At 44.1% G+C, this 523,826-nt stretch overlaps 7 protein-coding genes and 4 long non-coding RNA genes across 23 annotated transcripts in view; 5 read left to right on the top strand and 6 right to left on the bottom strand.

Moving 5' to 3' along the window:
• The first annotated feature begins 85,912 nt into the window (after window positions 1-85,912).
• PAPOLG (poly(A) polymerase gamma) lies at window positions 85,913-125,166 on the top strand. Of its 4 annotated transcripts, none has more exons than XM_082217546.1 (21): window positions 85,913-85,947; window positions 99,014-99,169; window positions 101,344-101,410; window positions 102,149-102,230; window positions 102,320-102,429; window positions 103,354-103,407; window positions 106,051-106,162; window positions 107,365-107,454; window positions 108,545-108,683; window positions 111,338-111,410; window positions 112,765-112,885; window positions 114,386-114,470; window positions 115,891-115,944; window positions 116,970-117,089; window positions 117,711-117,820; window positions 119,706-119,827; window positions 119,923-120,095; window positions 121,825-121,907; window positions 122,318-122,529; window positions 123,986-124,039; window positions 124,461-125,166. In XM_082217546.1, exons 1-21 carry the CDS (start codon window positions 85,928-85,930, stop codon window positions 124,557-124,559), a joined length of 2,136 nt encoding a protein of 711 aa, XP_082073672.1. In that variant the 5' UTR covers window positions 85,913-85,927; the 3' UTR covers window positions 124,560-125,166. The 4 variants fall into 4 exon arrangements, with proteins under 4 accessions (XP_082073672.1, XP_082073670.1, XP_082073671.1 ...); XM_082217544.1 differs by having other exon boundaries at window positions 122,318-122,538; XM_082217545.1 differs by lacking the exon at window positions 85,913-85,947 and adding an exon at window positions 94,490-94,659 and having other exon boundaries at window positions 122,318-122,538.
• Window positions 125,167-149,838: 24,672 nt separating this feature from the next.
• REL (REL proto-oncogene, NF-kB subunit) lies at window positions 149,839-204,669 on the top strand. Of its 3 annotated transcripts, XR_014218172.1 has the most exons (11): window positions 149,840-150,045; window positions 162,539-162,681; window positions 165,470-165,618; window positions 175,531-175,622; window positions 188,843-188,983; window positions 192,099-192,203; window positions 194,626-194,838; window positions 196,031-196,099; window positions 197,482-197,550; window positions 199,565-202,342; window positions 202,374-204,669. XR_014218172.1 is itself a non-coding variant. In XM_082217617.1 (10 exons), the coding sequence occupies exons 1-10, from the start codon at window positions 150,039-150,041 to the stop codon at window positions 200,371-200,373; spliced, it is 1,773 nt and encodes a 590-aa protein (XP_082073743.1). In that variant the 5' UTR covers window positions 149,839-150,038; the 3' UTR covers window positions 200,374-204,669. The 3 variants fall into 3 exon arrangements, 2 of the variants coding, with proteins under 2 accessions (XP_082073743.1, XP_082073742.1); XM_082217617.1 differs by having other exon boundaries at window positions 149,839-150,045; window positions 199,589-204,669; XM_082217616.1 differs by having other exon boundaries at window positions 199,565-204,669.
• A 4,399-nt stretch (window positions 204,670-209,068) lies between these two features.
• PUS10 (pseudouridine synthase 10) lies at window positions 209,069-236,647 on the bottom strand (the record flags this gene model as incomplete). The annotated part of the gene is given in 20 exon segments (XM_082217615.1): window positions 209,069-210,924; window positions 211,721-211,820; window positions 212,813-212,955; window positions 215,955-216,072; window positions 218,397-218,452; window positions 221,592-221,668; window positions 222,131-222,187; window positions 225,876-226,001; window positions 226,220-226,305; window positions 227,153-227,217; window positions 227,769-227,814; window positions 229,239-229,300; window positions 231,406-231,517; window positions 232,248-232,282; window positions 232,712-232,798; window positions 233,376-233,639; window positions 235,340-235,488; window positions 236,464-236,499; window positions 236,502-236,574; window positions 236,576-236,647. Coding segments are annotated over 20 exon segments (1,806 nt in total). The 3' UTR covers window positions 209,069-210,882.
• Window positions 236,648-237,878: 1,231 nt separating this feature from the next.
• On the top strand, window positions 237,879-256,130 carry PEX13 (peroxisomal biogenesis factor 13). Of its 2 annotated transcripts, XR_014218175.1 has the most exons (5): window positions 237,879-238,045; window positions 248,597-249,294; window positions 252,622-252,747; window positions 253,330-253,709; window positions 253,749-256,130. XR_014218175.1 is itself a non-coding variant. In XM_082217808.1 (4 exons), exons 1-4 carry the CDS (start codon window positions 237,996-237,998, stop codon window positions 253,626-253,628), a joined length of 1,173 nt encoding a protein of 390 aa, XP_082073934.1. In that variant the 5' UTR covers window positions 237,879-237,995; the 3' UTR covers window positions 253,629-256,130. The 2 variants fall into 2 exon arrangements, 1 of the variants encoding a protein (XP_082073934.1); XM_082217808.1 differs by having other exon boundaries at window positions 253,330-256,130.
• LOC309529666 lies at window positions 255,062-264,230 on the bottom strand. The gene is made up of 7 exons (XR_014218273.1): window positions 264,137-264,230; window positions 262,991-263,214; window positions 260,654-260,785; window positions 258,156-258,314; window positions 257,850-257,965; window positions 256,738-256,843; window positions 255,062-255,507 (listed from the first exon to the last, which is right to left on the bottom strand). It is a non-coding gene; the product is annotated as an uncharacterized lncRNA (long non-coding RNA).
• Window positions 264,231-264,602: 372 nt separating this feature from the next.
• Window positions 264,603-301,205, top strand: SANBR (SANT and BTB domain regulator of CSR). 3 transcript variants are annotated; one of them, XM_082217541.1, is made up of 24 exons: window positions 264,603-264,755; window positions 265,725-265,851; window positions 266,330-266,445; window positions 267,650-267,747; window positions 274,430-274,588; window positions 277,165-277,351; window positions 279,421-279,514; window positions 282,505-282,743; window positions 285,238-285,296; window positions 285,608-285,768; window positions 286,557-286,643; window positions 286,741-286,851; window positions 287,887-288,010; window positions 289,186-289,338; window positions 289,775-289,920; window positions 290,038-290,137; window positions 291,257-291,289; window positions 291,830-291,929; window positions 293,446-293,540; window positions 294,237-294,265; window positions 296,446-296,519; window positions 297,390-297,478; window positions 297,630-297,721; window positions 298,798-301,205. In XM_082217541.1, the coding sequence occupies exons 5-24, from the start codon at window positions 274,439-274,441 to the stop codon at window positions 298,832-298,834; spliced, it is 2,160 nt and encodes a 719-aa protein (XP_082073667.1). In that variant the 5' UTR covers window positions 264,603-264,755; window positions 265,725-265,851; window positions 266,330-266,445; window positions 267,650-267,747; window positions 274,430-274,438; the 3' UTR covers window positions 298,835-301,205. The 3 variants fall into 3 exon arrangements, with proteins under 3 accessions (XP_082073667.1, XP_082073668.1, XP_082073669.1); XM_082217542.1 differs by having other exon boundaries at window positions 264,621-264,755; window positions 293,449-293,540; XM_082217543.1 differs by lacking the exons at window positions 264,603-264,755; window positions 265,725-265,851; window positions 266,330-266,445; ... (1 more) ...; window positions 274,430-274,588; window positions 279,421-279,514 and having other exon boundaries at window positions 277,216-277,351.
• Window positions 301,206-305,415: 4,210 nt separating this feature from the next.
• On the bottom strand, window positions 305,416-414,354 carry USP34 (ubiquitin specific peptidase 34). Of its 2 annotated transcripts, XM_082217173.1 has the most exons (81): window positions 414,137-414,354; window positions 397,592-397,679; window positions 394,504-394,927; window positions 392,765-392,815; window positions 390,628-390,777; window positions 387,586-387,653; window positions 386,571-386,763; window positions 379,808-379,888; window positions 378,674-378,735; window positions 376,671-376,752; window positions 376,490-376,582; window positions 375,628-375,753; window positions 375,056-375,185; window positions 372,679-372,714; window positions 371,497-371,627; window positions 370,330-370,949; window positions 369,359-369,573; window positions 367,250-367,365; window positions 367,041-367,168; window positions 365,319-365,408; window positions 363,954-364,049; window positions 359,944-360,026; window positions 359,089-359,243; window positions 358,874-358,987; window positions 357,428-357,527; window positions 356,858-357,017; window positions 356,311-356,437; window positions 356,072-356,219; window positions 355,237-355,337; window positions 354,132-354,341; window positions 353,104-353,229; window positions 351,757-351,879; window positions 351,580-351,663; window positions 351,052-351,138; window positions 350,575-350,775; window positions 349,895-349,977; window positions 348,865-348,905; window positions 346,919-347,043; window positions 346,140-346,292; window positions 344,995-345,099; window positions 343,997-344,052; window positions 343,785-343,905; window positions 343,398-343,581; window positions 342,164-342,327; window positions 340,778-340,843; window positions 338,420-338,566; window positions 338,248-338,304; window positions 338,039-338,116; window positions 336,971-337,065; window positions 336,298-336,470; window positions 334,377-334,530; window positions 333,884-333,962; window positions 333,014-333,067; window positions 332,818-332,913; window positions 330,854-330,918; window positions 330,674-330,749; window positions 330,541-330,588; window positions 329,705-329,770; window positions 328,262-328,342; window positions 326,376-326,461; window positions 325,714-325,882; window positions 325,356-325,430; window positions 324,236-324,387; window positions 323,715-323,763; window positions 323,268-323,372; window positions 323,121-323,165; window positions 320,994-321,098; window positions 320,033-320,180; window positions 319,140-319,774; window positions 317,884-318,041; window positions 317,064-317,142; window positions 316,769-316,895; window positions 316,529-316,636; window positions 315,405-315,509; window positions 313,580-313,704; window positions 312,984-313,107; window positions 311,562-311,641; window positions 310,616-310,756; window positions 308,666-308,812; window positions 307,399-307,558; window positions 305,416-306,679 (listed from the first exon to the last, which is right to left on the bottom strand). In XM_082217173.1, exons 1-81 carry the CDS (start codon window positions 414,177-414,179, stop codon window positions 306,072-306,074), a joined length of 10,740 nt encoding a protein of 3,579 aa, XP_082073299.1. In that variant the 5' UTR covers window positions 414,180-414,354; the 3' UTR covers window positions 305,416-306,071. The 2 variants fall into 2 exon arrangements, with proteins under 2 accessions (XP_082073299.1, XP_082073300.1); XM_082217174.1 differs by lacking the exon at window positions 379,808-379,888 and having other exon boundaries at window positions 414,137-414,353.
• An 11,479-nt stretch (window positions 414,355-425,833) lies between these two features.
• On the bottom strand, window positions 425,834-464,935 carry XPO1 (exportin 1). Of its 4 annotated transcripts, none has more exons than XM_082217373.1 (25): window positions 464,722-464,935; window positions 461,020-461,151; window positions 457,590-457,691; window positions 453,433-453,505; window positions 442,811-442,872; window positions 442,675-442,719; window positions 442,400-442,581; window positions 441,630-441,678; window positions 441,427-441,546; window positions 440,818-440,946; window positions 440,279-440,437; window positions 439,571-439,768; window positions 438,963-439,101; window positions 437,999-438,180; window positions 436,249-436,405; window positions 435,742-435,905; window positions 434,894-435,028; window positions 431,336-431,519; window positions 429,843-429,949; window positions 429,545-429,739; window positions 428,637-428,805; window positions 427,947-428,081; window positions 427,676-427,835; window positions 427,479-427,575; window positions 425,834-426,883 (listed from the first exon to the last, which is right to left on the bottom strand). In XM_082217373.1, the coding sequence occupies exons 2-25, from the start codon at window positions 461,143-461,145 to the stop codon at window positions 426,737-426,739; spliced, it is 3,216 nt and encodes a 1,071-aa protein (XP_082073499.1). In that variant the 5' UTR covers window positions 461,146-461,151; window positions 464,722-464,935; the 3' UTR covers window positions 425,834-426,736. The 4 variants fall into 4 exon arrangements, with proteins under 4 accessions (XP_082073499.1, XP_082073500.1, XP_082073501.1 ...); XM_082217374.1 differs by lacking the exon at window positions 464,722-464,935 and adding an exon at window positions 463,001-463,758; XM_082217375.1 differs by lacking the exon at window positions 464,722-464,935 and adding an exon at window positions 461,766-461,785.
• A 989-nt stretch (window positions 464,936-465,924) lies between these two features.
• Window positions 465,925-467,940, top strand: LOC309529767. The gene is made up of 2 exons (XR_014218434.1): window positions 465,925-467,495; window positions 467,597-467,940. It is a non-coding gene; the product is annotated as an uncharacterized lncRNA (long non-coding RNA).
• A 42,205-nt stretch (window positions 467,941-510,145) lies between these two features.
• On the bottom strand, window positions 510,146-515,346 carry LOC309529822. The gene is made up of 3 exons (XR_014218492.1): window positions 515,286-515,346; window positions 510,940-511,069; window positions 510,146-510,418 (listed from the first exon to the last, which is right to left on the bottom strand). It is a non-coding gene; the product is annotated as an uncharacterized lncRNA (long non-coding RNA).
• Window positions 515,347-520,832: 5,486 nt separating this feature from the next.
• Window positions 520,833-523,826, bottom strand: part of LOC309529771 — a 4,493-nt gene continuing 1,499 nt past the window's right edge. The window contains exons 2-3 of the long non-coding RNA XR_014218439.1: window positions 522,504-522,630; window positions 520,833-520,999 (exon numbers count right to left, since the gene is read on the bottom strand). This is a non-coding gene — a long non-coding RNA (uncharacterized lncRNA). The remainder of the gene's footprint in view (window positions 521,000-522,503; window positions 522,631-523,826) is intronic.

Here is a 523,826-nt window from a genome sequence, read left to right as displayed (position 1 = left end):
CTCTGCCCGCACAAACACGCACGGATCCAGTTTCACACACTTTGTTTGCAGCACGATGGGTTCAAAGGCACAGCAAAAATGGCTCCTCCGTCCTCCCCTCCGGTAACTTAATGCAAACTCTCTGTATCCCTGGCTCAGACTCACACGCAAAGGACTTGCACAAGCTCCCGTTCGAGCTCGCTGACACGCGGGCAGACTGAACTGACACACGCACAAGTTGCTTCGGCTACACACCAGCACAAACGTAGCTGTAAAGCTGTCTCTGCTTACTCGAGGGGAAGCCCCTTTGTACTCTGCATCTGAGACACCCGAGCTGTTACATCCAGAAGTGTTTTGTTTTCTCGCACAGCTTAATACTCAAGTGGCAAATTTTGCTCATTTAAATTGAGCTTAACTTCCAAGTAGTTTACAGTGCGATCCTAAGCGTGTCTACTCAGACCACTGAGTGGGACTTACACCCAGGCAAGGAGGTATAGGATTGCAGCTGTGGTTAGGATCAGAGTAATCACACACACACACAGTTCTCTCCTTTGCAAAAGGCTTTTTTAAATTCCCTCTCTCACACACTTGCGCCTCCCAGAACCAGAATCTGATCGGGTTAAGACGAAGAGATGCAGCGAAGGGGGAAGAAATGGTTTGCCTTCCAAAGCGGGCAGGACTCGAAGTCAGAGGAAGGAAAAATCGACGCTCTTTTAGAGAACGCTCTAAAAGAAGACAGAAAAGCATCGGAAAGGACGTGGCTTCCAAGGAATCGATGTATCCCAGGGAAGGAAACAGAGCGGCTTGCCGGGACTGTAAGCGGAGGTTTTATCACGCCAAATTGTCAATAATGACGTTAAGCTGTAGTCGAGGGGGGGGCGCGGGCGGGGAGATGAAGGGGGCTGGAACCGTCTGGGACACCGAGTTGCGGATCCAATGTTCCGTATAAACTTCTAGTAATTTAGGGAAAGAGATGGAGACGGCTGTGGAATTTATATGTTGCAACTAGCACGCATGTGTTGTATGTGAGATTTGATGGTGACAGTCCGGTCCCATGCATCTGTACTCTGAAGGATGCCTCAGTGGGCTTACTCCCATGTAAGTGTGCATATGATGGCGGCTTCAGGCAACCTGAGCCTCTGCATGTTTACTCGGAAGCAAGTCACATTGAGTTAAATGGGCCTCACAAAGTGCGCACAGAGAGGAATGGATGCTGTAGTTCTGACCCAATGTTACTTGAGGTTGTTGTTGTTATTATTATTATTATTATTATTATTGTCATCGTCATCATCACCGGCGTTCCCACTTACATCAGTGGGGCATTCTTTGCATGAACAAGGCGAATAAGACTACTCTCCTAACCCGACCTACCCAGGAGTGAGCCCCATGAGATTCAATAGGTCTTACTTCTGAGGAGGCACGGTTAGGATTGCAACCTAGGGGGATCATCTGCGCCCGTTTAAAAATCAGACAAACACCGATTTGTGGGGCGAGAAGAAACTCCCGGTGTAGATCTCTCTTGGACTGGAAGCAGACCGGCCGATGGTCACTTTCAACCGCGACTGCTTCCTTCCTTCCTTCCTTCCTTCCTTGCAGCGCGTCTGGCGGCAGCACAGCAACGGCTCCCCCCATAGAATCGACAGGCTGGATTCTCCCGGCGGCTGAGCTTGGGACGCAGTGGAGGGGGCCTTCTTTGGTTTACCTTCTCCAGCCCTGCAGCCTTTCTTGAGAACAGGAAGACCAGGGGGCGCACTTAAGCAACAAACTGCTTTTTTAAAATAATAATAAAACATACTGTAACTATATTTTCAAAGGGTACACGGCAAAGAGAAGCTGGTCAGCATCCCCAGAGGAGCCTTTCCCACCCCCTCCCAGCTTCTCCCGTCTCTTCCTCCTCACTCTTCTGCGCTTCTCAGGCGAGAAGTGTTGGGAGTGAAAAATGACATCCGCTTGGAATGGCTCCGTGTGCGCGCGCGCCCAGGAACGCGCATAGATAAATTGATAGATGGATGGATGGATCGATGGATAGATAAGATGACAGGAAGAAAAAGAAGCTGCAAAGCAGGCCATGAGAGGCAGTGATACAAGATGAAGAGATGCTGGGATAGAACATCAGCGTCAGAACCAACACACACACACACACACACAGAGAGAGAGAGAGAGAGAGAGAGAGAGAGAGAGAGAGAGAGAGAATTACACAGTATAAGGTGAAAAGGGAGGGATGTCTCGACCAAATGGGCAGGAAAGGTGTTGGGAACATGAGAGGACCCTGAAATTACAAATATATTATGGGACAGTGAAAGTGGTAAAGCACAGAGCGGAACCCCAATTGCTCACTTCATCTAGTTGTCAGTGGGATTTGCTTCCAAGTAAAACAGTGTCGCCTTAAGCGTATTGCTCATTCGGACAGTTCACTGACATTTTCAGGTGCGACTTCCTTCCAAAGTACCCTGCATTCTTGGCAAGGAAAATCTGTTGGATGCTATAGGGCTTTACTCCGAAGAAAGAGTGCTCAGGATCTCCAGCAGAGAGCGAGCCACAAATCGAGGGGTTATGTACCAAGCTCTAAAAAATAAGCAGTGCGTGCACAAATAATGCACAAGCCAATAGCATAGGAAATTTAAAGTGCTCCTTCGCACTTGTCGCTCTGAAGGATGGAAGTAAACGCTGAAAAATATCTGAAGCAACATCGTCTCTGGTTTTGTGGGTGGGTCAGCTTTCCTTCTGGACAGTTAGTGAGTAAAGCGCGCGCGCGCTTTGTCTGCCCAAAGGAAGAGGGTTCTTGGCGCTTGTCCAGCTGCTAAATCCGTTAGAAAGGAGACTTACAAGCCCGAGACTACTGACGTTTATTCGGAAGTAAGCCTCGCGTTGTTCAGGAGGTTTGCCCTCGGGTAAGGATGCCATGGAGCGTAAACCGGGAGAGTCACCAGCCCTCCAAAAGCAGCGGAGATTGCGCGTCATACCCCCTCCACTACCAGCCCCTTCCACGTGTAATCCACGCACCCAAACCCTGCTACAAGAAACGTCTCTCTCTCTCTCTCTCTCTCTCTCTCACACACACACACAAACACACACACAGAGAGAGAGAGAGAGAGAGAGGATCCATGAATCTTGCCCTCAGCCTAACACCATGCTTGCTTTCACGCAGAACTACAGGTTAGCACAACTTCCATATTCCTCCCTCCTCTGTTTTCCAGTGTTTTGCTTCGGGTTTTAAATCCAGGAAGAAACAGCAAAACACGTTATTTTCCTGTTGTCGGAAGGAAAGGAGGAATTGGAACCCAAGGATTAAATGGCAAGCAAATGTTCTTTGCTAAACAGCTGGGTTCCCTGGGGAGCAAAATTCAAGAGGTGATGGAGGGTGATCGCAGTCCAACGGAAAGAAAAGCGCTCGGGGTATGGAAGTTGGGATCATCTGAAGAGAGTGAGGCGCGCCCAGGAGACTGTTTCTAGTTTGGGACAGGAGACACCCCCCCCCCAAAAAAAAAGTTATACGGAGCCACGCCCTGGGCAAGAGCAAGGAAACTTCCTCGGAAATTAACACCCAAAAGAATCAATTCGTAGGAACCCTTTGCAGTCAGAAGGGTCTATCGATAGATAAAATTGCTTGTGAATGAACCGAGAGAGAGGCGTATACGTTGTATGTGGGCACATAACAGGTTATTTGTAAGCGTGTGTGTGTGTGTGTGTGTGTGTGTGTGTGTGTGTACACACTGTATATACGCGTAAACAGACGTTCCTAAGTTATGTGGTCAGTGATGTGTATGTGCGTGTGGGTATCATGGGAACAAGTTCCCCTGAATTCTATGGCTGTTACTTCTGAGTAAACATGCATCGGATCTGACTGTTTGAAGGTTAAAAAGTTCTGCTGTTTACAATATCTGCGCACAACAGACGTGCTGTGGGTAGATGGGTGCGCGTAGTTTTTTAAAAAGCATGCACAGCGTGTGTTCAAGATGGCAGGAGGGAGGGAAACGGAAAGTTAAAGAGGGACCAGTCTGAATTCCAGAGCTCGTCGCACACCTTTCCTTCCAGGGCGTGTACAAAGCAGTGTGTGATGTATATTGCACAGTGTCCAGTGTGCAGCCAAAGTTAAGCACTCTTAAATCCCACTGTTTTCATTGGGAGGCCTTGAAAAATTGTGCTTAACTCGCCCACTGAAGCTAATGGGCCTCATACCCCATCCTATGCTTGTTGCTTACCAGAAGCAAGCCCCACCGAGGCTCTGTGGGGTAAGTTGCCTAGGACTACAACATCTGTCTTCCTGGCTAACTATCCTGCCTGCCTTGACTAAGAGAAGTGGAAATTACACTTCCCTGGTATTCTAGATTTGTACAGAATACATATCCTCAAGGAAGGCATTTAGATAATTCTCTCTCTCTCAAGAGGTGGCTGGGCCGGTGTCTTCCTCGCCCGTGTGAACCTGGTGCCCAATTCTCCCGAGTTAGAATACACGGCCGGTTGAACCTTCCCTTTAAATGCCAGTCTTCACCAGCAACCCCCTGCATGTGTGGCTACATTTCAAGGGCTGCCTTGATGTTCTTTGCGTCTCCCCCAAAAAGGGCAGGCGCGTGGGTGAAAAAAGCCTGAACAATGATCACTTGCAAGCAGATAGGTCTGCCTATTCCTCTATACTGTACATTTTCTTTAAAAGAAAGGGGAGGGGAACAATTTTTCTCTGGAGCTTTCGGTGCTGGGGCGGGGCGGGGCAAAGGAAGGATAAGGATGCTGCTCCATTAAAAGACATATGCCAAGCCTCCTCTAAAAGGCACCATTTGTTGCCGGGCCGGGCCGGCTCCGATCCGCCTCCCACAGCTGGCTCCAGGGCCCGGATCCCTTACTCACGCTTACCCCGGAGTAAGCCCCCTGGAACTCAAAGGGACTTACTTCCGAGTAAACAAAGTGAGGGAGTGAGCGGCATAGATTCTAGCTTCCTGGAGCGGCGGCGCTGTTGCTGGATGGTGGCGAAGACAAAAGAGCCGGTGATTTTTACACGGTGTGCCTCTATATATAGCACCACAGAGAAATCAGGGGTCGTCAGTGTGGTGCCCTCCGGGTTCGGGGGGAGGGGGTCCACTTCCACCATCCCTGAGCACTGGCTTTGCTTTCTGGGGCTTAAAGGAGTAGCAGCCCATAACCCCTGGAGAGCATCACGCACAGGTGCCAACTCTGGCTGCCTGAGCCGAGCACACACACAACAAGGGGTCGGGCACCCACAGATGTCGGTGCCAGGGCCATGCACGCTACATGGCACCCACCGCCCCGGGCATCCACGGTCGCGGGGCCAAGCTGGCACTCCTGACACCACGTTAGCTCCCCCTGGTGTGGTTGTTTAGCTTCGCACAATTGCAAAGTTGTTGTTCAGCTTCGCACAACTCCCTTCTGCACCAAGGCTTCTGTAGCCCTCCAGATCTTGCTGTACTCCCGCTCCCATCAGCCCCAGACAGCAGGTCAATCGCCAGAGATGATGGGAGCTGGAGAACATCTGGAGAGCCACAGGTTCCCCACCTCTGGGCCTGCGCGGATTACTTCCGTCCCTCCCCACAACTGTCTCCTGGACACCCTGGGGCTTTCGTCCTGCTTAGATCTGGGGTGTGGCTATACCCTTAGAAAAAACCAAAGCACCTTTCTTCTCCCACCTCCTTTTTTAAAAATAGAGGTTCTTTTTCTGAAACCGGCTAACCTGACGGGGGTGGGGATTGAATCAAAACTACACACACACCCCTCTATCTAGAAAGACAGAAGACGTGTTCACACGCTGCACTGAACACAGATACAGTGGGTTTGGTGTTTGTGCGACGGAGTGTACACTTGATTTGAACAGTTCAGCTGCAGATTCCTGGAAAGTTAACATGTGAATACCGTCTGTACTGTTCACTCCATGAAGGTGGCATATGAATAACCGTGCACATGTGCACCTCGACCATTTGTGTACAGAGATTGTGTTCCTTCAATGTAACGTACAAACACCCTTGGTCAGACAGACAGACGGGGGGTGTGCAAGTTGTTCCTATTCGTTTTTAATGACACAAGGTTATATACACAAACACACCAGGTACTCCCAGCTAGGACCTTGACTTTAAAGCGGACAAACTCTGGTTGAGTCTTCTTGCCACGATCCAGCCGAAGTGTAGCACGTTAAGGCTGAAATCCTAACCCTACCTTGCACGAGAGTAAGCGCCATTGAAACACAACAGGCCTCCGTTTGAGGTATTCGGACAGCAATCCCGTGCGCACTTATATATGGGGCTTAAGCACTCTTGGTCACCGCAGGGCTTACTGTCAAGTCATTACTGTACAGACAGTCTTGGTCTGCGCGTCTAGCTGATCGAACTCACTCAATTCTGTGGGGTCTTATTTCATCTTTATCCCAGGGAAGGTCTGCGCTTTGAAAAATGTCTAAGGCTGGAATCTTTCGTGGGCTTCCTTTGGTGAGTTCAGCGGGACTTAATCTCAACATAGCAACGTAAGCGCGTGGCAAGAAGCTGTCGTATTTATCCATATCAGACTATGGTATTGTCTACACTGACATGGCAGCGGTTTATCCAAAGTTTCAGCATGAACTCTCCGCCTTACCTGGAGATCCCGGGGGTTGGCCCTGGGACCACCTGCGTCCAATGCAAATTCTCTGCCGCTGAGCTACGACCCTTCCCGGCATCTCTTAAGCGGGCCCGGGCTGCAAATGTGCTCCCTAAAATGATCCCTTTGCATATAATGGATTCTACGTTCATCATTGCTATTATTTTATTTATTTATTTTGAACACACGTTTCTCCATTCACGCGGCGCCTTATACATCAGTATTTAGAAAGTGGAAATAAATATATATATGGCAGATGCATAGAGTTAAAAAAAAACAACACAAAAAAAAACCGGGACAGGGCTGAGAGCGAACCTGTATCATGCAGGATTTCCCAATCTTTTCACTAAGAAGCACTTCCAGCGTGGCCTCCGGACCTAACCTTTCGGAGGCGGGTTGCGGAGTTTGGAGAGAGAGAATTGCTTTGTTTGATGGTGAGAAGTGCTTTCAGCTCCGGGTCTTAGGACGAGAAAACAAGCAGCTTCCAACTCGCCTCCCGAGCTGGGGGTTGCACGGTCGTTTCTGGGGGGCTCCCGGTGGGGCGAGGCTTGGATGCGCTTCAAATAATTCAGGACTGGTCCATGGAGACATGCGTGGCCAATGTCACTTGGACGCTCTTCGCTAAGCCTTTGGGAGTGGTTCACACGTGCCAGTTTTGTCACTCGATCATCAAGCCAGTGCCTTGCACGTGTGAAGGAGACATTAAATCAAACATGATGGCAAAACATGCACATCACGCACACTCCAAAATTTCAACGGGCTCTGTTTACAATTCCCAAATTATCATTTTGTATTTCTGTGGTTTTTTACTCTTGTTGGCTTTTATGTCTTACTAGTGTGTAATAGTGCTTTTATGTTCTTTATTAGGTTTTATATTGTTTCTGCACTCCATTTTTAAGCTGGTTTATTGTTCAGCTGTGTCCTACTCTGTGTTTTCATATTTTATTGTTAAGTGGACTTGGGTTTTTGGCTTGTTTGTTTTTTGGAGATTGCAAACTGCTTTGAGAGGAAAAAAAGAGATATATAAATGTTTAAATAAATAAAATATAGGATGCTGCCTGAAATCACAATGACTATTTGTTCATCTAATCCAGCTGTTCTCAAACTTTTTTGTATGTAGGTGGGCCACTTGAAAATTACGGGGAGGGGGGTGTTGCAACATACCACTTAATAAACCTTTTTCCTACAAATCAAAGCACATACATTACTCATAATTTAATAACTGCAGTTTTCCCTTCCTAATTCAATGGATGTTTTTGAGATTCAGCATTCAACTTGTTTCTATATTTGGACTTGACAGGTGGCAAGTAATGAACATACCACATTACAGATAAAGGCCCTGGTCCAAACAGCCTTGATCTCCAACAGAAAAGAATATAATTGATTGCAAGGTAAAGTATGGATAGATATTCTGAACTGTTAAAAAACTTTTCTACAGCTGAATGGAGCTTGCAGACCACCAGCGGGCCATGGATTGCAGTTTGAGAACATCTAACTGGTAGCATCACTCTGGGGCAGAAAGAGGCATTATCAGCATCTGCTACCCAATTCCTTTTAACCAGAGATGCCAGGAGTTGAACCTCAGACCTTCAGCATGCAAAGATGAACTTTGGTCCCTCTTTATTCAACAGTGAAGAGTCAGATCCCAGTGTATCCATCCATCATATTATTAATGTGAGCATCGATACTGTAAGCACAGTGGAAGGTAGAACACATCTTATGTCACTTTCCACATCCAAACTGTTGTATTGCTTGGTTTTAGCCAAAAGAGCAGATCCACCAGACAAACTGAAGGACAGTGAGATACAAATCTTCACTGAACCTATTCCAATGTTCTCAAGTCTACTAAAAATCCCAATTGATCTACTGAAGTAAATGCTGGTGAGATTGTCTTAAAATACCATCAAATGAGACAAATCTACTTATATTTGCCCTTACATAGAACCGAATTGTAGAGTGGAAGTGATTCTGAGGAACATCTATTCTACACCCCCCCCCCCCGCAATGCACAAATCTCAGCAAGGGCACACATGGCAGATGGCCATCCAACCTCTGCTTAAAAACCTCCAGGGAAGGAGAAGCACCTGCCAAACAGCTCTTACTGTCAGAAAGGTTTCCCTGGTGTTTAGTCAGAATCTCCTTTCTTGTAACTGGAATCTGTGGGTACAGGTCCTAACCTCTTGAGCAGGAGAAAACAAGCTTGCTCCATCCTCCATGTGAAAGCTGTTTAGATATTTGAAGATGGCTATCATATCTCCTCCCAGTCTCCTCTTTACCAGGCTAAACATACCCAACTCCCTCAACCGTTCCTCATAAGGCTTGCTTTCCAAACCCTTGATAATCTTGGTTGTCCTCCTTTGCACATGTTCCAGCTTGTCAATATCCTTCTTAAATTGTGGTACCCAGAACTGGACACTCCAGGTGTACTCCAGGTCTGGTCTGATCAAAGAAGAGTAGAGTGGGACTATTACTTCCCTACATCAGGACACTATACGTCTTTTAGTGCAGCACTCCTCCCATAAAGCAAAAATATAAACATCTGCTTTCACTGATGAAATACTGGACACTGAGTGTGTTGAGAGTATACACTCAATGGCTTTGAGGGACAAGGTCAAATTCTCTGAAGGGTTTCCAAATTACAATAATGTTGCTACAATCCACACACACCTACTAGCTGCCAAACCCCATAGTGCTGATTCCAAGAGGTTCATAAGTGCAAATGTTGTGCTTAAAAGTAAAAGCTAGGCCCAACTATCTGTGGTAAGGTTGCCATATTTCAAAAGTTTTTAAACCTATATTTTAGGAAAATCGCCAAAATAAAATCAACACTTCTGATATGGGCTGCTATATGCCTGGGTTTTCCTGGACATTTTAGCCGCTTTTTGAAAATTCCGCCCGGATGGCATTTTTGACAGACGAGTCTCAACTATGTCTGGGAAATTCTGGACATACGGCAGCCCTAATCTGTGCACATAGAAAACTTCTATCTTTACATCCGTTATAATAAGCCAACATTGGCTGAGTGGGACCACAGACTGTTTGCAGAAGGAACACAAGATGCAAAACAGGCCTTAGGTGAAAAAAATAGATTAGTGCTGTAGTGGTTGGGAGTTACTCGTGCGTAAACTTTCCCACTTTGAAGCTTGGTTGCCTAGTTTAAACCATTTTGACTGCACAGCCCATCTCAGTGTGGCTGCCTCAGTCACTAGCAGAATCTGTCTGTGGGCGTTTCTTAAACCTTTGCCAGCATAAAAGCTGTTTGACACCCAATCGTCTCCGCCTCTCATTGCGCGGAAGTCTTCTGCGCAGGTAGGGCGTGGGTAGTGGAGGACCAGTGCTCTCCTCACTGACTTCCAGGGAAGAATCCCGGAGCCCTTCCACCTCCTCTGCCATTTGCTCTCCTGGATCCTTGGTGTTACGCTGATTTCCTTCCCCCTCTATCAAGCTATGTCTCCCCCTTGTGCTGGTACCTTCCCCTGCAGAATCGGAGAGGCTCTCCTTCTCCCGTTGCTCTGATGTCAGTTACCTGGCAAGTACTTTAAGGGTATTTACAAGGATGTGATGAAGCAAAGATGAAATAGATGAGGTTCTGGCTAAAAAAGATACGTATGAGCATATCTGATATGTAATAGCAACAGTGTATGGTATGTTCAAAGTTCTCAGAATTAATGACAATGTACAGTACAACTAAGCATGTGACTTATTAACCACACCACGCACAACCAACTGCTGTGTATATAGAACACTGCACTGCTTGTGAAATAATGCTGCACCTGTGCACCTGTGATAACATGCAGTTCATGTAATCATCTGTGTATGATCTTCTCGCTTTTTGAACACAACACTGCATATTTTTTATTCTCAATTTTGTACATATCTTCTACATATTTATGTGAAATGCACACCCACCCAACATATTCATATGCTCCCTCTCGGGGGTGGGGTGGGGTATCCCCTGATTGAGAAACACTGAGCCTAGAAGCTTGATGTGGAAAGAAACTCTTTGCAGCATAACAGCATCAGCTTTGGGGTGAAACCTGATGTTTCAGAATAGCATGGCATGATAGTGAAGTTTATTAAACATTTTTAGATCCTCTTAATGGGTTGTATTTAACTTTCTCTGGCCACGTCTGATATACTCTCTACTATACCAGGGATAATGAACGTTTTTTAGGTTGAGGGCTTTCCTGGCACTGCAAAAAAATAAAAACCTATTGAAATTAATGAACATAAGTTAGCTGTGACCATTAATTTCAAATGGTCTACTCTGAGTAAGAGTTAGTTAATAAAATCTAACATGTGAAGCAGGACCAGTGAGGTGTGTGGCCGGGAAATAGTCCTGAGGGCCAGGTGCAGAGGTTTGGAGGGCCACATTTGGCCCACAGGCTAATCTTGTGCCCTCCCCCACACGGCTGATCGAACCACTGCTGGTGCTCAACTGTGTGCCGAACAGTTTTGTGCCTCATTGCTACTGCAGGATCTGGAGGGGCAGGCTTTCCTTACCCCCTCAGCATTGTGAAATAACAAGCCATACATGCCAAAATCCCCTGTTCTATCCTAAGGTTAAAGGGACAGGTGTCTCCTCCTCTGTGGCTGCTAGTCACCCTAGGCAACAGTGTGCATGCGGCCCCATAAACATGAGCTGTGTGGGCCATGCCCTGAATTTCCAACATAACTGCATTTTCTTGCTATTCATAGCACACATAGGGGGAATGAAGGAGGACGTTGGGAACTTGAGTGTCAGGGTAAATTATGAGATGCAGATAGCGCTCTGCTGAGGAAGCGACCTGCGCCACACAAGGTCTGCCCAAATGAGCTATTCATTCCTAGGCATTCATCAAGAGCCTCTGTACCCAACAATGCAGGCTCAGGACCCTCGCCGGATCGGTCTTTCACAGAGATATACAGAGCCCTCAACCCAGGAAACAGCAGGTAAGAAAACAGAGAGAAGATAAACTGTGGGCTGCAGTTTCAATAGGCCTCACAGCCTGACACTCCTTACAGAGGGAGGCAGCCTTGGAGGTAATCGGGTTCACCCTCCAATGAGAGTATGCTCCCTGCATCATATGTAATTGGTTCCAGTGTCAAACTGTTCTTAGTGTTAACAAGCTTCTCGTAATGTTCAACCAAAATCTACCAACTTTCCTGAAACTTACTTTCATTAGATTAGCCTTTGCTCCTCTGCACAGCAGAGAATAAATCTGAGTGTGATCCACTCAATAGCCCACCAGTGGCTCAAGAAATCTCTTTGAACGACCTGCCTAGAAATGCAGAAGTAGGAGGGTTATTAAGACACCCAATGGGCCACACATTGCTTTGTCAACAAATTAAGAGGGATGAATGACAGTGGGACGGGGGAAGTGTATGAGTAGCTCCATACACACTTCCAGGTTTTGGAAAACTTGCATATTTCCCCAGTGGAGAGATGATGAGCCTGACTTCATAATACAAGGTGCCCTATTTGGGGGGAAATGTCTAAGTTCCTCCTTCAGAGAATATCTGGAATTCAGCAGGGGTAGGGAATCTTAGGCCAAAGGGCGAAATGTGGCTCTCCTGTCCTCTTTCCGTTTCTGAACTCTCCCTAGACCACACCACATCTCCCCATTTCACTGCCCCTTGCTTCACACCCCAAGTTTTTTACTCAATTGGAAGGTGTCATTGAACTTGATTCTGCCTCTTGCTTATCAGGATGGAGAATAGTATGTGTGGAAACTAGCCAACCATACAATGGTAAAAATTAAATTTTGTTGCATCACCCATTCTTGCCTCTGGTCCCATCAACCACTGGCAGGTGATTCTCAAAATGTTGCCAAGGCTCTCGAGTAAGACTATAGAGGTTGCCTTTACACTTCTCCACACTCATTCTACCTTTCTGTAATGTTCAGAACAGTCTAGGGATCATGCCTAAAGGTAACAAGAAAATACACTACAGTAGTATTGCCATATTTCAAAAAGTGAAAAACCAGACAGATTTCTGCCCAGACACTGATTGCCTGCAACGTCCGGGAAATTCCAGACATATGGCAACCCTTCCAGTGACACCTTCTTCTGCTCATCTGCCACCCCACCCCACCCCAATTCTCTCATGGCCCCCATGCTCTTAAAGCAATAGGAAGTATATGTGAGCAACATGCCTGCCTCACAAATAAGAGGCTGGCAGTAAAAGATCCTCAGTTCAAGTCAAGGGTACAACTTCCTGGCAGTCTCAAACACTAGCACCATGCAGTTAGAAATGAGGGCCAGACTAAAAGTATGGTGGCAAACACAAAGCTAGCTTGCAGCTCTCTTGTGGCAAATGATTCCCCCTAGATCATGCTTAACCCTTACACGATGCCATTTTCTCCAGTTGGCCTGGCAAACACTTGTACATGAGCCAGAACTGGGAGGAAATGGCTCAGTGGGAGAATTTGAAGGGGGAAAGAGAAGAGAAGCTTCAAACATCCTTCCATCTGCCACTCCCCCCACCCCTGCCAATCACATACTTCTATGGGGTGTTTGCTGTGGAAATGTTCAGGGAGGCAGGAGAGGATATATTGTTTAACTATATCCTTTCCAACTTGTGTTAACAAGTTCTACAGTTTAGCAGAGTCACATTCCCCTTTTAAACTTGTACAGCGGATAACGTTTGCCAGGCTTGTATAAGCCTCTAAAATAAGTTTCCTGGTAATTTCCCCTTTAGTCCCTCATAAAAAGAATAGACACGACACAGTCTTGTATAAAGGTATATAAAATAGTTTACTCACATTGTGTTCACAAATGGATCCCAGAAGGCAGACTTAAGTTACAAAATATGTACACCTGGAATCTATCCCATAAGGAGATAGTCCCTTTGTCCTCTCTTGGCTGCCAAGAGAGCATCTTAGGCTAAGAAGATGTTGCTTCTTCGACGAATGGAGTGAGTGAGAGAGAGATGGCGGCCTCCGCTTAGGTATTTTGTTACCTGCACAGGTGAGGCAATGCCCACCTCTGGTCACATGCAGAGGAAGTCTATCCCAGCCCAGGAGAAAACAGGAAGTTCCGACTGGCTGGTCCAGACATCCCCTTGTATGTCCACTCTAGGAATGTTGTACTTGCCTGCTCTGTGTTTCACTTCCCCCATTTGCAGCCCCATGTTCACGACCCAGCCCAGCCTGATACACTACTCAATGGTGAGGGAAGTATGCTGTGCAAATGCCCAGAGGCATTCTTCCCTCCTGCTTCATTCTTAATTTCACATGTCACAACTTACTAAGGTCTGAGCAGACTTTGGGGCTGATCTTTCCCTGCTCTATGCAATGCTCTGATAATTGCACATTGTGCCCACAAAGCTTGCTGAGAACCAGGCGATTCTCTCCTCTCTCCCATATTCCTTCTTTCATATGCTTACAGACCTCTCTGTTCTCCCAGATGTGATGGAGACTGCTTTTCTTTTGAGGCATACTCTTTCCATCTGCATTTGTGAATGCAGGCTTGTGTATGTATTGCTGTAATGCTGGTGGCCAACAAAACAGGTTTAAAGACTGTCTCAAGGCAAATCTTAAAAAATGTAGTATAAACACTGACAACTGGGAAACTCTGGCCTGCAAGCACTCCAGTTGGAGAACAGCCTGTACCAAAGGTGTCATGGGCTTTGAAGAAACTCAAACTCAGGACGCAAGGGAGAAATGTGCTAAGAGGAAGGCATGCTTGGCAAATCCACACCGTGATCAACTCCCGCCCGGAAACCAATGTCCCCACTGTGGAAGGATGTGTGGATCCAGAATTGGCCTCCACAGTCTCTTACAGACTCATTGTTAAAACCGTGTTTATGGAAGACAATCTTACTCGGTTGCGAGTGATCGTCAAAGAGAAGAAAAGAAAGAGATGTATTGCTGCAAGATGGGAGAAACTGAGCAGCTGAAGGTTTATGGATCCAGATTTTCAAAAAGGGGAAAAGAGAGGACCCAAATAATTACCGCCCAGTCAGTCTGACATCAATAGCAGGGAAGATTCTGGAGCAGATCATTAAGCAAACAGTCTGTGAGCACCTAGAAAGGAATGCTGTGATCATCAATAGTCAGCATGGATTTCTGAAAAATAAGTCATGTCAGACTAACCTGATCTCATTTTTTGACAGAATTACAAGCCTGGTAGATGAAGGGAACGCAGTGGATGTAGCCTACCTTGATTTCAGCAAGGCATTTGACAAGGTGCCCCATGATATTCTTGTAAAGAAGCTGGTAAAATGCGGTCTTGACTATGCTACCACTCAGTGGATTTGTAACTGGCTGACTGACCGAACCCAAAGGGTGCTCATCAATGGTTCCTCTTCATCCACTGCGAAGAAGAGAAGAGTGACTAGTGGGGTGCCACAGGGTTCTGTCTTGGGCCCGGTCTTATTCAACATCTTTATCAACGACTTGGATGATGGACTCAAGGGCATCCTGATCAAATTTGCAGATGACACCAAACTGGGAGGGGTGGCTAACACCCCAGAGGGCAGGATCACACTTCAAAACGACCTTGACAGATTAGAGAACTGGGCAAAAACAAACAAGATGAATTTTAACAGGGAGAAATGTAAAGTATTGCACTTGGGCAAAAAAAATGAGAGGCACAAATACAAGATGGGTGACACCTGGCTTGAGAGCAGTACATGTGAAAAGGATCTAGGAGTCTTGGTTGACCACAAACTTGACATGAGCCAACAGTGTGACGCGGCAGCTAAAAAAGCCAATGCAATTCTGGGCTGCATCAATAGGAGTATAGCATCTAGATCAAGGGAAGTAATAGTGCCACTGTATTCTGCTCTGGTCAGACCACACCTGGAGGACTGTGTCCAGTTCTGGGCACCACAATTCAAGAAGGACACTGACAAACTGGAACGTGTCCAGAGGAGGGCAACCAAAATGGTCAAAGGCCTGGAAACGATGCCTTATGAGGAACGGCTAAGGGAGCTGGGCATGTTTAGCCTGGAGAAGAGGAGGTTAAGGGGTGATATGATAGCCATGTTCAAATATATAAAAGGATGTCACATAGAGGAGGGAGAAAGGTTGTTTTCTGCTGCTCCAGACAAGCGGACACGGAGCAATGGATCCAAACTACAAGAAAGAAGATTCCACCTAAACATTAGGAAGAACTTCCTGACAGTAAGAGCTGTTCGACAGTGGAATTTGCTGCCAAGGAGTGTGGTGGAGTCTCCTACTTTGGAGGTCTTTAAGCAGAGGCTTGACAACCATATGTCAGGAGTGCTCTGATGGTGTTTCCTGCTTGGCAGGGGGTTGGACTCGATGGCCCTTGTGGTCTCTTCCAACTCTATGATTCTATGATTCTATGATTCTAAGTACTGCTGGGAACTCCCGAATTCAGGTGGGGAAAACTTCAGAGCCACATTCCCTTCTGGGCCATATGCTACTTGTGGGCAGAGCAATCAATGTTTCTACACATACTCATACACCTCTCTCTATTCTCCAACCAGGACATGTTCCAGCCAGGAAACCACACTCATAAGAAGATAAAAAGAGCCTGCTGTATCAATCTAATAGCCCATCTTGTCCAGCATCCAGTTCTCACAGTGGCTGAACAGTTGCCTGTAGGAAACCACCAAGCTGGATTTGAGCACAAGACTGTAAAACAGAGCCAGCAAGGGATGTGGCCCGGGAAAAGTTCTAGTTAGACTTGGTGGGCATCATATGGTTCCTGGGTCTGAGGTTCCCGGCCCCCTAAATAATGCTGGCAAAATTGCTAGGTAATCTTTTGTTAGGCAGATTTTTGGCTGGTTTGCTCTTGATAAGCTGAAGCTTCTGGAGGAGGGCATATCTTTCCCTCCTGGCCCCTTCTCCCATCTATCTGGGAAACTGAACAAAGGACAGGCAATTTCAGAGAAAGACACGAAAGAGCTGAGTTTGGGTCTCTGAAAGCATTTTGAGAGCTGTGTCTCTGTGGAGATCTGATACAAGGGGGTGGGCTTGTTTGTCCATTGGGAGTGTGATCGGTCCAGTGCAAATCCACTCCAAACACAGTTTGATTGTGTCAATGACATTTTGCAAACAAACAGCAGTCTGGAAGGCCCAAGACAGACAGAGAGGGAGCTCATCACACCACTACAAATAAAATGACCAGATACTGTATAAAGAAGGTTGGTTTTCCTGTCACTTTAACAGTTGTGCATTTTCCACTTCTGTGTGCTACACTGAACTTCCCTCTTCTGTGCAGGTATTAAAGGAAACAGGAACCCTGTGGTTTCCCAGGACATCTTGTCACCTCATTGCCAGCAAGCCAGCAACCAGTTTTCCTTGGTTTGAAAATGCACTCCCAATTTCCGTCCTAAAGAGATGGAAAACCTATCACTCTCCAGATTTTGTTGGACTATAACTTCCATCATCCCTGACTATAAATCATGCTGGGTGGTCCTGATCCCTTGATTTAAAAAAAGTTCCCCCACCCATGTCTTTGGGACACACAGCTCTGCAAGGAATTGTAATCAAAAAGTGGAAGGCAGCAGAAGTTTAGGCACCTACCCTCCCACTTCCTGCTCACACAATTTAGAACCAGCAGCTATCCAGTAAGGGAGTCTAACTCAGTGGTAGAGCACATATTCTGAATGCCAAAGGTCGCAGGTTCAATCAATAAAAAAGGAACAGGTAGGAGATGATCTGAAAAACCTCTGCCAGGTACCTTTAAGGTTATCTGCTAGACAGAAAAAATAACTATAAGCTAGACAAAACAGTATTGAAGTAGCACAGGGCAGCTTCCTAATTACTAAACCCTTTAATCTGCTGTTTAAGTAAGAGTGGCCTCAGGAGTAGGCAGCTCCGGAATATCAGCAAAAGAAACCAAAAGCCCTCTCAAAATACAAAATACAAAGGCTTAATCTGTGCATGCCAGAAAATCAAACTCTTCTTGATGTAGAATTCTAACTATGTTCATTTTATTTATGTCCTGCCTTTGGGGCAGGATTCTTTATGTCCTAGTATTTATTATTATTGTAGTTATTTTTATTTTTCACCTGCCTTTCACTATAAGGTCCCAGGGCAGGTTACAACAATATAAAAACACAATAGTAGTAACATAACTAAAATACCATTTTAACGCACACACTCTGTAACACAATATACCAAACAGTGAAAGGATGTAACTCAAACCATAGCCTTAGTTTAAAAATGGCCATGTGGAACAAGAATGGTTTTTGCCCATCTCAAAATGGGAGACAAGTGTTAAGGCTAAGCAAGTCTTCAAAACATCAAGGAAACTTCTGAGAGGGACTTGCTCCTGGCTAAAACTATTCTTGGATCCACAAATAATGGTAGCCCGAGAATTGGCAGGTCTTAAAAGATGGTGGTGGGTGGGGTTCATACAGGAGAAAATGCATCCTAAAATGCTTTAGGTCCAGACTACAACATCTAATGGTTGCATAGAAGGGTTTCAGCTGATACAGCTGCTCATCTTTGCATGACATTTTGCACCTATCAAAGTGCCTTCTTCTACACAGCTGTTAAAAAAGGTGCAAAGGGTGTTGACACGAGAACAGGCCTTATCACTGGTGTCTCCCCACTTATGGATCACTCTCTGCAGAGGCACGCCAGGCACCTTCACTATTTTTAGGCATCAGGCGAAAATGCTTCTCTTCTGCCAGGCTTTTGGTCTTTAATTGTTTGTGGCCTCCTTTGGTGAGTCGGATATTAGTCCAACAATCAGTGTTTTTATCTTTTGCTCTGTTTTAGTTTTATGTTGGTTTATTGTATATGCTATTCATGTATTTAATTTATTTTGAGTTGCCTTTTCTTAAAAAAGTGACTAATAGTACTACTACTAAAAATAATAATTTAAGGCAGCAAAGCCCTTTGGTTCTACTCTCTCTTTCTACTTACCCTTTTGTATGGTGCCTGTTGAATCCTAAACCACAGTTCTAACTATGAATGATCTTGTGCGCCTTACCAAAATGCAGTGAGTAAATGTAGCAAGTTAACTTAAGTACATACAACGACTGAGGTTCTGCCATGCTTGCAGCTGGTCCTCCTTGACACAAAAGCATGAAGATGTAGGGTTAAAAAGTTGAATTTGAGTTATAGGCTATAATGAAAGCTGGGTCCTGGATTTCCAAAGAGTGAAAAGACGGATGGCCTAAGATATACTAAGAACAAGTAACATAGAAATTGTTCTCTCCTGAAGATGAATAATCCTCCTCACACATACTGCATGCCAGACTTTTGTACCATGCTTAAGGAATATCTGCCACGGTTCTGTCGGTTTAACGCCCATCAGACGCCATTTCTTTTCTTCTCAGACTGTGCCCTTTTTTAACAGCTACATGTTCAAGGGATGTAGCTTAGTGAATTATCTTCCTTCAGACACTCAGTATTTGTTGTGGTACACTTTTTTTCTGGGGGAAAATCCTAAGATTTTGGTTGCTCAGGTCTTTCTATTGCAACTTTCAAAACAATGAAACACAAGATGTAACAGGGGGAGCAAAGCCATGATGTTTGGTAAATAAATTTCATGCCAGGGTTTTACAAAGATTAGCAATGTATTGGAGCAACTGTTCTTGTGTGATCCTCTTTCTTTCTTTCTTTCTTTCTTTCTTTCTTTCTTTCTTTCTTTTTAAAGAAAGGGATCTATATTTTTCTGTTACCTTTCCTGACTGTAAAGCAATCACAGGAAACGGCAGGAGGCCCCATAAATATGCAAATCGCAGAGAGATAACTGGTTTCAATGGTTCCGCCTTCAAGTAGAAGGGAAAAGAGTCTGGGCACCTCCAATTCTGAGTAATTTATATGTCAGGGGTGCCCCCTGCTGCAATTCACAAGCTGTCCATGGAAGAGACAGCAAAGCATCTACCCCCTGATAAACAGAGGCACCCTATGAAAATTCCCACTTGTATATTAAGGTCCATCAGTATTTCTGTTACAAGATGCTATTTTCAGAAGGTACAGAACATAAGTATTAAAAAAAAATTGCTCAGAGCTAAGCTCTGACTGAATGAAATGTAAGCACAAGGGAAATGATTGAAAGTTGTCTATATATATATAGAGATGAAGAAGGGTGAATGTGTATTAATTTTCAACCAAAACTCCACATTCAATCTGTCCTTATTGCATGTATAATATAGACAATTTCTCATAACAAATCCTCATTTGTTTATTTTCTTTTTAAAAAGCCTCTTTTAGCATGATCCTTTTTATTTCATTGCCCAGAAAAGGCCAGCAGTGTGATATGGTATGATCGCTTTTAAATTACAGATCCAGCCACTATATTCACATCTTAACCTAATCACCTTTAAGGTTGTCCTAGCCATCCGTTCATACAAGAAATAGATCTCTCTCTCTGTCTCTGTCTCCCCCCCCCCCGCCACCCCATTCCATCTCACTCTCTCTCTCTCTTGATAATGTACCTGCTCGTAAAAATCTAGCTGTATTTGCCCATGGCACCATAATCTCATTACTGCTAAAACAAATTAAAGGCTATATCTTTTTATTTTTATAGCCCAGTGTTTGATTGGTTGATTTTGGTCATTTGCTCTTGTATTAGCGAGAAATTTAAATAATGCTTCTGTTTGTTGTCCTAATGAAGCACACATCAGAAAGTTAAAATATAAAACTGAGAGAAAAGGGGGGAATCTAAGCCATTTCCCTTCCTTGCTTTCCCCTGGCGTGCCATTAAAGAGAGGGTTTGTTTGTCAAAGTAAAATTTTTGCAGGTCATTAGTCCAAAAGATTTAAAGTGTGTGTTTGGAGGCGGGGGGGACAACATCACATAGCTGTATTATCTAAGAGTAAGGGCCATGCACATACGTGCAATAACTTTATTACTGGTGTTCCTCTGAATACTGCGGTGGTGCCTGCATATAACGGAATAGCATGATACAATTCCAACCCGTGACGGTCTATTGAAGACATAATATGCATTTTAAAAATTGCTTGGAAATGTATTCACATGATGGCATCTAATGGATCAGGAGCTGCTCCCCCTCTTTATCAAATAATAAAAATTGTTATAGGCCAGTCTATCATGTCATCTTACACTCTCATCTAGGGGAACTGTTTTATGGCTTAAAAGAATCAAAACACTACAGCAAAGAGCAAGGCTGGGGGTATTACAAGACAAAGACACTAAACTGCCAAAGTTATGTTTAAAACCAGTTATTTAATTTCCAAGCCATACATACACAAAGGGAGAAAATATTAGAAGGCTGGGTGTTTACTTTGTTCTCGTTGATTTTACCCTCTGAATGAATGAATCAACGCTTGCATTTGGGGGCGCTTTGTAGGTGTATGTGTGTAGCGCAGGGAGAGACAATGACACCCCAGGATTCTGACCACAGCCCTAAATTCCCTGGACTCTCCTTGACATCTGGCTATTTACTTTTGTGCTTCTACCTAAAGAGATTTCTGTGTTGAAAATATGGTGGTATTGAAGGTGGAGTCCGCCTCCAAATGGTAAGTAAGTCCACCGATAGAGATCATCATAGCTATTAAAATATGGACCTCTTGATTAGTCCAAACTTTAAGCATGTTTCCTGCACTTTGAAATATCTAGTTGGATATCAGTTAATGAAACTGTTAAGGATTTTTTAAAAACCTATTAATTAAATCTGCAGGAACATGCGTTAGAATAGAATAATAGTTCTGGGAGTGGGAAGTACTGTTGTTCAGAATAAAGAAGTCCCATTAAATTAGAATACCAAATAATAGGCAGCTATTCTATAGCAGCATATGTATATCTAGCATTTATTTGGAATAGTAGGTGAACCATTTTGTTGCTATGCCACTTTAGAAGAGGTGTGTGTGTGTGTCTGTGTGTCTGTGTCTGTGTGTAGGGTTATGCCTCTTCTAAAGATGTCACCTGCCACCTGTAGTTTATGTAAATACACGCATTAAAAATAGTTGGCTTTGAAAAGATGATCCCATTAAGATTTGTCAATCAATTAATATAGCCAATGAATCAACTAAACACTGTAGCCCTCAGATAACACACAAGAGGAGAGAGGAGAATCTCACCCTCATCCTTACGTGCTGACTCCAAATTAGATTGCTGGCAAAGGTTGATTGTTAGAGGAAGAGAAAAGGACATGAGAAGCCTGGATTCTCAAACTGTCTCTATCAGAACTCTATATCCTGTCACCTTCCAGACGTTCAGTCCAACCATTCAATCTACTGAATCAAGAGACTGTTTGATCTTATCTGCATCTGTGAGCTGACTGTCAGCCTCCGAAGGCTGCATATTAAATCATCTATACTGGCTCTATCAAGCTGAGAAGATCGTTTAATTCCAAATTTATTAACCCTTGGAGTGCAGGCCTCATGCCTAGCCTAGTGTGGCCTGTGTTTGACTTCACAAGACGTTCAATCCCTACTGGTTTTAAATATGTGCCTGGAATGGGTGTTAAAATGTCAGTGTTGTGAATTACATTCTTATTATAATTAGGAGGTCTCTCTTTTGTATACAAAAGGTTTGTTCAGTGTATATTTGTGCTTATTTTGGATTTGATCCTATCTTTGAAAGCTCGCTTTCATATGCTGTGGTTGTGCTTCTGTATTGGGGGCGCAGGCAGAAATGGGTTTCCTTGCAGAAAAATTAGAAGAGGCCGAGAAAGACATCATTACTTCCAAGTAAACATGAATAGGATCACACAGGGAAATCTGCATAAATTTGCATGAGTAAAGATCTATGACTTTTAACATGTTCCACAAATGCCTGCACACATACCAGTGGAAGAGTTTGCACAGTGATGTAATAAAGAGAGGTCCTGTAGTAATTCTCATGCTGGCACCAAATTTTGTGCAAGCAGAACATCATTTCTGAATGTAGTTCCACTTTTACATTTTGCGTTAGACCAGGGTGTGAATGAACACAACTCTTCCATGAGCCAAAGGAGACATCTTTATGTAAAGCTGCCTCTTTGCATGCAAAAGCTTTGTTTTTAGACAATAAAGGTAGACATCATAGCAGCAATCTTCCCAGAAGAGGTGCTCTCTCATGTGCAACAAGAATCAGGGGAATCCAAGGTATATAAAGCCCCCAGTAGCTTGGGATCAGTTGCCATGAATGATGGACTCACTCCATACGTGCCCACTTAACAGTTTCAATCTGCAGAATTGGCACTTTTACAAGTCCAGATAATGTTCATTTCACCAAGAAAGCAATCCTTCAGTCTGGCAGCACCTACACTTTGGAACTCCATGCCCATTTATATAGTACCTTTGCTATATTGGTTTTGATGCCTGCTAAGGACTTTTCTATCTAGACAAGCCTACACAAACATTTAATTTTAGCATGCATATTTACTTTTAAAATCCTGATTTTGTTTATATCTTTATAAATGTTATGTCAACTGATTTTTAACTTTTGCTTTTATCATTGTTTTAATGAATATTTTATATTGTATGTAAACCACTTAGATGGAGTTATTAAGTGCTCTCTCTCTCTCTCTCTATATATATATATATCCTTTGTTACAGTGACTGTCACCATCAGTTCTGTTGTATTAAATACACTTGCATTAAAAACACAGTAGACAGCATTTAAAGAGAACAACTGCTGCCTAGTTAATTTGGGTGTGTTTTAAATCAATCAAAAGGGCTGATCCAATTAATCAGCTAAACTTCGCAACCCAAAGCCTTAAGAAGGCCCACTGGGGGTTGGTATGGTAGTCCATGTACATGAATGTAGAGATTGTACCAGTGCAAAATCAGAACTATGAATTGTGCAGTCCCTTTCTAAATGTGCATTTCCTGGAGCAACTTAAATCTGATCCACATACACACTACATGCTCCTCTTTATCATTCTTGCAAGTTGCTGATGCTATCAACATATTCAGTGTGTGTGTGTGTGTGTGTGCACGCACAAATGCGTCCATATTTTTTCCCCTTTCCCAGATGCAAACTGTTAGAAATGTGACTGGTCTCTCCTTTCTCTCTCCCCCACCCCTCCCTGGCTGTCTTTAATGTAGCCAAATAACAATTTTAGCATTCAGATGAAGCGATTTCATTCTGTGACTGCCTTTTCTATTAGATTTGATTTTGAGAAGCCCCAGTGGGTGCCTCCAAGGCAGAGAGCTATCTTTGAGCCTGCAACCGATTCAATAGCAGCCTGAGCTAACCTTGACCTTTGCATAGACCCTGTTCCATCTGGTGAAAGCATAGGGTTTCCTTCCCCCAGTCCCCCCTCCCCCTGGCTTCACAGTCAACATTGATCAAGGCAGAATCCAGTGTCTCTTCCCCCCACCAGCCCCCATCCCTTGCCTTACTCCTTCTCTCCTCCCTCCCTTTTTTTTCTTCCAAGGGCTTGGGCGATGCGTGCAAAGGACACCACATTTCAATATATGGAAATGATCAAGCCTCTTATGCAACCATAAATCTAGACGGGGCTTCTGTGATATGTATGATCCCCCTCCCATTCACCTCCAAGGAGTCCCTCATTCGCCACTGTCCCTGTCTCTCCTCCCCTCTCGCCCCCACCCCCTAGTTTCTCAGCAGGGGTTTGATGCAAGCTGTACAGGAAACACTTCCTATCCACACCTCCTCCTTCTCCAACACCTGGGGGGGGGCATAGCAGAAACCTCTTTGCAAACTGAACAATTCATGACTGCTCAGCAATAGAATTGCATTGCATTTTTATCAGCCCCTGCCCTCGTTGGAATCTTTGGTGTACTCACCCACTCCAACCATTATTTATAAATGACCTCCCTACCTATTATTTACATACCAGCTTTAAGGAGAGAAAGAAGAAATAGTGGCACAGAAAACATTAGAGAAAACAGAGAAAATGAATATTTTTAAAGTTTTTTGCTTGGTTTTTAAAAGATATATGTGGCCCAAGCTGATGCATGCTTACTCAGAAGTAAAGCTGCAATCCTACACTCACTTACCTGGGAGCAAGCCCCATTGAATTCAGCAGGATTTATTTCCAAGTAAACACAGCTAGTCTTGCCACCTAAGTCTTTCTGAACACAATGAGGTTTATTCTAATTTAAGTGACATTTTTTGGGAAAGCTGTTTTATTTCAGCAGACATTTTAAATAAGTATTTTCTGATTTTATGGTTCATTTTATCTCTAGTGCATCTCTTTTGTAACCTTATTGTACACCACTTAGAAACGATACAGTGTTAAGTGGCATCCAAATTGTCAAAATAAATAAATAAATGTGGGTGCACAGGACTGCAGCTGTTTACTCAAGAAGACTCATTAAGTTTAATGGGGCTAGTAAGTTCAATGGGGCTTGCTGTAAAGTAAGTGTGCAAAGGCCTGGGACCTTACAGTCAAGCGCTGGGCATGCTTACACTGAAGTAAGTCCCATTATGTCCAATGGGGCTTACTTACTCCTTAGTGCTTAGGCTTGCATCCCCATGAATGTCAACTCAGAAGCCTTTGGCTACAATCCAATACACACTTACTTGGGGTTAAGACCTACTGACCTTTGGTTCCAAGTAGACCTACATAGGATTATATTGTCAGGAGCTAAACTATGTTATTTTGTATTATTTATTGTTATTGTATATTGAGCCTCAGTGGCGTAGCGTGGGTTGTCAGCACCCGTGGCAAGGCAAGTAATTTGCGCCCCCTAACCCGTGGATTTGCGCCCCCTAACCCCCAGGTGTTGCACCCGGTGCGGCCGGCCCCCCCCTGCACCCCCCACGCTACACCACTGTTGAGCCTAAAACAAAAACTGTTATTTAAGTGAAAGAAAGGTGGCTTTTTAGGGACATGAAGAATTGTACTTTCCACTGTCAGAATAATTCACAATAAATTTATATCACATCCACTCATTCATAAAGGCCCACTACATCCAACTATAAGGGAAGTGCGAGAGTGTAGATGTGTGTAGATGTGTTTAAGACCCAACCATGGAATGCGGTGGGGCTTCTCTAAGTAAAGGTGTAGAAGTTTGGGATTCAACTGATAAATTTCGCAAAGAAACGGCTCTCGATCCGTTTACACGCGGCTACGCCATAGCTGTCAACATTTCCCTTTTTTTAAGGGAAATTCCCTTATTCCGAATAGGATTCCTCGCAAGAAAAGGGAAAAGTTGACAGCTATGGGCTACACTCCTGCGACTCAGCTTAGAACAGCCTGCAGCAGCCTTGGCATGTTTAAAGGTAAAGGTAAAGGGACCCCTGACCAGTCGTCCAGTCGTGACCGACTCTGGGGTTGTGGCGCTCATTTCGCTTTATTGGCCGAGGGAGCCGGCGTACAGCTTCCGGGTCATGTGGCCAGCATGACTAAGCCGCTTCTGGCAAACCAGAGCAGTGCACGGAAACGCCGTTTACCTTCCCGCTGGAGCGGTACCTATTTATCTACTTGCACTTTGATGTGCTTTCGAACTGCTAGGCTGGCAGGAGCAGGGACTGTGTAACAGGAGCTCACCCCGTTGTGGGGATTCGAACCGTTTACTCGGGAGTAACTCCCAACGAGGCCAGTGAGGTTCTCCTCTCAACTAACCTCACGCTGGGTTGCAGCGCAGGCCGATTCTCAGCATATTTAACGAAGGGGAACCTTACTCAGCTGGCAGGGTAGGAAGCCCCACTGACCTCCTAGAGAAGCTGTATGCGCCCACTCACTCGGGGAGCAAATCCCCGGGACGTCGGTGGGGCTTCCTCCGGAAGAAACCAGCCTCGCCTGGAAAACACACCAGTCAATCGCTTGACTTGTTTGCGCAGCCCATCGAAAGGCACAAAGACACCCGAGCAGGGGTAGATGGAGAAAAAAGGTGGAATAAGAAGACGGGGGGGGGGCTGTTATTCACGAGCCCACCTGTCCCCGCCACTCAGTCCTCTTCCTCCCCAAAGCCCAGAGCCTGCCTTTACAATACTGCTTCAATCACATATATAAGATGCGACTCGTCTTCCTCTGCCCACAAGTGCAAGGATGCTGGAAGAAAGGAGAAGGGGGGAGATGTCACGTGGGAACAGCCTAGGCCAGGCACGGAGGCGGTTGTAGCGGCAGCGGCTCTTCAAAGGAAATTGCCTCGCTGGCCGCTTGGGCGCATTTCAATATATGGAAATGACCAGCGGCTTTCTGCAATAAATCAACACTCAACATTTTTGTCATTCCCTCCGCCTTCTCCTTCAGTTTCCTTATTTCTTTTTTATTCTCTCCCCGCCCCCCGCCCGCTTTATACCTCCATTCTTTTGCACACGCGAACACACCGGCTAGCATTTCCTTTTGCTCTGCACCAACTACTCCGCCCCCTCTTTCTAAAATTCCCCTTTAATTCGTTGTTATTCCTTGCAATCACTAGCGACTCTCTGCAACGTCTCCTAAGCACACGTAGCTTATTCTTCTTAAGCAATCAGTAATTTCAGGAGGTAACAGATATTGCAATGTTAGATTTAAGCTCCCCGCCTTTCCCCTTTTACTATTACTGCAAAACTTGTCCTGGAAGGTAGCCCGGGCCAGGGAGGCAAGGGCAGTTTTCTGGCAAACAAGGAACCATCAACTGACTTCGGATACCACACGTCTACGTTTGCTTAGCTGTACCTCCGGTATTCAGTGAGTTTTACTCCCAGGCCCGCGTGGGAGGCACCAGGTTTCTGGTTTGTTCGCAAAGTGCTGCATTCCTGTGCAGAGCAGAGACTTTTATTTTACTGCATTTTGAGAGCTGTGTATATCACAGTCTCCGACGAGGATGTGGGAGTCTCTTTTCCTTATTGTTTTGCAGATCCTACAACGCAAGTCGCCGCACTCTCAATAGAGCGACGACGGACACAGTCACGCTCGGTAACTTTTCCAAACGCAACAAACGCACCCGCCTCCTCGGCTTGGCTGCCTTTTGGCGTAAATGCGTTTCTTCCAAGCCCCGGCTGCCTTTGATTGGGGTGTCGGAGGAGCGCCCCCCCTCCTCCCCAGTAGACGCGAGGTCATTTACTGCTGAGGAGATGAGGAACCTCAGGCACAGGGGCTGCAGGTGTCTCCCCACGCCAGACCTTGCTGTCTGGCCATTGGGCCTCTCTCCAGCCAACATCAGCGCACTGGTCCCACTTTGAAACAAAATAAAAAAAATCCTTCCAGTAACACCTTAGAGACCAACTAAGTTTGTTATTGGTATGAGCTTTTGTGTGCATGCACACTTCTTCAGATACACTTCGCATGCACACGAAAGCTCATACCAATAACAAACTTAGTTGATCTCTAAGGTGCTGTTTGAAGCCTAAGGACTTAGCTACACTACCTTTGCTCTGCTCTTTCCAGGCATGGTTGTTCTTCAAAGCTCTGTGTCCAAGCACCCTCTTTTTTGCTCCAGAGCTTTCCCCGTGAAAACCCGCTCTTTAAAGCTCCATCCGAGAAAACAGCAATCTGCAGAAAATTTGAACTGATGTTTGCTCTGATTGAGCACTAAAGAGCTGGTTTTGGGGGACAAAGCTTGGGCAAAAAACAAAAATGCTTGGACACGGAGCTTGTAAGTGCAGACCTGTGCCTGGAAAGAGCGGGTCAAAAAGTGTGCATAAGTCCATAATTGTGCTTTCTATAAGACCTACTCTATTCTTCTTTTATGGGCATAGCCAGGATTTATTTATTTTATCGGGGGGGAGACTGAGTTCTCTGCGATGCAATTGGTTAGATAGTTAAGTATTTTTATTTATTTACTTGATTTAGGAGGGGAAACTGCCCCCAATGCACCCCCTGGCTACTCCCATGACTTTTTCTATACTTCTAAGCTGGCCTCATGTGTGGTTGAGGATGCTGTCTTGTCATCAGCATTGAGGTAAAGATTAAATTGCCATCCAGCTTCAAAAGGCAGTTGTCCCTGTTCTTGTCCTTGCATTTCAGGCAGCAAATTCTGTTGGGCTAGCCCTGGCTGCATTCTCCCTGGGGCTAGGGTGGGAATCTATTTTCAGACCAAGGGCCACATTCCCTTGTGGACAACCTGGGGTGGGTGGGTGGGTGCTGCATGCCAAAGATGGGTCAGACAATATATTTGACTCTCATCTTTGTACAGTAGACTACATTTCTGTGCACACAAATGTATCTTCATCCAGGCAAGCAAGAAGTGTTATCTCAGTTCATAGACACATCCCAGACAGACAAAGAAGACATGGAATAGTGCCAGGAGGGCTTTGTGACCTAGGCACAGGGAGTCTCACCTGGAGAAGGGCCAAATAGATAAGCCTGGAGGGCCACATTCCCTGCCGTCCTTGAGTGTCTGGCTGGAATGTCTCCTTGGGCTGTAATAAGGCCTCTTACTTGTCTCTATTGGAGAGATGTGTGCATGCTGAAAGGTTCACCGAAACATTTGGACTGTACATGGCTGGAATGAAGCCTACTGTGCAAAAGGTAAGAGTCACATCCATTGCTCCACCCACTTTTGCCTCTAGCCCTGCCCACCATTGGCATGCACTTTACCTGCTAGTTTTCAAGCACAGAGAGATAAAGCAATGCATGCACCATGGTACATGAAATGGCTCCACCAAGAAGCATTGCATCTCAGGCAATGCGTAAGTTCTATCCTTAGATTTGAGATAGTTCATGTATGTGTACTGGAGTGTCAAATGTGGGATCCCTCCGTCACCGCTACAGCCACATGTAGAGGATCCTCTGTTCATGGCTGTAGCGGTGACAGAAGGATCCCGGCACCATCTGTACGGCGCTGGAGCACAGCTGCTGGCAAACCACTATGTACAGTGCATGTGCGGTGTCACTACATACAGCGCATGCATTGTACATAGCGACGCCCAACCCCGGGTGTCACGACGCCTTCATTCGCCCCTGCTTGGCTGGAATTCTGATCATGTCCATTGCTTGTCTGCATTGGAGAACAGAGAGGGGTATGCATAGATAAGGCTGCCATACATTCTGATTTTCCCAGACATTACCGGGATTTCAAAGGCGGAAAAACATCCGGGGAGATTTCCGAAAGGCGGCACTTTGTCCTGGATCTTAGGCAAGTCAATAAAAAAATCATGGTTTCTGGTGTTTTTGTAATGGTAGCATAGAAACTAGTCTGCTGTACAAAGGTAACATTTACATTAATTGCACCATTCATTTTTGCCTCTGGCCCCACCTACCAGTGGCATGTGGCTCTCAGAAGGTTGCCCTTGGGGTAATAAAGTTCCCCTGCCCTTGATCTGGATGTCAGGGAACTGAACCTGGAACTTTTTGCCTGCAAAGCAGATGCTCTACCACAGAGCTGTAGCCCTTTCGCTTAAGCTGTGGCACTAGGGCTCCATCCAGAGGGCAGCTGTTGCCATGTCTGATGTAGCCCTCTAGGACTCAACCAGAAGCAAGAGGGAGAGGACTGAGTCAAGGAAGAATGACCAGCAAGCACAGGAACTGTGAGTTACAGCCGCTGTTAAGGGTAGTGTGTCATTTCCACTGGCTTTGCTAGCCCCTGGGCTAACAGTCTTCAGCAGGCTTCCTGTGTGGTTTGTGGGTGTAAAGCATCTGGTAAATAGAAAAATAAACCGCCTGGGAATAACCCCAAAGGGAAAGGGGAGGGGCCATCATTCTGTGGTAGAGCTTATTGCTCAGGAATGTCAACTTGTTCACAAAGTTTGCAGAACATACCAGATTCATTCAGGTATCAGTGCAGGTCAACTGCACATGAGGGGTGGATTTCTACAGTTAATGACAGCTTGTCTAAGGAAAACCCTTTTCTCCTACAACTGTAATGGAAGCCTTGATCCTAGAGTTGAATTGAATAACATAATATTTTTTGGACACCTGTGGAAGAGTCTACACAATACAAGTAAAAAAAGGAATAAAGATAAGAAATAAAGCAAAAGTTTGCTTTTCAGTTCTTTTCTCTCCCCACCCTTGCAAACAACCAACGATGTACAGTGGTACCTTGGGTTAAGTACTTAATTCATTCCGGAGGTCTGTTCTTAACCTGAAACTGTTCTTAACCTGAAGCACCACTTTAGCTAATGGGGCCTCCTGCTGTTGCCGCACCGCTGAAGCACGATTTCTGTTCTCATCCTGAAGCAAAGTTCTTAACCCGAGGTACAATTTCTGGGTTAGCAGAGTCTGTAACCTGAAGCGTATGTAACCTGAAGCGTATGAAACCTGAGGTACCACTGTACATTCCAAGTGGGGCTGTGGAATGTATAAGAAGCACCTGGACACACACACCCCAAAGAATTACATGATAGGATACAATGGGGAAGAGGACTTTGCCGCCTGCAGATTTGGCCCCCAATTTTCTGCAAGGAAGTGGAATCCTCCCCGGGTTTTGTGCTTTGATGTTCAACATACAAAGGAGCTGAAACATTTCCACTATCAATACTTATTAAAGTTTAAAAGGTAGGGCAAGGAAAACAGAAAAAGAAACCTGTGACATATAAACTGAAAACAGATGAGTATAAAATTCAGAAGAAATATATGTGTTTTGCACATGTACCATAGAATCAAAAATTCTACATGAGTGCTAAACAGATTCCCCACCCGCCGTAAGTATGCACAACTTCAATGCAGATGCTCAGAAACAAGAGAGACAACTGAAAAATGATGCTTGAGGGGTAGGCGGGGAAAGAAGAAGAGTGGGAGCAGACTACCCCAAACACCACTCCCCAGAAAGAACAAGGAAACCTGTTCAGGAGCTATTTTGGGAGCAATTTAGGAAGAGGAACAAAACTCCCTTTGGGTTTTCCATGGATTTCATAAGATTCGATTCAGCAGTAAACATTGGGTTTTCCTACCTGGGAAAAGCAGCGGAGCAAAAAAAGAAGAAGAAACCTCTCAGACCTGTCATAATAGATGGAAACAAAATACTAGAACACACAGGGAAAACAAAAGTGTGGATGGGCTCTGACATTCTTAGCTTGCATCCTCTCCAACTTTTGCCTCTCTCACACACTGGACCTCAAGCCAGAAGGTCAACTTGGAGCTATTCTCCTGAGAACAAAGGGTCAAGCATGGGTGCCTTTGTTTTCTCTAGCTTAAGTAAAGTAGCTTAGAACTAGAACCTCTATCCAATTCAAGTTATGTACTTCCTATAATAAACATCTTTGTATTTTTTCATCAACAATAATCTCTCTTTGTGTGAGAGAGATTGGTCTCTCACAAGCCACTAGTCTCCACATGTCACATATCAATTGCAAGCTTATGCATTAGGTAGGCCTGCAAGAAAACATTTTCTATACTTCCAATGTAGCTTTTATAACCAAATGTTTTATTCTTCAGCCTATTCTTCTGCACCTCCCCCCCCCCATTTTTCCAGCTCTTAATCTGAGCTGGAAAATTGTCCTGCCCCCTGCCCCCAAGGAAAGTAGCAGTGGAACACTTGGATGAAAACGTCAAAGGGTCCTTGCAGATTTTGTCTCACTCCAGCAATAATGAATATGGCTGAAATCTACAGCAAATGTAAGACTCTAGTGCAGATAATTCCAGTAATCAGTGCCTGGAATTCTGTGCACACCAAATTTTACCTTTCTAGGTGGTCTGGAAGATCCATAATAATTTAGATTTTCACTCAAGTGAGCAACTCAGTCAGTCCCAAACATCTTTATAAGTGAGTAAGTAAACCTATTACCATTTAAAGCCACAGATTATAATTATTAATGTCAAACAATTGAAGCAATCTTTGTCTATCATATAAGACTTGATTACTGTAACATGCTTTATGTGGAGTTACTTTCCGCTTTGGAAGTTGTAGCTAGTGCAGAATACAGTGGCCAGACTGCTCACAGGACGAGGATCCTGGCAACACATTACTCCATTGCTGAGATAGACCTGCTAATTTGGTATCAGGCCAGGTTCAAGGTTCTTATGTAAATTCACAAAGCTGAAAACTACTTGGGCCCAAAGTGCCTTGAGGACCATCTGATCACCTAAGATCACTACTTGTTGTTCCCCATGACCCTGAGATTCAGTTGGTCTTTACAAAGGCCCAAGCCTTTCATATGGCAGTCTCTGACCAGTGACCAGTAAAATTGGTCAGGAATCATTCCTTCTTTTAGATACCACCTAAAAACTTTGCAATGCGAATTTTCTTTGAACCAACCAGCATTTATGGATGTTCCTACAGTACTGGTGTTTTTACTACAATTGGAACTTATGGTGCTGGAGGAGAATCTTGGGAGTCCCATGGACTGCAAGAAGATCAAACCTATCCATTCTGAAGGAAATCAGCCCTGAGTACTCAATGGAAGGACAGATCGTAAAGCTGAGGCTCCAGTACTTTGGCCACCTCATGAGAAGAGAAGACTCCCTGGAAAAGACCTTGATGTTGGGAAAGATGGAGGGCACAAGGAGAAGGGGACGACAGAGGACGAGATGGTTGGACAGTGTTCTCGAAGCTATGAACATGAGTTTGACCAAACTGCAGGAGGCAGTGGAAGACAGGAGTGCCTGGCGTGCTTTGGTCCATGGGGTCACGAAGAGTCAAACACGACTAAACGACTAAACAATTTGTTGTTGATGTTGTTAGGAAAGTGCAGTTTATAAATATTTTTTAAAAATAAGTTTTGAACTGGTGAATGGATTAAGTATGCGAAAGTTGCATATGACCTTGGAAAAGGGTCATGGCTCAGTGGCAGAGCATATGTTTTGCACACAGAAGGTTCCAGGTTCAATCCCCAGCCAGATAAGTTTGGGAGATAACCCTGTGTGAAATCACAGAGCTGCTGCCAGTCAGTGTAGGCAATACAGAGCAAGATGGACCAATAATCAGCTAGATCTGACTCAGTATAAGGCAGCTTTTTGTGTTCTTATGAAGAAAAAGGATAACATAAAAAGTGTTTTGTTTTTAGATTATGCACCTAACTGTGTGTATATGTTTGTTAAGCTGGTCAAAAAGTTTTTAATTGATTAATATAACTAATTAGTGACAGCCCTAAGCTGTCACTGAGAAAAAAATAACCAACAGTGTGGCAAATGTAAGCATTCAGAATATGTAATCCATTTTTTTATTATTATCTCTGTCTGTCTATTGGCTGTGAGACGTGGAAGACCCACCCCCTGCCTTGCAGGCCTTTCGCCATCTGGCCTGAGAGGGCAGGACCCTGACTGACTCCAGCTACAAAAGCTGATGCTGCTGAAGAGGCCAGAGATCATCTTGGTTTTGAGTCCCAGAAGACCGGCTCCCTGCCTCGCAGGTCTTTTTCCATCTCGCTTGGGAGTGCAGGGCCCTGACTCCAGCTACAAAAGCTGAGACTGAACAGACTTTTGGGTTGGGGTGTTATTTAGGGTTTTTTGTTGGCAAAGGGATTGTTGTTACTGTTGCTGGTTTTGATATTAATTTTTGCATCTTTATTTTGTACCTTATTATGATATAATAATAATAATAATAAGAAGAAGAAGAAGAAGAAGAAGAAGAAGCAGAAGAAGCAGCAGCAGCAGCAGCAGCAATATTTGTAGCCCGCCCATCTAACTGGGTTCAGGGACGCGGACTTATAAAAAATATTGGGGGGGCCCGGGAAAGCTCATGAATAATAAATAAGCTCATGAATATGCAAATAAAGTGGTGCCGCCTCCTCGTGAGCGAATAGGGGAGAGCGTGCTGCGCCTATTAATCAGCTCCGAAGGAAATTGGGTGGAGCTTTTGCTCAGGAGGGAGGGCAGGAGGCATGCAGCCCGACCCTGTGCATTTTGGGCTGGGGGAGGGGCGGCGATGGCGCTCTGCTGGAGGGGCGCCGGAGATTATTGGGGGGCAGAGCCCCCCCAAACGAATTTTTGAGGGGGCTCGGGCCCCCTCAAGCCCCATGGAGTCGGCGCCTATGACTGGGTTGCCCCAGCCACTCTGGGCGGCTTCCAGCATATATAAAAACATAACAGAAATTGTTTAATTTGGTTGTGTCCTTTTGGATGTTTTATTGTTTATGACTGCTTGTGTTATGTTTGTAATTATGTATTTTTTTCATGTTGTAAGCCACCTTGAGCATGATTTTAACTATGGAAAGGTGGCATACAAATAACTTTATGTATGTATTTATGTATGTTTCTCTCTTTCTCTCTCATATGGTATTGTAAGTAAGCAGTAATGTGAGCATATCAGCCGTTGCAGAGCCACAGATAAGTGTGCAAGTGCAAATGACAGTTTGGGGTGAGGGTATTTTGTTTGTTTGTTACTATGTTATGTATTTTCGTGCTTTTAGTGTAAGCCGCCCTGTGACCCTAGGATAATGCGCAGTATAAATAATAATAATAATAATAATAATAATAATAATAATAATAATAATATAACAAATAAGAGGTCCAGTGGGGTTCCAGGAGTGGAGAAAACCGAAAGCTCATGTATGTCAGGTGAAAAAAACCCTAACCCCTCTCTGAGGTGAACAAATGTGGCTTGCAATGCAGCAAGAGGTGGGTGGGTGACCTCACAGTGTTTCAAGCACCTAATTTGAACATATCCCCAGCCAGTTTTTCTAATGATGGTGCTTCCCTGGATCTCTGACCTGAGTCTAGTCCTGGCTAGTTCTTATAGGCAAAAAACCCCCCAAAGCCATATTGTCCAGTGTGTCAGCACCAAATTCTACAGCTTTTACAAGCAGCTTTAAGCAAGGTGTCTATGTAGGTGGGTAGCCATTCTGGTTGCCCCAGACATGACCCTTGCCACACTTCTCTTCATTTGCTGTATGTTGCACCAAGCAAAGCCGTTAGTTGTGCATTAGCTAAATCATCCAAGTTCAGTTCCCTATTTCCAAAGGTGTTTCCTGCAAAGAGGCCTCAAGAGAATGGACGTTATGCTCTTGACCAGGTTAACCACAAATTAGCAAATTTATTCTTAACTTCAGTCCAGCATATAGACTATCTTACCACATAGACTGTTAAAAGTATTTCATTGCCAGGTTTCCTCTGACATGGCTTTTCCTGCTTAGATCCCTTTTATCAGATCCTGGGGACTTGTTCCAAATCTAAACTTTGGGGGATTCCAGCATTTTTATAGATTTGATTCACCTTCAGTAACTCTAAAATACATATTATTTGAGAATTGTTAAGGTAGATGAAAGGGAGAGGATAAATTAATGGGGGTATGTCTGTCTATAGGGAAGGGCCATAGCTCAATGGTAGATTGTCTGCCTTGCAAGCAGTGGTATCTGAAGAAGTGTGCATGCACATGAAAGCTCATACCAAGAACTAACTTAGTTGGTCTTTAAGGTGCTACTGGAAGGAATTTTTTTTATTTTGACTATGGCAGACCAGCACGGCTACCTATCTGTAACTGGAACCATGGAAGGCACCACATTGAGCCGCATGAAATGGAAGTCCATCAACCTCACCAAGAAACTTGAGTATCTGAAGAAGTGTGCATGCACACGAAAGCTCATACCAAGAACTAACTTAGTTGGTCTTTAAGGTGCTACTGGAAGGATTTTTTTTATTTTGCAAGCAGAAGGTTACAGGTTCAATTCTTGGCATCTCCAGGTAAGGTTGGGAGATACACTTTCTTGAAACCCTGGAGACCTACAGAAGAAGTTAACTGAGGCCTTTTGAGCCCACCTCTTTATTTAATTTACTTTTTATCTCACTTTACCTTAATGTAGCTAACAACAAAACAGCAAAATAACCCTAGAATTGCAATTAAAGACCTGGCATACCAGGGTTCAAATCCCCACTCAGCTATGAAGCTCATTGTTTGACCTTAGGCCAGTCATTGTCTCTCAGCCTAACCTACCGGTACATCACAAGGTTGTTGTGAGGATAAAATGCAAGATGTGAGAGCCATGTATCCCACCTTGAGCTCTACGGAGAAAATGTGGGATACGATTTTTTAAAAATAAAACCCCCTCAGAGTTTAATCAGCCCAACTTTATAGTTGTGTTTCAGTTCAGGAGTGGGCAACATGCAGACCTCAGTTTAATTTTATATGAGTCTCTGCAAGTGATCATTGTAGACTTCTGAGCAAGAGGGATCTGTCCCTACCCACTCACCGCCCTCCCATCACAGCACACCAAGTAAGGAGGGAGAGAAGAGGAATGTCAGATTGACTTGTTGAATTGGTGTATTGTCAAACCAAAGAAATAGCAGCCAACATTCTGACCAAGCCACTACCAAGAGACAGTTCTGAGAACTTTTGAGTCAAGATGGGACTCTGGGTGGTTCATTAATTGTGCATGCAATTGTTATATTTGCCTGAGAAGGGGTTTGTGGTATAACCAGCCTCATATAACCAACATGCTTGGGACAGCACAGTTGGGAGAGCGTGAGGCTCTTAATCTCAGGGTCATGGGTTCGAGCCCCATGTTGGAGCTCTGCAGGGGGTTGGACTAGATGACCCTCATTGTCCCTTCCAACTACAATTGTATGATTCCATGAACATGCTTAAGTCTAATTATGCATGAAGGGGTTAAGACCATAAAGTAAGCTGTCCTGCCAGGCTTAACTCAGCCTTGGGCAGGACTAGGTAATCAAGACTTTGTTCCCCTCTGTCTACCTGAGAAGCTCAACGTGATGTGATGGTGGCTCCAAGAAGACACCGCCTGGCTTCTACAAGCCATTATTTAGTTCCCATACCAATAATTCAGGAACTTTCACCACGGTAACTAAGCCACGTTTTACTGCCTGTGCTTTTTGGCTGACATATGGAAAAGCACATGTACCTGCCCATTAGAGAGTTTGTAAGTAAACCATTTAAAACTTAGTAAACGTGTGGTTTCTTCCTATGCTGGAGGAAGAGGGGACTATTTTGGAACTCACTTAGAAAGACATATTTTAAAGGTCTAACGGCCTCTATTGCTACACTTTACTTCACTGCATGTTTTGTGGTTTTAAATCTCTGCTGGCGTTCTCTCACCATAGAGTACTTGTCCCATACCTTAGCATCCAGAGAATTCTCTTTTTACACCTATTTTTTCCTTGCCACCGTCACTTTGGACACCTAAAATGGCACTATAAGCATAATGATGGTGATGATGAAGTAACAGCTACATACATACCTCTCACATTTATTAATTGGGTTGCATTACTTTACACAGTGCTTTTTTTCTGGGGGATGCAGGGGGATGCATACCCCTAAACATTTTGTGAATCCTTGTACTTTTGTCCATTTATTGTATTTATTTTCTCCAATTTGAACTATAAAATGGTGGTTTTATTGAGTCAAAATGAGAGTACCCCTAAACATTTTTTAGAAAAAAGCACTGATTTTACACGGTTAGCACCCCACCAATAAAAATGCATCCAGAAAGAGGTAGAGTACATAGGTAGAAGATTACATCACACAAAAAAATATTTCTGGAGGAATTTGCTTTGAATTAGACTTCAGGCGGGTTTGTTGCTTTATTCTCTTATTTAAAGGAAGAAGTGTGGAATATATGTGCACACATACTTGAATACTACAATAGCTTTCTGTAGAAATAGAAAAATATATAGTAGTTCCCAAACTTTCAGATGCAAACAAGGATTTGCACAGCATAAGGCTTGTTTGGAAATCATGTCAGCACTTGCTAGCAAAAAACGTGAGTGACAATTAATCATAAAATAAAGCTTTCTAACTTCTTTTTCTTATTTTACACTCATGTAACATAACAGGTTTTTGAGAAAATCGCTGAGGCAGATGTGAGAGTTTCCTTTCTAGTATCTGCAGAGCTAACCATTTTCAGTGTAAGACAACAACGCTCCTTTAAATAGAACTGTTGATTTTCTCTATTTCTTGCAAATGCCAAAGCACATTCTACACTTTAAAATAATTATTTTAAAAAATAAAATACAAGGAATATTCATTTCTTACATAAAGCCTTTTGTTGGGCTGATCCAAGCAGCTGCAACACATTCTCTTAAATCTACGTATTTGCAGTTGCTATACAGTATAACGCGGGGGGGGGTGCCCTCCAAACACAGAAGTATTTCAAGAAAAAAAACCAAAAATAAAAATAAAATTGTTATACTTTCAGGCAGAGACAAACATTGCAGAAATCTGCTTATCCAAACTATGTAATTTACTATATGATACTGATTTCAGAGATGAAGAAATATAAATTTCTTTTATTTTTTCTTTATTTATATAGATTGACAACTATCAATTGGCCAGGTTTGTGAGGACTCTGTAGATTCTAATCAGTTTAGGTGCAATGTAACTCAAAAGGTTGCATGATCCTCCTGAACTACTAAAAGTTAATCTGTTTCCTGAGTTGGAAATTCTGCATGACTTCTATAGAAACTTCAGCCAGCAACCATATCAAGAACTGATCAGTTTAGAACCAGATTCTGTGTCTGACTGCCCCATGTAGTAAATTATTAGAACTACAGCTTGAAGCATCTTCCTAACAGTGAAATATTGTCAGGATCCAGACCCTGCCCATTCAGGTTGACCCCTGGGCTATATGGGGGGGGGACCCTTTGGGGTGGCCTGATATTTTGCTGGAGCAATAAAGTATTCAAGACTGTGGCGTGCTTCTTGACTCTTACCTCCCTGACTGATTTCTGAAAGCTGCCTACAACTAATAGGGGGACTGTAGCTCAGTGATAGAGCAACTGCTATGCATGTAGTAGTTCCCGGGTTCCATTCCCATAATCTCTAGACATTCCCTGTCTGAAACCCTGGAAAGCTGTTGCTTGGCAGTGCAGATAGTACTGAGAAAGATGGACCAATGGTCTTAAAATTTAAGACTTAAATCTTAATTTTTACCAACTTCTCACAACCATTACCTTTTTACCTAATTCTTAAAACATTTTTACAAGAGCCAAGTAGTTTCATTTCAACATTTTTCCAATGTTCATCAATTTTATAAAACATTTATAATGATAAAAAACAAAAATAAAAACAATCCAATCTTCTTCCAGCGTCCCCTCCCCCCGGTCCCGGGATTGTCAGTCCTTTTTATCCCATTAGTCTGGCACATTAACCTGGTGATCTTATATCCGAGGCCTTCAAATCTCTTCCATGTCCCTTCCACAGCTCTTCTTCATATTTTCCTTTCACTCGTGGGAACTCCAGCTTGGTAGTGTTTTTGACCCTTTTCAACAAATGAGCCCCTTTCCCATAGTCCAGACTAGACTCCATGTGGTATTTTAAGACATGTTTCAAATTCCCTCCAAATTTGGAAGTCCCAACAGCTCCAAACCTCTGACGGCCCATTGCCAGACTCAGAAAGTCCAAACATCCCTGCATAGGGGGGTCAATCCAACCCCCCATTTCCAAATCAGTCCAAACTTTGTCTTTCCAAATCTGGTTTTTTCCAAGTTCATTTGTCAAATCCAAAGGCTCATTTTCCTGCTGGGCCAAAAGTCCCTCCATCTCTGGCGCCCCAAATTCTGCAACATCCTCTTCTCTCATCTGCTCTGTCATGGCACACTCCTGTTTAGGTTCCTGGGTGGGCTCCATATAGTTTCCCACTACCTGTTCGAATGTTCTGGCCGCATTAGTCATCAAATCCGTCTTCTGACTTAACTGATCCAATAGGGCATTTATTTTACAGAAAGCACCCAACAGTGCTTCTGAAAACATTGTCCTGCAAGGTCACAAGTCCTTTCCCACGGTTGTAATCTGTAGCAGCTGCAAGCTCCCTAGAATTGGTTACAGTTTCACGGTCCCCCTCAAGGGGAAAAATTCTGGTTGTTCTTTCTTTTAAGGACAATAGCAACAAAGTTTCTTTTTAAAGATATTTTGTCAATATTTGTTCCTTTAAGATGCAAAAGGAAACAATGGAATCACAATGTTACTCTTCTTTTAACTATCTGTCAAAAACCTTTGTCTCTGGTCAATGAGCTTCAAAACGTCAATTCTGACACCCCGCTCCAGGGTCAGGACGGTGGAAAGTTACTTTACTTTAAACTCACTCCTGCAGGTTTAAACAGTCCAAGAAAGATCCCTCTTCTTCTCCTGCTACCGAAGGGGGGTTCAACGATTTTAAATGGTGAAAACCGATCCTTTGAAAGTGATTTTCTAAGTTCTAGTGTACGTTATCTTTGCTTTCTTCTAACTACAAGGAAACGGAAGGCTGACTCTTCAACCTGACCTTTGCTAATTAAACAATCCACGTCCTTTTAAATGTGTCGGGGTGGGAGAGGCTAACAATAACAACATGCTTCTGTGGGGAGGCAGACAATAAGAAAATTATTCCTATATTGTCATTATGTTATGTTTTGAGTTTTTATTTTGTGTTTTGTGTTGTAAGCCACCCTGTGATTTTCAGATGAAGGGTGGAAAATAAATTTAATAAATACAATTTTAAAAAATAAGGGAAGAGTAACAGAATTGAGAGGGAAGAACAGATGATACCATAATAATAATAATAATAATAATAATAATAATAATAATAATAATACATCCAGTTCCCTTCCCTTTCATTTAAAGTTTTATGCTTGGTTTTTGAGAACTTTGCAGTCTGGGAAATGGGGGAGGGGGAGAGGAAGAAACAGAGAATGCAAGCTTCCCCCCCAAAAAAAATCTTGTCATAATTAAGAAATTGTCTCATTTCTCCTGTGCCTGAAGAAGGAGTATGGGCATTGCTATAATAAGAGCATGTCAGGTTGTGCTTTGTGTTCTCCCCCTGCTTTCTTTTCCAGGCTCGCACTTCTAATTTAAGAATGCTACCACTTGGTTATTAAAATATTCCAAGGGTGCCTCTTCTTACACAGACGAAAGAGGAGTTTTGTTTAAAAAGAAAATGCATCTAAAGCCTCTTCTGAGCCAGCTTATTTAAATACAACAGGTGAGTAGCAATTTGAGGACAAGGTGTTGTACTTTTCCTTCAGATAAGATGGCAAGGGAGGCACACGTGGGGAGGGGGAACTTATGACCCTCCACAACATAGGAAGCTGCCTTAAACTGTGGGATAACCAACCTCATATAACCCACATGCTTAAGTCTAATTAATGCATGAAGGGATTAATACCATACAGAAAGCTGTCCTGCCAGGCTTAGTTCACCTTGGGAGAAACTAAGTAGTCAAGCCTTTGTTCCCTTTCAGTCTACCTGAACCCCTTTAGTCTACCTGATGAACTCAGCATGTGAAGAGGCTAAGCTGTTTGTGTCACCTTAGCTGCATGGCCCTGTCAAGCTGATCTCTTGAGTTCCTATCTCAATAATTTAGGAACTTTCACCACTTTGCAACTAAGCCAAGGTTTACTGTGTGCGCAACTTTTCTGACTGATGTGTGGAAAAGCACCTGAACCTGAGCTTTGAAGCATTTGTAAGCAAAGCAATTATTAACTTACCAAACATGTGGTTTTTCCCTATGCTTGGGGAAGAAGAAACTTTGGAACTCACTTTAAACGGTATATTTTAAAGATGTAGAAGCTTATATTTCCATGCTTTGCTTTGCTTCATATTTTGTGACTTTAGCAAACAAATCCACAGTTTGTTCAAGTGGACCAGGTCCTCTTAGCAAGTCCTGTGTGATGTTTGAAGTCCTGATTCGGGGACTTCAAAGCGGTCAATCACCTGACATCATTATGACATCAGGTGACTGACTTGTGGATGGCCAGGCTCACATGTCAAATTTGGCTCACAAGGCTATGATCAGATAAAGATCTGGCCTGTGGAGACAAAGAGATGCATCACTCCTGCAGTTAATTGACTAAACAATACAGGTCTAGTTAGTATGCTGCCAAATTGATCAGGAAAAAATACCTGCCCATTTTCTCTAGTACCTCTGGAAGTGCAAGTGCTATTGACTTAGTTCTTTGTTTTTTTAAGGAAAATTCAGGAGAGGAGCCTGGAATATTTATGGAGAATCCTGGTGTATATCTTAGCCCAAACAAATAAGGTCAGTAATTTAACTCTAACAACCTCTGTCAATATGAAATGATAATGGTAGTCTTTCTTTAGGCAGAACAGAAACAAATCGCTTCCACTAAACATAGAATCTTCTCTTTAAAGGTATGTGGGGTGTGTGTGGAATGAATGCATCTCTTGCAATGGCTTTTATCAATAAAATAAATATTGTGTAGGGGAGGGGGAGAGCTCTGGGCTTGTTTTCCTAAACTTGTTTGCTGAGTTTCTAATAGTGCAGGTTCATATTTAAAATGAAAAGAAGCATGTTGCCATTTTGTATGAGATGAAAATTGTTCTCTCTCTCACACACACACCGGTATGCTACATATCTGTCCTACCCTGACAATTATTTTTAAAGAATTCTCTACTTTACATACCAAAAAAGCACTACACACACACACACACACACACACACACACACACATTGTTCAATAAAATGCTGCATCAGCTTCTGTTTTATCATTTGTTCTCATTTTGGAGGAAGCAAATTGGTGCGAAAGCTCCTTCCAGCAATATGCTCTTATGTATTTTGTTTCATTACACCTGTTACAAAATATTCTGCACACCTAAGGGCTGTTTCACACATTACATTTTCAGGAGGGCAAACTTTTTTTAAAAAATAAAGTATACTGTAATGTAAATATGACAAACGTGTTTGCAAACATACATCTTGCACAGGTATACCTGAGAAGCTGAGATTGGCTTCAGCTTCCTATTGTGTGTACATTCCAAACTACAAAAGTGTCACAGGGCCACTGCTAGCACCTGGAATTCTCAGGCAGTTGTTGGTGCACCAGTGGCCTAGCAAGGCCCACTCCATCAGCTATACTGGGATCCCTTTTTCAGGTGCTTCAATGAGTGCTAGGTGACTTTGAGCTGCCGTTTAATTTTTCTACATAGTGTCCCCAGCTTTTAATTTTCCACAGTGCCCCAGATATAGCAATGTTATATCCGGGGGGAGTGGCAAGGAAATTTACGTATATATTAGCTCCAAGCTCCATGGTGCCCATGATAATGCTTCCCCCTGCCACAGCCATTTGGAAGTTCATGCTGGCCCCACAGACACAGGAGGGGCCCCTCTGGAACCAGAATTGCAGTGGTGGCAGGCATGGATCTTCCAGCTCAGCTCTGCCCCTAAATGCATCAAAACTGATTTAGGCTGTGTGTAATTTAAAGCAGGGGTGGGGAACCTCAGGCTCAGAGAGCTGTGTGACCCTTCAGGCCTTTCTATCTGGCTGTGAGAACTCTCTCCACCCTTCATTGGTCCTGTGTCATGCCCTCTCCTGGCTGAAATAGGTCTTCAGTCCCAACTTTTTGCTGGCCTGGATGGCAGAATGAAAGTTGGGTGTGTAGAACTATATGCCTTTTGTGTGGTTAGAATGTAGCAGGCTGTACAAAGAGAAGAGTCACATCCATTACTGTTCCAACTTTTCCCTCTGGAGAGACCCACTACTGGCACACAGCCCCTGGAAGGTTCCCCATAAGGACATATGATTAAATGTCCCCTACTCCTGTGATAAAGAAGCTCAAGAACAGGGACGTTGTTGTTGTTGTTGTTGTTTGATTTGTTCATAAGGATATTCTGCTCTTCAGTTTCTCTAAACAGTGTCTGTGAACTTGATACTCAACTAACTCTATGTACTCTTTATTGTTGATATTGTGCCATTAGAGCGCATGGGGCTTAGTACAAGAGGAGAGGTCCCTGCCCTGAAGAGTTTGCAGTCTAAAATTCAACAAAGAAAGGGAAGAACTGGAGTATGTGGCTGAAAAGATGACTTGCTGAGTACCTGCATTTGAAGACTGGAGTTGGTGGCTTTACCAGTGAATTTGGAAAGTTCAGTGAACCTTGGCATGTTAAGAAACCACTGCATTTTTATGTTTCTAGCATCGGGGGTGGGAAGTGAAGGAGGTTTTGACTGTGACTTCCAGAGGCAGTGGGAGAATGTTAGCAAACACTTTGAGAAGGCCCCTAGACCTGGTGATTACTTCAATTTGTTTGCAGCCAGCCAAGAACACACAATCCCCTATTGAAAGTGTCTGGCTTCAGGAGCAGACAGATGGAGAGCACAGAGGTTAGGTCAGCCAGGCCTTTCCTTGACCTTTCCAGGGGGGATTAAATCAGTTTGACCTTGTTGCGAGGGCTAAATTATATCCATAGAGTTTTCCCCCTGCCCTTCATTCCTCTTCTGCCCCCGACTCTCAAATAATGCATCTTTAACATGTCACAGCCTGCTTATTTTAAAGGTCCTTTTAGTAACCTCGGGCGTATTTTGTCCACCACTAGCCATTGTTCAGCTGGAGCCATTTAGTCCAGCATTTACCAGGCTCTCCTTTTTTGTATCTTCTGCAAAGAGCGCTTGGAAACAGCAAAACAAATCAACAGAATCATGGTTTAGTGAAAGAAATGAATAAATGAGATAATGGAATAAAACCAGTAAAGAAGAAAGCAATTGTTCAGATAAGATTCAGAGAACAGACCCACTCATGTGTCTAGTAGTAGGGAACAGTGCATTTTAAATATACATTTTGTATACCGCCCTACATCTGAAGATCACAGTGTGGTTCATAAGATAAACATACAAAACAGGAAGACAAAAGACTGTTGCACACCTCCCACAATCTCTGACAAGCGGTGACAAAATTCCAGGGAGTTCCAGGGTTTGTGTGTCCACTGGAAATTAGGTACAGCGGAGTATACCATGACTGACAAGCAAGGCATATATTATATGCTGGAGTACTGCCAATCCAAGGTACTATCAGGGGAAAGGGAACACCCTGTGCAGCATGCTCTGAGATATACAATTGTGTAGCTTGTGGCAATTTGAAGGTAGGCCTTTGGTCAGCAGGTGAAGGACCCCAAATGCAGAGATATTTAAGGCCAGGATTGCAAGTGGCAGAGAATGACAGAAATGCGATGAGTGTTGTTTAACATTCCACATATGTGAGACTTGGGATGAAAGAATGGGAATTATTGTAAAATCCCTACTAAACCGTGCCCCGCTTTCACAAGGCAATCTCAAGCTATAGTAGTTCAGAAAGATTCTCTGGCTGACAATTAATATTAATGGGTAGATTTTGCAATGTGCCATTATCACACTGTGAGATGGGTGGGCATACCATCTGGGTTTTGGCAGGTATTAGATGTAATCAAAGGGATTACTTGGCTCAGGGAGAAAACAGAGGGGGGGAAGCTTGTTTGGTATCTCCCCCCACTCCTTTGTGTTTAGATGCAGCTCTAGGTGTGCTTAAGCATTTTTGTTTGTCCTTTGGTTTGCTATCTGAGGGAGGGAGAGCTACAAACCAAGACCTATCATGTTTTATTGGTGTGGGGCTATCCTATTTAATTGCACAATTCTGTCTAAGGTAGCAATGTTTAAAGACCCAACTAGATGTTCTGGAGGTTGGGGGAAAGGGACCCTCTAGAGGTCATTGGACTAGAGTTCCCATCATCTGTGACTACTGGCTATGCTTGCTGAGGCTGATGGGAGCTGGAGTCCATCAAAGCCACATGTTCCCCATCTCTTGTCTACTCAAAGGGTCAAACTTTACACTATATTTAACACCACAACTTTATTTTTGAAGCAAAAGCAGCCCTGTGGATTGAATCAGGATTGTGTCATATCGCTTGCCAGTTTCTGTGGAAAACCCACTGGATACTATATGGCTATGAACAACACTGTTGGGGGGCAGATTCTCAGTAGGAAACAGACAGCTATAGACTGTTCTCAGTCTGGACTTTTCAAAAAAAATAAAATGCTTGTCCCAAGGAATCATGTGACAAGATGTCATCATGGCACTGTGTCACACATTTGATTGGATAGACCAAGGGTGGGAAAACTTTTTCAATCTGAGGAACACATTCTCTTATGGGTAAACTGCCTGTGGTGAGTGGTGCCAGAGCCAAAGTGGGCCAGATTAACAGATTTCACTCTTAACATTCTATAGTAGGCTACCTTCCAGCTATGTAGAAGTCCTTATCTCGATATCTTCCTTTGAGGGAAGGAAGAGACATTAGCCCAGCTAAAGACAGAGAAAGCCTTTGAAGGCCTGGTGAGAGAGAGTGGCCTGGTGAGAGTCATGAGGGATGTGTGTCATGAAGGATGTGATCAAGCACACTGGAGGGCCACATTCAGCCAGCAGGCCAGATCCCCTACAATCTTCTCTTAATGGTAGTTTACAAATGAGGCTCAGAACTTATTTCAGCTGCAAAGGCAATACTTTAAAATGAATGTCTTTAATCACCAACATCTCTCTCTTCTCTCTCTCTCTCTCTCTCTCTCTCTCTCTCACACACACACACACACACACACACACCAGTTGTCAAACCACATTTAAAGCTTATCCTCAAAATGGCATGGTTAACTCAGTCCTAGAGTATCTGCCTTGCATGCAAAAAGCCCCAGGTTCAGTCCCTGGCATCTTCATGTATGGTTGGTTGAGGGGTGCAGAATTCTCCCCTGCACTATGCCCTAAATACCTACAGATTTTCTCCAAACATATTTTTCTCCTTAGCCATGCTGAAATGCTAGAGGCATACCCAGCTTGGACAGAAGTGGGCTATGGGCAAAGGTGATGTGTTTGAAATTCTCACCCCCACCTTCTTTTAAATCAGACCTCCAACTCTTTGCTACACCTTTGGGGCACTGAAAGAGCTGCCAATGTCATGGGGTTTGGGGGGGGGCTCTGAGATGCTCTGGCTGTGAGCTATCACTGAGCTACATATTTTCCATGGCACACACTAGCCATGAGATACCCAAGGTGGCACCCATGTGCACCATAGGAACCTCAGGCACACTATCAACGCTCTCTGCCCCTCCTAATTTTACAATTTTTATAGTAAAAATTAGGTTTGTTGGGATTTTTTTAAAAAACAAACAAAGTCTGTTTTGAAACATTTGAGGGGTTTCGGGCTCTTTTGTGGGTAGGGTGGCTCATTTTGAGAGTTAGCCAGATTTTTCTCTATGTGTTTTTTTGGGGGGGAGTTCTTCTTCTTCTTCTTCTTCTTCTTCTTCTTCTTCTTCTTCTGGGGTGTTTCTAAGCACTGCAATGTTTTTTAATGTGAAATTAGTATTTGGTACCCATGACAGTTTCTTAGACTTCCAAAAGTGCCCTTGGGCCCAAAGAAAGGCTGGGTATCCATGTCTAGGCACTTCTGCAAGATGCAGAGGGAATGCCTGTGGAAAGGGATCCCTGAGGGTAAAAGTTTGCAAACCACTCAGATATAAATCATCCTTTAAATATGTTTAACCTTTTGAAAAGCCCAAAATGTAGCCATACTTTGTTTGTTCTTCTTTCTGTCTGCATTCTGACTGCAACTAAGTAATCCTCATCCATCTGCAGTAATGCAGGCCCCTGTTTATAGCCATAGCAGTTAAGCTGTTAATTTTACACTAAACGGTTGTTATGATGATGAATAAGTACCCCAGGCCATCACTGAGGGACTTTAGCTGATATAGGCAACTAAAGATGTGTGTGGGTAAAAGGAAAAAGTCCTGAGAAGCCCTATGAAATCCAGTAATATAAATACAGAAATCACCTAGGAAAGAAGAGCTGTTTCTGGATTATAAAAATGTGTTATGCAGCACCACTGATACCAGCTAGTGGAGTTTTGTGTTTTGGTGTTGTTGTTGTTTTTAAAGATTCCTAACAGCTTATGTTCCCACATCTCATTTGACCCAGACAATTATGGGTTAAAATAATTTCCTGATCGAGCACTGGAATCAACTTTATGCTACATGCCATTTCTAAAAGCTAGAGCCTGTTAAAGTGTAGATATCAATCTATTCCATGCCCACTACTTTGCTGCAGAAATCAGTCATAGAGCCAGTATAGCATAGTAGATAAGAGCATTGTGTTTAAATGCGGGGTGGGGGAAAGAGTTCAAATTCCCACAAACCTACTGGTTGGCTGATTTTGAGCCAATTGCTCCTGTCAAACTACTTCGTCAGAGGGTTGTTGTGAGGATAACAGGGGTACATGTACTATATATCACCTTGAACTACCTAGAGGAAGTTGTGAGATAAAGATAACCCTTGTAAATGTGTGAAACTACCCAGAGAAATTGTGGCTGTCTTACTAAAACACACACACACACACACACACACACACACACACACACACACTGAATTCCCCTTGAACAGGAACACTACAAATTTGCTTTAAAGTTTGATCTGGGTGACATCATTCAAGGGCAACTCTAGATTAAGGTAAAGGTAAAGGTACCCCTGCCCGTACGGGCCAGTCTTGCCAGACTCTAGGGTTGTGCGCTCATCTCACTCTATAGGCCAGGAGCCAGCGCTGTCCGCAGACACTTCCGGGTCACATGGCCAGCGTGACAAGCTGCATCTGGCGAGCCAGCGCAGCACACGGAACGCCGTTTACCTTCCCGCTGGTAAGCGGTCCCTATTTATCTACTTGCACCCGGGGGTGCTTTCAAACTGCTAGGTTGGCAGGCGCTGGGACCGAACGACGGGAGCGCACCCCGCCGCGGGGATTCGAACCGCCGACCATGCGATCGGCAAGTCCTAGGTGCTGAGGTTTTACCCACAGCACCACCCACATCCCTAACTCTAGATTAGTATCCTATAATTTCATTTTCTTGACTCTTGGCTTGTGATTCAACCCCTGGACATGAAAATATTCAAATGCTGCACAGTTTTATGCTTATTTACACACAAGTATGCCCTGCTGATGACGCGGGTGGTGCTGTGGGTTAAACCACAGAGCCTAGGACTTGCCAATCAGAAGTCGGCAGTTCAAATCCCTGCAGTGGGGTGAGCTCCCGTTGCTCGGTCCCTGCTCCTGCCAACCTAGCAGTTCGAAAGCACATCAAAGTGCAAGTAGATAAATAGGTATCGCTCTGGCGGGAAGGTAAACGGCATTTCCGTGCGCTGCTCTGGTAAACGGCGTTTCCGTGCGCTGCTCTGGTTCACCAGAAGCAGCTTAGTCATGCTGGCCTCATGACCCAGAAGCTGTACACCAGCTCCCTCAGCCAATAAAGCGAGATGAGCGCCGCAACCCCAGAGTCGGCCACGACTAGACCTAATGGTCAGGGGTCCCTTTACCTTTACCTTTACCTTTATGCCCTGCTGTGTGTCCAGTGGAACTTAATCTTTAGTACGGGTGCTTAGGACTGTATTATTATTATTATTATTATTATTATTATTATTATTATTATTATACTGCCCTTCATCCAAAGATCACAGGGCCATTTACAGCATAAAGACACAAAATACATAACATAATAATAAACTTCCCCAACACAAGTTCCCAATCCCTTTATTCCCGAAGCTCTGCTGAAGCCACAGGTAAGTACATGAAACTGCATTGTTACATTTCCCTCTGTTAGCTGCTCTGCCTTCTCTTTCTGTTGCCTCCACTGATGTCAAAACTTAGAGTATAACTTTCCTGGAAAGGAGCTTGTATTTTTTGCTTAGGTTGCTTTGCAAAGCACCATTTAAAATGATGATGCTATATAAAGAAATAAGGAGAATACACCATCAAACTTCAGCTACCAAGATTATTCCCATTCCTTTTTGCCATTGCTTTGATGTTGATCTTAAAAAATTCTGCAATCATTTTGCTGTTGTTGTTCAATAAAGGAATTTTTTTGAGCAAAAAAAGAGGATTTGGATCACTCTTTTTAGATAACATGTTAAACACCATTTTATGTGACTTTCAATTTGTTAAAAAGATGCCTTATGCTCTACCTCCACAGTCAGAGGTAGTATGCCTCCGAATGCGAACTATCACAAGTGGGGAAGGGTATGTGTGCTCAGGCTCTGCTTGAGGGCTTCCTAGGAGGCATTTGGTGGGTCACTGAAAACAGGATGCTTGAGGAGATGTGACATTGGCTTGATCTAGCAGGGCTCTTCTTATGCCACAAAGGAATTTATAGGAAAGCCTTCCCAGTTAAGTGAAGACTTCTTATTTTTTTGTGTAGCTTTGTCTATGTATATCTAGATTATTCTCCTGCTCTGCATGGACAGCAAGCCACACAACTATGGCAAACAACATCTCAATAGACACAAAAGTCTCTCACCACATGAAAGCAGCAAACTGTGAAAACCTTTTGTTTAATATGTATAACTGCTGCCAAGCCTAATTTCAGCAGGCAGCTGGTGCCATCTTGAGATCTAAATTCTGTACTGCAGGTACCATCAAACTTGTCAAGAAGTACTGCTGAGGCAAAATCTTCCCCTCCCCCACAAGTCAACACTCCATTGCTGGGGAGGGGGAACCCCAAATAAATTTCCCCAAATGTTGGGCCTTGCCTTTCCCTACAGCAGCAGCAGCAGCAGCAGCAGCAGCAGCAGCAGCAGCAGCAGCAGCAGCGGTTCATTGATTTGCATAAAAATGCAAAATGAGCCCTAAATCAGGCTGTAGGACCATCTAGTTTGGTATCCTGTTTTCTCACAGTGGCTAACCAGATGCCTCTTGGGAAGCCAGCATGCAGGATCTGAGTGCAACAGCATCCTCCACACTTGCAATTTCCAGTGAATGGTAATCATAGGCATATTGCCTCAGACAATAGAGAACATAGCCATTGTGACTAGGCATCTTTCTAGAAGTCTTGTTAGCCACTATTGGCTAACAGTATGGACCTTTGGTCTGATTCACAAGGGCTATTGTTATGTTCCTGTAAGGCAGCTATCATAGCTAAGTAGAATCTTTAGGTTCAGAGGCAGTATACCTCTGAATATCCATTATAGACATAAGAGCCCTGCTGGATCAGGCCAAAGGCCCAGCTAGTCCATGATCTTGTTCTCATAGTGTCCAAGCAGTTGCCTCCTGAGAAGTCCTCAAACAGGATCTGAGCATGACTGCTTTCTCCGCACTTGTGATTGCCAGCAATTGCTATTCAGCGGCATCCTGTAGAGTACTAGCACCAGTGAAACACATTGTGATGGCTGCTGTGTGCTGTTTTCTCCCCACAGAATGCCTTTGGAATGATGCTGCATCATGACATGACATGGGGGGCATTGAGACCAGTGGTGTAGCGTGGGTTGTCAGCACCCGGGGCAAGGCAAATAATTTGCACCCCCTAACCTGTGGATTTGCGCCCCCCAGATGTTGCGCCCGGTGCGGCCGGGCCCCCCCTGCACCCCCATGCTACGCCACTGATTGAGACCATTTTCACCCATAAGCCCCTTCAGAATGACACCCCAGGGCTAAGATTAATCACACTTTCCCTTTCCCTACAGAGCACTGAGAACTGAAGTTCTAGGTTGCCATATTTCAAAAAGTAAAATTCCTAACACCCGCAATTCAGCAAGATTCCCGCCGACACGATTTTTACACCCCAAAACCAGGACATGTCAGGAATTTTCCTAATGTATGACAAGCCTATGAAGTTCCGCTGTGTGGGCTCTAGTGGAGAAGTCTGAGCATCTTCTTCAGAAATATTATTCCCAGAGTTCTGTTGATTGAGTTGCGAAAGTAAATCGGTGTCATGACCCTCTGAGCAGCAGCCAGAGAATGATGGGACAACAGTGTCAGTCAGATCAGCAGCACAGAAAACAGCTTGTGGCTTAGATTTAAAACAGAGATCTCCACAGGCAATAGCTTGCAACACCCAAAAAACTGTCACTTTCCATGCTAGGGATCCTATGCATCCCAATAAGGGCTCATCAATGCAGGCAACAAGCCTGGGGGAATTAACCAAGAAATGGAGTGCTAGGCTCCAGACCAAAGAATTTTCCTTTAAGGCCTTTCACTCCTCAGGGAGGGAGTGGTGTGTGTGTGTGTGTGTGTGTGTGTGTGTGTGTGTGCGCATTTGATCTAACCCTCCAGAGGCTGCTGGCCACTCCCATCAGCCTCAGCCAATGTTGCCAATGGCCAGGGATGATAGTAGCTACAGCCCAAGAACTCCCAGTGGCAATGCACAGGTTTTCAGTCCCTGACTAAAAAAATATGTGATGGGTTAGCCCTGTCCACTGCTGGTGGGCCAACCTGTGTGAGATGGCACTGTATACATGTGAGAATGTGTGCATGTGCTGCTCATCTATGTGATGGGGGAATTCTGAGCATGTAACTCCTTTATGAGTTGCCCCTCTAAGGGCAAGTCCTATTTGGATACATGTTATATTTGGATATAGTACCGGGTGAATGTGATCTGCGAGATCACATTCACCCGGTACTATACCAGCTGCACTGGCTCCCGGTGGAGTACAGGATCAGGTTTAAGGTGCTGGTTTTAACCTTTAAAGCCCTATACGGCCTAGGACCCTCGTACCTACGGGACCGCCTCTCCTGGTATGCCCCACAGAGAAACCTACGGTCTGCAAATAATAACATCCTCAAGGTCCCAGGCCTCAGAGAGGTTAGGCTGGCCTCAACTAGAGCCAGGGCCTTCTCGGCTGCGGCTCCAATCTGGTGGAATGCTCTGTCACAAGAGACTAGGGCCCTGCGGGACCTGACATCTTTCCGCAGGGCCTGCAAGACAGAGTTGTTCCGCCAGGCCTTTGGTCAGGGCGCAGCCTGACTCCCTCCTCTGGCAACCTGCACAGAATTTTGCTTAATTGGTTGCCTTCAATTTGATTTAATTAATTTTTATAATGAAATATTTTTAGATTGTGTAACTATTTTACTGTTTGATTATTTGATTGTTGTTAGCCGCCCTGAGCCCGGCTTCGGCTGGGGAGGGCGGGATATAAATAATTTTTATTATTATTATTATTTATTATGAAGGAAACTGCAGGAAACAAGTAATCTAAACCCTCCAGTAGAGACTTGCCCTCTGAGGACCCACACAATTTTTTGCAGCCACTCTGTTTCCTATGGGTACACAGACAACATAAGGATACATATCTATTGTTCACCTTTTACATATTTGGTCCTCTAAATTCTATGATTCTATTAACCCAAGAACGCAAGAAGAGCCTCCTGGAACAGGCTGATGACCTATCTGGTCCAGCATCCTGTTGTCAGTGGCCAACCAAATGTCAGTGGGAAACCCACTGAGGTTTCAAGCAACTGGTATTCAGAAGCATTATTGCCTCTGATGGTTCTGAAGTTTTCTTTGGGAAGCACCCAGCATGCTCACAGCCAGCATGAATGCCCTGTAAAGCATGGAGCCTCTCTTTGCCAATACCAGAAGGAACAAAAATTGCCTACAAGTCTAGCCATGAGTTACTTTAAACACTACAAAATCCCTACACAGCAAGTCACTTGTGCATCATAATTAGCATGCAGCCTGGTAGATGAGTGATGGCGTGCAATGACCTTGCATGCACATATTTCACTGCATAAACACAAGGGTCACAATATCATACAAGACTGAGTAAACTAAAGTTCATTTAAATTCACATTTTGATTGAAGTCCCCAGTAGGATGCGTAGGAAAATCACTGTGGACCCACTAAAGCCTGTACCAAGATCCTTCTTCATTTACCTTGGGCATGTACAGGGAGGAGAAGGCATGGATAACCTAATCAAAGGAAGGGTTTTCCAACACTTATCAAATAAGCGCACCCACCCTTGTGGATGGCAGCATCTAGAATCAATCTAGACTGAAAGAAGGATGTTTGAATGATTTCAGAGGGGGGGGGGAACCTACTTTTTTTTTATTTCAAAGAGATTTGCGTGTAATTTCTAATGTTGTAGTAAAGTGCATTTTTTGTGGTGGGGGCACCAATACAGCTCCTTGCCAAAGGTGCAAGGGCCTCTGCTAACATCTCTCTCTTTTTAAGAACATAAGTACTGGGAATGATTAGACAAATTCATGGAGGTTATTTTTAACAACCCCTGTTCACCATTATAGCAAAATAGAGTCTGTATGTACATGATCTTAAAGTCTGAATATGAGATGTTGGAGACAGGGCATAATTATAAATTTCATACCCTGTTTATGAACTTCCAGCCTAGGACTAGATGGACATTGGTTTCATCTGATAATACAGCTTCTATGATCTTAAATTAAACCCTGTTTAATCTTTCATATCTCACTTTTAATTTGCAAAATCAAATCTGCAAAAGCCTAGCCCTGAGCTTGTAGTCACTGTCTTTCAACCCTATCTCACAGGGTTGTTATGAGGATGCAGTGGGTGGGGAAACAGAAACCACGTGGACTGCCCTGAGCAACTTGGAAACAGGGCAGGATGCAAAGAATGTAACAATATCTAGTTTGGAAAAGAGGGGCCTGACCAGATACCTAAACCACACAATAAATAGCTATCACACTGTGAGCCTGTTCTGGATTGTACCATTTCAGAATGCAAGCAATGGATTCTAAAGCTAACATTCACAAGTGGTTTTGCTATACAGGGAGCTTGCGGAATAATCTAGCCTTCCACCACGTACCAAAACAGATCCATCTCATACTTTCTGACAGAGCGTAGGCACAGACATATAAACAAGGAAAGGTCAGCCGTGTGCAACCTTTGAGGTTACGAACCAAGGTCCCAAAATACTTGGGTGCAATTTCCTTCTCACTTCACTGTTCTTCCCCATGCCTGAAATGGCAGGTAACCTGAGCGGGGAATGCACTGTGCAAATTGATTTGGAGCCGATCGATGGCATGGAGTTTGGCTCTGGCCAGCCGCCGTGTCACTGATTGCCTGCCGATCGATTCGCATGCCACTCCTGTTCAGCATGCCTGCCGTGTCAGACAGAGAGGGGACAAAACCAGTAAGAAAGAGAAAGACACATTCCTCAGATAGCTTGTGGAGCCCCCCACCTGCTGTTCCCTCCACCCCCGTGTAAACTTCAACAGACACAAAGAAACTTGAAATATATTCCCTGCCATTTTTAGACTCATCAAGGGAACAAAAACATGATACCAGAAAGCGTACAGGTTACTTCATTAGACATAAAAAATGATTCATTAAGTCATACTGGGTCTTGGAAGTCAGGTGTTCACTCTGACATTCATTTTTACAGCCACAGTTCAAACCTGAGAAATGTTAATAAAACTGCTTTCACGCAACTGTAAGCAAACAGCATAGGTTTCATTGGTAGAAGGTTATAAATATATAATTTGCATTAAAACATTAAGAATTTCCCCCCCTTCTCTTATAATACCAGCTTTCAGAGTCACCCAAAATAGTAGATTGAGGAAGGACTACAGCTCATTGGCAGAACATATGCTTTGCATGGAGAAGGTACCAGAATCAAACCCCAGCATCCACAGGTACAGCCAGAAGTGACTCCTGTCAAAAATCCTGGAGAACTGCTGACAGTCAGTGTAGACAATACTGAGCTAGATGGACAATGGTCAGACTCAGTATAAAGTAGCTTCCTATGTTCCTGCCATTTAAATTTCCAGCAATGCCCCCCCCCAATACCATCATTCTGTAGGGTTGCCATATCCCAAACAGTGAAAATTTGGACACAAAAGTTGTTGTTGCCAATTTCTGCCTGGACACTGCTGCTGACTGCAGTATTCTGCATATGTCTGAGAAATTCCAGACGTATGGCAACCGTACATTCTGGGTCATGGGTAGCCAACGTGGTGCCCTCAGGAAATTGCTGAACTACAGCTCAGTGACAATTTGCTACACTGGTGGCTGGTGGCGTTCACAACCTCTGGAGGGCACCACGTTGGCTACCCAGGCATTGTGGGAAATTGTAATGGCAGTTTCCTAACCTAGGGCACTTCCAGACAGTCACTATTTGTGGGTAGCATTCAATCACATCTGGCAAAATCAGGTTGCACAATGAAAGTTGTTTTGGCGCTCATGCACTACAATGGCTGCCCCACAAAATCAGACTTTTTGCAAAAAGGAAAGTAACAGAGAAAGTGCACTGAAAACTGCGCTATAAAAATAGATTGATGCAACTTGGTATAACCTCCCTGAATGAAAAGAAGAATGAATGTTCATCTAACCTCCCTTCAGGCTGCACAAACAAATCAGGGTGAATTCTTAATAAACAGGTTCTTTGGAAGTGACCTTAATCACCTGATGCTGATTGGAGAATTGGGGAAAAGGAGGCTTAAAGAGGGTTCTAGGTGGGCCCTATCAGAGGTGGATTTAGGGCAGTGCAAGCTGCTCCGCTGCACTAGGTACCAAGTCTAGGAGGTGCTCCAAGGTGCCACAACTATGACGCAGTGAATTGAGCAGATTTGAAGGTGAGAAGCAGGGGGGTGCACAGCTCACTGCTGAAATCTGAAAAATCAAAATCTGCCCCTGCCCCTGGCCCTGGCCCTGGCCCTGGCCCTATCAGGGTGTTAGAGCTTCAACAGCTGCCCATGAATGCCACACAGTGCTGCCAGACCTGCTGTTGTAAAGTAAATTAATGTAGTGTGGAAACAGTGGTGAAGAGCCTTTAGCAACAGCTCTGTGAAGGAGTTCAAATAAACATATATTTGTGTGGCATGATTAGGATTCCATCCTCTGCACCACGCCCACCCCCTGGCTTCCATGCATTTAGGAATGGAATTTGCACAGAACCTTTGTATATGCCTGAATGCACAGTCCTTTGTCCTAGAAAATGGAGGGCCCTAGATCAACTGTACATGAGCCCAAATATAGACTGCATACACATGGTTCCCTTGTATGTATATAGAGACCAGCGGTGTGATCAAAATGCAAATAAGTCCCTGAGCAGGACTACTTTGTTAAAGTGCTGGGTTTGTTGGACTTTGTCTCTGACAAATAAAACATTTCAAATCAGCTCAACATTCTCAATTTCAGCAGCACTAGAAGATTACAAGAGAAGGCAACCCCAAACAGGTAGGTTTTTAAAGCCTGTTTAAAAGGTTGCCGTGTTGGGATCACTATGCAGCTCAGTGGGGAGTTCCACAACCAGGGGGGTCACCACTGAGAAAGCCCTGTCTTTCGTGCCCACCAACCAAACAGATTTTACAGGCAGGCCTGCAAAAAGAACCTATGAGGCAGATTTTAATACCCAAGGAGGTTTGTATGGATGTAGTCCTGTGGCCCTCAATTTAATTTCAAAAGCCCAGTGCAAGTGATCTGAGCAGACCTCTGGCAAGCCCACTGGGCAGAGAGAAGAGAGAATGGATTGCCAGATAAAAGGGAGGAAAATGGTAATGGGGTGGCAGAAAGAAAGAGAGTGGGAGAGAAAAGAGGTGGCAAAAAGAAGAGGGGAAATGGGTTCACTTCCGTACCTGCCACAGCCAGCATCTGACCTGAAACAGATTACCCCAATGGAAACATGGCCCTCAACAGAAAATTGGTTGCCCACCCCAGGTTTAGGGCTGTAAAAACCAAGACCTTCCAGCACGTGCTGCTTTGATATTAGACAGATTTCAAAAAGCAAGATAAAATAGATAAATCAATTTCATTCTATATGATGGAAAGAAGCCCTATTTCAGGCATAGAATTCTGCATGGCCTTTTGGCTTGCAGATGAGCCAAGTGCCTGGCTTGCTCACTTTCCTGCCACCATTAACACTCCCAAGAAAACATTGCTCCTTAAAACACATACATTTACTGTTTGTTTGGCTTCCAGGGCTCTCTTTTTTGCTGTTGACAAACAGGGCATGCCTCCAAGAGCATTAGTGTCACAACTGTAGCTACTAGGCTGACAAATGAGCGGAAGAGAGAGAGAGAGTAGAATCCCTCCAGGCTGTTTCTGTGGTCAGAACATGAAACTACTAAAGAGAAAGACAGCTGATGACTTATTTTAACTTAAGGCAGAGAGCTGGTAGCCTGTGTTTATCTCCCATAAAGCAGGGATCGCAAAAAAAAAAAAAAAAATAGAGGAAGAAGGTGGGAATGATAATCTTCTAGAGGACAGAGGAGTTTAAAAAGGCCTCTAATGTTTTAAAAACTCTAATCAGGCACAGGAGTTCTGAGCAAAAATAATTTTAGAGACCTATAGCCTAGGGATTGAGAAACTGGCCCTCCAAATGTTGCTTAACTACAACTCACATCATCCCTGCCCATTGGCCATGCTGGCTGGGATTGATGGGAGATGGAGGTGAAACAAGGGTGGACTGTCATTAGGTGCTTTGTGAAGATTTCCCCACCTGTCTTTTGCATCCTTGACCCTTCCCTCCATTTTGGTTTGCAGGCTGTCTAATTCTGGCAGCTCAAGAATTTGGGTAGGGAGATATCACTGGGCAAGGTAACCTCAGAAGGTAGAATATAAACAAACATTCTATAACATCACAAAGTAGCCCATGGATTTGATGAAGTTCTTAGATCGGCTACTGCTCTACAACCAACCTTCAGTGTTGTTTCCTTGAGCATCAGTGATCAATAGGGAAGGTGCTTGGGGCTCCCACAGAAATCAACAAAGCTAATGTTCTGTGCCTGCTCAAAAGCTCTCCAAAAGGGGTTATTTGGAAGCCAGTTATGATGAAATTTGTTTCATTTTAGAGATCATCTACCTAAATTTGGGCCAAACTAGATGTCACATTGTATGGTTGCTTGTTTTTAGCAAATGGCTGGCCTGGTAGGGGGAGAGTCAGATTGGGGCTGCATCTACACAGCTATTAAAAACGCTCTGGAAATGCTCTGGGGGTAAACTGTTTTAAAGCTCACAATGGAAATTTTCATAGAGTTCCAATTTCAGCTCTACAGCTCCATCTGGTGTCACAGTGTTATAATGCTTTTATACTGGTGGATAAAGAAAGCTCAAGAGATCCAGCACTTAGCTGACACTCATGATGCACAAAGTTTCTTTAAAGCCACAAAGACCATCTGTGGACCAATAAATCATGGCATATGCCCCCTACGATCAGCAGATGGTATCACACTTCTAAAAGATAAAGAAGCTATTGCACTGCGCTAGAAAGAACATTACCAACATCTCCTTAACCGCAACTCCCCCGTAGTTGCTGAGGTTCTCACAAATTCCGCAAAAACAAGTTAGAGATGAGCTTGCTGTTTCTCCAAATCTGGGAGAGTTTTGTTAACCAAATGAAAAACAACAAAGCCAGTGGACCTGATGGGATACCTGCCAAAGTCTTCAAAGTGGGCGGATTTGAACTTACACAACAACTTCACAAGCTCATCGAAAAAATCTGGGAAAGAGAAGAGATCCCAGCAGACTTTAGGGATGCCAAAATTATCAATCAAGGTGACAGAACTGATTGTGGAAACTATCAAGGAATTTCTCTATTAGCTGCGGCCAGCAAAATTCTTGCAAGGTTCTCAAACCATCTCTTAACAATATCCAAGGTGACCATTCCTGAATCCCAAAATGGTTTCGGCCTTCTAGGGGGATGGTGGACATGATTTTCACCGCTTGACAGCTTCAAGAAAAATGCAGAGAGCAAAACCAACCCCTGTATATGGCATTTATTGACCTAACTAAGGCTTTCGACACTGTAAATCGTAATGCCCTGTGGACTGTCCTTCTGAAAATTGGCTGCCCAGATAAATTTGTAAACATCATTCCGCTCCTCCATGATAATATGACAGCAACAATCACAGATAACAATGGCTCTCAAAGTGAACCATTCATAGTGGGATCAGGTGTTAAACAAGGTTGTGCTATTGCCCCAACTCTATTCATTATTTTCATTGCCATGATCCTACACTTTGTTGAAGGGAAACTCCCCACCGAAGTAGAAATCATATATCGAACAGATGGAAAGCTCTTCAATCTGTGCAGGCTGAAAGCAAAGAGTAAGGTTACCGTAACTTCCATCATAGAGCTTCAGTATGCTGATGACAACGTAGTGTGTGCACACTCAGAGGATGACCTCCAAACCATCCTAAATATCTTTGCAGAAGCTTATGAAAAGGTTGGCCTATCACTCAACATCCAAAAGTCCAAGTGCTGCACCATTAAGTACAAAATAACCCCTCTGCAGCACCACAAATCCAACTCAATGGCGTAACGTTGGAAAATGTCGATCACTTCTCCTACCTAGGTAGTTATCTTTCCACAAGGGCCAACACTGATGCCAAATCCAGCATCGTCTGAGCTCTGCGAGTGCAGCTTTCTCCTGATTGAAGTGCAGAGTGTTTGAGGACCGGGAAATTCGCAGGGAAATAAAAATGCTTGTTTACAAAGCTATTGTACTACCAGCTTTATTGTATGCTTGTGAAACATGGACCACTTATAAACGCCATCTCCAACTCCTCGAAAGATTCCATCAACGGTGTCTCCAAAAAAATTTACACATCACTTGGGAAGACAGGCGAACTAATATCAGTGTACTGGAAGAAGCAAAGATCACCAGTGTTGAAGCAATGATTCTTCAACATCAACTTTGTTGGACTGGTCATGTTGTGCGGATGATCATCTTCCAAAGCAACTACTCTATTCTGAACTTAAAAATGGAAAGCGTAATGCTGGTGGTCAACAAAAGACTGTCTCAATGCAAATTTTAAAAAATGTAGTATAAACACTGCCAACTGGGAAACCCTGGCCTGCAATCGCTCCAGTTGGAGAACTGCCTTTACCAAAGGTGTCATGGGCTTTGAAGACACTCGAACTCAGGACGCAAGGGAGAAATGTGCTAAGAGGAAGGCACACTGGGCAAATTCACACTGTGATAAACTCCTGCCAGGAAACCAATGTCCCCACTATGGAAGGACGTGTGGATCCAGAATTGGCCTCCACAGTCTCTTGCGGACTCATTGTTAAAACTGTGTTTATGGAAGACAATCTTACTCGGCTACGAGTGATCACCAAAGAAGAAGGATGCTTTTATAATGTGTTTTGTTTATTTGTTTGTTTACTAATGTAGCTCAGTCCTGGGACTATGGCATGGAGAGAGAGGGCTTTAACCCTTTCCCCCACTATGGTTCCAATCTGATTTGGGGGATACATGTACTATTTTCAATAGGAGGAAAGCTAGTATGTATTTACTAATAATTTTAAGCTGGAGAAATGCTACTTCATATTCTTGACTAGTTGTATTTTAAATATTGGATCTGAGAATTTTTTTAAGCCTGTAAATCTCTCAGAGAGCTATTCTATTGAAGAGTCTCTAAACTGAATGAATGAAAAAAATACATTAATGATTGATTGCGTTCCTATTATATCGCTAAAGCAACCAGCTCTAGGGAAACTAAAATAAAAAGAGTAAAATATTAATGGAGAATTATTTGCACCAATATACATTTAAGTTTTGAAACTGCTAAGGTAAAATAGATAACAATTCTTAAATTGATCCTATTGGGATATACAAATTAATCTATTATATCCAGCTGGAATTGTAATGCAGAAACAATTTGTATAATACGAAAGCCTACAGCCATCTGTCTAGAATTCTACCATTTTATGATGTATGGATTATGAAGGTTGTACATTTATTGTTAATTATGAATGTTATTCAACAAAGGTTTACTCTGCGTAAACCCACTGAAATTAATGAACATGAGTAAGCCAGCATCATGAATTTCAGTGTTGCCATTTGCCGTGTACTTGCAATGTACTCAAAGAGGTTTTCTTTTCTTTTAAAGAACAGCTACATTTTTGGAATGCAATGTTATTTTCCTCCTCCCCATCTACTCACCTCCATCCTGATTTCAGGACAGGTGTATCTGTCACTTAAAGAGCCTTAATTAAGATGGATCCGTTGTGATTTCAGTGTAGTTTTCATGCAAGCTTGATAAATTTATCACAGACAACCTTAACAATACATAACGAATTATATCTGCTCTGGCTGCAAGAGTATGCAATTAATTTCCTATTTGTGAAAAGAAAATGAAATATTGTGGTATTTTGTTTAAAAAGTCAGCAGCAGTTGTAATGAATGCCTTTGGACAGTTATCTAAGTATGTTAAGCTGCCTGTGGATGGATGCCCACTGTCATTTCCTCAAACAGTGAGATGTGTTTTGCAAGTTTGGTTTTCCAGACTTATGGCATGTATGAAATGTACAAGCAGAGAAGCCATAGAGGTGAAGAACAGGCACTCTTGCAAGGCAGAAGATCAGGTATCCCAAATTAGAAACCTAGGGAAAGGTGGGGTAGCCTTGTGCCCTACTCTGTACGGATGTGTGGCTGGGGTACTTCAGGAAATGATGATATAGAAAAAGTTCCTGGGATGCGCCATAGCTCAGTGGTAGAACATAAGCTTTGTATGCAGAAAGTTGCAGATTTCATCCCAGGCATCTTTGGCTAAGGCCCTGGAGAGAGGCTTAGCTAGATGAACTGAGATAGATGAACAAATACTGAAGTTTGACCTGTTATGAGGCAGCTTCCTATGACACTACAATGGAAAACCAGGCATCCACTGTGCTAGAGCGAATTAACATAAATTGTCTGCATCCAAGGTGAATATTATTTTGATTCATTGTGTATGTACAGGGCAGGAGAAATACAGAAAACATTTGTAGACTTTTCCAGCTTGGATTTCGAGGTGTGCCTATAGAAATAGTCAATGCCTTTTTTCTTTTCCAAATGAAGTTGTAAGGACACATTTGCAAATGCAAAATTAATCTGAACCTGGCCAGGGGTGGGGGGGAGTGAGAAAGAAAAGTGTGAGAAATGTTTCACTAAGACTCTTACAAATTTTAGTGCAGTATTTCACATCCCTGCCATAATATCTTTTTGCTGCTTAGCAAGCATCAGGATGCCATCTGTTTGCATATATGAAATTATTTCTCCAAATGTGGGGGGGCTGCAGCTATAAAGCTGGTTTGCTCATATAATTCTGTTGAACTTTCCCCCAGTGTTGTTAAATCTACTGAGTTCACTGCAATGACACTAGCAGCAGATTTGGCCCTTGAAGTGTGTGTGCATGTGTGGGAAGGAAACACCTTCAGTTCTGCAACACAAGATGGCAGCCTGCAGAGATCAAGCTTTCTGATGGTCTAAGCTCTGGTATGAAAAGCCTCTTATTAAATTTTTCAGATTTAATAAAAAGCTCCTCATATCATGAGACCTTGGTCTGAACTAAATATTCCAATCGCTTCCCACCCTCACCCACCCTCTGACATTAACATGGGCACAGACCAACAAATTTCACTAATAATGAGCTAATTTCACCACTACAGGAATGAAAGGGGGGAAAGAATAGTTGTGAGAGGGGGAATGCATGTTTTAAAATATTTTTCACATCTGGAAGTTAGTTTCCTTTCTTAAACAGCCACACCCTGCTTAACAGTGGAACAGAGTAACTCACAAGGTGGTGGACTCACCTACATTAGAAGTTTTTAAGCAAAGGCTAGACAACCACCAATCAGGAATGTTGTAGTTGTGGGTGGCAAGTTGTGTTAGATGACCTTTGAAGTCCTTTCAGTGTTATGATCCAGCAGGAGAGGCTTGTGGACAGAAGCAGGTGGCACAGTAGTGTGGATAATGACTAATGACTGGTAGATATAGAGGTTTTCAAACTGTGGTCTGCCAACCACTATTGGTTCATGAGAAACATTCAAATGGTCCACAGAGAGCTTGAGGAACCATCAAAAATATGAGGACATAACCTCTGTTTGATTGTGTTTTGGTTTGGGGTTTTTTGTCAGCAGCGATCAAGGGTATTTTGACCAGGACTGCAATATTGAACAAACTAACAATGCTCTAGTTTAGGCCCTGTTGTGCTTTTCATAATATGCGATTTTAGCTTTATGTACTATCCTCGGAACGTAACCCCTTTGTAAGCTGCAGGTCTACTTTACAGAACTGGTACGGTCTACTAATGGGTTATGAATACGTTTTGAGATTCCTGCATCACAGGGGGTTGGACTATATGATGCTCAGGGTCCCTTTCAACTCCACAATTTTATTGTATGATTCTAACAAAGATGTATTATGTGGTTTGGTGAGACCCTCCCCAGCAATTTTCAAGTCTTCTGCATGGGAAAAAAATGTTTCCCAGATGATTTGCTAACTTCTGTATACATCTACTAGCCAGGTGTGCACAATTTTCACACCACACTCTTGTGGCACCTTGATCACTAAAGGTTTATTATTGTGGCATAAGAATTTGTGAGCCAAAACCAATGCACTCATTAGAGTGCATCATATGGGGATCAAAGTGGATAAGCTAGAGAGAAGAGGTGAGCAATGGGTATGTGCAAGGACACTATCCATTTTCATCAGGCAATGGGGAGGCCCTCAAAACTTGGTCCCTAAAAATTGAGAGCATGGGAAGCATATGAACATACGAAGCTGTCTTAAACCAGGTCAGGTAATTTGTCCACCTCACAAAATATCGTCTACATGGACTGGTGGTGACTATTTGGGTGCCACACAGAGGTTTTTTCCTTATCTGAAACCAGCTCCTTTTATTTGGAAATGTTCTGAGTGAGCTGACCATGTGCTCAAATACTTGTGCCAGAACTGCCAGCAGTGTACACAGTTTCTACAGCAGGTAAGTCAGTGCTGAAAGGGATCGCTGTAAATTGAAAGTTGGGGGGTGACCTAAAGCAGTGGTGGCCAAACTCAGCCCTCCAGATGTTTTGGGACTACCATTCCCATCATCCCTGACCACTAGGGAGTTGTAGTCTCAAAACATCTGGAAGGCCAAGTTTGACCACCACTGACCTAAAGGATATAGTAGCTGGTACTGCAAGTGCTTAACTAAAATGAGAAAGTGAAGGAAAGCAAGCAAGTGCCAAAATGTTGTAAAATGATACAGTCTGCAAAATGTAAATGCGATCGTGCCTCCATTTTAAATCAGCACTATAACAATAGACTATAATGTTTTCCTTACCTATTCCCTCACTCCCCGCCCCAACACTTACAAAATTAATTTGGCAGAATCGGGATATACCTTACATAGATTAGTGATAAATCATGTATTTTTAATGAATATCAATAGGAGAAACCCCATGACATAGGCCTGCTATCTAATTTGATTAAACTGTGCTTAAGGCAAACCTACCTCTCTGGCTAGGGAATACTACTATAATGACTTTGTGAGGATTATTGCAGGCAGTTTTAATGATTTAATGAACTGTCTCTATATTTAGTTCAATAGCCTTAAAATGATTAGTATTTCAGAAAAATTAGCTCACTTTGATTCTGATTCTGTTTGATGGTAAGTTTAAATAACCCAACCCTTAACACAGTGGAAAAGAAAGAAAATGATGCTGGAATCATAGCTGAGTAGCTGCAAGAAAATAGTTACAGCAATCATGAACAATTTGTACAATAGAGGTACACATTAATTCTTCAATGAGATGGGCAATCTCTTTTCTGTGTTTGCTTGCTTCCCCCTTTGGGGATAGCTGCCCCAAAAGCAAGGTATAAGGATGGGGAGGGGGGCATTGGGGCAAGCTAGCCCTAAACCTTAGAGCAGGGTTGGGAATCCATGATGTTATTGGACTACAACTCCCTTCATCCTGACCATTAGCCATTCTGCCTGGGGTAGATGGGAGCTGGAGTCCCATGACATGTGGAGGGCCACAGGTTCCCCATCTGTGCCTAAGATGAACAGAGAGCTGAGCTTCATTTCTAACCTGGCAAAACCTCTAGACATTATATATTTATTTATTTATCCCCTGTCTTTTTCCCTGACAGGCTTACAGGCTTGCCTAAAATCTCCAGGCTCCACCTGCAAACTGCTTCTAGGCTCTGCCTGCCTGATATTTGCTAGACACCATATTGATCCAAATATAAGCTCCCCCCGCATATTGGCTGCACCCCTAATATGAGATCTCTCTCTTAAATCATTGCTTCTCAAACTATAAGTGTGATTATAGATTAAAGACAGGCAGGTTTTGCACAAGCCAGATTAGAGGGTAGGGATCGGAACAACTCTGCAGGAAGCATATTTTTTTTAATTGTCCAAGCAGTGTTCACACAAAAATGGATTCACCAGTGGATGAACTGTAGCACTGTCTCTTGCTGTAGCACTGTCTCTTGGCAACTCTCCAGTCCACTGGTGCAGTGTGACTTTCATTGGCTACCAAACAACAACAGAGCAGGAACTGGAAGCATAATAAACTCCTTACTCCTGATACATAAGTCCAGGACCACAAAATGTTATAATGAAACTATCCACCCAAAGACCATTTGTATGTCTAACTCAAAACATCTCTAGGGTTTCAGTTAGGAATATTCCCAGCCCTTCCTGGAGATGCCAGGGATTGAACCTGCGTAACACTGCATGACAAAGCTGATGCTCTACCACTGGGGGCAAATTGTGGGGTTTACCCATGAGAAACCAAACATTCCTCATCAGGTTTGCTTGGTTGTGGTATAAAACTCCAGAAGAGAGTGTTATCAGTCACCAGTCATCATTTTTACAAGACAGAAGATGCAATCTTTGTTTTATTTTTGTGTATGTGTAAGTTTGTGAGAGGGCTCTCACAGAACATCTGTAAATGTAGGAAACTGTGAACATTAATAATACAGGCATGGTAATTCATTTTTTTAAATGGTCTTTTGAGAGAGAAAAAAAAACATTCAAGGTTTTTCTGTAAGATTTTCAAGGATCATCATGAAATAGTGTCACATATGAAAGGAAATAACTTGGGAGTAAAAGAAAAGGGGAACAAATAGAGAAAACTTTATTCTCTCAGCGTTGACCTATTTTGTTCAGGTCTAACAGCTCAGATGCTCCCAATTCCTTGGAACAAGGATTGTAAAGCTATAACACTCCTCAATTACTTCTTGTTGGCCAGACAAGCTAAACCTGTTATTTGACAATGCATCATGATCTAAGGCAGTAAACTTTATCTCACAGGGGTCATGAGAAAATGGCCACAGGTACCGCTTGGTAACCTTCGTGAGATAATTTTTCACAGTTATCATCCAAGCACTTTAAAGCACAAAAAGATATGTTATCTGCACGCTCGGTTTATTATAAGGTGTGGGTGAAAATCCCCTATAAAGCCACTCAGAAGTAACTGTTGCGTGGTGTTCCTGCAGAAAGAGGCAATTCAGCAAAATACCTTCTTGACAGTGTAACTACTCGGAATAAAAGGGCAAGATCCAGTCAAGGAGTTGACATATTTTCAGTCCACCCCACTCTGCTCTCTTCCCTCCACTCTATATTACTCTCAGAGAAACAGAAACTCAGTATATTTCTTTTCTTTTTTCCCCTAGGGCTGCAACCTTTAATCAATCAGTTAATTCTGGGGTACCCAGAATAGTACCTATGGGCACAACAACACTCACACTCCCAGTGGCTGACAAGACCCTATCCCAACTTATTTTTTAAAGAATTAGGGGGGTGGCTTTATTGTTAGGGGTGACTGCCTGTTTTCAGAGTGTGTTGCTTGCTTTGTTGTCTGTTTTTATTTATTTTTGTAAGGGATTTATGAGTATCAGCAATTTTCCCTCTGTAAAATGGATATTTTGTGGTGCCCACAATAGTCTATTAGATTTTGAAATGTATCCCTGGTGCTTAAGAAATTAGGAACCCCCAAATTAACCAATTCAATTCATCAAGAAAACATCTTTAAAATCAATGTTAAAAACGTATCCTTGCTTAATTTGGAAACTTTTTTTTTAACGTTAATTATTTTTAATATAAGAAGTTATCAAAACTGCAGATGGTGGACAATAGGTTACAAGATACCTCTGGACCATGGGCCAAGTTTGGCCCAGCATGGGTCCCAATTTGTCCTACAAGGAGACTGTTTTCCTCAAACCCACCGGTTACATATGATGTCAACTATACAGCAGATACCTAGGCAACTGGATTAGTTGTGTGACCAAGTTCCCTAAAGGGTTGCTGCAGAAAGCCTGTTCAATTAGCTGTGCAACTGAGTTCCCCCATGGAGAACTCAATTGCACAAACCCTGCAGAAATCAGTGCTGAAGTCACTTCTTATCAGCTGATCGGTAGTGACTTGAAATCTCCTGGACTGACTGTGTGGTCACACAGAACTGCAGAAAGCAGCTTGTTGGCCCTATGCTCAGCACTGGTGTGCACAGGGCTAGCAAAGTGCCTTACACTTGGTAGTTCTCAAACACCTGACAACCAGGTGGCTGTCAGGCACTTGCGAAGCATTGCACAAGGGGCTTTGACAGGTAGATATTATCTACATTGAGTGGCAGCAGTTCTACAGGGTTTCAGACAACAGTCTTTCCCAGCCCTTCTTGGAGATCCAAGGGATAGAACCTGCAGCCTCCTGCATGCAAATAAAATGCTCTACTACTGAGCTACAGTCCTTACCCCAGAGAGGGTAGTTATTGGAAAAGTGTGGAAATAACGGGATTCATGTTAGCTTTTTGCAGACCTTCAAATGAACAAGTGGAGATTGGAAGCAGAATCTGGCTTCCTTCTGACACATATTCATTGCATGTCTGAAAGGGGCTGTTAATCTTCTGTGTACAGATGAGTTTTCCTCCCTTTCCCATGTAGGAGTGTTCAGACATGCAACCCTACCACTTGCAGTCTGAAGTTATATGGTCCAGATTTCCCATTTAATGTGCTGTTTGTGTAGACTGGTCCAGTATTCAACAAACAAGTTTTCTTGAGCAGCAAGTATTTTACAGTCAGATCCTTGGCTGATGCAATACCGAAAAGCGTCCAAGAACTGGCCTTTAATCCACTGTTTTATTAGTTGCCCTCTCGTTACACCTTCCAACTTCCACTGCTTCTTATGCTAACCCCTTCTCCAGTGCACCTAATCAAATTCTGAAATGTAAATAACAAGAGCCTGGACGAAGGGCCTCAGTTGGATATGCCCATTATAGAAATTAAAAAGAGACTTCTACAGGAAGCACCTCATTTTCATCTGTTCATGGTGACGGTGACTCTGACTTAGTGAGCTTTTTGCATTCCCCAGCAAGAAATTCTGTTTTAGCATTGCCATGATAGACACTGCACCTCTCATTGTCCTTAATGTATGGCATCATAATTTATCTGACCAAACATTTTCAAAAGTAGGTGTTTAAATGTAAGTATTTGTCGGGGGGGGGGGACTTTCAAAATTGCTGCTTATAAAATGTCACTATTTTGTGGTAATGATTCAGTCACATACCAACTAATTTAGGTTGTGCAATTAAAGTGGATTTAGCGGTGTTGCAAATCTAAATTGTGTGATGAGGAAGGTGATGGAGAAATGTACTGGGAAGTGTGGAATAATGGCAAGATCAGAAAATATCATACAACATCTGTGCAAACAAATCAGAATGAATATGCAACAAAACAGCGGCATCATATAGTGCAAATGTTTTACCAGTAAATCAGGTGGCTTCAATGTTTCTTGGCTTTTGCAACTGGCAAGGTAAAGTAGCTTCCTTTAAGTAAGGACCAGGACTAGGCAAAATTCTTCATACTGCAACTCCTATTCTCCAACCGCTCTATTCTGCCTTCAACAGTCCACACCTGAAGTACTGTGTCCATTTCTCGGTGCCACCATTTAAGAAGGATATTGACAAGCAGGAATGTGTGCAGAGGACGGTGACCAAGATAATCAAGGGTCTGGAAACCAAGCCTTATGAGGAACGGTTGAGGGAGCTGGATATGTTTAGCCTGGAAAAGAGGAGACTGAGACAAGATATGATAGAAAGAGCAAGCTTGTTTTCTCCTGTTCCAGAGGGTAAGACCCAGACCAATGCTTAAAAGAAAAGAGATTTTGACTAAACATCAGGAAGAACTCTGATGATAGAAGCTGTCTGACAGTGGAACAGACTCCCTCGGAAGGTGGTGGAGTCTCCTTCATTGGAGGTTTCTAAGCAGAAGTCAGATGGACATCTGCAGTGCATGCTTTAGTTGAGAACCCTGCATTGTAGGGGGTTGGACTAGATGACCCTTGGGATCGCTTCCAACTCTACAGTTCTATGATTCTATCAGTCCTATTCAGCAGGGTCAGTGGTCAGGAATGATGGACTCTAGCAACATCTGGAGAGCAATAGGCTCCCCATCCCTCATGCATGAAAACCCTATGTTGGATCAAACCAATGGTCTGCCTTGCTCAACATTCTAAATAGTTTCCCCATGTTTATCTATCCTCTATACTGTTATGGCTCTGCAAAGTGAAATGCCCCTTTCTCCAAGTTATTGGTTAGTTTAATAGCTAAAGATGCTTCTTTAATGGAAGCTAGTGACAAGTTGCTTGCTTCAATGAGCATTACAGGCAACTCTCAACTTACAAGGTGTGAGGGACTGGCAGGGCTCTGACAAGTGTGTGGTGGAAGCAGAGGGGCAAGTGATTTACAGGGTTTTGTGCCACCACAAGGAAGGAGCTAGGCTGGAGGAAGGGGAAGAGTCTGAGCAGTCTGACACAGGGGAGGTGGAGCAGGATGTGTTAGAAGCTGAGGAAGAGGCTGTTCAGATGAGGGGAAGGCTGGTCAATGTTAGGATTTTCATCTACCTGTGCTGCTCAGCAAGTAGCACTATGTTGTTTATATCATATGAGTGTCTGAGAGTGTGAGACAGGAAGTCTTAGCTTCACTTCTAGTTAGTTTCACTTCTATGTAAGATGCTGTTCTGTACTGGTGCTGAAAGAGCACAGACATGCTGATGGATTCTTTGTATATAGACTGTTAATAAAGTAGTTTTAGAGCTACTGATTGACTCTTTCTTCTGCTATGAGATTCCAGAAGACAAGCGTGCTCCTCTCAGGAGGGAGGGGGTCGCTTATCACCAGTCTCTCTGGTCTGAGGAAGATTTACAGCCAGAGGGTGAGACCGCAGAGACACCCCGGTGGTGGCCTTCCCGGGCGTTCTTCCAACAGTCAAGTCCCTGCCATCCTCTGTAGCACTGTCTCCTAGGACCAGGATGGCTTGAAGAGGCAAGCACAGTGGCAACTTCCATGTAGGAGAAGTCTCTGGTTGCTGGCATGCACTCCATCAGATGAGGGTACCTAAGCACAGGTGGGGTGGGGTCCCACTGTTGCTCCAACTGTTCAGCCGGGGAACAAGCCTAGGAAAGTTAATGCCAGCTACATCATCACCAGAAGCATGTGTGCATGTGTATTCTATGCACCTTAGGACCTTAAAAGTGCATGCTTTTTTCAAGAAAGAATAAAACTATCGGCCATTTGTCCTCCTTGGCTGGGTGTGCTCAGGACATCAGGGGGTTACATTCCAGGGATAGTGCATAAAGCCAACATCACATATAGTCAAAATGCATTGGGTTTAATAGCGAGTGGGATTGACAAAGTCTTTTTTTTCCAGAAAGTCTGCTCTCTCTTTTTTAATTAAATGCCAAGCACATAAATATGAATGTGTGCAAGTTAGATGTGTGTACATTGTGAGTTACCTGTACCTATAAAACAGCCTTATACCAGCTTAGACTATTTGTCTATTTAGTCCAGTACTGTCTACATCAGCTGGCAGAGCCTCCACGGTAACAAGAAGAGAAAGGTATTTTATGCTACCTGATCCTTCAAACAGGAGAGGCCAGAGACTGAACCTGGGACCTTTTGCATCCAAAGCACATGCTCTACCACTGAGCTACCATCCCTTTGTTAGCTACATTTCAGCACTGATTAATGTTTATGTCAAGTGGCCACCAGCTACAACCCAACTGCAGGAGAAGGAGCTGGAAAGAAATGGTTTGGGTCAGTTGAAATATAACCAGCAAAGAGGCAACAGCCTGAGCTCTGCAACTAGATGAGAGAAAAAGGCAGCAATATGATAAAGTAGTGGCAGAATCATAGAGTTGGAAGGTACCCCAAGGGTCATTGAGTCCAACCCCTGCAATGCAGGAATCCCAACTAAAGTATCCATGACAGATGGCCATTCAAGCTCTGCTTAAAAGCCTCCAATTATGACCATAACACTGTTGAACAGCTCTTATTATCAGAAGGTTCTTCCTGATGTTTAGTCAGAACCTTGTTTCTTCAATTAAGGCTGTTGGTTTGATTCTGACCCTCCAAAGCAGGAGAAAAGCTTGCTCCATCCTCCATATGACAGCCCTTGAGATATTTGAAGCTGGCTATCATTATAACCTCTCAGTCTCCTCCGCTAAGCATGGGGGAACCACCACCAACTAGAGTAGATACTTCACTAGATGGATAAGTTGTCTGGTCTAGTACAAGGTAGTTTTCCATGCCAGAAGCTTGCTCAGGGAGGTGAGAAATAGAAACATTTGTAGGCATGAAGCTGAGCTCATCTGCCTTCATCTCCCACCCTGCAAATATTCAATTTATTCTGGAGCTGCTTGCCCCTGGGATGAAAGCAAATGATCTGCAGTGTCGACTCAAAAGTTCTGGGGACACTTTAGGCCATGGGTAGGCAAACTAAGGCCTGGGGGCCGGATCTGGCCCAATCGCCTTCTAAATCCAGCCCACGGACAGTCCGGGAATCAGCATGTTTTTACATGAGTAGAATGTGTCCTTTTATTTAAAATGCATCTCTGGGTTATTTGTGGTGCCTGCCTGGCATTTTTACATGAGTAGAATGTGTCCTTTTATTTAAAATGCATCTCTGGGTTATTTGTGGGGCATAGGAATTTGTTCATTTATTTTTTTCATAATATAGTCCAGCCCCCCACAAGGTCTGAGGGATAGTGGACCAGCCCCCTGCTGAAAAAGTTTGCTGACCCCTACTTTAGGCTCACGGGGGAAGCAGGAAGTGTCCATGTTAGGAGTCAGGACCTTGGACAGCTCCAATGTGTCCTGCTAAGCCAGCCACCAAAAGGCAGTCTCTGCAGAGGGCTAGACAACAGAAGCATTTATATAGCTGACCAGATCTGGAGTGTAGAGGAGTTGACCAGCTGCTTAAAGGGTGCTCCCCTTACTTTGTAGTCTTTGATTTCTGCAGGACGTAGGAGAGAGCAGTACTGCACCAGTGTCATAGGATAGTGGCAGGGGCTGTATTCTCTAGCCAGGAGAGTCCTGAATAAGCACTGGTGGTTCTTCCTGGAGGAAATAGCCTAAACTTCATCTTCAGAATCCTCTACTGCACAGGGCAAGGTCCTTGGGTGGTAGGTCATGGCAAGAGGCATGAATGCCCAACTGTGGGTGGACAGTGTTCCACAGGACAGGGAAGGAAAGCTTTAACCCAGCCGCTCACTTATTCTTTCTTCATGATCTGTGGCATTTCATCTATTATATTTTTGCAGATATTGTTTGGTCACTTTTTAATTATTGATTTGTAACTGATGGAGGTGATTTTGTTTGATTATGTGCTGACATTTTATTATCTTGCACAATAATTGCAATATCTTAGGTGATATGGATTCTTGTTTTGTTTTTGTTATAGGGTGGCAGTGTGATTTTTGTCCTATATTTTGCCATTTCTATGGGCTTGTAAACCACCTTGAATACAGTAATGCAGAAAAGTGGTATTAAAGTGGGGGATGAAAGAGCCCTGGTCTGATAAGAGTCTCCATATGCCCACCCTATCACCCTAAGTTCTCCTTAGCAGATTCTCCTCCCTTTTTGCTTCACTTTTTGCTGCACAGGAGTTGTGCTGTGGCAAAGGGAGGAAACACCAATACAAGTTCAAGGTAAGGGAAAATATAAGGGTAGTAGTTTCCTTCATAACTGTAATGCTGGGGTGGGGACAGCTGTTATTTGACTTGGCCATTTCCTCTTATTATGGTCAGAAGAGGGAGCAGCTGTATTTTTACTATGGTTTCTTTTTCCTGGTTAAGGCATAAATTAAGAAAAGATGGGCTTGGATTACTCATATCAGCAATCAAGGGTCACCTGCTGGGTTAAAAAGCAGACTCCAGTGCAATGATAGAATAGAAGTGAAAACAATATGTATCGTGAAGCAATGTTTGTAGCAGACCTAGCCAACATGGTCCCCTCGAGATGTCGTTGGGCTACAATGCCCATCATCATTGACAATACTGGCTGTGGCTTATGGCAGCTGAAGTCCAGTAGCTTCCCCTTTTTTAATAGTGTAATTAAGGAATTGAATGTAAAAACAAACCTAATGGACCAGACCAAAGGCCCATCTAGGCCAGCATACTGTTTCCCACAGTGGCCGATCACATACCTCTGGGAAGCTGTCAAGCAGGACATGAGCACAATAGCCCTCTCCTGCTGTTCTTCCCTGGATGTAGTATACAGCCATTGTCACTAACAGCCATTGATAGCCATTCAAGTTGCCAGCCTTAATCACATCCTGTGGCAATTAATTCCATGAGTTAACTATGCACTGTATGAAGAATTTCTGCCATGAATCTCCCAACTAAATGATCCAAGTTTCAAGTATTAAAAGAGGAAAATAAAACGTCACTCCGTCCATTTTCTCCAGACTATGAATCATTTTATACACTATTACATCCTCCTATATTTGCATTTAAAAGAAAGCTTTAATGAACCCAGTGTTATATTTCATCGATCATTTTGGTTGCCCTTTTCTGCACCTTGTCCAGCTCTACAATATTCTTTCTGAAATACACCAAGCTAGAATATGCTCTGGCAGAATAACAGATTTTTATAACTGGCTGGACTGGAACCACAGTTCCCAATGAAAGGCTCAAAGGGTGTGGATTAATTGTTCAGTTCTTTACTGGCATCCAAAATCTGAATGAAAGTTTATTGTGGGGAAAATAAACTATATAATACCAATCTCAGTATAATAATGTAAGAGCCCTGTTATATCAGACCAAAAGTCCCTGTTGTCCAGTATTCTGTTTCCAACAGTGTATAGTCAATGCCTCTTGGAAGTTCACAAGCAGGGCATGAAAACAACAGCCTTCTCCTGGCAAATATGGTACAATGTTTCCAGCTGAATTTATTACCTTTTCCGTATACAATATGTGCATTCTGTCAGCACATATATTTTCAAAGTTGCCACTGGGTCCCAGCCCCTCTAAGGCAAAGGATTGTTAAAGGATGAGGCTGAGGCTGGTTCACAGAATTCCACTGTCGAACAGCTCTTACTGTCAGGAAGTTCTTCCTAATGTTTAGGTGGAATCTTCTTTCTTGTAGCTTGGATCCATTGTTCTGTGTCCGCTTCTCTGGAGCAGCAGAAAACAACCTTTCTCCCTCCTCTATGTGACATCCTTTTATATATTTGAACATGGCTATCATATCACCCCTTAACCTCCTCTTCTCCAGGCTAAACATGCCCAGCTCCCTTAGCCGTTCCTCATAAGGCATCGTTTCCAGGCCTTTGACCATTTCGGTTGCCCTCCTCTGGACACGTTCCAGTTTGTCAGTGTCCTTCTTGAATTGTGGTGCCCAGAACTGGACACAGTACTCCAGGTGTGGTCTGACCAGAGCAGAATACAGTGGCACTATTACTTCCCTTGATCTAGATGCTATACTCCTATTGATGCAGCCCAGAATTGCATTGGCTTTTTTAGCTGCCGCGTCACACTGTTGGCTCATGTCAAGTTTGTGGTCAACCAAGACTCCTAGATCCTTTTCACGTGTACTGCTCTCAAGCCAGGTGTACTTAATTCGTTAATTCGGTTAATTGGCTTTACTCATTGGTTTAATTTAATTTAATTTAATTGGTTCAAACATGTGGATATGGATGTCCCACACCCGTACATTCCATTATGAGAGCCAGTGTGGTATAGCCACATTAGGACCTGGGAGACCAGGGTTCCTTTCCCCACTCAGCCATGAAGCACACTGTGTTACCTTGGGCCAGTCACTGTCTCTCAGCCAAATCTACCCCACAGGTTTCTTACAGGGATTAAATGAGGAGGGGAAGAACCATGTATGCCGCCTGGAGCTCCTTAGATAAAAGGATTAGATAAAAATGCAACAAATAAAAAAAGTGTGTGAGCCTTGGCTTGCACGCTACTTTAAGTGCTGGCTACTGTAACAAGGGAGATTTTGCATAACACATTATGATAAGGTTACCAGACGTCCCCGTTTCCCGGGGACAGTCCCTGGATTTACAAATCAGTCCCCATACAAAATCCACTGAAGTTGAAAAGTGTCCCGGGATTCATCGGGGGAAAAACTGGTAACCTTACATTATGATCACTAGTCAGAAAATGTCCATTTTTTACCTTTTAGAATTGTCTTAGAAAGGTGCTCAACAGATCTCATGGAAGTACCGTATTTTTCGCTCTATAACACGCACCCGACCATAACACGCACATAGTTTTTAGAGGAGGAAAATCCGTAGGCATGCCACCCGTAGGCATTCCCTCCATAACACGCACAGACATTTCCCCTTACTTTTCAGGAGGAAAAAAGTGAGTGTTATGGTGCAAAAAATACGCTAACCTTTGCTGCTTCTAAGCGTTCAAAATGGAGATCATGAATGTGTCAGGGAAATGAGGGCATATCAACTGTAGATTCCACACCTTCCCTACATGCATTCATGTCCTCATGCAGTTATGATACTTGTGTGAATCCATCAGTGGAACCCCACTGGAATCTCTTTATAAATGGAGTCCCTTTATAAGTATGATATTGAATGAGGATTTTTTTGGGGGGGTGCTGCCCCAATGGTGGCTCCTCATTTGTGGAATGCTCTCCCCAAAGAGGTACACCTGGCATCATCATTCGTTGTTTTAGGCACCAGACAAAAACATTTTTAAGCCTCAGTCTTGGTCCTAATTTGGAGGGTACCTAGGTATGTTTAAGGCATGCGGGTGGCACTGTGGGTTAAACCACAGAGCCTAGGGCTTGCGAATCAGAAGGTCGGTGGTTCGAATCCCCGTGACGTAAGCTACAGGGTGAGCTACCGTTGCTCGGTCCCTGCTCCTGCCAACCTAGCAGTTCGAAAGCACAAAGTGCAAGTAGATAAATAGGTACCGCTCCAGCGGGAAGGTAAACAGTGTTTCTGTGTACTGTTCTGGTTCGCCAGAAGCAGCTTAGTCATGCTGGCCACATGACCCAGAAGCTGTGCGCCAGCTCTCTTGGCCAATAAAGCGAGATGAGCGCTGCAACCCCAGAGTCGTCTGTGACTGGACCTAACAATCAGGGGTCCCTTTACCTTTACCTAGGTATGTTTGCAGACTCTTCTTCTGCTCGTCATTTTTAGTAGGATGGGTTCAATTGAATCAGCTCTTTTATACATATTTTGGATGAGCATTTTAAGTTCTTACTTTATTCTTGTTCTTATACATGGTGTTAAAGTTTGTTTTCACATTGTAAGTTGGAGTTATTTTTAGAATAAGTGACAAATAAATATACTAAACAATAAATAAGTAGCTTTTTGCACTGGGGTAATTGTTTTCTTCTATTTTTCCTTAAAGAGGGCCTTTCTTTCCACAAATTTTTGTTAGCATTAAATCATAAAATAGAGCTTCATTCAACAATGTCAATCAAGATAAGCTTTTTTAAAAAAACAACACTAATTTAATTTAAATCCTTTCAACATATTCCTTACTCTAGCACTAGGCATCCAGTGTTATGCTTATCGGGCAACTATTTTCATTATTAAGACACTTAGGGATAGATTACTCTTTGACTCTAAGATTATTGTACTGGCAGCAAGTTCAGAAGTGTGTGTGTGTGTGTGTGTGTGTGTGTGTGTGTGTGTGTAAGTAATATTCTTAATGTGTATTCTATCAGCTCTGGGATTTATGATGGACTCAGAAATGTCCGCTCTCATTCTTCATCAAAGATTATAATTTTAGGGGTCTGGTTTTTTTCTTACAGAAACAAAGAATTGGTTTCTAGAAATACTTTTATCATGAATGAACACCACGTAGCTGAAATTAGACTTGGCTTATCATTATTTTTCTCAGTCTCATCCAGCCACTATCAAAAAGATTCCTTTATCAATGAGTGTTAACTTTTTTTCTCTCACCAAGAAAATATAATCCTTATCTACAAGGACAGATAGGAAATAAGCACAAAAACTAATCATTTACTGGACAGCTGTTAAATTACCAATGTTGAATCCAAATAATTTCCATCTTTTGCATATTATATCAATTATCCTGCAGAACAATCCAATATCAATATCCACCAGAATTACTAGAATTGCTTGTAATTTCATATATCCACAAAAATTGGGTTTGGGTGATCTCACAAAATCCACACCTTGAAATAAACATATGGCCAAGGACTTCTTCATTTTTAAATAAAATAAAATCATGCCATACTGGGGGGGGGGGAGGAATCAGTATCCTGCAGTATATCTTCTTGCCACTTTCAGCTTGTGGGAAATCTTTTCTAGAACAGCAATTTGCTAGACTTTTGAATATCAGTAATCAAAGCTGTCAAAATCAAATGTCTTCCACAGAATTTTGCCACAGTTGCTCTTGCCACCATTAATAGGTATGAAATGAGTTGTTTATTTTTTATACCTCTATCCACATCTATATACAAGTATCCTCTCCAACACATGGGTCAATTGCCTGGTTGTATGAAACAGAGCTTCCTCAGGATAAGTTCCCAGCCATGGGCCACTTTTAGCAAAAGCGCCTTCATCTGAGCTGACAATGACTTGTAAAGAGCCTTAAGCCCATAACCCATTGCACAGTTCTTCTTCAAACAGGGCATTCCAGTTAAGTTTCCAACAAAGCCTTTGGTTGGAACCAAAAGAGACATTTATTAACTTTTTGTATAACAGGGAGGTCATTGCCTCATTGACATCAATGGGAGGGAAAGCCACCCTGTATCAGCAACCACTCTGCCATTATCACTGTGACAAAACATAGGATATGGTGTAACTCAGTGCCCCATCAAGTCACAGCACATCACCACCTTAATATAAACCCCACATAGCAAGACTGCAACTCAGAAAATAGTGTATAACATGGGGTTGTATCTCCCTGGTCAACTTTGTGCACACTTAAGAACTCAAAAGGGACAACTCTGGGGAAGTGAAGCTATTGAGGGGGAAGGGGATGTTATTGGTTTTTGTTTTTATTATGTGTTTTGTGTTTTTTTATCTTGTATTTTTATGTTGTGAACTGCCATGAGATCATTATCATAACAATATGGGGAAAGAACATTTTGCACATAAAGGCAGAGGTTTGCACAAAGCAGCCTGTCTCCACAACACTCTTAAGAACTTGAGAACATTGCTGACTTTTAAATGACTAGGACGAAGAAATTGAGGGAATGCCCATCCAATTTGCAGATGACACCAAACTGGTAGGGGTAGGTAATGCCGCAGAAGACAGAATCAGGATTCAAGATTACCGTAACAGAATGGGGAACTGGACCCAAATGAACAAAATGAAATTCAATAGGGACAAATGTAAGGTTCTACACTTAGACAGAGCGAACCAGTTGCACAAATATAAGATGGGGGGGACACCTGGCTTGCCAGTAGTACATGTGAAAAGGATCTAGGAGTCTTAGTAGTCAAAAAAACTAATTTTTGCAGCAGTCAAAAAAACTAATTCTATTCTAGGCTGCATCAACAGAAATACGGTGTCCACATCAAAGGAAGTAATAGTACCACTCTATTCTGCCTTGGTCAGACCACACCTGGAATATTGTGTCCAGTTTTGGGTGCTCCCATTTAAGAAGAATATTGAAAAGCTGGAATGTGTGCAGAGGAGGGAGACCAAGATGATCAAAGGGTCTGGAAACCAAGCCTTATGATGAACAGTTGAGGGCGCTGGATATGTTTAACCTGATATAAAGGAGACTGAGAGGAGATATGGAAGCCATCTTCAAATATCTCAAGGGCTGTAACATGGAAGATGGAGCAAGTTTGTTTTCTCCTGCTCCAAAGGGTAGGACCCAAAGCAATGGCTTCAAGTGAAGAAAGGAGATTCTGACTAAACATTAGGAAATTTCAGACAGTAAGACCTGTTTGACAGTGTAACAGACTCCCTCAGAAAGTGGTGAACTCTTCTTCCTTGGGGGTTTTTAAGCACAGGTTGGATGGCCATTTGTAATTGATGCTGTAGTTGAGATTCCTGCATTGCAGGGGGTTGGATTGATGACCCTCAGGATCTCTTCCAACTATACAATTCTATGATTTTATTATTCTTTCCTTCCTTGAACCATAACAGGTAAGAGAATGGCACAATTAAGACACAATTAGACACAAACACCCAGTACTACACTCCATTCCAACAACTGGGGATGCCAAAATTCCCAAGTGAGCAAAGGAAGAGGAAAACACTTGCTTCAAAATGGAGTTGTTGTGACTGTGTTTGTATTAACAGGTGGTATCCAGATAGTCCTATGCATACTGCCCCATTGAAATGCCTCTGGCTACACAGATATCTCTCAACAACTGTTATGGATACTTTCGTTGAGATTCCTGCATTGTAGGGGGTTGGACTAGATGACTCTCGGGGTCCCTTCCAACTCTACAGTTCTATGACATTTCCTTTGCTGAATGTGTGGATTCAGTCTAGGAACTGTTTTTATTTCTGTGAAGAAGAAAAAAGCTTGGTAATTTTCTCAGGGTATTTGATGAATCCAGAAGAATGTAGAAAAGCAAAATGCTAAACACAGACTTTTTGAACCCCTACCCATCCCAAGCCTCACTGCCAACAATAAACAGATCCCCAAAGCTTACTAAGAGCAGGGCATAATTAAAAGCAACTCAACACCAATTAATTAGTGCTGTTCTCTAAATAAATGGCTAAGAATGAAATATGGCTTCATAAAATAGTTCAGTGCTGAGTTGTTAGCAACTTGTCTTTGAAGAGTGAATGGAGCCACCCCAAGGGGCTATAGTCTATCTAATTCTCATCGATTAAACAAGACCTCCTCCAGGAAAACAGAACACTTCAAAAGCAGAAAACCTTATCTACAGACACATTCCAACCAATTTTTAAAAAGGCTTATTAGAAAGAAGAGCAATTGACTGTTTGAAAGCAAGGTGCATGTTCTCAAATTATTAAGTGAACACTTCCTCTTTGATTGTACTATCACAGGCAGAGATTGTACCAAGGGGGTACTTTAGTTTTTTGTTTAAGATTGGATATCTGAAATCTAGGACTCAGGAAATCTGCAAGGTTGAAATTGTGGGGAGGAGAAGTACAAAGTCTTTCCTCCAGTATCTCTTGCAGGGAAGCCCAAACATATGCTTACACTACTGGCTGTAAATGATGTAGGAGAAGAAAAAGAAAATAACATTTACAGTTTATTCAAGTATCCATCAGCCTTTCCAAGCATGCCTGGGTAAAACTAACTGACATAGTTTGGCAAATTTTAAAGGTCTGTCACCAGTTAAGTGTCCAAGGAAACACTTCCATTCATATAGGAGAGGTTAAAATGCTTTAAAAGATATTTACCAATGTGCTTAACCCTATGATGGAAAACAGAGTGAGGAAATAAAAATGTGTTTCAAATAGAACACATTATTTTATTTATTTGAAATACATTTAGGCCACCCTTCAGCCAAACTATCGGGGTGGTTTATAATAAAATAGTTTAAAAAACCAGAAATATTGATATAAAATCACAATAAAATAAACACAAAGCATAACCTTAAAAGTTCAGAAGAGCAGGAGGGGAAATCTTCATGAAACACATATTCCAGACTACAAAACCTGTGTAAATAAAAGTGTGTTTGCATGGCACTGAAAAGGCAACACAGTTGGCCCTAAGCAAACTTCCCTGGATAAAGCATTCCCTAAGCAGAAAAGGCCCTCTTTCTGGTCATTGTCCACCTACCTTCAAATGCTGGAGGGATGCGGAGGAAAGCTTCAGATGATGAACACAGTGTTTGAGTATATTCATGTTGTAGAAGATGGTCCTTTAGGTTTCAAGGCCTAGGCCCTTTTTAACAGGTGACACTAAAACTGTGGGAAAGAGGTGCAATTATTACAACCACTTACTAACTTGCATAGTCAGTTCAAAAATCTGATACAAGTACATTTAAAACCACATTTTGCTTCTTCACACTAACAGTGAGAGAGACTGTGAAGTCCTTTGAAGGGTATCTGTGAAATCAGTCTTGGCTTTTTGCATTTTGTGCTCTGCCCTAGACTAACCCTCTAGCAAAACTAACTACCAACTGTAAAATGATGTTAATGACATAGGGTTTGTATTTTTAAAATTGCTGATTAGCTGCAGCTCAATTCCCCAGGGTGAGTCCCACCTGGGGCAGGGGGGGGGGCAAAACTACTGTATCTTTGGTCACAATGTTGAAGAGGGGATTTTGGTAGATACATCTGGTCCCACAAGAGTGAAGAAATACGCACTGACTGAAATTCTCTCTTGGATCAGAAGGTGGTCAGAATCTACTAGTGGCCCTCTGGGTGATTTACAGCAGACTGGCAAGGTTTCTGACTCCCAATTGGTTAACAATTGGAACAGTATAATTTTCCCAATCTAAATTAGACGGCTGACATGGAAAGCTATCCAGAAGTGAACTTTTGTGTCAAAGAACTGTTAGCTCAGTTCAGTTCTGGTAATGAAAATAAAGTCCGAGCCTCAGAATTTCATTCTATTGTTCATTCTAACTGTCTGTCTTTTGCACCTGACTGGTTGTTAGATCTCTAGTCAAAAACAAAGGAGTAATGACAAGCCTAAAGTCTGCCCATCTCTGTTCTATATGTTGCTTATGAGAGTCTCATCCTCCTTTGCATGTGGTCCCCCAACTCTCAGTGAGACAAAACAAGTTGGCCATTCCGTTGACTAAGTTCCCCCAGTTCACTTTACTCACACAGTTCAGGGTGCTCCGATAATTATCAGCCACCCCTGCCTTTAAAGTTTCTCTGCAAGCAGCAATCAGAATTGCATGCAATCTCTGCATGAAGCTAATGAATTCATGACCAAGGCTACTCCTAGGCACGTTAACAATATCCTTTATCAGAGTATTACTGTCCAACTTTAATGCTGAGCACCAAGCCCTTGGCCATGCCTGAACTAATAATGAAACCAACAAGCTAGGACAGCATTTCATGGTAAGTAATGCTGTCACACAAGGCTCTCCTTGTTAAACATTTCCCTAAAAAACACACAAAAAACCTTGACTGTTCCTTATTTCTAAAATAAAAAGGTACTTCTATATTTCTCTGCCACTAAGCCAAGTATGCTTTTTTTTTTCTTTTTTGACAGCTTGATGGGGGCAGCTGCTGAATTGGAGTCTAGGTACTACAGTATACTGCTTTGACAGGGATTTAGGGAGGCCTGTGATATGGTGAATAGGTCATATGTTATGACTGAGGGCCATCATGGGGATAGAATCTTGCTTTATATGAGAAAATGGAGATTCTCACCTTAGCTGATTGAGTGAACTGTGTCAATTACAGCATCAGTTCACAAGCAGAAAACATGTGGTCTAAAGATCCATGGAATATCACAATTTGAGTAGATAAGTAAAGTGTGGGGTTCCTCGGGGTTCAATTTTATCCCTCATGCTGGTTAATACTGTATATACAGGATGAGTCTTTTAAAAGAGGCCCCGTGGAACATGTGTACTCTGTATCCATGGGGGCTTTTCTAAGGACTCACCCTGTACATGAAACCACTGAGTGGGGTCATATGGAGTTTTTAGTACATTTTTAGCAGTGCACTGATGACACACAGCTCTACTTCTCTTTTACATCTGCAGGTGTGGCAGTGAATGTGCTGAACCAGTGTCTTGCCTTTGTAATGGAGTGGAGGAGAGCCAATGAACTGAAGCTCAATCCAGATAAGACTGAGGCCCTGTTAGTGGGTGGTTCACTTCTCTTGGAAGGTTGCTTGCTCTTGATGAACTTACACTCCCTTTGAAGGAGCAGGTACACAGCTTGGGGGTACTTCTGGAACCCTTGCTGTCGCTTTGAAGTTCAGGTGGCTTCCATTAGCCTTCCATTAGCTTCGAATGGTGGCCCAGCTCAACCACTTTCTGAACAGGGATAGCCTAATTCCTGTCATCTATCCTCTGGTAAGAATCTGAAGGAGCAAAATAAACCAGAATTAAGGGTGCTGGGTTCAGACATAATGCCAAGCCATAGTGAAAAATATCCATGATTCATAAGCCAATAAAAACCATGACTCCAGATCATGACCTGTTGGCAGTGTTATGTGCAAACGTACCAGGCCAAACTATAGTTCTGGGTTCAGACACTAAGCCCCTCCGTGGTTTGTTTACCTGCTCATACAAAAGGAGGAGAAAAGGGGAGCACGCAGGCTGCATCCACTAATGTGCAGCTTGTGCATAGTACAGTATGGCTTAATAAACTAAGCTTCGTAGCTTAGTGTAACATGTGAATGCAGCAGCGTTCTGTTGTTTGTCATAACTATTCTAAAAACTGAAATTGGGCAGGAAAAAAGGGGCTCCAATGCAGCATTAGTAACCACTTTTCAAACTCTACAGTTAATAATTAAAATGGTTCAATTAAATATCCATGATTAGCTTTGCTTGCAGTAAGCATTCTGCTGTCCTACTTGTTTTGCTCCACTAATGTGATGAACGGAAAAGCTGCCCATTGTTTGTCAATATATATTTAATCTAGAAGACAAATGACTGTAAATAGGTTACTTTATAATACAGTTAGCAGAAATGTAGGACACTAAGACATCTCAAGAGATCGGCATTGCCTATCTTTTCACCCCTCGCACCTCTATACTTCTGGCATCCCATCAGGTTTGTGTGTTGTCTTGCTCTAGATAGAAAAGACATTTCTTTCCTTTTTGTAGATGACTGGCTTAGATAATCAAAGTTGAAAAACCAGGGGCGATGATACCACTGAGCTATCAGAACAAGCCTGGTTGTAAATTTAAACACCACTTTTATTCATTAATCTCCAACAGCTAAAGACAAACTAAAAGCAAAATTAACATGATTGCAATGGAAGCACTCTTGTACCCTGGGGCTATTTTGGGGCCTGCTGAGAGAGAGTGAGCTGATCAAAGAAAGAGACCGCATCAAGGCTAGTGTGATTAGTGTGGCTTCACTGTGTTAATGGTTAGTTTCTCGTTCCTAAACTGTTTTGAGAGCTCGCCAGTACCACAATTAATCGGGGCTTCAATTTGGAGTGAAATGGCGCGGATGGACTGTCCAGTCTAATGACAGTATTTCACTGGGGACTCAATGCAAGCAATCAGAGCCAGAATATAATTGGTGGGTGCTCTGGGGATGTAATCATTTGGAGGGGGGGCTCTCAGGCTACAATTCCTCCCGTTTTATGTTATATAAATGCAGAGATACAAAAGAGAATAACTTTGTATTTTACATATTATTAAGTAATTGTTTCCCAACCTATGCCTTAGGGAAGGGGCATGTTGAATAAAACAAAAGGATAGGGAACCAACATGGCTCCAATGGTAAAGGGCCATTGAACATTTTAAATGACTGTGACACTTACATATTTGCATTCATGCAAAGAATTCATAAAGTGTAAACAACAGATGGGCACCTTACATACCTATGCATATGTGTCTGGGAGCCCGACATGAACAAAGATGTTTAAGGGCATATGTACAATTATCATTCTCTCTTTACATGTTGAAATGCCGGTGTACCTCCTGCAGCAAGCATGACTGCCATGTAAAGTGTGGAGCCATTCCAAGGTGTTGGGTATTGAATGTAAATGTAGGGAAACCAGATTCAAATCCCCACTCAGCAATGAAGCCCAGTGGGTGGCCTTGGACAAATCACTGTCTGGGGCTAATGTACCTTACATAGAGCTGTTGTGAGGGTAAAACACGCCACTGTTTATTCCTCAGAGTAGTGGGATGCAAGCATTACAATGTAGCAATTAAAAAGTGTGCTGCTTAGATTATACTGTATATCCATCTGCCTCTGTCTCTGCTGGAGGGATCAATTAACCTCCCTCCAACCCCACCACTTGCCCAAGTACATATGGTAAAAACTCATTCAGGGCATATATACAGAAGCCATAGCAAGAAGTACAGCTTACTTATTAATCAAACTTATACCCTGCCCTTCCTCCCAAATGAGCCTATGGTGAGGTCACTTTTATCTTGCAAGGTAAAAACTGTGTATGTCCTACATGGCACATCCTGAGCCCCCTAATACAGCCTGCTATCCTCAGAAGCACTGAAGGACTGTCCCATTCCTTGTCTTGAAGTGAGCTTCGGCAGCCAATCTGCTCAGCTTCTATATGGGAGGACACCATCCTGGTCCTTCACCTCAGGCAACAAAATGTCTCAGGGCAGCCCTGTGTCCCCTCCATCCTATTTATATGACTTGGGACCTTCTAGGGTGTTCTAGCCCTTCTAATGCTTCTATCAAGTTGCATTTACAGTATGAGTAAATAAGACCATATATCACAAAGAAACCACAGTCTCTGCTGTCCGTCATTTCAAAGAAACTGGAAAGTGCCTGAGACCCCTGGAATCTCGCACCCACTCAGAGACTGGGGTGGCATGCAACAATCCATTTTAAGGTTTGTGGCAGTCAAACCATGTTATCCTGTCTGCCAGCTACTGGTATAATTGACCCTCAACCAGAACCAAACACGGACCCGGAGAATCTCTAGACAAAGTATGTGAATATGGAGGAAAACTCCAGGTCTTCTGTGGAGGTAAGACATATAGCCACTGTACTAGCTACTCTCTTCCAGCCTAGACTACCTTGCAGGATTATTGTAAGGATAAAAATGGAAGGGGTGTGGGTGTGAACCTTGCAGCAGACAAATACATACCAGTATAACCTTATGGGATGTGGGTGGTGTTGTGGTCTAAACCACTGAGCCTCTGGGGATTGCCAGTCAGAAGGTCGGCGGTTCGAATCCCCATGACAGGGTGAGCTCCCGTTGCTCTGTCCCAGCTCCTGCCAACCTAGCAGTTTGAAAGCACACCAGTGCAAGTAGATAAATAGGTACCGCTGCAGCAGGAAGGTAAACGGCATTTCCCTGAGCTCTGGTTTCCGTCACGGTGTTCCGTTGCGCCAGAAGCAGTTTATTCATGCTGGCCACATGACCCGGAAAGATGTCTGTGGACAAATGCTGACTCCCCCGAGCGCTGCAACCTCATAGTCACCTTTGACTGGCCTTAACCGTCCTTTACCTTTTACCTTTATAACCTTATATTGTAAACCGCCCTGTGATCCTCAAGTGAAGGACTGTGAATAAATTAATAATAATAATAATAATAATAATAATCCTTGCACACATTTGAGAAAGCCAACTCTTGCGCACAATGGCTTACGCCATGAAAATGTGTTTTGAGTCTTTGAAGATGCCTCTTTATTGTTTTTTGCTGCAATAAACTAGTTCTTGCAAGTCTTTCTAGGTTTTTTTGCAACAAACTAAATAATGTAGCGGCCTTCTCTGGAAGTTGCATTTGCCCAGTGAGCTTAAAAAGGGAGTTGTTAGCCATTTCCCCCAAAATGGCAAAATCATTTTGGTGTCCTTTTTAAGATTATAAACCTGAGGCTTTCTTCTCTTCTTTTTTTTTGGTGATCTGTAAGCTGCTCTGGGAGCCTTTTTTTTTTTTTTAGTGTGGGGTTTGAAAAATAGGAAAGAGGAGTTTTAAATAAATACAAATGAAGCAAATCTGGCACAGGGTTTTTCTTGTGTAAGCTGGAAGCCAGTTGGTCGCACAGCACCATTTCTAAGCACCATTCCCCCTTTCCTGGGAAGAGTCCAAAATAGTCCTGAAGCCTTATTTACCTAGGGATCCATTAGCCACGCCATCCCCTGGACCTCGGAGGGAACAAAAGTACCAGGAAATAAATCTTCTTTGGAGAAAAGAGTTTTATTTCAAATCTGTGCACAGAGACAATCTGTACCCAGAGACAACCAGCTGGATAGCTCCTGAGAATATTCTGGCTGTAAAGCAAGTCACTTCTGCACACTTTCTTATACCCGCAGACTTCCCCAAATCGGCTAGCAAATATTGCTTGCTAAGGACAAAATATTGCCTGCTAGACATTCCTGTCTTTCTTCCACCTCCTTGTACACGTGTCCTCTTTTGCTAGTTAAGCATTTCCTTCGTATCTCTTCCTTAAAAGCAGAAGTGAAGCAGGAAACATCTTGCTTGTGGTTTTTCAGTTAACAGCAGTTTCTGGCTAGGCAGGAAGCGACCTTCTGACCTGTAGCTAGCATCAGCAGTTCCAAATAGCTGATTAGGCAGGAAGTGGCCTCATGACCTGTCTGTTTTAGACTTTTGCAAATAACTGCAATTTTTGGGTTTGAGCTGTGTAACCATCCTAGCAGAGTGCAGGAATTTACTATGTGTAAATAATATCAACAGAATAAAATATTGAGAGAAACCTATCTCCCTTTACTCCGTCCTCTTCTTTTGAACAATCTATTACTTAGATTCGTTCTGGGGTAGGGGTCTATATTCTCTCATTACAGCAATCACGCGAGGTCTCATCATGCGAGACATCATCTTTCCCATCATATGTTGCAGGCATTGCATTGAGCAGGGTATACAGAAGCAAAGAAGCAATAGAAGCATTATTGGGCCTATTCTTCCCACAAATACGATACCGTTCATGCCAACAGAAATACGAGAGCATCCATATGACAAGGGCGGTACATATCACTTCTACCCACCAAACCCAATATCTTCATGGTTCCTCCCACCAATATTCAGGGGTGTGCTCATTGTTGAAGAGCCCACTGATATTTGTACCCGACTACCTGTTGAGCCTCAAGGATGAGAGCCCACCGGTGAGCTGATGCTCCCACTATGTGGGTCAATTTTTCTACTAGCCCTGTTGGGTGGATTGAACTCTCGTGCTGCCTCCCTAGTGACCAGAACATATGGAAGCTGAAATCCTGGGGTGGCAATTCTTACTGGCACTTGTTTAGTAATTTCAATGCACACCTGGCTAAGGCTCCCACCCCTGCAATACTTGCATTAAGATAGGTTCTGTCTCCTCTATCACCTGGGTTAAGAGTAGGACCTGTTCTATCAACTGAGGTTGGTACAGTGCTCTACCTTCCGGATAACAGTTGACTACCCTCCCACAACAGCAAGAGCGGTACAGAACTAGATAGATTTCGATCGTCTCTGCAGCTTCCCGTAAGAGTACTGTCCACGCGTGCTGGTCAGTGGTGTGGGAGAGGAGCCACAACGGGGTAGTGGGGTGTCTCAATACGGTAATCTCATCAAACCCCAGTTTCCAATAGCCAAAGAGCACGCCATCTCTTACCACCGGCAAGACGAACCAGTCGTAGCAGAGGCCAGCAGGCCAATAAGGGCGGTATGGTTCGGTAGGGTCAGGGCAATAAGACATAGAGCAAGTCAATAAAGAATATAAGAGAGAAAAGAGAAAGTCTTTGTAACTGTCCTTGTGATGATTAGTCGTTGTCCGTGGCCTAACGCTTTTTCTCCTGGTAGCGTCAGACACAAGGTGATGATCAACTTCAGAGGGTCAGCAGGATTTCCTTTGCAAGTCCAGACACCTTTCTTCAGATGCGTGTGATGTACCCAGGGGATCACCTCGATTACTTTCACTGCAGTTGGGGATGAGGGGGTCGCCAGACGCTGTCACTCAGAGGAACTGGTGAACCGGCTCAGCGAGACTGCCGCGGGACTGCAGGTGTACGCTCGAGGGAATACCTGGAAAGAAAGCAAACACACACAACAAACACAGGGATTGCACTTGTTCTTGGGTGATGTGATCTCCCATCTGCCCCAAACTGGCGGGGATGCCTCGGACGAAAGGGGTTGGCCTGCCATATAGAAGTTCACAGGGTGATAGTTCTCAGTCTCTTGGTTGGCGCACAGGGCACATATTGGGATATAGCAGCAGTTAGTTATAGCAGCAGTTAGTTGAGGTAGAACATTCTCCCAAGGTGTGCTTTAGCAGCTGGGCCTCCCAAATGGGTGGACTCGTGGTAATTCTTTACAATTGTGCTGGCCAGATGTTGGGGCACAAAAACATGGCTGTCTGGTCCTTCCTGGAGCGTTGCTCCTTCTTGGCTGGTCCACTGCTGTTCATCAAGGGTGTAACGTGGTTCCACATCATCTGGAGTGAGTTCTGGTACCAATATCAAAAGTTCTGGTGGTGCCTCTAAATTGGCTGGAGAACAAATGTCTACGTTGGGGGCGCTGCCTGCGGGCGCCCCTCCCATCCAATTCTTCACCGTGCGTAGAGATATCAGCCTCTGGAGTGATATCAGCAAGGCAGTCGTCACTGGAGGGGATCCTCAGGATGCTGAGACACAGTCCAATCTGAAGCAGCTTTCCTCCTTGAATGTGGTGGACCCAAGGGGTGGTGCCAGCGATCTTCACAGCTGTGGGTGTGGAGAGCAGATGGGCCCTTCCAGCACGGTTGCAGTGGTGCCTGGGACCAGTCTTATCCACACCTCGTCACTTGGCTCAAACTGGTCACGCAAGGAGTTCGGGCCTGGGTTGAGAGAGAGAATCTCGAGAGAGAGACTGTACATAATTGTTCAATTCCACATCTTGAGCAGGGATAGGTGAAAGCATGCACACATAAGGAACCGGTCTCCCAAACATCACTTCAAAAGGGTGACAAGTGAATACGTTTCAATGGGAGGCTACAGACTCTAAGCAAAGCCAAGGGCAACATGAACACCCAATTAGACCCTGTTTCTTGGGTCAGTGGTTTTTCAAAGTCCTTTTCATCCTTTCCTTTTTTTTTTTTCCAGAACTTTGGGGCCTATATGCAGTACCCACCATCGTCCTTCTTCACTGGCAACAGTGGGGTGTTTCACTGTGATTGGCATTGTTTCAAGATTCCATGTTGAATCAATTGCTTCAAATGCACCCACTCCTTCAGCTGCCTGTCGTGGGATGGGGTATTGGTTTTTTATCCTCTGCCCATAGTCCAGGGTCAACATCATGAAGCAGGCTAACAGGGAGGATTCCCTCCTCTTCTTTTACCATCATCAAGCACCAATGGTCTCTCAGGGGTATTTCTAAAGAAAACTCTCCTGCTGGTCCAGTTGTCATCATTACTTCCCCCATTGGTTGGAAGGAAATCTGGGCTTGTAATTTTGTTAACAAGTCTCGGCCCAATAAGGAATGGGACACTCTGGTATATACAAAAAAATTGTGCTGGACTACTTAGCCACCTAGAAACGGGGTCTTTTGTGATTTACCTGTGGCTCCAATTATATTAACCACTTGGTTTGTGGGTTTTGTTACAGGCACAGGTAAGACTGAGTGGGCAGCTCCCTTGTTCACCTTCTCCTACCTGTAATAAGGTAGCTAGGTTAAGGGCTGTGGTAACCTGAAACTTCAGGCGTGAATGTAATAACAGCATCTGGCACTTCCTCTTGGAGTTACACAGCTGGTGTCCTGTCCAAACGTGAATTTATCTGCCTTTGTGAATAGGGTGGCCACTGCCACAATCACTCTCATACGGGGGGGGGGGCAACCTCTGTTCTGTTGGGGTTTGCTTCTCTGACAAGTATTCGACAGGTTGCTGCCAATTTTCCAGTTTCTGGCATGAGGCTCCCTTGGCTACCCCCTGGTCTTCATCTGTAAACAGGGTAAAAGGCTTCTCGGGGTTTGGATGCCAAGCACTGGGGCTTGTTATAATGCCACTTTGAAATCCTGAAAAGCCTGTTGCTGTTCCCTCTCTATTCCCCTAGTTGACTCATGCAGGGGCCAAGCAATGCTTCTGTAGTTAGTAGTGAGTCCAGGGGATATTGTTCATCATCATAAGTGGGATTATAGGTTTTAAAAAAATCCCTTCAAACAATTTTACAATCTTTGCTGGATTCTCCTCAAAAGAGGGGTTCTGATTTCTTCATTTACAAACATCTGCACTTGAAAAGAGTATATGCTGTCTGTGGTGCCTTCGCTTGTCCAGCTGGGACAGGGGCTGGTGGATCATAAACTCTCTGAAGGGGCATTACTCCGGCTGCCTGATCCTTCCTGGTTTTCTCATACTGTCTGTGAGACATACTTTCTTCGCCGCCTGTCCCCACTTCCTCTTCTTCCGTCTCACTATCTTCCTTCGCAGGTCCTCCTCCCCCTACACCAGCACCTCCCTGTGCTTCTTGATCTTGGCCTGGGGGGGTTGGAGGGGGCTGTTGGTGGAGTGTAAGGTGGTGGCTTAATCACTCCCCTCTCCTCATCTTCTGGGTCTTCTGACACCAGAGGCTTCACTGTACAAATCCTGTTCTGTGTGTTGCTGTCACAGTAAGACTTTAGCCATGGTAGATTCTTTTCTTTTACATTGGTCTTCCATGTAGAGATATAGGGGATCTGGTTTGGGTGGACATTTAATATATTTTGCCACAGGGGGTTGATTTGCCACAGGGGGTTGATTAATTGCAAATCAAAGCCACGCAGTTCCCTGGGTTGGCAAGTCCACCTCACATAAAGTTCTGAGTCTCTGTTCTTTTCAATTTGAATCCCCAAATCATCACTCTTCTCGTTCCTCCCTTTCTCCATCTTCGCCCAGGTCTAACAATGCATTGTCCACGGGATTGGGGGCTGGGCCATCTGTTCCCTGTGGCGGGGGTGGTGCCAGGGCTGTTGCCGGGGCATAAGGCGGTGGGGGCATTAAAACTTTATCTTCTTCCTTCTCTGAATCCTGGAGGACTGGGGGTTGTCCTCCTGTCTTCCTGACTGAGCAGATACGGCTGCCTGAGACTTTTGGCAGCATGACTTTAGCCAAGGGGGGGGGGTTCTTTTCCACATTGGTGTTCCACGTGGAAATGTAGGGGATTTGATCAGAACGGTCATTCAAAATGTCCTGATATTATGGATTAATGAGTTGCAAATCTAGATGGACGGCCAATTTATTCCTTTGGGTAGGCCAGTCTAATTCACAATGTCCTCATCTTCCCCTCATCAGCTTGAATCCCCAAAAGCCTTCCAAGTATCTGACATGCAACATAGCAATAAAGCCTTCCAAGTATCTGACATGCAACATAGCAACATACAACATACAAATCACATCAATATAATTTCAACATGTAACACACTAAACACACCAAATTAACTTCAGCATGCAATACACCAAAATAATTCTGACATGCAACGTGCCAAAAAAACACACACACAATTCCCTCTGCCCCATTCCCTTTCCCAAACCTTACTGGCGCCCCATTCCCTCTTCTGTTCCCAACTTCTGCTGGTGGCACTCTCCTGCACAAGCAGTCCCCTTTTATTCCTGGTGGCTGGCACTCTACTGCGCAACCAATCCCCTTATTCCTGGTGGCATTTTATTGCCTGTGGCACTGTACTGCCAACTACCAGGTGAGGCTGATCAGGCCCCTTCGCCCTTTCCATCGGGCCCCCTAGCCCTTTCCCTCGGGCTTACCTTTTTCCGCTGCGGACCTGTCCCCTCGGCGCCGTTCTGTCCTCTTATTCTCCCTCAACTAGATGTCTCCGCTCCAGGACGGTGTGGCAATCTCCCCCTACAAACTGGCAGGGTGTGCACCGGAAATGCGAACGCCGACTGGAGCTGTTCACCTTGTTGAGCCTGGCCCTCCGGTCCGTATTGGGGAGGGGGCTTATCCCGGACGAGCCCCCAGAAAGATGAAGCCTTATTTACCTAGGGATCCATTAGCCACGCCATCCCCTGGACCTCGGAGGGAACAAAAGTACCAGGAAATAAATCTTCTTTGGAGAAAAGAGTTTTATTTCAAATCTGTGCACAGAGACAATCTGTACCCAGAGACAACCAGCTGGATAGCTCCTGAGAATATTCTGGCTGTAAAGCAAGTCACTTCTGCACACTTTCTTATACCCGCAGACTTCCCCAAATCGGCTAGCAAATATTGCTTGCTAAGGACAAAATATTGCCTGCTAGACATTCCTGTCTTTCTTCCACCTCCTTGTACACGTGTCCTCTTTTGCTAGTTAAGCATTTCCTTCGTATCTCTTCCTTAAAAGCAGAAGTGAAGCAGGAAACATCTTGCTTGTGGTTTTTCAGTTAACAGCAGTTTCTGGCTAGGCAGGAAGCGACCTTCTGACCTGTAGCTAGCATCAGCAGTTCCAAATAGCTGATTAGGCAGGAAGTGGCCTCATGACCTGTCTGTTTTAGACTTTTGCAAATAACTGCAATTTTTGGGTTTGAGCTGTGTAACCATCCTAGCAGAGTGCAGGAATTTACTATGTGTAAATAATATCAACAGAATAAAATATTGAGAGAAACCTATCTCCCTTTAGTCCCAAGACAGCTTTCTGTTCATGCTCAGAGGACTCCTGAGGGAGGAGAAAGGACCTGGAAAGGGGTATATATGCTTGTGCACATGATTGTGAACTTCGTGCATGCTTTTTGTGACTTATCACACTTGCTCCTTCTACCAGTTCATGGATGGTAGAAATAAAACCTTTTTCTCCGAAACTATTCCTTGAGTGTCTGTTGAAAAGCCTCATAAGGCTACAAACTAAAACATTTATTTGTAATTTGCCTTATTTCTATCATGGCACACCGACCTTCCAAAGGATCCCAGTGCTGTTCTCAACAGCCATATTTAAACAGCAGCAAAACACAGCAAGGTACCAAGTATTTAAGATGGTGACGATGCTAATAGTAAACGGACTGTAGGAACAGGGGCGATATTTCTGAGGGCTGGAACACATTTTCAAGCGTCCGATTTCTGTTTTCAACACCAGCTCTGTTATTTTTTTTAAAAAAAAAACTTTTCTCTTGCAACGATAAGCAATAGCACCACCAAAAAAAAAAAAGCCCCCACACACGTCACCACAACACTTTCCCTAATGTCTCCACCTAAAAATCAATCGTTTCCCGGCTCTTCTTTGCTTAACAAAAGCGACAAAAACGGACTCCGTTTTCCATGGTGGCGTGAGGGGAATCTGATGCAGCGATTTTGTTACTTTAACCTTTTATTGTTACCGGTATATGTATTCCTATTGTACCCTCACGCTGCGCTTCGTGAGGGGAGAAAACGAGAGAGGAAAAAAGGCGGGAAAAGTCGTTATAGACTCTCCCGCCGCCGCGCAAAGGCTCATGGGAAAGCACCCTCGCTTCCCGCGCTCCGGGGTGTGGGGACGGCTTTGGCGTAGAAGCGAGGTGGTTGTCATGCCACGTAGCCGACGGCAGGGGGCGCGGCAGCGGCGGCGGCTGCGCTCCTTATATAAGAGGGCGGAGGGAGTGGGCGTGGCTTGGCTGCAGGTGGCTGCGTCGCGCGCTGGAAGCAGGAGGTGCGCCCGGAGCTCGCGCTGGCGGTGGCTATGAAGGAGACTTGCGGGTAAGGGGTGGGCGTGGTCCTGCTGCTGCTGCTACAGCTGCAATATTCATTGATTCATTCAATTCATTCATTGTCCAGGGACCAGCAGCTTCTCTAGGCATGGGATGGGTTTAGGGGCGAATGCTTCTCGCTCTCCTAGGCCAGTTTGTTTTTAATAATAATAATAATAATTCTTTACCTGTTTGAAACTTGGCGTCCTTGGGGGAAATTGCTTTTACTGCACCCGTTTTTAGCTCTCTCTGGGCCGATGCAGCTTCCATAGAGGAAGAAGAGGAGCTGTAATTAGTTAATTGCAGCCAAACAGCCTTAACTGCGCTTAGAAAAGGCTGGAAGCACGTCTTGCTGCTGCTCCTAGTTCCGATGGTAGTTACCTGCTTTTGTGTTTCTGTTTTGTAAGCCGCCCTGTGACCCTCGGATGAAGGGCGGCGTGGATATTTAATAAATCGTAACAATAATAAATACTGTGGCATGTGGTTTTGCGTGCCAGAATTGGTATTGCCACATGCAAAGTTGGCAAGAGGGTGTTGTGGGTGGGGTTTTTGTGTTAATTATTATTACTATTATATATTAAGTTGCACGCCGCCCTTTTCCCTGACTGGGCTCAAGGCGGCTTACAGGTAAAAACAAGAACCCCATCTCCACTGTTCCCCCTAGGCTCTTCTTCAGGTCAGACAAGATGAAGTATAACAACTCCACAAAGCACATAGTTTAAACGCCTGAATTTCACACAGTGTTGTGTTTGTTGACCACCAGGCTAAAAGGGGTTTAGACAAATTCATGCCTCTGACTACCATTTACTGGGAATTGCAGGTCAGGAGAGCTTGCTGGATTTGACCAAAGGCCCATCTATTCCAGCTCCCTATTCTCACAGTGGGAAGCCTGTTATGTACTGAAGTTCTCACCCTGGGCCAACAGGGGGATACTGTAGATAGTTCATGTCCACATATGCAAATAAGGGAACGAAAGTGACGTTCAGTGATTGGATAGTTACAAAAAATGGTTACTGTTGTGTTCTAGTGGAGCTCTATATAAGCAGGCTGGCTGAACCCTTCAGTTCAGTTCTGTTCTGGCCTGTGAATAAACAAGAGCTGTTTGAAGAATCGCTGTGTCGTCTGATATGTTCACCCTCAACTTAACAAAGCCTATAACCCGAACATGAGCATAGCAGCAAGTCAGCTCTCCTAAGGTTTCCAGCAACTCATATTCAAAGGCATACTGCCTCCCACAATGGTGGTGTTTTAAAATGGTACACAAAGGAGAAAGAGATTCTCACCCAATCTGCTCCCGGATGTGCATATTTTGTATAGAGGGCCCTTCGAAAAGGTGTTCCCCCAGCTGTTCCCAGAAGTGAAAAACACCACCCCTATATTATCAACCCGTGTATTGCAAAATTAAAGAATTGCTCTGTTGGTGCTACACTCCTGGTCAACAGTAAGATGCCCTGGAGTGGAGAGCCACTTTAGCAATAGGATTTGTGGGGAAGAGGGAATTTTGCTAAGGTCCTGACTCGCACCTCTACAAATGCTCTATCCCTTAAAGTATTTTACAGTACTTGGCCACCGAAGGTCCAGGCAGCATGGGCGTAGCCAGGATTTATTCAGGGGGGCGGGCGAGGCATTATGTTGGAGGGGTAGAACCGGGTTATCTGTGATGCGGTTGGTATGTTAAGTATTTTTATTTATTTGATTTGGGGGGCATCTGCACCCCCAGGCTATGCTCATGCTAGGCAGTATCACTCAGAGTATTGGGTTTTGCCCCAAAGGTCTGGTAAAAGCTGCAATGCGCTCTATATGGGGCTACCTTTGAAGGTGACCCGGAAACTACAGCTAATCCAGAATGCAGTAGCTAGACTGGTGACTGGGGGCGGCCGCCGAGACCACATAACACAGGGTCTTGAAAGATCTACATTGGCTCCCAGTACATTTCCGAGCACAATTCAAAGTGTTGCTGCTGACCTTGAAGGCCCTAAACGGCCTCGGTCCAGTATATCTGAAGGAGCGTCTCCACCCCCATTGTTCTGCCCGAACACTGAGGTCCAGCGCCGAGGGCCTTCTGGTGGTTCCCTCCCTGCGAGAAGTGAGGTTACAGGGAATCAGGCGGAGAGCCTTCTCGGTAGTGGCACCCGCCCTGTGGAACACCCTCCTGCCAGATGTCAAAGAGAACAAAAACTACCAGACTTTTAGAAGACATCTGAAGGCAGCCCTCTTTAGGGAAGCTTTTAATGTTTGATGCATTACTGTATTTTTATATTTTGTTTGAAGGTGCCCAGAGAGGCTGGGGAAGCCCACCCAGATGGGCGGGGTATAAATAATAAATTATTATTATTTGTTATTTATTTATTTATTTATTTATTTATTATCAGTTACATGGTAGTAACAGAGGTTTAATAATAATCTGCCATGAGGAACTTGAACTAATTATTCACCTCACCCTTTTTTTTACCCTGTCACCAAATAATGTCTTAAATGTTGCATACATACTACATTTCCAAATAATTATAATTTTATTATTTGTACCTTGTCCATCTGGCTGGGTTGCCCCAGATGGGGCAATCATAAATTGTATTAGTTTTAAATTGGCAATATCAATATAACATTATGATGTACTAATAAAATGAAGAATCTTCTTCATGCTTTCCTACCTATCCCGATAAAATGTGCCCTCCAAAAAGGGGTCAGAAGAGATCAGAAAAGGAAAAGGAGTTTGGTTGTGCCAGGATTGGGCTGTGGTGCCATCTTTTAAAATAAAAAGTAAGGTACTTGTTGGTTTTATTGGGGTTAACTTTAGTTGGAAGCCTAACTTAGCAAGTGCTGTATCTGAATGCAAATGCTATGGTACTGTTCGTTTATTTGCTTAAAAATATTTTTAACCTGTCCTTCATCGCAAAAGCAATCCCAGGACAAGGGTGTACAAAAACAGGAATACAGTGGTGCCTCGCAAGACGAAAAGAATCCGTTCTGTGATTCTCTTCGTCTAGCGGTTTTTTCGTCTTGCGAAGCAAGCCCATTGGTGGATTAGCGCTATTAGCGGCTTTTAGTGGCTTATCGGCTGATCGGATCAGCTGATAAGCTGCTTAGAAAAAGGGGGGAGGGGAAAAACCAGCAGGAACTCGCAAGACATTGTCGTCTTGCGAAGCAAGCCCATAGGAGATTCGTTTTGCGAAGCACTTCCAAAACGGAAAACCATTTCGTCTAGCGGGTTTTCCGTCTTGCGAGGCATTCGTCTTGCGGGGCACCACTGTAACCATTTATAAAAACAGGAGCAGATAAAAACCACGGTAAAAGCAATAGCAGCGGCAGCAATACCACCACAGCACAAATCCTTGTGTATCAGGGATGCGGAACCTGTGGCTCTCTCTATCTGGTGTAGGACTACAAATTCCATCATCCCTGACGGTTGCCCATGCCTGTGGGGACTGATGGGAGTTGTAGTTCAACAACATCTGATCACCAGTTCCCTATCGCTGATATACACAGTCCATTAGAGAGTAGCTTTGGAGAAAAGGCAGTGAGCTGGATTACCCAAGCATGTTGGTAGTCCATGAAATCGGAAAGCAATATTGATAGAGCCTTCAAGATAGTACTGTTTTTCTGCAAGTGTGGCTCTGGATTATGAATGCACGCTGGTAGATTTTGGGCTGATACGGTGGTACCTCGAAAGATTAACAGAATCTGTTCCAGAAGTCGGTTCGACTTCCAAAATGTTTGGGAACTACAGTTCGGCTTCCGATTGGCTGCAGGAAACATCGAGTGTTTGGGTTCTAAAGAACGTTCACAAACCAGAACACTCACTTCTGGATTCATGGCGTTTGGGAACCAAAACGTTAGGCTCGCAAGGCATTCGGGATCCAAGGCACGACTGTATTTAGAATAAAGGTTTTTTATGTTAAACTGCCTACTTCTGATAGAGCACATTTGCCGTGGTTGGTTATAGACCTGCCCTATGCCAAATCTTGTTTTGTTACATTCTCAATTTCTCTGCAGTCTTATAACATTGATAGTAAAAGAAACAACGAAATGAAACTTTAGCTAATGGTTTACATGGGTGAAATGGTATTTAGTACCATTTCCCTGCTGTAAGAAACTGTGCTACTTCCTTTTAAACCACATGATGTGTCAGGGAATTGTAGACTTCCTAGAAGCCTGCACTGATACTGCTAGAAAGTTGTGACAACTACTAAAATAGAAAAGTGCATGATAAGTTCGTTTTCCAGTGTGCAACATCACACTCACCGACGTTAATCATTTCTACTAAATACCTGCAGTTTAGTGCATGCGGTTTTTAAAAGTGTGTGTGTTTCTGTGTGAGATAACTTATTTCCTTTATCATGTTTAATGTGACTTTTCCTGTATAGAAATTATTTGGAGAACCAGCCGCAAAGGCACTACGGGGTCACTGCTCCAATTAGCTTGGCTCCTCCGAGGGAAATAGATTACATCCACACACAGAAGCTGATTGAAGCCATGAAGCCTTTTGGTGTATTTGAAGATGAGGAAGAGCTTGGTCGCAGGTAAGAGTAAACAGGTATAGTGTAACAGCTAATATAATATGGTATCCAGGGTGTATGGGTTGTCAGGGGGAGGGGACGCGGGTGGCACTGTGGGTTAAACCACCAGAGCCTAGGACTTGCCGATCAGAAGGTCAGCAGTTTGAATCCCCGCAATGGGGTGAGCTCCCGTTGCTCCGTCCCAGCTCCTGCCAACCTAGCAGTTCGAAAGCACGTCAAAGTGCAAGTAGATAAATAGGTACCGCTCCGGCGGGAAGGTAAACGGCGTTTCCATGCGCTGCTCTGGTTCGCCAGAAGCGACTTAGTCATACTGGTCACATGACCCGGAAGCTGTACGCCGGCTCCCTTGCCAATAAAGCGAGATGAGCGCCGCAACCCCAGAGTCGGCCACGACTGGACCTAATGGTCAGGGGTCCCTTTACCTTTTTAGTACCTCTGGTGGGGGACACATCATGCTCCTTCTGGGGTAGTTTGTTCACCTTTGGTCCACACCCTGTACTCGGCTCTCACCTGTGGCTTCTAGAAGCTGTCAACATGCAACGGCAGCCACATGCCAGGAACACCTTCAACTGGCCGGCTAAACCAGGTGAGGGTAGCCGATGGGTCTCAAACCCTTCGGGAGTCAGGGACATCCTTTGCATGCAAAGACAGACTCCAGCAGATTGAGCAGACAAGACCAATAGTGGGTCAAGAAACCCATTTTTCAGCATGGACTGTAGAGGAAAGTGGGGGGCAGATGGGGCTGGTCCACCAGGGAAGGTCACCCATCGAGGAAAAGGAAAACCGATCCTAAAACTCTGCTGCCGTGTAGGACATCTTCAGGAGAGGAAAGGGCTAAGGAGCAAACCCTACACAAAGTTAGAGTGGAGTCCCTAAGAGTGTTGGATGGCGCCTTATACGCCTCCTTCCAGCAACTCCTGTAGCCAAGCTGGTGCCAGACGTATTGCTCTGGTTTCCTTTGGACCAGGGCCTTTTCAGTGATGGCTCTGACCTGGTGGAATGCTCTGTCCCATGAGACTAGGGCCCTTCAGGATTGAACCTCCTTCCATCAGCCTATAAGACAGAGCTATTCTGCCTGGCCTTTAATATGAATTCAGATTTGAATCTTTTATTTCCCTTCTCTTCCTTCCCCCATCCCTTTTATGAAGATTACCCGCTCGGGGACCCCACAGCTAATTCTCCCCTGGCCTCCTCACTGGCCCAAGTAGGACTAATTCAGCCAGCTAGCCCTGGTGATTATCTAATGCTTATTAGATGGATTTCCCCCAAACTGATTTCTGAATTTTGAATTATATTGTTATTCATGTTTTTATACTGTATTTTATTCTGCTTTTACGATTAAGTGTTTTAAATTTATTGTTAGCTGCCCTGAGCCAGGTTTTCTGAACCGGGAAGGGCAGGGTATAAATAAAAAATTATTATTATTATTATTATTATCAGCGAGGCCGAGAGGGGGGGGGTCTTGTTGTCTAGGCAGCCCAGGACCTCCAGACTTTGCAGCATGGGGAGTGCAGTGGTTTGACCCTTGGAGGCGCACTCCATTGTCTCTCGAGAGATGCCTACTACATGATATCCACCCCCAACCACCCATGAGTGTGAGACAGTACATTAACACACAAATGATTCTTATCAGTCCATACAAATTATCCACATATCCAGAATGTCTTGGGGACAGCACAAAAGTTGTATTCCCCGTCGCAGACAGTTGTTCCCAGAGAAGCAGATAGTTCAGGCTGTTCTGTTCAGGATGCTTCAGAAAGTTTCCCTTTAAGACTAGTTTCCTTCGTATAGTGAACAAAGGACCACCATATTGCATAATATTTGTTCAAATTACTAAGCGTATAGTAATTGCCGGAAGGCTATCCGCATTAATCTGCTGCAGCAAAAACAGTGAAGAGTGACCAAATTATTGCGTTGTAGCTTTTGTTAATCTCAGCCCACTTCAACAGATGCCCGAACTGACAGGTGTCGTAGGTGGGATGAGGAAAGGAGTGAATTGAGAAGATGAATGCAGGAAGAAGGAGGCAGTGACTGCTACCTGAAAGCAAAATAGTTACCGTGACACATTAACAAGGCAGTAATAGTGATTTATTTTTTAAAAACATTAACATTGAAGCTACCACAATTTCTACTACTACTTTTAAATCTTCCCTTTTTAACATTTCCCCCCATTGCAGGATAGTTGTTCTCAGTAAGCTAAATAATTTGGTGAAAGAGTGGATTGTGGAGGTTGCGGAGAAGAAGGTAAGAAGTTTGTCAAAGACATAAGTTTTATATTGGCCTCCTCCTTCTTGCCTTTTGTAGCTAGGATTCTGTAGTTCTTGCTGTAAGATTCTGGCTCTGCAAAGGGCGAGCTATTAACAGCTGCCATGATTCACACATCCTCAAGTACACAGCAAGTCCATTGCTGTGGGTGAGCCCTCTCCAACCTCTCCTCTTCTCCCCCCACACCTGCCCCACCAAGCCCTGGGTAGTACAGTGGTACCTCGGGTTAAGAACTTAATTATCAAGAAACAATTACTGCCGTACTAGGGCGGTTCATAAAAAACTTTTTTTTAAAAAAAAAAACCTGCTCCAAAGGTCTTATTTTAGTACACTAGGGATTATATAGCTATATCTGAAATTCCATGCATATCAGTTAATATCTTGACCCTCCTCCATGAAAATAACTCTTTACTTGGCTGTTTTCATATGCCGTGAAGGCTGAAATTTCAATTCAGTGGAGCCAAAACACAATCCATCCTGTAGATTTAAGTATCTGTCCACAGTCGCTTCCTTGTTATCAGAGGCCGATAATCCACATTCCTTTGTAAGAAAATATGAAATAACGTAAAACTGTTTTTGCAGGCAAAAAACCTAATAATCGGGGGGGGGGGGGGGTGACCAGAAATTTTCCGCGCCAGGTACCACCTGACCTTCCTATGCCTCTGGAACCCAGTAGCTTAGATTTTCAAGGTGTAAATGTTTCCAACTTTCCTGCAGAACCTCCCATCTTCAGTCTCATCACATTGTGGTGGCAAGATTTTTACGTTTGGTTCCTATCGGCTTGGAGTCCACACAAAAGGTATGATTCTCATAAGACGCCTCAACCTGGGAAGTAGTTTGCCTTAAGCTACTGAAAGCTGCTAATTTGAGGGCCTTTTCTTCTTGCAGGTGCTGATATAGATGCTCTCTGTGTTGCCCCTAGACATGTGGAAAGGTCCGACTTCTTCCAGTTGTTCTTTGAGAAGCTAAAGCTCAAAGATGGCATCAGGAACTTAAGAGTAAGTAAGTCTCTTGTCTTGCTTGGACGAGCCGGTGTGTGTAATATTTACTCGTGTGCATGCTGACTCCATTGAAAAGCATTGTAGCCTTTTTAGACTTTACCGATTGGTGGGGTCTGTGTTGCCCCCAGATGGGAGGAAGGAAGTCAAATGACACCGAGGTTTGGTTCAGAGAAAGAGTTTATTCTGCTCTCTGGATAGCAGAAGGCACTTGCGTGGTCAGTTCACAGCAAGTCCACAGAAAGAGAAATTTCACACAGTATATATATCCTCCAGGTACCCTCTCCCCCCTTCCCCAGGAATCCAGCCTCGTACGTTCATACACATAAGTTGACATCCACGAACATACACATATGTTCCTGTACATAAGCTGACATCCATGACCATAAACAGATGTTCCTGTTCCTGTATTGTTATCTTGGGGTTAAGAGGGTCACCCAGCTATAGGAGTTTCCCTTGACGCCATTTCTATCTCCGGCCGTGGGGACTGACCGACTCTGTCTTGGAGAGTCTGTGCGTCAGTGTCAGTATATTTACATCCTACAGGATAAGATAAGCGCCAGCTCTGCGGTCCCGTCTCCACTTCGGAACTGACAAGGCCATTTATTAAGTGTCACGTACTGATAAAGGAGAGGGCTTTGTTTATACAGCTGGGTTCTTGTTATACATTGGCTCAAGTGCTCAAGTTAATGGATTTTAGCTAATGGAGAAGGGCCCATTTTTAGACCGACTGCACAGTCAGGTTTTAGATTTGGGAAACCCATTCCTTCAGCGTTGTGCTTGACATGATTATTGGGTGGTATGAGGCCGCCTTGTAGAGAATTGGAACATTGGTCCATCTCTGCGTCATACTGTTAATGCATCTCATTCCAAATGAAGTCACTTAGATTACGTAAAAGCTCTCTTAATCTCTCCTTCCTACAGGCAGTAGAAGATGCATATGTACCAGTCATCAAGTTTGAATTTGATGGTATTGAGGTAAATAATAATCATTACTTCCTCTTTCCTTCATAGAAATTAGTATTTATGGTGGTTTTGGGGGCGAAACTAGATGATCCATGAACCTATGTGATTGCATTTCATGAGTGTTTTAGTTGGTTAAATGGATTGCAACTGATGGGAGGATCGATGGCAAGTTAAATAATTTAACGTAGATGGGACTCACATTCGTCCAACAAGGACTAAGCATGCTCAGTGGAAGCATGAGGCTGACTTTAGAAGGTTGGGAGCAAGGAACCCAGAGAATGGGGGGATGGAATGTAAAGACTCGGAGATGGAACAAAGCACTTTAATCATTAGTAAGGTAAAGGGACCGCTGACCATTAGGTCCAGTCGTGGCCGACTCTGGGGTTGCGGCGTTCATCTTGCTTTATTGGACAAGGGAGCCGGCGTACAGCTTCCGGGTCATGTGGCCAGCATGAATAAGCCTCTTCTGGCGAACCAGAGCAGCACAGGGAAACGGCGTTTACCTTCCCACCAGAGCGCTACCTATTTATCTACTTGCACTTTGACGTGCTTTTGAACTGCTAGGTTGGCAGGAGCAGGGACCGAACAACAGCAGCTCAGCCCATTGTGGGGATTCGAACCGCCGACCTTCTGATTGGGAAGCCCTAGGCTCTGTGGTTTAACCCACAGCGCCAAATTATACCTAATACAAAAGACTGATCTTTAAAAATGTAATGGAGAGATAAAATATGGGAGTGTGCAGCTATGGTTAAATTAATTGATTTCATTTTAAAGATATCTAGAATAAGGGCAGAGACAGTGGTAAAAGAGGCAAAAAAATATTGATTACAGTAAAATAATAATAATGAGGCTTTCCCCCAAATAGAAACCTTGGATTTACAGTGCATTGATGGCTCAGTAGATGGGCTAAGTGTTACTGATGATGTAACAGTCACTAAAACCTCGCTTTGGCGTCAGTATAGAAAACTGGAAACCAATTTATAAATTTATCTCCAAAATTATGGAATTTCATTAACTGAAATAGAGAAGGCCACTTCACATTGTCGAAGGCCTTCTCCACATCAAGAAACAAAAGTATTAATCCATGTTTATTACTCACCACACAATTCATAATAGCTATAATTTTACAAATACTGTCTCATTTTCCTTGCCCATATAAGTCTTGTCTGATCTGGACCGTTAGTTTTGCTTATAATGCTGTTCAGACTTTATGCCAATATTCCAATGAAAATTTTATAATCTGTGGATTATATAAGGATATTGGGAAATATGCAGTCACTGATGATTGGTGCTTGCCTTCCTTTAGAATCACCACTATATTGGCTTCTTTCCAGGTCACCAGAATATATTTTTCTACCATTTCATTCATTGTATTTTTCAATGGATTCAAAAGTACCAGAGAACTTTTTTTTTATAAAACATCCATGTCAGCCCATCTGGGACCAGAGCCTTGTTTTCTTTCAACCTTTCCAATATTTCTTAATCTGTCTTAATTATTGCCCATTTTCCATTCAGTGGACTCGTTAATTTTGTTTTGGGTAAGAATTGTCCTATTTTATCTCTGTATGGCATTTTCGTTTCGTACAGGTTTGAATAGTAGCAAATTCTCCCACTGTTTCCTTATCAGATATAGTCCAACTTGAAAGGGCAAGTGTTGTAGTCTGGTACAATTCTGGAAAAGACTATGAATTGAAAGTGGAGACAATAGAAGCACCTTTCCCTGTTTATCTGCTTGCTTTATAACACGAAAAACCTTAATAAAAACTATTTTTTTAAGTGCCTTTCACCAGCCTTACCACAGAAATCTGTGTGCTGGTAACCTCACAGTCTTCTTCTTCTTTGGCGATCCCTCCTAGCCGAGTAAGATTGTCTTCCATAGACACGGTTTTAACAATGAGTCTGTAAGTGACTGTGGAGGCCAACTCTGGATCCACACATCCTTCCACAGTGGGGACATTGGTTTCCAGGCAGGAGTTGATCACGGGGTGGATTTGCCTTCCTCCTAGCACGTTTCTCCCTTGCGTCCTGAGTTTGAGTGTCTTCAAAGCCCATGACACCTTTGGTAAAGGCTGTTCTCCAGTTGGAGGGCTCGCAGGCCAGTGTTTCCCAGTTGTCAGTGTTTATACTACATTTTTTTAGATTTGCCTTGAAACAGTCTTTAAACCTTTTTTGTTGACCACCAGCATTAGGCTGGCTATGGGGCTCCATGTGGAACAATTCAGTTATTAATCCATCAGCTTATTAGGACTACATAACATTCACCTGGGGGAATTGCATTGGTTTCCAATTCAACACCCTGGTGCCAAATCTAAGATGCTTGTATGCTGTTTACCTATAAAGCCCTAAACAACCTGTGGCCTAAACACTTCAAGGAGCGCCTCACCAGGAAGGTCCCTTTTGATTGTTCTGCAGTTAAATTTGATCCCTTGTGGCAACCTGCTTTACTGTGTCCGCCTTGTCAACAGAGGGCGGCCTAAAAATATTACTGAATGAATAAAATATTACTGAATGAATAAAATAAAAAAATACTCGGAGCAGTGTCTGTAGAATATGCTTGAAGGCATATTCTACTGCTCTAGCAGTTCTTGATGTCTGGTGGCAAGCTGTTAAAGAGGTCACTTGCTGAGAGGCTACTTTCATTCCTTGCCTTCTTAGATCGATCTCGTCTTTGCGAGGCTGGCTGTGCCAATCTTGTCTGATAACCTGGATCTTCGGGACAACTCGCATCTGGGAAGCCTTGATATAAGGTGTATTCGGAGCTTAAATGGTAATGTGTACCTTTCCAGTTTTTCTTAACAGTGGCTGCTAAACACAGCTACTCAAGTAACTGGGTATTAAATGGCTGTGATCTGCCCTACTTGAAAAGGGATTTTTGACTATGAGTAGCAGATTCATGTGGCACCCTATATTTTTTGTTCTGCCTTTTCCTCCAAAAAGTTCAGGGAAGGACGCACAGGCTGTCTCGCTGCCCAGTAGGTATGGAATAGACAGACTTTCTCAGTGACACAGTGAAGCTTAATAGCTGTGATGCTTTGAACCTGCGAATGGTTGCAATTCCAAAAGCAGCCTGCCATGCAACAGTGTATGTAATGCCCTCAGCACACAGATGTAGCTGTGTGATTCTTTGAATCCTGTCCGTAGCATGGGCCTGATAAGTCTGTAGCCTTATTGGAATTCACCGATTGGGTCTGCGTTGCTCCGGGACAGGAGGAAGGAAGTCAAATGACACCGAGGTTGGTTCAAAGAAAGAGTTTATTCTGCTCTCCGGATAGCAGAAGGCACTTGCGTGGTGAGTCCACAGCAAGTCCAAAGAAATGAGAAGTTTCATGCAGTATATATATCCTCTAGGCACCCTCTCCCTCCTTCCCTAGGAACCCAACCACGTCAGCCTATGTACGCAGGTTGACATCACATATGTTCCTGCTCTGGTATTCTTAACCATAAAAGGGTATTCCTTCCTGTACTTCTGACCATAAAAGGATCTTCCTCTTCCTACTCTTATCTTGGAGGAAGAGGTCATCATCTCCGAGAACACACTCTGGCTTTGTTCCCAGACTTAGGTCTGTGCGTCAGGGTTGTGGTAAGATAAGACCTAGAGTGTCATCTCTGTTCCACTTTAGAGTGGACAAGGCCAGCCTTATCGTCACAGACTGATAAAGGAGAGAGCCTTGTTTATGCAGCTGTGTTCTTGTTATGCATTTGCTCAACAGCTCAAGTTAAAGCATTTTTAGAAATGCTAAGAAGAAAGGGGGGGGTTGAGTCAGTTTTAAACTGACTGCACAGAAGAAACCCCATTCCTTCAAGTCTAGTATTTCCACTTAGCTTTATCAGTTCAAGCCATGTTGTGTGGGAGGACTAGACAGGTAAAATTAGAAGTCTACTCTGCACCGTGTATGTTCAGTCTTACTGCCTCTCAGTAGCCTGGTGCCTTTGCCCGATTTAACACAAAGGCTTAACGTTTGCCGGCAGGTTGCAGAGTCACTGATGAAATACTTCATTTAGTACCAGACAAGGAGAACTTCAGGCTGACGCTCAGAGCAATTAAACTGTGGGCAAAACGTAAGTACTTAATACATCAAATTTTGTGGTATCAGCCCCTGAGCTTAATAGTCCTTGAAATGGCTCTTTAGGCTAAGCCAAGTGAGCTTGTCGCCTCTGCACGTTGCCTTCAAAATCTGCATAATGGCGATTACGTCTCAAATCCTGAGGACGAGCTTGAATGCTGGTCTAATGGTGGCAGAGAAACACCTGAAAATGTGCTAGATGCTCCTGATGAATACTTAAAACCAGTTTGGAATCTAGTGGCCAGGGAAGGAATCTTGCTTCCTTCCTTCCCCCCTCATTCAAAGTCATATCAGAGCCTCAAGAATTGCAGGTGTTCAGGGGCTGTCACCTAAAAGCTGGAGCCTCCTAACTAAGCACCAAGGCAGGGGCCAGGTTTTTCTACTCCAACACAGCTTCTAGGTAACCTTTCTAGCTCCTAAATCTGGCCTAGGAATGTAGGAATGGAATCTTGGTTCCATGAAACTTTATCTTCAGGTCTCCTGCTAACTTGGGAGATTTCCAAGTTATAAAAGGATCAGGTGGATTTGCGGAGGATGCACCTGTGTCAGGGGTGAGAAACTCGCCTTCCAGCTGTTGTTGAACTCTCCATCATCCCCAGACTGCGTGGCCAATGGTCAAAAATCATGGGCGTTGTAGCCCAAGCACCACAGTGGTTTAACCCACAGCACCACCCGCGTCCCATAACATAGATGTAGCATGCTCAAATTTTGATGGAAGGGCAATAGGCACCACAAGAGGGAGCTGTTTCGAAAGCAAAGCATGCATTTGAATCCAAATCAGAACTAAAATTACCGGTAAATACAAATTGCTGTGACTGCTTTTTCTAAGGCTCCTAGCTCCCTTTTTTGAGGGGGGGGGGTCTTTTTTTTCGACCTTGGCAGGAGAAGTGACTAACTAAGCCCCGCCTTCCTGAGTGCTGTCTTCACAGTGAGAATTGGGCTTTCCCTCCCCTGTAATTGGTTAAGGAAAAACGAGATTATATAGTTGCTCTGCTGTGTATTTAAGCTCTAGTTTTGGCCCTCTAATAACCTGAAACTATCTGAAATGCTCGGGAAATCTGAAGTGACAAATGTCTGCCTTTTAGGGCGTGGGATTTATTCAAATATGCTGGGATTTCTTGGTGGTGTTTCTTGGGCCATGTTGGTGGCAAGGACGTGTCAGCTGTATCCGAATGCCTTGGCCTCCACGCTGGTTCATAAATTCTTCCTGGTTTTCTCTAGGTGGTAAGTATCTGGCCAGCTGTCACAATTCACAGATCGTACATGCACTAGATTATAACGTAGGAAGAACACAGATCAGATCTTGGGCTGGCAAGATGTTGCCACTCAGTTAACACTGGCAAGTAAAGTACAGTGGTATCTCGGGTTAAGTACTTAATTCGTTCCGGAGATCCTGTTCTTAACCTGAAATTGTTCTTAACTTGAAGCACCACTTTAGCTAATGGGGCCTCCCGCTGCTGCCGCTGCACGATTTCTGTTCTCATCCTGAAGCAAAGTTCTTTACCTGAAGCACTATTTCTGGGTTAGCGGAGTCTGTAACCTGAAGCATATGTAACTTGAGGTACCACTGTAACCATGAAATTGTGCGTTTCGGAATGGGATGCCCTTGGAATCCACCCCAGAGACTTTTAAGTAACTTGCCTTCAGTAGCTGCACCTTTCTGCTGCCATCAAAATGTTTTCCTGGCCAGGAACGCCTCCTGAGTGTCTCCCCTGCTGTTTTGTTTAGACGTGTGTTTTCAGATTCCAAGTTGTTGATATTGTGCATTGTCTTGTATGTCCTCAGGCACACAAACAGCATAAATGAAGTGTACTCCTGAGAGTGCTATGTGCATGCCTCCCTAAAATTAACTCCCATTTGGCCTTTCCTTTACCCTATTACAGTGATGGCCAAACTTGGCCTTCCAGCTGTTTTGGGACTACAACTCCCATCACCCCTAGCTAACAGGACCGGTGGTCAGGGATGATGGGAATTGTAGTCCCAAAACAGTTGGAGGGCCACGTTTAGCCATCACAGCCCCAGTAGGACAAGGGTGGCTTTTTATTGCCACAAAATTTATCTGTCGCTTCCTATATAAAGTGTCTTGAAGTAACACAATTGTCACTTGCAATAGGATAAATTTTAAAAACCCTCACTTGATAAGAACAAGAAATAGTTTTAAACGTCATCAGCCCCGTATTGTGGAATACTCTGCAGGCGCATTTTGCTTTTAACCTTTAAACACCTGCTGGAAAGTTTCCTATTGCAGGCGATTAAAACTACATATTTCCACAATGGTTAATTGATGTCTGTTTTCAACTTTTAAATGATTTTACTGTATGGTTTCTGGTTTTTGTTAATATTTAATATTTATCCCTTCATTAATACTTTTTTAAATGAAATGGTGGTCTGTACATATTTTTTATAAATAAGACTATTCCTATGCCGCCGTACTAAAAGACTTTAACACTACAGCAGGCTGCCTGAGAAAACAAGAATATGTTTACCCGCTTGCCTAAATGTCGACAGATAAAAGAGAGTGCTTCTTCTCACAACATATACTGTATTTTTCGCCCTATAGGGCGCACTGGCCCATAGTTTTTTTTTGGGGGGGGGGAATAAAGGGAAAAAAATTATTCCCCAGCCCCCAGAACAGGCTGCTGTCCGCAAGCCTTGGGAGCCCAGTGGGAACTCCCCTCTCTCTCTCTCCAGGCTTCAGCGAAAGCCTGCATTCGCCCCATAGGACGCGCACACATTTCCCCTTCATTTTTGGAGGGGGAAAAGTATGTCCTATAGGGCGAAAAATACAGTAGTTAAAACTATGGAATTTGCTCCCAGGGGAGGTCTTGATAGCCACCAACATGGCTTGCTTTAAAAGTGGATTTGAGAAATTCACAGAGGACAAGGCTATCACTGGGTACCACTTGCCGTGATAGCTATTTTCCATCTTCACTGACTGAGGAATCCTGCTTCTGAAGACCAGTTGCTGGGAATTGCAGGTGGGACAGAGTACTACTGCAGTCCTGTTCCACTTGCAGGATTCCCACAAGCATCTGGTTGGCTAATGTGAGACGAGGGTGCTGGACTGGATGAGCCATTGGCCTGATTCAGCAGGCTTGTCTTACGATAATAATAGCACCAGGCACACCCACCCTTCAGAGAGCGTTTCCCAGCCAGGGAGCCACCACTGAAAAGGCCCTTTGTGTTGCTGCCCTTTGTACCTCCCTTGGAAGGAACATGCAACAGCGGCCTGAGGAGCAATTGGGAGCAGGTCTTATGGCTGTACAGTCGTACCTCATGTTACGTTTGCTTCAGGTTGCGCGTTTTCACTTTGCGTCCCACAGCGATCCGGAAGTACCGGAAAGGGTTACTTCCAGGTTTTGCCACTTGTGCATGTGCAGACGTGGAAAACGATGTCACGCACATGCACAGAAGCGGCAAATTGCGACCCGCGCGTGCACAGACGCGGGTTGCATTCTTTTCAGGTTGTGAACAGGCCTCCGGGACGGATCCCATTCGCAACCAGAGGTACCACTGTACTCAACACGAACCATTTCGTCTTCCCTGCCCCTCCACCCCAGCCAACAGGGAAATGTGAATGCTTTAATTAAAGGGTCTCACAGTTCTTTAGACTTCATTTGAACAGTATAACTCTTGGCCTGATTGGTGTAGAATAATACCACTCTTACAAATGTATTTGCACTTTATACTTAAGATTTTCTGCATGTAATAAACAGACAAGCAAATTGTGCTCTGCCCATCTGACTGGCTTGCCTCAGCCACACCTGGGCAGCTTCCAACGAATACAAAAGCGCATGTCTTCACCGATATGGATAACTGACATGCAGATTTCTAGACGGCAGTATGCACTTGGTTTCGCTCACCTGCTCTCTTTTCAGGGAATGGCCCAATCCAGTCTTGCTGAAAGAGCCCGAAGAGAGCAACCTCAACTTGCCGGCCTGGGACCCCAGGGTTCGTAGAGCACATTGCCTTGAAAACCATCCTGTATCCCCCGGCGTCCGTTGTAGCAGCCTTGTGAGAGTGTTGCTGCTCTTTTAGTCAGGAGGGAGGGGAGGAGAACTGACCCATACTGAGCCCTCTTGATTCTCCAGGACACCAGCAGCAGCTTTGACAAGCCTGCCGCCTGACAAAGGTGTCCTTACTGAGAGGCATTGCCTTCTATGGGACAACATAAATCTCTCCTTTGGTAATCCTCACAGAACTCTAGCCCAATGGTTGCCATTAATTTGATTTTGAATTGATTTTAGAATGAATTGATTTTAGAATGCTGTATTTACTGTTGTTAGCTGCTCTGAGCCCGGCTTTGGCTGGGGAGGGTGGGATGTAAATAATAATAATAATAATAATAATAATAATAATAATAATAATAATTATTATTATTATTATTATTATTATTATTATTATTATCTGCTTCACCCAGAGGCACAGTTGCTGGGGTCAGGGGAGAGACATTCCCTTGCCTCTACGAAACAGGGAGCAGAGTGGAGTGGAGTGCAGAGTTCAGGAATAATATGCCCCGCTTGGTTATAAATTCTGAGACGATACACCTGCGTACCTTTTATAGGGTATCCAGCTAAACAGTTCCACTAGTACAGTGTTTTTAAGCAGCACAACAGAACTTCTCCACACACCTCCAAAATTGTTCCAGAGGGTTGGGGGAACCTTGAAATAAATTTGGGGGGCACATGGGGAGAAGAGAAGATGAGGCAGTTCCATTGTGTTGCTTAAACCGTTTTTAACACTGTGTAATACTGTATTTTCATATTAATGTGTCTTCATTGTTGTGACCTGCCCTGGGACTTTAGGGTGAAGTACACATAATAAATGCTCGTAGTAGTAATAAGAATAATAAACCAATAGACCTGAAACGTTGAGTTAGAGGCCATCTGTATTGTGTTATTAACTAACCAATTAAGTCATTGAATCTGTACACCGACCTTCATCCGAAGATCACAACGTAAAAATACAAAGTGGGAATCCAAAATACACAATATAAACTGCAACTTGTTTTAGCAAATTCTATAGTTTAACTCTGATGGCATAACAGGGAATCAGATACACACACGGGAGGTTAGGCTTTCAGTGACTACTAGTCATTATGGCAGTGAAAAAACACTGGTATGCTTCTGAATGCCTGTTGCTGGAGATCATGGCTGGGGAGAGCGCTGTTGCCCTTGTGTCCTGCTCAGAAGCTTCCCGTGGGCCTCTGTTCGGCCATCGTAAGAACAAGATGCTGCACTAGATGGGGTCTTGGTCTGACCCAGCAAGGGTTCTTAACGTTCTTATAATCCTTCACCTGCCACAGGTGAATCCATCAGACAGGTATCACCTGATGCCCATCATCACCCCAGCGTATCCACAGCAGAACTCCACGTATAATGTGTCGACTTCAACCAGAGCGGTAATGGTAGAAGAATTCAAATACGGTAAGCCACCTTGATATATATTCCCAAATGGTGGGGTATAAACACTTTTGAGCTAGCAGTGTGTGGTTCTCCCAAAGACAATAGAGGCAGGCTGACGAGGGTCAAACTCCCCCGGGAGGTGGTGGACTCTGCTTCCTTTGAGGTAAAGGTTGAGTGGCTATCTGCCATGGATGCTTTTGCTGAGGTTCCTGCACTGCAGGGGGTTGGACTAGATGACCCCTGAGGTCCCTTCCAACTCTACAATTCTATGATTCTGTGATAGTGGAAACAGAAGGAGAAGTGGGAAGTGGGAAGGGCACTTTCTAGATGAGGATACTATGGCCAAGAGAGATTCTGGTTCTTGATTGCACGAGACTTGATATAATAATAATAATAATAAGAAGAAGTAGTAATAATTTATTATTTATACCCCGCCCATCTGGCTGAGTTTCCCCAGCCACTCTGGGCGGCTCCCAGTCGAGTGTTAAAAACAATACAGCATTAAATATTAAAAACTTCTCTGAACAGGGCTGCCTTCAGATGTCTTTTAAAAATGAGATAGCTGCTTATTTCCTTGACATCTGATGGGAGGGCGTTCCACAGGGCAGGCGCCACTACCGAGAAGGCCCTCTGTCTGGTTCCCTGTAACCTCACTTCTCGCAATGAGGGAACTGCCAGAAGGCCCTCTGTGCTGGATCTCAGTGTCCGGGCTGAACAATGGGGGTGGAGACGCTCCTTCAGGTATACGGGACCGAGGCCATTTAGAGCTTTAAAGGTCAGCACCAACACTTTGAATTGTGCTCGGAAACGTACTGGGAGCCAATGCAGATCTCTCAGGACCGGTGTTATGTGGTCTCGGTGGCCACTCCCAGTCACCAGTCTAGCTGCTGCATTCTGGATTAGTTGCACTTTCCGGTTAACCTTCAAAGGTTAAATAGAGCGCATTGCGGTAGTCCAAGCGAGAGATAACTAGAGCATGCACCACTCTGGCGAGACAGTCTGCGGGCAGGTAGGGTCTCGGCCTGCGTACCAGGTGGAGCTGGTAAACAGCTGGCCTGGACACAGAATTGACCTGCGCTTCCATGGACAGCTGTGAGTCGAAAATGACTCCCAGGCTGCGCACCTGGTCCTTCAGGGGCACAGTTACCCCATTCAGGACCAGGGAGACCCCACCCACCCCCAAAAATAGTACTTCTGTCTTGTCAGAATTCAACCTCAATCTGTTAGCCGCCATCCATCCTCCCAACTGCCTCCAGACACTCACACAGGACCTTCACCCCCTTCACTGGTTCTGATTTGAAAGAGAGGTAGAGCTGGGTGTCATCTGGGTGTCTCTATGGTTTGCAATTTCCCCCCTTAGTCTCAGTGCTGTGAGTTGAGCCAAGTAGCCTTTGAGTTCCCTTTCCTGACTTGTGCTCCCCCAGTTCCAGTTCTGTGAAGGCACCCCAAGACTACCCAACTCAGAAGATCTGCAAAAGTTTATAACAAAAGCACTCACACTGCGGTTTTGTGTCTCTACAGGTCTTGTGGTTACAGACGAGATTCTTCAAGGGAAATCAGACTGGTCAAAGCTGCTTGAGCCATCCAACTTCTTTCAAAAGTACAAGTATGTACCCGGGCTTTCAAAGCCCCTATTGAAGCAGTTGTAGCTGGCAGTGCTTACACAAGTTTAAAAACAACGTAAGATCAGAATAACAATAACTTCCCAGCAGAGCAGGTAAAAAAAGAACAAGCTTGTTACCGGTCAGCCCTCCCTAGGGAAAGGTGTTGCAGAGGCAAGGAACCACAACAAAGATTCCTTGTTTCTGGTAGTCACCCACCTGTCTCTGATAGTGGAGGACCTTAGAGCATGGGTAGGCAAACTAAGGCCCAGGGGCCGGATCCGGCCCAATTGCCTTCTAAATCTGGTTCGCGGATGGTCCGGGAATCAGCGGGTTTTTACATGAGTAGAATGTGTCCTTTTATTTAAAATGCATCTCTGTGTTATTCGTGGGGCCTGCCTGGTGTTTTTACATGAATAGAATGTGTCTTTTTATTTAAAATGCATCTCTGGGTTATTTGTGGGGCATAGGAATTTGTTCATTTGGGGGGGGGGGATTTGTCCAGCCCCCCACAAGGTCTGAGGGACAGTGGACCGCCCCCCTGCTGAAAAACTTTGCTGACCCCTGCCTTAGAGGAAGGCCTTAATATGTACTCTGGCAGGTTCATATTGGAGGATGTGATCTTTTAGGTACCCAGGTCCTAAGCCGCTTAAAGGTAAAGGGATGCCTGACCATTAGGTCCAGTCGTGACCGACTCTGGGGTTGCGGCGCTCATCTTGCTTTATTGGCCGATGGAGCCGGCGTTTGTCCACAGACAGCTTCCGGGTCATGTGGCCAGCATGACTAGACCGCTTCTGGCGAACCAGAGCAGCACATGGAAACGCCATTTACCTTCCCGCCGGAGTGGTACCTATTTATCTACTTGCACTTTGACGTGCTTTCGAACTGCTAGGCTGGCAGGAACAGGGACCGAGCAACGGGAGCTCACCCCAACCGCTGACCTTCTGATCAGCAAGTCCTAGGCTCTGTGGTTTAGACCACAGCGCCACCCACAGCGTCCTGATTCCCCAAGCTGCTTAGGGCCCTTCAAAGATATAAACTGGCACTTAAAATTGTGCTCAAACGGACTGGGAGCCAATGAAGTCATTCCAGAACTGAGATATGTATGCCCAGCCCTAATTACCAATCTTACTTTGCTGAAATAATAGAAACTCTGTAATCCCACAGCCACTTTTCTTACGGAGCTTCCCCTAGGTCGAAGCTTTAAACTCTTCTTAAGCATTAAATCGATCCAAGCAACTAGGCCAGAAATAGGGAAGAGATGTTGACCTATAAGCCATTGGAAATATGTGGGGGATAGGCTTCTCCTTACAGAAGAAATGGGAGAAAGGCTGACGAGGACGTGAAAGTTGTCTAGCGCTTTGGAAAGGCCTTTTATTAAAATGGTTGAAAAGTGATCACATTAGCATTGCTTTACGTTTCCAGGCATTACATTGTGTTGACTGCCAGTTCCTCAACTGAAGAACACCATTTGGAATGGTAAGCTTCTGACATTAGATTTTCAATGTGATGATAATATGATTTGGGGCTTTAAAGCCCTAAATGGCCTCGGCCCAGTATACCTGAAGGAGCGTCTCCACCCCCATCGTTCTGCCCGGACACTGAGATCCAGTGCTGAAGGCCTTCTGGCGGTTCCCTCATTGCGAGAAGCAAAGCTACAGGGAACCAGGCAGAGGGCCTTCTCGGTAGTGGCACCCTCTCTGTGGAACGCCCTCCCATCAAATGTCAAAGCGATAAACAACTACCTGACGTTCAGAAGACATCATAAGGCAGCCCTGTTCAGGGAAGTTTTTAACGTGTGACATTTTAGTGTATTTTTGATCTCTTTGGAAGCCGCCCAGAGTGGCTGGGGAAACCCAGCCAGATGGGTGGGGTACAAATAAATTATTATTATTATTATTATTATTATTATTATTTGGGGAGGGGGTGAGCAGGTCAGAGCTTCTTACCCTGGAATGGCAGGACATTTGATGACCATGCCAATAACCTGCTCAGCTCAGAGTAAAATGCACAGAGGTCTCACACCTGCAGCCTTTATGGTGCTTTCAAACAAAGCAAAAACCTCACTGCTGTTTGGTTTATTATTGGGGTTGCTTTGAACATACTTTGATTTTTTATTTCTAAGTATGAGAGTTGGGGCACACCAGCTTAAATAAATAAAACAATACAAGCACAGCCACACGCATCACACTGAACCCAGAAGCGGTCCGAAAACATTACAAAAGGGGTCAGGGTGGGGTGCTTGCAGGCATTTTCAGATACACGTGACGTCACTTAAATATGCGGTGCCTTGGAACGTAACCCTGCATAAATTGGGAGTTGCCTGTAAATCAAAACGTTCGCCTCCTGGTCCTATCTTAAAACTTTGGTTTGTTGCAGTACACCCATTGGGCCACGTGGTGTCACCCATCAGTTGGTGGTTAGAAGTAAATCAGGCAGCCTTCAGCAAAACTATTAACTGAAACTTCATTTTGCATTTTTTTCTCGTGTTTTTTTGTTTATAGGGTCGGCCTGGTAGAATCGAAAATCCGCGTGCTTGTTGGAAACATGGAACGGAATGAATGTATTGCAATCGCCCAAGTGAATCCGCAGTCCTTCCCAGGGAGTAAGGAAAAATTCAAAGAGTGAGTTGATGCTTCGTTGGCTACTTGAGCCCGTGAAAATGTGGCGGCATTGGGGTGTAAACTTCTTGTTGTGATGGCAAGAACAGATTCCCTTGAGGAGTCCTTGGAAGGGAATTTTTCAGGGAAAGATTAGCCGATATCATAGCTGTCAACTTTTCCCTTTTCTTGCGAGGAATCCTATTTGGAATAAGGGAATTTCCCTTTAAAAAAAGGAAAACATTGACAGCTATAGCCGATATGAAGGTGGGTGCCAACAAATCCCTGATTACCGGCTATTCCTTCCCTGCAGCCTGCCTTTTCCTGAGCCAGAAAGGAGGCAGGGGACAGTAAACCACTGCCTGGGGAATGCATTTTGCAGAGGAAGAATTGAGTATCTGCCAGCTGATTCTCACGTCTGTTAGTGCCCTGTCCCTGCAATAGGGTAACAAGAGAACCATAGCGGTTCAGAGCCTTGCAGTGTGGCCCAGCCCTTTCCTGTGTGACACTTGGAGCTCTCTACCCTTCCTCAATATTACTGAAGCATCATGCCGGTTTTCCTTGGCAATCCCTGCATTGCTGCAACTTTGCTGACATCTCACCAGTCCTTTCAGTTCATATGCTGTCCTGGAACTTTCCCTTCAGGAGCGACTTTGTGTCCGTATGGTTTCTGGGGATAATTTTTAAGAAAGCGGAGAATGCAGAGAGTGTCTGCGTTGACTTAACCTACGATATCCAGTCGTTCACGGACACAGGTAAACAAACCCCTTCTCTTCTTGGTGAAAGTCCTGCCTCTGAACGGGCTAAGGTTGCTTGCCTGTTTCCCAAAGGGTTGCCTCACTTCGGTATAAATTAGTCTTGTGAAATATGAGAAAGAAGCATTGCTTGCTAACCATCCAGCGACTCTGTTTGCAACATAACAGTATAATCCACTGTGCTCAGAAAAACTTTGCTTCTTTGTCTCCTTTTGAAAGAAAAGGCCCTATAGCAGGGTTAGCCAACATGGTGCCCCCCAGACATTGTGGTATCTGAAGACACGAAAGCTCATACCAATAACAAACTTAGTTGGTCTCTAAGGTGCTACTGGAAGGATTTTTTTTTAATTTTGTTTCGACTACGGCAGACCAACACGGCTACCTACCTGTAACTATTACAACACCAGTTGTCCCAGATCAAAGGGACTACTGGCTGGGGCTGATGGGAATTGGAAGCCAGAGGGCACCATCTTGGCTAATCTAGTGCTGGAAATCTAGCGCTCATTCCTTAATGCCGCCTAACTATTTGTGCCTCTGCAACCTCCTGGTTTTATTCCTTGATTGGGGGTATTCCCCCTTAGCCCATTAAATAACATCTAATCAGTTCTGTTTACACTGAACATGACAGATCTGCTCTTGGAAGCACTGGAATACTCAAGGGTGGCGGGAGGGTCAGTGTGTTCTCAAAATATACTGTGCTAAGCTTAAAGCTCTCACTCCCGGCTTCCAGTGCTGCTACTTCTGGAACTTGCTGGGATTCTGTGTGATGCCTTCACATTCTAAGTAGCTACCGAAGCTGTGCTTCGATGAAGAACTGAACAGTTCTTCCCCACCCTCTGCAGTTTCCCGGGCCACACTGGGCTCTCTTATTTTGACTTCTGATATACCCTAGTGACCAGTCACAGTCCCCACCCTACCAATAAAGCGCCGTCTGTGCTGCTTCTCCCCCTTAGCCCTCAGCTCCTGTTGTTGGGTTTAAAAGGCAGTGGTGCCCCCTAGGAGCTATTCAAACACCTTGGTAGCCAAACTACCAGGACATACATTCATCTGTGCACCTGTTCTGTAAGCCCCACAGTGTACTTCTCTGTGGGGCAGAGCTGGCATGGGCTGTGAATGGAGGAGGCTGTCGCTACAACAGAATACCAAGAACTCTGGCCACAACTTTCAGTTAAGGAATAATTCCTACTCAAGAGTTGAGATGAAAAACGTGTACATTCTGCTAAGAATCACAGTTGAAGCTAGTAGTAAATTTAAATATACCGTGTAAGTACGATGGTTTTAAAGCAATAGTAAGTTTGGATACACCGTTTAAGTACAGAAATAATGTAGTTTCAAATATGCAGTGATATGGTACAAAGGTACATGAATTACCAGGGCACAACAATTGTTTTATACAAGTCTCAATGGCAGTCAAAAAGAGTCCATATATATAACAAATCAGGATAAAGAATAAAGGATCAAATAGGGCCAAAACGGAGTATCCGGAGTGTGAATCAGATGTACGACTCAGTAGTGGTGACCAGGAGAGGGCCCTGTTTCGGAGTAAACGCCTTCTTCAGCTCGGTTTTTTTTGTGGACTATAAATCTGTTGGAAGTCGGTATCATTTAATTCTTTTCCAACGCACAGAGAAACGCAAGAAAACTTGGATTCAATTATCTAAGACGCATGTCGAAAAAGGAAACATAAAAGAATTAAATGATAAACTCTTGAGTAGGAATTATTCCTTAATTGAAAGTTGTGGCCAGAGTTCTTGGTATATCTTTTTCAGTGCATTTCCAACAAGAACTCCAGTTTCTTTAACAATAGCTACAACAGAATAAGCAGCAGCTCACTTTGCTGTGAAGGCTTCCTTGATCTGCTTGACTTTCTTTCTTCTGCCTTAAGTTTATCGGCAGGCGAATAATATCAGCCTGTTGAAAGAAGGCATGAAGATCGAAGCTGCTCACGTGAGGAAGAAACAGCTCCACAATTACTTGCCTGCAGACGTCTTGCAGAAGAGAAAAAAGGTGAGCCCAAATTCTGGACTTTCCGTTTTATTTTTATTAAAAAAACAAACCCTTTAGTTGTAGGTCTGCGAACTTGAGCCGGTTTTTCTCAACAGAGTATGCCAGACATAAGCCAAAACATTGGTGGACCTGTGTTGAGAAGCACATCTGCGGACAACGGCTGCTTGGGCAGGTACAGGGACGTAGGCGTTGGGACACAATCCAGGGCTCTTCCCCCTTTCAGCAGCGTGGCAAAACCCAGCAGCAGTTCTTCAAAAGAAGCTGAAAGGTGGGCATTGTCTTAATACATTCTGTGTTGCTGCATCAATGTTCCATTGCTCCAGAAGTGGCTTAGTCCTGTTGGCCACATGACCCGGAAAGCTATCTGTGGACAAACGCCGGCTCTCGGCCTGAAGTGAGATGAGCGCTGCAACTGTTGGGATATTCTGTTCCGCCTTAAGGAACAGGCATGATTGTTGTGTGTCACATGCCTGTTCACACTCCAGCACAGCTTGCTGGGAACTTCCGTTTGTGTATAGCTTTTGCTTTAGCTGTCTTGCTTTGGACACGAAGGAGATCAGACATGTTTCCTTTTGTCCTGATGTACGCTGAATAAACTGCTTGTAAATATGCTCACACAGCCTCTCCTGCCACTTCTGTTTGTGCAGCTTTTACTCTGCTGAGTAGCGTGCCCTAGCTTCTGAAGCTCAGGTCACAGATTCATGCTGCACCAAGGACTAGAGTTCGCATGGCACACTGGCCGGTGGGCTGGAGCCAGCTGGGGGGGCCTGCCAATTGCCCCTGTTTCCTTGGTTGCATGCCAACAGCAACCCCATAGTCGCCTTGACTGGATTTAACCATCCAGGGGTCTTTTAAAAAATGTCAATGCTTGTACCATTTTCAAAGCTCGCTTCTGTCTTAAGACCCTGGAACGCTCAGCCACCTGCATCTAGCAAAGAGGACTTGAGCCCATGAAAGCTTGTGCTATATTTGCTAGTCTTTAAGGACACGGGTGGCACTGTGGTCTAAACCACAGAGCCTAGGGTTTGCTGATCAGAAAGTCGGCGGTTCGAATCCCCATGATGGGGTGAACTCCCATTGCTCGGTCCCTGCTCCTGCCAACCTAGCAGTTCAAAAGCACGTCAAAGTGCAAGTAGATAAATAGGTACCGCTCTGATGGGAAGGTAAACGGCGTTTTCATGCGCTGCTCTGGTTCGCCAGAAGCGGCTTAGTCATGCTTGCCACATGACCCGGAAGCTGTACGCCGGCTCCCTCGGCCAATAAAGTGAGATGAGCGCCACAACCCCAGAGTCATCTGCGACTGGGCCTAACCCCAGTTCCCTTTACCTTTAAGGTGCCACAAGACTATGGGGAGGCCATTGTTGCAAGAGACTCCTGCAGCTGCTCCTGCATTTGATAATGCCCGGCGCTCGGTCCATCAATTTTGAGTTCATTTCCCCAAGGCCAAATTCTTCCTATTGTTACACACAAACTTCTGCCAAGCAGTAGCAAGATTCCAGGCACTCACCCAGGGTCTTGTTTCCGTTATGAATTCAGGTTGGTTCATGGCGGACACACAGATAAGCTCTGGCGATTCTGTAGCTCTGTGTGTTTGAGCCATGTTGGATTATTCTACCGCTGTAAAGACTCGGGTCTTTGCTGCCTTTTAAATCTGCCTCTACTCTGAGGTAAGATGCCTTTGAATTCCTGTTGCCTGCAATCTCAGGTGTGGAGAGCGCTGTTGCAGTCAGTTCCTGATTGCAGGCTTCCCAGAGGCATCGCTTTGACTATTGTGAGAGCAGAATGCCGCTTTAGATGGTCCTATGGCCTGATCCAGCAGCCGTTTCTTACGTTCTTAAATCTGCTTAATGTTAACTGACTGAACTGACTTACAGCAAAATCTTTTGTCTCTAGTGGTTTTTATGGTGATGTTGTGCCAGACCTATAGAGCCTAACACATGTCAAGACATGTTCCTTACCCAGGGAATTATCCTTACCCTTATTCCTGCTTTACACAGGAATGCTGTCTTTCAAAATACCACCATCTATACTAACAGAGAGAAGCCACCGAACGTCCTTCAGCCTTCGATGTCTTCTCAAGGTTTGTCCATTCCGGTAGTTGGTCTACGTATGTCTAAAATCTGAAAAATCATCTATTCTTTTTGGCACCCGTCTGTCTCAAGAGACAATGGAGTGTGCTTCCAGGGGTGAAATCAAACCTCTGGAGAATCACAGCACCCCCTGTGGCTGCAGAGCCCAGTAACTCGTAACTGCAGCCTCCCGCGTCGTTTCCGCTACTATCCTTCATCCATTAAGATCCCAGAGTGGTTTGCAAAATATAGTTTAAAGAATACATTCATTTTATATATATATAAAAAAATTAAAACATTCAGTTGTTTAAAAAACATATATTCGAACCATAACTGCACTGTGGCAGAAGAAGGCATTGGCGAGAGTTCTCTGTTGGAAGTCTGTAAGTTAAAAACTTGAAAAGATTCTTCTTTTTTGCAGAGCCGGGTTCCACAGTTGCAGATAACATGGCTGCACCTTCTCCAAGCACCAACAGTATCTCCAAGGCTGTCGAGCCTGATGTGGCTCCCACAACTGCACATAACCATCAGCAGCATCTGGATGGAGTGGCTTCTGCAAGCATGAAAAACATTTCCGTGAACAAGAGAGGCCACGCACCGGCCTTGCAAGACGGGTTCAAACGGCTGAAAGATGTAGGAACGGCGAGTACCTGGTCAGAGTGGCCTGATGTTACATGACAGATGTTGAAACAATGCCTAGGATTGCAGCCTCATGCTGAAGGAAGCATGCATAGGGGTAGGGAGGGAAGGATCCTGACTTCTGAATACAGTGGTGCCTCGCAAGACGAAATTAATTTGTTCTGCGAGTTTTTCCGTCTTGCGAATGTTTCGTCTTGTGAAGCACCACTGTGCACTGTTCAAGCAATGCACCCTGGGTATTAACGGTTTTAAGAAAAAGGAAACAAACTTGCAAGACGTTTTCATCTTGCGAAGCAAGCCCATGGGGAAATTTGTCTTGCGAAGCAACTCAAAAAACGAAAAACTCTTTCGTCTTGCGAGGTACCACTGTACTCAACTCCGTTCAGACTTCGCAGAGGCCGTTAACAGGTTTTTACAACATAAGTAACACAACTTACCAGAAGGGCTGCAGAAGCAGATTTTAACACGACTTGTGTTTGCTGCCTTGAAGGAGCCTCCAACCTTTTCCACTTTTGTGTAGTAGCTATAGAGCCGAAAGGACTGGATCAAATGTCAGCTGAGCAGCACTGGATGGATATAGAGAGAAACACTTTCTATTTTCTCTTGGGAGAAAAGCAGTGACAAACCTAGACAGCATCTTAAAAAGCAGAGACATCACCTTGCCAACAAAGGTCCGTATAGTTAAAGCTATGGTTTTCCCAGTAGTGATTTATGGAAGTGAGAGCTGGACCATCAAGAAGGCTGATCGCTGAAGAATTGATGCTTTTGAATTATGGTGCTGGAGGAAACTCTTGAGAGTCCCATGGACTGCAAGAAGATCTAACCTATCCATTCTGAAGGAAATCAGCCCTGAGTGCTCACTGGAAGGACAGATCGTGAAGCTGAGACTCCAATACTTTGGCCACCTGATGAGAAGAGAAGACTCCCTGGAAAAGACTCTGATGTTGGGAAAGATGGAGGGCACAAGGAGAAGGGGACGACAGAGGACGAGATGGTTGGACAGTGTCCTTGAAGCTACTAACATGAGTTTGACCAAACTGCGGGAGGCAGTGGAAGACAGGAGTGCCTGGCGTGCTCTGGTCCATGGGGTCACGAAGAGTCGGACACGACTAAACGACTAAACAACAACACTTTCTATTGTAGCTGTGATAAGTCTTAGGAATGCTGTAAAAGGCTATTTCACATGGCTTCCAGACAGATTTCACCTTAATGGTATCTCCAGATCCTTCATAGTTGCTGTGAGGCTGCTGTCTTAAAACCCATTTAATCCAAAGTCCACTCTTATTCCTTTGGAGTGGGCATGCCTTGTTTTGTGCTACAAGATTTTGAAGTTGCATGTGTGGGGGGGGATAGTAATTACACAATATTACAGACTTATCTGCTTCTGGCTGTAATTCACTGTTCATTGTCTTTAAATACTGACCAGGTTCTTCTTCTTCTGGTCCTTTAGCGCAGCCTGGGAGACACCACACTGGTTCCAACTTCTGGCACATTAAGATCACAGGTACTGTATGGAGCCCCCTTAGTTTTAAAAGAAGAACCAGAAATGGAGCTATAGTTCCTGTGACCTAGAGGCCTTAAGTATTTACTTGACATCCACGTATTTTCTTTACCCCTAAAAATTAGTACCAAACATTTGCTTTTGGTGATATACATGTTCAAATCCCAAATTTCAGCCTCTTGAGAGTTTCGCTTCCTAGACTAGGGGTTAAATTCAGGGGGTTAAATTAGTGTTAAAAGACCCTGATAATAAAATATAAAAACCGTAACACTCAGCTATGTTACTTAAGTAGAAGAATAAAAGCTGAGCATTGGAAGGTGAAAGACACAGCCGCGCAGGATCAGTGCCAGAGTCCACGGATGTGTCTTTTTGTACCTGAACTCAGCTCAGCTTCACACATCTGATTTCTGTTTTCCTTTCGCAGCGGCTTTCCAGTAAAGAGTTACCAGATTCATCCTCTCCAATTCCAGCAAGCGGAGTTCGTGTTGTCAAAAACTCCATCAGGCTGACGCTCAACCGATAGCAGGCGCCTCTTCGGGCAATGTTAAGTGCAATGTGTTTTTAATGGCTGCTGCAATATTATTTCGTTTCACATGTCATTCTAAGAGCATATTACTTGGGCTGTAACAGCTGGTCTTACTTGGAAAAAATATGCTAAGCAACTAAAAAGGTGCCCAGATTCAGTAACATCCATATGTATGTTTGTGTATGTCACTATTGGACGTGTTTATAGTTGCCCTGGGTGTTGGAGATCCCAAATCTCTTAAATCTCTCTTCTCAAGAGGTCTTCTCTTTAAAATGCCCTAATAGGATGCATGTCTTGGACTATAACAAAGCCTGATTCGTGCTTCAGAAATACAGTGGTACCTCGGGTTAAGTACTTAATTCGTTCCGGAGGTCTGTTCTTAACCTGAAACTGTTCTTAACCTGAAGCACCACTTTAGCTAATGGGGCCTCCTGCTGCTGCCGCGTCGCCGGAGCACAATTTCTGTTCTCATCCTGAAGCAGAGTTCTTAACCCGAGGTACTATTTCTGGGTTAGTGGAGTCTGTGACCTGAAGCGTATGTAACCCGAGGTACCACTGTATTCTTTACCTTATATGCAGACTTAACTGATAGATTAAGCTACTAAAACGTGTGTGTGTGTGTGTGTGTGTGTGTGTGTATCTACACACACACACACACACACACACACACTTGTTTGACCAGGTTGCAGGCTGCAACCAGGTTGTTTCTTAAGAGAAAATGCCCAAAGCAGCTTATACACTTAAAATACACAGTACAATCCTGAAATCGACACACACAAAACTTAACCAGTTGCCAATCAGCAGCACCATAAAACAGCAATGTATTTAAAAGGTGCCTTACTTATTCCATGCATCCATCCCACCTAAAGCAGGGATGGGGGAGCTGTGGGGCGAGTGCAGCCACGAGGTCCTCCCCATCTGGGTTACAGCCTCGTCTCCTTGGCTTTCCCAAGCTTTTCTGCAGGGAGCAGAAGTGTGTGTGTTTGGTGGCTTTCCTGGGGGGATTTCACCCCAGGGAATGTGGCCCTTGAGATGGGAGGGAGGGGAAAAGGTGTCCTATCCCTGATTTAAAGTAGGGAAATAGGAGCCACAGCTAAATGGTGGTGCACCTCCAACTTAAGATCTCAGTTGGGAAAGTCCTATGCATGACATCATGGGTAGCTGCCACACAGGTAAGTGAAGTGTGTCCAAGTTCTGAGCTCAGCGCAATGCAATGCAATGCACCTTATCTTTGTTTAAACTGATTTAATCTTCTGTAAATTTCACTCTGCAGGTGCTGCACCATCTGAACTGTTGCCAAAAATATATTCCAAGATGCTATTGCCCAAAATCCATGGCCCCGTGTGCCTGTGATTTGGATATTTGTTCCCTTGGACTGTGTCTACTTCACGTTCACTGTGCGGATGCATAGCTTCATTTTAAGTCTCGTGTTGTCTTGAGTGGAAAACGTCTTTTGTTATAAAAATCCAAAAAAAAAATGTCTTGTGCCTATTTTTCCCGAAAGGGGTGTCATGCAGACAGCTTGGCTATGGTGGACGTCCACTGGATTCCCCAGTAGCACAGGCAGTCTGGATCTCCCCCCTTAAAACATATTCTTTACACAGTTGGCAGCTCTAATCAGGAAACCCACGAGCAATTTTAGCGGCGTGGAAAGGTGGATACCGCTCCACTTAAACTGATAGATTTCATGAATTAGGTGATTCTTGTGAAATTGATTGGAATAATTTTACGCACAGGCGATTCTGTGTGTGCCAAGGGTGCTTCTCCTTTTGAAAGGCAAATTTGTAGAATTAGGCACCTATACCTATGCACTGTGTTCATGTCCCATAAAAACTGCTTCCCATGGAGGCCCACAAAACGAAAACCTAGGACACAATCCACCCATAGTTTAAGAACATAAATGCTCCATGGATCATAATGAGAGTTGAGCATGGCTTTCTCTCACTACTCCTCTTCCCTGTCCTATTTGACATCCATGAGAGTTAAATGTGATTCAGTTTTAATTGGATTGCACTCTGGGTTTTTTTTATTAAAAAAAATTAAAATTCAAGCAAAAACTTAAATCTGCCACAATACTGAATTGTCTGGAATAATTTCTGACACTTGAACTTTGGAACTGTCTGTAGGCTTTGCTGTATGGCCTTAGCACAAGTAATTTGGATTGTGAGTTTTATTGGCTGAAATCTCAAAACTGTTGCTCATACCTTGTCCAGATTATATAAAAATTCCTGACCTGCCTTTTTTAGTTTACCTATTTTCTGTCAGCTGTGACTATGAATGCAGGCAGGGCTGGAATATTGAGTTTTACTGGAGTCTGGACAACGTACTATTATGAATAACCTGCATAGAATCAACACTGCCCAATTTAACACCACTGCACTCATGTTGCCAAAATATCTCCCAAAATTTGCTCTCCACCTTCAAATCAATCTCCAGAAGTGTTAGGAACAAATACTGTTTACAAATCTTAAATTACGTGTTGTCTTGTGTTTTTGTAATGAGGGGGAAAAAAGATAATGTATATTCAGAGTATTTTTGTATGTATTGTAAAATATCATCTTTTCAAAGAAAAATTTAAAAAACTCTAGTCTCTCATCTGCTTTGTTTGTTTGTGGTCTGAGACCCAATTACATTTCGACCTAGTTAAAATGTCGACCAACTTCCCCCTAAACTGTCATTCTGATGCAATTCCTTTTTCTCATTGCAATCAGGAGTATAGAAGGTGCCTCCTACTTAGAATGCCAGTAAATGCAGCTTCTGCAAAGCATTAGTGGTAGAAGTTGCATCTCTCAATCAGTATCCAAGCTGTGGAGTTGCTGTTTCACAAGACTGATTCCCAGCATGGATAAATGCATGCATGCGTTATGTGCTAAGAGCTGGTGTAAGAGAGTTTCTAAGGCAGCGGTTCTCAACCTGTGGGTCCCCAGATGTTGGTGGACTACAACTCCCATCACCCCTGAGCTCTGGCCTTGCTAGCTAGGGGTGATGGGAGTTGTAGTTCAACAACATCTGGGAACCCACAGGTTGAGAAAGGCTGGTCTGAGGGATGCAGAAGCCTTTGAATAAAATTCCACCTTTCAAAAGCTGTTAGAATATGGGGGCTAATCATAGCTGTCAACTTACAGATTTGAAAATAAGGGACCAGCAGCCTCGAAAATAAGGGACCAGCAGCCAAAATAAGGGATTTTGGTCAACCGGCAGCCAAACAAAGCCTCAAGCGGTGGTTCCCACAGCGCAGCAACCCGGCAAAGGGGATACAGCAAGGAAAATCACTGTCACCTCTCCGCTGGGAAGCCCTGAGCAAAGGCGAGTCCCCAGGCAACGCGGCTGATTTGATTGGCACAAGGCATGCAAGCTCCACCCCCCAGTCGTTCTTAGACTCCTTATTGGGTGAGCAACGCAGCCAAGCAACACAGTTGGAGCCTCCCTCCTCCCTGGCTGGCAGGGAGGAAGGGAGAGGAGCTGCTTCCTTTGAAACCCGGGAAATTTAAGGGACATCATCAATAAGGGACAGCGCTGGGATAAGGGAGTTTCCCGCCAAATAAGGGACGGTTGACAGCTATGGGGCTAATGCCAATCTTCACAGATAGGCTGTTGGGATGATACAGAAGCAATGGGGGGTTAGGATTGGGTCAACTGAAAAGGCCCTTAAGTCACACTGTTGAGTACATCCACTGAATTAATTGGGTATGGCCAACTTGAACACATTGACTTTGGACTCATGCACACTTTTGCTTGTCTCATTCCTAGAAAGCACGGATCCAACCGGTTTTCTGTTTGCCCCACCACTTTCCCCAGGAAAACCTGCTCTTTACCATTGAAGCGCCAATCTACAATCTACAGAAAACAAGATTGGCAAGCGCCAATCTACAGAAAACCCAGCTGACATTTGCTCCCATTCAGCAGGTGTGTGTGGACAAGACTTTAATTGGATCTTCAACGAGTATGACATAGCTGGATGCAGCCCCGTGACTTCTTGGAAGTAGGGCAATTGGGAGCGTGGTGTTAGTTGGCGACTATGGCACACTTGGAAGTTTAACATTTTGGTAGTCCATGTGTTTACAGCAATGATGGCCAAACTTGGCCCTTCAGCTGTTTTGGGACTACAGTTCCCATTATCCCTGACCACTGGTCCTGTTAGCTAGGGATGATGGGAGTTGTAGTCCCAAAACAGCTGGAGGGCCAAGTTTGGCCATCACTGGTTTGCAGCATAGAGTTGTTTCTGCAGCATACCCCAGTTAGCAACAGCGAAAACTTTCAAAACTAACCCTAGACATGTGAAAGCAGTCCAAGCCGGATGTAACTGTTGGTGTCCAGGATGTTGCATCTAGGTGTCCAGACGTAGCAGTGGGCATATTGGACCCAACAGAACACCCAGAACGGCAAACCTGGCTTTTGAAGAGGGGAGCAACCCATCCCAAAACGAGCTGGCTATGCACCTATTCTTGGATCACCAATTCAACACTACCTGTGTCTTTCCTAGATTAAGTTTGGAAGTGGATTGGATAAGAATGAATGAGCAACCTTGGGGTCTCTGTTCACAATCATTCTCCAATTTAAAACAAAGCAAACTAACTCGGTTCTTTAGCCATACCAGTCGTACCTGGGTCCAAATCTTTTACTCCTTCCATGTAAAGTGGCACAGGAGACAACAGAAGTGCCCGTGGTACCTTACAGGGCGCTGGGCATAGCAGACTCCTACTAGCACGTTCTGCAACCAGGAATAACTTGATGCGTTTCAGCACTGTTCTCCCCATTTGTCAATGTGCAATGGTGTTGAAAGCTGCTGAATGTCTAGGTAGGACATGGGTAGGCAAACTAAGGCCCAGGGGCCGGATCTGGCCCAATTGCCTTCTAAATCTGGCCTGTGGGCGGTCCAGGAATCAGCGTGTTTTTACATGAGTAGAATGTGTCCTTTTATTTAAAATGCATCTCTGGCTTATTTGTGGGGCATAGGAATTTGTTCATTATTTTTTCAAAATATAGTCCGGCCCCCCACAAGGTCTGAGGGACAGTGGACCGGCCCCCTGCTGAAAAAGTTTGCTGACCCCTGGTCTAGGAGAACCTAACAGGGTTGCATGTGCCCCTTCTAAGCCTCGTTCTATACCAAAGCAACTTTACTGAGCATGCCCAATGGTCAGGGATGATAGGACCACCATAAGCCCCCTACCCTCTTCACCAAGGTGACCAGAGCACGATGCTTTGGGACTGAAACTCCACCTGAGCAACTTGCCCAAGTGTGGAATATTTGCGACTCAATAGTAATTATTGAGCTCCGAGGGAATCTCATGAGAACTTTGAAAATAAACAATACAAGCCTCCAGTAGTCTCATTTTAATGTGGCTGGTCTATCATCCTCGTCCAGGCACCCATTAGCAATTTCCATAATCCCAATCAGCTAGCTCCACCCGGAAAGATTTTGCAAGCCAGGAAGAATAAGTTGAGCGTGCAGCTAATAGGCCTCCAGCAGGAATCTGGTAAACATCCTCAGGTTGCATAAACTGATAATATCCGTGTTGATATAATGAGGTGGAGATCTGGACACAACTTGGTACCATTGGAATTGTAACTTAAGCAAATACTCCTAAAGTCCTTCATGCATGAAATTACTAAGTGGTCACAACAGGTGTCTTGAGAGTTCCTCCCCTCCCAACAACCAAGGTCCAGATTGTAAAGCTCTTACTACCTGGAAAAGATTTGCTGGCTGGCTCAACAGCCTCAGGGAGAAAAGATAAATAGACCCAAATAAATGATGTATAACCAGGAGACACTGATGGAGGGTGTCTCCCTTTGGCCCTCTATATGCTGGTGGACTGCAACTCCCATATCCTCTATTAATAGCCAGGCTTGCTGAAATCGCAGCAGTTGTACACAATCCCACTTCCAATACCATTTGTGCCAGCAAAAATTTTGGAGCGGGCGCACTTCTTCATTTCCAATCCATGCATGTCCCATAACACCCTGCTGAAATCCTGCAACTTTTTTTTTTATACTACAGATGTTGTGGTTTATGTTATTTTTTTGTCTCCACCCCCATCGTTCTGCCTGGACACTGAGGACCAGTGCTGAGGGCCTTCTGACAGTTCCCTCACTGTGAGAAGCCAAGTTACAGGGAACCATGCAGAGGGCCTTCTCGGTAGTGGCACCCGCCCTGTGGAACACCCTCCCATCAGATGTCAAAGAGAACAAGGCAGCCCTGTTTAGGGAAGCTTTTAATGTTTGAGGCATTACTGTATTTCAATATTGTGTTGGAAGCCGCCCAGAGTGGCTGGGGAAACCCAGCCAGATGGGCGGGGTATAAATAATATATTATTATTATTATTATTATTATTATTATTATTATTATTATTATTATTATTATTTATTACGCTTTATTTTAGAGCATCACAGAACCACGAACAAAGTGGAATAATGTGTGGGCTGTCCAGTATGAATCCACCACTATTGCACTATTATTGTGTCAATGACATGTTGTGAAATATATCTGTAAAAATGGGGGGAGTAGCAACACCCACCTTGGGGGGGCCCTCTGAACCCTTCCAGCATGGTAAGATCACAAGGCTTTGAACTTCAACAGTTCCACACTCCAGTACCAAGTTTGCTAAGTTCAACTGTTTTTTCACCTCAACCAAGAAATAATCAGACCCACTTCTATAGGGACCTTCTGGTTCTTAAAATACCAAGAGCCAGTGTGGTGTAGTGGTTAAGAGTGGTAGTCTCGTAATCTGGTGAACCGGGTTCGATTCCCCGCTCCTCCGCATGCAGCTGCTGGGTGACCTTGGGCTAGTCACACTTCTCTGAAGTCTCTCAGCCCCACTCACCTTACAGAGTGTTTGTTGTGGGGGAGGAAGGGAAAGGAGAATGTTAGCCGCTTTGAGACTCCTTAAAGGGGGTGAAAGGCGGGATATCAAATCCCAAAACTCTTCTTAAAATGCAGCTTCTTGCACTGGGGAACAAACACAAAACTTAACAGCCCTAAGCTCAATAGGTAGGAAAGAAATCCTTTTTGGGGTTGCCTTGATTCCCATGTTAGCCCTGGGAAAAGACTGCCAGGCCAGATGCTTTCCTTCAATGCTTACAGGTGAGGCTCACCTCACCTGCCCAAGGTTGTCACACAAACTCCTCCCTTTTTTATGGCATCAAGAGTGCTGATGGAAACCAGGGAACAGGTGCTATGAAGAAACTTGCTGATGAGGTTGATTCCTCCTCTGCAACACCAGCTTTTCTCATTTAGAACGCTTACATCCATTGCGTTACAGAAGAAAGTTCTCGCAGCAGTTTATATAGCATAAAATTGGGGGGGGGACAGGCAGGCTACAGCAGCAGCTCTTGAAAGTGACTGTGGAGGTGGAGGAAACCATCGGATGTGCTGGAGGGACATGGGGAGGGAGAGCGATGTGGAAGCACCTCATTGCTATTATTGCCTTGACAGAGGTGTCTCACAGAAAACTACTTTATACTGAGTCAGACCATCTGCTTTTATATTGTCTACATTGATAGGCAGTGGCTCTCCAGGGTTTGGGGAAGGAGTCTGTCAGCCTTGTGGTCTAAACCACTGAGCCTCTTGGGCTTGCTGATCAGAAGGTCGGCGGTTCGAATCCCCGCAATGGGGTGAGCTCCCGTTGCTCTGACCCAGCTCCTGTCAACCTAGCAGTTTGAAAGCACACCAGTGCAAGTAGATAAGTAGGTACCACTGCGGCGGGAAGCTAAACGGCATTTCCATGCGCTCTGGCTTCCGTCGCGGTGTCCCGTTGCACCAGAAGCGGTTTAGTCCCAGAAAATTGTCTGTGGATAAACGGCGGCTCCCTCAGCCTGAAAGCAAGATGAGCGCCGCAACCCCATAGTCGTCTTTGACTGGACTTAACCATCCAGGGGTCCTTTACCTTTTACCTTTTTACCCTGTCAGCCTTAACTGGAGACACCAGAGATTGCACCTGGGACCTTCTGTATACAAGACCAGGTGTTCTACCACTGAGCTATATGTTCCACTACAGTGGTACCTCGGGTTACATACGCTTCAGGTTACAGACTCCACTAACCCAGAAATAGTACCTCGGGTTAAGAACTTTGCTTCAGGATGAGAACAGAAATCGTGCAGCGGCAGCAGCGGGAGGCCCTATTAGCTAAAGTGGTGCTTCAGGTTAAGAACAGTTTCAGGTTAAGAACGGATCTCCGGAATGAATTAAGTACTTAACCCAAGGTACCACTGTATTCTCTTTGGGTCAAAGACTGATGACTTTGTGAACATACCCACAAGGAGATTATAAGCCCCCAGTTAAGGGGTTGGGAAGAGAAAATGAGTAACAGCAGTGAAGTTTGGTAGCTGCAGTAGGAGAAACCAACTTAAATATTGGCACCTACCCACAGAGCACAGACATGATAGCCTGTGCTAGGAGCGGTAGGAGGCAAATGGGTTATTATTTATTTGCATATTTATCATCAGCACTTTCCTACTAACACATCAAAGCGGCATACAGCATGCAGTCACAAAATCGGCAAAAAGCATCTATTAGGAACAGAATTAAATACCAGTTGGGCTTTGAAAAAGAGAACATTCATATTGCAGGGGCCTGCATAAACAAAATAGTTTTCAAAAGATGCCTGCAAGATGAGAGGAATGGTTATTTGCTAATATGGATCAGGAGGAAACAGGAGCTCAGCCAAACCTGAAATCCCTTAATTGCTCTTCTCAGAATTTGAATGCATTCAAAGTGAAAGCTCTTTGGGAATATTGGCTGTGTTTCAGCAAGCTACAGCTTACTTTTGTAGTCACGCCACAGGAACTATTATCGGGGTTACCTACTTTTACTTATCTAAATATTGGGATGGGGGAAAGGGAAGAGCTCCAACACTTCCAGAACGTAGCTGTTTTGCAGATGGGATTCAAGTGGCAAATTTAGGTCGCCCAGCTGAAATGGATTTTCTGCTCTTGCACAACGGAATCCACTTCCAAAATAAATCGGGTTTCTCCCGCGCCCCATTAAAAGTGATTGGAAAGTGTGGGGCAAACAACTGCTTGATGTGACATCATATAGCAGCAGTGGGGAATCTCCCTATTTGGCCCTCAAGGCCATTGTGGTCAGGCCAGGCCACACCCACCTGCCTGGACTGCCATACATATATGAAGTCAGGTGTGAATGAACTTTATTACGGTCTCAGACCAGAATTTTAAAAAAGCATATAGATAAAATAGCAGTTAGGATTTTTTTTAACCGATAATTGTTAGAGCAAATGAGGACAAGGAAACAGGCATATGATAAAACTTCTGGATAAAATACAAGATTAAACACGGATAATGGATGGGTAAAAAACTGATAATTAAAACAGATAAGAACTAAAAACAAAGACACGCAGTTAAAACAACTGTAAGAGCATAAGAACTAAAAGACTCGCAGTTAAAACAACTATAAGAGGCTGCAGAGTAGAAGCCTCTTAAATGGAGGACACTCACAACATTAGAAACTGCTGTGCAAATATGGTTAAAACAGACAATTAAAACAATGTACAACACTAAATTTAGCAACTATGTACAACAATAAACTGTCCCAAGGAGTTGACTCAGAATCACCCATGGAACCGTGTTTGGGGCTTTTCATGCCGGACTATTTTGAGTTGGGGGGTGGTCTGCGCCTACAGATCCAGTACACAGAATCTGGCGACCATCCAGGTCATCTTCTGATCTTTGCCTTTGTCAGGTGTGGGGCAGGTCAAGATGTAGCTGGGGCACAAGGGTTTGCAAGCACTGCAGTTCAGCTGAACCTGCACATCCTGTCTGTAGTGCCCTGAATGGCTCTTTGCAAGGCCCGACAATCAGCTAAACATTGCAAACAATCAGCTAGTCATTGTAGAGGGCTCTGCCCAGCATTTTGAAGCTCCGAGAGTCAGCTGATCAAAGCACTATGCACCACACTGGGCTTTGCAACCTCAGGTGATTGACAGGTGGACCCACCCCCCCTGTCAAACCTGTCCCACAACAGTTGGGGGAAAATAAGGGTCCAGCTTGCAAGACCCATTGTACAACCCTCCCCACAGACAAATCAGGATGAGCATGAAATCTCACAAGCTTTGTGCAAATGAATCAGGACGATTGCTCAATAACCAGGTTGTCTGAAAGTGACCACCAGGGATGTTTAACTTGTGTATTTCCAGCAGGGCCCATGGGTGAGTTGTTTTGCTACAAACAGCTGTTTTTATAGCCTTTACAATGGATGTTGAGAAGACAGCACTGCATGGCTTGGAGTCCATGTTGTTCATTACCATGGTTTCCTGGCGGTTCTCATGCCACACTCATCTCATGCTGAGAAAATGTACAAATCAAGCCCTCGAGGCATCAGTCCCACCAGCTTTTGACTAAATAGATCAGGGTGACCTCCTTTGTCAGCATGTCTTCTAAGGCTGCCATTTCAGAATCCTCACTCCATGAACACTGCAAGCTAAACTGGAGTAAAGGTAAAGGGACCCCTGACCATTAGGTCCAGTCTCGACCGACTCTGGTGTTGCAGTGCTCATCTCGCTTTATTGGCCGAAGGAGCTGGCGTACAACTTCTGGGTCATGTGGCCAGCAGGACTAAGCCACTTCTGGCGAACCAGAGCAGTGCATGGAAACGCCGTTTACCATCCCGCCAGAGTGGTACCTATTTATCTACTTGCACTTTGACGTGCTTTCGAACTGCTAGGTTGGCAGGAGCAGGGACCAAGCAACGGGAGCTCACCCCATCGCGGGGATCCGAACCGCCGACCTTCTGATCGGCAAGTCCTAGGCTCTGTGGTTTAACCCACAGCGCCACCCGCGTCCCTTCTAAACTGGAGTGCTTTCCCCAGTTGGTAGTTTATAGTTTCTTTGCCTCTTCTGTGTGTGCTTTGGAAGACTGGTACAAGATATAATCTATCCTTCCCCATTACGTGGTACTGGCTTAATGCTGCAATAAAAGGCGCATCACTGTGATGCCATGGAAGTGCTATAGCTAAAGAATGGAGGAAGAAGCTGGACGGCTGTAGCTTTGTCTGCAGACGGTTTCAGGTTCAGTCCCTAATCTCCAGGTAAGACTTTGAGGAACTCCCTTCCTGAAACGCCGTAGTAGACAATATTGAGCTAATAGTCTGACCCATTGCTAAAATAGATGGAAAGGTATGAGAGATGAAATAGCCCCATTATTATTATTAATTTATTTATTATAACACCCTGTACTCACAGGTCACAGGGCGGGCCGTTCACAGTAGGATAATATCTTCATACAATAGGATTGTTTTTTTAGAGGAGGTAGATTATTGGAAGTGAGTGCCCCAAATACAGGTTTCAACAAGCAACGCTTGGATCGAGCCCAGACTGATTTCTCCTTGCCAGCAATGGCGTTGAGAACTTCAAGAGATAACCAAATGAAAAGAAATGTAGTCTGGGGAAAATGAAAGTTGTGTCATGCGTGGCTTTAAGTACTCTTCATACCGTGTGCCACAACTGTAATTATAATACTGCCAATCCTACTGAACGAGTAGGGCATTTCCACAGCTAGTGCGCTGAAGCCAAGATTCGGTGTTGATTTGTTTTGACGGGAAACGTACAAATAAGCATACCAACTTGCATATTTCCTCACAAGTTACATAGCAACCTGCGTGGCAAGAAATGTTTAAAAACGAGGTCCTGCGCAGCTCATTGTGTGATCTTTGGTGCTCAGAAAGATGGATGGAAAGCACTTTGCAGGAGAAGGCATAACCCTTCACTTGTAATTGTAATTGTGGTTTTCGTTTAATCTGTATCCTGCCATTTTCAGCAGGGAAGAATCAAAGTGCCCAACACTATTTATATGTTTTGGCATTCCTTTATGACCTATACAGTGGTAACTCAGGTTACATATGCTTCAGGTTACATATGCTTCAAGTTACAGACTCCGCTAACCCAGAAATATTACCTCAGGTTAAGAACTTTGCTTCAGGATAAGAACAGAAATTAGGCTACGGCAGCAGCAGGAGGCCCCATTAGCTAAAGTGGTGCTTCAGGTTAAGAACAGTTTCAGGTTAAGAATGGACCTCTGGAACGAATTAAGTACTTAACCTGAGGTACTACTGTACAGCAAACTTTGCTATTTTTAACTCATGCACCGCTACCAACTCTATATGCCTATTATATAGTTTTGTTTACCATCTTTTAATTCTGGCCGGCTGTTAGAATTGTTCTCTCTATTTTATATACCTTATAAAATGAAATAATAATAATAAACTTTACTGAAGAGGAGGAGGAGGAGGAGCTCCTATCTCTACAGGGCTCGCATTTTCCCAGCAGTAGTTGTGTACTGAATCTGATTTATTGCTGGAAGGATAAAAACTGAACTTTGTGGCTGCAGTTTGAGAGCAAGGTGGGGCTTGAAATATGTTCTGGTTTATTTACGCACTCACCCAGCAGCTCCATGGAAATCAATCACTCCTTTTGAATTGAGGATAGTATTATGGGATTGCTTTACTGCAGAGGCATAGAAACTGGTGGGGGAGAGGGCGTGGAATCAATTTGCAGTTGCATTCTGTTCTCCCGGCGGCCACCCAGAGGTCCATAGGAAGTCTGGAAGCAGAGCCTACGTAAGTGCAAAAGCAGCTATCTCCACCTGTGATTCTCAGCAAATTCAGAGGCATTTGCCCCTTCCAACATTACAATTCCCAGCACCTTTAATAAGCTGGGTGCATGGTTTTCCTATTAGTGATGTATGGAAGTGAGAGCTGGACCATAAAGCAGGCTGATCGCCGAAGAATAGATGCTTTTAAATTCTGGTGCTGGAGGAGACTCTTGAGAGTCCCATGGACTGCAAGAAGATCAAACCTCTCCATTCTGAAGGAAATCAGCCCTGAGTGCTCACTGGAAGGACAGATCCTGAAGCCGAGGCTCCAATACTTTGGCCACCTCATGAGAAGAGAAAACTCCCTGGAAAAGACCCTGATGTTGGAAAAGATGGGGGGGCACAAGGAGAAGGGGACGACAGAGGACGAGATGGCTGGACAGTGTTCTCAAAGCTACCAGCATGAGTTTGACCAAACTGCGGGAGGCAGTGGAAGACAGAAGTGCCTGGCATGCTCTGGTCCAGGGGGTCACAAAGAGTCGGATACGACTAAACGACTAAACAACAACAACAAGAAGCAGCATATGTGTACTTTAAATCTACGGTGTGCACAGCCAAAGTTTCCTTTCACCATCCTCATCCCACCGCCACCCCTGCCCAAATCACAGCTCGTAAATAAAAACATTTATCCAGTCCTTCCTCATCCAAGAGTCTTCCTCAAGTGGATTGGCAACCTATCTCTCTCATTTGGAAAGCAAAACTGGTGAGAAGCTATGAAAAGAATTGCAAACCTTTAAAAAAACCATTTCAAGTGTTCATTAACTAGGATGGCCATGTGCCCTGCTTTACAGAGGACAGGTCTCCTACTTCAAGGCCTGCCTGGTCCAAGTCTGGTTTAACTCCAGAAAAGGAGAGTGGATGAGACCTTGAAGTAGCCAATTACCTCCTGGGCAGCGATTAGCTCCTGATTACAGCCTTCCCCATTATGGTGAAATGTAGGGAAGCTTTTAATGTTTAACAGACCATTGTATTTTAATATTTTGTTGGAAGCCGCCCAGAGTGCCTGGGGAAACCCAGCCAGATGGGCGGGGTGAAGGAGGTGAGGACACGGGGTATAAATACCTTATTTTTCGCCCTATAGGACACACTTTTCCCCCTCCAAAAATGAAGGGGAAATGTGTGTGCGTCCTATAGGGAGAATGCAGGCTTTCGCTGAAGCCTGGAGAGTGAGAGGGGTCGGTGCACACCGACCCCTCTCGCTCTCCAGGCTTCAGGAAGCTCTCCACAAGCCTTGGGAGCCCATGGGAGTTCCCGTCGGGCTCCCTAGGCTTGCGGATAGCAGCTTGCATCTCGAAGCCTGGGGCGCACCCCGAGCTTCGGTTCCCCGACCTGGTTTGGAGGCTGGCAGCCCCACAAGCTTGGGGGACAGCGGGGAGGGGGAACGCCGCCATCCCGCTGTTCCCCGACCTGGTTTGGGCTTCAGGCAGATATCCGCAAGGCATGGGAGCCCAGCGGGAAGTTGTGCCGGTCTCCCAAGGCTTGCGGAGAGCTGCCTGTTCTGGGGGCTGGGGGGGAATATTTTTTTTTCTTTATTCCCCCCCCCAAAAAAACTAGGTGCATCCTATGGGCCAGTGCGCCCTATGTGGCGGAAAATACGGTAATTTATTATTATTATTATTATTTTATTTTATTTACATGCAGGTCTCGCTTTATGAAGGTTTGCTCTGTAAAAATCCCCTTATCCTCCATTTTAATTTCCCACAATGCCCCAGCACAATGCTATGCCAGGGGCATTGTGGGAAATTATAATGAATACCTGCCTCTGCTGGTAGTGCCGATGGTGGGCCCCACCATGTCAATGGGTCTCTGTCAGTTGCCCTGGAATGCAGGTGCTAAGTCAAGTTTAGGGCCAGTGTTTGTTGCCCCTCGCGGCAGAAATACCACGGCCATCACAGAGCCTCCCTTTCCGACTCCTTTTCATGCCCCTTGCCTCTTTGCTTTTCGAGGTTGCTTGCGATGTAAGCCTCTTGAAGTGAGGCTGAAGACATCCACCCACCTGCCCACATCAAAGATAGTACAGCAACAGTGATCTTTTGGCAGTGTGGGGGTGGACAGTCTACATGACATGAAACGTCACCGGCAGAAATCTGAAAATGTCAAAGTATGGCCACGGTTAAGATTTCAGTCCCGGTGGCACCCGCCAGTCAGACTGGGAAGGGACATTTCTCTCACAGCTGCTGTTTTATTTATTTTTGTCATCGCAATCAGCTGTGTGTGTATGCGTGTGCTGTCATCACTCAAGGCAGCAAGCAACGATAAGGTAAATGCAATAAAACACCAACCATAAAGTGGAAAAAATGGGTATCTTCCAGGAATAAAAACAGCAGGCCCTGCCTCGTTTCCCCTCGTGAAAGTGGACCCACAGAGAAACAGGTCTTTGTAACCATCTTGGCCATTGCCTGATCTGCTCCCCCAGTCAGCAAGTGTGTGTCATCAGTCCAACACATAGCAACAAGGGCAGGAGGAGACGAGCATCACCTCCTATTTGCCAAATTATCCTATTTGTATACAGTGGTACCTCGGGTTAAGTACTTAATTCGTTCCGGAGGTCCGTTCTTAACCTGAAACTGTCCTTAACCTGAAGCACCACTTTAGCTAATGGGGCCTCCTGCTGCCGCCGCACCGCCGGAACACGATTTCTGTTCTCATCCTGAAGCAAAGTTCTTAACCTGAAGCACTATTTCTGGGTTCGCAGAGTCTGTAACCTGAAGCGTATGTAACCCGAGGTACCACTGTACCTGAAGGAGGGTCTCCACCCCCATTGTCCACTTTGCATGGGATAGATTACCAAAGCAAGGTGGGGGAGGACACAGCGAACCCTTCTCCCACCAACCATTTCCCCACTCCGTGCCATCTCCCCAAGCAATTACGCATACACACAAACCCTGCAAAGTCTTTTTGAGGGAATTATTCCTCACCAGGAAGCTAACCTGGCTATTCCAGGAATTCGAATCCTTGGTTATATCTTAACACTTGCTGAATCCAGGGGTTCAAAGGGTCTCGTCGTTCAGCCTCCCCCCCCCCCCCCCGTGACCCTACTCAAGCTCACAAAGCTACGTAATACTATTTTATAATATAGGGTTTTTAATTTAAAAAATAAAAAAACAAAAAAATATTTTATTTTTAAAATGCTGCTTTTATTTTCATTTTGATTTTCTTTTAGGTTAACTTGCTTTTAATATATGATCTTATCAGTATGTTCCATATGCTACGTAAACTGCTCAGAGGTTCTGATGATTAAGTTACAAATTCCATTAAATAAAATATATTACACAGTGGGTTTTTTCCTCTGGGGGGACGCAGGGGTACCCTAAACATTTTGTGAATCTAATTTTGGCCTCATTGAAGGACAGTATTTCAATATGAGTAGGAAAATGAGAGTACGCCTTAACATATTTTTTAAAGAAAAAAACACTGTATATACATAAACAGGGTCGCACACACAGTGATTCTTATCTGAAAGGCCCCTGCAAGGTCTCCACCCTGCTGTTTGTCTGGGGTTGGAAACAGTGGGCAGACCCTCACTATAAAGCACATGTAACATACTTTCCAATCTCATGAGTTATCCCCCCCCCAAAGAATCCTGAGAAGGCAAGCTTGTTAATAATGTTGTACGGCATAGCTTGCTGGGAATTGTAGCTCTGTGAGGTGTAAAGGATGGCTCCTGGGGTTTTTCTGGGTAAAGGACTTGAAGGAGCGACTCCACCCCCATCGTCCAGCCCGGACACTGAGGTCCAACTCCAAGGGCCTTCTGGCGGTTCCCTCCCTGTGAGAAGTGAGGTTACAGGGAACCAGGCAGAGGGTCTTCTCGGTAGTGGCGCCCGCCCTGTGGAACGCCCTCCCATCAGATGTCAAGGAAATAAACAACTATCTGACTTTTAGAAGACATCTGAAGGCAGCCCTGTTTAGGGAAGTTTTTAATGTTTGATGTGTTATTGTGCTTTTAATTCTGTTGGGAGCCGCCCAGAGTGGCTGGGAAAACCCAGCCAGATGGGCGGTGTATATATATATTTAATAATAATAATAATAATAATATGGGGATCGAAACCGGGAAAGGGGGGGTGAGAGCTTTGGAATCCAAAGGGTGTATAATTATATGCTGTTGTTTTTTGTTATTTTGTTTTGCAATTAATATAAAAATTGGGAAATCCGTGGAAGGGAATTTGGGTCTACCTTAGAAAAGGGTGTGAAGAATGAGTATCGTTGTTTAAATTGAGGTCTATAAGTTAAAATTGGTTAATTAAGATGAATTAAGTATAATAACAATAAGGTAATAGCTGGGGACAAGAACTTGCTGAGCTAACTATTGGAATTGGAATACAAGAAGCGGAGGTGTGGGGAAGTCAGGGAAAGATGTTAAGAAAATAAGGATTTGAAACTATACCTGTTATTTGTGTTGTGTTTGTTTGTGTTTTTGTGTCTGTTTAAAATTTGTGAAACGTTAATAAAAATGTTTTTTTAAAAAAAAATATTTAATAATAATAATAATAATAAAGTCATGTGCTTTAAATATGCATTGAATGTTCTTTAAATGCTTGCTGTGGATTTGCCCAGAAGTTTGTCGGGATTTGCAGAATGCTGTGTGAGATAGTAAGTCTGCAGGCTTGAGGTTGCTAGTGGATGCAACTGGCTGATCCACTTTCTATGGAAGTGCTGGGTCAGGAAGACTCAACAGCAATGTGCTGTCAGTTGATTGGCTGTCATCGGTTTAAAGGGGAAGCCTGTCCAGCAGTAATTGGGTGGTGTAGAAGAGTGTGGTCAGAGAGAGAGAGATAGAAAGCTCTTCCTATTTGCCTTAAGGCACAGCAAGGTACTCTGTATGAACTGCTCGTGTATTATAGCCTGGAGATTATTGTATATATTTGTATATATATGTAACTCACAATAAATATACTGCACTGCACTGAAGAACCTGGAACTCTGAGCATTTCTGCTAAAGCGCAGCCGGGAATTCGCAAAAAGGTTTCCCTTATAATGGGGTAACCCATAGCTTACTGGGAGAACACATGTTCGCCTTCCGACCTGAAGGGCTCATCTTCCAGCATCAAAACTTTTATATGCCTGTTGTCTTTGTCCATGGGATTTTCTTGGCAGGGATACTGAAGTGGCTTGCCAGTTCCTGCTCCAGGTGGATCACGTTTGGTCAAAACTAACTAGGGACGCGGGTGGCGCTGTGGGCTAAAGCCTCAACGCCTAGGGCTTGCCGATCGAAAGGTCGGCGGTTCGAATCCCCGCGGCGGGGTGCGCTCCCGCTGCTCGGTCCCAGCGCCTGCCCACCTAGCAGTTCGAAAGCACCCCCGGGGGCAAGTAGATAAATAGGTACCGCTTACAAGCGGGAAGGTAAACGGCGTTCCGTGTGCGGCTCTGGCTCGCCAGAGCAGCGATGTCACGCTGGCCACGTGACCCGGAAGTGTCCCCAGACAGCGCTGGCCCCTGGCCAATAGATGTGAGATGGGCGCACAAACCCCACAGTCTGTCAAGACTGGCCCATTCGGGCAGGGGTACCTTTACCTTTACCTTTATCCACTATGACCTGTCCGTCTTGGGTGGCCCTGCACGGCATAGCTCATAGCTTCTCTGAGTTATTCAAGCCCCTTTGCCACGGCAAGGCAGTGATCTATGAAGGGGACATGTTTCATAGCATAATAATAATAATAATAATAATAATAATAATAATATATTATTTATACCCCGCCCATCTGACTGGGCTTCCCCAGCCACTCTGGGTGGCTTCCAACAAAATATTAAAATACCGTAATACATCGAACATTAAAAACTTCTCTAAACAGGGCTGCCTTCAGATGTCTTCTAAAAGTCTGGTAGTTGTTGTTCTCTTTGACATCTGGTAAGAGGGCGTTCTACAGGGAGGGCGCCACTACCGAGAAGGCCCTCTGCCCGGTTCCCTGTAACTTGGCTTCTCACAGTGAGGGAACTGCCAGAAGGCCCTCGGCACTGGACCTAAGTGTCCTGGTAGAACAATGGGGGTGGAGACCCTCCTTCAGGTATACTGGACCAAGGCCGTTTAGGGCTTTAAAGGTCAGCACCAACCCTTTAATTGTGCTCGGGAACATACTGGGAGCCAATGTAGGTCTTTCAAGACCGGTGTTATGTGGTCTTGGCGGCTGGTCCCAGTCACCAGTCTAGCTGCCACATTCTGGATTAGTTGTAGCTTCCGGGTCACCTTCAAAGATAGCCCCACATAGAGCACATTGCAGTAGTCCAAGCGGGAGATAACCAGAGCATGCACCACTCTGGCGAGACAGTCCGCAGGCAGATAGGGTCTCAGCTTGCTGGTAAACAGCTGCCCTGGACACAGAATTGACCTGTGCCTCCATGGACAGCTGTGAGTCCAAAATGACTCCCAGGCTGTGCACCTGGTCCTTCAGGGGCACAGTTACCCCATTGAAGACCAGGGAGTCCTCCAAACCAGCCCGCCTCCTGTCCCCCAAAATCATTACTTCTGTCTTGTCAGGATTCAACCTCAATCTGTTAGCCGCCATCCATCCTATCCTATCCAGTTAAAAGGCTCTTAGGCAGCAAAGCTGGCCTGGGAAAGATCTCTGTACATTAGACATTGGAGAGCCACTGCCATGCAGTAGAGGGCAGATAACGAAATAACCTGCTATAAGCCTGCTTTCTCTGTTTCTAGGTAACAGCCATGTTTTGAGCTATAAACTCACGGGTTGATCTCGTTTAAGGCTCTGCTGCTTTTGGGCTATGAGGAACAAGGAACCTGATTGGGACTCTCCCATTTTCTCAAACGTGTTTGCTGTTATAAATATCCCTCTGCTCATCACTTCCTGTGCTTCGTGTGCATTAATAACGGGTTGTTTCCCCATCCTTTCTGTCGGGTGTCCTTATGAGAGATCGTATCATATATGACATGGACATGTATTGACATGCCAAGGCCCATCTGCACGTGTTTAGGAAAAATAATTGGGTACACTGTTCCCAGGACTTAAAACCAAGCACACACACACACACACACACACACACACACTTGAGTGATTTCATTGTTTTTCAATAATACTGATTTTATATAAGTTACTTGCCTCAGAATCTTGGCGTGCACCATCAGTCAAGTCTGAGGGAAAGCTACTGGTCACGTGATTGCAGAAGATGGGTGGAATTTGATATGGTCCAAGTCTCCCCTCAGGAGCGCTTCCTCTAGGAACAGAGGAATAGCTTTGAAGTTAATATACAGGCAGTTTTATACCTCTGCCAAACGGCACCGGTATAACAGTGAACTACTGGCCAATTGGTGCCCAGGTTGCAAGGAATGGGAAGATAGATACTATCTATCACTTGTGGTGGCCCTGCATGACTTCTGGGTCAAGATTCCCAAAGAAATTTCATCTAAGTAATTTCATCATTTCATCCCAAATCCTGGGCCCATTTAATCATAACACTCTTTACCTCTTCATCCTTTGTGTGCCTTACACATTTTCGACAGTGTATTCCTTTTACTGCTCAGCAATTCTGTCTCTATTTTTGATTTTATGCTTCCAAACCCATTTCTTTTATTGTCTTCTCTAAACACATCTTGCAGTTGGTGATATTGCAACCAATCAGTTAACTTTCCTCTCAACTCTTCAAATGACTTTAACTTTATCGTCCACTTCCATCAACAAGTATATATATGTCGCCCAATCACTTCCCATGTTTTTCTTTTTCACTGCAAAGGCCTCCAATAGTGAAAGCCACCACGGGGTTTTGCGTTCTAGCAATGTTTTATATCTATTCCAAACCTTGTATATTGATTTCCTGAAGCTGCACATCACTGGGAGCTATCAGACCCATTTTTCCTTCCTTCCTTCCTTCCTTCCTTCCTTCCTTCCTTCCTTCCTTCCTTCCTTCCTTCCTTCCTTCTTCTTTTACCTCAGAATTATTACCAGCAACAGTGTGTTTGCTTCGGACTACATTTTCACCTCAGATCACCTCAGAGAGGATAAGGCACATGGGATGCTCTCAGCCTTATCTCCCCTCATCAAGAAACTCCTCCTTACTGCCAATACACCCAATAATGCCAAACAGCAGTACTGAGGAATATTAAGAATATGCTAAGAGTAGTGCTAGTGAATTGATGGTTAGTAATTGGAAGAGGGATCATTTGCCTCCTAACACCAGCTGTGCCTGTTTCTTACAATGTCTGATTTAGCCACAGTGCCACACGCCTCCTTGGTTTCATCCCATTTGGATTATTGTAAAGCGCTCCATTTAATGCGTTTTTGTATGCTATTCTCACCATTATATTATGTTCTGAATTTTGCAGCATTCTGCTTCTGGTGTTATGAGAGAGAGAGGAAAAAACTTCTCTCCATCCACTTTCTCCATGCAATGCATAAAAACAAATACCTGCTTGCATGTTCACAACAGACCTCAAGTTTCCAGAAGTACTAAACCAGGCATCCCCAAACTCGACCCTCCAGCTGTTTTGGGACTACAACTCCCATCATTCCTAGCTAACAGGACCAGTGGTCAGGGATGATGGGAATTGTAGTTCCAAAACAGCTGGAGGGCTGAGTTTGGGGGTGCCTGTACTAAACTGAGCGGAGGGAGCGACAACACATAAAATCAGCGCATCCCATCTCCCCACGAATGTGGATAGGAAACATCAAGACAGATTTGGGAGGTACAAATTTTTAAGTGCTTATGTGTGGGCGGAGAAACACAAACAAGCACACAGAAATAGTGATCTAGATACACACTAAACATCTTCTTGTGGGCACAGCCTTTGAGAGAAGCTACGGCAGTTAAATTGGCCTTGTGTATATTTTGGCAAGCCTCTACCTTTTCAGTTCCTCATCTGTAAACTGGGAACACTAAGTGATGGTAGCTGATAAGAGGCAGAGCTATAAATGTGGAATTCCCGGACTGAATCTGGCCTTTGTAGGTGGTTTCTGGAAAACAATTATCTCTTCGCTTCAGCTCTCGATTTACAGTATGAGGACAATGAAACTGATCTGACTTGAAAGGTTGTTATAAGGATTAAATGAAGACAAGGCTCTGAAATCTCTAAAAGCTTCATCCTCATTATTTATAAAGTTTATAAAGCATATTTGAAAATCAGTCATCAAAAGTCCCAGTACTGTAATTTATGTTTTATGTTATGTTATGTTATGTTATGTTATGTTATGTTATGTTATGTTATGTTGTTATGTTATTTAGTCATTTAGTCGTTTAGTCGACTCTTCGTGACCCCATGGACCAGAGCACACCAGGCACCCCTGTCTTCCACTGCCTTCCGCAGTTTGGTCAGGCTCATGCTGGTAGCTTCGAGAACACTGTCCAACCATCTCGTCCTCTGTCGTCCCCTTCTCCTTGTGCCCTCCATCTTTCCCAACATCAGGGTCTTTTCCAGGGAGTCTTCTCTTCTCATGAGGTGGCCAAAGTATTGGAGCCTCAGCTTCACAATCTGTCCTTCCAGTGAGCACTCAGGGCTGATTTCCTTCAGAATGGATAGGTTTGATCTTCTTGCAGTCCATGGGACTCTCAAGAGTCTCCTCCAGCACCATAATTCAAAAGCATCAATTCTTCGGTGATCAGCCTTCTTTATGGTCCAGCTACTCAATCCCATGATGGAAGCCAAGAGGACCACTGTGACATGGGCTTCTTTGGCACTGCATCTTGTGCAATGCCAAATCTTTTCTTGCTCTTGCCTTTCAGCTGCATATCTCTAAAGAGCAAAGCCACAGGCTGTGGTTTCTTGTTACTTGCTGGATTAAAACAAGCAAAAAGAAAGAAAGAAAGAAAGGGGTGTGTGTGTGTGATAATGTCAACCCAAGAATGGACTTGCATGTCCCTCTTCTAACTATTATCTCACTGAGTCACCTTTGACAGCTTCTTCTTCTTCTTTTAAAAAAGGTCACTGTCACACTTCAAAGAACTGAGGGTTTTGAGGCAAAGTGAGAGCTAGAGGCTGCTAGCTCTTTCATTGGCTCCCTGCTCCTGGGCCTTTTAACAGCATCTTGATCCTCAGACAATAGCAGGAGATGTTGCATCACCTCCAGATTTCTGCAGATCAAGCTGCAATTCTCAAAGGCATATAAGCACAACACCAGGATTAGTTTCTTGCCAGGATCAGCTCCCCCACCCCCACCCCCTCAGTTGCTAGCTGTCTCAAGATAATAACAATTCAGTCATGGATTAACCAGGAGCAAGGTTCCACTTCCCCCCCAATGTCTACAGAGGTCATCCACCAGGGCAACCAGGGGCGACTCAGTTCCATGGCCAGGCTTGGACCCAGATTGGAATTGTTATAAGAAGAAAACTGCTCCTTTTCCCTTATGGGGTACTCAAGAGCCCATATAGAGTCCTTTTGTAGGTTCTCTGTCGGTAGGAGAAAATAACAGAGACCAACCCCAACCAGAGAATATTGAGAAGCAAAGCAGCTAGTAAGCCTGATCTTTATTAACTGTTGCAACAGGGTGTTCCCCCACACACAGGAGAGATGAGGTGGACCCAAAGTCATGCCCATTTTAAATTGCCCATCCTGGAGTACAAGACCACCCCCAGAAACATCATACATACACCACAGAAGGGGTGTAGCCCAAGACACACACCCCCCCAGATACGTCATATCTACGTCACAGAAAAGGCAGTCTACAACAGAAATCTGAGTGCGTTGTTTATCTCCTGTCTGGCAAGTTACCCGATTGCATTATCTGGGTTGTTTGGCCACTCTTTTGTTATTATAACTACTTAATTCCGGAATCTAGGTCACAGGTCACAGGCTAACACCCTGTTCATATCTTGAATGTGCCCTTAAGACAGGGTTTGTGAGGACAGGATTTGTGAGGAAAGAGACAATGGGGAGATTTCCCACTTTGACCTTGCAGAGAAATATTGGAGGTCCATTTGTTCTGTGGGGTTTCAGACATGTGGTTTATATATACAGTTATGAAAATTTATTTTTTTTATATATGACCTTAAAATTCTTGTAACAGAATGAATGTAAATAATCTGTGTCTTCCTAGAATGCCTACAGCTGCCCCACCATGGTCTTTTCCACCACCTTCCTTTAAAATGGAGGTAAGGTAAGATAAAAGTAAAGGACCCCTGGACGGTTAAGTCCACTCAAAGGCGACTATGGGGTTGTGGCACTCATCTTGCTTTCAGGCCAAGGGAGCTGGCGTTTGTCCACAGAGAGCTTTCTGGCTCATGTGGCCAGCATGACTAAACCGCTTCTGGCGCAACAGAAACCAGAGTGCATGGAAACACTGTTTACCTTCCCGCCGCAGTGGTACCTATTTATCTACTTGAGCTGGCATGCTTTTGAACTGCTAGGTTGGCAGGAGCTGGGACAGAGCAACGGGAGCTCACCCCGTCACGGGGATTCGAACCGCCAACCTTCTGATTGGCAAGCCCAAGAGGCTGAGTGGTTTAGACAACAGCACCACTTGCGTCCCACTAAATGGGGGTATTGGCAACTGGCTGTTGTATTCTAAAGGGTCCAGAACCAAGCAGTTGGCTCCCTGTCTGCAAGATTTGATAAGCCGGGAGGGACGGGCTTGTCCTCTGATTGCATAAGGTGAAAATGATCCCACACACCACCTTGGTAACTGCGCTGGGTTGCCTCCAACTGGAGCTGCAACAAGTGTAGAGGCAAGATCACTCCAAAATGTCTCCCTCTGGGAATCAGTAACCTCCCGGCCATCCAAAATAACTCTGCCGTCCAGCTACTGAAGGATGCAATGCAAGCTGCAAAATGTGCTCTTCTGCTGCTGTTGCGATTTATTGGTGCTACTATTTTAATTGGTATTTTTTAATCATTTGAATGTGGTCAAATGCAATATGCGAGCTGCCCTGGGAGGAGAAATTCTGGAGGGTGGGATAAATGAATATAAATTCTCAGTCAGTTTTATTTCACATAGCCAAAGGCTGCCGCAATGTATACAGAATCATTCAACAATTAAAAGAAAATATACAGGATTGCTACAAAAAACTTAAAACATTTATAAAAGCTACAAAAGTACCTTAATATACAAGTTAAGACATTAAACAATAAAATTTACAAGCTAAAATTACCACACGGCCACTAATATATTAAAAAATACAATGTACAATTATATTCGGAGTTTGGTGATAAGTATATAGCTTGATGTAGATAGGGTCAAATAAATTCATCTCCTTTACAGTTGGTGAATAATAAATGAATAAAACCACAATTAAATAAAATAGCCACCCCTGTCTTTTTCCTGGCTCAACTGCCCCCCCCCCCACATAAGCAGAAATGGATTTCTGTCCCCACTGGGTGGAAAAAAAGAGGTTGCTTTTGTCAGAATATTTGGACTATATGATATGTATTTGTATAATTTGGAATACTTAATGTGATTTGATTGGATTGTTAAAATGGAAAATTTAATAAAAAGTATTTTTTTAAAAAAAGAAAATAAAGGGTTGCTCTCATATTAAGCATTCATGATGACACCAGAGTTTTAGCATATTTGCTTAAAAGCTGATTTTTTTGGGGGGGGAGAGGATCACAAAGGGGGGGGGGCGCTCCCCTAACTTGACATTCAGAAAAGAAAGGTTATGGGCTGGGCGGTGGGGCTCTGAGCTCACCGGCACGCCAAGTGAGAAGGCAGTAAGGAGGTGTTGAGGTTTCTGGGCTGTCTAAAGCGCTTTTGGAGAAGGAGGCGGGCAAGTACGTCACCTCGGGGCCAGCCTCTGCTCGTCATCACTCGGGGGAAATTCCCAGCCCTGCGCGGGGTAGGCGGGTGGAGGGATAGTAGTAGCAGCTGGAGTCCGGCGAGAGCCGCCCAGACCAGAAACAGAAAGATCGGAAGGCACAAGCTGCAGCCTGCCAGACGGACAGCTTTGCAAAAAGCAATCCCCGGTCGGGCAGACAACGCCAGCAGGAGGAAGCAGCGCCATGGCTGGTAAGTGATCTGAAGGAAATCAGCCCTGGAAGTGATCTTTTTGGCGCATCTCCGCGGGGCAGGAGCCCAAATTTTGCGCGCAGAATGTCCCGGCTGGGAAAGACCTCTCTCTCTCTCTCTCTCTCTCTCTCTCTCTCTCTCTCTCTTTCTTTCTTTCTCTCGCTCTCTCTCTCTGCCAGAGACCTGAGCTGGAGTAATAATGAAAATAAATTCTAAGAAGGTGGTATGACTCAGAACTTTTTTTTTTTTTTTGCATGTTAGCAGACACACGCGCAAACACACTTTCCCCACCTCAGTCTGAGAGAGAGAGAGAGAGAGAGAAAGAAAGAAAGAAAGAAAGAAAGAAGCACAGCTCTTTGGAGGGCGATAATCCAGTCTGTGAGATGCAGCGGTTCATGTTGCCACATCACAGAACTGCACAGCTGGAAGGGGCCACCATGCTCACCTTTGCAAGCTCCTGCCCTGCAGGAATCTTTGGCCTGACGGTGGGACTCGAACTCACGACCGTGAGGTTAGGAGTCTCCTGCTCTATTGACTGAGATGTTTGGCTTGCTCTGTGGAAGAACACAAGAGCCAGAGGCAAATAATAATAATAATTCATCTGTAGATTTCAGGGTGGTTCACAGCATTAAGCACCTGTAGCTTCTCTTGATCTGGAGATGAAGTGGTTGGAGATGAAATTTGGCTCGTGGCATCTTCTCACAGCCTTAAAAATGGTGCCACCGTCCATTGTGGCTGTTTGCCATGGCGGCTGGGCTCTACCTCAAAAGTCAAGGCAGTATGTCTCTGAATACCAGTAGCTGAGAACTGCAAGTGCTGCTGGGCCCTAGAGTATTCTTTCAGGCTTTCTACAGGAATCCTTCTGGCTACTGTGAGAAGAACAGGAGGCTGAATGGACCAGTGGCCTGATCCAGTAGGCTGTTGTGAAGGTTTTCCTTAAGGCAGGGATGTGTCAACTCCAGCCCTCCAGGCTCCTTGCTGTTGCAGCATTTAGGCAACGCTTTAGATACCTGGAAGTGGTTTGCATGCATTATCTTCGTAATCCTTACCTGTAAGGCGGGTCAGACTCAGCACATCACAGCCTCATTGCAGGTAAGGGGTTTGTGCAGACAGGCCACCTCCTGAACTGAAGCAGGGATTTTAAGTGTAGAATAAGCTCTGTTTGCCGCTGTTCTTTAACAGCCAGCTCTGAGACGTGTGTGGCCACCAGCTCCCTCAAGTCCAACCCCCACTGAATGACAACTATAACTATAACAATGAAAAGGTAAAGGGACCCCTGACCATTAGGTCCAGTCATGACTGACTCTGGGGTTGCGGCGCTCATCTCGCTTTATTGGCCGAGGGAGCCGGCGTACAGCTTCCAGGTCATATGGCCAACATGACTAAGCCGCTTCTGGCGAACCAGAGCAGCGCACGGAAACGCCTTTTACCTTCCCGCCGGAGTGGTACCTATTTATCTACTTGCACTTTGACGTCCTTTTGAACTGCTAGGTTGGCAGGAGCAGGGACCGAGCAACAGGAGCTCACCCCATTGTGGGGATTCGAACCGCCGACCTTCTGATCGGCAAGTCCTAGGCTCTGTGGTTTAACCCACAGCACCACCTGCATCCCTAACAATGAATTAATGGGGCATACATTATTTTAAAAGGGATGGAAGCTGATAAGCCCCGTGAGAGATGCTTTGCTGGTAGTTTTGTTGCTGTTGTTTTTGCTGCTTGTCAACTCGTAGAACAAATGTTCTTTAGAACCTTGTCCGTGTGCAAGAGCAAGCCTTCGGAGCATGTTGTATTCCACCCACTTTAAAATATATTTTCTCCCTCCTATGTTGAGACAGTCTCCCCAGGCAGTGCTGGCTTTCTGTGGTTACTGCCTGACTTCAGCTATTGCTGTGCTAAATCTCTTCTTCCCATCACTTGGCTTTTACTTAATGACATGTATTTACACACCACAGAGAGAAAAGGGATCAACTAGGATTTCCCCTCACTGTGGTGTGTGGAGAGGCACATTCAATTGCCACTAACTTCAAGGGAATTTACTTCCGTATATACATACTTGGAAAGGCAGCCTTTACGTGTCCGTGTGGTTGATTTAAACAATAACAACAACACAGTTTGAAATAATTCAGTCCAAGCCACAACTTTGCCCGTGTAATGTTTTCATTTCTAATTTTTATTATTTTGAATGCAAAAGAGAAAATATGAAGAGAGTGAGGTTAGAAAATATAAAGCCATAATTGTCTATGCAGCCTCAGGTTCATAGCAGGATAAGTCAGTAATTGTCAAGCCAACAACAGATCAATCAGCCCTGAAACCTTAATACTTCCTCAACTGCATTCCAAGTAAAGCTCTCCTCTTGACCTTCTGCCTAAATACCATTCCTAAGATTGAGGACATACATTTCCTAGAAACAAAGCTGTGGTTCCCCAGGAGCCATTTGGGAAAGTTGTGGACTTTAAATGCCTTATACTACCATACATAGTAAGGACACCAAATGAAAAGTATTGATAAGCCAACAATTGATGAGCTGGGAGGGCTTCCCTTCTCCGTCACTGGCACAATAACAACAACAACAACTCATCTCAAGTCTTTGGGAATGAGGATACAAACAGCCTGCTTATGAACCTTTGGGAAAATATGCTTTCTGACTTTTAGAGAAACTCATGAAGTTATGAGGCATCACAGTTCACGTCACCAGACTCTGTCTGGGTAGGATTCACTCATTTGACTTGGTATTCGTCACACAGACCAGATGTCTTGTAGCAAATGCTAGATGATAACGATCAAGAGGGGGGGGAAACCCCATAATTTTTAATTTAATTTCGCAAGAAATTTGTGCACATCTGATGTTCTACAGTGTGTGCAGGAGATAAACGCTGTCTCTCACTTCCTCCGGTTTTTAAATTATACATCTTTATTATATACCTTTAGGCACCAAGCGACAGCGTCCCTTGTTGGCTGATTGGCATCTGATGCCATTTTAAATGTGTTGGGGACAGGAGATTATTGGGTTTTCCTTGTTTTTGAATCTCTCCCATACTCTCATTAGTGATTTCCTGATTATATGGTTGTAAAAACGTCTATGAACCTTTCCTTTCCTGTACCATAAGTATGCGTAACCCCCAAATCTGTAATCATGTCCTTCTAGTTCTAATGCCTCTTGCTTATCCAATCTCATCCAGTCCCTGATCCATACCAAACAAGCAGATTCATAATACAATTTAAGGTCTGGGAGGGCAAACCCACCTCTGTCTTTTACATCTGTAAGTATTTTATGTTTTATCCTTGGCCTTTTGCCCCATGTTTTTTGTTTTTATTATGTATTTAATTTTTTTAATGGTAGTTTTGTGTTGTGAACTACAGAGCGGTATACAAATTTAGTAAATAAATAAACCCCATGGATGGCTTCCAGCTTGGATAGAAGCAAAACAACTTGATGACTGCCACCAATTCATGAAAACCAAGTCAGAACATAACAGAGTGTCCTTTCTCTGCTAACGCTGTCCAGTCCAGTTGCCTTGTGTGGGAGATTTGCCTCCTGCCAGTCCACTTGCCTGCTGTGAGAGAAATAAGGAAGGCAGTGGCTTAATGCAGTTGGAGAGGATTTGGAGAGGGTGTCATCCCCGCCAGCCTCACCCTGCCTGCCACTTGATGCAACAGCTCTGAACAAAAAAAGGTGAGGGAACCAGTGTCACAGAGGAAGAGGCGAAACACCTTGGAGGAAGTAACTGAGTCTCAGAGCGGCGGAGGACGGCTGCTTTAACTTTATGGTTTTGTTTTGGTTATGCATCAGTGTATTATTCCCCCCGCCTTACAGGAAGGGTGTGGCTCTGCTGTCAAGCCCTGCGGAAAGACTGAGGTAAAAAGTGAGTTCAGGATTTAGTTTGAAGCAAGGCTTTTGTTTTTTGGGTCCCGTTCCCCTCCCCAAAAAATTGGAGACTCAGCCCTTGGTAGATGTGAGCAGAGGGCTTGGCCCCCGCCGTTGAGCAATCCCAGCCGTCTCTTCCACTTTTGGGAATATAAGAAAGGTTTAGCGTTTAGGCATCAGAGTTGATTACTTCCAAGTAGTTTTAAGCCCTGTCCAGGTTTCCTGGAGTTTCAGACCTTGAGAATCTAAGGGGAAGGAGTTTGGGAGATGACGGGTGATGGCCAGCAAATTAGTAGAGGAGCTTAGTGAAGGGTGGGTGGGTTTTTCTGGTATCATTATTATCTGTTATTTATTAACAATATTTACAGACCGCTTTTCACCATAGATAGTCACAAAGCAGTTTACAAAACAATCAACAAAACAATTTATCAGTCAAATAATATGGTGTTTAAAACAAGGAAAAACAACAACACACAGGTAAAAACATAAGTTCCAGAAATATATTTAGCTATATTCATAAGGATGAAACCTAGTTGTGGAGGCATTAGGATGGCAACTGGTGGGTCAGGGAGTTTAGCATAACGCAATCTTATGAAGCCAATATCTTACCCACAGTATTAGGATCAATATGCCTACGAATTCCAGTTCCTGGGGACGATAAACAGAAGGGTGGTGTTGTGCTTTATGCCCTGTTTGTGGGTGTTGCCATCTGGTTGGGGAAGAAAATAATAGAATTGTAGAGTTGGAAGGGACCCTGAGGATCATCCAGTCCAACTCCCAGCAGTGCAGGAATTTGTCGCTGTCCCATACTGGGATCGAACCTGCAACCTTGGCGCTAACAGCTCTGTGACCAACTGAGCTGTGTTGGACTAGGTGGGCCTTTGGTTCAATCCAGCAGGGTGCTTCTTATGCTCTTATGCTTTTAAGCTAATCCTCAGTCTTAGCCCCTCATCCTGAGATTTTGCTCCATCCTTAAAAGCAGCCTGCAAGGCTAACATATGGTCTAACACCTGAGACCTGGACAGTGGCGTAGCGTGGGTTGTCAGCACCCGGGGCAAGGCAAGTAATTTGCGCCCCCTAACCCATGGATTTTAGCAGGGGGCAGAGAGCTGCAAATAGGAGCGCGCCCCCCCCCCATGGTGCGGCCGGCCCCCCCTGCACCCCCCACGCTACGCCACTGGACACCCTTCCTGAGCGACGGCGCCTCTCATTTTTCAATGATGAAAGCGATTTAAAAGTGCTTTTGTTTTGCCTCTTCTGTCCATAAGAGGCAGCAGGTTATCACACACAGGCTCACAACGAGCAAAGCGCATTAAATGCATCGTGCAAATTGCAACACCAAAGGGCCATGCACTCTTATATCCACAGCCTTCATTAGCAGCATGTCAGCTGTTTGCCCTGAGAATTACAGTGGTATCTCTGGTTACATACGCTTGAGGTTACAGACTCTGCGAACCCAGAAATTGTGCTTCAGGATAAGAACAGAAATCGGGCTCCGATGGTGCAGCGGCAGCAGGAGGCCCCATTAGCTAAAGTGGTGCTTCAGGTTAAGAACAGTTTCAGGTTAAGTACAGACCTCCAGAAAGAATTAAGTACTTAACCTGAGGTACCACTGTAGTGCTTGAATGAGAGTATTAATAGCACTGCTTCCTTCTTTCAGACAGGAATAAGGTTACTGCACTTCGTAGCTGTGTTTTGTTCTGTTTCTAAAGGGTTATCCCCAGCTTCTGGGGAAATAACGACACTCCATATTCACCAGGATTGTATCCACCCCTCTTTCTAAAGTTCGCTAGGAAAAACAAGGACAGTTTTCTGAAACAGAGATGCACTGCTTTTACCCCTTGGCATTAAAAAATATCTAGCCTTTCAGCCTAACCCTTGTCACAAACTACAATGCTAACTTCCTCACATGTTGTGGGTGGGGGTTAGAACTCAAGCCTGCTGTGCATCACCGCCATCACTCCGATGAGCAAAACGCCTCGAATTATGACAGGGCCAGGTTGTTAGTTGTGGTGGGAGTACTTTTAAATCGCCCTAACCTCTGGGTAGGAGGTGTGGAATTGCTCAGAGAGACACGTTGCCTCATATCTTGTAAGAGTTGTTGTAAACATGCAAAGTTCTTTGCACATCAGATATACCGCATGCAAATGAATGTCACATGCTGCACACGTTTTGGGGGCGGGAAGGAGATCCTCATTCCACTGTTATTTTCTTCACTGCTCCATTTAGAAATTTCACACAGTAGCACTAGACTTGCAGTTCAGGTTGCTGGCTGCTACCAAGTACCATTTATATATGGGAGTGGTTGAAATGTACAATAGAGGACTATTGCTTTCAAGGCACTTCTGTTCAGATTTGTGGTTGATGATGTTTTGCAAGGGTGCCTGTGCTAAACGCCACCATATATATATATTCTGTCATACTGATTCATTGAGGAACTTGGGTCCCTTTGACTATGACTATGTGCAATAGGTAAAGGGTAAAGGGGACCCCTGACCATTAGGTCCAGTCGTGACCGACTCTGGGGTTGCAGCGCTCATCTCACTTTATTGGCCAAGGGAGCCGGCATACAGCTTCCGGGTCATGTGGCCAGCATGACTAAGCCTCTTCTGGCGAACCAGAGCAGCGCACGAAAACACCGTTTACCTTCCCGCCAGAGTGGTACCTATTTATCTACTTGCACTTTCACGTGCTTTCGAACTGCTATCTTGGCAGGAGCAGGGACTGAGCAATGGGAGCTCGCCCGTCGCGGGGATTTGAACTGCCGACCTTCTGATCAGCAAGTCCTAGGCTCTGTGGTTTAACCCACAGCACCACCTGCATCCCTAACAATGAATTAATGGGGCATACAGCTGGTATTTTGAGGCCTACTGCCTTCCAACAATCCTGTGTGGAGATGCATTGACAGCAAGGCTAGCTTGCAACACTCCCCGTTTTACACCTGCCACTCTCTGTTCAACCTAGTTCCTAGAGCAGGGTTTCCCAAACCTGGGTCTTCAGCTGTTTTTGGACTACAGTTTCCACCATTCTGCTAGCTAGGAATAGAGGAACTCCAGGAGGCAGCCCAGTGGCACAGACAGAAGTCAAAAAGCAGCGCTAGATCTTAAGAACCAAATCAGTTCAGCCTAGCATGTCCAGCCCCCAGCTTCCTCGACAGAAGGTTGGTTTAGCCAATCACAGCCAGAAGCTTTGTTGTCACCACCACACCGTTAAACCCTTTGCTGCATTACAGGATAGATGGTAAATGACTCCACTCAAGTATAAACATTGCTGCATCAGGGGCACTGCTGTCCCTTTCTGCATCTCTTCATTGTGCTGAGCACCACCACTCTCTCCATAGCATAGCTGTCAACTGTCCCTTATTTGGCGGGAAAGTCCCTTATGCCAGCGCTGTGTCCCGCTGCTGTCCCTTATTGATGATGTCCCTTAAATTTCCCAGGTTTCAAAGGAAGCAGCTCCTCTCCCTCCCTGCCTGCCAGCCAGGGAGGCTCCAACTGTGTTGTTTGGCTGCGTTGCTCACCCAATAAGGAGCCTAAGAACGACTGGGGGGTGGAGCTTGCATGCTTTGTGCCAATCAAGTCGGCTGCGTTTCCTGGGGACTCGCCTTTGCTCAGCGCTTTCCAGCGGAGAGGGGACGGTGGTTTTCCTTGCTGCATCCCCTTTGCAGGAACCACTGCTTGAGGCTTTGTTTGGCTGCTGGCTGGGCTTTCTGCCTTTGGCTCAGAGGGGCTCAGAAGTTGAACATAGCTGTGCTCTGAAAATCCCTTATTTCGGCTGCTGATCGCTTATTTTCGAGGCTGCTGGTCCCTTATTTTCAAATCTGTAAGTTGGCAGCTATGCTCCATAGCTGAGTGGTAGAACATCTGCTGTGCCTGCAGAAGGTCTCAGGTTCAATCCCCAGCATCTCCAGGTAGGACTAGGAGAAGCCCACCATCAGACATCCTGGAGAACTGCTGCCAGTCAGTGTAGACAATACTGAGCGGTTCAGTTGTCTAGATGCCATGGGAGGCTGCCTTAAATGTCAGATTGTTGTCTTTCTAGCTCAGTATTGTCTACTCAGCATCTCTCCAGGATCTCAGGCATCACCTTTCCCATCACCTTTGCGCCTGGTCCTTTGAGCTGGAAACGCCAGGGATCAAACCTGTGACCTTCTGAGTACAGATACATGAGCTCTGCCACTGAGCTACAGACTTTGCCGTACAAATTTGTTTGCCTGAAGCTGCTCATTGTTTCTGCTGATGTTTTGGTACTTTGAGCTGCTGCTTTGACCTTGTTTTTCCATTTCCTCATCATGGTCTGGAAAGCCAGTAACAGTTGGAGGTACAATTCAGCACCTTAGGACATTTTTATTTTTTGAAGATTGATGTATTTATATACATGATTTCTATCCTGTCCTTCACGGGACGCGGGTGGCACTGTGGGTTAAACCACAGAGCCTAGGACTTGCTGATCAGAAGGTTGGCAGTTCGAATCCCCGCGACGGGGTGAGCTCCCGTTGCTCGGTCTCTGCTCCTGCCAACCTAGCAGTTCGAAAGCACCTCAAAGTGCAAGTAGATAAATAGGTACCGCTCCAGCGGGAAGGTAAACGGCGTTTCCGTGCGCTGCTCTGGTTCGCCAGAAGTGGCTTAGTCATGCTGGCCACATGACCCGGAAGCTGTACGCCGGCTCCCTCCCTCAATAAAGTGAGATGAGCGCCACAACCCCAGAGTCTGCCACGACTGGACCTAATGGTCAGGGGTCTCTTTACCTTTTTATCCTGTCCTTCATCTCTAAGAAGGATACTAATTCCCCGCCCCTCTTAAACCCCTTCCCAAATATCCAATCCAATCAAAATCTTTATTACAGTCATAGACCAGCATAGTTCCCAAATATCTACACATTAAATAAGTATCTCAGTTTAAGCGCCTTACAATAAAAGCTCTAAAAAACAAAAAATGCTAATGAACACATTTTGGGGGAAATGTCACATTTATTTATTCAAAGGTTGATTTTTGCATGTAGAAACTTTAGCATCAAAATGCGTATCTTCAAGCAACTTTGGTTTAGAATCTGTGCCTCAGAGGACTTGCATAAAGGTTGATTGCATAAAGGTTCATTTCGGTATTCCTGGCACTAATTAGCAGTCAGTTACAAAGGAACTCCAAAAATGTAACCAAACCTGTACTGAACTAGTTCCGGGTGCATGTATAATCTGCTTATTCAAGTAAAGAGCTACCAGATTTCAGGAGTTGTGGAAGAGTGACAATTGAATGGGTGATTTAGAGCGCTACTAAGATGTGTATCTCCAACTGCAGACAATATATTTTAAGCTGGTTAGCGGCCTGTTATGGGAGGGTGTCCCCCCCCCTTTTCAAACAATAGGGGAAGTTTCTAACTTCCTAGTAAAGCCATAGGTTTCTAGCTAATTGCCCCTTTGTAATGGTTACATTGATAAAGAAGGGGAAGTTTCCAAAATACTCTGAAGTAAAGCTGTCTTTGCTTCAGACATGTGAATTCCAAGCGTTCAGCACTAGGGTTGTGCAATAGAAAAAAGCCATGTTAAAAAGCTTCTCCATTTTTCATTGATCCAGTATTAAGTTCTGTTCTCCACATCAGTTTGTGATTTTCTTTTTTCCTCTGAAACTTGGTAGGAAGTTCTCCCAATTTACATATACAGTATGTGTGAGGTTTCGCCTGATTTTCACGTTTCTGCAAATCAACTTCCCCAGATAGAATGTGTTTCTGTATGTTATTTTCACCAATATATGCCTGTCGGTTGATGATCACCTTGCCCTACCATGGTGCATTTTGTGTACACCTTCCTTGGTTGGGGGATTGCAGTGCCAAACACGAAAAAATGCAAATGTTGTTCATTTTGCATAGCAGTTTGAAAGCACATCAAAGTGCAAGTAGATAAAGAGGTACCACTCCGGCGGGAAGGTAAAGGGCGTTTCCGTGCGCTGCTCTGGTTTCTCCAGAAGTGGCTTAGTCATGCTGGCCACATGACCCGGAAGCTGTACGCCAGCTCCCTCAGCCAATAAAGCGAGATGAGCACCACAACCCCAGAGTCGGCCACGACTGGACCTAATGGTCAGGGGTCCCTTACTGTTTCAGAAAATGTGAATTAGATAGGTTTGCCTATTTGAACAGAATCTACCCCAGCCCTTAAAACATTTGCCCCTCCCTGATGGGTTGCTTTCCTAGATCTGCAGCTTAAGTGGTGTAGTCCAGTACCTTATCACTGGATTCTGCTGAAATGTATACATTTGGCCCTAACAGGCTGCATGTATGGGGATCTGCTAGTTGTTCTGTTGGTGACCGTGTCCTGAAGAACATGGGGAAAACACAGATTTCTTTTTTCAAAGTAAATATGAATTTGAACATAGAATTATAGAGTAGGAAGGGGTCAAACCCTTGCGATGCAGGAATCTTTTGCCCAGCGTGAGACTCAAACCCACAACCCTGAAATTAAGAGTCTCAATCTTTACCAACTGAGCTATTCCTTTGGACTGTGTCTTTGAACACTGAGTTATGCTTTTGCACATAATACACACTGTTGGTGATATTAATTTCCAACCACAGATCAAGTGGTTGGAAAGAAGCTGCTTCTTGACTTAGTGAAGTGCAGGTGATGTCATCATCAGGATAAGAAACCAAATAACTTTCTCTCCCACCTTCTCTCTCTCTCTCTCTCTCTCTCTTTCTCTCTCTCTCTCCCGCTGCCTCTTGATTTTAGGCCAAAAAGACAGAGTTTTTAAGCAGCAATGCAGCAGCTGGATGAGACAATTTTATTAACGATTTTGATTTGCTTGTATCAGGTCTGTGGCTGTGTAATAAAAGCTGATTTTTGAATTTCATTAATCCAGCTAGCCTCAATCAAGCCATTCCTTCCTAATGACGGGACTGGTTTTTGGTTTTAACATATATTTTTTTAAAGAAGACTGGTTTTCCCTCAAGCAGAACCACATAAAATTAATCCATGATATGATAAACGCACATGATAATAATAATCTGACAAATAAAGTTGCATATTCAAAAGATGAGCAGAAATATGTGTGTGTGGCACTGTGGTTTAAAGCATTAAAACACACACACACACACACACAACCCAATATTTAGATGAAAAGGCTTCCAGTGGCTTACATAAGATCAGTAAAAACAAGACAATCCCTGTCTTCAAGTTTACAATTTAAAAGACACAGCATAAAATGAAAAAGGGATGAGGAGAGAAGAGGAAAACAAGCAAACTTAGCTACCGATTGTTAATTTTCCATAGCTGCTCTGATATTGAATAGCTAGCACAATAAACAGTTCAGAAAGAGAAGGAGCTGGTTTCTTAGTAGGGCCAATGGACAGACAGTGTTTCCCATCGCTTCTGCTTCAGAAGAGACAAGGCACACTTTCCCGTATATATTTCTGACATGCGCTTGTACTTTGCTTCACAAATCCACTTTCAGGCTACACATCAATATGACGCGTGAGGCTGCGGGAAACAGCAATCCATTCGGAGAACCATGACTCGCACATACTCTTAGCTAGCATAGCTCCCCTTAGCAAAAACAACAACACAGAGAAATATTTATCATGTGCTCCCAGCAGATCATCCTTATTTAAACCATAGTTCCAAAGTTGAGAGAAGCACCTGTTCAGACAGTCTTAATTAATCCTATCAGTCCTGATTTCTAAGATCAGAGGAGTTTTCTGGCTTATCCGCAACTAAGCAAAGGGCTGTGATAATTGTGGCAGAGTACTGAAGTTTCCAGGTTCAACCCCTTGGCATCTCCAAGTAGGACTGTGAGAGGACCCCTTCCTGAAGCCCTGGGGTGCTTCTGCAAGTCAGTGTGAACAACACTGCGCTATAGGGACCAGTGGCTTTACCCAGTATAAAGCAAAAGGACACGTTTTTCTCTGTATTGGGTCCCTGACTATTGTTGGACTACAACTCCCATCATCCCTAGCTAGTGGGACCAATGGTCAGGGATGGTGGGAATTGGAGTCTGAGGACCCAAGTTTGAGAAACACTGCTCTACAGGTATAAATTGGTGTCTGAAAATGCATTTTGCAGAATTTGCAACGGGAGAGAGACCCGATTCCTACATCCCCTGTTTGTAAACTTTTCTGCCTGCTGTAAGGGAATACTTTACCTTTTTTAAAAAATAAAACAACAACAACAATTTCCTTTATTCGACCGATAGTCAGAAATAAAACATTACACAATAATTATAAACTATAACATCATAGGGGTACATAAATAAGGTAGGGCCACAGTACTAGACCTCTCACAGATAACCCACATCAAGGCTTTCAGTTATACGTTTCCGACGCTTGAGTCCCAGGAAAAGAAATTTAGCCACTGACAAAGTTGTTTTCCCAGAAGACTTATTTAGCAGATATGCTGTCTGCTTTCCTCTTTGTCGGGAACTGAGCTGGGGTAAGTATGGAGTTATAAGATACTGTCTTAAATCGTTGTAGATGGGACAGCTCAGTAAAATATGCTCTGTGGATTCTACCTCACCCAATGCACAGTGGCATAATCTCTGGTCATATGGGACTCCTCCATATCTTCCCTTCAGAACCGCCGAGTCAAGAACATTCAGCCTAGCCGCAGTAAATAAAATAAAACATTGCACTGCTTTCTTTCTTTCCAAAGATGGTCATGAACCATACATTGAAATATGTGAGCAGCCTAGACAAAGAGGGATGCGTTTCCGGTACAAATGTGAGGGGAGATCAGCAGGAAGCATTCCAGGAGAACACAGCAGCGATATGAATCGGACTTTCCCGGCAATACAGGTATTCCTCTTTGTTATTGTGTTTTTGTCTTTCCCTTCTTTTAAAAAGGAACCAGGAGTTGTTTTGCCCAAGAGGCAAATGCTTATTGTTTCATTTACTTACTTATTTACTTATTTCATATTTTGCTTAATTGTAAAACAAACAAAGAAAGAAACAACCCTCAAATTGTTTTACAAAAGAGATAGCACAATAAAATTGGGGGGGGGCGGCTGCAACAACACTTTAAAACATAAAAAAGTTAAAATACTAAAACAGATTAAAATTACCTCAACTTCCTAAGCATCTGAGTAGGCTTGTCTAAACAAGAATATTTTAGCAGGCGCTGAAAATATTGCAGCGAAGGGGCTTTCCTGATATCAGCAGACGAAGATCCCAAAGTGTAGGAATCGGTGATGCCACACTATATGATCGAATGCTTACAAATGCAGAACGGATATCACGTGGCACCTGCCAGTTCTGCCAATCAAAGTGGTCTAGTGGGCACGTGGGAGTAAGGCAATCCCACAGGCTCTAAAGGCCACGAACAGCCAAATTATATGCATGTCTACTTGGAAGTAAGGGCCATTGAATTCAGTAAGTAAATAGAACAGGCATAGGCAAACTTGGCCCTCCAGATATTTTGGGACTACAACTCCCATCATCCCTGACTACTGGTCCTGATAGCTAGGGATGATGGGAGTTGTAGTCCCAAAACAGGGCCAAGTTTGCCTGTGCCTGAAGTAGAATAATAGAATCATGGAATTATTGAGTTGGATGGAACTCCGAGGGTCCAACACACTACAATGCAGGAATCTTAACTAGATCATACACGACAGGTGACCATCCAACCTCTGCTTAAAAAACCTCCAGGGGAGTCCACAGCCTACTGAGGAAGTCTGCTCCACTGTCAAACAGCTGTTAGGTATAGCACTGCAGGAGAAAGGCCCTTCCAGACCACCTGCTTATTGAACCTTCATTCTGATTTGTTTCTGGGGAGGTTAGATGATGCTGTCTCAAAGCAAGTGCTATCTCAACTTCCCAGCGCATTTTCCTGTCACTTTCGTTATCTTAAGAACTCTGATCTTTAGGGGGGAAGCGGGCTTCTTGACACAGCGCCTCCTAATCAACTATACTCGGGCACTCTGAAGTCACCGGTATGTGATTGGTAGTGCTCCAAGTTGATCTCTAGGACACAGGTGGACAAGCTCAGGCCAGGGGACCGAAGGCAGCCCTCCATGCTGCTCCATCTGGCCCCCAGGACTCTCACTTGGCCATTCCTCCTCCCTGGACACATGCTCTCTCCCCAGGCCACATCCTTCATGCTCCATTAGTGTTTTCGCCTGGCTGGAATGTGTCCTTGAACTCTGGTCTTGCTTGCCTGAATAGAAGCTCGAAAAAGGTTCTTAAGATGTTTGTGGAAGATACTCTACTGTACAAATACAAAATTCACATTCATTTCTCCACTCACTGTCGCCTCTGGCTTTTAGCCAGAAGGCTGGTGGTTCGAGCCCATCCAGAGATGGCTGTGGGCAGGATTTCTACACTGCAAAGGGGGGGGTTGGACTAGATGACCCTTGGGGTCCCTTCCAACTCTGCTTCTATTTGTCCTGCATTTAAGATGGCCAAACTGCAGGACTGCAGCAGGCAGGAAAGCGAGAGCTTAAAAGCGGACCCAGCAGAAATGGCAACTGTTTGTTGGAAGAAAATACATGTGATATTTAACCGCATGTTCAATGGCACCTGTATTTTGGCCTCTTTAGTTGCTTGTGTACTGCTGTTTATTTGTTCGTAGGTTTTAGCTATTTATAAGAAGCTTGCCCTAACCAGTGATGATGATGATGATAATAATAATATTTATACCCCGCCCTCCCCGGCCAGAGCTGGGCTCAGGATGGCTAACACCTGTAAAATTACAGTAAAAACATAATGGGGGGGGCAATTTAAAATACAGGTTAAAATCCAATTTAAAATGCAGCCTCATTTTAAAAGTAGCCCATAGATCAAAACCATAAGGGGAGGTAAACATAAGGGTCAGACTCAGTCCAAACCAAAGGCCAGGCAGAACAGCTCTGTCTTGCAGGCCCTGCGGAAAGATGTCAAGTCCTGCAGGGCCCTAGTCTCTTGTGACAGTATTCCACCAAATCGGGGCCAGTACCGAAAAGGCCCTGGCCCTAGTTGAGTCCAATCTAACCACCTTGCGACTTGGGACCTCCAAAATGTTGTCATTTGTGGACCTTAAGGTCCTCCGTGGGGCATACCAGGAGAGGCGGTCCAGTAGGTATGTGGGTCCTAGGCCGCATAGGGCTTTAAAGGTCAAAACCGGATGAAACAATAAATACAAATGACTAATTAGAATTTTTTTAAAAAGTCATAGCAAGAAGACTAGCTACCAGGTTTGACAATCCCTTTTGAATCCCATAAGAGTGTGGTGATGATAACACCAAGGTTGCAGGTTCGATCCCTGTATGGGGCAGCTGCATATTCCTGCATTCAAGGGGGTTGGACTAGATGATACTCAGGATCCCTTCCAACTCTACAATTTTATGGTTCTATTATAGTTCCTTGGGAACAAAATATTTATGGGGCCACAGTTGTAAAGGCCCTGCTTCCAGCGTTTACTTGTTGCCGTGTCAGCGTTTCCTTGCTGCCTGAGGTTGTGAAGGACTTTACAGGTTAAAACCAGCATATTGAAATAGAACCTTCTTGTAATCAGGGCAGCTGGTTTCGCCTTGAACGTGACAATTCCTCTCCACGTCTGACAGAAGGCACAAGGGTGATGGGCTCTCCCCTCTCTCTCTTTCCTTTGCAGGTGTTCAACTACTTCGGGAAAATAAAAATCAGAATAACGTTGGTGACCAAGAACGAGCCGTACAGACCTCACCCCCATCGGCTGGTTGGAAAAGACTGCGAAAATGGTTTCTATGAAGCTGAATTTGGGCCGGAGCGCAGAGTTCTGATGTAAGTAGTGGCTGTTGTTAGGTGTGGCCAAAGACAGAACCCCCTGCAATGCAGCTGTTCCGTGTGGGGATCAAACCTGCAGCCTTGGTATTATCAGCACCACGCTCTAACCAACTGAGCGAGCCAGAAGATGCATTTGAGCTTTCCACAGCAGTTACAGCAACTTGTACTGGTTGCCTTTCATAGTTCTAGCTCTCTGGATCACATACACACTCAGGGCTTGTGTCTGAACATCCTTTCGTTTTTCCTCCGGAGCTCTCCCCACACAGACCTGCTCTTTAAAGCTCAATCGGAGCAAACTTCCATCAGTGGAAATCCCGAACTGACATTTGCTCTGATTCAGCTTTAAAGAGCCAGGGGAAAGCTCAAAGCAAAACAACAACAACACTCAGACACAGAGCATTAAAGCGCGAGTTCTCTCACATACAGTACCTGTGCATGGATATATCAGCAAGGTTGAAATGCTTCATGCATCTGATGAAATGGGCCCCCATCTAGGTGGGTAAAGGACCCCTGGATGGTTAAGTCCAGTCAAAGATGACTATGCGGTTGTGGCGCTCGTAACGCTTTCAGGCCGAGGGAGCCGGCGTTTGTCCACAGACAGCCTTCTAGGTCATGTGGCCAGCATAACTAAATTGCTTCTGGTGCAACGGGACACCGTGAGGGAAGCCAGAGCACACAGAAACGCCGTTTACCTTCCCGCCACAGTGGTACCTATTTATCTACTTGCACTGGCATGCTTTCAAACTGCTAGGTTGGCAGGAGCTGGGACAGAGCAACAGGAGCTCATTCCGTCATGGGGATTCGAACCGCTGACCTTCATGGGGATTCGAACCGCTGATCAGCAAGCCCAAGAGGCTCTGTGGTTTAGACCACAGTGCCACCCGTGTCCCTTGTGCCTCGATAAGGCAGCAAATGATAAACACACTTACTAAAGAGAACTCCCCATTGAGCACAGCATTGCAAGTAAACAGGCATAGGCTCATTCTGCATATCAGTTAGGATTTAAAGTGCTACAAAAGCCCCTCTGTTGTTTTCATTCTCCTGCTAGAGCAGTCATTCCGAAAAGCATAAGCCACGCTGCATTCAAGTTTTTGTTTAGTGTTCATCTCACCAGGCATATAATGGGGTCAAGAAGACCCAGGGATGGGGAGAGACTAGCTGGTTAGCCTGAGATGCCTCTTTTGCAATTTGCTCTGATTTCTGATATTGCACAGTATTATCTGGCTTTCAACTTCCTATTTTGCATCCTCCCAGGGGTGGGGTGATGTCATGGGTTTTCCATGTGGGAAAGAATCAGGTTTCTGGAGGTAGGTGGGGAGAGTCCCTTAATACTGTCCTGTGACCTGATACCATCACATGCAAATTAGGAAGCTGCATTCAAATGAGATCAGAAAACTGGCTCTGTTTCTCTCTGTCTCTCTCTGTGTGTGTATCTATTTATTTGCCATCTATCTGTGTATAGGCAATATATTACCATTTTTTCCTTGATCACATGGTTTGACATTACCCTGTTTTTTGTGGAAACTCTAATGCCAACCTGACCAATTTGCTATTTTCCTTTTTAAACACAAAACCACAATACCTACTGCTAAATGGGCGCTCACGTCCTCTGCTGACAGTTTAAAGGGGGGGATCTTTCTCTGTGTGCGAGTGTAGGCCCCCTTTCAGAGCTATTCCATTTAACCTGCTCACGTTCATAAAAGAGAAGTCTGAAGGCATCAAGTAAACTTCAGAGTAAATTCCATTCCATGTGCATTTACGGCGCAAGCCGTAATCTACTATCCGACTGAATTAAATGGGATTTACTCCCGTGTAAGTAGGCTTAGAATTCCAGCCTCACAGTGTGATCCCAATCATGTCTACTTGCAAACAAGTCCTTCTGACCTCAGTGGAGCTTACTCCCAGGTAAGCGGGGTTATGACTGCAGTAATCCAAACCTGCTTTCCAGGTAGTAAGACTCACTGAATTAAATAGGACTTACTTCTCAGTAGACATTACTTCTCAGGGGGTTGGACTAAGTCAGACATAGGCAAACTCTGGACCTCCAGATGTTTGGGACTACAATTCCCACCATCCCTGACCACTGGTCCTGTTAGCTAGTGATGATGGGAATTGTAGTCCTTCCAACTCTACAGTTCTAGGATTCCAAATTTGTACTGTAAGGCTACAACCCTTGTACCATAAATGTACACATTGGTACATTTCAAGGGAATGTGCTATTTTGAAGGTCCTGGTTATGGCATAGATTTCCTGGATAAAGCTGTATTTAAAAATAGCCACACTACCTCTAGGCCAGGCATAGGCAAACTCGGCCCTCCAGATGTTTTGGGACTACAACTCCCATCATCCCTAGCTAACAGGACCAGTGGTCAGGGATGATGGAAATTGTAGTCCCAAAACATCTGGAGGGCCGAAATTGCCTACGCCTGCTGTATGCTAATCTGTCTCAGACGAACTTGAAAGCCTCGTTATCACTGCATTCACTAGTCGGAGCTAAGGAGACCCTGGGCATTCTGGCAGGTAGTATCATTGTTCCCGCTCTGGACCTTGTGCATCTCCTCTACTACACCACAGATCCCTGCCACTTGGACTTTCTGCCAAAGAGGTGTTGTTTAGTCGTTTAGTCGTGTCCGACTCTTCGCGACCCCATGGACTAGAGCACGCCAGGCACTCCTGTCTTCCACTGCTTCTTACAGCTTGGTCAAACTCATGTTCGTAGCTTTGAGAACACTGTCCAACCAACTCATCCTCCGTCGTCAACTTCTCCTTCTGCCCTCAATCTTTCCCAACATCAGGGTCTTTTCCAAGGAGTCTTCTCTTCTCATGAGGTGGCCAAAGTATTGGAGCCTCAGCTTCATGATCTGTCCTTCCAGTGAGTGCTCAGGGCTAATTTCCTTAAGAATGGATGCGTTCGATCTTCTTGCAGTCCATGGGATTCTGAAGAGTCTCCTCCAGCACCATAATTCAAAGGCATCAATTCTTCGGTGATCAGCCTTCTTTATGGTCCAGCTCTCACTTCCATACATCACTACTGGGCCAAAGAGGTAGTGGAAGAGAAACACACGCTTTCATCTCCCTGTGAAAGAGGCAAAAACAGAGCAACAGCAGTTTTGCTTTTTGAACTGCAGCACTTCATATCAGAGCAGAACATCCAGTTCTGAAAGGAAGTCGCCGTCCTTCCTGTGACTCACGGAGGAGATGGTGCGCACCGCTGGGTCTTGCAAAGCACCTGAATGTTGACAAAACATCCTAGTCATCGAAGCAGCCGTAGCCGTTAGGCCATTGGTTTGGCAGCTGAGGGAATGGCAGACCCACAAATGATTGTGCCGGGAGGGTAGACCCAGGAGGTCTCTCCACACAGGGGGCATCCCGGCCCGTTTTACCACCTGAGGTGAAACGGGAAGATGTCGTCCCTGCTGAAGCTTTGATTTCTGGGGTTGTGTGCCTGAGGTTATAGCTACATCGGCTTCTGGCGAGATCTCATAAGAATTCTACGAGCTCTCGCTGGAAGCAGCTGCATGATCCACATGGGACACCACCGTCCCATGGGATTCCCCCGCCTGAGGTATCTGCTTCAGTCTGTCTCATGGGCAGGCCGGCCCTGTCTCCAGAGGTGGAGTACAGTTACCCTTGTCCCAAGAAAGGACACCTGCCCCAATTCTACACTCTACCCTTGCCTCCAAGCGATGATATCTGATAGGTGCAGGGACTCCCATTGTCTTAGATCACACCTGGATTTGCCAGTGGCAGCAGGATTTTCTTGGCCTGGGTAATAATAATAATAATAATAATAATAATAATAATAATAATAATATATTTATACGTGCATCTGGCTGGGTTTCCCCAGCCACTCTGGGCGGCTTTCAACAGAATATTAAAATACAATAGTCTATTAAACATTAAAAGCTTCCCTAAACAGGATGTCTTCTAAAAGTCTGTGGGAGGTGTTTAACACTGCCAGTTCCTTGCTCCAAATTCCTGTGTGCCACCATATCAAGAATGCATATTCAGGGTTTTTTTTTATGGTTAAGGATCACACCTACATCGTACATTTAAATTACCCTGGCTCCTTCCCCACAAGAATCCTGGGAACTGTAGTTTGTTAAGGGTGCTGGGAATTGTAGCTATGTGAGGGTTAAACTGTATTGTCTTATACTGTAAGCCTGTTTGTCTATACCAGGGGTCAGCAAACTTTTTCGGCAGGGGGCTGGACCACTGTCCCTCAGACCTTGTGGGGGGTGGACTATATTTTTTGGGGCGGGGACGAATTCCTATGCCCCACAAATACCCCAGAAATGCATTTTAAATAAAAGGACACATTCTACTCATGTAAAAACACACTGATTCCCAGACCGTCGGCGGGCCAGATTTAGAAGGCGATTGGGCCAGATCCGGCCCCCGGGCCTTAGTTTGCCTACCCATGGTCTATACCAGTGTTTCCCAAACTTGGGTCTCTGTCTGTTTTTGGACTACAACTCCCATCATCCCTAGCTAGCAGGACCAGTGTCAGGGATTATGGGAACTGTAGTCAAAAAACAGCTGGCTTGGTAAATACTGGTATGGACTTGCTGATTTTTGCCATAAAAAGAAAAAAGGCTGATCAGATGTTCAACCCAGTCCACCTAGGCCTGCCATTTTGTAAGAAATCCCAATGCCGATTGAGGCACAGTCACCGCAGGGTTGTCTGAATGGCTGGGGGCTGTGCCTAACTCTTCCGTATCAGGTCAAACCTCATTTTAGGGATGGTGGGAGGAACTGGTTTCAGTTTGCATTTAAAGGCTTTCCGGGGCAACACACTAACCAAAGCACAGCTATCCTTTGAAATTTGCACTTCTCAAAATTTTCCAAGTGGCTTATCAGTTAATTTGGAGTAACACTGATTATTATTATTATTAATTTTTGTACCGCCCTACATCTGTAAACTCAGGGTGGTTCACATCATAAAATCACTGTGTGTGTGTGTGTGTGTGTGTGTGTGTGTGTGTGTGTGTAACAAAATACAGAACTGAAAGCAAGATAAACAAAGCCTAGTTCACACAAAGCTCAGTGCCTATTTGACAAATCGAAGGAATCTTAGAGTTTAGTCAACAAAGTAAAGTAGTCATTCTTAAAAGTAAAGGTCATTCTTCAGTATTTCATCATTTGCTATGATAACACACTAATGCAGAAAAACAGCTCAAGAAATAATAGGCTCTAAACTCTCTCGCCCCCTTGGATTTGCCCTCTAATCCAACTGAAGCTCTAATAATTTCTGGCGGTTCCCCCGCTGTGAGAAGCAAAGCTTTAGGGAACCAGGCAGAGGGCCTTCTCGGTAGTGGCGCCCGCCCTGTGGAACACCCTCCCACCAGATGTCAAAGAGAAAAACAACTACCAGACTTTTAGAAGACATCTGAAGGCAGCCCTGTTTAGGGAAGCTTTTAATGTTTAATAGGTTACTGCATTTTAATATTTTGTTGGAAGCCGCCCAGAGTGCCTGGGGAAACCCAGCCAGATGGGCGGGGTATAAATAAATTATTATTATTACCATATTTTTCGCCCTATAGGACGCACTTTTCCCCCACCAAAAATGAAGGGGAAATGTGGGTGCGTCCTATGGGGCGAATACAGGCTTTTGCTGAAGCCTGGAGAGCAAGAGACCCTCCCGGGGTCCGCGCAGCTCTGCATTCCATAGCCTCGGGCGCGCTGAAGAGCGTGCCCGGGCTTTGCACAGCTGTCTGCAAGCCTGGGGAGACCAGCGCGGCTCCCTAGGCTTGCGGATAGGAGGCTGTTCTGGGGGCTGGGGTCGGGGGAAGCTCAGGCTTCCCCCGCGCAAGCCCCGTGCCTGGGGGGGAAATAATTTTTTTTCTTTATTTCCCCCCCCCAAAAAAAAACTAGGTGCGTCCTATAGGGCGGTGCGTCCTATGGGGCGAAAATTATGGTAATCACCCACTTTGGGAAACACTGTTCTAATGAAATTATATCACTCCCCATGTATGTACACATTGCATTGGAAGCACATTTCCCCGCATCCCACCAGGACCCTGGGAATTGTGATTCATCCAACACAGAGCTACAACTCCCCGCACTCTTAATGAACTACAGGTCCCAGGATTCTTGGGGGGGGGGAGCTTTGTAGACTATAGTATTTTAATATTCTGTTGGAAGCCACTCAGAGTGGCTGGGGTATAAATAATAAAATAATTGTTGTTGTTGTTGTTGTTGTTGTTGTTAGTGTTGTGAGAGAGGGAGAAACAGCTTATCTCTCCCCACTTTCTCTATGCCTCACACAATTCTATAAACTTCTCTTGTGACATCTCTTATTCACCTTTCCTCCAAAACTGAAAAGTCCCAAGTGTTGCTCCATCCCCTTCATCGTGTTGCTTTCCTTTTTCTAACTCTACAGTTTCCTTTGGAGGTGACACAGTATTCCACCGTCGATTTGCATAGCGACTTTACGATATCAACAGTTTCAATTTCAATTCCTTTCCTAATGATCCATGGAATTTGTCTTTCTCACAGCTGCCGCACACTGAGTGCTCATCCACACATCTCCTTGACTCACCACTTCTCCCTGGGGAAACCCGCTATTTACCCCTGAATCGGAGCAAATGCTGATCGGGTTTTCCGTGGCTTGACGTTTGCTCCAGTTCAGCAGTAAAGAGCAGGTTTTCCTGGGGGAAGAAGTGGCACACACAGAAAACCACTAGGGATCGTGCCTAGAAAGCAGAAGATGAGCAGAAAACCTAACCAGACCCATGGTTTCTGGGCAAGGGACAAGCGATAGCTCAATGAGCCCAATGTCTTGTTCCTGATCAAGCTCAGACCCCATGGGAATATATGTGAAATTAAAAACTCTTTGTTGTTGTTTAGTCGTGTCCAACTCTTCGTGACCCCATGGACCAGAGCATGCCAGGCACTTCTGTCTTCCACTGCCTCCCGCAGTTTGGTCAGGCTCATGCTGGTAGCTTCGAGAACACTGTCCAACCATTTCGTCCTCTGTTGTCCCCTTCTCCTTGTGCCCTCCATCTTTCCCAACATCAGGGTCTTTTCCAGGGAATCTCCTCTTCTCATGAGGTGGCCAAAGTATTGGAGTCTCAGCTTCAGGATCTGTCCTTCCAGCGAGCACTCTGGGCTGATTTCCTTCAGAATGGATAGGTTTGATCTTCTTGCAGTCCATGGAACTCTCAAGAGTCTCCTCCAACACCATAATTCAAAAGCATCAATTCTTCGGCGATCAGCCTTCTTTATGGTCCAGCTCTCACTTCCATACATCACTGCTGGGAAAACCCTAGCTTTAACTATACGGACCTTAAAATTGTTTGCCCCAGCATAAAATCATTGGGTCACATTTGCCATTTTACTGCCCATTCACTCAGTTTGGAGAGGTCCTTTTGGAGCTCTTCGCAATCCTTTTGTGTTTTAACAACCTTGAACTATTCAATGCCATCAGCAAATGTGGCCACCTCGCTGCTCACACCTAACTCTAGTTTGTTCATGAACAAATTAAAAGGCACAGGTTTCAGTATCGATCTTTGGGGGACTTTCAACATTTCCATTCAATGAGCAGTCCATTTATTCCCACTCTCCGCTTCCTGATACTTAACCAATTTCAGATCCGCAAGAGGACCTCTCCTCTTGTTCCATGACTGCTAAGCTTATTCAGGAGCTTTTGGTGAAGTACCTTGTGGAAAGTTTTTGGGAGGTCCAAGTACACTTTGTCAACTGCATCATCTCTAGCTATAAGCTTGTTGACACTCTCAAAGAACTCTTTGAAAGGCAGGACTTATCCTTGCAGAAGCCATGCTGATTCTCCTTCGGTAGGGCTTGTTCTTCTAGCTGCTTGGCTATTTTATCTTTAACAATACTTTCCACCAGTTTTCCTGGGACAGAAGTTAAACTAACCAGCCTGTAATTTCCAGGATATCCCTGAATCCTTTTTTAAAAAATAAATAAAAAATTGGCATTGCCTCGGCTGTTTTCCAGTCCTCAAGTATGGAGGCTGAAATGAGGGACAAGCTACACATTTTTGTTGCCAGTTTGGTAATTTCACATTTGAGTTCTTTAAGAACTCTCAGGTGGGTGTAATTTGAACTCGCCAATTTGCCAGTTTTAATTTTGTCTGTTAGGCCTAGAACTTCATCCCTCGCTACCACTATCTGTCTCAGTTTCTTAATCCCCTCCCCTCTTTCTTTTTTCCTTTTTCCTTCTGTGATGGCACTTCTACTAGGGGACTTCCCTGGCTTTTTTCTGACCCACGTAGGACCAGTCTGGATAGTTAGCCTTGGTGAAGACTTGACGTTTTCATCCCCCCCCCTTTTTTTGAGTTTCTCCTGAAATGAGGCTGCATTTTAATGTTGTATTTTAATCTTGTTTTTTAAGTTGTATTTTAATCAATTGTTTTACATCTGGTGTTAGCCGCCCTGAGCTCGGTCTTGGTTGGGGAGGGCGGGGTATAAATAAAATTTATTATTATTATTATTATTATTATTATTATTATTATTATTATTATTATTATTTCTCAGACTCCCTTCCTGAAAAACTTAGTTCATTCACTGGGATTTGTCTTCTGTTGTGAAGACAGATGTAAAAAATTCATTTAGCTTCTTTATAGTCTTCTTATCCTTCTTTATCAAATCTTTGACTCCCTTGCCATCTAAGGGCCCAGTTGCCTCCTTAGAACAGGGATTGGCAAAGTTTTTGTAGCTTGGGCTGGTTCACGGTCCTGCAGACGCCGCGGTGGGCCGGAGTATGTGTGCGTGCATGGATGCATGTGTTAGTTTCTGTTTGTCACTGAGCAGCTGCTTAGAGTCACAGGACTCTGTTTACATTCCTGACACATTCCATACTGTTGGAAGTCTCACGGGAGACGAGAGACGGATGTGACGTTACTGGTTTCCTGTTCCTTTGTTTCAGTTGCTCTCTGCTTTCATAGAGAGAGGATGTATTTTTCTTTGCTGTCTGCGTAGCGAGAAATAAAACTCTTTAGCCATGTAGCCATAAATCTCATCACTTCCCTGTGCTGGAAACTCTGCTGAACGGGAATGTGCCTGAGGCCTTATCAGAGGCTCAGGTCATTAATTATTGTCAGAGGCGATTCTGAAGGCTCGGCCGGAGGAAAATGAGTTTTATCAGCTTGGCTGAGCGGAGATCCTGACAGCATGCGCAAACACTATTTCTGGCGCTAAAAGCAATGGACTCGTAATCTGGTGAACCGGGTTCACGTCTCCGCTCCTCCACATGCAGCTGCTGGGTGACCTTGGGCTATTCACACTTCTCTGAAGTCTCTCAGCCCCACTCACCTCACAGAGTGTTTGTTGTGGGGGAGGAAGGGAAAGCAGATTGTTAGCCGCTTTGAGACTCCTTCGGGTAGTGATAAAGCGGGATATCAAATCCAAACTCTTCTTCTTCTTCCAACGCGGAGGAGGCATGCGCAGAGCTTCCCGTTGGCTGCAGGAGCTTCCTGCAACCAATGGGAATCCGGCCAGCATAGCTGAAGGCAGTCCCCACTCTGCTCTGCACTGGTTTAGCGCAGCGCACAGGAAACAACTGAGCAGGTGGCAGGGGTCCCTGAGTGGGCAGTGGGGGTTCATGGGCCAGTTAAATGACCCCCATGGGCTGCTTGTGGCCCATGGGCCTTAGGTTGCCAGCCCTTGTCTTAGAAGGTCTCCTGCTACAAATGTCCTTAAGGAACTTGTTTTTAGCAACGCACTCCTCATATTCTCTTTTAGCATACCTTACAGGTTGCTTCTCCCTCTTTTTTTGCTTTTTGCCAAAGTTTATGTTCCTTTTTGTTCTCTTCATTGAGTTGCAGTGGAATTTGTCAGAATCAGAATTTCCACAATAAGTCATTTCAAGCCAATATTGTGTTGCTGTTGCTTCTTCTTCGTTGTTTTTTTTTAATCTGCTAATGGTTGACCGTGCGTGTTCCAGTTTTCAGAATTTGGGCATACAGTGCGTGAAGAAGAGAGAGCTCAAGGAATCTATCGTTTCCCGGATCACAAAGCAAATCAACCCCTTCAGTGGTAAGTAACCGTGGAAATTTACTTTGCCAACATTTTATTCAGTGGATTCATTTATGGGATGCTCGTTTTCTCGGAATGTGCCAAGGGGCAGGCTGGAGTAGCTATGTGTCTGTGGAACTCCCATCCCATGAGATGCTTAGCTCAAGTAATTCATGCATTTGCTGCTGAAGATGTTGCTTGAAATAATGCAACAACTAGTATGCCAGGGCTAGGGAATATCAGGCCTGTTTTGCACACACACACACACCCCGCAGCCACACCCTCTTTCCTGAGTCCATATCGCCCACCGGCCTTGCTTCAGCGGAGAGCCAGCTTGGTGTAGTGGTTAAGAGCGGAGGACTCGTAATCTGGTGAACCGGGTTCGCGTCTCTGCTCCTCCACATGCAACTGCTGGATAACCCTGGGTTAGTCACACTTCTCTGAAGTCTCTCAGCCTCACTTACGTCACAGAGTGTTTGTTGTGGGGGATAAAGCGGGATATAAAATCCAAACTCTTCTTCTTCACACCCTTGTTTAGTGGTTTTTGCCAAGCTGGAATTTGTCCTTGGCTCTGATAGAATGCATCTTGTTTGCCAGCGGAGGCTATTCCCAACAGGGTGAACGGGGCACAGATTCGCCTTCACAGACCTTGGCAGGGAGGGGGATGGGGGACAAAACTATAAATAGTGGACTCCACCTGTAATTCGCTCTGGCTCCACCTTCTGTTGCCCTCCCAGCCCTTCCACCTTCCTAGACCCAATAGGCACCAGCCACACCTGTCATCTGAATGAGCTTTGATCAGTAGCTCGATGAAGGCTAGGGAAGGGTGTTTGAGTGTGTCGAAACTAGCCTGCTTTACAAAGGTAACATTTGCATTAATTGCTCCTCCCACCTTTGCCTCTGGCCCCACCCACCATGGGCGTGCGAACCTCAGAAAGTTGCCCAGAAGGAAACCAGGTCCTCATGCTGAAAACCACTCCCTACCCCTGGTCTCACGGGAATGAAGTATTAGGGAGGACAACCTGAACTTGGAGGTCAGAGCCAGGGTTACTCCAACACTTCATAGTACAGTGGTGCCCCGCAAGACGAACGCCTCAGAAGACGAAAAACTCGCTAGACGAAGGAGTTTTTCGTTTTCTTAGCCACTTCGCAAGACGCATTTCCCTATGGGCTTGCATCGCAAAACGAAGCTTGCCCTGCAAGCTCCGGGGATAGCGGGGAAGCACAGCGCGTCTTCCCCGCTGTCCCCAGACCTCTTTTGAAGCAATGGGCGGCGGGGAGAAGATCGCTTCTCCCCGTTGCCAGCACCGCAATCTCCGGGGACAGAGGGGAAGGCGCGCGCGCCTTCCCCTCTCTCCCCGGACCCCTTTTGAACCAAGGGGCGGCAACGGGGAGAAGCGATTCTCCCCACTGCCCCTTCCCTTGCTTTAAAACAGGTCCGGGGACAGAGGGGAAGGCGCGCGGCGCTTCCCTTCTGTCCCCGGATGGTCTCCATAGGAACGCATTGATTGATTTTCAATGCATTCCTATGGGAAACCGTGCTTCGCAAGACGAAAAACTCGCAAGAAGAAAAAACTTGCGGAACGAATTAATTTCGTCTTGCGAGGCACCACTGTATAGGCATTCTCTGAAGTTAGTTTAAGGGAACATCTAAAAATGTAAACTTTACTGTGTACCTGGAATTCCCCCCCCCTTTTTAAGGAGTTCTTTTCTGAACATCATTAGTTTTCCTTGCTGTGAAACGGGCATTTTGTGCTTCCCACAACACTCTCTCCATTTTCTAAAAGTGTCCCTGGGCTGAGAAAGATTGGGACCCCGGGTTACACAAGCACAATCAGAAAAAGAGAGCTCTGAACAGGCGAATTGAAGTCAAAGAACTTGGAGTGACAGGGTTCTGTCTCGCTTATGTGACACACTATTGCCTAATTGTGAATTGTACAACATGCTGTTGATGAAAATAGATGGTTGCAGCGAGGAACAGTGAAGCATAGGAAGTTGCCTTGTACCAGGTCAAACTATGTGTCCATCTAGTTCAGTATCTTCTTACTCTGAAGGGATGCGGGTGGCACTGTGGTCTAAACCACTGAACCTCTGGGGGTAGCCAATCAGAAGGTCAGCGGTTTGAATCCCCGCAACGGGGTGAGCTCCTGTTGCTCTGTCCCAGCTCCTGCCAACCTAGCAGTTTGAAAGCACGCCAGTGCAAGTAGATAAATAGGTACCACTGCGGCGGGAAGGTAAATTGGCTCTTCCATGTGCTTTGGCACTTGTCATGGTCCTCCGTGCACCAGTAGCAGTTTAGTCATGCTGGCCACATGACCCGGAAAACTGTTTGTGGACAAACGCTGGCTCCCTTGGCCTGAAAGTGAGATGAGCGCCTCAACCCTATAGTCACCTTTGACTGGACTTAACCGTCCAGGGGTCCTTTCTCCTTTTTGTTAACCTTACTCAAGCAGTGGCTCTCAGACAGAGACCTGTATCATCACCTGCTACCTGAGCCTTTTTAGCAGGAGATGCTGGCAGTTGAGCCTTGGACCTTCTTCACACTAAGTAGGTCCTCAGACACAGTCGTTACCTAAAGGGGATCATGACGTACATCACAGAATTGCTTCCCTTACCACATGATGCTGAAGTGAAAGGTTGAACTTATCATACGATGGCCACTTTGCCACCCACAAGGCAGAGTGTGTGGTGGGACAACTTCCACCCACTTGCTGTGTGTCGAGTTGGCAAGGCTTTAGTCATGCCACCAGTCCTCTGCCATTGACTCATACTTGCAGTGGTATGTTTCCTTTTGGCAATGTCCAGTCTCTTATCTGGTGTGGGTGGGGAAGGAAAAAGGAAAGAGGTAGAAAAGGAAAACCAGAGGCTCTGTAAACTGGGCTTTGCAAATTCTCCTTTATTCCTTCGGATTTGGGTGGTGCTTTTAAGCGTTCAAGTGCTTTGCACGCTTTGTCTTGTTATGTTCCTAACATCCAGCACAGACTGGGGATAGGTGAGGCTTGGCTAAAAGGGGCTTTGAAGGCACCGCCAATCACCAGTGCCTTCAAAGCACCTTCTGCGGCACTTTCCAAATCATTGACGATCAGCTGGTTATTGGGCTGCCCACCTGTCTAAGTTCACTTGCAGGGGTCTTGGAGGTCAAAGATCTGGTCCACTGGGCTGAAAAGGTTCACTAGCCGTGCCTTCCAGTATTCACTTTAGATAAGGTCAAGGGACCCATGACCATTAGGTCCAGTCGTGGCCAACTCTGGGGTTGCAGCGCTCATCTCGCTTTATTGGCCAAGGGAGCCGGTGTACAGCTTCCGGGTCATGTGGCCAGCATGACTAAGCCGCTTCTGGCAAACCAGAGCAGTGCATGGAAATGCCGTTTACCTTCCCGCCGGAGCGGTACCTATTTATCTACTTGCACTTTGATGAGCTTTCGAACTGCTAGGTTGGCAGGAGCTGGGACTGAGCAATGGGAGCTCACCCTGTCACGAGGATTCGAACCTCCAACCTTCTGATCGGCAAGTCCTAGGCTCTGTGGTTTAACCCACAGTGCCACCCGCGTCCCAATTCACTTTAGATAGGTCAGTATTATTAATATTGCAGTAAGGAGAAGAACTTCAGTTCAGTGATCCAGGCTGCCAGCCAGCCAGCCACACCCCCGTCAAAGGCACTCCATTCCTTCACTTCTCCCTCACCAGTTCCCCATTCCCCTACATCCTGCACCCTGTGACCAGTGAACGTACTTACTGGACTGTGTTGGTTTTTTGTTTTTTGTAGTACAGTGGTACCTCAGGTTAAGTACTTAATTCGTTCCGGAGGTCTGTTCTTAACCTGAAACTGTTCTTAACCTGAAGTACCACTTTAGCTAATGGGGCCTCCTGCTGCCACCGCACGATTTCTGTTCTCATCCTGAAGCAAAGTTCTTAACCCGAGGTACTATTTCTGGGTTATCGGAGTCTGTAACCTGAAGCGTCTCAAACCTGAAGCGTAGGTAACCCGAGGTAACACTGTACTGAGCATAATTCTCCCCGGCCACGCTCCCATTTGCAGGACCATCAGTGTCCCCTGAACAGTGTGTGAGTGGAGGAGGAGAATATTGGGGGGCGCTGAGGAGGAGGGAGCAAAATATACTATAGTGGGAGACTTACTTATTTTTCGGCAAGGTGGTTCAAGGCTAGCTGTTTGTCTGGCTGGTTGTTTAAGTGCCTAACGCAGGCTTCCTCAACCTTGGCCCTCCAGATGTTTTGAGACTGCAGTTCCCATCATCCCTGACCACTGGCCCTGCTAGCTAGGGATCATGGCAGTTGTAGGCCAAAAACATCTGGAGGGCCAAGGTTGAGGAAGCCTGGCCTAACGCTTGACATTGGGATGATTACATATTTTTCGGCAATTTAGACTACACCTCATTCTGTATTTTCTTGCACCTTCTATGCCAGAGATCATTAAAATATAATTTCTGCACATGCGTGGTCCCCCCCGTCCCGGATTGGTGGTGCAGCCCTTCTTTTCCTTACCTTATGACTGAACCAAGTCATGGTTTGGATCAAACTTGTGTTTGGGGCAATCCATGGTTTAGCCTGCTGTCTCAGTTGAGTGGCTGATTCAATCCATTTGCTGTGGGAATACAAAAGTGTGTATTTCATTATCTTGTACACGTCGTTGACTCGCTTTGCATTTTAAAATTTAAGAAATCTTATAAATCAATGAAATGTTACAGTTCATTTAGCAATCTGTGTTTTTGTTTTGGTTTTTTAAAAAACCAAAACCAAAATCTGGTTAGTTAGTTGCAATAAATAGATGAGTAAATGGTTTCTTTCTTTTTTTCTTTTTTTGAGAATGCTGAAAGTAGTCCATAGTTTCCCTTAAATGTGACATAACTCGCCTATTATTAACTCAGACTCAGAACACGCTGGGATTTTAAGGAGTTTCTGTCTCAATTTTTGTTACATTTCAGATTTTACTTTTCCTACAGTTGAGTATGTAGTTTACAAAAATTCATTAACAATAATGTACGGCATTTCAACAACTTCCAGTATACGAAATCTTAGTTAATATATTTAATGCCATTGTCGGAGTTCCGTTGGGATCGCACCAGAACAAGTACAGTCATACCTCGTGTTGAATGCGCTTTGGGTTGAGCGCATTCGAGTTGCGCTCCACGGCAACCCGGAAGTAACGGAGCGCGTTACTTCCGCGTTTCGCCACTTGTGCATGCACAGACGCTCAAAATTATGTCATGCGCAAAAGCAGCGAAAAGTGGCGTGCGCAGACGTGCTGTTGCTAGTTACGTTTGCTTCTAGATGCGAACAGGGCTCCAGAACAGATCCCGTTCGTATCCAGAGGTACCACTGTACACAATATAGAGAGTTGCTCTCATGGACGTATTTAAGGAACATGTGGACTGCTTGGCTCTGAGCTATTGAGTTGCGCATGTCATTATTATTTTGGCACTGTATATATTATTTAATGTTTCATGTATTACAAATGATTGAAATGCTGTACAGTCAAACCTCGGTTCCCAAACCCCTCCGTTTTGGAACGTTTCGGCTCCCGAACAACGAAAACCTGAAAGTAAACCTGCTTCCATTTTGAGTTTCCCTATTGTATTGAGGCTTCTGCTTTCAGTTTTTAGTTGTCGAACGTTTTGGAAGATGAACGGCCTTCCAGAACGGATTACGTTCGACAAGCGAAGTTTGACTATGTATTGTTGTCAATGAGTTTTTTTAAACTACATACAGTGGTACCTCGGGTTACATACGCTTCAGGTTACAGATTCCGCTAACCCAGAAATAGTACCTCGGGTTAAGAACTTAGCCTCAGGATGAGAACAGAAATCGTGCTCCGGCGTCCCGGCGGCAGTGGGAGGCCACATTAGCTGAAGTGGTGCTTCAGGTTAAGAACACTTTCAGGTTAAGAACGGACCTCCGGAATGAATTAAGTTCTTAACCCGAGGTACCACTGTACAGAGTTGCAGCTTTGAAACGCAGAAAGGCCTGAGCAAAGCATTCGCCGAACAGGTGGGATTGCTTGAAGTTCGGCAGAGGAGGGAAGAGTTGTGGGTTTCACTTTGCTTTGTGCAACTCGCGCCAGGGCGTCACACAGGCCTGCGCCAGCTCTCCGCGAAAGCTCCCCTATCTATCACACTCTGCGGCCCTCCTACAGTTCAGTGCAATCGTTCCACCGAAACTGACACGTCACAGGGAGGCTGCGATCATGAGGAAGCGGCTCTCTCCTCTGTGGGATTGGCCGTGGTTAATGAGCTCACTAGCGAAGCACAAGCTTTCAGTGGGATGCCGGTAGAAACAGAGATTAAGGTGTAGGAGGACAGCTGTCAGCAGAGATATTGGAAGGAGCCTCCCGGTCCGATTCCACTCTGAATGCCACTTGTGGCTGAGGGTGGAAATTGAATCACAGATTAGGGCTACCTGCTTTCATGCTTTGGTTGTGGGCTGGAAACATCTCGCTGGAAGACAGAGAAGCAATCACACTCCCTGTATACACACTATACATTTAAAGATCCCCCCCAAAGAATCCTGGGAACTGTAGTTCATTAAGGTTGCTGGGAGTTGTAGCTTTGTGTTGGATGAGTTCCCAGGGTCCTGGTGGGATGTGGGGAAATGTGCTTCCAATGCAGTGTGTACATATATGGGGAGTGATATAATTTCATTAGAACAGTGTTTCCCAAAGTGGGTGATATAATAATAATAATAATAATAATAATAATAATAATAATAATAATTTATTTATTTATACCCCGCCCATCTGGCTGGGTTTCCCCAGCCACTATGGGCGGCTTCCAACAAAATATTGAAATACAATAACCTTTTAAACATTACAAGCTTCCCTAAACAGGGCTGCCTTCAGATGTCTTCTAAAAGTCTGGTAGTTGTTGTTCTCTTTAACATCTGGTGGGAGGGCATTCCACAGGGCAGGTGCCACTACCGAGAAGGCCCTCTGCCTGGTTCCCTGTAACTTGGCTTCTCGTAGTGAGGGAACCGCCAGAAGGCCCTCAGCGCTAGACCTCAGTGTCCGGGCAGAATGATGGGGGTGGAGATGCTCCTTCAGGTATACTGGACCGAGGCTGTTTAGGGCTTTCAAGGTCAGCATCAACACTTTGAATTGTGCTCGGAAACGCCACTCCCAGTCACCAGTCTAGCTGCTGCATTCTGGATTAGTTGTAGTTTCTGGGTCACCTTCAAAGGTAGCCCCACGTAGAGCGCATTGCAGTAGTCCAAGCGGGAGATAACCAGAGCATGCACCACTCTGGTGAGGCAGTCCGCAGGCAGATAGGGTCTCAGCCTGCGTACCAGATGGAGCTGGTAAACAGCGGCCCTGGACACAGATTTGACCTGTGCCTCCATGGACAGCTGTGAGTCCAGGATGACTTCCAGACTGCGCACCTGGTCCTTCAGGGGCACAGTTACCCCATTCAGGACCAGGGAATCCTCCACACCTGCCCGCCTCCTGTGCGCCCAAAACAGTACTTCTGTCTGTCAGGATTCAACCTCAATCTGTTAGCCGCCATCTGTCCTCCAACTGCCTCCAAACACATATTGCCCCCTGGGGGGCACTGGAACAATCGAGGGGGGTGGTAGTAACCTCGGGTGCAATTGGGGGGTGTTGAATAAAAATAAGGGGGCAGTGGAAGCATAAACAAAGAAGAGAAGAGAAATATGAAAAACCGTTCATACGTGTATAGTCTGTTTTGTAATGACGCTTACAGCCAGGTCAGGTGCCATTGTGGGACAGTAACAATGCCCCCCCCTCGATCTGGCAGCCATGCTGGAGGCGAGGGTTTTCCCTGGACTTGGGTGAACCCTTTTTGACTTCCCCCAGACCCGAGAGGCGGTTCGCAGTTTGCCTGCCTATTTGGTCAATGGCAGGCAGGCTGCAGCACCTTCAGTGTGTCTTAACTAGGTCTCTCTAGGGCCAGGGCCTTTTCAGGACTGGCCTCGACTTGGTGGAACGCTCTGTCACAAGGGACAAGGGTCCTGTGGGACTTGACATCTTTCCGCAGGGCCTGCAAGACAGAGCTGTTCCGCTTGGCCTTTGGTTTAGACTCAGTCTGACCCTTATGTTTCCCTCCCCTTATGGTTTTGATCTATGGACCACTTTTAAAATGAGGCTGCGTTTTAAATTGCATTTTAACCTGTCTTTTAAATTGGGGTCCCCCCCCATTATGTTTATATTGTAATTTTACTGGTGTTAGCCTGCCTGAGCCTCGCTCTGGCCAGGGAAAGTGGGGTATAAATAAAAATTATTAGTATTATTATTATGCGGGTGGTGCTGTGGGTTAAACCACAGAGCCTTAGGACTTGCTGATCAGAAGGTCGGCGGTTCGAATCCCCGTGACGGGGTGAGCTCCCGTTGCTCAGTCCCTGCTCCTGCCAACCTAGCAGTTCAAAAGCACATCAAAGTGCAAGTAGATAAATAGGTACCACTCCGGTGGGAAGGTAAACGGCATTTCCGTGCGCTGCTCTGGTTTGCCAGAAGCGGCTTAGTCATGCTGGCCACATGACCCGGAAGCTGTATGCCGGCTCTCTCGGCCAATAAAGCGAGATGAGCACCGCAACCCCAGAGTTGGTCACGACTGGACCTAATGGTCAGGGGTCCCTTTACCCTTTAGCCTTATTATTATTATTATTATGTACAACAGCATCTTTCTTTACTATGTTGCAGGACATAATAAGGAAGACAGATGCGTAAAAGAACGGAAATTAGTCGCTGCATCTCTCTCTTTGTCCGCTTAAAGAAGGCAGATTTCCAGGGGGGGGGTGCTGGGTAATTTATTTATTTTTTCTGAAAAGGGATCGGTCGGCCAAATAAGTTAGGGAACCTCTGCATTAGAGGAAGCAGTGAGGACTCTGCTGCAGCCAGAGAGGCTGTGGGGAAGGAGCAGTCAGACGGGGGATGCTTAACACAGGACAGTTAATAAGGAGCGTGTTTCTTGGAACTCTTTACGCAGCCTGGCAGCTATCAATGTCTGCAGTGCCCACAAATAAATGTGGGTGGATGCGGGGGGGAGGTGTGGCAGTCTGGGCCCAGACACGCAAGGGGGAGTTTGCCTGTGGGTGATTGAGTCATGGGCTTGTGTGTTGAGTGGGCAAAAGCTGGTATTTTGTGAACATAGTGTACTAGTAGGTGAAGGTGTCTGATGTTTGGGAGGGGCTTGAGTGGGTGTAGGTGCTGCTGGAAATGTGTGCATTGGATGGTTTGGGGCTAGTGCCTAGGGCTAGGGGGGATGAGGGTGTCCACAGGGTCATGAGACTTAGCTATGAGTAGGATCTCGACCTGCCAGCTGTCATGGGACTCAGTGCCTAGTCATTTTCTGACCCCCGCCGCAGATGCCCATGGCCCTTGCCACATCTTTGTTATTTCATCTTTAGCTTCTCGTTTCCTTTATTTTTAGCATCTCTGGCCTTTTATTTTTAGTGCCGGTTTATTTTCGCCAGCTCCCCTTTCCCGAAAAATCACAAAACTCACCGTGAAGTTCTAAATGGCCTTTGCATTTTCAAATAGGTGTGTGTTTGAACCAGTGTGGTGTTGTGGTTAAGAGCGGCGGACTCGTAATCTGGTGAACTGGGTTCGATTCCCCGCTCCTCCACATGCAGCTGCTGGGTGACCTTGGGCCAGTCACACTTCTCTGAAGTCTCTCAGCCTCACTCACCTCACAGAGTGTTTGTTGTGGGGGAGGAAGGGAAAGGAGATTTGAGACTCCTTAGGGTAGTGATAAAGCGGGATATCAAATCCAAACTCTTCTTCTCTTCTTTGTAATCAAGCCCCGGGGAGTTATTCTCTTTCCAAGCACATGATCTCAATGCATCCCCCCCCCCCAAAAAAGTTCACAGTTGTTTGCCTCTATGCCTTCCTTCATTATGTAACCTGGTCTGCTCACTCCTGTACCTTTAACAGCTATATCATTTGTTGAAATCAGCAAGGGAAGAAGTTGCTCACCGTACTGATTTCAGCACAAACAGCAGCTGCAGATTTCCTCCTCTCAAGGCTGCTTTGAAAAGCACACAGGAGCAGGGAAAACATTAGCAGCCCCAGAGCCAAAATGCAATTTTTATAGGGGGAAACGATGTAACAAATAATAAAACATTCTCTCAGGTCTCTTGTATGCCTGAATTTTACAATGTTTCCTTCCACCTGTTGCCAGGATATTTGCAGAAAAAGACTAATGGTGTGTGCGTGCATATGTATGTGTGTGTGTGTGTGTGTGTGAGAGAGAGAGAGAGAGAGAGAGAGAGCGCGCGCGCCTTGGCCACAGCAGACAGAAGTTTTTACAGTGGTGCGTCGCAAGACGAAATTAATTCGTTCCGCGAGTTTTGTCGTCTTGCGATTTTTTTCGTCTTGCGAAGCACGGTGTCGGGAAAGTTTTGGAAAAGCTTCAAAAATCACCAAAGTCTTTAAAAACCTCAAAAAAGGCTACCACACCGCGTTCTATGAGTTGCTCCTAAAAGTCAAGTCGCAACTGTATTAACGGTGTTAAGAAAAAGGAAACAAACTTGCAAGACGTTTCCGTCTTGCGAAGCAAGCCCATAGGGAAAATCGTCTTGCGAAGCAGCTCAAAAAACAAAAAACCCTTTCGTCTAGCGAGTTTTTTGTCTTGCGAGGCATTCGTCTTGCGAGGTACCACTGTACTAGAGTAATGAGAGTGACCTTGTGTTGCATCTCGCTTGCTCGCAGTTGACCTCCTTAGACGCTGGAGTGGTTGGGCCATTGACAAACACAGAGTATGTACAACCAAGAAACAGAAGCTTGCCCTCTTCTGTGAGCAGTAAGGTAAAAGTAAGGGACCCATGACCATTAGGTCCAGTCGTGGCTGACTCTGGGGTTGCAGTGCTCATCTCGCTTTATTGGCTGAGGGAGCCGGCGTACACCTTCTGGGTCATGTGGCCAGCATGACTACGCCGCTTCTGGCGAACCAGAGCAGTGCACGGAAACGCCGTTTACCTTCCCGCCGGAGCGGTACCTATTTATCTACTTGCACTTTGACGTGCTTTCGAACTGCTAGGTTGGCAGGAGCAGGGACTGAGCAACGGGAGCTCACCCCGTCGTGGGGATTCGAACCGCCGACTTTCTGATCAGCAAGTCCTAGGCTCTGTGGTTTAACCCACAGTGCCACCTGTGTCTGTGAGCAGTAGGCAATGTAAATACTTCTCTCCTGCAGAGTATCTCTTGACAGATGAGATGACCTGTCCCTCCTGAGAACCCAGCATAGCACAGTGGCTGTGACTCTGGGCCAGACAATTTGCTGTTCAAATGTCACCTCGCTATGGCCAGCCCTACTGTTAATGCTGGCAACCAGCAAATTCCACAAAATATTCACTGAGTGATAGTTGCCGGAAATGGAGAGGTTGTTGTTGTCGAAGGTTAATTCATAACAGTAAGACTGGTTTGTGAAGGTCATTGGTCGTTCTTTGAGAGCGTTCTTTGATGGCGATTCCTTACAGTGCCCACATGCTCAGAATCTGGTCGTCAGCTACTTTCTACTGATGGCCAACTGCTTCACTTGCCCATAGGTTGGGCTGGCTCTTTCATGTTCCAGGGTAGAATTTTCTGGTGGAGGTGGCAGTACAGGAACTGCTGTCGTGTTGAAAAATATGATGTTGCAGTTTAGTGGTTAAGAAGTGTGAGCTGAGGCTCCGGAAACACCTGCTTCAAGTCTCACCTTTGGAGGAAACACCTTTTAAAGGCAGGTGAAAGTGCAACTATCACCCCTGAGGAAGACATTGTGTGGAAACACATTGGGCGGTTTGGAGCAGGCTTCTGTTCCTCTTTACTTCACAGCTCACTGGGGGGCCTTAAGACAGCCACACGCCTTGTCCACACACACAGATATCCCTGTTTGCACCATGGCAGTGATTAGACTGGCCTACATTACTGGTTCTTGTATGAATTACTGAGATCATGCACATATAGTGCTTCAGCAAAAGTTCTGCATGAACACTAGGTATTGTTATCATAGTACCTATAAGGGGTGGGGGGGGACACACACAAGTGTTAACCATGCTCTCTTTGATTCTTGCAGTAGGAAGTGGAATTTAAAAATAGCCCAAGAGAAACCGTCTTCCTCTTTTTCTCAGCTGCAAATTAGAGAAAGGCAAAAGAAAGAGTAATAATCGTAAGGATGTGATGAGCAGCAATCATAGATTTGTGTTGTTGTTGTTATTTAGCCGTTTAGTCGTGTCCGACTCTTCGTGACCCCCTGGACCAGAGCACGCCAGGCACTCCTGTCTTCTACTGCCTCCCACAGTTTGGTCAAACTCATGTTGGTATCTTTGAGAACACTGTCCAACCATCTCGTCCTCTGTCGTCCCCCTCTCCTTGTACCCCCCATCTTTCCCAACATCAGGGTCTTTTCCAGGGAGTCTTCTCTTCTTGTGAGGTGGCCAAAGTATTGGGGCTTCAGCTTCAGGATCTGTCCTTCCAGTCAGCACTCAGGGCTGATTTCCTTCAGAATGGAGAGGTTTGATCTTCTTGCAGTCCGTGCGACTCTCAAGAGTCTCCTCCAGCACCATAATTCAAAAGCATCAATTCTTCGGTGATCAGCCTTCTTTATGGTCCAGCTCTCACTTCCATACATCACTACTGGGAAAACCATAGCTTTAACTATACGGACCTTTGTTGGCAAGGTGATGTCTCTGCTTTTTAAGATGCTGTCTAGGTTTGTCATTGCTTTTCTACTAAGAAGCAGGCGTCCTTTAATTTTGTGGCTGCTGTCACCATCTGCAGTGATCATGGAGCCCAGGAAAGTAAAATCTCTCACTGCCTCCATTTCTTCCCCTTCTATTTGCCAGGAGGTGATGGGCCCAGTGGCCATGATCTTCGTTCTTTTGATGTTGAGCTTCAGACCATATTTTGCGCTCTCCTCTTTCACCCTCATTAAAAGGTTCTTTAATCCCTCCTCACTTTCTGCCATCAAGGTTGTGTCATCTGCATATCTGAGGTTGTTGATATTTCTTTCGGCAATCTTGATTCCGGCTTGGGATTCATCCAGCGCAGCCTTTTGATGAATTCTGCATATAAGTTAAATACAGCCTTGCATAGAGGAGTGTAAAATTGACGTGAAAATAGGTGATGTGAACTTATTAGAATTGAGATCTGCGGATGATAGGCTGGAATGTATGGACTGCGATGTGAAACAGGACGAGCCAGCTCACCTACACCCCTGGACCTCAGCAGGTGCCACTGTGATGCAATTGTCCTACAGCCCTGTCCTCACTTCTGGACTGTCTTTCTTTCCACAGTATCTGAAGAGGAGCTGATGGCCATTGAAGAGTACAACCTCAACGTGGTGAGGCTCTGCTTCCAAGCTTTCCTCCCTGATGAACATGGCAACTGCACGCTACCCCTTGCCCCAGTCATCTCCAACCCGATTTATGACAACCGTAAGTACCTGCGAATCAGATTGCGATTCATGTCTCTGTCTCTCTTTTTGCTGCTGGGCTCCCTGTCTGATTGTTGGGATACTGCCGGGGAGACGGGGGCATCAGAAGAAGAAGAAGAAGAAGAGTTTGGATTTGATATCCCGCCTTTCACTCCCTTCAGGAGTCTCAAAGCGGCTAACATTCTCCTTTCCCTTCCTCCCCCACAACAAACACTCTGTGAGGTGAGTGGGGCTGAGAGACTTCAAAGAAGTGTGACTGGCCCAAGGTCACCCAGCAGCTGCATGTGGAGGAGCGGAGACGCGAACCTGGTTCCCCAGATTACATGACTACCGCTCTTAACCACTACACCACACTGGCTCTCTAAGAGGCCCCCAGCTGGGTCTCCCTTGGAAACAGCATCTATCAGCGACACGGGCCTCAGATACGTTTAGAGACCCGTGCACGCTCTGTCAGCAGAGTGTGTAAATCTTCTCACAGCAGAAGAGGGAGACAGAGAAATGTGTAAGCATAATGTACAGCATTTTATTCAGCATAGTTCAGGGACAGAGGAAAACATGTCTGCTTCCCTTCGTCTCCAGCAAAACAGCAGTAACACAAAAGCTATATACAGACGGAAGTTCCCAGCAGGCTGTGCTGGAAGTAAACAGGCATGTGACACACAGCAATCATGCCTGTACCTTTTTAAGGTGGAATGGAACTATATCGTAACACTGATGACCCCTTGGCCCAAGCCATTGTCTCTGGGTTAGGGCTGATCCACACGTACATTGCTCAATATCTCTCAGGATTGGGTCACACACTCAACCATTTCCTCATTCCCCATCTCCTCCAGAAGTCCACTTACCACAATATCCTGTAATTATTCACCACAGCCCCAATGGAGAGGGAGGCTGAAAATGAAGGAACACAACCGGGGGGGGGCTGATGCATTAGAGTGAATGAAGCCCCCTCTCACCAACCTGAGCATGTCTTTGGCCAGTCTGCACCTGTTTGCCTTTCTTCTTTCAACCACCACATTTGCTTAATGTGTCATGTACCAGACAAAAATCAATATTTGCAGATCTTGGTTAAAAATGGAATACGCTTATACGTAACCAAGACATGTTCAAACAATAGACTAGTGACAGGAAGTACTAGGTAAATTTCAGCTGAATAGGTTGATATAAGCAGTTCTGAAAACGCCATGGTCTAATATTGTCAGTGCCATTTTGATAGACTGAAAGAGTGTGAAGATACCCTCTTCTCCCTCAGTATCTGAGAATGAAATCACAATGTTTGGCAATAAACCTTTCTGCTACGACTGGATTGGAAATCATCTATCATTTTACACACACACACACACACACACACTATACTATACTATACTATACTATACTATACTATACTATACTATACTTTTTATTCAGTTTTAACATTATCACAGTCTTAACAGTGTAGAACATTTATACAGTCGTACCTCGGAAGTCAAACGGAATCTGTCCCGGAAGTCCATTCGACTTCCAAAAAGTTCAGAAACCAAGGTGCGGCTTCCGATTGGCTGCCGGAAGCTCCTGCAGCCAATTGGAAGCTGTGGAAGCTGCGACAGATGTTCAGGTTCTGCGGAAGCCTCCACGGATGTTCAGTTTCGCAAACCGGAATACTCATTTCCGGGATTACAGCATTCAGGAGCCAAAGCGTTCAACTGGCAAGGCGTTTGTCAACCAAGGTACGACTGTACACTCTTGAATCTATGGAATACAAAAACCAGTAATAAACATTTCTGAGACATCTTAATATTATAACTATTAGGAATCAGGTGTTGACTAAAGAAGAAAGCAAAGAGATTGCATGAGATGAAATCTATAAATAGAACATAATACAGTGCATTAAGTGCATTCATCAGCATTATTTGAGTGGCAGTTGTCTAGTAATAGAAAATTAGATATTCCAGTGAGTCTGGAGCAGGATCTGTCATTGTTTTTCATTCTTCTTTTGTCTTCTTTAGAATATCTAATTTAGGTCTGAAATTTCCACCCTTTAGATGTCCATGTATGTGTCACTTGACCTTTAAGATACTTCTGAGGAAACATCTGCAGGGCCATGTTAGCTCACTGGGGCTTCTTCCTGGTTACAAATATGTAGAGTTAGGAACTGCAGACTGTTAAGCTGAGTGGTGGTTTAGTCAGTGATGGCAGCTGTCCAGCAGAATGGGTGGGGCAGATGACTGAGCAGTTCACAGTAGGTGCACCCAGAGTAGCTGGTCAACCCACAAGGTAGGTGTCATGGTTGCCATCCATAGGATTAACACAAAAAGTGCACGCCTTATTGAAGCAGTTGCTTTCCATCCATATTTTCTTGGAATTTGCTGCAAAGATGTCTTTGATTTTGAGGGTGGGATTCAGTTCCATACTTTCAGTCATGTTATGTAATTGAAGTAAGTTTGGCACTTTTGTGCAACAAACTACTACTACTAGTAATAATAATAATAATAATAATAATAATAATAATAATAATAATGTATTATTTCTACCCCCAGCCACTCTGGGTGGCTTCCAACAGAACACTAAAATATAATAATAATAATAATAATAATAATAATAATAATAATAATAATACAATAATAATAATATAATATAATCATCATCATCATCATCATCTTTTTTGTAGCAAGGAAGATAGGAAAGCACACTGAAAAGTATGGGATGACAATTGCTTCACATAACATCATCTAACTTCCCTACACATCAGTCAGAAAGATTGCTCTGTAAATAGCAAATGTTGTTTAACCTTGGTACAAATATTATTCAAGCAAATCGGGTTGGATGCTCAATAAACAGGTGATCTGGAGGTGACCTGTGACTTTACATGGCTAACAGGGACATTTGGTGAATATGCATTTGGCGTGTTTGCAAACTGCCCTGGAGCTCTATTGCTCCAGAGGAGTGTTAAGTTTTTCCTCCCAATTGTATTTTAGCACAGTACTACGGCAGAGTCTTGTGGCAGATAGTTGCTCACCGAACACGCTTGCCTGCAGAGCTTCCTTTCCCACCTCTCTATTTTTAAGCACGAGTTACCGTAAACATCCTCACCGACTCTCCTTCTCTCCTCTAACTATTGTTTCCTTTTTTCTGCTTAGGGGCTCCCAATTCAGCAGAACTGAGAATCTGTCGTGTGAACAAAAATTGCGGAAGTGTGAAAGGAGGGGACGAAATCTTCCTACTGTGCGACAAAGTTCAGAAAGGTAACTGGCTTCCTCCAGACTTCCTCCTGTGTCTGCAGAGAAAGGGAAATGTGCAAGAGTCTTATGGTCTGTAAATTGGGTCTTCTGGCAGGCTAGGATCCAGAGTCAGGCATGAAACAACAGGCAGACCACTGGAAAAGGTTGTTGGACAGCCTTAGTGTGATCTCCTGGTCAGCATCTGACCTGAGATCCTCTTCTGGAGGCTCAGAAGAAGAAGAAATTTGGCAAGAGCTGGAGTTGTTTTCTTGCTTGGAATCACCTGATCTTCAGGGCAGCTTCCAACATGACAACTTCCCTTTACAGATCAGCAATAACAGTGTTAGGGTTCAGTGTACAAGGTCAGTAGGTGATTCAGGGCTGGCAAAAGAATGCCTTTTCCACACACCATGCGTCATTAATTTATTAAATTTGCTGGTTGGCTGCTGTCTTAGATGCCTTTCAAAGAGGAATAGACAAATTCATGGAAGGGAGAGTGAATCATGATTTGGCCATGATTTCATTTCACTTTTAATTAGTATACCGCCTTTCTATATTGCTATGCAGAAGGCGATGGACAAGCTGAAGAAGCAACAAAATAGACAATAAAGGCCACACACATAATAGCAATCTGATCCAGTACAGATAAGGCACAATAACTTTAAAATAAACAACATATCAAATAAAGCAATATTCGGCGATCCATTAGAATATAATAGTAATCAGTAAAATTAAATATCGGCAAATAATAGTTAAGCAGCTTACACTTATCAGTTACAATAAAGAATTACTAAACTACAGTCATACCTCGGGTTACAGACGCTTCAGGTTGCGTTTTTTCAGGTTACAGACTGCCGAAACCCGGAAGTACTGGAACGGGTTACTTCTGGGTTTCGGCGGTCGCACATGTGCAGGAGCGCTAAATCGCAACCTGTGTGTGTGCAGACGTGCCACTGCAGGTTGCGCACATGCATCCCGCACGGATCACGTTCGCAACCCGAGCATCCACTGTATAATCAATAAAAAATAATGGCACAGCACAATGCGTGAAATACCAGAAAACAAGCAAAACCATGTAAAAGGATCAAGGTGAGAAACGAGGACATACAACCTATAAAATCATTTTTTTTAAATATCCCTGATCTCCTCTTCTCTCTTCCCAGCTGCTTCTGCTGTTCACAGAGAGTGTGGTGTAGTGGTTAAGAGCGGTGGACTCGTAATCTGGTGAACTGGGTTCGCTTCCCCGCTCCTCCACATGCAGCTGCTGGGTGACCTTGGGCCAGTCACACTTCTCTGAAGTCTCTCAGCCTCACTCACCTCACAGAGTGTTTGTTGAGGGGGAGGAAGGGAAAGGAGAATGTTAGCCGCTTTGAGACTCCTTTGGGTAGTGATAAAGCGGGATATCAAATCCAAAATCTTCTCTTCTTCTTCAGAGTCATGGCCTGGGAAAGGCTTCTAGGGCTGGAAGGTGGGGCAAGGCAGGTGGGAAAAGCCATTGCCTGGTGGCCACAAGTTGATGGCTAAGTGGAACCTTGATAATAATCATCATTAATAATTATTTTTATTTATATCCCGCCCTCCCCAGCCAAGGCCGGGCACAGGGCAGCTAACAAGCAATAATAAAAACAAATTGAATGAATACAACTTTAAAACAAGATTAAAATACAACATTAAAATATTGAAACATTAAAATATTAAAATACAGCCTCATCACAGGAGGAGAAGGAAAAAGAAAGAGGGGGAGGGAATCAAACTGGCTCCAAGCCAAAGGCCAGGCAGAACAACTCTGTCTTACAGGCCCTGCGGAAAGAAATCAGATCCTGCAGGGCCCTGGTCTCATGAGACAGCGTGTCCCACCAGACCGGAGCCAGAGTTGAAAAGGCCCTGGCTCTGGTTGAAGCTAATCTAACTCCCTTAGGGCCCGGGACCACTAGGGCGTTGCTATTTATGGACCTTAAGGTCCTCCATGGGGCATATCAGGAGAGGTGGTCCCGTAGGTACGAGGGTCCTAGGCCAAGGGTGATAGGCAGTACCCCAGATACAAGGGCCATTGCCTTCACTCCTTCCTTGTGGTTGGCATCCTAGAGGCATCTGGCTGGCCACTGTGTGAAGAAGGATGCTGAGCTTAATGGACCTTCTGACCTGAGCCTGCAAAAGGCTCCTCTCCTTTGCTCACCTAATCATTCAAAACTGATAATAGTGTGATGCCACGAATTGAGTTTGGGTTTAGGCATGGCAGGTCCCTGCTCCATCACAGAGTTCGCTGGACAGCCTCGAGCAAAGCCAATTTCGCGTGACCTAAGTTAACCTCATAGGGTTGCCGTAAGATAAATGGCAAGAGCAGAAAGCAGAACTTGGGCGGCGATGCTAAGAAGTGCTTGACTCTCTTCCTCTTCTTCAAATCGTTGCGCTAACTCCAACGCTTTGTTGTTTTTCTGGCAACCAGATGACATCGAAGTCCGATTCGTCATGAACGAATGGGAAGCCAAGGGGATTTTCTCGCAAGCCGACGTGCATCGGCAAGTGGCCATTGTCTTTAGGACACCTCCCTTTTACAAAGACATCGCCGAGCCCGTGACTGTGAAGATGCAGTTGCGCAGGCCTTCGGATCAAGAGGTCAGCGACCCCATGGACTTCAGATACCTGCCGGAGGAGAAAGGTACTGCACCGGCTGGAGGAAGCAAGCCCCCTTGGGGTTAATAGCAGAGCTTTCCGAACTTTTCATGCTGGTGAACACACTTTTTAGACATGAATCATTTCGCGGCTCAGTAATTCAGTTTTACTAGCAAGCCAGAGGTTAAACAAACCCCTTTCCAGTCGCTTGAGGAGCGTTCGCACGACACACTGCAGCCGACACACTAACGTTTCACATCACTCAGTTTGGAAAGCTCTGTGTTAATGAAATACACGGTGGGAGGCAAGTTATGCTCCCCATGTCATCATTCTCACCATCCTATCCTTCATGGGGGGCAACTGGCCAAGGAGCCTTCTGTATTCATGATTGTATCAGCATGTTTCACAACACTAATTTTCCAGGATTTTAAGACATGCAGGGACCCGAAACTCTCCGATTCAGTCACCCTCCATGAGTTGTAGAACGACGAGAAGGTTGATGGGGTAGTGGAAGTAGCAAGCCATTATGTATGTCCTCACCTGACCTTCATGTACTTAGACAGTGTTAAATGTGTAAGTCTGAAGAGGACTCATCTCGCACACATTGGATAACACATTTGCTAGTGCTGCTGAATCAAATCTCGGAAGAAATTGCACAGGAACCAGATTGGTCACTGAGCTTACAAGAACCTATTTTCAGAACCACTTCCTCTTCCGTTTCCACTACAGCATTGCTGCCGCCAGTGAGATATTTTAAGACTGAAGTCAAAGACTGCTTAACTTTTAATGCTGGGCAGCTTCCTCTTCTGCCCTAATAAAAAGTTACTCTCTGAAAGGAGGAGGAGGAGCCACAACCTTTAAAACTCAACACATGAAAGTCCTTTCGGAACAGAGCCTTATATTTAGTCTTGCAGGAATGTTCTGACCCTGCCCTCCCTATTTAAGTGTAAATAGGAAGGAGTGGTAGAACACTTGCTTGGCATGCAGAAGGTCCCAGGTTCAATCCCTGACATCTACAGCTTATATATAGGGCGGGGGGTCAAGCAGCAAATGATGGGAAAGAGATAGGCCTAGGACTCTGCTGGTCCAGTTAATGGCCTGCAAGACCAAATAGCCCAATTCTCCCATATATGACAATTTCCGATATTCCACTGAAAATCTGAACAGAACTCAAAACTGGGCCTCTCTTCCTCTGGAAACATCGCTAACTGCAATCCCATTTGCTCCTCCACTTTTAGATCCTTACGGTCATAAGGCAAAAAAACAGAGATCACCGATTGCTTTGCAGAAGCTAATGCAAGACTGTGGTAAGGATACTCCAGGGATGTGGGTGGTGCTGTGGCCTAAACCATGGAGCCTCTTGGGCTTGCCGATCAGAAGGCTGGCAGTTCGAATCCCGGCAATGGGGTGAGCTCCCGTTGTTCGGTCCCAGCTCCTGCCAACCTAGCAGTCTGAAAGCAGGCCAGTGCAAGTAGACAAATAGGTACCGCTGTGGTGGGAAGGTAAACGGTGTTTCTGTGCGCTCTGGCTTCTGTCACAGTGTCCCGTTGCACCAGAAGCGGTTTAGTCCTGCTGGCTACGTGACCTGGAAAACTGTCTGTGGACAAACGCCGGCTCCCTCAACCTGAAACCAGAGATGAGTGCTGCACCCCATAGTCAAATTTGACTGGACTTAACTGTCCAGGGGTCCTTTTTACATTTTCCTTTTACTCCCCCCTCCAATTCCCCTTGTTTTGATGTTCTGCAGTAACAGCCAAAATATTTTTTTTAAGCTTCCATCACAAGAGGCTTATCGTTTTGAGGGATGGGCTGTTTTGGGAGGAAGCCCCTGTGCACCTCAAATACCTCTGTGGCATCGCATTCTACCCCCCCATTAGGGTCCCTACCAGTGAGAGTCAGGCTGCATGGACAATACCATGGGCAAAGGGGGTCAGGTTTTGCCTTCAGCGCAAACAAGTGCCTCTAGGTCGTATTATTCCTACAGAGGAATAAATACCATGCACTCACTTCTGTAGGGGGATGCAGAAAGGTTCCAGACTCCACTGGGCAGCGCCTGAAGGTTCTTTCAAATGTCCCTGATGGTCCCAGTCATCAACAATTATTATTATTATTATTATTATTATTATTATTATTATTATTATTATTATTTACTTTTGCTACTTGCTTTCTGCAGAAGAAAAGTCTCAAAACGACTAAACGAAATGAAATACAAACAGATACATGTTTGGCTTTTACTTTATTTTAACCAAGAATGTTCAGCGGAGAGTTCCTAAAATGATTGTCCAAAACACAATGGGTGGATTAGGTCGACCACCAACTCTGCCAAAAGATTAGCACCACAACGGAGCCTAACTTAATTACCAAAGACCTGGGTAAATAGAATACCTTGGCCTGGTGTCTAAAAACGGACACAGGTGCTGCTAGGTGTGCTTCCTTGGGGAGATCATTCCAGAAATAGGGACCCACCACTGAAAAGGCCTATTATGCACCCAACCTCCATAACTCCCTCAGTATGAGACACACAGAGAAGGGCCTCTGATGAAGTTTCATTTTGCCCTCAAGACCCCCTTCTTAACTGTCTTCCACCTTGCATCTGTTCTTGGCAGCACTCACCACCTAAGAGGACTGATATACAATTATTATTTTTTAGAAGAAGATGCACAGCCTAACCACCTTTTCCCCCTGGCAGGTCCATACGAGAGGCCTAAACCTTCGGTGTTCCAGAATACTCCTGGTGAGGCAAAGATAATTAAGAAAGGTTGGTTCTGCTTACCTATCATGGGAATTGGGGTTGCTTGTGTGTAAACCTCCAGCCGTTCCCAACTGCTTGGGGTGGTTGCGTCTTTCCCCGGCTGAGCAGCCCTTTTGCGCTGCTGCTCAGTCGCTGGAAGAATCCATCAGTGGGTGTCTCCTAAATTTCCTCCAGCATAAGAATTCCTTAACGGACAACCTTCGCCTCGCCTCTCTGCGCGGAAGCCTTCTGCGCAGAGTGGGCGTGCCAAGCGGTGGTCCTCCACTCTCCTCACTGAATTCACTGGAAGAGTCTCGGAGCCTCCCCTCCGAAGTGCTCTCTGCCTCTCCCTTCTTCCTGGTGTCACCTGGACTTCTTTCCCCAGAGGACGTTCTCTCTCTTCCCTTACTAGTTCCCTCTCCTGCAGAATCTGGGAGCCTAGCCTCTCCACTCTGCTCCGATGTCAGTTCCCTGACATTACCCCATGTTCTTCCTTTGTCTCTCTTCCTTTTCATATCTGCTTTTATTTAATTTGTTTGCTAAATTTGCATGCCGCCCTTCAACCGTAGATCTCAGGGTGGCTGACAACATAATCTCTACCATGACCATGAACATTGTGTGAGGATATAGTAGATCGCAATGAGGGCACCTGCCACACTATGCCTCTCCCAGTGAGGAGGTCCTCAACAGCATTCATCTCACCCCTTCTCTTCCCATATATGGGCAGTGACCATAGCTGTCAAACGTCCCTTATTGGGCGGGAAAGTCCCTTATCCCAGCACTGTGTCCCGCTGCTGTCCCTTATTGATGATGTCCCTTAAATTTCCCGGGTTTCAAAGGAAGCAGCTCCTCTCCCTCCCTCCCTGCCGGCCAGGGAGGAGGGAGGTTCCAACTGTGTTGCTTGGCTGCGTTGCTCACCCAGTAAGGAGTCTAAGAACGACTGGGGGGCGGAGCTTGCATGCCTTGTGCCCATCAAATCGGCCGCGTTGCCTGGGGACTCGCCTTTGCTCAGGGCTTCCCAGCGGAGAGGTGACGGTGGTTTTCCTTGCTGCATCCCCTTGGCTGGGTTGCTGCGCTGTGGGAACCACCGCTTGAGGCTTTGTTTGGCTGCTGGCTGGGCTTTCTGCCTTTGGCTTGGAGGGGCTCAGAAGTTGAACATACCTGTGCTTGGAAAATCCCTTATTTTGGCTGCCGGTCCCTTATTTTTGAGGCTGCTGGTCCCTTATTTTCAAATCTGTAAGTTGACAACTATGGCAGTGACATCATCTTGAGGCAGGCAGCAAGAATGCATTGAGATTCCATTATGGATTAAGTTCCGCAGCTGAGTTCAGGCGAATCCTGGAGCATCATTGGAATAATGGGACAAACCAAGTTGTTTATGAACTGACATGCCTAAGGGGCACCGCCTCTCCTGAGCAAAGGGCTGGGGGTTCACCGGACGCTGCAGGTGGGCGAGGAGAGGAAAGAGAAGTTGAGTTGAGGAGTGGAAGTCCATTCCACATGCCAGCAAACACTATTGAATTCAAGAATCGCTGCCTCTCCTGGTATGCCCCATGGAGGACCTTAAGGTCCACAGATGACAACATTTTGGAGGTCCCAGGTCGCAAAGTGATTAGATTGGTCTCAACTAGGGCCGGGGCCTTTTCAGTACTGGCCCCGACTTGGTGGAACGCTCTGTCACAAGAGACTAGTGCCCTTCGGGATTTGACATCTTTCTTCAGGGCCTGCAAGGCAGAGCTGTTCCGCCTGGCCTTTGGTTTGGACTCAGTCTGACCCTTTTGTTTCCCTCCCCTTATGGGCTACTTATAAAATGAAGCTGCATTTTAAAATGCATTTTAACCTGTATTTTAAATTGGTTTTTTCCCCTATTATGTTTTTACTGTAATTTTACTGGTGTTAGCCACCTTGAGCCCAGCTCTGGCCAGTGAGGGCAGGGTATAAATAAAAATTATTATTATTATTACTACTACTACTACTACTACTATTATCTATGGTTATACATGACTTGCACCATCTCACCTGTGTTGATTCTTTCTCACAGAACTGAATATGTATCACTCTCCAGGGGATGTCCTCCTCCCGCCGCAGAGAACACCTGCGCAGACCTTTCCAATGCAGTCCTATTATTCCCCTCCGATGAGCAACCACAGTTCCAATGGATGCGCTGACCCATCTCTGCAGATGGCAGGGCCCGTTAAGCAGGACGGAGCTCCTCTGCCATGCTGGCGTTCCTCCGGTTCATCTCTCAGCTCCTTCCTGCAGCAACGCAACTTTTCAGGAGAAGCGCCGCACACCAGCGCGCAGAACGGCGGCTCTCCGTCGCTGGGACAGGAAGGCAGCCTGCACTGGGCCAACGAAAAGGATGGGAACCTCTACAGAGCGCTCTTTGGAGCCACGAATGGCCAAACGTCATCAGCATCATCCATGTATCAGCAAGACATGTTGAGTGTCTCCAGCGCTTCCGGCAACCATCCTCTTCGCCCTGTAAATGTTGCAACGGCCAATGGCAACGGCATGGAGATGGATGACGCCCGGTGCTCAAGCGTAATGTTGGAGAAGGCATCCTTCACCCAAGTTTTGAATCCGAGCGATCACAGGAGGCAAGTCCAGCCAGCGTCGCATCCTGGCATGTCAGTAGCAGTTTCAGGTAGCGCATCTTCAAGTACCCTCTCCAGCACCTTTGAGACGATGCCCTTTGCTTACCTGGATAGCCTCAATGAATCAAGACCGCCCAGCAACCTTGCCGTGCAGAATCCGATGAATTTATCCAATAACCAGTACTTTCCATACAGCACCCAAGACGAAGAGTTCCTTAGCTCTTTTGGGGGCAACTTTGATGCCATTATTTAAAGCTCTGAATACTGATTAGATCAAGTTGTTGCTCCAGTAGACAGGCAATAGTTTCTTTCAACAGGATAATTAGATTCTACATGTCTTTTGCGGGAAAGTAATATTCCTTTTCAATGCACTAGTGTATGCTGGAATTTACACAATGCCATGGCAATTTTAGGATTAGTGATGGAGGGGCAATCAGGTGAGGTTTGATAGTTTTGTTTTTACTTTGCTTTGTACAAAGCACTCTGTGGTTATATTCTTGTGCTGCTGAAAAAAGTTGATTGAGAGGGTTTATTTAATTTTTTTAAATTATATTTTGGTGCATTTGTTGTAGCCAGACTCTTGGTTAAACTATGTTCAGCTGAACCAATGAGTTTTGCAACTCCGAACCCCTTCTTTTGTATTCTGGCCTTGACGGGTCTTATCTAGGGGTGCTGTACAGGGTACAGTCACATTGTTGGTTGACTGGGCACTGATGTATTAAGTTTTCCAGCAATTCTTTAAAAAAAGATTTTTTTTAAAGGCTTTAATGCAACATTGACTATGCCAGTGTTGGTAGCTTTGCAAGTGGAGATAAAACTGCACTATTTTTGTTTCATTTGATCAGAGAATAGTTGAGTTGAGAGCCTTTGCCCAATGCCTCCCATAGCCAGTGCCCAGCCTGTAGCCTGGCTCTTCTACCCTTGTCCTTCCTTGATGTTGTCTTTTGAAGGGGCAGCGCTTGCACACCATGCCCCCTTCTCTGCCTTCAGACTGCAATTGTGCAGGGTCTAGCTCAGTGGAAGATCACCTGCCAAGTTCAGCTCTAGGCATCTCCTGACAGGGCTGGGAAACACTCCCAGGCTGAAACCAGAACTGCTGTGCAGGCCATGCAAAGCAAGATGGACCATTGCTCTGAGTTACTATAACGCAGCTTCATGTGATCTTATGGCTCCCAATTCAGCTCTAGTTGCACACAACTATAGACACCAAAGAGGAATGAACCAAAGATGCATCTAAAACAATCTGCGTGCAGATGCGAGTTTCCACCTGTCTCGGCTTGGTTTGAAGAGGCCTTCTGTGCTCAGATCTCCATTGCAGAATTTGGGCGGCACCCTTTGGCCTACACACAAGCAGCCGAACAATGCTCCCATGTACTGACATTTGAGGAAGAAGCAGCCAAGCTCTGCCTTGCCTCCCGTTCCTGGGATTGGAAATGCAATGCTTTCATTTGTTAAGAAGGATCATTTGATGTTCCTTTCCCCCTCTCTTTTTAATACAACTTGGACCTGTGTGTTTTCTGAAAAAAGAGGGGCGTGAGTTTCGTTTTGTGGAAAAACTAGCGCTCTGGAGCAATGCAGAGTTCTTTTTCAGACAAGAAGCATGCCGCGTGAAAATCTTGTTTCCACAACCCTTTTGAACGTTACTGCTGAAATCAACGTCTTCTTGACTTGCTGCCCATATGGTCTCTTCATTCAAAAGCCATTGTGTTGGCAAAGGTACTTTGACTAAGCTCTCCAAGGATTCATCTCTGGCCCAATAACAACTAAGCCACTGGAACAGAGAAACCTGGGGCTGTTAGATGTGCTAGCTATGTTACTCTGCCATGTAGCTGGAATCTCATCAACTGCAGCCAGGGCCAGTGGCAAATTAGGACCAAATGGAAGCAACGCAGAAAGATGGGACTCTTCCTTCCCTTTCACTGAGGCCACCTCTGCACCTGAACAAATTTAAACTTGGACCTGTGCACCCAAACTTGTGATAGAACACAACTATTTTTTTAATAAGATGGTCCAGTGTCCCATATGACAAAGCCTTCAGTTCCAAAGTTCTTGTGGGATGGGGAGAAACGTATTCTGAGCAGTAGCAAAGGGGAGGAGTGAGGTCAGTTGGGCTGGGTGATATATCGATCGGTATATCATCCCAAATCAGTTTGAAGTCCATATCGTGATATCAGTTTCATAATTTTTGACCTGACAATATATTGCAAATTGTGTTTGTGCGTGTGTACGCACTATGCAAAAATCATGATACAGTGGTACCTCGGGTTACAGACGCTTCAGGTTACAGACGCTTCAGGTTACAGACTCCGCTAACCCAGAAATAGTACCTCAGTTTAAGAACTTTGCTTCAGGATGAGAACAGAAATCGTCCTCTGGCTGTGTGGTGGCAGCGGGAGGCCTCATTAGCTAAAGTGGTACCTCAAGTTAAGAACAGTTTCAGGTTAAGAATGGACCGCCAGAACAAATTAAGTTCTTAACCTGAGGTACCACTGTATGGGGAAAACCATGAAGCCAGCCAATGGCCTCAATCCTTATTTCAGACGTGGTGATATATTGGTATATCGCAATGTTTAGCTGGTGATATACTGCGATGTTGAAAACCAGATATCGCCCAGCTCTACTGTTCGCTTCTACATACTTCCAGCCTTATTTCAGACAGAGTGCTATATCGATATATCACAATGTTAAGCTGGTGATTTATCGTGATGTTGAAAATCAGTTATTTCCAAGTCCTGGAGGTAAGCATTCTGCAAATGCGGCAGCGGGAGCGCTGAATTGGCTCAATGGCAGATTTGCACTGTACTGACCTTACAACGCCTTGCCACTCCCCCTCTCCATCACGATATGTAGCCCAACTCTGCCAGAGGGCAGCCAGGTAAGCGGTGTAGCCCCAGCATGCCATTTACCACGGGTCATGAATAGGTGCCAAGCTAGACTGTGTATTGAAACCCCAGCAACCCATCTGCAATGCAGATACGCTACTTGTGCTACTGGTACTTCTGCCTTATGGGTCCAGCCACTTTATCCCATCTGCACTGGTGTTTCTTCCATCGTCAAATCACCGGATAGGCAGGTTTTACGAAAGGAAGGACTCCCATTTGATAAGAATTGCAGGCAACTGAACTTTCGAATACTCTCAATTCCTAGCCTTTTCCAAGGCAGGGTAATGTGCTTTTACCATGTAAGGGCTGTTAACTGATATTGCAATCTTATTGGGGTTGGACATTTAGGCTGCGCTCGCTCCTCTGCACACTTAGTTTGGAGCAAGGCACTTTTAATTCACTGGGGCGTCCTTAAAAATACAGTGGTACCTCGGGTTACAGACACTTCAGGTTACAGACTCCGCTAACCCGGAAGTAGTACCTCAGGTTAAGAACTTTACCTAAGGATGAGAACATAAATTGCATGCTGGCGGCACGGCGGCAGCGGGAGGCCCCATTAGCTAAAGTGGTACCTCAGGTTAAGAACAGTTTCAGGTTAAGAACGGATCTCCAGAACGAATTAAGTTCTTAACCCGAGGTACCACTGTAGGCATGAATAGGATTTCGGAGTTAACTTGGTTCATTAATTGGCCAGGATTTACTTAATTAGCTGACAACCCTACATGTAACCACGTGACTATTGAAAGTAATTGGTCACTCTTTTTGTGAACTGTCTCTGACTCAAAATAGCTACCCTTAATTTACTCAATATTAGCTCTTCAGGTTCCTTTTCAGCTCCCTGCTGTTCTTGAGATTGACATTGAGCACTGATATTTTTGTTTGTTTGCATTTAGGCAAATCTACATTTAGATGATAGTAATGACTGTGTCATTGTGAATTCTTTTTTGAAAAATATATATCAAAAGATGCCTTTGAAACGTTTTGGCATATATATATATATATATATATATATATATATATATATATATCTTTAACTGAAACTTCCAGAATTCTCACATTGAGGAGACCACTCTTGCACAGATATGAGGTTGCTGTTGTTGTTGCTTTTCCTTTTTCGTTTCTGCTTGGTTTCTAAATGAGTGCAGTCAGTATTCAAAAAATACGGTGACGAAAAGGTTTTAACACTCCCTTTGGGTTTTCCTTGCACTGTGAAAAGGTTTTTGTTTTTTTCTGTCCTTGTGAATAGATTGTAAGGGTGGAGGGATCTTTGTCTGATCCTCAACTTCTTAGGCTACTATACCCCCCTCCATTTTTAGTGGTGCTTCCAAAGCAGCTAAAGTGTTAGTAAAACCTCTGAGGGTTGGGGTGTCCTTTTTATGAACAAGTGGTTTATAAATTTTATGATGTCAATATAATAAATTCTATTTTTGTAATACTCAAAAGTATGAAATGGAAGGGGGGAAGAGTATTCCTTCTAGCCAGTAGCAATATTTGGCGCAAGAATTTCTGGCAGCTCAATGAGCACGTCAACATGAAAAAGTTTTATGTAGTTCGAAACATAAAAGTTCTCAGGTTCTAACTTGCTGTTACTGTGGTATGACATTTTTATTTTGAATTTTCTTAACTGGTTGTGTGTGCGTAAATAAACCTTTTTTTGACAAAACCTGTTCAAGTGTACATTGTCGGCGTCATCATTAACCCTCCTGCACTGTTCTTTCTAAATACAGTCTAAGCTAGAAAATGATATAATAAAATTCCCATTAAAAGCGTAAGATAAAAATCAAATAATGTCACAAATACATAAAACAATAGTGGGCTGGCAGGAGCCACCAATGGGGAGAGATGCCCTGTTGTTCTCGGGTTCTGGTTGGCCACTGTGAGAACAGGAAGTTGGGCTAGATGGGGTTCTGGCTTGATCCAGTAGGGTTTTTCTTGGTCACAGCCAAAAGCCTCGCAGTGAAATGGTGAGCCCAACCCACACTACTGACCAGCTGGAGAAGGCAAGGCAACTAGGGGCTGCTATCCTTTCTTCATGGTCTAATTATTGCTCACTTGCTTGGGTGAGAAGAGGTGAGGTTGTTGTAAACAAAAAATGTGGGGTATCCAAGAGCCCATATAGAGTCCTTACATAGGTTCCCTATTGGTAGGAGAGAATAACAGAGGCCAACCAGAGAATATTGAGAAGCAAAGCAGCTAGTAAGCTTGATCTTTATTGATCTGTTGCAATAGGGTGCCCCCTAACCCGCAGGAGAGGAAGAGGAATCCAGAAAAATGGCCCTCAAGGCCTTATAAAGACTTTTGAAATTGCCATCCTGTAGATCAAGACCACCCCCAAAAAGATCATACATACATCACAGAAGGGGTGTAACCTAAGACCACCCCTCAGATACATCACACTTACATCACAGAAAAGGCGGTCCAAAACAGAAATTTGAATATTGTTTCTCTCCTGTTGTTGTTTATCTCCTGTTTGGCAGGTTACTTGATTGGATTGCCTGGGGAGCCTGGCCAGTCTTTTGTAGTGATAAATACTTAGTTCCTGGGCCAGGTCACAGGCTCACACCCTATTTATATCTTAAATGTGTCCTTAAGAAAGGAGTTGTGAGGAAAGAGACAATGGGGAGGTTTCCCACTTTGACCTTGCAGAGAAAATATTGGGTCAGTTTAGGAAGTTGGCCTTCCTGTGCTGATCTATGTATGTGCTTGGTTGGTACACTTATGAACATTACCATATATCTAAGACCATAAAATTCCTATCACAAGGTACAGGGCCAGGGGACTGGCAAGAGGATCAACTACTGGGAATTGGGCTTCAGCAGATGCTCAGCAGTGCCGATCTGATGTACGCCAATCCAAAATTCACAATCTGCTTGAGCACCACACACAGAGAAGCTGCAGCAAAACTGTTGTCCAAAGCTAGGCACTTGCATCAGATAACAGCTCAGCAGTGACATCTGCAGGCTTCCTGATCAGACGCAATCTACAGCCAACCATGCAACGACATGACCTGCAGTCTAACTCTGGCATTGCTTTAATAATAAAAAATAATAAAATTTTATTTATATCCCACCCTCCCCAGCCGAAGCCGGGCTCAGAGCAGCTAACAACAGTAAAACAATACAGCATTCTAAAATCAATTCATTATAAAATCAGTTCATATCAAATTAATGGCAGCCATTGGGCTAGAGTTCTATGAGGATTACCAAAGGAGGGGGTCAGACTGTGCCTTGGCCAAAGGCCTGGTGGAACAGCTCTGTCTTGCAGGCCCTGCGGAAAGATGTCAAGTCCCGCAGGGCCCTAGTCTCTTGTGACAGAGCGTTCCACAAGATCGGAGCCACAGCCGAAAAAGCCCTGGCTCTGGTTGAGGCCAGCCTAACCTCCCTGTGGCCCGGGACCTCCAAGATGTTTTTGTTTGAAGACCGTAAGGCCCTCCGTGGGACATACCAGGAGAGGCGGTTACGTAGGTATGAGGGTCCTAGGCCATATAGGGCTTTAAAAGTTAAAACCATCACCTTAAACCTGATCCTGTACTCCACTGGGAGCCAGTGCAGCTGGTATAGCACTGGGTGAATGTGATTTACTGGCAAAGATGAGGTGTTGTTCAGAGTTGACCCTACCATTCAGCAAAGCAAGGGGCAGCAGGGGCAGTTCCTCCTGAGCCCCTTGATCACCTTTGTGTGCCAGAGCTGGGGATGGGTAAAACTGTCAGTTTTGGTTTCTGTGTTCCTGATTGTTACCCCCATCTTAAATTCAGCTCTCTACATCTCTACATCATAGCACTGTAGAACTGGGAAGAATCTCAACTAAAACATCCTGGACAGATGGCCATCCGACTTCTGCTTATAAACCTCCAAGGAAGGAGAGTCCACCATCATCCGAGGGAATCAATCACTCTGTTGAACAGCTCTTACTGTTAGAGAGTTACAGATAGGTAGCCGTGTTGGTCTGCCATAGTGAAAATAAAAAAATTCCTTCCAGTAGCACCTTAAAGACCAACTAAGTTAGTTCTTGGTATGAGCTTTCGTGTGCATGCACACTTCTTCAGATACACTGAAACAGAAGTTGCCAGATCCTTCTATATAGTGAGAAGGTGGGGAGGGGTATTACTCAGAAGGGTGGTGGGAATGGGAGATTGGCAGATAGCTGAGATGAGCCTGTTGACGACTCTTAACGATTGCAATAGGTCTTACAGGAAAAGGCAAGGGGTGAGAAGGTGAAAAATGGCTTAGTCATGTATAATGAGATAAGAATCCAATGTCTTTGTTCAGACCAGGTCTCTCCATGGTTTTAAGTTTGGTAATGAGTTGCAATTCAGCAGCTTCTCTTTCCAGTCTATTTCTGAAATTCCTTTGTAGTAAAACAGCTACTTTGAGACCTTTATAGAATGTCCTGGGAGATTGAAGTGTTCTCCTACTGGTTTCTCTGTTTTGTGATTCTTGTTAGAGAGTTCTTCCTGATGTTTAGTCGGAATCTTCTTCCTTGTAAGTTGAAGCCATTGGTTTAGGTCCTACCCTCTGGAGCAAGAGAAAACAAGCTTGCTCCATCTTCCCTCTTGGCAATCCGAGAGAGCGCTGCCAGTCAATGTAGGCAATACTAAGTAGACAGATAAGGCAGATCCCAATGTTCCTTTTTTCTATGTGGAAGAGGAACCTTTCATCATGTGAGACTGTTGCCCAAAACACATATTTCAGCCATTTTGAAGCTAGCGATGCAGCCATTTTGCTTTGGTGTGAAGAAATACAGTGGTACCTCAGGTTACAGACGCTTCAGGTTACAGACTCCACTAACCCAGAAATAGTACCTCAGGTTTAGAACTTTGCTTCAGGATGAGAACAGAAATTGTGCGGCAGCGGAGGCGCAGTGGCAGCGGGAGGCCCCATTAGCTAAAGTGGTACCTCAGGTTAAGAACAGTTTCAGGTTAAGAACGGACCTCCAGAACGAATTAAGTTCTTAACCTGAGGTACCACTGTATCTAAGGTCTAAGAGAGTGGCTTCTCCAACGCTGGAAAGATTTATTCTTGGGGTACTTTCAGAAGACAAAATGGCTCTTCATCAGAGGAGAAACCATTTCAGATGTCAACCGAAGGTCCACATCCGGCTTACTGCCACATTGCCCAAAATTTGAGCGAAACTGATACTTCATTGGTGTTTGTGAAACACCAAGTGTGAGGCAGAAATGATGAGTTCTGCCAGAGGCGTCCATCTGAGAGGCAAAGTGATCCTTGCCCGCAGACCAGAGTAGAGAGGCAAAATTTACCACCAGTTTTGGAAACAGCTGCAAATTTCAACAAAGCCACAGAAATCTGGGCTTCTATTACATGTAATGCCTCCTTCTTAGCAAAGCACTCAAGTCAACAGCTTGCAATCCAATAAGGCATTATATAAAGAGACTGAAGGGGACAGTAAGCATTTTTAGGTAACAGCCTTTTCATACTGCAGAATAATAAAATTATATAATGAGCTATTGCAAGATACAGTTCTACCCTTTGTACGCTAGAACTGGTTTGTTTAATGATGAGATGTTCCGAAAAAGAATTAATGTGATTCTGTTCGCCCTTAGAATTTTTTTGAAATCAGTTTGAAAGGCTTAAAAATCCCAAACGGTCGTAAGTAGGGATCAAAGTTTGCTAGCAGCCAATGCTCCACAATAGCTCTGCAGAATGCCATACGGTGTGTAATAAAGCCAATGTTTATTTTTTAAAAGCAGCAATTTATAAGCCCTTATGGTTGTGAAAGATACCTGAAAGTTACATTCGTGTCTGCTGTTATCTCTGGAGCCAGAGGTGTGGATGGAGGAATAAAAATGAGAGTGTCAAGTGTTCCACATGGTTCCTTGCCGGACCTCTTCAGGAAAACCAGCAAAACTAGAATAAACTGCTCAAAGTGGTACATAATTGTAAATGGGAAATAATTTGGCATTGCTTAGCATCAAATCCAGATTCCGTGGGCAGAATGTTTTTATATCATTTTTAAGCACAGAGTATACACCCAGCTCTGACCAATATCCTTATCTGTGGTTCGCATCCATGCAGCATACATATTATATATAAACAAACACTGGAACACTCAAGAGAGAGAATTTTTTAATAAAAGTTTCTTTTCTTAGTAAAAATAAAACTCGGAACATTTTGGGGGGTACAGTTGCCTCTCACATTAAAACATCATTCATTATTATATCACACTATCCTTTCTTCCCCATTTCATAATTCTGGCCAAATACCACTTCCTGAAGATAAAGGGGTGGCTATGGATTGATTTAGAATTACGGCATGTCCTTGCAAAAGGGTAAGCAAATCTTCCTCTACTATTAATAGGATATACAGTTATTCAGGGCTGCCTTTACATTGGTACAGATCCAAGATTGCTGCTGCAATCCCATGCATACTAAAATATCTGAACTCAGCGGGACTTACTTCCAAGTAAACATGCACAGGATTATTTCCTTGTACAATTTGCACTGAATGGCATCAGCTCACCCAGAAGTACCAGAATCCTGACAATCATTGCACTATGACTGGAATTGTATTGTGAACAAACACAAACCAATGTGTTGCAAAATGTAACTACCTACAAAAATGCAAATCTAACACGCGGGCTAATAACTGTTAATGAATATATAATCGGTTATGATGTCATTCAAAATATACAAATAAGCCATTTCAAAATGATGTATGTATCATACAACACATCTCACAAAATATACAAGTAACTACAAGTTGTTAACTGTATCAGAGTCAAACAAAGAATCAATATAATCAGTTATGATCTCACAAGTAACTACAAGTTGTTAAGCAGCTGCACTATCCAGTGAGCACTGATCCAATAGCATAATCCCTACTAGTATGAATATTTCATTGATAATTATTCGCTGATGAAGACTTTATTCCGAAACAGTTGAATGATTCTGGATATACTGTCCTTTTGAGACTTTTGTGAGACGTCTTCCTTTGAGAGACGGCTTGACATTCCTCACTATTCATTGATCTGTTTGATTCTTTGTTTGACTCTGATACAATTAACAACTTGTAGTTACTTGTATATTTTGTGATATGTGTTGTATAAGATATACATCATTTTGAAATGGCTTATTCGTATATTTTGAATGACATCAGAACCGATTATATATTCACTAACAGTTATTAGCCAGTGTGTTCCGTTTGCATTTTTGTAAATTAGAATTACCGTATTTTTTGCTCTATAAGACTCACTTTTTCCCTGCTAAAAAGTAAGGGGAAATGTGTGTGAGTCTTATGGAGCGAATGCAGGCAATGCAGCTATCCCAGAAGCCAGAACAGCAAGAGGGAGCAGCGATCCCTCTTGCTGTTCTGGCTTCTGAGATTCAGAATATTTTTCTTCTTGTTTTCCTCCTCCAAAAACTAGGTGCGTCTTGTGGTCTGGTGCGTCTAATAGAGCGAAAAATACAGTATATTGTGACAGGCCTCAGATGATCAGAGGACAGATGGCAACTCATTTTTAGCTATTTAATAGAGAACCAAAGCCTGCAGAAAGATCCAAAGGGACGCCATTTGGCAACCCAGTGAGACCAGAGTTCGCAGGCTGTGGGAACAGAGAACTCTGCTCTTATTTCCAAAGATATGTTCTGAGAGATCATGTTATCTTAGCAGCACAACCAATTCCGCTGGCTGTCGTTGGAGATATATGCATTTACAAAGTGGTCAAAGTACCAGACGTTCTTCATTATAACATATATTTTTTTAGTTGTTTTTTTAAAAAAATAGATCAACATGATCTAAAAAAAGGTAACAAATTTTTTGGAAAGCAAACCAGCTTACAAAAAACCCCGGAGCCCATTCTGCTGTAACCAGTCACTGACAAGACTGTCGCCCCTTCGTTCTCCACATCTTGAAAGTTAAAACTTCTCATTTATCATCCAGAGCTGGAGGCCAGTCAACATCCACTGACTGCAGAGAGAAGGAAACAAATGCAAGGGTTAAATCACAAATGGGAGACTCCCATTTGTTAATATAGCATATATGGATCTCTAGCCAGAAAACGGGTGGTGCTGTGGGTTAAACCACAGAGCCTAGGACTTGCCGATCAGAAGGTCGGTGGTTCAAATCCCCGCAACAGGGTGGGCTCCTGTTGCTCGGTCCCAGCTCCTGCCAACCTAGCAGTTTGAAAGCACGTCAAAGTGCAAGTAGATAAATAGGTACCGCTCCGGCGGGAAGGTAAACGGCGTTTCCGGGCGCTGCTCTGGTTCGCCAGAAGTGGCTTAGTCATGCTGGCCACATGACCCAGAAGCTGTATGCCGGCTCCAGTGTGGTGTAGTGGTTAAGAGCGGTAGTCACGTAATCTGGGAAACCGGGTTCGTGTCTCCGCTCCTCTACATGCAGCTACTGGGTGACCTTGGGCCAGTCACACTTCTGTGAAGTCTCTCTGCCCCACTCACCTCACAGAGTGTTTGTTGTGGGGGAGGAAGGGAAAGGAGAATGTTAGCCGCTTTGAGACTCCTGAAGGGGAGTGAAAGGCGGGATATCAAATCCAAACTCTTCTTCTTCTTCTCCCTCGGCCAAGAAAGCGAGATGAGTGCCAGAGTCGGACACGACTGGACCTAATGGTCAGGGGTCCCTTTACCTTTAGCCAGAAAATGGCTGAAATGGCATATGAGGGCATGGATGGGTCATAATTTTATACCTGGAAGTATCACGACAATTCCATGATTGTCACTACAAAGAGGAACAAGGAGGTAGCACTCACTTCTACGTCCAGCTCCAAGATGTCAGCGGTTGTGCCCAAGAGCGTACCAATGTTCGGCTTGGTTCTTCCAAAGTCTCCATGAACAAACTCTTTAATGTAACTAGATTGCCATTAAGGACGAAATGAGAAGGGTCAGAAGACCCCACAAATCTTGAACGGTGGGGGGCGGGGAAAGGAAGGGCTGGCGCTCAGTGATAGAGCATCTGCTTTGCACACAGAAGGCGCCAAGCTCATTCCCCAGCATCATCACACAGGGCCAGCAAAGGCTCCTGCCGGAGAGCGGCTGCCAGTCAGTGTTGCCACTATTGGGCTGGATGGACCCATGGGATGTCTTTGCACAAGGCAGCTTCCAAAAGGGCACAGTGTGTGGAGCCCAGAAAGGGAGTGTGGCTTGTTCATTAACATTCACCATTGGTCCTGCAGCATTAGTCCAGGCGGGTGGGCTGTACCCCAAACTGGGGTTGTGTGTACGCTGTGTGTTTCACTAATCGCTCTGCAAAACCTTGCCCCAAGAAACACTGGATTCTGCAGCCGACACACGGCATGGAAATTCAGAAAGCTTGTTATTCTGACCTTCCTCCACGGAGTTCAGGGTGGTGTATATGGTGTGGGGTTTTTTTGGGGGGGGGCACTGTGACGCGAGTTACAAAATGCAAGCGTTAAATCACAAATGGGAGACTCCCACTTGTTAATATAGCATATATGGATCTCTAGCCAGAAAACGGGTGGCGCTGTGGGTTAAACCACAGAGCCTAGGACTTGCTGATCAGAAGGTCACGGTTCAAATCCCCGCGACTGGGTGAGCTCCCGTTGCTCGGTCCCTGCTCCTGCCAACCTAGCAGTTAGAAAGCACGTCAAAGTGCAAGTAGATAAATAGGTACCGCTCCAGCGGGAAGGTAAACGGCGTTTCCGTGCGCTGTTCTGGTTGGCCAGAAGTGGCTTAGTCATGCTGGCCACATGACCTGGAAGCTGTACGCCGGCTCCCTCGGCCAGTAAAGTGAGATGAGCGCCGCAACCCCAGAGTCGGTCACGACTGGACCTAATGGTCAGGGGTCCCTTTACCTTTACCTTACTGTGGCTCAAAAAGGATACGTCCCAGCCTGTGTCTTCAGATGGAGACGGAAATGATGCTCATCTATGTACTCCGACTGCATGGTGTATATGACACGAACCCTGACAGCTAGCGGTCGCCGGTGGAGGACACGCAGTGGAGTTTTTTGATCAAGCTTTAATTCCTGTCCAATAAATCAAAAAACACAGAACATTAAGTACAGCAGATACACAAGGAAATATAAAATTGTTTCTGTGCTGCAAAAACCCTCATGCCACTGAGTTATAGGGCACATAGCTGTGCTATATATCTCTTACCAGTTATGACAGCAGACTTCTTGCCCTCGCCCTCCCAGTCCAAATACCAAACCGATGGAAACGATAACTTCAGTGTTTGGAAGGTGATATTGCAATTAAGCACATCTCTGTATGCTAACGTAAGTGAATCAGGAATCCACAGGCCATGGGTGTCAACAGTAAGTCCAAATCTGCAAACACGAGCATGGCCGAAACTAGAGATGTCAGATAAATTCGATTCAGTTTGCCTTTACAGTTAACCTATCTAAATCATACTTCTGTAAACAGTAAGTTACCCGAAACACCGCCGAATCTTCAAAATTCACACTTCTCTGAATTCTGCAGGGCAGTTCCCTAGCCAAAGTAATGCACATAAACTAGGTACGTAAATGAAAGCAACATGCAAAAAGGTATTGCTTTTTCGGGGAACTGCTTCGCAAAAATGTGTATATCAGGCAAAACTACATAGGAATATGTGTCTATTAGGAGAAATTTGCACTAAAGCACTGGTGAATTTTCATTCATGCGGGGGGGGGGGATGCAAAGTGAACTTAAAAGTGGGGAAAGAAGAAACTACCATTGACAAATACATCCATCCCTAGCCAACAATTGAACATACATCTTATTTTAATGAACTGACTTTTGCACAACTTTGGAAAGCATTTACAGAGTTACAATTAAATTCAATAAACTCTGCTTATAGAGATGGGAGACACAGAGGCATACCAACAAACGAACGTGTTTGCATTAGGGGATGTCCTGAAGTAGAGGACCTTATGCATTCTATTTTGCACTGCCCCTTATATTATGAAGCAAGAGAAAGATTTTTAGCACCTATAATGACAAGGTCCCCTGGCCAGAACCCCTATGACATGATTTTATATCTCCTTGCAGACATAGATAAGTATGTGACCTGGCGTGTAGCACTCTTTGTAACTGTCGCTGGGAAAATTAGAGCAAATTATATAGCCAAGGTAGCCACCAACTGTAAAGGAGATGAATTTATTTGACCCTATCTAGATCAAGCTATATTTTATCCTTATCACCAAACCTCTCCATTCTTAAGGAAATCGGGCCTGAGTGCTCACTGGAAGGACAGATCCTGAAGCTGAGGCTCCAATACTTTGGCCACCTCATGAGAAGAGAAGACTCCCTGGAAAAGACCCTGATGTGGGGAAAGATGGAGGGCACAAGGAGAAGGGGACGAGATGGTTGGACAGTGTTCTCAAAGCTACCAGCATGAGTTTGACCAAACTGCGGGAGACAGTGGAAGACAGGAGGGCCTGGCGTGCTCTGGTCCATGGGGTCACGAAGAGTCAGACACGACTAAACGACTAAACAACAACAACAAATTCCAAGTCCAACATTTGGCCCACTATACTCTGTTGTCTCCCTTGCCACAATGTGCAGGCTGCAATGGCCTGGCTTCCTGTGTCTTCCTGTCAAATGGGAGGAATTTTGCCACATTAACAAGAGCACACAGGGAGCAAAACAGGCACCTTGCAGGAAGGAAGGCACTTCTGTAGGCAGAGATTGTACTCTGCTGTGCAACTGCAGCGTGAGCAAGACAGGGCCTGCACAGAGATGTGAGCCCAAGGGTCATGCAGAGGCCGTGGAAAATCTGAGTGGGAGTAGAATTCAGTTTCCCTTCTTCTGAAGAATAAAAATACAGAGGGAAAAAAATGAGATTATTGTGTAGCCCTTACTGGTTGTGAAGCTATGCTTAAAACTGGGCTGGGCAATTTCTAGTGAAATCTCAAAAAGGCTGGTTACGGGGGCCGAAGAAGAGGTTTCTCATGGCTGGGCCTGCAGCATAATTAGCAAAGCCAGAATAAGTTCTGAAAATTTAGAAGGCAAATCAAGACGTGTTCAACGTGCAACGCGAATTGATATGGGTTTTGCACTCCCTGGGTGCCTAGTTTGAAATTTAGACTTATTTATTCTTCTGAATCAGGAATGTATATGCCCGCAGAGCAACGAGAAGAATTGAGATAGTATACCGTATATATGGCGATACTGTCAACTCTGGTTTCCCCGTGTTATGGTTTTAGATTCTGGAGAAACATGCAGATGGACATTCCCACTACACAATGTCCATCTTTCGCACATTAGCGGAGAATGGCATATTTCAGATATTACGGGCATTATAGTAAGATCTGTTAACAGCACACATAGTCAGAGCACGCAAAAATCTCATCCCTGGTTACTCCAAAGTTCTCTGTGTCTCAGCAAAAGGGCGTTTGTTTCTGCCACTGTTATACAATTGCCAGTCAGAATCCTTGCTCATCTACTGGAAAGAAAGAAAGAAAGAAAGAAAGGTAGATCACTGGCGTCTTTTAATTTCGTGACTGTTGTATGGAAGTGAGAGCTGGACCATAAAGGCGGCTGATTGACGAAGAATTGATGCTTTTGAATTATGGTGCTGGAGGAGACTCTTGAGAGTCCCACGGACTGCAAGAAGATCGAACCTATTTATTCTGAAGGAAATCAGCCCTGAGTGCTCACTGGAAGGACAGATCCTGAAGCTGAGGCTCCAGTACTTTGGCCACCTCATGAGAAGAGAAGACCCCCTGGAAAAGACCCTGATGCTGTGAAAGATGGAGGGCACAAGGAGAAGGGGACGGCAGAGGACAAGATGGTTGGACAGTGTTCTCGAAGCTACCAGCATGAGTTTGACCAAACTGTGGGAGGCAGTGGAAGACAGGAGTGCCTGGCGTGCTCTGGTCCATGGGGTCACGAAGAGTCGGACACGACTAAACGACTAAACAACAACAACAGATCTCTGGTTGATTTGTTGTGGAGCCTGATCTACTTTCTGCTGCCCACCCGGGTCGTGCACAATGAAAACAACAAACAAATGTGATAAATACCACCCCAGACACGCAACCTTCATGTTGTCCAGAAGCTCAATGTCTTCGTTCCGGATGGCTTTTTCTGTCCATATTAAGGCACTGTAAGTTTTGGTCTTCGCTTCCTCGCCTTCTTTCATGTGCCCAATGGCCTCTCTGAAAGACAAGCAAATAAATGGGCAACAGCCACAGGAATCTGAAAGGTGAAAGGACTCAACAGTTCCGGTATATCTTTATGAATGGCTTGGGTGAGTGTGTGTGTGTGTGTGTGAGAGAGAGAGAACCTTCTCTCTTTCCCCCATCCTGCAGGGTACAGTGATACCTCGGGTTACGTACGCTTCAGGTTACAGACTCCGCTAACCCAGAAATAGTACCTCGGGTTAAGAACTTTGCTTCAGGATGAGAACAGAAATCATGTGGTGGCAGCGGGAGGCCCCATTAGCTAAAGTGGTGCTTTAGGTTAAGAACAGTTTCAGGTTAAGAACGGACCTCCAGAACGAATTAAGTTCTTAACCCGAGGTACCACTGTAGTGTAATGCCTGTAGGCAGGGCTGTGGCTACCTAGGCATTCTGCACCCAGAGATTCCTGGTTCTGCAACCAGAATAAATTAGGGAAGTAAAGTAGGGCTGCACTGTTTAAAACAATTAATTGGTTCACAAAATGACTTTATAAACACACACACATTTTTTATCAAAAAAAAAAAAAAGTAGCCAGGTTAATTGGTTAGTATACTTTCTTTTAAAAAGTAAAATAAAAATAAAAATATAAGCGCTAATAAAAATCGCAGGGTTTAAAAAGACAGAACAGAGGGGAATGCCTGTAAGACAATGCCTCCTACAGCATATGTATATTTTTTTTGCTCATATGCACATTTGATTAATGAATTGCAGAATCCACTGAAATCATATAATTAATAATCATTAATGTTTTCTTTAATGGAGTGAGAGCCCTAAACCAAGGCAAATTCCCCTACACTTGTTTTTCTGTGTGCGTAATTTGAATCTCACCCCACCCTCCACCAACAGAAGGACTGCTTAGCCCCTCCTCTTCTGGCTTCTGAAATTTCGCTAGGGACTAGGAACTTGCTTTTTTTAAAAAAAAATCTCCATAATGTGTGTGACTATGCAACACGTTCACAGCTATGAAAAAGAAGTATGTTGGACATGCCTTGCTTTAATTAGGACAGCTGAGCTATACTGAGGGCTCAATTTCTGTTACAGATCACAAAGGCCCAGCTCTGGAATCCATTTACAATCTCGGCTTCGAAATATGTGAAACGAAATCCTGCAATGTAATAGAAGCTCTGCCTTCTGCCTCTTATCTCCCTCTAAGGGCAACTGCTGTGGGCAGAGGATCAAACTGCGATTGTATTATACCATTTCTGGACAGGTGACTAGAAGGATACTGTTGAAGGAAACAGTTTACCGTATTTTTTGCTCTATAGGATGCACTTTTTCCACTCCAAAAATTAAGGGGAAATGTGTGTGCGTCCTATAAAGTGAACGCAGGCTGCGCGGCTAAGCCCAAAGCCAGAACAGGGAGATGGAGTGCTGTGCAGCGCTCCGTCTCGCTGTTCTAGCTTGGGGGTGGCTGCGCAAAGCCTCCGCAGGGCAGCGGGGTGCCTTCACCCCGCTCCCTGCGGAGGCTACAAAGGCTGTCCCCGAAGCCTCAAGTCTTTGGAGTTCAGCGGGAACTCGCGCTGCGCTCCAAAGGCTTTGGGTCAGCGAAAGGAACCCGAAGCCTTTGGAGCGCAGAGCGAGGTCCCGCTGCGCTCCAAAGGCTTCGGGGATCTTTGAGGCTCCAAAGGCTTCGGGGATCTTTGAGGCGCGCAGCCTTTGCGCTGTTCCCTGACCTGCTCTTTGGGGCTGGCGGTGGGAGAAAGCAGCGCTTCCCCCCGCCAGCCCCAAAGAGCAGGTCGAAAGGAACCTGAAGCCTCTGGAGCCCAGCGGGAACTCCCACCACGCTCCAGAGGCTTCGGGCTGCCTTCACTGAAGCCTGGAGAGCAAGAGGGGTCAGTGCGCACCGACCCCTCTCGCCCTCCAGGCTTCCAAGGTGGCCGCCTGAAGCCTCCCGAGTGCAGCGGTAACTCCCACTGTGCTCCGGAGGCTTTGGGTGAATACGCCTTGAACGCACATTGTTTTAGAGGGGGAGAACAAGAAAAACATTTTTTTCCCTGTTCTCCCCCTCCTATGGTCTGTCCTATGGCCTGGTGCATCCTATAGAGCGAAAAATACGGTAGTTTGTTTTGCCTGTTCCAAATCCTCCCAAACCAGAGCTTTCTTTGGGTGTGCTTCTAGGATGGCAGAATCACCCTGTTGTTGTTGTTGTTGCTGCTGCTGCTGCTTCTACTGCCATTTTGAAAGTGCTTCACAGAGATGGCACAAGGTTGGGAAAGGGTTAACACACCCAGCTTACAGCCTCAAATTCCCTGCTTTTCCACACACCAAAATAAGCTTTATTCAAGTACCAAAACACTGACCTGGTGACGAGCTGTAGATCACGAACTTGGACTTTGTCTGAAGAGTTATTTATTATCTATAAACGAACAAACAAAGATTACCTCAGCCTCATCTGACTGTTTAAAATTTAAAAAGATTCCAGGGTTTTGCAGTTAAAAAACAGAAAGGCAATTGCAGTTCCCTCATACAATGGTTTGAGAAGAAACTGCCTTTTTTTCTGGGAGGAAGAAATAGCCAGAACCAGTGAAAGTGCCCAATTTTTGTTCTGCTTTTTTAAAAAAGCTCTAATCTAAATACAAAGTGCTGCTGTGTAGAGCACAGCTTTCCAAACTTTTCATGTTGGTGACACACTTGTTAGACGTGCATCATTTCATGACACAGTAATTCAGTTTTACTAGCTAACCAGAGGTTAAACTAACCCCTTTCTGGTCCTGGGAGGAGCGCAGGGAGCGTTCACACAACACACCAACACACTAACGTTTCGTGACACACAGTTTGGAAAGCTCTGACGCAGAGTGTTGGGCTAGGAGTGGGGAGACTTGGGTTCAAATCTCCCACGTTCCACTACCTTCCGACCCATCACAGAGTTACTGCAAGGATAACACTTGCTGGAACTGTGCAAACTGCCTTGAGCTGCCTGATAGAAGAACAGGACTAAGACCTGACTTCTTTAACCAAAAATAACTTAGATGAAGTTATAAAATAGCGAACAGTAAGCATGAATCAAATCACAACACTGAACAGCTCTTACTCCTTAAAATATTTAGACTGCATCTTGATACAAGTCAGCCAACAACTCAGTGTATTGTTTGCCATCTCTAACCTGTGCGTATCTGAAGCCAGCGCTGCTAACCTCTACCTTTCTCATTGATAACCCTTTCATCAATCGGCAGCTGTGGGAGCATCTGAAGGAGCGTCTCCACCCCCATCGTCCTGCCCAGACACTGAGGTCCAGCTCTGAGGGCCTTCTGGTGGTTCCCGCCCTGCGAGAAGTGAGGTTGCAGGGAAGCAGGCAGAGGGCCTTCTCGGTAGTGGCACCAACCCTTTGAAACACCCTCCCATCAGATATCAAGGAAATAAACAACTATCTGACTTTTAGAAGACATCTGAAGGCAGCCCTGTTTTGGGGAAGTTTTTAATGTTTGATGTTTTATCGTGTTTTTAATATTCTGTTGGGAGCTACCCAGAGTGGCTGGGGAAACCCAACCAGATGAGCGGGGTATGTATGTATGTATAAATATTGTGCCATTCGTTCACTGGACATCCAGACCTTTAGCAAATTCTGTATCCTACCAGCTTTGGCCCCCATAAAACTATGCCATTGAAATGCCCACATAATCCTTCATTATTAGGCAGGTTTCGTGTAGCATTTGTATATCCCTCTAACTTGCTATTGGACTCAGAACTTTCTCAGGAGGTCTCCCACCCAGGGACTCTTTAGCTTCAAAAAAGTGGTCGCATTCTATGCCTCCAGATCATGTCCTGGGAATGGTTGGAAGGTGAAGCCATGTTATCAAAGATGTCCTAAAGGACAATGAATGAACGTTAGAATGATGTTGGATAGAAACTAAGTGGTCTTTAGCTGTAATGTTATAAGAGAATACGAGAAAATGGTTATTAACAGGTAAAAACTTAATGTTATAATATTTTTAAATTGAAGATTAAGATGATTGAAGAGGGGAGGGATTTGCTGAATTAAAAATTTGAATTGGAATACAGAAAAGGGAGGCATGAGGAGGTCCGGGAAATAAGCAAATGAAAATATGTGATGGAAAGACTGAATTGTTTTTAACTATTTTTATTTTGTATTTTTTCTTTTTTTCTTTTATATTTGGTAACTTTTTTGAAAATCTCAATAAATATCTTTTAAAAAAAACAAAAAACAAAGATGTCCTAAAGGAGGAAGGTTTCACTACAGAACTGTATTTTTAAAAAACTGCCTAGGAAAAAAACTTCAACGAATAATCCTCTACCCACCAAAATAGCAAAAAAACAACAACAAACAAACAAACCCACAACGAAACAAAAAAAACTATTTGTATTAGGGGTAGTTTTGGGAAAACCTGTAGAGTAATGTACCGTATTGGCCTGAATATAAGCCACACCTTTAAAATTGGAGGGGAAACAAGAAAAAATACCCAAATGTAAGCCGCTCCATTCATCACGGCTCCTGGCTGCATACTGGGGGGGGGGGGCCAGATCGTGTTGCATTGCCAGCGGCCTTCCCCCTTCCTCGCTCTCTCCCTTCCCAGCCTTGGGAGAGAGGATGGGGGACTACGCACGAGGCGGACGCCGCTTTGCCATGCTCCTGGTGCTATTTGCCCCACGCTTCTGGCTGCATACCCCAAGGTCATGAATATAAGCCATACTTTAAGTGAGGTTTCTATTCAAGCCAATACGGTATTAAAAATTGTAATGATTCCCTGAGCGTGACTGGGTAAATTCCGCAGAACCCTGAATACAGTGGTACCTCAGGTTACAGATGCTTCAGGTTACAGATGCTTCAGGATAGACTCCGCTAACCCAGAAATAGTACCTCAGGTTAAGAACTTTGCTTCAGGATGAGAACAGAAATCGTGCTCCTGAAGTGGTGCTTCAGGTTAAGAATAGTTTCAGGTCAAAAACAGACCTTTGGAATGAATTAAGTTCTTAACCCGAGGTATCACTGACCAAACCCCTAAATGTTAACTACAGGGAGCACGCTAATAATTAATTTTAATTTATATATTTAAATCCTTGTTATATTCATACTGTCCTTTGTACTTCTGATATTTTTATGATCTGCGATATTGTGTGTGTTGCGGCTGGTCTGTGACCGTATTAATAAATTTAATTTTAAGACCTTTGGAACGAATTAAGTTCTTAACCCGAGGTACCACTGTACCAGGGAGGCTAACTTTCCACTTTTCTTACTATTATTTTATAAGAGGCGTTGGGATGTGCAAGTCTTAATGGATTGGCAGGATCTGTAAGAAGCCACAGCCCCTTAGATATCCTGACCCCAAGGTGGTTAGGGCCTCAAAAGGAAACAGCCAGGATTTGGGGAGGAAAGGGTCAAGTCTTGTGTCTTGATGCCCTAAAAAAGGTTTCAATTACAGACGGGTAGCCGTGCTCGTTTCTTGCAACAAAACCGCAAAGAGTTTTGTGGCAGCTTAAAAGTGGCTTTGCAGACTGCCTGCCAGTGTGCCATTTCCAACACCTTGAAAGCCATTTACCTGTTGAAGCTCCTTCATTTCCTCTGCAGGCAAGCGGACTTTCCGAGGATTCACGAGCTCAATCGCGAAGGGCCTTCCTGTCAACGTTGTGGCAACCATGAGGTGCGGTGGGGGGAAATGAGGACAGGGAGTTGCAAGTGACTGCATAATAAGATATCCACAGATATTTTGGGGGAAGTAAAAGGGTGGGGGGGAGGAAAGGAAAACACTCTATTCGCAGGGCCTTGAAATGCTTTTACTTATCTTTGTGAACAGCTCTGGGAGCCCATTTGGGGGTGCAAAAGCCATAAATAATAAGGCATTTCTAAATCTAAATTTGCCAGCACAAAAACTGTATGAAACTTTTAGAACGTGAAATCTAATTGCTACACAGATATTTGAATGCAAGGTGCTGGCACTATTCTGAACCACCACCAGAGGGCACTGTCTGCTTAAGGGGCACATGTGCCATTGACAGCGCAATCCTTCTGAATCCAATGGGGCTTACTCCCGGGTAAGTGAGTTTAGGATTACAGACTTAGGCTACGAGACAAGCTTACCTTTGCCCAGTGTTCTCACATCCACGTCTTCTCTTCCGGAGGACGAAAAATTAAAACCTTCGAAACAGGAAGGAAAAGGTCGGCTGAACTTGCTAACTCACCAATGCCAGTATCCTTTCCACACAGCCCTGAGACCCTGTTTCAGGACTCCACGTCTTGGGGTCAAACGAAAAAAAGTGCTCTTAGCTCCATTCTATAGTTTCTGAGCACAATTCAAAGTGTTGGTGTTGACCTTTAAAGCCCTAAATGGCCTCGGCCCAGTATACCTGAAGGAGCGTCTCCACCCCCATCATTCTGCCCGGACGCTGAGGTCCAGTGTCGAGGGCCTTCTGGCAAGAAGCAAAGCAACAGGGAAACAAGTAGAGGGCCTTCTCGGTGGTGGCACCCGCCCTGTGGAACGCCCTCCCATTAGATGTCAAAGAGATAAACAACTACCTGACATTTAGAAAACATCTGAAGGCAGCCCAGTTCAGGGAAGTTTTTAATATGTGACATTTTATTGTTATTTTTCATCTTTGTTGGAAGCAGCCCAGAGTGGCTGAGGAAACCCAGCCAGATAGGCGGGGTACAAATAATAAATTATTATTATTATTATTATTATTATTATTATTATTATTATTATTACTACTACTACTACTATTATTAAGCCCCTGTAAGAGCAACGCTAATGGGGAACCCATCTATGGTGTGGACAGGGAACAGTACAGATATGAAAAACACTGGATACATCTGGGGTCTGTGCTGAAGAAGCCCATGGCCAGCAAGGCCATGAATTTCATAGGGGGCTTCTCAGTCTGGAGTGAAGACAAGTAAGAGGGGTCCATGTATAAAAAATGGATGGTGTGGAGAAAGTGTACAGGGAGACAGTTCTCTCCCTCTCTCATAATACAGTGGTACCTCACGTTACATACGCTTCAGGTTACAGACTCTGTTCACCCAGAAATAGTACCTCAGGTTAAGAACTTAGCTTCAGGATAAGAACAGAAATCATGCTCCGGCAGCGCAGCAGCAGCGGGAGGCCCCATTAGCTAAAGTGGTGCTTCAGGTTAAGAACAGTTTCAGGTTAAGAACGGATCCCCGGAACGAAATAAGTACTTAACCCGAGGTACCACTGTACTAGAACTTGGAGCCATCCAATAAGGCCGGATATTGGGAAGATTCAGTACTGAGAACAGGAAGGAGTTCTTCACCATGTCAGTTTGCATTTCTTAGTACAGAAAGTATTGATCTGATGTGTAAAGATCTTTCCTATTCTACCAAGTTCAAGAGGGTTCTGGAAGCTTCTCTGTGTGAAAGAAGCAAGCAGAAGGTTCATGATGTTTGGGTTATTCCTTCAGAGAAGCTGAGTAAAGCTGGTTTGAACTGGTTCTCATATCTCTTCTGTCAAGGTCATGCTGACTATAATAAGAGGCCAGAAGGAGCCTGGGGTTTCACTTTCACTTTCTATCTCTTTTCCTTCTGGTGTGGTACACAGTATGCTTAGTGTTAAGGTTTAGACTTATTGTAAGTTATTGTAAGCTAAGTCTGCTGTAACTGGATTTCCTGAATGTATTAGATTTGTGACCATTAGGCTCATTTGCCTTCAGTACCAGTAAAGCTCCGCTGGATGAAATAGAATTGCCTCTGGTCTATTTTTTGGGAATCCTGCAACATGTTTAAGTATTTACTCTGCTGGAATATACACTGGAATCTGCTCTGGATCAATATTGAGTGGAATTCCATGACAAGTTAAACTATGGAATGAATATCCCACAATGGGTAGTGATGGCCACCAGTCTGGTTGGCTTCAAAGGAAGACTGGAAGATAAAGTTATGTGTTCCCATACAGTTATGGACCACAGGTATGAAGTTTACGGCATGTAATGCCTTAAGAGAGAATATTATGAAAACGATATACAGGTGGTACATGACCCCAGTCAAGCTTGCAAAAATCTACCACTTGCCCGATAACAAATGTTGGAAATGTAAAAAAACTGAAGGTACATTCTTTCACCTTTGGTGGACGTGCCCAAGGATTAAGGCTTTCTGGGAGATGATTTATAATGAAATGAAAAAGGTATTTAAATATACCTTCTTGAAGAAACCAGAGGCCTTTCTCCTGGGCATAGTCGGCCAATAGGTGTTAAAGGACGACAAAACTTTCTTTATGTATGCTACAACAGCAGCAAGAATACTTATTGCAAAGTATTGGAAGACACAAGATCTACCCACCCTGGAAGAATGGCAGATGAAGGTGATTGACTACATGGAATTGGCAGAAATGACTGGCAGAATCCGAGACCAGGGAGAAGAGTCGGTGAAAGGAGACTGGAAGAAATTCAAAGACTGCTTACAGAAACATTGTAAAATTAATGAATGTTAGAAGGATGTTGGATAGAAACTAAGCGGTTTCCAGCTGTAATGCTTTAAGAGATATGAAAAAAAAGAGGTTTCATAAATGGGTAATAGTTTAATGGTAAGGATTTGCTGAACTAACAAATCGAACTGGAATACAAAGAAGGGAGGTATGAGGAGGTCCGAGGAAATAAGTGTATGGAAGTTATGTTATTGAAAATTAATGTGTGTTTTTAACTGTTTTTTATTTTGTATGTTTATTTTTCTTTTTTCTTGTTATATCTTAAAAACTTTTAATAAATATCTTTAAAAAAGAAAGAAAGATAAAGTTATGAATGGCTCCTAGCCACAGTGGTTGCGGTCTACCTTCAATGCCAGAGGCACTATGTCTCTCAATACCAGCTGCTAGGAAACAGATTCTGCTTGTGGACTTCCCATAGACCCCTCACTGGCTTCTCTGAGAGCAGGATGTTAGACCAGGCGGACCTCTGCCCTGAACCAGCAGTCAGGCTCTGTTTATGTTGTTATGAGGGGAACTGCGGTCCAGAAACACCTGGAGAGCAGCAGGTTCCTCACCCTTGCTGTGTGGGCAAATGCTTTTCCTCCGGAAGCAAGAAGAATTACCGATGAAAGAAGAATGGCGGGTGAAATGAATGGACTATGCAGAATTAGATAAATTAACAGGAAGGATTCGAAACCTGCGGGACCAGAGATTCTTAGAAGACTGGAGTAAATCTATGAACTATTTGAAAAGCAATTGTAATGAACAGATTACGCTAGCAGGACTGCAAGAAGTTCTGTAAGGAGGACTATTTGAAATATTACAAGAAAATGAAGAGAATTATTAGTTAATGATAATTAAGAATAAGAGAGAAATTAAGAAATGTAGAATAAGTGATAAAGAACGGAAAATCATCAGAGGTTGTTGACAGAAGTCTAAAATATTGTATAAGAAGTTATGTTAAATGATTGTTGAAAATGATATGTAAAAAAACCCCAATAAAATGTATTTTTTAAAAAATGCTTTTCCTCCACCACTGAGGTTTCATCGAGAGGACTAACGGCAAGGAGATGTTCTCTTTGACAAGTGAGCCACCTTGTTGCATGGGGACAGGTGGAGAGGTAGTCCAAAAACGAGCCATTAGATTTTTCTACAGGTAGGTTTTTACCCAGAAAGAAAGGCTTCTCCAGAACAAAAATGCCACACAACCTCTTGGCAAAAGTAGGTTAAGGAGGGAGTACAAACAGGTGATTCTAAGAAGGGTGTTCCAGGATGTGGGCACTACCACTAAAAAGGCCACGCCCTGAATGTAACTTTCCATCCAATAGATTTTGGGTGGCTTGATTAAGTTATGCATGGAAGACATGCAGGTATATGGACGCGCACTAAGTGCATACAGAAAGCACTCACTGTCTGCTTTGAAGGCAGCCATGAGATGTTCTGAGATCAGTTCTTCGACGGAAGACTCCATCTTCCTCTCTCCATCTATAATCCAGGGAGTCTGGGGTAACGTTCTTGAATATTTGTTATATCTTCCTGTAAAGGAAACAGAGGGTATTTAGTATCCTGTAAGTTTTGCAAAAGTAGCAAATAATGTGTTTTTTACTTGAAGCAGGGGAAACAAACAGCACAGCACTATTTATCAATTTATGCACCCACTTAATGCCAAAATAGGCTTCTAAGTTTTTTACAAGTATATTAAGAAATGACTGTGAGGAGTGGGGGGAAGACCCACTATATATTTATGTATTTACCGGCAACGAAGATGGCCCCATTGGTACACTGAATGTCGACAGCTGTGCAAGGCGCCTTGGGTGAAGTCAGAGGACACTGAAAGTGTCTGTATAGGAGAAAATAAAGGAGCGAGCTATTAAAAACACACAACAAGACCCTGGCAGGGTGAAAGAGAGAGAAAATGGCCTCAGATGTATATTACAGTAAGCCATAAGGCTACCTCAGAGGTTAAAAGCCTAGGAAAACAGGAGAGATATTTGCCTGGTGCCTAACTGCCATGACTTAAACACAGGTATGGGCCCCTGGGATGAGAGTTGACAAGCAAGGTGTTGTAGCTGAAAAGGCCCTCACCCCCGTATGGTGGAGCCACTTGGAGGAAGAGGAACAAGACATTAGACCCCTTGGTTTTCAGAAATTCAGTATGACCTGCATAAGATTCGACTGAATCAGTATCAGAGTGGCTTGTGTAGAACTTCAGAAAGCAGAAGGATCTAATGTCTTGTTTCTTTGCCCATATCCAGTAATTTGATGTCCTTATCAGAGTTCAAGCTATGCCCATGTTGAAGAATTGGAAATGAAGTGTTAGCTGTTTTCCGAGACTACCTTTCTCTAAAGCCAGAAATTGAAATACTGGATTTGCTTCATTCTCAGTTGCCCCAGAATGCATTCAACTGCAATTACTGTCAGAGAGAGAGAGACCTGTCAGAAATCACACAACTGAGACACACAGTGGCCAAGAGATACATACATGAACACCTGAAATCACAGTGAATTTTGAGGTATGGGGAACAAAATGCAGAAGCCACACCCATTTAGACTCAGAATGTATTAACCCACTTACTTATTACTTCCAGGTTAAATGACATTTTCACCTGTAACATTTCACTTTGCTCTTTGATTTTCCTGATAAATTCCCATACACCAAGGTTAAAATAGGTTCAGAGCTCACTTACTTAAGAAAATCTTCTTCACTGATCATATCCAAAGCCTTAACCACAGCCATTCTGGTGAAGACAGACTGCAAATGAATAAAGTATCAGGTATTCCGAAAACAATTCCTCTGTTTAATTCACTTCAGCTGAGTCACTGGAATGTCATTTCTCAGAAACTGTTTCTCTGATACTGTTATTTTAATTAATACTTAATTGTTATTTTAGGTTGCAACACTTAGCTGCCACAGGGTCTTACTGAATCCAGCAGGACTTACTTCTGAACATATATTGGATTGCACTGTTAATCAGAATCTTGTCCATCACCTTGGGAAGTTTTATTACAGAAAGATGTTAATACATTTTGTCGTAATTTTTTTTGATTCTAACTGTAAGGTGCTTTGGAAACCAATCTTAGCTGGGAAATAAGTTTTAGAACTCACACACAGTAAAGATGTAATCCAAATCTGGGGGGGGGGGGGGATCCCACAAGAACAGAAAAAATGAAGAATAACTTTACTACACAGTATAAGGAGGGAGGAAGGAAGAACAATAACAAGTTTGTGATGGCTTGTGACCCTACTAAATTCTGATCTTGCAAAAAAATGGGAAAGAGAATAATTTCCCAGAAATTGCTTACCTGCTTGTTCTTTTCTTGTTTGAAGCAACTTGGACATGCTGAGGCTCTAAATGGAAAAACAAACAGCATTTACCGTATTTTTTGCACCATAACACTCACTTTTTTCCTCCTAGAAAGTAAGGGGAAATGTCTGTGCGTGTTATGGAGCGAATGCCTACGGATGGCGGGGGGATCTGCTGCAGTGGTGAGCAGAGGATCCACGGTTCCCCTTCCTTCCCTCCTCCGTGGCTCGCTTTGAAATAGCAAAGCGGGAGAAGAGCCGCTGAATGGGGAGGAGAGAGGGACAGAGACCCTGCTTGCTTTAAAGGAGCAAAGCGGGAGAGGAGAGGAGCCGCTTACACGAGTGTACGCGGCTCCTGTCCAGTTGGCTCCTTTAAAGCAAGCAGGGTCTCTGTCCCTCTCTCCTCCCCACTCAGCTGGCTAAATAGCAGCAAAGTTTTTCAGCGAGCTGGGGAGGAAGGAGAGAAGCAGAGCCTTTAAAGGAGCAAAGCGGGAGAGGAGAGGAGCCTTCTCCTCTTATACCCCTCTTCTGCATTAATAGCAGCATCCTTCTCCACCCACCCCACGCATGCTCCTTGTCCCTTGAGTGCTTTTCCTTCCCTCCCCACTTAAAACGTGGTTACAAAGCATGGATCCACATGGATCCTCAGGATTTTTGCACTGGGTCACCCCAAATTCACCATCAGATCACATAGCATGTCCATGGCTACATCTTGCACCAAAAAAATCAAGCACCCACTGTTGCCTGGGGCTGCAATGGTGCAAAAACGTGGTTACAAAGCATGGATCCACATGGATCCTCAGGATTTTTGCATTGGGCTACTTCAAACTCACTGTGAGATCACATGTCTGTGGCTACAGCATGAACCACAAAAATCATACATCCACTGTTTCATTTAGAATATATTTTTTCTTGTTTTCCTCCTCTAAAAACTACGTGCGTGTTATGGTCGAGTGTGTGTTATAGAGCGAAAAATACGGTAATTGTTTGAAAACTTTTTTTAGACATGGTGTCAGAACAGATTCAGTGAGGACAAGGTTGCAAAGGCCTATGCAGCTGGTGTCTAAGTCAGAGAGCATCCACCAAGAAGATCTTTCCTCTCCTTCCTGACATCAAAACATTGGCTGCTTCTTGGGTACAGATATCCCTCTCTGGATATTGCGTCTAATGTTAATCGAAGGTGCTGCCTATTCTGGGTGGATGCCTGACAGTGTGCATGAAGGTCCTGGGCTACCCAGACGACAAGACCCACCCCCTTGGCTTGGCTGATGTGGTCCAAAGGAAAGCAGAGCCATACATTTGGCACCATCCTGGCTGCAGGAGTTGCCGGAAGGAGGCGTACAAGGCGCCATCCAACCGTCTTAGGGAATCCACTCTGGATTTGTGCAGGAGTTACTCCTTAGCCTTTTCTCCTCCCAAAGATGCCCCTGTGATTGTACAACGCCATTACTCATCACATCCCAACTTACAGGAAATGGCAGTCCTCGTCTGTTTCTGGATGAGCGAAGACCACGCTGACTTCAAACAGGCTCTGAGTCGCAATTTAAAAGACAGTGGAAAGTTATTGTTTAATTCGGTAGTGGAAATGTAACATTCTCCCATTCCCTTCTGTAGCCTTGAACTCTGTTTGGGTACCTGCCAGAAACTCTCTCCCTCACTTTAGCTCTGCACAAAGAAAACAAGCTTGTCAGGAGGAAAGGTTCCTCCCTCGCCCTGGAATTTTCCATGTGCACAGATAATTAAAACTTTTCTTTTAATTTAGAGGATTCGACCACCCATGTACCATCTGAAGTGGCACAGCCCAGGCACAGAAGGGCCATGACAATAAAACAATGTTGAAGTTAAATAATAATAATAATAATAATAATAATAATAATAATAATAATAATAATAATAATTTATTATTTATACCCCGCCCATCTGGCTGGGCTTCCCCAGCCACTCTGGGTGGCTTCCAAAAGAATATTAAAATACTATGATACATCAAACATTAAAAGCTTCCCTAAACAGGGCTGCCTTCAGATGTCTTCTAAAAGCCTGGTAGTTGTTGTTCTCTTTGACATCTGGTGGGAGGGCGTTCCACAGGGAGGGCGCCACTACCAAGAAGGCCCTCTGCCTGGTTCCCTGTAACTTGGCTTCTCGCAGTGAGGGAACTGCCAGAAGGCCCTCGGAGCTGGACCTCAGTGTCCGGGTAGAACGATGGGGGTGGAGACGCTCCTTCAGGTATACTGGACCGAGGCCGTTTAGGGCTTTAAAGGTCAGCACCAGCACTTTGAATTGTGCTCGGAAACGTACTGGGAGCCAATGTAGGTCTTTCAAGACCGGTGTTATATGGTCTCGGCAGCCACTCCCAGTCACCAGTCTGGCTGCTGCGTTCTGGATTAGTTGTAGCTTCCGGGTCACCTTCAAAGATAGCCCCACATAGAGCACATTGCAGTAGTCCAAGCGGGAGATAATCAGAGCATGCACCACCAGTCTCAGCCTGTGTACCAGATGGAGCTGGTAAACAGCTGCCCTGGACACGGATTTAACCTGTGCCTCCATGGACAGCTGTGAGTCCAAAATGACTCCCAGGCTGCGCACCTGGTCCTTCAGGGGCACAGTTACCCCATTCAGGACCAGGGAATCCTCCACACCTGCCCGCCTCCTGTCCCCCAGAAACAGTACTTCTGTCTTGTCAGGATTCAATCTCAATCTGTTAGCCGCCATCCCATCCTCCAACCGCCTCCAGACACTCACACAGGACCGTCACCGCCTTCACTGGTTCTGATTTAAAAGAGAGGTAGAGCTGGGTATCATCCGCATACTGATGAACACCCAGCCCAAACCTCCTGATGATCTCTCCCAGCGGCTGCATGTAGATGTTGAAAAGCATGGGGGAGAGGACAGAACCCTGAGGCACCCCACAAGTGAGAGCCCAGGGGTCTGAACACTCATCCCCCACCACCACTTTCTGAACACGGCCCAAGAAGAAGGAGCGGAACCACTGTATGACAGTGCCCCCAGCTCCCAGCCCCTCAAGACGGTCCAGAAGGATGTTATGGTCGATGGTATCAAACGCCGCTGAGAGATCCAGCAGAACTAGGAAACAGCTCTCACCTTTGTCCCTAGCCCGCCGGAGATCATCAACCAGTGCGACCAAGGCAGTTTCAGTCCCGTGATGAGGCCTGAATCCCGACTGGAAGGGATCCAAATGGTCCGCTTCTTCCAGGCGTGCCTGGAGTTGTTCAGCAACCACTCGCTCAATCACCTTGCCCAAGAATGGAAGATTTGAAACTGGGCGATAGTTGGGCATCGTGGCCGCATCTAAAGATGGTTTTTTAAGAAGCGGTTTAATAACCGCCTCTTTCAGTGGGTCTGGGAAGGCTCCCTCACGGAGGGAAGCATTCACCACCCCATGAAGCCCATCGCCCAGCCCTTCTCGGCTAGCTTTTATAAGCCAGGATGAGCAAGGATCAAGGAGACAGGTGGTTGGTTTCACTCGTCCAAGCAGCCTGTCCACATCCTCGGAGGTAACAAATTGGAATTGATCCCACGGTGGCGTCTACCTCTTCCCGAATCTGAGCGACTTTATCTGCAAAAAACTTTGCAAAATCATTGCAGGAGATAATTGCAGGATATATAGTTATACAATACCTTTCCATCAGCAGGGACCCCCAATTGCTCCAGGAACAGGGGGTGAATAATCCATTTGTATGCTTCCTTTAGCTGAACAAGGTCTTCTTTTTCTGCTAAAAAATCCTGTTTCCTAAATGATTTTTAAAAGTAAGACTCAGCATCTTAAATCAAGGGGGGGGGGAGAGAATTCAGTCAATTCTGTTTAGTTTCAAAATACTCATTTCAATTGATAGTTTTGAACTTGTACCTCTGCTCTCAAGAATTTTATAACCCAAAGTATTAACAGCAACTAGAATACATGTTGTAACATTTGCTAATGGAAGGACCTGCCAGCAAGAAAGAGGAAATGACTAATTAAAAGGGCCGGTTCAGTAATGCTGTGACTGGAGCAAAAAAACCCACAATTGATTGGAAGTTTAAAAAGAAAGGGGCAAGGATGAAATGCCTAATTAAAGTATCAGCTGGTGTGAGAAGCAAGGCCTCCACTGAATGGGGCTTGCTTTTCATTAAATATTATGTTAGGACCTTGCCTGCAAAGATGCGCTTTTGTGGGATTGTTGTGGGGGAATTTAGCACTATGTGAAACAACCGTGATGCTTCTCCTTCCAGCTCAGTGCAGGAACAACAATGGATCAGTGGTGCTAAGAGGCTTTAGTATTAAGACAATAAACTGGGTAGGGCAATCAACGGAGTTAACTGCCAAGGGAAGAGGATGAGATATTGTACATTACCCCCTCTCAATACAATTCCCCTCACACGCCTACCAAGCACACACCAAGAGAGAACAATACAGTGCCAGTGGCATTTGAAAACTTAGCACACAAGGCAGGATGGAAAAGATCCCACCAGGAAGTACTCACTCCATTTCCTCTTTTACTAGCAACCATGCTGCATGCTTCAGGCATGGACCGAGAAAAAACAGAAAAATGAAAGAGAAAGGGGGGGAGGGGAGAGGAGAGGGGAGAGAGAGAGAGAAGTGGTAAATTAAATGGCTTCATAACCTTCTCATCTAACTAGCTGAGAAAACCCAGACCAAGAATCGGCTACTTTCACAGGAATCAAAGCCACACAGGATACACAACATCAGACGTGGCCAATTCTCCCCCACCAATTCAAAAAGCCAAGCTTCAGATCAGCCTAGCCCAATTTGCCCTCCCTCTCACTCACCCCTCGCCCAATTGCTATTGGCCATGTATTGCTGGATGCCACACACTGTGTATTTCCTAACAGGTGAAAACAAGTTAAGTTTTTAAACCACCCCTGCCCCCTTTACTTCTCAACGAAGGAGAAGTAAGCACAAGCAAAAGCACAAGCAAATACGCACCTCCCTTACAGATAACTGTGGAGGGAAAGAGACTGAAAACACAAAGCTGGTAAACTGGTATTCAGAAGAATTAATCTTGTGGCACACCTGAAAAACAATGAATTATGTTTATTATTATTTAAATATAAATACACACACACACACACACATACACGCACATCCCGCTATGCAATTTTAAAAGTTCTCAAAGCAATTGTACCTTGTACAAGATGGCTTGCAAACATGTTTGAATAAAATTGTTTTAAATTCTCATCAAGGACAAGCTTCCCTATGTAGATGTGCTTGCTTCTACCAAAGGAATTCTTCTGTGTAGTCAGGACAGCTCACTAACAGTCCCACTGCCTGAATGCTTACTTGGAAGTTAAGTTCCACTGTGTTCGTTGGGGCTAGCTCCCAATTAAGCATGTGTACAATTGCAGCCTAAATGAGATTTTAGCAAGGAAAGTTCAGCAAAACCCTTAGAGGTATACAACTAAGTTTTAATCACAGTAGACCCATTGAAATGAATGAGCACGACTAAGTTAGGTTCATCTATTTCAATGGGTCAACTCTGAGTAAAACTTAGCTGAATGCCACCCACTACATGCATGCTGTATACGTGTACATCCATGGGAAATGCTGCAGTTTTTTTCAACAGTAAAACTACCAACCAGCTGACACTTACCGCTTTGACAAAATCCATCTCGCAGAGCTCTTGAAGAATTCCCAGGCAGATGCTGCACACAGCTGGCCTTAGGTTCTCATCACCACCAGCAGTTCTATCATTCTCCGCATTAGGTACCTGGTGGCTTCCATTTGAGGTCTGTTCCTCCCCTTCTTTGACACTATCCAGTTTGATTCGCTTATAGGGAGGATTTGCTGTTTCACAAGGTAATTTGTTCTCCTCTGTAGTGTTCTCCAGAAACTCATGCAGTTCACTAAGCAACTCCTGATTGATAAAGGAAGCAGAGTAAAACTTGGTATGTAGAAGGGTGCCAAGGGTGGCTTCAGCATGTACTGTGAGCCCAACAGCCAGGTGTCCTGAAATCAACGGCTCCTGTAAATGCGCAACAGTCTTTCAACAGAGAATAATGTCAAATAGTCTGTTGCCTTGCAAATTAAAGTGGATCTGCTAAGCAATTAAAAAGGTCTTTGATATTGCAGTCCTGTGCATATTTAGGTAGGGGTTAGACTCACTGAACTTTGTGGGACTTAGTTTTGAGTAAATGTTTATAGGATTCGTATCCTATGCACATTGGTATCCTAAATGTTTTGAGTAAATGTGCTTAAAATTTTATATATGGATGTTATATGATGGCCTACACTTGAAACTCCTAATTTGATGAGGAGTTTGATGAGGAAGAAGAGGAGTAAATGTGCACAGGATAGTATCACATACCGTATTTTTCGCTCCATAAGATGCACTTTTTTCCTCTTAAAATTTAAGGGGAAATGTCTGTGCGTCTTATGGAGCGAATGTGTGGTCCCTGGGGCTGGGGGGGGGGGTAACCCAGGTTTTCCCCGCCAGCCCTGACAAACTCCTGAGCAGCTCTGGGGTAGCCCGCGAAGCCTCCACAGGGCAGCAGGATGAAGGCTCCCCGCTGCCCTGTGGAGGCTTCGCGGGCTACCCCAGAAGCCAGAACAGCTAGAGCTGTTTTAGCTTCTGCCTTAGCGGTGCAAAGCCTCTGAAGGGCAGCGGGGCGGGGAGCCTTCATCCCGCTGCCCTGTGGAGGCTTTGCACAGCTATCCCTGGCTTTTGCAGGAGGTGGGGGAAGGGACAGAGTGAGGCTCTCTCACCTCCCCCACCTCCCACAAAAGCCCCCAAGAGCCGTGCTCCCTTTAAAGAGCCATGCGGAGTGTGTGTGTGTGGCTCTTGGGGGCTTTTCTCCTTGGGGAAAAGCCTGCATGCGCCGCACACACGCTCTGCGCAACTCATGAAAGGGAGTGCTGAGCAGAGCCTGGGATGCATACAGGCTCTGCTCAGCACTTCCTTTAAATAATATTTTTTTTCTTGAATTCCCCCCCCCCCAAAAAAAGGAGGTGCGCCTTATGGTCAGGTGCACCTTATGAAGCGAAAAATACGGTAAGTGACTCCAGAAGTGAGAAGAGGAAGTGCTCTTGTTCTTAGGAACACAGGAAACTGCCTTATTGAGTCAAGTCAATGGTCTATCTAACATAGTACTATCTATGCTGAGTGGCAGTGGCTTTCCAGGGTTTCAGACAGGGGACATTCCCAGTCCTAACTGGAGATGCTGGGGACTGAACCTTGGACCTACTGTATGCTGACCCACTGTGTCATAGTCCTTCCTCAGAGGTGCAGGTCTTTCCTATACTTCTTAGACAGATAATGGGGAAGATTGTGGACTGGACTTCTGGGTAGGTGGACTCCAGGGGAACTGGAGAAAGTATATGATGGAGGGAAAGAAGACAACAATGGATTTTAAATAGGTCGACAGCTGTTTGTTGTTCCTCATTAATAATATATTTTGGGGTTCTGCAATTTTTCTCTCCCCACTCCAAATGCCCCAGCCTCCTTTCATTCCCCAAGAATATGCCTCTTGCTTTGAAAGGAAGACCAGGATCAGAGAGATCTGAAAATGAATTAAAACCACCCCATCATTATCATAATGTACTTCAATTTAATCAAACCTTATAGGGTCGCCTGTACAAATCCTGAGATCCTATCTGGCAAAACCTGAAAATACAACGTGGGCATGCTCCAAAATTCAGTAACTTCTGAGCAATAGACTTGTCCTTTTCAGACAGTGCAGTCGTGCTGGTGCTCATGCTGGTGAAACCTGTATTTGAAGAGAAAAACCATCAGCAGAAACACTACCGCAGTAGGCTGGAGAGTGAGAATTGAGGGAACACTCATTAAAATAGCACAGCAGTAATTCAAAAGGGAGGACACAGAGATGCTGAGGACCATTCAGAAAAGAACAACAACGAGCATGGTCCCATGTATGAAATCGTTTCCTTGTGAGAAAAGGCTGATTACTAGAAATCAAAGAACTAAATCTGGGCCACTGCCAGTATGAATTGCCTTATACTGAGATTATTGGTGTATTTAGCTCAGTATAGTGGTACCTTGGGTTACATATGCTTCAGGTTACAGACTCCGCTAACCCAGAAAAATTACCTTGGGTTAAGAACTTTGCTTCAGGATGAGAACAGAAATCGTGTAGCGGCGGTGCAGCAGCAGCAGGAGGCCCCATTAGCTAAATTGGTGCTTCAGGTTAAGAACAGTTTCAGGTTAAGAACGGACCTCCAGAACTAATTAAGTTCTTAACCCGAGGTACCACTGTACTGTCTATGCTAAATGGCACCTTCTCCCCAGAGTGTCAAGCAAGGGGTATTCCCAGCCCTGCCTGGAAATCCCATTGAGGACCGAGACGGGGGCGTTCTGCATGCAAAGCAGCTGTTGTACCACTGAGCTGTGGCCCTTCCCTTCTTCCTGCACTGTATTTTTCCTGCACTGAAGAATACCACTCCCGTCTCCTCTTTCCACTTCCACCGCCACTGGAGTTTCCGCTACTTAGGCCGTCATCACTATCTGGTATCACAAGCCATACCATTCTAACGCTTAAATTCTACGATGAAAACCACATATACCTAAGAGCAAGCCTCGACTTGCTTTCGAGTAAACATGAACATAGGGTTGCGCACTTACCTCTCTCAGATCTTGCTAAAAGCAACTCACTGCGCCCAAATAGCTTAAAGAACCCCACCCCACCGCTCCAATCCTAAGAAGCCGAGGTTATTTTCCAGCTCACCTGCCTCTTTTCGCTTGCCAAATATAAAAAAAACCTATGGGGGAACCATTCACCCGTTGCACCCTCGGTCCGCGCATCAATGAGTTCCGCTCTCGTAGGGAAAGAAAGGGGGAGAGAAAAGGAAACAGCATCCCAGAAACAAGAGTTCCGCCTCCAAGTTGCGGCGGCCTCCTGTCGAGCCCATAGGGTACCAAGCCTCTAAAGGCTTTCCGACCTATACTTCCGGATCCCAACAGCCGTTCCGTCGTGAGTGGCCGTGCTTTGGAAAACATCTTGTTGCCCCTCCCGCAATAAAAACGAAACAATGCAACTATAGGCTTCGTTGAAAGACACTGTTCCATGTTGTCCGAGCTCCAGAACTCAGGCGTCGCACCCCATTAAATGGCAATAGCTAACAGTCTGAATAAACTTTGAATAATGAAAAAGATAAAAAACGGGCATTTGATGTGCGGTGGGAGAAAAACGTTAAAAACACACACATTAAAATCGGGTAAATACATCGGAAAACGCAGGGCCGGATTTAGGTTTAATGAGGCCCTCTAAATTACTGAAGGTAATGGGGCCCTTGATATTATGTCCAGCTGTTCTTTGTCAACAATAAATTGTCGTTTTTTGTGTTGAATATATGCTATATGGTAATTTATGGACCCAATAGGTGTCTAAAGCCATTTGCACATAACAAAATACGCATTTTATCAAAGTAATTGTTGAAGAAGTTAAGAAGAAGTATATTAATAGTGAAATACATTTAAGAAGTATATTACTAGTGAAATAATTATTAAGCTGCAACTTAAAATTCATAACAAACTTACTGAACTCAAAGCATGGGAACCCCAACAAAAATTTAAAATTTGGCAAAATATTTGGACTTTATGATATATGTATTGGTACAATTTGGAATAACTAATGTGATATGATTGGATTGTTAAATGGAAAATTTAATAAAAAATTATTTAAAATAAAATAAGATAAAATTCGTAACAAACTTAATAATGCAAACGCGAAAGTTAACTCTTTAGAAACACAGCTTACAAAGACTCATAATCTAGTCTCTAGAAACTTGCTATAACATTGTTAATGAAATAATAATTTTAGGTTTTATTTTATTTGTTTTTTTATCTTACATTTTGGAAATGTACATCCAGGTGTTTTTTCCCCTTTAATTTTTTTGGGGGGTCCCCAAGAGAGTGGGGTCCTAAGCTATAGCTTGTTTAGCTTATACGTAAATCCGGTCCTGGGAAAAACGTGCAAAATATGTTTTCATCAGTAGCCGAGCGGGGGCGATTGCGTTCCTTTGCTTTCGCCCGACTTCCTTCCCCGCGCACCTCTTTGAGCTCGAGCCGCCACCTGCGCGAAGCCACGCCACGCCGACGTCGCAGCCAGAGCCGGTCGATCCCCGAGCTCCGCGCGTCGCCTGTGAGGGGCGGGGCCTCCTCCCTGGCGGGACCGACGGCTCGGCGCTCGCCTCGGGAGACGGCCGAGCCTGGGCGAAGGTCCGGCGAGGAGGAGGAGGAGGCGCCGCCGCGAAGACGATGGCGGCCAACCAACCGCCGCCCCCGAAGCCCTGGGAGAACCGGAGGCTGTGAGTGCGGCTGGGGGCGCGGGGGGGGGAGGCGGGAGAGCCCCGAGGCGGATCCGCCGCCGCCATTCCCTCCTCATCGGTTATGGCTGTTAATAGGTTCCGGGGCTCACTTGCCGCCCCGAGGAGTGGGGGGGGGGGTTAGGCACTCTGTACATGCTCAGGGGCTACGCTCCTCCAAGGTCCTAAGGGTGGGGGAAGAGGGAACACAAAACAAACAGGTTCCGGGGCTCACTTGCCGCCCCGAGGAGTGGGGGGAGAGGCACTCTGTACATGCTCAGGCGCCACGCTCCTCCAAGGTCCTAAGGGTGGGGGAGGAGGGAACACAAAACAAATAGGTTCCGGGGCTCACTTGCCGCCCTGAGGAGTGAGGGGGGTAGGCACTCTGTACATGCTCAGGGGCTACGCTCCTCCAAGGTCCTAAGGGTGGGGGAGGAGGGAACACAAAACAAATAGGTTCCGGGGCTCACTTGCCGCCCCGAGGAGTGGGGAGGGGGGGGTTAGGCACTCTGTACATGCTCAGGGGCTACGCTCCTCCAAGGTCCTAAGGGTGGGGGAAGAGGGAACACAAAACAAACAGGTTCCGGGGCTCACTTGCCGCCCCGAGGAGTGGGGGGAGAGGCACTCTGTACATGCTCAGGCGCCACGCTCCTCCAAGATGGTGGAATGGCCAAGGGTGGGGGAGGAGAGAACAAGAAACAAACAGGTACCAGGTCTCCAGGGAATCATACCCCCCCTTCTTCCCTTAGCCCCCTAACGGGTTTCATCCTTTCATCCCCTTTCAGTGTTGGGTGGGGATAAGGGGTTTCTTTTCCACCCCACCAACACGGGATTCCTACATTGCAGGGGGTTGGACCATAGCTGTCCACCTTCCCTTTTTTTTGCTGGAAATTCTCTTATTTCAGCGCCGGATTGTTAGATATCCGGTAGACAGGTGAGGCTGCTGATCCCTTATTTTCAAATCCAAAAGTTGACAGCTATGCTGCTGATCCCTTATTTTCGAGGCTGCTGATCCCGTATTTTCAAATCTGAAAGTTGACAGCTGTGGGTTGGACTAGATGACCGCCAGGGCCCCTTCCAACTCTGTTGTTGTTGTTTAGTCGTTTAGTCGTGTCCGACTCTTTGTGACCCCATGGACCACAGCGCGCCAGGCACTCCTGCCTTCCACTGCCTCCCGCAGTTTGGTCAAACTCATGCTGGTAGCTTCGAGAACACTATCCAACCATCTCGTCCTCTGTTGTCCCCTTCTCCTTGTGCCCTCCATCTTTCCCAACATCAGGGTCTTTTCCAGGGAGTCTTCTCTTCTCATGAGGTGGCCAAAGTATTGGAGCCTCAGCTTCAGGATCTGTCCTTCCAGTGAGCACCCAGGGCTGATTTCCTTCAGAATGGATGGGTTTGATCATGGGTAGGCAAACTAAGGCCCGGGGGCCAGATCCGGCCTAATCGCCTTCTAAATCCAACCCATGGATGGTCCGGGAATAAGTGTGTTTTTACATGAGTAGAATGTGTCCTTTTATTTAAAATGCATCTCTGGGTTATTTGTGGGTTATAGGAATTCGTTCATCCTCCCCCCCCTTCAAAATATAGTCCGCCCCCCCCCCAAGGTCTGAGGGACAGTGGACTGGCCCCCTGCTGAAAAAGTTTGCTGACCCCATGGTTTGATCTTATTGCAGTCCATGGGACTCTCAAGAGTCTCCTCCAGCACCATAATTCAAAAGCATCAATTCTTCGGCGATCCTTCCAACTCTATGATTCTATTATTTCTCTTCCTCCCCCCTCCCAATTGGAAATATCACCCCCTCCCCCCATCTGATATGCCACTTTTAGTTCAAATGAATCGCAAAGCGGCTTACAAACAATAAAGAATAACAACACGATAGAACATCACAAACGCAGCATAAATAGTGTAGAATAATTAACATCATCAGTGAGACAATTGCAGCCTATAAAACACTGCTAACGACATCTTAAAAACAGGCTGAACGTCACAACTGAAGCAAAAGTAGTGTTATAAGATTAATAAAATCAATGCAGGATTTATGATCTGCAAAAAAATTTTAACAACAACAAAATTGCAGCCCAAAAATAAGCTAAGCACTAGTCTGTTCATAAGGGGTGTCTTCAGCAAACTGGCCCCCTTTTCTTTTTTCTGACACATTTGGGGGGCAAGGAAGAGCAACAAGGAAGAGCAACAAGCCTCTTTCTCCTCCCCTTAATGGGGAAACATCCTCTCCCCACCCCATAAAGGGGTGTATTCAGCCTTTCCCTTCTTGCTCCCACGTAAGGGAACAGGAGAACAGGAGGTGGCACGAGAGTTCTCCATCTTCAAGGGGGAGGCAGATTCCCCCACCTCGCACCTCTTTCATACATAATTGCTTTATAAACTGCAAAGGAGGACTGTTTCCGCTCCTCTTCTCCCCCAGCCAGGCTCATCAAAGGGCCAGTGTCCTGCATAGGCACCCACAATAATACAGACACACAAAAATAGGGAAGGCATTGTCCTTCACCTGTTTGGTGCTGTCAGCGACATTAATGACATGAAGGGGCTTGGGGAAAGGTCGCACGCTTGTTTTTCATTGCTGTTATTTTTGAAAGGTTTCACTTTATGCTGCTTTGGGGTGCCACCCAATGTTTTAGGAGCTATATGAATAATGGTTGTTATTATGATGATGTTTGCATTCAGTTTCTGCTATCCTCACCTTGGACTCTGAATCGTGCACACATTTTACAAGAGAGAGATAAGTGTGAGAGTGTGTGTTTGAACAAATGTTGGGATATGTGGGTTAAAGCTCCATACAGATTACCCCTTTGGAACTTTGAATTCTTCAAATCCTTTTTGGAAATCTTAGGACTCAGTGCTAGGATGTATCTGATAAACTGGAATTGAAGAGTAAAATGATAGTGTGTTTTGCAACGTGGTATTGTCCCACATCATGCCCCTTTTTTATTTTGATTTTTCTTCTTTCATAGAATCTTAGAGTTGGAAGGGACCCCAAGGGTCATCTAGTCCAACCCCCTGCAGTGCAGGAAAATCCGCTAAAGCATCCATTATAGATAGCCATCCAACCTCTGCTTAAAACCTCCAAGGAAGGAGAGTCCACCACCTCTCACGGGAGTCTGTTCCACTCTTACTGTCAGAAAGCTTTTCTGAATGTTTCGTCACAATCTCCTTCCTTGCAACTTGAAGCCATCAATTCGAGTCCGACCCTCCAGAGCAGGAGAAAACAAGAATGTTCCCTCCTCCATGTGACAGCCCCTAAGATATTTGAAAATGGCTATTCTATCTCCTCTCAGTCTCCTCTTTTCCAGGCAAAACATACCCAGCTCCTTCAAGCACCCCACATAAGGCTTAGTTTCCAGGTCCTTGATCATCCTGGTTGCCCTCCTCTGCACACCTTCTAACTTGTCACCATCCTTCTTAAATTGTGCTGTCCAGAACTGGACACTGTATTCCAAGTGTGGTCTCACTAAGGCAGAATACAGTGGTGCCCCACAAGATGAATGCCTCGCAAGACGGAAACCTCACTAGACAAAAGAGTTTTCCGTTTTGGAGGTGCTTCGCAAAACGAATCTCCTATGGGCTTGCTTTGCAAGACGAAAATGTCTTGCGAGTTCCTGCGGGTTTTTTCCCTCCCCCCCTTTTTCTAAGCCGCTAAGCCTCTTATCAGCTGATCCGATAAGCCGCTAATAGCGCTAATCCGCTAATCCGTCAATGGGTTTGCTTCACAAGACAAAAAAACCGCTAGACGAAGAGAATCACAGAACGGATTCTTTTCGTCTTGCGAGGCACCACTGTAGAATGGTACTATTGCTTCCCTTGATCTGGACACCATACTTTTGTTGATGCAGCCTAAAATAGCATTAGTGTGTGTGTGTGTGTGTGTGTTTTGCTTCATCACACTGTTGACTCATGTTAACCTTGAGGTCCACCAAGGCCCCTAGATCCTTTTCACAGGTACACACCACAAGACCTTGGTGTTACTGATAGCCTTGAATTTTGCTCCACCATCTGCATGCTCAGGATGGCCTACCTCCTTGTGGAAATTTTCTCAGTGAATCAGCAGCAAGTTGCTGCTTGTGTTCTGCTGCAATTTAGTGTGGGTCTGACATTCTTCCCCACCTCCCTCCCCTTTCCCAACAAACTGGGTGTGTTGGCACAGGAGTTCCAAAGTGGTTAGCATTACTCCCTACTCCCAGCAGATTAGGGTTGCATAACATACCCACATATGTTGTGGTCCTGCCTCCATGTAGGAGGAAGCTAAACGCAGTAGGACTTGACTTCTGGGTAAGTGCATACATTTGATCCGGAAAGATATTTTCTAGCGGCATTACGAGATCTCAGGAGTGTTACGAGCCATGTAAAAGTAAACACAAGTCACATTGGGACTTCCTGTAAGCCTTTACTGCTTGATATGCTTCCTGTAAGCTTTTGCCGCTTGATATACAGAAGCAGCTTCCTAATGATTATTTTGTAAAATAGGAAGTGGGTGCTGATTGGCTAGCGCATTGGCTGTCAAAACAGCTACTGAAGGAAAGTCCATGGAGTTCCAGACACCTGAAATTAAGCAAGAATGCTGTTGGGACTGTGAAGTTAATAACTATCCTGTGATGTAGTTAATCAGTCCAGATTTGCAAATAGCTGTCTTCCTGCTGTGTCCGCTAGCAAGGAAACCTAAAGCTCTTTTAGGCTGTGTATCACTGACGCATGTCTGGGCAGTCTGGCTAGTTGTGAGCAAGGAAATGTTGTGGACCTATTTACAGGGTGGTAAAGGTAAAGGTGGGACGTGGGTGGCGCTGTGGGTTAAACCACAGAGCTTGGACTTGCCGATCAGAAGGTCGGCGGTTCGAATCCCTGTGACAGGGTGAGCTCCTGTTGCTCGGTCCCTGCTCCTGCCAACCTAGCAGTTTGAAAGCACGTCAAAGTGCAAGTAGATAAATAGGTACTGCTCTGCTGGGAAGGTAAACGGCATTTCCGTGCGCTGCTCTGGTTCGCCAGAAGCGGCTTAGTCATGCTGGCCACATGACCCGGAAGCTGTATGCCGGCTCCCTCGGCCAATAAAGCGAGATGAGTGCTGCAACCCCAGAGTTGGTCACAACTGGACCTAATGGTCAGGGGTCCCTTTACCTTTACTATCACAAACATAGTATGTCTGGGCAGTCTGGCTAGTTGTGAGCAAGGAAATGTCATGGACCTATTTACAGGGTGGTAAAGGTAAAAGTACCCCTCACTGCTAGGTCCAGTTGCGGACGACTCTGGGGTTGCGCGCTCATCTCGCTCTATAGGCCGAGAGAGCAGGAATACAGCTTCTGTGTCATGTGGCCAGCATGACTAAGCCACTTCTGGTGAACCAGAGCAGCGCACGGAAATGCTATTTACCTTCCCGTCAGAGCGGTACCTATTTATCTACAGTGGTGCCTGGCAAGACAAAAAGAATCCATTCTGTGATTCTCTTCGTCTAGCGGTTTTTTCGTCTTGCGAAGCAAGCCCATTGACGGATTAGAGCTATTAGCGGCTTTTAGTGGCTTATCTGCTGATCGGATCTGCTGATAAGCAGCTTAGCAGCTTAGAAAAAGGGGGGAGGGGGAAAAAAGGAACTCGCAAGACATTGTCGTCTTGCGAAGCAAGCCCATAGGAGATTCGTTTTGCGAAGCACCTCCAAAACGGAAAACTCTTTAGTCTAGCGAGTTTTCCGTCTTGCGAGGCATTCGTCTTGCGGGGCACCACTGTACTTGCACTTCCCATTTTATACAGTAAGCAATTTGGATTAAGAGATCACTTTTTTGTCCAAATAGCAATCCAGTGCATCAGTTGAGACCTCAGTTTTGAACCCAGGTCCAAGGCTGTCCAATCAGTCTGTCCCTGCTGATATTAGTTTTGTCAACCGAACGTCCTCTGCCTCTTCCAGGCTATTCAGGAGTTGCAGCCTGGATTTGTTTCTGGTTTCAGCCACGTTCTGTGTAATCTGCATGGGCGGAGGCGGCAGAGGAGATTGGCAGTTTCGCAAATAACCTTTGACACGAACCTGCAGCTCTAGCCTCCGACTTGAAATGGTCGCGTTGTATAAAGCCACTCAAAGGACCTGAACCTGCGCCTGTTTACTAGGGAAAGAAGTCCCACAGTGTTCAGTGAAACCTACTCCCAAGTGAAAAGCAGAAAAGTGTATTGTGGCACTTTGAATCAGTCCCTGAAGATCAAGAGTCAGCATTAAATCTCCCATCTCCACCAGTATGGGGGTGGGAGGGAAACAGCTCTGTCTTGATCTTCAGGTATCGTTCAAGGGAGGAGAGGAAATGCATTTCCTTTCCTCCCCATTGCAGCGCAGGGCTAGTAGCAAGGGGACTTCTGCCCCCAGCCGAGGGATGTGATGGAGAGGAAAGCCCCTGACAGTTTGCAAAGCTGTATCACCACCTTCTGGTGTGGTGCCATGCTAGACAGTCTTGGCATGGGAAGTAGCACTCCCAAGTACTGTATTTTTCTCTCTATAAGACACACTTTTCCCCTCCTAAAAAGTAAGGGGAAATATGTGTGCATCTTATGGAGCGAATGCAGGTGCAGCAATCTCTCTTGCTGTTCTGGCTTCTGGAATTGAGAATATTTTTCTTCTTGTTTTCTTCCTCCAAAAACTAGGTGCGCCTTGTGGTCTGGTGCATCTTATAGAGAGAAAAATACGGTAATTTGTGATGCAGGGAGAGGAAGTGGTGTCTGATTTTGGGAGAGGGCTGGCAGACCACTGGGAATGGCTTCATGGGTCACAGGTTTTTTTTACCACCCTTCTTTTAAAAGACTAGCTGATTTTTAAAGTGTTCATGGGCTAGATCTTGCCGCATGAGATGCATTATCATTGACAGAGAGAAAGCGAGAGATGTACACAGCGGGAAAAATGTAAACAAAGGGGCCTAAAGCCTGTGAAGTGTAAGTCTTATGAATAAGCTCTTATCTTGCACACATTTGAGTTCTGCGTAGAAATGTCACCGACCTATTGTACAGCTTGCATTCCATGCTCTTTTACACTCACTGTTTACAATCTCCCTCTTCTCTGTGTGTGTTTATATCTGCAGATTGAGAATGATGTAGGCTCTGGTCCACAAAGCTTACGCCATGAGTAAAACTTTGCATTTTTAAAGCGCCACCAGTTCCTCTTCTTAACAGCAGACTTAACAGTTTCCCGCTCTGGAATTTGCCTTCCTGCCTCCAAGCATGGTCACATCTACACAGTGGGCAGGATTCACAAGGACTTTCCTGTGTGCAATGGGGATTTCCCCCATCTCCTCCCTCTCTGTGCCCTTTGGAACCCCTGAAATGGGCTTAGGGGTGGTCAGGATTGCTCCATCTGACAAGCTGCAACACTTAAGCAGATGGAAAGTTTGTAATAGCACGATGTGGAATTCCACCCCATACATTTAAAGTGTAAGGCTTCCCCCAAATAATTCTGGAGATTGTAGCTTACGCCTCACAGAGTTATAATTCCCAGCCTCCTTAGCAAACTACAATTCCCAAGCTTCTTTGGAGGAAGCTGTGTGCTTTAAATGTATGTTGTGGAATGTGACCTAAGTGTTCCCAAGATTACAGCCCAAATTTAGGAAACCTTGCAGCTTCAGATCTCAGTTCATACCTTCTGGGCATTCACAACAGCCAAGATTTTCTAAGATTTGAGCCCATAAAATTGAACAGGTTGCTCATCCCCATAACTTAAGCTCCTTTCCTGTGGCGGTGAAATGTCTTTGGGTTTCACTGCTAATTAAAACAAGATGCGCTATTGCAATATTCCGTTGCCTTAATTAAAACCTCCCTCTTGAAAGCATTATGGCTTCATGTTTGCAAAATAAGCCATTTTATTCCCTTGAAGAATGCAACATAGTTTCATTAGTATTTTGCAAGTTCAGATTCCTTTGAAAATTCAGATTCCCAAATCCTTACAAATTCTTACATTGCGCAAACTTCCATATATGAAGTTGCAAATAACCTGTAGTCTGATCAGAACAGATGTACACACATTGTATTTTAAGAGATGTGTATTGATCTGCATGTTATGTGCCATTTTTAAAATTTTGTTGCATGTAGAGTAACCTGCTTTGTGTTAGAATGCCACAAGATATGTTTATAGCCATTAGCTTGGCATATTTATTACATTTAAAACAAAGTGCCTTAGCTTTGTACAAGCAAAATTGCAAATAGACCCAGTTGTAGTCCACTTCCTTCTTAAAAGCTCGGTTTTCACCCAGACTTTCAGATATTTCCCCAGGAGTGTTGGCACCCACAACAGGTTCTTTGCGATTTCTGCCACTCCTTCCTCTGACCTTTCGAATCCTCCAGTGAGGCAAATAAGTTGCCTGTTTCCAAATCGGTAAGCAGGTGTCAGTGTCACAGACATTTGAGGGGAAAGGTTGATAACAAGGGAGAGGACAAGTCTAAAAAGGCAGCAGAATTGGCATACAGTGGTGCCCCGCAAGACGAATGCCTTGCAAGACGGAAAACTCGCTAGACGAAAGAGTTTTCCGTTTTGGAGGTGCTTCGCAAAACGAATCTCCTATGGGCTTGCTTTGCAAGACGAAAATGTCTTGCGAGTTCCTGCGGGTTTTTCCCCCTTCCCCCCCTTTTTCTAAGCCGCTAAGCCACTTATCAGCTGATCCAATCAGCCGATAAGCCGCTAATAGCGCTAATCCACTAATCCGTCAATGGGCTTGCTTCGCAAGACAAAAAAACCGCTAGACGAAGAGAATCACAGAACGGATTCTTTTCGTCTTGCGAGGCACCACTGTACTTCTAGTTTCTCCAAATAGACCAAAGGTCGCCAAAAGAAGGAAAGCAGCAATACACAAGCAATAAAGGACCTGAATGTCGCTCTTCGGATGATGGCAGCATCTGGAGGGGCCCACATAGGCTATCCCTGCTGCAAGTGCAGAAATGCATTTTAGGATTTATTCCTTTGTGTGTCGTGTATATCCTTTTAGGCTTACCACTGGTGTTTCATGGGGTGTGAGGGTTCCACAATGACTGTTGATTCTCTACAGGTAGAGATGCTTTTGTTCTCCCCAGGGCTATTGCATGATGTGTTGATTGAAGGCATGCATTTGTGACGGCTGTTTGTGAAAGGATTTGTGAGCACCTGCCTACATCCAGAGTCCTTAAACCTCATAGGCAACGAGGCTAAGCACTATTCCAATAGAAATGGACCACTGTGGAGCACAGCTGCTCGATTCCTTTGTCACGTTTGCATAAGCCCCTTGCTCTGCACAACCATATGCAGAGCAAAGCTTTAGGAGTCATGGGGCTAAAGCATTTTTTTGCGGGAAATTCCCTTATTCCAGCGCCGTTTCCCAGTGCTTCCCGCTGCTATCCTGGATTGTTAGATATCCCGTAGACTGTCCCCGGGGCAGGTGAGGCCGCTGATCCCTTATTTTCGAAGCTGCTGATCCCTTATTTTCAAATCTGAAAGTTGACAGCTATGGGCTAAAGGGGTATGCCCAGATAACTGAAAGGCAGAGCATATTGGTAACATGCCCCACCGGGTAACTAAAGACAATTTCTGTTCCAAATTCAGACCTAAATCCCAGTTGGAATGGATAAAGGAAACCATCTTCACCCAAGACCACCCGGAACTGACCAACAACCCCTTTTTTCAAGCACTTTGCCTCGGAAGGGGATGTTTGCCACAGGCTTGCCGTTTTCAGAAGTGGCCTTGTTACAGCTTCCTTTAAAAGAGCTGGAACCTCTTCCTCTCTTAAGGAGGCATTTTCTACCCAGCAGACATCCTCTCCCTGCCTCACAGCAGCTCATGCACATTCAGCTGAGAAGTATTCATCCCCAAACAACTGTTAGGTAATGCCTTTATTTTTTGGGACGCGGGTGGCGCTGTGGGTAAAACCTCCACGCCTAGGACTTGCCGATTGTATGGTCGGTGGTTCGAATCCCCGCGGCGGGGTGAGCTCCCGTCGTTCGGTCCCAGCTCCTGCCCACCTAGCAGTTCGAAAGCACCCCTAAGTGCAAGTAGATAAATAGGTACCACTTTATAGCGGGAAGGTAAACGGCGTTTCCGTGTGCAGCGCTGGTGCCGGCTCACCAGAGCAGCTTCGTCACGCTGGCCACGTGACCCGGAAGTGTCTCCGGACAGCGCTGGCCCCCGGCCTCTTAAGTGAGATGGGCGCACAACCCTAGAGTCGGACATGACTGGCCCATATGGGCAGGGGTACCTTTACCTTTACCTTTAATGAAACTTTATGAATTGGTCCTAATAAAGATGTTGCCATTCTGCTTCTGTTGAATGTCCATCCCTACCAACAGCTGAACCACAGTCTTTGTTAAATGTCTATTCAGATTCAACATTTTTCATGTGTCAGAAACCAGAGCAGAGGATCAGTGTGTGAGGTTGGGTTGGGTTTTTTTAGTCTAGTGTTCTAGTGATGCCTGAACCTGGGTCCAAAGAGCATAATTATAACAGGCATAATTAATGTCAACTTCTAAGTGTACACACTGTTTGGAAGGAGTGTGGGATGAGGGATTATTTTTTAGCATAAAACCATCCCGTGTGCTAACATTGAACTTGTGCGTTTTAGATCTGCAGATGTGGGAGTTAGTCAGCTGACGCGGCCTGGGCAGCCCACCCTCACCCGTGTGCCCCCTCCCATTGTGCCAAGGCCATCTCAACAGACTGGGAGCACGGCCCTGAGCTCTTTCAGGCCTTCGTACAGCAGCCCCTTCAGCTCAGGCTACGGCACGTACGGGAACTCCTTCTACGGAAGCTACAGCCCTTACAGCTACGGATATGGCGGCATGGGCTACAACCGGTTTCGGATGGACGACGTTCCCGCCAGCCGGTTTGTGCAGCAGGCCGAGGAGAGCAGCCGCGGCGCATTCCAGTCCATCGAAAGCATCGTGCACGCCTTCGCCTCGGTCAGCATGATGATGGACGCTACCTTTTCGGCGGTCTACAACAGCTTCCGAGCCGTCTTGGATGTAGCCAACCACTTCTCCCGGCTCAAGATCCACTTCACCAAGGTGTTTTCGGCTTTTGCCTTGGTCAGAACTATTCGGTACCTTTACAGGCGGCTGCAGCGGTTGCTGGGTCTGAGAAAGAATTCCGAAAACGATGATTTGTGGGCAGAAAGCGAAGGGACTGTGGCCTGTGCTGGCCCCGAGGAAAGGGCGGCCAACTCTGCAAAATCCTGGCCCATTTTCCTATTCTTTGCCGTTGTTCTCGGGGGTCCCTACCTCATTTGGAAGCTGCTGTCCACCTACACTGAGGACGAAACAGGTAAAGGAGTTGTTTTGATTGTGGGGATCCAAACACTTTTACAAGTATTTCCCGGTCTATGCTGCTGGGCTGTAGGGTAAAGCGAGCAAGTGGCAACACAGAATCAGGTTTCAATGAATGACCATGAAGGCAACTTGAACTTTGCCCAGGTGTTTCGCAGGGTTTTGGTGAATTACATTTTCTAATGTGGAAAGCAAGCTTGTGGGTTATCATTCCTTCTCAAAAATATTTCCATCGTCTATGGAGAGAAGCATGGGCTGGCTTCATGGTTTTTCCCACTTTGTGATTTTTGCATAGCGTGTACACACACATATCATGATTCACAATACATTGCCAGGTCAGAAATTATGAAACCGATATGGTGGTACCTACGGTTGTGAATGGGATCCGTTCCGGAGGTCCGGCTGTATCCCGAAGTTTTTGCAACTGGAGAGACCGCTTCTGTGCCTGCACAAGCGGCGAAACACTTCCGAGTTTGCCACTTTCGCAACCCGAAGTTTATGTTACCCGAGGGTAACGTAACCCGAGGTTTCACTGTATAACAATATGGACTTCAAACCGGTTTTGGATGATATATAGTATTGATTTATCCCTCGGCCCTAGTGTACATGACAGTGTTACAAGCAAGTCCACAGTACAGTTGTACCTTGGGTTACATACGCTTCAGGTTACATACGCTTCAGGTTACAGACTCCGCTAACCCAGAAATAGTACCTCAGGTTAAGAACTTAGCTTCAGGATGAGAACAGAAAAAATGCTCCGGCAGCGCAGCGGCAGCAGGAGGCCCCATTAGCTAAAGTGGTGCTTCAGGTTAAGAACAGTTTCAGGTTAAGAACGGGCCTCCAGAACTAATTAAGTACTTAACCTGAGGTACCACTGTAGTTACTAGCAGCCTTCCAGATGGGTCCACAAAAGTTAGTGGCTTGCCTGGCTAGACCTTTGCGGCCCAGTAAATAATTTTCTCTCTTGCTGATCTGTCTCTTCACCTGGGATACTCCTTTGCCACAGGAGACCAGGCAAGCAGCAAGTTGAGAGCCAACTAAGTTTCAAACACCCCCTTTTGCCCTCTTCAGCCTGGATTTTACCCTCCCATTTTCTGCCTTATCCATAGGTCAGTGTTGTATTTGCAGTGAGGCGAACCAGCATTTGGCAACCCTGCTTCATGTGGGAAACCCTGGTTTAGCATACATTCACTTAATTTAAAAACATCTAAGCTGCTTCATATTTAAGCATCTCTTTAAGCAGTGTGCAAATATACAGCAGGAAGAAAACGAAGCAGCATAAGAAAAACAGAGATACAACCTAACAACCAGTATTATAAAAGCATGCTAATAATAATAATAATCAGGAATTCAGTAATAACACGGTCTGATCTTCATGTTGTGTGGGAGAAGGGGATTTTTTGTGTGGTTATAGGTAGGATTAAGGGACGCGGGTGGCGCTGTGGGTTAAAGCCTCAGCGCCTAGGACTTGCCAATCGAAAGGTTGGCGGTTCGAATCCCCATGGCGGGGTGCGCTCCCGTCACGCAGTCCCAGTGCCTGCCAACCTAGCAGTTCGAAAGCACCTTCGGGTGCAAGTAGATAAATAGGGATCGCTTACCAGCTCGAAGGTAAATGGCGTTCCGTGTGCTGCGCTGGCTCGCCAGATGCAGCTTGTCACGCTGGCCACGTGACCCGGAAGTGTCTGCGGACAGCGCTGGCTCCCGGCCTATAGAGTGAGATGAGCGCACAACCCTAGAGTCTGTCAAGACTGGCCCGTACGGGCAGGGGTACCTTTACCTTTACCTTTAGGTAGGATTAATAATGGTTAATGTGGGAGGCAGATGGGGAAAATGATAGCAAGCTGAGGTTCTGAAGGCGTCTGACACATATATTACTGCAGAGCTCTACAGCCTTGGACAGTAGCCAAAATGAAAGTGAAATAACAATAAAATAAAGAGAAATAGGGCCTTTTGCCGCAAACCAAATGGCAGGCACGTTAAGTGTTAAGCTCGTCTTTTACCTGGTGCTTAGATGCTCTTTACACCCCACCCCAAGGGTAGAATTGATTTGTCTCAGAACAGGAATGCACTATAACATGACAGGCCTCCCTGGTTTTCTGCTGTGAGTGTGAGTTAACCATATGCTCTTACCACCACCCTGAAACAAAAGCTCTGCCCCTTCCAACCAGCCATGCAAACAGTGTTCATCAACAAATATTCTCCATCAACAATCCTACCTATTGCAAACACTAACTGCAATTTATTTTAAAAGCAACACTTTATTTAGGCTTTGTATTCTTGCTTGCTTTTGTGTTTGTCTTGTTTAAAGTTTGAAACAAGCTGTCTACAGCCAGCAATACGCTTGAGTTGATAGAAACCAAAAACATTTGATGTCACCCTTTCTTAATACCCGTAGCATTTCTCATAAGTTAGGAAGGCACCGTTTTCAACCTGATCTCATAACAGGAGATGTCATTGCATTGCACTTTGCTCAGCGATGGCAAAGACTGGACTGGGAATTTGTAGTTCAGCTGTCAGCTACTTTCATGGCTGAACAGAGAATCTAACCTCAGGTCTCGCATGTCCCACTCTATTCCAAGGCCACAGCGCTATGCTTGGTGTTATATGTGGCTCCTGCCAAGGGATTCTAAAGGAGGGTGAGAAGAGCAGGTTTAGATACTGTGCTTCCCTAATTTCAGCTTCGAGGTGGGAGGGAGGAACAAATCTTGCTTTTATGTACCAGTATAATGAAAAGGGAATTTAGAACATGTTCCAACATCTAGTGAATGTTCAGTGTAAGCACTCTGGGATTTGAAATGCTTTGCTGGAAAAAGGCTTTGAAGGCGTAAAACACTTAAGTATAACACATACGTATCATGGGCTGACTTTAACCGATCAAGTTAAGCACTTTAATTTGTGTGCACCCTGGCCTTCTGCTAAGGTGTTCAGTCAGGTTTGAAAATCACTTCTTGGTTGGTTGCCTCTGGCAAATTGAGATTGTCTCCAAACAACCACTTACAAAAAATTCTCTCTTTCTTTGTAGCTCACAAATGACATACAATAGTTGTGTGTGTACATTTGAGCTTTCCTGTTAGCTTTTGAACTTATTTATGAGTCTGAGGGTTTTCAGCCTTGGCACAACAACTAAGGGACTTGAATTAGGGCAGCCTGAAAGTTGATAGCTTGGCTCATGTAGGGAATAGTTGATAGCTTGGCTCATGTAGGGAATTGAACTGGGTTTCCTGTACCCCTTGCACCATACTGACTCTCAGAGATTGTTTTCTAAGAGACTGTACTGATCCAGCAGAGTTATGTTGACTTGTTTATCCCTTGTCCTGTGGAACAGTTTCCAGCAATTGGGCAAGTGGAGAGGACGATCATGTTGTTGGGAGAGCAGAATATGATTTCAATGCTGTTTCGGAAGAAGAAATATCTTTCCGTGCTGGCGAAATGCTAAAACTGGCACCCAAAGGTAAGATGGTTTTGATTCATTGTGATTTCCCACCCCCACATATTTCAGTGCACTATCTAGGAAAACAGAAGAACGTTTACCCTCTCGACCTAACTGTATGTTAAGGGACATTTTGAGAACTTTAGGGGCAAATTTTTGTTTAACAGGAAGCAGTGGCATTTCTTGCAAATAGTTACTTGTTCCATAGCAATACCTCCATTTGCAGTCTTTAGATTTGTTGTATAACTTGTGTCAATGTACTCAGACTAGAGGTATGCGACTAGAGTTGACTGGTTTAATATATTGTATGACGTTTCTGAAAGCTACACTTCACTGTTTCTGTTAATGACATTTGCTAGTCCTTTTTGAAATCTTGACATTTCAAAGTCATTGGTTTGGTCATTGAACTGTTTTATTAATCATTACGTCTCAAGTGTGCTCTTCAGATTGGTTTTCACTCAAGTTTATCAAGGTTTGAGAAGGTCACACAAAATCTAAACGAACTGGTCTTTGCAGAATTCTCCAAAGACTTTCAACAACTCAGTTATCTGTTCATGGGCTCCTCTGCTAACCACTCATGTCTGTCTTTCTTTTTCTTGCCAGAACGACAACCCAAAATACGTGGCTGGCTCTTGGCCAGCCGCGATGGCCAGACAACAGGACTTGTTCCAGCTAATTATGTCCGAATACTCGGCAAAAGGAAAGGAAAGCGAGCCGTAGAGCTGGAGAAGGTTACTGAGCATGAGCCGGCACTCAGCAACGCCACTTTGATCCCAGGAGCCACAGCTTCCGACACCCTGGAAGAGCAAGAAGCTGCCTTTGAGTCTGTTTTTGTAGAAAATAATAAAGCTCCTGTCACATCCAGCTCTACTGTGCTTGGTGGAGACAAACAGGACCTTTGATGCATTTATCAGAGTAAGCCTGTGGTGGTCACAGTAATTCTGTAGGGTAGGCATTCAGTAGTGATGTAGCGGAACACTGTTGTTGACAGTATCCAGGTACTTGCTGTTCACACCTGGTAGAGTCATTGGGAGGGATGTTTTCAGTCTAAGCCCGTGCTTGGTTCTTTTGGCATTGGACAGTTGTGTTAAGCAGGCTAGCATCCATTTCATTATCTCAGGCGTGGGTGAGTTTTGGAGTGCAGGAGGCTTGGCAGGAGCTGAGCTGAGAGGTTCCCCAGACAGCTTTCTGCTTTGAAGTCTTCCTCAGGAACTGAATACAGCGTCATTGTGGCTGTTCCAAGAAAGAACATGTTTTAACCAAGTCTTCACGCATAGTGCAAGATTGGGTTTCTTTCCCTCCTTATACCCCGTTTTTGTGAGATGAAGAATCTCTGGCTCATGGGGATATCAGGAAACCTTTTGGGGGGAGGTGAATTAATATTTCCATAAGTTAGTAGTTCCGTATGGAAGCCACTTTAGAACTGACAGCAAGCCTAGTTAATTGTAGCTCCAAGATGTGAGGCGACATGTGCTTGGTCCACTTTTCATAGATAAGCTTTCTACTCTGAGCTTTGAAAGTGGCTCTTTTGTGCTGCCTTAGACCCCTGTGCTTGAAGCTTCATTCATTCTTCATGTCATTCTTTGCCCAGACTAGTAGGCAATTGCTCTTTAACTAGAAATACTGCATTACTTTTTCTTCCAGTTCAGGTTTGCGACATCTGTGGCTCTGCTTTTTTCCTGTCAACTGCAAGCTGATCTATCAAGAATACCTCATTGAGGCTCAAACTGCATGTGACAGCAGATCTGTATGTTTTAAACTCAAATCTGCCACTATTACATGCAGTCTCATCTGCAGTGTTTAGTAAATCTGATTTTCTCATCCCTTACAATTGCAGGTTTGAGCTGATAGTCATCCTTTGGCATCGCTCTACTAAGGATGCTAAACTTTGCTCCTATAAAGGTTGAGGTGTTACTTTACAAAGCTGGACTGACATGAAAATGACACTTGTTTTCTGAAATCATGTTTGCTACTGTATTGATGCCACACTATTCTGAATAGTGAGATAAAAATCCAGGTTGATTCTGGGAAGATGTGATAATTGATAAAACTAATTTCAGGCTGCAATTTCTTAAAGTGGTAAACCAGAGCTCTACAATTCTGTAGCAGCTATGAACTCCCAGTGTGACACAACTCATGTTCATCTTTGTAGACTGTTTTAAAATAAAATACTGAGTCTGACACAAGTGCATCTTGGATTCTGTCAATCTTAAATCACAATCCTTCTATGGAGTACCTGAAGCCATTAACTCACATGCTCCTCTGGTAACCATGTGATGTTATAGCTGCTCTGGGTTAGGGAAAATCAGGATGAGATTTCTGGATGGACCAACTGCATTTTTGTTGTTTTACTTTAATTTAAAAAGAAAAGAAAAAACCTTACATCCTGCCAGTTTTCAAAAAGGAATCCAAGGTGGCTTACAGCCACAAAAACAACAAGCAATATAAAAATGAAAACCACAGGATACATTAAATTGCCATCATCATAAAACAGCAATTAGCACAGGAAGCGAAAAATCCCTGTATGTAACAACCCATAAACAAGATTAGGTAAATAGAGACACCACTTGTGCACCCCATACAAGACAGATTACACAACATGGAAATCCAAGGGCACTTCAGATTCTTCTCTGGTTGAGTGCAAATACGGCATCTCTCAAGATCCTGCCTCATAGCTCCTAGGAGTGGTCATCCTGGGAAATAAGCCTTGGAACAAGCATACACACCTGACCCAAGTTGCTTGCATGACTATGGACTGATCTCTTTCGATTTGCAGTCTATCTGCACAGAAAAAGAAGGGGGAAAATGGGGCGGCTGAAATGTACTAGGAAAGTTATCTTCATATGTAATACTTCAAGATTTTAACTAAATATTTGCTTCCCTCCCCTCCCCTCAAAAAACCCCAAGCCTATTGAAAAATAAAAGTGGCTAGGGTTGGTAGTGGGAAAATATTCCACATTTTCATTAGACTTACACTTTGTGAGATCTAAATGTTACAGATTATTTTTTTCAGATGATACTGTAGTAAAATCAGCAGGTTGAAAAGTGTTTTGCTTAAAAAGGATTCATTATTGATTTACTAAATTTCCCGACAGGTCCTAAATGTATTCACTTAGAAGGAGGTCCTACTGAATTTGATGGGGCTTGTCCTGGGAAGTACCCTTGGATTGCAGTCTTTACTTTATACTTGCTTGAACTATACTTAACAAACTGTCATATCTATGCATATTGAACTTCAATAGATAAGTATGTATAGCGGACCTTGACTCTGACACTTTGGCTCTGCTTGTTTTATTGGCCCCAGAATGAAAATTGATGTAAACAACCTACTGTAGATATACTAAAGGTTTTATCATGCGGTTGGATTAACCTTGATGAATCTATTAAATGCCATTGAAACTTGATTGCAGCACTGATTTTTTTTTAATTCACACTGAAATCACAATATAATTGAGTGAAACTGGGGCTATGGGAACATTTCAGGTAGAAAAGTGGTTTTTGATGTTTCCCTTCTGCTCTGTAATCTTATAAATTGAGGAAATGGCTATATGGGTGGGTGGGCTTTTTTGAGAGTGGGGGTTTTTATTTTAATCACACCTGTGGAACAGATAAGGGAATGTGTCTTGTTGTGTGTGGGGCATCAGAATGCAGCTATATTGAGAAATAGCAGGAAAGGGGTACAAAGGTGATGGTGGTTTTGGAGTCGCAGAGTACAAAGGCCACTTAAGATTAAGCTGTTCTCGATTCTGAAGTTAATAATGCAACTTGAGGGAATCACAAAATGCTGTTTTATACATGCCTAATAAAACACAAATTCCAAGATGGATTGTTTGCTTTTTGGTACAAAAATATATTGCTTTATCAGTTCCATAAATGCATAGGAGAAACCTAGCCAAACAACACACAAATTGCTGCCCCAAAACAAGGTACAGAACATACAAATGTTTTATGGAAGGTTGTTTTTTTAAATAATGTCCCAGTAGACGCCGAAGCACGTTTTCCTTCTCTCACCTTTTTTGCATTGAGTTCTTTTTCAAGTTTTGTTTTGAGAATGTGTGATTTCTCCATGAATTTATTTATTTCTCTCCTGAGTTCATCTGTCTGTTGTTGACGTTCCCTGCAAGAAGGAAAACAAATTCCATGAGCCAGTTTCATTACAGTTAGGACAAGTCATTTATTGTTGTAAGAGTTATTTATTAAGAAAAGCCCTTCTGGACCAAAGTTCCACCTAGCCCAGCATCCTTTTTTTCTACAGTAACCAAGCAGATAATAGAATCATACCCTCCGGAGCGGGAGAAAACAAGCTTGCTCCATCCTCTATGTGATACCCATTAGATCAGGGTTTCCCAAACTTGGGTCTCCAGCTGCTTTAAATAAGTGAAGATGGCTATATTTCCTCTCAGTCTCCTCTTATGAAGAAGAACCTTAATTTTACGATTCATGAAGAGCCTCCCTGTGTAACAGCTGATGTGTGATCTTACGATACTTTGAACTGTATATAGTTTTGATTCTACGATAGAAATAGTCTGCAGGTTTGAGGTTCTGTAAGCAGTAAATCCAGTGCTATTTGGCAGTCTCATGCCCCATACTATAAATGAATGAGCAGAAAACTTAGCCTGCTGCCCTGCACAGAAAGAAGCTGCTTGAATAATCCATTGATTTTAATGGGATTAAAGACAGTCTGTTAACAAGGGTGGCAGCTTAGTTAAAAGTTACATCTAGGAGATCCTGCTTTCAGACATTTGTTGTTGTTTTTTTATAAGATTTTTATTAAGATTTTTACATTACAAAAAATAAAACAAAAAGAGAGAAAATAATACAGAATAAGAATTGTTAAAAACAATCAATCTTTCCATCACATTATTTTCCATTTACTTGTTTCTTGGACCTCCTCATACCTCTCTTTTTTGTATTCCAATTCAATTTATTAGCTCAGTAATTTGTTTTCCTCTTTATTCTACCCAAATCCTTATTCTTAAATTGTTGTAATCTTGAAATTTTACTTTTATAAACCCATTTTTTCATATTCTTTTAACCCATTACAGCCGGAAACCACCTGATTTCGATCCAACATGGTTCTAAAATTCATTAATTTCCTGCTTTCAGACATTTGAACACCGTACCGGGATTTTTCTTGGAAGGTACCAGAAATATATTGCTTTATCTTGAGAATATTTTCTTCTCTGCGCCTTATATCAGCCTCACTCTGTTTTTTCATTTCGAGCACCAGCTCTGCATGCTACAAAAGGAAGCAAGTGACATTGCAGTGTGGTTACTAAAGACTGAGGGATTACGAAATACTGAGGGATAAGTTTAGTGTGAAAAATGTTTATTTTCCAGATAAGGTTTTAATGTGTATTAGAATGAAATAACCGTAACCTAAATAAAGCAAGAGCAACAAATTATGCCTATTTTCCTTTGTGACAAACCTGTGTTTCTTGCTCCTGAATTATTTTTCTGTAACGTGCCACTGTTTCATCAAGCAACTGGCTCTGCTCCTTGACTAAATGTTCTGATTCTTCCAGTCGCCTTTCAGTCTCCTTCTGGTGTTCTTTTTCTAATTCTATTGCTGTTCTATACTCAGTAGCCTGTTAAAATAATAATAATAATAATAATAATAATAATAATAATAATAATAATAATCAACCCAATTATACTATAATCCTATATTTGCTTATTCAGAAGGAAGTCCTTCAAATCCTTTCTCAAAACAACATCCTAGTTTCATTCCTGCTTCTGTAACTAATCCTAGGTACAATAATAGAATCATAGAGTTGGAAGGTACCTGAGGGTCATCTAGTCCAACTACCTGCAATGCAGGAATCTCAACTAAAGTATCCATGACAGATGGCCAATAAATACATGTTGTTATAGGTTGTGGAGGGTGAGGAGCCTTGTGATTCTCCGCCTGTGAAGTTAGAATCTACATTATGAAACCTGGTGTACCAGTCAAACAAGTTCCTTGGGTGGCTACACCAGCGTCTTAAAGAATTCTAAGAAGAGAGGTTTTGCAATAGTGGCAACTGCTGATGTTTCCAGGAGGGGAGAAGACACCTGGGTTAAATGCCCGAAGGAGAACAAAAAGCCATGATAGTTAGCTTTTTGATTTGGCTGTGTTGAACCCAAAGTCATCTCTAGAAAGTTAGTGAAGAGGAAAGATCTATTAGAGTGTTATTGCTGTGATCCCTTCCATCCTATGCTCAGGTTGTATATAGGTAAAGGTAAACGGACCCCTGACCATTAGGTCCAGTCGTGGCAGACTCTGGGGTTGTGGCGCTCATCTCGCTTTACTGGCTGAGGGAGCCGGCATACAGCTTCCGGGTCATGTGGCCAGCATGACTAAGCCGCTTCTGGTGAACCAGAGCAGTGCACAGAAACACCGTTTACCTTCCCGCTGGAGTGGTACCTATTTATCTACTTGCACTTTGACGTGCTTTCGAACTGCTAGGTTGGCAGGAGCTGGGACCGAACAACAGGAACTCACCCCGTTGCTGGGATTCGAACCTTCTGATCGGCAAGCCCTAAGCTCTGTGGTTTAACCCACAGCATATATAGTTGTTTATAGAAATCTACAAAATCATGTATCCTAAAGGCACCACAGTCTTCATTGACTTTTGCTCCAAGGAAACGGAACCCTGGGTCCCCCAGGAGAGTCTCACTGCTCGAGAGTAGGGTGCATGCAACAATATTCTTTTCCTGCGGGCTCTGGCTTGCACATGGATCTCCTTTCCCTGAAAAAGCTGCTGTAGAAAAGTAAATGCAATGAAATCACCTGAAGCAAATGGAGTAGGCTGTGTTAGGGCTATGCACAGATCCCTGCCCCCGCCCACACACTAACCTGGATACCACCTGCCCTGCCCCGGATTCAGCCCCGAATCAATTCAGGGGTGGGGTTAATGGTTTAGTTAGTGTTTCCCCCACCACCACCACCACCCCAAGAGCAGGAGGGTGAAATCCTGCAGAGTGCTGCTTACAGGTGCTTTCTCTGCACACAAGGGGCTCTAGAACACAACACGTTTTTAATTACAGCATTTCCACGTTTATCAAATGAGGTTCCATATTTTCAACAAAATCATTATTGGAAGCTAAAGATCAACAGAGAAGAGGCTAGGCAGTACTTGTCATTGAGGAAGTCCTTCCTATTAACAGCCCAATTCTATGCATGTCTACACAATTACCGTATTTTTTGCACCATAACACTCACTTTTTTCCTCCTAGAAAGTAAGGGGAAATGTCTGTGCGTGTTATGGAGCGAATGACTACAGATGGCGGAGGAGAGAGGGACAGAGAGCCTGCTTGCTTTAAAGGAGCAAAGCGGGAAAGGAGAGGAGCTACTTACACATCCTTGTCCCTTGAGTGCTTTTCCTTCCCTCCCCACTTAAAACGTGGTTACAAAGCACGGATCCACATGGATCCTCAGGATTTTTGCATTGGGCTACTCCAAACTCACTGTCAGATCACATGTCTGTGGCCACAGCATGAACTACAAAAATCATACATCCACTGTTTCGTTTAGAATATTTTTTTTCTTGTTTTCCTCCTCTAAAAACTATGTGCGTGTTATGGTCTGGTGCGTGTTATAGAGCGAAAAATACAGGTAAGTCCAAACAACTTCAAATGGAAATTACTCCTAGGGAAGTGTGCACAGCATTTCAGAGTATGAAATCTGAGAACCCAAGATGTTTTAGATGTACAGCAAAACTGCAACATGTGAATGTTACAAACAAGTATTTGAAAATACATTATTTAGATATAATCCTCAGATTTGCTGTGTCTTCTCAAGGAAAAGTGGATTATTGAGCCTCTGGTGAACTGCCTGCCATACATGATGGTTAGGCTAAATTTGGCTTGACGGGAGTCACATGTTGTACGGGTTTGATTTAACGCTTCATTGTCTCATAAATCAGCGAATCTGAATTTACAATACCTGGTCTTTTATTATTTTAGTTAATCTTGATATTGATGACTCCTTTTCTTTTAGAATACCTTTGAGCTGCAGGTGTTTCTTTTGCAGAGCTTTAAACTTTTCCAGAGAATTGTTCTCTTCGCCTAAGGATGCCTGTTTGATAATAAAGATGCTTGTTGAATTACGGTTAATACAAATGCAAAATGAACCAGAAATTGTTTTCATGACCCCTAGTGGTTACAAGTAAATTAAGAGCACAAATGTGGTTGCACGGCAGATTTGTATAACAGCATTATGAAATTGGCAGTTTTATTTTCAAATTCTTTCCTAGTGATCTCTAGCATGAAATTTGCCCTTTTCATGGTTGCTGCACACTGCGTTAACAGTTTTAATCGAGCTATCTACTATGACCCCAAGGTCACCTCCAGTTCAGACCCCATGAGCATGTGTGTGAAATTAAAGATTTTTTTGCTCCAACATGCATCACTTTACACTTGTTTACACTAAATTGCATCTGCCATTTTATTGCCCATTCTCTCAGTCTGGAGAGATCTTTTCGGAGCTTTTTGTTTTAACTACCATGAACACGAATTTACGGTTGTCAGTAAACCTGGCCACATCACTGCTCAATCATAACTACATCATTTATGAACAAGTTAAAAAGCACAGGTCCCAGTACAGATCCTTGGGGGATTCCACTTTCTATTTCTCTCCATTTGAAGAAATGTCCATTTATTCCTACTCTTTGCTTCCTGCAACTTAAACGATTCTTGATCCACAAGTGGACCTCTCCTTTTGCTCCTTGACTGCTAAGCTTACTTAGGAGGTTTTGGTGAGCTACTTTGTCAAAGCTTTTTGAAAGTCCAAGTAAACTATGTCAACCAGATTACCTCTATCTAAATGCTTGTTGTCACTCTCAAAGAATTCTAATAGGTTTGTGAGACAGAACTTTTCCTTGCAGAAGCCATACTAGCTCCACTTCAGTAAGGCTTGTTCTTCTATGTGCTTGTTTATTTTATCTTTAACAATACAGTGGTACCTCGGGTTAATTACTTAATTCATTCCGGAGGTCTGTTCTTAACCTGAAACTGTTCTTAACCTGAAGCACCACTTTAGCTAATGGGGCCTCCTGCTGCCGTCACACCACCGGAACACAATTTCTGTTCTCATCCTGAAGCAAAGTTCTTAACCTGAAGCACTATTTCTGGGTTAGCGGAGTCTGTAACTTGAAGCATATGTAACCTGAAGCGTATGTAACCCAAGGTACCACTGTACTTTCCACTAGTTTTCTGGGGACAGACATTCAGCTAACTGGCTTGCAATTTCCAGGATTCCCCCAGATCCTTTCTTAAGAATTGGTGTTACATTGGCTACTTTCCAGTTCTCTGGTATGGAGGCTGATCCAAGGGGCAATTTATATATTTTTGTTAGATCAGCAATTTCACATTTTAGTTGGGTACTTGAGAATTCTCAGGTGGTTGCCGTCCAGACCTGGTGATTTGTAGGTTTTTATTCTGTCTATTATTTTGGCTGGAACTTCATATTTTGTCATCTCCGTTCTGTAACAATCCCTTCCTCTGTTCTCTGATATCATGACTTTGTTCATTCATTTTTTACCAAACAGCCAGATAATGTAATTTCCATATAGCTGTCTTCTGATGTTTTCTGTGCATTCCTTCCATGTTTCCCAGACCTGATTTGTGGCAATTATGTTGGTAGCAAAATGTAATTGCAGCTTCAGCCAACCCAGGGTCGACAGAGAAAAGCACTGCTAAGGCTTTTCTGGACTAATATGCCCTTAAACACCTCCTTTCTTTAGATTCAATCCATTTTATTGCTCCCTGTTGATTATAGCCTGTGTTTGCTCATCTTGACATTACTGGCTTCTATTTTTAAATCCTACGTATACCACCAAACATGCACAATGTCACCTCTTGTTGTTTTTTATGTGCCAGAATATTCTAATAAAGAACAGTCACTATTTCAAAATATATTACCCTGTGTTGATTTCAGCTTTAATCTATTCTATCTCATCTGTTCTTGTGAATTATACAGTGGTACCTTGGGTTAAGAACTTAATTCGTTCTGGAGGTCCGTTCTTAACCTGAAACTGTTCTCAACCTGAAGCACCACTTTAGCTAATGAGGCCTCCCGCACCGGAGCATGATTTCTGTTCTCATCCTGAAGCAAAGTTCTTAACCCGAGGTACTATTTCTGGGTCAGCGGAGTCTGTAACCTGAAGCGTCTGTAACCTGAAGCATATGTAACCCGAGGTACCACCGTATAGGGGTGAGTTAATGTTGTTGTTGTTATGTTCTAAGTGGAAAAGGGAAATCTCGCATGCACTTTTTGTCTTACCATAGGGTCGCGCCCAACTTTCCTGCTTCTCGTTTCTTGATTTCCAGTTGCCACACCGACTGTGCCAGGTGTAACTCTTGGTTTGATAGCCCTGGCTGTAAGAAGTGATCCAGGACTGCAATGTCTGAATGGTTCGTGGTCTTTAAAGGCATGTCCTCTAACTTTCAAAGCTTGGGATTTCATATGGGTCATTTCCTCTGGTGTCTGCTCTCAGATAGGCTTACCTATATGTAGAAAAGTAAACAGATGTTGAAAGGTGCAGTATAGATAGATAAAACAAATACATTCACAACATTCTGTTATTGTGCACAGATGGAGAACTTGTGGCCCTCCAGATGTTATTGGATTCCAGCTCTGATCAGTGGCGTAGCATGGGGGGTGCAGGGGGGGCCGGGTGCACCGGGCGCAACATCTGGGGGTTAGGGTTAGGGGGCGCAAATCCATGGGTTAGGGGGTGCAAATTACTTGCCTTGCCCCGGGTGCTGACAACCCACCTACGCCACTGGCTCTGATCAGCCTCAGGGACATGTTCTCTGGTGGGCCAAAGGGTCCCCATCCCTGCTCTAGGTAAAGGTAAAGATACCCCTGCTTGTACGGGCCAGTCTTGCCAGACTTTAGGGTTGTGCGCTCATCTCACTCTATAGGCCGGGAGCCAGCGCTGTCCGCAGACACTTCCATGACCAAAAACAGAAGCTCCCTAATGTCAACTATGTCGCCTGCTTTTTGAGGGGCTGTGTGGAGGGTAGGGAGAAGCAACATTGGTCAGTAAGCAAAATGCAATACAGTCATACCTCGGGTTACAGATGCTTCAGGTTGCGTTTTTTCAGGTTATGGACTGCCAAAACCCGGAAGTACCGGAATGGGTTACTTCCGGGTTTCGGCGATCATGCATGTGCAGAAGTGCTAAATCGAGCTTTGCGCATGCGCAGGAGCGCTGAATCGCAACCTGCATGTGTGCAGACACGCTGCTGTGGGTTGCGAACACTGCGGGTTGCGAATGTGCATCCTGCACAGATCACGTTCGCAACCCGAGCGTCCACTGCAAATAAATATTATGCATAAATAAATATTATATAATATATACATTAATTATGTATTATATATGATTAGGTTTTATATATATATATATATAAAATGAAATCATACATATAATTATATATGTATAAAATAACTTGACGTCAACAGGCGGAGGTTGTGCTGCGAGTGACGTCACGCCGCAGGTAAGGTGGTCCCGGGTGACATCACGACCAAGGACACGTGGGGGGCTTCGCGGAGAGCCCGTCCCGTTACGCGCTCTTTTCCCTTCCCCAAACAGCTCTCGCCTTCCTCCCTTCTTCCCCCTCGGAGAGAGAGAGAGAGAGAGAAAGACGCCTCGAATGAGAGGCTCCGCCGGCGTCGCAGCCGCCGCAGTAGGCCCGATGCCGCCGGTTGCTAGGCGACCGGACGCTGAGGGGGCGGGGCTGCCCGCCGCGGTGGAAGCGAGACGGAGAGAAAGAGAGAGAGAGAGCAGAAGGGCGGCAGGGGAAGGGAAGGGACGGGGCCGCTGCACTGCGGCAAAGCCAAGCCGCGGGCGGGCGCTCACGCCCCTCCCGTCCCCGGCCCCTCTCATTGGCCCGTTTGGAGAGAGCGGGTGGCGGGGAAGGGCCGGGCGCGGCGAGAGGATTGGCCGGCGCGGCGTGACTGACAGGGCCGCCTCTCCCGCCCGCCACAACAACCCACCTTTCCTTTTCATGAGGAGAAAAGGGCGGTATAGTGAGTGGGAGAGGTGGGTTGCCAAAGGGAGGGAGAGAAAGAAAAAGAGAGAGGGAGAGAGAGAGAGGCAGGCAGGCAGGAGGAGGAGGTGGGCGAAAGCGCGCGCGGGGTGGGGCTCACTTTAGCCTATGAGAGTGCAACCCCCCCCCTGAAAAAAAAACCCTTTTACCTTTATTCTATCAAATAAAAGTTAGCTTGCACTGAAGGTCAGGAGATTCCCTCAGTCGGTGGTTAATTTAATTAATTTTCAAAAAAATTAATATTGCTGTGTGGTAATTAGGTTTGCTTGGGTAGTTGGCGTGTGTGTGAGAGAGAGACAGGGATAGTGTAGTATTAACTAATTTTATTGAGTGTGGGGTTTTTGTTTTTTGACCCCAAGAGCCAAGAAGTTAGGAACATGGGGAGCCTGCCTCTCCCATCCAGTTCAGTATTGCCCGCACGGACTGGCAGCAGCGGCGGCTCCCCCCAGGGTTTCAGGCAGGAGATGGAGTTGTGCATCTTGGCCTGGGGGTGGGTTTGAAGTCAGGTAGTTCCTTGGAATAATAATAATAATTTATAATAATAATTTATGATTTATACCCCTCCCATCTGGCTGGATTTCCCAGGTTGCCAGGTCTTCTTCCAGCTTCCCAACCAGCCAGGGGTGCCTCTTGGCATAAAAGTAGTAAGGGGGCAACCCTTCAGAGGGGCATGTGCCTGCATTGCTCTGGGCAAAGCTCTGGAGGGAAGGAGCCTGGGGGGTGATGGTCGCAATGGATATTTCCCTTCCTCCAGCACCCAGGGTGGTGGGGTGGTGCAGGGTGGGGAATGCAGGGAAGAGGGAGATAGGGAAAAGATCCGGTGAGAGGAGGAGCAGGGTGGTGCCACTGCTCAGTTTGGGATGCAAACCTGCCTTAATTATTTCCTTTTTGGAGGCAGAGCTGAATCCATGCGACAGGCGAAGTGATACTCTCTGGCTCTTTGTCTCTCTTTCTCTCCTCAGGATATAATATCTGTCTGGTCCCTTTGGCCCTGCCCTGCCTGCCACCGTGTTTTCCTGAGAGGCGCTTTCATTGCATTTTGGATCCCATCAGTTGGTAGCACCTCGCTTGCGTTGGAGCATCCTTCAGGTAACTAGTGCTAGTTGAGGGGTTTCGTGTTTTTTTGGTCTGCTTTCTGGATAACCTCCATCCCTTCTTGTCTGTTGTTTATGCAACAAAGAGTTTAGACTCTACAGAAATTTATGAAGCGGTCGTAACTCCCAGGACCTTTTCAGGATAGGAAAAACACTTATCACTTACCTGTTCTGGGAAAACTTCGATGTTGGTAAGGCTACTGTATTATATTGTAAACTGCCTTGTGATCCTTAGATGAAGGGCAGTATAGAAATTTAATAGATGGTGATGATATCACAGCTACATGGATGCTTTGGGTTGTTTTTTCTTTTATGTTTTGTATTTGATCAAAAGCTTTGTATCTCAATTGTCATTTTGGATAATGTTTATTATTATAATTTTGGCTAATATCTTGGATAATGTGTTATCCACATGCTCTTTGTTGGGTCATGTATGCAAGATAATTGACCATTTTTGTTTATTTTGTTTATAGTGAAATAGAATTTTTTCAAAGAAAGAAATTTATGAAGGATGTGAGATTTCAAGGGCCCTTTCTACATTTCAAAGATGCTATTTTCAGCTAGACTGTTGCATTTATAAGAGCTGCAGGTGAGCCAAACAATGTCTGCAGTGAAGTGACGATGTATGGTGGGAAGGAACATTCAAAAAAATCTTTTCAGTTTTTGTCCTGAGGCAGTGCCTTTTGTTTCAAGCATGATGGTTTCCTCAGATCGGTTAATATGATTAACCTCGTTTCTGAAAGATACTAACTAAATCTGACACATTACAGATAGGTGACATTAAAGTACATTTAAATAATTTTAATTTTCTTTTATAATCATTTTATTAGGATTTATCTATATAAAACACAAACAAAATGCATACAATAGTATATATGCTGTTCACTAAATAAGCTTAGAGTTCATAGCTAAATAATTGTACTACTTCATCTTTACAATTTACAAGGTATAGTGAGGGGAGGGGGCGATGATGCGTGCAACAAAAACCAGCAATTAAATTACAGTATAAGGATAGATCAGAGAAATTTTATTTTCCCAGGAAGGTTCTTGCCGTTGTGTTACAGGATATTATTTTCTGTCTCTTTTCCTGTGGCTCGTTGGTCTGAGGTGTTTGCTTTTCTAATACTAAATTCTGCTCCAAAACTTTTTGGAACCAGTAACTGGTTGCAGAGCAGTTCTGGCTTGCTGGGATTTTCTTCCATATAGAAATGAATTATTTCATTCTGAAGAATCATCTAGCAGCTTGTTTTCTGTTTAGGACACAATAACAAATAACTGTCATGTGTGTCTTCATTCCTTCTTGCATGCTCCATGGGCTTGTAGCTACAGTAACAAATTCGATACCTTAGATTTAGGAGAAGCTGTTCTCTGTTTCTGATCCTTTGGCTACAGAGCATCTTTTTAAATTCCAATGCCAACTTTTCTAAAATAAAACAAAAGGTTGCTGATTTGGAACACAGGATCAAAACTGTGCAAATTTTAAATTAAAGTCATTTTTTATTTAAGGATGTATTGAATAATTGGCTTATTTTGGAAATACTGGATGAAGGGAACTTTCACCATTTGTTAAGGGCAGTATATTATCCAGCTGTATGATTCCTAGGTACAGTATTACAATTCCATAGTACTAAACAAATTATGTAGGTGCATTAAAGGTGATGGATATGGATTTCATTCTTCTAAGTATCACCCCATGATAGCTCATACATTTTTTGTTGTGTGGATCATTATATGATGAGTTGAAGAATTTACAATAATATCACTTACTATTATTTTTATTTCTCTTTTTATAGCTTGCCTTTTGGCCCAGACTGAATGAGTTGCTTTATTTCGGACTATACATATATCAATGATTTTCTACTACAAATAAAGTTCATCTTACATAAGAAAGGTATCTGACTAAACTGCATTCCAGTTTTCTTCTCCTTTAAAAATGTTGCCTACTGTTAGGTAAATGTTGTGCAACTGATCCTTGGCTTAGCTATTCAAACATCAGTTTAAAGACCTCTCTTTTTAAAAAATATTTTTCTTCTAATAACTCACACCCATATATAGCTTACTTTCCTTTCAGAGCTTTTTAAACAAAGAGTGCAAATGAGCTTTGAGACATAACCCAGTTAAGTCACAGAGTTTAGAATGTATTCCTGAAATCAGTTAGTCTTATTGACTCTAAATGTATTTAATTGGAATAACCCCATTGATATGTACTGCTCTTACTTAGGATTGAATTCAAGTCAACTTCAATAATTTGCCACTCAAAGGGCCACAGCTCAGAAGGAGATCATCTCCTTTGCATCTTAAAGGTCCTAGGGTCAATTCCTAGCATCTTCTGTTATGGCTGGGAGACACCCCCATTTCAAATCCTGGAAAGACACTACTAGTCAGTGTTACTGAATTAGGTGGCCAAATGGCTTGACTTGGCATAAGGCTGCTTCTTATCTTCCATGTCAGTCATATATCCATGATCAGTTTGGGTCTGCCTATTCTATGTGCAGAGTGCTCCATTCTCATGCTGAAAATTGATGTGAATTTGCATGCCTTTATAATGGGCAAGATTGGATGTAATTCTAAAGCAAAGTTTAGCATTACAGGAAATGAACCTTAATGATCTTTTGGCTCATGCATTCTCTCTCCCACCCCCCTTTCCACAGCCAAAAAATAGGGGTTTGGAAGTTTTTACTTCTGTCCTAAATGAATAGTTTGCTGTAATCTCTGAACCCAGACAAAATGTGAGTCTTTACTACGATTAGTGAAAACAAGCCATCTTCAAACAATGGGCTTGTCTCCACTCATTCTTGTTAAGATTAACCACAGCTTTAGGATTTTGACATAATGATGAACTCTAGTTAAATCTGAAGTGGAAGCATCCAGTTTCCTCCAGATAGCCCTGGTGATGGAAGGAATTCAGGAGCCTGAGGCTGACTGTCGCTCATCCTCATAACTAATCTCGGTTTGCTGAGCAGTAAACTGATGTGTTCTACATTATGTGCTGCAAACAGCAGTGTATGTTGGGAGTGGCTCTTGAAAGTGGAGCAGGCTATCCCACACAAGTATAAATGGTCGTTGTTTGAAACAGCTATAAAGGAGTGCTTGAGTGGATGAAACTGTGTGTCTGCCAGTAACTCTCCCCCTCTCCCCCGACACACCTATTTATTCATCTTTTTATATAGAGCCAAATCTAGGTTGCATTTTACAGAGCATGTTGCTGCTAGACAAAAGCTTCATGCCTGTCTGGAACTATCATCGTGTGTCAGAGCACCTGTCATCTTCGCACAGCTAAGATGCCTGATAGTTTGAGAGATGCTGAGGTATTGGGTTTGCTCTGTGTTGAGGCTATGTTAACTGATGTATTTTTAATAACTGTCTACAAAGGCTTTTTCATATCGTGGTAATAACTATAGTAAGGAAGCCATGGGATGATAAGGTGCATGCTTTTGGGGAAACTTTAAGGGTGGGGTATTTTAGCTGGCTTTAGTTTGCATATTGTCCCAGTGTTGTTGTTGTTGTTGCTGTTGGCATTCATCTAGACCAGGGGTCGGCAAGGTTTACCGGCCATGGGCCGGATCACTCCCATGTAGATCGTCCATGGGCCAGACTGGCGCAGCACAATGCTGGAGATCGCGTCTGCGCATGTCTGTGGTGCCGGAAATCGCTTCTGCGCATGCCCAGATGCCAAAAATCGTGCCTGCGCAGAAACAATTTTCGGCATCTGACCCTGCTAACCATAACTAGTGAGCAGCTGAATTTAGAAGATTGAATGACTTGTAAACATCATAGGCTTTTAGTTCAGTTTATAACAAAGCCTAAGCAAGTGCAGTTGATACTGCTTTCCTTTTCATCCCTGTCTCCACTTTCTCATTTTCCTCTGTTTTTCCACGTGACATTTTAGATTACTACAAATTATATTTTTTTATTCTTTTACAGTGCCATGAATACTGATGTCACCATATAAATAACTTAAATAAGGAACTTAAATAACTAGAAATAAAACAAATAAAATTCAATCCTCTATATACTGGGCAGCACTGATACATACATAAGGCTTACTTCCTCATTCAGAAGTAATCCAGTCTCTCATTTAGAGGAGGGCAGGGCCTGATTACTGCTGAAGGATCAGATGTACAGATGCGATTTCCGGTATCTGTGCATGCGCAGACGTGATTTCTGGCGCCACTCGGTGAGTCTCCACACCGCGCTGTGCCAGTTTAGCACAGCACGTGGGGGACTCACCGAGCAGGCGGCTCGGTTCGGGGGCAGCTCATGGGCCAGTAAAATAGTCTTTGTGGGCTGCACATTGTCGACCCCTGATCTAGACATCTGGGGATTTGAAAGCCAAGAGGTATGGTTTTATGGAATAATGGCTGACATTGTGGCAACATTTTTGTTAATCACTAATAAGGAACGTGGGTGGCGCTGTGGGTTAAACCACAGAGCCTAGCACTTGCAGATCAGAAGGTATGCAGTTCGAATCCCAGTGACGGGGTGAGCTCCCGTTGCTCGGTCCCTGCTCCTGCCCACCTAGCAGTTCGAAAGCACGTCAAAGTGCAAGTAGATAAATAGGTACCGCTTTGGCGGAAAGGTGAACGGTGTTTCCGTGTGCTGCTCTGGTTCGCCAGAAGCGGCTTAGTCATGCTGGTCACATGACCGGAAGTTGTACGCTGGCTCCCTCGGCCAATAAAGCGAGATGAGCGCCGCAACCCCAGAGTCTGTCATGACTGGACCTAATGGTCAGTGGTCCCTTTAGCTTTACTAATAAGGAAACCAAACAGTACAAATGGATTCAAGATGGCGCTTATTCTACTAATGTCTCCTTAGTATTTGTACAAAACTAGGGAACTTTCAGCACCATAGAAAGCATTCTCTGACTACACTCTCTCTCAGGGTACATTGTAAGAAAGGAACCACATCTTCTCCCTCAGTTAAGTGATTGGGCCTGTCCCCTCTATGAAAATTTTATTTGTGATGAAATGGATATGGGCGGGGTCTAATCCTAGCACAAAGAGTCAAAGCTGTGCTGCTGCTTCATTCTTTCCTGAGCTGTTGATGCGAGTGTTGCAGAAGATGTGGGGGTGGGTGAATCCTCATGTTATATGAAGATGTCCTGTCTTCTGAGTAACTGAGCAAGGCGAGGTAGTTATTTCAGCAGAGTGCTTTATTACACCTGGAGAAGGAGGTGGTAGCAGGTGTTGGACCTGGTTGTGTTACAGGTTAGGCAGGATTTTTTTTAAAAAAAAGATCAAGGGTAAGTCTCAGGTCTGGTTTTGTGAACTTTTCAAAGCTCACTGCTGCTGTCCTGACAGAATTGCTTGTGGCAAGTTAGGAACAACTATTTTATTTGTAGATGCAGCTTCCTCTGAGCTGGAAATGAGTGTTTGTTTATAGCCCTACTGCATACATGTCCTATTCCTACTACAAACAAGATGCACTCTTCTTTTGTTACTTGGCTGTCTGGAGAACCTATATGAATTAGTTATATGCTACTAGCAAAGTGTTTTCTTGACCCCTTTTATGCCCTTGGAGCACATGTGGACAGAGATCCAGAAAACTACTTCAGGAAGCAGAAGATTTGCTTTATGCCCAACACTAAAAATTCCCCTTGAAAACCCATTGTTTTTAAAGAGGACTCCTATTTCAAAAGTTCAGAGTCTCTTTGGTTTTACAAAACAGGCAGTGACCATTGCCTTTCTTTAACCTCCCTTTTGCACTGAAAATTTTAGTGAGGGCTGGCCTCTGATTCAAATTGCAGCATCTCTGTACCCTTGCTTTTCTGAACTCTCTGAAGTCTGTAATATAGGGAAGAACCATGCTGTGCGTGTTTGCTTTAAGGATTGATGTGACAATGCACATGAAGTGCTCTGAGTATTTTCTTTTCTTTTTTTGGCGGGGGTGGGGGTGGGGTGAGTAATCTTCATTATTGAAATCAGTTGAGGACCAAGCTGTGTGGTCTGTAAATGCAATCCCATTATATTTAATGCTACTGCACTGCAGAAGTTTCAGTGGCAATGTAATATACTGTTTTTTTCTGATCCTTTAGCAGTAATCAGGCCCTGCCCTCCTCTAAATGAGAGACTGGATTACTTCTGAATGAGGAAGTAAGCCTTATGTATGTATCAGTGCTGCCCAGTATATAGAGGGTTGAATTTTATTTGTTTTATTTCTAGTTATTTAAGTTCCTTATTTAAGTTATTTATATGGTGACATCAGTATTCATGGCACTGAAAAATAGTATAAAAATATAATTTTTAGTAATCTAAAATGTCACGTGGAAAAACAGAGGAAAATGAGAAAGTGGAGACAGGGATGAATAGGAAAGCAGTATCAACTGCACTTGCTTAGGCTTTGTTATAAACTGAACTAAAAGCCTATGATGTTTACAAGTCATTCAATCTTCTAAATTCAGCTGCTCACTAGTTATGGTTAGCAGGGTCAGACTTTTTTTTTTTTACCAGCTGCAAAATTACAGAAATAATTCAAAAGCTTGATGTAACCCACAAAAAACAACATGTCTGTCTCATTTAGTCTTCTGTAATTTTGATACCTGAGCAATGGGTATGCTATAGGAGGAACTTTTCTGGCTGCTTTGCAACTTTCAAAGCCTGCAGTCATCATTGGATAATATGCTGCTTGGATGAGAGAGAGACATTTTCTGGTGGCTTAAAGTTAAAGTAAAAAAGAGAAAGAAACTTTGCTTATTTTTCTAGGATGATATGTCTCTCTGGACGGAATAAATGTAACAGAGTTGCCAATGGATAGAAGTTCGCAACTTCGGTTTTACAATGAATACTTGTGAGATAAAATAAAATCCAAACTGTGCATTTGAATTTGCTGCATCATGGAACTGGAATTAATGTTTCTCTCCCCCATCCCTGGCTGTTTTCTCCTTCCTGAATTTTCACATGGTTGCTTTCTGCTGTGATTCATTATTTAAGAAATGGGAGACTATAAATAGCAGCACATAGCAGTTTCCTACTGAGAAGCATTTTTCTCCCCTTCTATTGTAGGTGTCAAAATGGAAGACTTGCACTGTGTCTACGCAGGGTAAATCTTAACATATGAAGAAATTATATTCTTAGTTTTATTTTTTAAATATTGGTATAGGATAACAGTTGTCAAACTGTTGGGGAAATACCTTGAGTTTCTCAGAAGCTCATCAGGCTTCCATCAGTGACAGTTAGCAATGTTGCTTGCTCAACATTATTAGTGTTTCCATGTGCAACCCATAGCAAAGTATTCTGCAGCATGCTCTCAATTCCAGTGGATTGATGGTGGTGCCTAGCAGAACTGAACAATATTTCTCATGAACTGAGTGTGTTTCCTGAACATTTGTCTGGATTAAGCACGGATACGTGTTAGCCACGAAGGAAATTCTTGGCAGACAAGTTGATGTGGAAAAGGTTCTGTCAATGATAAAAGTTGGAAAACCACAGCTGTAGGATACTGCTTTTTTTAAACTATGTAATAAAATAGGATTCTTTTTGGTTCAAGTGTAGTTTTATTTCCTGTTTTCTTTTTGTTGGAATCTGGATTTTAATATCAATAACAGTGTTTAACCTTACTGCTGTTTGGATAACTTTCACTAGTTTAATCCAACTGCCTGAGAAGCTGAAGTCACCTCAAAGATTGTATAGCTGTATTTTGGCTATGTGTATGTAGTTAATGAACCAATTTAGGCCCAAATATAGCTGGAGTGCTAGAAGCCAAAAATGCTCCCTGTGGGCTGGACTTACAGAAGCTCTTAATTGCTTAGCAGACTCTTCATTACATTTGCATTTCTCATGCCAGTGCTGCCTAGCTTTTGGGAACAGGCAGAGGAAGTAACTATGTGATGAGAGTTGTCATGAAACACTGGAAATTACTGCGTGCTCATAGGAAGAGTATTGAATGCTCAAGGAGGTGGAACTGGCAGCAGAACAGATATGGTAATGCTGCCTCATTCAGGATCTCCCTGTTTCTTGAGTGCTGGTGATGTTTAGACCTCCGTTTGACTCTATATGGAGAATCCCAAAGCAGTTCATGTTTTTGGTGTTTGCTGCTGCCAAATTCTTGGAAGGCTCCAGAACACAGGATCAGGCAAACAGGCTGGTGATTCACCATCTCTGACCTTAAAGAAACAGAAGTTAACATTTCTTATGATTGTGGGCGTTTTTCTGAATAAATGATATGCTTATGGGGGTGTACCGTTTGAGACGTTTGCAGGTGTATGTGTATAGAGGTAGATGAAAGACAGAGCAACAGTTTGAAGTCTGAATTTATGGAGGATCCTACAGAGAGCCATGAATTGGCTGAAGCATCCCCAGGGTGCAGACACTTTCTTTGAGACCCTGTTTAACAGTGATATTTTCTTTTGTAGAACGTAAATACTTACATACCTCTATTGGTATATTTGTTGAAAGTCTGTTCATGAGTAAGGCAAAACATACACAGCTAAATTCGGGTGCTGGCCATGTAATTACTTTGTCTAAGAAGTGTGAAACAAATTGAACTGATGGCAGCTAATGTACATTTAAGACAACCAAAGTTGTTAAAGGAAAGTGCAATTATGTGTGTTTCTTTTTTCATGTCTTTCTTTCTAGTGCCCAAAAATGAGCCGTGGATATTCAGAAAACAATAACTTCCCATACGACAATAATCAAATGGTTTTGGATATGATCCTCTGCTCTTTATTCAGTGTCCCTCAGCCTATCAATTGGGACAACGTGGCAAGGCTGGTTCCAGGCTATTCATCTCGAGAGGTACGTGTTCCTTTATTTTGTAATGTAGCTTTTATTCATTTTGATCTTTGAACTGTTTAACATGGTTGCATTGAGATAGTGGTGATGATGATGATGATTTATTATTTATTGCGCATCTGGCTGGGTTTTCCCAGCCACTCTGGGCTGCTCCCAACAGAACATTAAAAGCACAATCAAACATCAAACATTAAAAACTTCCCTAAACAGGGCCATTTTCAGATGTCTTCTAAAAGTCAGGTAGTTGTTTATTGCCTTGACATCTGCTCGGAGGGCGTTCCACAGGGCGGGAGCCGCCACCGAGAAGACTCTCCACCTGGTTCCCTGTAACCTCACTTCTCGCAGGGAGGGAACCGCCAGAAGGCCCTCAGAGCTGGACCTCAGTGTCTGGGCTGAATGATGATAAATGAAGATAAAGCTTTATTTACATTAGAGCGTATGACATGCAACAATCACATAAAATTAAAAATAAAACTAAAAGCACAGTAAACACTCAGATAAAGATAAATGGTATTTTGTATCAATAAAAACTGGAATTATTTATAGGAAGGAGGGGAAGGGAAAAAATATTTATTTCATGTACTTCAGACTGTGCTGCAAACTATGGGTGCTATTCTACCACATGCCTCATTATTTGTGTAATCAATAAAGTCACACAAGAATGTGTAATAATAGTTGTTTCTTTTGGCCTTAAAGAGGACTAAAGAGCAGAGAACCATTGAACTGATGGCAGCTAATGTACAATTAAACACAACCAAAGTTGTTAAAGGAATCACACCTAAAGTCAAATCCAACATTTGTGCTCAGTCATAAACCAGCTGAGAGAAAATCCTTTTGCTCCCTTAGCAGTGTTTTCATGCTTGACAGTCTTCCAGGCACTTAAACCTCACATTTATTTTATGTTGCACATGGACACTGTGAAGAATCACATGTATATTACAGCCAGGGTGGATTTGTTTCTGTGGTAGAAGCCTATTTTTAAAATCATAACGCAAGGCAAACAAACCTGCCCGGAAGCCCCCAACAACATCAAAAACCCAGACCCAGAAGGTGCAAAGTAAAAGAGATAAGACAGTAGGAGGTTGAACAGGAGGTTGAGTTAAGAAACTATACAAAGAATTAACTTTGAAGAAATTTTGACTTAAAGAACCCTAAGGCATTCAGATCAGATACCATTTAATTTACTGTTGTTATCATGTCTATTAAATATTACTTTGACTGCCAGGTCTAGAAGCTCCTTTGTGCTCATTCATGATGTGTGATGGCTTCTATACCTTCCAGTGTTGAATGGTGAGGCATAAAACAAAGCTGATTTTAGGTATTGTATGGGAGGAACACTTTCCATTGACCCTTCTGCTGCACAGACTTCCACTTCTACAAAGCTTCTATCAATCTAACAAAGAGTCAGCACTAGTTATCCACTGTGACATCACTTGTTTGCTCTGCTGCTTCTGAAAAGAATGTTTGTTTATGGAGTTCTGGAAAGTTGTGGTGCTCCATAAGGATGATCCAAGTTCTGAATACTTCTCAAGCACCTTCCCTACTCATGTGACTGGCTAGCAATATTAGGGGAGGTTTCAGTTGGATTAGTCTTAGTCTTCTAACTGTACTTTCACTGAAGGTGGGTACAGTGGTACCTTGATTTACGAACTTAATCCGTTCCGGAATTCCATTCTTAAACCAAAGCGTGCTTTCCCCATAGCAGCGGGGAACTCAATTTACAAATGGAACACACTCAGCAGAATGCAGGACATGTTCTGCTTCCAAGGCAAAGTTCACAAACCAAAACACCTGCTTCCAGGTTTGCAGCGTTCTTAATCCAAGTTGTTCATAAACTAAGCTTTTCTTAAACCAAGGTACAACTGTACCTAATGGAGAAGGCAAGTGTTCTCAGCTTGTGAATGTATTGAGATCATGGTAGTAGCACTGCTCAGGCAGCTGAGGTCCTAGTTTATCCAGCTGCCATCATAGATCTGGGCCTTAGTTTTTCTATCACTGTTGCCTTTTCCTTCTGAGAGAGAAGAGAGGCATTTATGCCTCATAGAATCTTCTTGCTTGATAAAAATTCTATACCTATGGAAGATCATGTATATGTTTGCTGGGAAGGACCCTTTCCTCTTTGTACTCTTTGACAAGTCCTCAAGTGCCCTCAGGGGATGCTGTTATCCTCATCTGAGAGAATAACTGACTGTTATATTGAGTTAGCAGTACTATAAAGTAATTAAACTTCAGTTTGCAACCTAATAGTAAGTCCTCTAAGACCAACAAAAAAAATGGCTTCATTATGCTGTCTGAACACAGCATCTCAAATTATGTTGTATGATGTTACACCATGGGCTATGAAATGGGGCTTTAGCTCAGAGGAAGGACATGCTCTTCACACTGAAAAAGCTGCCAGATTCTTGGGTGCCAACAAAAAACATAGAAACCAGGCTTAAAGGCCTAGTCACTAGCTCTGCACAAGGTTAATATCAGTTGTTGTTTATTTAGATCCCCGGAGATGAGCATCTATGTCCTAGGCATACCTGGGATTTCTTCCAACTAAAACTGAAAATCCCTCCTCTTTTATCTTCTGGCAGTGTGCAAAAAGGTTTGACGAACTGAAAAGCAGTGGGAGTTCTCCAGTTGATAACCAGTACAGTCCACTAATGGCCAGTGGTGGGAGCCCTATGGAAACACTGGCTGGTTATATCAAATCATCGCTTCTTGATTCCCAGGAAGAGTTACAAGAACCTCCTAGTGAAAAAGATGCAATTTCTGTAAATGGTAGGCTTTCAGGCAGTTCTGCTACTGCATTCAAGACATTGTGCATGCTAGGTTTCATCCATTTGAAATCCTTAACCTGTTCCGAGCAGAGTCAGCTAGTAACCCTTAAAGTGCTGGTGCTCATCATAAGTATTGGTCTCTATATTACAATCCCTTCCTGTAGTTTACCTATTTACTTTTCAAAGTCTCAGTTAACTGGTGGTTTAATATAATTAATTGTTATTTCATTGTAACTTTGCCTTGAACTGTACAGTGGCCTTTTTGAAAGCTAATACACTTGTATAAAAGAACCAAAGGTGAAATGGCTTATTGTGGGTTGAGCTTTTATCAGTTATCAAATGTGCCTGCAAAAACTCAGGTTGCAACAAGCCACATATAATAAAACCATATGATAAACCAGCTAACTCCCTGAGCTGTCTTTGAACTGTGTTACTACAGTGGACAATAGGAAGATCCCAGGTTTGTGCTCTAGTTTGGGGATCCATCAGCCCGATGCAGCATGGCAGATGGTCAGCAATGATAGGATTTCCCCTGTTCTAGTTAAGCAGGTCTGTGAGCTGTCTCTGCCGAAGACCATGCCACTTCCACATGGGAGTAGACTAGTGACTCAGCAGAGACCGCGTACAAAGTGTGTTTTATGGCTGAAAAGGAGGAGAAGGAAAAGAGCCAGAGATGCACAGCAGTGAAATCGTGGTGGGGCTGAGTGGTAGAGAGGCAGGTGGTGCAAGGGAGAGAAGCAGAAGCATAGTGAGCATGTGATAATACATAGACCATGGGAGAAGAGAAAAGAGCTGAATGAAATCAAGAGCCACGCCAGAGGGAGGGCATGAAGTTGTGCTGTGGAAGGGACAGTCTCCCAGTGAAAAGTAGATTTTAAATTTGTCTCAATGGGTTAGGTGGCAGGAGGAATTGGAGTTAGGTGACAGGAGGAGCATTGAAATTTACCTTTGGTTGCAAGCCTCCAGTTAGTATATTAATGCCCCAGGGCAATTCTTAATCTGCCTTGTTCAGAACTTACTGCTCTTGGGTTTTGTTTCTCTTGAATGCTCTCTGAGACTTAGCATTAAGTATATTCGTAATGGGAAAGTGAATATTATTGGACACTCCTACAGTGGGCTTGTTCATGAACCTTTTAAAGAGAGGTTTAAACCTTCTGTCTCCATGTTTGGTACTTTAACAAGGAACCTTCAATGTAGGAAGTTGTTTTGGGGGTGGATGAAAGGCAAGATACCAGGCTCCACTGTGTTGTGGTGTGTGTGTGTGTGTGTGTGTGTGTGTGTGTGTGTGCGTGTGCGTGTGTTTAAAAAAGCTATACTTTTCATTTTGGCTGTATGGACATCAGGCAGAGGAATCCCAGTATTAATGACATTATGGTGTCTGTTACTGCTCTCCAAAAGAGAAGTGTAAAAGAGACACATAGCCATGACAGTTTTGTTATTGTTTGTAATACCATTGATTTATTGATTGCCTTCTAAACAACTGCCTCAAGGCAATTTACACATAATTAAAACACAAAAACAGCAAATACTTTTAAAACGAGACCGAAACTTTAACAAAGTAACACTTGTGCTAAAGACCTACTTATTCAACTGGCAAAGCCTGTTGAAACAAAATTGTCTTTGATTGTTTCTGGAAGGTGCAGTTAGTTGGTGACTGTTGTCTCTTGACAGGAATGCATTATTCTGTGGAACTGGGGCAGCCACCCTAAAAGCCCTGCTCCGCGTTACTGTGGAGCAGGCTTCTGAGGTCCTTGGGAACTGGCAGGAGAAACTCTCCCACAGACTTAAGCGGTTTTACATCCTCCTTTTTTGTATGTGTGGACATGCACAGGGTGACTGAAAGGATTAATTCCTTAATTCCTCTATATGTTTCCACGTGGACTGGATTGATTTTAAAAGCCAGCCTTTCTTTAAAGAAGTGTGTGTGAAAAGGATCCATCTAGTAAGTAAGTGGACAGCTCCCTTAGATCGCACTTTCCTCTAGGCATAGGGCTACCACTTACCAGGCAAAAATGAGAAGACCATCTCAACACTCTGTCTTAATGCTTTTTCTCCCCGCTTGCATTTAAGGAAGGCCAAGTGTAGCTTCCTCAAGGAATTGCTCTGCAGAAAGTGAGAAGGGCCCTGCACATAAAGGTGGAGAAAATGCTGATGAAACACAAGGGTAGGAAGATGGTTGTTTGATTTTGGGAAAGCTAGATACACCTGAATCTTCGACATTCGTTTGTTCTCTTCTACGCTTGGATTGTATCTGTGTATTTGTGGGATTTCTATTGGGTGGGTGAAGGATTGGGGGGGGGGCGGGAGAGTTACGTTGGCCTCATTTTTTAACAAAAATTTAGACAAACAGTAACTGAGGATAAAGAGTACCTTCAGGGACTGGAAGGCATTAAAACGCTGGTAGCTTCTCCTCTCTAGAACTGGCACTCCTTTCAGGTTTGGAATCTGTAGTATCCTGGAACCTCTAAGCTTCCCATAGGGTTTTTTTTTTTTTGCCTTCTATTCGGTAGAAATGGCTGGTAAGTGCAGCTTGGAGATAGATTTAGAGAAGTAAATGTTTAGCCTTGGCTGGGTGGGACAATGCCCCCTTGTGTGCTAACTTGACATGTGGAAGCAGTCAGTGGGGTGTGTTTCTGTATCCCCTCTTCCGTTAAATGTAGGCAACCTTTCACTTCCTTTGTCATGAATAATAGATCATCTGTTGTGGTTGTAGATGGTATAAAATATGAATGCCTGTTTCCCCACCCCCTGCCCTCCATTCAGCCATCTTGCAAAGCTTCTCCATCACCTTCGTAAAAAGGCTTGCGTAGTGATGTTGCCTTCATCCTGCTGTCGGTTCCGCTGTGAACCCTGAAAATATATGCCGTGTGTTCACAGGCGCGTTGTAGAGCAGCGCTTTTCAAAACTGGTCCAGGTACTTTTCTACTGTGACTGATGCTCACTTTGAGGAACACCTGGCAGCTTTCCTTGCAAAACAGCTGCTCTCCTAACCTTTCTACATTCTTGGTTCCCCTGGGGAGACAGCGAGGGGGTCAACAGACCTCAGACCTGGCCTAACACCCTCCTTGCTTTTAATAAACACAGATTACCAGATAGGAGATGGCAGAGAATCCTCTGCCAGTAGAGGTTAATATATGGATGGCTCTTTGCTTGGAAATCACTTTTGCAAAGCTTGCAGGAAGACACCAGTCTCTCTTGCCCTAATCAAGCAAGTTCTGTCAGGCATTGAAGGTTCCATTTCATAAGTATACACTTATTTTTGTTGTCAGTGAGACCTTCCCTGTTCATTTCAATTGTGGTTTGGGGACCTCTGGCCTGAGGGCCACATGCAGCTCCCTGCTTAATTTCATTGGATGTTTCCAGAGACTTTACAAAGCAGCAGTTTGGGGCTGAGGATGGCGTAGAAGGAAAGAGCTTGGCAACAGCCCAGTACTATCTTCCTAGGTGTTGTAACATTTATATTTATCATAATAAAATTATCTGTAATAGCCTGTGATACAGTTCTTTAATATTTGTGTGTGGCACCTGATTGCCCATCTGTATGGGACATAGGTCCCTGGTAGAAAAAGGGTTCTCCACTCCTGAATTAAGCAGAAGAAATACCTTTCTGCTTTTGTGGAATGCTATTTTTTCTTTCTCTCTGCCCCTGTCTGCGACTAGAAAGGCAACGTGCATCCATTGAAAATGCATGTATGAATAATGATAGATATGGGGCCATCTTTCAGGAATAATGAACAGGGTAGCTTTATCTTGACATAGGTGTTCACTATACCCCTTCACTAGAACTTTCTAAAGAGTTGAATGTTGGAATAGCCTGAGCATATATCTGGTACTGGAGAACCAAAACCCCAGAATTTGCATACATTTCCATTCTTTCTAATGTAGAGAGGCTTTATTTATAATAACTCCTTGATGATTTTGTTGACCGCAGTTGAGTGAACAGTTAACACCACAAATGTAATTTCTCTTAACTAGAACAAGAGACCTATTTTGGGTATTATTTTTCTTAAATATGCTGCATGCTTGTGCATGTAGAAAAGGGATGTGTGTTCTGTGTTGCCGCCACTCCCCCAGGTTCTGTGATGTGTATAACATAAGCTAATTAAACACACTTGTGAGACTTTTCATTTTTCATCATTTATTCCGGTTCCGCTAGTCCTCGACTGGAGCTTGAAGTTTTGAAGAGCAATAAGCTCCAACTCCAACCAGTCTTATTTCGCCACCCCTCTGGCCTTGGAGAGGTCAGCCAGCACAATCTACACATTTGAGTTTTAAGGTTTATATTGTGCCTTACCACATGGCAGCCGTAATGGCTTACAATAACGGTTTAAAACAAACAACAATAACTTCATATGTGCTAGAATCATTTAAAAAAAATGACAACTTAGGGCCAAACTACTGCCAGACACTAGATGTTTGTGAGTGTCTTCCAGTCATTTTTTAAAATGAAATGTAGCTGGAGGAGGCTGTGAGTTTAAGTTGGTTACTTAACCCTTCCCCTGTGACTTTTTTCTGCTCAGAATCATGCCTCTTCAGAAGCTTCTCTACAGTGAGTAGAATAAAGTGTTTAGAATAAAGTCAGAGGCTGCTTCATCTGACCAGATCTACGCCTGGTTTTCAATTAAAAACAGGAGAGATCGGAGATGATTGCATATATCTAGTTTGGCCTCGGCATTTTCTGGAAGCTTAAATTTAGTGGCCAGTGCCATATTTTGCATTTTTTCTTTCTGCTGCAGAATTTGCGCACGCACATAATATCAGTATGCCCATTTTGCAACTAGAGGTGTGAAAGTTGACATCTAACTGCCAGGTTTCTTCTTTGAGTTTAGAAATGATCTAAGTTGTGAAGTGGGTTTTGCAGATTCACCTAGCTCACCATCCATGAGGCCAAACTTGCTCCAATGTGTAGCTTACATTTCCCCATACCTTTTAATTTTCTTTCTAAACTTTTAAACAAAATCATAGATATAGCTTAAAATCCATATTATTATATTGTAAAAGTATGCTCCAAACTATGCATGTGTTCATATGCATTAAAAACTGTCTAAACTTAAAATTGAGGTAAAATATCTTTGTAAATCATTCTGACATTCCTGTTTGACAAGCTATAATAATTTTCCTCCCTGTGGTTTTTTTTTTCCTTCTCAAATAAAGGCCAAATATGGTGATCCATGTGTGTGATGAAGCAAAAAATCTGAAAGAAGATTTTGTTTGTCCGCGAGATCTGTTGATTTCTGAAATGAAGTACTTTGCTGAATATCTGTCAGTGGATGCCCAGCGCTGGGAAGAAGTGGACATTTCAGTTCACTGTGACGTTCACATCTTTAACTGGTTGATAAGATATGTTAAAAGGAACACTAAGGAGTATGAGGTGCATGAAATACCTGCCTTAGGTAAAAGGAAAATCTATTAATGTTTCCTGCAGACTCATTTATTGAAAAGCCTGACTTCTACTTCAGACCAAAATTCTGTGTGCAAATTTGTTTTGCGAGGTAATTTCCTTGCCATTTTCTGCCTTAACCGATAAAAACCTAATCTGTAATAGCTGGGAAAACTGAAGCTGGCTGGAAAGTTAATAAAACTAATTATATTGCCTTTGACATTAGGGAATGTTATCCTGCACTCTTAGTCTCTTAATACCCCATTCCCCCTCTCACACATGAATTCCCACCCATCCCTTTTCAAGGTTAACCATAGTTGGCTGTGATTCGCAGTTTGCCACGGTGGTTAGAACTGGATTTGCATGGTTGCAAATTCTAGTTTGCTGCTAACCATGGTTAGCTCTGAAGAAGGGGGAAAGAACATGTGAGCAGATGAGATGGTCCTGACCTCCCAACAGGGCATATTTATGCCTGTACCTGGACTTTATGGGGGGGGGGGGGAAGGAAGCTCTGGTTTAACCTGCAAATTAAAAAAATAATAATCAGAGGAGAGGAGCAAAGATTATGTTGTGAACCACCCTGTGATCTTTGGATGGAGGGTGATATATAAATTTAATTAATAATAGTAATAGAAAGAGAGTCAAAAATGGTCTTCAGAGAAAAGAACGTTGATTATCATCTAAAAGGTCTTGGAAGATTGGACAGAAAATATTAATAAGAGTTTGGGTATCTTCCATTTAAGTGAGTACCTAAATAAGCTAGCAGTTTGAAGGGAAATAATTTTAGTCATCACTCTGGGTGTGATCCAGAGAAGAAATCAAAGCAAGAGTTAAGTGCACACTCAACCTCTTCCTCCCCTCTCTCTTTAAATCACTGAGAGTTCACTCTAGATCACTCTTGTGAGCTGCACATACTTGACAAATTTCTTGATGAAGAACTCCCTTTAGAGAATTTTGTTCCAACACTTAATTGTTAGTTCTGACCTTTGACTGTTGAAATCTTTGGTCCAAATTGGATGTGATGCTGGCAGACTGGCTTGGCTGGAGCTGGATCTTCCCTAGTCACACACAAAGAGGAAAGAGGGGGGCAATTATTAGAGCAAAAGGATCACACAGGTGGGATGGGGTGCTAAACTGATCCTCTTGCCTCCACCACAATCTATCACTTGCAAATGCTACTCTCCTCATCTGTGGTCCACTAAGAAGAAGAAGAAGAGTTTGGATTTGATATCCCGCCTTTCACTCCCCTTCAGGAGTCTCAAAGCGGCTAACATTCTCCTTTCCCTTCCTCCCCCACAACAAACACTCTGTGAGGTGAGTGGGGCTGAGAGACTTCAAAGAAGTGTGACTGGCCCAAGGTCACCCAGCAGCTGCATGTGGAGGAGCGGAGACGCGCGCGAACCCGGTTACCCAGATTACGTGACTACCGCTCTTAACCACTACACCACACTGGCTCTCACTAACAGATGTGAGCTTGGCTAGAAAATAAATCAGCTGGAGGAACAGGCTAAAGGGAAGTAGGTGTCATGTGTATGGGGAACAGTTTGGTTGCCCTCACTCATGCCTGTTTTGCTTTCAAACCTGACCTTAAACCCTAAGTGTTTGGAGCAGACCCTTTTTTCTTTTTAGAAAAGGTCTTCTTGAATAGTGTCTAGTTTGCATGTGTCTGAGGTTGAATGTTTCAAACTTTGAATGACATTTAACTCAGCAAAATAAAAAAAAATCCTTCCAGTAGCACCTTAGAGACCAACTAAGTTTGTTACTGGTATGAGCTTTCGCGTGCATGCACACTTCTTCAGATACACTTCGCATGCACATGAAAGCTCATACCAATAACAAACTTAGTTGGTCTCTAAGGAGCTACTGAAAGGAATTTTTTTATTTTGTTTCGACTACGGCAGACCAACACAGCTACCTACCTGTAATTTAACTCAGCAGTTTTGGAGAAACTGAGGTTTTTGCTTTGGATGTTTGGAGCGTTTGCACTCATTTTTCTACCAAAACCCTCAAACCTCCCTTCAAATAAGAGAACACCCACCCTAACCGAGTTGGAAACTTCATACTCAAATGCCATAGTTTTATGGAACGTATTTGTAAATATGTGAATCCAGGCTCTTAACTTTTCATTTCAGCTTTAGGTACAATATTATTTTTTTCCAGCTTCTTAATCTAATTTGGCTTGCTTTGCCTTCAAAATGTGAATAGCTAGTTTTAGGCTAACACATTCTTTCTGGTGGGGGTGGTGGGAATGGAAAAGAGAGAAGCTGCTATTTGGGCCTCATTTCAGAAGAATTACAAGGCCCAGTCATGCTATGTCATTAGATCTCCCTCCTTTAGAAGGGACTGAACCAAGTTCCCAAACTCTCTTCCCATTCCTCTTTAATGGAATGTGGATTTTGTGATGCAAAGAATCTCTTGTAGTGTTTCCTTTTACAAGCAATGTACAAGGTTAACTGTAATTAATCCTAATAATGCTTTTCTCTTTCTTCTCTTGCTTCTTTCTTTAGAACCAAGCAATGTCATTTCGATTCTTATTTCCTCTGAGTTTCTGAAGATGGATTCTTTAGTGAGTATATAACAGATGTGGGGTTCTGAGCTATTGGAGCTGTTTCTAGAGCTCCTCTCACAAAAAAACCTTCCTAAATACAGACAATGCCCCACTCAAGTGATCATGCAGCCGCTGACATGCATACTGATTTTGGAGCCAAAAGAGGGTGAGGTGGCCAAAATGTACATTCATGCAGTCTTCCCACTGATGCATGGAGCAGTCAGAAATGGCACCTGCGCATGAATGGGGTGTTGCCTGTACAGTGTTAAGATATTTCATTATCACTATTGAGTGTGCTACATCCACATTTTATCTTCCTGTTTTCCTAGGTGGAGAAATGTATTAATTATTGCCACAAGAATATGAGTGCCATCGTAGCCACGCCGTGCAATATGAACTGCATCAATTCTAATCTCCTAACGCGCATTGCGGATCTTTTCACACATAATGAAATAGAGGAGGTGAAGGACAAGAAAGATAAATTTAAGAGGTACTTTTTAAAAATCCTGCTGCCTCGTAGTGTAAGAATTAGCCGTTCTTTTCGTCTTCCTGCAGCGTTATCCAGATGTTTGTAGTGTAGTTTACGTTGGGCTGCCATTTGGGGTTGGTTCAGCAGCTGGTGCAAACTGCTAAGTGTGGCAGCTTTCCATGCACGTAGAACCACCTCTACTGGAGCGTTTACATTGGTTGTCAGTTGGCTACTAAGCCAAGATTAAGGTGTTGCTGTATAAAAGCCTGGTCTGAGATGCTTAGGGCATCTAAGAGCACCTTCCACCATATAGATCAGCCCAACAACTTTGATGACAAGAGGAGACCCTCCTGGTTGTGCCACATCCACTGGAAATGCGTCTCATGACCCAGAGTAGGGAATTCTCAGTCGTGGCACCATATTGTGCTATTGTTTTCTTTCAGAGATCCAGCAGGAGCCACCTGCATTGGCATTTAGTTGTTAACTCATTTTTATTTATTTATTTTTTAAAACATCTTTATTGAAAATTCAAAAAGTACATAACTATATGTGCACCAGACATGGTGAGACGGAAACAAAAAAAGAGAAATAGAAACAGGACCTGTGCAGAAGGGAAAACAAAAAGGGGAGGGGGGGAAGAAACCCAAAACTGTATATTTTACAAGGTTGGTTGTGTACTTCACCAGATCTTAACCTATTACAGTATTTGTAAGAATGGATTCCAAATTTCATTGAATTTGTCCATGGCAAGTCTGCATTTATATGCAGATAACTCATTTCTATAATGAGCATCTTTTTGTTACCAACAGCAAACTTTTCTGTAAGAAGATAGAGAGATTGTTTGACCTAGATTACCAGAACCCAGATTCTCAGGGAAGCGCAGCAACCCTGTACAGGTAGACAACTGTCCACTTATTAATTTTATTTCAGCATATTCTTCCTTGTTCTCATTGCAAATCTCTCATGCTATAACTTTCTTTTTTAAAAAAATAGGTGCTGCTTATGTAAGAAACTCCTAATTAAGGACACTGAAAGAAGAATCCCATGTGTTCCTGGAAAGATCAATGTAGATCAGCATGGAAACATTATCTATGTACACATAAGGTGCTTCATAAATCATATTGTAACAACATTTTTACAGGGTGTGTTCACAGATTCTATTTAATCTGCATCATAACAGACTTTTTAATTATAATCTGAGCTCTCTGTTCTTCCAAGGCTTCAGTCCCAGAACAGAGGTCAGTCCACTAGGGCAATGGTGGCCTTAAAGATGTACTGTATATGATAGTTAAGTGTCACAATCAAGTTATTAATACTAGGGCAGCACAGGGGTCAGGAACGAAGGGTTAGAAAGACTTGCTCCCCTTCATTCCCAGGCTTCTTTCTCGCCATGGCGGGTTAAGGGGGCTGGGGAAAGCTCCTCAGCTGCAGCATGGTCTTTCCCCCTGTGTTCCTCTGCTTCCCGCCAGTGGCAGCAGCAGTGACAAAAGTAAGGGAAGGCTGCACAGGTAGCCCTTAAGTTAAGTACTTAATTCATTCCGGAGGTCCGTACTTAACCTGAAACCGTTCTTAACACTTTAGCTAATGAGGCCTCCTGCTGCCGCCACGCTACCAGAGCACAATTTCTGTTCTCATCCTGAAGCAAAGTTCTTAACCTGAAGCACTATTTCTGGGTTAGCGGAGTCTGTAACCTGAAGCGTGTGTAACCTGAAGCGTGTGTAACCCGAGGTACCACTATATGTTTTAACTAGGGCTGTCACCAGATTGACGAAATCTTAGTCAATTATTGAATTGATCAAATTGACATAATTTTTTCTAAAGAGCAAAAATATACTCTTTGCTTTTAGATGATGCACACCTGTGTTGTTGTGGCCAGAAACATGGAGCGTGTCTCATTTAATCCGGGAAGGAATGCCTGTTCTCTAAGAGAGCACTTAAAAAGTCTTGTCCCTCCGTAATTAAAAATACAAGCAACAGCACCCTAAGAAATTGGTTAACGTTGTAGCCCTTGTTTTAATTATTCTTTGCAATTTAACTTTGTCATTGAGGGGGAAAGGGTACAAAACTTACCAGTGGGAATTGAGAACTATTCTATTCACTCTGATCCGCCTGACCACTTGCTCCTCTTTGTATATACAGAGATAAATCTTGGGATGTGCATGAGTATTTGCTGAGTCTTTTTGAAGAATTAAAATCTTGGCGAGATGTATATTGGCGCCTTTGGGGAACTATCAATTGGCTGATCTGTTCAAGATGTAATCAAGTGAGTGTTTTCGGTTACCTCTGCACACTCCTGACTGTCTCTCCTGGAACTTACGAAGTTAGGTTTTCAAATTCTGTAGAATGAAGGGTGAGGTTCAACTGTTGAACTAGTGGAAGCCAGCACAAAGACTTCTGCCTGTACAATGCCCTCCCCTCACTCCTGTGACAAAGGGGGCATGCTCAGAAGACCCTCTCACCCCCTTTACTTGCCCAACCACTGCCAGTTGAGTCTTAAGTAAAGGGACCCTTGACCATTAGGTCCAGTTGTGGCCAACTCTGGGGTTGCAGCGCTCATCTCGCTTTATTGGCTGAGGGAGCCAGTGTACAGCTTCCGGGTCATGTGGCCAGCATGAGTAAGCCGCTTCTGGCGAACCAGAGCAGCACACAGAAACACTGTTTACCTACCCGCCAAAGCGGTACCTATTTATCTACTTGCACTTTGATGTGCTTTCGAACTGCTAGGTTGGCAGGAGCAAGGACCGAGCAACGGGAGCTCACCCCGTTTTGCGGATTCAAACCGCCGACCTTCTGATCGGCAAGTCCTAGGTTATTGTTGTTGCCACCAACTCACTCTTGGAGCACAGATGGGAGGGGGCTTCGAATGCAACAAAGCATTTTTTTTTATTTTTTTTTACAAAGAAAGGCTCTTAGCCAGTCCAGTGCACCCTGTACTTCATGGCCAACCTGCACACAACTCACTAGCTGCCAGTTTTCTTATGCTACTCCAAGATCAAAGCAGCTTGGTTGTTTCCCTGGTAGGCCCCTGTAACTTCCTAAAACACTGGAACTCTGAGACCAACACACCCTGCATCTTCCAGATAGTTCTTATAAGTTAAGAGTGCAAAGCTTCACTGATGGACTAATTGCCATAGCCGTACATTGAATTCCTTCCCATGTTTTTGTACATTGAGGATGAATAAGGGATAAATAGTTTGTGCTGAACTAATTTGGTCAAGTCTTTTGAGAATGCTGAGAATGGGCCACCCAGCACTTCATTTAATCAGTGCTGTTTTCAAAGAATAAGAGCAACAGCAGCTAGCTTGTACATCCTAGTATACAGCCATTTGTTAGAGGACACCTCTGTGTTCTGCTGTAAACCCTTTCTGCACCTTAAACTTGGGAATATTTGATCTTGAGAGCAGTGATTTTGTTGTCGTTGTTGCATCTCCCTTGCAGACTTTCCTGTGTACCGAATTCTCCCATTGCCAATACCACCCTCAGCCAGTTGTCTACCCTGGCGTGGCAGGTGCTCTTGGTTCCAATGGTACTGGAGTGTATCCCTGCTGTAACCAGAAGGTTCTGAGATTTGATCCTGCTCCTCTTCCAAAAGTATGTATTTGGGGGAAAGACTCTTTAAAACCTTTTTTGCTCCTTCCACAAGCCACCTTCTCTTGAACCATGTTTTATACACAACAAAAGTATGGGGTGATTCCTGCCACCCCCTGGCCAGGTGCGTTAAGGCCCACTGTATAATTACCTGAGCTGGAGTCATTATTTAAAATGATGTGTTATCTAGCTAACATGCAAGCTAACTGTACTCTATCCATGAGCATATCTAATTCTTCATAATGGTTAGGCGTTGAATCCTAATATCCAAACTAGGATTGGCCACAAATTAGAATGTGAAACCCTGATTTGAAGCAATCTTTCAAACCATGGCCAGCACTATCCATGATTTGCAATTACGTCTGTGTTAAGGAAGTACCTTAGCTAACGTCTCTCTCTCTCTCTCTCTCTCTCTCTCTCTCTCTCTCTCTAATGGAAGGGATGCAAAGTAAGGGACCATGTGATTGGCTTGCCTGCTGGAGGAGAAGGTGTGGATGCTGTTCCCTACCAGACTGCTAAAATACTGAACGATCTGACTCAGCACAGAAATGTCATTGTTGTGCCTTTTGAAAAAGACCAAAACAGGTAAGAAAAGAGATATGTCTTCATCTTCCCTGGGCAAGCACCCCACCATTTGGGTAGACTTCTTTAGAATCAGTAGCAACCCAGTCCATAATATTCCTAAATACTTATTTTTTCAAGTGATTCTGGAATTGGACTGAGTGATGAGAAGAGCATTGAATGTGACGTGCTATTGGAGCCAAATGCACCGTGGGGCCCCAGAGCAGGAGAAATTAATGCTGTGAGTATCCTTCCCCACGCCCCTCTGCTTTTCCTTTCCACGTTGTTCACATTGCTTGACTATAGTCTGGCTCAATAACTCAGTAACTTTGAATATACTTCTAGGATGAAGCTCTAGTCATTAGGTGTGGATGTATTTGTGGCGATAACACAGGGTCCCCGGACGTTTCACCGTCTATTGATCCCTGTGCCACCACTTTATTTCTCGCTGCCACCACCCAGGCCCTACCTGGTACAATACTGAGTCCAGTCAGGGTTAAATTGGAACATAAACTTCTGTTTATTTATTGCAGTTTAACAAGTGTGGGGTTTCATGAATGGTATTGGTCAATTACATTCATGGGGTGCCTATCCAGACCTATAACTTCCGCTACCTGCTTTCACTCACTAAACCACCTCTCAGATATTTATTTGTCTTCCTAGCTCCTAACTGTTCCTGACTCAGCTTATTTCGCTACACTAACTCAGCCTACCCGCAGACTCTATCCCAATTCACTCCCACTCCAACCAACCACCCAACTCCCAACAAACTCCCCCCTTTGCCCCTCCCAGAGCTGGTTTTATAGTCCCTCTGACTCCACCCCCCTGGGTTCTGATTGGGTAACCTGTTTAACTATTTCACCTCCAGCACTCTCATATGTTAGCTGTACTGGCCGTGCTCTGCAGCTGATGCGCAATTTGCATCCATCTGAAGGGGTCCCTCCAAGTGGGTGTGAACTGGGATCGATCCAGGGAATCTTACAAGGGGCTGGGGCGGCATGCTGCAGAGATTCCTTCACATGCTTGGAACCCGTGTGTCCATATTATGGAATGGAACATTGTGTGGAATCTATGTGGAATCCTTTCAGAGTAGTGTTTTGAAATAGTGTCCATGGAGGAATGAATATAAATAGGAAATACTGTTATCTTAATGGAGGGGAAAGCACCTGAGTTAGAATGCAAGCGTTCATTAGTCGGTCACATGGGTGCTAGTTGGAAAATACACACAGAGGGAGGACTGTTCTTATCTGAAAGATGTTTTGGAGTGTCCTTCCATGCACAAATAGGTTGCATGAAAGGTGCTGCCGGTAACCCTACCACTGCCAGTTTTAATTTTCCTTTCCCCCCCTTCCTTCTCTAGTTCCTTTCTCTGAAAAACTGGACTCTCCAGCTGGTACGTTTGCCCGAGTTATTCCTATTCTATGTGCTGGTTCTTTTTGTGTTTTAAATATTCTGTATGTGCTGCACTAGCTGTCATATTTAAACCATTGAGCAGCATGATCATTAAAAAGAAGAAAAAGGTAATAAAAATGCATTGGGGTGGGGATACCTATAAAAATGGATCTCTTTTTCAAAAACCACAAATGGTCTTATCAGCCTGCAGCACTGATTCCTAGCACAGTTGTTTGAGTTTTGACTCAAATTTGGCCTAGAAGCCGTGATGTAACATAATTGAGTATTGCAAAATTTGAGACTGAAGTTGTTTCTAGTTAAACTTTTTTGGAATAAGGTAGGGTAGTCTGTTTTGGTCTCTACCTTTACAGATCAGGAGGAGACGTAGGCTCTTCAGCAAAAGCAGTTAGAGGATGTCAGCTGTCATTCTTGCTTACCTGTCAGGCCTTAATTTTTTTACTGGTTTGCAGAGCAGGGGGAACCTGTGGTCTTTTGGAGAGAAAAAGTGATAGTTGTTATTCTTTTTCCTTGACAACAATAGAAACAACAGTTGTTGCTTTCAGAAGATGATGAATACACCACTGGCTCTGAGGTCACAGAGGATGAAGTAGGCGATGAGGAAGAAGTATACAAGAAACCAGGTATATATTCCCTGCCTGTGACCTTGCAGGGGTTCTCTGCTAGCAGTTATGGATTCTTCCCCCCGCCCCATGTGTGTGTGTGTGTGTGAGAGAGAGAGAGAGAGAGGGAGAGAGAGAGAAGGTTGCCTGTTGGAAAAACAAACCTTGTCACAAGTAGCTCTATCATTTTTAATTACAATACTAAATTAAAAATTAAGGGAGTATTGTAATTTAAAATCTATGTGTGATGCAGGTGAGCATAAACCTCCATAGAGTTACACACAGCTCGACATCTTGAGAACCAGTGTGGTGTAATGGTTAAGAGTGGTAGACTTGTAATCTGGTGAACCGGATTCGATTCCCCGCTCCTCCACATGCACCGCTGGGTGACCTTGAGCTAGTCACACTTCTCGGAAGTCTCTCAGCCTCACTCACCTCACTGAGTGTTTGTTGTGGCGAAGGAAGGGAAAGGAAATTGTTAGCCGCTTTGAGACTCTTTAGGGTAGTGATAAAGCAGGATATCAAATCCAAACTACTCTTCTTCTTCTTCTTCTTCTCCTCCTCCTCCTCCCTTTAAAGGATGTAATCCATGCACTCTTAAGTGCAGTGCTGGCCCACCTATTTCACCTTTTAAGCATTTTGGTGTACTGGACAGGAAGGTTTTTAAAAACAACAAACAAACAAATTATAGAATGTTATGGAATTGTGGGTTGGAACAGGTTTGAAGTGGAATTATAAGTATGTGGAATAAATTCATTAAGGACTTTAAGATCAGCAAGGGGAACACAGTTACTCTTACCACTTCCTAATCTTGTGCAGAGTACTGCTGCTCCAGTCCTCTGGTTACCGAGTGAAATTGGAGAAGCCATTTTACGAAATATGAATTGTAAATCCAATTGCAGAAATAGTTTTATCGTTCTTAGTCTTTTGTATTTTATCTCATTTCTCACTGCTTCAGTAGCTTTTGGCTGTGAAGAAGTTAATCTGTTAAATAGAATAACTAATGATTATTGGCTTTTGGTGATGTGCTTCTTCACTGGTGGCATGGGTGTTAGGAAATGAACTCACTACTGAAATTCGAGAAGCCCCATCTGTACTGGCTGGCATACCACTGGCTATGGAAGATGCACCTGTTTACAGTGATACTCCCTTGACCTCACAACCAGAGTCTTCTAGTTTTATTTGCTGTGATGTTTTAATGGTATTGTTTCATTACATGTTTTAATCATGGATGTTTATATTTAATGCTTGCCTAATTGTTTTTTATGCTTGTAAACTGCTTAGAAGTTTGTTTTGGCAAGAAGCAATATATAGATAATGCAAAAGTGATAAATTAACTGGTGTTTGCTATTTTATTTGATGACGAAAGTCACTGCACAGGGAGACAAATCTGTCACACTTTGCAGTACTGCTCATATTTCCTCTATAGATCAGCCATGAAGAGAGAGAGAGATTTCAGAATTGCATCAATTAGCTGTTTTCTTTGAATGTGATAAATAGGAGGGGCGACTTATAATTGACTTGCGCATATTATTAGCAGGAAGAAAAGAGCGGTCAAAGAAATCCCACAGACATCCAAAGAAACAAGTGTCTTCACCCAGTGTTCAAAAGAAGGAAAAGAATCTGGAGAAGGTAAATCCTGAGAGATCTTATGCAACCTTTGCGAGGACATAAGTCTGGCTATTTCTCTGTGGATTCATCTTATACCTTTGTTACTTTACTGAGGACAGCATGAACTTCACTTTTAGTTTTTTAACCTGGTCCAGTGAGAGTTGCTGAAATCTTTTATCAGTGTGCACCTGGGGATGATCTCCACTGAACTCAGTGGGACTTCCTTCTGAGTAGACATGGATAGAATCACACTGTTTCTCAGGCTGTAATCCTGTGGTGAGGTAGGGAGATTGCATGGTGGTTGCACTGCTGCATCCAAAGTCTTGTCAGCTTGCTGTGGGTCCAGGGACAGGGGAAGTAATGCCTGCTGTCAGAACACAGCTGGCAGTATATCTGTTCCTGTGGAGCTTTCCACTTGTATACTGTTATGTCAGTGGTTTAGCACTTAGTCTGCTTCCAGTGGCCTCTCTAACCACTTTTAGGATTGCTCTGCCTACCCATATATATCTATCTGCCTCCAGAATCTGTTGCAAAATGTGTTGCAAAATGCTAAATTTGACTTTAAAACATTATTTTTTAAAAATGCTTTTATTTTTGCTACGAACAACTGTGTCTTGAGTAGAATCCTATTCAGTTTGGCAGCTTGAAATTCTAAATAAGTAACACTGATCTAAGGAATTTAAGCATACAGTCTTTATTCTGCCTTTCTTTCGACAGACTAATTCCAGAGATGCATCTCCTTTTATGTAAGTATTTCGGCTGATTTAAAAAAAAATATCATTAAACAATTTCAGCATAACAAAATATCAATCCACATAATCAATCACATTATCCCCCCCCCCAAGACTTCCCTCAGCTCCCCTCTCTGATTTCTTTGCACATATTGTTCTCTGCATATTATAAAATTGTACATATCCTTGCTTTATCTATCATGCGTTCAACTAATATTTCGGCTGATTTTTAAAGGAAATGCAATTAGAATGCTTAGGCAAATCCATGAAGTGTAAGTGTCTCAGTGGCTATTAACTATGATGGTTAAGCTGACCCTTCACGTTCAGAGCTGGCGTACCTCTGGACACCAGATGCAATTTAGGTTTGTTCTTCATTCTCCTTAAGATTAAACGGGAATCCAGTGCAGTCAATTCAGCAATGATAAAGAATGCTTTTAGGAAAAGATAATCCCCACTCATTGGACTGGTTCGCACAGAATGCCAAAGCATAGTTCTTGTGCTACAGGTATGAGACTTTCACTCATGTGCTTCTTCCTTCCTTCACATTCTCAGTTAGTTTATTCCTTGTTCAAGAGAAAACCTAAGTCCTGTTTGGGCATTCAGTCTCCTTAGGTGAAAACAAACATGCAGCAGTGACCGGCTGACTGACCGAACCCAAAGGGTGCTCATCAATGGTTCCTCTTCATCCTGGAGAAGAGTGACTAGTGGGGTGCCACAAGGTTCTGTCTTGGGCCCAGTCTTATTCAACATCTTTATCAACGACTTGGATGATGGACTCAAGGGCATCCTGATCAAATTTGCAGATGACACCAAACTGGGAGGGGTGGCTAACACCCCAGAGGACAGGATCACACTTCAAAACGACCTTGACAGATTAGAGAACTGGGCCAAAACAAACAAGATGAATTTTAACAGGGAGAAATGTAAAGTATTGCACTTGGGCAAAAAAAATGAGAGGCACAAATACAAGAAGAGTGACATCTGGCTTGAGAGCAGTACATGTGAAAAGGAGCTAGGAGTCTTGGTTGACCACAAACTTGACATGAGCCAACAGTGTGACGCGGCAGCTAAAAAAGCCAATGCAATTCTGGGCTGCATCAATAGGAGTATAGCATCTAGATCAAGGGAAGTAATAGTGCCACTGTATTCTGCTCTGGTCAGACCTCACCTGGAGTACTGTGTCCAGTTCTGGGCAACGCAGTTCAAGAAGGACACTGACAAACTGGAACGTGTCCAGAGGAGGGCAACCAAAATGGTCAAAGGCCTGGAAACGATGCCTTATGAGGAACGGCTAAGGGAGCTGGGCACGTTTAGCCTGGAGAAGAGGAGGTTAAGGGGTGATATGATAGCCATGTTCAAATATATAAAAGGATGTCACATGGAGGAGGGAGAAAGGTTGTTTTCTGCTGCTCCAGAGAAGCAGACACGGAGCAATGGATCCAAACTACAAGAAAGAAGATTCCACCTAAACATTAGGAAGAACTTCCTGACAGTAAGAGCTGTTCGACAGTGGAATTTGCTGCCAAGGAGTGTGGTGGAGTCTCCTACTTTGGAGGTCTTTAAGCAGAGGCTTGACAACCATATGTCAGGAGTGCTCTGGTGGTGTTTCCTGCTTGGCAGGGGGTTGGACTCGATGGCCCTTGTGGTCTCTTCCAACTCTAGGATTCTATGATTCATTGCCAAGCCCTGCGCACCCAAGCATCACTTTTACACTGTTTAGAGCTCCCCTTGCGTTTGAGGGTGAAAGTGGGAGAGAGCCCCTTCTACCTATGGAGGCTCCCCATGCAGTTTGGAACAGCACACAAGGATTTTGAATGCCCAGATAGTCTATACCTGAACAGACAAAATGCGGCTGGTGTATCATCTCCAAACCAACTACAAGCCAGCTTTCAAACAGTAGTTTGCATTTCTGGCTTGGATGCAATGGCAAACTAACTGAACATGTGAGGAGGAGGAGGAGGAGGAGGAGTATGTGAGCACAAGGCTTATTTCTGGCGTGCCAAGCCATGGTTTTGGCATGACGACTGAATGAACGACTTTGCCCCACATTCCAGAGGTCCCTGCAGAAAGCAAGAGGTGGTTTCCAGTGAGAGCAGTAAGCAGTTGTGACCCTATGAACGGTGCCTGACTTTTGAACAAAATAGTGCTGATTGCTTTGGGTTGTGTTTCTCATGGCTTCTCTGCTGTTTAATTAGTGTGAGCATGCAGCAGAATAAGTGGGATGCATCCAGATCACTTAGATTCAACCAGGATGCTCAGAGAGAGGAAGGTAAGATATGCATTTTTCAACAGGAAATAAATAAAAGCTTCATTCCACAGCTGCGTGAATATGGATATGGCAGGGTTCCATGAGAGAGAAATTGTGCCTGTACAGTCATAACTCATGTTACGTTTGCTTCATGTTACGTTCTTTTAGGTTACGTCCCACAGTGACCCCGAAGTACCAGAAAGGGTTATTTCCGGGTTTCACCACTTGCTCATGCGCACAAGCGCCAAATTGCGCCGTGCACCTGCGCAGATATGGTGCTTCAGGTTGTGCTCTTTTCATGTTGCGAACGGGCCTCTGGAATGGATCCCGTTCGCAACCAGAGGTACCACTGTACTTCCTTTTCTAATGCCAGTGGAGCCCCATAGGCCTCATAAAAAGTACGGTAACTCTAGGGATATAAAGTTGACAAGCTGAACTGAACTGCCTCTTGTGCTTTCTCTGACGTACACAGAATGAGCTCCTATGAAAGGAAGCTTCCCAGGTCATGTCACTTCACCCACCTTAACAGAAGAACTTGCTAAATGAGGAACTTCTGAAATTTTGGAATGAAAGGCACCTTGTGTATGTAGCATATGCTCAATAAGCATGCAAACTGCTCTATGGCGCCTGGAAATTGCAGCTTTGTAGTGTTGGGGCAGGGAGGATCTCCCTGCAGCAAAAGCCCAGCACCTTACCAGTCTGCGTTTCCCAGTATTATTGGGGAGGGGCATGATTGTTAAACTGATACAAAGGAAGATGTAGGAGTGACATCTTTGCAAGCGTGATTGGCAGAGGCGATTGTACCTCTTCCCCTTGCTTTGCGACAGTTGTGTTGGCAGGCAAAAGAACAGCCCTTTCTGATCCTCTGTTGCTATTTCATGTTTCTTGCAGATCAGCGGAGGATGGTCGAAATAACCGGACACCTAATAAAAATGAGGCTGGGGGAGCTTGACCGGACAAAATCGAAAGAGAACAAAGAAGTGAGTCTGGGGTTGGTGCTGGTGGGAACTTTATCCCACGTCACCCTTGGTTAGCAAGACTCTACCTCCTAACTTGCCTTTTGGTGCATGCATTAAAAAATAAAGCACAATTTGGTTAACACTTTCTTGATTTGTCTATTGCGACTTTCAGTCTGCAGCTGGGATTTATGCAAGACTTGAAGCTCAGATCAGGGCAGCGGCACAGGTCAACACCCGCCAGAACGTCCCAGAAAAAAATATGAGGTAAATTCAAATGGGGTGGGGAGGAAGAGACGAGAGAAGCAAAGCATCTTGACAAAATCTTATCAAAATGTTCCTCTGCCAAACCCTTTTTATGAAACAGCAAGCAAGACTTTCCCCTACAATTAGGGTATCTCCACTCTGAAACAGTATCTCCCAGAATGTTCTGTGAACTGCTGCTGCGACTTCATTTACCATATTTTTCGCTCTATAGGACGCACTTTTTCCCCTCCAAAAATTAAGGGGGAATGTGTGTGCGTCCTATAGAGCCCGCAGGGCAGCGGGGTGCCTTCACCCTGCTGCCCTGCGGAGGCTACGAAGGCTGTACGAAGGTGGGGGGAAGGCTGCAACGCTTCCCCCCCACCGCCAGCCCCACAAGCTCGGGGGGCAGCGGGAAGGCGGCGCGCGCCTTTGCACTGCTCCCCAACCTGGTCTTTGGGCTCCCGTGGGTTCCAGAGGCTTCGGGTGAACGCACCTTGAACGCACCTTTGTTTTAGAGGGGGAGAACAAGGAAAAAAAAATTTTCCCCCTGATCTCGCCCTCCTATGGTCTGGTGTGTCCTATAGAGCGAAAAATACGATAATTTGCAAGACCTGTACCTGATTTAGGGATTTTACTTGGGTGTTCTCTTAGTACCAATATATTCCTTATGCTAATTATGCATTACTTGCTTGCTTTGATCAGTTCTAAACTCAAAAAGCACACCACCCTAACAGGCAGTTATTTTTATTTGTTTGGTGCTGGTGCTGGTGTTATAATGTTCTAGTCTGGTTAATATCTGAATCACTGATGACAATGTGCAGATGACCAGAAGTCACTGAAGTATCAAACCATGCATAGGCAAACTCGGCCCTCCAGATGTTTTGAGACTGGTCCTGTTCACTAGGGATGATGGGAGTTGTAGTCCCAGAACATCTGGAGGGCCGAGTTTGCCTATGCCTGTATCAAACGAACTGTTCTATAATTGGCAATTAATGACCACTGAGCTGGTTACAATCATTGCTGTGAATAACTTTCAATGGCACCTTTTGTCTCTCTCTGTGTGTGTAAAACACCCCATGTATTTCTCTTAAATCTAGGATTAAAAGTCGCTTTGGCCAAGGCCGTCCCACGTAGAAACGATTGCACACAAAGCCGTCAAACAGAAGCCAAAGCACTTTTCTGCCTCCTTGGACCGCACTGGACTCCAGAACCTGGGCATGCCTCTTCCTAAAGCTTTCAAGTGACTGAATGCCATGTAAATTATTCTCTTTTTAATGAGTTGTAAATACGCCATTTCTTATATTAAACCAAGTGCATTTCCCCCCTGCCCCCCACCAAGCAATGGTGCACTTATAAACCTAAATGAATTTAACACCCTCATTTTGTTGAGGGTCGGAAAGAGTGGTGCTAACAAACTGGGGTTATTTCATATTCACGTGCTACTGAAATTTTGGGAGTGAATCAAGCTTGGCCTTTTATCGGCGTTCTGTCTGGATACTGTGCGGCTCTCGCTTTTTCTTGCACTCCACTGGAATGGCTGAGGCGAATCTTGCTTGTGCTGACTTGGCTGTGGGGTGGCTCCAAAGAGGTTGACACCTCTCGCCTTTTTGATGTAGCTTAAGTTTACACTGAATAAAGATGGCTAGCTGCTCCTTTCCCTTTGGCAGGAAGCTTCCTGGCATCCAGGGAAGCTGGGCATGTTGGGAGGTGGTTCACACCGAGGCTTCTTTAGTGTTGAAGGAAAAGGCCATTCCTGGAAAAGGAAGAGCAATTGAGCATGGGAGAACATATTGCTCTCTGCAATCCATAATCCTTAGTGGGTGACTTTTGCTGAGCCTGTGACTTGTGTTTGGCTGCAGGGCAGTGCGGATGAACAGAGCAGGGCCAAATATATTTAATGCTATACCTCTGCTTGGGCCATTTTCAGGAGTTGCACCTAACCTCATAGGTAGCCCACATCTGATAAAGAGCACATCCAATATTCTGAAGCAAATACAATTGTGTACGTCTGATGGATTGGGAAAAGGCTGTTCGTTTCACCTGCTGTGGCCCCAGCTGAGTGGGCAGCAGTTCATATGCCAATTGTCAAGTGCCACTACTTTTTGTTGAATGTAGAGTTTGCATTCTGAGCATGATGCATTCTTTATACCATTTTTATTCCACTTTGTGCTCATCCAAGAGGGTCCTTTATCTGCATTTTGGCACAAGGGGGTTTCCTTCTGCTGTTGCCTGTGTTGTACATTTTGTATGCATACGCCTCGTTATACAAATATGTTTTGCAGAGGCATTTGTGCACAAAGGTCTTGCATTGTCGGTCTGTTTCTGTTTCTGAACCTGCATTGATCATTCTAGCTGAGTTAAAGAAATGGAATCCATCTTGCAGCGAGTAGAGGGAAATCCTTTGTTTTCAGTGACAATTCCTTTCTTTAAAAAAAAACTGGCAGGAGACAAGAACAAGAACTGGACGTTTCAAACTGTGGTCATGGATAATACTTCCCTTTGCCCCCTACTGAGATATATCTCTCCCACAGCTCAATACCCTTTCAAAATGAACAGTCTTGATTTTTAAGCCACCTTGCCCACTTACTGAATTTGATTATTAAAGCAATGGTCTGGTTTGCATGTCACATTAAACTGAAGTTAAAATAAACTATGTTTAAATGTGAACAAAAAATGTGGAATTGTGAATGTTTTGTTCCTCTTAGCTATGCTACTGAGACTCAAACCTTGGCTTGGCTTGTCATGTCATGTCATTCAAAACTGGACTATGGTTTGTTTCTTCAAAAATCACAAGTAGAAGCCCTGGTTTGTTCGTACTAATGCTGTTTATTTAGGTGAAAGAAACCACGGAACTGGATTTGAATGACACAAGAAGGCAGGCCAAGGCAGGAGTAATCCACCCATAATTTTGACAGCATGTGCTAGTGCACTGCTCAGTCACATTAAAGCCATCATTTATTTTAACATGGGAACCAAGCGAATGTATGAAAGGAGCCTGAAAGGGTATCTTCTGAACTGGAGCATTAATTGTTTTTCCTTGTCATCTGCAGTGATGTCTGCTATGTCCCCCCCCCCCCCTTTAACCAACAGTGAAAAAGTACCCAGTGACTATTAGCTGGCTTCATCTTAAATACACCCAAATATGACTAAGCAAAGCTATGGACAGGAATCTTGGTTTGTGTGTTATGCTACAAAGAGAGAATCTGGTTTCTAGGGTCGGGAGTCCTCACAGTGTATCCATTAAATTATGACAACAACAATAATGGAGCGAGTGTCTAGTTCTCATGACTGAGACTTGGAAAGTAAGCTGCTGTCTGTAAACAAGTTGTAGACTAATTTTGATGAATGGTATATTATAGTAATGAACTCAAGGGATTTTTTTTCTTCTCAAAGCTGTGTAAAGAGATGCGCCAAATGTTTGTGCTTAAAGCAACACTTTGTCAGATGTTTAGTGCACACACAAAAAAATCCAAATACGAGTTAATAAAGTTGAAGTAGCATACCATTTTCATCTGATTTATTGTGGGTTCTGTGTAGGCTGCCTTCAGTATTTTTCTCCACCCTCTCCTGCCAGCTTCCAGATCGCTTGGGCCCAATGCCAGAGGAGCCTCTGCAAAAATCACAGGTCGATAGCAGGGCACACGGCTTTGCATAGAAAAGGTTCCAGATTCAATTCCAGTGGCAGTTCTGGGGAAGACTTCTGCTTTAGAGCCCAGGGAATTACTGCTAGCCACTAGAGCCAATATTTGGCTAGATGTAAAAAGTAAATGCTAGGGTGGCGCTGTGGGTTAAACCACAGAGCCTAGGACTTGCCGATCAGAAGGTCGGCGGTTCGAATCCCTGTGACAGGGTGAGCTCCCGTTGCTCAGTCCCTGCTCCTGCCAACCTAGCAGTTCGAAAGCACGTCAAAGTGCAAGTAGATAAATAGGTACCGCTCTGGCGGGAAGGTAAACGGTGTTTCCGTGTGCTACTCTGGTTTGCCAGAAGTGGCTTAGTCATGCTGGCCACATGACCCAGAAGCTGTGCACCGGCTCCCTCGGCCAATAAAGCGAGATGAGCTAATGGTCAGGGGTCCCTTTACCTTTTAAAAAGTAAATGAGCCCTGCACGGTTAGGTCCAGTCAAAGGCAACTATGGGGTGCAGCAGTCTGATTCGGGTATAAGGCAAATTTGTATTCAGTGTGTTGCTACAGCAGCATAACATGTTAAAATACCAAGGTTGTTGGTATCATAAATGGATGTGAGCTGATTGAACTCTGTCAAAGATGGAGTGAATGGGTCCCTAGGACCATTGCTGACCGAATTAAGGCAGGAGCCGAAATCGTGGTTGAGGTGCCACTGCTGCTGCCTGATTGCTCACAAGGACCATTGCAGGAGTTGAATGGCTTCTGCAGAGCCTTTCCCATAGTAACAGAGAAGCCAGGTGGTACTGGGCAAATGTCCCTACCTGGCCTAGCTGATGCAGGAGGTACGGTAATTTGGATGCCTCCTGCATGCCAACTGTGGAAATGGGTAAGTGTTTTTCCCCACTTAAGACCAGCACACAATATTATCACAATCCATTGGTGATGCCACAGGGAAAGTTTGAGAACAAAGCTGAAATTTATCGGCCTGTATAGCCTGCATAAAGGACATTTTGCAATTGTTACTTTAACGTTGCTCAGCAAGTGAAAAGCCCAAATGGCCATGTGTACATTTTGCTAAGAGTTCTGAAACGTAGTAAGGCAGAGCTCATGCTTCTGTATGTGTGTGCTGAAACACATTTGGACTGCATCACGATAAAATATTGACGTGAAAATGCCACTTACTGCAGGCCAGCATCCACTATAAGTCAGTTCGACATGCTTTTTGTATTTGTATGTTCTCATGTAGCAGAAAAGTCCTATTCAGTTAGTAGTAGGCCTTTCCACCATGTTAGCAGTTAACTCATTAAATTCTTATGGCATTGAAACAAATTATTGGTGAATAAAAAAAAAAAAAGAAATCTGTGTTTATATTGGCATTATCTTCCAAACTTTGCATTGCATTGGTGATGTGCTTCTTAATACTACTACTACCACTACTACTACTACTAATAATAATAATAATTTATTATTTATACCCCACCCATCTGGCAGGATTCCCCCAGCCACTCTGGGCAGCTTCCAACAAAAGATTAAAATACAATAGTCTATTAAACATTAAAAACTTCCCTAAACAGGGCTGCCTTCAGATATCGTCTAAAAGTCTGGTAGTTTGTCTTTGACATCTGATGGGAGGGCATTCCACAGGGCGGGTGCCACTACCAAGAAGGCCCTCTGCCTGGTCTCCTGTAGCTTTGCTTCTCACAGTGAGGGAACTGCCAGAAGGCATTCAGTGCTGGACCTCAGTGTCCGGGCAGAACAATGGGGGTGGAGACACTCCTTCAGGTATACAGGCCCGAGGCCGTTTATGGCTTTCAAGGTCAGCACCAACACTTTGAATTGTGCTCGGAAATGTACTGGGAGCAAATGTAGTGTCTTTCAAGACCGGTCTTACGTGGTCTCGGCGGCTGCTCCCAGTCACCAGTCTAGCTGCCGCATTCTGGATTAGTTGTAGTTTCCGGGTCACCTTCACATAGATTGCATTGCAGTAGTCCAAGAGAGAGATAACTAGAGCATGCACCACTCTGGCGAGACAGCCTGCGGGCAGGTGGGGTCTCAGCCTGCGTACCAGATGGAGCTGATAAACAGCTGCCCCGGACACAGAATGCATGAAACAGGTTCTACAAAAGCCTTAGTCAAATAGAGTTAACTCCTAAATGTACCTATAAGGTGATTCCTGAATGGGTTTTTTAATTATAATATGGTGTGTCATAATTACATTCCTATACCACCATTTATCCAAGGATCACAGGACAGTTTAGAATATAAACACACAATACATATAGTAACAAACAAAAACAATTTCCCAAACCCTCCTCCCTGATTAAAAGTGCACTGATTGCTTAATTAGCCAAAGGCTTGGAAGAGGAATGCTTTTCCCTGGTGCCTAAAACTATATGATGAAGGTGCCAGGTTAGCCTCCCTGGGGAGGGTGTTCCACTAACGGGGAGCCACTGCAGAAAAGGGGCATTCTTGTGTCACTGCCCTCTGGATCTCTCGTGAAGGAGGCACGCGAAGAAGAGCCTTCAGTGATGATCACAGGGTCCAGGTCGTGAGAGGTGGTCCTTGAGGTACTGCAGTCCTGAGCGGTTTAAAGCTTTATAGGTCAAGACCAGCACTTTGAATTGAGCCCAGAAACTAACTGGCAGCCAGTGGAGTTGGGCCAGGATCAGCGCAATAAGCTCAAATGGTCTTGACCTAGCAACCAACCTGTCTGCTGAATTCTGCACCGGCCGAAGTTTCTGAACTATCTTTAGAGGCAGTTTCATGTCTAATGCATTGCAGTAATCTAACCTAGGGGTTACCAGAGCAGAGAACAGACATTTGGAGCACAGCAGAAGGAAGCTGATAGAAGGCGCTCCACACCTAAGCCTCAAGCAACAGCAAGGGATCCAGAAGTATCCCCCAAGCTGCACATCTGGTCCTTCAGGAGGGGTGTAACCCCAACTTGGGCAGGCAGCCTCCCATCCATCCTGTCTAGGGAACTACCCACTAACAATACCCATATTGTGCGGGTGGCACTGTGGGTTAAACCACAGAGCCTAGGGCTTGCTGATCAGAAGGTTGGTGGTTCAAATCCCCGCGACGGGGTGAGCTCCCATTGCTCGGTCCCAGCTCCTGCCAACCTAGCAGTTCGAAAGCACATCAAAGTGCAAGTAGATAAAAAGGTACCACTCTGGCGGGAAGGTAAATGGCATTTCCGTGCGCTGCTCGTTCACCAGAAGCGGCTTAGTCATGCTGGCCACGTGACCCGGAAGCTTTACGCCGGCTCCCTCGGCCAATAAAGCGAGATGAGCGTCGCAACCCCAGTGTCAGCCACGACTGGACCTAATGGTCAGGGGTCCCCCCTTTAAGCAGGGCTGAGCTTCAGTTTGTTGGCTATCTAGGCTATTGCTGAGGCAAGACAACGTTCCAATACATCCACTGGCTACCAGACTGGTAAGACACACAGGAACAGTGGGAGGAACCAGCAAAGGAAGAAAGGCTCAGAGCCCAGGGAATGGTGGTGGGACGATGATCGGTGGTCAGATTGAAAAGACTGGGAAGAGGTGTTGGAAGCTGATGGGGCAACAGGGCTCAGTGAGCTGGGAGAGTCTGGCAGAGAGAGGTCAAGCAAAAGTAGAATCCAGTGAGTGGGAGAAGGGAGTTGGGAGAGTGAAGTCATGGGTGTCCCCTCCCTCTTACTCCCAAAACCAGGAGAAGTATCAAACAAGAAAAGCAAAGACAGGTTGCAAGCAGACACAGACTGACTGCTTGCAAGAAACCCTAAGGAGGAGGCAACATAAAGTTGGGGAGCAGGGGCTTTTAGTCTCTGCAAATGGTTTCATGGAGTAGGACCTATGGGGCATAAGCGGCTGTGCTCATTAGGCCTGAAACCCAGTCTCTGAAGATAGGTGGGTCAGACAATCTGGAGGAGGGGGCACATGCAGAATATGAACTTATTCTCCCAGAGGGAGAACAATAAACAAGAACTGGGTCCAATTTATCATATCCCAGACTAGTTCCGAGTCATCCAGGTGAGGCTCTTAGCTTGCAGCTTTGGTAAAAAATAAATAAAACTGGAGCACTGAGGCAACATATATAAAAACGAATGAAAAGTCGTCACAATCAGTTTAATGAAGTGCACAGAATAGCAATCGGTCATGTCAATAAAAATAAAACAATTAATTTTACATCAAGTGTGCTTTATTTCCTCCACAGGTATTCTGTTAAATAAAGCACCATATATATATATATTTATATATATACTGTCAGGCCACAGCTAGAGGATTCTTTACAGAATCAAATTTCTTGTGGTTGTTTAGTATACAAGTAAACTTAATTTTGATAATAAAAACCACAGCGATTGGAGGCAATTTGCCTCTATTGTAAGGTACAAAACTGGCACAGAGGACACCATATTATACACAGTAAAAATGCCATCAGTTTAAATTACATCATACAGGGCGAGGAGACCCTGTTCTCCCAGACAGCCATATTAAATGAAAGCCACTACAGTGAACTTTGAATTACATAAAACATATTCATTATCTGATTGCCCTTTAAGAAAGTGTACGGTAGATGCTAATTTTTTTCCTTTTTAATCTGGAGTTCTGCCTGACCAAGAATTAAGCATATAAATTTAATCTTGCAATTCAAGCAGAAAGCACTGGACAAACTGAAGCACAAAACAGAAATAAGCAAAACTTATACAAACAGCATTTTTGAAGGGGGGAAAAAGACTTTAAAAGCAGACATGCTCCTCTATTGTCAAGAAGCAGCTTGGTTTCCTTTGCCAGATATCCTCGAAACCACATGAATCGTAGACTCAATGGTCCTGCAAAGGATGTCTAAAATGTCTTGCTGCTGCTGCATGTGACTTAAGAGTCCTCTGGAATGGCTGCAACTGAGCGGCAAGCCAGACTCGGGGTCCTGCGAGGCTTGACCTTCACAATTCTTCAAATCTGTGAGGTCAGACAGAACAGCAGAAATGGATGTGGAGGGGAACTCTGCGTCATCCTCAACGACGTTGGAATCCTTCGAGCTCGGGGGCTCTTTCAGCTCTTTACATTCTTCAAACCTACCGCTGCCTGGCTGCTCCTCCCCATGCTGCGACCGGGCAGCTAGCATCATGTCTTCCGAGAACGAAGACGGAACTTCCATCCGGTACTCTTTGACGGAGCTGTTTTCCGGGGAGGGCAGGTCCTGCTCCGTGCCCGGGTCAATGATCGAGGAGTCTCTTGTCTCGTTATCTGAGGTGCTAGTTGGAGTCAAGGCCTCCCTGGGTTCAGTTTTCAGATCACTGATGCAACTGTCTACTGTGTGCTCCTCGTCGCTGCTAACCCGTCTTCTTTTTACTGGTGTAGCTCCTTCATCATCTATAAGGTCGAAATACAGCATGCTGTCATATACACACCTGATTTGCTCCATAGCAAACTTCTGACACTCAGGGCAAGGGCACTTTTTCCTGAGCTATGGTTCGCTCTTAGACTCAACGAGAGTCAAAAATTGTCTTCACCAGCTACTAGAACAATGGGCAAATGCTTGCAACTAAAAGATAGCTCAGCTAGCCACCCACATTTGGCTCTGGAGCTGTCCAGCAATTGATATCCCTTGGCAAGGGGGGGGGGAGCTAGCTGCCCTTGGGTTAGGAAATGGGACTGTGCTTTCTAAGGAATCCTCTGGCCTCCTGGGTATAGATGCTTATTGTGAAGGCATCTGTAACATCTTTACCCAGGAGGATGTCATTACTCATATCCTGGATGTGTTTATGGCCAATATATGGGTATCCAAGTCAGAGTGGGAGATGCCTCTAACATGACGCATGCTCCGAAACACAAGCTATGGCTTGATTTGGACACAGCTTCTGCTTACCTGTGTAGCAACATCAAAGTGCTCCAGTTTTACAACTGCTTAACCCAGTTAGGTGCTTAAAAAGGGGGGGTGCTTGGCCTTTTAGGGATACCAGTAAGAACACTGGGCAAAGGGGCAGCAAGTAATCAATATAAAGAGAGTTAGTGAAATCTGAAAATGCAGTTAAGAGAAGCCAAATCAGCAACTAGAGGGGTGGGGAGTCAAGGACCACTCCAGAACAAACCTTTAGTTTTTCTTTCTTTGGCTTCTTGCTCCTGCAGCGAGTTCTTCTGTTGTTGGCAAGTCCTGCATTTGTTTAACAGTTCTTGCAGTGTTGGAATTAGGGCAGCGTTCAGCTGTTTGGGGGTGTGCACGGAAAGCAGCAAAGTGAGGGCTCGAAGGTCCTGGAAAAGAAAATCCAGAAAAATCCACTTACTTAATGAAGATCCAGTTCTTAACTCCGAAAGATCTGACGTGGGAACACTGAAATGCTGCTGAAAGGATTGTAAAATGTTTGCATCCCAGCAGAACGGACACCTGAATCATTTTACACTATGACAACTTTAAACAAGCAACTTATGCTCTGATGATGAACTTAATAGGATGCCATGGGAGAGGACAGGCCATACTGACCACACAGTTTTATTAGGGCTGCAATGTTCAATCAAATTAAAAACAAATGTTTAAGCAATTAATAAGGTGCCCTGGCTAAACAGGAACATTTCATTTTTTTAAAAAATTGGAAGAGAAATATATAAAACACAGCTTCTTGAAAGAGGCACCCTCACCTTTAAGCATGGTGTGTGCTATCACATATGCATGATTTGAATGAACACCAAATATGCTCTCAGCTTCACTTTTTTTTTTTTACCCATATGAAAATGTTTGCTAACTGAATCAATGGCTTACTCAATTAAAGCCTGCACGATTATCTTCACCCAGGCTCCTCAGAACAATCTGAATGTCTACACAGGGCTCACTGAGGGGTACTTGCACACATTCATTACTTCTAGCTACATGTCCTGGCTTCCTTATCTAAATTTTGCCAAGTCATACCAGTGAAGTCACAGCTCTGGTTCAGAGGTAACAGTATTAGCCCAATAAACCATGGTTTCTCAAACTATCTTGTATACCTTCTTGTGTTCCCTTCTGTGCCTGATTTTGGCGCCTCTATTTCTGCTCACTAAACCGCAATGTCCCACTAGGTCTGAACCGAGAAAGTGGTGGTTTAATTGCTGATTACAATTCAGGACATGAGACCAGCATCAATCCTGGTACAACTCCATGTGCCATTCTTTTTCCAACTTGGAATACTGAGAGCAATTTCCCCTGCCCATCTCAAAAAGAATATAGCAGACCAACAGACTGTATAAAGGCATTTTTTAAAAAACAACAACAACAGCAACTCAGTTATGACTTTTGGATACATACACTGAAGGCACAGCGGAATGAAAATAAACCTCTGGTATTTATTTTAAGCCGAAAGGGAGGGGGGAAGAGAGGTAACTTACCCCATTTAAAGTGGAGCTTGCTTTAAAAATTTCAACTCGCTGATTGGCGAAATCTGATTCTAAGCTCTGATACTGGTTGATCAGATTTGTAACCAAATTATTGATTACTCCAGCACAATTTGCTTCAGAAAAAACCTGCCCTTGCACCTGTAAAAAAATTAAACATGATTTTTAAAGTTGGCTCATGTGACACAATTGATTCAAGTGATCACAGTGCTGCTGTCAACACAGCTATGGGAGTGGTATGTGTGCTTTGATATTCCTTCATTGCCAGGGGTTGGACTCGATAACCCCCAGGGTCCCTTCCAACTCTACAATTCTATGATTCTGTGACTTATTTCAATTTGTCAGTGGACTGCAGAAGTAGCAGCCATGTGTGTATTCTGTCCTCACGTTTGTTAGGAAGTGTGTGGATTTTCTTTCTTAGATAAGACGGAAATACGAAACACCTTTCATCCCACTCCCTACTGAACATACTCAGCAAAAGCTCTATCCTTCGAGCAAGGTGCTTTGTAAAGTAAAAGTAGACTCCACCTCAACAAGCATCCTACCTACCGTCTAGGAGTCCACCCAGCAACTTACAACTGAGTGTTCCTTTTCTTCAATCGCACCAAGCCTATGTGTAGTTATCATCTAATTCAGTGGTTTTCAACCAGCATGCTGTGGCACCCTGGGGTGCCTTGTATGATAGTCAGGGGTGCCACAGACAACACTGGCCTGTCCCTCTTTCCTTCCCTTTCTCCTCTGATGCCCTCTCATCTCAGCCTCCCAAAAACGTGCAGACTGTGACATTAACATGAGAGTGCTGGAGGTGAAATAGTTAAACAGGTTACCCAATCAGGAGCCAGGGGGTGGAGTCAGAGGGACTATAAAACCAGCTCTGGGAGGGGCAAAGGGAGGAGTTCGTTGCGTGGTTGGTTGGAGTGGGAGTGAATTGGGATAGTGTTTGTGGGTGGGCTGAGTTAGTGTAGGAAATAATCTGAGTCAGGAACAGTTAGGAGCTAGGAAGACAAGTAAACATCTGAGAGGTGGTTTAGTGAGTGAGAACAGGTAGCGGAAGTTATAGGTCTGGATAGGCACCCCATGAATGTAATTGACCGATACCATTCATGAAACCACGCGCTTGTTAAACTGCAATAAATAAACAGAAGTTTATGTTCCAATTTAACCCTGACTGAACTCAGTATCGTACCAGCTAGGGCCCAGTTGGTGGCACAGGGATCAATAGATGGTGAAATGTCCAGGGACCCTGTGTTATCGCCACAAATACATCTAGGACCCTTCCTCCTCTGATGCCCTCTCATCTCAGCCTCCCAAAGACTTGCACAACTGTTTGTTGCAGCAGCAGCAGCAGCCCTGGCTACAATCCCCCCAGGCAAATGGTGCCTCTGGGGCTGGCCAGGGGGTACTTCCCATGCCCCTGTGAGGCAGTGTGAGGAGGTACCTCTCTTTAGGGCAGGGGAAGGGGCAGCTCAGAGACCAGGGGCAGTGGCAGCGACTGCCCAGAGGACTCCCAAGGAGAGGGGAGAGGAGGCTGAGGGAACACTCCACAAGGCAGGGTGTTTGAAAAGGGGTGTGGGGGGCCGCCAGCTCTGCAGGCAAGGGGTGACATAACTGGGCTCCTGAGCCCCACAGGGGTGCCGCAAAAAGAATGTAGTTGGTCATGGGAGCTGTGGACACAAAAAAGCTGTTCGACAGTGGAATTTGTTGCCAAGGAGTGTGGTGGAGTCTCCTTCTTTGGAGGTCTTTAAGCAGAGGCTTGACAACCATATGTCAGGAGTGCTCTGATGGTGTTTCCTGCTTGGCAGGGGGTTGGACTCGATGGCCCTTGTGGTCTCTTCCAACTCTATGATTCTATGAAAGGTTGAAAACCTCTGGTCTAATTAATCTGAGTCAAAGCTTTGTGAGGGTGCACTGAGCAACTCATGCACAGATGCCTGATGGACGTACCTTGAGAAGAAAATGCGTTAAGAAAGTGTACACAACGTTGTTATTGAGAAAGGTCCTTTCGTCCATGAGGATGCATTTAATGTATTCTGCAAACACAGGGTCCTCGCACAGGAGCTTGATACAGTTCTTTGACATGGCAGACTGAAGGGAGAAAGAAAAGGCTTCAGAACCGGTGCCAGTTTTGTGTTGCTGCTGGAGACAACGGCTGCAGTCTTTTTGCACAAATGCACCAGACAACACTTATTCACTCCAGCAGGGCTTGTGAAGGCAGCTCAGCAGAGAAGTGCTGCACAAAGCTGCCATGGTTCCTCAGCACTTGCAGGCCGCTGTACGAAGCACAAGGTGCTTGCATAGGAAATAGCAGCACCTGCTGAATTCCTTATAGCTAGAGATACATTGGTTCACAGTGGGATGTGGGTGGCACTGTGGGTTAAACCACAGAGCCTAGGGCTTGCTGATCAGAAGGTTGGTGGTTCGAATCCCCATGAAGGGGTGAGCTCTCGTTGCTCAGTCCCAGCTCCTGCCAACCTAGCAGTTCGAAAACACGTCAAAGTGCAAGTAGATAAATAGGTACCGCTCTGGTGGGAAGGTAAACGGCATTTCCGTGCGCTGCTCTGGTTTGCCAGAAGCAGCTTAGTCATGCTGGCCACATGACCCAGAAGCTGTACGCCGGCTCCCTTGGCCAGTAAAGCGAGATGAGCGCCGCAACCCCAGAGTTGGCCACAATGGGACCTAATGGTCAGGGGTCCCTTTACCTTACATTGGTTCACATGTGGAAAACGGGAAGCTGGTCTTATGCAAAGTTAGACTCTCTAGCCACCTAGCCCAATGGTGTCCCTCCAACTGGCAGCAGGCAGAGGTCTTTCACAACACCTGCTACCGCAGTTCATTTTAAGTGAAGATTGTCAAGGACTGAGAGCTGCTTGCGAAGCACACAACATTTTACCTGAGTTTGGCAAAGCTCAGTCCAAAGTTTGGGAAACAAAGCTAGATGAAGAGGCAAGCCTTCGTATGCGACGAGGACACCTACAATTTGGAAAGAGAAGCAGTAGCCATTTCAGCGGGTTGGAACATTCTCTGAAGGTTTGAAACATTTTAATTCAGATCATGATAAATGATCAGCAATATACACAAAAGTTATACGGGCTCCCTCTTTCCTGTCCTTCCACTGGCAGGTGAAGACTATTTTATTCTGACAGGATTGGGGGAACTGGCTGTTTTTAAGGAAAGAGCATTCATTCATTCATTCATTGAATTTATATACTGTCCTATACCCAGAGGTCTCAGTGTCTCACAAAATAAAATCAAAATATAAAACCACATAATAAAAATAAAAAACAACAACCCAATAACCCCCCAAAAAATACATTTTAAACATAGTGCTGTTTTTACTATCTGTATGTTCATAGATTTGCTTTTACAGTATATAGCGTTAATTCTATAATACCTTAACTACTTCTTAACCACCGTTGTTTATATATTTTTAGCTTTTTATTTTATCCATGTTATTTGAATTTTTGTAAGCTGCATTGAGTCCAAGTTTGGGGAAAGGATGGAATATACCGTATTTTTCGCTCTATAACACGCACCAGACCATAACACGCACGTAGTTTTTAGAGGAGGAAAACAAGAAAAAAAATATTCTAAACAAAATAGTGGATATATGATTTTTGTGGTTCATGCTGTGGCCACAGACATGTGATCTGACAGTGAGTTTGGAGTAGCCCAATGCAAAAATCCTGAGGATCCATGTGGATCCATGCTTTGTAACCATGGAGGAGGGAAGGAATGGGAGCCATGGATCCTCTGCTCACAACTGCAGCAGATCCCCACCACCACCCGCAGGCATTCGCTCCATAACACGCACAGACATTTCCCCTTACTTTCTAGGAGGAAAAAAGTGAGTGTTATGGTGCAAAAAATACGGTAAATAAAATTAATTAAATAACAAACAAACAAACAAACAAATGGAGATTTTTCCTTCCTAGCCTGAACCTCAGGAAGGAAAATCTCTCTTTTTGTTTGTTATTTAATTAATTTTCTGTACTGCTTTCACTGCTATTTAAGGCTAGGTCTTAATGGGTTGGCAGCATAACAAGATCTCTCTCCTGTGAGCCTGGTCAGCATTTCCAATGGTCAGGCACAATGAGACTTGTAGCCCTGCAACTCCTGGAAGGCTATGGACTCACAATCCCCCACCCAGAGCCTTACAATGAAAGATTTGCTCAATGAAATGCTCAGGTACACTTGAAAAGGAAATGCTGCAAATACACTGTTGCATTTAGTCTCTTGTTTAAGCTGCAGCTGCTACTGAAGGCCCCCTCGGGTGCTGAGATTCTTTAGGGAGAAGCGTCACTTATGTACTTACTCATCTTTACTAAGGTCTCTGTGAACTTCTCACAATTGATGGCAACTCGGCACAGCAGATGGATGAACTGATGATACGAGAAAAAGTAATCTAGCAGCATGCGGTCATAAACTTCATCTTTGCCCTGAAGATGTAAGGGAAACGGGTTTATTGCCGCGTGGTTTCGAAAGAGGCCCTGACGCGGAGTGGAAGTGGAAAAGCAACTAACTGGCGAATGTCTCTGTGCACGTATCTGCACTTAACCCTTCCCCTGCCCACGACTTCCCCACTCCTCCTGAGCCACCCTCAACTATTGCACCAAGTTTAAACATATTTGGAACCCTGTGTGTGTATGTGAAAGAAAGATTTGGAGCACGGAAGTGACGGGTGAGGAAAGATGAAGTATTCTCCATCCTGCTTCCAAAAGCAGTTTCCTTCTTATTAACACACCGCCACAGCAAACTAGTTGCCAGCATTTTGTTACATGCACAGCATTTAACAGGAGTCTTCAGCACCAGCGGTGAGCGAAGTCCACAACTTCCAAGGCACAGCAGTCTTGGAGCCTCGCTCAACCCCACCAGGAATCCCAACAAGAAGCCCCTCCCCAAAAGATGTACCTTGCTGGCTTCAACCATAGTAGGCAAGAGGCACATATTAAGCTCAGGGCGAGGTGGGCGGATGTTACTTTTGCCTCCTATCAATTTCAAATTTTCACGGCATGGGAAGTAAGGACCAAGAGACACTGAAACAGAAATCAGAGAACAAAAAACAGGCATTTAATCTATGCAGCTTGACACTTAAAAGTAACCAGTAATATTCTTAAAAACAAGAAAAATAAAAATGTGTATGTGTGTGTACACACAAGATCCAGACTCAGTATTTAGTTCCATTCAAATATTTAGCACTTTCCTTGTTATGGCATCCCAACCTGAGGCTGGAACCAGAAGGTCAGAGGCAAACAGGAAGCTTCAAGACTGATGGGAAAGGTGGTGGCTGCGGAAGTTTGTCACTTTGGTTTCTTTTCGTTCGCAATCCCTCCCCACCAGCTGTTTGCAACTGCTCGACTTGGAAACCTGCTCTTGAAGGCAGGCTGGGAGAAAGCAACAGGATTAAGCACCTCTCTCGCGTGTTCTTCCCCATCCAGGCAAATGCAACGTGAGAGGCAAGCACAGAACATGGGATCCCTTGCTTGCTTCCAAACATCTTAGTGCCCCCCACCTTGAGATCTCTGCCCCATCAGCCCCAGTACCAGCTATTTCCAAAGCCCATCTCACCTGCTTACTAGAACAGCCACCCTGCCTGCCCGCCCAATCCTTGCTGCTTTTCGACACCGTGGACTCTTTCCCAAAACCTTACTTGTTCTGCAGAAACTTTCCTTAAAACTTCCCATCACCACCTCAAGTGCAACCCAACTGCATCGGCAATTGCAATAATTCCCATCGACATGTAGTCATGTTACCAATACCATTTACTGGCAGGTTTATAATTTACCCAATTGTTATCCAAGCTCCTTGGAATGGGAGCCTGCTTGATGACAAGTGGCAGTCATGAGCAAGCACCTGGGCTGAGATATCGACCCGTCATCTCACCCTCATTTGTTCCCAGGTGATTCCTGCTCTTTATTACTACCCCTCCTTTATGTTCTGATGCTGTGATGAACATTTACAGTGGTACCTCGGGTTAAGAACTTAATTCATTCCAGAGGTCCGTTCTTAACCTGAAGCACCACTTTAGCTAATGGGGCCTCCCGCTGCTGCCAATGCACGATTTCTGTTCTCATCCTGCAGCAAAGTTCTTAACCCGAGGTAATTTTTCTGGGTTAGTGGAGTCTGTAACCTGAAGCGTATGTACCACTGTATTTTCATTCACAAGGTTTTAACCTTCCTTTTCAGGGCAAATTGCCCTCAAAAGGTTGCTTTCGAGACTCTAAGACACAATCCAATTACAAAACAGACATATACCCCAATCACCAGCTAAAGGGTTGTTGTTGTTTTTTTAACTATAGAACAGTTCAGCCAAACACAGATATTAATAAAGGTGTCTTCAGAGGTGTTTTTTTTTTAAGACCTGCAATGATGAGGCTGTACATATCTCCACAGGAATGGAGTTCCAAAGGCATGGGGCTACCACTGAGAAAGCCTTGGCCTAGTACCTGCCCATCTAATAGGTAGTATGTACAAAGCTGCTCTGCTTTCTTTTTTTAATCAGACTATTCCTTATGTCTCCTCCCCCTGTTGATAAAGTCAGCCCAGTAAAAGTATGCCTGAAATTACTTAAATAAGCCATATCCCTTGAGGTCAAAAGGGAGAACCCCTCACCTTCCTGGGCTGCCTTTTGTCTTGGGGGAAATCTGAAATCTCAGAGCAATTGAATCCTGCAACAAAATCCTGGGCTAGACACACAAACAGTTAACAACAGGCCTTTTCAACCAGAAACACGTACTTGGGATGTTGCTGTGGTGGTATGTGCAATGGTTGTGCTGCAGAAATGGAACCAGAGTGTGCAGGAAATCGTGAGGGCTTAAGAGCACCAGCTCCTTGAGGACATCTGCAAAGCAAACATTGGTTTTGCATTTTTCTCCAAGATATAGGTCTGGGGTAAACTGCTCACTTGACAAAAGTGAAATACCCGATACAAATCTTCTATTTTAGCAAAAGGTCCAAAGAGGGTTTAAGATTACAGTTGGGACACCAAGCAGGATTGGATGTCTTTACTTACAAGTTGGTAAGCTGAAGGATCCAACCCTGTGCTGCTTCGCAAGCAGCTTTCCTGAAAGAAAGCGGCTTGTGAAGCGGCAGCCGTATCCCACAGGATCAGTGGGTCTGCTCAACAGCTGTTGAGAGAAGGCACTGCTCCTGTAGGTCAGGGCATCAGGCTGAAAGGAGAACCACTGTGCTGGGCCTAACTCCTCCTGACGAGATGCAGCTGCCAGTCAGGTAGAGCTTGTCCTATTCACTTGGTTTTCCTGCCCAATGCCCCTGCCTCCTGACAGCCACAGATTGCTCCAGCCTTCCAACCCAACTTGCAGCGATCCATGGTTGTCTGTACCCAACTCACCCAATGCCCACGTCCCTCTCCAGATATGCCTGGTTTGGCCGAATCCGATGCACGGTTCCAGTAGCTACCACAGCTAACCTGTGCGATGCTCTTCAGATGGTAGAAATTACAGGCATGGGTGTTTGGAAAAACCTAGGTGCTTTATCTCAGCCAGATCCCTCTCCTCCCCACATCCACCAATCATTTCAGGCTGAATGCATGTGTCACTGAAGAGACTAAGGGAGAAGGGAAGTATGAACTGGGCTTTAAAACAGGGGCATGAGGGCAGCATGTGTGAAAACAGCACTAGAGATGGATGGGGACCCTGTTAGCAGCCTTTGAGGTTTTTCTACAAGAGGGTCTCGACCATCAAGCCCCCTCCACTCTGAAATGCCCCCCTCCATTTTGTATGTTCTATGCCTGCATGTGGGCACCCAGTTTTAGAAAAAAAAGACAGATTAATAAAAAGCTTTCTTAAATGTTAACTGTTCATCAAGCCTTTGGGCAGCGCTAACCCAAATATACCTTACCTATACAAGTGTTTCTAAGTTCCGGGGGGCTGTATGAATTTAGCAAAGTTAAAAGTTTGTGGGCAAATTCTATTCGCTCCTGCCACTGGATCAGTGCTTGTTTCACATCTGCAAATACAAGAACATGGTTTGGTCAGTCGACCACTATAGTTGAATTATACTGGCAATTATACGTCGGCTTTCCCCTCCTTTCATTTTTAAAAGAGAAATGTAAATACAAGTAATAAATAACGCCCAAACCTTTTCTTTGCAGATATGGCCGGGTGGACTTGAGAACGGAAAGGAATATGGACAGAAGCTCAACCAGGTCTCCAGTTACGTGGCAAGCTGTGGCTTCGTGGTACATCATGTGCAATGTGTTGAAGGACTGCAAATAGATATATATTAAAAAGTAGTGTTAGGATGTTACTAACATTTCAAAAAGCATTTATATGAATATAGTGTCCTCATATAATTTACTCTGTTATGTTTCCTCAGCACAAGTGTTTTTTTTTGTTTAAAAAAAACCCACAAACAATAGGAATGATATTCTTACCTCCGTCATCAGGATTAAGCCTCTGTTGAACACAACAAGAAGCCGGTCCTCATCTGTTTCTAGTAATATTCGGAAGGCACTAGGGGGAGAAAACAGTAAGGGAGAAACATGAGCTTAAGAGTGCTACCATATTGTTTGTTTTAAATTATTTTTTTTATTAGCGATTGTGACGTTTTGAAAATAGGTGCAAGGGAGGAGCAGGCATACTGGGAGGGCAAAATGTGGCCCTGTGTCCTGAACATAAGAGGATCCTGCTCGATCAGGCCAATGGATCACCTAGTCCAGCAGCCTGTTCTTGCAGTGGCCAACTGGATTCTTATGGGCAGCCCAAGAGCAAGACCTGGGAGCAACCGCACCCTCCCAGTGAACATGGTGCATCAAATATAATTATTCACTCTCTATCCCGGTGACAGGCCTTGCATTAAAAATGATGATGTATCTTTCCTTCACCCCTGGAAAATGTGCTCTGTGGGGGAGAATGAGTGCCAAACAGAAAACTATGCAGCACAAAGGTACATAAACAAATTTCAGTGGGATCTCTCCAGTTTTCAATGTGAGTGCAGGAGAGAAAAGGGGAAATGCCCACATTTGTTTGGTGCCTAGGAAAACAAAAATAAAGGGGGATGCGCACATAAGCAGGGAGGATCCAAGCACTGTAGGCACTAAACGAAATTAATATTCACAAAATAGCAGAAAGCACAATGATGACTGCTTGGATCCTTTGTACATTTTCTCCCTCTGTGTGTGTGCAGTTACCAGATTTCAACTTTTTATATGGTCCATGAATTTCTTTTATACCAATATTCCAAGAGTGAGATACCTTATTAAAGTAGTCCAGCATGACCGTCCATCTAAGCAGCGAAGGTAACAGCTTATGGTAGTTTTCTTAAACTGCTTAATGTCTTCCAGCTCTTCCTCTCTCATATCTGGCCTCTGAGCTACAAACAGTTGCATGAGGTTAAACAGCTCCTCCACAGCCTAAAGAAACCAGAACAAGCATCAGGCTAAAACAGTCACCTTAACAAACAATTTTCAAGTCCTGATCATTAATTCACTGGGGGGCAGGGATGCTCCTAGAATAAAGCAAATTCCAAGAATCAGGAAATTTGCACACCCAAGCATCTGCTTTCTAATGCCACATTTAAAATAAAAAGCACTCTTGGGTTCGTGTGGTTCTAATTTTTGCCCCCTGCCAATCCTATTAAATTGCCGCCCTTCATATTTATGGAATAAAAGGTAAAGGTAAAGGGACCCCTGACCATTAGGTCCAGTCGTGGCCAAACTCTGGGGTTGGGGCGCTCATCTAGCTTTATTGGCCGAGGGAGCCGGCGTACAGCTTCCGGGTCATGTGGCCAGCATGACTAAGCCGCTTCTGGCGAACCAGAGCAGCGCACAGAAACGCCGTTTACCTTCCTGCCGGAGCGGTACCTATTTATCTACTAGCACTTTGACATGCTTTCGAACTGCTAGGTTGGCAGGAGCAGGGACCGAGCAATGGGAGCTCACCCCGTCACGGGGATTTGAACCGCTGACCTTCTGATCGGCAAGTCCTAGGCGCTGTAGTTTAACCCACAGCGCCACCCACGTCCCTATTTATGGAATAATCCCCCCCAAATACAAAATCAAGTAAATGTATGGTAAAATTAAAAAGATAAAAGCACCCTAAAACTGGAAGGGGTGGGACATATTACAGGTGCCTGGGCTCTTGTCTTCTTCACCATCTCTAAATTAGGTATCAACAACTGGAGAACCCAGCCGCAAATTGAGCCCTCTCAATGCCACCAGTTGGCCTTGTAGAGGCAGGAAAAGCAAGGAGGGATTGTTCCATTTGAAGCAAGAGCGTTTGAAGCCTTCGAGCAACAAAAGGAGCCAAGGCCACTCAGAGACATCCAACACAGAAGGGAGAAGCAACTGCATTCACTGGATGGGCTCTGGGCCCCGATACCTTCTGTAGTTTCCTCAAAATGCCACTCCCGTAAAAAGCTGCTGGCCAATCAGAATCCTGGCTCTTGTGTTACGGAAAATCCCAGCACAACACCAATTTCCCCATCCTGTCTGTTGGGCGAAGGGACTTACCCCAGGGTACTGGCTAGCGTGTGGGGTGAGATTCTTAAAGGCCCACTGAATATTCTGGTGAGAAGCCAGCTGCCTGGTGAATGCAGGGGACTGCTCACAGCACAGCCGCAGAATGCCGTAGTAGGCAGGCAGCATCCCGCGGTTAAAGAGCACCACATCCTGGTCGTCGTGGTCCGCTAGGATGTAATTGAAGGCAATGTTCTTGGTTACTACGGGGTTCTGTACAATAAGGCGCACATTCTCGGGGCAGTCGACACAGACGTTGTACCAGAAAGAGAGCAAGGCCTGCTTGTTGTGGTTGGTGGCGATGGCGGGCTCAGAGAGCTTCGGCTGGAAAAGGTTCCACAAGTCCATGAAGTAGGTAGAAAACATCAGCTTTTCCGTTTTGGAAATCAAGCAGTAGGTCATGAAGCTGAAGTAGGGCACCAGTTTCGTAGTCCCGTGAACAGCAGCGTCTACGTAGAGCTTAGCTCGCGAGAGCAGCCCAAGGAGCACGTTATAGACCTGGTGAAGGACGACCGTGGTGTCTGGGCTAAGGGGAAGGTCCCGAGTGGGGATGTGGAGTGAGCGGGTGGATCGGAACATCTGTCGGAATGAATTGCTTGGAATGAGAGAGACCAGGAGGTAGGCAGCAGCTGCAAAGGGGGGGGGGGAAAACACAGGTGAACAGACAGACCAAACCTCACCAGGTAGAGCTTGAGTTTCATAAAACCACACATAATACAGATAGGAGAAAGGGAAACACAGGTAGACCTTCCAAATATTCAAATACTGTTAAGTGAAATAAACAAAACAGCAGAGCCTACATTCTCCTTTACATTTAAACGACGATGAAACAATTATGCAAAAGTTAAAACCAGAAAAGGGTAATTTCCTCCCACGTAACAACTTACAGGTTCTCACTCTAGGGTAGTTGTGAGCTAAAAGAAAGCGCTCTACCCAGTTCTCCATATTCTGCAACACCCAACTGTGGGCAAGCTTATTTCGGGGCGTCTGCACCGCTAGCCAATCCAGGCACTGAGAAGGGTTGTACTCAATCACCTAGGCAGGAAAAAGGGGGAAATGGAAGAGTCAGACAAACCCACAAATGCCAGATTCCTGACTGGCATTCAACATATTGTGAACATGGCCAAGACTGCAGGTATTGAACAAGGCTGCATGTGTGCTTTTCTGCAAGAGGGGTGCAGTGTCTTGTAAGTTTTGCCTCAGATGCAGGTATCTGATGTGATACCTGTTCATGAAACAGAGTCAGAAGGCAAGGTAGTCCTGACAGTAGTTAGCTACTTTAAGTATTCCCCCATGCTCCGAAATCTAACTTGGGGAGACATACCCCTAACCCTGCGTCTCTAATCGGCTACTCCCTTAACACATGGAAGGGAGGCTTCCTGTACAAGACAGTAGGCATAATTCAAACTGTTCACTGGTTCAGGCGGTGGAGTCCTCCCATGGGGAGTTTCTGCATGGGGAGCAATTACTCAAAAATCATGCACCATGTCAAAACTTATGGACTCTGAGAGAAGACATTCAGGAACTCCAAATGTGAAGACTAAAGTGTACAGTCCTACTAGAATTTCATGCCAGCTGCACATAGTTCGGTGCCACAATGAAAAATATAAAAGAGAATTGGCTGTTTTCTTAACACCATCTAATATCTGATGGAGGAATATGCACCCAGATCTACTGCACTGCTTGCCAAAGGCAAGAGCTACTATTTCCAGAGTTCCCAGTCAGGTGGGGAAAGGCTTAAGAGCAGTTCTTCTTGAAGGTTATTCCATCTCGACACCTTGGTGGGAAATAGATGAACAAGGGCTGGGAGTCTCTAAATCTCTGCTTGATCAGCTCTGAATACTTTACCTCCCATATCCTCTGGAGGATGTAAGAAGCGAACGGAGGCATTCCAGGAGGGCCACCGGCAAATTCCATAAGCATGGTCAGCAACTTGAAAAACGGATTGGCTGCCTGCAGAGTTGAAAATAAACAAAAGGCACTTTGAAATACTGCCTATAAATCACACCAGGAAATCACAGCCATGCCTTGAAAACCAACTTTTAATCCACGGTTTATTTCATCCCGTGAGCAGTTTATGTGCGTTTATGCAGCTGAAAGATTTACGGCCACGACATTCCTCAGCTACTGCAAAGCACCCTGAAAATTGCTTATGGATGTACTGCAGAGGTCCTTAGGCAAGCCCTGGTGTCATGCATCTATTCAACTTGCCTTCCTTTGGTGGAAAGAAGAATTATATCTGCCACACTGTGCAGAGTCCATCAAATTCAGTTCATTATTTATAACTAACGTGATGTTGATGACGACGGTGTATGTGTTCACAGAGGATAAGGCTATCAATGGCTACTAGCCATGGTGGCTGTGTTCTACACTGACTGTCGAAGGCAGTTGTTGGCATCCGCCTATCTCAAGAGACAATGGAGTGTGCCTCCAGCAGTAAAGTTAAAGCACACTGTTAGCGGCACTGAAGTGACCTCCCCGGGGTGCAAGCCTGGGCAGTGTGTGTGGAGGTCCTGGGCTGCCCAGACCCCCCCCCCGCACCCCCCCTGGCCTCGCTGATATGGTTCAAAGGAAAGCAGAGCAATATGTCTGGTACCAGCTTGGCTGCAGGATGGTACAAGGCACCATCTAACCGTCTTAGGGACTGCACTCTGGATGTTTGTAGGGTTTACTCCTGAGCCTTTGCCCCACAAGACAGCAGAGGTTTAGCACCAGAATTCTCCTATGAATACGAGGTATTGGGAATCTCAATAGGGAGAGTGCTGTTGTACTCAACTCCTGCTTATAGGCATACTTATGCGCATGTGTGCGTGCAGAGGGAGGATTTGTGTACTGCAGAAACAAAGGGAGAAGGAAAGATGAGGGCAGGAAGGGAAGATGCATGTTTTTTCTGTGCACGGTGAACAGAACGGCATTATCCTCCATATAGGGTCCATTTCAATGGAAGCTACCCACTGTCAGGGCAGACCAAGTATACTTTGTTCTCAGATTCAGAAGAAGAAGAAGAAGAAGAGTTTGGATTTGATATCCCGCTTTATCACTACCCGAAGGAGTCTCAAAGCGGCTAACATTCTCCTTTCCCTTCCTCCCCCACAACAAACACTCTGTGAGGTGAGTGGGGCTGAGAGACTTCAGAGAAGTGTGACTGGCCCAAGGTCACCCAGCAGCTGCATGTGGAGGAGCGGAGACGCGAACCCGGTTCCCCAGATTACGAGTCTACCACTCTTAACCACTACACCACACTGGCTCTCGAGTGTATTCAGCACTTTCCCCCATAAGAATGAACAGCAGCTATTCATTACATAGTAGAAAGGGACAGGGCATAATCACAGACACCAGCCTCTAAGTCATGCAATTCTTTTTACGTGGCGAAATCTTGGCCTTAAGAATATATTAGCCCAGTTTCATCTGACTGGCACCTGAGGCAATGGTATTTCCCATCAACCCGTTTAACGTGAGAATGCCAGGTCTTTTAGAAGGGCACAAATGGAGAAACTGAGAGGAACTGGCTGCTAAAGATTTATACAGGCCCACACTAATCTGTAGAGGTATAGACGCAAATGTCAGGCCAGTAAATTAGTAAAGGTAAAGGTACCCCTGACTATTAGGTCCACTCGCGGACGACTCTGGGGTTGCATGCTCATCTCGCTCTATAGGCCAAGGGAGCCAGCGTTTCTCCGCAGACAGCTTCTGGGTCATGTGGCCAGCATGACCAAGCCACTTCTGGCGAACCGGAGCAGCACACGGAAATGCCATTTACCTTCCCGTCGGAGCAGTACCTATTTATCTACTTGCACATGACATGCTTTTGAACTGCTAGGTGTGCTGGAGCTGGGACCGAACAATGGGAGCTCACCCCGTCATGGGGATTCGAATTGCCGACCTTCTGATCGGTAAGCCCTAGGCTCTGTGGTTTAGACCACAGCGCCACCTGCGTCCCCAGTAAATTGGTAGGAATACCATAACCGTACGCACCTCAGGAGTCAACTTGGCTATAGATGTAAAAAGCATGGAAACAATCTGTAAGAGAGAAAGGAAAACTTCGATTATATATGCAACTCCAGTGCAGCTTTCCCAGTAAAGCTCCTGGAACAAACAGAGTCGACAGCAGCTGATACTTACATGTTCTGCAAGTCTGTTATTGTACCGGCAAAGGCTGAATATAAGATTGCAGGTCTGCCTGATGTTTATCCCATCGCGGATATGTTGAAACAAGAAAGGAAAACCCTGAAACAATTCCAAAGGTGTCAGTAGAGCAGACATTTTTTAATAAGGTGCATTTGAAAACATATTTTTTTAAAAAATTATTAAGTACAAATTAGAAAACATACAAAAGAAAAAGAAAATACATATAACCAAGGAAGAAAATGAGAGAATACTTTGTCTCTTTTCATATTAACAGTTATTTATACCTCTATAAAATGCTATTTACAATAAAGGAGTGAAATGAAAGATAAGATATCAGAAAAAGAAAAAAAGAAAAAATAAAGAAGTAAAAGAAAAGGATCATAGGTGAAACTTTTTAAATTTGAAAACAGTTGTACTTTACCAGCATCCAAATATATTTACCTTGCCTCCTGTTAAAGCTGCCATGTCATTCTGGGATAAAGTCAAGTGCCTAAAAACACAATTTAAAAAACCAAACTGATTCATTTCATCCATCTACCTGGCTTGAAAAAGTAAGAGTTGCTTTCCTGTAATGTTGCGTCTCTCAGAGTGATCCATGCAAGGTTGCACATACAGAAAGTCAGTGCTTCTCCACTAGGTGAGCCAGAACAGACTGTAGAGAGGTAGGCTCTCACTTTGCCTGCTTCATGCTGCTGATAAGTGCAATCTCTTGCTTCGGATTTTGGGAGCCCCACCACCAGCCACCTCCAGTGGTCAGCCCAGCTCATTGTACAAGAGGCAGCACTCAACAAATAAGTGATGTGAGTGCACCCAGAGTTTTGCATCTAACTGCACTTAAACAAGAGTCTAAACCGGGGCAGCCCACTAAACTGAGGGCTGCCAAAAAGGCCTTGAGGGCCACGGGTTGAACCACCCTTGTAAACCCAAGGGAGAAGCTGTGCCTCTGTGTGGCTGCTCCTTACCTCTCTGAGCGGGATTGCTCAACCAGAAGAGCTATCAGAGCTATCATCTTTTCAAGGGCAGCAGGCCTGTATTTTTCTTCTGCTAAAGAAAGAATATCTTCCTCCTCTTCTTCCTCTTCTCCTTCTTCTTCTGATAATACTTCAACTTGTGGCTAAAGGACAGGCGGGGGGACGGGGGGATGGGACGGACAACAACAACAACATACATGTAATTCTCATGGCAAGCTGAAATAAATCACCTTGCAGGTCTGAGTGAGAGATTAACCTTTTCACTTTATCACTCCCTGGGATTCTCTTGGTCCAGACAGACCTCTTCTGTAATATGGGGTAGTGATATAAGCCCACTGGGATAATGTCTCTAAGGCAGTGATGGCCAAACCTGGCCCTCCAGATGTTTTGGAACTACAGTTCCCATCATCCCTGACCACTGGTCCTGTTAGCTAGGTGTGATGGGAGTTGTAGTCCCAAAACAGCTGGAGGGCCAAGTTTGGCCATCACTGCTCTAAGGTAATCTATGTGAAAGCCTTGGAATGTTAAGAAAGCACTAACTATAAAGGCCATTTATTATAATAATCAACCAAGTTACTCTGTATCAGGACTTAACCACAAGGGTAGCTTAATGAGAGGGCTTCCGACAGATACAAGCTTATCAGGGGATCCATCCCATACAATGTAGGAATAGGGCCTTTGGAACGCCCTCCCATTATGCATCAGACAGGTGTTGCCTTTATTGTCCTTTCATGTTATTTTTCCAACAAGCCTTTTAAGTGAAGCACATTGACAAGAATTCAACTCCAAGCCCACATGGGGTTTGGGCCAGACCTCCTGGGCTTTAACCATCTTCCCACATTATGGAGCACCATATACATCTATAGGGACCCCTGCACTGAAAGGGGAAAGGAGCCAAAGTTCGTCCTCCTCAGTGACCTTCTTGTGTAAGAACTTTCAAGGCACTCCCAGGTACCACAAAACGCAGTTTACAAAAACGACTCTTAAAAAAGGGCTCACATTAATAAAGCTATTTCCATCATTTCAGCGTTCACTTAATATGTGGTCAACATGAGGTGTGTGGAAACAAACATGATCACTTGGTCAGAAAGGTGAAAATCTTAAGACTTACATTTTCAGGTCCTTTGGTTCCCATGTAGAAATGGACCATTGTTGATATGGCTTGCAGTGAAAGCAAGAACTGGCTCTGGAAACAGGTGAAAATTATTGGAATGTGTAAGCAACACAGTATATTTACTGATTCTAGTTATTTCTGGCCCACCTCCCATCCCAAGGTTGGCTTTTCTCCCTCTCTGACTATATATAATGAAGGCACAAACATTTTAAAAATGTGTACAGTGACAAAAATCTGAGACAGCAGATGGCACAGCAGCATGGTCACACACACACACACACACACACACACACACAATTCCCAAATAGAAACTGCAGAGTCCACAGAGAATCAGACCAACCAAAGCTGCACTCACCTCCTCTTCTCCCATTTTGGCAAATTCATAAAGAAAGGCAAAGTACTCTGTGAGATGTTTACTGTGAGGTTTCACACCATGCTCCATAATTGACAACAGAGTCTTCACAAAGCGGGTTACGCATGAGCGACTACCAATATCTTCCACAGGGCCATCCATGTCATCCGAACTGAAAATACATTTCAATTTGAATCATTCAGTGTATTGCTAAGGACTCTGCAGGCAAAAGCGACCTCAGGCCAATCTAAAGGGATGTTCAAAGATTCCATGTTTATGTGCATACTGCATTATCCTCAGGCATTCTATGTACTACAGCTAAGACTGAAATCCTATGCATGGTTATATGGTTAAAAAAAGTCCTACAGAACTGAGCAGGACGTACTTCAGAATACAAACATGCATAGGATAAGGCAAAAAACAGTCTACACTGAAGAAGATGACAAAAAACAGTCTACAGAGGGAAGCTGTTTAGAACTTGTTCCATTTTACTCAGTCTTGTGACCACGCAGCAGTATAAAAACAAAGGAAGCAGCCTGAAACAGAAAGGTCTGATTATGTATTTCTTAATGCTTTCTAATGATTGCTTTTAATAATAAAACAAGCGTTTTGAATAGCTAAAATAACTTTTAAGAAGAAAACATTATCAGGTACAAATGTTTTACCAGTCTTCTATTCCTGGCTGCAAGTAAAGATGAGCATGGACAGGCCTCAGCCGCTGAATCACATGAATACACAAGCGCTGGAACATCTGCAAAATAATGAGTTGGAGGGTGACTTTGTTTGGGACTTTACCAATAATTTTAATAGGACTTCAAAAAACAGAATTCTAGGACTACATTGTTCAAAGAATCAGCCATGACTAAACTGATCTTGTGTTTCATGTACCGTATTTTTCGCCCCATAAGACGCACTTTTTCCCCTCCAAAAATGAAGGGGAAATGTGCCTGCGTCTTATGGGGCGAATGCAGGCTTTCGCTGAAGCCTGGAGAGCGAGGGGGGTCGGTGCGCACCGACCCCTCTCGCTCTCCAGGCTTCAGGAAGCTCTGCGCAACCCTCGGGAGACCGGCTCCGAGGGTTGTGCAGAGCTGCCTGCAATCCCGGGACCAGCGCAGCTCTGCCTGGCCACCGGGAGCCGGGGGCGAAGCTTCGCCCCGCTCCCGGTGGCCGCGCAGAGCTGCCTGCGGTCCTGGGACCAGCGCAGCTCTGCGCTGCCATCCGGAGCGGGGCGCTAAGCTCCGCCCCGCTCCCGGTGGCCGTGCAGAGCTGCCTGCAGTCCCGGGACCAGCGCAGCTCTGCCCGGCCACCGGGAGAGAAGCAACGCCCCGCTCCCGGTGGCCATGCAGAGCTGCCTGCCGTCGCGGGACTGCAGGCGGGTCTATGCCGCCATCCCGAGCGGGGCGCTAAGTCCCGCCCCGCTCGGGATGGCGGCATAGAGCTGCCTGCCGTCCCGGGACTGCAGGCGGGTCTACGCCGCCATCCCGAGCGGGGCGCTAAGTCCTGCCCTGCTCGGGATGGCGGGGCAGAGCTGCCTGCCCTCCCGGGACTGGTGCACTTCTCCCCATCGCCAGCCCCACAAGCTCGGGGGACAGCGGGGAGGCAGAGCGTGCCTTCCCACTGTTCCCCGACCTGGTTCTTCCAGCCCCGCACCTGGGGGGGGGGAATTTCTTTATTTCCCCCCCCCCAAAAAAAAACTAGGTGCGTCTTATGGGCCGGAGCGTCTTATGGGGCGCAAAATACGGTACCTAAATATCACTTCACCCATGACATTATAGAGCTGGGACAGGGAACTGATTTCAGCCAGGAGGCCAGATTCTGGATCCCCCAACCTTGAAGGTCTACTTTGACAACCTTCAATTCCCACCAATTAAAAGAGGGATACAACTGGCTGAGATGTTTTAAGTGTAAATGTACATGTTTGCAAACACACACACACACACACACACACACGTAAAGTTGCAGGCAGCAGCATTGGTGTGTTAAGAAAAAGCCACAAACCACAGTAGGAAACTATATGCAGCACAAATTGGAAGTGTCATAAAATACTGAGCAAGCTTTCGAGTTTCAGAGTGGATGTCCAGCCAACCAAAAGGAAAAAATGTTTTGAATGGGTTGTATACAATGCTGTCTGTGTGAGCAGGCTTCCACCTGTTGCAAAATGGCACATCTAAAAGTAACTCTTCTGCAATCCATTTCGTACATGGGCTTCAATTCTCAGGTGAACATGTGCACCCAGTTCTTCCTCGGTATAAAAGCACGCCCAAAGCTGCCAAACTGCTTCAGAGCTAATGTCTTGGAAAACTATGAAGAACACTTCAACTGTATAGAAGGATTAACTGTGCAGGCAGATTGAAGGCATTAAACATTTTGAGTGCTTAAATGGCTAAAATTAATTATAGCTTACTAGTGGACAGAGAACACAGCAGCCCAGGATTTTCTGGGCATAACAAGGAAAGGGAAAAGAACAAAAATGGCTACACACAAGAGACAGCTTAATCTCAAACAGCAAAAATTATTTTACATGGCAGATTGCATGATCCATATTGCTCACCTGTCTCACAATCTGATTGGGACATTTTATTAGAATCTGCATGGGCCACCAGTCATCATCAGCCATACGATCCAGAAACCACTGGGAAGAAAAACACACATTGTTCACAATTCAGTTCACACTCTATTTTTAAGTGAAACAGTCTTTTCTAATGTGTTATACCTTACTTAATAAAGCTGTACGGTATATTATTATTATTATTATTATTATTATTATTATTATTATTATTACAGTGGTACCTCGGGTTACATACGCTTCAGGTTACAGATGCTTCAGGTTACAGACTCCACTAACCCAGAAATAGTACCTCAGGTTAAGAACTTTGCTTCAGGATGAGAACAGAAATCGTGCTCCGGCAGCGCGGTGGCAGCGGGAGGCCTCCTTAGCTAAAGTGGTGCTTCAGGTTAAGAACAGTTTCAGGGTAAGAACGGACCTCCGGAACGAATTAAGTACTTAACCCAAGGTACCACTGTATTATTATTTCTACCCCGCCCATGTGGCTGGGTTTCCCTAGCCACTCTGGGCAGCTTCCAACTGAAGGTTAAAACTACATTAAAATATCAGACATTAAAAACTTCCCTGAACAGGGCTGCCTTCTAAATGTCATATAGTTGTTTATTTCCTTGACATCTGATGGGAGGACGTTCCAAAGGGTGGGCATCACTACAGAGAAGGCCCTCTGCCTGGTTCCCTGTAACCTCACTACTTGCAGGGAGGGAACCCTTAGTGCTGGACCTCAGTGTCCGGGCTGAATGATGGGGGTGGAGATGCTCCTTCAGGTATACAGAACCGAGGCCATTTAGGGCTTTAAAGGTCAGAGTTTTATTGGGGGGGGGGCAGGGGGTATCACCCCTTGGCCAGAACTTACAGGTTCCTTTTTAATTTGAACGGATTAAGTTAGAGTTTTCTTTACATAAAGAACTTAGCCTTCCCTGCCTTCTAGCAGAATGTGATCTACAGTGATGAGCTAGATCCAAAGTCTGAACCCTGGAGAGGTTCTGCAAGCGTTACTATGCGACAAGCTCTATCTCTTGTTGCTCCCTACTTATGAGGCACTCTGGTTTGTGATATGCAGACCAGACTGAGAAGCCTGGATATAATGTAGAGACTTTGGACCACAATCTCCATCAGCACCACTCAAAGGCTGCGCTGAACCACACCAACATATCTGCAACTTTTTATGGCCTTCTCATACATTGGTGTCTCACCAAACGCTGTTCAGAATATCAACATTCCCTTCTTACAATGTTTTGCCTGATCCAAAATGTTTACCCTTCCTTTTAGCCTACATGATAAAATGAAAAAAAAAATCATTCAAGAAATGCTAGTAAATGCCTAATTATTGTCTTAGGTCTCCTCTAAATAAATATATTTGGGGATAATCTATCATATTCATCTCTTACAGCACAAACTACAATTTAAAAATGTTCATTTCAATCTTACCTCACAAGCAGCTTGGCTGTTGTTAAATTGTTTGGTTAACAGTTCGATCCACTGAAGCATTGTAGGCTAAAGAGAGAAGAACACTAAATGAAGCCTAAAATTGGTATTGCGTGGCTACATAAAAATAAATGTAGTCTCTAAGTTAAAAGAAACAGGTATCTCACAAGGAATGGTTGGTACCCTTCCACATCTTCCTTACTGAAAGTGTTTCCATTTAGTAAAATTGTTTGTGTCACATGCTAGAGTCATCTTGGGCTATATAGTCTAAAATACAGTCGTACCTTGGCATTCAAACTGCTTAGTTGCCGAGCGTTTTGGCTCCCGATCGAAAACCGGAAGTGATTGTTCCAGTTTTTGAACATTATTTGGAACCCGAACGTCCAAAGAGACTTCCGTGGCTTCGTGCAGGAGCTTCCTGCAGCCAATCAGAAGCCGTGCCTTGGTTCCCGAACGTTTTGGAAGTCGAACGGACTTCTGGAATGGATTCCGTTCGACTTCCAAGGTACGTCTGTATACATTCATTTGCATGCCTTGTGCATTAAAAACACATTTAATTTGCTTATGAAACAATATAGTCTGTGTATATGGATTAATCTTTTATGAAGTCTGAAGTAAAGATGACCAAATCTTGGGGAAGGAAAAGTACATATATAACAAATTGGTCCATGCTGCTTCAAAGGGTTTTACAAAAAGCCTACATTTGGAGCCTGAATCAATGTATCATTTGAGGCAAAATCAATTTTATTACAAATTCTGCTTTGTTTTCATTTCCACAAACTGAAGGGCAGCAATTTTTCCTAAGCAATTTTATGCCTGTGTTATATTTAGCAACGTACCTTTTCTTTTGAATGGATAAATGTTTCGAGGACAAAAGAGGTGCTTAACTGTAAGACAAGAATTGACAGTCACACAAAGTGCACAGAACCAACAGTAAAAGATGGGCTTTAAAAATGTGATAAGGAATCATACCTTGGCTGTCATCAGAGAAACCGCTTTTGGATCTGGTAAAGTGCTGGGGATGCTACTGCACAATTGCCACATGAACCTAGGCCAGATAAATATGTTATCAGTTACTTAAATTGAATTTTAAAATCTGGGTAAGAGGTTTTTTGTTTTTTTTTAAATGTTCTCAAGTTAGGCATAGCTTACCCAAAATATGTATGCTCAAAAATATTCTTGTCTTGAAGAAACTGCATGTTATCGTGCCATATCCACTGAAGAGGAAAAAAGCAAGTGCAAAGCTGTTTACTCCTTCAGAGCCATACAATTCAGAAAGCAAGAGCCAAAGCCTTCAGTAAGGAACCTTCTCTCTCACACACAGCAATTTAAACTTAACACAATAGTTCAAAATTAGCTGATATGTAAAGCAGGTGTGAGATCAGTGATAGGGAAAGACAGACAGGGAGAAAGAGAGAGAAACTATCTACCCTGTCCTGGGAGTATTTGGAGCAGGCAAGGTAAGAAACAACAATGAATACATGTTGAAAATCTTTCTCCCCTCCCTCTCCCCGGGCTATGGTCTACTCCAGGCATAGGCAAACTCAGTCCTCCAGATGTTTTGGGACTACAACTCCCATCATCCCTAGCTAACAGGTCAGGGGTGATGGGAATTGTAGTCTCAAAACATCTGGATGGCCGAGTTTGCCTACGCCTGGTCTACTCATTTTCCTCCATGCAGCTCATAGGGCGGCATGATTCACTACTAACCTACCAGGCCATGGTGTCTTCTCTTAAAGAAACAATGCCAAACTCGAAGGATGGGATCCAGTGTTGCTCCAGCGGATGCAATGGAGTTGCACGTTCTACTCCTCCGTCCTGCAGCACCTCCTTAATCTGCTCTGCAGGGCGCCCCAACCCTCAAGAGCAGATTTTGGGTGGTGGCAGGGGGCGGGGCGGCAGGTGAGAGGAGTGGAAGGGGAAATCCTGTTTGCACAAATGGAACGGTGCAGTTGGGTTCCACTCACAGGCTTGGATCCCAAGACTATCCCTCCTCTACAGACACCCCCAATCTCAAGAGGGCCAAACTTTGTTTTTTTTGTGGGGGGTGTATAGGGGATGAAAAACCTTTAGCTTCCATGAAAAATTATCTTAAGCATATTTATCTTAGGATCGAAGGCACATTTTTTTTTAATACCGTATTTTTCACTCTATAAGATGCACCAGACCATAAGACACACCTAGTTTTTGGATGAGGAAAACAAGAAAAAAAATATTCCGAATCTCAGAAGCCAGAATAACAAGAGGGATCGCTGCACAGTGAAAGCAGCGATCCCTCTTGCTGTTCTGGCCTCTGGGATAGCTGCGCAGCCTGCATTCGCTCCATAAGACGCACAGACATTTCCCCTTACTTTTTAGGAGGGGAAAAGTGAGTATTATAGAGCAAAAAATATGGTATATGAAACTGCCATATACAGAGTCAGGCTCAGCATTCTTCATTATCGCTGGCAGCAGCTTCCCTATGTATTAGGCAGAGGTTTCTCCTAGTCTTGTCCCTAGGGCTCTTTATTGGAGATGCCATGGGCTGAAAACTTGAACCGCCTGCATACAAAAGAATGCATTTTCCCCAGCAGAGCTGCATGTTCTTCCCAATGCTTTATCTAAATCAAAGTACTCAACTAACCTAGCAATCATAATACTAAGCATCCTTTCTAACTTTTTGGATACAGTCAAACCTCGGTTGTTGAAGTTAATCCGTTCCGGAAGCCAGGTCGGCTTCCAAAATGTTCGAAAAGCGGAAGCCGCGTCGGATGTTTGGCTTCCAAAAAACATTCGAAAACCACTTACTTCTGGGTTCCCGGTGTTTGGGAGCCAAAACGTACAGTAACAGAGGCATTCAGGAGCCGAGGTTTGACTATATTTTGACACCCTGGTGTGCCACAGTGCAGTGAGAACTCACTGAGACAGGCACAAACTCATGGTCCTTGAGCCATAGTACAGCATATAAGCCAGCAAAATATTTGTAGCCACTAATTTGATTACATCCCATTTTGCAGCTCCATCAAGGGAAGACAATCAAGAAAGTGGCAAGATAAAATTTACTTCTGCTAATAAAGATAGTCAGAAAAAGAATCCTTAAAAGTTTGCATTGTTATTTTAAATGTAGCCATATATACCTCTAGCAACTCGGACGAAACATCAAATTTGTAGTCTTTGCCGTTCTCTTCTTCTGGCTCCATCCGTTTATAAAAGAGCATGTATGCACTATGGGTCTGGGGGAAGCAAAAAACCCAACAGCGTTAATTCAAAACAGAAAGAGGGAGAAAGATTATCATGAGTTTCTTTTCAAAACTGAAGGATAAAGCAAAGTACCTTTTCAAAGGAGAAATCCATAAATTTATCAGTAACAGAATCATACGTCTTTGTCTGAAAGAAGGAAAAGTTTTTTTTTATTAAAAAAAAAAGATCCATCCTTTCTGTCATAGCTGTTTTGCATGCACGACATGGTACAAAGGCCAACCCCAATTTTACACCCATTTATTGGCACAGAAGTAATTTAATTCTCTTCATAGCTTCATGATTGATTTTCCAGCTACAGCACCTTTGATCACTATTGTAAGTCCTTAAGAACAAAAAAGGGGCTCTAACTTTCCAAGTTCGATTTTGTTATGAGTTGGTGCAACTGTGAAGTGTGGAAATAATCTGGCACCTACATTGTAATTAAAATACGCAACATATCTGATGTGACTGGCATAACTGCACCTACTCAAAAGTTATGGCAATGTGAGGCTCTTACAGTTGTGAACTGGTATCTCCAAATATGTTCAGCCCCTTTGCATCACTCCCATCCCAAAGCACAACAAAAGTGACTCTGACTTGAAAGTAAGGAAGATTTATTTATTCAGATGCTTGAGGCTACTTCTGTATCCTTTGCTCCTTGAGGCTCAGGTGGCCTTTCATCAGCTTCAGATGGTGGCTCATCTGTGCCCCTATCTAGACAGGGATAGCCTAACATCTGTCATCTATGCTCTGGTAACCCCTAGGTTAGATTACTGCAGCAATCTAACCTAGTTTATGCATTTCATACAGTGATTATAGGCTCTACAGAAGTTCACAAGGTATTTGAAAGGTGGCACAGTACCAGTTTTCTGCTGTTTCTCTTTCTGCTTAAAAAGTGCCAACAGGGATTGCAACTATGTGGGTGCCTTTCTGACCTTGTAAAAGAGAGAGATTACAACTCACTGTCATTTCTCCGCCGAAACATTCAGAAGCCAGCTGAGCAGAATCAAATGGCTTTACTTCAGCATCATTGAAAAGATACCTAGAAAACACAAACACGTTACACTCATGTATCAAGCCAATTTATATCAAACCAAACATTTATATTCTGTTGGATGGAATATGGCTGTAATTCCGCAGAGTTCTTGATGTGAAATTACAAGAAATAAATACAGTATGAGCATACTCGTCTACTGAGTTAGATGACACATTTTAGCTAAATGCTACAAAAGCCAGGAGAGAATGAAGAGAAGTAAATCTGAAAACATGTAAGGTTGAAAATATATATTTTAAAACTATTGAAAAAAAGACTACTGCTCAGTTCAAACATACTACCAAACCCATCAAGAATGCTCCCTTTTACATACAGTTTTCCTCCCGCACTCCCTGGGGTTTTTTTTTTGCTAACAAATCATCTATTGCGACACAAGTTGAAGACTGAACATTTATGACTCACCACTTGTTGTTTTTGTACGCATGAGGATTAACAATATCCCGGATAAAGCTGTAGTAGTGTCCCCCATCTGCTGTTCCAGTATGGACAGTTACACCTATTAAATCGTACTCAAAGCTCTTGGTCTCTTTGGAACTGTTGCTGTCATCCTTGAAACCTTAAAGAATGTATAACAACTTTTAGAATCTCATTCTTTTAATTACTGGAAGAGACCAAGTACAAGCCTAGGACCCTTGTACCTACGGGACCGCCTCTCCCGGGATGCCCCACGGAGGACCTTAAGGTCCATAAATAGCAACACCCTAGAGGTCCTGGGCCCTGAGGAAGTCAGATTAGCCTCAACCAGAGCCAGGGCCTTTTCAACACCGGCTCCTGCCTGATGGAACACTCTGTCTCATGAGACCAGGGCCCTGCGGGATCTGATTTCTTTCCCCAGGGCCTGTAAGACAGAGTTGTTCCACCTGGCCTTTGGCTTAGAATCAATTTGATTCCCTCCCCCTCTTTCTTATTTCCTTTCTCTTCCTGTGAAGAGGCTGCATCTTAATGTTTTAATGTTGTATTTTAATCAACTTGTTTTTATTATTGGTTGTTAGCCGCCCTGAGCCCGGTCTTGGCTGGGGAGGCCGGGGTATAAATAAAATTTATTATTATTACTACTACTACTACTACACTACTACAACAAACAAGCTACAATATATTTGGCAACCCTGCAGAAAGACACCAACCCAATGTGTTTGTAAGGTAAAGGTAAAGGTACCCCTGCCCGAACGGGCCAGTCTTGACAGACTCTGGGGTTTGTGCGCCCATCTCACATCTATTGGCCGGGGGCCAGCGCTGTCCGAAGACACTTCCGGGTCACGTGGCCAGCGTGACAACGCTGCTCTGGCGAGCCAGAGCCGCACACGGAACGCCGTTTACCTTCCCGCTGGTAAGCGGTACCTATTTATCTACTTGCCCCCGGGGGTGCTTTCGAACTGCTAGGTGGGCAGGCGCTGGGACCGAGCAGCGGGAGCGCACCCCGCCGCGGGGATTCGAACCGCCGACCTTTCGATCGGCAAGCCCTAGGCGCTGAGGCTTTAGCCCACAGCGCCACCCGCATGTGTTTGTACATGCACCAATAAATGGGCATTCCTGCTTAATGAATTAAAAGGTAAAGGTCCAGTCATGACCAACTCTGGGGTTGTGGCGCTCATCTCGCTTTATTGGCCGAGGGAGCCGGCGTACAGCTTCCAGGTCATGTGGCCAGCATGACTAAGCCGCTTCTGGCGAACCAGAGCAGCACACAGAAACGCCGTTTACCTTCCTGCCGGAGCAGTACCTATTTATTTACTTGCACTTGCGTGCTTTCGAACTGCTAGGCTGGCAGGAGCAGGGACTGAGCAACGGGAGCTCACCCTGTCACAGGGATTCGAACCGCCGACCTTCTGATCGGCAAGTCCTAGGCTCTGTGGTTTAACCCACAGACCACCCGCATCCCTTGCTTAATGAATTACAATGACCCCAAATCAAGGTGGGCACAGCACCCCTTTGGAAAGGCCTACCTTAAACTGGGTCCCATTCCTAACCTCCCTTTTAAGCCCCTCCTCTTCCACAAAGGAAAAGGGGACAGCTGATGGAAAGGCCTTTAATGAACGCATGAAGGGCTTAGTGGTTTGCCTTCCCGCTCTGGATCATGGTTGCACCAGCAAGAAAAGACGGAGGGGCAGGCAATCTACTGAACCATTAACCAGTCATGTCAAAAAGTTCAAAAAGCCCCACAAATTTTTCTGAATGCTCATCACTTGAAGGGCCAAAGTACCACAGCGTCTGCCCAACTCTAGTGGAAACCATGTTGCCAGAAATATCCAAATAGATGAAGAGGAGTTATCAAAACTGAAACAGCTTGCCAGGCGCAAAACTGCGGAGGTGAACTAAATTCAAATACCTTCTTTCCTGTCATTTTTCCCCATAAGAAAATCTTCAGTGTAAGGTGTCATGTCCAGACGCAGGGGGAATGAGAAGTGCGTGTTGACTTTCTCCTTCATCATAGTGACCATGTTAAAAGTGTATCTCATTGTATTGAAGCTTAAAATGCGAGGCAATTTCTTAAAACAAGCCCTAAAGACAAAACAAGCAAATAATTCCTTGTGGCGTGCGCCTTCCTTTGAGGACCACTGTTATTTTTGAAAGTATTGCTCATGTATAGCACAAGCAGATCTGTTCCTGGTATGCATGACCCAGCTGGCATGAAATCCTAAGCAAAACCGTGCAAGGTCCCAGAATAAAGATCATGGCTCACAGTTGTCTTGTTCCAGACAAACCATGAGCTGAAATCAAGATTTGTTCCCAGTTTGTCTAGGGGAGAAGAGCCTTGGTTTGGAGGGAATAAGGCAAACCATGGCTCAGCCCTGGGTAATGCAACAGCAGCTGAACCAGGAGAGGAGTGTAGCAGCTGTAATATTTGCTCCAGGAATCCACACATTTGCACTAAGCCATGGATTGGCTTAGTGTTGTTGAGTGAATTGGGTTTATGTCTGTTTAGACTGGTAACTTCTACCAAAACTAAACATCAACAAGATTTTTTTAAAAAATCCCCAAGTGTTTTCCCTCAATGATACCTTTTTTCAGCCCGTACTTTCTTTCCGCAGTGAGAGCATGTATACATGTTGTCCCCTTCCAGGGTATCTTTAATGGTAACTTCATCAAGAGATTCCTGTATGTAAAACAGAAAGGAAACAGCTTTATTTATTTATGTATTCATTTGTACAAACTAAAGAAATGAAACTAAGAAATGAAAAAGTATTGAGCGTGAGAAATCATGTGTAAAGTCAGCACTGTGAACTCCTGCCTTAACAAAAATACTTGTTTTTAATACATGCAACTGTGTCCCCCAATCGAAGATTGGACTTGTATCTCATCCAAGGCATCGTAAAACACACACACACACCACAAGTCCACATTCAAGCTGTCCGCAAAGATGCTGGTATAGAAAGGATAATAATACATTATTCTTTCTGACATCATCACCAACTGCAAAACCTACAACAGCTAGATGCAGAATATTACCTTTCTGTAATTGGACACTATGTTAAGAGTTATGGCACTAGGTAATCTCTAGTGGTGCTTCCTCCACTGATAGCCAACATTTGTCAGCAGAATGTGGAGGGGGGGGAATTTTCAGCTGTTCCTCCTTCCCCTGCAAGCCTCTGGACACTGAGGGGAGCCCACAGCAGAGGGTGGGGCATCACCACACCCAGCTTCATTTCTGCTTTGTTGGCATCAGCAGAAGGGAGAACACCCACTAGTCCTCATCAGTATGAATTGTTAAAATTATGTGCAGGATTCAACAAATGAGTCCCCCCCTTCCACTTATGCAACCCTCCCTCCATGTGATCCCCAAAATCGGCTCAGGGGACAAGGTGGTGGAGATCCCTCACAACATCACACGAGAGGAGGAGAGGGTGGATTGTTTTGTCTGAGGTGCCAGAGAACTTGGCCTGACAGAATGACTTAGAGCAATGCTGAATTATATTATATTACTATAAGGAGGGGAGATTACAGTGGTTGAGTTTATGACAGTCAAAGCAGGCAATGCTGGGCTAGACAGATCACCGATTCTGCTTTCAGTTGCTTCAAATGTTTGCTTAACAGAGGCCTACAATCACTGCAGGTTCAGTACCACTTACATAAATATTCTTCATGTCTGCTACCTGGCATCTCACCGTGTAGAACTCTTCAGCAGTCTGGCTGACATGTTCACAGTCCTAAGGGACAGTGGGTTTTTTTAAAAAAAGAATTAACAGGAATCAGTGACTTTATTCCTACTTGAAAAGCAACATCTTAGGATTGGGGAGTGGGGAGGGAAATTGGCAGGCAAAGTTAAGTAGCCACTCACCAAGGAAACAACGTTGTTTGTGATAACACCTCCAAACAAGCTTTTCACCGTATTCTTCTGTGAATGAATGAATTTATTTCAGTCAACAAAATAATTTACTTCAGCCAGGACAATAAAATAAAATGAAATCCGAAAATTGGTTTAAAAATAATAATAATTACGGGCAGCTTACCAATTCTGGAGACATTTCTTCAATTTTTGTTATTAGATCTGTGAAGAATTCGGTCATGTCTTTTTGTTCACCGGTATTAAGTGGCTGTTTATCCATGGTGTAGGTTTTGCAGAATGGTCTTGGATTGTATGCTTTGCATTCACTTTCCTGTGTTGAAAACAGACAGTCAGAAGCAAAAGGCAAAAGAAGCAATTAAATCTTTAATCTTAAAAAGTAAGAACACACACAATAATTCTTGCAGATACAGATATCTTTGGATGCTTCTGTGCTAGCAGATTCAAGATAATCACATGCAGCTCTGAGCTTCAATAGAAGTGAAGGAGTAATTATGATTTCTGCAGCTCTGAGATTGCACAGGTTATTGAACTATTACAGGGTCAAAACATGGAACATGCTCAAACAAACCTTCTGAAAGCTAAGAAGCTGCCTTATACAGAGACAGACCATTAGCCCAGTGTTGTTTATACAGAGCAGTCTTTCAGGGTTCCAGATAGGGAACATTCCCAGGCCTACCTAGAAAGGCTAGGGATTGAATCTGGTGTCTTCTGCCCGCAATACAGATGCTTTGCCACTGAGCAACAGCCCTTCAACTTGCCAAAATAAACCCCTTAGAGTTTCATAAGAGTCAACACCTTCCATTCCAGCAGTCAGAGGAGAGGCTGGGATTAGGCCTACAATGCTGTATTTGTAATATCAAGCTATTGTCTTGATATTATTTCAAACTATAATGTGGAGGACATTTCTTCTGGGAGCTAAGAAATGTTTTCTGTAACAGCTGAAATCCCATGATCATCAGAACACCGGGCAGACTCAAACACCTTATAAATAAATTGTAAGATGCAACAACATATTGAGTCAAATAAGAACTCATCATTTTCTCCGTACCTTGACTTCTCAATGAATCCCATCATTTAGGGGCAAGCGCATGCATGGGTATTTTTTGGCAATGGGACTGTAACTCCAACATCAGAATATTTGAAGAGACATTATCATAACATTCCAGAAGTGCAGTACCGCTTATGGTGACCTAACTGCCCTAATTTTGGGTCATGATTTAGTATATTTTCTTCATATACTAAAGCCGGGGGCTGCCAAGCTTTTTGAGGCAAAGGGCACATTTGGAATTTGGAGAAAGCACGGTGAATACCAGTCACAAAACGCCTGCCATGAGGGTGTCACATAACGCAAAATTGGGGCTGTGCCATAACATAAAATACATAGCCAGAATTTTACATGCTTAAAGTGTGAGGAGAAGAAGAGGATTCCTGAATAGGGGCTTTCTGAACCTGAGAGGGTGTGCCAGTCCTCAACTTTGCCTGTCTGCAGGCAGAATACAGTGGAAGCTTGGGTTACGTACCATCCTCCTTACTACAGGTAATGAGCTCCGCTAACAGAGAAGTAGATGCTCCTGGTTGCGAATTTTGCCCCAGGATGTGAACAGAAGGCCCCATTAGCGAAAACGTGCCTCATGTTAAGAACGGTTTCGGGTTAAGAACGGACCTCTGGAATGAATTAAGTTTGTAACTGGAGGTATCACTGTAGATGGTTTCAGGGGGCTCAGAATGCTTGTTAAGAAAACTCAGGAAAGTGCTCTTTTGAAAAAGTGGGATGCTTGGATTTTGCATTAAGACTGAGGCCTACCCCCCCCCCTTTATGGTGAATAGTGGAGGATTCAGATGAGCCTCTCCAATAATGTATGTGAGGATGTTTCGATTTATCCTTCTAGGAAGGGATTCTTTAATTTTTTTGGCAGCACATCTTGATAAAGAAGGCGGGAAGGGAAACCAGCTTGCTCAGAGGCATTTTCCAACTCATGACACTCGCTCGCACTCTGCTGGCAAAGCGTTATAATGCTTTCTGTTTCGGCTGCAAAAAATAGTGAGGCATTTTTTAAACTCTTGGTGCTTGAGAAAGCTCCAACTGAAGTGCAGTCATCTGTCCTGGGACAGGACACACATAAGGGTAGCAAAAACAGCAGTACTAAGGAAAGAATATATATAGCCCTACATACACAGCCCTGAGCTATAAGAGAAGAACAGTCTCTGCCTGGGTGAAGGTAGGGTGAAACTGGAGGAAGTGCCAGAAGAGAACTAAAAAAAGAACCCTGTGATCCTCGGATGAAGGGCAGTATACAGATTTAATAAATAAAAATAATACTAAATAAAACTTCAGGCACATGTCTTTGCCTTGAGCAAATCAGATGGATGCCACCAACATAATGGATGTCTCTGAAGTTAAAACACAAGAACCTATTATGCTCCACCACCGCAGCAGGCAGTCATAGACTAGCAGACCGCTATTAAGGTCATCAAATACAAAAGTAAGCATTTATTTTCATAAGCGCTTTCCCAAACTTACCATTAGATGTGTAAACATTTTCTGAAGTTCTAAGAGGGTGGTCTTGTGCTTCATATCCTCGGAATACTTTTTAAAAAAGATGTAAGAGTGGGAAAAGAAATGTTATTTTGTGAAGTTTGTAGTTTATGAAAACAAACCTTTTCTTAAAAGTTGGAGAAAACTGTAGGATTGCAGCATTTTACAATGTAGCTGAATTCAAACTATTCCGGAAAAGCTGGACTTCATTTATTCAGTTGCATTTATGAAATAAACTAAATTAGGAAATGAATTACTTATTTTAGGCTGGGGGAAGGGGAAGTTTATCTACTGACTTATTGCGTCAATATATGCATATTGATGGGAATTCTCTCTATCTTCTTCTGCAAGGTAATACACTTTCCTTCTGCAGTTGACCCAGTGGCGGAGGAAGGGGTGTGTGGGTCCACCCTGGGTGTCATCATTGAGGGGGGTGACAAAATGAGTTGTGTGTTTGCTTGTTGTTTTTAAAATGGGCTCACAAAACTTTTTAGGAGCGATGTGGTGGCTTAGGCACCTGCAGGTTCCTCACTGCCTAAAACGGCAGTGTGGGACTTGTGCCTGCCTACAGCCTCTCCTTCAGCAGCCCTACAGCTGAGAGGAAGGCGACGAGAGACTCCAAGCATCGGATAGGCTCGCCCCGCCCCTACGAGCGGATCACCCTGCCCCGGCTGGAGGACACGCCCCGCACCAGGCACCTGAATGGCTAGCTATGCCGTTGAGTTGACCAATTTCAGAAAACAACACCCCCTTCCATTTTGGCCTCTGACTTGGTTACACTGAGGTCAGCACCAACCCTACAGTGCTAGATTCTGATGAGTAGACTTTGAAAGGGATAAATGTTACATTGAGCATATGAGCCAATCTATGCCACTGCAGTCTATTCTGATTGGCAGCTGCTCTTCAGGGTCTCAGGCAGGCAGGCAGGAAGGAAGAAGAAGAAGGAGTTTGGATTTGATATCCCGCTTTATCACTACCCGAAGGAGTCTCAAAGCAGCTAACATTCTCCTTTCCCTTCCTCCCCCACAACAAACACTCTGTGAGGTCAGTGGGGCTGAGACACTTTAAAGAAGTGTGACTGGCCCAAGGTCACCCAGCAGCTGCATGTGGAGGAGTGGAGACGCGAACCCAGTTCCCCAGATTACGAGTCTACCACTCTTAACCACTACACCACACTGGCTCTCAAGAGCCTTCACTAACACTGATATCTGAGATTATTTTAACTGGGAAGACATTCTGCATTTATTTCACCACTGAACAATATTGCTTCAGACCATTATTCACTGTAGTTAGATTAACTATTTGCCAAATCACTACACCACCCCATCTAAAATGGAAAACTTGCTTCCTGTTGAACCAGGAAGGTCATACCTTTGCAGTGAAGATGGCTTGCCTGGCTTCCGGTATCATATACAGCTGCTGAATAGTTGATGCCAAGTAACACGTTGCTCCAAGGTTGGTTAGACCCACAAACCTGCACTCAGCTCTGACATCATCATGTGGCCAATAATCCCACTTGTAAGGTGCATGGGAAGCTGGAAGAAATGGCAATTTTATTTCTTAATACTGGGTTTCAAATAACTGTCTGCCTGATTATTTGTGATAAGTGAGAATGGCCACTGATTGTCCCTTCTCCTAACCACACTATGTTTGGGGTTATACAGTGGTACATTGATTTTCGAACGTCTCGGAAGTCGAACGTTTCGGTTTTCAAACACCGAAAACCCTGAAGTAACTGCTTCAGTTTTTGAATGTTTTTCAGAAGTTGAATGTGCCATGTGGCTTCTGTATTGAGTTTTCCATAAGTAACTGCTTCTGTAAGTAACTGCTTCGGTTTCCAAATGTTTTGGGAGTCAAACGGTCTTCCGGAACAGTAAAAGGTAAAGGGACCCCTCACCATTAGGTCCAGTCGTGGCTGACTCTGGGGTTGTGGCGCTCATCTTGCTTTATTGGCCGAGGGAGCCGGCGTACAGCTTCCGGGTCATGTGGCCAGCATGACTAAGCCGCTTCTGGCGAACCAGAGCAGCACACGGAAAGGCCGTTTACCTTCCCACCAGAGAGGTACCTATTTATCTACTTGCACTCTGATGTGCTTTCAAACTGCTAGGTTGGCAGGAGCTTCCGGAACGGATTATATTCAAAAACCGAGGTACCACTTTATTTTGAAAGCGGCCCAAGGAACCACATTTCTGCACTGCAAGAACAGGATGATGGACTAGATGAGCCACTGGCCCGATCTCGCAGGCTCTTCTTATGTTCAGATCCATTTATTGAGCCAAAAGAAGGCACTGAAATGAAAGCCAAATGGATGCTGGCACTGTTCTACTTTTGCTAATTAATACTGAACACGAAACAGGAGAACGACCAAGAAACTCCAGCATTTTCTCAGTTTGGCCAGAAAATGTCAGCAGCGAAGATTTCTCCTTAAAAAGCAAAAGGAAACAGATTTCTGCTTGTTAAGGAAGGACTGGATTCTTGCAAGGGGTGAGCCAAAAGTGCACCGTAGCATTTTATCAATAAACATCCAAAAATTCTAAGGCAAGGAAAGACACTGAAAACACCCTGCTCATTCTCAAATGCCGAGAAACTAACAAAATATCCTTACATTGCATGTGCTGTGCCATAACCCAGTTGTGGAGCAGCCTGTAGTTCTCTACGGAACCTTTTACCATTTCTACCAACAGGTCGTAAGCAGCAGCCCTTGAAGAATGAGACTTGCACTTTGGCTGTTGGCGGTCTTTTAGGCTTGGAAGCAAGAACAGAAGATTGAAGATGTCTCTCAGAAACTCCTGCAAAATGAGAGAAGTATATCAGCTAAGGTTATATTAATGGCAATTTTGGGTGGTGCTCTACGGAGAAAGTCAGGCATGCAGAAGGTTCATGAAATCAATGGGGCTTGTGGTGAAAATTTCCCTTTAACAAGCATAACTGTCTCTGGTTTGCGCCCAAGGTTCTGAGCAAACTGTGGTGGGAGAGCAGGTCAAGTTCTTACCTGCCCTTCTCGGGAGAATTTAAAAGGCGGTTTGTGTTTGACTACGCTTGTTGCCAGGCGGAGCAGACCTGTAAGACCATCATCTTCTATGTTGCCATCTTGATGGTCAAGGATTTCTCTGCTGTAAAATGGAAATTGAGTGCCTGTCAGCTAAAACAAACACTCTCCTATTGAAAATACGCCCGAAGTGAACTAGCAAATTTAAAGCTTACCTTCGAATGCAATCTGCCAAATGTCTTGCTAAGGCATCTAAATCAAGCAATGTGGTCTAAAGAGAGAGAGAAATGTAGATGTAAATATAAATAAATTGGTGGAATACACTGGTTGGGTTATGCAATAAAAAGGTACTATGTGCAATTTTAGTCTCACTTTTGTACAAAGAAAAGGATTTTTTCCTTTGAAAATAAAGCTATAGGGTAGCATTCAATTTTTTCCTTTTTTAGGTAAACTGCTTTGAGGGTTTTTTTCTCCCTACAATTAAGCAGTGTATAAATTTTATGAAATAAATAAATAAATAAATGAGGTGCGCCCAGATTCCTGGGCAAGCCTAGTGGAAATTCAGAAATTCTTCCTTTGACCAGCAGGCCTCCAAAACAGCATCACAAGCTTTTGAAATTCCTTTCATGCAACAGAGGTCTGCTATCTGGCACAGGGAGCTGTTGTGTAAGAAAAGCAAGCCGAAAGCTCTTTTGGACTGGAGAAACTAGTCATGCTGACGTTTGCCAAGAATTTTCTTAAGTAAGTCTTAGGTAAGCCTTTTTTACCCTCTGATACTTAGAAACTTAAGATTTATATCCAACTGGCTGTGCTCAAGCAATGATCAGCTCTGACAAACGCAGTTGAATCCTGCTTGGTTGCAAACCAACAGTGGAGAGCCTTATCTGTCTTAAGCTTGCATGTATGAGAAGAAAAAAAGCAAGTTTTGTTTGTCTGAACTAAAAAGCCCAAACTCACTGGCCTTGTGTGTGTTGTGTATATATAGACAGATCCCATTCAGGCTCTTGAAGAAAGCCATTTCTGTCTGAGCGTGCAAAGGAATGGGTCAACAGAACAGCTACAAGGATTGCATTTTTCAGTTCTTGAGGCTTTTAACCCATGCTCCGAGTATAGTCAAACCTGCCTCAGTTTCAAAGGAGCAAGGTTGCAATTGGTGGTGGTGGATTCTTTAATATAAAACCAATGTATATAATACAGAACCAATTGTACCCACCTGACTAGCATCTTTTACATGTATATTATCTATTAGTTTGCACAGCAACCAGAAATATTCCTTACAGCCAGACTGTAAGATAGGTTCTTCTTCATAATCTTCAATCTGAGGAAATAAAAGTTTGTGTTTTGTTTTATCTATTTTGATCCAAAAAAACACATAGAATATGATGAAGGGTCAAAACTAGATGGTGACTATTACTTGATCTATTGGTCTGGAATGCCAAAAGGTAAACAACTGAGAAACTGTTTTACCTTTGCTAATACAACTAGCGAATCAGTGCTTATGTAAGCCATGCCAACAAAACAACCTCAGTTTGATAATTATGACCCACCTATTCCAGGACGAGTAACCATAAAAAGTTTACAGCAGCATATAAGCAGAGGGGTGAAAGGGGAGGGGGGCATGTCAAGGGGAAACTGACTGCATCAACACATGACATTATAAACCTGGCAGTGACATCAACTGGCAGGATAGACAGTAACAGCATATGGGAAGGCAGGTAGAACAGAACTGATCTTACAGAGCTATGTGTAGGTCCACAAGTAAGGAGCATCTCGACCCCCATCGTTCTACCCGGACACTGAGGTCCAGCACCAAGGGCCTTCTGGCGGTTCTCTCACTGCGAGAAGCCAAGTTACAGGGAACCAGGCAGAGGGCCTTCTCGGTAGTGGCGCCCGCCCTGTGGAACACCCTCCCACCAGATGTCAAAGAGAACAACAACTACCAGGCTTTTAGAAGACATCTGAAAGCAGCCCTGTTTCGGGAAGCTTTTAATGTTTGATGTATTATAGTATTTTAATATTCTTTTGGAAGCCGCCCAGAGTGGCTGGGGAAGCCCAACAAGATGGGCAGGGTATAAATAATAAAATATTATTATTATTATTATTATTATTATTATTATTATTATTATTATTATTATTAATGTTACAAACTGGAAAACCAGCAAGACATACAGTCTTTTTAACGGCTGATCTAATCAAAATGCACAAACCATCAAGACTTGGGGGAAGTAGGCAGAGAAAAGCTTGCTCGAACTGTGCATCAATTTAATTGGGAGAAATGTGTTTTATATTTGCTACACAACACAAATGCCATACAAATGAAGCTGCTAAGCTTCTTGTTTGTTTTTGTTGTTGTTTTACCTTGATAGGCTTTAAGGCCTGAGCATCAGGAAGAAACTTGAGCAACGTTGAAGCAGCCAGCAGCAGAAAAGATCTGTTTATTGAGTCTCCCCCATCCAAACCTGACAACGATAATTTATACAGGCCATTGCAGGACTCGTGACGAACTGCAGTCTGAAATGAAAAGAGATTGCCATAAAATGGAACCCATTTAAATGAAAACTTTTTAAAAATCCCCTTTCCCTCTAGCATACTTATGAAAACTACTTTCAACATGTCTGTTAGTTGCTGGCATTCTGAAACTCATCACTTGTGCTAGTTTTATAGACGAGGGGAAAACCCAAGACTTCCAACCAAGTGCTGAGAGCTAAAGAATCATGCAAATGGAGCAATTTATACTGAAAATCAATTTGCAACCTTGGTTTTGAAAGCTGAAGGGAACAACTACTTTATACCCTAGATGCACAATGAGGGCATTCAACAGGCTTAGGCAACAATCCTATACACACTAATCTCAGAACAAGTTTTATTAAGCTCAGCAGATTTCACTTCTGAGTTCTACCCAACAAAGTCATAAGCGAAGTAGGCCCAATGAAATCAATGGACTTAAGTTAGTCCAGTCAGTGGGTTAATTCTGAGTATGACTTACTTGGCTACAACCCTTTGAGTGGATATGCCTAAGAATATGTTGTTAATTAAAAAAGCAAATGAGATATATGATGTTAAGACCTTTCAATTGAATTTGGCTCAAGGGTTTGTTAATGTAACTAGAATTATGTTTCCCCACCCCTTAGGCTTACCTCAGGAATGAGAAGGGTGAGTTTCTTTAGCCAGTCTTGTAAATTATCGCTGTCTGCTAGGCTGGATTTCACCAAAGAGCAGCAGTGAGCCCAGCTCACTAGGAGCCACATTGAATAGTGAGTAACTAAAAAGGAAGAACCACATACAATTGTTATACCTCACACACATACAATGCCATTTCATTTATTTAAAGGCTAAGATCGTCACAATATATAAGAACAACAACAACAACAGCATCTTATTTCTAAATCTTATACTAAATCCAGATTACACTGCATAAGCTTTCATGGGTCAGCAAGATACAATTCTGCCTTTAATGAGGTGTGCATGCCCATATATACCTATTATTTATTTTCCAAAACACTAGACTGCCGAAGGGAAAAATAAGAAAGGCGGAGTCCTCTGAAACAGAGCTTCTGTATACAATATTTGGCATGTGTCTCTGCCTGCCCTGGGTAGGAGGAGGAGACAATCCATCTTTGGGTGTTCTCATTGCACTATGCTGAGAATGAAGATTTTGCTTAGATGGTCAAGCATGGTAAAAGGGTAAGGCACAAAACCAAGAAGAAAGAGGCATTAAGCTAACAGAAGGCCTGATAAGATATATGACACTTGCTAACTGCAAACACATGGACCAAAGCTTGGTGTGTATTTTCCCCTTTCTTCCAAGAAAGCCAGCTTCCAAAGTGTTGAATCCCACTTGACATTTTAGTGCTTGTGGGAAGAACCTGATTGTGCAAAGCCCTCAACATGGTAAAGTTACTTAATTATGGAAGCACTAACATCATTACTTCACAAAAGTCTCCACCTACCAACCTCAAGGTCTGGACAGTAAATGAAACACAAAAATCTACTGGAAGAACCGAGCTGCTACAAGAAAGCTTGCAGTTTCAAGTAAAAACAAAAACTCTGAAGTGTGTTGCCACAGCTTTTGCCAATCTGTATACCGCAGGAATACAAAAAACAGCTCCCTTGGCTATACACACACTCTTATTCATCACAGTAAATTGAAACTCAGCATGACACTTATGTTCACATCTGAGCTGCAAGGCTGGCCTTCACAAAATTGAGGTGTTCATGCCTTCTTTGATGGAACTAGCCTAGGAGTTCTTTACAAACCTCTTTGGAGCCAATTATTGTTCTCTCCTCCACAGAGCATAGAGAAAACATACAGCAGAAGCCCTTGTCAGGTCAGATAAAGTATCAGGTGAACAAAGATGGCTCTGATACCCTACTATTCCTTGCTCACTATCCAAAGCGAGGGAAAGAAAAATGTTGTGGTCAGCTGCTTGTCCGTGCAACAGTAACACACACCTCAATTTTGCTGCTGCTTCAAAGCAGGCAGGTCTGGAACTGCAGAACACTCCAGACACTGAAGAAGAGCAAGCATGAAGTCACATGAACAACCCTGACACTAAAGCAAGTGGGAGGAGCAGTCCACTCCTGGATAATCTCCATCTTTTAAGTTTCCTAATGGTGCATAATGCTCTATTCTGTGAGCTTTGCTTTCAAATTAATTTCCCCCCTCCACTCCTCTCCATATAGGAGGTTAGAAACCAGAACTAAGTTTGCCTTGAGAAGTGACATGGCTTTTAGATTACAAGCCTGAGGGCAGGTACTGTATTACTTCCTGATTTTATAAGCTGTTCTGGGCTTTTTTCAGGTTAAAGAGCAGAGGAAAAAATGTTTAAATAAAATAAACTGGAAAGTGCTCGAAACAGCAAAAATAAATACTTCAACACAGCAGCTTCACTGCTCAAGTCTAATAAATGCTCTCCATAGCAAAGGTTTGTTGGTCAGCTCTACTGCATGGGGAAATCTTCTCTGCAATCCATTACTCATGTTGACATGACATATACAATTAGCTATGAATCAGGAAAAAAGATTTTCAAGAATGAAACTGTTATTGGTTTAGTAACCTTCCTGTCTTCATTTATTCACTAACCTTCATGTCTTGACCTATGATCAGCTTGAGCTTTCAATACCCTGTATAGGAAGAAAATCAAGTCAATAAGATCTTGGTGCAAAACTCTATTAAAAAAAAAAACCCCTTCTGCAAAAATCAAGCAATGAAAAATGATATTTCTTTTCACTCCTCAAAATATTACTCATTTGTTCTCAGTGGATTATTAAAATATTAAAATACAATTTAGTATGGAGGGTTTTGTGTTCTACTCCTAATTTTTCCCCAGGATGCTTTGTGCAATGAGACCAGCAGAGAACAAACTAAAATGCGGAATTTTTCAGAACTATGCAAATGCAGGAACTAACTTAAATGCAGTAGTATTTCTAACATTCAATGAGGGGAAAGGGGGCATTAACTGAGGGCAAAGCAGAGAGGTCACACTGTGTGGCACCTTGTACCAAGTTAGGAACGGATGCTGGGAATAGACCTGATTTAGGCCCCCTGAGATACTCAAGAGATACTCATGACAGGCAGATTCCTAACTTGGTGTGGGCTGCAACTCCCCTGAGGTCAGCTTACTTCTCCTTGGAGAAATATATTTAGCATGTCTGGAAAATAGCGGACCTGCTGAATCCTGTGCCAGCAATGAGGGCTGTGGGAACTGCCAGGACTCACACCAACAGGGATCAGGGCAAATGGAAAAGCCAAACCAAGTGTCTTCAGCAACCAGAATGATGCCCAACGCCAATGCAGAATAGTGGCTAACAACCTAACAACCTTCTTTCAATCTCTCGAGGCCTCTGGGCCATAATCGGGTCTTCTTTGGGCACCAAGTAACAACCAAGGGAGCACATGCAGTTGGCTCACTTTTCCTTCAGCTCCTGAGGACTGGTTTGCGGCTCAAGTTTGCAAAATACCGAACAGAAAAGACGCTTTAAAGAAAACCTAAACAGCTTCGTCTATTTGTAACATCATAATCCTTTCTGAAACTGGGAAATCAGTATGATGCTTTAATGCAAATATGTATACTATAAATCTTACCAAAGATATTAAAAAAAGGTTATTGTACCTAGGCGCCAGGTTGTCATACGTATAGGCAACACACATAAGTCGCTGTATCAAACTGGTTCCCTGGACAAGTACAAGAAATACCTTTAAAAAAATTGAAGCCAAAAGAAAACAGTTAATGCAACTGCTATCTTAAAATATAACATATTTCTTATGCTTTAAATCAAATCAGAAAAATAAATATGCTGACTCTATGTATTGGAGTAATAAGCAAGATACCCTGAACTTCAGCCAGCCATTAAAGTACATTCAAATTTCCTATGTCTTAAAGTATTTTCTAATCTGACTGGCAGTTGCCATCACTTGCTGCCTCACCCGTTTTTGTTTGTTTATTTACAGGAGATGCTTGGGATTGAAGCTGGGATCTTTTGCACACAAAGAGTGGGAGAAACCATAGTATTTGGACTGCTGGATAGTGACAAGGAAGGAAAATGTTTTGGGGGGAGGGATTTCAGACTGCATTGAAGTACTAACAAAAATCTCTCTTTTATTCTCTAGGTATGCAGTCTACAAGCAAGTGGACTCTGTCTGTATGCCTGTGTCTGCATGCACACAATGTCTTTCTTAAGTCTTGGGAATGGAAGCCACATAGCTGAAGAATCCGAGACTGAAAAAACCAGTATGCATCGGGGTAAGCCAAGTTCAAAAAAGTTTATGTTGAATTTCTTGTTCGTTCCTCACCTCTGTCAAGCGAGGTATATGCAGGCCCTTTGTGTGGTCTCCCGCAGTCTTGCGTGATTTCCCTGGCCAAGTTCTTTTCCTGTGGCTCTCTGCTACTCCAGACCAGGCAAAGACATCGTGATAAGCCAAATCCAGATCAGAAGGATCTACCGCAAACTGGCATATCAACTTCAGCAAGCACGCAAGGCAGTCTAGTAGCCACTGCAAATAAGAAAAGTCTGGATTAGCTTGGCTTTCCTTTGCAATTTGTTCAGCTAACAGCAGGACATTTTAAAAGCAGTGCTACAGGGACACTGTAGAAATTCCCACGGCTCAAAGAGCCCCATACACACTGCAGATCATAAAGCCCCGAGAACTTCGGAAAAGGACTCTGAAAACATACTCCACAGGCAGAAAACGGCTGACATACAAGCTTCCAACAGCACGCCTATGCAATGGTAACCCATCTTATGATTAAGAATCAGGCACGCCACTTACCACAGTCCATGATTCCTGCTCTTTAGGCTCTAGAATCCCAGAGTTAAAGATTTCCAGGAGCTGCTGAAGCCCTCCAGAAGCAACAAACTACAAGCAGAATAAAAAAGTAGCAGTAAGAGCAAATGAAAACCCCAAACAACTTTGGTCGCAAGAGACAAGTATATTTGTGTACATTACTGAGCAACTTTTTATTGATTCAAGAAAAAGAGTTGTTTCGTTTTAGTTTTACATGCTTTCAAAACTGCAATCCCACATTTGGTGTCTAAAATGGAAGCAGTCCAGGATCTCTGCTATCTTGCTCTACTACCTTATTCTCTGTTAACTTGTAAAATACTCTACTGATAGGATCGTTCACATAATACTTTCACATCACGGTTTCAGCAAGCAAGGTGCTTGTTTGCAGCAAGCTAGACCTTTCTCTTAAAATTGTGCCTTCACTTATGCAAGTTCTGAAATGTCACACTACCATCAACAGAATAAAGATCATACATACAATCACTGGAATAGCTTTCAATAGTAGTATCAAACCTTGCAGCTCCATGTGTTTTTACTGTTTTCTATTTGATCTTCACTCGAGTCATCAGAATCTGGATACAGATCACTGTAACTTCCCTAAAGTTAATGACAAGAAAATTAGTATTACAAAAAAATACACAGATTATAAAAGGCACTTCATGCTATGCATAGGAAAAAGAATGACACTACCGTGGATTCTCGCCTTATTCTTCTGTTGGGTTTTCCAAGAGCTTCAATTATTTCAAGGGCATACAAAAGTTTATGGGCACTTTTTATTCTCAAAAGATCTTTCCAGTTGAACCCATCATTACCCTTTTAAAAAAGACAGAAGAGTATAACTTGTAAGTGAAGAAATAAGCAACACCAGCACACCAGGTTAGAAACAATGAGCAGTAATTTGGATATAAGGTTTATCAACTATTCAGACTGAAAACTACTGATGTGGACAACATGAAACAAAGGTTCTTGGGTTGTGGTTTGGGGAGCGCTGGTGGGTTCTGGTTTTTGACCCTGAAGTAAAAGTGAAATCAAAAGAGGAAAATGCTGAAATTTATTCCATAAAACGTATAAACTGCTTGATTGTAATTAAAAACAAAAACAAAACAAAACCTCAAAGCAGTGGTAGTTTCTTTGTGGTTTCTACAGAAGAAGCAACCTGCTTTCAGTTTACTTTAAAAAAAAAAATTAAACTGAAACATAGCTTGTGTCTTCCGCAGTCTTGCAGGGAAAACTTCAAAGAAATACTCCACTATGTCCAGGGTTCTCCCCTACTCACACATACATTAGATCACGGCAATAGAGAACAACTTTCAAATATCCTCTCACATGGTGGCTGAGAGGTAAGAAAATACAGAGCTTTTACAGTAACTCAAAGAGAGGTATGTACAGTTCGGTGCGAGTGTTGCTATAATAAATCAGCACAACCACCAAAACGTAAAACTGCCTTCACCTGCTATCCCAGGATGTATTGTCAGTGGATCAATAGGAGCACTCAGCCATCGTTTCTTATAGCCTTTCTAGTACAATTTCACTGAGCTTTAAAACTCCAAGCAGCTTTGGCCTGTACGCATTTGTGAATGCTCTTGCACTTCTGGCATTTATAGTGTTAATATCTGGGTCAGAAGAATTCACCATGCATGATACCATGTAAGCGCAACAGGAATCTCTGGTGCACTACCATCCAGGTACCTGAAGCCACACCATGAATGAACATGCCAATTCAAATGAATGAACATGCCAATTCAAATGAATGAACACGCCAATTCAAATGAATGAACATGCCAATTCAAATGAATTTACACTTGAGCTATTGTGACCACGCCAACAAAGCCAACCCTCTCCTAGACGTGCTTCTGATACTTTTTGTGCTAATACCATTCAACTGGCATTGCCAGAGATGGCACACCAACTGTCATGGGCACTGGAACACGTGACACCAAAATGCCACCAAAAACAGAATGAATGAAGACACCATAAGAGGCTACTAGCATCATGTGTTGACAGATACAAATATTTAAGGAGTGATGCTTCACTCACCTGTTCATCAGAAATATTTTGAAATGCCTGAAGCATATTGGGACATGTAGGCAGAAGCATCAACAACTCCCAAACTCGCCTGGAAAGGTTTTCTGCATGAAGATGAAGTTCTTCACATTTTACACTCTGTGAACAAGCATACAAAAGATCTCATGTTAAGTCATAATTAATTCAACTTAATTCAATCATGGGATATTTACAACCAAAGATGTAGGGCTACATTCATTCATAACGCTATACCATGGCTTGAGAAGGAGGTGGTCTGTGTGTGAGGGAGAGCTGAGAAAAGTAAGGATGAGGATGGAGGAAAAGAAGGTGGTGAAAATGGGGGTGCAAAGGGGGTTGCAAAAAAGGAGAGGAGGCATGGATAAGGGGGTGAAGGTGAAAACAGGTGCAAAGCCAAGGTTACTGAATGAAAATGAGGCTTCAAAAATGGGGCTGGGAAGGTGAATAGGGAGCTTAATTGTTGCATGGGGTGGGGAGGTTAATGTGGGGAGAATGGCAGGGGGTTGGTGAGTGTAGCAAGTAGGCACAGCCCATATTCCATAATAATTTGATTAAAATCACCGTATTTTTCACTCCATAAGACGCACTTTTTCCCTCCTAAAAAGTAAGGGGAAATGTGTGTGCGTCTTATGGAGTGAACGCAGGCAGGAGGCTCTGCTCAGCACTCCCTTTAAAGAGCCGCTTGGAGCGTGTGTGCGGCTTTTGGGGGCTTTTCCCCGAGGAGGGAGAAGGGCAGCCCGTCTGTCCCTTCTCCCTCCTCGGGGAAAAGCCCCCAAGAGCTGCACTCCCTTTAAAAAGCATGTGGGCGGGTCTTGGGGGCTTCTCCCTCCTTGGGGAAAAGCCTGCAAGCACCGCACGCACGCTCCATGTGGCTCGTGAAAGGGAGCACTGAGCAGAGCCTGGGGTACATACAGGCTCTGCTCAGCGCTCCCTTTAAATAATATATTTTTTCTTGCATTCCCCCTCTAAAAACTAGGTGTGTTTATGGTCAGGTGTGTCTTATGGAGAGAAAAATACGGTACCTCGCTATCTTCCATAGCCACTTCAGCAGGAGGAGGTTTAAAGGAGGCAAGCATCTCCAGCAAATCAAACAGGGTGGTCAGATGAGGTTCTTGCAGGAGTAAGAGCATCGGAATGTTGTCCTTCTGAGGAGGTGGTAAGCAGGATGCGGGAAGCTGGACGCCTTCTCCCTTTCGCTCTCTCCGTGGAGCTCCCAAGGACACAAACACCATCTTGGAATAACAAACAGGGATTTCTTTGTAAGAAGAAGCACGTACTGTAATCAGCATTTGCGTAAGGCAGGTTTCCGAAGACAACTGGCATCCCACCCACCCATCTGTAATGTGCACGAAGCGGTTTCAAGCACCCTATCAAATGCCGCCCCAAAGTCTGCTCCTGTAGCCGAAGACGAAATGCACAAAACAGTCACCTGGCAAGGAACAAGTCCGTACGCCAGAGAGAGTCCTTAACGGCAATGATCTTAAAAGTGGTACTGTAAAGAATAATACAGCCCCAAGAGAAGAAACAGTGGAAAGTGATTTTTTCAACTAAAAGCGTAACAGTGCCACTGAGAAAGATGAAGTGGGTTGCGGCCCACCAACCCTGCAGTCTTAACAAAATTAATATGTATGACAATATTATAATACTTCCCTAGGGAAAGACATCTGGTGGTCTAAAAGGGTCTCTGCTCCTCCTTCGGATATAGATGGCCAATAACATTTAAACCTTACTTAAGACCTCAAGGGAAGATACAACCCCCTCCTCAGTGCCCACATCTTGAAAACATGAGATAAAATTGCTTGCATCTTTTAAGTACTATGTTCATAATTAGCTTACATCAAAGCATGCCTTTCCCCCTCAAGGCAACCAAGTAGCAGCAATGCTCACTGCTGTATGAAGAACATTTCTATTTTACATGTGCATTAGCTGGAGTAGGAAACTAAATAGACTGCAACATTCCCCTGCTGTCTGCTTTAGATTTTAGGTTTCCCGAGACCTGTCTCTTGTTTTTGCTTATGAAACTCTGCATACCAGCATGTACATCGATGTTACTGTGGAAATGAAAACCGTTACCATGTGCCAATGTAAAATGTTGTAAAATGACCTCTTTGATATGTTTGTCACTACCTGCATATCTTTAAAACCCAATTCATGAAGAGTTTTTTCATCGTAGTCCGTTGTTAGTTCATGTCCAGAAGAGATCATTCTCACAGGCCCCATGAGGCCACCTAAAGAAACAGCACAACTTGCTTCACTATTTGATCATTGGGGGGGAAAAAAATCAATGGGGGGGGGTTGATTTGGTTTTTATCTGAAATCAGCCCTTAGGTTGGTGTTCATTCATGCAGGTCTGGACTGGGCTCATTTTCTTTATCAACACAGATCATTATTACTATTATTATTATACTACATAATAATAATATACTAATTTGGAGGAAATATTTAAGAAAAACTAGCATTTGCAGAAGAAAAGCTAACCTTGTATGAACATTAAATTCTGTTAAAATCGAAGGAGAAACAAGGCCATCCACACTACTATTTCCCTTAGTTGTCTTTACTTCATAAGTACAGTGGTGCCTCGCAAGACGAAAAGAATCCGTTCTGTGATTCTCTTCGTCTAGCGGTTTTTTTGTCTTGCGAAGCAAGCCCATTGGCGGATTAGAGGATTAGCGCTATTAGCGGCTTTTAGCGGCTTATCAGCTTATTGGATCAGCTGATAAGCGGCTTAGCGGCTTTGAAAAGGGGGGGAGGGGGAAAAACCCGCAGGAACTCGCAAGACATTTTCGTCTTGCAAAGCAAGCCCATAGGAGATTCGTTTTGCGAAGCACCTCCAAAACGGAAAACTCTTTCGTCTAGCAAGTTTTCCGTCTTGCGAGGCATTTGTCTTGCGGGGCACCACTGTACTCTAAATGAGGGGCAAAGAAGCCAGGCTGAAGTTATGTCAACATGCTTTAAATCATACCCGGAAAATCTCCTTTCCGACTGCTTTGGCCAAACTCCTGCAGCTGAGCCTGTTGATTTAGCTGCTCTTTCTGCAAATTCTCGTACCAATGTGTGACTTCGGCTCTCAGATCGGCTACCTGATCACTCGGATACATTTCAATTGTCATCTGAAACATAACCAATTTGTTTAGCTGTGAATGGCGGGAAAGCAGGGACATAATACAATGATCTTTCGGAAAACAACTTGCTAGACTGTACCTTGTCGGGAAGCCCAGCTGGCTGGCAAACAATTCTGAGAGGCAATGACTGTTTGTCACTCAAGGCTTTTAAATGGCTGCTGATGCCAGTGCCCTCAATTTGCCACTGTCTCAGATGATAAGCAAACCTGAAAAAGAAATAATATTTATCATATAAAAAGGAAATTCACTGGCAATTTGCCAGTGTGGTGTAGTGGTTAAGAGCAGTGGACTCGTAATCTGGTGAGCTGTTCAAAAGAAAAGCATATTTACCATATGTTTGGCAGTGCCCAAACACTGATTTTAATAGGAAAAAAATATCACTGGTTGTGAACTCTCTAGAGCCCCTTTAACAATTTTATTTTGTTTTCACAAAAGAATTATTTTGATGAAGATACCAAAATAATAGTGCACTTACTAACAGCAGCACATATGACTGTATGTGACAACTTGGAAAAAGATAAACCACCATTAAATTCTATGAGGCTAGTGCAAGCACCCTGTGTGATCCCATGAATATCATTAAACAGCAACTTTTATTAAATAAAATTACTATGGACATAGTTTACCTTCTCCGAAAAGCTTCTAAATGAGTCTTAAGCATCAGAAGTCCTCGTTCAATAATGGTGAGGCTGGAGTGAGAATCTTGCTCAAGATTACTGGATGCTATCATTAGGCTTTCCATGCACTTGCTAATAAATTCTTGCTCTTTCTCCAGACCCGTTTTACCTAAAATATGATTTACAAGAAACATTCTGTAAGCATAATGAAACTTTTATGTCCCCCTAAGAAAAAGAGAGCTGAAGTACAGTATCACTGATACACTGATACTGAGCCAGTGTGGTGTAGTGGTTAAGAGCGGTAGTCACGTAATCTGGGAAACCGGGTTTGATTCCCCGCTCCTCCACTTGCAGCTGCTGGGTGACCTTGGGCCAGTCACACTTCTCTGAAGTCTCTCAGCCCCACTCACCTCACAGAGTGTTTGTTGTGGGGGAGGAAGGGAAAGGAGAATGTTAGCCGCTTTGAGACTCCTGAAGGGGAGTGAAAGGCGGGATATCAAATCCAAACTCAAATCCAATCAAATCCAAACAACATCGGACTGAGAAATGCGCAGCATCTTAAACTGAATTATATCATACCATTAATATAATAGGAGTTAATATACTGTATAGCTGCACGGCTCACATCTCCAGACTGTGCTCTTAAAGCAATACCCCAGAACTGGTCCATGCCACACAACTGCAAAAAAGTGAGAAACTGGGTTATTTCTTTTATACAAATGACCACCCAATCATTATCATGTCAATGCTGTGCTGTACAATATCATGTATCATCTATGTATTTTTCACAATACAGGCAACCCCCACCCCCTGTTTTAGGAGCGACCAATATGTACCGTATTTTTCGCCCTATAGGATGCACTTTTCCCCCTCCAAAAATGAAGGGGAAATGTGTGTGCTTCCTATGGGGTGAATGCAGGCTTTCGCTGAAGCCTGGAGAGTGAGAGGGGTCGGTGAGCACCAACCCCTCTCGCTCTCCAGGCTTCAGGAAGCTATCTGCAAGCCTTGGGAGTTCCCGCCGGGCTCCCTAGGCTTACGGATAGCAGCCTGCACCCTGCGCCTGGGGGGAAAAATATTTTTCCCCTTTATTCCCCCCCCCAAAAAAAAACACTAGGTGCGCCCTATGGGCCGGTGCGCCCTGTAGGGCAAAAAATACGGTATGTGATCGCACACAACACTGAACCTGGAAGTGACCTGGAAACGTCATAGAAGACATCACTAAAAGGGTGGAGAAGGCTGTTTCAATTGCATGCAATTTCACAGACCACAATCCCCACACAAATTGGGGGTTGCCAGTACCGGTTAACAGAGGTGCTTTCTGTCTGTCCCCTTGCGCCAACTTATTGATGTACTGGACAGACATATTTGGAAGTAATGCTAAACTATGTTTTGTGATCTATGAAAGACTCTGGGCGACTCCTCCTCTAATACGGCTGTGCAAAGAAGAAGGTTAAAAACTGAAAGTTTCCTCATTGCAGTTTGGAATTATGTCAAAACCCATGCAGAGTGAGGTTAGTTTTAAGTTATGGTTCAACTTCCTTAGCAGCTCCACTTCCCCCTTTTCAGAATCCTTGGCTTCAATTAATAGGACTGAGTAAAAGAAAAATCCCAAATCAACTGGGCAGCTTTCTGAAAACTTCCACCCTGTTTTCATGCAAAGGTCAGTAGTAATCATCTAACTTCCCACCCACATTTCAACTCTTTTCATAGGCAAGATACAACTTCAGTCAGTTCCATACTAAACGTATACAAACTGCTTTCTTCCAAGAAAGATCCTTAGTCCTCAAGAGACATAATTCCCATCTCAGTATCTCTGATAGTTACAACTCCCTTGTCAGATAAGCTGCTGCTTATTATTTACAGAACAGGAAGTCTTAACGCAGGAACACAGAAAGGTCAAACTGCATTTGCTAAATCGCACCGCTCAGCAAATATTCACTAAGTACACTAAATATATCTTGTGAAGAACTGAAGTTATGTAAAACTTTGAAAGAAGGGAAACAGCGATGTAATACTCTCGCTTACCTCTGAGTTTGAACCGCCATCATATGCACTAGTAGCCAATCGAGCCAAGTTACATAAATGCTGAAACAAGTTTAATCCAGTCATACTAATGGTTTCGGGCTTTAGCTGAGGCATCTAAATAAAATAAAAGCATGTTTTGCTTCCATCAACATCAGCCTTGTTTTCAAAGAGGAAAGTTAATAGGTTTTGTATGTAAGAAGCTATTTCCCTTCTACCTTTTCTAAAAAAAGATGCTTGTAGGTTTCCATTCCCATGGCATGCTGGTCTTTGCTTCGCACTTGATTTAAGAACCAGTGCAGAGCATCGTCATAGCACTCCGAATCTTCTACTAAACAGTGCCATAGTATGTCTACTTGCTCCAGACTCAACCCTAGAGATTCAAAGCAACATATGACAACATCCTGGTAAAAGACAGCTAATTTCTTTCCCCAAAAGTCCTTCCCACAGTAAACACAGCAAGGCAGCCTGATCCCACGCATGCCTGTCTGCTGGTTTGACCTGTATCATTGACAGAATTGAAACAGCACCTTCAGTCTCTCAAATCACATCAATCCGGAAGAGCCCTAAAAGCGCTAAAGGGCTACACAGCTTGGCTTCTCATACTTATTAAATGGTAGAACTCTAGAGCTGGAATGGAACCAAAGGTCATCTGGCCCAACCCCTTGTTATATAGGAATAAAAGCTAAAGAATCCCTGACAGACCGGCCAGCCAACCTTTTTAAAACCTCCAATGAAGACGAATCCGTCACCTTCTGGGTTAGTCCATTACACTGTCAAAAAGCTCTTACTGTCAGAAAGTTCTTCCTAATTTTACCCATTAGTTTGGGTCCCACACTCTGGGGCAGCAGAAAGTACGCTTGTTCCATCTTCTATGTTTCAGATACCTGAAGATGGCTATCAGACTCTTAGTATTCATTTTTATTTTAGCTTTAAAGAAAGAAGCCATTTCCTTTCTGTTACATTCCTTGTTTGTCTGGCTGATGCAATGATGGTAATTCTATTATACAGTGCCAGCAAATCAACCTCGTTGTTTAAAAGAAAAAGTATGGGTACATATATTTAGAACTTACTGAAATGATCTGGTGATCCTAGAGTTGAAAAGACACATGTCAAAAACTGAAGGCGAACTTGAACCTCTGCGCTGTGGCTGTACCTATCATGGAAATTATTTGTTATTTCAGTACATCTTCAGTCATCAACAACTGTTTTGCCATTGTTTAAACCCTTTGTCATAACTGGGGTCAAACCACCCCAAAAAAGAACTGAACATATGGGTGGTACCCACTCTTCCACCATGCAGCACAAAACCTCCAGATATAAACCTCGCAAGTCAAAGGCCTGTATCGCCTAGCAACTTCTACAAAAAACAACAAACCCATATCGACACAAGAAATACAAAACAAACAAGGGGACAACCAAATACCCTGGCCAACACACCATCAGCTACATGCCTTCTTAAATAATCCAGTAGTTAGATCAATAGCCACTAGGCCCTTGACCACCTTCGAAAACTTGTTCCTAACAACAACAGGACATGGCAAGGGGATGGTATCCACAATATACCAAACACTGCTCCAAAGCCCCACAAACCCTCTTGACACAATCAATAAACAATGGGAAGACGACACAGGCTACGAAATCAACCCCACCCAATGGACTAGAATGTGGTCTAAACCTCCCTTTAAATCCATATCAGCAAAAAGAAAGGAACTCACTCTGAAACTCACTTACAGATGATACCTAACACCATGGAAACTGGTGCTGATATGCCCGGGAGCCTGACCAAAATACTGGAGAGGCTGAACCTCCACATATACATACCTCCACATGTGGTGGGAATGCCCCCAAGCCCAACTCTTCTGGACAACAGGCATACAAGAAATAAGCGAAATAACTAAACTGGTTCTAGAAGTCACCCCAGAACTGGCCCTACTGAATATTTCCCGAGATAACAATGCCCACTCACACTATAAAGAGCTCATAACCCACCTACTCTCAGCAGCCAGAAACATCATAGCTAGATACTGGAAGGACCTGTCAGAAATAAACATGGAACACTGGTATCAAGTAGAATGGGAAACAGCCTTATTAGAAAAGCTAACCAAGAGACTGCAACTGACACAGGGAGAGATAGAAGAGGACGCTTTCACTCCGGTATGGCTCCCCTTTAACAGAGCCCTACAAGACAACAACACGAACCCACTGACAGCAGACAATTCAATATGGCTAACTTAATGCACTAACAAATCCCACTGCAGCCAAACAAAGACAATCAACCACACCCTAGGTCACCCTAACCTCTCTTACCACCAAGGAAACCTAACAGGTGTATAGAAAGAGAACCTACCTAAGTGACGCTGACACAAAACCCCCACATGTACACTAAGTAAAAGAATATAAGCTTTACCACCCCACCCCCTCTCTTTTCTTCCCAATTCTATACTGCATAAAGCAACAATGTCTCACAACAAATGTAACTAATCTGTAGAAAACACAACCTGAAGAAAGAGACAATGCATGTGCTTTTGTAAATGAGGAATCAGAAGGTCAGTGGTTCAAATCCCTGCGACGGGGTGAGCTCCCGTTGCTCAGTCCCTGCTCCTGCCAACCTAGCAGCTCAAAAGCACATCAAAGTGCAAGTAGATAAATAGGTACCACTCCGGCAGGAAGGTAAACGGCGTTTCCATGCGCCTCTCTGGTTCGCCAGAAGTGGCTTAGTCATACTGGCCACATGACCCGGAAGCTGTACGCCGGCTCCCTCGGCCAATAATGCGAGATGAGTGCCGCAACCCCAGAGTCAGTCACGACTGGACCTAATGGTCAGGGGTCTCTTTACCTTTAAGGTCAATTCATTTTGATGGGTCTACTCTGAGTAAAGCTTAAATCAAATACCACCCAGTTTCAAACATTTTCTTCTACCCCTGCCACGTCATATACAACATATTCTGGGCTTTCCAATCCTCTTCCCCCACCTAACGGGTGCTTTTTATTTTATTTCACTGAGGGCTTTTATGTACTAGAAATTGGTATCAATTCAGCAGGGCTGGCTCAACCATTAGGCGGGGTGCGGTTGTGCCCTGCCTGCTCCGCTTCCTCCACCACTGGCATCAGTGCTGATTTTAGCCCAAAATCGGCACTGGCAGTGGTGGGGCATCTCTCCCTAACACAGATCAGACATTCAGACTTTATAAAAGTTCCTCCACAGGAGAAGGAAGTGCTTGCCACCCTCACTCCTCAATCACAAGGGTCACTTAGGAGGCTCTAAGGAGGACCTCTGCAGGTGAGATGGTATCTGTACTCTTGGTTAATCTAAGATACAAACTGTTTGTGTAGAGGCAAATTTAACACTCTACCACTGCAAACATTTTTTTAAATATAATTTTGTTTAAGGATACTGTCAGGGAACTGACATCGGAGCCAGAGGCGGAGGGAATGCTCTCAAGTGATGCTGGAGAGGGACCCAGCAGGGAGAGAGGTAGCTCAGCGGGGGAAGGAAATCAGCGCAACACCAGGGATAAAGGGGGGCAGATGGGGGAATCGGCGAGAGGGCTCCAGCACTTTTCGCTGGACACCAGCGGGGAGAGCACGGGTCCTCCGCTACCCACACCCTCCCTGCGCAGAAGACTTTCGCACAGGGAGAGTAGGAGGAGACTTGGCGTCAAACAGCTTTTATGCTGGAAAAGGTTTAAGAAACGCCCACTGATGGATTCTGCTAGCGACTGAGGCAGCCACGAAGTGAAGGGCTGTCCAGACAGAAAAGGTTTAACAAGGCAACATAGCCAGGAGTGGCGGCAACTTACGCACGAGCAACCCCTATATTCATTACAGATACATATGAAAATATTCATCTATTTATTACTTTTTTGGCTTAGCTCATATGGCTTGGGATAGATAACAACGCTTATTAGGTAAGAAGAAGGGTTCCAAGTAAGAGTGCAACTCATTCAAGCCCAAGGACCCTTTAGCCTCAACTCCTCAAACTAATATGACAAAACAGTTTTGGAACTACAAAAGCAGGGGGGTTTTTTGTTGTTCAAAGTAAAGAATTCCCACTTGGCACTCCTAGAATAGCAGGACTCCAAAGCTAGTGAAACAAAACACTCCCTCTAAAACTAACACTTAACAAACATAAAAATTCCACTCCCACGTCATGTCAGCTGAGCTCAACATGGGCCTACTTTGGAACAGACTTTCCCTCAATCTTTTCCAGCTACCATCAGTCTTATGACAACCATCTCCACACCCACAAGTGCACCCGATAAAGCTGCTCTACATATCCATACATCTTTGCACCACCCAACCACAAAAGATGCCCACCCTTAACTCCTTTGTCACAAACAACCCTCCAACACAGACCCATTTTCACTGAGCGCCCAATGTTCAAAGTGAAAGAAAGCTCAGCAAACATAGATTAATGAAAAGCAAACCATTATTTTTCTTTTTTGCTGCTAAATATAGTAAGATGGTTATGGGAATAGTCACACAAACATGGACTTGATGTACTTTCCTTTAGCCAAATGCCATCTCCGATCAGCTCAAAATAGACCTTTACAAAAAGACTTGTTATTCACAAGTGATAAAGGTAAAGCTAAAGGGACCCCTGACCATTAGGTCCAGTCATGACCGACTCTGGGGTTGCGGCGCTCATCTCGCTCTATGGACCGAGGGAGCCGGCGTACAGCTTCCGGGTCATGTGGCCAGCATGACTAAGCCGCTTCTGGCGAACCAGAGCAGTGCATGGAAACACTGTTTACCTTCCCGTCGGAGCGGCACCTATTTATCTACTTGCACTTTGACGTGCTTTCGAACTGCTAGGTTGGCAGGAGCAGGGACTGAGCAACGGGAGCTCACCCCGTTGTGGGGATTCGAACCACCGACCTTCTGATCGCCAAGTGGGTCAAAGGAAATACTAATGAATATGAATATACATGAATAAATAAGGTGTAGAAAGGAATTTTGTTTGATCAGGAGCAAATTTCAACCATGTGAAGGTGGATTTTAACAAGCTTCAGATAAATGTTAAAAACACCAAAACTATGAACAGACAAGATACACCCCACCACTGCAACACCATACTTACAATGCATGTTTATGACGCCCTTCCCTGACAGCTTGAATGTAGTACACCAAATTATCAAAGAAGAGCTTCATCATATTAAGTTCTTTTTCGGCCCACCTGTTTCAATTTAAGAATCATTTGTCATTTCATATCCATATGTCTTGGGGGGAAATTGCATACAAACAAACGATGCAAACTATCTTTCAAAAAGCTAACTACAGAGCAATCCAACGCTCCTCATAATATTTCTCAACTCAAAGGTGGCTCAGAAATCTGCAACACGCATGACTTAATCACAAATAACTGAAGGGCAACTCATCCATTTGCTATAGCCCAGGATATCAGTGGAACATTATGCACAACATAGTTTATTTTGCCTGTCCTCATCAGAGCTTCCTGCTTCTCAGTCCAGTCTGATCTGAACACTTTTAGTATTTAAAAAGGATTAGCAGATTTAATATAAAGGAAGAATGTCCCAGATTGGGGAATGACAAGTCCAGCATCATATCTGGCCATCTTGAGTAACATTCTGGAATTAATTGTATAGATCACAAGCACACCATATCAAAGAAGTAGTAATAAACGTAAGATAACAATTACATTTGAAATCAGCTTTAATCTTTATTATTGTAATTGCTTTGGGACATACTATCATGATTTAATTTTAAACAGGAATTGTGAATGAAACTTAGCAGCAGATATTGTGAACCTGCCCCTGTATGTCAAATGCAATAAAAATATGTGTACAAACAACTTTTAAGAATGCAACAAATTTAGCCAAGTAGAAACTTGCTCCTATTACTGCAGACAACATAATGTGCTCCTAGCAAACTGTTTATGTCAGCATATGACATATGCTTAGGCCTTAAGGTGCCTTCTGACGTTACCTTCACGAGATGGGGAAGTGCTGTAACATAGTTCTTTCATGTGGTGCAAAAATAACGTCAGAAGACCCAATTCGTGTGGGAGAAATCCATTATACAAGTCTTCTCCATACAAAGTTATTGAGTTGAGCTTCTACGATTACCCTTCTAATGTGTGAAGGAGCCACGCAGCACTGACTCCATACTATGAGGATCAGGAGAGCTGCTGTCAAACTATGGAGATTAGAGTAGGAAATAGGTGGCCTCTCTTTTTGGGGGGGTGGGGGAAGAAGAGAATCAAAAGAGACCAAGATTCCATTTAATACCAAACAGGAAGGGATGGGCTTGGGCAAGGAAATGTTAAAACTATAAACTGCCCTGAAATTTCAAGGAAGGGTGGGGTTAATAATCTACGCTCTTCATTTGACAAACTAAAGGAAGCTAGGGAGGAGCCAGTATCAGACCAGTAATCCCTCAATGATCAACCACCATCTTCTGTAATGAAAGGACATGTTGTACTTACATGGTTATCCAATGTGTGTCATAACTGCTTCCAAATTGTTGAAAGGTACCAAATAATTTTGGGAGAAGACGGAGAGAAACTACCACTGATCTGAGGAGATAGATAAATGGTGACTAGGTATAGAGGAACATCACAGGATAACTGTTCTCCGAGATTTATAGCCCTTAAATTAACATGTATCATGTAGCCACATTTAGAGAAAAAGATGCCTTTCTACGGGAGGAAAGGAAGAAGCAATCTGTAACCTTGGGACTGCCATTCTAAATTAATGAAGAACTAACTATGAATGAGGCGTACGTTATTCAGAAGTGCAAGTACAGAGACCCAGTGTGGCCGATGATTTGAATTGGGAGGGCTCTTTCAATTAGGGACACACCAAAAAGGGTTACTTACTTGCCTTTCTATCCCAACCTTTCTTCCTTTTTGCAACCTTTAAAAAGGTAAAGGGACCCCTGACCATTAGGTCCAGTCGTGGTCGACTCTGGGGTTGCGGTGCTCATCTCACTTTATTTGCCAAGGGAGCCGGCATACAGCTTCCGGGTCATGTGGGCAGCATGACTAAACCGCTTCTGGCGAACCAGAGCAGCGCACGGAAACGCCGTTAACCTTCCCGTCGGAGCAGTACCTATTTATCTACTTGCACTTTGACGTGCTTTCGAACTACTAGGTTGGCAGGAGCAGGGACCGAACAACGGCAGCTCACCACATCACGGGGATTCGAACCGCCAACCTTGATTGGCAAGCCCTAGGCTCTGTGGTTTTGACCACAGCACCACCCGCGTCCTTTAGCTTACACAGTCCTATTCTTGTTCCCCTTCTCAAAAAAATCTTCCTTGATGCTAAGTGTTTTGGGGAGATGGGAGAGTAAATCTGTGATTTCTACATTTTGATTTGTAGTTTGTCTTAAGCAAGCTTATCTGCTTGTCAAGAGGAGACTTATACTCCGGTCTGGGACAAGCCTTATAGAGGTTTGATTTTTCTTAGGATTTTATTTAATTCTATTTTTGCTTTACCCCTAATCTCCGTGGATTCCAATGGGAAAAAGCAGGCCTCACTCACTGCACCAAGTCTGGAAGATATGGACCTTTTGGCAGCATTCTCATGGCTTTTGCTCAAGTTAGCTGGACTGGAACAAGTTGTGAAACAGCCACATTGCTGTTGCTAACTGGGAGGTGGGGCAGAACCAATCCCACACTCCTGTCAGTGTGTTTCCACTGCGCTGACCTCATCCCACCACAGTAAGCAGGCACAGATGTGATGGATGATCAGGTGAGTACCACCACCCCATGTGGTCCACGACAGAGGGTGGGAGTTAGAACTGCTTTCATATGTATTTTCTTCACTTGCAGTTTCTTGTTATAAGCAGTTAATAATGCAAATGTATTTATCTGGTAGCTTCACGATAACTGTGAGCCCCCTTTTAATATAATACCCTTTTAGTATAACTTAGTATATTTTAGATCGTGCTTTTGTTGTTTCAAATGAAAGTTTACAATTTTTACCTTTTCTCAGTTATTTTAAATCAAGTTTAAATTCACTTTCTTTTTGGTGTGGTTCTGGCTCTTTGGTCACTATCCATATGCTCATAGCAGCAAATTAATATAGACTGAACTGAGAATCCATTTTTCAAATATGATTTTAGATAAAGCAGCTTTTAGAGATTTAATGGACAAAGAAACGGATCAGTAGTAAGACACTGATGCGCCACTCAAGCTCATTTACCTGTTATTTGCTAAATTTTCTAGGCAGCCTTCAATGAACCTCATTCGAATCTGTCTATCAGTAAACCAACATACTAACGAACACAGAAGCTTCTCTGCTTCATTTATTAAACCTTCAGATAGATGAATCTAGAGCAAGTAAGAGAAAAGTTATTGACAATTATTATTACATTTTCTCTGTCAAATATTCTTGTGTGATATTTAACTTACTGCATCTTCATCCTGGACCAGATCCCACAAAAGGGTATTTCCCTTCTTACAAACATTATCCAAGTTAATATCTGTCACTGCGTTGCTGTTGTACTGGTGTTTATGAACTGCTGGCCCTGAGCAAAAGACAGGTGTTATTAAAAATATGGAATGTGTATCCTGATTTGAATGGACTTTGTCCATCAACAGCTGTTAATAACGGCTAAAGACACAAACCTACAAAAGGTTGGAACAAATACACTTGGGAAAACTAAGCCAGGGGAGGATACAGGGAGACCCAATACAAACACATGCAAAGTCAATATGATTTATTAGAATACAGTGAGGTAGCAGAAGATTCCTCAACCCTTTAAAAGAAAGGCCTTTTGTCATATATTACCACCCACTATGGTGTGAAAGCGATACGAAACTTAGCATTCAAACTCAAATTTTCATCGAAAAGTATTACAATTGCAAATGTCTGTGTTTGCTTGTAAAGTTATTTAATTAGGATGTGAAACTGCTTCACAAGTAAAAAACCTGTTGCAAAAAAAAAAGAGCTATTATGATAATGCAATTAAATACAACTGTCTCAGTTCAGGGTCTGTATTTACTTAGATAAACAAAGATTTGTGTTTGTTGTCTCCCTGTTCACTTCAATCAAGGGAACATTTATGCGCGCACATCCCTGTGTGCTCTTCAATGAGGCATCTCGGAATTAAGTGTTGCTGCAGGTCAGTGGTACAGAATCTGTTTTGTATTCAGAAGATCTCATGTTCAATTCCTGGAACCTCCACTTGGAGAGGATCCTGTCTGAAACCCTGAACTAGATGGACCAATGAATCTTCCTATGTGCACACAAGACTCAGTGTCCCCATGCTTGTAATCCAGCCCACAATTGATTATCTATATCCGTGGGACATCACAAGTGTACCTGTAGATTGAATGCAGCATCCATCATAAATATAGACCTTCTGCAAGATGCAGGACTTACACATGACAGAACACATCTATTTAGCTCAGGATCAGATATCATGTCTACAGCAAATTGGAAGGAAGCGGCACAGGGATCTTTTTACTTGATACAGCCTTGACCTTGAAGGGCAGGTTCTTAATCTTTTTCTATGGGTCTCAACCAGAATAAGCAAACTACTGCAGACCTCTTAACTCAAAGAAATTAAAACTCAAACACAGAAAAACTTCTGACTGATTCTGAAGCCTTAAGCCTGATCCTACCCCCATCCTTTATCAGCTGCCCCCAAGGATTTTGTGCCACAAAAGCTGCAGTAGTGCAGTTATCTAAGCAGGTAATTCGGTTACGCCCATTTTCTTTAACCAAACCTTAATTGTTCTCATGCTACACTCTTGCTCTTGTAATGCACAGCCCTTGAGCTGTTGTTTTAAAAAGGGCTCACCTGCCTTTTCCTTTCTAAAAGGTTCTAGAAATGAAATTCCCTTCTTTAAGGGTGTTGCTGAAACAACATAAATGAGTCAAGAAGAATCCACAGAACATTACTGACTGGGGACAATAAGACAGTTTGTGAATGTAGCCAAATTACTCCATAAGCAGAAGGCTGGCCAAGGATCAGCCAATCTTCCTGCAGGCCCAAGGCTACCTTTCTTCATTTGCTCTCTCTTTTACCCTCCTGAAATTAATTTTAATACAAATGCTATTTAAGCATCCAGGGGAACGGATCACAGAGTTGCCACTTTCTAGTGCTCCTGCTCCTGTGGCCTGGACACACACCAATGGAACAAGCGAAAGCTTTCCCCAACATGCGGGAGAGGCTTTACCAGTCAAAGATTCTGTATGTTAGGCTGTTGCTAAAGGAGCAGGGTCAGAAAAAGAGATTGAGAACCTAGACCTCTAGTATCAGGCTTCCTCAACCTAGTGCCCTCTCTAGGTTTTGGACCACAATTCCTATCAGCCCCATCCAACATGGCCCATGATAGGGCAGGAAGGTGAAAGCTGTATTTGCTCATGATTTGATTTAAATAACTAGAAAGGTCACTAATTCCTATCAGCTTATCTCTACCACAGGCATGGTACTTGGGTTCTGCTTAGTTTCCTTTTCAGTAGCTAGACCACTGAAACAAAATGTGGCTGCTCTTTCCTTTGCTACTTCTTACCTTGGCTGAGATGCTCATGATAAATGGAAGCAAGATTTGGAAGGTGCTGCTGAAGGTGAGATGTCAGTTCGGCATGCGAGTTAATCTGTACCAGTTCTTCTTCGCAACCAGATTCCTCACCATCAAAATCTGCCATATTTTTTTCCGATTTTGCACTGACTTGGGAACTGCTACAACTGACATCATCAGCACTTAACATGTCATCGACCATGTGTCTAAAAGATACAGGCAAGAATAAGCCAATTTATTGCTTTCAGTCCATGAAGACCCAGTAGACTACAGAAAAGCAGCACTTGCATATATGCAAAGAGAAAATATCATCACTGAATATAATTCTGAATATACCCCCCTTCACCTTACGGTTTAAACAATAAAATTTCATAAGTATGCAGTTACAAAAAGCGCCACCGCAAAAAATAGGGTGGTTCCTGAAAATAAACATCTCAGGTGAACAGCATTCAGAGAAAACAATATAATGAAGTTGCCAAGCAAACATCTGTGGGGAGTTACACAACTTACGGGCTGCCACAGAGAATGCCTTATTGCGGGTTCCACCACCCTGAGCTTCTGAAGGCAGTGAAATTACTAAGGCGGCGCTCTGATTATCTTAACAGCCAAGAGGGTATGTAGGGAAGGAGTTGGTCTTAATATTAAAATGCATCTGCTCAGCTTCAGCTACATTCTTTTAAATGGTTGGTAACTAGGACTGCATGCATTCTGCTTGACTGTACACAAATGGCAGAATGCTTTAGCTAGTGTAGCCTGGTCAAAATTTGGGGGGAAGGTGGGAGAGTTCTTAATGGGACTTTGTGCAATTGGTCAAGGAAACTTCAGGCCCCAATTCAGCTCCTTGCACCTCTTTCCAAGATAACTAAATGCAGCAAGGATGATGCAAGGCAAGCAATAGGCATGCAAATGTGATTATGTTCCAGAATTGTGTGTATGTGCGCGCGGGCACGCAAGTAACTTACCCTTCATGATGGTGGTGATGATGGTGGTGGTGGTGCTGGTGGTGGTGCTGTGGCCCAATAAACTGCCGGCAGTTAAATAACTCATTTCCGATGGCTTCCCCAAGGAAGTCCCCGGTATGCGTTATACAAGAATCTTGAGAGCCTTGGGATATATGAGCTGTGCCGATTTCCCCGGCCATGTCGTGCTCTGTGTCCTCCCCGTGTGAACAGGGATCAAGCATTCTAATTCTATTATCCACCGCGGGCACCGAGTCAGTATTAAAAACATGGTCATTTCCAGTCCCGTTACTGACACCGCCCCTTTCAGCTGCTCCCTGGGAGTCTCCCAAGCAAATGCCTGATTGGGATTCCATTTTCCGGCTCCGCAGCTCTGCATTCCGGCCATTTTTCTGGGAACTGTGACCTCTGTCCTCATCCTCCTCTTCATCTTCCTTGAGAGCTTCGATGTCGGCAATGTCTTCCGACTGCACCTCGCTGCCTGGGCTCCCTGCAGATTGACTCGCATGGCTGGAGTTGGCTTCGTTGCTGGATCCATCGCTGTGCCCGCTACTGCTACCTGGCCCACTGCTGCCATCTTCGCCGCTGTTTGCCGTTTCATCGGAACTCCCCTGCATCGACTCCTTTAATTTTAAATTTTTTTTAAGGATACAAAATCACCAAGCATTTATTTTCTAAAATTACTATTCTGCACCTCCAATGTCAACAGGTATTCCCAGGGTGGGGAACAACAACCCATTATGCTGAGGAGGGGACAGAGGAGGTCTGATAGCCATCTTCAAATATTTCAAGGGCTGTCACATAGGAGATGGAGCAAGTTTGTTTTTCCCTGCTCCAGAAGGTAGGACTTGAACCAATGGCTTCAAACTCCAAGAAAGGAGATTTTTGTCTCAACATTAGGAAGAACTCTCTAGATGATAAAAGTTGCTTGACAGTGGAACAGACTCCCTCAGAAGGTGAGTTTCCCGCATTGTAGGGGATTGGACTAAATGACCCTAGGGGATAATCTGGACAGAGAGGACATGATGGCAAAGAGGGAGAACCACCATGGTAATTCTTTTCTAAATGAAGGGTGGAATACCAGTTACCTTATTAGCAACAACCACAACCACCTTTCATACTGACAGATTCTTTGATAACCATCAGAGGAAAAACAGTTATTTCTTTTACCTCTGTATCTGAAAGCCGCTGCTGGACATGTTTATTTCTGCTGATCAGCTGCTCCTCCATTTCAATATCACTTCCTCCACTCTGGTGAGTATCACTGTTGTCACTGCTTTGAGGACTTGCTGCAGGTGACCCTATTGTAGAAAGAGCTTTTCAAGTTACTCCATGTAATGGAAAAGCAAACGCTTTAAATTAGTGTTTCCCAATCAGGAGTCCACGTAACCCACTGAGAGGATCTGTGGCACCATTCACATAACAAAAATTACCAGAGAGAGCAGGGAGTTGACTTTTGAAAAACACGGGGTCTACGGTACTTAGCTAACTGGGACCACTGCTTTAAATAATTTTAATGCAGGATTGAAATGCTTGCTCAAACTCTCCTGTCAACATAAAAATAAATTAAAATAAGGTGGTTCTACTGCTGCTCTTGCTACAGACTGGCTTTGCCTTTCGGCACCCAACTTCACTCTCCTGACTTGGCTGAAGCCACACGTCTGATACAGAGTTAATTGTCATCTCACTGCTGCAAAATGACTATGAACTCTTGAGATGGGAGAACAAAAAATATTCTAAATACATTTAATTCTCACAATTATCAGTTATTTTTTATTGATTTGTTGCATTTTTATCTCACTTTTTCTCCAAGGAGCTTAACGTAATATCTTTTTTCAGCTGATGGGGGAAGCAATATTCAGTGAACTCTCCCACAGCCCACCCTCTGTCTCCTAAATCTGCAATGGATGGTTCCCCCAACCCTCCAGGGCAGATGGGGGGGGTGAGAAACAAAGTTGGCTGCAAATAGGACAGGGAATTATTGCAAAAGTGCTTCCCTCTCTGTTCTGTAGACTGAAGTTTTACCATCAGATGTGCAATACCACTGGAATCAACCCAAAGTGAGTGACTGTGTATAATTCAAATTGCCATCTGCCACAAAGTATAACTTTCTTTCTGCCAAATAAAACATCTATTAACTACCTCTCTGCCAAGGTGCTTTACAATTAAAAATATTAGAATCAAAGAAACACTATAAAACATTCTCAAGCCGTTTCAGAAGCTGATAGCACTGAACATGGGGCTGCTGACATCTGGAGAAAACAGGAGGTGATACAAAGGTCCCTTAAATAGAGAATAATCATGACTCCCAAATCGTATTTGATTTCAAAGTGCCTTTCTGCAATAACTTACATGGTGAAGGAGCAGCTCTTCGGAGCTCTTCTTCCTCTGAAGAGGAGACAAAAAGGGGAAGAACATTCCATGTTATTGTATGAGTTAATATACAGTCTATAACCGGTGTGGCTAACCCGTGAGCCTCAAGAAGTTGTAGGACTCCAACTCCCACAATGGCCAAATCTCAAGAGTGAATGGAATTGTAATCCAACAATATCTGGAGTGAACACAGATTAGACATCTATACTAATATATATATATACTACTAATACTAATATATATACTAATATATAAATAATAAAATTATTATAATAATATAGGTAGTGACTGAAATACCTACTTGTTCTATACAATATGTTCCTATTGTTATTTGGGGTTATTTAAGAGCCTTTTGAAATAATATCATGGTGTTTATTAACTTTCGCTAAAATCAATACAGCCCCTTTCATTAAAAGGAACCGGGTTTTCCTACTTTACACAATTAATATCACAGAAAATGGGGAAAGCCATCTTCCTACATCACTCAAAACAAACTATGGTTACCTGCTTTGGAACAAGCCAGGGTATTAAAACTATGGTTCAAAGTTGGTTTACCAATCTGGTTCGTTCCAAGGTTGCTAACCTTAGCTTGATAGTTCAGGCTAAGTAAGAAACTACAGTGGTACCTCGGGTTAAGAACTTAATTCGTTCTGGAGGTCTGTTCTAAACATGAGGTACCACTTTAGCTAATGGGGCCTCCCGCTGCTGCCGCCTCGCAATTTCTGTTCTCATCTTGAAGCAAAGTTCTTAACCCGAGGTACTATTTCTGGGTTAGCGGAGGCTGTAACCTGAAGCGTATGTAACCCGAGGTACCACTGTATAGTGAATCAGAGGCTTTAAGAAACCAAGAAGTATAACGTGGGTGAGATAGTACTCTTCGCATTTGTGCTCCAGAGCCAACTAGTACTGAGGCATTCAGTACTGGAAGGTAGTACAAAGCCATCCTGAATACAGTGGTACCTCAGGTTACATATGCTTCAGATTACAGACTTCGCTAACCCAGAAACAGTACCTCGGGTTAAGAACTTTGCTTCAGGTTGAGAACAGAAATTGTGCTCTGGTGGCGCGGTGGCAGCAGGAGGCTCCATTAGCTAAAGTGGTGCTTGAGATTAAGAACAGTTTCAGGTTAAGAACGGACCTCCGGAACGAATTAGGTACTTGTACCACTGTAGTCATTATGATTTTGATCACTGTGGCCTTTTCAATTTGATATAATAGTTACAATTATATTTTAACTGGCAGAAAGAACACTCTGCTTCAACTGTCACTTTACCTGGAACTGAAGAAGGTGACAGGACACTATGCCCCAATCCATGGGCCAAAGGAGTAAGAGCTACCACCTGTCTATGGAAGCAAGTGCACCAGCAAAGGAAGATCAGCCTGGCCCAAAGTGGATATAAAGGCCTGCTTACAGCTTACCAATTCCTTTTGGCCTTGAAGAACTGAGCATCCTCATCTACTACTATCTCCCTCCACGCCCCATCCCTTGTGTGTCTTGTCTTTTTAGTTTGTAATCCCTGAAGGCAAGGCCTATTGGAATGAGCCACTTTGGGAGACAACAATTTTCTGAAAAGTGGGATAAAAATATATATAGGGCAATATCCATCATTAGTCATACTCAGAATAAAGGTAAAGGTAAAGGTACCCCTGCCCGTACGGGCCAGTCTTGACAGACTCTAGGGTTGTGCGCTCATCTCACTCTAGAGGCCGGGAACCAGCGCTGTCCGCAGACACTTCTGGGTCACGTGGCCAACGTGACGAAGCTGCTCCGGCGAACCGGCACCAGCGCAGCACACGGAAACGCCGTTTACCTTCCCACTATAAAGCGGTACCTATTTATCTACTTGCACTTAAGGGTGCTTTCGAACTGCTAGGTGGGCAGGAGCTGGGACCGAACGACGGGAGCTCACCCCGCCGCGGGGATTTGAACCGCGGACCATGCGATCGGCAAGTCCCAGGCGCTGAGGTTTTACCCACAGCGCCATACTCAGAATAGGCCCACCAAAACCAACAAATTTAAATCCATTGATTTCAGCAGGTCTGTTTTGAGTATGACTTCATTGGACATCACCCACAGTAAATGAATAACTGCACCTGTTTCTATAAGGAAAGAGGCTAACTGTAGAGAAAAATTTCATTGCCTATAAAGAAAAAACTTAATTAATAAGCTTCTTGGATGCCTTTCAAGTAAGTATGTATAGGGCATGAGCAAAAAAGGGGAGGAAATTACATATAAAAATACCTAAATAATTTGTCTTCAAAATCAAAACCATTAGCAATCTCTTTGTAATAAAATCAGCAGTAAGATTTCAAGTTGGTAACAATACATTAAACCAAAGAAGAAATAAACACTCACCTTTCTTATTACCCATTGGTAGGTTTGTACTGAGTAATGATGCAAATGAGCTCTGTTTTGATAGCTGAGCCTTAGCTGCTAGTGCATTATTCCACAGTGCTTTAATGAGCATGGATGCCAAATACAAGGTCTGTAAATCAAAGCAGAAACTGTACTCCCAACAGAAAACAGAACTTATTTCTCATTATATTCAATACATGACAAAAAAGATACTTCACAAACAAAATGGAGTTCTATATACAACTATGTTGTGTTTTGTACCATAACTGGAAAATCCAAACTCCTATACTGTAATAGGGCTAAAAGTCTTCTCTAACAAGAAGCATGGTGGGGGAGAAGAATAATGGAATTGTACAGCTGGAAGTGACACCAAAGGTCATCCAGACCAACCACTTGCAATGCAGAATCAAAGAATATAAACCATAGTTCATATAAGAAACAAAATAATAGAGCTTTCATCTTATAACAGCATTCATGTGTAGATTTCTTTTCACTTCAACAGGACACATGCAAGAGAACATCCTAGTGAACCAAAGCAGAAAAGAAACTCCTTCAAAATGCTTTGTTTTTACCTGTTCAGTATGTGCACTTGGATGGAGTGTTGAAACTAAATTAAGAAGATGCCGAAGTGGAACAGGATCCAAATTCTTGATCAAGGAGGGAAACAAATCGTGTATATAGCGACTACAATGCTTCAACTTCAAAAAGAAACACAGAGAGAAGAGATAAATTCAGAGAAACTGAAACACATTTTTGTACAACCCCCCCCCCCATTTCATTATTGTGGCAATTTCCCTCTTATAAAATGTTATGCGCATGAAAGGTAGTAAAGATAAAACTAGTGTCGTAGTAACAAAAAGGGTGTAAAATGGTAGCTGGATATGCATCTAAGAATTCAGCGTAACTTCAACGCTTTTTTGTGTGTCTTTAATCAAAGGGAACAAAGTCTAAACCAAGATAATTTAGCATTTGGATAAAAAGAGTGAGGAAAATCTGTCTGGACCTTTGTATTTCCATAATAATAGGGGGAGAAATCAGGATATCACTTTTACAAGGAACTGTTAGTATTTGGACATTACACTGGTCTGTAAAATTGTTGCGCAAAGAAGACAAAATCCTTGAATTAAAGGAATATAAAACTGGTGTGATATCATGCTGGCCACACTGCCAGCTAGGTAACCATGAGTTATTTAAAAAAAAAAAAATGGCACCAAGACAGCTGCCCAGGAAGGTAGAGAATCGGAAAGGAGCATTTGAAAATGTTTAGGCCCACCAACTCTTGGCGCCTGAGCAGTTTGCTTTGTATGGCACAGCTCTATAAAAAAGTAAGAATACTTCTGTTCTTTTTAGATAGTTATATAAGAACAAAATTTAAGCTCCATGAACTTTAGCCAACATATTAGTGGCCTGTTTCTTGCTTAAGTCTAGACATACCTGTGCTGCAGCCCAAATGCAATCTATGTGCTGTGTACTAAGCCGGCCTTCAGCAGCGAGAAAATTAAGAATCACTTGGCACTGCTTAATGATCTGGAGGGGAAACAAGGGAAAAAATATAAAACATTAAAAACATAGCCTCATGGTTAACAAAGAAAATCATACTTCACTTTAAACCTACCTCAATATGCAAATTTGGTCCAAAAATATGTTCTACCACATTGTTGTTGATCAGCCAGTCTGCAAGCTCTTTAGCAATGGACCTAAATAAAATGGGGAAACCATAAGCAAGCAACTTCATGCGCTCGTATTATGCTCAGTCTCCTAAATAAAAGGCCATTGTTCTTTCCTTACAGATTTACAACCAAGGATTACTTTCCAAATTCAAGGAATTTTTTTGAACAAAGTGGAAATGGCTGGCATGCGTATATCTACAAATTCATTTAAACTAAACCTGTAGCGGAAGATAAATAAGGAAAAAAACCACGCTGTTACATTAGAAATGCCTTTCTGGAGGCCAGCGCAAATTAAATAATTAATCCACTGAAATGAAGTAATTTATTTCTAAGCAAACGTGCCCTCCATCAGGCTATTAGCCGATTACTTTTCTGCTTTAATTAATGCCCTCTACATGTGGCTGCTCTGAAGAAACTTCAGAAACTTCATATGACCCAAAGAGCTACAGTCAGACTGTTGACCAGGGCTGGTTATCATACCGGGACTATACAACTCCCTTGGCTAGAACAGCTCTGCTGGCCTCTGGTTCAGTTGCATGCTATCTGAAAGATCGTTATTTTCTCATAGGAACCTGCCCTGGCACTGTGATCTCTGGGGAGTCCCTGATCTCAGGCCCAGCACCCTTAAAGGAATGCTTGATGGGGACATAGGAGAGGGACTTCTCAGTGACTGTTTTAAGACTTTGGAACTCTCTTCTTAGAGAAGTTAGACTGGCTCCCTCCTTGTTGTCCTTCTGCTGGCAGGTGAAAAGCTTTTTAGTCCAAAGGCCTTTAGAAACTGATTGGAAAGGACTAATGCTGGGATGTTTTTGTTGTTATCTGTATTTTTAACAGATCTTTTAAATATGTTTTGATTCTATCAGTGTTTAATTACTTTTTAACTACTATCTTTTCTCTGTTTTAAACTTTTTATCTGTGTTTTTGTAAGCTGCCTTGAGCCCTGGTGTGGGAAAAAGGCTAGATATAAATATTATTAAATGCTACTGAATTCTGCAAGTCATAAATTACAAAAGATAATGGAAATCTGCTAACGCTGTGCTTCTCTTGCATTTATTAATGTTACCATCGTTCTGACATTTATTATCTTTTTTTTTTTACAACAACTTTCCCATCTATTTCCAAAAGATAAGTGTATAAGCAAAACAATTTTTCTGCTATACTCCAATTATTGTATGCGTCTCCAATACAGGCCCCTAACTCTGATTCTCTTTCTATAGGGGGCAGGTAGCCACAATATTTATCTTTTTATCACTATTAGGTCAATTGTTGGTTGATTCTCAATGAATCACCAGTTTCCTTTATCTCCCCTGGATAGGGCAAACTAGGACCTCCAGCAGCTATTCTCCATGCTACAACCATTTGCCCACAATGTGCAAGCGCCAAGGAACTTTTTCTGGATGTCACAAGAGAGACTTCTCGTTCTATGCCAAGAATAGCAATGAGAGTTAAACTTAGACTAGTGCTGCTATTTTTGATTTATCATTATCTTTGCTCTACTACTGCGACATTTCACAAAACCAGAAGGGGGTAGGCATTCAAGTGGATTTCTCACACATTACTGTGAGACATTGCGTGTTATCTGGGATTAGCTGTCGGCTCTCATCCTAACCTCTGGCGGGCATTTGTTTATTTCACAAAAGCGACAAACCAAAACACAAGGCTGGCAGCTAGAATGGCAACATTTTTCAAGAATGCTAATTTAAGTGGTGGGTGGTGCCCAGCCACTAGAAAGCCAGAAACTCTTTTCCTATGAATTTGCAGCTATGCTCACAGTGAAAAGGTTGGACAGCATCTGCCACATCGCCCAGTCCCACCCAGTGCCTGCAGTTTGGATGCAACGTGGATATCTGGGCTTCTGACACATCACAAATTGACATGGGGAGGTATAGAAGTGAATAGTGGTAAGAATGCATGTATTTAAATGAAAGGTACTCAAAAAACTACTTACGTTTCTGTGTCTGAAACCAATGATTCATTATTACACACATCGTTGAAGGTGTGAAGTTGATTCTACAGTTGGAATAAAAAGGGAGAGGAAATAAAGTTTAGCTTTATAAACTCAAAAAGGATTTCATTCGTTTAACTGAAGCATCAATAAAAACTGACTTAATCAGATCTGGATCTTATTTTCCACAAGAGATCCCTAAACTGATGTAAAACCCTTAAATAGTGACTTGAGATCCCACTTAAGATGACCCTGCCAAAATGAAGGGCCAATTTTAGTTACATTTGTCAAAAGCTGCCAATGAGAAACAGACAAATGCTTTGTCATAACTGAAGTTGCAGTGGGAGAGGCTCAGGAGGCTACCAACTTCCAAATTAAGAAAGGATTGTACCTTTCCTGGGATACAAGCAAGGACTCTGTCATCCTGCAAAACCTCAACTACTTGAATTGGGAGTTTGGAGTGGGAGTAAGAGCAGGGTCCCATTTCAAAAAATCTTCCCTTGATTCAGCTACAATCTCTACTGGCCTGATGAATAACTCTTGAGAAACTTGAAAACTTGCAAACATTATTAGTCAGACTACTGGTCTCTCTAATTCAGTGTTGTCTACAGTGACTTGCAGCAGCTCCCCGTGCTTTCAGGTCAGGGTCTTTCCCAGCCCTCCTAGAGATTGCCAGGGATCAAACCTCTACCTCTGATGCTGGGGAAACCCAGTCAGATGGGCGGGGTATAAATTATTATTATTATTATTATTATTATTATTATTATTATGCTCAACTGCTGAGCTATGACCCTTCTCTACCACTGAGCAAGGTGCTTCTCATGAAGACCATTTCCTCCTAATGGAACTCATAGTTCCCTCCACTTATCACTAGCTCACAACCGAATGCTCAGCACCGGTAAGGAGAGTATGGAATCATCACTGATGGTTATAAGGATGCCTCAAAGACAGGCTGTCTTCCTAGAAAGCACATGTCAACAAAGCCAGTTCAGCTCTATTTTACATGAGTGTTCATAGTGCTGCAGCTGTGTTCTATTACAAACAGCAATCAAAAGCCCTCGGACATACAGAATAAACCATGTGTTCTTCCAAAGAAATTACAGCAGACCACATGGCCATTTCATTCACGTTACTCACTGAACAGCCTTGTTTGGCATCTGTTCCTTCTTTCCTCCCCACCTCCTCCCTCAAGCAAGAGTACACAAGGTGCAGTGCTTCCTAGGAAGGAACAAGACTTTTTAATCCTCTCTTTCACCATCCACGATGTCACTCTTCGCTGCTCTTTTCACCCCTTTTAAAAACTTGATTGGCCCTGAGCAAAGGAAAAAAATGAGCACAGCCAGATTTTACATCCACCTCCTCCCTCATCAATTTTTTGGGTGATGCCTGGACGACAGATTTAATTACGTGACCAAAGGACCTTAGTTTATGCTTTGAAGACACATTAACTGGCCCATCGTAATGGAAAACAAACATTCAAAATGTGATTATTTGCCTCATATCCTGTAGTGTGAGTACAATGGAGAATGATCTGGAAACTGCAAAGTGTTTTTCTTTTTTAAAAAATGGTTCTGATATTAATTTGTCTGAAATGACCTTCTGGAATTTGCAATGTACCAACTGAGAGGAATCAGATACAGAGCCAACTGCTTACGGACAGTGAATGTTTTAGCTTACTGTAATAACGTTCCACCTGTGGCCTCGTAAGCTTCAGAAATATGAACATTATTGAAGTTTGATGCCATCCTTCAAATATTCCCTATTTAATTTCAGAACCACATTCTTTGAATATTTTGCTCTTGACCTAGTTTTCAAATGGAAAAATTCACCATACAACAAGGATGGCGTTCTGTGAACAAACATTATTACACGGAGAGTTCCTGTGGCATTTAGAAAGAGCTACTGTATAAAACATGTGCCCACAGCTGACCTTGCTAAAGGCAACATGGGTTACAAATGCTGATCTCCGTTTCCATACGTAGTCTGGAAAAATATATCAAATTATTATGTTCCAAAATAGTAATTCTGGACTTCTAGGTACTAGTCTGGAAATAAGGGAGTGCATCCAAATTCCATGCCTCTCCAGGTGAAAGACAAGAGTTCTCTAATTTGCCACCTGATCTGCTTCTGTACTGGCTGTACAGTATTTGCTAGTGTCTATTTATGGCACCATCTGCTTTGAGCATTTTGGTATCTCCCAAATTGTTGGAAAAAATGATTGGATCCTTACAGGAAGCTAAACCTGTAACGGCTGCTTGTAAATGCTTAATGGATCTTTATAACATAGATGTTAAGGAACTCAGACGTATCAAATAGGGAATTAGAATGTTATTATACAGCCTAAACAGTGGGAATTTGCTTTAGAATCTGTAATGAAATATTTAGACTTGAAATTTATTCAGCAAAAATTAATATTTCAAGTATATTGTACAATGTTTGTATAGGAAGGCACTGTCCAACACAGATAGATGCTGGAAGTGTTACAATACAAACAGATACATTGAGGGATATGACATGGGATTCTCCAGTGATATACTCTTTTTTGCCTGAAGTTGTTATCCACATCAGTTTGTATTGGTAAAATCATTTACAGGTGCTCATGTATTTTAAAATTATATTCCTGTAATATGGGGATTAACGGCAGGACAAGCAAGTGGATTTTGTGAGCCCTTATGGTTATACTTATACTTTGAGCCTAAAAAGATAAATACCTTCTATTACCAAATGGTCTGAGGCTGCACAGCCCTGGCTGTATTTGCACATATTTCATACAGATGCCAATTTTGTGTGGATACCTATTTGGACATTTGGAGGGCTTATATTAACTTATTTGTGAAACTTAAAATCCATGTGTCTAGGATATCTCAGCTGGTAGAGCATAACACTCTTACTTTAAGAGTATGGTTTCAAGTCTCATGCTGGGCAAAAAGACTCCAGCATTCCAGGGGGTTGGACTAGATGACCCTCGTGCCTTCCAACTTTAAAATTCTATGCACTGTTACTTTATTTGTAATGTGAACTGATTATGGTTTTTTCTGTTACAATTAGTATTCTTATATTATATTCTTTTTTAAAAATTCTTTCTTTACTTTACCTTAATTTTTTATTTGCAAATTCAACAACAACAACAACAGTTAAAAAGAAAAGCAAGTAAAAAATTGTGCAGGCTAGTAACTTCAAGGAGCTTTGGCAACAAGACCGCTGTAAACAAAATGTCAGTGATGAATGAATCAGATATTAGAGACGACGACAACAACAACAGTTAAAAAGAAAAGCAAGTAAAAAATTGTGCAGGCTAGTAACTTCAAGGAACTTTGGCAGCAAGAGTGCTGTAAGCACAATGTCAGTGATGAATGAATCTGCTATTAGACAAAATAAAAAAATTCCTTCCAGTAGCACCTTAAAGACCAATTAAGTTAGTTCTTGGTATGAGCTTTCGTGTGCATGCACTTAGTTGGTCTTTAAGGTGCTACTGGAAGGAATTTTTTTATTTTGTCTAATAGCAGATTTTATTTTGACTATGGCAGACCAACACGGCTACCTATCTGTATCTGCTATTAGAGACATTTTGCTCTAGTGCAGGCCCTCCAGATGTTTTGAGACTACAATTCCCAGCATTCCTTACCACTGGTCCTGCTAGCTAGGGATCATGGGAGTTGTAGGCCAAAAACACCTGGAGGGCTGAGGTTGAGGAAGCCTGCTCTAGTGCACACTATACTCTGTATGACTTTAAATGCTTTTGCTTATGGTATGCTTGAACTAATAATGCAATGCAAAGCAGGGCTGACTGTGCTACTGCAGTTTCTTCCCTGTGAAGACATGTCATAAACCACTGTGCCAGTTGTGACAGCCTGACATACTCTGGCCATCCATGAGTTTTGTCAAAGAAGTTGAAAAAGACATTGCTCCTCCACGACACAGTTAAAAATAAACAGGACTGTTTTGAAATGCAGTAAGTCAAGCCGCACATCTGAATTTCTGCTGTGCTCGCAAAATGCAACCGTATCAAGATTCTTAGCATTTTATAACCTAGCTTCACAAATTATAAACCTGACACACAATCCCCCAAGAGACACCTTCTGTGTTAAGTCCCACTGAAATGAATCGCTCAAGTATACACTTTCATTCACTTTATTTGGGTGTGCTCAAGGTGTGTTTGGATGCAGCGTAGAACTGTGAACGTTACACACCAGCAAAAGAATTTCTCTCCCCAACACCACCTCTTCCCTATGTGTGCTCCGCTACATCTGTTCTGGGTTTCCCCACAACCTTCCAGAACAGCTCATGGTGCGTAGAAGGGAAGGGGGGGGGGGTCAGATTGTGCTAGCACTAATCCTTGCGCTAACATGACTATTAAATTGTGTATCACCCAATATCTGTGGTACTCTACCTCCGCCCCCACTCCCAACAGCAGCTATCATTTTTTAGAACTGCTTATGAGGGCCTTTAATGTTACAAAGTTAGGCTTGGTCTACACTTGTTGCAAACAAGGTGCTAAGAAGCCTTAGGTGGTAAAGCCATCTATAGGATTTCAGACTACAGGTGGCGAAACCAATTTTAAGTGTTTCTCCATGTAAAAACGTCCTAGAATGACTCATTTCCCATTATGCTAGCTTTCTACTTGCAAGACGTTATTCATATAGAGAACATATTGTTACTGGTTTCAGAACTCACAGGGTTAAGGAGTTCTGTGGTGACGTCTCTTACCTGAGGCGTGGTTAGAAACTCTTTGGGAGTGGTCTGACTCTGAGAGTTGCAGTTTGGTTTCGCTTTTAGCGAAGAGAGGGTGCAAGATGTGTGCTTTGTCACCCGGACAGATGTAAGATCTGGTTTACTTCAAGATTAAAGGCTAACAAGATAAGAAACGCCTGTGTGTTCTGGATTTATTACCCACATGCTGCATTTGCTTCACTGCTGTGTTTACTCTGCTAACGGCAAGAGGCAGAGGCCGGAAGGACTTTTGTATCAGACGGACAGCCAGCAGAGCTGCGCAGGGAAACGTGCCAGGCTCCATGTTTGTTTTCCTTGGCACTCAAGGCACTATTGGCCTCTCCGTTTGCCAATAGGTTATGGGCAGTTTGCCAAAGCTTTGAAGCATTGCAGGAACGCCACACATGTGGGGAATGCCAGCAGGAAAGTTGCTGGGTCCAGCCGGAGCTGTCTTTGAGGCTGGAAGGAGCTCGCTGGGAGGCCGATCTGCCGGAGGCCGGAGGAAGCTGTTGCTGTCGTGAGTAAGCTTACCCCGGGGGAGAAGGAGATGGCTCAGTCCCAGGAACATGGTTTTGAGCTTAAGCTGCCATGTGAAAAGTTAACCACTAAGACGTGGCCGGAGTTTTGAGGCAAGCAGCTAGCTGAAAGACGCAAAGGTTTGCCTGTGCTGTGTTCGAGAGCAGCAGGAAATCGTCTCTCCGGACGGGGTGCTGGATAAGCTGTGAGTAAGCTTGGGGACCCTTGGGAGAACGGAAGACAATGGCAGGCAGCCAGGTCTTGGAGGACATTCCGTCTGGAAAGCTCACTCTAAGAAGTTGGGCAAGGACGTGAAGTGAGCAAGGGCTGTCTGGGGATGTACTGCTGCGTTTGCTGTGAAGCTTCAGCAGGAGGCCAGAGCCCTGGGGAAGGAATACAAAAGCCTAGAGATGGCTGTAGCCCCTGTTCCTGATGTTTTAGCCTCAAGGAGCGCTGGTGAGCAGGTCGGGGGGGGCGAAGGATTCCAAAGGCAAGTTTAAGAAGCCTGCTGGAATGAGATGGCGGTTCAGAGGGGGCAAAGCTGGCAAGGAGTGCTTTTCTGGAAGAAGAAGGAGAAGGAGGCCAGCTGGGAGGAGCCCCGGGCAGTGTTTTTCCACTGGAGTTCAACATCTGCGTGGCAGTTGCCCCCACCGGAGCAGAGAGGCAAGACAGGATGTTGCCAAGTTTGCCAAGGTCAACCAGCTGAGTTCCCAGGGGAATCAGTCTGGAAGAGGAGGCCAGCGTGGGAACGCAAGGGAAGGACGTGGCTCAGACACTGGGGAGGTTTGTTTTCTTATCACTGCTTCTATGGCAACTGTGAAGAACAACTCCAGCCAGGACATGGTGATGCGCTGGGTTTTGGATACTACTGTCAGTCGTCACCTGATAAGCGAACCTGCTGGCGAAATGCGGAACTGCAGGGCTGTTTCAACTGCAATGACTGTTATGTTCGCAGACGGAACACAAAAATCAGTCTGTGGTGTGGCTAACGTGTTTTTCTCTCCTTTACAGGAGGAGCTAGAGGTCTACGTTGTGCCGGGACTGAATTGTTGTCTATTATCTGTATCAGCTCTAATGAAGCAGGGATACAATGTTTGTTTTGAAAATGACACCTGTTCCATTTTCAGAGGAGGGAGACAACTGGTCAACGTGCAGAGGGAGAACAATCTCTTTGTTCTGGAGACACCTCTGGAGGGTGGTGGGAATGCTGGAAAAGCACAGGTGCAGTGTGCTAAGGTTCCCAGTCATGTGCAAAAGTTGCACAGGTGCACAAAAGGGTGTGAACTCCGGAAATGTGGGAGGAGGTCCCAAGGGTGCAGGGCATGCAAAGGTGCAAAGGTACTTGGTTTTCCCGGGTTTGGGAGGGTAGCCAAAAAGCCCTTTGAGCTTGTTCACACAGATCTGTCAGGACCCATGAGGTGTGAGAGTCTGGGTGGGACCAGGTATGTGCTGTCGCTGACAGATGACCACAGCCAGGTTGGCTGGTGTTTCTCTCTCAAATCACAGGGGGAGGTGGCGCAACTGATCCATGATTGGGTTGCAGAGGTGGAACGAAGGTTCTCCACCAGGGTGCAAGGGTTCAAGAGCGACCGAGGGTCACAGTTTACTGGGTCTGCTCTGGAGGAGTTTTTCAAGGAAAAGGGAATACGTCACCAGGTGACGGGTGCAAAGTCTCCTCAAGGGGAGGAGAGGGAGGCAGAGGCTGATCCCGGTGATGGGGACCAGGTCCAGGATCAGGGTTCAGAACCCGGTGATGGGGACCAGGTCCAGGGTCAGGGGTCAGGGCAGGTTTGGGCATCTCCAAGGGTTGTGAAAGGAATGTCCAGGTGTGAGGCTTCATCTCCGGTAAGCATAATGGAGAAAGCTCACGGACGGGTTGTCAAGTCAGAGGGGGAAAAGTCTGACGGAGAAGACACAACTGCTGGCCCAAGTGGGTCAGAGGGGTTTCAGGTCACGGGTGCGTGGGAAAGTGTCGCACAGTGTGATTCTGGGAATGTTGAATGGGTTCAACAGGTGCCTGGGATAGATGCCAGTGGGAGGCAAAAGGCAATGGGAGGTGAGTTGAACTCAAAGAGGTCTGTAAATAGGGGTTCACAGTTTCCCTCTGGGTTCGAGACGAGAGGGGGTGTTACTGGTTTCAGAACTCACAGGGTTAAGGAGTTCTGTGGTGACGTCTCTTACCTGAGGCGTGGTTAGAAACTCTTTGGGAGTGGTCTGACTCTGAGAGTTGCAGTTTGGTTTCGCTTTTAGCGAAGAGAGGGTGCAAGATGTGTGCTTTGTCACCCGGACAGATGTAAGATCTGGTTTACTTCAAGATTAAAGGCTAACAAGATAAGAAACGCCTGTGTGTTCTGGATTTATTACCCACATGCTGCATTTGCTTCACTGCTGTGTTTACTCTGCTAACGGCAAGAGGCAGAGGCCGGAAGGACTTTTGTATCAGACGGACAGCCAGCAGAGCTGCGCAGGGAAACGTGCCAGGCTCCATGTTTGTTTTCCTTGGCACTCAAGGCACTATTGGCCTCTCCGTTTGCCAATACATATTACCCCACTCCCATCTAGCACTGCTGCATCTATAGACTAAGCTTTGACTATTACACCTTAGTTTATAACTGTTCAAGTACAAATGAAAACAATTCTGTATATGTGTTTTAGTTAGTTTAGAAAGTCTTACTGTTATCTGGCTGAGGCCGGCCAATCTCATGGTTAAGGTTGGTGACATAAAGTACTTAAATGCAAGATCAAGACTCTCTTTATCAAAACACAAGGCAGTATCCAGTGGCTCTTTCACTGTGCTCCACATTAAATCTGCCATGTTACGAGCTGCACTCTGTCTTAATTCCTGGTCCGACAGTTTACATAAATACCTAAACAAAAAGGTAGGGATGGGGGGGAAATGCAAGAAAGTTCAAATTAGTATTGGCAAATCAGTTTAATTTTAACATATCATTTTTAATAGCCATACGCTCTTCTGGAAGCCTTCAGGACTGCGGCCAAAAGAACAAAGTTATAACTGCTTAGTTACACTTGGAAGGGACAACAGAGGTGTTTGGCACAAATGTATTTCTAAGCATGCGGAAATCAAGGCATCCCTGCGGTTTTAAAAGCAGCTCATCCAATAGCAGGCTAGTTTATGGTATAAAGGCAAGTTTGGATACCATTTATTCCCTGAACCATGATGCTAGAGATAGCCACCGGAGTCTCCTTCAGATGTTGGACTACAACTCCCATAATTCCTGCCTGTTGGGACATGCTAGCTGGGACTGTTGGGAGTTGGGAGTACAACAACATCTGCTTATGTACAGTGACATCAGAAACAGGCTTCAGGTGCATGCTTTCCCTCACTTGAACCTCCTACATCCTTATCATTGTGTGCAAAAGTTAAATGCACCACGGATCCCATGCTTAAAAACGAACATAAATCTCCCGAAGCAGTTTTAGGGGTGGTGGAGAATGAGAGAAAGCACACGAGCTCAAGTACTCCCAATCTCAGTGCATATACAGAACACTATGTTAAATACCCGAGTGTATGTAAACCCACGCCTAGAAACCAAGGACCAAATCACCTACTAATATTAATTGTAAGCCATATTGTTTGTTTATTAGCTTCTGTCACATTAGATATACCATCTGAGTGATTTGAATTTATTTTGACAAGAAAAACCCAATAACGGGTCTGCAAAACATACCTGATAACATAAGTCCTAAATGGTATAATGTGTTGCATAACAGCAGGGATGTGCAGCCATATTCTGATCTATATAGCAAATACAAAAATTGAACACTATAAATCGACATGTCACACCAACAACTGCTTTTCAGATTCACATAACTTGCCTACTGAAAAGAGGGACACTTATTTTCCCTTCACATAACTTTTTTACATTCAAAACTTGGGTTCATACAGAAGACGGAAATGGAATGCCAGTTTGCCTGGATCCCCTAAGCCAGAAGAGTAGGAGGCAAGTTTTTTGTGAGAGGAAAAATAATAGGGATGGAATGTGCTTTCTCAGAAAGTTTTCTGATGCCTTTTCCTATTAGCCCCAGCCCATAGAGGGAAAGGAAGCGCATTCAGTTGGGGCCTCACTCTGGAATCTGAGGCATGGCTCTATTATACTAATGCAAGGGTGCCTTTTTTGGCCAAGAACCACATTAGATTCTGGCTAACACTCTGAGGGTTGAGGGTCAGGTGTTGGCATGGGCAAAGGGATGTGGTCATCACACTCACTCTCGTTTTGCTCAGTCACTCCCAAACACTTACATACAACACACACACCGCATGGATCCCTATCATGCCCTCTCCTATAAAGCATTATGTATTGAGGGAGGGGATTTTGCTCCTCATTGCCCCCTTCAGGTGCATTCCTTTCGTGCCACTGGGTAGGGAAGAGAGTCTGAAACATTTCCACCCAGTCTAGTGCCATTATGAAGATGGTAGCCACTGATGCTTTGCGCTCATGATGGCCACCAACCTAGGCTTTAGAAGAGGATCAGACAAATTCATGGAGGGCAATCAATGGCTACTAGCCATGATGGCTATGCGCGGCCTCCACAACTGGGAGCAGCAATGTTTCTGAATCCCAGTTGCTGGAAACCACAGGAAGGGAAGAATGCCCTTGTGTTCAGATCCTGCTTGCGGGTTTCCCACAGGCATCTATTTGGCCACTGTGAGAACAGGATAATAAATAATAATAATAATAATATTTTATTTATACCCCGCCCTCCCCGGCCAAGATCGGGCTCAGGGTGGCTAACACTAAATATAAATACAGTGAAAACATTTTTTTAAAACAACAAAATTAAACAAAAAAACCCAGTTGATTAAAATATAAGTTAGAATAGAGTTTAAAATGCAGCCTCGTTTTAGTGGTAGCCTATAGATCAAAGCCACAAGGGGAGAAAACGTCAAATATTCACCAGAGCCAAGTATCCATGCTGGTCCAGCAAAAAGAGCCAAGGGAAAATTTATACACAAATCCCATATAAGGGGTTCCATCAAAAAATAAAATAAAATTGGGGGGGGGGGGTTAGACTGAGTCCAGCCCAAAGGCCTAGAGGAACAGCTCCGTCTTGCAAGCCCTGTGGAAAGATGTCAAATCCCATAGGGCCCTGATCTCCTGCAGTAGGGCATTCCACCAGGCCATGGCCAGAGCTGAAAAGGACCTCGCCCTGGTTGAGGCCAATCTAACCTCCTTGGGGCTTGGGACTTCCAAAGTGTTGTTGTTTATGGACCTTAAGGTCCTCCATGGGGCATACCAGGACTAGATAGGCCATTGGCCTGATCCAGCAGGCTCTTTCTCTTCCTTTTTCTGAACCAAATTGGACCGGGGGCTGGGAGACCACTGGGGAAGGCTTGGGAAGTCTGAGTTGGGTCTGTAGATCTATAGATACTAAGGCCTGTTGCTATGCAGCCCCAATGCTTTAAAAAAGGATGAAAAAGTATTCTTTCCCGTTGGGAACAAGTACTCCCATTTATTTGACTGTCCCTACTGTCAGGGAAACATGGTGAATATATCTGGAGAGCTACTCATCCAGGAAATATATGTGGTGAACTTACTTTCTCTTAATTCAATTCAAGAATTCAGTAAAATATTTACAACTGGGCCTCCGATTCAACTGTATAATAAGGTATTTCTCAGGAATACCTTTCATACACTTGCTCTGTGGCTATCACAAATACAAACATAGACATTCTCAAAACATCAACACAATAGAACAATTTGGTTGTAGAAGGAACAACCTTGTATTTGCCCATGTTAAATATATGCCAGTGCAACCACCTGGAAACAATATCTATGCCAGTTGCAAGTTTTAATGAGCATCGTTCAAATGAATGGACTCCACAGTAATCACCAGAGGAACAATACAGAAAAGTGGGAGCCTGTGAGACTGACACAGTGATGAAAAATAACTGGGCTTTCTTTATATTTCACATCTGGCTTAAATATGTTTAACTGGTGGTTGTTTTGAATAAAGTTAAGCCAAAAACATATAAATAAATCCTAACGTTTACACCATAGCCGTTTCACTTTTACCCAGTAGTTTTCCACTGGAAGTACCCAAACCTCATTTATATTTATAAGCCCTCTGTGTGGCATCAGAACATACTTTAAATTACTGAGGTGGATGGAAAATAAATCTGTTATTGTGGTGCTGTTTATTGCAAATTACTTTGGAGCACAGGGATTTGAAAAATTTGGCTCCATTTTTTAAGGGCAACAAAATTACTTGATCTTAACTTACGACAAATATTTTCCATTCAGTTTTTTAAAGGACTACTGTTACCAGCCTGCAATTTTATTAGCCTATTTCGGAAGGAAATTGCCATTCAGGTACATTTTTAAAATCTCCAGGTTGTTTTGAGATAAAATGGAATCCTGTGAAAAATGAACAAATTGTAGCTATGGAAGACACATATACTGAAAGCAAGATTTTTTAAAAAAAATTGATGGAATTTGTCACAAAGATATTGTGAATAGCTACAACTATTTTTCTCAGCAGCTGGATTTTTAGTCAATGGTTGCAATAAAGGGGTATGCGAGCAAATATATTCCAAATTTTAAAAATGCAGCATTTTTGTAACTTAGAAGTAAAATTAGTATAATTAAAATTTAGAGGTTTTGAGACTAGTACATGTTACCACAGAAAGCCTCTTGCCTTTAAGAAGACTTTACAGGCAACATTACTGCATCCATGTTAAATAAATGAGAAAATCTTGGACACATACTTACATTAGACACCACAGTGATAAATGCGTGTGCTATGAGAAATGGCAATGTTTCAGGGGCTCCATATTCAAAACAGTCCTTCATGAGGGAAAGACCATTCTTCCCGCAAAATAAGCAAACGTAGCGAAGCAAGTGCAGCGGTACTTCTACATCCTATGGACATAATAACACATTAAAATATATATTACAAATGTCCACATATAACTTTTTCTCAACCAAAATGACAGCATCTTAATAATTCCTCCTACAGACTATTCTGAAAGGCTTTTTGTGGGCATTAAGTCAGTCTTCCAGGTTCTGAACTGACTTTCTTTTGTATTCCAGGCACAATTCAAAGGGGTTAATGTCTGACTTATTCATGTCTTCAAAGTTTGACTCAATTTGCCTAAGGGTGCCGTATGAATGAAGACATTTGAAGGACCACATTTTACATTCATTGCGTATCTGCAAACCCTGGTCAATCTATATGAACAAATATATTTTTACTATTTCTTTCTAGCTTTGTTCTGCCTTTCTATTCACCCATATGCAAGACGGCAGTGCAATATATGACCATTCAAATTGAACACAGCCACAAGAACAAACCATGCACAAAAGCCCACTCAGAAAAGGGAGTAGAGCCTAAACACAATGGAATATTGGGATTGTACTCAATCCACCACTTTATACAGGTTTGTTTAAGGCTCACGAGAAGCATCTCAACTACCTGCTTGGGACTGCAAAAGCAAGATCACGCAGCATCTAGCAGGTCACCCAGACATGGCTGATAAGGGACTTTTCGTTTGGTTGTCAGAAAACGTGCAAGACCATGATTCTGACGCAAGATATATCTGTACCACATTGTGTCTGCTTGCTCAGAAGGATGGGAAAGGGTTTAATGCCACAGTGCTCAACTCAGAAGTATGGAGAGCTCAAAAGGACTCTAAATTATGCTGGAATAGCCAGTATCTTAGGAGAAAAACCAAGTATTAAAATTTGCTTTCACCCACACTTTGAAATACATTGCCCCTGGAATTAGGATGGTGCCAGCAATTAGGTCTTAATACTTTTTTTTATTCAACCATGCTTTTTCAGGGTAGCATTGTTGGATATTGTTTCTGCTGGCTTTTACAGAACGATCTAACGGATGCCATTGCTTCAACTGTGTGTGTGTGTGTGTGTGTGTGTGTGTGTTTTCATTTATTTATTTATTTATTTTGCTTACTTACTTACCATTTTCAAATGGTCTGTTGCAAAGAAGCTCTTTCAAAAAGTAATAATAATAAATCATTTATATTCAAAGTCCAAAGAGCAAGCAACAAGTACAAAATGTACCCTATGACTATGGGACTTCCTTCTTCAGGGGACTCCCCCAAATCTCTTACAAAACCATTAGAAGGTTTCTACCTGGGTGGCCATAAATAAGCTGCTAGGGTAGTCGCAAGTGCAGCCCAAGGAAGAATGACAGGAAGAACTGACTTTCACTGGATCGTACATTAACATTAAAGCTCAGTACAGTCAAACCTCGTTTCCTCCATTTTGGAAGGTTTCAGCTCCCGAACACCAAAAACTTGGAAGTAACTGCTCCGGTTTTCGAACAATTTTCGGAAGCCAAATGTGCTACGAACGTTTCAGAAGTCGAATGGTCTTCCGGAACAGATTATGTTTGACAACTGAAGTTTGGCTGTACTTTATTTTCCATGCAGAAGGCACCAGGTTCAGTCCTTCATCTCTAGTTAAAAGGATCAGGTAATGAAAAAGGCCTCCTTATGAGCTCCATATGAGCTGCTAGCAATCAGAGTCAGCCAATACTGGCCTGGGTGGAGTAATGAGAGGGGCTGTAGCTCAATGAGCACATAATATTCATGCAGAAAGTCCCATGTCCAACCCCTGTAATCTCCAGATGGGGCTAGGAAATACCCTTTCCTGAAACCAGAGGCAGTCGTTGCCTGTCAGAATGAGCAATATTACACTAGATGAGCCAATGGGCTGAATCTGTTTAAGGCAGCTTGAAAATTATATTTATTTTAATGGGTTATTCCAGTTATAGTGTATTCTGGATCACTCTAAACTACTGAGATGGAGCACGCTTCTGAAAGTTAATGAGCTGTAATTTATTAAAACCACACACATCTTATATGCAGAAATAAAGCTAACTTACATTCATATCACAGAATGCTCCCAATATATTGCTTTCTTGTGCAGAAATATCCTATTTAAAAAATAATAAAAGTTATGAATTTAACCAACATGAAAGAAAAAGATAAACATCATCCATAATTTAGATAACACAGCTGCGAAATTCAATAATATTTTCCTAAGGCTGAAACAATGCATGTTTGATTCAAGGCAACTGAATCTTGCCGTTTTAAAAAGCCACATGCTTGCATACAGAACCTGGTATATAAACTGTTTTGTTTTGTTTCTGCCTTCTAGGCAAAGCCATGTTTTCTTGGGCTTCAAGAAAAGTAATGCAATAATTTGAATTTGCCTATTACAGAGTATGTTATTTCAATCCAAGGAGCCATAGATCACAGAAGTCAGCATCAATATCTACAGATCAACATGAGGGTGATAAATCGATGCCTTGATTCTTTGGAACTTGGATCCAAGACCACTCTTGGCATAGCACATTGTGGACTAACCAAGTGTAGTAATAGTAGTGATGATGAAAGGAGGAGTGGTTAGGGTGCCTTCCATTGCAAGCTGGTTTCTACTCAACTTTTACTTTCACAATATTTGTGTTCAGGCTGCAGCAGGACAAGTTGTTGGGAGTTTGAGCCGATCTACAAAATCAGCCTACAAATATAATTGAACAAGGTAGAAGAATAGAAACCTAACTACCCGTATTTTTCGCTCCATAAGGTGCACCTGACCATAAGGCACACCTAGTTTTTAGAGGGGGAATTCAAGAAAGAAAAAATTATTTAAAGGGAGCGCTGAGCATCCCAGGCTCTGCTCACTACTTCCTTTAAAGTGTGTGTGTGTGGCTCTTGGGGACTTTTCCCCAAGGGAGAAGGGCAACCCGTCAGTGACGGGCTGCCCTTCTCTCTCCTCAGAGCCGCGCTCTGTCCCTTCCCCCACCCCCCTAAAAGCGAGGGATAGCGACTGGGAAGATTCAATACCAGAAAGACCAAAAATTTATCGAGGACTGGGGGAGATTTACAAAATATCTGAAAAGCATATGTGATGTACAGACAACGCTTGTTGGTTTTGAAGAGACTGTGAAAAATTAAGAAATATTGTAAAAAAGAGAGTAAGAGGGAAAAGGAGTTTCTAAAGGCAATATTAAGTTTAGAAATGCGTTAATAATAAAAACTTTAACGAAAGATTGGCAGAGAAACTGAGCGAAGTCAAAAACTGATGAATGAGTGATAAAATATGTGTTGATTGTATAAAAATGTTTGGAAAATGAATAAAAATTATTATTAAAAAAAATGTGAGGGATAGCTGCGTGAAGCCTCCGCAGGGCAGCGGGAAGAAGGCTTCCCCCTGCCCTGCAGAGGCTTCGCGCCACTAAGGCAGAAGCTAGAACAGCTAGAGGGAGCGCTGCGCAGCACTCTCGCTGTTCTGGCTTCTGGGGTAACCCCAGAGCTGCTCAGGAGCTTGTCGGGGCTGGAGGGGGAAGCCCCCCCCCCCAGCCCCAGGGACCACACATTCGCTCCATAAGACGCACAGACATTTCCCCTTAGTTTTTAGAGGGAAAAAGTGCGTCTTATGGAGCGAAAAATACAGTACCTTCCTGTATAAAGAACCCAAGGATTATGAAAAAAAAAGAGTTATGCTCTGACAAAATAGTAAGAACTTACAAACCGGAAAGTCAAACGATGAATCAAGTAATGGTTTCAGCATCAGAACACAGAACAGCCCACCTTTGTATGTGTTAATTAGGATAATTACCTCAATTGTAGGATGTGTATTATGCTTGTAAGCAGTATACAGGGGAAACTGGATCTGAAAGATTTTCGCTACACAAAGCAAAAGCTTCTCCTTTTCCTCAGTGCTCCATATGCTGAAGGCATCAGCGCCCTTTGTGGGTTCTTCCTCTGTCAGGATACAAGTTCTTCCAGAGTCTAACTTTTTCTCTATGGACTTGTGTCTTTCCCCATTTTCTTCTCCTCCACGAGATTCTCTTTCTACATTCAGCGGCTCATCAGATGGATTATTCTCATCTTGCCATGCTGAGTCTATGTTGATAGTGCAATGTTTACACAGCTGGTCCCGAAGAGCTTGAACCTGGGCAATTACTAAATTTATAAGCGCACACACAACTTGGTTGAAGATCTCCAAATGCTTATACTCCTTGAAGCAGCACAGACATTGCCTGTTTTAAAAGGGATTTAAAGCAAATCAAGATGGGAAATGTTGGAAGAGCTTCAGAAACAAATGACTAAGCAGTAATTCATGTAGATAACCTGGAGCTGAACGTGTCATGTTTCTTCCATCTTGTATTTAATGGTCTTATATGAAGGAAGACTGATATAAATTGACTGCAGTTACATAAATACTGTGGTACTTGTGTCCTTGGTATATGTAAAACGATAGCATGATCTGAGAGTTCTTTAAAGGTAAAGGTACCCCTGCCCGAACGGGCCAGTCTTGACAGACTCTGGGGTTTGTGCGCCCATCTCACTCTATAGGCCAGGGGCCAGCGCTGTCCGGAGACACTTCTGGGTCACGTGGCCAGCGTGACGAAGCTGCATCTGGCGAGCCAGCGCAGCACACGGAACGCCGTTTACCTTCCCGCTGGTAAGCGGTACCTATTTATCTACTTGCACCCGGGGGTGCTTTCGAACTGCTAGGTTGGCAGGCGCTGGGACCGAGCAGTGGGAGCGCACCCCGCCGCGGGGATTCTAAATAAAATGGATTAATAAAAATCAGCATCACGCGGTGTTGGGAAATGTCAGAAACAGCAAGAAACATCAATGCAGCTTCTGACTTTCTCCAATGTCTGCCATGAAGTGTGAGTCCAACTCCACCCATCCCCAAGGACTGAGCATATGCCAAAGGACGCTGAAGGTGTGGGATGCTATCAATTTTACCTGGTAAAAAACCCGTATGTTCTACAGGCAACATGGGAGGGGAAAGCATAATTTTGTGCTGGAAATACAGGAGACCAGCAACAACCGGATTACAGTTATGGTTGCCACTAGCAACAGGCATTGTGCACACTTGTAGATAATTATATTGAACTAAAACACCTTATACAGAAATCTTTTGTATTCAATATGTATTGACTAGCAAAGTGAGCAGTAACAACGTTTTAAAAAAAAATACAGTGAAATAATTGCACTGAAGTTTAATAATTCATTCCAAAGGATATTCCACTTCTTCCAAGATACAAAGGCAATGTCATTCCTGTTGTTTAAATAAAAGACATTTACCCTGGCCAACTTTGTCTGACCACCATGCTTGCTCTCTTGGTTCTTCAGCTTCAGCAGCCAAGCATGTAGTCAGGATGAAACAAGATACTTGGGCATCACTGCTCCTTACGGAGGCCTTTTCTGCATCCTCTCCCACAGGTATTGCAACCATTCAGGGACAGATGGAAGAATCCCTACACCCTCACATGGACTTCGATAAGGGGGTTTAAGATATTGCTCCAGCTACTCCCACTATAACCCAATACCCACTTCCCCTAGTCAGGCATGGCCAAACTTGGCCCTCCAGATGTTTTGGGACTACAATTCCCATCATCCCTGACCACTGGTCCTGTTAGCTAGGGATGATGGGAGTTGTAGTCACAAAACATCTGGAGGGCCAAGTTTGGCCATGCCTGCTCTAGATTAAACACTGAGAGGGGAGGCAACTAAAGATAAAAGAAAAAGGAACAATCAGAAAAGGAAGAAGAAGAAGAAGAAGAAGAAGAAGAAGAAGAAGAAGAAGAAGGAAGAAAGTCCGAAGAAGAAGAAGAAGAAGAAGAAGAAGAAGAAGAAGAAGAAGAAGAAGAAAGAAGTCCGAAGAAGAAGAAGAAGAAGAAGGAAGTCCGGAGGAGGAGGAGGAGGAGGAGGAGGAGGAGGAGGAGAAGAAGAAGAAGAAGAAGAAGAAGAAGAAGAAGAAGAAGAAGAAAGAAGCCAAAAATTAACTCTACTCTTCTGAAGAAAACACAGTCAAGACTGGTAGGAAGGGGTTCCTACTTCTGGTTGGTCACAGGCAACCCTTTTTTTCTTGTTTTGGCGCTGCCTTCCAGAAAAGGAATTAATCCTTTCTGGTATGCTCAATTTCTCCGCTGAAAAAACCCCTCATCTGGCGAACCTTGAAAGGTGTGTCATTAAGGTGTTTATTGGCAAAGTAAGCCTTGCTCGGCAGGCACAGAAAATATCACATTCTAGGAGATTTATTAGATATTAATCAAAATAAGCGTATGCTTCTTTTATAGGTGGTGTTCCACAAACCCAAATGCCACTGTTTAATCAGTGTGTAGGCGTTTCCCCACCAATCACAATCCTTTTCCAAAAATACCTTGGGTTGAAAGGTTGTGATTTGTACTTTCAGACACTAGTCCTTTCCACTATAATGCTGCTTTTCTGTTCAGACATAGTGCACAGCATGAGTCATTGCAAAAAATGTATCACTATTTCAAATAGATACCCTTCTAGCTGTGACTAATACATTAAATTTCCCCTCTGTAACAGTTTCAGCAAAAGCTATTTTGAAATCAATAAGACCCAATAATTAACTTTTAAAATTATCTGTAGAAATCCTAAGTAGAAATCCTACATTACCACTCTCCAACATTTTAATTTTTTAAAATAAACATGTTTTAAAATAATAAGATACCCCTGCTTCACAAGTTAACTAGAACCTATAAAACTCTTCTAACACTGTCTTAAATGCCAAAAACAGTTAGCTGAGAAGCAGCAAAGTAATCTTCATGCCACAGTCCTTTTTAATGCTTACTATTTATGTACAATGTACTTATAAATAAATAGGCATAAACTTACAAAGATGCATCATAAATTGGGAGCACTTAAAAAGCTGAATTTACCTTTGTGTCCAAGAATTGATATAAGCAAACACCTTGAGTGCATGTTCCTTTCTGAGCTGCAATCCATCACCACCTTCAATGTCAGATACTAAAGAAAAACAATTGAATCATCAATGCCATGAAGAACGTTTGAAACTTTAAGCTGTCTACTAAAAGCATATTAAGGTAAACAACATATTTTCTAAATGCTTCAGGGATTAGCCACGGGTGGAAAAGTAATAATTAGACTTAAGTTTTCAAATCGGCATTTCTTAAGCGTTCAACTTTTAAATGTGGTGGGTGGTATGTAAAACCCCAAAGTATTGGAAACCAGCTAGAAAACACCTGCTTTGGTTAGATCCAGAGCATAAAGAGGACTTGTCTCTTTTATACACTCTTTGCTGTTAGACCATCAGTTTTCTCCCCTCTCTTCTTTGGTATCTGTTTGAGAGACGATCCTGGAAGTCTATTGGATAATGCGCAGTAGGTAAAACTATGGCTTACCCCCCTTCTTTGCAACTATCCAAGAGAATTCCTGAAAAATAATTGATTGATGGTTCTTGACTTGCACATTGATGGTTCTGCCTTGCACATAAAACTAGAGTTGGTTCCCCTGTGTTGGAAGGGTGTAACAAAAAAGAAAACTATTGGCACATGGAGTAGTCCTGCCTCTTGGGAAGAGGTAATGAAGGAAATTTCTGTAATAGGTGTACCAGTGACTTAAACCTCAAATTGTGTCTTTTGTCAATTTTTGATTTGTCAAATATGGACTTACTTATGTAAATCCCTGACCTTTTTTTTTAAAGTAGCTGCTTGTGTGGCCATATCACTGGGCTGGAAGGAGTCCTCGGGTCCTTTTTAAAATATTTGGTTCAATAAAGTAATGTTTATTCTCATTTCTGAGAATTTGACTTATAAATTAAGGGTATCTCAGGGTTCACTTAAACTAAGGGATTTTTGTCTCTATTTGGTGGCCATTTGTTACTTATACGACAGGCCAATCACAGAGATGGCAAGTCACAATGAAATATGGATTTATTTGGTATTCATAATATTTCTCTTGTACTCTTTCTGTATTTGGTTGGCTTTTGTTATAACATCTAATTCACCGTGTAGCTTCTTGACAATGTATTTTATTTTATGAAGTAATAGCTGTGAGCTCCAGGAAGGTATACCTTTTCTCCTCTTCTTCTTTCTTTCATAGTTCTCACTAGGTTGTTATTTTACCTTTTAAAAAGCAGCTTTAAAAACCACCTCCCTTGAATATAGATATGGGATTAAAACTACAAGCAGCATTAAGTTTTTAAAAATAGTTTAAAAAAAAGAAACTTCCAGAGCCATAGCAATAACTATTCATTCCAAACCAACTGACAGCAATAGCCTATAAATGTTGAATATAAGCAAAAGATAACTAATTTTCATAGGGTCAAGCAGAAGTCACCCAAGATTATCATCTGAGCACACCTGAAGAGCTAAGATCACAATACTTAAGAGCAGTGCCTCCAATTCCAACATGATGAGATCTGCAAAGACATCCCAAGATAATTTTGAGATTGATTCTATCAAATACAGTAAGCTAGGAAAAGCCAACATGCCATCCCCTCTAATACAGGCAGAAATAAATGCATAAGATTTTGCAGCCATGACTGCTTCCAGTTGAATCAGGACCATATGCCTTACAGGCCTGCCCAAGAATGGCAATTACAGACTAGATGAAAATTCTCCATATAATTTCCATTATTGCTGGGAAAATCATGACCTTTGCAACCAGGTCTGAATCATTGGTACTTTCAAAGTAGCTGGCATTCTTCCCTCATATAAGTTTATGTTGCTTTCACCAGAGGGGACAATTTCTCCTAGCTTCCTGTAACAAAGCCAAGATAAGCAAGTGGATAACTGTATTGTCAGGCAACTGAAAACTTTCAAACCAACCAGAAGGTAATAGAGCTTCGACAACAGAGCAAGCTATCCAAGAACAGTGGCATCTGCAACTGGGAAGGTTTTAGGCACCTTATATTCTGCCTTATGGTTGGACCAGATAACTCAGGAAAGCAATTCCTCTGAAGAATTAAGAACAAATTGTTGAATATATAGCAGCTCCCACTTCCTAAAAGCCACCATTGATTTCTAGTGTCAAAGCTCTAATTAGATAATCACCCAGTGATATTAGGTGAAATTATTTTCAAAGCTTTATTTTGCAGCAGAAAATTTTCTGCTTCACGACTTCACTAATAACAATGAACGCATACCAACTGCAAATATAATATTAAGCAAGCTTGGTGGTGTCGAAGTTTTTAGCATTGTTTACTAGATACAAAATGGGGGGGGGCAAATCAGATCACCCGCTAGGGTATCTGAAATCTTCCAAACAAAACAAAAGTTAGGAAACTTCCTGTATTTTTTTTAATCGGAATTTTCCATATAGGCCACAACTTTGTACAGTGGTACCTCGAGTTACAGATGCTTCAGGTTACAGACGCTTCAGGTTACAGACTCTGCTAACCCAGAAATAGTACCTTGGGTCAAGAACTTTGCTTCAGGATGAGAACAGAAATCATGCTCTGGCAGTGTGGCAGCAGCGGGAGGCCCCATTAGCTAAAGTGGTACCTCAGGTTAAGAACAGTTTCAGGTTAAGAACGGACCTCCAGAACGATTTAAGTTCTTAACCTGAGGTACCACCGTAATCAACTATGGCAAATACAAATGAACATACAAATGAACAATCAACTTGAAGTATCAAATTAAAGAGCATGTGGACTTGACACCTTGCCCAATAAATCAGTTATATTCAGCCAAAAAAAAAAACAGAAGCAAAGGGGGGGGGGACATTATTTAAACTCTCTCCTCTCAGCAGCAACTCTTGCTTCAACAGGTTAAAATAAGTTATCTCCAGCTCAGCAATTTAGGCGTTATGCAATGTTTAATGAACATTCCAATGGCTCTGAAGATTTTAAAAAACAACTGGTACATAAAGAAGGGGTGGAGAACCTGCCGCACTCACCCATCAGCTGATGTCACTCTAACATCATCTGATGGGCAGGGTTAAATCCTGCTTCGGCTGTGCAGATCTGTTCCCAGCAAAAACAGTAGCTGTGGTCAAACAGAGCAGGATTTAACCTTTGCCCATCAGTTTATGAGTTGGAGTTCAATCCTGCTTTGTTTGGCAGGATTTCAAGGCCTTGCTGAAATCGAGTCGTGTGTGTGTGTCCCCATCTTTTCCACGCTAAAATGAGGGGGGGCACTACTTTTCAGTGGGAGATTCCAAAGCACACCACTTCCTGATTCAAATCTGGCTCACAAGGCTGATCTTGATAAGCATCTGGCCTGTGGAGCCAAAAGGTTCTCCATCTTTGATATAAAGCCTTGACAAAAATGGGGCTATTAGTAGGAAGTAAGCAGCAATACTGTTGTTCAACTCTTAATGAACAGGTGGATGCATAAAGGGGAATACAGTGGTACCTCGGGTTAAGTACTTAATTTGTTCTGGAGGTCCGTTCTTAACCTGAAACTGTTCTTAACCTGAAGCACCACTTTAGCTAATGGGGCCTCCCGCTGCCGCAGCACGATTTCTGTTCTCATCCTGAAGCAAAGTTCTTAACCCAAGGTATTATTTCTGGGTTAGCAGAGTCTGTAACCTGAAGCGTATGTAACCTGAGGTACCACTATGGATAGAACAGAAGCCAACAATTAAAAAAAATATATGATTACTTTATTTTGCTGTTGATTTTTTCTTCTAGTGGAAAAAATCAAAGTACTTTAAAATATCTAGTTGTATTGTCCTTTACCTTTCAAGTTGTGGTTCGAGGACCCGATCCCTGCTTTGTGGAATGAAGACACACGGACACGGAATATAAGGTTAATGGGCAAGAAAAAGCCACAACTTTATTGATTACAGCAAGTGAAAAGGTATTGGCTTAGGCACTGGACCGCAACAGATTGTCTCCACCCTCTCGAAGAGGGGGTGAGCCCGAAAGGGGGTTTATTCACCAGAAGGTGCAGCCTGTTGATGCTAATACAACTATAAGCTATCCCCTGATGTCACCGAGGGTCGTGCCACGGCCCCCCGCCACACAGGCATCAGACAGGATCCATGACCGCCGGATTCCTGTAACGGAATACCCAAAATTGAAGGGGTAGGCGATGGCCACACCCAGCCCTTCCACACACCACGAACACATTCCAATGCCTAACCTACCCGCCAATACCAAGAAAGTTGTGACGATTGCTACAAGGTAGGCGAAAAAACCAAAAGGCCTAATGCCACATGGAAAAATTCCTACCAGGCCCCCAGGACAACCAACCTAAGGTCCATAGCAAGGCCAAGAGAAAAATTAAGCCCTAAACTCTAAGGGAATGGAGGGTGGGTGACTCGCGACGGGAAGGCGGAAAATAAGGCAGAATGGCTGGCGCAGCAGTAACTTAAGACTGCAATCCATGCCCCCTCCAAGCTGCCCAGTTGGGCGCTTACCTGTGGGCGTGGTGCACCAGCCAGGTGAGTGGGTGACACAGAAATCGCGTCCCGCCCACAACACCTCCCCTCTTGGACAGAGGAGAGGCTTTGTCTTTCTTAAGGAAGGATGATACTTCAGCATCTGATGTTTCCAGGTAGGGCTGAGAAAGATATCTGAATTCCTGGAGAGCCAATGACACTCAGCATTGACACTACCAAGCCAGATGGACTAATAGCCTGACTCCTCAGTTCTTACTACAGCTATAAATACTGGGCAAGATGGACTGAATATGATTGTCTGAATTTAATGCTCTCAAAACAAGGAACTAAGGCATCTAAATAAAGTCCTATTTTTAGGAGTATTAAGCATCCATCAATTCTATATTACTTTCCCTTCAGTGTAAAGGCATCAGGTGTAAGGGCTGGGGCAAAGCTATTTCATTAGTAGTGCACTTAAGTCTCTAAAAAAAAAAGCTCTGTATGAAACAAACTGTGAAAGTGGGCACAAGATGTGGGTCACAATACTGATAATGAATTATGGGGAATGTTGTGGAAAATAAATATGAATTTTACGGCATGATGAAAGTGGCCCAAAGATGGTATTTAACACCCACTAGATTGGCGAAAATGTCTAAAAAAGAAAAAGGTATATGTTGGAAGTGTAATGAAATTGAGGGATTTTTTTTCATATGTGGTGGTCCTGTAAAATAATTAAGGTATGTTGGGAGACTATATATAATAAATTAAAAAGATACTTTAAAAAAATGAGTTGTTCTTCTTGGGGATGGTAACAGAGGTCCCCAAAAAAACAAAAGAGTTTACTACTAAACACCAACGCCACAGCTAGAACCTTATTGGATCAAAGGTGGAGAACAAGTATACAGTTCTTCTTCTTGGGGATGGTAACAGAGGTCTCCAAAAAACCAAGAGAGTTTACTACTATACACCACTGACACAGCTAGAACCTTATTGGAACAAATCCGTTCCGGGGTGCCGTTTGCACCCCGAAAAGTCTGCAACTAGAGTAGCGCTTCTGTGCAAGCGTGGAGCATGATAGAGCACTTCTGCACATGTGTGAAGCGCGCAGAAAGGTTCTGCGCAGTGAAACCCAGAAGTATATACTTCCGGGTTTGCCATGTTCGCAACCTGAAAATCTGCAACATGAACCTAACAACAACTAGAGGTATGACTGTAGTACCCACTAAGGAAGAATGGCAATGTGCAATGTTTGAATATGCTGAACTGGCTGGTCTGATGAACAGGGTACGAGAAAACGAAGATAAGGAATACAAGGAGGAATGGACAATGTTTATTGAACATTTTAAGAACTAGTATAAACAAATACATAGTTTAGCAAGTCTTGAGTAAATGAAGCAGAGTTGAAATGGATAATTTAATAGATAACAAATTGGATGATTAAAAGAATGTGGATTACGTGGAGTAGTAGAAAAGCAAAGGAACCAGGAAAAGGGTGAAAGGGAAGTCATATGGTAGTGTATATGTATACATGCTGTATTTGTTATGAAGTTGTAAGTGGGACAGGAGGAGGGAAGGGAGGGGTTAAATATTCTCTCTGTTCCTGTTTTTGAAAATGAAAATAATAATAACAATAATAATTAAAGATGCTTGGAATTTTAGTAAACATTTGAAGAGAAACAGAATAACTTGTGATCAAACATAAAGGACAACAGCTAAGTTAGGGTTCCCACATGTCTGGATTTTCTGGACATACCCAGAACATTGTCAGAAGAAGTGTCCGGGTGGAAATCAGCAAAATGTCTGGGAAAATCCGGACATACAGCAGCCCATGTTGGCTGTCTTGTTTTTGCCTTAAAATGCTCAACCCCCCCAAAAAAAAGCTCAACAGCTATTGTGCCTAGATTTGAAATTTAAGCTGAGTTCCTGAAGAAGAGCACATTTAACACAGAGATAAAAACATTCACTGTGAAAGCTTAATTAACTCTGAAGCATGCACCCGGTAATAGACTCTGCAAGGTAAAAATACTGAAAAGTCACTTTGAATCTCCAGCATCATTTCAAGATTGAAGTGTTATTAAAGCATCAGCAATAAGGGTGCAATTAGTCACTTGTGTGGTCAATGAAGAAGAGTAACTGTTGCCTCCTGGAAAGCAAATGAGAACAAGTACTGCTCTCAGCCATTATCCTCTTTTTTTTAAAAAAATTAACTTTTCAGGTTTATACATTTCACTGATTTTACAACCATTTAAACATTTCAAAACTTGACTTCCTTCCCCCTCTTTCTGCATTCCTTAAATTTTTAATATCTTCTGCATATTCAAATTAACTTAATTTCCTCATGTATTCATCTACTTTAAATATCTACTCTTATGAAACTGCAGCTTATTACAATAATCCTGCCAATGTTCTTATCTGTTTACAATTTATCTGTAAATATTCAATAAACTATTTTCATTCTTTTATTTTAAAAAGTACGTTATCTTGATTTTTTATTCTTCCGGTAAGTTTCGCCATTTCTGCATATTCCATAAATTTTTTGTATCCATTCTTCCTTTGCAGAGACTTCTGTTTCTTTCCTGCTCTCAGCCATTATCAATGCCAAACGTCTCAGAATGTAATCAAGAAAACCACAAACCTTGAGTTTTGAGCCAACAAAGTTATTAACAATACATAATAGTCACAATGCCTATAGCACCACAAATGACATTATGAAAGACAAGTGACATTTAGCCACATCCCAGATAACCTCCTTGCTAATACAAGATTTCTTTCTTTTTATTAGATTTCTTGGCTGCCCTTCATCAGCTACAATCCCAGAGGTGCTAAACAACAAATACCATATGCATACACCCAATACCATCGCCACAAAATAAAAGAGAATTAAAATCAAGGAAACACTAAAATCAGGAACACATACTGACATTCCAAACAGCAGCTACTGATAGCTTGGGGCCCAATAAATTATTTCCAAATGCTTGCATAAAAGTGAGTCTTCAGAGTGACTGAGACAAAAACTAACCAAGAAGGAAGGAAGCCAAACTTCCTTAGGGAAGGCATTCCAGATCCAGGGCACCACCACTGAGAAGGCCTGCTATAAGTCACTGTCCCCTATGAGCTTCAGCACCACATCCTAAAACACATATGTTCAAACGAGGTCATTATTGGAACTCAAGTAATCATACTATAAAAGGAAGCTCCAGCATAAAATCACTGAACTAAGATTCATCAGCAAATCTGGTTCTGTTGAATTCAGATTTAATCATGACTCTCTGGATTTCTTTTGCACTACTGGTGGAAAAATAGCATAGAAAAACTAGAAAAACAGTATCATCACAGTGACTGCTGTTATGAATGCATCATTCTGTTGTTATCTTGCATATGTGAGAGTTGTTCATAAAAGTGTCACAGGCCTCTGCTGCCCTTTGCTGGGTCTACAATTTACCATTCCTTCTCATACCCGTGTGTGTGTGTGTGAAGATAGAAAACTGCATACGCCGTCATCTGCCAACTACACCTAATGCTTCATGAATCTAAGTGGGCTCTACAGTGGTACCTTGGGTTACAAACTTAATTTGTTCCAGAGGTCCGTTTTTAACCCAAAACCATTCTTAACCTGAGGCGCGGTTTCGCTAATGGGGCCTCCTGTTGCTGCCACACGATTTTCGTTCTCATCCTGGGGCAAAGTTCTCAACCCAAGGTACTACTTCCGGGTTAGTGGAGTTTGTAACCCGAAGTGTTTGCAACCCGAGGTACCACTGTATTCCACAAAGGTTTATACCACAATAAGGCTGCAAAACCTACCTAAAGGTAGTCCTGCTAGACTCAGTGGAACTTACTTCTGGAGTACACAGGAGTGCACAGGACTTTCCACCTGCCCCTCGCACCTTTCAGATACTTTGAGCTACAACATTCAGCAGCTCCAACAGCATGGCCAATGGCCAGGAACAATTTAGTTCAACAACATCTGGACATTACTAGCCTGGTAAAAGCTACATTACAAGTTATTTCCAGGGACAAAAAAAACTCCCACAATCCTAACTCACCACTTTGTACTTCAAGATTAAAAAAAAGTGAACTATTTGCTTACATGTACTGAGAGAAAGGAAAGGTAGCGACTTTAATCTGTAGTAGTGATTATGATTACAGAATGAGAGGTAGTAATTATCAGTCCCAAACAAGAATCTAGTGAATCTACTCTTTGGGACAGATCCCATGAATTTCTAAGCCTGTAAAGAAGTATGTAAATCTCAACTGTGGCTTTGAAAATAAGTTAATAGCCCATAAAATATTATATTAATATTTATATCCTACTTTTCCAGCTTCTGAGCCGAGCTCAAAGCAATTTACAACAAAAGCGATAATCAGCAATAATTTAAAAACAGAATAATAATCAATGCAGCAGATAAAATAATCCAAGAGGTGGAAGAGGAAAAATCCAAGGGTCAGAAGATGGATTAAATGTCAGTTAGGCCATAAACCTGCTGAAATAAATAGGTATTCAGGTGTTGCCAAAACATGGCCAGTATAGGAACCAAAGCAGATTTTCCATGCTAGGGAGTTCCATAATCTGGGTGCTGTTACAAAAAGGCCAGTCTCACAACATCTCCACCAGCTGAATCCAGACAGTGCCTTTCCCAATGGTCTGAGTGGTTAGGCAAATTCATATGAGAGGCGCCTGGTCCTAAGTCATATAAGGTGTTAAAGGTAATAACCAGCATCTTCAATAGGGACTGAAAACTTATCAAAAGCCAGTACAGTTGAAATAGCATTGGTGTTATATGTTCTGAACAGTGTTAGAAACTGGGATAGAAAAGCTAGGAGCCAAATGGCTCTTGAGACCTGAGTTGTGAGTGCCAAAACAGAATGTCTAGTCATCATTTGGTGGGTTTGGCAACACTTTTTATTTATTATTCTGATAAGCATGAACTAATATGAAATTCACATAAGTGACACTCTACAGTGGAACCTCGGGTTATGGCGGGGATCTGTTCCAGAGGCCGCACCACAACTCAAAAACAGTGCAAAAAAGTGTTGCGTTTGCACGCGCACAGCGTGATTTAGCGCTTCTGCACATGCGCAAAACTGGAAGTAACCCGTTCCGGTACTTCCGGGTTTGCACCAGTCGCAAGCCGAGTGTGACGTAAGCCGGAGGCAACGTAACCTGAGGTTCCACTGTACTCTTTTATTGTTAAACGCCTTAACATGTTGTCTATCCTTAACATACACTGCAAGGCTTCAAAGCACATACATTTCAGTAATCCTTGAGTGTCAGCCAGGCAGAAAAAATGGGACCCAGACTTTCTGAGGTGCTTACAAATGGAGAATCTTTAGGTGCAAAATAAGCATCGCACCCTGCTAATTTCAAACCCCGGTTCTGAAAAACTGGCCTCAGTCAATGAATTGAATTCTGCACCAGGTGAAATTTCATTTCCAATGAGTCTTCAAAGGCAGCTGCATGTAAATAGTTACAGTAATTTGCAAGCCAGCCTAAACATAATAAGGCTTCCATGCTTGATCAACCACAGGTGACGTATATGCTTGGAATCTTAATAGGAATTACTCTCAAGTAATTATGCATAGGATTGCAGCTTTCCTTACCACAGAAAACCATATGATAGGTTCTTCACAAATTTGTCCTACTGTACCATAACTACTTATACTACTACTATAACTACTTATTAGGTTAAGTCATATTCATGCATTCATGCATATTCATGCATTTGTACTTGAGAATCATTATTAGAAACTCATCAATATATAAGCTAGGTGCCAAATGGCTCTTTAAACCAGAGTTAGTCTCGCCAAAATGAATGACTATTTGCCATTTTTGGGTCACATGGCTTGAAAGTTGTATTTTTCAATATGACTTGATGACTCTTGAAATTCATTCTGAATGTGCAGATAAAAGATAACGGATAGAATTCTACAGGTAGGGGTATTAGTGTGTAAAAGCAGAGAAGATCCAATGATCCCCAGGCATGCATCTCCAGATAGTGGAGACGTCAGGTGCCAATCCTGGCACCCAGGCATCTTTACTTGGTCGCAAGTGGCCGCTATACAGGTGTGAAATGCACCTGGCGAATTTTGAATGCTATTCAGCTTCAATTCCTAATTATCATTTATTAATAGTATTCAGTCATAGTTGCATGCTAGTGGTGGCTTTGAAAAGAAACGATTCTGCTTATGCAAGACAGGGCATCTGATTCTTGCTAATCCTTCCTACAGAATGCAGATTCCCATGCCCCTCAGGATTAGGGAGCCCGCTGGAATGGGATGTGGTACAGCACAGAGAGATGCACCTTGGAGTGGTGGCAACACTTCTGCTGCTGCAAAGCCACTACCTGGGTAGAACCCAATGTGGATACATTGCAAAAAAAATTCTTAATACATAATTGACACTTAGGCACCTTTCATAAATTAAAAGCAAGCATATTCTAAACTCAGAAATCTGTTCTTCTGTCCAAAAGTACTACATATACAGGCCCTATTTATTACTACAGAAAGACTCATGGGAATGGGATTCTTTGGACTCCAATGGCACCTGTTCCGGGCAGACTATCTCTATAGGGGCATCAGATAGTGTCTGCCCTGTGGGAAGGAAGAAGAGAGCAGGGGAGCAAGCGAAGGCAACAACAGACCCTGCTCAAGTGAAATGCAGTAGGCATTACTAATTTGAAACTGTGGCTCTAAAATCTCCAATTATGTTATTACATCAGAAATTCAATGAACAAATCTTATTTCAGAGACAAAGCGTAAACATCCAATATTAAGAGTTGCAGTCAGTTCATATACCTCCTCTGTGAAACATGTACATAGTATAGTCCTGATCTCAAATTTTCAGAGCTATTTGCATATGGTTGCATCTCAAAAGAGCATTCCCACATGGTTCACAAGGAACATGGAACAGCTATCCTAGGAACACAAGTTAACCAAGAATTTAATTCTAGATCAGAGTTCTGTATTAGCAGATTACTCATACTGAACCCACTGGAGGAAAGGGGATTAGGATAATATAAAAAAACGAACACTTATCACATGCTTAACTTTCATCAAAGGAGCAGCAGGACTATAGTCCATGTGATCTCTGAAGATAAGCCAATGCTGCATTAAGTTCTAAAGACTACATTATTTTATGTTCCACAAATCATTTCTAAGCATTACTCAAAGTAGCTGCTAATGGTCATGTTGACACACACACTTCAGTTTTATAAACACACTCTAAACTTTAAATTCCAGCAAGATTTATCCAGAAGAAGGAAAACAAGGATGGAACCCAATAGTCTTTAGATTTAGATTTTAATGTCCTTTTTGCTTGGCACTCTGTAAAAGCAAGGTTGAGGAACCTTTTTTCTGTCAAAAGCAGCATTCTCCAAGGGGCTATCTATCAGGTGCCACATGGCAGCAGTGGGAATCGCCAGAGCCAAAATTTTCCTTTTCTGCCATAACTTTTCTCACCTTTCCACCCTCCTGGCCACTGGCATGAAATGAAGTCACAGTTCTAGGGGCCCAGATTGACCACCACACATATTGACAGCACTATATTAACATGCAGCAGCACTGCTTACAGTGCAGATGTAGCACCAGGGCCAACAGACAGCATGGCCAAATGGAGAAGGATTATGGAAGCTGCAGACCAAGAACAACTGGAGCGCCACAGGTACCCAATCCCTGGTTTAGACAAAGGGAGCCTCACACTTCCTCTTTTGTAGAGTGCCTCAGTCCACCACGGAGTATAACTGTAGGAAGAAGAACTGCAGTTCCAGAATATCCCCACACAACTTCCCCGAACACAATATTCTAGTATTATATATTCCTGCCTGGCGTGCTCATGTCCATGGGGTCACGAAGAGTCGGACACGACTAAACGACTAAACAACAACATACTCCTGTTCAGAAACTTTTAACCCAATATTGTCAACAGTATAGATAGTACACTATACTCAGATAACTTATATCACAGCAGCTGACACCTTTTGCCTCATTCTTGCAGTGGAATAGTATTTTTGAGGCAAATTAGATGCATCAAAAAGTATAATTATTTTCTATTGCATTATGTGGTCTCTATAACTAGTTGCACACAAAGCACAAGAAAAGGAAAGCAAAGCTATGGCAGAAAATGCATGTTTCTCAGGGGAAACTTTCATCGCAAGAAGGAGATAACTACCCCATCCTGTTTCTGGCCTTTCTATATTCTCTGCTATGGCAAGTGCCTCTCATTCTCTTACTTGGGCTAGAGACTATTTCCCAGCCAGCAGGAAGGAGCAAATTTTAGAATAGAGTGTTGTGGATAAGAGGAAAACTAGTCCCCTTGCTATGCAAATCCTTTTTATGTGATTCCTTCACCTTTGTCCAATGATGTTATTATTTTAACGTTCTCTTGAACGTTGTATTATTTCCTCCTTGTCCCAATTATTGCAACTTGGTATCTAAAACAGTTCATTTTAAATCTCTCACTCTCTCTTTCAAAACGGCATGTATCAAAATATATGTTTGTGTTTTCTGCTTAGTATACACAAATACTCTTTAACAATGTTCAGTGACATAGTGGAAGTTTAATTCAGTTCCCGAATCTCTCTCAAGGCTCAGCTCCAGTAGTTTTAGCAGAATGAAAAGCAATTCCAAATGCTCAGCAGGCAGGGCAGAGAACTGTTGGCAATCCCTGACTCACAAGTTTTAAACATGACCTCATTCATTACCAGTTTTCACTGGCTGCTTTCTTCCCTTTTGAAGTGAATGTAGACTTGGAATTTCCAGTTGTAATAACTGTAATACTAAAATAAGTAAATAATGAAGAGTTTCTTGAATAAAACCATAAAAAGGGGAGCCTCCAGCACACAATCTGCAATGCACAACACTCAATGGGTAATATCTTCTCACAAGTGATGCAACTATTTTTAATTTGCTCCACCACATTTTGTAGGTTGCATGTGTTTGTAGGTTGTATGTGTTTGTAGGCTGCATATTAGGGAGTCAGCACCTGCCATTCTCTCTCTATTCCATTACTTGTGTGATTTTGGGGGATTCTTGAGATACTGCAAATGAAACAAATGGACATCATGACTGTAATCTGGGTCCCTTTCATAGCATAAGTTAGTAAATTCGGTTCTCAGAATTGTCAGTTACAACTAGGCATGCACCAGATGCACTAAAGTGGGCAAGAAAGTGAGTACGCATGCATGCACAAGGGGGGGGGGAAGGCTGCATATACACTATACATTTAAAACATGACCCACTCCTACTCCAGGAATCCTGTGAACTGCCGTGGTTAAGGATGCTACTAATTGTAGCTTGTGATAAGTAAACCAGTTCCCAGGATTCTTTGGTGGGATGTGCTTTAAATGTATGGTGTACACACAGTCAAATATTTATGATAAGCTCACTTCATGCAAAGCACTGCAGATACTGTACTTGAAAAGCCATGATTTTAGATTCATTGCATAATTAGCCTGCAGTCTTAACCCCACTTACCTTGGTGTAAGCCACTTTGGTTTCATGTCTGATTTTGAGTAGACATGGTTAGGCTTGCAGTCTAATCTCATGGAAGTTAGTGGGACTTACACTGGGGGGAAATTCATGAAAATACAAATGCAGTGCCATCATTCTTTTCTGAGTTTCAAGTACTGCAATTACTTTTCTTCCCTCCACTTCTTTTCCTTAACCAGTGACGACTGTCTACAGAACATTAAACTACAGCTTTGCCTTAAGTATTGCAATCAGAATTCTTTCTAATTGTCTTAATGTTATTTTAGTGTGCTCAATATGGATACTCAAATCTTATGAAAATAAGTTTCTAAACTCAAACAATCGAAAGCAGGCATAGGCAAACTTGGCCCTCCAGATGTTTTGGGACTACAATTCCCATCATCCCTGACCACCAGTCCTGTTAGCTAGGTATCATGGGAGTTGTAGTCCCAAAACATCTGGAGGGCCAAGTTTGCCTATGCCTGATCATTAACACCTGTGCAATAAATCTGAGGAGGACTCACTGACTGATAACTCCATAATCTACAGTCATTCCAGATTGATCTCAACACATCAGGGTTCTTTCTCTCCACCTCAAAGTTAAAGCCATACCAGTCCATACCAACAAACTATATAATAGAAACAAATACAAGCGGGTAAAAGCAACCGCTGCCTGAAATCTTAACACAATCAGAGCAAGTCAGAAGTAAGTCACAGGCTTCACTGGGACTATGCAAGCACAGGGTACTAGTTTTGGATCAGAAATGGACATACCAAATCCTCAAATAATAAGGGCTACAGAATGCACCACTGGCAAAACATTTAACTCTTCAATAACAAGATGCAATAATTACACATAAATAATTACATGTTAATAACCAAACCAGCTGGTAAAACAGCCTTTAATTAGAAAGTTATTAAGTTCTGGTCAAGAGTTTTCTTTGATCTTTTGCTCTCCCAGGAGCTTATCCTCACAAAAACCTTATATTGCATTTATTAGCAGTCACCAACACCTTCCAAATACTGTACATGATTGAGAAATAAGTGTATATAAACATTTTCTCCATTTTCCTTCAGCCTGCACACACAGAAGATAATGTTCTCTGGACACCTTTTATAGGATCAGGAACTGTACAAGGATTTCCCCTCTTTTACATCAATTTCATTATTTACACATTCTAACATTTTAGGGAGATTTGCCTATCAACATCCACCATCTATCTATGCTACCCATGCTTTCTTTATTAGCAGTTCTTTACTCAGGTCATCCACAGCAATAAAAAGTTCCAAACAGCTTGCATAAACTTGAACTAGGAATCCATTTTAATCCAAACCTTACACATACTGTATTCACAAGGAACCAAGTCTCAGTTGCAAGGGATTTAGACAAAAGAATGCATATCAGACACATTCTACTTCAAAGATGACTGTTCAAATCCTTTACTAAGTATACAAAACAGGGATGTTTGTCTGCAACTAACATCCCAGCAAGGGAACAAGAAATTCTGGAAACAGGAGTCCAGGTGAGTTTGAGAGCTGCAACATAAAAAAAAAATAGTGCAGATATGCAGAAGATGGGAGGAGTTAGGTTTTTGAAAGGAAGAAAAAAAGAACTTTGAACACAACAAACTATTGCAGTAGTTTACTGGAGGAAGAGTGTAGTAAAAATTTACAACAGATACAAAAAGGCATTACGTTAAATGTTAATAGTAGTGAACCAGAATATGACAGAACCAGAGGCAACAGTGCAAAACTCACTATATGGATCCAAAATAAAAAGGCACACCACTACCACCTCCTCCTTCATAGTCACCCCAACCCTTGACAGACCAAAAACAAAACACCCCAAGGGGTTACTCCCGGTTCAAGACCCCTTTGTCGCTCGTCCCCGCTTAGGACCTCAGTACAGCGGGCGAGGCGGCGGGAGGAGAGCGGAGTATATTGCAACTAGAGCTTTACTCCTCCCTCCTCCTGCGCTCAGAGCACATCCACGCAGCCAACTCGCAGCACAAGCCGGGCTCGCCTGCAGCCTCATCCCAACCACAGGCAAGCAGGAGAACTAGGCCTCTCGGCTGCAGGGCGAGAGGATGCCGGCAGAAATGCCACGGGAAGAGCTCCAAGAGGGGCTTTTAAGTTGCTGCCGCCCCCCTTGCACCCTCCAACTGGGGCGCGGTGGGGGCGGGGGTTGAGGAAATCCCCTCGCTACCAATAAAAGCTCCGCATCCGTGTCTCTTCGCCCTCGTCTCGAGGGGTGGCATTGTGGGGTGGGAAGGGTAGAGAAGATAAAACCCCATCTTCCTCCGTCCCCCCACCGGCCGCTTTCTCAGGCCAAGTCCCCCGGATTGGCAGCCCTGCGGCGGGCCCAGAAACCGGCCTTCCTGTTCCCACTCTGCACAACATGGCCAAGCCTGTGCCTCTCCTCCAAAACGAGGCCAAGTGGATTATATATATATATATATAAAGGTGGTGGTGGTGAAATGGGAGGGCGACGCGGTGCCCGGTATCCCCCCCCCCTCCATACAGGGGAGGCTCGTGCAAAAGAAAAGAAAATGGGGGTGGGGGGGGAATCGTCGGAGGATGATAAGGGGTGGGAGTGGGGATAAATAAATAAATAGATAGAAAACCGTCTTTTTCGCCCCTTCCTCCTCCGAAGCTCGGAGGCCTCTCCGACTTACTCTCGTTTAACACCTCCAGCAGCTCGGCGCAGCTCTCACACATTGTTCATTAACCAGCAGCAGCCGCCGCCGCCTCCTCCTCCCGACCATTGATCGATCCGCTCCCGGTCGCCGCTGATTGATTGATGGGCTGGCGGTGTTGGGGTGGGGGAGGTGTGGATTGAGAAGAGAGGGGGAGGGGCGGCTGTGACAGAAAGAGAGAGAGAGAGAGGGAAGGGGGGGGGAGAAGAAGGGGGTGGGGAGAGGAGGAGGAGGAGGAACAACCGTGAAGGAGGAGGAGGATATGTGTGTGTGTAAAGTGGGTGAGAATGGGGAGGGGGGGAGAAACACAACAACTACGAGGTGGAAGGAGGGCGGGGGGGGGCGGCGACTGCCCGATGCAAATGAGCCTGGCGGCGACGGAGAGGAGCGTGAGGGAAGGGGTGGGGGGAAAGGAGGAGGAGGAGGAGGTGGAGGAAGAAGAAGAGGAGGTGGAGGAGGGACGGCGAGTCACTCACTGGCTCCCAAGGCCTCCACGCGCCGCCATTTTGCTGAGGGGGAAGGAGGAGGAGGAGGAGGGCTGAGGGAGGGAGGGAGTGAAGGGGGGGATAAGAGGAGGGAAACCTACGCGCACGCGCGCACACGCACGCACGTTCGGCTCCGGCTCGGGCGTTTCCGGGCCAGGGCGGCGGGAGACGAAGTGTGAGGGGGTGGCGGTGGCGGCGGCGTCGCCGGCGAAGGAGGAGGCGGAGTTTCGAGTTCCCTCCCTCTCCCTCTGGGCGGGGCGAACAGCGCGCGCGCGGTTAAGGCACGGAAGGGGGGGGGATGGGGGAGTTGGGCAGGTTAAAATGGCGGCGCGGCGCGTCTCGCGCAAGGCGGAAAAAAAGCGTCCTGACGTCGCCGTCGTCCACCACTCCCGTTCCCTCGGAGGGAGTCGGTGCGCCTGCGCGCGCTCCTCGCGAAAACGGGCTCCCGCGCTCTCAGAGGAGGAGAGGCCGGGGCGGGAGGAAGAAGAGGACGACGACGACTATTATTGGGTGTCAAAGCCCTGCTCTGGAAAGAAATATAAACTCGAGAAATAAAAATGATACAGGGAATGGGGAAACACGCGTACAAATAAAACAATATATATTGTGAGGGTATAAAATACACATATATTCAAAATACACACACACACACAAATATATATATAAAATACACATACATATAGTGTCATACCACAAGTTAGGACTTCTTTTCTATCAGGCTATGATGCCAGAATTCCCCCTTTCACCCCACTCTTAAATAAACAAGGCCACCTTTAGCTCCATGGCTTTGGCCAGTCCTGTCAAAACCCCCGTTCAGCTCAGCAGCAGGGAGCTTACTCGTCAAAGTCATCCTTTGCATGCTTACTTCCGAGTAAGCATCGGAGGAGCCCTTGACTGGATGCAGTTAAAACTCCCGCCCCACCCTATACCCAGAGTTCTCAGGGACGTTCACGGAACAAAATTAAAATATAAAACCACAAAATGCATAATCAAAATAAAAACAGCAACCCAATAACATCCCCCCATGGTCAGAGATAATGGGAGTTGTAGTCCTGCAAAAGATCAGTAAAGTTTCCCTGGTGTTTATTACATATATAACCCACGTTTCTTCCGAAAGAACTTGAGGTGTCTTCTTTTCTTTTCTATGCCCCTTCCCTGCATGCTCCCCATTTTATCCTCAGAATAACCCTGTGAGGTAAATTTATCCCTTGGCATTCAGGGCTAAACTTCACTATCAAAACTGGAAGATTCGTGTTGCAAATGGGCTGAGGGGTGCTTATCTCTTTCCCATTCATCAGTTTCTGACTTGCCATCACTTCCCCTCTCCCCAAAATACAAAAGTATTTCAGCTGAGCTGCAGGGATTTCGTTTTAATCCCAAATGTATTGCTTTGTCTTAATCCTTGCAGCAACCCTGTAAGGTTCAGTACAGGTTCAGGACATAGTGGGGAATTGTGAAGGATCGGGGCATGGGCACCGTCTGTTGTTTTAAACTATTTCTATGCCACTTTAATATTTTCAAATATCTCTAAGCAGGGTACAACAATTTATATATATATTTATATATATTATATTATATATTATATATATTATATATATATATATATTTATAGTGGCACCTCCGGATGCTGCACCCCCCTGCAATCCCTACACAGATCTGGCTGGCACAAGGCACAAAACCACAGCTCGCCCCTATACACGAAGCCAAGCCAGAGCACAACTAAATGCAGCACAGCCATCTTCTCAGAAAAACTCTTCACAAGCTCAAGAGGTCAAGACACAAAAGCTTTAGCAACTAATCTACACTTAATGACCCACCCAGTGGTATTCAGAATATCACTCATGAAATCACTCAAGATATCCCTCAAGTAATTAAGGAACAAAAGAAGAAGAGGCACACTAATCTAGGAACTTCCTCTCTGCCCAGAACGTTGGAGGCTATACACCACACCCCTCAACAGTATTTATAGGAACTCAAACACCAGATTCTGCTCTGTTCCAGTAACAAGAAGCCGAAAGCACCAGCCTGAAGATGACGAGTGAGACCTCGTCGAAACGTCGCACAGACACCCCGACTCTTACACGGGAAGACACCCGAAGACACCAAAACCTGCATTCCTGTACCCGTGAAAATCTACGAAAGCATATATATATATATATATATATATATATATATATATATATATATGCAGGTTTTGGTGTCTTCGGGTGTCTTCCCGTGTAAGAGTCGGGGTGTCTGTGCGACGTTTCGACGAGGTCTCACTCGTCATCTTCAGGCTGGTGCTTTCGGCTTCTTGTTACTGGAACAGAGCAGAATCTGGTGTTTGAGTTCCTATAAATACTGTTGAGGGGTGTGGTGTATAGCCTCCAACGTTCTGGGCAGAGAGGAAGTTCCTAGATTAGTGTGCCTCTTCTTCTTTTGTTCCTTAATTACTTGAGGGATATCTTGAGTGATTTCATGAGTGATATTCTGAATACCACTGGGTGGGTCATTAAGTGTAGATTAGTTGCTAAAGCTTTTGTGTCTTGACCTCTTGAGCTTGTGAAGAGTTTTTCTGAGAAGATGGCTGTGCTGCATTTAGTTGTGCTCTGGCTTGGCTTCGTGTATAGGGGCGAGCTGTGGTTTTGTGCCTTGTGCCAGCCAGATCTGTGTAGGGATTGCAGGGGGGTGCAGCATCCGGAGGTGCCACTATAGTTTGGCTACTGGATGGAGTCTGTAATATGTCTGTGGAGAGGGTCTGGGTTTGGGTCTGGTGTGGTTGATTGGTGACGGCGTTCTGTGTGCCTCTGGTTCTGGTGTCGGTTTTTGTGGGGAGGGCTAATTTCCAGATGTCTGGCAGGCGGGACGTGTCGTCACGCTTGTTCATGTTGTGAGGGTGTTTCTCTATCTCGATGGCTTCCATGATTATTCTCTTGTGGTGATGTTCCATGTTAAAGAGCAATTTGGAATCTGCAAAATTAATTTCGTGTCCTGTTTCTTTCATGTGTTGGAAAAGAGAGGAAGTTTTTTGTGATGAACACATCGGACTACCAAGCAAAACTATCAAATCTACTCCAAGACCCTACCTACCAACCTATAAAAACAGATCCCACCACCTATCTGGAAAAAACCACCAAATCCAAAATAAAAGCCTCTCCTATCAGTGAAGAAATCCAGCTAAGAATCATCCCCAGAGAAAAATCATCCAGATGCCCCAAACTCTACGGTCTCCCCAAGATACACAAAGAAGGAACACCACTCAGACCAATAGTCAGCTCCATAGGCTCACCTCTACAAAATCTCGCTAAATTTCTCGCTAAGCAACTTCAGCCCTATGCAGAATCCATCGCTTCACACGTTACTAACTCCTTCCAGTTCATAGAAACAATAAAGAAACAATACCTACATCCCGATGACCTACTTGTGAGCTTCGATGTTGTATCTCTCTTCACTCAAGTGCCCATTAATGAAGCCTTGACAGCCATTCAAAACAAATACAACCCCCCCAAATACATCCTGGACCTGACCAACCACTGCCTAACCAACACGTACTTCATCCACAATGGACAAAGATACAAACAGATAGAAGGAGCACCTATGGGATCACCCCTCTCACCGGTCATCGCAAATTTGTACATGGAACACTTTGAAACCAATGCTTTAGACAAGTCAGAACACAAACCCAAACTTTGGCTCAGATATGTTGACGACACCTTTGTAATTTGGCCACACGGGAAAGAAAAACTAGATAGCTTCCTCACACATCTCAACAGCCTACACCCCAAAATACAATTCACTATGGAAATAGAAGACAACAACCAACTCCCCTTTCTTGACGTCCTAATCTACAAAAAACCTGATGGCTCCCTAGGACACACTATCTACCGGAAAAAAACACACACCAACCGCTACTTACATGCACAATCACACCACCACCCTGCACAAATAAACTCCGTAGCCAAGACTCTCATCTCCAGAACCAAACGCCTGGCTGACAAAGACCACTTGACAACTGAGTTACAGAATCTCTCAAATGTGTTAATCGCCAATGGATACCAGAAAAACAGGGTTACGAAGCTAATCCAAAAAGAAACACCCCCCAAAAACCAAGACACAGAAGAAAACAATGGCATGGCCCTCCTTCCTTATATCAAGGGCACTACAGACAAAATCAGCAAAATCCTCCATAAACACAATATCAAAACAGCCTTCTGCACCAACCAAAAAATAGCCAATATCCTCAGAAACCCAAAAGACAAAATCCAGCTGGAAAACCAAGGGGTCTATGAAATACCCTGCAAAGTCTGCCCAGCCACGTACATTGGACAAACAAACAGACGAATAAATGCACGTATCGCAGAACACAAGAATGCCGTCAAAAAAGAAGAAAAAACTTCCTCTCTTTTCCAACACATGAAAGAAACAGGACACGAAATTAATTTTGCAGATTCCAAATTGCTCTTTAACATGGAACATCACCACAAGAGAATAATCATGGAAGCCATCGAGATAGAGAAACACCCTCACAACATGAACAAGCGTGACGACACGTCCCGCCTGCCAGACATCTGGAAATTAGCCCTCCCCACAAAAACCGACACCAGAACCAGAGGCACACAGAACGCCGTCACCAATCAACCACACCAGACCCAAACCCAGACCCTCTCCACAGACATATTACAGACTCCATCCAGTAGCCAAACTATAGTGGCACCTCCGGATGCTGCACCCCCCTGCAATCCCTACACAGATCTGGACTTGCACAAGGCACAAAACCATAGCTCGCCCCTATACACGAAGCCAAGCCAGAGCACAACTAAATGCAGCACAGCCATCTTCTCAGAAAAACTCTTCACAAGCTCAAGAGGTCAAGACACGAAAGCTTTAGCAACTAATCTACACTTAATGACCCACCCAGTGATATTCAGAATATCACTCATGAAATCACCCAAGATATCCCTCAAGTAATTAAGGAACAAAAGAAGAAAAGGCACACTAATCTAGGAACTTCCTCTCTGCCCAGAACGTTGGAGGCTATACACCACACCCCTCAACAGTATTTATAGGAACTCAAACACCAGACTCTGCTCTGTTCCAGTAACAAGAAGCCGAAAGTACCAGCCTGAAGATGACGAGTGAGACCTCGTCGAAACGTCGCACAGACACCCCGACTCTTACACGGGAAGACACCCGAAGACACCAAAACCTGCATTCCTGTACCCGTGAAAATCTACGAAAGCATATATATATATATATATATATATATATATATATATATATATATATATATATAATTTTACCAAAAACACCTCACTAAAACTATTTATTATAATTTATTAAATATGTATACCGTCCTATAGTCACAGGGAGGTTTACATGTTAAAATCGTGATATAAAAACACAGAATGCATAATCAAAAACAAGAACAATCCATGAAATATACTCAATAACAATCCAGTAATCCCACCCACCCACATTTTAAATGGGTATTGAATGCCCAATAAACCATCAATACAAGTTAATAAAAATTGGCAGAGATGCAATAAGGCATTTTTTTATTATTCTGCTCTCTCCCCCCTGCCCCCAAACTAAAACAAAGCATTCTAACAAACAAAAAGACAAGGCCCAGCTTTAAAAATTAGGAAAAGCCTGAGAAAAAAGGCATGTCCTCAAAATACATTTGAAGCTGGTAACCAGTGGCAGAGGTCAGAGTGTTGCAGAGAACAGGGCCAAGGAAAGAAATTGGCCTTTTATGACACAATTTTCTATAATATGCAGTGCCACTAATAGGAGCTTCACAGATGACCTGAGCGATTTCCCACAGCATATAGGAGCCCACAGCCTTTCAGGTAATTAGGCCCCTAAGTTGCTCAGGCCATTGAATGTTACTAACAAGATCTGGAGCATTGCTTGGTGGCTAATAAGCAGCCAATGCAGTTCTCTCTGCACAGGTGTTCATATGTGCGCCTCTAGGTGTCCCATTTAACACCTCATTCACAGCATTTAGCACCAAACTGCAGCTCAAACTACCCTTAAGGGAAGCCCCACATAAAGTGCATTACAGTACAGTGGTATCTTGGTTCTCGAATGCCTTGGTACTCAAACAACTTGGAACCCAAACACTGCAAAGCCGGAAGTGAGTGTTCTGGTTTGTGAACTTTTTTCGGAAGCCGAACGTGCTCCTCTTTGAGTGTTATGCTTCCAGTTTGAGTGCCACACTTCTGTTTTCATGTTACACTGAGGTCTGTTTTTGCGATTTGTTTTGCATTTTCGTTTTTGCAACTCATTTTGTTTTTGTGACTGTGTGGAACTCAGTTCAGCTACTGATTGATTGTGTGACTGTAGTACTTTTTTTTTTTTTTTTGCTTTCATTTTATGAATCAATGGTCTCGTTAGATCAGGGGTCACCAACCTACAGCCCGGAGGCCGGATAAGGCCCAAGGGTCTCGTTTATCTGGGCCGTGGCGAACACCACCACCCGCTCTTACTGTTGCGGCGTGGCATGGTGACCCACTTCTGGGTCGGAGGAACACTGGAAATAGCTTGTGTGCATGCGCACGGGCCTCCTCCGCCCAGGATGTGCAATGCGTGCACAAACGCTATTTCCTGTGCACATCCTGGTTGGAGGAGGTCCATGCACATGCGCATAAGCTGTTTCCGGTGCTCCTCCGACCCCAAAGTGCGCTGGAAATAGCATGTGTGCGTGCGCTTCACCGCCCTCTGCGCGATCGTCATTCGAGACACCAGCCCAAGACAAGGAAAGCTTGGAGACCCCTGCGTTACATAGTAAAATTCATGTTAAATTGCTGCTTTAGGGGTTGTTTTTAAAAGTATGTAACAGATTAATCCATTTTGCATTACTTTCTATGGGAAAGCACGCCTTGGTTTTGGAATGCTTTGGTTTTGGAACGGAGTTCCGGAACGGATTAAGTTTGAGAACCAAGGTACCACTGTAATCCAGTCATGAGATTACCAATGCATTAATCACAGTGTTCAGGTTATCCTAGGACCTCATTCACACGCAACAGACTCGTTCCGCTCCGCTATAGAAACATACAACTCTGATGCTTCTTCAGCAAGAACCAAATTGAGACCATCTTCTATAGTGGAAACAGCTGCTTTCCAGTTATTTTTAGCCCTACCTGTACTGGGAAGTGCTTCTTTCTTTAAAGGGGCCCAACCTGCTCTTTTAGTTCCCAGTTTCAACAGAGCTGGGGAGCTTCTGAGTCAAATGATGGCAGCAACAGGGGTCCAGGCCCTACAGGCACACCTGGTGGAAGGACTTTTGGGGGCTGCCTCCTCATATTCTCCCTTTTCAGGTTCAGTGTCCTAAACTTTTGTTCACCCCCCCCCCCCGGGAAAAAGAGGAATCTAACTGCAGGGTCATGGTCAGCATAGCCTGCCCAAGTTGCTAAGCACTTATTGACATCACATCCAACAGGGTGAAAAGGTTTGGATAAATTGAGAGGCGTTAGGCGGGACACGGGTGGCGCTGTGGGTTAAACCACAGAGCCTAGGACTTGCCGATCAGAAGGTTGGTGGTTCGAATCCCCATGACAGGGTGAGCTCCTATCGCTCGGTCCCTGCTCCTGCCAACCTAGCAGTTCGGAAGCATGTCAAAATGCAAGTAGATAAAGAGGTACCGCTCCAGTGGGAAGGTAAACGGCGTTTCTGCTGCACTGCTCTGGTTCGCCAGAAGCGGCTTAGTCATGCTGGCCACATGACCCGGAAGCTGTGTGCCAACTCCCTCGGCCAATAAAGCGAGATGAGCACCGCAACCCCAGAGTTTGGCCACGACTGGACCTAATGGTCAGGGGTACCTCTCCCAAGGCAACGATCCCTTGCGATGTCATCTAGCGGGCTCAGGGGACAGCCCATGATATCATGTGCTGTGTTCACCACCCTCCATAAAGACTTTCTGTCCGTGGCTGTCAAGCCAATGTACCACACTGTGATGCAATATGAGAGGACACTTTCTACTGTGGACCGGTAGGTCATCAATTCTTGTTTAACATTGCTCTTTCGCAAGACCCTGAGAAAATAGAGTCTTTGTTGGGCCTTTCTGACCACCTGAGTTATATTATTTTTCCAAGTAACTCACACTCAGTAAGACTTGCTGAAATCAAGACTTCGGTCTACAAATTTACTCAGAGCATGACTAATGCTCCGAACATTACCATCTTTTTGCTATAACATAGGTCTTTTTGTGACTGTAGTCGCTGGTATGGAGAACCAGCACCTAATTTGCACCAAAAAAAGCACTAAATGGCTCCTTGTATGCAGATTCTGGTTGTCTGGAGGAGTAGCAACCACCACTCTTTCCATTTAACTCTGGAAGCAGAGCAGGATTGCAGGGAATTGACTTGTCTTGATAGCAGTTGGAATCCTCCTAGGAGGGACCTTGATCCGTCCAGTTCTGGGCACCACAGTTCAAGAAGGACACTGACAAACTGGAACATGTCCAGAGGAGGGCAACCAAAATGGTCAAAGGCCTGGAAACGATGAGGAACGGCTAAGGGAGCTGGGCATGTTTAGCCTGGAGAAGAGGAGGTTAAGGGGTGATATGATAGCCATGTTCATATATAGAAAAGGATGTCACATAGAGGAGGGAGAAAGGTTGTTTTCTGCTGCTCCAGAGAAGCGGACATGGAGCAATGGATCCAAACTACAAGAAAGAAGATTCCACCTAAACATTAGAAAGAACTTCCTGACAGTAAGAGCTGTTTGACAGTGGAATTTGCTGCCAAGGAGTGTGGTGGAGTCTCCTGCTTTGGAGGTCTTTAAGCAGAGGCTTGACAACCATATGTCAGGAGTGCTCTGATGGTGTTTCCTGCTTGGCAGGGGGTTGGACTTGATGGCCCTTGTGGTCTCTTCCAACTCTATGATTCTATGATCTATGCACTGGTAACGTCTAGGTTAGAAAACTGCAATGTTAAAATATCCGTCTGCCTTTGAAGATGGTTCAGAAACTTCAGCTAGTGTAGTTTTCAGCAGCCACGTTGCTGACCAGGGCAAGATGGCTTGGGCATATTACACCAATCCTGGCCCAAATGCAGTGGCTGCCAATTAAGTTTCCAGGCCCAATTCAAAGTGTGTGATGGGCTGGGATTCGGACTCGGATGCTGAACCTGAGGGATCCCAGCCTGCACACGATTCCCCACCTCCAGAACCAGCTGAGCCGGGACTGGGGCATGAGCCTGAAGGGTCCTCACCTGTGCTGAATCCTCAGGTGCAGGCACCAGCTGAGTCTGCTCTGGCTCCTGAGGTGATGGAGGACCCATTGCCTGCAGGTGCTCCACTCTCAGCCCCGTCAGAGGAAGCTGAGGTTGCCACTGGGTCCGGTAACCCTTCAGCCTCTCCTGAGCTGCAGAGGCTCAGGGCAGAGAGAACTAAGTTCCCGCAGGAGGAGTGCTTGCCTCCAGGCCAGGAGAGGCAAGTCACCAGAGGATCGGGGCTGCCCAATGCCTTGGGGCAGATAAAAGCCGGCCCGCCCCAGTCGCAAGTTGCGGGAGCAACATTGTTGGTTGCTAGTTCCTGCCTGAACCATGTCCTGCTTTCCTGCCTGAGCTCCTGACCAGCCCTGGCTCCCTGCTTGCATGCCTGTTCCTGTCTTCACCGGACTCCCTCCCCTGCACCCAGCTTCAGCTTCTACAGACTGCCTCTTTGGTCTTTGCACCTTTGACCACGGACTGGACTTGGACCTCACCTCTCGGGTAACCCACGGGACCAGCACAGTGTGCTAGTTTTGACCTCTGAAGCCTTAAATGGCTCAGGACTGCAATGCCTCAAGGACCACCTTTCTATGAACCACCCTGGACTCTGTGCTCATCATCTGAGGCTCTTCTTTGTGTGTGTCCTCGAGGTCTGTAGGGCGGTAGCATGAGAATGGGCCTTTTCTGTAGTGGCTCCCCCTTTGTGGAATGCCCTCCCCAGAGGAGGCTCACCTGGTGCGCTTGCTACATATATTTAGGTGCCTGAGAGTCCTCTATAACCGGGCCTTTGACTTTAATTAAACTATCTATAGTCTTTTAAATTGTTTTCTTTTTCTGGGTTGGGGGGCGGGAATTGGTTCGTATCACTAACCAGCCTGGAAAGGTTGTCAAGGTGGACTTCTGCCAGGAACTGCTGGAATCTGTCACTGCCGCTTGTGGTGAGACCCTGAACTGCTGGTGTCAGCCTTCTAAGACTGAAGTACAGGCGAACCACACGTTTAAGTGAACATGCATATATTTGGAACACCATTGAAAAAGTCTGCAAACACCCTGTTCCGTGGCCCCCTCCTTTTGTGACATTTTTGGGTCACAAAAATGTGCTTCTACTATGTTTGCCCTAATGTATACAATGCCCAGTGTTTATGCAGATTCTCCATTACTCACACTTCCTACAACATTCATTATTTGCTGCTCCTATTAATTTATTTTGTCCTCCACTGTGTCCACGCCTGCCATTTTAGGCATATGACGCAGACTGATTTCAAGTAGTATGCTGTGCAAAAAGTTTTGGTTGGAAACGGAAGTCGACTTAGCACTTTGGAACCTCAATCTAGTTTTGGTATTTTATACCAAGCATTAAAAGCACTTGAATTTGATTTAAGTGTTATTTTGCTTTGATAGGTACTAAAATGAAGAATTTCCAACTAAAAATTCTGAATGGATAATAAAGGCACAATACAACTTTATTTTGATATTCAAATTTTATATAAAAAGATTAACACTAATCATCTACCCTCATTTTCTTTAACAACGGCACATGAATGTTGCATTTTAAAAAAAGTAGTGAGACAGTCTCAGGACTGTAGGCAACATGGAAGCCACCCGTCCCAGGAAAACCAAGACAAAGTTGGCATTTGATATACAGAAGAGAAATTCTGGAGAAATGTTAAGCAAAAGTAACATTGATACTGCCAAATGTTAATTTTTTTGTTTTTGGTCATATTATACACTGCTTGAGAAGAGCCACAAAAACTCGGGTTAAAGGGGAAAAAGACAATGCTGGGCAGGCCATTTCGGGAGACGTGTTGAAAACCTACGTTTAAAGAATCAATTTGCAGAGCCACTCTCCTGCAGAGGAAGGTCCCACGGCCATTATGGGAGTCCCTGCCAGGTCTTGCAGGGTCCGTAACGGGATTCTTCTGCTACTCTAAATTCTACTTGAATTTTAAGGTGATCAGAGCGTTTAATCCAATAAAAGAATAAAGCCAAGGAAAGGAAAATAAATGTAAACCAAGTTTATTTTGCTTTTTAAGTAGTGTTCTTAAAGCACTACAGCATGGTAAACAATGTAATTAGTAGAAGTCATCTCAAAAGCCAGAATTCTTCTTTAATGAGCTTGTTAAAAAGATGCAGCCTAGTCTAACAGGATAAATATTTTAACCATTTCACTTCGAGTTAATGAAGGCTCACAAATGAGCAACACTCCTCATTGAGGAAAACAAAAAGCTGTTGTCGACAAAGCGACAGCACACACACAAAAACAAAAGAACTGTGTAAAAATAACTAACTGTACTGTGTTCCCATACTCTTTTTTCTCCAAGTTGCTTTACAATGGGATGATATGCACATGATCTTGCTGCAAACTTGCCATACAACTTGCAAATACCAGTAAGCCTAGCCTTGCCACTCAGCCCAAAAGCTGCTCATGTCTGATGCAGCACTCACCATCCTATACCTAACAATTAATCTGATGGACTATACTCATTTACCCTTTTCTTCTAGACTGCAGGACAGGCTAGTAAGAAAGTGTTCCCTAATTGGAAAAAAAAATCTGTGTTCTAACTGGAAAATGTATAATTTTGCAATAGACTTTACAAGTTATATGTTTTGCCTCTTTTACCCTTAGCCACAAAATGGGCATGAAGTGTTTTTTTTATTTTTAAAATGCCTTAATTTCCAACTTCATGCAAATCTAAATAAAGATGACCAAAACAAAAAAGCTTAAACAATGGAAGGATATTTCACAGAAAATTTCTTATACAAAAACACATAAGAAAAAAGGGCCACTAGGTGACATCTTAAATTTACAAATTGGCATCATTTTGGTCAACAAATATCCAAGTCCTGTTTTCTTTTACAACAAAGCAGCTGTACAGAAAGAAAACAGTGCAACTGGTTATTTTTTAATCACACATTTCCTCAGGAATTTCATGTGGATTAAGGATGCCAGGGACAGACATCTGAAGTTTGTGTTTCTCCTCCTGAGCCTGTCGAAGAGCTGTCTCTCTTTCTTCCAGGAATAAGTCAGACGTGTCTTCACCTGCAAATTCCTGTGGGAATAAAGCAGATGAGAAAATCCATTATAATCCAAACAACCGGCAGAGATCATCAAAAGCTAGAAAGGCAGTTACGATGCAAAGTTCCAGAACTTGGATGGATGAGATAATTTTATGCAATGAAATAAAAACCACACTCAAGAGTACCCTTATTGGCATCTGCATGTTTGAAACAGAACAGTGACTTCACATGTTAGAAAGCAAATGCCACAATTAGTGCATATCCCCTTTTCATAACCTGATAGTTCTGCCCTTATATTTTTGGTCCTCCAACTCAATCATCCTCAAGTCTCCTGTTCCCTTAAGTATGGGCATTAGTCTCCCTGATGGTTGGAATTAGAAACTAAAGTTACCATAGGACTTTAGAAGTTGGCTACCTTTAACAATATGACAAAATTCACAGCATCAATATTAGCAAATAAGAGAGCTTTTGTTTTATAAAATCATCTAGCAACTGACTTGGCATACCAATCAATGGAGCATGACAGAAACTAGCAATACATAGGTCTCAACAAAAAAAAAGTCCCATGGTTTAGTCTACTTGAAGTCCCATATGCATTCAGAATAAGAGAGGAAATTCCAGACATACCTTTATCTGTACCAGGAAGTCCCTAAGGTGTTCCTTGAAAGCAGGAATATCCTGATTTAAACTGAAGAGTCCTGTTACAAACAGTTTAACCTGTGCACTGAAGTAATAAAAAAAAGAGACACACAGAGAAGAGCAATTAAGACCACTAGTATTTGCACTCAAGTTCTATTTAACCTTTTAATTCTAAACACACTTACTCTTGAAGATGAGGAAATGCAGATTTAAGGAGATTAGCAACGTACTCCTGAATAAACATTTGGTTGCTCACTGGATTTCCAGGGTTTAGAGGAGTACTTATTTTTCCTTCTTCTACTAAGTTGAACATGTATGCAAGAATTGATGCATGCATCGTCAAACCTGGTGAAAGCACACAAAGGAGAGTAATATTTAGATTAGAATGTATACAGCAACTGAACTCACCATAGCTCAAGCCGTACGGGTCTTCCATCCCACTCCACAATTACTTACCAGCTGTGTGAGACGTGTCGGTTACAACAGAGAAAATGTGCTGAAGAATGTCACAGAAATAAGTCTGGTAAAAACTCTGGGCAGCAGCTTCTTCTTGTGCAACATTTTGTAAAAGTGTATAAAGGATCTGAAGGCCTAGAAGAAAGTACATGAAGCTATTCAAAATTTTAGTGCCTGTAGAAGTTATGCATTCCAGAAACCAAGTGAAGTACATCAAGTATATGAGCTACACAGAAGCAAGTAAGTTATTAGTCTGGGAATTCCACTTTTTAAATTAAATAATCACTCATGACTACCACGTTTAAAATGAATGGACACACTTGGAGTGTCCACTCCACCAAACCTGTTCTCAATAGAATTCCCGTAAATTATTGAGGGAAGCTTAAAATCAAGTTTCAAATCTGTTAGGCGGATATATAGAACAGTCTGTTTTCAGAAATAGGTAAGAACAGACACCCCCAAACTTGGCCCTCCATATGTTTTGGGACTACAACTCCCATCATCCCTAGCCAACAGGACCAGTGTTCAGGGATGATGAGAATTGTACTCCCAAAAAATATCTGGAGGGCAGAGTTTGGGGGTGCCTGGGTAAGAATCTACATGCCCACATGTTCTAGGCAGAGGAGGACAGTTCAGCACAATTAGCTGACTTACTCAAGCATAAGTGTTCAGAAAATTAGGATAAGTCACCTGTATCTGCAACGTTTCTCATTGTGTGCTTGAAAGCCCAAATGATAGAATCCAGTACTAGTTTGAACTGTGCAGGTGGGATGGCCAGGAATGCTGGGAAGCAATGGGAGTTTACTGCTTGTAGTAGCAAGAAAAAGTTTGTTCTGTGTTCAGGATATTCTTCAAAGTCCTAATGGCAGAGGAAGGAGAAAACAGAAAAAAATAATGCAAGTTACACAATATAGTCTGACCAAAACAAATTTTTAGAACTTCACATTACTTAAAAAAGCACCCCAAAGTAAAATAATCTAGGGCAGCAGCTGCACAACAGCCGCCACAGTTGTTCAAGAGCACAAACCTTTTGAAAGAAGTTTCAAAACAATTCAAATCATGGTTTGATTTACAAGTTTTCAGGACTAGTGTGGACCTGAGGCAGACCAAAACTTTAAACTATGCTCTAGCCTAGTTTAATCTACACTTTTTAACAATGGTTAAAACAATTGTTTCCTTAAAGTTGCTTCCAGTGAATGACTGAATACAGCGAGAACTGAATAAGCGATGAAATGAATGGAGAACTTTCAGAACATTTCTTGCTCTGTTTGAAGTTCTGGTATGCTTATTCAGGCAAGATTTTCAGAGATAGGTATCCCTACATATATGTCAGGCTTAAGTATTTTGCCTTTACTTTTTACGGAAAGGCAACCAGTAATTTTTTTATAAGGTTCCTTCTTAGATTTTATTTCCACCTCCAAGAAGAATAGCTCTAACAGCCACTACATGGCAAGCCTCTTCATGAGCAGCAGCCTATAAATGCTTCACACATACATTTACAAGGAACACTACAATTTCAAACAGAGAGAACTGAATGTGGTTCACAGCAGTGAAAAAACTCGAAGCATTCCTGTTTGTTGCAGGACTTTGTGAATTACCTTATTGATCATATTTAACGTGCATTCAAAGACAGCATCAAATATCTGAGGTATTTCAGCAGTAATGTGTCCTCCCAGCTTGTTTACTATGATAGCCATTGTACTAAGCACTTCAGGCTCTCTGGCAGCTGGAACATTCCTCTGGTAATCAATAAGAACTGCATCCAGCAAAGGCGGAACAAAGTTTTCAGCTACCTAAAGAGAGAGAAACAGTTGTACTGTAACACAAGGTCTACTATACGTTTGAGTGTGCATTTGCCATTCATTGAGGTTGCTGACACTTGAGAAGTCCACTTACCATCTGAGGATCATTGGATCTGCTCACCCAGCCAGAAATTAGTTTTAAAGTTTCCCTTTTTACTGTTCTCATACTTCTGATCAGAGGTTGCTTCGTAACCATTTCTCCTGGAAGAGTTTGAGGTCAGTTACAACCCAGGAATACATACTTTGTAAAACAATTCAAAAATATTTTTACCCTCCCTTTCCACAGAATGTCCAAGGTAGCTACCCATTTAAAACAAACAAACAAACAAAAACAAACAAACAAACAAACAAAAACACAACAGAAATATGGCAGATAAAATCCAGGGCAAAGAAAGCAGCTGTCAAAACCTTGTAAAAATCAATTTGAACTTTAAATTGACGTCTTAACTTAAGCAGAGGCTGGACTGTGTATTATTTAGTTGAGATTCTTGCATTGCCGGGGTGGGGGTGGGGTGGGGGTTGGACTAGATGACCCTCAGGGTTCCTTCCAACTCTACAATTCTACCTCAGGGTAAAAGTTCTGACCCTTTTATTATAGGGGCTACCGGACAGCATATACCATCCTTGGTACAAATTCCACCTCCCTCCCCACTCCATCCTGTGAAGGCTTTCCTCAACACTGACTTTAACCATGGTTAATCTATTTTCAAACACAGAAACAAGAAAGAAAGAAAGAAAGAAAGAAAGAAAGAAAGAAAGAAAGAAAGACTTGTAGCAAGTTAAAAGTTTGTCTTGCATATGCACCAACCCTTCGTGGAAGTTTGTATGACCCCATCTTAACAATCAAAGCCAGCAAGCTGAAAAAGGAGCATCACTTTCAAAAAAAGTCCTGCCTTTAACACTTGCTTTTGTATTGCAATGCTTCCTCGTGTGAAGCCATGTTGAGTCTTATATAGGCAATTTGATGTGTTGTAGTAAGTTCTGTGACCACACCATGCAAGGGTTCCCCTATCCCATCCATTCATTAAATTTAATCTTGTTCTAACCACCCTTTGCTTTTCAAACAACATAAACCATTCCATCACTTCATCTGTGTCTTTTACCCAAGCTATTGTATTTTTCGCTCTATCAGACACACCGGACCATAAGACGCACCTCGTTTTTAGGGGAGGAAAACAAGAAATAAGAAAGCAACGCAAAGCCTCCTGAGCAAGGAGGGAGCGCTCCTCCCTCTTCGCTCGGGAGGCTTTGCGGGGCTATCCCTGAAGCCAGGAGAGCAAGCGGGATCAGTGCCTTTCCCCTCACCTCCCGCTAGAGCCGTGTGCTCTTTAAAGGGAGTGCGGCTCTTGGGGGCTTTTCTGGGAAGTGGGGGAAGGGACAGAGCTGCACGCTCTGTCCCTTCCCCCACCTCCCACAAAAGCCAGGGATAGCCGCGCAAAGCCTCCGCAGGGCAGCGGGATGAAGGCTGCCTGCTGCCCTGCGGAGGCTTCGCACCGCTAAGGCAGAAGCTAGAAGTTCTGGCTTCTGGGGTAGCCCGCGAAGCCTCTGCATGCTCCAAATACTTATGTTAAAGCCAGTAATACTCACCGTTTGCCTGAATAGCTGCAGAAATGTTTTCACTGAGGCACTTGTACACATTCAGCATATCCAAGTAGATTCTGCCCAGCTGAATCACAAAGGGATGCCCAACAGCTTTACACGCCCGCACATTTGTTTTCAGAATGCTCCCCAATTGCTTAACAGTTTCAGAGTCCTTTAGGATATCAACGTTCTGTGGAACAGAAGTAAACCATGTATACATATTTCCTGCTACTTGATTCGGTATTTTATTCTATCATTTTTATCTGTGTTGCATGTCACCTGGAACACTACGTTAAAACGAAATGTAATAACAGTAATAGTAATATATTAATTCTCTTCCTCCTCCCTGGCCAGCATAAAAATAGTCTGCTGGTTTGGGGCGGGGGGGGGGGAAGAGGGAGGGAGGGGGAGAGAGAGAATTCCTTCCTCCATTCCCAGCGCAGAAATGACAGGCTGATGAAGCCATGCTTTTTCTATTAATTCATTAATTACATTTGGATACCACCCTATACCAGTAGATCCCAGGGTGGTTCTTCTATCAGCTGCATTTGTAACCTGCTCAAGATTTTCTTTACTAGCCTGCATTTTGCTTACTAGGAGGGTGGTAGCAGCTTGTAAGTTTGGGGCGGGGCAGTACTTAAGAAGGCTGCCTTTAGCGAAATTAGCCTCTCTCACACACATAGCAAATGTTTTCGTATTTCACACCACATCTCCATAGAATTCCACCACAGAGTCTTGGAAGGCAGGTCAATCTCATTTCAGCACTGCCCACCAAAGGATGGTTCTAAACGATGTGCATAAAGCTAGTAATGACATGCTTCATCAGCCTTCTGTGAACTGGAAAAAAATATATATACTCCTTTTGTCCACTATGCTCTATGAAGGTTGCTACAGTTTTGCTATGGCGAAGCAGAAACCGCAAGTTACATGATGCCGAACAGTAAAACTGAAAGTAAATTTCTGCCGGGTAGGCAGAATTTCTGCCGGGTAGGCAGATAAAGGAGAATGTGAGGCATGTAGTTAACATAATTGAATATTTGGACCTTAGGATTGATATCCCTGCCGCCCTAATCTTTATAGATGCCGAAAAGGCTTTCGATAATGTATCCTGGGAATTCCTCATTAAATGTATGGAGAGGGTGGGAATAAGAGGGCCATTCTTAGAGGGTATTAGAGCAATCTACTCAAACCAAAAAGCGAAACTTAGCATCAACGGTAATTTAACAAACTCATTCAAGATCACAAAAGGTACAAGGCAGGGGTGTCCATTATCACCCCTGTTGTTTATCATGGTCCTGGAGGTTATATTGAATAAGATTAGAGGAACTCCGGAAATAAGAGGGATCAAGATAGGTAAAAAAGAATATAAAGTTAAGGCTTACGCCGACGATCTAGTAATATCAATAGAAGAACCTCTAGAGAGGATAAATGCAACTATTGATGCAATGGAGGAATTTGGGGGACTATCTGGGTTCAAATTGAATAAAATAAAAACAAAAATGTTGGTAAAGAACTTAGATGAAGAATCAAAAAATAAAATTGAATTAGAATCTGGGATAAAGACATCAAAAAAGGTTAAGTATCTGGGTATTTGGCTCTCAACGAAAAATATAAATTTGGTGGAGGACAATTACAACAAAACATGGAGAGAATGTAAAAGAGATTTGGACAGTTGGAGCAGATTGCACCTCTCTTGGGAGGGTAGAATGGCCGCCATCAAGATGAATATCCTCCCCAAAATGATATTTCTATTCCAAAACATCCCGGTAATCAGGGGTACAACAATGTTTAAGAACTGGCAGAGGACCCTCTCTAGATTTATTTGGCAGGGTAAAAGGGCCAGAATCAAGTATAAGTTGCTCACTGATAAAAGAGATAGAGGTGGATTTGCGCTCCCGAACCTACAACTATATTATGAGGCCTCGTGTTTATGTTGGGTGAAGGAATGGATTGTATTGGACAATACCGACTTACTGGATTTGGAGGGTTTTAATGCTAGGTATGGATGGCATGCTTACCTGTGGCAGGATAAGGGGAGAGTGCACAAAGGTTTTTCTAATCACATTATAAGAGGGGCGCTACTGGAAGTGTGGAACAGATGTAAGAACTTGGTAGAAAAAGATACCCCTTTATGGCTGTCACCCATAGATATTCTAGTAAGTAAAAAAGTGAATATGGAAGGTAGAAGATGGACCTATGCTGAACTTTTGAAAAGATCTGAGAAAGGTTGGGAAATTAGGCCCTACGAAGAGTTAAAAGATAAATTAACGGGGTGGATACAATTCCACCAAATTAACTCTTTATGGAATGAACACAAAAAAGCTGGGATGAGCAAAAACAAATCCAAATTCCAGTTAGAAATAATAGAAGGGAAGTCTAAGCACCTAACTAAAATGTATAACCAACTATTAGACTGGGATACTATGGATGAGGAAGTCAAAGAAGTTATGATCAAGTGGGCCATAGACATAGGATATCCCCTAGAATATGAAAAATGGAAAAAACTATGGACCAAGGATATGAAATTCTCAGCATGTGTCAGCCTCCGAGAGAACATGGAAAAGATGATGTACCGTTGGTACATCACTCCAACAAAATTAGCTAAAATATATAAAACCGGAGACAAGACCTGTTGGAAGTGCCAAAAGAAAGAGGGAGACTTCTTCCATATGTGGTGGTCCTGTGATGTAGTAAAGAAGTTTTGGGGCTCCGTCTATGATGAATTAAAAAAGATGTTAAAGTATACCTTTACAAAAAAACCCGAAGCATTCCTTTTAGGAATGACGGGTAGTGAGATCAATAAGGATGACCAAACCTTATTCCTGTACGCAACCGTAGCCGCCAGGGTGCTGCTAGCGCAGAAATGGAAAAACCCCAGCATCCCAACAATTACGGACTGGCGAACCAAACTAATTGAATATATTGACTTAGCAATAATGACGCAGAAGATTAGGTATCAGAAAAATACTAAATTTATTAATGACTGGAACAAATTTTTTTCATACATGGAGATGACATTAGGAAACACCAAACTCACAGTGGGTATAATTTAAAAGCTGTGAGGTAGAACATGACGATTAGTAAAAGACACTGCTGCAAATAACGTTGAGATAGAGCTCTCGTGGTGGTGGTGGGAAGTCAAGGAACGGAAATATTGTATATCGATTCTTGAATTATTTTATTATCTTTCTTTTTTTATTTTTTTTCTTTGTGCTTTGTTCTAATATCAATAATGTATATGTATTTTTTAGATGTTGGATTATAATAAAAACTTTTTAATAATAATAATAATAAAAAGAAAGTAAAATTAATGTGTTTTAGACCCATACATGGAATGAAGTAGTTCGTGTAACTTTACACAACTCGGGGCAATAAAACCTTTGAAAATTGGGAGTAAATTTTTTGAAGCATCACTGATTTGGGTGACCACTGCCATGGCAGCCATTTTGTGGCTGGTCAAGCCTTCACGGCAGCCATTTTGTTGTGGCTCACATGACACACTTACATATGCAAGTGTCTCCGGTAGGTTCAAAATAAAGGAAACCCAATAGAAAATATACTTACTTTTGTGGCCTGTTGAATTATGCTGTCCCATACTTGATTAGGGAGTAACATGTATTTCTCTATCAAATGCTCTTGTACTGTCTGGTCAGTCTGTGCTCCAATCATGTATCCAACTGCTTCGTAGAAAGTATGCACCTAGTTGAGGTATCAAATGTACCAAAACATATAGCTGAATATGCTAAAATATGGTAAGCCTATACATGCATTTTAGACTGGTATTTAAAACAGGTGCATTTATTTAAATTATCTGTTCAACAGTGAAACTGCATATTCTTCTAAAGCATGTGAATTATTGCTCAAAAATAAGTAGGGCATTTTTAGGACAACCTAAAAACACAACTTAAAAGATTGACAAATAAATTTAGAGCACACATGAACTTAGGCTAACAGTGCACCAAGGAGTCAGATTTCCCACTATGGAACAAAGACCATCTACATTACTATGCAGAAAATTTGGCATTTATATAGCTAGCTAGATGTGAATGCTACAGGACTATTTTGGCCAGAGGAGAACCTAACAGCAAATCAGCCAGTTGCAGCTTGCCACTGCTTTGTACCGTGGACATGTGTCCCAAAGCTCCAAAACCACTGTTTTAAGTCCAAAAGTGCTCTTGTGTGGGTGCAGGAGCTTCTTCATATCCAAAACACCGACACAGAATTCATTCCAAGCTTTCTCCATACATCTTTCATTTTAGGTCAGGGGTAGAAAAACTATCAGCTCAAAGGCTGAACTTCCTTATAGGGGCTACATTATCAGTGGGCAGAGGCAAAATTGACAGAGCAACAGATGTGTCCACCCTCAGGCCCAAGGTTCCATATTCCTGTTTTTATAAAGTTGAGTGACATACCTGTTGTGGTTGAAGGTCACAAATGATTGTATTAATGTTGTTCAGGATCTCATCAATGAATGGCATGACCTCTCCCACCTGAACTTGAACAAAGTGTCTGCGGCATTTCTGCGCTATTTTTATAAAAGTATCGCAAGCCATGTCTTGGACACCATCGTGGGTTTCTATAGCAGAGCAAGAGAAAAGTTGTGGATACAAAAAAATTACTGTATACAACGTGCTGCTGTTTCTCAGGTTTCATCTTTCCACAGAAATCTTGCAAAAGTTGGCCTATTTCTCTTTCCTAAATTTAAGTAATATTTTGGTGTCTTCTACTGGGGCTTAAGGAAATGAAATTGGAACAGAGATGCTACTCAGAGTCTTGAGTCAAATGAACACATTCCTGCTTCTCAAAGTCCTATAATGTTAAGGTAGTCTAGGATCAAAAGCAGTTAACTATTTCAAAATTTAGATTGCAAGAAATTATTTGTTACTGTGAAAACAAAGTGAGAATTCCAGATAAATTACCATGCATAAATTCAAACAGCTTGTTAACAACAGTCTTCAGAAATTTCCAGTGGGCTCTCAGAAACCTTGGATATTGCCCTACTATATACATTATATTGGATGCAATAATAGCTTTATTATCCTTCCCTCGCTTTTGCTCGCAAAGTCCCAGAAGGTCCTACAAAAAGAAAGAAAGAAAGAAAGAAAGAAAGAAAGAAAGAAAGAAAGAAAGAATGAATTATGGAGTTGCACTGTTAGAAGTTAAATTTGAAAGCATTTTTTCCATTCACAGTTTGCAGCATCCAGAATATTTTACAGAACCTCTACAAAGTCCTCATTTTTCTTTTCAACAAATGCCTGCATTACCGTAGAGGCTTCTCCTTTTCTCAAATAGAAGGGAAGCACACTCTGGCCCCCACTAAGGGCTACTGGGATGTGTGTGTGTTTTGATGGGGTTCTTTTGCATTATTACAATCTATTGCAAGTTGCCTTGAGGATCTTCCATCAAAAGGTGTTGTGCAAGTCTTAAAATAACTTCTGTTATTTTATTTGAACTGCCACTAGCATGTCTACATTTAAGTGTGTTGACTCCAAGACAATAATTGAGGCTGCATCAGCAACAGAAGCTGCGTGTTACCTTTATGAAATCCCGCCTTCCCTGGAGTTAACTCTGCCCACTGGTAAGATTAGCATTCCCTAGAACTTTTGTTCAGATACTGCTTTTTAAAACAGACTATGTTGCACCTCTTTCTGGAAAATCTGGTTTGCTTCCCCCCAAGAGCTACTAACATTTCTCTATCCAGCTATATGCTATACATGATGCTGACTCTGAAGACTTCCAACTGTTGCAGAATTCAGCGGCCATATTTGAGCACATTACACCTATCCTGGCCCAAATGCACAGGCTGCCAATCAGTTTCCAGTCCCAATTCAAACCGCCGGTTTTGACCTATAAAGCCCGAAATGGCTCAGGACCACAGTACCTCAAGGACCACCTCTCTACATATGAACCAACCCGGACACCGAGATAATCATTTCAAGCCCTTCTCTGTGTGCCTCCTCCGCAAGAGGTCCAGAGGGTGGTAATATGAGAACGGGTCTTTTTTGCAGTAGCTACCCATTTGTGAAATACCGTATTTTTCGCTCTATAACACGCACCTGACCATAACACACACATAGTTTTGAGAGGAGGAAAACAAGAAAAAAAAATATTCTAAACGAAACAGTGGATGTATGATTTTTGTGGATCATGCTGCAGCCACAGACATGTGATCTGACGGTGAGTTTGGGGTGGCCCAATGCAAAAATCCTGAGGATCCATGTGGATCCATGCTTTGTAACAATGTTTTTGCACCATTGTGGCCCCAGGCAACAGTGGGTGCGTGATTTTTTTGGTGCAGGCTGTAACCATGGATCCTCTGCTCACGACTGCAGCAGATCCCCCTGTCATCCATAGGCATTCGCTCCATAACACGCACAGACATTTCCCCTTACTTTCTAGGAGGAAAAAAGTGAGTGTTATGGTGCAAGAAATACAGTACTTTCCCCGGTGAGGCTCACATGGCACATTTGTTACATATAGTTGCCAGGCAAAAACATTCTCTTTCTCCCAGGCCTTTGGCTAATTAATTGATGACCTTTTAAACTGTGTGGGGATGGGGTGGCTGGGTCGTGTTTTTGTTTGTTCCTATATTACATATTTTTGTGTTTTCATATTGTAAACTGCCCTGTGATCCTCAGATGAAGAGCAATGTAGAAACTTAAAAAATACCTTTATTACTGTTACAAGAAACCTCTTCTCATCTTCTTCATGCATTGCCCCACTGATTGAGCCTATGGCCCAACATAGAGTGTTTAGATTTTTCCATGACCATTCGGTACCGTTTACTTGATTGTGAAGTTTCTCTGTCATTATTCGCTCAGTATCTGCGTAATCCAAATGGGTAAGGTAAACTAGAAAAAGAAAAATTGGTCATATATGAAAATGAGCATTACATATTTTCAGGGTTTCAGAGTAACATCTACGCTTAAGAAATATAGTTAATATTTAAAGATAAAAGTGCTGTACTGCTTGTATATTTAATTAATCACACACAGTTCATCCAAACATCACAATACTATACATTATTCAATACTGTAAGTGGGTATAAGTTTAAAGTAAGTGTTCACATAATTATATTTCACTATACAGTGGTACCTCTGGTTAAGAACTTAATTTGTTTCGGGGGTCCATTCTTAACCTGAGGTACCACTTTAGCTAATGAGGCCTTCTGCTGCCGCTGTGTCGCCGCAGCGCAATTTCTGTTCTCATCCTGAAGCAAAGTTCTTAACCCGAGGTACTATTTCTGGGTTAACTGAGTCTGTAACCCGAGGTACCACTGTACAGCCATGTTATTATACGTAGTAAGGGTAACTAAAGGGTGCCCTGCAGTTCCCCTAAGGTTATGGGGCTCTCTGCCAAGTAAGGCATATTAAGCATGCATTAACTAGATTTTTGTAAAAGCAATATAGGCCCTAGTTGGTCTCCTAGGTTTCTGTAGGCATTTGTGACCTAATTTTCCAAGCACAGGATGACCACCAAGACAGAACTAATATCATAAAGACTTTATCTAATAAGGACTTCAGGCAGTACCTGAAATTAACAAATCTGCATTAAATTGTTTACAAAGAGCCACAAGACACATTTATGGCCCTGGGATGATCATGGAGTTGCAGGCAACTATTATTTAACTTACCTAGTGTTTCTCTCATGTTTTTGTACAAATTGATAGAATCTGTGTCTTTCATGAATTCTCGGACAACTTCCCCCTGGTCATTTTCTACAACAAGCACCTCCTCTGGTTTTGCCATGCGGCTAACCATCAACAACCGCACCTGTATTGGGGGGGGGGGGGAGGACAGAGAAACACACACAAATAAGTTTTTTCGTACAAGAATATTGCTAAATATCTTTACACTTATTTTTTTAACAAGCAACAGGTGCACTCACCATGAGGCAGGCACACATTCCAATTGATGTCATCTGACTGCAGCAAGCAGGCTTCCTACCTTGTGACTTTATAAAGGACTGATATTGTTTTTATTTTAAGTGCCATGAACCATGAAAACCCACCTAATATTTTTCACAATACTAGGGGAAACCCAGCTGGATGAGCGGGGTATAAATAATAAATTATTATTATTATTATTCAGAGAAATAAGCCCAAACTTTACGAGCTGAAGCAGTAAACTCCTATGAAATGATTTTGGAACTGCTTCTGAATAAATCAAGCCACCAGACACTCAGAAGAATGATTAAGCCCAACTATGACAGATTATAAGCAAGTTGGAAGATTCCTATTACCTTAGACAGAACAGGAAGATAAAGCTGTCTCCGGGGAGGAACATCAAAATGCTGGGTCCCCGAAAGTAATGGCGAAGCAGATGTTGAAAATGGGCTCTCTCTATATAGTTCAGCAGCCAGGTGATTCCAGTACTCCAGACAAATCTTAAAGATTTCAGTTTCTTCAACTTCAGATACCAGCAGCATGTAATGAAGGGCCTAAAGCAAATTTATGGTGATTACTTAATTGACATATGAAAGGGCTAAGCATATATAAAAACTGGCAACTTTAAGATCTGATCGGTTTTTGGTGGAGCATCTCAAAAATGCTTTTGACGAAGTTCTCAGCCCCAAAAAAACACAAGTTCACATCCTTAGAATGAATACAAAAGGGCAACTGGCATTGTGTCAGCACTAAGTACTGACAGCAGGAGAAGAGCTCTTACTATTTCACAAGGTAAACAATTACCAGACTAGAAATGCTGGAGAACTCCCTTTGAGAACTGCACAGCCCGAACACAAATACTGGGACCAGGCCAACTGTGCAGCTGACAAAGGAGCTTACATTTGAGACACAAATTTACCCTGTCTACTAATCCAAGTTAAGTCTGCCCTCATGCTTTACTCAGTTCTTGACCCAACTTACTTTTCAGTAAAGACGGTGAGATACAGAGGACACCAAAACAACAACACACACAAATAAGAAGCAAGCAAACTGGGAAAACTTACTTCCATTAATGTCTCCCTTAGATTTAAACGTTTTTCTATAAGTTGACCATGCTCTTTCAGAAAGGTACAGAGAAACAAACTGAGATTCTGGATGAAATTCTGCTCATCGTCTTTTCCATTGGAGTACGCAAGTCGAATATTGGTGTTCAAAGGAAGCATCTAAGAACAATAGAACTCGAAATTATAATCTGGCAGTCATGTAAATGCCAATGGTGTCATCAACTACATACACTTTGGCCCGCTTCACTTTGGATTGCTGCTATAAATAGCTCCACTGAGATCAATGGGATTTCACCCCATGTGGACGTTTCTGAGCAACTTGGCATACGATCCACCGAGAAGATTCATTAACTCCTCGAATGTTGCATACGGGGGAAAAAATACTGGGATTCCACAAGATTTACTTCCAATGAACAAGTTGTTGCCTGCACTGGAAATCTTGGTATCCAGTTGAAGGATTTGAGAGGAACCAACTGCTTCAGAGTAAGAACTGCCACCCACTCTAATATAAGTTTGGGAGAAGGAGGAGGAAAAATTACCTGTTTCAGCTGCATCATCGTCAAGGTAAAGAGTGTGACAAACTGTTCCTCATACTGACTTACACTGACACCAGCAATCTCTGTGAGGCACTTCAAGGAGACATTTCGGAACATAGGGACATTTAAAAACTGTAAAAGAAAAAATATGCACAGAAGTTAGGTACTCACTTATTAGCTACAATGAGCACACCATTTAGTGGTTATTTAGGTAAAAGGTAAAGGTACCCTTGACCATTAGGGTCCAGTCGTGGACGACTCTGGAGTTGCATGCTCATTTCACTCTATAGGCCGAAGGAGCCGGGGTTTGTCCGCAGACAGCTTCCGGGTCATGTGGCCAGCATGACTAAGCTGCTTCTGGCGAACCAGAGCAGTGCACGGAAACGCTGTTTACCTTCCCGCCGGAGCGGTACCTATTTACCTACTTGCACTTTGACGTGCTTTCGAACTGCTAGGTGGGCAGGAGCTGGGACCGAACAACGGGAGCTCACCCCGTTGCGGGGATTCAAACCGCCGACCTTCTGATTGGCAAGTCCTAGGCTCTGTAGCCACCACGTGGTTATTTAGGCTCTGTGCCACCACGTGGTTATTTAGTTTAGAGGAAATACTCACTTTGTATATTAGCGTGCTGATCAGCTTGGTCTCAAAAATATAGCCCAGTGGAATCCAGTTGAGGAATCGAAGCAAAGTTTCCAAAGTCGCATGAACAAGGGGAGCATTTTGAGAGTTTTCCTGTTAACAAAACTACATATAAGCAAATCTGTCTTTATAATAATGTGACAATTTTACAAAGATTATATTGCAATAAAGCTTACCATCACAAATTGACACAGCTGAAATATCTGTGAGAACTCATTGCACATACTAGAAGAAATAGAGAAAAAAAAATCAGCAACAAACAACAACAACAACAATTTTATTATTTGTACTCTGCCAATCTGAATGGGTTGCCCCAGCCACTCTGGGTGGTTTCCAACAAATAAAAAAAATTAGACTAAAATGCAACATTAAAAGTTGCAATATAAAATGCCTCTACCATGTTTAATACGTCATACTACTGCAAAGACTTTTGTTACTACTTTAGAGGTTTTACAGGATAGCCCAAGCAAACACCAGCAGATTACAAAGTACCAATTCAAGCAAAGGCAAGAACCTGCAGATATGTGCAGTAAGCCTGGAACTTACGTGCATTTAACTTGTGCATATTCAGCTTGCACGCTTGGCAAATAGTTAAATATCCAGGGGAAAACAGACTTTGGCAATCCCACCCACCATTGAACCCAATGTGTTTTTGGACTATATACAATTTTGGCTTTAGGCACGATCCCCGGAACGTAACCCCCATGTAAGTTGGGCTTACTGTATTGCTTCTGAAGTCTATCTTTTAAGAGCACAAGTTGCAAAATTGTTTTATTTCTACATCACAAACTTAGAGACATATAAGCTCTGTTTAGAGTTTAGGGAAAGAGGCAGTTGCAATATATTGCCTCCAAATATCTGCAAGGAAAGCTGGTGGATAAAACAGATGAGCAACAGCACACTTAGGTACAGTATATGGGGGGGGGGGGGGAGACACACTACTTGCCTGTCCTTTAAGTGTTTGGCTTTTACTTGAGTTATTTGTCCACTGGAAAAGTCAAACACCTCTTCACTAAGCAGTTTTAAGATGACCATGTTGTTCTGACAAAGGCTCTCACTTGTCCTGCTGGCCCCAACTATGTCACTGATGAATGTTGGCCAATGTTTTGGCCATTCTTGTTTTAGTATCTGCAAAGCATGAGAACCCCATGTGGTATAAGATTAGTTTTCTTCTGATAAAACCTTCATAACTAGTATTTTTAGGTCAGAGACGAAACTTACCTGAACAAGAATCATGTTTAACTTCCCTATGTATACTTTCTCTTTCTAGAGGAAGCAAAGAAAAAAGAGTTAGGGCCTGGTTTCACTTCATCAGAAAGAAGCCCACTTTCCAGTCCCCTAGAGAAATCTCACTTACTTCAACACATGATGGATCGGATGAAGTCTTGATAATTAAGCCAACAACGTATTTTTTGATACCTACAAAATATTTTTTAAAAGTTTGTAAACTATCAAACAACAAATCACTGATAAAACAGGATATATCAAGGAATTATTAAAAGCCCCAAGTATACAGTGTCCCTGAGTAAAGCTGCCTGAATACATTTAAACCAGGAATAGGCAAACTCGGCCCTGCAGATGGTTTTGGGACTACATCCCTAGCTAACAGGACAAGTGGTCATGGAAGATGGGATCTGTAGTCCCAAACCACCTGGAGGGCCGAGTTTGCCTATGCCTGCATTAAGCAGTAATGGGATAAGAGAACAGATTATCCTATGGACTGATAATTGATTAGAGAACAGGAATAGGAATAACTAAACAATCATCCCACTTTAGAGCATGAAGGAATGAAGCCCCTCAAACATCTGCATTAGGATTGATGCCTTTTCTTAAGTTCCTAAATTTTGTGGACTTAAGGGTTAAGCGAAGTAGCCAGGATGGTGAATTGCTTCAATTTTTTTATGACGATGATGAAACCCAATAGGACTCTTAAAAGCCATATCCAAATTGAGAGAATGACAAATGCAATTCAGTGTAAAGAGATACACATTGGCGCAAATATCCTAAATGCACACATACTGAAGGGGCCCAAACTCACAGCGACTAACGAAGAATGCTCTTGAGGTCATGGCAGATGGCACAATGAAATGTTGACCCAGTGTGCAGCAGCTGTGAAAAAGGTGAATTCTGTGCTAGGGACCATTAGGGAAAGGGATTGGGGTGGGGAGAAGGTGCCAATATTATACTCCAGGACAAAAGTCAGCAACCTAAGGCCCATGGGCTGGAAGCAGCCCACGAGGGTCGCTTAACCGGCCCATGAGCCACCCCAAACCGAGCCGCCCTCTCGGCAAGTCCCTGTGTGCTGCGCTAAACTGGTGTAGCACAGCATGGGGACTCTCTTCTGCGGCTCCAGAAACCATATCTGCGCATACCCAGACGCCGAAATCGCATCTGCGCATGCCCGTGGCGCCGAAAATCGCTTCTGCGCAGATGATTTTCGGCATCTGGGCATGCGCAGACGCGATTTCTGGTGCTGCGGACATGCGCAGATGAGATTTCCTTCATCGTGCTGTGCCGATCCGGCCCACGGAGGATCTCCACGGAAGTGATCCGGCCCATGCCCGGTAAGCCTTGCCGACCCCTGCACTAGGAATACTGCCCTGCTTCTCTCATGCAATCCTAAGCCATGGTTTATTAAACAATGGTTATTAAACCACCACTTAGCTTTATGTGTGAACCCTGCCCTTGGGCTTAACTATAGTTAATGGCGAACAAGCCACAACTTGAACTGTGGCTTGTTGTTGGCTTACAAACAGATGTAAAGTTCACTGGGTAAACTATGGTCAAACTGCTCTCATAAAATCAATTTCAGTTCCAGTGCAAACACTTTAGACTAGTAAATTCTTTATTTGTCAAGTTAATTTTGGAATGGGTATCTCAAGCATGTCATCCTGCCCCAATAGAGAAAATCAACCCATGAGCTGAGAGCAAGGAGGATTTCTTTTGCAATAGACAATTTTCATACTGGCCGGTCAGATTTTATTTCATATATTATGACGAAAGAACATGGCTATTAGCTGCCTGTAATACATGGAAACCTGAGGAGAAGCCACCACCCCCCGATATACAGTTGAACGTCTTCTGATATACCTTGCATTCAGGGAGTGGGAGAAAGGGGTGATGGGGAAACTATTCAGATTATTAGTTTGACACCAATTTAACCATCATGGTTTCCCATAAAGAATTCTGGGGTTGCAGTTTAGCAAGGCTTTTGGATTTATTTTAAAAACTGTACCCAAGGATGGCTCCATGGAGCCTTCCGAACGGGCAGCAATGCAATATATTATACCACGAAAAGCAACAGATCAATACACACAACACTTGACATTTCATGCAGTCAAGACAGCCTTGAGGATCTCCCTTTCAGCAGGTTCCCCTGACCTTCAGAAGAGGCGGGGATGGGGGATCACCTTCTGCCATAACCCTACTATGTGCTTCTTTTCGCTGAATCTTACACAAGTTATTTAAAATTTGCAAAGAATGAAGAAGAAAAGCCAAGAGTTGTTAGAAAGGGAAAGCTGTATACAAAGCTTTCTCCAGTCCTTCGCTGTTCCAACTACCAACTACTGCTTCTGATTCTTGGCATTACAAGCAAGTCTAAATAAGCCCATCCTTTCCTCACAGGGTGGGGCTTACTCAAAAGACTGTCACTATGGAGCAAAACCTTCCTCAATTTGCAGAAATTCACACTTAAAATAACTAACAGTATTTATTTTCAGAGTGACAGCTGTCATGGCTTCTTTCTTCCAGCATACAATCCAAAATATTTTGCTCTACTTTTGCACTCACTTGTATCCACCGCTGCCATTTCACATGCAATAAATGTCTGCTAGTGCAACAAAATTCCCCCCCTACAATTCTCTCCAGGCCTTTATGCACCCTCAAAATATGCTTCAGAAGGCTGGGGGACCTTGGATACTACCCATATTCACTGTGAAGACTAGCGCAATGCAGTTAGCTCTTTTATTATACCCTCTGTAATGGGAACATGTTTCACAGCCCCCACTTTCCTTTTGAGTTTCTCTGTTATGCATTTTTCAAACCTAACCTGAAAAGGTTATTTGATGAGGACAGTTTATTTTGATTTAAAATCAAAGGTAATACATACTGTTGTTGCCCGATTTAAAATTAACAATCTATCTTGGCATTAAGTAAAGGACTACAAGCAAAATACAACAAATACCACACTTGAACTAATCTTACTTCACTATAAACTCTGCGGTATCAAACCAGTAATTCATCTACTGTCTCCTTTTGATGTTGGTAAGAGGAAAACATGGAGTGGACAAAGACCCGCAATTGGTTTTGATTGGTGGGCAGGGGGGTAAGCATTCCAATGCAGAAACAAATAAGTGGTAAGAGACTTGCACTGACACCATGCACCCAGTGTATGAAATACCCTCAGGCGCCAGGTGCATTTTGCAACTTGGCATGGCTTAATTGCAACCAAGAGTTGTATGGTTGAGTAATATGGCGACTAGTGATGTGAGGTGAGAATATTCTCCACAAACTGTTAATTCTGATGTAATAACCAGTTTTACAACCCACATTTAAAAAATCTAGTAAATAGTAAGACAAGCTGTGATATTGCCAGGGTAACTAATGAATAATGATTTTTGTTTTTATCCTGTTCCATTGCTGGGCATTATGTCATTCACCATTGGCAGTTCTGAAATGTGAGCTACAGATTTTTTTTTTTTAAAAAAGCTATTCATTTAAATTTGATGAACATTTGAATTCATATGTATTTCAACTATATGTAAAAGCCTTTTTTCTATTTTGGTGTGACCTTATTCTTAGTAATTCTATACCCTTGGCCATACAGTGTGATTTTTTTTTATTTTTTTTACAGAAAGTAGCTTTAATGCTTTATACACTTAAAGTACCTAGGCATATAGAATTATGTGTAACAGCATAATTCACTTTGCTGCAAATATCCTTGATCCCAAGTATAATGGCGTTCATTTATAAAGAGATAAACAAATTCAAGATACCGAGTTCAGTGATCTCAAAATATCAGCAAGTGCACCAAATGATGCACAAGATATTTTGGCAGAGCTGGCAGCATATTGTGCTAAGGAAGTTTTTTTAGCAAGTCATATGTATTGAAATCGCTTGAAAAAGTGGATGCAGTGGATTGGTGGAAGGGAACATGCTTTGGTTCAAAGCTTAGCAGAGTGGATGCGGACATTTTAAATATGCCACCAACGACAGCTGCAACAGAACTTCAGTACTTATGAACTTATTCATTCAGCAAAAGACAGAGCAGGAAAGCTTACATATGTAGCTCATAACTTAAAACTCCTAGAAGAGAAGAAAGCACAGCTTCTAACCTAGGTTTAAGGCGCATTTTGGCAAATAGCTGATATATCTGAATTTCTAACACTGCTTGCACCATATGCAATGGCAACTGTTAACTGCCACAGCATGTCTGCATTTAAGCATATATCCATAACCATGAGAACCAGAAACTAGGTATTTAAAGAATAAAAGCATGTTTGCAGGATCCTGTGCCATTTTTTAGATTCTGCCACATTTCACGTAAACATCAGCATGACTGCACACTTGTCAAACTACCATTCATGATTATAGGGAGGCTGCAGTAATAAGGAACTAGAGATTTCAGGTATGAAAGCTGGACTTCAGCTGCCATTAGAATAGTTATCATAAGAAGCATAGTTGCTGCCTCGCAATTAGGTATGTTGCTGCTTGAGCAACGCAGGGGGATAAGCTCCTTTGCAAGCTATGTAACAAAAGGCCATTAGAATGTATTGTGCTAAGGACGACCAATGTGCTTATGGCACTGGATTCAAAATAAATGTTGTGCATTCATAAAGAGTTTTCATAAAACAAGGGTTTGTGTGCTGTGTACTACAAATCTGAATTACAGTCATACCTCGGGTTACAGACGCTTCAGGTTGCGTGTTTTTAGGTTACGGATGCGCCGAAACCCGGAAGTACTGGAATGGGTTACTTCCGGGTTTTGGTGCTCACACATGTGCAGAACCGCTAAACTGCGCTTTGCGCATGCGCAGAAGTGCCAAATTGCAACCCACGCGTGCACAGCGCTACGGGTTGAGAACGTGCCCCCTGCACAGATCTTGTTCGCAACCTGAGCGTCCAGTGTATATAACCTATGGAGATGTTAACACCCAACATTGCTGTTAATGTTAACATTGCTGTTAATTAAAAGGCTCCTGTGAAACCTAAGTACCCACATAGATGGTTCCCTGCTGTGTCCAAATGATTCACGTTCTAGCCATGTCTCCAATCATCCTCCACTGGGGGTGGGTAATTCTGTCTGCATCTCTAGATCATATATGAATGTGACTGAATGATTCAATCACTCCAGATGCAGACAAAAATTTTGAAAACCCTGTCCTTAAGGGGTGGCATGCGCAGAACACGAATTCATACAGAAAAGCAGCGTGGAGGTTTTTATTTCCTCTTGAAGATTGTCCAAGTAAACTTCTGAGTGCAAGAATGGAGCTTGTCTCCAATTGTAATTCAAAAAAAGAAATGTGCTGCAGCACACTCCACTGGTCTGCCTTGCCTGCATGAAACTATGTTCAGCCACTACCCTACCCCCATTTCTTTATTGTAGCCAATTCTGTCCTGGTTCTTTGATCCAGTGGTGGCTTCAGTCAATATAAGGGTAAAGGGAAGACAATTTCCATCAGTTCTCCTTTTGCACTGTAGCCCCTCTAATCTGCTCCAGAGCCCAGAGCTGAGAGACCCTCAGGAACAGTGTGGAGGGTGGCAGAGGGTGAATTGGTGGACATTGTCCTCATGGAAACCTCTGCTGGATCAAAAGAGCCTTCTGTGAACAATCACCACCACTGGATATGCTATTAATCTTTATCAATTTAACAACATCAGATTGCTGTCATATCCATCTCTTCCCTTTTGTCATCATGCCTCCCTGGTGTCTTCAGGGCACACTTTCCAGTGAAATGAAGTACGGTAACCTCAGAATGATGGATTATGTGCCTAGTATAAGGTAACTTGCAACTTATGCACATTTAACTTGTGCAACTTCATATTTCCACAACTGACGGCTGGTTGGTTGAAATCACACAAATTAAATGTATGGGAGGCGGAGAGCTTAAAAGCTCTTTTGCATAGGGTTTCCCAGCGCGGAAGGAGATTTTACACTTTTAAAACTTGCTCACCAGGCTTTGGGAGGCTTCTTGCAAGATCTCGGACAGCCCTGCAAGATTTTGTGACACTCCCAGGGCCCGGTAAGCAAGTCTGAGAGCTTAAAAGCTCTCTGCTGTATGTGTGTACTGTTTACACACTGTGCCAGTTCCGGGATGTCAGAATACTTGCAAGTGGGTGCTTACAAGGGGTGGCTTGAGTATACATGTTTTTATGCATATGTGCCATCTCCAGAACATAACCCCTGCATAAAATGTGAGTGACCTGTACCAAATTTGGCAGTTGTGTAGTACAAATGTAGAGCCTCCAATACATACATATCTGATGATTCTGACCAATGATCTTACCAATTGCAATAAAATCTTGAAGTAGCACTTTCTGACATTATGGCACTTCTGGGAAGAGATGGGCAGTAGTAATGGGGAAAAATCCAGGTCTTATCAGGAATTTAATGCTCATATAATTTTATTTATTATTACATTTATATCCTGTCCTTTCACTCAAAGCAGACCAGGGCAGCAACTGGATGAAGGTATCCAGCCCATTAAAATAATTTTGCTTAAGATCTGCCTAGCCCATATATGATTCCATTTGATCTAAAGGGGTGGTCATGGGGGGAATCTACTTTTACACCAACAGTGTTGAGGTAATGCAAGTGTTAACAGCAGATTATAGTAAGCCTGCAACAGTGAGTGCTTTTTCAGGAAGAACTTTCCTAGATAGCATGACAGAAATATGGAGGGTACATACATAAGGAGATAGTCTAGGAAGTGATTCTAGCAGATTTTAATAATTTCTGAACTGGTGGTCACTGCAAAAACAACAAGGGGCAAGAGTATTGGGGCACCTACAAGACATATATAAGCTCAGATGGTCTATATCAGGGGCCAGCAAACTTTTTCAGCAGGGGGCCGGTCCACTGTCCCTCAGACTTTGAGGGGGGGCAGACTATATTTTGGGGGGGGGGAATGAACGAATTCCTATGCACACTAGGAATAATGCGGTAGGGGAAGGGCAGGCATAATAAAATAAAATAAAATAGTGTGCATTAAAGTGGGGTGGGGAAGGCTCAACAGACAAGCTCACCCACCACCACGCTGCTCATCCTCCCGCCACCCCCCCAAACCACACACAGAGAGACCCACAATCGCCCCACAGAGAAAATGTTGGCAAGTTCAGGATGAGAACGGCTGAGGCGAAGGAGGGATGGCGGCTCCGGAGAAGTGGCATCAGTGGGGGGAGCTGGAAGAAGAGGTGAGGGGGGCGAGTAGTCTTCCTGCCCACCCACCCCAGCAGCTTTCTCGGTTTGCCGCCTCCTCATTTGCCGAAGGGCTGGCGGTGGTGGCGTGAAACGGGCTTCCTCCTCGCCAAGAGAAAGAGCTGTCACTGCCACCGCTTCTTGTCAAGCGGGTAAGCAGAGTGAGCTTGTCTGCTCCGCTCTCTGGTCCACAGGAGCACCAGGGCAGCGGCAGCGATGGAAGGAAGATTATTATTATTACTACTACTATTTTCCCAATGGCCTGACTTGGAGGGAGAATAAGAGGCGAAAGGCTGGTGGGAAAGAAGAGAGAAAGAGAGAGAAGAGGATTTTCCCCCTTCCACCATCTAACTCTGCACGCTCAGCTTCCGGGGGCATAATACAATACTAATATTATTAATGATATTGGGGTAAGTAAGCAAGCAAAGGTGGCCCGGCCCTCTACCCAAAACAAAGAGTGGTGGGGCGTGTGGAGGCGGTGAGTGGTGCCACCCAGACCTACACCTTTTCTTCTTGTTGGAGCTGCCCGTCATGGCGCAGGGCTGCATGGTGGCAGCAGCGTTATTGTCATTGGAAGCCAGCTTGACTGCCCAGATGGAGTTTCCGCTGAAGTAAACCAGGCACGGCGTTTGATGCCAGAGCAGCTCGGCCTCTTCCTCCCATCGCCATCGCCGGCAGTCTCGGCGGGTTCTTAAATGGCCAGGCAGGCTGGGTCTAGGACCCAGCCGGGCCTGATCAGGCCCAGAGACTGTAGTTTGCCGACCCCTGGTCTATATAGCCTACTTCATGATATCCAGTAGACTCTAGCCACAAAAGCTTTTTAGCAGATTTTATGACATTCTGTATTCTTGGACACTGCCAAGGTACAGTGGCGAATTTAGGGCTGTGCAAGCACTGGGTGTTGAGCCAGGGGGCACATTCTCAAAGCAGGGAAGGTAAGTGAGGCATCAGACTTTGGGAAGGAGGTATGAGTCTCTGGTTGGTTGAGTTCACAATTCTGCTTTATTTTTAAAGAAGCTTTTTAGTTATTAAGTTACATATTTTGTGTTTTCATTTTGTATTTTTATGTTGTAAACCACCCGGTGATCTTTGGATGAAGGGTGGCATATAAGTTTAATAAATAACAGTAATAATAACTGAGTTGAAAACACCTGTCTAGAAGGCAAGAGTGCATAGTAAGACTAAGCATGTGCTTAGTTTTTAGGCCCCATCGTTTGCTTGCAGGCCTAAGACTCAACTCTCATGTTCATCAATTCCTGATCTCTCACAATCCAGCCTTATTTATTTTTACATTTATATCTCATCTCCTCCCCCAAACAACTTTGGGAAGTATACAGGTTCTCCCCCTCTCCACAGTATTTTCACAACAATCATGTGAAGGAGGTTAGACTGTGTTGGAGGCTGGCCCAAGGTCACCTAGTGAGCTTTATGGTCAAATGGGAATTTAGACCCTAAAACTCTTCATGACAGTACACTGAACTCTTAGAAGTATCTCTCCATTTGCATACAATCGGCATGTGTGCAAGCGCTGACACATGCACTGTTTTCACCACCACAAGGGGATGGGGGCTTACATACGTCCTGCAGAAATATGTGGTGGATCAGACCCCTGCATAAATGGGGAGTTGTCTGTACACCCTTCCCCAATGCAAATTACATTTTCCTTTAAAGCATAACATAAAATCAGCAAAACACAAATACCATACATTAATCAAAAGAACAGATGCAATAAAACAGCACCAAAACCTATCAGTACAAATTCATCAGTTGAATGAGTAGTATAGTAAATACAGTGGACTTCTGCGCATGTGCCGAAACCTGGAAGTGACCTGTTCCGGTATTTCTGGGTTCAGCATGGTGCGCAACCCGAAATCGCACAACCTGAAGCGTCTGTAACCCAAGGTATGACGGTAGTGCTGTTCTTGGTTCTGGATTCAGAAACTATCCTAAAAATGGACTTGCTAGGTAGGGTTTTGGCAAGTAATTCTTTTAGACACAATTCTTATTAATGAATTTAGAGTATTAGTGATCTCTTTCATTGAGACTTGTGTTTTCTGTATGCAAACGCTATGGGCATAATCCAGTTGGAACATTAGTACTAATGAAAAGGCTGGGGATCAAATGAATGTGTTTGCTAATGGAAGAAGCTGCAAGGCAAATATTTGCAGAGTACCCCTTCCTTCTGCAGTGCCAACATCCCCCCAAATATCAGCTCCAGAGCATAGGGGAGTCTTCCATAACAGGCTGGAAGATGGTTTAACCAACCAGGCTCCATCCATCAGCCAAAGCAGCAGCTGCAGGGGGACTACTTAAGATTACACAGTCCATTTAATTCCTATCTCAGCTCAAGAAGAAACTAAAAAGAGACTGTGATGTAATATTCATCCAATACTGAAAGACATTTAAAACATATATGTCATTTACTGGTTTTAAAACCAGGTTAAAAAGCCACACCAAAATTTCAAGTAATGCACTCCAATTTGCAGCAACCACCTTTTTGAGCCCTATTCTACACATTGACTCTACTCTGGTCTGCTTAATGTACAGCTGAAGCTCAGCTATTGTGAATCATGACATCACATAAATCGATGCTCACCCTGACAGCTCGTATACCAGCTTTCCAGAGTCAGTATCACATACTTTGATGTTGCCACTTCTGCCAGTCCCAGCTTCAATTAAAGCAAGCAACCAGACCAAGTGCCAAAAGTTGACAGTGTGCAAGATTGCTAACTATGCTTAGCACTAGACAAGCAGTTCTTGGAATGGAACTGCAATCAGTTCCATTTAGCGCCACCTCTCATTCCTACGAGCTGCAAATACAGACCCTCTAGAATCATTCCAGCAAATACAAACTCCATCAGCACTCTTACAAGAGGGCACCCTCCCCACCCTTCACAAGGCAATTTAATTCTCCAATAGTTCCATTCTTCCTTGTATCTGAAGGAGGAATTACTAGCCCAACAAAATGTGTTTCATCTGGAAGCAGCTATGCATGGCTCAGAAGTGGCCCTTAGCTTGGATCTCTGTGTTGTCAAAACATGTAACTCCTTTTTATCAAGGTTTTTATACATCAGTACATTTGTCAAGCATTGGAAATTCCCTTGCCAGTATGAAACAGCTGTCTAAACGTACTCTGCTTTGGTGAAAACAATGCTGTTTGCTCAAAACAGCAGTGCCAGGATTGGGGAGAAATCAACCAGCTATGCATTATAATTCACTGGCCAAACACAGCTGTTTTAAGTGTGGATAAGGAGCTTGTTTGCCAGTGAAATAAGCATCTAAAAAATGGAGGGGGAGGGGGAAAGTGAGAGGAGGGTAGTTATATTGCATGAGGACAGTCATTTGAAGTTTAATCAGTGGCCACGCTTGGAAACCAGAACATGTTAAAATTTGTGTCTCCATTCATCCCAAAGTATTTTTAAAAATCTACATGACTTCATTATCACACAATGACACAAGGTCCAATACCTGATCTATCAGGCACTACCCCAGTGCAATGTCCAAAAACATACCATGCGAGCATCAGTGAGTCTAAACTGGACAAAGAAGTCACTCATATCTACCTTCACACTGGGTTCTTGGAAGAATCTTCCATCTTGTTTTTATCACGTTTTCCAAGATCTGCAGGCCATAATACTGAAAATTGGAGAAGTGAAACATGTGAGTATGTTGGATGATTTAACAATAGCTTTCAGGATTCTCATTCAAGCTGACATCATTCACACTTAACATCTAAGATTAAGTCTGTTAAAAACAAGTCTATTCACCCATTTATTGAGCTTTTCCCATGCATTTTCCTTATTTTACCCTCTTAAATTCTAAAGTCCTGCTGTTTTTATCATGGTTACATTAGAAAGGGAAACAAAAAAAATGTTTTGCAAAGCCAAATGACTTATGTGTAAGGGGAAAAATGGCAGCCACATAAAAATGAATAGCCTAAATGACTGCTCACAAGTTCAAGCACACAACCAAGTTTAGCAACTTGGATGAGCATGGGCTTCCTGGCACTTGAGCTGTTAAGACCAGGGCTTAACATAGTATATCTACTAACACTTTCTGAAGGATGTATTTTCTGCACTTCACTGGTGTGTACTTAAGGAACAGCAAGACAGCTCATAGGTTGTTGTTGTTTTAAAAAAGATACAGTAGTCTCTCCCCTGTAGCAGCTATATCTACTGTTTAACTTTTGTGCTCAGTCAAAAGTTCACCATTTCTAGATACACTTCTAAAGTTGTTTTACCACCCAGATAAGCCTCCCAAAGGCATGGTTCAAATGGATACATTTATAGGAAATGAGAAAAGCTCTTCAACCCATTTTATTCCATTTATCTCAACGTAAATATGTCCAATAGACCTCTATGATAAGTTGTATCAGACTAAGGTCATCATTAAAAGCAACAACAGAGAAGAGGAGGAAAAGGGGTCAAAGAGATGTCGCTTTCCCTTTAATCAGAAACCAACACTGAGGAGACAGGAGGCAATACCTGAAAGGCAAATCTATGTTTTAATGTTGATGGCTGGTGACGATTTGGCTGAGAATAAAAGTTCTTCAAGTCTGTTAGTGTCTATACAAAGTAGGGTAATTAGAATTTCAGCCAAAGGGATCATGTAAGCCCCATTTTAAATAAGTAGCACAATGTAGACTGTCCCAAACTACATTGTACTCTCCAGTTGGTTGATGGTTGTTTACATTTTAACTTCCCACTCTCTTCTACAGTATTAGTATTTTATATATTTTAGAATTCCACATCTTCATAAAAGGAGTAAATTTAGTTATGTATCTGTGATATTTCTAGCCTAGTTAATGATCTTCCATTGTAGAAGCCGGTGAAACATTTCAATCTGAAGATGCAAGTCAAGGAAGTTATATGCAAAAGGTGGGAAAGAACATCTGCAGCTGAATATTTGCTTGTTGTTTCTTCAGCAGGTCGCATTGCTGAAGTACAGAGCTAAGTTTGTAAAACTGAATTGCAGGTTGCCTCCTCAGCAGTAGGAACTGGTGCCAGAGAAGCAGCAAGCAAAGCTTTGGCAATGCTTGAGGTTCTCTTCTCCCCCCCACCCACTGATGCACATAACTTCTTTGTAATGTGGCCTAAATCTCAAGTGAACAAACATTTCTACTGAACAGTGATGGCATTCATGAAGCAGCTCTGAATAGGTTCCCAAGCTGTTCATCAGCAGTCACTGCAGTGTATGCACCACATCTGCGCAATGGGGTGACTCCCTATGGGCAGGATTTCACCTGTAATAACTCCCTTTAAAGTTGCTCAGTGATACACAATCTGTGCAAATATCCCCCTTGCCTAATGCGCATCCCAATTCTCTCTGGGACTAATCTTGCTCAAAGTATCTATCTTTAACATATAGAGGATGCCCATCAGTGAAGCAAATGATCCTGAAATCCCTAACCTGCCAACAAATGAGTTTCTAAATGCCACAAGTAGGTATGTCAAATGGAAGGCCAGAAAGGGTGTTACTATAGTTCAGAACTACCACATTCCCACCCTGCGGCTAGCCCTAGAGACGATGAATGGCAGGTATACATTCCTCCATTCTGCCTGGTTCAGAAGGCTATTTGGTAGAAGAGATGAGATGACATAAGATTATGAGCATGTGAAATTTTGGCTAGTCTGTCAACACATTCACCAACAGTTTCAACTGTAATTTTCCCTGTCTCATCTTCACGTTGAAGCATCTTCCGATTCTATTCCCACTTTACTAACAAAGCAATGAGATTTAAGAATAATCACAATGAATATACAACGTATTTTACCAAATCAAACCTAAACCAGCCCCACCCAGTATGGTCTAGTGGCTGGCAATGGCTCTCACAGGACCCAAGCAAAGGGTCTTTCCAGGATCCTGTTAGCTGGAGATACCAGAGACTGACCTAGAACCTTATTCATGCAACGCTCATACACTTAATTCCTCCCCTAGCAAACTACTGGTAACCACACAAACACACTAAGAACTAATTTACAGGCTACATGTAAAAAGTGATAGATGCAGTGACTCTTGCATCTTTTTTTCTATGCTTCCATGTAACATGAGACATCTCTCTTCCATGAGTAGCATGCATGCACATGCACCAACACATGTGTGCATATAACATGCAATGCAGACCTAGTATAGTAGGGAGGGAAAATAATCAAGTTGCATTATGACCAGTTTGTTTTCTGTTCTTATTGTTATGACAGCAGCCAACATATATTACAGCTATTTTTCTCTCTCCAAAATTAATAGGTGTTACATTCCTGTAGCAAATATCTTGCAAAAAGAAGTTGTCAGGACTAACTACAAAAATATGCGTACAAAACAATCCAAGGTTTTATATAGTTTTCCCCTCCCATTTTTGTTATATTTTAAGCCTCAAAATTTTATTTATGTAGGCAAAAGATGGGACAGAAATTACAGATTAAGGAAAATATTTTAATACAATGATCCCTGTGGCAGAAATTTTTAATGGGACACTTATTCTATGTACAAAACCCATACCCACCCCACCACCCAAGAAACCAAAACAAGGAAAAAAAGCAATTGATGAACAGAATTCAGTTAAAGGGAATCAAAAGGGTAGACCTTGTGGAGGCCTGCCGTCAAAGCCTAGCTGTGTCAGTTGCACAGGAAGACACCCCTTTTCTTCCTATTACAAGCAATCAACATAATGGAACATTATGATTAATATCAGGTAGTGTTAACAGCTTTAAGAAAAAAAATGACTGCATAAAAGCCAAATGTCATAGTGCATAAATTTAGCACCAAATCATTTGCAATTTATGTAAATTGAAGAATTCTTTACCTGTTGCTTTCTTTCTGTTCCTCTAATCATCTCATTTTTCACAAGACAAATTTGAGTTTTAAAAAATACTGTTGATAAAATCAACTTTAACATTAGTAATGTCTGTGAGTATAAAAAGCAAAGTTTACCAGGCAAGCAAACAGGCAAACATGGTTACTTAAATTTAGTACTTTGAGGAAGTTCTTAACTTTGCCCTAAAATTTACAAAGCCTTTTTCTTCCCAAAAAAGTTAAGACTTTCCTAAGTGCCATCCGAATTCTGAAGGAACTAATCAGCATGGCTGTTTTCTATCTCAACACAAGTTATGGCAAATTTTGTGTGTTCAATGAATGTGGCCATGCACAAGTTTCTCCAACTATATGACAACCACTTTCACATGTTTGGCAACTCATATTTAAACCTTTAAAGTTTCTGAAGCAAAAACATAATTGCAGTAGGCTGAAGCATGTCTACTTTAGCCAGACTATCCTGATGGTATGGTTTGATTAACTGTACTGCAAGCAACTACAGATTGTATTCAACTGAAGTGTCTGGGGTGCCTAGCCTGCTTTAAACTGCGCAGGACAATACCAGTCTTTCAAAAAAATATTGAGGGATGTATTTTGCCCTCAGTTAAGTGCACATGGCTCTCATTAACAGAAATGAAAGCCAAACACATTATCTAAAGACATGATACGGCTATAAGATTTTATAACACTCAAATCTGTTCATAATTCAACAAGAGTTTTTATACAATTCCCAAGTGACTTATAATTTTTCAAGCCTTTTATAAGAAAAAGTAACTGACAACCTCATGGATCAGACTAAAGGATTGAAGAAGCAATAAAAAAGTTAAACAAATGCTAAATCTAAAAATTGAGATACCTTCCTCAAAGCCTGAGTGGAAGAAAGGTCAAGATCAATTGGATATCCTATACTTACTTTGGTGTTCATATTCTGAGAGAATTCCAAAATAGTATCAACTCTTGTCCATGCATCAGGGTGCTCCTTTAAGTGAGTCAAGACCTCCTGTGCCATCCTTTGCTAGAAAAGCGGACACAATGAGTTAACAGCTTTCAAAACAGCTTATCGCACATGGTTTTACAGCATTACTTCCCAAATTTTGGATAGCTGAGGCAAACTTTTTTCGGCTTTAAAAATTAGATGCACACTTCTCAGCAGTGGCACCCACCCTGTGAACGCCCTCCCATCAGATGTCAAGGAGATAAAAAAAAAACTACAGTGGTACCTCAGGATGTGAATGGGATCCGTTCCGGAGCCCCGTTCACATCCCGAAGCAAACGTAACTAGCGACGGCGCTTCTGCGCATGATGTCATTTTGAGCATCTGCGCATGCAGCAAAACCCAGAATTAACGCGCTCTGTTACTTCCGGGTTGCCGCGGAGCGCAACTCGAACACGCTCAACACGAAGCATATTCAACCCGAGGTGTGACTGTACACAACTTTTAGAAGACATCTGAAGACACCCCTGTATAGGAAAGTTTGTGTTTAATATCTCGTATTTTTATATTTTGTTGGAAGCCGCCCAGAGTGGCTGAGGGAACCCAGTGAGATGGGAGGGGTAATAAAATAATAAAATAAAATAATAATAATAATAATAATTCATTGCAGTACCAGAAATCACTTCACTACCCACATTTCTCTGCAGGCCACTAACCAGGCTCTGCTTCTTAAATGAAAAGAGATATGCCCAAAGCAGCAACTCAAGCAAACATCACCAGCAGCCTTCCCTGAACACAGGTACTGTTACTGGGTTTTTTGCATCAGAATTGTCTAGATAAACCAGTCATATCTGAAACAGATATTTAAAGCAAATGCCCTGTCCCCAACAGAGATTGACCAGGAGGTGGCAAGGCCAGAGCAGTGTATCTTATAGGGCACACAGTAGGCAGCCTGCTCTGCAGATGGTACTTTGAGAGAACAAGAGGCTTCAATGATTACATTTCTTTCACGTGGGACAATCACTGTGCTCTCACAGTACACTAGCACACCCTGGCACAGTGCTTGGGAATTACTGGTTAAGTAATTAAATGCACTTTTCATGGTGGGGAAATTTTAGGCAATTGTGTGTTTTTATCGAAAATTCTCTAGCTAGGATAGAATATTGATCTACAGTAAGGAATCTGCCAATACTACTAAATATGCTTTTGAAAGTCCAAGGTATAATCTTTATTTCTACTCATTTCAAAACAGCTTTTAAGATACAGAAAGAAAAAACGTTTCATAGTTGTTTCTCAACCACTGATAGCAAATAAAAACTAACGTTGATGGTACATTTTTATTTAACAGAGAACAAGCACACAAAAAATTACTCCAAACTAATGTAGGACTAAGATCATCTGAATATCAAGACATAAACTTTATAACACCTATGACAGGTAGAAAAGGCAAACAGTGGTACTTCTTGACAGTTGGAACCATCTTTGCTCTCCTCCCCAACCACACTGTTGGGGGGGGGGATTCCCTAACAAACAGTGGTACTTCTTGACAGTTGGAACCATCTTTGCTCTCCTCCCCAACCACACTGTTGGGGGGGGGGGATTCCCTAACCCCCAGAGCAGATTTGGGAGATATATGGGGCAGACAGGAGAGAAGAGGTTGGGGAAAACCCAGTTCTCCTAATAGGAGTCCTTGAGACGGCTTCCACTAGTACCCTGGATGATCTGAATTGGGACCACAAACTTTTCCATGAATCACTACACTTTTGTTCAGAGATCCACTAGAAAGTAAGAAACACCCTAAAATTAGACTGGAACACAGACACTCAATTCTAGAAATCTGATCACTACTTTCCAAGGCATGATGCAACTATGCAAGACACCCTACAGCAAGCTGCTGTCAAAGATGCAAGGCATGGAACTTGAGAGTGTGTGTGTATTTGGGGTGGGGTGAAGGGGTATTGCAAACCACCAACTTGAATATCAACTTCAGAATCAGCTGCCAAGAACCATCTTAAGAGAAAAAGGTTCCTGGTGCTCTGAATCCCAATCTATTGTATACCTTTCAGTTGCCTGGTAGAACTACTCAGGGTCTGAAGTTCTAGTGTTTAATTCATACCTTCCCACTCACCATGGTGAATGCCTCAACTAGAGAGGAAAGCAAATACTGATTCAGAGAAATGCTTCTATAGTGCACATCTTCCCCAAACAAAAGATTGTGGAGCCTTCAAGCTTTAAGTGCTTGCCAATTTAAAACAGAACCCCTTTTATGTTCTTCTGCAATTCTGCTTCACTGATGCCACTAAATATGCTGCAACTCTGCCACAAGTCCAGGAGGGGAATTTGTATCTGGCCAAATCATTCTGACCTGCAAGTGTGCCATACTACATAAAAACTAGTCCAGCTGGACTATTCAGCTCAGTCCAACAACTTAGGATGCAAACATGAGTAGTGGAGAAAAAGCAATGGATTAGACCAGGTACCCCCAAACTCAGCCTTCCAGATGTTTTGGGACTACAATTCCCATCATCCCTGAACACTGGTTCTGTTAGTTAGGGATAATGGGAGTTGTTGTCCCAAAAACAGCTAACGGGCCGAGTTTGGGGATGCCTGGATTAGACCATCCTTCAGATATTGTTGGACTACAACTCCCATCATCCTGGACCATTGGCTATGCTGACTAGGAATTATGGGAATTGAAGTCCAACATCTGGGAAGGCCACTGTTCAGAGATATGGAGGGATGAGGAACAACATGAAGGTAATAAGGGTACCTCAAGCAGAGACCAGTGTGTTTATGGCTGCAGATTGGGGTATATACAGAAGGTCTAACAAGTTTCTGTCTAGACAGCAGAATGGGATGCTCACTGCCCTATCAGAGGACTTGGACTGACTGCCCAGTCTGATTTCAGTGGCTCTTTTTAAGTTTGATGTCAAAATATGCTTCTAAGCACTTTAGAAGTATAAAAGCAGATTACACAGAATTTATAATTCTGAACAGAATTTGGAAGAGGTCACATAATAAACATTTAAACTACTTAAGAGACACAGACATACTATAGGCAAAGGAGACAGCAATCTGCCTTGCACTTAAAAGTCCTATGAATAAATGGGACAGAAAACTGGACCAGAATACTTATCTCTAAAAAATTTAAAGAAACAAACAATAGTAAATTCAGTCACATTCCATCTTTCTGTTACTGGCATGAAAAACAAGACAAAAAGCCACCAAGGTATTTTTCAACGTAACTGTAGCATTCCTGCTGGCTTATTCTCTTCAGATGCAGCTTGACTGCTAGTCAAGTTTTACTAGCATATGAGAAGTCTTCAAAAGAACCAGCTATTTTTTCCTCTACAGATATACTTTAGACATAATAAACTGCAGGTTTCTAGTTCTCAAACATATACTGTACCTGGGCTCCTTCTCCATGATACAGGCAGTTCACCACATTATCCAACAGATTTATATCCAATTTCTGGTTGAAATCCAGCAGCTGCCGTGCTGCATGGTCTGCTAACATTGTCATAATTGCTGGCATAGATTACTGCAAATTTAAAGAAATAAATCAAGTTACAGAATTTACTTATGTTTAATATAATAGAAATTCAAAGTTCTTCCCAACTGCCTTTAAGACCACTTCAGCTCCCATCGTTTACTACTGGTAACATATTCAAATGTTGAACTTTTTCTTCAGTGTAAGCCAACCATAATTGTCATACTAAATTTTGTAATACTACACATAAATAAACTTATGCCTGGTTAACGTCAAAATAAAATTATGCCAGTGCTTAAACCAGGAGTTAATGAGTCACAATATGTGCTCATTACATCAAATGCTGAGGTATTTTACAAAAATGTGTGCATCTTTAAAATCTGAAAGAGTGGCATCCGAATCCGGTTCTCTCTGAGCCACAATAAATTAATAATGTAAAGTGTAAGAGAAATGGTCAAAAGAAACAAGAAATGCTAAAGCACTGACAGATTTTTAAGGGGGGGGGAGGCAGGGGAGAATGCTAACTTACTGACCCAATAAGATCATTATTAACACATGAAATTATTTATGTTGAACAACTAAGTCTACCAGAACATATCACTGAGTGAACAGCTGTTAAAGGCAACAGGATTTGCTATTACCCCATAACAGTCTTCTCAACCTACCATCCAGAGAAGTAGACAGCAGGCATGCATAAAATTTGATCACAGCTGAAAAAGTGGTGCTAATCCTGCTATACAGTAACATTAATATGGTGTCCCACTCAGAAAGCTTAACATCACACTCTGGAAACTTTACCAAAAGCACAGTGCATCCCTAAACATATCTACTCAGAAGTCAGCCGCATCAAGGTTTACTCCCACATGACTGTAATAAGGACAGCAGCCTAAGTGTCCTAAAGGATTAAATTCTTACAGAAATACATATACAAGTTTTGACAGTGGGACTTAGAGCACAAGATCAGCATTAACCAGTTGAGCAGAATAAAATCATAGCTAAATAGTTAATGGACAACAACTGTTGCTGAAGACAGCCTGGTGAACTGGAATAAATGGCAAACTAAGGCTACTCATCACACACTTAGAAAAAAGTGCATTGAACTCATTGGGATTACATTTGCATTGGTCTGGGCTGCATTAACCATCATAACCATAACTGTGACAAGCAAAGAAACAAATTTCTTTTCTGAAGAACACACTATATTTAATTAGATACAAGCACAGCAGTTATGGTTTACATCTACAATGCTATTGCTACTTACTACATAACAATTTAAGTGTTCAATTTCTCACAATATTACTATTTAAAACAAAAACTAAGACTACCCCCCATATTTGGTAGTACTTTCCTTAAGTTCCCTAGCTCCAAGTATCAAATTACCACACCTCTTCTATGCTTGGCCACACACCCTCTATTGCTGCATCTACTGTTCCTGACTAGACAGTTACACACAACAGCTCAGAAACAGTTTTCATGCATCTTCCACCTCCAACTAAAACACACAAAACTGCATGTTAGGTCTTATAAGTCTTGCAAATGCAGAAAGACAAGAGCACTTTGCCACTTGTAATCTCTTTAGATCAGATAGGTCATTTTAAAGTACAGTAATTGGTGGGAAAGGCTAGAATGCATCAAGTTCACGTATATGAGCAGTAAGTTCAATAAATACATTAATGAATCTAGACTGAAAGTCACTGGAATGCAAAGAAGTTTAAGATATAGAATACTAGAAACGTCACATAATTTCTTTCCAAATAAGCTATTATATTACATGTGAACCCTATCTAACCATCTGCCCAAGGAACACCAATTGGAACACATGCTGTCAATAAAGAAAGGTTTTCAAAGGGCTAGCTTTTGCTGTATACCTATGCGATTTGTTCCATATCATTAACCTTACCTAGATTGTGAAAATTGGTTCCTCCCTTTGCACTCAATTCCTCCAAGTTCGTTAGCAACTTTACTGCCACTTTTTAAATGCACACTTTTGTTGAGTTTTATCAGAAAAACTACCACATGGAGAAAACAAATGGTCAATAACAGAGCTCACAATGTATCAATCCTGTTGACGTTCAAAGCAGTATTCACTGAGGTACTTACTGCCACTAACTGATTACAAAACAGCTATCAGACCAGCGTTACCGAAAGTAAGCTCTCCAAAGTTCTAAGTATGCCCACATCAGAAAGCCCGTACATTTTCAGGAAAGTTAAACCAATCTGCACACAACCAGAAACCTACAGGAGGCTGCAGAATACGAAACTTTGGACTGCAGTCTGCCCCTCCCCCTATAAATGCTTCGCTAACGTTTCCTCGAAACAAGGCATTAACTTCCGATTACAGAAAAACGTGAATTAGAGGAGGCTCGCTGAAACCAGTAATAGATACGTAACGTAAACAGATGCAGCACATGGGGTACATCCGAAGACGGCAGTTACACACCCACCCACTGGAAAGGCCTCGGCTGCCGCCCTTCGCCAAACAGCAGACACACTGCAGCACATGCAACATTCACGCTGCTACTACTAGCGACACACAGCTAACGCTTACGATCTGCACTTAAAAGAACAACAACCCCAAACCGCCCGAAATATCTAACAAGGGTCACTAGCCCCGGGCACGCGAAGCTTTAAAGAGATTTTTGTTGCCTTTCCTCCCCGACAGCCGTAAAGAGCAGCTGGGCCACTGCAGCCCCTCCCTCCTCTATCCCTGCTTTCTATACAGGGCCCCCACGTGATCCAGACGGACGTTTCACTAGTGCTGCACAGTGAGAGGCACAAATATATTTCTGGAAACTTCCACTCCCAATAATTCAGATTATGCTCCTTAATTTCTCCACCCGCTCTCCAGCACCCCCCCCCAATATACTTCCCCCACCGAAAGGAGGAGGCCCTACCTCTAATCTCCCGCCAGGCCGCCTCCCTCCTCCTGCCCGCCTTGCGTTTTGCCCACCCAAGCTCCAGTTTCCCAACCCCACACTTGCTGCTTTGCTTCATCCTCCAGGGATGGCTTTGGCTTGCTGGGACCTTTCGGGCTCTCCTTCCCCATCCAATTACTTCAAGGCCTTCGTTTCTCGTCCTTCCAACAGCTCCCACGCTTTATTTAGATCAAGGCGGGATCCAAACGAAGGCCAACCCCAAACAGAGGTTTCTCTTTCCAAGGCTCGTGGCCTTGGTTTGCATACACACCCCCTTTCCTCCCCCCTTTTCCATGAGGCTTCACAGCACACCTCTCCACGCTTAGCCATGCCCACATCTTACACCCCCTACCCCAAGGAAGAGGCCCCGGACTTTGTTTTCTAAAACACATCCATCCTCCTCCCCATCACTGCTTTCTCCTAGGAAAACAATGAGTTCATCAACATAACGTTTAGGCCTTGAGATTATAGCAGGCAACATCACTTCCAGGGCTTCACACCATTGCTATTTTCATACTTTCCGCTTGTCCAAATGCTGTATCCTAAAATGCATTAAGTTCTCCCCCGCCCCGCCATAAAACTTCACCCCCCTGGGATTGTATCCACTCCCTACTTTCTTCTCCAGTGCTCCCTCCCCACCTTTCCCAATCCAATCTCCCACTGGTGTACCATCATGCACAAGTTTCACAGATGAACTCTCACTTACCTAATTGAGTATCACAGCTACTTCTCGTAGAGAGGGAGCGGAGAGCAACAATAAAAAAAAAATAAAAAATCCAAGCAAAGCCAAGAAGTAGGAGGAGGAGGAGTGGGGTGAAAAGACCTGTCCAGCCTTTCTTCCTTTTCAACTCCCCCCTGCAAACAACACACACACACTGGAGAAACAAAGCGTCTATTTTTACATGCGCCCCCGAAAAGTCTGCTTCTTCCAAGCCCACCCGCCCTCGGCCCCCAGCAACTACAACAACAACAAAAGAAGCCCCACTGGACTTACTACCAAAAAGAATGGGGTCGCGGGCAGAATGGGTGAATTACTAGGAAGGGAGGGGGGAGCCTGGGAAAGAAAACACACCCACCCAACGCACACACTCAAAAAGTCACTTTCTGCCTCCCAAACTCAGCAAAGTTGCTAACACACCCACATGGAGGATCAGGGCTTTGCCACCCATTCAAACACATGCACACACCTCCAACACCCCCCCTTCCTGCTCCCCACCCCACGACAAAAAGAGAGGGGGGAGAATAATACAAAAGGGGCAATAAGACAAGAGAGGGTTGCTTCGTCTAACAAGAGGGGAAGGGGCAACTCCTGGGCCCTCTCTCTCTCTCTCCTCCCCCTTTTTCCTGCCTCTCCCGCCCTTTCCTCGAGATTCAGTTGTATGGGGACGCTATACTCTCTCACGCTCGCGTATATATACAGAAACACACGGCAAAACTATAAATATATATAGATAGATATATGTATGTATATATATTTCTCTCTCTCTGTTTTTAAAAAAAGCGGTTTCAAGAAGCCTCCAGCGCAGGTGAGGCAGCCACGCTGCTTGGAAGGGAGATGGGCCAACCCCTTCGGTTGGGGCCTACAAGACAAACACAACACCTCGTCCCCCGAAAACGAGGGGAGATGGGAGGCAGACGATGGACCAAAAGGAGGTGTTCGCCTCAGCGAACCACCCCGTTATGAGGGTAAAAAAAGAGCCCCACACAGAATTATTATTCTTTTTTTTGGGGGGGTGTCCTCAAGGAAACTCCAGTGAGCGTGGAGCGAGTCGGCCAAGTCCCCTCACGGAGGTCCGCTCATCCCCCTTGGCTTAGCCCCCTCCCCGGCCCCGAAACCCACCCACCCCTTCCTCAGCCGCTCCACTCCTGCGCTTAATGAACCCCTCTCGCCCGCCTTCCACACGCACTCGCGGAAACACGCGCGCGCCCCCTTCTCCTCACGCAGCTCGCTCCTCAGCGCCCCCCCTTCCTTCTCTCTCTCCACACACACGGCAAAAGGCGGCAAAAGGGGACCAAGCGCGGCGGCGGCTTCTTCTGCCTTTCTTTTTCTTTTACCCCCGCTCCCCCCTTTTTTTCTTTTCTCCCTTCTCCCCCTCTTTCGGCGGCGGCGGCGGCGCTTCTTCTCCTTCCGCTCGTCCCCCTCCTCCGCCTCCTCCTCCTCTAGTGCCACAGACTCGGAACCGGCTCAAACCGGTTCAGACTGGGAGATTCCATCTCGGTTTAGTTTTCAGCCCATGGCGCCTCGGAGCGCGCGGGAGGGGCGGGGCGGGGCGTGTGCGCGGAGCCTCCGCCCCAAACCGCCTCGCCGCCCCATTGGCTCCGAGCGGGTGACGGAAGACGAGTGGGGTGGGCAAGAGAGAGAGAGGAGGGAGAGTGGAAGAAAACCCAACGCCAGAGACACACAGGCACACACACACACGCACCACATTGCGCGGGACGCGGGCGGAAAAGGCAGCGCGGCGTCTAATTGGCTGGCCGGCACGCCCGTCTTTCTCCTCACTCCTTTCCCCCCACCCAAACCGCGCCCCGCCCTCCGCTTACTCATGAAGAGAGCGCGCGGGCTTTTCCGACAGGCCACGCCCCCTTTTTTAAAACTCTCCCGCAGAGGTTGGCTGGGAGGAAACGTGAAGAAAGGCCGTGTGGGTGGCGGTGACAGTAGCGGTGGGGGTGGGCGTGGAAGGAGGGAGAGAGCGTGCCAGAGTGAGCGGGCGCGCGCAGCGTGGGCGGGACAAAGCAGCTCCTGGGCCGCTTCCATGATTGGACGCGGGGGGGCTGTCTTTCTTGACATGCCACCACCTCCTCCTGCTCCGTGCCTTCAAATAGCCATTCTCGCGGGCTTAATATGCTTTTAGCCGCAGCAGCAGCAGCCGCCTTTTGATTGGGCGGCCGCGTCAAATGACGTCTCGCGCGCGCGCACTTGAGGTAGGCCCTTGTACGGCTCGGCTCGCGGCGCCGCCGCCGCCGCAATTAGATCAATGAGCGCGAGGCGAGGCGGTTGAGGAGGAGGAGGAGAGAGAGAGCTACAGCGCACGCGCACATCGCCTAACGGGCCGGCGGAAGGAAATGGCTGCCTAAACAATAGGGATTTATAAAGGGAGAGGGACGAGGGGCCGTCCCTGAGGGGAAAACCCTGTGGAGTTGTGAGGGGACGGCGGCTCTTATTTGTTGATTTACTTAGCCCTGGAGGTTCAGGGCTCCTCACGACCTACTCGCGGTCCCGCTCCTTGTACTCACAGGAAAAGGCGGCGTAATTTTTAGTTTGTATTCCTCCCCCTTCCTTCATGTTTCCCTGACCCCTGTGACAGCGATAGGTCTTCTTCCTCACCGTGGGACGCCTCTACTTTTGCTGAGTTCATGCCGCTCTCCTCCGGCTGGAATGGCTTCACCCGGTTTATATGAATCGTCACTTGCCCGTTTTCGTAACTATGTTTTTACTGGTTTTTACTCCGCTTTTCCTGTGTTGTTTCCAAGGGGTGAAGGGTAAGAACTCGATCGTTTAGCGGGGCAGGGAGGTGATGGGGCCGCTTTTGTTCTTGCTTTTATTATGTATTTTGTGAAATTTTTTAATATTGTATTTTTAGGTTGTGAGCTGCCTTGATGGTTGGGGCGGACGATATACTGTACAATTTTAATAATCATCATAATAGTGTGGCAGCGCCCGCACTTTTGAACTCCCTATCTGTTGAGATGCAGTGGGCACCTTCACTGTACATTTTTTTTGGCACCTGCTAAAAACATACTTGTTTAGATAAACCTACCCGCATGCTTAGAAAGTCGAGGTTATTTTAATCTATTTTAGTATTTTAACTTCTGTATGCTTTAAAGTGTGGTTGTAAATTTTCGTTATGTAAACCGCTTTGAAGGTTTTTGTAGCAATCAAGGTGTAAAATTTTTATGAAATGATTAAATAAACAGATAAAATGAAGCTTATGTTCTGATTTAATTTCCACCGCCATCCTTACCGTAACTTGGTGGTTAAGAAACTGAGCTATGAGTTAAGAGTTTCCAAACTTTTCTGAGCCTTGAATTCACCCTCAGCCTTGGGTCCCCCCCCCCAACTGCAATTATATTGATTTTACCTTTCTGCATTGGTGTGAACGTTACAGCTAGGTAAGGCACTTGAACTTCTTTGAACACTTGGCAATATACCCTTCGCAATATACTGTGCTTATGTATGTTAACCAGTGCTTTTCTGGGGGTACGCAGGGGGACGCATACCCTTAAACATTTTGTGAATCTAAGTTTGGCCTCATTGAGGGGCAATATTTCAATATGAGTAGGAAAACGAAAGTACCCCAGACATATTTTTTTTAGAAAAAAGCACTTATGTTAACCCTGCTATAGAGATGTGTGTCATTATTTCTTTGTTTCTATGGTGGTTTATAGATAGTCGCAGGGTGGGGGGCATTCAGCATCTATTAGGCGGAATGGGAAAATAGAATGTAGGCCTACATAGATCAAACGTTCTTAACCATTTTTTGGGTCCAGGTCTCATTTGATGAAAGCTATGGACTGTTCCAGAAAAATGCACAGAAACACATACACACAACATTTTGCGTACAGTTTATTGGGGAAAAAATTCTTTTGTGCTCAGTTCACAGACCTCCTGAATCCTGGTCGTGGACCACAGGTTAAAAACGCTTGACATTCATGGGTCCTCAGAAAAAATAGAATTGTGGAATTGGAAGTGACCATGAGGGTCATCTAGTCCAACCCTTTGCAATTCAGGAATATTTTAACCAACGAACTCGTGGCTCTGAGCTATCCCTTGGTCTGTGCAACTATTTTTTAAAACTGGCTAATAATTACCTCTTAGCACCTCTTCACTTGGCTGGAAATGCTGTTAAATAAGAGGAACTTCTCTCATTTGTTCACCCTGTAATGAGTCTGTTTCTTTTTTCTTTTTCTTTTGCAGTGAATGGCCAGAGACTATGCTGTGTGCCCTCATGGCTTTGCTGTTACAGAGACAGAATGTTGAGAGTGTAAGCTAGGAACATAGGAAGTTGCCGTATAGTAAGTTGGGCCATTGATCGATCTAACTCAGCATTGTCTACTACAGTGGTACCTCGGGTTAAGTACTTAATTCGTTCCAGAGGTCTGTTCTTAACCTGAAGCACCACTTTAGCTAATGGGGCCTCCCGCTGCCGCCGCGCTGCTGGAGCATGATTTCTGTTCTCATCCTGAAGCAGGGTTCTTAACCCGAGGTACTATTTCTGGGTTAGCGGAGTCTGTAACCTGAAGCGTATGTAACCTGAGGTACCACTGTACACTGATTGGCAAACACTCTCCAGGGATTCAGATGGGGCATTCCCAATCCTGGCAACGGTTGGTCCTCCTACGGGAAAAGCAGAAGCCTCTGAGTTAGAACTTTCCCTAGCTTTTGAAGTGTCATTGGAGAGTTCTGTTTCTAGAACCAAATGGGAACAGAACTTGGCAGTTCGTTGCCTGCCTTAATTTGCTACCAAAATTCCCACCCTGTAAGACTGTGTGTGCTGTAGGAGAGGGGTAGACTTTTTATTGTTTGTATGTACTGTAATCAGTGGAGTCCTGCCATTGATGTTTGGGTGCTATCCAGTACTACACGTGCCTCATCACCATGGTCATACTGGATAGATGCATCACTGAAGTCTATTATTTTGCTATACACTCCAAGGCCATTTATTCCTATCCTTACTTCAAGGAGTAGGGGGGTATGTGGAGTACTTATTGTGTTTGCCTTTGAAAAGTCCCTATATATGAGCTAGGGTTTTAAATTCTCGTAACTCTGGGATCAGTGCTAGCCACAACACACTGCCGTATTAATAACCGAATATTGCTGGACCATAAAAAAGGCTGATCGCTGAAGAATTGATGCTTTTGAATTATGGTGCTGGAGGAGACTCTTGAGAGTCCCATGGACTGCAAGAAAATCAAACCTCTCCATTCTTAAGGAAATCAGCCCTGAGTGCTCACTGGAAGGACAGATCGTGAAGCTGAGGCTCCAAGACTTTGGCCACCTCATGAGAAGAGAAGACTCCCTGGAAAAGACCCTGATGTTGGGAAGGACTGAGGGCACAAGGAGAAGTGGACGACAGAGGATGAGATGGTTGGACAGTGTTCTTGAAGCTACCAGCATGAGTTTAACCAAACTGCGAGAGGCAGTGGAATACAGGAGTGCCTGGCGTGCTCTGGTTCATGGGGTCATGAAGAGTCGGACACGACTAAACAACAACAACATTGCACCTCAGGAGTGGCAGCTGTGTATGTGGTGTTCAGGAAAATAGCTGAAAATGGGAAATACAGTGTGGACGGGATCTTAGCAGAAAAGGATGGGTAGTTGTGGTGTGAGGGCCTATGTTCATACAGCGCTGTATGAAGACCACAAATTACTTTTTCAGCTTACGTAATGACTAGAAATAAACTTTGCTTTTAATCGCAAGCAAGTATGGCTAGTTGTGTCCTTTCGGTTAATCCAGAATAATTATTTTTCTTTGATTATAGTTGTTCGTTCACAGTTGTAGATATAAGCGGAAATTAACACTACCACAAACAGACATTGCAACAGGAAAAAAATACAGCGTTGGCAATACTTTATTTCTGACTGATGGTGTGGATAAGGTAGGTAGGTGACTGAAAGTGTTGAGGAGCAAGAAGGTGTCTTAAGCTGTCTTAAGTATGCGCTGTACAATATCCTTAGTGCTGTCTAATAACTGTATAACTGTAGCAGTTGTCTGGCTTTTAACCAGCTAATACGTTACATATTGCAAAATTTCTGTTAAGGTGGTTTGAATAGAAGAATCTTAAGTGTGTAAGAATTTGTAAGAAAAAAAATGGACCTAAGTTCAAGTCCCATTAGTGTGTGGAGGATTAGGTCTGTGCATGTTAGTGTCAGCTAAGCTTGGTCAGTGTGGTAAAGCTCACCAGGAAAGGCACCTTTATTTCCTGGCTGTAGTGGAAAGCAAATCCATAAACACATTGGCAAAGAATAATAGAATTGTGGAATTGGAAGGGATCCTGGCAGGTCATCTAGTCCAGCCTCCTGCAATGCAGAAATCTCACTAGAGATCATACATAATAGAGGCATACCCAGGGGCTGGTAAAATTGGCACCTGCTGGAGTCACAGACCCAGGATGGGTGCAAAAATGAGGCATTGGAGTCCTCTCATGACACCCCACCCCACCTTGGCTCAGCACTCAAGGATTTGTTTGCCCTCAGAAGGAATCTGCCAGGATCTGCGACTGGAAAAGCTGCTGCTGCTGCTGCTGCAGAAGGGTATGAAAAGTGGTCCTCAACAGGTTTCACCTATTAATCACACCTTTCAGGTCTAAGTTAGGTAGAGAGTAGCAATACCATACTCTTAATGGAGGAATGCGCTTGCTTGAAAACCTACTGCTGTGAGTTAGGTATTGGCTACTGAATGCTTTTACAGAAATACCTAACGTGCCTTGCATTATTTACACCTGCAACCTGACACTCGTGTTGTAGTAGCAGAAAAGCAGCGCCCGAGGGGCTAACAACACACATTTCAGGGAAATGTATGTAGTACAGAAAAAATGGTATTGTTTAAAAAAGGAAAGCTGCATTGAAAGGCTCCTGTTTTAAGCAGGTGTGGGTGCTTATTCTTTTTCTTGCTGCATCAGATGTTGGGAGAGTATAAACTGATGGTTGCTTTGGGAAGAAGGGCGCGATATAAATTCAATAAATAATAGTTTTATTTATTGTTGCATTTATATCCCACCTCAAGATGGCGTGCTTTGTTCTCTTCCTCCCTATTTTATCCATGCAGTAACCTTGTGAGGTAAATTAACCTGAGAGGCTGACTAATCTAGAAGATGGTGTGTGTTTATTTCCCATGGGCAAATTAGCAAAGCTCCAGACATTTTGCAATAGAGAAAAAAAGGGAGTATCGGAATGTGTTCATTAGAAGCAAAGGTCTTTCAACAACAATTAAGTAGTGTAAACCGGACAAAAAAAGCACAAATGTTCTTACATTAATGACAGGCTTCTTAAGTCATATGATCCAGCTAAAATGAAATCATTATTTAAGACATGTTGCTATAAAAAGAAACACTGAAGAATTAAGACTTCCTACATAAAATAATCGCAACATTAAAAAGCCTAGAACAGTGTTTCCCAAACTTTTTTGGGCAACGGCACACCTGTTTAATGAAAAAAATCTCGCGGCACACCACCATTACAGCCCCGTGACGTCAGCGCGCAGCGTCACGCCGGGAGGGACGCACGAAAGTGAAAGTTTTTTCCCTCCCCCTTGCCGGGGAACCTCCAAGCTTTGGGGGTGGGAGGAGGCAGCAGAGCGAGGGACTGAGGGACGGCGGCAACTGAGGCGGCGGCGGCTGTTGTGGTGGTGGCGGCGGCGGGGCTTGAGGAGCCGTCGCCGGGAGTTGCTGCTGCTGCTGTTGCTGCTGCTGCCCGGACATGCCGGCCTCCTCCTCCTCCGCTGTCTCGCGCTCCTCCCTTTTGCACGCGCTGCCCCGCCGCTCGGCACCACCACCGCGGAGCCGCCCCCGGCTCGACGCGGATCCTCGCCGCCGCCGCCTCTCACCGCCCGACTCGCCCGCCTCCCTCCCACGGCGCACCAGCCAACGTCTCACGGCACAGTAGTGTGCCGCGGAACACCGGTTGGGAAACAGTGGCCTAGAAAACAAATGTTATTACCTGGCAGTAAGAAATAAATGTGGCACTAGGCTTTTATTCCTTCAGTAAAGTATAAAAAATTCTGAGTGTTTGTATAAAGGATTGTATAGTCCTGCTCTTGTTTGTTTTACATTACTTTTTTGCAGTTTGGCTTGTTCCAACGTCCCTTAAATTCTTTACAGTTCTCTCTGCTGCTTTGTTCCCTTGTTTATTTTTATTTTAAATATTTTTATATTGCTTTTTCTCCAGAAAAAAAATCCATTCAATGCTTTGATGATTAAGAATACAAAGAAATGTAATTGTTTTTCTTTTTCCATTTTCCTGTTTAAAAAGCGAAAATATGCTGGGAGCATACTTCCTTGAGTTTATTTTTATTCTCTACAAAATATGGAAATTAGCCAGTTTGGTTCTTAAATTAGTCTTCCTGCATAATAGTACACAGCGTCTGATGAAAAAAAAAATTGAGAAAGGGTTGCTTGCATGCATTGGAAGAGTTTTGCCTGTTATTAATTTAAGCTCAAAGCACCCAGCAAGAGGTGACATTCCTGCAGCCCCATTTTTCACTCAACAATAGCAAGGCATGCGCTGTCTGGAGGGACTATCCCATTTTCCAAGGATTTTTAGTGCGTGGGAAACGTACTTTGGCTGCAGCAGGAGATAAATGCTGAAAAAAGATGTAATAAGAGAATAAATGGACATTCATTGTAGAATGAGCTGATACTCTGGGATGGTTGTCTGTTACTGAAGTGTCCGCTAAGCAGCAGTGTACAGTGGGGTTACATACGCTTCAGGTTACAGACTCCGCTAACCCAGAAATAGTACCTTGGGTTAAGAACTTTGCTTCAGGATGAGAACAGAAATCATGCTTTGGCGGCGCGGCGGCTGCAGGAGGCCCCATTAGCTAAAGTGGTGCTTCAGCTTAAGAACAGGTTTTCAGGTTAAGTACAGACCTCCGGAATGAATTAAGTACTTAACCCAAGGTACCACTGTATATAGAACTGCATAGCAAAGATTTTTAGTTCTATCATTTCTGACATACCCATGTAAGTAGGTGACACATCTAGCTGGTAAGCTGTCGTTGGAATCTGCTTTCTTGTTGGGTTCTTTATTATATGTTTGACTTTTGTAACCTCTGTCTCTCCCTTATAACCCCTTAGCATTCTACTGTTGGGATAGTTACAGATAGGTAGCCGTGTTGGTCTGCCATAGTCAAAATAAAAAAATTCCTTCCAGTAGCACCTTAAAGACCAACTAAGTTAGTTCTTGGTATGAGCTTTTGTGTGCATGCACACTTCTTCAGATACACTGTGTATCTGAAGAAGTGTGCATGCACACGAAAGCTCATACCAAGAACTAACTTAGTTGGTCTTTAAGGTGCTACTGGAAGGAATTTTTTTATTTTTACTGTTGGGATAATTCACTCTGCTCATTCTTCAGACCTGCGGTCTCCAGATCCTTCCCGTATCCTTTCCATCCAACCCAAACTCCTTGCCCTTCCTTTAAAACCTTTCTGTAGTCTCACTCCCTGCTCTCTAACCTTCCTGCCCTCCTTGTTACATCACTGCCCTTCACTAATCCAACTCTCTTTCTTTTGCCACTCCGAAGTTTCTTCCTCAGATGACTTCATCCATTTTTTTTAAAAAAAGTTTTTATTGAAATATTTTCATGGATAAGAAAGGTACATGTAACATCTCTTGTTTTCAATTGACAGAGTCCTTTCTACAGATCAGTTACATCCGATGTGAAACACTGCTACCATAGGCATTGTGAGGTTGCTGACCCTTATCTTTGTAACTCCTGTCCTGAGTAGCCATTTAGTGCCACCCATTCAGTATGAAGTTTGACTGAGTGCCTGCATACTAATAGAACAATAGCTCTGAAGAAAAAAACATTATTTCCAGATGATGCATAAGCGTGGCACAGCAGGAATATCCTGGAAAGAGACATTCCTTCATGTGAAGGTCTATGATGTCTGTCATGCACAGTTTTTCTTTTTCTTTCTTTCTTTTTTAAAGACCATAGGTTCTTTAATTAGCTGAAGGCTGGAAGAAGAGGAACATTTTTTCTCTGTTGCCAAAAGATATAATGAAATTACACCCCCATCTCTGTTTTTAATAGTGATAAGACATGCAGCAACATTTAAATCAGGCATTCATGAAACCTATTGGTCAGAGAATATCTTTTGAAAGTTATTTTTAAGTTGAATCAAAAGTTCTAATCCATAAGCAGAAGGGAGTCTTCTGTGAGCAGAAATGTATCTTTGGATCCAACACAACATGTAACATTAAATCATGTAATCTATTTCTTACACAGTATCCTGAAAGTTAAGTATAAGATTCTTTCTTGGATCAGAATCAGATTCACCACTACAGGAATATGCTAATGGAGCACGGAATCTATTGTCCATTTAAGACACTTCATCATATTGTCCATCATGAGAGCCAGTTTTCCGTCTGCCTTCAGTTGAAGCAGCAACTGGTATACCAAGAGTTGATGAAATTATGATATTGTCAAAAATGTCACTGGTGCAGCCAGTTAGAGTTGTGCAGAACACTTGGAAACGTCTCATCTGCAATACATTTGAAGTCTTCTATTATACTGTCTTCTCATAACTGCCCCAAAGCAAAAGCGAGTGCTGGAACTGCAGCTCTTGGGCGCCTCCGGGCACACACACTGGTGCGTGAGGACTATGCACAGTTTTTCTAAGCTGGGATGGCCCTGCAAGTGCCGGCCGGACTCCAGTTCTCCCAAGCCTCAGCTAGTACGGCCAATGGTAAAGTGGGATTTGTAGTCTGGTATTACCTTGAGGGTCAAAAATCAGCCAGCATTTTAAAATTACCTTTTTAAAACACCTCCTGGTTGATTAAGAGCACTTTTTAAATCATCTAAACACTGAAACCCTTTTCATCCTCTCCTCTTTGCTCCACCCCTATTGAGATTCGTAAGAAGCTTTTTGAGGAAGGGACTTATCGTGTCCTCCAATTTATTACACTTTATTATTCACAACATTTGTATATCACTTGATTATAATAAAACTTCAAATAGGTTTTCAAAAGCAAGGTTTTCACTTAAAAGCAAGTACTGAACCACTTGAAAATAATTAACGTCAACAATACACTAAGTTGGTTTAAAACGCATGACATGTCTGGGTAAAGGTAAAGGGACCCCTGACCATTAGGTCCAGTCGTGGCCGACTCTGAGGTTGCGGCGCTCATCTCGCTTTATTGGCCGAGGGAGCCGGTGTACAGCTCATGTGGCCAGTATGACTAAGCTGCTTCTGGTAAACCAGAGCAGCACACGGAAACGCCGTTTACCTTCCCTGCCAAATCGGTACCTATTGATCTACTTGCACTTTGACATGCTTTCGAACTGCTAGGTTGGCAGGAGCAGGAACCGAGCAACAGGAGCTCACCCCATGGCGGGGATTCGAGCTGCCGACCTGATCGGCAAGTCCTAGGCTCCGTGGTTTAACCCACAGCGCCACCTGCGTCCCAGGTAGGCCTGCCTTAACAAAAATGCTTTCGGCAGACGCAGTCCAATAGTACTCTTAGCAAAATACTGCACAAATAGTGGGATCTTGAGACTTTTAGTTTCATAACAGTAGTTTTCAAGTACAGTGCGGTGCATTGCAAGCGGTTGGTTTAGATTACGCTTGGGGTCCCTCGCAACTCTAAAATTCTAGGATTCAAACTATTTGGAGCATTGGTCTAGTATTGCAGAGACCAGGTTCAGATTGCCACATCAGGTTGGTGTGAGGTTAAGGGGGGGGGGAATGTATGCTGTCCTGTGCTGCTTCAGAGGAATAGTGTGTTTCTTTTGTAGCCTGGGCTGCAAACTTGTTTCTTTTAAAATGGAATAGCAGGACAGAAAACCCGCAGAGATGGATATGATATGCCCTACAATGAAGTATATTCCACTAGTATTGGATGCAACAGCTTGAGCTCATTTTGCCTGGTTCCAGAATGGGACAGTACATTAAAGCCTTTTTCATTTGTCACTTAGAGTTGTTCCATCCTTCACATTTTTCCTGCACACAGAAAAATGCCTCTCAGCTTCTAACTTGTGTCTGTTTTAGCAGGAAGGGCTAGGAATGCTATAGACATTACTTTCCTACTTGAAGGGTGTGTCATGAAGCACAACTCACAGCGTGAACGAGAGTCATTGCACAGCAAGTGTTGCCACATTTATTCCATTTAATGGGTTTTTTTTGGGAGGCGGCGGCAAACATATTTGATGTTCTGCTTCGCTGTGTGGCTGGGAAATGAAGTGGTAGTGCCTGTTGTGAAAATAACATTTATTTTGGATCCCTTAGGGTTGCAAACTCCATGTTTGCCCCATAATGCTAAGGGGAATGAAGGGAGGAAATTGCAGGGGAGTCATAGTTTCTCCAGCAAGATTGTCATCTATGATTATTTAAAAGGGAGAATCACCAGGTGTGAGGACAGTTAAGCATTTTTTCTTCACACTCAATGATTCTTATCCCATAAACAAATTCTCATTTGCTCTCACTTTCGTTTTATCTCATCAAACACTTTGGAAACACATCTCATGGTTTCTGTTTTCCCAGCAGCCAGCATGGTACCTGATACTTATAACATAAAAAAAAAGATATGACATTACTTCATCTTGGCCAAGAATTGAGTATATGTTTGCAATTTACCAACAAGGTTTGGTGGGTGAGTTTTCATGTTTTCCTCTTCCTGCCTCCTCTCTTCTTTCCTGCCTCCTCTCTTCCTTTCGTGTCTTGTCTTTTTATTTTCATTCTATGTCTATTTGGCTGAAGAGCAGGGTGGCAATCCTAAAGCATGGGTAGGCAAACTAGGGGCCGGATCTGGCCCAATCACCACCTAAATCTGGCCCGCGGACGTTCCAGGAATCAGCGGGTTTTTTACATGAGTAGAATGTGCCCTTTTATTTAAAATGCATCTCTGGGTTATTTGTGAGGCCTGCCTGGTGTTTTCACATGAGTAGAATGTGTGCTTTTATAGTGGTACCTTGGGTTAAGTACTTAATTCGTTCTGGAGTTCTGTTCTTAACCTGAAACTGTTCTTAACCTGAAGCACCACTTTACCTAATGGGGCCTCCCGCTGCTGCTGCGCCACCGTGTGATTTCTGTTCTCATCCTGAAGCAAAGTTCTTAACCCGAGGTACTATTTCTGGGTTAGCGGAGTCTGTAACCTGAAGCGTATGTAACCTGAAGCGTATGTAACCCGAGGTACCACTGTATTTAAAATGCATCTCTGGGTTATTTGTGGGGGCATAGGAATTTGTTCAATTTTTTTCCAAAATATAGTCCAGCCCCCACCCACAAGGTCTGAGGGACAGTGGACCGGCCCCCTGCTGACAAAGGTTGCTGACCTCTGCTTTAAAGAACTATTTAGATCCCTCTTTGCTAATAAATACACTTATGGTGACTTGCAGTATCATTTTAATGTGTTTTATTATGGGACTTAACTATCCCCGATAACAACTGCATTAAAGCAAGCAGCAGTGAGTTCAAAACGCAAAAAATACCCACTTGAGCAGATAGTAACATGAGGCTGAGCAGCACCATTTCATATTTTTCAATTGCTGCCTCAATGTTTTGTTGAATTTCAATAGCTTGGCACTTTTGCTAATATGCATACTTGTTCAGCTGAAGGGCTATTTGGTTCCCTCTGTCTGTTGCAATAAGAGCAACTTCAGAAGTGAAGAAGGCAACTATTGTTTTCCTGGTGGCCAAGGTATTAAGGAAATCAGCCCTGAGTGCTCACTGGAAGGACAGATCCTGAAGCTGAGGCTCCAATACTTTGGCCACCTCATGAGAAGAGAAGACTCCCTGGAAAAGACCCTGATGTTGGGAAAGATGGAAGGCACAAGGAGAAGGGGACGGCAGAGGATGAGATGGTTGGACAGTGTTCTTGAAGCTACCAGCATGAGTTTGACCAAACTGCGGGAGGCAGTGGAAGACAGGAGTGCCTGGCGTGCTCTGGTCCATGGAGTCACGAAGTGTCGGACACGACTAAACGACAACAACATTGCACCTCAGGAGTGGCGGCTGTGTATGTGGAGTTCAGGAAAATAGCTGAAAATGGGAAATACAGTGTGGACAGGATCTTAGCAGAAAAGGATGGGTAGTTGTGGTGTGAGGGCCTATGTTCATACAGCACTGTATGAAGACCACAAATTACTTTTTCAGCTTACATAATTACTACGGGTTTCTTTTGATAAGTCTCAACATAAACCTCCTAATGCTACATACCAGAGAGCATTTCTACGACAGAATAGCATGACAGGTGCTCATCTTTCATCCTGGGCCTGAACAGTCCATATTTTATTGACAAATACTTTCCTGTGAAACATCTCAAGGGTGATTTAACAATCAAAACATATAAAAACAGTTTCAGTTCCAACACAGATCCAGACTGGAATTGGAAGCCATTTAAAAGGCTTGCTAGAAAAGGAAAATCTTCCATAGATGCCACAAGGGTAGTAAAGATGGTGCCTGTCTGCTTGTTACAGAATCACAGAGTTGAAAGCAGTGTTAGAAACTCAGATGTGTAAGCTAGGTGCCAAATGGCTCCTCAAACCAGGGTTATAGTCGCCAAAATGGATTGCCTGGTTGGCATTTTAGGGTCAGACGGCTCGAAAGTCGTATTTTTCAAGGTGACATTTTGGTTCCTGAAATTCCTTCTGGTTTTTCAGATAAAATATAATGGGTAGAATTCCGAAGGTTGTGTTGCTAGTGTGTGAAAATAGTCAAGATCCAAGGATCCCCAGGCATGTTGTTTAATCATTTAGTCGTGTCTGACTCTTTGTGACCCCATGGACCAGAGCACACCAGGCACTCCTGTCTTTTTAAGATGCTGTTTAAAGATGCACCTCCATATGATGGAGACGTCAGGTGCTGTTCTGGCACCTGGGCATCTTCACTTGGTTGCAGGTGACCGATAGCCAGGTGCAAAATGTGCCTGGTGAATTTCAAAGGGGGCCATGAGGATCATTTGGTCCAACTCCCTGCAATACCAGAATTTTTTGCCCCACCACGACCCCGAGATTAAGAGTCTCTTGTCTACTGACTGAGCTATCTTAATGGTTTGTTGCAACTTCTAAAGGGCAGGTTGCATCCCTGCAACTTACAGAATGGGGCTCTTGATAGCGTGGTATCTGTGAGAGGCTCTGTCGCTTGTAGAGTATAGATTTTGGTTGACTATATGAGGCTACCTTTTTTGGTATCCTAGTCCCAGGCTGTTTACACCAGGACCAGCACCTTAAACTTCTCCCTCTGGGAATGGGAACTGAAAACGCAGAAGGTTTAGAATTACTAAATCTTGAGAGCTAGTATGTTGTGTCTTGGGAACGTGAGATGGGAAGTCCCAAATTTCTGAGTCATTAAGTGGCCTTGAGCAAGCCTCTCAACGTCAGCACTCTGCCTACATTAAACACTTAATTTTTGTTCCGTGCACGTTAGGTTGCCAGTTCTTTAAACTTGACCTTTCTTATTGTACCTCTGTTGCAGGCTGGAGACTAGGGGGCAGGAGGACCATGGAACAAGTATAGGCTTTTGTAGTGTTACTCTGAGGAACATGGGAAGTTGGACCATTGGTTCTTCCTGCTCAGTATTGTCTACACTGGTGTGGTGGTGGTGGTTGTTATTATTATCATCATTATTTATTTATTTATTGAATCTATATACCACCCTATACCCGGGAGTCTCAGGGTGGTTCACAGAATAAGTAGTATCTCCTCCATGGTTTCCATGGCAAGTGTTTTCCCAGCCCTACCTGGAGATGCTGGGAATTGAACATGGGACCTTCTGCGTGCAAGCATGTGCTCTGCCATTGAGTTAAAGCTCTTTGGGGAATGGGCTTTTCCTAAGAATGTGTAGGTGGAGCTTGGTTTCCATCCTGCTAGCTAGGTCCTCAAACAATGGGCATTACTCTGCGGACTACAGTAGACCTTGTGATGTTGACTCAGCAGCTCCATAATTTGAAGGTCATAATCTTGGCACAAGCTGGAAATCGGCAGAAACTTCTGATCACCACACCCAAGGAGGGTTTTTGTCTCAGTGAGTCCCAAGGGCTGATTCACACAATCTGTTTGAAATATGTCTCTTACTTGGCTTTTAGCTTTTTGTGGGGTTCATTTCAAAAAGGCAAGAGCACAGAATCATAGAATTGTAAGAGACAAGAAGGGTCATTTAGTCCAACCCCCTGTAATGCAGGAATCTTGCCCCATGTGGAACTCGAACCACAACCCTGAGATTGAGTCCCATGCTCTCCCAACTGAGCTATTCATGACAACAGATCTCACACATAATAAATGGTGATTAAAGCTCTGCTTTTCTTTTACTAATATTTGAAAGAAAAGCCAGATTCCCCCCCCCCTTATTGCTAGCCCAAGAGACACTCAAAATGGCTATAAATATTTCCTTCTACTGTGTGGTCTTCATTGGATTCTTTATTTATTTCTATACCATCACCGATGTGTACAAAATACAAGAAGACAAGTACCTCCTCCCAAGCTCCTCCCTCTGATCCGTCTCCTCAGTGTCCCACCATCTATTGATCCCTGTGCCACCATTTTATTTCTCGCTGCCACCACCCAGGCCCTACCTGGTACAATACTGAGTCTAGTCAGGGTTAAATTGGAGCATAAACTTCTGTTTATTTATTGCAGTTTAACAAGCATGTGGTTTCATAAACAGCATCAGTCAATTACAATCATGGGGTGCCTATCCAGACCTATAAATTCCGCTACCTGCTCTCACTCACTAAACCACCTCTCAGATATTTACTTGTCTTCTGAGCCCCTAACTGTTCCTGACTCACCTTATTTCACTACACTAACTCAACCTACCCACAGACTCTATCCCAATTCACTCCCACTCCATCCAACTCCCAACAAACTACTCCCTTTACCCCTCCCAGAGCTGGTTTTATAGTCCCTCTGACTCCACCTCCTGGGTTCTGATTGGGTAACCTGTTTAACTATTTCACCTCCAGCACTCTCATATGTCAACGTCACAGAGCTCAGCCCATCAGGCGGATTTGAACCGCCGGCCTTCCAGTTGGCCAGCCAAGAGCCTCACTGGTTTAGACCACAGCACCACCACTCCCTCCAAAACCTTCTGGATTTGAAGATGATCAAGTTGGATTCTCGCACATAAAGAGCAGGAAGGAAGGAAGGAAGGGCAAGGGTCATTGGAAATGCTAGGAGATGTTTGTATGTTAGGCCTGGAGGTAGCCATGGACAGAGGCATAACATGAGACGCTTGTAATGTTGCTTTACATGCCCTTAAAATGTTTAGTCTTCCAGCTGTACTCAGTCCCTCTCAAATCTGCCCTTTCAAAGGACCCTGAGATTCCTGCATTGCAGGGGGTTGGACTAGATGACCCTCAGAAGCGCCTTCCCACTCTACACCTCGATGAACCTATGACCCCACCCATTCCCCCTCGTCATCCCTGGAGATCCATAGTGAGAGCGTCTGGTTTAAAGTCTGTTGCCTGGAGCTCACAAATCCTGCAGTTGTCCTCAGCCTGACTCCTCTGGAGATCTTGCTAACTACCCAGCCATACAAGTTTCTTATCTTAAACCCTCGGGGCTATTTTAGCAGCTGTTGTAATTTGTCAGCTCATAGGAAAGGTAGTTTCCCTAGCTCCCTCCTCCTCCTCTGGCTTCTCATTAAAGTTGCCAGGCCAGGCATGAAATCCCTACACCCATGGCACATATTTTGAAAGATTTCCATTTTATGCATGCATGTTCTGATTTTGCATACTGCTGTATCCACAATTAACAGTTTAGGACAGCTGAAGCACGCACCTTAAGCAACCACGCGCTGGGAGTTGGCAGAGCAAAGCAGATTAGCCCTACTTATCCCAGTTGCTATCTGGGATTTGGGAAGAAACTTTCATCCAGAAATGGGTGACTAAAGTAGTCAAGAGATTGGAACCCAGGGACTACCTGTCTTGGGGATCCAGTATACCTGAAGGAGCGTCTCCACCTTCATCATTCTGCCTGGACACTGAGGTCCAGCGCCGAGGGCCTTCTGGAGGTTCTCTCGCTGCAAGAAGCCAGGTTATAGGGAACCAGGCAGAGGGCCTTCTCGGTGGTGGCACCCGCCCTGTGGAATGCCCTCCCACCAGATGTCAAAGAGAAAAATAACTACCAAACTTTTAGAAGACATCTGAAGGCAGCCCTGTTTAGGGAAGCTTTTCATGTTTAATAGGTTATTGGATTTTAGTGGTTTGTTGGAAGCCACCCAGAGTGGCTGGGGAAACCCAGCCAGATGGGCGGGGTATAAATAATAAATTATTATTATTATTATTATTATTATTATTATTATTATTATTATTATTATTATTATTATTATATTGGGGACGTCACAGGGCTGCAACTCCTATCATCATTGCTGTGTTGCAGATGGTTGGACTAGACCCCCCAGGGTCCCTTCTACAGTTCTATGATTATCCTTGACCATTGGAGCTGATGGAAATTAAGAGAAACATCACCTTGCCAACAAAGGTCCGTATAGTTAAAGCTATGGTTTTCCCAGTAGTGATGTATGGAAGTGAGAGCTGGACCATAAAGAAGGCTGATCGCCGAAGAATTGATGCTTTTGAATTATGGTGCTGGAGGAGACTCTTGAGAGTCCCATGGACTGCAAGAAGATCAAACCTCTCCATTCTTAAGGAAATCGGGCCTGAGTGCTCACTGGAAGGACAGATCCTGAAGCTGAGACTCCAATACTTTGGCCACCTCATGAGAAGAGAAGACTCCCTGGGAAAGACCCTGACGTTGGGAAAGATGGAGGGCACAAGGAGAAGGGGACGACAGAGGACGAGATGGTTGGACAGTGTTCTTGAAGCTACCAGCATGAGTTTGACCAAACTGCGGGAGGCAGTGGGAGACAGGAGTGCCTGGTGTGCTCTGGTCCATGGGGTCACTAAGAGTCGGACACGACTAAACAACAACAACAACAACACATTTGGAGAGCCACAGGTTCCCCACCCGTTAACTGTTGTGTCTCAGAAACCCTTCTATCTCCATGCCAGGGATTGTCTTTCTCCCAGTATTTGGTGGGTTGAGGTTTCTCTGACTTCTGTATAAATGCAAGAAGATAAATGAAAGTGGCTGGTTTATCCGATAGGAGCAGGTGAGCAGGAGGCCAACTGTCATTAGCATAAACAGAAGTGATGTGTAGGCACATTTTCTTTTATTTTGAATATAGCACTAATCACAGTGTAGCTGGTAAACTGAGATAAAGAGTTTATGCCACTTGCTGGCCCTTCTAGGAACTGCAGTTTCAAATCAAAACAAGTGCAAGCGCTAAGGGCGAATGGAATGTTTTACAATACTGTATCTGGCTTGAACAGGTTTAACCAACATTCCTTGACCGCAAAGGATTCTGGGAACTGTAGTCTTGTGATCGGAGCATGTGACAGCTCATAGGGAGTTTGCAGCTCATTCACCAAGCTACAATTTCTTGATTGTAAGTGCACGTGTGTGTATGCATATAAGACACATTCTAAGTTAAACTAATAGGAAGCAAATATGACATTATAATAAAAACAATAAAGAGTCTTGTGGAAGTTAAAAGATGAACACAGTTTTTGTGGCATGAGAATTCGTAGGCACCGTCTTGTTTTATTCATCTCAGATTTATTTACTTGTAACATTGTGTAATGTTTTATTATGTTTTTATATATGTTGGAAGCACCCAGAGTGGTTAGGGCAACCCAGTCAGATGGACGGGGTACAAATAATAGTTATAGTAATTATTACTGTTACCTAGGTTATAATATTGAATATGATAAATGGTTAAAGCTATGGAACATAGGATTAAAATTTACCGCTTGTGTGGCCTTGAAGGGAAATATATTAAAAATGATGTATAGGTGGTATCTTGTCCCAGCCAGGCTAGCAAAGATGTACAGAATGAAAAATAAGAACTGTTGGGAATCGAAGGAAGGAAACTTTCCACATGTGGTGGTTATGTGAAAAAGTTAAAACTTTCTGGGAAAATATATATAATGAGTTAAAAAAGATTTTTAGACACACTTTCCAAAAAAGCATGGAGATGATATAACAAAGAGTGACCAGAAACTGTTCCTTTATGCTACATGAAATAACCACAGTTGAAGAATGGAATACCGTACACAGAAATCGAAAAATTGACTGGAAAAATCAGAGTTTTGGATTTAAGAATATTGAAGAAACATATTACAATTGAAGGATGTACATTAATGAAATTTCGAATAGCATTATTCCATAGTATTAAGTACACATAGAATGTAAACATGACAAATGCATAAATATAAAGAAAATATAGAGAAACCAGAAGGAGGGAGGGAAGTACAAATTCGTTTAGAATTAAAAGTATTAAGGTTAAAAGAAATAAGGTATGTATTATGATGGTGAAATCTGGAAAATCTGTAAAACCAATAAATATCATTTTAAAATAATAATTATTACTATTATTATTATTAATTAATCCCACTTTTGATCCAAGGAGGGTCAGGTGTCAGATATGGCTTTCCCCCTCCCCTTTTATCCTCACAACCATATTTATTATCATTTTATTTAATACATCTATATGCTGCCTTTCTCTTCCAAGGAGCTCAAAGTTGATGTACATGGTTCTCCTCCTGTCCATTACACCTTCACAACCCCCCCACGAGGTACGTCAGAGATGGTGACTAGCCTAAGGTGAGACCCAGTGATCTTCACGGCTGAGTGGGGATTCGAACCCTGGTAATCCAACGCTCTAATCCATGGGATGAGGAACTTGCTGTCACCCAGATTTTGCACTCCTGACTCACATCTGCCACAGTCAGCATGCATGGCCAATGTTCAGCGATGGTGGAGGTTGTAGATCAGGGGGACAGCAAATCTTTCAGTGAGGGGGCTGGTCCACTGTCCCTCAGACCTTGTGTGGGGGGGTGCAGACTATATTTTGGAAGGGGAAATGTGCTTGTGAAGAGTTTTTCTGAGAAGATGGCTGTGCTGCATTTAGTTGCTGCATTCTCAGAAAAACTCTTCACAAGCTCAAGAGGTCAAGACACAAAAGCTTTAGCAACTAATCTACACTTAATGACCCACCCAGTGGTATTCAGAATATCACTCATGAAATCACTCAAGATATCCCTCAAGTAATTAAGGAACAAAAGAAGAAAAGGCACACTAATCTAGGAACTTCCTCTCTGCCCAGAACGTTGGAGGCTATACACCACACCCCTCAACAGTATTTATAGGAACTCAAACACCAGACTCTGCTCTGTTCCAGTAACAAGAAGCCGAAAGCACCAGCCTGAAGATGACGAGTGAGACCTCGTCGAAACGTCGCACAGACACCCCGACTCTTACACGGGAAGACACCCGAAGACACCAAAACCTGCATTCCTGTACCCGTGAAAATCTACGAAAGCATATATATATATATATATACATGAAGTCAGTTATATGGCTCTTTCCCCTTCTGGCCTTTGACACCTGAGATATATATCTACAGGACAAATCCTACTCATTGTTATTGTAAATTGTTTAAACGGATTATAATATTGCGTTTTTGCATTGTGGTAACCTGCCCCAAGACACCGAACGGTAGGCAAGAAATGTAAAAAAAATTAAGTGGCAATAATAATAATAATAATTAATTGCAGTTTTGCTTGCTGATCAGCTTCCAGTTGCCGCTTTCTTTTATGTTTCCTACTTGTTTGTTAAACATGCTCTTTGCCTCGTGCCCCCTTTTCTCCCTTTAATCCTTGGCACCTGCTTGCTATTTTCTTCACATTAAAACCTTCAATGTATCCTGCCTCGTGTGCCCACAAAAGGGTTGGTTTTTATTTTACTTTATTCATTCAGCCTCAATTATTTACAAGCCATCTGGTTGCCATAGTAGCAATTATGACTCCAGAGTGCCTTTGTCCGATAAGCCTTTGTTCCTTCCCTAAAACAGCACCTTCCCTCCTCTGGCCCAGTCCTGCTGCTATAATGAGGAGAATGAAGGCGGGGAAGGGAAAAAAAGGATTGCTTTCTAAGCTCTGTGTTGAAGATTACACTTGTTTGCCCGTGCACCGTCTGGAAATCTCCAGGAAGGATGCAGAAAACACAGGTGGTGGTGTGACCCAGAAGTCTCTTCTGATAGAAGCGGCACAAAATGTTTCTGTAGTTTGACGGTCTTTTTCTTGTGCACTCATGATGATAGGTGCTCATGACGGGATCCCAGCAGTTACATGCAAGCCTGTTCTAAACACTCTTTGCACCTGCAAAATATTTGGGGCGGACATACTTTCATTTCTGATCGGTGTATGCCCCATAGGAGATGGGACCGTCGAACCACCGACCTTCTGATCGGCAAGTCCTAGGCTCTGTGGCTTAACCCACAGCGCCACCTGCATCCCTGTACGCCCCATAGCCTCCAGCAAAATCTGGTAACTTTTTACAGTGCAAACACTGCTTTGTTTTATATTTCTGGGTATGGTGCAAGAGAATGGTTTCTGATGACAATAATGGTGTCCTTGGTAGTTACAGGTAGGTAGCTGTGTTGGTCTGCCATAGTCGAAACAAATTAAAAAATTTCCTTCCAGTAGCATCTTAAAAAGGTAAAGGCGACCCCTGACCATTAGGTCCAGTCGTGGCCGACTCTGGGGTTGCGGCACTCATCTAGCTTTATTGGCCGAAGGAGCCGGCGTACAGCTTCCGGGTCATGTGGCCAGCATGACCAAGCAGCTCCTGGCGAACGAGAGCAGTGCACGGAAACGCCGTTTACCTTCCTGCCTGAGCGGTACCTATTTATCTACTTGCACTTTGACGTGCTTTCGAACTGCTAGGTTGGCAGGAGCGGGGACCGAGCAACGGGAGCTCACCCCGTTGCAGGGATTCGAACCGCTGACCTTCTGATTGGCAAGTCCTAGGCTCTGTGGTTTAACCCACAGCACCACCCGTGTCCCAACTCAGTTTGTTATTGGTATGAGCTTTCGTGTGCATGCATGTCCATCAAGCTCAGCACTGACTGACAGCCTCTCTTCAAGACTTCAGGCAAGAGTCCTCTCCCACCCGGGCCACTGGCACTACCAGGAGATGTTGGGTGCTAAACCTGAGATATTTTGTATGCAGAGCCAATGCTCTTCCCCTAACCTCTAACCCTCCCCGGTTTCACCAGTGTGAAACCAAGCTTCAAAAGCCCGTGCATTGCAGACGATTGTAAAGGAAATGAATACAGTACAGTCCTCCTTGATGCGTCATGCGAATGTTATAAGAATTTTAAGGTCTTACATATGTATAAAATAGATGTTCATAAATGTACCAAGCAAACACATTCAAATATGTAAACCACATGTCTGAAACCCACAGAAAAGTCCTGAAACCATTTTCTCTCTCCCAAAATGACCTCAGGGATTTCTCTGCAAGGTCGAAGGAAATGGGAAATCTCCCCATTGTCTCTGTGCTCGGAAATCCTGCCTTAAGGGCACATTTCAGGTATGAATAGGGTGAGCCTGTGACCTGTGACCTGGATTCAGGAATTAAGTAGTTATAATAATGAAAGACATCACCTTGCCAACAAAGGTCCGTATAGTTAAAGCTATGGTTTTCCCAGTAGTGATGTATGGAAGTGAAAGCTGGACCATAAAGAAGGCTGATTGCCAAAGAATTGATGCTTTTGAATTATGGTGCTGGAGGAGACTGCAAGAAGATCAAACCTCTCCATTCTGAAGGAAATCAGCCCTGAGTGCTCACTGGAAGGCAGTGGAAGACAGGAGTGCCTGGCGTGCTCTGGTCCATGGGGTCACGAAGAGTCGGACACGACTAAATAACAACAACAATAACAAAAGAGTGGCCAGAACCCAGATAATGCAATCAGGTAAATGAAGATAGGAGATAAACAACACACTCAGGATTCTGTTTTAGACCGCCCCCTGTGATGTATGTATGATATATTGGGGGAGGTGATCCTGGGATCATCTTCTTCTGTGATGTATGTATGATGTTTCTGGGGGTGGTCTGGAGTTTGAGGGTGGGCAATTAAAAAAGTCTATATAAGAACTGAAGGGGTTCTAGCAACAAGGTAAAATGTAAGATGGGATTGATAATAGATAAGCTAAATTGGATATGAATTTGCTGAACCAATTTTTAAAAGGGATACAAAAAAGGGAGGCGTGAGGAAGTCAGGAAAATAAGTTAACTAAAGATGAGAAATCAAAAAAAAAAAGAGGGAGCTTTGTTTTCTTTTATATGTGTTTTTTCTTTTTCTTTTTTGTGTTTAATGTTTGTATTTTTGTATTTTGTAATTTTGTATTTTTCTGTTTTTGTATTTTTCTCAACTTTTCTATTGATAAAATTTAATAAAATATTATTTAAAAAAAAGTCTATATAAGGGCAGGCACACCTTTGTTCTGGGTCCTCCTCCCTCCTCCTGCGTGTGAGGGGAGCACCCTGTTGCAACAGCTTTAATAAAGATCAGCCTTACTAGCTGCTTTGCTTTTCAATATTCTCTGGTTGGTCTCTGTTATTTTCTCCTACCGATAGAGAACTTACAAAGGGACTCTATCTGGGCTCTTCGGTACCCCATAAGGGAAAAGGAGCAGTTTTTTCTCATAACAGGAGCACACACGCACACTCATTTAGGGAAGCTTTTAATGTTTGATGCATTACTGTATTTTAATATTTTGTTGGAAGCCGCCCAGAGTGGCTGGGGAAACCCAGCCAGATGGGCGGGGTATTAATGATAATGATAATAATAATAATAATAATTGGTGGGAAGGGATGGGGATTTTAAAAGTGCAGAAGAGTGGCCACGTTTTCCCGTGACACGTTGGAAGTGCACGAGGTAGAAAATATGGATTGTTTCTGCTTATTTCTCCCCCTTTTCATTGCTGCTGTTCTCAGCTGTGTCGCCCCACCAAATCCAGTTTAGCTCCCCTGTCCCAGGAATGTGGACGGCTGATGTGGAATGCAAATAAACATTAAACAATGACACAACCCGTTGCCCCACCCATAAGGTCACAGCAGGTTCTGCCAGCAGACAAGTGCTGCAAATGGCAGAGGAGTGGAAATTTACTGGGCTGAAAGAAGCGAGAGCACTTAAAAAAAAAGTGCACAGCAAACACGGATTGAAGCAAAGGTCATCAATTTGCAGAATTGCCCTTTGCAAAGCAGTGAAATCTTACAACAGCCTCCTCTAAGCTGGTGCCCTGTGGATGTCTTGGGACTACAACTCATATCAGCCACAGCCAGCAGAAGCTGAGAAGGATATCTTAAACCTCCTGCAAGGCGAAGGTAAAGGAGAACAGCAGTTCTAAGCAAAACATGTGCTCCTCTTCTTCTCTTTGGCGATACCTCGTAGTCGAGTAAGATTGTCTTCCATGAACACGGTCTTAACAGTGTGTCCATAAGTGACTGTGGAGGCCAATTCTGGATCGACATGTCCTTCCACAATGGGGGCATTGGTTTCCGGTCAGGAGGGTTTGCCAAGCGTACCTTCCTCTTAGCACATTTCTCCCTTGCGTCCTGAGTTCGAGTGTCTTCAAAGCCCATGACACCTTTGGTAAAGGCTGATCTCCAACTGGAGCGCTCGCAGGCAAAAGTGTTTCCCAGTTGTCAGTGTTTATACTACATTTTTTAAGATTTGCCTTGAGAGCGTCTTTGAACCTCTTTTGAGGACCACCAGCATAACGCTTCCATTTTTAAGTTCAGAATAGAGTTGCTGCTTTGGAAGACGATAACCAGGAATTCGAACAACAAGACCAGTCCAATGAAGATGGTGTTGAAGAATCATTGCTTCAACACTGGTGATCTTTGCTTCTTCCACTACACTAGCTGAAATATACTCGGAGTCAAGTGTGAATTTCATGCTCTTTATTCAGCTCATAGTAGCAATGAATGAAACTTCCCCCAAAATGTCTAGCTATATATACATTCTTTACACAGTGGACCCCGCGTGATTGGCTAATTCCGGGCTGCTCCTGCAGGCCAATCAGGTCGCTGATTCACTTCATCCAGGAGCCTGATTGGCTGCTCCTGCAGGCCAATCAGGTCACTGATTCACTTCCACCTGGAGCTGGGTTGAGTGGCTCCTGCAGACCAATCAGACTGATGCATTCTGGATCCTATTGTTCTAGGATTCAGCTCAATACATAACACTAGCATTAGTTCACCTGTCTTTCCAAGTGATGTGTAAAATTTTTTGGAGGCACCGTTGATGGAATATTTCAAGGAGTTGGAGATGGCGTTTATAAGTGGTCCACGTTTCACAAGCACATAGTAAGGTTGGTAGTATAATAGCTTTGTAAAGGAGCATTTTGGTTTTCCTGCGAATGTCCCGGTTCTCAAACACTCTGCACTTCAATTGGGAGAAAGCTGCACTTGCAGAGCTCAGGTGATGCTGGACAACTGCAGGCCTAACCAGTGAGTGTCATGAAGCTCACTGGTTAACCTTGGGCCAGCCACTGCCTCTCAACCTCGCCTTCCTCCCAGGTTTGTTGTGGCGATTAAATTGGGGTGGGAGCGGAACACCATGTTCGCAACCTTGAGCTCCTTGGAGAAGGAGGTGGGATTTAAACGCAATAAATAAATAGACCCTCTTTACTCAGCAGTAGAAGGCTGATCGCTGAAGAATTGATGCTTTTGAATTATGATGCTGGAGGAGACTCTTGAAAGTCCCATGGACTGCAAGAAGATCAAACCTATCCATTCTTAAGGAAATCAGCCCAGAGTGCTCACTGGAAGGACAGATCCTGAAGCTGAGGCTCCAGTACTTTGGCCACCTTATGAGAAGAGAAGACTCCCTGGAAAAGACCCTGATGTTGGGAAAGATTGAGGGCACAAGGAGAAGGGGACGACAGAGGACGAGATGGTGGGACAGTGTTCTCGAAGCTACAAACATGAGTCTGACCAAACTGCGGGAGGCAGTGGAGGACAGAAGTGCCTGGTGTGCTCTGGTTCATGGGGTCACGAAGAGTCGGACACGACTAAACGGCTAAACGACAACAACGTAGCACCGTAACATTCCTAGTTTTCTCCAAGCAAGGCAGTGGAAGACAGGAGTGCCTGGTGTGCTCTGGTCCATGGGGTCACGAAGAGTCGGACATGACTAAACGACTCAACAACAACAACACCATAATTCAAAAGCATCAATTCTTCGGCGATCAGCCTTCTTTATGGTCCAGCTCTCACTTCCATACATCACTACTGGGAAAACCATAGCTTTTACTATACGGACCTCTGTCCAGTTCAGGGCACCACAATGTAAGAAGGATGTTGACAAGCTGGAACGTGTCCAGAGAAGACAGCCAAGATGATCAAGGGTCTGGAAACCAAGCCTTATGAGGAATGGTTGAAGGAGCTGGGTATGTTTAGCCTGGAAAAGAGGAAACTGAGAGGAGATATGATAGCAGCCAATCAGGCTTCTTGAGGAAGTGAATCCACAACCTGATTGGCCTACAGGAGCAGCCTGGAATTAGCCAATCACGCGGGACCCATTGTGTAAAGAATGTATATATAGCTAGACGTTTAGGGGAAAGTTTCATTCATTGCTACTACGAGCTGAATAAAGAGCATGAAATTCACACTTGAATCCAAGTATCTTTCAGTTTCTGTGATCTGGACAGATCTGAGCCAGTGGGAATCTTGACCCTGGGTGGGTATGCACATGAGTGGTGTAGAAGTGATTTGGAACATTAAATCTGTTAGCCTCTGAGGTCCAGCACCATTCTTTACTGTTTGTTTCTTTGTTTGTTGTTATTGATGGCAGGAGTTACTTTCCTCTGCTAGGCTGGCTTTAGCTTGCAAAATAGTTTGTTATTCAAACAAGGCATTCTGGGAATTGTTAGCAAAAGATCTGGGTGAAGGGGCACGCCGGCTCCGCTGTTTTAAGACAGAGCAGCTGTAAACAAAGCGCTCTTGGTGACGGATTTCTTTACACTCATTTTTCACCGACTGTCCTACTCCAGGCGGATATAAGCAAGTCTGGGTAAAGTGGCAGAGCACCAGTCCCTGGCATCTCCATTTTACAGTTGGGAATGCTCCCCATCAGGGATGATGCTAGTCAGTGTGGGCAATATTGAGCTAGATCAGTGTTTCCCAACCTTTTTTGGGCAAAGGCACACTTGTTTCATGAAAAAAATCTCGAGGCACACCACCATTACAGCCCCGTGACGTCAGCGCGCAGCGTCACGCCGGGAGGGACATGAATTGCTAGCAAATTACATAATCACCTCCTTGAGGGCTGGCTCATCTTCTCCGAAGGCAGAACCCCATTAATTAACAGCACAGACTCACACCATAGCCAAGACGAGGGGGAAAAACCTCAGTCATGCACAGTCATGCACATGTGGGGGCTAAATGAGGACGAAGACCGGGCAGAGAGCAGGGTTCAAATCACCCCACCTGGCCAGGACAATCCCTGGGTGCTCCCTTGGGCCACTCGCCTGACCCACCTCGCAGGGCTGTTGTTGCGAGGATAACACGGGGAGAACCACGCGCGCCCCCGGGAGCTCCTTGGAGGAGAAATCGGGCGATGAATGCAATGCACGAAATATATGAGAGGCGACCAGGTTTTGCAGGTGAGGGGCCCCCGCCAGCCTCCGCTTCCAACACCCGGCGCAACGACGCCGAAGTTTCCCCCCGGGCTCGGCTCGGGGAGCAGCGCTGCTCCCCCCCGGCTCCCCTTCGCCCTCCCGGCTCTCTCTGCCGCCCACTGGGGACCCCCCTCACCTGCCAAGTCCAGAGCGCCGGTGGAAGTTGCATGCATGCATGCAGGGCGCCGCGTTGCCATTGCATTGCACTGCACTCCATGCAACGCCTGCACGCATGCATTGCCTTGCACGCCCGCCAAGGGGTCTCCCCGCGGTCTGATGCGTCCACTCCAGCGCGGATGCAGCATTGCAAAAAAAAAAACAACCCCCGACGCAGCCCTACCTGGGGGGCAGCCTCCGCCTCCGCTGCTCCGCCTCCGCGGGGATCCCCAGGCTCCATCCTGCCGCCCGATCTCCACGGGGGCGCAGGCAGGCTGCGCGGGGTCTGCGCGGAAAAGCCCCTGCGCGCCCGGCCGCCACTGCTGCGCTCATTCCATGGCCAGGAGAAGAGCGCTTCAAACAAAACGCCCGGCCCGCCAGGCCACGCTGGGAAACGTAGTTCGCGCACCCCGCGCGGGCGCGGAGCCCAAGGGCGAGGGGACTAGGGATCCCGGCAGCCCCCGCACCAGGGACGGAGGGGGAGAGGCCGGGTGCAGGGATGGAGGGACGGGTGGGCGAGCGAGTGAGTGAGTGGCAGCCGCCAAGCCTTGGCCGAGAGCCAGGAAGGGCCTCCCCGGAGGAGGAGGAGGAGGAGGAGGAGGGAGGCGCAGAGCGGGAGGGAGGGAGGGAACCCCAGGGGTCATCTAGTGACGGCACCCCAATCGAAAATTTGACTTTAAAAAAAAAATCTTTCGAATTTTTTAATTTTTCCCGCGGCACACCAGGCAACATCTCGCGGCACACTAGTGTGCCGCGGAACAGTGGTTGGGAAACACTGAGCTAGATGGACCAATGGCAGCTTCCTCTATTACACCCACTGATAAACTCCCAATTTCTTTTCTTTTTTAAAATATTTTTTTTTTTAATTTTAACATATAAATTATAGTACATACCACAAAACGTCATGTGATAGGAATTTTATGGTCTTAGATATATGGTAATGTTCATAACTGCACATACATAGATCAACACAGGAAGACCAACCTGGAACCATTTTGATTCCTAAACTGACCAAATCCTTTCTCTGCAAGGTTAAACTGGAAAAGCCTCCCCATTGTCTCTTTCCTCACAAATCCTGTCTCAAGGATATGTCTGTTTGAATAAGGTGTGAGCCTGTGACCTGGCCCAGGAAATAAGTATTTTACCACTACAAAAGAATGGCCAGGCTCCCCAGGAAATCCAATCAAGTAACCTGCTAGGCAGGAGATAAACTGACAGGAGAAAAACAACATTTAAATTTCTGTGATGTAGGTGGGATGTATCTGAGGGGTGGTCTTAGGTTACACCCCTTCTGTGATGTATGCATAATGTTTCTGGGGGTGGTCTTGGTCTAGAGGATGGGAATTTCAAAAGTCTTTATAAGCCCTTGCACGGCATTTTGGGGGGTCCTCTTCCTCTCCTGCATGTGAGGGCAGCACCCTGTTGCAACAGATCAATAAAGATCAAGCTTACTAGCTGCTTTGCTTCTCAATATTCTCTGGTTGGCCTCTGTTATTTTCTCCTACCAATAGGGAACCTATGTAAGGACTCTATATGGGCTCTTGGATACCCCATAAGGGAAAAGGGCATATTTTTATTTACAACAGTCACATCTTATACAATCTTTTTTGGACTTCCATCAGCACCTCTGATGATCCACCATTCTTATCACTTCTTCTGCATTTCTTAAATTCATATTGCCTTTAATTATCTTAACTAAACATCCTCCCCTTTATCCATTTTTGCAATAGTTCCAATAATTCACCTCACAAAACTTCTTGCAAACCTACAAACGTAGTCTGATCATCACAATTACTTTTCAAATAGTCTGTAAATTTACACCAGTCTTCTGTGAATTTCTGGTCCCGCAGATTTCGAATCCTTCCTGTTAGTTTGTCTAGTTCTGCATAGTCCATTAATTTCATCCTCCATTCTTCTTTCGTCAGTAATTCTTCTTGCTTCCATTTTTGTGCCAATAATATTCTTGCTGCCGTCGTTGCATATGAAAACAGCTTAAGATCTTTTCTATTCATATTACTTCCTAGATAAACTCCCAATTTCTAATTGGTTTCGACAAACTAATGATGCAAGATCTTATCAGCAACTTTGCAACACTTTCAGCTTTCTAATATGTATAAATTCAGCTTTGTGGGGAAATTTTGTATTTTCAGTCTATCCAGTGCTTGATAGAGCCTGCTGGATGCGGCCAATGGCCTAACCAGTCCAGCATCCTGTTCTCACAGAGACCATGTGATGGCCTGGGATTCGGACTCAGAGGCTGAACCTGAGGAATCCCAGCCTGCACAGGAGTCCCCGCCTCCAGAACCAGCTGAGCCAGGGCTGGGGCCTGAGCCTGAAGGGTCCTCACCTGTGCTGGATCCTCAGGTGCAGGCACCAGCTGAATCTGCTCTGGCTCCTGAGGTGATGGAGGACCCATTGCCTGCAGGTGCTCCACTCTCAGCCCCATCTGAGGAAGAGAAGGTTGCCTCTGGGTCTGGTAACCCTCCAGCCTCTCCTGAGCTGCAGAAGCTCAGGGCAGAGAGGCGGAGGGAACTAAGTTCCTGCAGGAGGAGTGCTCGCCTCCAGGCCAGGAGAGGCAAGTCACCTGTGGACTATGCCTCGGGGCAAATAAAAGCCAGCCAGCCCCAGTCCCAGGTTGCGGGAGCAACGTTGTTCCTAGCCTGTCCCTGCCTGCACCCTGTCAGTGTGGTGTAGTGGTTAAGAGCGGTAGTCACGTAATCTGGGAAACCGGGTTCGTGTCTCGTCTCCTCCACATGCAGCTGCTGGGTGACCTTGGGCCAGTCACACTTCTGTGAAGTCTCTCAGCCCCGCTCACCTCACAGAGTGTTTGTTGTGGGGGAGGAAGGGAAAGGAGAATGTTAGCCGCTTTGAGACTCCTGAAGGGGAGTGAAAGGCGGGATATCAAATCCAAACTCTTCTTCTTCTTCTTCTTCTGTCCTGCTCGTCTGCCAGAGTTCCTGACCCTACCCGACTCCCCGCCTTGGACCCAGCTACAGCTTTGACAGACAGCCTCCATACCGCACCATCGACCTCGGACTGGACACGGACCTCACCTCTCGGTTAGCCCCCGGGACCAGCACAGACCAGCCACATGCCTGTGAGAAGCTCATAAGCAGGATCTGAGCACAAGAGCATTCAGAAGCATTAGAGGCAGTGTTCATTTTGGGGGTGGGGCTCCAATAGGAGTTTATTCCACATGTGTTCTTCTGTATTATTGGTGCATGGATTTGTTTCACACGTGTTTTGATGCATTATTGTTGCAATACATTGTATTGTCGTATTCACTGGTCATCATCATCATGTAATTATTTGTACCTTGCCCTGGCAACTCTGGGCAGCTTCCAGCATATGCAAAAATATAATAAAGCACCAAACATTAAAAACTTCCCAATGTAGGGTTGCCTTCAAGTGTCTTCTAAAGGTTGTATAGTTAATTATCTCCTTGGCTGCTATATACTGAAATTCTCTCCCTGGGCCAGCAGGGGGGTACTGTAGATAGTTTTCACTCAGGTCCACATATGCAAATAAGGGATTGAAAGGGACGTTCAGTGATTGGATAGTTACAGAAAGTTGTTACAGTTACATTGTAGTGGAGCTCTATATAAGCAGGCTGGCTGAACCCTTCAGTTCAGTTCAGTTCTGGCCTGTGAATAAACAAGAGCTGTTTGAAGAATCGCTGTGTCGTCTGATGTGTTCACCCACAAATTAACATTGACATCTACTGGGAGCGTTTTCCACAGGGCGGGTTGCCATATGTCAACAGGTTTTGTGTCCGGACTTTCACTTTTTGAAAGATGGCACCCTTACTACCAATAAGTCCTTAACTGCCCCCCTTGGTTCTCACTTTCAGTTCATGACATCCATGGTGCAGGTAACAATGAATGCAGAATATTTTACTGCACAAGTCATCAACAGTGACACATGAGAAACAGCATAAAGTAGGATAACACCTGTTATTTCTCAAATGGTTTTGGAGTTCCTTTTGACTTTGTGGTTTTTGCGCTGTTTGGGAGAACCCTTTTCTTTGTGTTTGTACATTTAGAAAACCTTTGGCTTGCATCCAAAATAGCACCCATTATTCTATGAGAGGGAGAAAATGTGCTACAAATGTGCTTTAAAAGTACCGCGTTGGTGTGCAGCCTTAGTCGTTAGGTATGTAAAGGAGAAAATTGTAAGGTAGGGGTTGAATGAGCTGCAAAAACGACAGTTTGTGATGATTATAGTCAGGCACCTTGAATAATAGAATTGTAGAATTGAAAGGGACCACAATATTTTACAGTAGCAGATTATAGTGATGATTGCTGAGATTATTTTACTGATAATCTGTAACGGGCAGGGAACCATTTGGAAGAAATACTCATAGGTAGCACAGATATCCTGGCACTGCTAGGCACCACAAAGTTTTTTCTTCTTCCCTACACCACATATGTTAAATTAGTTTATAATATTCAGAACCTTTGGGGTTTAGTGCTGCTGGACTGACAGACATCCCTGATTTATTAGTTTTTTGCCACTAAAACACCCAGAAAACATTGATGCTTCTTTTCCTTTTTGCAGGAACCTAGGACACTGAGTTGGGACGTGGGTGGCACTGTGGTCTAAAGCACTGAGCCTAGGACTTGCCGATCAGAAGGTTGGCGGTTTGAATCCCCGCGACGGGGTGAGCTCCCGTTGCTCGGTCCCTGCTGCTGCCCACCTAGCAGTTCAAAAGCACGTCAAGTGCAAATAGATAAATAGGTACCGCTCCAGCAGGAAGGTAAATGGCGTTTCTGTGCACTGCTCTGGTTCGCCAGAAGTGGCTTAGTCATGCTGGCCACATGACCCGGAAAAACTGTCTGCGGACAAACCTCGGCTCCCTTGGCCTATAGAGCGAGCTGAGCACGCAACCCCAGAGCCATCTGCAACTGGACCTAATGGTCAGGAGTACCTTTACCTTTACCTTAGGACACTGAGTTATACCTAGTTAGACTAGTGGTCTATCTAGCGCAGCTTGTTGTTGTTGTTGTTGTTTAGTCGTTTAGTCATGTCCGACTCTTTGTGACCCCACGGACCAGAGCACGCCAGGCACTCCTGTCTTCCATTGCCTCCCGCAGTTTGGTCAAACTCATGCTGGTAGCTTCGAGAACACTGTCTAACCATCTCATCCTCTTACAGATAGGTAGCCGTGTTGGTCTGCCATAGTCAAAATAAAAAAATTCCTTCCAGTAGCACCTTAAAGACCAACTAAGTTAGTTCTTGGTATGAGCTTTCGTGTGCATGCACACTTGTGTATCTGAAGAAGCGTGCATGCACACGAAAGCTCATACCAAGAACTAACTTAGTTGGTCTTTAAGGTGCTACGGGAAGGAATTTTTTTATTTCATCTCATCCTCTGTCGTCCCCTTCTCCTTGTGCCCTCCATCTTTCCCAACATCAGGGTCTTTTCCAGGGAGTCTTCTCTTCTCATGAGGTGGCCAAAGTATTGGAGTCTCAGCTTCAGGATCTGTCCTTCCAGTGAGCATTCAGGGCTGATTTGCTTCAGAATGGAGAGGTTTGATCTTCTTGCAGTCCATGGGACTCTCAAGAGTCTCCTCCAGCACCATAATTCAAAAACATCAAAAGCATCAATTCTTCGCTCAGCAATTCTTCGGCGCCAGCACCATAATTCAAAAGCATCAATTCTAGCTCAGCTAGGGCTGCCTTATTTCAAAAAGTGAAAATCCGGAAACAAAAGTCTTAATTTTGCCCAAAGTTGTTGAGCTCTCTTTTTTTTGCAATTTTTTTTTGGAGTTATTTTAAAGGCAAGTCGCCTTGCAACATGGGTTACCATATGTCTGGACACGACAGCATGGCAACTCTAACCTACACTGACTGACAGCAGCTCTCTTGGGGTTCAGGCGTGGGACACTCCCAGCCCAACTGGAGCTGCCAGAGATTGAACCGGGAACCTACTGGATGTAAAGTGGGAGTCCTGCCAGTGACCCTGCCTACTAGGATTCAGCAGCTTCTGAACTTGTTATGTACTAACCTTGGATCCTAGAACAATAGGCAAGTAGGATCCTAGAATGCAACAACTGATTGGCTTGCAGGAGAAGACCAGTCAGGCTCCAGGAAGAAGTTAATCAACCTATTAGGCTGGTAGGATTGTAGAATGCAACAGCTGATTGGCCTGCAGGAGACGACCAATCAGGCTCCAGGAGGGAAGCAGAATCAGCCAATCAGACGGGACTCATTGTGTAAATCAGTGTTTCCCAACCGGTGTTCCGTGGCACACTAGTGTGCTGCGGGACGTTGCCTGGTGTGCCGTGGGAGGGAGGCGGGTGAGTCGGGCGGCGAGAGGCGGGGCGGCGGCGGCGAGGATCCGCGTCGAGCCGGGGGCGGCTCTGCAGTGGTGGTGCCGAGGTTTCTCTCTCCATTCTCCCCTCTCTCACACACACAGGAAATAACACAGGATCAGCTGACAGGACCCGGCCAATGGGGCGGCGGCGGGGCAGCGCGCGCAAAAGGGAGGAGCGCGAGACAGTGGACGAGGAGGAGGCCGGCATGTCCGGGCAGCAGCAGCAACAACAGCAGCAGCAACTCCCGGCGACGGCTCCTCAAGCCCCGGGCAACCCTACTCCCTCACCGGCCTCGGCCGCCCTCCTGCTCCACCCGCCGCCGCCTCCCCCGCCGCCGCCGGCCACCTCGGCCCCGCCGCCGCCCCCTCCTCCGCCCGCTATCGCCGCCACCACCACAACAGCCGCCGCCGCCTCAGCTGGGCCCATGCCTGCCGGGAGCGGCGGCGGCAGCAGCAGCAGCAGCGCCCCGGCGCCCTTCCCTCACGGCGGCGACCCGGCCCTGAACGAGCAGGAGAAGGAGCTCAAGCCGCGCCTCAAGCGGCTCTACCCGGCCGTGGACGAGCAGGAGACGCCGCTGCCGCGCTCCTGGAGCCCGAAGGACATATTCAGCTACATCGGCCTCTCGCAGAACAACCTGCGCGTCCACTACAAAGGTAGAGGGACGGAGGGAGGGCGAGGCCGAGGCCACCGCCATCCCCAGGCCCCCTCCGCCTCTTCCTCCGAAAGGCAGGCTGAGAAACTCCCAGGGAAGCTCTGAACGTCTCCCCCGAAACCGTCGGGAGGCTTCGGTTGTTGCCTTTCTCCGCCGAGGTCGGTGGACGCCGAGCCTAGGCTTCCTTCCCGCACCCCGCTTTCCGAAGACCGTACACCAGTTGGGCCAGTACATATTCCCCTCCCGTGACTGGAGCGGAATAGCCCTTTCTCTTCTTCCCCAACCCTTGTCGTTGGAGGAGTCCCTCAGTCCCTCGCTTTGCTGCCTCCCCCCCCACCCCCAAAGCTTGGAGGTTCCCCGGCAAGGGGGAGGGAAAAAATTGAAACTTACACTTTCGTGCGTCCCTCCCGGCGTGACGCTGCGTGTTGACGTCACGGGGCTGTAATGGTGGTGTGCCTCGAGATTTTTTTCATCAAACAAGTGTGCCTTTGCCCAAAAAAGGTTGGGAAACACTGGTGTAAATAATGTATATAAAAGCCTGAGGTTTGGGGGGCAATTCAATCACTGTTTTACAAGCTGCAATAAAGAGCATGAAATCACTACAGGACTCCGAGTATATTTCAGAACTCCATGAAAACAGCTTGCGATGCGGGCCGGATTAAATGTCACCCACCCATGCCGCAGCGCATGCCTGGAGGAAATAGAATTTCAAGTGCAACTGTTCCTTGATTTCTAAGGAAATGCACATGCCCCGTGCATTCACACTCAGGTTATGGAGCTGTGCCATGTGCCACTGTGAGATTTAATGGCGAAAACCGAAGCCTCTGCTATGAAGCATATACAGCTTAGCTGGCTGCCTTTGCCCATTGAAGCCTCGGATCGGATTTCACCACTCTCTGGCGCGACCTTGGCCTTGCTCAACGAAGGCTTAAGATGCAAACCCTGGGCTTTGCTTTCGGGGCAATTGCTAAAAGGCAATTAACACCTTCAAATGCCCAGACCAAAACGGGTGTGCAAGTGGAATGCTGCCTTTTGAACTTCAAGCTAGTAGGTGATATTTGAGTAATCGGAGGAGACTTTCTGCAGTTGTCTAAGGCAGCCTGTGGCTGGAAAGAACCGCTTAGAGTTGTGAGCAAAACTGACCCTCAATTGGGGCTTCCTTGGCTGAGGAGGCTCACATAAGAAGATAAGAACAAGCTGGTGGATAAGGCCAAATGGTCATCAAGCTGTGATAAGAATTTTAAGGTCTTAGATGTATATTAAATGTTCATAAACGTACCAACCAAGCACGTACATAGATCAGCACAGGAAGACTGACCTGAAACCATTTTTGGCTCCCAAACTGACCAAATGTTTTCTCTGCAAGGTCAAAGGAAAATGGCCTCCCCATTGTCTTTTCCTTCACAAATCCTGTCTTTTTTTTATATAAAAAATAATATTTATTACTTTTCCAACAATTTAAACACTACAAATACAATACAATACAATACAATACAATACAATACAATACAATACAATACAATACAATACAATACAATACAATACAATAACACTACATAACATTGACACATTAAACACATTAAACACATTAAACTAACACAAATCCTGTCTTAAGGGTATGTCTGTGTATGAATAGGGTGAGCCAGTGACCTGGCTCAGAAATACCATATTTTTCGCCCCATACGACGCACCGGCCCATAGGACGCATCAAGTTTTTTTGGGGGGAAATAAAGAAAAAAAATTGTATTTCCCCCCCAGGCGCTTGTGGGGCAGGCAGCGGGGAGAAGCACTCTTCTCCCCGCCGCCCGCCTTGAGATCAGGTCCGGGGACAGCTTGGAGACGCGCTGCGTCTCCCTGCTGTCCCCGGAGTGGTGGGGCAGGCAGCGGGGAGAAGCGCTCTTCTCCCCGCCGCCCGCCTTGAGATCAGGTCCGGGGACAGCCTGGAGACGCGCTGCGTCTCCCTGCTGTCCCCGGAGTGGTGGGGCAGGCAGCAGGGAGAAGCACTCTTCTCCCCGCCGTCAGCCTCCAAACCACTTTGGGAGACAGCGGGATGGCGGCGTTCTGCCTCCCTCTGTCCCCGACCTTGTGGAGCTGGTGCTGGGGCTCTCCTGAAGCCTGGAGAGCGAGAGGGGTCGGTGCGCACCAACCCCTCTCGCTCTCCAGGCTTCAGCGAAAGCCTGCATTCGCCCCATAGGATGCACCCACATTTCCCCTTCATTTTTGGAGGGGAAAAAGTGCGTCCTTTAGGGCGAAAAATACGGTAAGTACAGTGGTACCTCGGGTTACATACGCTTCAGCTTACAGACTCTGCTAACCCAGAAATAGTACCTCGGGTTAAGAACTTTGCTTCAGGATGAGAACAGAAATTGTGCGGCATTGGCACGGCAGCAGCAGGAGGCCCCATTAGCTAAAGCGGTACTTCACGTTAAGAACAGTTTCAGGTTAAGAAGGGACCTCTGGAACGAATTAAGAACTTAACCAGAGGTACCACTGATGTTATCATTACAAAAGACTGGCCAGGCTCCCCAGGGTATCCAATCAAGTAAGCAATAACAGGTAACCTGCCAGACAGGAGATAAACAACGACAGGAGATAAACAACGCACTCAGATTTCTGCTGTAGACCACCCTTTCTGTGATGTAGGTATGATGTGTCTGGGGGGTGGTCTTGAGCTACAACCCTTCTGAGATTTATGTATGATGTTTCTGGGGGTGGTCCTAGACTCCAGGGCCGGCTATTTAAAATGTCTATATAAGGACGGGCACACCTTGGTTCTGGGTTCCTCCTCGTTTCTTGCATGTGAGGGGAGCATCCTGTTGCAACAGTGGTACCTCGGGTTAAGTACTTAATTCGTTCCGGAGGTCCGCACTTAACTTGAAACTGTTCTTAACCTGAAGACCACTTTAGCTAATGGGGCCTCCTGCTGCCGCCGCACCGCCACTGCACAATTTCTGTTCTCATCCTGAAGCAAAGTTCTTAACCCGAGGTAATATTTCTGGGTTAGTGGAGTCTGTAACCTGAAGCGTATGTAACCCGAGGTACCACTGTATTCTCTGGTTGGCCTCTGTTATTTTCTCCTACCAATAGGGAACCTACGTAAGGACACTATATGGGCTCTTAGATACCCCATAAGGGAAAAGGGCAGATTTTGTTTACAACAAAGCCCAGCTTCCTGTTCTCACTGTGGCCAACCAAATGCTTGGGGGAAACCAGCAATCAGAACAGGAGCACAACAGCCCCTCCCAGCAATTGGTTTTCAAAAGCACTGCTAGGAGCCACTGATAGTCCTCTCCTCCAGGAATTTGTCTCATCCTCGTTTAAAGCCATCTATCACTGCCTGCCTCCTGCAGAAGGGAGTTCAGTAGTTTAACTATGGGCTGTGCGATGAAGTCCTGAAATCTTCCAGGAAGACGGTTCTTCTTTTGAAATCAGATTGGCACTTACAATCTTGATATCTTGTCAACCTGCTGTTTTTGTGTCCAGTCCCCCAGCATTTTAGAGAACAACTGTGAATCACGGTTGGTAGTTTCTCCTGTATTTTATGATATTTTAATGGTTTCATTGTGAGGTACCATGCTGTGTGTTGTTTTTTTTAATGAGTCGGTGATGTATAAATACTATTATTAATAATACAAAGATGTGAGGAGATATGAAACGTGTTTGTAGAATTTGTATTGCTAAAACAGAAAGGGGTCAAACCATCACAAGAGGTGTTGAAATTTTGGGAGGTTGGATAGTTGCAATGGAATGGTCTCTGTGGTGGGGTGCCCATTTTTATTCTTTGACAAAATAAATAAATAAATAAATAAATAAATAAATAAATAAATAAATAAAAAACAAAGGCGATGGAGATAATATACCGCTTTCCCTTGCACTTGATGTTGATCTAGATGATCACGTTCAAGGTGTTAATTTTAACTTTTAAACCCCTTAACAACTTGGGACCAGTTTTCTTGTTGGATCGCCTTACCACAAGGACCGCCTCTTTCCATACCTGGACACTGAGATCATCCTCTGAGGCCCTCCTTCGTGTGCCTACTCCTTGAGAGGTCCAGAGGGTGGCAACCTGAGAACAGGCCTTGTCTTCAGTGACTCTTTGTCTATTTCTGGTTTTTTGGCGTTCGGGAGCCGAAACGTTCCAAAAGGGAGACGTTCAGGAACCAAGGTTTGACTGTACACTCAAACTTAACGTCGAAGCTGAACATAACGGCATTAGGTTAACTGACAAACTGGAACGTGTCCAGAGGAGGGCAACCAAAATGGTCAAAGGCCTGGAAACGATGCCTTATGAGGAACGGCTAAGGGAGCTGGGCATGTTTAGCCTGGAGAAGAGGAGGTTAAGGGGTGATAGGATAGCCATGTTCAAATAGATAAAAGGATGTCACATAGAGGAGGGAGAAAGGTTGTTTTCTGCTGCTCCGGAGAAGCGGACACGGAGCAATGGATCCAAACTACAAGAAAGAAGATTCCACCTAAACATTAGGAAGAACTTCCTGACAGTAAGAGCTGTTTGACAGTGGAATTTGCTGCCAAGGAGTGTGGTGGAGTCTCCTACTTTGGAGGTCTTTAAGCAGAGGCTTGACAACCATATGTCAGGAGTGCTCTGATGGTGTTTCCTGCTTGGCAGGGGGTTGGACTCGATGGCCCTTGTGGTCTCTTCCAACTCTATGATTCTATGATTCTAGGTCTTCATGCAGTGACTTGCTTTTCAAATATTTGCAGAATTCAGTAGGGTGTGTGTGTGTGTGTGTGTGTGTGTGTGTGTGTAAGTGGTTCCTTTCGAATTACATGTTATGACAGCTGATATTGAAGTAAGGATCCTGCCCAGGAGCTTCTCCTTGGAGATCTCGAAAGTAAATTTAGTTACAGAGAAGTAACAGTTGGTGCTAACAGATTATTAGAAGACCGAGGATGTAAAAGATATCGCCAGTTGGCGGAGGACCTGCAATTACTTCAGCTGGGTGTTCATGACTACGGGAGAAAAAGACTTCGAGAGCAATGCAATTAATGTGGCTTGTTTGGGGGCAACGGATGGCATTCGAAGCTGGCTGGGGCAGGGGAGAAGGCACGCACGGCAATTTGTTTATTTTATTGAACAAAGAAAGATTTGCTTGTTTTACATGGAATATTGAAATTATCAGTGAAAACAGTCTAAAATAATTAAGAGCATTTAAAATTAACAGCCAAAAAGGTTGAAATGCAAGTCGGTAGCTGGGTGGGCTTGCCTAAAGAAAAATGTTTTAGGCAAACACCAAGCAGAGTACAGGTGTCAAGAGGCAGAGAGTTCCGAAGGGGCTGCCCCACAAAAACATCAATTTCTTATAAGGGAGGAATGAGTATTATATGGCACCTACAACATGGCCAGTTCCTCATATCAAAGACGTTGAGTGGCCATATATAGGTTGGTTAGTTAGTTAGTTAGTTAGTTAGTTAGTTAGTTAAAGGTAAAGGGACCCCTGACCATTAGGTTCAGTCATGGCCAACTCTGGGGCTGCAGTGCTCATCTCGCTTTACTGGCCGAGGGAGCTGGCGTACAGCTTCTGGGTCATGTGGCCAGCATGACTAAACCGCTTCTGGCGAACCAGAACAGTGCACGGAAATGTCATTTACCTTCCCGCTGGAACGGTACCTATTTATCTACTTGCACTTTGACGTGCTTTTGAACTGCTAGGCTGGCAGGAGCAGGGACCGAGCAACTGGAGCTCACCCCATTGCGGGGATTTGAACCGGCAAGTCTGATCGGCAAGTCCTAGGCTCTGTGGTTTAACCCACAGCGCCACCCTCCTCCCATCTTTAGGCTTAGAAGGGTAGTAAAAATGGGGTTTCACTGACTGACTGCAGCCAGTTCGTTGCATTCAGTTTTGCGTGCCACAAATGCAGACTGCGGTCCAGTTTGGGAGCTTTGAGAGCTTTGCACAGTCTTGCATTTCCCAGCTTTTCCTTTGATGTAGCAATGGGAGCAGGAGGCAGCAATTAACTTCTAAAAAGACAGGCACCAAGGATTTGATCAGGGAGATATGTTTCCTAAATCCAGATGTGTGGGAGTGGATTACACCCTAGTTTAAATGCTTCTGTGCTACTCTCGTAACAGTCCAGCAGATGGCACCAGTCTGCCATAAAACTGTACTCAGATAAAGTGTTCCGACATCAGGGAAAGAACCTCGACTGTGCAACGTTTTGGGAGCTGTGAAGAAATCCCTTTGAGGTTTGTACAGGTGGAACTGCAAGCACTGCGTCCCCTTGCATCAGAGCATGCCAAGGACTGTGGATGCAGGAATGTTGTAACGCATAAGGCTGTGCAATCCACCAAACAGCGCCTCTTGTCTATAACTGCCTCTCTATCGGGCGGAGGAAGGGGGGTGCGGTAGGGGCGGGCTGCCCCAGGTGTCACCACTGGAGGGGGGTTGACAAAATGTCAGGTGGCACTCACCGCAGGGCCTGCAGCGCGCCCAAGCCACAGGTCTCTCCTGGGAGTGACGCGGTGACTAATAATAATAATAATAATAATAATAATAATAATAATAATAATTTATTATTTATACCCCACCCATCTGGCTGGGCTTCCCCAGCCACTCAGGGCGGCTTCCATCAAAATATTAAAATACAGTGGTACCTTGGGTTACAGACGCTTCAGGTTACATATGCTTCAGGTTACAGACTCCGCTAACCCAGTAATAGTGCTTCAGGTTAAGAACTTTGCTTCAGGATAAGAACAGAAATCGTGCTCCGGCGGCGCGGCAGCAGTAGGAGGCCCCATTAGCTAAAGTGGTGCTTCAGGATAAGAACAGTTTCAGGTTAAGTACGGAACTCCGGAATGAATTAAGTACTTAACCCGAGGTACCACTGTACAGTAATGCATCAAACATTAAAAGCTTCCCTAAACAGGGCTGCCTTCAGATGTCTTCTAAAAGTCTGGTAGTTGTTGTTCTCTTTGACATCTGGTGGGAGGGTGTTCCACAGGGTGGGCGCCACCACCGAAAAGGCCCTCTGCCTGGTTCCCTGTAATTTGGCTTCTCGCAGCGAGGGAACCGCCAGAAGGCCCTCAGAGCTGGACCTCAGTGTCCAGGAAGAAGACTTGTGCATGCACAGGCTCTGCGCTTCCACAAATGGTCCATGCGCCGCCTCTCCCCCAGCTGTAGGGCAGCTGAGTGGGAGGAGGCAGGCAGACTCCTCCAAGGCTCCACGGAACGTCCTGCCCTGGCTCGCCCCGCCCCACGGGTGGTTGGCACCGCCGCTGGACACAGGACGCGTGCACCCCCAAGGCACCCAATAGGTTTGATTCGCTGCTGCTCTCTATAAGTAAAGCCAGACAAAATACGGCAGTTTTCAACAGCTCTCCTACAGCTGGAGGGAAATGGGGCCAGAACCAAATGTGGAACCAAGGAAGCAGTTCCACAACCAGACTGCTTCTTAAAGAAACATCTGGGTACCTACAAACATAGGGAGATGCCTTCTACTCCCTCTCACCCTAGGAGCCCTCATAAGGGTGCTATGCCTGGAGGAAGAACTGTGAGGGGAGAAGCTCCATCAGGCAAGGCCTCCTTCCACCTGCCTTGCCTCTAGTCTCTGCTTCTCAATTTGTATTGTATTGTTTTATGTACTGTGGTTTGCCGTTGTTTTATTGATTATAGTTTAGAAATTATTTCTTGTAATGGTTGAGTGGGCTTCTGTTTAACTTTTATATGTTATTATTATTAAATACTATTCTAATGATTGTTGAAAGTTACTTTTTTGATGTAAAAAGGTAAAGGGACCCCTGACCATTAGGTCCAGTCGTGACCGACTCTGTGGTTGCGGCGCTCATCTCGCTTTATTGGCCAAGGGAGCCGGCGTACAGCTTCCGGGTCAAGTGGCCAGCATGACTAAGCCGCTTCTGGTGAACCAGAGCAGCGCACGGAAACACCGTTTACCTTCCCGCCGGAGTGGTACCTATTTATCTACTTGCACTTTGACATGCTTTCAAACTGCTAGGTTGTCAGGAGCAGGGACTGAGCAACGGGAGCTCACCCCGTCACGGGGATTCGAACTGCCGACCTTCTGATCCTTTAAATAAAGGACACATTTTACATCATGTAAAAACACGCTGATTCCTGGACTGTCCGTGGGCTGGATTGAGAATCATAGAATCATAGAGTTGGAAGAGAGCACAAGGGCCATCGAGTCCAACCCCCTGCCAAGCAGGAAACACCATCAGAGCACTCCTGACATATGGTTGTCAAGCCTCTGCTTAAAGACCTCCAAAGTAGGAGACTCCCCCACACTCCTTGGCAGCAAATTCCACTGTCGAACAGCTCTTACTGTCAGGAAGTTCTTCCTAATGTTTAGGTGGACTCTTCTTTCTTGTAGTTTGGATCCATTGCTCCGTGTCCGCTTCTCTGGAGCAGCAGAAAACAACCTTTCTCCCTCCTCTATCCTTTTATATATTTGAACATGGCTATTATATCACCCCTTAACCGCCTCTTCTCCAGGCTAAACATGCCCAGCTCCCTTAGCCGTTCCTCATAAGGCATCGTTTCCAGGCCTTTGACCATTTTGGTTGCCCTCCTCTGGACACGTTCCAGTTTGTCAGTGTCCTTCTTGAAGGCGATTGGGCCTTAGGCTGCCTACCCCTGGCTTACATTCTGAACCCTGGAATTAGTGGCCCCCACAGGGGAGATGCAGAAAGGATGTGGTTGGCCAAGGGAGCCGTGGACTCAAGGTTGAAAACCGCTGAGTTAAGAGTGTCAGACTAGGAGCTGGGAGACCAGGTTTGCAAATTACCCCTTGGTTATGAAGTGCACTGGGTGCAACTGGGGGCCAGTCACCACCTCTCAACCTAGCCTCCCTCACAGGGTTCTTGTGGAGATTAAATGAAGAGGCGGAGAACTGTGTATACCACCTTGAGCTCCTTGGAGAGGAAATCAAATTAATTTGCTAAGCCTGTTTGATCAGATATGGATCAAAAAGAGGTTTTTTTTCTCTCTCTGTCTATGGTCACACTGTGGTACTGAAGACCCTCTTAGATAACTTTCAACTCTCTTAAAAGCTGCTGTCGTTCTCCAGGTTAGATTAGCATCCACTAAGAAAGTGCAAGGAAACTATTTTTAAAACTGCTGTTGTAAAGGATGTCAGATCGATTGGCAGCTTATATTTTGGCCTCAAGGTGGCAGCATAGCCACAGGATTCTGGGAAAGACCAGACCCCCCCCCCCCCGGAAAACGACCGTATTTTTTGCTCTATAAGACGCACCTAGTTTTTGGAGGAGGAAAACAAGAAAAAAAAAATTCTGAATCTCAGAAGCCAGAACAGCAAGAGGGATCGCTGCGCAGTGAAAGCAGCAATCTCTCTTGCTGTTCTGGCTTCTGGGATAGCTGCACAGCCTGCATTCACTCCATAAGATGCACACACATTTCCCCTTTTTAGGAGGGAAAAAGTGAGTCTTATAGAGCAAAAAATACGGTAATACAGTGGTACCTTGGTTTAAGAACGATTCGGTTTACAATCTCTGCAAAACCGGAAATAGTGTCCTGGTTTGAGAACTTTACCTCGTTCTAAGAACAGAATCCGAACAGTGGAAGGGCACCAGCAGTGGGAGGCCTCATTAGGGAAAGTGTGCCTTGGTTTAAGAATGGTTTTGGTTTAAGAACAGACTTCTGGAATGGATTAAGTTCCACTGTAGTGGAATTACATAAGTGTTTAATTAGAAATATAGGAAGAAACACCACTCCACAACTCATCCTATTGAAATAAAACAGACAAAAAGAGTTGCGGATTGAAAAGATACCTTTGTTGGAATAAATGATAATCAAATGGGCTGGGAGTTAACATGATAAGATTTCTAATAATTCAGACAGCATATATTTCCATACAAAGACACACAAAGGTATTCCCATAACGTATCAATGAAACCTGATCTTACTAGAAGTGAAAAAGCTGTTTCTTTTTGTATCTTCGAAGCAAGGCATCTCTTCTGTTTGTGAGACAGGATGAGCTTACTTTGATATCGGCGCTGTCCCAGAATCCAATTGTTCCAGAGGATCACCTGATGATACGTCTTCCAGGTAATTATTTATTTCTGCGTTCTTTCCTGAGAATGCAAATGCCTCTTTCTGGTAAACAAAAGAATAACGTTGGAATGTTACTGAAGGAACTCTGGCTTCAACACGCAGTGTGGATGCTAAAATTCTCACACATTTCTTTCGGGTTTGCCGCTTTTGCAACCCGAAGTTTACATTACTCGAGAGTAACGTAACCCGAGGGTCTACTGTATCTGTGGGAAGGGGTGTGTCTGTTAATTGTCTTGTTGCTTTGGTTTAATTATTTACTGTGCTTTACCTTGTCTGTGAATCGCCCTGAGGTCTTTGGATGAAGGGGCCGTATATAAATTTAATAAATAAATAAATAAAATAAAATCTGCACTGGAAGGAGAAAAAAAACACCCCTATTTATCTGTGCATATACACACATTAACATGTTGTATATGTTCAGGAATTGACCACTGAGAGACTTGCAGAAGGTTGGTCTCGATGACCCTTTTCAACCTACGAATCTTTTGGAAACTTCGTCGAACGTATGAAGGAAAGACGTATGCAGGCTTCTCTGTTTACATCCTCCTGAATTTCCCTCTCACCTCTTGCAACAATGGTGCAATACCACATTGCATGTCCCTATGGATCTCCACGGGCGGCTACAACGGCCAGGAAAACACAGACCTTTTTGCTGCTGACATTCAAGATCAGAGCTTGGAGCGGTGGAGGATCCTGTTCAAAAGAAAAGATAGGCACAGGTTATTCTATTCACAGCAAGCTTGCCCCCCAAGTTGCAGTAAGTACGTGACTGTGCTTGGGCCATTATGTATGTGAGCTTGACTTCTGGAAGCAAAATTATTGTCCTGGCTGCCACTCCCTTTCTCTGCCAACCCTTGGATTTTTGTTTAATGCGAGAAAGGGGAATGTCTACATCCATCATGCCGCTTCCCAACTTAACCCCTGGCTACCACTGAATAGTGGGACGCGGCTGGCGCTGTGGGTAAAACCATAGAGCCTAGGACTTGCCGATCGGAAGGTCAGTGGTTCGAATCCCCGTGACGGGGTGAGCTCCTGTTGTTCAGTCCCTGCTCCTGTCAACCTAGCAGTGCGAAAGCACATCAAAGTGCAAGTAGATAAATAGGTACCGCTCCAGTGGGAAGGTAAACGGCGTTTCCATGTGCTGCTCTGGTTCCCCAGAAGTGGCTTAGTCATGCTGGCCACATGACCCGGAAGCTGTACGCCGGCTCCCTCGGCCAATAAAGCGAGATGAGCGCTGCAACCCCAGAGTTGGCCACGACTGGATCTAATGGTCAGGGGTCCCTTTACCTTTTATCACTGAATAATCATCTCTGCCAGTCTGATGGATCGAACCTGGAAGGCATTAAAGCCATGGTAAAGGTAAAAGGTAAAGGACCCCTGGAAGACCAGTCAAAGGCGAGTATGGGGTTGCGGCGCTCATCTTGCTTTCAGGCCGAGGGAGCCGGTGTTTGTCCATAGACAGCTTTCTGGGTCATGTGGCCAGCACGACTAAACCACTTCTGGTGCAACGAAACACTATGATGGAAGCCAGAGTGCACAGAAACACCATTTACCTTCCTGCCACAGTGATACCTATTTATCTACTTGCACTGGTATGCTTTCAAACTGCTAGGTTGGCAGGAGCTGGGACAGAGCAACGGGAGCTCACCCCGTTGCGGGGATTCGAACAGCAGACCTTCTGATCGGCAAGCCCAAGAGGCTCAGTGGTTTAGACCACAGCGCCACCCGCGTCCCTAAAGCCATGGACAACCTTCCAGCTAGGCATGTCAATAGGCAAAAATGGGCAGAGGCAGGGATGAAGTTATTACCTTTATCTGAAGACATCTGAAGGCAGCCCTGTATAAGGAAGCTTTTTAAGGCTTAATGTTTTATTATGTTTTTCTACATGTTGGAAGCCGCTCAGTGTGTCTGGGGCAACGCTGTCAAATGGGCGAGGTACAAATAACATATAATAATAAGAAAATAATAATTAAAGGCAGCTACATTCCAGTGATACGGAAGTCCAAAGGCACACCCACAACACACATTTAGAACATTCCTATAGCACTGTATGATCACTGCAGATGGTGACAGCAGCCATGAAATTAAGAGACGTCTGCTTCTTGGGAGAAAAGCAATGACAAACCTAGACAGCATCTTAAAAAGTAGAGACATCACCTTGCCAACAAAGGTCCGTATAGTAAAAGCTATGGTTTTCCCAGTAGTGATGTATGGAAGTGAGGGCTGGACCATAAAGAAGGCTGATCGCCGAAGAATTGATGCTTTTGAATTCTGGTCCTGGAGGAGACTCTTGAGAGTCCCATGGACTTTAAGAAGATCAAACGCATCCATTCTTAAGGAAATCAGCCCTGAGTGCTCACTGGAAGGACAGATCCTGAAGCTGAGGCTCCAATACTTTGGCCACCTCATGAGAAGAGAAGACTCCCTGGAAAAGACCCTGATGTTGGGAAAGATTGAGGGCACAAGGAGAAGGGGACGACAGAGGACGAGATGGTGGGACAGTGTTCTCGAAGCTACAAACATGAGTCTGACCAAACTGCGGGAGGCAGTGGAGGACAGAAGTGCCTGGTGTGCTCTGGTTCATGGGGTCACGAAGAGTCGGACACGACTAAACGGCTAAACGACAACAACGTAGCACCGTAACATTCCTAGTTTTCTCCAAGCAATCCAGGCCAACACAAACACACACAGCTGCTGACCCCGCTTCCCAACCCTTCATGCCCCTTTGTCCTTTCCCCATAGCTGACCAACCACCCTCCCTTCCCCTCACTCTGCCCTGTTGGCAGCTACGTGAATTGCAGAGCACGAGGGCACCTTCCATTTTTATGCAGATGGGAAGAGATAAATTGGAAGAGGAGGATGGGGAAAAAATGTTTCAGAAAGGGTAATGAAAATCAGTTCAGCAGAGATCTTCCAAAGGTTACAGGTGCCCTAGCAAGAACACAATTGTTAAAGGCACTTGTTTTCACCTCTTGATAAAATCTGTATAATGAGGAGATCAACTGTTTAGGGAAGCTTTTAATGTTTCATGGATTACTGTATTTTAATATTTTGTTGGAAGCCGCCCAGCCAGATGGACGGGGTACTACTACTACTACTACTACTACTAGACTACGGTAGATAACCATTGGAGTCCCTTCCAATTCTACAATTCTATGAACCTCTAAGTAATTCCAAAGGGTTGGTGTAACATCAGTTATGTGTCTGCTCTACGCAACATCTCAGTTCCTGTTACAGTAAAAAGAACAAACAACAAGGCCCTTTTCGTTGAATTAATACCCTCCAATATTTCTACAATTAAAACTGGTATAATAATAATAATAATAATACTCCACCCATCTGACTGGGTTGCCCCAGCCACTTGGGGCGGCTTCCAACATATATAAAAACTTAATAAAACATAACACATTAAAAAAACAACAACTTCCTTATACAGGACTGCCTTCAGATGTCTTCTAAAAGTTGTGTAGTCACATATCACCTTGGCTTGAGGGGTCACATAACTCCATACCATCTAACATTTCTCTCATGAAAATAGGGGTGTCCTTAGGCCATGGTTTTCAACCATTGTGCCATGACACCCTGGGATGCTGCAGGCAACGCTGGTCTCTGTCCCTCTTTCCTTCCCTCCCTCCTCTGATGAACCTCTTGCATCTCTGCCTCTCAAAGGCTTGCACAGCTGTTTGTTGCAGCACCCCTGGCTACAAGCTCCCCAGGCGAATGGGGCCTGTGGGGCTGGCCAGGGGGTGCTGGCCAGGGGGAATGGACGGACAAGTGGGAGGCAGGCAGGGGCTGGGGTCATCCTCTTCCCAGGCTCCTGTGGGGCAGTGTGAGGAGGCACCTCTCTTTGGGGCAGGGGGGCAGCTCAGAGACCAGGGGCAGCAGCAGCAGCAGCTGCCCAGAGGACTCCCAAGGAGAGGAGGCAGAGGGAACACTCCACAAGGGAGGGGATTCGAAAAAGGGGGAGAGGCTGCCAGCTCTGCAGGCAAGGGGTGTCGCAGAAAGAATGTAGTTAGTCAAGGCAGCCATGGGCTCAAAAAGGTTGAAATCTCTGTCCTAAGGAAAAGCAGGACATTCCAGGATCAAATTAGAAACTGGGACGGCTTCTGCAAATCTGGGACTGTCCCTGGAAAATAAGGACGCTTAGAGGGTCTGTGATTTACATCAGCAGGAAGTTAAATTTGGAAGAAGGCACCCCCTAAGGTGCCAATTCCGTGAAAATCTGCCCAGATGCCATTTTGACAGTCTGATTCCCAGACATGTCCGGGAAAACCTGGATGTATGGCAGCCCTGCTCTGAGGCCGAGTAGGGAACCAGTGGCCCTTCAAATCTTACTGGATTACAGGTCCCATCATCCCTGACCATTGTCATGGGTGTTGGAGTCCAACGATGTCTGGAGAGCCACAGGTTCCCTACCTTAAGGCAGAAATTATTTCATATTTCATAGCCTCGCTGTGGCAGTGAGAAAAGGCGACTTCATTTTCCTAACGAAAAAAACCTTTTTAGCCTGGATTAAGGTTTACTGAGGGACACGGGTGGCGCTGTGGGTTAAACCACAAAGCCTAGGGCTTCCCAATCAGAAGGTCGGCAGTTCAAATCCCCATGACGGGGTGAGCTCCCATTGCTCGGTCCCTGCTCCTGCCAACCTAGCAGTTCGAAAGCCCGTCAAAGTGCAAGTAGATAAATAGGTACCGCTTTGGCGGGAAGCTAAACGGCGTTTCCGTGCACTGCTCTGGTTTGCCAGAAGCGACTTAGTCATGCTGGCCACATGACCCGGAAGCTGTACGCCAGCTCCCTGGGCCAGTAAAGCGAGATGAGCGCCACAACCCCAGAGTCGTCTGCGACTGGACCTAATGGTCAGCTGTCCCTTTACCTTAAGGTTTATTGACCAGCTCAGTTTATCCCTTACCTGGAGAAGGCAGCACCATAATCAAGAGGGCAGCAAGAAGGAAACGAAGGAGCTTCATGATCTTAAAGAAGGTTGGTTGTGGAAAACACCCCCAGCAGGGTTGAAACAGAGCAAGACAAAAACAGCAACAGCGGTGCTGCTCCTGCTGGTAGTGTTATGCTGAATCCTTTTCCTAAAATGACACTTTTTCTGTACTCAGTCCAGAGGTGCAAGGGATAGCCAGTCCTTGGGGATTGTGACACCCTCGTCTGTTGAAAGCATGTGGGATGCAAACTGAAACTATGGCAGTGTGGTCAGCTCAATGTATTATTGCATTTGTTACATAGGGAACTGGAGCATTTCAAAGACAGGTTGTCCCCTCCCCCCTGAGCTCAGAAGAGGCAAGAGGAAAACCTCAAAGGTCCGTGGCCACATGCCTGAGGGAGAACGGTTGGCAAGCTCCAGGAGAGGAACAAAAATAAAATAAAATGAAGCATGTCTCTTGCAGGGACTGTTGGTCTTGAGCTTCCAGCTCCAGTCACTTGGAACCAACCACTCCCTTCTAGGAATGGCTGAATCTGTCAATTCTGGGTTGTTGCTGCTGCTGCTATTATCACTATTATTATTACTATTATTATTATTAATAATATTATTATTACAATGGTACCTCTGGTTAAGTACTTAATTCGTTCTGGAGGTCCGTTCTTAACCTGAAACTGTTCTTAACCTGAAGCAGCACTTTATCTAATGGGGCCTCCCGTTGCTGCTGTGCCGCCGCTGCACAATTTCTGTTCTCATCCTGAAGTAAAGTTCTTAACCCAAGGTACTATTTCTGGGTTAGCAGAGTCTGTAACCTGAAGCGTATGTAACCCGAGGTACCACTGTATTATTATAGGTAAGGTAAAGGGACTCTAACCATTAGGTCCAGTCGTGGCCGACTCTGGGGTTGCAGCGCTCATCTCGCTTTATCGGCCAAGGGAGCCGGCGTACAGCTTCTGGGTCATGTGGCCAGCATGAATAAGCCGCTTCTGGCGAACCAGAGCAGCGCACGGAAACACCGTTTACCTTCCTGCCAGAGCAGTACCTATTTATCTACTTACATTTTTGATGTGCTTTCGAACTGCTAGGTTGGCAGGAGCTGGGACCGAGCAACTGGAGCTCACCCCGTCGCGGGGATTTGAACTGCTGACCTTCCGATCGGCAAGCCCTAGGCTCTGTGGTTTAACCCACAGTGCCACCCGCGTCCCACTGTATTATTATACTGCCCATCAAAAGATCTCAGGGCAGTTCACAGACTAAAGTACAAGATAAAACACACTAAACAATTAATTAAACCAAAACAACAAAACAATATCTCTCCCCCACTTTGCCAGTCTAAAGTTTGGCTTTCCACATCAATTCAGGGAGATGTCGCTTTTGCTGTTAGCTGCTCCTTTAGAAATTGCCAGTTCCCCTAAACATTCCCCTAAACATTTTGGGAATCAAAGTTTGGCCTCGTTGCGGGGCAGAAGTTCAATATGAGTAGGGAAATCAGAGTACCCCTAAAAAATTTTAAAGAAAAAAATACTGGAAATTGCTAAATATTGGCGTTCTGCAACAGGCTTTTCAATAGGCTCATGGCAGTCTGTTACTTTGGCTGAGGAAATGACCTGCCAAGGCAGGGTGGCCAGAGTCAAGATGAGTCTTTTCTCCTTCTACAACACCTGACATATGTGGGGTATGAATCACAGAACAGTCAAATACAACATTCCTAGAGTGGACATGTTCAGACATTAAGAGGGATGTTTGTCCAGCCAGTATATAAACTTCCTGTTTCCTCCTGTGCTGGGACAAACTTTCTCTACATGTGATCAGAGGTGGGCGTGATCTTACCTGTGCAGAGACATCACCTTGCCAACAAAGATCCATATACTTAAAGATATGGTTTTCCAAGTAGTGATGTATGGAAGTGAGAGCTGGACCATAAAGAAGGCTGATTGCCGAAGAATTGATGCTTTTGAATTATGGTCCTGGAGGAGACTCTTGAGAGTCCCATGGACTGCAAGAAGATCAAACCTATCCATTCTGAAGGAAATCATCCCTGAGTGCTCACTGGAAGGACAAATCATGCAGCTGAGGCTCCAAGACTTTGGCCACCTCATGAGATGAGAAGACTCCCTGGAAAAGACCCTGATGTTGGGAAAGATGGAGGGCACAAGGAGAAGGGGACGACAGAGGACGAGATGGTTGGACAGTGTTCTTGAAGCTGCTAACATGAGTCTGACCAAACTGCAGGAGGCAGTGAAAGACAGGAGTGCCTAATGTGCTCTGGTCCATGGGGTTACGAAGAGTTGGACACAACTAAACGACAACAACATGCTTTTTCCCAAGAAGGGACAGCCTGGCTGTTATTTTTGTTTATTGTACAGTGGTACCTCGGGTTATATACGCTTCAGGTTACATACGCTTCAGGTTACAGACTCCGCTAACCCAGAAATTGTACTTCGGGTTAAGAACTTTGCTTCAGGATGAGAACAGAAATCGTGCCCCAGCGGTGTGGCAGCAGCAGGAGGCCCCATTAGCTAAAGTGGTGCTTCAGGTTAAGAACAGTTTCAGGTTAAGAACGGACCTCCGGAACGAATTAAGTATGTAACCAGAGGTACCCCTGTACTTTAAATTATGTTCATTACATGTGAAAAAGCAATAAAATGCTTTCAATAAAATCCGGCCAAGTTCTTCCCGAATTTGCTGTGATTTTTGCAGTTATCCTAATGTCCGCCAGATGGCAATGTCCTGCTTTTCAAGGGAAGCACATTCCTCATGTGAGACCTGGCCAGTGAACTGGCTGGTTCATGCCTGTGAAATTAACCTGGATGCATTGCCTTTTACATCTGGGTTGGTATGTAGACATGCTGCACTGCGAGATGAAGTTACGACTGTCAGGGTCTTCCTTTCAAGGTTTAAGCTTAGATCCAACAACACACTTTTCCTGGGGTTCTCTGGCCATTGAAATTTAGAGGAAAGCTGCAGCAAGTTAAGAGATAAGATGAGTTTCCTGCTGTTTCTCAGATTTTTTTTTGTTGCATCTCTATCTGTTCCCTTCCCTGGCTTACAATCCTTAGCTTTCTCTCACCTGCCGAACTCCCTTCCTACAAAACTGGCTTCCCAGTTCCCTGAGCTCAGTGCTACTGCATCAAATGTTCAGTTGCAGAAGTGCAGTACAGTTTAGACAGGTTGGATATATTACACCAATCAGCTTCGTTGGACTGGTCATGTTGTGCGGATGCCTGGTTATCGTCTTCCAAAGCAACTACAGTACTCTATTCCGAACTTAAAAATGGAAAGCGTAATGCTGGTGGTCAACAAAAGAGGTTCAAAGACTCTCTCAAGGCAAATCTAAAAAAAATGTAGTATAAACACCGACAACTGGGAAAAAGGCACGCTTGGCAAATCCACACCGTGATCAACTCCCACTCAGAAACCTATGTCCCCACCATGGAAGGACTTGTGGATCCAGAATTGGCCTCCACAGTCACATACGGATTCACTGTTAATACCGTGTTTATGGAAGACAATCTTAATTGACTATGAGTGATCGCCAAGGAAGAAAGAAGAAGAAGAAGAAGAGTTTGGATTTGATATCCCGCCTTTCACTCCCCTTCAGGAGTCTCAAAGCGGCTAACAATCTCCTTTCCCTTCCTCCCCCACAACAAACACTCTGTGAGGTGAGTGGGGCTGGGAGACTTCAGAGAAGTGTGACTGGCCCAAGGTCACCCAGCAGCTGCATGTGGAGGAGCGGAGACGTGAACCTGGTTCCCCAGATTACGTGACTACCGCTCTTAACCAATACACCACACCGGTGAAGAATTACACCAATCATGGCTGCCAGTTAGATTCTGGGCCCAATTCAAAGTGCTGGCTTTGACCTATAAAGCCTTGAATGGCTCAGGACTGCAATACCTCAAGGATCAACTCTCTACATATGAACCCACCTGAACCCTGAGATCATTATCTGAGGCTCTTCTTTGTGTGCCTCCTCCACAAGAGGCCCAGAGGGTGGCAACACAAGAATGGGCCTTTTTTGTGGTGGCTCCCTGTTCGTGGAATGCTCTCCCCAGGGAGGCTCGCTTGGCACCATCATGACCTATAACCAGGCCTTTGGCCTTTAACTACCTGTGACCTTTTAGAAGTGGGTGGGATGTTTTTAATTTATTTCTTTTTTCCTCTTGGTTTCAGTGTGGGCTCTTTGTTTGTAAGTTGCTTTGGGTTGCTCTGGGCAAGATAATGTAACTTGCAAATTTAATAAACCAGCCAGGCAACCAACCAAACAAACATAGTAACATAATTCACAAAAAAATATGTTGCAGTGTGGAGGGCTGTGTTGGAAGTGCTCCAGCAGGGATCATTCAGTTTGTAAGTTAAGAGTTAATTCTGCTAGTGTTAAAGTCAACTAGCCAAAAGGAAGAAAGGAGATGTTGATTAGCAGTCAGGCAGAGTGGCATGATCTTCCCCGAAGATTGGGGGAGTTTTTCCTCTTTATAATTGGCTGTATGTCTCCCTGCTATGTACAAGGCCTGAAATAATAAAGATGAAACTTTTCTGTCCCTTTCTCCTCAAATTAAGTGATGCTTTTGCTCAGTTTCTTTAGTAAAGTGTTATCAGGGCTCTTGACTCCACCTCTGTTATTTAAATGACTTTGTTAACAGGCTTCTGTTCAGGATTCCAGGAACTCCATTCCATTCCCTCTACCTTTCTCGCCCCAACCTGGCCACAGTGATCCATGCGACGGTCACCTCCTGGCTTGACTACTGTAATTCGCTCTAAGCGGGGCTGCCCTTGAAGCTGTCCCAGAAACTCCAGCGGGTACAGAATGCTGCAGCGAGGCTCCTCACGGGGTCTCTGCCATGGGAGCATATTCACCCAGTGCTTTTCCAGCTGCACTGGCTCTCGGTGGAGTAGAGGGTCAGATTTAAGGTGCTGCTTTTGACCTTTAAAGCCCTTCATGGCCTAGGACCCTCGTACCTACGGGACCGCCTCTCCCGGTATGCCCCACGGAGAGCCTCAAGGTCCATAAATAGCAACAGCCTAGTGGTCTCGGGCCCTAAGGAAGTTAGATTAGCTTCAACCAGAGCCAGGGACTTTTCAGCACTGGCGGAACCCTCTGCCTCATGAGACCAGGGCCCGGCATGATCCGATTTCTTTCTGCAGGGCCTGTAAGACAGAGTTGTTCCACCTGGCCTTTGGCTTGGAGCCAATTTGATTCCCTCCCTCTCTTTCTTTTTTTCTTTCCCTTTCTCCTCCTGCGATGAGGCTACATTTTAATATTTTTAATGTTGTATTTTATTTTTGTTTTTAAGTTGTAATCATTCAGCATGTTTTTATTATTGCTTGTTAGCCGCCCTGAGCCTGGCCTTGGCTGGGGAGGGCGGGGTGTAAATAAAAATTATTATGATTATGATTATTATGATTATTATTACCTTGGTTTTCCATCCTCCACAACCCCATGTTTGGAGAAAGGCAGGATGCAAAACCATTTAAAGGAAAGAAGAAGCAAACCAAACCAAATGGGATTTCTATGCAACCTTATTTTATTGAAAGTGAGAAGCAATCTCCTTTTGGATCTGCAAAGTGCAGCAGAACTTGATGAAGGCCCATGAAGACTGATGTCAAAGAAGGAACATCTGGTGGCAACGGCGAGTTATGGCGATGCAACTTCTCAGATTCCAAACCCTCAGCTGGGCATTCAGCCCCAAAACCTGTGTTTGGATAGGATAACAAGAACAGCGACAACAATATGACCATTTGAACATCTTCCCAGAAAAAGAATGAAGTCAGATTAAGAAAGCCAAAGGGGGAATTGCTCCAACACTGAAAGCTGAGCTCATTTGGTTACAGCATGCTGCTGACAAAGTGGGGGAGAGATATCCCCATATGGGACAGCTGTATATTCCTGCCTTGCAGAGGGTCAGACTAGATGAGTCCCTTCAAACTCTGCAGTTCTGTGATTGACCATGTAGAAGGCAGCACCCATGGCATTGGGGGAGAAATGTCCCTTGCAGGTGCAATATGAAGGAGGCTCACACGAAGTCCCCAATTGCTCAGACTTCATTCAGCGATGCATTACCAGACAGCGTCCCAAAGAATCTGCAAGAGCATTTCTATTATGCACACTAAAGTAAAGGGTAAAGGGACCCCTGACCATTAGGTCCAGTCGTGGCCAACTCTGGGGTTGCGGTGCTCATCTCGCTTTATTGGCCGAGGGAGCCGGCATACAGCTTCCAGGTCATGTGGCCAGCATGACTAAGCTGCTTCTGGCGAACCAGAGCAGCGCATGGAAACGCCTTTTACCTTCCCGCTGGAGTGGTACCTATTTATCTACTTGCACTTTGACGTGCTTTCCAATTACTAGGTTGGCAGGAGCAGGGACTGAGCAATGGGAGCTCACCCCGTTGCGGGGATTCGAACCGCCGACCTTCTGATTGGAAAGCCCTAGGCTCTGTGGTTTAACCCACAGCACCACCCGTGTCCCTGTATGCACACTATGCACACTATGAAGGACAAAAATGTCAGCTTAGCTTTTTTATCGTTTCCCCAACCACCTACTGGCACCCTACTGTGATGAGATAATCAGTTGGGACAACCTCCTCAGACCCACGGAAACCACTAGAGAGAATCATTGGAATAGTGACTTTAATATGCACGATCAACTTGTTCTAAGTAATGGCTGTAATACAGGGCAGGGGTGTCCACACTTTTTTCAAAGAGGGCCAGATTTGATGAAGTGAACTTGCGCGAGGGCCGACCGAAGTGGTTGACCTTTTTTTAGGATTGAAGTTGTTGAACTTTTGGGGGGATTTCCAGGAGATAAACTACCGCAGGAGCGGGATTAAACCAACCAGCGGTCAAATTAGGCCCCTGGGCCGGACTTTGGACATGCCTGCTCTAATGCTAAACTGCTGTTATATTTTCATCCCAAGGAATGACAGACCAGCTGCTATTGTTATTTTAAATTATGTTAATTATGTGTGGAAATGCAATAAAATGTATTTTAAAAAAGAAAGAAAGAAAGAAAAGAATTTGCCTGGATGAGGAGCTGGTACTATGCCACCATTTTGCTTTCAAACTCTTCCTATTATGGAACCAGGACAACTGCAGTGGGCACCTAAACCTGTCTTTTAAAAGCCTCGCATGGAATCTGTCCTGGTTGAGCTTAAATGCTAAGCTCTAAGGATGCCACCCTGGCAGAATTTTCTTTCTTACCATTTACAGCATCTGCTGCCATTCTTGCATATTCCGATTTGTCTCATTGGACGGCGGCAATAGCTATAATTGCAGTGGCCTCCATTAAGTACGCATCTAAGGTTTTCATCAGGCACATTGGCGAGAACTACAGAAATGGAAAGAGGTAGAAATTCACCAAGAGATAGAAAAGTTTTTCGCCGTCTCTCATAACATAAGAACTCACGGACTTCCTTTTTTCGTCTTCTTTTCTTTCTTTATTTAAACATAGTCCATAACAACTCATACAAACCAACCAACCCACCACCACTGACAATTTAATTATCAAAATTAAACTCCTTTCCCCTTACACAAAGAAAACATAACATAAAAATAAAAGACTTCCTTTAGCCTGTAAATGGTCTCCTTATTTACTTCTTGTAGACTGTTTCTTTTATATGTGATTATTACACTTTTTCCTAATTATGACTTAAAAAACTGCAAAGTCTCCTGTAGAAATTAATCGAAACAAGTCCAGGTGTATATTTGGGGGCACTGTTTGGTAAAGTATGCTCTGCATTTCCCCCATTCTTTTTGAAATTCTTGTCTAGGTCTTCCAATGATGCTGAAGGATGGAATGTCCTGCTGTATAGTCACAGAGCTGTGACAAGTAGAAATTTCCCCATTTACGTTTATTGAAAGAAAATTCATACCCTCCAACATTTCTCCGAAGAAAATAGGGACATCCAATCCGTAATGAAAATAATAATAATTTTATTATTCATACCCCGTCTATCTGACTGGCTTGTCCTAGCCACTGTGGACAGATATATGAAAACAGAATAAAACATTAAACATTGCAAAACTTCCCTATACAGAGCTGCCTTCAGATGTCTTCTAAAGGTTGTATAATTACATATCTCCTTGGCTCTGGGGTTGCATAACTCCATACCCTCCAACACTTCTCCAATGGAAATAGGGACATCCTGAGGAAAAGCGGGACATTTTGGGATCAAATCAGAAACCATGAAGGCTTCTGTAAATCCAGAACTGTTCCTGGAAAACAGGGACACTTGGAGACCCTGGAAGTCTTGATGCATTAGCCTTTAAAGGCTACTCCGGACAACCTGAAACTTGCTAGTTGAGGTTGTGTTGCCATGGCTTTGCTACACCTAAATAAATATCTCATAAGACTGACAGTTGGAGTCTGGGTTTTATGGGCTGTCCAGACAGAACCTACAGAGTGTTGGTGTATTGAACCCCAATATTTCCCCAATGATTTACCATGCCTGCTTTTAGCCTCTCAATCATCTAGGGGGCTCATCCGGCATTTCACACCACCAGACTCCAACCGTCAGTCAAAGA

The sequence above is a fragment of the Podarcis vaucheri genome, assembly GCF_965113315.1.
Source record: "Podarcis vaucheri genome assembly, chromosome: 3".
NCBI classification, from domain to species: Eukaryota; Metazoa; Chordata; class Lepidosauria; order Squamata; family Lacertidae; genus Podarcis; species Podarcis vaucheri.
The sequence above is the reverse complement of the archived record's forward strand: the minus strand, read 5'-3'. Positions and strand labels throughout refer to the sequence as shown.

What these genes read in the sequence shown, in the direction of transcription:
- PAPOLG (XM_082217544.1), top strand. Translation starts at nt 85,928, where the DNA reads ATGCAACAATCCATTTTAAG. An exon ending in GTGTATTCGGAGCTTAAATG is followed by an intron (nt 106,163 to 107,364) that starts GTAATGTGTACC and finishes GTTTGCCGGCAG; the next exon opens with GTTGCAGAGTCACTGATGAA. An exon ending in TGCCGGCCTGGGACCCCAGG is followed by an intron (nt 111,411 to 112,764) that starts GTTCGTAGAGCA and finishes CACCTGCCACAG; the next exon opens with GTGAATCCATCAGACAGGTA.
- REL (XM_082217616.1), top strand. An exon ending in ATACCTGCCGGAGGAGAAAG is followed by an intron (nt 194,839 to 196,030) that starts GTACTGCACCGG and finishes CTCCACTTTTAG; the next exon opens with ATCCTTACGGTCATAAGGCA. An exon ending in GAAGCTAATGCAAGACTGTG is followed by an intron (nt 196,100 to 197,481) that starts GTAAGGATACTC and finishes TCCCCCTGGCAG; the next exon opens with GTCCATACGAGAGGCCTAAA.
- PEX13 (XM_082217808.1), top strand. Translation starts at nt 237,996, where the DNA reads ATGGCGGCCAACCAACCGCCGCCCCCGAAGCCCTGGGAGAACCGGAGG. An exon ending in CCCTGGGAGAACCGGAGGCT is followed by an intron (nt 238,046 to 248,596) that starts GTGAGTGCGGCT and finishes TGTGCGTTTTAG; the next exon opens with ATCTGCAGATGTGGGAGTTA. An exon ending in GCTAAAACTGGCACCCAAAG is followed by an intron (nt 252,748 to 253,329) that starts GTAAGATGGTTT and finishes TTTTCTTGCCAG; the next exon opens with AACGACAACCCAAAATACGT.
- SANBR (XM_082217541.1), top strand. Translation starts at nt 274,439, where the DNA reads ATGAGCCGTGGATATTCAGAAAACAATAACTTCCCATACGACAATAAT. An exon ending in ATTATCTATGTACACATAAG is followed by an intron (nt 286,852 to 287,886) that starts GTGCTTCATAAA and finishes TTGTATATACAG; the next exon opens with AGATAAATCTTGGGATGTGC. An exon ending in GGATGCTCAGAGAGAGGAAG is followed by an intron (nt 296,520 to 297,389) that starts GTAAGATATGCA and finishes TGTTTCTTGCAG; the next exon opens with ATCAGCGGAGGATGGTCGAA.
- USP34 (XM_082217173.1), bottom strand. Translation starts at nt 414,179, where the DNA reads ATGTGTGAGAGCTGCGCCGAGCTGCTGGAGGTGTTAAACGAGA. An exon ending in ATCAATTCTTGGACACAAAG is followed by an intron (nt 394,928 to 397,591) that starts GTAAATTCAGCT and finishes CTTTTAAAACAG; the next exon opens with GCAATGTCTGTGCTGCTTCA. An exon ending in TAACTCCTATTATATTAATG is followed by an intron (nt 357,018 to 357,427) that starts GTATGATATAAT and finishes ATCATATTTTAG; the next exon opens with GTAAAACGGGTCTGGAGAAA.
- XPO1 (XM_082217373.1), bottom strand. Translation starts at nt 461,145, where the DNA reads ATGCCAGCAATTATGACAATGTTAGCAGACCATGCAGCACGGCAGCTG. An exon ending in TAAACATGATTCTTGTTCAG is followed by an intron (nt 442,582 to 442,674) that starts GTAAGTTTCGTC and finishes CATGCTTTGCAG; the next exon opens with ATACTAAAACAAGAATGGCC. An exon ending in TAAGGGAGACATTAATGGAA is followed by an intron (nt 439,769 to 440,278) that starts GTAAGTTTTCCC and finishes AATTTGCTTTAG; the next exon opens with GCCCTTCATTACATGCTGCT.